The 541,308-nt window shown below is 33.1% G+C and overlaps 19 protein-coding genes across 19 annotated transcripts; 16 read left to right on the forward strand and 3 right to left on the reverse strand.

Annotated features, from left to right (window-relative positions):
* Nucleotides 1-22,736: 22,736 nt before the first annotated feature.
* LOC134706707 (mucin-19-like) lies at nt 22,737-286,112 on the forward strand. The gene is made up of 95 exons (XM_063565889.1): nt 22,737-22,956; nt 27,615-27,812; nt 28,725-28,792; nt 29,258-29,362; nt 29,849-30,019; nt 31,381-31,598; nt 31,997-32,111; nt 32,546-32,710; nt 32,969-33,168; nt 33,462-33,615; nt 34,045-34,285; nt 34,669-34,816; nt 35,079-35,429; nt 35,797-35,952; nt 36,328-36,595; nt 37,011-37,275; nt 37,600-37,801; nt 38,650-38,741; nt 39,084-39,133; nt 39,599-39,943; nt 40,412-40,623; nt 41,198-41,343; nt 41,663-41,772; nt 42,225-42,374; nt 42,690-42,798; nt 43,022-43,176; nt 43,715-43,834; nt 44,356-44,481; nt 44,951-45,061; nt 45,847-46,151; nt 46,528-46,657; nt 47,499-47,827; nt 48,131-48,257; nt 48,889-48,939; nt 50,500-50,834; nt 51,305-51,434; nt 52,320-52,648; nt 53,264-53,393; nt 53,869-53,997; nt 54,496-54,540; nt 55,050-55,303; nt 55,587-55,725; nt 57,271-57,354; nt 58,334-58,450; nt 58,977-59,180; nt 60,512-60,577; nt 224,783-224,869; nt 225,079-225,362; nt 228,900-229,053; nt 229,900-229,950; nt 236,576-236,856; nt 237,184-237,337; nt 237,939-237,962; nt 238,705-239,379; nt 239,755-239,946; nt 241,471-243,324; nt 243,703-245,061; nt 246,247-247,857; nt 248,814-249,121; nt 250,868-251,003; nt 251,788-251,883; nt 252,933-252,965; nt 254,455-254,735; nt 255,331-255,484; nt 255,700-255,726; nt 256,202-256,969; nt 257,351-260,764; nt 261,141-262,937; nt 263,092-263,124; nt 263,698-263,978; nt 264,298-264,457; nt 266,596-266,622; nt 267,385-268,065; nt 269,755-270,669; nt 274,268-274,300; nt 275,289-275,330; nt 275,917-276,090; nt 276,950-276,991; nt 277,202-277,379; nt 278,126-278,175; nt 278,384-278,539; nt 278,827-278,967; nt 279,309-279,567; nt 279,869-279,912; nt 280,458-280,533; nt 280,884-281,048; nt 281,503-281,552; nt 281,746-281,913; nt 282,638-282,793; nt 283,079-283,231; nt 283,554-283,753; nt 284,052-284,159; nt 284,625-284,679; nt 285,151-285,444; nt 285,904-286,112. The coding sequence occupies exons 1-95, from the start codon at nt 22,859-22,861 to the stop codon at nt 285,957-285,959; spliced, it is 26,190 nt and encodes an 8,729-aa protein (XP_063421959.1). The 5' UTR covers nt 22,737-22,858; the 3' UTR covers nt 285,960-286,112.
* Nucleotides 69,981-122,106, forward strand: LOC134708595 (mucin-17-like). The gene is made up of 14 exons (XM_063569244.1): nt 69,981-70,220; nt 92,482-92,620; nt 112,352-112,804; nt 113,198-113,269; nt 113,497-113,949; nt 114,681-114,752; nt 115,155-115,432; nt 116,785-116,926; nt 117,220-117,672; nt 118,409-118,480; nt 118,856-119,133; nt 120,460-120,601; nt 120,897-121,360; nt 122,089-122,106. Exons 1-14 carry the CDS (start codon nt 69,981-69,983, stop codon nt 122,104-122,106), a joined length of 3,276 nt encoding a protein of 1,091 aa, XP_063425314.1.
* Nucleotides 124,644-129,387, forward strand: LOC134708596 (uncharacterized). Its single transcript, XM_063569245.1, has 6 exons — nt 124,644-124,953; nt 125,690-125,761; nt 126,137-126,414; nt 127,741-127,882; nt 128,178-128,641; nt 129,370-129,387. Exons 1-6 carry the CDS (start codon nt 124,644-124,646, stop codon nt 129,385-129,387), a joined length of 1,284 nt encoding a protein of 427 aa, XP_063425315.1.
* On the forward strand, nt 131,897-133,736 carry LOC134708597 (mucin-17-like). The gene is made up of 3 exons (XM_063569246.1): nt 131,897-132,230; nt 132,968-133,039; nt 133,414-133,736. The coding sequence occupies exons 1-3, from the start codon at nt 131,921-131,923 to the stop codon at nt 133,734-133,736; spliced, it is 705 nt and encodes a 234-aa protein (XP_063425316.1). The 5' UTR covers nt 131,897-131,920.
* LOC134708598 (mucin-17-like) lies at nt 135,602-182,776 on the forward strand. Its single transcript, XM_063569247.1, has 105 exons — nt 135,602-135,911; nt 136,649-136,720; nt 137,132-137,409; nt 139,038-139,179; nt 139,474-139,926; nt 143,591-143,722; nt 144,049-144,120; nt 145,103-145,383; nt 145,520-145,661; nt 145,895-146,026; nt 146,356-146,427; nt 146,632-146,912; nt 147,049-147,190; nt 147,424-147,555; nt 147,853-147,924; nt 148,128-148,408; nt 148,545-148,686; nt 148,920-149,051; nt 149,378-149,449; nt 150,431-150,711; nt 150,848-150,989; nt 151,223-151,354; nt 151,684-151,755; nt 151,960-152,240; nt 152,377-152,518; nt 152,752-152,883; nt 153,181-153,252; nt 153,456-153,736; nt 153,873-154,014; nt 154,248-154,379; nt 154,677-154,748; nt 154,954-155,234; nt 155,371-155,512; nt 155,746-155,877; nt 156,175-156,246; nt 156,450-156,730; nt 156,867-157,008; nt 157,242-157,373; nt 157,671-157,742; nt 157,946-158,226; nt 158,363-158,504; nt 158,738-158,869; nt 159,199-159,270; nt 159,473-159,753; nt 159,890-160,022; nt 160,256-160,387; nt 160,685-160,756; nt 160,959-161,239; nt 161,376-161,517; nt 161,751-161,882; nt 162,212-162,283; nt 162,486-162,766; nt 162,903-163,044; nt 163,278-163,409; nt 163,739-163,810; nt 164,014-164,294; nt 164,431-164,572; nt 164,806-164,937; nt 165,235-165,306; nt 165,510-165,790; nt 165,927-166,068; nt 166,302-166,433; nt 166,763-166,834; nt 167,036-167,316; nt 167,453-167,594; nt 167,828-167,959; nt 168,289-168,360; nt 168,563-168,843; nt 168,980-169,121; nt 169,355-169,486; nt 169,816-169,887; nt 170,090-170,370; nt 170,507-170,648; nt 170,882-171,013; nt 171,343-171,414; nt 171,619-171,899; nt 172,036-172,177; nt 172,411-172,542; nt 172,840-172,911; nt 173,115-173,395; nt 173,532-173,673; nt 173,907-174,038; nt 174,336-174,407; nt 174,611-174,891; nt 175,028-175,169; nt 175,405-175,536; nt 175,866-175,937; nt 176,139-176,419; nt 176,556-176,697; nt 176,931-177,062; nt 177,392-177,463; nt 177,665-177,945; nt 178,082-178,223; nt 178,457-178,588; nt 178,914-178,985; nt 179,168-179,448; nt 179,588-179,729; nt 179,963-180,094; nt 180,420-180,491; nt 180,675-180,955; nt 181,095-181,236; nt 181,470-181,601; nt 181,936-182,007; nt 182,208-182,488; nt 182,627-182,776. The coding sequence occupies exons 1-105, from the start codon at nt 135,602-135,604 to the stop codon at nt 182,774-182,776; spliced, it is 16,929 nt and encodes a 5,642-aa protein (XP_063425317.1).
* On the forward strand, nt 203,236-203,811 carry LOC134708599 (uncharacterized). The gene is made up of 2 exons (XM_063569248.1): nt 203,236-203,510; nt 203,662-203,811. The coding sequence occupies exons 1-2, from the start codon at nt 203,271-203,273 to the stop codon at nt 203,809-203,811; spliced, it is 390 nt and encodes a 129-aa protein (XP_063425318.1). The 5' UTR covers nt 203,236-203,270.
* Nucleotides 204,833-205,408, forward strand: LOC134708601 (uncharacterized). Its single transcript, XM_063569249.1, has 2 exons — nt 204,833-205,107; nt 205,259-205,408. Exons 1-2 carry the CDS (start codon nt 204,868-204,870, stop codon nt 205,406-205,408), a joined length of 390 nt encoding a protein of 129 aa, XP_063425319.1. The 5' UTR covers nt 204,833-204,867.
* Nucleotides 206,431-207,006, forward strand: LOC134708602 (uncharacterized). The gene is made up of 2 exons (XM_063569250.1): nt 206,431-206,705; nt 206,857-207,006. Exons 1-2 carry the CDS (start codon nt 206,466-206,468, stop codon nt 207,004-207,006), a joined length of 390 nt encoding a protein of 129 aa, XP_063425320.1. The 5' UTR covers nt 206,431-206,465.
* LOC134708603 (uncharacterized) lies at nt 208,029-208,604 on the forward strand. Its single transcript, XM_063569251.1, has 2 exons — nt 208,029-208,303; nt 208,455-208,604. The coding sequence occupies exons 1-2, from the start codon at nt 208,064-208,066 to the stop codon at nt 208,602-208,604; spliced, it is 390 nt and encodes a 129-aa protein (XP_063425321.1). The 5' UTR covers nt 208,029-208,063.
* LOC134708604 (uncharacterized) lies at nt 209,626-210,201 on the forward strand. The gene is made up of 2 exons (XM_063569252.1): nt 209,626-209,900; nt 210,052-210,201. The coding sequence occupies exons 1-2, from the start codon at nt 209,661-209,663 to the stop codon at nt 210,199-210,201; spliced, it is 390 nt and encodes a 129-aa protein (XP_063425322.1). The 5' UTR covers nt 209,626-209,660.
* Nucleotides 211,224-211,799, forward strand: LOC134708605 (uncharacterized). Its single transcript, XM_063569253.1, has 2 exons — nt 211,224-211,498; nt 211,650-211,799. The coding sequence occupies exons 1-2, from the start codon at nt 211,259-211,261 to the stop codon at nt 211,797-211,799; spliced, it is 390 nt and encodes a 129-aa protein (XP_063425323.1). The 5' UTR covers nt 211,224-211,258.
* LOC134708606 (uncharacterized) lies at nt 212,821-213,396 on the forward strand. The gene is made up of 2 exons (XM_063569254.1): nt 212,821-213,095; nt 213,247-213,396. Exons 1-2 carry the CDS (start codon nt 212,856-212,858, stop codon nt 213,394-213,396), a joined length of 390 nt encoding a protein of 129 aa, XP_063425324.1. The 5' UTR covers nt 212,821-212,855.
* Nucleotides 217,611-218,186, forward strand: LOC134708607 (uncharacterized). Its single transcript, XM_063569255.1, has 2 exons — nt 217,611-217,885; nt 218,037-218,186. Exons 1-2 carry the CDS (start codon nt 217,646-217,648, stop codon nt 218,184-218,186), a joined length of 390 nt encoding a protein of 129 aa, XP_063425325.1. The 5' UTR covers nt 217,611-217,645.
* On the forward strand, nt 219,244-223,989 carry LOC134708609 (venom prothrombin activator pseutarin-C non-catalytic subunit-like). Its single transcript, XM_063569256.1, has 6 exons — nt 219,244-219,483; nt 219,635-219,776; nt 221,025-221,153; nt 222,504-222,796; nt 223,133-223,274; nt 223,870-223,989. The coding sequence occupies exons 1-6, from the start codon at nt 219,244-219,246 to the stop codon at nt 223,935-223,937; spliced, it is 1,014 nt and encodes a 337-aa protein (XP_063425326.1). The 3' UTR covers nt 223,938-223,989.
* A 7,223-nt stretch (nt 286,113-293,335) lies between the features above and the next one.
* On the reverse strand, nt 293,336-310,174 carry LOC134706708 (caspase-3-like). Its single transcript, XM_063565890.1, has 9 exons — nt 310,105-310,174; nt 308,554-308,695; nt 306,261-306,441; nt 304,156-304,262; nt 302,844-303,017; nt 301,081-301,300; nt 296,866-297,060; nt 295,931-296,040; nt 293,336-294,190 (listed from the first exon to the last, which is right to left on the reverse strand). The coding sequence occupies exons 2-9, from the start codon at nt 308,686-308,688 to the stop codon at nt 294,056-294,058; spliced, it is 1,257 nt and encodes a 418-aa protein (XP_063421960.1). The 5' UTR covers nt 308,689-308,695; nt 310,105-310,174; the 3' UTR covers nt 293,336-294,055.
* An 8,732-nt stretch (nt 310,175-318,906) lies between these two features.
* On the reverse strand, nt 318,907-338,760 carry LOC134705643 (SCO-spondin-like). The gene is made up of 22 exons (XM_063564362.1): nt 338,744-338,760; nt 337,603-338,630; nt 335,689-335,960; nt 333,553-333,706; nt 332,595-332,852; nt 332,076-332,259; nt 331,301-331,350; nt 330,369-330,533; nt 329,879-330,025; nt 329,012-329,255; nt 328,187-328,233; nt 327,707-327,782; nt 326,782-326,943; nt 326,117-326,169; nt 324,692-324,859; nt 324,086-324,241; nt 323,468-323,620; nt 322,428-322,630; nt 321,965-322,069; nt 321,353-321,413; nt 320,295-320,591; nt 318,907-318,996 (listed from the first exon to the last, which is right to left on the reverse strand). The coding sequence occupies exons 1-21, from the start codon at nt 338,758-338,760 to the stop codon at nt 320,299-320,301; spliced, it is 3,996 nt and encodes a 1,331-aa protein (XP_063420432.1). The 3' UTR covers nt 318,907-318,996; nt 320,295-320,298.
* Nucleotides 338,761-338,921: 161 nt separating this feature from the next.
* Nucleotides 338,922-347,355, forward strand: LOC134705644 (mucin-2-like). The gene is made up of 2 exons (XM_063564363.1): nt 338,922-347,294; nt 347,344-347,355. Exons 1-2 carry the CDS (start codon nt 338,922-338,924, stop codon nt 347,353-347,355), a joined length of 8,385 nt encoding a protein of 2,794 aa, XP_063420433.1.
* Nucleotides 347,356-349,359: 2,004 nt separating this feature from the next.
* On the forward strand, nt 349,360-354,377 carry LOC134705645 (mucin-2-like). The gene is made up of 3 exons (XM_063564365.1): nt 349,360-349,367; nt 349,411-349,418; nt 349,468-354,377. The coding sequence occupies exons 1-3, from the start codon at nt 349,360-349,362 to the stop codon at nt 354,375-354,377; spliced, it is 4,926 nt and encodes a 1,641-aa protein (XP_063420435.1).
* Nucleotides 354,378-355,113: 736 nt separating this feature from the next.
* Nucleotides 355,114-404,393, reverse strand: LOC134705646 (mucin-19-like). Its single transcript, XM_063564366.1, has 12 exons — nt 404,295-404,393; nt 375,663-375,759; nt 375,071-375,094; nt 374,338-374,633; nt 373,024-373,165; nt 372,233-372,271; nt 361,270-372,048; nt 360,315-360,389; nt 358,982-359,188; nt 356,683-356,981; nt 355,580-355,712; nt 355,114-355,235 (listed from the first exon to the last, which is right to left on the reverse strand). Exons 1-12 carry the CDS (start codon nt 404,391-404,393, stop codon nt 355,114-355,116), a joined length of 12,312 nt encoding a protein of 4,103 aa, XP_063420436.1.
* Between the last annotated feature and the right edge of the window lie 136,915 nt (nt 404,394-541,308).

The following is a 541,308-nucleotide window of genomic DNA, read 5'->3' on the forward strand; positions in this document are numbered from 1 at the left end:
GGAAAACATAATCTTATAAGAAAAAACCATGAAATAGTGTTTACATATCGCTTAATGTTCTGTACATAATATTGTGTAATTTAAATAATATATTATTTGCGACTGTAAATGTGCATATCATTTGAACATATTAAAGGAAGTAATAAGACGTATTTGACATTCAAATGTTCTTCGATTTCCATTACTTTCTAAAGATAACATGTTATGTTCAACGTCTCATGAAGTTTAATACATATTTAGACAAATACCAAAAAAAACGATATCTGAATACGTCGTTCAGTATAACGTTGATAAAGATACTCCAAAACCCTGATTCCTAATAACCAGCTGTTTTTTGTTAACGTTATTATGCAGAGATTACACATTTTTACTAATCAAGGAACCCACAACCACGAGGACGATTCGAGCTAAATGTTAGCATGGAACTATTAGCTTAAAGCAAACACAAAAGCTAAGCATTTATTCATCAATCTTCACAAGAAAGCACACAAGTCTCCTTATTTCGCCTTTTTACAGACCGTCACATGTGAGTCTTTATAGAAAAAAAGCGGGTCTAGCGTTAACCAGTTTCAGTTCCGTATCTATGAGTAAAATAGACAGCTATGAGGAAATATATTGCTGTGTAGGTGTCACACCAACAATTAAACCAATCATCATCAAGACGTTTTTTTAAAAGTAGACAACCTTTGACAAAACATAGCGCTTTTCATATTGCGTAAGCCTTCAGTTTTTTGACCTGGCAGTAAAAAGTAAAATCACAAAAATACTGAACTCAGAGGAAAATCAATACGGAATGTCCATAATCACACGGCAAAATCAAATAACAAAACGCATCAAAAACGAATAGACAAGAACTGTCATATTTCTGACTTGGTACAGGCATTTTCAAATGTAGAAAATGGTGGATTAAACCTGGTTCTATAGCGCTAACCCTCTCTCTTTAATAACAGTCTCATCAAATTCCGTTATATTTACATGATGCGTTAAATAAAGTCACAATTAATAAAATAGTCAAAATATGGGTACATCAGTCATCATCGCATAACAATTTTAAAAGGGACAATTTAACAGAACACAAACACGTCTATCTACGAACACATGGATTGACTTGAGTGTCTGACGTCATACAAATTGTATACGTCACATAAATTTGTCGTTCAATGTGCATACAAACAGTTTTAAAATTTTCATAGGCAATGTAAGCATACAGTTTTTAACCGTTTCTATGTATGTTGGCGTTTGTTTTTGTAGCATTTCAGTGTTTCAGTTGTTCCGTATTTTCTTTTATAATTGATATGTTTCCCATAGTTTTGATTTGTGAGCCGGATTTGTTTCAGGTAATTATTGAACAGTGGTATACTTCAATTGCTTTAAATATACTTTATATTAGTAATAGAAATAAACTAGGTTATTATTATTATATTTGCTTAATTTTTCGTATTACCATGTAATGCTATACACGCTTTAATCTGTTTGTTTGGTTTTCTAACATTGCGAAAATTTCATATCTGCAATAAATGTTTGTTATCAGTTGATAAAAAAATCCATACAAAATGGTATTTTAAAATGTCAGATAAACAAGCCATTTTATGAGATAACTTAAAAGCAGAATTTTAATTTATTCCTGTTTAACTCTTTTTGAATGTGTTGATCATGAATAAAATGCTTTCGTATAAATTCTCCATATACTCACATCAAAACTTCGAACTTCACTAAAGTCACTGATGAGTCTTAAGGAGACGAAACACGCGTCTTGCGTACTAAACTATAATACTGGTACCTTTGATAACTATTTACATCACTGGGTCGATGCCACTGCTGCTGGACGTTTCGCCCCGAGGGTATCACCAGCCTAGTAGTCAACACTTCGGTTTTGACATGAATATCAATAATGTGGTAATTTTTACAAATTTCCTGTTTACAAAACTTTTAACTTCTCGAAAAAAATAATACGGATTTTTTCATCCCAGGCATATGTTACCTTAGCCGTATTTGGCACATTTTTGGGGAATTATGGATCCTCAATGCTCTTCAACTTTTTACTTGTTTGGCTTAATAAATATTTTGATAAGAGCGTCACTGATGAGTCCTATGTAGACGAAACGCGCGTCTGGTGTACTAAATGATAATCCTGGTACCTTTGATAACTTTTTTAACCACTGGGTCGATGTCACTGCTAGTGGACGTTTCATCCCCGAGGGTATCATCGGTCCAGAAGTCAACACTTCGGTGTTGACATTAATATCAATAATGTGGTATTTTTTTTACAAATTTACTGTTTACAAAACTTTGAATTTTTCGAAAAAGACTAAGGATTTTATTAACCCAGGCATTTGTTACCTTAGCCGTATTTGGCACAACTTTTTGGAATTTTGGATCCTCAATGCTCTTCAACTTTTTACTTGTTTGGCTCAATAAATATTTTGATATGAGCGGCACTGATGAGTCTTATGTAGACGAAACGCGCGTCTGGAGAACTGAAGTATAATCCTGGTATATTTAACTATTTACTAAGCGATGTTGGACGAATATTGCTTATTATTTTGCAAACAATCAATGTGTTATCTAAACAATGAAAAGCAAAATGATTAAAAAAAATCACTCTTCTACAAACGATCAATTAGTTTTATTATTGGCATACAATTATTGATACATGAAGTCATATTTTGCTTTTAGCGAACTTCTACCATTTTTTTTTAAGAAAAACAATTTTTTTGGCAAATATTGTTGCGCAGTTAATATTTAAATGTGCATTTGATTTGGAATTATGTTATTCTGGTTTTTTTTTGCAGTAATGGTACATCAGAAAGCAGAAGGGGGGGGGGGGGGGGAGGGGTCTCGAGATTTATAAAAAAAAATTGTTGAAGTATGATATTATAAATCATGGCCATTGTTACATTAGTTCGTTTCTGTGTGTGTTACGTTTCGGTGTTGTGTCTGGTTCTCTTATATTTGATACGTTTCCCTCAGTTTTAGTTTGTAATCCGGATTTGTTTTTTCTCTATCGATTTATGAATTTTGAACAGCGGTATACTACAGTACTGTTGCCTTTATTTACAGATAAAGATGGAAGAATTGTTTTATCTAAAAAATATCAATATTAATGACATAATTTTTTCAACAGTTTGTTTATGTGGACCAAACAACACAACAGTAAGAAAGTCATTTTTTGAAAGGGGGATCTCTTTGTGAAAGAAATGGTATTTGAATCCCAATAATTGGGAGAGATTTTAATGAAACATTAAAACACTATTGACAGAATTAGTGCAAGTAACAATCTAATATTGATTGGTAGCAATTCAAGACCTATGATAGATACATGTAAAATTCACCGTCAACGATTCAGTAAACTGATCATCTGAGTGTTTGTTTAACATTTAAAACCGGGGAGTCAAAAAATGAATTAAAAGAAAAGATTAAGATGATCGTATTAAAAATTTGGAATCAGAACTGAATAAGATTTATGATGAGAAAGCCACTGGTGCTCAAATCAGAGCCAGAGAAAAATGAGTTGAATAATAATAAGAAAAATTACTGCGTATTTTTTGGGACTTGAAAAGCAAAGGCAAATTTTAAAAGAAATCGATAAATTAGTTATTAGATAAAAAAAAAAACAAGTAAGATTTTACTTGAAATTAAAAACTACTATGGAAAATTGTTTTCATCACAAAATCTGAATGATACATTATTTCGAGAATACGTTAAGAATACAAAATTAGAAAATAAATGAAATTATGAAGAAAAACTATTGTGTGATGGTTCAGTTACGCTTGAGAAGTGTTCTGAAACAATAAAAAAATGTGAAAATTTAACAAATCTCCTGGACTTGACGTTCTTACCGTAGAATTTTACAGAACGTTTTGGGAGAAGCTTAAATATTTACTTGTTAAAGTATATAATAAGTGTCATGAAGATAATTTATTGACTTACTCGCAGCGGTCTAATGTTTTGTCGTTAATATTTAAAAAGGGGTGTCTTCTGGCTATTCCTACATTTTGTATTTTACTATTCTGGCTATTCCTACATGGGGGATTAGTGGAAGAACAATACATGTTGTTATTGCAAAATATGTTGGTTTAGTCATTAGTGTCTTATTTGGTCAAAGGTAAATTTACCTGAAGAAATTAAATAAAAATCATTAATTATATGTAAAAAATGAGACTTTCTTGTTTGAAAACATGCATAAAGTAATACTTTTAAGTATTTAAATACCATGGAATTTCTAAAAAAGCATTGGAAAAATAAAAATAAGGCTAGGATGAAATTTAAAAAAAATAGACAAGACAGGAGTTTTGAGTAAAAAAAAAAGGCAGGATGAGACACTTGCAAAAATAAAAGCCAGGACGACAATTTATGGAAAAAAGGTCAGGATAAACTAAAAAATAGGCAGGACCAAACAGAGTGTAAAATAAAAAGGCAGGACAGAGATAACAGCTTAAAAAAAAAGCAGTACAAAATTTTTCATCCTAGCCCCCCCCCCCCTAAAAATCAAAAGGTAGCTCCCTAATAGTAACATTTACCCACACTTTCAACTTCAGCCTCAAATATAAATAAGGAGATATGGTTAATTTTTACCAATGAGACAACTGTCCACAAGAGACCAAAATGATTCAGACATTTACAACTATAGGTCACCGTACGGCCTTCAACAATGAGCAAAGCCCATACCGCATAGTCAGCTACAAAACGCCCCGATATGACAATGTAAATCAAATCAAGCGAGAAATCAACGGCCTTATTTATATATAAAAAATGAACGAAAACAAATATGTAACACATAAACAAACAACAAGGTTCGCTAAATTTCAGGCTCCTGACTTGGGACAGACACATTTATTATTAATTTCATTATTTTAACAAATTATAATTTTTTAAAATGATATATAATATCAAAAACTTAATTATTATAGATAATAATAGAAAATAAGGTTACAGAATGATGAATTTACTCCAGTCGAGTATGGAGATGCTGCATCTCATCTCCTGCACATTGATTAAGACTTTGTATTCTCTTATATGTTGTATTACTATGCGAGTGCTATAAATAAATTTAAAAATCAATTTAGTATACTTTTGGTGCTTTGTTTAGTGTAACTCAACATTTATTGCTTTGATTAATGAATAATTTAACATTGATATTTCAAATGATATTATTTACTTGTATATATTTTGGAATAACTTGTGCATGCAATTATAGCTATGAATTCATATTGTGCATTCGAATATTATTTACATAAACTGTGCTGTTGAAATTATTAAATGAAATATAAGATTGTGATATAATTTTTTATTTTTTTTATTTTCTACAAGAATTACCTGCATTTATCTTGATTCATTAGATCTCATTAGTTTAATGTTGTTACAACATAATCCTATATAATCCCCTTGTTTACACACAAAGTCTGGGAACTCCTACATAAAATTTTACTATTTTACCTATAAATTTCAAAATGTAGGAATAGCCAGAATGAACCAAAAAGGGGGACCCTTTCAAATTAGAAAGACAAATTTCATAATTTAACTTCGATCTTAAAATATTGCCCTATGTACTAGATCAACGACCGAAAAACGTTTTACAATAACTCAAAACACAGATCAGTCTGGAATGAATTTAAGGCAAATACAAGAAAATAAAGATTATGCATATATATATATAATATAGAAGGGACTATTGTTTTTGTCGATTAAAAAACAACTTTGAGGCTATGACAAAGTTTCTTGAATGGAAATTTATGTTCGATACTTTATATCAATTTGGATTCAATGAATCATTCATACATTGGGTTAAAACTTTGTATACTGATATTCAAACATGTACGTACTGTTATACGTTTACTTTTCTACATTGACTAGAGGTATAGGGGGAGGGTTGAGATCTCATAAACATGTTTAACCCCGCCGCATTTTTGAGCCTGTCCCAAGTCAGGAGCCTCTGGTCTTTGTTAGTCTGGTATTATTTTAATTTTAGTTTCTTGTGTATAATTTGGAAATTAGTATGGCGTTCATTATCACTGAACTAGTATATATTTGTTTAGGGGCCAGCTGAAGGACACCTCCGGGTGGGGGAATTTCTCGTTACATTGCAGACCTGTTGGTGACCTTCCGCTGTTGTTTTTCTATGGTCGGGTTGTTGTCTCTTTGATACATTCCTCATTTCCATTCTCAATTTTATGTATTAATAATAATGGGTGGAATTCAGAAATGTTTATGGCACTGAGACTTCGCAATAACGAAGATATACAGGATTTCAGATAAAATATGATAGAAAAACACATTGTATTAAAATAAGCCAATTAGCTGATGACACAACCTTTTTAATGATAGAAATGACACCAAACTACCATGGAATTAATTTGAATCTTTAGATCTTATTCGGGATTAATTATCACTTAAAATTGAACAGAAGGGATATGGATAGGAATATTCAAAAAATAGTAAAGACAAAATAGCAAATACTAGCTGGACAGATAAACCTGTTAAGGCTTTAGGGATTTATCTATTTCGGACATGATAATAAAGAACGTAGAAATTGAATTTTGAAAATAAAATAGATAAAATGGATAAACTATTTATTCTTTGGAAAAAGCGAAATCTAACTATCTTAGGGATTTTTTTTTATCATCAAATCTTTGATAATAGCTCACTTTACGTTTTTAGCTAGCTCATATGTTTTTTTCAGAAAAATATAAAAAGAAATAGAAAGAAAATATTTCAAATTTATCTGGAATGACAAAACAGATAAAGTTAAAAGAAGTACGATGATTGGACGGTAGTTATGAAAATAAATCCAACTGGATAGCTGAATTGACATCCCTAAAAAACGAAATTTCAAAAGATTGGTTACAATGTTTTAAATCAGTGAAATCAATGAGAAGTATAGCCAATGTAAAAAGTCTAAGACAATGTTTGTCAATAAGTGGTAACTATATTGACATTTCTTTTTTGTCAAATAAGTTATTATATAACAGATTTGTGAAGAAAAAAATTGTGAAACCGATTGGTTTAAATTTATGGTTAAATGTATTACCATTACAGACAGAATTTCATTTGAATTCGTTTATTTACACATTTGGGCAATTTTGTTGCATTAAAATATAAATTTAAATATTTTTATTAATATTAATATAAGTTGATCATTTCATTAAACATTTTCTGCAAGAGATAAGAACAAGTTACTGTGATTAACTAAACCTTTTTGTCTTATCCATAAGAAGGAATTCAGTAAAGAGATACAATAAAATCGGGAGCGGAGGAGAATTTATTGTAATATGAAATATTGCAACATGATCCAGGCATCAAATTGGTTATATTTTCAAAATGACGAAAATGTCTCTTGTGCTGGTCGAAACCACTGTCGACTGTGTCATTAAATGTTTTTGCCTCTACTTCTATTGTGGTTCTGTATTTGCAACTTTTTGGAGAAATCCATACTTTCTTTTCTCTATTTTTCAATACTGTAACATAACATCCTAAACGTGAATAAAGTTTAAAAAAATGTTGGACACATTTAACATTAGTGACGTCATCTCCCTACACAAATACATTAAAATGACGAAAAACATAAATGAAAAGCCCAGAAAAATAACAAAAACACCGAACTGCAAGATAATTTCAAAATGGCAAGTCCTCTTTAAAATAGTAAAATATAAAGCTGAAACATATGTCTTATGTACAAAATTGTGGATTAAGCCTGGATTTATAGCTAGCTAAACCTCACAAACAGTAGTTTTCGTTTTCGGCGCAAATATAATACTGTATTTTGAATTTTAAAAAACCCGGCGCTAATGAAATATGCAATCAGTTTATACAGTTTCAAACTAAAAAGATATATTTGTCCAGGAAATAATAAAATAATTACAAAAAATTGCTGTATTGTGAAATTAGATTTTATTAAGCATACATGTAAGAACTAATGTTTGGTTTATAAGCCTCATTTTATTCATATTACACATATAATGGTTTATTCAAATGCACTGTTCAACACGAAATTATTTATACACCTTGCAAGGATCAGGAGGAGAACAAAAGTTTAGAAATATGAAACCGTAATATTTTACTTTCTTACACGATGTTGTGTTTTATGATCTATTGTGTGTCTTAAAAATGTTGTCTTATTTTTTTTTACCTCTGCGTTGTCAGTTTATTTTCGAGTTATGAGTTTGAAAATCCTTTGGGATCTTTCGCCTCTTGTTTATAAATTGTTTTTATATTTGTTTGATAGGCCAGTTATATGGTTGGTTCAAGGTTTTTATGTACATGTTGTATTTTCCCCAACGATCTAATACTACACAGAAGAAATATTCTTTACTGAATTGTATAATGAATTTTTCATAATAAAAAATGTCCATGACAACGATGTGAACAAAGCAAACAGACATAATAGATAAAATGTCAAAAATACAGCAGTAAACATTGTGTTATAATCGTAATCATAAAAAATACAAACAAATATGAAGCAAAGAAGAACAAAATGGTATACAGATCTAGCATATAAGCAAAAATTAAAGACAAGAATACACAAATATTTATCATAGTACAATAACACAATGACGGGATATATAAGTACAGAACCACGTCATATATGTAACAAAGAAACATAAAAAGGCATATAGACAAAGCACTTAGAAAACCAAAGAAAGACAAGCAAGAAACATGTTTTACAATAGCACAGAAACTGGATATGTAAGTACGCAGCCACGCTATATGTTTCGAAGTAACACCAAAGGACATATAGACAAAACACATTAGCAAAAATGAAAGACAAGGATACAAGAATATCATAAACAATAATGACAGTATGATAAAGTACCACAAATATCTAGATCATCATAAAAATGAATAAATATTTTATATATCAACAACATTAGGACCGAACAAACAAGTTCTATAATATCGTATCAACTAAAAGAAGTATATTGCTGTGCTTCAGCATCATGAATGAGTCACTGAAAATGGCAAGCCTGCGATAGAAATGTTTGATGCAACTCCTTCTCATGAGGTTAAATACAAGTGGAACTTGAAACCAAAGGATAGCTCTTCTTTAGTAATTCCTTTGAATACCTAATTGAACGAAGGACTGTATCATTTAATTAAATAAGCTTTGCTTATTTCAAAACCAATGCCTACGATCTGTTGAAAGATATATCTACTAAACAAATGCAATATTTGTCAAGAAGAAATCGAAATATTTCGATATAACTGAGTTTGACGCAGCTAGTTTTTTACTCTTTGACCTTTAGGTAAAACCTGTAATAATGTCGTCATTAAATTTTCAAAACAAACATTAGATACGAGTGGTAAATGTATGCATACTTTCTACTTTGCAGAAATTATACTGTTCGGTAAAGTATTCTAATAGGCACCGATGAATGCACAGTTAGGTAAATATCTTGTATAAACGAGCTGGGGATTATATTGTAACAGGTGCTGTTTAATATAAATGTGTCGTGAAACTGTTTAAATCTGTAATCAGGCACCATATTGTCATTGAAAAATAAGTAAAACTTGATATATAAATGAATAGTATTTGTTCTGTTGTGTCATAACCTTATTGTGTTTTTATATTTATATCACTACAAAATAATATACCTTTACTATTGTGCTTATACAGATTCATAATAAATTATATATATCGTTATTTTCAACAACGCAAACAATTGTATAAACAAGGATAACTTTAAAGTACAAATAATCGTATATTTATATGAACCTTGTCAGTTATTTTCTTGTGTCATCACTTATATTTCTAATAAATTTAACAACTGTCATATTCCTTACTTGGAACATGCATTTTTTTGGTGTCGAAAATGGAGGATTAAACATGGTTTTGTAGCTATCTAAACATCTTACTTGTATGGCAGTCGCATTCAATTCCATTATATTGACCACTATGAGTATTATAAAACAGACCGACATGTAATAGGTAAAAATGTTAAAAATAGGGGTACATCAGTCAACTTTGTGTTATAAACTTAATTACTATAAAAACAAACAAATGTGTAAAAAGAAAAGCATAAAGGCTTACAGAAAAAGCACATTAGCAAGACAAGAATACAAAAATTTACCAACGCACAATAACACAATGACGGGAAGTATAAGTACCGAGCCATGACTATTACCAAAAATAGACAGTAAATGTAATTATTTACACAGACATATCTGGCCTTCGTTAGTCTTGCACTATTTTTAATTTAAGTTTCTTGTATATAATTTGGAGTTTAGTATGACGTCCATTATCACTGAACTAGTATACATATTTGTTTAGGGGCCAGCTGAAGGACGCCTCCGGGATGCGGGAGTTTCTCGCTACATTAAAGACCCATTTGTGGATTTCGGCTGTTGTCTGCTCTATAGTCGCTTTGACACATTCCTCTTTTCCTTTCTCAATTTCATTTTAACATTACCTAGAATCTATTCTTCAAGGCCACTGTGTTTTATTTTTGTAGTTGATACGGAATATCTATCAATAAGGATTTTGAATCTTCCAATGAACTTTTTTTTAAAAGGACGAGACGTTCTGTGACATACCCCTGGTTTAACAACTTTCTGCTCTGACACTGGTGACGTTTTACAAAGTCTGAGTAGCAGCTGCAAGCTCTTGAATACTGAATGAGTTTTGGAAAAAAAATTCTTTGGTTTTCATGTTTTGACAATATGACAATATACCAGTTAGAGGTTTAGCTAGCTACATGATGAGGTTTTATCAACTCTTTTCTATATAGGAATATGCCTGTACCAAGTCAGGAACAGGTTAATTGTTTACCATTCGTTTGAAGTACTTGAACTTTGGAATTTGCCATTTAATTAGGGAATTTCCATTTTAAATTTTCCTATAGATCCATTGTAACAATCCTTAAGCAACACGACGGGTGCCACACGTGGAGCAGGATCTGTTCACCATTCCGGATCACCTAAGATCATCCCTAGTTTTTGGTTGGGTTCGTGTTGTCTATTCTTTAGTTTTCTATGTTGTGTCATGTGTGCTATTGTTTGTCTGTTTGTCTTTTTCATTTTTAGCCATGGCGTTGTTAGTTTGTTTTAGATTTATGAGTTTGACTGTCCCTTTGGTATCTTTCGTCCCTCTTTTTTAACATTGTTCACGATGCCATTGATAAAAAGTAGAAAGAAAAAGAGAAAATTTTAGATGTCATTTGTTTTTTTTTTAGATTTTTCTTTATCAATAAATCATCAGAGATATTCGTCTCTAAAACATGTACCAAACCTTATATGCACTTCTCAATAAAATGACAGTATTTATTATGCACATTTATTAGAAATTAGACTGTTTAACTTTAATAAATATATGATATATGATTTATGTTTCATATGACATTCAATCAGTGTGAGTGCAGAAGCTGACATACCTTTTCACCTGCATTGTACCTTAATCACAAAAAGAGTTACACGCTAATAATTGGCATGGTATGGGGCTTTAAAAAAATATACCCTTTAAGCAATATTCTAACAAACATGAATAAAAGGTACAACAAAAGACGGTAGCAAAGAAAAGTTTTAATGCATTGATATACACAACACTGTGAGGGATTAAATGTTCTGCTCTTTGTAAGATCATCTAAACACTTTTACATTTTTAAAGTTAGTTTTTTTTTAAAGAAGCTGATTCACAGAAGAACTTAAGAAATCCAAAAACAACCAAGCCATTTTGAAAAATCATCTTATAACAACACACTTTAATAAAAGTATAGGATACACCCGATCCTAGCTTTTGCGCTAATTGGCATTTCATTTGCACCGAAATAAAATTATTCATTTGCGCCACAAACCATATGTCATTTGCGCCAAAAATAGTACAAAAATGATTCAGACATTTACAACTATAGGTCACCGTACGGCCTTCAACAATGAGCAAAGCCCATACCGCATAGTCAGCTACAAAAGGCCCCTATATGACACTGTAAATCAATTCAAGCGAGAAATCAACGGCCTTATTTATATATAAAAAATGAACGAAAACAAATATGTAACACATAAACAAACAACAAGGTTCACTAAATTTCAGGCTCCTGACTTGGGACAGACACATTTATTATTAATTTCATTATTTTAACAAATTATAATTTTTTAAAATGATATATAATATCAAAAACTTAATTATTATAGATAATAATAGAAAATAAGGTTACAGAATGATGAATTTACTCCAGTCGAGTATGGAGATGCTGCATCTCATCTCCTGCACATTGATTAAGACTCTGTATTCTCTTATATGTTGTATTACTATGCGAGTGCTATAAATAAATTTAAAAATAAATTTAGTATACTTTTGGTGCTTTGTTTAGTGTAACTCAACATTTATTGCTTTGATTAATGAATAATTTAACATTGATATTTCAAATGATATTATTTACTTGTATATATTTTGGAATAACTTGTGCATGCAATTATAGCTATGAATTCATATTGTGCATTCGAATATTATTTACATAAACTGTGCTGTTGAAATTATTAAATGAAATATAAGATTGTGATATAATTTTTTATTTTTTTTTATTTTCTACAAGAATTACCTGCATTTATCTTGATTCATTAGATCTCATTAGTTTAATGTTGTTACAACATAATCCTATATAATCCCCTTGTTTACACACAAATTCTGGGAACTCCTACATAAAATTTTACTATTTTACCTATAAATTTCAAAATGTAGGAATAGCCAGAATGAACCAAAAAGGGGGACCCTTTCAAATTAGAAAGACAAATTTCATAATTTAACTTCGATCTTAAAATATTGCCCTATGTACTAGATCAACGACCGAAAAACGTTTTACAATAACTCAAAACACAGATCAGTCTGGAATGAATTTAAGGCAAATACAAGACAATAAAGATTATGCATATATATATATAATATAGAAGGGACTATTGTTTTTTCGATTAAAAAAAAACTTTGAGGCTATGACACTCTTGAATGGAAATTTATGTTCGATACTTTATATCAATTTGGATTCAATGAATCATTCATACATTGGGTTAAAACTTTGTATACTGATATTCAAACATGTACGTACTGTTATACGTTTACTTTTCTACATTGACTAGAGGTATAGGGGGAGGGTTGAGATCTCATAAACATGTTTAACCCCGCCGCATTTTTGAGCCTGTCCCAAGTCAGGAGCATCTGGTCTTTGTTAGTCTGGTATTATTTTAATTTTAGTTTCTTGTGTACAATTTGGAAATTAGTATGGCGTTCATTATCACTGAACTAGTATATATTTGTTTAGGGGCCAGCTGAAGGACACCTCCGGGTGGGGGAATTTCTCGTTACATTGAAGACCTGTTGGTGACCTTCCGCTGTTGTTTTTCTATGGTCGGGTTGTTGTCTCTTTGATACATTCCTCATTTCCATTCTCAATTTTATGTATTAATAATAATGGGTGGAATTCAGAAATGTTTATGGCACTGAGACTTCGCAATAACGAAGATATACAGGATTTCAGATAAAATATGATAGAAAAACACATTGTATTAAAATAAGCCAATTAGCTGATGACACAACCTTTTTAATGATAGAAATGACACCAAACTACCATGGAATTAATTTGAAATCTTTAGATCTTATTCGGGATTAATTATCACTTAAAATTGAACAGAAGGGATATTGATAGGAATATTCAAAAAATAGTAAAGACAAAATAGCAAATACTAGCTGGACAGATAAACCTGTTAAGGCTTTAGGGATTTATCTATTTCGGACATGATAATAAAGAACGTAGAAATTGAATTTTGAAAATAAAATAGATAAAATGGATAAACTATTTATTCTTTGGAAAAAGCGAAATCTAACTATCTTAGGGATTTTTTTTATCATCAAATCTTTGATAATAGCTCACTTTACCTTTTTAGCTAGCTCATATGGTTTTTTCAGAAAAATATAAAAAGAAATAGAAAGAAAATATTTCAAATTTATCTGGAATGACAAAACAGATAAAGTTAAAAGAAGTACGATGATTGGACGGTAGTTATGAAAATAAATCCAACTGGATAGCTGAATTGACATCCCTAAAAAACGAAATTCCAAAAGATTGGTTACAATGTTTTAGATCAGTGAAATCAACGAGAAGTATAGCCAATGTAAAAAGTCTAAGACAATGTTTGTCAATAAGTGGTAACTATATTGACATTTCTTTTTTGTCAATTAAGTTATTATATAACAGATTAGTGAAGAAAAAAATTGTGAAACCGATTGGTTTAAATTTATGGTTAAATGTATTACCATTACAGACAGAATTTCATTTGAATTCGTTTATTTACACATTTGGGCAATTTTGTTGCATTAAAATATAAATTAAAACATTTTCTGCAAGAGATAAGAACAAGTTACTGTGATTAACTAAACCTTTTTGTCTTATCCATAAGAAGGAATTCAGTAAAGAGATACAAAAAAATCGGGAGCGGAGGAGAATTTATTGTAATATGACATATTGCAACATGATCCATGCATCAAATTGGTTATATTTTCAAAATGACGAAAATTTCTCTTGTGCTGGTCGAAACCACTGTCGACTGTGTCATTAAATGTTTTTGCCTCTACTTCTATTGTGGTTCTGTATTTGCAACTTTTTGGAGAAATCCATACTTTCTTTTCTCTATTTTTCAATACTGTAACATAACATCCCAAACGTGAATAAAGTTTAAAAAAATGTTGGACACATTTAACATTAGTGACGTCATCTCCCTACACAAATATAAACACAAATACATTAAAATGACGAAAAACATAAATGAAAAGCCCAGAAAAATAACAAAAACACCGAACTGCAAGATAATTTCAAAATGGCAAGTCCTCTTTAAAATAGTAAAATATAAAGCTGAAACATATGTCTTATGTACAAAATTGTGGATTAAGCCTGGATTTATAGCTAGCTAAACCTCACAAACAGTAGTTTTCGTTTTCGGCGCAAATATAATACTATATTTTGAATTTTAAAAAACCCGGCGCTAATAAAATATGCAATCAGTTTATACAGTTTCAAACTAAAAAGATATATTTGTCCAGGAAATAATAAAATAATGACCAAAAATTGCTGTATTGTGAAATTAGATTTTATTAAGCATACATGTAAGAACTAATGTTTGGTTTATAAGCCTCATTTTATTCATATTACACATATAATGGTTTATTCAAATGCACTGTTCAACACGAAATTATTTATACACCTTGCAAGGATCAGGAGGAGAACAAAAGTTTAGAAATATGAAACCGTAATATTTTACTTTCTTACACGATGTTGTGTTTTATGATCTATTGTGTGTCTTAAAAATGTTGTCTTATTTTTTTTGACCTCTGCGTTGTCAGTTTTTTTTCGAGTTATGAGTTTGAAAATCCTTTGGATCTTTCGCCTCTTGTTTATAAATTGTTTTTATATTTGTTTGATAGGCCAGTTATATGGTTGGTTCAAGGTTTTTATGTACATGTTGTATTTTCCCCAACGATCTAATACTACAAAGAAGAAATAATCTTTACTGAATTGTATAATGAATTTTTCATAATAAAAAATGTCCATGACAACGATGTGAACAAAGCAAACAGACATAATAGATAAAATGTCAAAAATACAGCAGTAAACATTGTGTTATAATCGTAATCATAAAAAATACAAACAAATATGAAGCAAAGAAGAACAAAATGGTATACAGATCTAGCATATAAGCAAAAATTAAAGACAAGAATACACAAATATTTATCATAGTACAATAACACAATGACGGGATATATAAGTACAGAACCACGTCATATATGTAACAAAGAAACATAAAAAGGCATTTAGACAAAGCACTTAGAAAACCAAAGAAAGACAAGCAAGAAACATGTTTTACAATAGCACAGAAACTGGATATGTAAGTACGCAGCCACGCTATATGTTTCGAAGTAACACCAAAGGACATATAGACAAAACACATTAGCAAAAATGAAAGACAAGGATACAAGAATATCATAAACAATAATGACAGTATGATAAAGTACCACAAGTATCTAGATCATCATAAAAATGAATAAATATTTTATATATCAACAACATTAGGACCGAACAAACAAGTTCTATAATATCGTATCAACTAAAAGAAGTATATTGCTGTGCTTCAGCATCATGAATGAGTCACTGAAAATGGCAAGCTCGCGATAGAAATGTTTGATGCAACTCCTTCTCATGAGGTTAAATACAAGTGGAACTTGAAACCAAAGGATAGCTCTTCTTTAGTAATTCCTTTGAATACCTAATTTAACGAAGGACTGTATCATTTAATTAAATAAGCTTTGCTTATTTCAAAACCAATGCCTACGATCTGTTGAAAGATATATCTACTAAACAAATGCAATATTTGACAAGAAGAAATCGAAATATTTCACTCTTTGACCTTTAGGTAAAACCTGTAATAATGTCGTCATTAAATTTTCAAAACAAACATTAGATACGAGTGGTAAATGTATGCATACTTTCTACTTTGCAGAAATTATACTGTTCGGTAAAGTATTCTAATAGGCACCGATGAATGCACAGTTAGGTAAATATCTTGTATAAACGAGCTGGGGATTATATTGTAACAGGTGCTGTTTAATATAAATGTGTCGTGAAACTGTTTAAATCTGTAATCAGGCACCATATTGTCATTGAAAAATAAGTAAAACTTGATATATAAATGAATAGTATTTGTTCTGTTGTGTCATAACCTTATTGTGTTTTTATATTTATATCACTACAAAATAATATACCTTTACTATTGTGCTTATACAGATTCATAATAAATTATATATATCGTTATTTTCAACAACGCAAACAATTGTATAAACAAGGATAACTTTAAAGTACAAATAATCGTATATTTATATGAACCTTGTCAGTTATTTTCTTGTGTCATCACTTATATTTCTAATAAATTTAACAACTGTCATATTCCTTACTTGGAACATGCATTTTTTTGGTGTCGAAAATGGAGGATTAAACATGGTTTTTGTAGCTATCTAAACATCTTACTTGTATGGCAGTCGCATTCAATTCCATTATATTGACCACTATGAGTATTATAAAACAGACCGACATGTAATAGGTAAAAATGTTAAAAATAGGGGTACATCAGTCAACTTTGTGTTATAAACTTAATTACTATAAAAACAAACAAATGTGTAAAAAGAAAAGCATAAAGGCTTACAGAAAAAGCACATTAGCAAGACAAGAATACAAAAATTTACCAACGCACAATAACACATTGACGGGAAGTATAAGTACCGAGCCATGACTATTACCAAAAATAGACAGTAAATGTAATAATTTACACAGACATATCTGGCCTTCGTTAGTCTTGCACTATTTTTAACTTAAGTTTCTTGTATATAATTTGGAGTTTAGTATGACGTCCATTATCACTGAACTAGTATACATATTTGTTTAGGGGCCAGCTGAAGGACGCCTCCGGGATGCGGGAGTTTCTCGCTACATTAAAGACCCATTTGTGGATTTCGGCTGTTGTCTGCTCTATAGTCGCTTTGACACATTCCTCTTTTCCTTTCTCAATTTCATTTTAACATTACCTAGAATCTATTCTTCAAGGCCACTGTGTTTTATTTTTGTAGTTGATACGGAATATCTATCAATAAGGATTTTGAATCTTCCAATGAACTTTTTTTTAAAAGGACGAGACGTTCTGTGACATACCCCTGGTTTAACAACTTTCTGCTCTGACACTGGTGACGTTTTACAAAGTCTGAGTAGCAGCTGCAAGCTCTTGAATACTGAATGAGTTTTGGAAAAAAAATTCTTTGGTTTTCATGTTTTGACAATATGACAATATACCAGTTAGAGGTTTAGCTAGCTACATGATGAGGTTTTATCAACTCTTTTCTATATAGGAATATGCCTGTACCAAGTCAGGAACAGGTTAATTGTTTACCATTCGTTTGAAGTACTTGAACTTTGGAATTTGCCATTTAATTAGGGAATTTCCATTTTAAATTTTCCTATAGATCCATTGTAACAATCCTTAAGCAACACGACGGGTGCCACACGTGGAGCAGGATCTGTTCACCATTCCGGATCACCTAAGATCATCCCTAGTTTTTGGTTGGGTTCGTGTTGTCTATTCTTTAGTTTTCTATGTTGTGTCATGTGTGCTATTGTTTGTCTGTTTGTCTTTTTCATTTTTAGCCATGGCGTTGTTAGTTTGTTTTAGATTTATGAGTTTGACTGTCCCTTTGGTATCTTTCGTCCCTCTTTTTTAACATTGTTCACGATGCCATTGATAAAAAGTAGAAAGAAAAAGAGAAAATTTTAGATGTCATTTGTTTTTTTTTAGATTTTTCTTTATCAATAAATCATCAGAGATATTCGTCTCTAAAACATGTACCAAACCTTATATGCACTTCTCAATAAAATGACAGTATTTATTATGCACATTTATTAGAAATTAGACTGTTTAACTTTAATAAATATATGATATATGATTTATGTTTCATATGACATTCAATCAGTGTGAGTGCAGAAGCTGACATACCTTTTCACCTGCATTGTACCTTAATCACAAAAAGAGTTACACGCTAATAATTGGCATGGTATGGGGCTTTAAAAAAATATACCCTTTAAGCAATATTCTAACAAACATGAATAAAAGGTACAACAAAAGACGGTAGCAAAGAAAAGTTTTAATGCATTGATATACACAACACTGTGAGGGATTAAATGTTCTGCTCTTTGTAAGATCATCTAAACACTTTTACATTTTTAAAGTTAGTTTTTTTTTAAAGAAGCTGATTCACAGAAGAACTTAAGAAATCCAAAAACAACCAAGCCATTTTGAAAAATCATCTTATAACAACACACTTTAATAAAAGTATAGGATACACCCGATCCTAGCTTTTGCGCTAATTGGCATTTCATTTGCACCGAAATAAAATTATTCATTTGCGCCACAAACCATATGTCATTTGCGCCAAAAATAGTACATTTCATTTGCGCCTATTTTATAGGTAAATAAGGTTAACAAGATATTTATTCAGAACATACTTCAAATAAAATTTAAAAAACACAGTTTTTACTTTCATTATATCAAAAATTAGGCACCATAGAACAACATTGAAAGCACTATGATAATACATTGGTATGTTGCACCGAAACCCTTGAAACTACTTTCGGTCAAGGTTAATTCATTTCTGTTGTTTTCCAAATCTGTTGTTATTTTGTTGGTATCCCTAAACAACTTATCTCCATTTTTTATAATTTTAGATAACCTATAGGTGTGATCATCATAAATTAAAGGCATATTGCCTCGTGTGTCCACGACTTTCACTAGCAATATCGATATACGAAGATGCGATATGAGCGCAATGAGACAACTCTCCATCCAAGTCACAATGTTAAAGTAAATCATTACAGATCAAAGTACGGCCTTCAAAATGTCCCTTTCTACACGCACCTCAAACATGTGACATTTTATGATTTTAAACCATAGCGACTCTCAATTTTATATTAGAAATGAGAATGAATGTTATAAAAAATACTCCAAAATTAAGCAAAAAATCATAAAACTTGTCCGATATATTTTACCTGCAATATGACGTAAATGTAGTCTAGTTTTGGTGCCAATGAAATTGAAGCTTGTGGTGCATATGAAACATTGGATATTGTAAAAATAAGTACAAGGCAATGCGCCTGATACACCATCATGTTGTCTAAAACAATTGCACGTGTTCGCTTATGACAACAGTATGAATACAGAATGGATAAACAATGTTTATCTTATTTTTGGAATTGTTTTTAGAAATTCAAATGTGACGTCACATTGTGCTTTGAATGCTTTGGCTAACTTGGCTGTGATTTTTTGTGTTCTGGTTAAGATTGTTTTATGCAATGTATCCATTTTTATTCTGCAGTTAGAAACCACTTCGGTTTTATCTTGTATATTTATTATATAGTCATTTCATAAAAAAAAATAATATTATAAATGATAAGTATGTTCTTATCCCAGGCAGAAAACTCTAGCCGTATTAGGCACAACTTTTTGGAACTTTTTATCCTCAATGCTCTTCAACTTTGTACTTGTTTTGGCTGTCGAACTTTTTGTTTGTGCGTCAATCTTGTATTGACGAAACGCGCGTCTGGCGTATCAAATATAAAACCTGGTACCGTTTTTTTTGCTATTATTCGTTTGTTTCTCTGCCCTATATGTTCTCCTATTTATTTGTATTATTGTCCTGTCATGTAATGTTTTCATTTTCATGTTATATTAAACATTGCCATAAAAGCAGTAGGTTTGGCATGCCACAAAACCAGGTTAAACCCACCATTGATTTTCTTAAAATGTCAAGTACGAAGTCAGGAAATGGTCATTGTTATATTATAGTTCGTTTCTGTGTGAGTTACATTTTAATGTTGTGTTTCTATTGTGTCGAAGTTCTCCTGATATATTTGATGTGTTTCCCTCAGTTTTAAATTGTCACCCGGATTTGGTTTTTTCTCAATCGATTTATGAATTTCGAACAGCGGTATACTTCTGTTGCCTTTATTTAAGAGAAACAAGGGTATTACATATACGGTGTATATAATATATATATGTTAGCTGAAGTCTTTACAGTTTTTGATGGTGTTCTTATTAACCAGCCTTTAATTTACTTTGTTGTGATCGTTTCCTTTTTTCTTGTTAGTATGATATTGTCAGGGTTTTATCGGCTCATGAGTTCATCATTTCATTGACACCTTTCCCACACCAAATATCATACAGAATTTGACGAATATAGTGAAGCTTATAGACCTCTGGTATGAGTGCCAATGAGACAAATGTGCATTCATGTCACAATTTGTTAAAGTGAACAATAATAGGTCAAAGTACGGTCACACCGAACGACACGCTATAAGGGGTTCGAAAAATGACAAGTGTAAACCCGTTTAAACACGAAAACAAACGGTTTAATCTTTATAAAAGACGAAAAAATACTTCCAACTACATCAACAACTGACAACCACTGAACATAAGGTTCCAAACTTAGGACAGGTGCAAATAAATGCAGCAGGTTTAAATGTTTTGAGGAACCAATCTTCACCCGTACCTGAAACAATATCGTAACATTATAGAAATACTTTATTTCGGAAATTTTTATACGGATTATGCGATATGAGTTTAGTTCCATGTTGAATGCAATACGATGATCCATAGTTGCTTAAGTACACATCTGGTTATCTCTTTATTCTAATATAAAATGTTCTATTTGACATCTAAACTAAAAGAAGTTCAACACAGGAAATGTTTCTTCCTTAACTTTTTTAAGATACTAGTAATGTTTTTTTTCATTTTCGATGAACGTCAGTTACTGGTAGCCAAAAAATAAATAAAATGACAATAATACATTAATAACAACAGACTACTAGCAGTTAACTGACATGCCAGCTCCAGACTTCAATTAAACTGATTGAAAGATTATGTCTTCATCATATGATTAGGCACACTCCCTCTCGTTAGGGGTTTAATATCATACTATCATAAAATATATGAGAAGAACATAACCCGTGCAAAAATACAATTAAACATAAACAAAATAAAGTTATCATGAATATAATACAATTTTGTGCAGTAATATGCATAATGATACTAACGATCTCTAAAGAATCTTTAATCTGAATCTAACAAAAATATTGGACCACTGGCTTCGAATAAGTCGATACTTAATTGTGTATCATATATATCTTAAAAACTGAACAAAACAAAAAAATCCTTATAAAGTTATATCCAAAAGCTAAACTTTACCTGAAAAAGCATTCCCCCTAAAATATATACACTTTTGTATAACCATACAAAGTGCTAGGCATTTCATTAACCAGAATTGTAACAAAAACGAGCTTACTAAAAACGGAGCATTCGCTTATGTTTGGCTTCTTACGATCAGGCTACAAGTACTGTGTTTCGTTTGCTTGATGAATGCTGTAATGTGAAGTATAATTGATCAAATCCATGCCATTTGTGCTCTAGTGTCTCATTGGTAATCATATCACATCTCCATTTTTAAATGGCACTATATTACAAGATGTTAGCATCACCAGTAAATTCTATCATACCACATCTCCTTAATAGATGCCATTTTGAAATTCAACACCATATTTTCTGCATCATGCCTATAAATAAACAATAACCATTTAGTCATTACGTATGAGTTGATGCTTTTAACTATAGCATAACGATTTTACTTTTTCGCTAAGAGAGTAAGCATAAGAAATTTTATGTTTAACTTGGCGTGCCATCTCCGGTTGTAAACTAGCACAATTCTAAATAGGGGAAACTAATATTTCTTGTATGTAGAGTCGTTTTACATTCGTTACAAAACGGGCACTACACAGCTTTTTTTGTATGAACAAAAGAAACAAATATTTCATTTCTATATTACAATATGAAAAATAATCTCTCATTTCTGAAAACTATACAATCTTCTTAAAGTTAAGTAAACAACATATGTTGTTAAGGTTTTGTGAAAATTTATAACAGTTTTATTGACAGCTCCTGACCAACATTAAAAAGAGCGTATGAATATAATAAGATTGTCTATCACCAATCGATTCCCGTCTGAATAATGACTGTTAACCAATCGGAGTTGGACCAGATGTTGGGTCTATTCGATCAGATTGATTTGTAAAGAATCATCGCAGTTACTAGAATGCAAAATAGATAATGGAAAATGCTTACGTAAATATATCTGGTATAAAAAGCAAATCTTGACTGAACGCCTCAGAGGACAGTCGGTCCCTCCAGAGAAGAGAGATAGAATTGAGAACTTCTATTGTAATTAGTGTATACGGACATATCTAAAAACATTTACAAATTGGAAGTTCTTACAAAGACTTACGTTTTTCCTAAACCCATTATGGGACCAAAAATTACGGGGTCCTTACCGACCTACTTCATTGTGATACTATGGATAATAACAACTGGAACGTTACAATGGACCTCGGCACAGTCAGCGTAAGTCATTTTGTTAATACCATTTTAATTTTGGAAAATTATAGTTTGAATATAGATCGCTCTGTAATTTGTGTTTGTTTGAATTGCTTTTGAAGTCTTTGTACAAAGGGTTTTAAATATTTCAAACTTTTATGTATCAATTTTAAAAGTGTCTAAAAAAGGAGCTATAAAATAATGTAATTGGTTGATACTGGCATCCTTAAAATATCTTTTGAAATCTTGAAAGTTACATTTCGTTGAAAGAATATCATTTGACAAAGTTTATGTTTCTGGTTTTACTTAATTTCGACAAAATATAAAGCTTGTGATATAAGTTTTGAAATTCAACCTAACTGCATTAAAATTATATATTCACAATTAACTTTTTTTATCTGTTATGTACTAAAAGCATTTATTTTGTTCGTTTATGTCATGAACACATTTATTCTATTCGTCATGTACTGAAAACATTTATTTTATCCGCATGTCCTGAATATGTTAATATTTTCTGTCATCTACAAAAGCAAATTTATATCTTTACAATTAACTTGTGAATTCTGAAAACATTTATTTCATCCGTTATGTATTGAACATTATGTTATCCATCAAATTAGCCAATACCTTTACTTTAACAATTATGTACAGAAAATATTTATTTCATCCGTTTTGTACAGAAAACATCTAATTATCCGGCATGTGCAGAAATCATTTATTTCATCCGTCATGTACAGAAAACATTTATTTTATCCGTCATGAACAGAAAACATTTATTTTATCCGGCATGTACAGAAAACATTTATTTTATCCGTCATGTATAGAAAACATTTATTTTATCCGGCATGTACAGAAAACATTTATTTTATCCGGCATGTACAGAAAACATTTATTTTATCCGTCATGTATAGAAAACATTTATTTTATCCGGCATGTACAGAAAACATTTATTTTATCCGGCATGTACAGAAAACATTTATTTTATCCGTCATGTACAACAAACATCTATTTTATCCGTCATGTAATGAAAATAATTATGTTATCTGGCATGTACTCAATACATTTAATCTATCCAACAAATGTCTTAATATATTTATTTTATCCCACATTTGTTTCAGTACCCGTCATTTACAGAAAACATTTGTTTCGTCATTCATGTACTTAAAATATTAATGTTATCACAGTGTCACCTATCAAAACATTTATTTTGTCCGTTATTTCCCGAAAACATTTATTTCTATAAGTTATTGCTGAATACATTTGTTTTTATCCATCAAATAACTCAGTACAATTATTTTATCCGTTTTGTACAGAAAACATTTAATTTATCCATCATGTACAGAAAACATTTAATTTATCCGTTGCATACAGAATACATTTATTTTATCTATCATGAGCATAAAACATTTATATGTATCATGTTCTAAACTAAATATTTTTGTTTATCCGTCATGTGCAGATTCAATATATTTTGACTCCATTGTATACCGAAACAAAAATTATATTCGTCATGCATAGATTCCCCCCCCCCCCCCCCCCCCCCAAACCGACATCTGTGTACAAAGTTATGTGAGATGTCTATAACCGTTCATTAATTCGGAGGATAAATATAATAATTTATAGTTGTTATCTGAACTTCAAGTATCAAGTATAATGCATAGTCAATAATTAACTATGAAACGATGCTCCATGGGATAGACTAATCTATACTTATTGTTTAAAAGCTTGTTTATCTTTATTTATATCTAGTCCTATTTGGTTTTACGCAACTACTTTTAATTAAGTCTAATTTTTTAATTTCGTATACTATGTTTAGTGCCTGCTTAGACAGTAACACATTTATATGACTGAGAGGAAGTCAAAAATAGTAACTCATGTTCGTTCAACGATAAATTCGTTCATAAAAGGTCAAAACCTAGTAAATACTTGAATTATACAATCGTGGTTCCGTTTTTAATTTGTATTACATCCAAGGAGAATATAAATAGATCGATATGACCCATTTAGCACCATACTAATAAAGGATATAATTATGTTTTCCGAAATAGAAATATTGGAAATTAAAAAAAAGAAGAATTGTACTGAAAAATACCTCAAACCAAAAACTAGAATTCTGATTAGGCTATGGTTTTGCTATGGTTAACCTCTTAATCATTACAATGCAAAAAAGACACATGGATCACTATATATCTTAATTTACCCCACATCAGTTAAAGTACTTATGGAATCATAAAATATTTAAAGTATATTCCTTACAAATCAATTCAATTCATATAACTTACTAAACCATTCGTACATTGTCATTTTAGATCCGTTGTGAATATAAAAAAAATAATAAAATTGAATAAATAGATTAGATAAATGATGCCTGTACCATCTAGTATAAAATGTGAAAAACCTTTAAAATTAAACCAAAAGATGTGAGACAATATGGACAGAAATTTAATGAAAGGCTTATAAACCATTCAAACAAAATAAAAACATTAAATATTGCTCATACAATAGAATCCTAAAATTAATTAAACAGGATCTATTTTATACTACATGTTCTGGAGAATTTTACTCGTACTATTTTGATCTTTGTACAAATTCCTAAGTTTTGGCAGTCTAAACATACAAATATTTAGATTGATTTTCTATGACTGTATATTAGTTCTATTGACGTAATAGTACATACTGTAACATGCTGTAATAATGAGATATGTGGATTTAGTCTTTATTGAATTCTATTGACAAAAAATCATCCAATTAACTGGGATAAAACACCTTTTCAGGTAATTCTCAACTTTTATTTCTATTAATCTTCGCAAAGTTTGATGGAAATATAATATTATAGTTGATAGGGGAGTATGATCAGAGTAGAAAACATGAGTCTTATTATAATGATCATGACTTAGAAGGGGGAACACGAAAGCAAACAAAACCATTTCTTCTTAATTGTAACATGAAATAATACTCGTAGAGAACATGCAAGGAAGTACCATATTACATATACTCATTTTCTATAGTTTGTGTCCTCATTGGACCTTTGTCCGAGTTGTTCATTCTAATGTCTTTAAATTATTGAACATAGTTGTACTAATGACTGCAATATACCGGAGCTATTCATACTCACTTATAATAGTTAACACAAAAGCGTGGTCTTAAAATCTTATTCACTTATACTAGACTGCTTATACAACAATAAGAATCACCAGATTATAGCTATCTCATCTCTATTACGTCGTCCTTATTTGTTTTCTCGTAAAAAAATGTTGGATCATGGCATTCAGTAAACTACAGCCCTCTTCCCGCTCACCCGCGAGAGAAACGAACATAGATGTAGCCAACATAAGATCATTGAATGGCCTTCAACAATGAGCAAAGCCTATACCGTATCAAAAGCTATAAAAGTCCCTACATGACATTTTTCTTATACCACAGACTAGTTTATATATAAAAAAGCAGCTAAACAATCACTTGACTCTTTTGATGTGTGATAAATGGCTTACTCTAAACAGAATGATTGTAATTTTGATTATTTCGAGGGATTAGTCCAACACCGATCAATCGCAGCGTAAACAGTAGTTGATACATATATCTAAAATGCAACAACTTCTTTGCATTTAAGTTCAGAACAGTTTTTGAAAAGATGCTTTCTAAATTTGCTTTATATTTTAAACATTTCCCTCTTTCTTTTGTGATGTAGAAACACGGGACTATTAGAAATCAAATAATGCGATTGCAGTGGCCTATACGACGTTTAAAACTATATTAATTCCATAAAATTCCAACTGTTACATGCTTAAAACTCTTATTATCCTACCGGATTACTTCTTACATATTTTATTATTTGTGCAGTCAACAAATTTCTCGTCGGTATTGTAAAGCGTATTAGAAAGAAAATTTATTCTCACTGTTGTGCTATTAATTTCTATTTAAAGTGAGATTCCTTTGAAGGACTAAACACATTATTTACGTATAGAAATGATTAATCGAAACGTTCTTCCCTTTTAAAAGAGAGGTTTATTAAGGATTTTTTTCTTGTATTGTTGATTAACAAACTTTTAATAAGAACGTTAGAGAGATATATATAAATGAGAAAAAATGGCGTTTGTTCCAAAACATATTCTTTAAAAAACCTTTTGCTACCCATTACATTGAATTCAACGAAAATTTTCTACCCCTCCCTTTTTTTTTTATTATTCGAAGCAGTTCCAAGAATCGCAAAATTGCAGTTTAGAAGCAGCGACTCTAAGGGATCTATAAAAGAAAGAAAGCTATGCAAACACTGCAGCCTGTAGTTCAATTATTTTCGCTGGTTCATGTCTCATAGTTGTTTTTTGAAAAGTTTGTTAAACATTAGGCTGTTAATTTTCTCAATTAAAATGCTTCATATTCTATATGCCTGGGCCTTTCAATGTAGACTATACTCGTATGGATTTTTCTCATTGTTGAATGCCTTACGAGTGCCTGTAATTATCTTTGGTGGGTAGTTGTCATATTGGCAATCATACCACATCTCCTTAGTTTTTGTATCGCTACTTGAGAAAGCGTTTTTAATAGTGTTGTTAATATATAAAGACTGTGTACTTATATTTCGTTATGTATAATACAGAAAAGATTTGTTATAAGTATTTTTTTTATATGTTATATATAAATTACATTGTAAACTTAAAACATTATCTTGTTTCTATGTATTGTAGTCATGTATGTACTCACACCAAGAACACAGTAGAAGAAAAGGCGGATAAGTGTACATCATTTCTTTCCTTTACGTTACAAGGATACAGCCTGAACCGGACCTCGTCCTTCCCTGGGATGAGCACGACTGATATCAATAACGCTTTAAACAAAATCATGTCATCTTCTGCAGATCAAGATAAAATCTGCTATTTCTATAGGTAAGTGTAAGATTGTTATCATCGATGTGATACAGTTGTTTTGTGCTGATGCGGCATAAAGCAATCAGCAATCAATTGAAAATTACCAGGAGTAAACTCAACCTGGATTAGAGTTATATCACATAAACTATTTCCGCTTATAAAAAATAATAGCAACGTACGTGCTTCCGACGTGCTTTTATTGACGAATCTTCATCTGGAAATGAATAACGAACCTTTTAAAAACCAAAGCCGTGTACGAATAGTTCTATGACCAAAAGGGACAAACAAGGGAAACTGATCGTTCATTGTGGCCATTTTACCGTAAACACTTAATGTTATATCATACTTTGTATTATCAAATGAAATATAACTGTTCTCGAATTTAGAAAAAAAAACCATTACGACCCTAAAAAGTCAATATGAAATATAAAAGAACTTTTGAAAAGAACCTGGAAATATTTACATGTCATTGTTGAATGACACAACTTGTAATCTCCCTTTCTATTACCAGTCCCTAATACAAATTTACTCACAAGGAAGCAATAATTGCTGAAACAAATTCATGGTTCTGTTGAAAGTTTAAGCAATGTTCTATCTATAGTAGATATACTCCCGTTGGAATTATTAATTCCAAATTTGATAGGACAAATTGGTCCTGTATTTACAAAAAAGGTGAAGATTACGGATAATAATAAAATATCCCCACATGAAGGGGATGGACGAAATACAAATTTAATCTTTATTGTTTGTTGAAAAATAAATTTCAATTTATAAAATTTGACAAATGTGTTCTTTTGAATGTTATTAGTTTTGACGAAGAAGTGCTAAATATAAGAGAATATTTGATATACATCTATAGAATGACATTATTAAGTAATATATAATTGCAATAACCCTAATTTTCACGATCTTTTGATATCTTCTCTATAGAAATAAAGAATATGAGGTGACTGAGTGTTGTAGCGGATATCAAAACGGAACAGGCATATGCGACACTCGTAAGTATACTGTTTTAATAATAAGCTTTGTATATCTTACCGTAAACGGGTATTAGCTGTCAAATTCAAGTCACCGATTTTACTCAAATTCTTGTATTTCATGTTTACTTTAACAAGTATCAAAATTACAATTAGTCCAAAAGGACAAATGCATGGACTCTTTCTAGTGTGTCCGATTTTAATGCTTGTTTTTTTTAAAAGTTTAAACGCTATCTAATTCCAAAGACGGTTGAAGTTCAATGAACCGATCTAAACAGACACATAAATATAAAGAGACAGACTGACACGCGCAATCGTACAATTTTCGATAAGTTTTCTTATTCTTTTTTTTTCTTTTTACCTGTTTTCACTTTTCAATAGTGACATTTTTTAAGAACTGAACACGCTATTAAGCCCAACTATAACCCCAGCTAAACATTGTAATAATATAAAAATACATATATATCAAATATTCATATATTTCAGCTATTTGTTCAAATCCGTGCAAAAATGGTGGTGTTTGCTCAAAGCCAGAAATGTGTGACTGTGGGGCTGAGTTCACAGGAATCATGTGTGAAGACAAAAAAATATGTAAGTTTTAAACCAAAAATACCGAAAAAAACATATTTGAAAGACAGCAAGAAGCACTGCATTATATGCTCCTATTAGGAAAGGTGCATATACATTGGAAGTTTTTCTGGTGATCTATATATATTTGCTTTAAAAAACATAACTTTATAAGGTGGTGTTCTCTTGGTGGTATGATAAAAGATCTTTTGTTGTAAATTTTCATTAATACAACTACTTTAAAAGGAAATATTATGGTGTTCCCGCGACTAAAACATTTCATTGGCATACGCACTCTAAAAGTTAGTGTTAAGGTGGTCGTCTTACGATTTACACTCTTATGCTTTACGTATTCATTAATATAATCTCTTTAAAAGGAAGTGTTATGTTGTTCAAACGATAAAAAGATATGATGCTATAAGTATTCACCAAAATAATCACTTCATAAGGAACATTTATTTTCATTGAAATAGTATACACTTAATCGTTATTTCGTTACTTTTTATTCAGATGCCGGCGAAAATGAACGGTACTGTTACAAAGGTGCAACCTGTGGCAGTGTCAAAGCCGAAGGTGCAGAAAATATACGTCTTCCACAAGCTGATTGTTGTGCTTTAGCAGATGCCCAAAGTTGGGGTGTTGGTACCGAAACTTGTACCAAATGTATCAAGACAGAAGGAGGTATGTAAAAAAATACTATTTATCTCTTTGTTAACATTTTTGGTCGCAAGTAACATTTGCCAGATAAACACTGTAGAACAACATTAGAAAATGCTTTCTAGAGTTTCCAATTTTGTTCGAAAAAATAGTAATTGGAGGAATAACGATCTAGGTTATATTCTTTCTTTGAGATTACTGTTGTATTTAACAAGTTCTTAATATATCTTTAACTAAGACAAGATTTAATTACAGTCATTTTTGTCGAGCCTTCGACTTTAGTCGAAAAAGCGAGACTAAGCTATCCTACTTTCCGTCGTCGTCGGCGGCTGCGGCGGCGTCCACAAATATTCACTCTGTGGTTAAAGTTTTTGAAATTTTAATAACTTTCTTAAACTATACTGGATTTCTACCAAACTTGGACAGAAGCTTGTTTATGATCATAAGATAGTATCCAGAAGTAAATTTTGTAAAAATAAAATTCCATTTTTTTCGTATTTAACTTTTAAATGGACTTAGTTTTTTCTGCGGGGAAACATTACATTCACTCTGTGGTTAAAGTTTTTGAATTTTAATAACTTTCTTAAACTATCCTGGGTTTGTACCAAACTTGGACAGAAGCTTGTTTATGATCATAAGATAGTATCCAGAAGTAAATTTTGTAAAAATAAAATTCCATTTTTTCCGTATTTATCTTTTAAATAAACTTAGTTTTTTTCTGCGGGGAAACATTACATTCACTCTGTGGATAAAGTTTTTAGAATTTTAATAACTTTCTTAAACTATCCTTGTTTTGTACCAAACTATGACAGAAGCTTGTTTATGATCATAAGATAGTATCCAGAAGCAAATTTTACAAAAAAATAAATCCATTTTTTCCCGTATTTTACTTTTGAATGGACTTAGTTTTTCTGCAGTGAAACATTACATTCACTCTGTGGTAAAAGTTTTTAAAATTTGAATAACTTTCTTAAACTATCCTGGGTTGTACCAAACTTGAATAGAAGCTTATTTATAATCATAAGATAGTATCCAGAAGTAAATTTGAAAAAAAAAAATCCACTTTTTCCGTATTTTACTTTTAAATGGACTTAGATTTTCTTCCAGTTAACATTACATACATGTACCTGTAAAGTCTGCAGTTAAAGTTTTTAAAGCATTTATTAGATTCATAAACTATGCTGGATTTTTACCAAACTTGGACAGTACATGGTAGCTTCTTACAATCAAAAGATTGTATCAAGAGGAATATTTTTATTGATTTTTTTTCCCTCATTTTTGTTGAGCCTGCGATTTACAGCAAAAGTAGTAGGCGAGAGAGACACTGGGTTCCGCGGAACCCTTACAATTTTTTTTATACTTATGTATCTAATTACCATATTCAGGAACTGAAGGAATAATTCAGCAGAAGTTCAATCCAAACTTCAGAACCTGTTTTAACTTTGGACCTTTTTACTACCGTACATTTGATGGGTATGAGTTTGCTTTCCCTGGTCTGTGTACATACACCTTGGCCATGGATAAAGGAACCGGAGGCTCAACACCACTGTGGCATGTACAATCAAAGATTATCAGATGTGATTCAAGTGAAGACTGCCTAAAGGTAGGACAAATGAATTCTTATATGGAACTTTAGGCCGAAGATGTAGTGTTAATGAGAAAACATCAGATGAAATAATAAGTCAAAACTTTTTAAGTCACATAAGCAGCTTGAAATAAACGTAACCCATCTAATAAGACATGTGTAATAGTATCAAGCCAACACATATATTCTGTGACTTTCCGAAATGTATTTTGAGAAATTACGCATTTACAAGAAATAGTAGAAAGCTATTCTTAACGGAAATACTGTATATCATATTAGCAAGCTCATAGAAAACTTAAGGATTTATTTTACGAAATTATACATATTGTTCAAAAGTGTTCAGCTCAAACTCTTGCAGCTTTATAAATTTCTTACAAAGTCAATGTTTTTATACTGATTCCTTTTTACTTTCGTAGAGATTTACTTTACAAGTATCAGGAGAGACTATTACATTAGAAAATGGATTAGTATATATAAACGATGCTGAATTCCCATTGATTTTGGAGTCACCAAAAGAAACACCAGGCAGAAGTAAGATATGATATATACATATAAAAATAAAAAGAACTGACACAAAATATACCAACCAAAGCATACGTTATCTAGACTCTTAACAGTGTGACTAGCCCTGTCTTGCAAAAATCTTTTAATAAATGTTAACATGCTATCAAATATCTGCTCAGACACCAAGTTCCAAAGATAGGAGTAAAAAGAGTCAATTTAAAAGAATGTAATAAAATGAAAGATAACGAGATATTGTTCAATAACCAAAGTAATTGAGATTGAATTTCAACATAAAAAGAAACATTTTAGTCATATATTTATATATATATCTATATAAATATAAATCTTCATTTTGTTTTGTTAGTAGCAAAATTGAATTAGTTCTTTATGACATTGATTTAGCTCCTAGACAATCAAATGATCCATATGCTGTTACTAAATCTTATTTCTTATTTGATTAGCTGCAACAATAATGAAGAAAGGAGACTGGACTTTTGTAACCTGTCATATTGGAGTTAGCCTGAAGGTTGATAAATATTCAGCTATATATATCACATTAGATAAAAGTAGAATCCAAGCAGGATCTGTTGCTGGTATTTGTGGTGACTTTGATGATAACCCTTCAAGTAAGTAGAATCAAGCATAAGAGGTATAAGAGTTTAAAAGATGAAACATATATGTGTTCTGTATTAAGTTAAACAATAATAATTTTGTAAGATAAAAACCTTCGAACACTTTTTTCTAGTTAGTTATATAATGCTTGCTTTATCTTATTTCATAAATACAAATACACGAGAAAGATTTTTCCTAATGACTAACAGCAATTTAATGTCAGGACTAGGGCAATAATATTGTGCTCTAATGATTTTTTTCTTCTTCTAAAGATGACAAAATGACAAGAACTGGAGACCCAGCACCAAATATTGTGTATGCTGCTAACACATGGACCGTAGCTAATGAGGCCACACAGTGCCCAGGAGCAGGTGTGATGCAGGATTATTGCAAAACAACACAAGATAAACAAAATGCTGAACAAGCTTGTTCAACTATTTTGTCTGGTATTTTCTCTGAATGTCATAAATTGGTAAGTTGTTGGATATATCTAAAATTGAAATGAATCAAAAAGATAAATAATACATGAAAATGTAGATGCAATATAAAGATAACGTAAATAATGTTAATGCAAAACATCAATCGGGTTTGTTTTACTATAAAAATGTAATTTAAGATGCGACACATTAAATATGAATTGTGTTTCTTTTTGTATATAATGAAGAAAAAAACCCACAATATTCGTTAACTTATTTCGATAGCTGTATTAAAAAAAGACCAATTAGTTGATAATAAAATTATAATTATTATATGATATATTTCCAGGAAAGTCCATATTTCCTTTATAATCTATGTGTCAACGAAGTATGCAAAGCCGGCAATAACTCTGATACAGTGAAATGTGAATACAGCGGAAGATTTGCACAGTCCTGTGCAGCATTGGATGTTATTGTTTTCTGGAGATCATCAAACTTTTGTCGTATGTACATTATTCTTTTATTTCAATGTTAGAAAATAAAACTTAAATATTAAGACTATCAAAAATATTTGAAAGCGTTAAATGATTGTGTTGTCACGAGTATGTTGGTAGGTGTCAAGTATTCACACTATTCAAATCATCTATAAGAATAACAATTGTATCACCAACATTCTGATTTTGTTCTATGAGTTGAGATAGTTGAAAAAATAAAATGAAAAAAGATGAATATCCAAGATGAAGAAATGAGCAAGTTGATCTACAATAGCTGTTTCAAAAAGGATAGATATATGAATTTTTTAATTTCAATTTTATGAAAACTAGTTATTTTTTCTAAAGTCTTATTTTGCAAATCTTGCTAAATGCGGCGAATGTATGTCACAATTGCAACCAACTAATTGCACGGACTGTAAAGGTTTATTTTTCTTTCAGCAAAAACCTGTGAAGACGGAAAGGTTTACCGTGAATGTTCATCAAAATGTCCCCGAACCTGCAAAACTCTTTACAGTGTGTTACCAGATAGTTGTATGGAGGATTGTGTGTCTGGATGTGAATGTCCAGTAGGTCAATTTATACAGGACGGAGTTTGTGTTAAAGCAGAACAATGTCAATGTGAATTCAACCGTAAACGATACAACAATGGAGAAACCATAAAGAACGGATGCAACGCATGGTTAGTATATGTATACATTATATGTTAAAACAAAGAAAGTTTCATTTCCATCATTTACAGTATCTGTAAGCAAACTTAAAGAGCTCAACCTGTTAAAACCATACTAACTAAATAATTTTGATTCTGGAATTCATAAAAAAAATTGTTGCAACATATCATGAACATTACAGGAGGAAAACAAAGAACAAACTGTAACAAATTTCAATGTGTTGAAAAACAAAAGAAATATTTTAATAGTGCTTTATAGAATAAATTAGTGAAAAATTTCTCACCCCAAAGAAAGATACCAAACGCCATGAATTTATGTTTATATCTTGATGATTCAGAATGTTGGATTGCTCATTAACCTATACATACAATAAATAAATTGTGTTATTTTTTAGCAAGTGTACGTATGGAAGATGGCAATGTACAGAAGATAAATGCTCAGAAATGTGCGAGATAGTTGGTATTAATCATGTAACAACGTTCGACAACTATCAGTATTCATTTGCACCCGCAAGTCAAAGCTGTACATTTAGTGTGGTTATGGTATGTGCTTTTTATACATAGATTGTAGTTTTGTGGAAACAAAATACTAACCGCAAACATATATGTTATAAATATCATTTTATATTGTTTGTAATTCATTGAAAATACGTATAAGATATGTGTTGAACTGGAAAATGGCAGAAACAGACTTTAAATTTGAGATAGTTTTAAAATAATAAAAAATTAAGGAACTTCTATCATATTGGAGATATATTTTATTTATATTAAATTTATTTTAATTGTCTTTTTATCATTTTAACAGCCAATTCCAGGGGTTACAGATGACCCAAGGTCTGATCTCAACATTGAAATGTCAACAGCAAGATGCCCAAATATGAAAGAAGACATATTTTGTTTGAACAAACTTGTAATTCAATACAGAAGTATGCGAGTCACATTGGAAGGAGAAAAAGTACATATTTTTGATCAGGAAAATCCATCCACCGGCGAACAAGAATTGAAAAATATTGACACTCAACCATTCCATTCAAAACATATGTACATCAAATCAGCCAGTAACAAATACAGAATGGTGAAAGCCTTTGGATTCAAAGTCTTATTTGACAAAAGAAGAGCTGTATATATTTACCTCGCTCCTTATTTTGCAAACAAAGTAAGTACTAAGACTGTGTAAACAAGTTGATGTTATAGTATTTGCAGCAATTAAATAATATATGTGTTTATTTATACTCATTTTATTTTCTAAAGAAGAATTTGTTTGAAGTGAAAAGATGTTTGCAATTATGTGAAGGAATAAAATAATGCTCTTCAACATCGTACTTTTTATTTGGTCTTTTTATCTGTTTTGAATTTGTGTATCACTGGTGAGTCTTTTGTAGACGAAACGAGCGTCTGGCGTAAACATAAGATTTAATCCTGGTATCTATGATGAGTTTATTGTAAAGGAATTCACTTTATCTCAATTTTGTTTTACCTTCAAATAATCTACACTATTTTAAGTTTCATTTTGTTTTTCTCAGGTCATCGGTCTTTGTGGAAAATACAATTACCAACAGGATGATGATTTCTGCACGCAAAACGGAGTGGTTGAAACCAATGCTGTCAACTTCGTGGACCGTATGAGAAATGACGAGTGCCAAGTTAAAGAGCCAAGTATAGCTTCCAATCCAACAGAGGTATGCATGAACGGATATTATTTTAATAATACTCAAATTCAACAAATGATCAGGGATGATAAAAGTTGATTGTATTCGTAAACTATAGAGCACATTTCAAATGGTTATTGAACGAATGTGTTGTTTACCAAAAAGTAACTTAACAAGTTTGAAGGACATATGTTTCGCTGTTTGTATACTAATTAAGCTAGTTGACACCAATTAAAAATCATATTTTGTATTAAAGCAGTCATAACCATGACATATAGAAAAAACGACACAATCTCATACAACAGTCAACAAAACTAAAAAAAAAAAAAAAAAAATAGAATATGCTAGAATCTCAAATAAGGTTTGTGCTTCTTTCTTTCTTTATTTTTTTAAAACCTTTTTTAGGACACCACTGCAAAACAAGAATGTATATTTTTAAACCCAGACCAAGGAACTCTTAATCCAGAACAAGGATCACTATTCGGATCTTGTTTGGAAGTAACAGACAAAATCCAATATTACTATGACAAATGTGTACAAGATAACCTCGCTAGGAATGGTATATCTATCAAAGAGGCCATGTGTGATATGGTTGCAGCCTTTGCAAGACATTGCTCACTTCAAGGAGAAGCTATAGACTGGGGAACTTATGGAACCTTACAACAAGACTGTCGTAAGTTAGACCAACACTATCTTTTTTTTATCATTCAATTGGATTATACAAAAATTAGTCATAAGATGTTAAAAAGCAAACATTGAGTACAGACTATTAAAAACAAATTGAGATTAAATAAGAAAGGGGAGATTTTTTTCCAAGCTACAGATGAATGTTACTGATCAGTCTTTCAGCGAACTCATACTTTATTTTTATATCAAAATCATTTTGTGTAGAAAATTTAATGTTAATCTTACTAATAGGGAGTTGTTAAGCTTTAATATTTTGTCATTTTAATATTGAGAATCGACAATCAAAAACCTTTTAATGGTACCCCATTAAGATGTTTAACATATAATACACATTGAGTTAATATATAAATAAGCATAGACTTATACATTTTCTATTAATTGATTAAATTTTGACCTTTTAGACGACTGGGTTTCCTGTAGTAACTTAAATGGTATGCAATACAAAGAATGCGGCAAATTGTGCAGTGGAAACTGTAGGGACTTCGAAATCGGCGATTCAAGTTGTGAAGAAGAATGCATTCCTGGTTGTCAATGCCCGGATGGAGAATTTTTGGATGATCATGGTGAATGTGTTAAACGTCAAGATTGTACCTGCTACGACAAATACAGTTTTGGTAATAAAGTATGGGAACATGGTGAGAATATCACAAGACAGTGTGCCATATGGTAAATATTATTATACCTTTAATGATTTAAGTTTCAAGTTTAATTTTCTGCAAACAATTTATATTTATATTTTATTGGTAAAGCATAATTAACAAGAAGAAAGAAATGAAATTATTTTGTTTCTCTTTGGCAAAAATTTAATCACAAAATCATTGATAAAGTACCGAAATGTTTATCTAATGCTTATACTTTAATAAGATAAATAAGAACCATAAATTGGACAGAATGGTAAAGATTTTTACAATCTATTCACAATCATACTATAAAAAACCAACATTATTCAGGTTACTTGCTATGATCCTTAAAAAATATCATTTATTACAGTACATGTTTGGATGGTGCATGGGATTGTGATCATAATGAATGTGAAGATATTGTATGCCCCAAAAATCAAGAATACATTGAAGCTGACTCAATCTGCAATGTTCACAAGACTTGTGCCAATATCGATTTGAAGATGACATGCAATGACAATACACATTACAAAGGCTGTGGTTGTACCAATGGTACAGTAATGGCACCTGATGTGAGTACTATTATCATTATAAGTATCAAACTAGTTAAGATACATGATTCATAAGCACAAAGAAATATTCATCTATAGACTTTTTAATTTGCAATGGAAGATTTTTGTTTACTGTTGAATATTAACCTACCGTATGCAAATACATATATTCTGATTGGTACTTCAAAAATGGCGAAAAAGGCAACGTTTATTCCGTTAGTTCATATACGAGCTAAATTTTAAAAGCTGGCACAAAATTGGGACCGTTTGAATAAAGGCAACAGTAGTTAAACGATGTTCAAAATTCATCAATAAACAAATCATGGTTAGAAACAAATACTGCGGGAATCGTATGAACTTCTTAACCAGGAAACCGATGTCCATGGGATATGGGTCTCCTGCTTTAAATACATCGCCAGCTATGTGAATCCACGTGAGTCTAAATGTCACAAATGGAAACATACAAAATCGGTAAAAAGACAACAGAAGCTGACATTCCACTGGTCTGGGGAAAATTTATTTCTAGTAAAATTATAATACGTGTTTTTAATAATCCTCACATGATGTGTAGCTTGAAAACAAGCTCGATGACTTATTCTATTTATTGAAAAAGCACGATATAAATTATATTTTGGTCATGCCTAAAACAACTATGTCATTATTTGTATTCAAACTGATAATTCCTTAAAAAACCTTTCTAAAGGTTTTCTTTCGTCTTGTTATTTCAAACATGTTTATCATTTCTATATACGGGTTATTATAATAAAATATCAATCAAAATATAGAATCACAGTAGCAAAAAAATAAATAGTAAAGAGAAATGAAATGATTTGGATTGGGCAACTTATATGTTTTCGTGTACTTTTTAGGGATCATGCGTTGAACCAGAGAGATGTCCTTGTATGTATGGCCATGACTACTATAAAGAAGGAGACGAAGTTACAATTAAATGTGTCAGAATGTGAGTAGAAAAAAATAAAATGCTACCAAGAAATACTAAATAAAGTCTAGTATATAATTTAACTATTAACATTGCTGTTTCTTTCAACTTAATTGTGACATTGACATTTGCAGCTACATGTTTGTTATCATCAGGCCATATATAATTTGTATGATGAGAAATTATAACTGGAAATAGTTAAACTTATTGTTACTTATATTTATTTGAATATAATCAAATTATTTTATATCATTTTAAAGAACTTATTCCTCAGTCTTATACTAGTTTTCGTTTTCTTTCTATCTATCATGAGTTGATATGCATACTTTAATTTGAAATAACTATACCTAATGTTTATTGCAGGAAATGCCAAAACCGACATTTCATCAAGGTTGGAGAAGTGGACTGTCCAGGTAATTATATAACTGCCTATTATATTATTTGTTATTGAACATATTTATAATTACTTAGTTTTGTCAGAAAACTATTGGTAAGTTGATAATAGGGAAACAAAATGGTAGAAGGGCATTTATGCATTATCACTTTATTCCGTACATTCTATATACAATTTATTATAACAGCTCAAGGCATAACTACTTTATTGACAAAATAAATAAAGGCATCAGTACGTAGTATACCACTGTTAAAAATTCTTAAATCGGTAGAGAAAGAGAAAAAATAATCCGGTTTACAAACTAAAAGTGAGGGAAACGTATCAAATATAAGAGGACTGCGACAAAACAGAAACACAACATTTAAATGTAACACACACAGATACTAGAATGTAACGGCTAACGTAAAAGGCTTATTTTGTGTCATTTTCTTTCTAAATATTGTTTATTGTTTATTCTATACAAAAACATCTTTTGCATTTCTAGGTACTTGCTGGGTATATGGAGATCCTCATTACACAACTTTTGATGGCAAGGGCTATGCATTCCAAGGATCCTGTAAATATTTCCTGGTAGCAACAGACGATAATTCATTTAGTGTAACAGTCGAAAATGTTCCTTGTGGAACAACGAGTGTAACATGTACCAAATCAACTGTTATAACAATCAAAAGTACCGTAATCCATCTCATCCGTGGTGAACAAGTAAAGATAGGAAATACACCACTCACAAGTGACCAGTACAATAGTGAAGGACTGGTTGTTAGTACACATAGTTACTGGACAGTAATTAAAGCCACGTCATTGGGAATTGCAGTTTTATGGGATGGAGGTGCGTATTTAAATACGATTACACAAAACATATCAGACTAGTATTATATATATTTCAAACGCCTTAATTATTTGCAGATTATGGCGAAAAAATGGTTCATGATTTCAATAAAAGAACATTGCTAGTCTCATCCAGTATATCTTTGGTTTATATTTTATATTATGGCTGTAAGGAATTAATATTAACTTTGTTCATGATGTTCACTTTGAAATTTCTGATGAGGTTTTAGAGAATAAACCAAATGTTATTTTTAACTTTTACAAACATACACAGTATAAGACATTTCCTAACATTGCTTATATTATTCACGCACTGCGTTTTATGAAGGTTTGAGGGATCAGCAAATTGATGTGTCATCATCTTGTTTATAATTATATAAAATTTGTAACATTTTCAAAACTGTTTATTTTAGACCATAACGTTGTTTTGTCTTTGTTTTTAATATGTGCATTTGATTTCCTTTTAAAGGAACCAGAGTTGAAGTCAGTTTGAACAAAACACAATGGATGGGCAAAGTTAAGGGACTTTGTGGAAATTTCGACGGATTGTCTGAATCTGGAGAAATGATGACCAAAGAAGGCAGTGAAGCAACATCAATAATTGAATTTGCCAAAAGTTGGACGGTCGATACAACATGTGATGATTCAGTTACTGCTGAATCTACTGAAGGTCCATGTACTGTAAGTACTGAGTTTTTTTTATGTTTTGACAGTTGTCTTTTTATTTGAAAAGTATAAACTATTCAGTAAGTCATCAACGATTTAACATTTAATTTATTCACTATTATATATCATGTATCATCAAGTATTAAAAAACCCGTCTTTTAGTGGTGTTGAAACTAATTCTAAGCTTAATTATGTAGCCCAAATTTTTTAATAAATGAAAACGACATATGCAGTCAGTTAATTCAGTTGACACCTTTTCTAAGTAAAGATTAACAGCGTTTAAAGTATTTGACTATGCAAGACAAATCTTAACAAAATATTTAGGAAATCAACTTTGTTAAGTGGAAGTTTTGCTCTATAATATTCTTACTATTTTCATCTTAAAAAACAATATATTTTTATAGTATCGAATTGAAGTCCTCATAAAATATTTAAAATCATATGCATAGCCATTTCTAGCAGTTTATTATTTTTTGCGTGTGATGTAAGAGCAGGCAACAATTTCAATCACATGTTTATCATAGAAAAATATTCTATATTGTCCTTTTTATGTAATTTCATACATTACCTGTTTTCTTTTTCTTTACAGGGTGCTCTATCAAACAGGTTGAAATGGGCTGAAGCTTCCTGTAACGTCATTAACGAAGATCTCTTCAAAGAATGTAGACAAGCAATCGTTGGTGGTGAATCAAAAGTGGAAGAGTACTACAGAAACTGTTTATATGATTCATGCAAGTAGGTCATTTATTTGTTATGACGCATAGTATAAAACTGACCTGTTTAAAATACAAATCAGAAATTTTACTAACTAGAAATGGAGGATAATTAGAGTGTGACATAATGTTTAGAGTTCAATCAACAAACCAATAATGTAATATCTAATCATGGTAAAAGATAAAAGTCTTGATAAGGCGTTAGAAAAATGTTTCTTAAAGTATCGATAATTTTCACCTGATATTTTTTTCCTCTCTATTTTCTTGTGGCTGTCACGATAAGATAGCTAAACCTCGACTTTAGTAATAAAAGATATAACACATATCTTTCTATATTTAAGATGTGATAGCGGTGGTGATTGCGAATGTTTGTGTACTGCTGTTGCTATGTTTGCTGAAAAGTGTAATGAAGTCGGTAAACCAGTCAAATGGAGGAATCCAAGATTTTGTCGTAAGTTTTTAAAATATCTTTAAAACCCTTCTTTCCATCTATATTACCATTGTCAATTTCAATCAACAGACCTTAAAACATAAAAAAGACTATTGTGGTAGCACCTTTATATTGCTATATGTTACGCATTTGTTTCGCGCTAGTAAGGGTATCACAAGAGTTGTGTGTCTAAGTTGTGTTTTGATATGGTTCAGTTATGTTGTATAAACTATATTATTATAGTCTTATGTACAAATATAGTTCAATTGTTACTAAATATTTCAATTTTGTTTTCATTATTATAGCATTGATTCCTTTTTAAACAAGTAATGGTTGAAGCATTTTTAAATAACTGCGTGTATTTAAGTGACTTGTCACTCCATTACACTTTCTTGAGTTTCTATATGAACTGAACTATGTCTTTCTTTGACTACATTTCAATATAATACATTTAAACTAATGTAATTTTACAGCAATCATGTGTCCATATGGATATGAATATAAAGCATGCGGTAAACCATGTCCACAAACATGCAGAAATATTGGAGATGAACCTGATCCATGGTGTGAATCAACATATTGCGTTGAAGGATGTTTCTGTCCAGATGGTTATGTTGAAACAAGTAAGTTTATTATTACCATACATAAGCAAAATCAAACAAGTTTTAGGGGTATATTTTCATGCTCTTTTGCTCTTGTATTTCATTTTATGTCTTGAATCTGATCTTGGATGTTGAGTTGTTGAAAGAATTTATGTCAATCATAGGGTTTGTGCAAAGTAATGCTACATTTCGTCACATCATTCAAACATCTTTTAAAAGTTCCAATTAACAGTTAAATATTGTATAGGATTGAACAAATCATCATTTAAAGTTAATACTTTATATATATCTTTAAATGAGTTTTGACTTTGAAGAAGACATTTTTTTCTATTACAGCCACAAGGTACAATTCAACTCAGTGCATACCTGCAAATGAATGTAATTGTGTACACAACGGAAGAGATTATCCTCCAGGAACCTCTATAATTGACAACTGTATGAATTGGTAAGTAAACAAAATTAATTAAGCTGACATTTAAAAAGAAAAATATTCTAATATTGTAGTTACGTATCGTATTGTTGATAAAATCAACATCAATATTGAAATATCAACTTTTTTTTTTTTTTAGAATTAAAACAAAAGCCTATCTGTTTACTTTGATGTCCTTCCATTAATTAAAACCAATTGTCGTAAATACACATAACATGAGAGTATTCTTCTTATTTAGCACCTGTATGAACGGAAAATTCCAGTGCTTTGGAACAAGCTGTGAAGGCAAATGTGAAGACGATGAATTCATGTGTACCAATGGCGACTGTATAGATAAAATGTACTATTGTGATGGTCATCCTGACTGTAACGACGGATCTGATGAAAAATGCAGTACGTATAAATTTATAAGAATCGAAATAGTAAGGCGGTTTACATTCAAGCAGATCAAAACTGTATTTAACTCGTGCTTACGAATGTCTTGATATTGTCCATATGGAAACTCACATGGAAATAAGTATCTAGCATTAGTATATATTTTCTATAAAATATTATGTTAACAAGGTTTGACGTTCTGAACAGGGAGGTCTATTTTGAATAGAAACTATGGAGTCAAACGCTCGAGTGTTTATTAAATGGAAACAGATTAAAAGGATATGAAATGTTATGAAGCAGTTGTATTAAAAACCTTGTCGTGATATTACACGATAGTTTATTCAGTTGAAATGTCTATTTTGTAAATAGTGCGTGGTAGTCCTTCACTAGAACGATGTATACCATATTGTAATCCAATAATAATTCATGCACTGTAATTGCAGAAAAGCATAGATTCATCTTAATATATGCATGCATTTGTATCTGTATTGCTGTAGTGCTTTTCACAATGGATTTGAAGGAAATGTTTATAAAACTATTTTTATCTAATTTTCAGACCTTACCTGTCCCCTTGGTACGATTTCTTGTGATGTGAGCAATACAACCTGTATTCCTCTGAATTATATGTGTGATTCAAGAAGTGATTGTATTAATGGCATGGACGAAAGAGATTGCAGTAAGTTATATTCAATATGTAACCATTAAAAAATATTCTTTATCTATCTATTTTTTACAGCGGCAATCTTTTCTTCAGTTAGGCGCATATGTATAACAGAGGGTGCCTATACCAAAGTGATATTTAAACTCATGAATATATGACAACTGACAACGACATTGCAAAATAAAATGTAAAAACGACCAACAGTGAACAATACACAACATAAAAAATTAAAAAAAACTCACCCAAACAATAATGCACGAATCACTTAATTATCCAACATCGGTTGACTGCGCCTTCCACCAGTCAGAAAAAAGAAATGCATTATAAAAATAACTTTTTTCAATAAAAAGTAATATAAAAATTGTGTACATCTTATATTATATTTCTTGTAAGATTTTATGTTGTCTTTAAATGTTATACCTAGTTTTATCAAATTATTGAAATCACTTTTTTTCAAATATTTCAAATTGCCATGAATAATGATTTACCTATCCATACGGATGTAAATTGATTCTGTTTTATTTGATTTGTTTTAGCACCAACATGTTCTGAAGATGAATTCAAATGTGACTCAGGGAAATGCATCAGCAAAAAGTTTAGATGTGATAAATATTATGATTGCGGAACAGATGATTTATCTGACGAAGTCAACTGTACTACTGGTGAGTAAAATAATCATGCAATGAATAACACTATTCATAATATTATTACTAAAATGTGATCTGATCCAAAGTGAACATAAAAAGGATTCAGGAATATATGAACATCAGAAAATACAATTTCGGATTCTAAGTTTTAAAATGGAATATTTAACAGTTTCGTTTTATTTCTTATAATTATCAGCATTCATTTGATTATCATTTTGGCATCCTCTGCTTCTTTGTTTCTTTGTTTCACTATATCAATGCATTTTCAAATCATCTCCATTTCAAACAAGGAAATAACTAAAAAACTAAAAAAACAAATATCCTGGAATATGGCTAATGTCAAATGAAATTATAAAAAAAGTAAGCACGTATCAATACAAATTTGATCGTTTTATTTGTTTTATAAATTGTTGCATACAAAAATAGTCCATTAGGTTAAGTTCATTGCTTCAAATAATACCCGTGTATATGATGTTTATTTTAGAGTGTTCTACAGACGAGTTTGTTTGTACTAGCACATTCAAGTGCATACCTTTTAACCTAAAATGCGATGGTCATGATGATTGTGGTGATGGATTGGACGAGCAAGGTTGCAGTAAGTATTTAAAGTATTTGACAACTTGTAATCATTTAATAATACCGCAGTGAAAAGTTATGATTCAACTGCAATGATATTTCCAATAGAGCGATACACACTGTTCACAAGTTGGATATAATTGACATTGGTGTGCTACAACATGACACATAGGTTCTCGCTAAAAGAAGTTGGTACTTGATAGAACGTTGAAATAGAAATTATCAATTTTAACTTATTGATAGTTGATAGTATATAAAATGTTTATTTCTTATGCAGCAAAAATACTGCAATCTGATTGGTTGACTACCCCGGTGTAAATAACACCCCACCCTTGTTCACCCGGCGATAAATGAAATTTTGCTGCGCCTCAGGGTGTATGAATTTTCAACAACGGTGTAAAATTCTGTACACCCCTGATTACACCAAGCTAACTAATATTATTGTCTACATTATTACTTGCAGCACAATCATAAAGAACATTAATTTGATAATTTTATTAAAAAATGATATGAAAGGGGATGAAGAAACCAGTAATTACCTATGCTATATTATAAAACGATTTCTTTTTCACAAATCTTAATGTGATTTTGCAAATAGTGTATTTAATTTAAGGTGGTACCCAACATATTGTATCATATGATCGCTTCTTGTTAATGATATAATACTTCATCAAAGACAATCTTATACTAAAGCTTATTATAGATTATTAGATTTAGTAAATTAAAAAACAAATTGATGGATACTTTTTGTCCTGTAACATATTTCTTGATATTCATATCTACAATTATATGTTTTTATTGCAGCAACAACTACATCAGTTGCAACAACTACAATGGAAATGACAACAACTACAGAATGTGAGAAGTATAAAGTTCCACTTGATGCTTCAAATCTTGATTCACCTACAAAAACTTTGTTAACAAGCGACATAACAGCACTCACAGAGGACAATGCCGAGGTGGTTCAGATACCAAGCGAAACATTTATTCTTAAAATCAGCGGTTTGGACGATGAAGTAAACGGTTTAAAAATTTCAGGAGTAAACATTGGATCTATTACTGTGACATATACTCTGCCAGAAAGTCCACTAGCACCTGTAGCTGTTGAGGTAAATGAATACTATTTTCATCTTGAATAGGATTTAAGATACAATTACTTGAAAATAATTCTGCTTTTGTAGTCAGGAAATTTGTCAGTAATAGTATCCAATCAAAAATCTGGATAAAAAATACAAGATTTGTAATTTCATTATAAGCTCTGCATGTGTTCCATGAACTTTCCATTAGAAATGACAAAATTCAGTTAAAAACATTGTAACGTTAAAAACATTGTAACCTTATAGTCATAAGGTTATTAAAATATTTAGGCAAAGAAACCATTCATGACTAATTTAGAAATATGTTTATAATACTTGTATTACAGCGAAATGTCACACGTGTTGATATCAGTTAACACCAAAATTGATTAGCATCATTAATATTTAGGTACCAAATATAACACCAGGCCAGGAAATCCCACTTGAGTCGAGATTGTACAAAGAAATTGTTATAACTATAACAAAAACACCTGGCAGCGGCAATATTCTTTTGGATGCTATAGAAGTTTTAAGCTGCGGTAAGTTGAATACGGTTTTATATCCCATCCAAGTGTTATCAATGATATCCTAAAAAGAGATTCCAACAAACATACATTAGATAGAGGTTTAGGGGAGGGTTGAGATCTCGGAAAACATGTGTAACCCCACTGCAATTTTGCGCCCGTCCCAAGTCATGAGCCTCTGGCCTTTGTTAGACTTGTATGATTTTTAATTATAGTTTTTGGTGTATAATTCGGAGTTAAATATGTCGTCCATGATAACTGAACTAGTATACATATTTGTTTTGGGGACAGATGAAGGACGCCTCCGGGTGCGGGAGTTTCTCGGTTCATTGACGACCCATTTTTTGGCCTTCGGCTGTTGTCTGCTCTACGATCGGGTTGTTGTCACTTGCTGTCATTTCTATTCTCAATTTTGTACATTATATTAAATAAATTTGTCAGAAATATTGGTATTATAGAACTCGCTAGAAAATCTAGTTTATAGGTTCTCTGAAATGAAAAGGGCAAAACGAAAATACATTTATGTTAAAGATAAGTCCAGAAAAAAATGGTATTTTTCATTTAAATGTCTAAGTATGATAATTTTGTCATATATTTGAGTGTTATGAGGTCATTTGACACATATTTGACGAAATAATGTAGGTTTGAGACTTTGAGGTTTTAGATTTAACGCTCAAATATATATTATTCAACACTAATGTGTATCGAGTAGAAAAGTGAACATATGCATTATGTACATACAGAAAGTCTAGTTCATTAAGTATAGGAGAAGATATCATGTAATTTTGTTTTCGTTATCAAATGTTCAACATTTCTATTGATCATAATTATATAATCTATATTTGTTTTATTATAGCTAAAATCACTACACCATTACCAACGACAACAGCTCAACCAACTACAATGGCGGCTACAACAACTACAGAATGTGTCAAGAATAACGTATTCCTTGATGATTCAAATGTTGTTTCACCTTTGTCACCATTGTCGCCAACCGACATTGAAGCATTGAATGAGGCCAATGATAACAAAGTGGTTGAAATACCACTCCTATCAGCAGTTGTTATTGAAATTTCCGATATAAATGATGAAATTAACGGTTTGAAAGTTGTAGGTCAAAACATTGGAACAATAACTGTGGTATATTATCTTCCAGAGAGTCCATTAGTACCTGTAACTCTTGAGGTAAATACATTATATAGTAATCTAAATCAATATTTCAAATAAAAAATTACTTGTTCAAAATAGTGCTTCAAATGATTGTGTTTTCGTAGTTCGGAAATACGTAAGCAAAACTAAATCTTCGTAATTCTAACTATGACAACCATTGAAAAATGTATTTGATATCAGTTCTAGGAAACGTAAACCAAACTTCAGTCCAACCATTATGCATGCTAATCCACATTCATTATTCTTACAAATATCTGAAAAACGCAGTATAAATTATATCAGCTTAAATTGACATATTTATTCCATCACATATTGTAGACAAATATTGTACCAGGCTTGGAAATCCCAATTGAGTCGAGATTATACGACAAAATTGTTATCACAATTACAAAAACAGTTAGCCTTGGCAATATCGTCTTAGACCAGATAGGAGTTTTAAGTTGTGGTAAGTTGTCATTTTCAAACAACATGATATCTGCTAAATCTAACTTTTGAGTCAAATATGATCATAGCAACGCTACTTTATTGAAAAAGTGTTACACAGTAAGTTATATAAATAATATTCGGTGCCCCAGATACTATTCTCTGGTAGCACTAATCCTATTCATCATAGAAAAGCATAAACTTTATCGAAAATGAAAATTCAAACATGTACAGATTTGGTAGATATCTCTTTTATGAAAAAAAAGAAAAGCAAAACAAAAATAATTTCCTGTTACAATGGGTATAGGTAAGCTAAAAAAAATGTATTAGATTTTGGTATTTTATCATTTTATGTCTGTTAATAGTATTGTGTTTTTATCTTTTCCTCTGAAATATGTAAATCTTACACAAATATAGGAAGAAATATCAAAGTTTGCCATTTAAACTCTTTTTTCTTCATGATTAGCTATCAACTTTCTCACCATTTTCACCTTTTAACTAGTTTAATACTTACACGGTGAATAATATATTACAGATAGTTTTAAAATTACTTTATTTATTATCAGGTTGTTTAAAGAGAGCATTTCGTATGATTAAGTTATAAAAATACGAAAGTTATTGTTAATATAAATTTATTATTTTATTTTCTATAGCAAAACAGACTTCAGTCACGCAAGCAATCCCGACAACAGTTACACCATCTAGTATGTATAATTAACACATTAATATTCAATTGTTGATATTTTTGCTTTCAAATATCTTGCCTGTCAAAATTTTTCTTGTACATCTAATATTGATCTCTTGGTTGTTATACAAATGATGAACGTAGAAGAAGCTTTGAATGTTTACATAACTTTGTTTTAGTTGTAGTATACTATATTTGATTGAACTTAAAGTGTTTTTGTTTTGCATCATATCTAATGTACAATGAATAACTGATTATTGTTGAATATAAATAATCAGTTTATTGGTAAACGATTCTGGTGTTATTAATATGATTCCCACAGACTAACAGCAAGTATGTCATAAAGGTACAATGCATGGTAATTAAAAATCATTTTAGAAGGAACAAGCTGCAAGTGTCTATGTAACAGACACTATGTTCCGTCAGTTAATTTGTTCCAGCGGAACTTTTCAACTAATTATTTCGTTCCAATGGAACTTTTTAACTAGTTGTTTTATGCCGATTGCAGTCGAAAAGTTCCGGAAAAAGTAGCTAGTTGAAAAGTCCCGGAACACTGTAGCTAGTTGAATAGTTCTGGCGGTACAGAACAACTAGTTACATCATCCGAATATGCCATATTGCGTTCTTTTTGTAGAAAGAGGGGGAAGAATGAGTATCAGTACATATAATAGCAAATCATTACTTTACCCAACGCATTGAAAGGGGTTTCATTGGGGACAAATATGAAAAAAGGGGCATGGAACTTTATTTTTTTGGGAAATAATTAAAATGTATTTAAATTTTAATGTACTGAGGGGAAGGAACAAACTTCCCCAGCAAAATTTGAGTTGTATTTCATAGCTCACATAAAACGGAATAAGTTGCAATATCATTTGAACTTTTGGGCTAGTTTGTTAGTTCCGGTTTTGACATATTTGCCAAAGAGGAACTTTCTGGCTAGTTGATAAGTTCCTTTTGACTTTTGTAATCAGTATCTTGGTATCCCGTTGAAAGGTTCAAATATAATATATTGCGCCTTTACTTTGCATCAATTCTCCAAAAGGAACTTTCTGCCTGGTTGAGAAATTCCGTTGGAACTTTTGGGCTAGTTTGTTAGTTCCGGTTTTGACAAATTTGGCAAAAAGGATCTTTCTAACTAGTTGATATGATCCGTTGGAACTTTTAAACTAGTCACTTTGATCCGATGGGACTTTAAAACAGAAAAAGAACAAAGTAACTAGTTAATAAGTTTCGGAATTTTTCGGCTGGTTAATTCTTTCCGCCCAGAACTTTCCAACGTCAGAACAAAAGAGCATTTACATTAATACCAATTTTGTTGGTTACAAATTTGTTCAATAGTACAGGATAAGGAAAATAATACAACTTTTTGTAGATATAACATTTCAAAGCTTCGATGCTAATATATCAACAGCAAAGACACATGAAAATGGTTAAAGTGACCAAGATTATATCTAAATTTAAGACAATGTGTAAGTAGCTCAACAATCAACGAAATAAGTTTAAAAGATGGAATAGTTTTCATGCTGTATATTATAGAATGTGTTATTGTGTATTATAAATTCTTTGCTTATCATTTCAGTTATTCCTACAACCTTACCTACTGGAACAACCACACCTCAAGCAACCACTTTAGAGGTTACAACAACTACAGAATGTGTCAAGACAAACATAATACCTACCATTGATGGCTCAAAGATTGATTCTAGTACCGTAACTTTGTCAGTGGAAGACAAAAATGCACTGAGAGAGAGTGGCGATAACAAATTTGTTGAGATAACCAAAGATACATTTGTTTTGGAGATCAGTGATGTGGACGATCAAGTTAATGGTTTGAAGGTTGTGGGAACGAATATTGCTAGTATCACCGTGGATGTTTCTCTCCCTGAGAATCCAACAGATTTTTCATCTGTACCGGTGAGTAGATATGTATATGCCCCATTACCGCTTACAATAAAAAAAAACCCACTAATTATTAGAATACCACTGTTGACAGCGTGTTAAAATTCATTATTTATGCCAAACAGTAACATTTGCTACTGTGTAATAGCAAGTATCTAAATTCAAATACATGAAATTTTTATTTCAGTTGTCGTAGCTAGCTGAACACCTCACTTGTATGTGTGAAAAAACCCAAACAAACTTAAAAGATGAAAATGTCAAAAATAGTTAATCTTGTGTAATAATCTTTATCACTATAAAAACAAATAAATCATTTAACAGAACGGTCTTAACTATGATTTTTTCCCAAAATATGCAAACTTCATAATCAGGTACTTTACTTAAAAACATAAATACGCAGGTTGTTATTACATGCAAGCTTTTTCGTATAAATATATATTGATATGCGTTTTAAAAAGTGACATTATTTTGAATCACTGTTACAGACTCTGAATGTTCTGCCGGGTGAGGAAATACCTTTGGAATTGAAAACCTATGATGTTATAAGAATAACAGTCACAAAAGTGCCTTCCAGCCCTAGTATCACTCTGGACAGTGTAGCAGTTCACATTTGTGGTGAGAAATGATTATTGTTTTATTGTTATCTGGTCGAAAGCTGTATCATAAGTACTTTCATTCTACTCTCGTTGTATTTTTATGCCAATTTCAACTCTTCTTATAAATCCCTTACACCTATTACATGCATATATTACCTAGCTAGAAATAATAAGATCTTCATGCTTGTAAGTTAAATTGGAAATTCGAATTTCACTTAGGATCAAGGAATAACTTATTTAACTTCATAGTCATAGGACCTAAATCTGGCGGTTGTACTTCATGTCGTGACTCGTCGATTTCAATTGGAGGGGGAGGACAGGATAATTATCAATAACTTTTCTATCAACAATTATGAAGTTTCTAGTTGGTGGTTTTTGGAGTTTCCTGTAGTATTATCTCTATTTGGGTATTACCAGTTTGCCTGTATACATTATAACATACTAGGTGTCACATTGTCTCTATCTTACTTATCTTTGAGAGTGGAAAATATTCAAATGAATCAACATTGATGAAAAAATACTTTCTCTAAAATTCTTAAATAAAGAATGGAAAATTTGTGGCCATTTTTTTTTTTAATGCAAACTGCGTGCTTTGAACAATACCATCAATGTTTGTTCCGATGCGCATTTCTTAATTTTATTTCACCAGGGACGCTCAAAGAAAATTTAAAAGCCAGGCATTTACACCAACCCCCAAAAAATAGAGAGCCGTATTAGCCAAAATGAACGTACAATATTAGCCAAATCCATCTTTATAATAATGATAAGAATGGTAACGAATGAGTTGTCATAACATTTTATTGGACAGCAAACAATGATTAACTCTGTATTAAATGTCAAATTTGAAAAAAAAAATACTTGTAATTGCTGCTTTCGTTTTTTAATGCATTGTTTATTATAATAGGTGAACTTACAACAGTTTCAATGGGAACAACTACACAACCATCTACTATAGAGGTTACAACAGCTACAGAATGTGTTAAAGAAAAAGTTGTACTAGGCGAGTCTAATATTGATACAAATAACCCGTTGGCACCCTTGTCCACAAGCGATAAAGATGCACTTCAAGAGAAAGACGATAACAAGTTTGTTGAGACAAATGAATCTATTATGGTTCTGTTGATTGACGGTTTAGACGAAGAAGTAAATGGTGTAACAGTTTCTGGTGATGGCATTGCTACTATTACCGTGAAGTATAATCTTCCAGATAATCCAGAGTTTATAACTGTTCAGGTAAATGATTGTTATGATCGTCTCGGCTCCAAATAAGATAAAACTAATTTATGATATGTAACATGCATTTTGAATATACAAATTAGGTAGTGAGATTTCCCTTTTGAGTTTTTATATATTATCACATTTATTTTCATTATTGAAGCCGTATGGTAACCTTTACTTTCGTGTATCTTCGTCGATTGTCCTTCATTGGACAGTTGTCTCATTTGGATGCACACCTCATCTCCTTAATGTTATGTTATGTTAACATTAGAAGTCTATATGATGATATATTACGGGATTAATTGTAGGAGTTTTATTAGGAAATTTAATCGATTTTTTCAATTCATTACAGTTAACAGAATATATATTCAGTATATAAAAACAAGGATCTTCAATAAACTGAATAAATACATATCTCTTTGGTTGATCGTATCAATCTCATTATAAGTAAATAGCTATATGTAGATTATTAAAGTTCATTTTATTATACTTAGTCAATAAGAAAGTAATTAAAAAACAGGCAAATTTAAAAAAAAAGTTATTTGAAATGAAATAAATTCATACATGCTTTTGATTAGATGTCGCAAAAGAACCACCTATATATTTTAGTTTCTTTCTACAATATTTCAGGCCCCAAATGTACAGCCGGGTGAAGAAATCCCATTGGAATCGAGAAAGTACAACGTTATAAGAATAACAGTCACAAAACAATCCGGCAGCAGTAGTATTCGTTTAGACAGTGTAGAACTTTCTACTTGTGGTAAGATTTGACTGTTATGTTGTCTTCTTTCTGGGTATTTCCTCCAATAAAAAGAAAACCTACGAAAGATGAAATGAAAACAAGTATTTCTCATATTTCGGCAATATCACGGATGATAAAAGGAATAGTGTGCATTTAGTTTAAGTTGATGAAATATTTTAATGAAAAGTAAGGGAAGCCAAGATGTTAATTTTAAATCAATTTCTGAAATACGATTTGTGATATTACTGACATAAATGCTAACAATAGTAGTTCACCAATCATAAGCAGCTTAACCATGCCAATAAAAGTCTGTGTAGGGTTAACATGCATGACAGTACCGTTTCATTGGAGATATTTCAAAGCCATGCAAAGGGGTCCGGTGATCGGAAGGAGATTTTAAATAATCAATTATTATATAATTATGTTTTGATTTTTGACAAAAATATCTTTCTAAGAACAAGTATGGTAAATATTATTTGTTTTTTATTCAAAGCCAAACTGACAACTGTACCAGTGGTTACAACTACATCATTACCTCCAAGTACGCCGGTTACTTCCCCGACGGAAAAACCACCAACCACCAGTGCATTGCCTACAACAGTGCCACAAACCCCACCTACTGGTTTGTACAATTAATAACAAGTCTCGACATAAAATCAATTACATGAAAATACGTAGTATATTCTTTTTTTTTAATCTAAATGTTTTATTGTTAAAAATTTGAACATTAAAGGTTTACAAAAACCAAACTATGGAAGGTTGAGGCAAGACAGAATCGTTTGTACCTTAGTCTCATCAATAGTCTTTTCAATGTAGAACTCATTTGGCTTAAAATGCGAAAATATTTCATAAGGTTTTCAAAGTTGGACGCCACCTTAATGACGTCTAACTAAATAAATGGTTAAATAAACTGCATCAATAAGTTTTTTATTAGAATTTTAAAAATATTATTGGTCTATAACATCGAAGTTTGATTAGTTTTGAAGCAGGAATACCGTTTCATGAAAAATCAACTAGATCGCATTGCCTAATGTTTTTACTGTAACTATATCTCGACTTATGTGAGATATTTTACTACATGATTTCAAAACGTTTACAATTCAATATTGTTTATTTACAGGAGTAACCGAACCTGCAACAACAGTACCACAAACAACAACAACAAGTAAGTAATAAGTTTTATTAAATAAATATATGTTGAGGATTTGTTCTTGTGGTATTTTGTTCAAACCTATACATCAGAGCAAAGAAGATGCAAATGTAATGAGATAGAAATAGAGATACCAAAGCATTACGTTTTTTTTAATGAAAAACGTAGCAGTCAAACTCTGAATTTGTTTATCCTCAAACTATTTCTACACGTCAGCTGTAACAACGTGTTTTAAGAATGACATTGTGAATGTTTGAAGTGAAAAGTCAAATCACAAAACACTTTCAACTGAGAAAATTCTCTGAAAAAATATTTAACACTACATAAAGGTTCAACTGTAAAGTGTACTCATAAGTCTAAGGTATGCAAAAAATATAGCTTATAATCACTCTGAGGTTATTGTCAATCCAATAAAAAGTATCTAACAAAGAAGATTACTAACAGTCCAGTTGACAACAGAACGTCTCTGTTTACTTTGTACAAATATCTCATTTTTTTTATGTTTCTTAAAACTTTTGTTTCAGGATGTGATGAACAGCCTTTCAAAACATCTTCCACTGACGACTTTTCAATAGTACCGTCATCAAATGCACTTGGACAAGACGTTTTAGACATTCTGCAAAAACCAGGAGTACCATTAACCTCATGGTCACCTCAATCAACAGATGAATCTCCATTCATTGTATTCACTAGTACAACTCCAGTAACATTTATGTCTGTGCAAGTTAACGTGAAGAATGTAGAATCTGTGACTCTTGAAGTTGAAGGATACTCTAAGGTAAGATATGTTTTAACTCAATCTAACTTGCTCATTTGAACATAGATTGTTTTCATTTCAAGAAGTAATAGCAAAAAGAAGTATGCAGTAGTGTAAATCTGAAGCACAATATGCAGTATTATACGAGAATAATTAAGTGAGAAAAAGATAAAGTACTTGTAATGCTTTAATGCTATCGTATAGACACATATCTGTAATGTATGCTCACGAATCTTACCAAACATTCTCAGCAATATTGATTTCTTTTTCTTCCATTTTTACATTTACTCGAAATTCTTTTCAGCCACAATTAGCCACCACATCATTGGTATCATTCAAATTGCCAGAAGGAGTAGACAGCAGTACATTCAAATTGATATTCGTCCCAAGTGGCGATGTGATTCCAGTTATAAGCAATCTTCAAATTGAAGTTTGTTATGAAGGTAACTAGATTCAGACATTTATTTTATTTTAAGTAAAAGTAAGCAGTTTTAGTGAATCTTTTGTGGTTTGCTTTAGCGGCCAGTTTTTATCGTATATCTGTCCACATTCTATCAAAACTACTATAACAAAATCAAATCATATACATCAAAGGTTCGTCAGTTTCAGACTTTTTCGTTCTGAGTTAGAATTGAAAGGAAAATGATATACTTGATTGCTTCCATACACTAATATTAGAAAAAAAAGCTTACCTCCCAGACGCTTCATTATTTGTTACATTTAAAAAAAATGTTTTATACGATAAACCATTAAATATCAAATCGGTAATTATTTCTTTGGGTTCGGAGTCAAATTCAATACATTTGTGTTGTAAATAGCTTGTTTATTGGTTTCCACCCTTATATCGTTTTGTTAATTTCGAGTGTACAGTTAACAAAATTATAATGACTTAAAAAAATTATATTACCAAAATTCATATTTGTAAAACTTTTTGGTAAACATGTTTGGCCCGTAGAAAGGTTGAATATCAAAACTAGTCATAAATTAAATATTCTATCACAGAGAATCCCGAAATGATTTTTTTTCGGTTTGAAAAATTTCAATATTCCCCGCTACTAAGGGAAAATAAATGTTTTACTATTTCAAAGTAGCAGTAAAAAAGCATTTCGAACCATTGAAGATACATGTTAAAGCACATACCTAACTGTAGTGGCTAGTAAATAAATCGTCAAACCTTTTCAGTCGGAGAATAAGGTCTCGTATGTACTTTATATTTAACATGGCCATAAAAGAGGGAGGTTTGGCATGCCACAACACCAGGTTCAACACACTTTTTCTTTCTTAAAGAAAATGTCCTGTACCTAGTCACGAATATGGGCATTGTTGTATTATAGTTCGTTTCTATTTGTGTTACATTTCAATGTTGTGTTTCTTTTGTGTCGTTTGTTTCCTCTTATATTTGAGTGTGAATTCACATTAAAATAAGACGTGTCACGGTACTTTTCTATCCTAAATTCATGTATTCAGTTTTGATGTTATATTTGTTATTCTCATCGGATTTTTTCTAATGATTAGTTCGTTTCTGTGTGTCACATTTTAATGTTGTGTTGTCATTCTCTTATAGTAAATACGTTTTCCTCAGTTTTGGTTTGTTACCCGGATTTGTTTTTTTTCTATCGATTTATGAGTTTTGAACATCGGTAAACTACTGTTGCCTGTATGTTTAACGATTATATGTATCATTTAGTTAGATGTCCTGTATTGTTTGTTTTCATATACATCAAGTATAAATCTCACTCTCACTCGTTATCGGCTCGCTTTAATAGCTAGTGTGTTGAATAAGGTGTAATGAATTGGGTGTTTCAATATTGAGCATGCATTAAGTCATCGTACAGTCGGTGTATGTGTTGGAACTACACATGGCTACGCTTTGAGAATAACAACTTACTTGAAACACCTACGCAAAAAACACCAAAATATATATTCTATTGTATTCTCGTTTAATGATAGCATTGTTTTTAAAATGAATAAATATTTTTTTTCTTTAGGAACAACTACCGTTGCACCTACAACATCAACAACACCAGTGTTTATCACTTCAGCTGCAACTACTCCATCAGTCCCAACATCAGGTAAGTTGTCTATAGTCATGTATCAAGATAGACACATTGAGTACATGACCTCATTGTTTTGAATTACTGGTACTCATGTGTTTTGGAATATGCTCGACGTATTCAACGAGCTCACGTGTACTAATATTTAAGGAAATGTATTAATGTTATATATATATCAATATTAATGAAATATATATAGATGTATAATTATGCTTCATTGGTTATTATAACTCTGACATAGACATCTGAAATGATTTCATATCGGACTGTTGTATTTGTATAGTTATATATTTTATATTTATCTTTTTTTACATTTACATGACATTTTTTAAAAACTTTATATTATTTATATATGTTTCTTCATGTGTAATTGTATTTTTTCGAATAATTTTGACTCTCTGGTCTGATATTTGGAATTCATACAGAAACTTCAAGTTTTAAAACATAAAACAATAGTTGTTGATGGTTTTTTTTGCGTCTTATCAAGTTTGAAATTGTGCTTTTGGCGTATTTAATCAATTGTTGGCTTAAACATTTTACATTGATTTTTAAGTGTATAAAAGAAACATTTTAGATAAACAATATTGATTCATTGGTGTCGATATATTTTCCTTTTCCTTAATTGCAAAAAAAATTATCCAATGAGAAAAACCCAGACAAATTGTTTCATATTGCATGGTGGTAGCTTCGATTTCAATGTCTTATTATATTTCGAATCTATACAAAGTTCTGAATAAACAATAAAATGAAATATTGAATCATATTATTCTAAAGATAACTATACGTGGGTTTAGATAAAATATTTTAAAAAACTTCTTTGTGAATATATATCAGAGCAAAATACAAAAAGAAACTTGTCTGTGGATTCATGTTTTGGTTCAACCATTGTCCCTTAACAACTTTATTTAGAAAAATATCGAGGTGAATTTTTTTTTTACTCTAAGAACCACTGTGAGACGAAATTTGAAATGCTAAGCATGTAGAATTACAATTTCAGCTTCTACTCCAATTACTAGCACACCTGCTCCCTGTGACATAAAAGAGAATATTTGCAATGGAGTATGCGATTGTGAGGATGACTGCAGAGATGAAAAGGACTACGGTTGTCTTCCAGGTCCTTATATTAAATTCCTCTATCCTTTAAAACTTTCCTTAATATCATGCTATAAAAAAACACTTTTCAATATCTCAAATATTGCTGCAAAGTAAAATGTTGTTTAGAATAAGATATCAAAGATCATGAATTAAGTAATTATTTTATCAGTTCAAAAAATGCAATTGTCAATTGGCATTTTTATGAATATATTAATTTCACAATAATACTCCTAAACTTGTACAAAAGATATTTTAGTTACTAAGAACTCAAAAGAAATACGTTACTGGTTGACATTCGAAAAACATATACTCTTCATTTAAATTTTGCCTTATTTCACAAATTATATTAAATTTAATGAAATTAGTAGCTTTAATACACCATTGAGTAAGTTTTTTTTAAATCGTAGGATCACTGGTTGTATTGGCCGCTCAGTTTATAAAAATTAGAATTTAAATTTACCTTCCTTCTAATAACAATAACATTCTCTCTAGTGATAAGGTTTAATGAATAAATAATTTACAACGAAGGACCTATTTTCTTACAGTGACTACAACTCCTCCTATGTCTACAACTACTGGAACAACTACTTCACGACCACCTACTACTACGCCAGCAGTTGTAACAACACCTTCGCCTTGTGATACAACATCTCAATATACTTGTGAAAACGGTGAATGTATATTGGACAGTAAAAAATGTGATAAAGTATGTGATTGTGCTGACAGCTGTGATGACGAAAGCGATTGTGGTGTGTGTTTAAGCACTTATAATAATTACATTTTTATTTTTATCATTATCAACTTATAGTATTATATTAGTTGCAATTATATACCGTCATTTCCCAGACCACTTTAAATGGATAAGTTCGCATGCGAAATAATGCTGATAGTTTCATTTATCTGATGTCACACAAGAATAGTTGTTGTCAGGATAGTGTCGTTAAGTTGTTAAACACCAATTGTACAAACTTTGAAAAAAGATGTATGGTTTTTTTTTTCCATTTTCTACATAATTTCCATTAACATCTCATTAGTCAATGTAAAACAGAATCTCTAAATATCGGGAAATATTCGATTCATCACCGCACAAAAAAAATGTATTTCGAATTAATGTGTGGCTCGTTCATAAGTGTAGTATCTTTTTTTTATGTATGCATTCTTTGATATTTACTTCAATACATATCGCTAGGAACTTTTCAACAAAACATGTATTAAAAATATATATGTCAGTACATAAGGATCTAAGAAAAAAGGTCTTATGTATCTAATGTGAGAGTATTGTTAAATTATATTTTAATATTGTGTTTCAACTTCGTTAATTTGTGTAATTGCTGAATCATGTATATTGTACCTCAGTGTGAAATAAAAAACATATTGTTCTGCATCTGTTATCCATCATAATGATACAAAAAAAGGGATTGTTAAAAAATGATTTAAACATATATATAATTTTCATAATGAGAATTTATCATATACTATAGTATAATTTAAAAAAAAGACGGTGTCACTAGCCTCTTAACACAGATGTTGTGAGTTCGAATCTGGCACTTGACAGGTGTGTTCGACTTTAGTCCTAATTGCGTAGGGTTGTCAGTTATCACAATGAAGATCGGTGTTGCTCTCTGGCCACTCCGGCTTCGACTACTAATAAAAATTGACCCGCACGAAATAGAACAATAGTGCTGAAAGGTTTCAAAAATAACTATCAAGCAATCTATTTCATTTGTAGGATATATACTTCACAATTTAACAATGTTATTCAAAGTTCTTCGCAATTAACTTAATTGAAATATTGTTCCCCAAAATGGAATGAATACGGATATCAAATTATAGCATTATGAGTTGGATTTGTTAATCATGTTAAATTATAGCAAATAGAACTCCATGCCGATTGTATTCTTCAGATTTAATTACATTTATAAGTTTATGTCAGTCATACTATTCCCAAGTGGTTTGCATTCAGGTTAGATACATCTTGTCAGCAACCGCAACGAACGTACTAAAATAAAATCGATTTTTAAATTTTGATACAAACAAGCAAACAAGCAAACATATAAAGATATTGATATTTCTTTTACAGTGGAAGTTACTACGACCACACCCATTGCACCAACAACAGCAGTTACAACACCAGGAGTAACTACAGGTATGTTTTATATAATTATCACAACAATTAAAACTATCATATTATGTAAAAATTATATGTTCGTGTGATTATGTATTAGAAAAGTAATTCTGCTGCTTCTACAAATAGTGACAGAAAAATAACATTGCATATCAAATTTGACAATTTCAAAAACAAATCTTGTGAGGCTCTGGCAAACGAAATTCAATGTGATGTTATTTTTTTCTTACTATTATATCAATTATAGACAAGCATGCAGTTAATGATTTTTTTTTATCATCATCCATATAAATCTAAAAACAAAACACATTACCATTTGGTAAGGCTCTGGAAATGGTAATGTTTAAGTTTTGTTCTTGTATTTATCTGCTGTATTTGTGTTGTTTCATTTATTATATACATATAATTGTTAATGTATTGTTAATGTTTGCAGGAATTAAAATAAAAAAAATTGTGGAATATATAGCTAGATAGTAGTAGAGGGAAAATAAACCTTTGGTATTAAGCATTTGATCAGAAATATTTCAATTTGTATTGCATGTTAGAGTGTCATCATCAATTGTTTAATCCGTATTGTTTAGTCTGCAATTTAACGTAGATATCAAAGAGACAAAAAAGTAATTTATAACTATTGAATTGAAACATAATTGTTCATGTCCTTATGACAGAAATGTAGATTTCAGTTGGGAAAGGTTAATTTGATTGTTTTCTTTTGTCAAAGATAATGAAGAATAGTAGATAAACTAGATGTAGATTACTTGGGATATAGTAGTTGGTTGCTTAAACATTGAATTGTGGGAAGATGTATTAAAAATATTGATTTATTATATATTTTTGAAATAGAAATGTTAATGTGAATATAACGTCTACTAGTGTTTCTTTCATTACAAAAGCAATTGATAAATATTTAGAAAATACAGTTGTTAGTGTACATTTTTTTAAAACAATAAGCATCAAAAGAGTTAAGTATAAAGATAACAGTAAACGTTTTAGAAAATGAAGATCCACATATTTAAAGATGAATGCAAATTTAATATTAATAAGGGCATGAAAAAGGGAAATTGTACTGTTGAATTTAAATGCAAGCAATAACGGATATGATGACAATGCTATTATGGTAGGTAAATATAAATTTCACTGTATTTTGTTAGATTCAATTATTTCAAATATGTACTGTCTATTAACGACAAGAAATCTATCAATATCTTTATATTTGATAATTCCATCTCTTGAGTTTAAACAAAATGTGAAACAAAGTATTTATGAGAAAACATGTTAATTTCTACATAGTACATCTTGAAATTCTACCGTTAAGCAATTCTTGTCACGCCAGAAAAGAACAGACAACGTCCGTTTGGTAAAGCCCATGTTGTTCATTATTTATATTCTCATGACGTTAATAATTAACCATTACGCTTCCCTACTGAAGCTATATATTTGTTTATGTACATGTGTAATGGTATGATATTGTAGGAGAAAATGTATGTGAATATGAATGTAGTTCGACGTTAAAATGTATAGAACGTGAACAGCTATGTGATGGTAAAGATGACTGTGGCGATAACGAGGACGAGATGTTATGTTCGACATCCGCTTCAACAATATTAAGTACAAGTAAGAAGATAACTGGCTAATTATTACTACACTTTTCGAATAACCGAACTTCTGGTATGGTAATTCGTCATCTGACATGCTATGTACATATAATGCTTATTAAAAAAGCTCCAGGAAGTGCTGTTATGATACACATCTTTAAACAACCTTTCATCTGAAATAAGGTCAGAAAAGATACTTAAAATTTAACACCTTCACTTTACCCTTGAATACGAAAATATCACATTTTCAGTATCAACAATTTTGTTTTAAGTCGTCTTTATTTTGAGAGTAACATTATGATTAATAGTTTTTAATGTCAACAACATACACAATTTTAGATCGTTAATTAGAAAGCGCCTAAAAGAACAGTCTTGTACCAACTGTCTACAAATGAGGGTACATTCTAACATATCAAACTATTTATTCATATATATTATTTTATTCAACACAGGAAACTAGGGGGAAATTGTTATGAATATAAATGAAAATAAGAATTTTCGTTGTCGTTACTCTCACATTTTATTAAAAAAAAAAGGCAACTTATAAAATATTTTTGTTTGATAATAATTATTTGTAATTTGTTGGTGAAGTATACAGTAAAGTGATATGAATTCTTATGTAATTACATATATTAAAACGATCATTTCAGATTGCTAACTTTTAATAATTTGAAATTGGTGACGTTTTTTATCTCCATCTAAAATCTTGATTTTACAACGAGGCAACTAAGCCAACTTATTTCCTTTTGATTATATCCTTTGCTACCTTGAAATTTAATTTCCAAAGACTTCATTCACTATAGTATTAAATTCATGTTTAACTAAGAATAAGCATCGAAACGTATAATACCATCAGAATATACGTCTATTGGACGATATTTATTCTTTAAAAGAGACAAATGTCTATAGCAGATGTCAAGCCCTGAATAAATTAAGGTCAATATAATTTTTAAGACTGCAAATAGACCTACTTATTGGTTTATAATGTATTAAAAAAGCACTTAAAACAAAGACAGCCATTGAATATGTTCGCAACGCACTCAGGCTGGATTTGAATGTTGGTAAACCAGTGTTTTCTTTAAATTTATTGGACTGGTGCATTTACACGTGACATAGATTAAACAGATTTCATAGGACCCTGACATTTCTTCCATTATAATTATATCTCCATTTATATGATGGCACATTGTACATAGAAAATAGGAGAGTAAAGGTCATTTATAAAAACACTTAGCTCTAACGGTAAAGGTAAAACATACGACATAAAAACCATATTATAAGAACAATTAATAAAATGATAGATAAAATATGTATTAACAACTGCCAGTCAGAGAAATTTTGATAAATCACATGCTCTAATATTTGAAATAAATAAGCGTATGTATCTGTGAAGCTCGCTATATAGATATTTAAAAAATGTTAATCTTATTGATGAAAAAATTAGAAATCTTGAACATAATAAATATTTTGATATCATGATTTTCAGACTGTTCCTCAATTTCGTTAATGTAACTCAGGTTCTCGAAATGTTCTTATTTTCAACAATTAAGTTTTGGAGGACACTTTTTTGTTCATTGTCATCAGAACTTTTAATTTAGAAATATTGTATTGTGTGTAAATATAAAGATTTCAAAGTTGTGACTTGCAAGTTTAAACAATGCCAGCATTTTTTTTTATTATCGTATCATTTTTCTAAAGAATTTAGTATTTTACTTAACAATTTAAGAATGAGATGTCTAATTTATGTAGTGAAGTATGTAATTAGAAACAATCTGTTAAAGTCAAATAATGATAGTTATCATAGTAAATGGTAAAAATAAATGATTAAAATCTGATTAACATATATAATATTTTGATAGCTTCACCTGCTTCCACGCAAGAACAAACAACACGAGGTAAGTCTTTTTATTTAAGTGACAAATTTAACATCTTGACCACATATCACGCCTAAACTCACGTCCAGGAGAGACTAAGGTTTACAGCTTTAATCTTTTATTTGTTATGCAGAATTCATGAATATCACAACTATAAATTAGTATGGCGTTCATTATCACTGAACTAGTATATATTTGTTAAGGAGCCAGCTGAAGGACGCCTCCGGGTGCGGGAATTTCTTGATACATTGAAGACCTATTGGTGACATTCTGCTGTTGCTTTTTCTATGGACACATTCCCCATTTCCATTCTCAATTTTATTTTGTTTTAACTGAATAGATTGTCTGTTCCCGCAGAGCAGCCCGTTCGATAACAAACTCTGCTTGGTGTCCCAGAACTCCCTCGTGTTGGAATGGGGACTCTCACTCTAAATATTGTTGTAAATACGTCAGTGAAACCTCCCCATTAATCCCGATAGGAGTGTACACAGATTCAACTATACCATCGCGGCTCTCGATGGATGGTCCGTTAACGGAGGATGTTACATACATTCATACATACAAAAGATATTTAGATATTACTGATTCCCCTTGTTTTGGCATGTTAAGTATTTAAATTTGAGGATCCCTACCCTTTCTTTTTCTTTTAGACCATTCATTACACTACATGATGGTGAAATAAGCGTTAGAACTAATAGTTTGAATATATTTGCTTCTCGAATCAGTACTATGTTATAAAACTATTAAAAGGAAAAACGCCTTTAATACAAACATCAATCAAAACACAATGGTTGAAAGAAAAGAAAGGTGATGAAATAGAAGTAACAGTCCAATATTACATACTCGAGATTTATTATCAGCCGATGCCACCATTAGATGAAAAAAATATAATCAAATATATGTCGATCGTTCCTATTTGAATTATCCTTGGAGTTCTGTATTTTTGTTATTTTACATTTTACATTCTCTAGTTTCGCAAACTTATGCTTGTTTTATTATTTCAAATTAAAAGAAAAAATGTTACATACGGAATTAACTGACCCGTATTGTATGTAATGGCATCAGTCAGTTCTACCCGGAGAAAATACAACAAAGCACAAAAAAGGATACGCACTTATGCCAACTTTTACTATTCTTCGGCCATTTTAATCTAAATGGAAAATATTTTGAACACTTTAGTAACATAAATGTAAAACATATCCCTTAGTACAAGAAAGAGCTAGTTAAATAACCTCTGTTTACACAAATCTCTGCAAAACCAACAATCTCTACGATGTTTTATTTGCAAACCTAAATTACGTGTACTGCGGAGATGGTTATTCCCTTTCTTTTCCCAGCAGTAGAGGTATTTCTTCCAATGGCGAGCGTGAAATCAAGGAAATTATATGTGTAAGATGGTGACAGTTTAAGTCAATTTATTGTCTGACAGAACCGTACCCCCTTATATGCGATCAGTCCAAAAATAAAGCATTATGAATGATAAAGAGCTTACATGGTTTTTTTTTTAACCTTTTTGAATCAATAAACAATGTACATGAATTGTTTATACCTTGATTATATACCAAGTATGATATGTATACTTACATGTTTAGTTTTTCATTTAGAAAGGCATCAGTCATGTCCGAAGATATGGAAGAAAACATATTAAATATTTATATAAACTTATGATTGTTTAATTGAAAACTAATGATTTTATGTGTTCTGTACGAATAAAGAACTGTAGATAGCATTCAAATGGGTAGTTTAACTTTTTTGAAATCTTGTAAATCTGTGTTTGTTTTTATTTAGGCTTTCCTTAGCACAACAGTTCAGTGGGATTACTTTTTGTTTGGTTTACGATGCTGATGAAAATGGTATTTTTATGTACCTTCAAAATTTTTATCTGCATATTATTTTTTTCTTCATTGTTTGATATCTATTACATGTAGTTCGTAAAATAAATTGTTATTTATCTATGAATTATGTTATCTTCAGTTCTTTATGTTATGATGTGAGTTTGAATCTGAAAGTAAAATGACATTATTTTTTGAAAATTTCAGGTAAGGAAGCTTGTAAACCAAACAAATCCGTCTTACTGAATCGAGTGCTATGGAGTACGACAGCATTACTTTCTTTCAACTTCAGGTGAGAGCAGTTAGGGCCCGAATGGGCCTGAAATAGACTCTAATTCTTTTTTGGATGTGTATTCAGCAACTTAAAAACAATAATGATCAATTTAAACATTCAATTTTCTGTCAGTACAGGGCATTGTCATAATTCTACCAGCCAATATATGTTTTCAATTTCCAGCTTTCATAGTTTCTATAATTAAAAAATTCAGAGATCAACCAATGTCATTTGTGTTTGACATGGAACAAAAAATCAATATACAAAAGTTACATTAGCAGAAATAGCTAAGCGATGTTCATGTATTAAGTTGAATTAATTTGTTCTGGGTCCTTTTCTTTTTAGGTGTAACCCCCTTACTTACCACTGGCTTTAAAAGCCAAACAACTACTGAAACACCTGAAGTATCAAGTAAGACAAGTTGTACCTCCCTTTTTACATAATCCACTAACTCCTAATGTCAACCTTCCCTATAAAATATAAATCCTAGCATGTTTGTTACCGAAACAAACTATACATTTGTATAATCATATTTACCCTTCTTCCCAACAAATTATATCTATTCCTCATATATTTATGAAATATTCCTCGATATATGGACAACCTTGTTAGTCTCCTGATACAATTACCTTTTTATTAGCTTTATTAATCAAAGAAGCCGCTACCTGTATTAGCTTTTTCAATGTGTATGCGGTTTAACCTGTTTTGTAACCTTTATTTGTTTCAGCGGTATTTCATCTTTTGAAAACATCATACATGAAAAACTATAATGCTTTTGGTAACATGTGTCCCCCTTATCGTGCATTTTACTGTTAAAAGAGTAACATGCATGGTAGTGTTTAATATATTCCGTGACCAGTTTTTGATATATCAAATAATTTCACCTTTTGAAAACCGTCACATGATCTAACTGTTGTCCGTTATCAGTAATTGCTTAAGATTTATTTTGCTCTAAACAAATTTAAGAAGAATGTAAGATTATAGTGCGTGTATTTCGTTATCTGTTTTTACCTTTAGTTTTTACCTTTTTATACATATTTTTAATATATATATTTGGATAAAATGAGATACCTGTAAGGTTGGATAATTCATTCCGTTTTCTATGTTTGAAATTGGTTAATTTGATATTGTGTTATTAGACTTCTGACTTATCAAGTATTCCTGCCAAAGGTATATTGTTTCCCATTTATATCAAATAAAATGTTTCTAGGTAAATAAATGAGGCTTTTAATATTCAACTTATAGACAAGTAATATGTTTTCATTTCGCCTATTGTCCATTCATTATTAAATAAATGTATTAAAATGTATAATGTGTTTCGATACAAGGAAAACACATTTGTTTGAAACAGGAAACAGGCTCAATAAATAAGAACAAAAACACTCTCTAGAAAGTTTTCAGCGCCTATAAAAATTATTTTGGGATTTCGAGAATTAGTCTAATACATTATGAACATATCGGAATTTTTAGATAGTTAATTTCAAAAACAGCCATACTTAATACACCTAGTCTGTAGACAATAAAAAATACAGTTTACTGTGATGTTTTTCCATCTCGTTAAGAGGTAGTGAAGTAAATGTGTTATTTGTTATGAATTGTTTGTTTTATTGTTTCTGTGTAAGTCTATTAACCAGAGAACTGCGTATCAAATATAAATTTTCATATATGCAGCAATAATTTTAATGGTTATATCATCTCTAACCAACATCCCATCTAACTATCTTGGAATAGGGCATTACGTTGATTACGTATCAACCTTATTGTATGAAAGATAAGATTAAAATTCATGATCTTTTTTCATAACCAAGTATAACAGTAAGATCCCTACTTTTCATGTCCAAATTGTCTGAGTTTTTATTTGAAACGTCAATTAACAATGATGTTAATCAAACACGAGCCGGTTCAGAATTTTAATACATATACATTTAGCTAAGGTTAATAACATTCTGATAGACCAGATAGTCGGATAAAGTTTCGCATTTAATACAGCTTTAACATGTTAAGTGTGTCCCGAACAAAATAACATTAAGGTTACACGGAAGGCCTTGATGGAGATTTATAAGCTATTTTCTTGAAGCTAATTTACCTGTTTTGGTAACTAAATATGTTAAGATGTTCGATTTCGATTACATTAATTCCCTATTTTTCTTGCTAATTTTTTTTAAGGTTTCAGTTTTGAATCAATTTTTTTTTGTTATGAATAACTTATCTCCTGCTTAAATGAAATACATGTTGAAGCAAGTTTAATAAAAAAGCAAACTTCGTCCTACAGTATTGTAACATTAACTTATTAAAACAGAAAAAAATATTGTGCTAGAAGGAGATTTGATTTGGTAATTTACAGTTTAATTTTATTTAACAGACCATCTAATGCCGACTTTCACGGAATCCTTACAGATTTAACCGGTTTTGATTAGTCGTTTAATTTTATTTTTTTGTTACTCGTTATAGGGAAAACGGTAGTATTTATTCTGCCATAGGCGACAATACTAACATTTTCTAAATTTACCAGTTTTTATAATAAAAACCTGGATAAAACAGTTATGTGTGGTGTTATAACTTTATTACTGTATTCTAAAAATTTAAGCCAAATAGTATCATGACCAATTTCCAACGGAGCTGGTTTATGTTATCCATGCCCACCGTCATTTTGCACCAAATTTATGAAATTTTGGAATCCTTTTCGAATAATTCTCTAGAAAATATTTCAATAGGTTTTAAAATTTACATTATAAATTTACACACTGCAGTTATTCATAGATAAACAAAAAAATATATTGTACCCTTACATCCAATCACAGCGCTCCTAATTTGACTTCCTTCACCTGTCTTGGGTACACAAAAGGCCAACCTAATGCTGGGAAAATTAAATACTACCGTTTTCCCTATAAGGGGTTTGTACGGTTTGCTACCGTAACAATCGTATATAGAACGTGGAGCCGTCACAGTCAAACCAAATAATACTTATGTTTTGGTAATTTCTGCCAAAAAAGATTTTTTTTAATGTTTATTAGTATACAAGTATGCAAATAAATAAAATCTGATTTTGATAAGTTTCGTTCTCAATGGAATTTATTACGACTATTAAGATACGTATGCCTTATAAGTGACTATTTTATGATCGAATATAATGAGAGAGAATCGTATTCAAATGAGTATCAAAGAGGCGTAGAGGGATAGGCTGCAGATCAATCGAATTTTGTTTCGGTGCATGTGTTAAAACAGTTATTGGCCAATAAAATCTGTCTATAGCATTTTATCTGCACAGCTCGAGATAACCCTTTATCCCGAACCCCTACGTCGTTAGATTAATACGGGTCGCTCCAACTGTGCAGATTAAATGCTATATACCGCAACGTATCTTTCACATGTATTAGAAATGTTATCAATAAGAAAGAATACTGAAGACGTACAGTTGAGATTCTCAAATACACAAATAACTTAAGAAAATAAACGAAAAATCAGAAATGCAAATCAAAATATAAAATATAAATGGGTAGCCTTTTCTCGTACACGGTCTGATTAATTCATGCGCGTGCTCAATATCTAAATAATCTCACAAAGAATTTTAGTAGTTTTATTCATTAGGCACTTTGAGTTTCAAATTTTATCATGATGAATAAAATAATGCATTGCATTAAGTAATACCTCCAAAACAGTACTTAAGCTTGAGTTACATACCAAAACGTAAATGAAACGTAGCGAATCAGGAAACCTCTTATCTGAACTGTTGTTTTTCTTTATGCTACATTGATAATAATTTTAAAATAAGCAACATGCAATACTGTTTTTCTTGAAATTTAAACAGCTGAGTTGACAACGACACCAATTTGCACGAAAACTGAAGGAATGACATCATCAGAGATAATACCATCAAGGGAAATTAAAGTGAACAATCAGTCTATGAATATAGAAAATCTGCGACCAAATGCTATCATACCTTTCACAAGTTATGAATCATCAGTGATCATTGAATATACACCGCAAGGGGCAAAACCAGTGAATGAGGTTAAACTGAAGAGTACTGATAACATAAAGACATTCAACGTTAAATTTTATAATGCTGATGGATCAGTGGTATCAAAAACGGTGAGTTTTACTGTATGAAACAACATATCTGTTCGATCAAATTCAGGTCTGGTAGGTACAATAATGCATATAGTTTTGTTTTGAATCTTTGCGAATATAATATTTTATTAAAACTATACTAATTGGCACACATATGAGCTAACATGAAGCTTTATGTATTTGTGTCATGAATTGTATTCCTGATATCACATATTAACATTTAAAACCATTGAAACGTTTGATTTTTTTCAAATACGATAATTATCTATATAATTTCGACCTAAACGACTCACAAAGTTCGAGTCTAAGTTGTTATTTGTAAAATATCTTTTCAGAAATACAACGGCAATATTATGTTCACTTAATTGATGACATCTATTTCCCAACTGTTTTTGGTTTGTTTATCACTACCTCGCTTCGCAAGAATTCGACGCGAAATTATATGCAATTCTGCTCTTGCACTGTGTTGATGGTATGGTATTGTCAACTTGTGCATGACATTCCACACTAAAAATGGTTTGTATTTGAGAAATGTTTAATCTAATTAAGCGAACCACTTCAACTTCCACTTCCTAATCCACTTGAATGTCCTTCTGGTATATTTTACCCCTTAATCTTTGCTTGCAGTAGCTAATTGTTTTTGTTATTGTTGATCTGTTGACTTCCCTTAGTTTTAAACACACCACTGGTATCAATTATGTTTTCGATGCTAGTATTCACAGTCAAACATCTTCTGAGTACTATATTTATACATATTTATTAATCATATAAATAAAGTCAACAGTAGTATACCGCTGTTCACAACTCATAAATCCATGGACAAAAAACAAAATCGGGGTTACAAACTAAAACTGAGTCTTCCATAAAATTTTATACAATGTTCGTAAAGTTAGGTGCTGCTTGTTAATAGACTATTCTCAGTAACATAACTAAAAATAATAGTTTAGTCGTTTCCTCAATCGTAATGTGAAAACGATCAAAGGAAGGTAGTGCAGTTGTTAAATTTTTACTCTCAAAGATAAATTTTAAGATGAGTTATTTAATACTTTTTTTGTGATTTGTGAGTTTGAATTTCGCTTTGGTATTTGTCACCTCTCTTTGTTCATCAAATAACATAGAAAAAGCCTCTTAGGAAACAACAACAGAAATTTCTACGAAAAGAAACTAATACCTGAATAGTCTTTAATTAAAGCTCTTTTCTATATTAACCTTCATCAGAAATGTTTTAATATAAACATTTGAAAGCCATGAATGTACAAATACGCATGGTTTATATGACCAAAAGGGACGAAAACAAGAATAGTCAAATTCAACATCGTTTGATATGTTTGACCTTTTGATTTAGCCATTTGTTGAAGGACTTCCCATTTTAAAGGAGTAGGTCCAGTAAGAGCCCTTTTTGGCCTCAAAATATAGCAGTTTTACAAAATTGATAAAATGTAAACTTTTAGTTATTTATTGAACAGTAGAGTGCTTCTGTATATAAATATGGGCTATTTTTGACTATAGAGTGAACATATATCGGGTACTGGCACCTTAAAGTCATGCTAAATTACTGAATTCTTCAAAATTGTAGCATTTTAGTTAAATTTTAGACGGTTTTCGTGTAAAACGAAAGTTGCCGCATTCGTGTTCATCCTTAATATTGAAATGGAAGTTTTATTTGATGATAATTCATAACATATATAAAGGTTAAGGATGAACACGGATGCGGCCACTTTCATTTTTGACAAAAACCGTCCGAAAAGTTACATTTTTCGGCATATTTTGTTGATTTTTCATATAAGAGCTTGAATCGGATCGTTTTTAATTGCTAAACCAGTTCAAATCTTTCACATAAACTAATTGATTCAAATGAAATAGACAATTAAGTGTTTAAAAAGTGGTCAAAATCTTTTGTCAGATGAACCTGAAAGGACAAGGTATGATAAGAGGCGTTTTTGGCCCCCTTCCCAAATAAGTTTATATATATATCATTGATAGTCTTAGGATAAAAACTCTTAAAAACTGTGGTTTTTTTTATGTTCCGGTGAAAGAAAGGTTGCCTAGCAACGGTTTTAATAAATAGCCAAATTATCACATATGCATTGCTTTCTTATTACAAATAAGCATAATTCAAAATAGTATTGTTTGTTTAACAATAACTTGAGTTTGCAAAGGAAAAGTCACTTCAATTTCAGTTTAAAAAAATGCTTAGCAACAACCTAGCAACAAAAATTTTGCCTAGCAACGGTTCAAAAATTTGTAATTTCGGCCATATGAGGTATAGATATAGCAATATTTAAAGATTTAGCTACCGTAAATGATTTTTCTTTCGTATATATGATGTCTTGGTCATCATTTTTTTTCTCAAGAAAATGAAATTGACCATAGCAACCTAAAAGTTGCTTAGCAACAGTCGAAAAAGATAGAAATCAAATTGAACTACAGAAAAACAGTTTTGATTTTTAATTGTACAAATTAGAGTACAACCAGGTTTATAGAAATGTTAAACATGAAAGAATAACTAGAAGTAAGAAATGAAAGTAAGTCAATTGTATAGCATGCTGATAAAAAGATTAGCAACCAAAACAGTGCTTAGCAACGATTAAATAATGGTGTATTTTTTTTTTGTATACCGAAGTAGGTTTTTTGGTATCATATTTATATCTTGATGAAGTAAATATTAAATCATATGCTGTTACAAAAAACAGGGTTGAGATCTCAAAAAATATTGTTTAACCCCGCAGCATTTAAGTCAGGAGCCTCTGACCTTTGTTAGTGTTTTACGATTTTTCATTTTAGTTTCTTGTGTATAAATCGGAGTTTAGTATGACGCCAAATATTACTGAACTAGCATACATATTTGATTAGGGACCAGCTGAAAGATGCTTCAGGGTGTTGAAGTTTCTCGCGGCATTGAAGACCCATTGGTGGCCTTCAGTTGTTGTTTGCTCTTTAGTCGGGTTGTTGTCTCTTTCCCCATTTTATTCTCAATTTTAGTATTAGATAAAAGATAGCTATCAAGGAATTGGTCTGTTTATTAAAAAAAAAAAAGCATAAATAGAAATTATATAAGAATGTGTCCCCAGTATAGTATACCATGAAAATGGGGCAGCATCTTTAATTTGGCATTAAAATTAGAAATATCATATCACACGGAACATGTGAAGTAAGTTTTAAGTTGATTGGACTTCAACTTCATCAAAAAATTACCTCGACCAAAAACTTTAACATGAAGCGCGACAGATGGACGAACGGACGGACAGGCGGACGGCGGACGAACGAACATACGGACGCACAGACCGGAAAACATAATGTCTATAAATGGGCCATAAAAACTGCAAGTTATACAAGAAGTGACAATTATTATTCATAAATAATTGTGAAAGTTATGAATATAGCATTTCACATTTACATGATGATTACCGGTACATTGAAAAACTGGATTTCTATTGAAGATTCAGTATCAGATTTATACAGTATGTAGAGCAAATATGCATAGCCTATACAATGCCATTGTTTGTCACTTCAATAATCGTACACTGTGAACTTTTTAACACTTAGCACAATATTTTAAAGAAGGAAATGCTTAAAAAACAAAGTTCAAAATGTTCGATGAGGTCAGGCTTCAAGACGATAAAAACTCATGAAGATATGTAGACGAAAGAGGCATGAACATCTTCAAGCTTCTCTACAAATATATTATTTCTACGATATATATCCTGAAATTATCATGTGCAATCATACCACATCTCCTTATCTTATCCAAAATGTTTTGGTTTTTTTAATGAAACAGTTATTGGTAAGTAGTATTTTATACCTAAAAACATTTGAATTTGATAAGAAACGTAGACACACTTCATTAAAGACCATTAAAGGGTCTTGGTGGCCGAGTGGTCTAAGAAGTTACTTCTGTAATCGCTAGCTAGTCAACACTGAAGTTGTGAGTTCGACCCCTGATGGTGCGGGTGCACTCGTTTTCAACCTGAATTTATCCTTTTTAAGTTGATCTATTTATTATTTTTATTCTGAATGTCTGAATGTCTAACCAAAAGGTTTCAATTTTCAAGATTTTGCAGCCGATTTCATTGAGTGTGTAGCCAAAGGTATAGTCTTTGGTAAGCTTGCTTGTTAGCTGAACCGTTAAGTCATTATTTTGTCAGGTTTACTACCCTCTTTTCGAAGTAGCATAGTCCATCAGCAAACAAACTAAAGATATTACCTTTGACTTCACACTCAATGATGTCGGCTGTAGAAGTCACCAAGTTCAACCTTTCCGGTATTGAATAAATATTTAAAATTACTAAAAAAATCTTATTTATTGCATTAGGGACATTTAACTGTAGTACTAGTAGTGCAATTTGTGTCTTCAGTAATATATATATATAGCATGTGAGAGGGAAAACAAGTTCAACTACCGTTTTTTGTGAATATTCAACAACTACCCTAATTGGTTTTTTTAAGTACCAAGAAATATTGACTAAGTCCAAAAGCCTGACATTTTTAGAATATTTGAAGAATAACAAAAATCCGGTGGCAATGCATTCTTCAATTAGGTGTACAATAAAGGTATTAAAGCTGTATCTCTAAAACTGTAGGATAACCAAGTGGTGGATCCAGAAATGTTCATAAGTGAAGGCCCACTGGCTGCCTAAGAGAGGGCAAGATTTTGTCAAGCTTCAGTGATTCCCTATATATAAGCAACCATTTTATTTCTCAAAAGGGGAGCCGGTCCCCCTCCCCTCCCCCTAAATCCGTCTCTGTAACCGACTCTTCATATATATAGCTTGTACCAAAAAGTTAATGTGTCAATATACCGGACATTTAAAGAAAATTTTATAAAAAAAAAATCAAAACCCTGTAGACATATACATCTCTATTATAAATAAGAAGCTTTTTAGGTCAAAATCTGAAGGCGATAAATAGACGTATATGTCCGGACAGAAACAAACGGACGGATGGATGGATGGACGTACGGACAAATCTAAATTAACGAACGTGCTCGACATTAAAAAGTAAAATATGTTAAAAGTAATTTCGCTATAGCATGTTTTATTTGAAAATCCAAATTGGATCTGAGTCAATTGAATGCTACATGTGTACTTTTTTTTTATGGTTACAGCTTGTCAAAAGAGTGCTCTGACACATGTATAAGAAAAATCATTAGTGTACCGATATATGAAAAGGCTGGAACACATAATTTACAGTATTGTATAAGTGTAGTTAACTTATTTTCAGTATCAACTGCTCTTAAATTTACATGGAATTATGTTTATAATTACATTTCATACTTTAGATTCAGCATTAATACTGTTTGCACTGATGCTTAACGTTTTAGTTTAGTACTGTATTTAGATATTTTTCTATTAACAAGTCAAAGTATCTATAGCATGAACGAAATTATGGACAATTCACAACAACAAATGGAAGTTTTTAACGACATTGACTAGCTATACAGCCCTTGCACGGTCGGCAATATTATCACATATACTTAATTTAAACCAATAGATATGTAACATATTTTTCTGTAGATGGTAAAATAGAAAACTTCAAAGTGCAAAATATATAAGTTTTGATGAAATGATTTTCTTCAGAACTACAAAAAGGGTTTGAATATATTGTGAATTTATTATAAAATTCATTTGTAAGATTTCGTTGAATATATTTGAAAATAATAATGAATAAAAATTAATTCACCATATTTCTAGGGACAAAACTCTGTATTTGGCTGCATAGTGTTGGACTATTTTGATTTATATGGGTCTAATTTCACGTACAATATATTTCTCTAAGAGAGTGACATGTCTTGATGACTGGATACGGCGTAATGCTATCCGTACGTGATATTCTGATCGATTATGTATCCCGGAATAATTTCTTACCCGTGCCGTTCCCTATGACGTATTACAATGACTTTCCAAAATAATGTAAACAATCGGATTATTTTTCAAATTTTTAGACATGAGCGCCAACGTAGACCACCATGATATTTTGTAATGGAAAAGATACAGAAGAGTACCGTTGATTGTTAAATATTTCAAGATGGTCTACGTTGGCGCTGATGTCAAATTTCGTCTCCGAACTTGACAAAATTGTAGATTTCTTACACTTTTCGTCGGTTTAAGACTATTCAATGTCTTAGTTTGAACATATTTGAGTACATAACACCTAAAAATAAGGTTCTACAGGGACGAACAGATATTGAAGTTCATTACACAAGCGTGATGGGATTCAACTTTAAAGTTTAAAAATTCCAGTTACCTTTTTTTATCAGCAGAAATTAAATATCTAAATAGCTTTACCTTCGTATCAAAGAGCTTTAAAAAAAATTGAAATCGTTTTAAAATATAATTTAAAATTCTTCCTGACAACAGAAAATTTCATACAATGCACGTTTTTCGAGGTAATTGGGTTCACCTTTTTCATGTTTTCATTTCCTTCAATTCTTTGAAAAAAATATTTCTATCAAAATTCTTCTCTTGTTGCATCAAAAAGTGTCCATTGTCTCAAGATAAAGGTGATAAAGCCGTTTTTGTTTGTTTTACCACACTACATTAAAATTTATTGCAAAAACAAGAATCTAAATTAAAAACAGCCTATTTTGAAATCATTCAGATTACATTTGTATCAAAATGTATTTTGCGAAAATTTGTTTCATCTACTAAAACTAGTAAATAACTGTTTGTTTAAATATCTGACTTCCTTTCTTTTTTAAATTGTTCTGAAGCTTTTTTTAACACTTTTTTGAGCGTCTAGATTGATAGAATCAGTAGACATTACATTTGTGCTTGATGGTTTTTTTTTATCCCCTTGACTTTGGGCTTCCCACTCGACTTTATATATGTATCGAAGTTTCGTATAGCCAACTCATGTCTATCGAATTCAGAGTCAAAGAGCAGTATTAGATTTACATACTTCTCGTGTTCGTCGTTCGTCTAAGGCATGTTTTGGTCACACTTATAAAGCAGCTTAACAATAATGACTTGTATAGTCCGAGCTCAGTTCGGATCTATCGGAAACATTTTTCCTGTTTGATTAATCTTTAAAATTATTCGATGACTAAATATCAAAGCATCTCGTACAGTACTCCGCATTTCAAATGAGGTGAAATTTTCAACAAATATGGGATTGCAATTTTTTAATTTGTTTTTATAATGAATTTTCTTTATTGTAAAAAGTAGATTATCACAACATGTATGAACAAAGGTAAAGAAAATGGCATATTCACACAAGGGAATTGTGATTTGAAATAAGTTACTTACATACAAAATGCAAAATGTGTAGTGACGGAAATTTAAAAAAATTATACAAAGGCCAAAATATTACTGCAAATTTTAAAGTAATACATTTTCCAAAATTTATTCTTTATAGCTAAAGGTAGATGGTATTCAGAAAACAAAAACAAATTTCATATTCAAGATGGCCATAAACAATGACAAACTTTGAATATGTTGTAAAAGTTTGCGATTTTTTAAAATTTTCATAATATCTATAAATAAATAAATAATAGAAACCAAACAGAAATTTCCGCAACGTACGACAGAGTGAAAATTATTCAAGTTGTCTCAAGAAATCAGGTTCATAACTAGAGGTGCAAATAAGTCAATGTTAAGAGCCAAAATAAACTGAACAGTACGAAATTTATTACAGGAATATCTAGTTTGCAATTTTGGTTTTTAAATGGTCTGACATTATACACACAGAAACCTATTCACTGGGCTAAAAATGTAGTAAAAATTACGTATTCGAATTACATTAGATTCAGTTACAATGACAAATTTTTATCATAAAATTTAAAGAGTTAATTGGTTAGGTATTAAATGTCAATTCTAAGGCAATTTTTATTTTACAACTTTTGGTTAAAAGTTACCGTCAAATCCACAGTTAACCACGCGAAATTAAGAAGGGACCCACCATTTTTAATTGATTGGGTCAAGAAATGTTCGATTAATACAATATTATCGAAAACAAAACAACACCTACCTTGAATTCGCCCTTATAATGTGATTTTATCCAAATTTGAATCGTAGAGGTAACGTAATAACCTCCAGTTTATAAGTTTTCATTTGTATGACGTCATGTTTAGCTATGACGTTTTTGCTCCAAAATTATTCATGAATTTTCGCGGATTTTTTTTGTAGATCAAGTTTATACAATGTTTCAAGCTCTAACGTATTATTTCTATTTGTAATGCATTAGAATTGGCATAACAGTACTGTAGCTGAATAGTTGCCCCCGTCAACTTTGATTTGATGGTCGCACATTTTCGTTTTACTGTATCCGATACGCGTCGCCAGTAACACTGCATTTGCGAACGTCAAATCGACAATTGACGCTGGTAACTCTTCCAGTACAGTTATTATTTAAATTGTTTTTGTGTCAAATTACGACCAAACACGGGTGTCATTTGGTACATCGAGAAAAACGATCGTGAACGATTACTTACTTTGGTCAAAAATTTTGATTGGATCGGTTGGGATCTAGAATCGTGAATGCAATAAAAGGTAAATCTACGTCAAATCTATGGAAAAACCTGCTTTATTTTCAAAAAGTGGAATAAACAGAACGAAGTTTTTCTCTCTGTCAAAACGATTAAGCTTCCTTAATAATACTGTACACCAAGCCAAAGAAGAAGTCCAATAATTTTAGAGAAAACACAAAAGGCGAAAAGGCTACACACAATCTTATGAGAATCTTTACAAGAAAAAAATCAAGTTTTGTGTCTTTAATGGACACATTACAATTTATCATGTTTCATTTGTAATTTAATCTTTACTGTTTCAAAAAGTCCAGTAAAGTAAAAGTAGTGATTGCTTTAAAAAGTTCGTATAGTATTTATATATATATATATAATTAATTGTTGTTTAATCAAAATTGATTGTGAAAGATCATTCTAAACACTAATGTGACTGTGAAAGACAGTGCGTGACCAAACTTAATAATCTTATTAAACATTTTTTTTTACTAATTGATATACTTGTAATTTGTTGTGTGATATATATTGAGAAGTTTACATATAGACTCATATTTAGACCTGCTTTAAGAAACAATGCTTCATGTAGCTAGTCGTTCAACATGATAAGTCCTTCGGGGGCGTAAATTATTGAAAAGGTAATACATTTATTTTTATAATGCTAGAGTCATATTTAAATGATTGAATCGAGAGGGGGTGTGGTGGTCTTTCCCTGGAAATATCTTTTTTCTTTCCTTATGTGTTTTCATTTTGAATTTCCTTGTACTTATAATATACTTATTTTGAAGGTTATTTGGAAAATGTCAGGGATTTTTTTACCATAAATTACTTAAAACTTTTACTAAATTATTTCATAGATACAAAAATTTGGTTAGTAAATTTGGCTGTATCTGTAGAAAAGTGATTAAAACGGTATCATAAATTTTATGGTAATATTTTACTAAAAGTGCGTATATCACTATGTGATCCGTGTAAACTCGTCGAAGCTTGGTTATGTTACCAATGTTGAAATAAGATCTTTGAATATAGTTTACATTGGCACTACTATCGGTTTTGTCATCATCAAATAAAAACAACTAAATTTGTATTCTTTTGAACAAGATGTATGAAGGCATATCCACGTCGTTCATTTTAGTCTATACATAGATTAACTCCTAACTATCCTACTGCCTGTCTTCCTTGACTGTCCACGTTCAAACACTAAATCACTGTAATTTGTTTAAGTTGTTTTTAATCTCTGATGATTTTTGTCTATTATAAATTGTTTTTGGCTTTTAACTAGCTGTCAGTTTAATTTTGAAATTATAAATTCCCCCCACCTTAGTAGCAATATACCAACTTCACCTGCATATGGGCTATATATTTCCCAACTTATTCGATATTCAAGAGCTTGCAGCTCCTACTCAGACTTTGTAAAACGTCATTAGTGTCTGAGTAGAAATTTGATGAACCAGGGGTATTTCAAAGAACGTCTCGTCCTTTTTCTAAAACGGAAGGTACCAAGACATTGTTGATAAATATTCCGTATCAACTTCTCAAATAATGCACGATGTTCTTGATGTATAGATTCTACGTACTGATGTTGTTTATCATCTTAACAACGTGTTTTATAGTTATTTCATTTGTCTTTGTTCTATTATTAATATTACTTTTACTGTTGAATGGTTTCATGTGATATCCGTTTGACGTGGCTCGGTACTTATACATCTCGTCAATGTGTTTGTATTGGCATTCATTTTTTGGTGGTTTGTTTTGTAAATGCGATTTTGTATTTCTTTTGTTCTTATAACGTGACACTTTCCTTTAAAAGATACCGTCAGAATGATATTGTTCTATTATATGTAATTTTCAGATATTTCTATTATGAATTACAATATACGTTGAACCACAAACGTCAAAATCGCGTAGTGGAATTAACTATTTGTGGATTCTTATAAGTTCTATATATAACTTTTGGACTAGTTTAAATCTCGGTCTATTTCTGAAATTTTTTCTTACATACTTTTGATTTTTTTAACCCTGTATGCTAACATTGCCTTTGTAAAATTTAAAATTGTTTGTATGCACATTAAACGACAAATTTATGTGTCGTATACAATTTTCTGACGTCAGACACTCAAATCAATGAATGTGTTCGTAGATAGTAGATGTTTTTGTGTTCTGTTAAATTGTCCCTTTTAAAATTGTTATACGATGATGAATGATGTATCCATATTTTGACTATTTTATTTATTGTGTCTGTTTATTTAACGCATCAATGTAAATATAACGGAATTTGACGAGGCTGTCATTAAGTGAGAGGGTTAGCGCTATAGAAACAGGTTTAATCCACCATTTTCTACATTTGACAATGCCTGTACCAAGTCAGGAATATGACAGTTCTTGTCCATTCGTTTTTGATGCGTTTTGTTATATGATTTTGCCATGTGATTATGGACTTTCCGAATTGAATTTCCTCTAAGTTCAGTATTTTTGTGATTTTACTTTTTTTAAGTGTCTGCGAGTACTCTCAAATCGTACTTTATTGTTTATTTGACCATGTTGATACTATATTTAATGTTTTTTTTGTTATTAAATGTTCAATTATCCAGGGTTATATCTGGTGTGAATACAATACCATGCTTTGATAAGTGTTTGGTATTACTATAAATTTTTATTTCATCTTACTATGAACATCAAAATTATTTATTTTTTAAAGATATCTTTTGAATTGTACATGTATACGTAAAAACCAAAACATTTTCAGTTACCTGTGTATTATATTGTTTCTCATTTCAAATCGACATAATACAATTAATTTAATTATTCATCCCTTATTTTATTGATTTTGTATAAACATTGCATCATAGATAAAATTTCTTCGTTCAGTGTATGTCCTCTTGTGTTAATATGTAATTTGATTGAGTTAAGCTAATTGAAATGATATTTTACAGTTTGTCTTTCTATGTTGTGATGTTGCACGATTGTTTCAGATAAGGGTTAAGGTTTAGTACCATTAAAACGTTAAAACTCGCTGCAATTGGTTGCACCTGTACAAAGTCAGGAATCTGATGTTCAGTATTTGTCGTTTTTTTATGTTGTTTTTTAAGTGTTTTTCGTTTTTTGTTTTTTTTATATAGATTAAAAAGTAAAATCACAAAAATACTGAACTCCTGGTATAATTCAAAAAGGAAAGTCATCAATCAAATGGCAAAATTAAAAGTTCAAACACATCAAACGAATGGATAACAATTGTCGTATTCCTGACTTGGTACAGGCATTTTCTTGTGTAGAAAATGGTTGATTGAACCTGGTTTTATAGCTAGCTAAACCTCTCACTTGTATGACGGTCGTATCAAATTCCATTATATTGTCAACGATGCGAGACCAAAACAAACAGACAGAATAGGTAAAAATGTCAAAAATATGGGTACAGCAGTCAACATTGTGTTATCATCTTAATCACTATAAAACAACAAATTTAACGAAGAAGCACAAAAGCGCATACATCAAATTTAACATCCTCATTTTGCTTATATTTTACGATTTTATTTATCTATGTAAAATCCACCCTTAAAGGATGGAAGGTTTAAAGTACTGGTGTAAAATTGCGCGTTTGAAATTCGCACAGGTAGACATAAAATAATTTTGTCGTTCAAAGTATGACGGGATACATAAATAGGTAAACGCACAAAAAGTCACAGGACATAAAGTCACAAATATTATGACAATTGTTTGAATATGTACGAGAAATATCTTGAAATATTCATTTTTTAAGACATATATTCATATTAATGTTTAGGAAATGTGTCATTATACTTGAAAAATAAAGATTTATTTAGTTTTAATCGTGCAAAAGAAAGATTTCTTGGCACCATGAATCCATTTAAGTGTCAAGACACTTTGACATTTTGTTTTTTTTTAACAATTATTTAATCATCTTTGATATTTTTATAGAAAAAAAAGGTTTATTGTTTCCTTTTATAGATATATATTATTGGGATGGCTTCATACCAAAAGAGGAAGTGAAAGGTCTACAAAAATTATTAATGGCAATGAGTTGTTTGGTTAACAATAAATTGAGGGATTCTTATCTACAAAAATCAAAATAACATGTGGTCAAGCCATATACTGAATTTCTAACTTTGACTGAAATTAAAGGGAACTGTTGCTGTTAAACTCGCATCTCCTTCTTAGAATACAAAAAATAATTATAACAAAACATGTATCTTCAATACACCAGCATGTACAGGTTTCATTTAAATGCTTAGTGATTTATATCTAAATTTCCAAAGCTTAAGAGTATAAAATGAATTAGAATATGTTCATATCTATACAATATATATTAGGACTTTTTTTTCCAAAAATAATATATGAGGCCATATGACCATTTTCATAAAAAAAATATATATAATTTTGATTTGTTCTCCTATAAATACATGTATGTGCAGACCATAATGACTACTACAGTATTTCATACAAAATACATATTGTGAATTTTTTTCCTGTGACTTTTTTTCCTGTGACCTTTTTTCCTGTGACCTTTTTTCCTACATTCGCATTATAATGGTTTACTTTTTCAAATTGTTATTTGGATGGAGAGTTGTCTCATTGGCACACATACCACATCTTCCTATATCAATTAACAGTAAAAGTAATAATAATAAATAAATTAATTGTGCGGTTCAAAGTGTGACGGGATACATAAGTACAGAGTCCCGTCAAATGTGTATCACTAAAAACAGACTTAACAGTAAAAGTAATATAAATAAATAAAATGATTTTGTCGTTCAAAATATGATGGGATACATAAGCATAGAGTCACGTCTAATGAATATCTAAAAAAACAGAATTAACAGTAAAAGTAATATAATAAAGACAAATAAAAAATACCATAACACGTTATTAAGATGATAAACAAGGCCAGTACGCAAAATCTATACTTTAAGACCATCGTGTATTATTTGTGAAGTTGATACGGAATATTTTTCAACAAGTTATTGGTACCTTCCAATGAACTTTTTCAGAAAAAGGACGAGACGTTCTTTGACATACCCCTGGTTCATCAACTTTCTGCTCAGACACTGGTTGATTTAAAATTTTGATTTCCCGTTTTAATGGTTTTACACTAGTATTGTTTTGGGCTCTTTATATCTTGCTGTTCAATGTGACCTAAGGCTCTGTGTTGAAGACCGTTCTTGGAACTATAATGGTTTACTTTTATTAATTGTGACTTGTAAGGAGAGTTGTCTCATTGACAGTCATACCTTTTGACAGTCTTCTTTTATGTATGTCAGTATGTGAGTTTATTTCTTTGAAATTTCGATTAGCAATATTTCTTACATAGTTTTAGTTTTGTTAAAACAGTGCACTTGTAAGTCATGAATTTTCTTCAATACTGATCATAATGTTAAATCCATTTTGACAATCAGTTTTATTCTTCATTATTTGTCAACATAATTCATTAATTTAAATCATTAACTTACTATGTGCCTTCTCGATAAGATTTAATTCACGATCTTATACCAGTTCTTACACGATTCCATCGTAATACATGACCAGGTTCCTGGTTCGATTCCCGTTCTTGGATGAAAATTTCAGGGACTGAATTTTCGTTTCTCTCTTAACACCATTTGCGAGTGTGGTCTTGAGGAAACGATAACAGTTCGTCGGAAGCGGACGATGAAGGGATGACTCGTGCTAAGAGAGAACCATATCTCTTTCACGTTAAAGACACCCATGTAGACTTCGAAAAAGAGCAGGATAATGCCACTACAAGGCAGATTTACCAAATGACAGCCATGCCACAGGGAAACATTTATCAACAAAACTACAAGCTAAAAGGGACCCGTTAAAAGATTCAAAAGCATTTTAAATTTTGAAAAGAATCTGTCCTATTTATATGTTTATAGCTCAACTTGCAGACTTTTTATACCTTCAGGTATTTCACATCCAATTTTTTATGGAAATATTCTTTATAAAGCTCAAAGGTGTCAGTATTCACCTCAGAAACTTACAAAACCTTTGAATAGACTTATTAAGAAGGGATATAATTACGATACTGTTGTCAAGTCATTAAAGATTGCATATTTTGGCGTTAATATTAAGTCACTGATAAGGCCTTTGCGTCCGAACTAAACACATTTATTCTAAAAACAGTTGTTGGCATGACGCGGGTTATGTTCTTCTCATATATGTTATGATGGTATGATACTAAACCCCTAACGGGAAAGATTGTGCCTGATGTTCATATGATGAAATCATAATCTTTCAGTCAGTTTAATTGAAGTCTGGAGCTGGCATGTCAGTTAACTGCTAGTAGTCTGTTGTTATTTATGTATTATTGTCATTTTGTTTATTTTCTTTGGTTACATCTTCTGACATCAGACTCGGACTTCTCTTGAACTGAATTTTAATGTGCGTATTGTTATGCGTTTACTTTTCTACACTGGTTAGAGGTATAGGGGGAGGGTTGAGATCTCACAAACATGTTTAACCCCGCCGCATTTTTGAGCTTTTCCCAAGTCAGGAGCCTCTGGCCTTTGTTAGTCTTGTATTATTTTAATTTTAGTTTCTTGTGTACAATTTGGAAATTAGTATGGCGTTCATTATCACTGAACTAGTATATATTTGTTTAGGGGCCAGCTGAAGGACGCCTCCGGGTGCGGGAATTTCTCGCTACATTGAAGACCTGTTGGTGACCTTCTGCTGTTGTTTTTTTTATTTGGTCGGGTTGTTGTCTCTTTGACACATTCCCCATTTCCATTCTCAATTTTATTACATGGTACAAAATTATACAAAGATACATGTATATAGCAAAGTAATGTTTTACAATTGTGTCATATAGTGCTTTAACGTGAACTGTGGTATTGCACACATCATACACTGTACACCTGAAAGAGCAAACCAGTTATTAAATTAATTGATTCCGATATATATATATATATAGACTAACACATACTAGCATATGCGCAGTTACACAGGAATTGCATACAAGTCCAGTTTTGTACAAGTCGAAATTACAAAACTAAATTCACATTTTACTGAAATGATGCCGCCTTTTCCCAGGACACGGTAGTGAATTATGTGATTAACATAGTTTCTTACCTCATTAATTTATTCAATTAATGCATGTATGTCTGATTATCACGTGCGTACTTAGTTACAACGGATACTGTCACTTCCCGCTTTATTGCAGATTGAGGTAAACGTCTGAATACTAACTGGACGATTCTGTTGTCAATATAATAGCAACATTGATACATACAATGTATGAACTCGGCAAATTGTAGAAGCAATGTTTTAGGACATTTAATTGATTTATTGGTGTATGCTAAACGTTAAGTGGCAAAGGTTCATAACATAATAATGGCACGAGAGAACACTTTTGGCTAGAAGTATAGGGTAGGGTTGATATATCTAAACATGTTAAATCTCAATGCATTGTCATGCCTGTCCCAAGTTTGGTGCCTCTGGCCTTTGTAAGTCTGGCATGTTTCTTAATTCTAGTTAATTTATATGTTTTGGAGTTTATTATTTTTCTTTGCTGCATTTAAGACCCATTGGTGACCCTCGGCTGTTATCTGCTCTTTGGTAGGGTTGTTGTCTCTTTGACATAACCCCATTTCCATCCTCAATTTCATTTAGTTTTTACAAAAATGTAATATTATTTAATACAACATGACAACACTGGTTAGTTTTTATTCATATATATATAGCAAGACTGTTTCGATGCCTGGTGACACTTTATATCTTCAGTCTAAATTCAGATGTCCATATGGATGGATACAAATTGAATATATATAAAAAAATCAGAATGTGAATATATATGTTCAAACTCTTTTAGGTCATTTTTTAGTAGCAATAAACAAAAAAACTATGTTAATTGGACATGCTTTGATACTATATATGCCCTGGAATTTTTACTAGATAGCATTTTTGTTCGCTTTGGGGATTCCGTATATCGTCAGATTATCGGAATTCCAATGGGGACTAACTATGCACCACTTATTGCGGACCTCTTTTTGTATTGTTACGAGTTACAATTTATGACAAAAATAAGCAAAGACCCATCAAAACAACATCTGATAAACAAATTTAATAATACTTTTAGATATTTGGATGATATTTTGGCTATCAATAATGACGACTTCAGTATGTATATTAATGAAATTTATCCTGGTGAACTTACTTTAAATAAAGCTAATACGAACAATGACCACTGCCCTTTCCTCGATCTTGATATCTATATCACTAACGGAAAGCTGAATACTAAAATTTATGATAAAAGTGATGATTTTTCATTTCATATCGTTAATTATCCGTTTTTATATGGTGACGTTCCCTTGTCACCATCTTACGGTGTTTATATATCTCAACTTGTACGATTCGCTCGTGTAAGTAACAATGTTTAAGATTTTAACGAGAGAAATTCAAGTATTACTGAAAAATTATTACACCAGGGTTTTCGATATCACAAACTAGTCAAAACACTTACTAAATTTTATCATCGGTATAAAGACATCATTCGTAAATATAGCTCAACATGCAGACTTTTTATACGTTCAGGTATTTCACATCCAATTTTTTATGGAAATAATCTTTATAAAGCACAAAGGTGTCAGTATTCACCTCATAAACTTACAAAACCTTTGAATAGACTTATTAAGAAGGGATATAATTACGATACTGTTGTCAAGTCATTAAAGATTGCATATTTTGGCGTTAATATTGAGTCACTGATAAGGTCTTTGCGTCGGAACTAAACACATTTATTCTAAAAACAGTTGTTGGCATGACACGGGTTATGTTCTTCTCATATATGTTATGATGGTATGATACTAAACCCCTTACGGGAAGGATTGTGCCTGATGTTCATATGATGAAATCATAATCTTTCAGTCAGTTTAATTGAAGTCTGGAGCTGGCATGTCAGTTAACCGCTAGTAGTCTGTTGTTATTTATGTATTATTGTCATTTTGTTTATTTTCTTTGGTTACATCTTCTGACATCAGACTCGGACTTCTCTTGAACTGAATTTTAATGTGCGTATTGTTATGCTTTTACTTTTCTACACTGGTTAGAGGTATAGGGGGAGGGTTGAGATCTCACAAACATGTTTAACCCCGCCGCATTTTTGCGCCTGTCCCAAGTTAGGAGCCTCTGGCCTTTGTTAGTCTTGTATTCTTTAAATTTTAGTTTATTGTGTACAATTTGGAAATTAGTATGGCGTTCATTATCACTGAACTAGTATATATTTGTTTAGGGGCCAGCTGAAGGACGCCTCCGGGTGCGGGAATTTCTCGCTACATTGAAGACCTGTTGGTGACCTTCTGCTGTTGTGTTTTTTTATTTTGGTCGGGTTGTTGTCTCTTTGACACATTCCCCATTTCCATTCTCAATTTTATTAAAATTAATTAGATAGAAGACTTAAAAGTATACACTCAACGTTTACGCAAATGGAGAGTAACATCATGTGAAAATTAAGTCACTGGTATAAGGGGATCTGTGAATGCAAGGTAACAAAATCACACAACTGAGCACAGTGACACCCAGTGACGAGAGAATGTAGGAAACTCTTTAATCGGCACAAAACAACGATCAGAGGTCCGATATTGAGACCCTTGACAAAAGACATTCAGTTTTGATTTTTTTTGTAGTTCGGTATTTTACTATTTTACTTTTGCCATTCTTTTGAATATTGAGGGTAGAACTTATAGCTGTCACTGATTTTATTAGGAAAAAATATTTTAAAAACATTTGTATTAGAAAATGAAAAACAAGTGAACAATACACATCGCTGACTAGCTCTTTGATATGATAAATGAATTAACACACTTGAAATTTTTGTTCTTAATTTCAAAACAAGAAAAATAAATTTGACGAATGATTTATATCTGGAAACTTTGGCAAAGGTAAATAGAAAATGGAAAGCCTTTATTTTAAAACACGGATTTCACTATTCATATTAATGTAATGTTGTCAGGGGGTAGCAACAAGGAGTCACCCCTATATGTCCAAACGGATTTTTTTTTTATTGTCAACTGTAATGCATTTCAATCATTCATTTGTTAATTTATTGTTCATGAAATAATTCGAGGTAAACATAGCCTAACATATGTAAGGGGTGTTACAATTTTTAATTTTCATTGTCTTCATCTTCGTAATCAATTCGCGCTCAACTGCTAAATCCTGAGCTGACAACACGCACATGTGACGTTCTTAACTATAATTATGACATTTTTAAAGACCGAAACGGTAATTGATAGTTTCAAAGACTGTCCCGTTTCTTTAAAAACCCGGTATTTGGGACAGAATATTGCACCAGGTATAAGTATGCAGACCATTCAAGAACAAATAAGTGAACATAAAACAACCGATCTGTTGAATGTAAACAATTTGTTGTTTATCAGTGAAAAACGACATAAGTGAATCTGTTACCATATGCACGGTCAATTTTCAACATAACCGCTCGTCATATGATGTTTCTTGAATGTTGAAATTTTGAATGCATTTACTATTTACAATTTGGAAAGGATGAGGGAAATCAAAGTACCATAGAAATATGATGCAGTTACATGGAAAACGGTGATAATAATCTGGCAGTTATTCATACAAAAGCGCTTCCGATAACCTAACTTGGAAGACAGTAACTGCTAGATTTAATATGTGATATATAACTCAGTCTTTCAGGTTTTCTGAATATCGTACCAACTTAAGACGCAATATCCTTACAGATGTTCAGCTTGGAGTTTTTACAAATAAATTGATTAGGATACAATAAACTTACACAACCGATCTCTAGTAATCCACCTTTTTCTGTTTATTGAATGGAAGCGACATAATTGATTGCACAGAACATATTACACGTCGATGATCTGGAAAAAAATAGTGCTAAGTCTTTGTAAAGAGATGAAAGAGGAATAAAAAGAAGGCATACCATTGAATACAGTTACACAGAGAAAGTTTACAGTGCATGGAATTCAAAAGACTAGAAGGCAACACACTTTGTATATACATCCCAATTAGTACATACTCTTTCTCTTTATAATGGTGTGGAATAAAGGTATCCGAAAAAAATGTGTCAGAAATTGAGACTGGTGACATTGTTCAATAAACGTCTAGCAATGGAATACTAAATTGTTAAATGCAGGTTTTTGAATTTCGTATCAACATGAGACGTCAATTATACTGCAATCAGCTAGTTTACTGTACAGATAAAGCTATACGTATAAACGTTAGCTTTATACGTCAATGACCCCAACTGACCTATAAGCCCCGCCTCCTTATTATATTTCATCAACAACATCACGTCACGACCATGACAACGTAAAGTAACAATGGTCAAACTTTTTTCAATTTAAACTTTTATGTCTTCAAATTGGTTATTTATATATCATGTTTATCAAATGTTATTAATTAAGTTCATTTTCCCTTCCTAATTCCTTAATACGCCAATGTCTTACCACCTGGACTACGCTCATAGGGAAATACCCCAAAATGGTACCTCAAGAGGGAAATTCCAAACACTTTTTTAACAATTTTTGTTACATGTTTTTTTCATTTTTCATTTTTTTTTTCGATTTCAGTATAAAAACAATATACGTATAGTGTCTTGAAATATAAAATGTATTTGTATTCGGCACGAAACGGGAAAATGCTCGGTAGAACCTCGCATTTTCCGTTTCTAAGCCTCATACAAATAAATTTCATATTTCAAGACACTATACGTATATTGTCTAATTCAATCTGCAGATTATGTTGGAGAGTTGAAACAAATAAATGAAAATTTTCAGATGAAACAGGTCATAACATTTGCAAACAAATTATGCCGGCAGCTGATTCAAATGAATTTAAAATGGTATAAACAGGAAAATTTGAATAATTACCTTTAAAAACGGTATCAACATATTATCTGTAAAAGTATCATTTTACTTGAGAAAATAACTTTTATTATATGTTATTCTATAGTAATAATATTTTTTTTGTCGCTAATAGACATAACAACTCTCAATCATTTCTACACCAATCATCGGTAATGGGAATAGGTGAAATATACTGACTGATTCAGTAAAACTTTCTTTTCTTATGGTCTGGCAAATTTAACAACATACTGACCTCTTACAAATACAGTTGACTGACAATTTATTTCGTACAGAGACTTCATTAAACCGTTTGGATTGTTTTTATGCCTATTTATGGGCATTATGTTTTCTGGTCTATGCGTTCGTTCGTCTGTTCGTTTGTTCGTCTGTCTGTCCCGCTTCAGGTTAAAGTTTTTGATCGAGGTAGTTATTGATGAAGTTGAAGTCCAATCAACTTGAGAAAATAAGTACACATGTTTCTTATGATACAATCTTTCTTATTGTAATGCCAAATTAGAATTTTTATCCCATTTTCACGGTTTGTTCAACAAAGAAAATGATGTACTATGAGCACATTCTTGTTATGATTCTATTTTGTTTTAATGAGAAGTAGTTTCAAACCGGCAACCAAACTACCTTTGACGGATGTTTATACTCCCAGCACATGTGTGACCACGCCTTTAAGAATATGTAGCGTTAATAATCTCTTGGTCAAGTTTGTTGACATCCCATTGACAGCTGCAATGTGGATATTTTGTTATTATTTAAATATTTTTTTCAGATAAAGTTAAGATAGGCAAAATCAAAAACCAAATTAAACCCCATCACCTTGTGTGTCTGTACCACTTCATGTTATACGTATAAATAGTTGTTTTATATTACTTTTTGTAATGATTCGAATATTTATTATAAACTCGGCTTTTAATAGTTGATGAGGTTCAATAAATTGTTCAGAAACATGTTTTATCTTTTTATGTATTCCAAAATATATACGTTCGTCTACGAGTTACAAGAATCGTGACTCTTTCACCCTAAAATATATCGGTCGAAAGTATATATCAAATATTAGTTTTTTTTATTGGTAGAATAGACATTTACTTTTTAAATTGTTATTTCGATGGAGAGTTGTCTCATTGGCACTCACACCACATCTTCCTATATCTATATGATTTATATACTTATGTCGTTTTAAAAGTAATATTAGTTTTTGCTACATCATATGTATAGATTAGCTAAATAACTCCACATTAAAAATATGTATAAAACAAAACTTTTTAAAACTGTCAACAGCCGTAGCACCAGTAAGATAATGTTAATTGACATTTTATATCTATCTTAACTTCTGTAATAACCAAGCTGCATATAAATATATTTATAAAACTTGCAAATTAGTTGTACCTCAGCGGATTTCCAATAATATGATTCTTATCAACATTCAAGTGGATTTTTTGGCGGAAATAATAACTGATTGTTCATTACCTTCGATCTTTGCTTATCATTAAGCTTTCTACTATTGGTATATTACATTGACTCAATTAAAAGGATGGTTTTATGAATATGGACTAACATGGCTAAAAGGCTCTTTTTTCTCTCTTTTTTTATTGACTACATTGATTTTCTTCTACTGTGAATGTTTATTATATGAATATCATTACTAAAAGGCTTTATTAAATACTTTTTTTTAGATATCAACAATATTATATATAACATATCATCTAAGCATTCTACCATGTCTACTGAAATATTATATCTTATTATTGTACCCTCAAAGCAACTATTTTTTTTTTTTTAAATATTTACATATTCTTGATAGAAGAAGAACAAATAAAGGGACTAACAACACTACAGATCCAAATTTTGGCTGCAAAAGAGATAGAAAGAGTGTGTGATGAATATTTAAACAATCAAACTTTGGTTGTAACAAAGTTTTCAAAATTGTGAATTAATATTTATGATACGGTTAAACAATTGTTCTTTCTTACAGATAGAAGTACTTGAAAGTGCTTATAATAACGGACATCTCAATGTCAACAAAGTCCAAATAAGCATCACTCCAAAAGACAAAGAGAACACATATCAACCAGTCAAATTACAAATTCAGATCTATGGATGTTATGAAATTGGTAAGTGTACTGATAAAAAAAATCAGAAATAATTGTCGGTAGGTATTTCATTCTAAGAAATCGCACGATTGGCTGTTCTTTCCTGAGGATAATCAATAGCTATTGCGATGAATTAGACATCAGGATACTAGTGTTTCAAATCATTAACCACATACTGCAATCATTGTATATTTTTTCAAAGAGTGATGTTTCTGTGGTGTAATGTTATCCTCATTATTAGAGGCATTTTTAAAATGGTAACATGTGAAAGTTAATGACTTTTAATGCAGTCACATCAACGGTTATTCGAAAGGTTATTATCTGTACACTTTCTTTTATCACGGTCGTCAAAAAGTCTAACGAAGCAGTTTTTTTATTTGTCAATGTCAACATGAAAGAATGGCATTCCTAAATTTTACCTGAATTAAACAAAAGTAGTTTTCTAGTTTCGAGCATGATAAAAATGTTTCACAGCTTATAGACCCCACCTCCCCCAATTACTTATGTGGGTTGAGCATGCAGAATTGTTCCTTTTAAAATTGTTATACGATGATGACTGATGTACCCATATTTTGACTATTTTATTTATTGTGTCTGTTTATTTATCGCATCAATGTACATATAACGGAATTTGATGAGACTATCATTAAAGTGAGAGGGTCAGCGCTATAGAACCAGGTTTAATCAACAATTTTCTACATTTGAAAATGCCTGTACCAAGTCAGGAATATGACAGTTCTTGTCCATTCGTTTTTGATGCGTTTTGTTATTTGATTTTTCCATGTGATTATGGACTTTCCGAATTGATTTTCCTCTAAGTTCAGTATTTTTGTAATTTTACTTTTTATAAGAATTATTCGCTATTTCCATTCTTAATTTTATTATGTAAGTCAAGTCTTTTAAGAAGTAATATGTATGGAGCTTTAACTTTTATTTGTACACCTGTCTTTCAATTTTTATTGTTTTAAATCACAACTTCAAGTTTTCTTTTATGGTTGATTTTACTAGTATAATAATATTCAAGTCATAGATATGTTAAATGATAAAAGCACCTAGTTAGTGTTACCAACAGTTGAATGATCTGGTAAAATCAGCCGATAATATATATAAAATACCGAACGTGAACTATTTCCGAATATGACTTATGCCGAGTGTGCATTTGGATTGCTAACGACGTGTCTCGGTGTTTTGTACATTCAACATTCTTGTATTTATTTTTATGTTTGTGTAATGGTTTCGGTTGAATAATGTGTTATGTCTTATTGTTTGTTGTCCACATAATTATAAATTTGCCTTTCTATAACATCATTGTCATGAAAATTGTTTGAACGAATATTGTCAAAATAATTGTATGAAGTTCAAGATTGTATGTACGTTACATAAGTGCGTCACTATTTTTATTATATCCTGTGGTGTTTGTCGATGATAGTATATGTTTGGTGTTGCTCTGAGGTTTGCATTTTGTGTTGAATATTATATTGTTTGTGCGTTTTCCTGTTGTGAATGTTCTTGGGTGTGTGTGTGCTGTATTTTTATCACGTAGTGTTGTCATTTTAGCAACACTTTGTATCATTATTCTAAAGCAGGATGTTTGGCTAGCCATTTAACCTCGTTCAATCTACCATGTTTTCTTAAAATGTCCTATACCAAGTAAGGAATATGACAATTCTTATCAAAAAGGTTGTTCTATGTGTGTTGGAGTTGCACGTCGGTGTTCCTGTCGTTAATTTGTTTTTCTCTTATAGTTGATGTGGGTTTTGGTGTGTGACTCGAATTGGTTTATCTCATTCGAATTATGACTTTTGAACACCGGTATACATTTGCATTGTATATATGTTACAGTAAATAGGTGAAATTAGGAATTACATGTAATTACTGAAATTAGGAATTACAAGTAATTCCCGATGCACTTAGATAATACAAGTAATTCCTGAAACGGCCCAGTTATTACCAGTAATTACTAATTTTAAAATGAGTTTTTACACCTATTTACTGACTGCTTAAATGTTGTATTATGGTCAGATGATCAAAAGTTATGGTAATACCAGAAGATCAGTTAGTACTCTTAAAATATTGAATGGTTGATTTGTATTCAAAATATCTTGAATAAATATGGACTTTCAAATATTTGGTTAAATCAGAGTAACTTTAGTTTTAATCCAAAATGGTTAAAGTTGAGCATTATGCAGATAATTTTTGACCTATTTCAGCAGACATGGAAATCAGAATGGAAAATTCTCCCACAGCATTATGTTTTAACTTTTTTCAAAAACGTTTTGAGTTTGAAGAATATTTAGACTTATTACCTTATAAAGATCAGATAACGTTGTGAAGGTTAAGAACTGGAATGAACGGTTATGTGCATTAGCTTCGAGATATAAAAAAATTAAATGTATGTTTTTTTTGTTGTTAAATCATTAATAAAAATGATATAGTGAAATTATAATTCACTGTTAGAAGCCAATCTAGTTCTATTTTGTTAAATTAGCCGAGAAACAAGGTTGATGAGTTGTGCACTTGCGAGTGAATATTTGGACTGTAAGCTATTAAAATTGTAAGGGTTTCGCAGAACAAAAAGTCTCGCCTACTTTTGCTGTTAATCGCAGGCTCAACAAAAATGAGGAAAAAATATTAAAATTATCCTCTAGATACTATCTTTTGACTAGTACTATAAGAAGCTTCTGTCAAAATTGGGAAAAATCCAGGATGGTTTATAAAATATAATGTTTTAAAAACTTTAACTGCAGAGTGTATGTAATGTTAACTGGGGAAAAAACTAGTCCATTTATCATGTTTATAAGTAATAGAGGAAAATAAGGATTTTTTTTAAATCTTTACTTTCGGATATCATCTTATGATCATAAACATTTAGCTTTGGTCCAAGTTTGATAACAATCCAAGATATTTGGAGAAAGTTATTTTAAAGTTTTAAACCACAGTGCATGATTGAGATTTTAGTTTCACAAAATTATGAAAATCAATTTTGGATTGATATCATGGTCTTGCATGCATATATTTCCGGAGTTTCAAGACCTTTAAAACAACCATTTTCCAGTTTCAATTAACAAACACTTAAGAGTATGCACTTTTGATGTGCCTTATATTCCTATATCCTCAAGTAATAGCTCCCTTAAAATCCCTACCGCTTTACTTTCTTATTTGGTATCTTGAGTTATGTTTTTAATTTTAAAACAAAAACATCAAGTTAGTAAATAGCTGTAAAAATGACAAAAAAAATCAGTAATTACCAGTAATCACTGAAACAACTAGTAAATACATGTAATTACTAAATTGGCAAGTAATTACAGGTATTTACTGAAATGTTTAGTAATTACGTGTAATTCCTAATTTCACCTATTTACTGTAACATATACATATAAAGTGAAACTTAAATACTTTTCACCTAAATCAGAAGAAATCTCCCATTTTACCTTAGGCAGAAAAATCTCCAATTTTGAATAACTTAATATCCTTTTTTGAAATCACAAAAAACTCATTGCTACTTCATTCCATCTGTTGAACTGGCCATTAAATCATTTACATCCGTTTTACTTACTATGCTAACACTTAAATTACAATGGGAGCGGATAGTTTTTTTAATGGCGCCCGAATGTGTGAATATCCTGTACATTGGTCAGACAATACTTTATGTTGTATGAACATTCAAAACATCCAAAACCCTCGGCTACGCCTAGGGCTTAAAATAGTTATACCTAACTAACATATAAGTATATGCCAAGCAATTTAGAGCGTAGGGTTTGTCCCTTCATAGTATTTCATCATAGTATACTCCTTTCTATTGACTACAAGATTTAGCACACATTAACAACTCGAGTAGTTTTTTAATGTGTCTATTGTAATTATTGGTGACTTCGCGGTACACAGGTGCTTGTAAAGCGGAGTTCATCAACTACGTTTTATGTTTTGTAAATTTACTCACTAGTTATTTTGCTACCAATGTATCTTATTTGTTCAATTTATGAAAGTGATTTTTTAGCACTTTCTCTGGTTTTTCAGTTCATATTCCCTCCACAAGTCAGTACACCAATATGTAATACGAACCTTACTTAAAACAAGTGATTCCAGGTCTCACAAAGTACATACATTCCTGGGTACAATGGTATTGCAATTACACTAAATTACTACTATATACGATTCAGTTGTATGCTTACAAAGGTATTTGGGACCATATTGTTTATTATTTATTTTAATGATAGTAACTTGTCATTTAAATATCTTTTTAAACTTAAGATTTTGATAGCAGGATTTATAAAAGTAAATGTGACAACTGATGACAAACACTTCTTTTTAATTCTATTCCAAAATAGCCACTATCGTTTTTAATATAAATATCATGATAACAATACAACTAAATCATACGTTTGTGGTCATTCATGCATATTTTTGTTTAAGTGCCAGCTAAAACCTGCCTCCGGGTGAGGGATTTTGCGCTGTTTTGAGGCCAATCGCTGGCCTTCAACTAATTTCTGCTCTTTGGTGGGGCTGTTGTCACTTTGACACATTCCCCACTTCCATTCTACATTTTAGCTTAGTACTCGGGAAAAGGGTTTTATTTTAAATTTAGAAGAAAAATTCAAGTAAATTGGAATGGACGAGAAGTTGTAAGTATGTGCTAGAATATCTTTAAATTTGCACATTGGCAAATTCTATGAGAGTGAATTGGTGTGTGTCTAAAATTAGGTTTCTTGCTAGAAACTCGGTATCAGACGTGTTATATATAAGTTGAAATAAGTTCGAATATGCCTTATATTGTAAGTTTCAGATAATATCCAGATACAAAATAATTCCATGTAATTATCATCGCAAAATACTGTAAGTGCATGCGATTTTGTTTTTAAAACTATTTCATGATTTTAATTCACTACCAAAACACCCTTAGTTATTATTTTTTGTGTTGTAAAATCAATTAAGTGGTTCTTTGACGATAGTCTAAATACTAGAATCAATGTCGTTTAGAAGATACCAATCACCCTGATAATAAAGTTGACCCAGATCAATATAATGAGTTCTGTTCACGTCATGCACGTTTTTATTACGTATTTCGTTACTTGTTAACATGTTATTAGTTGGTTAAGTTATCATATGTGCCTGAATACTAATATTGTAAAATATTTGATATCATTTCTAAGCACTTGATGCCGGTTTCACGAAGCTGTTTTTAGACCTGTCATAAGATATGTCTTAGGACATGCCTGATGATTCTCTTATGCATATCTTATTTCATATCTCAGACCTCTCCTTGAAGATGCCAGAAGATGATTTTAGCAAAGAAATCAAAAACCTGTCGCAAATTCTTAAAACTATCAAATAGTAACATGGATTTATTGAAAATTCATTCAAATGTAGTTTTCCATAGATTACTTAAAGTATTGATTAATATTATTAGATAACCTGCAAAATTACGATGAAAAAATAAATGTATTTAGTATAAATAATCTATTGCTTAAACACTAATATACATATGAAACTTTAAATACAAAATTAAGAAACAAAGAACAAAATTAGAACACATCTTTTGGTAAAGTGAATTAAATTCAATTTGTCACTTTCGTGTATAAGGTTAAAGGATAAAATCGTGGATTATTGATATCAGTATTTTAAAATATTATTAAAACTTTCCCAGATATATAGATTTGTCTGTACTCAGAGGAAATTTTGAGGTGAAAATACAGCCATTTTATCCTAAAGGTTCACATGAACCTTAAAGAGATGTCATAATTTAGGACCACCTTGTGAAATTTTCTTCGGATATATATGTTATAAGGCCATCTCATTGACCTAAACCCGGTGTTGTGTTTATAGTGTAATTCATATGTAAACTGAACTTAATTACGTTCCCGTTGATAAGACTCAATGTTTACATGTAGTTTAAATTATTTTTTGCCCACATCCAGTCGATAGTCAATGTAGAACTTGTGTGGTTCAGTGTACACAAAACAAGGTATTTAGAACCTCTGGCCTTTGTTAGTCTATTATTATTTTAATTTTAGTTTCTTGTGTACACTTTGGAAATTAGTATGGCGTTCATTATCACTGAACTAGTATATATTTGTTTAGGGTCAGCTGAAGGACGCCTCTGGGTGCGGGAATTCTCGCTACATTGAAGACCTGTTGGTGACCTTCTGCTGTTGTTTTTTTTATTTGGTCGGGTTGTTGTCTCTTTGACACATTCCCCATTTCCATTCTCAATTTTATTTCTTATTAAAAAACAACAATAGGGGACAATTTGACAATGATTGAATTTACTTGTGTCGACCCTGTGATTATGACCCGTGTATATAGCTAAATCAAATACACCGTTTGGTAGTGCGCCTGTCAGATGCGGAACGTACAGATAAGGTAATAGGTAACAGGTGAATATACTATTGGTATCTGTATCGGATTCGACCCGGAACTTGTTAATTATTGGCAATATAATTATGTGGAAAACAAAAGGGTCTGGAGTGGTGTAATTTTTAATCTAAACCATTGTCCTATATTAGCTATATATAAAGTTGAATTCTTTGATTTGTCGTTTTTACCCGATGCCGGCTGAAAAATTGGACCTCGTTATTTTAGTATTATAGAGAAAATTTGCGGATAATCCAGTCGTTTTCCGACTTGGATCTTAAACTAGAGTGTCTTTGAAAACTTCCTTTGGCGGATATTTACAAAAAATTTTAGCGTATTCTAAGAAAAAATGCTTACAATTTGACTATTTACGAAATGAAAAGTATGCCCTCATCTTGTTTTCATAAGATTTTGACACAAGACGTTAAAAATCAGGTAGGATAAGAGGTATTTAACCATAATAATTCAACCAGTAAGGTGTTTAAGATTTTCCCTTTATTAATAAGCAAGTATACTACGATTATGAAAAACCTTTGAAAGAAATAAGCTGGTTCTCGACTGAATACTACACTTTGTTCATAAAGGATAGCAGATTTCAGTTTATAAAAAATGACGCAAAATTATGCATTTCTAATTTTCTCTTTTTCGACAATATTCTGCTCTCAATGCAAAATATATAGTCATTGTAATTTAAAACTCTTAGTGTTTAGGGACAACATCAAAAGACCGATATGATATATAAAGCAAAAATCCTTATAATCAATAATACCGGATCTGTCTGTTCTGTTCTTGTCTTGTATTGTGTTAAGACTTTGGTGGCTTATTTATGACTGAATTTAGATATAGTGACAGTGCAGTTACATACTTAAGGTACCGCTTGAGATGACACTAGGGATCATCTTAACCTGGTTTATGATGGTATACATGTTATACCGCCAGTTTCTTCTTTTTTTTCGTAATCCCTTCTGTTTTAGGAGCACTCGGATGAGACCGATAAATTAAAGCAGTATCTGTACACTAAAACACAATAAATCCTCTGTATAATATGAATTAACAGTATCATCCATCATGATTACCGGTGTATATACAACAAATCGTGAGTTTATATATAAGCATTAATATAGGGTCTTTAAAAGTAATGTAATGTTAAAATGGCAAGAAACAGAAATAAATTACTTTTTCGTAAGGCTTGGATTGTACTATTTCAATAAACAATCAGTCTAGTTATTTACTTAAATCTCCAAATTTTTAGATAGATGTGAAATTTTATTGATGAGACTGTTTATCTATATGAAGAAAACTTGCTGATTCATTGCATTATTCCAAATATTTAAACGAATACCAAACATATGTGTGTTTTAGAATCAATCAATTGTTTCAACTACGCCGGTTACTACGTTTCGGTACTGACATGATTTAACAAACTTTACTAAAATTGTCCATTTATAAATTTATAAATTATTAAGAAAAAAAGGTTTCAACTCCCTCAGGCAAAGTTGGCTTTAGATGAATTTGGCTAATTATTTTAGGTATTTTTTGACATACAGCTCTTCAACGGTTTCGGTACTTATACATCTTCGGATTTTAAATGTTTGGCTTTGAGCGTTCCTGATGAAGGTAAATCCAGAAAAGCCCTTCGGACGCAAGAAATTATTAACGTGTTGTTTTCAATATTTTAAAGAGTTAACGCTTAAATTATACTGGACAGATAGGGAATTTTTTTATTTTTACTTGTAGCAAAAAAACAAGTTCGGTGAAACCATTTTTTCTTTTGTTAAAACATATCATAAAACCTATCTTCTCACAATCTATTTATCAAAGTTCTGTCTCATGGATGTTATTTATGCACAAACAGAATGTTCCATCTTTTTTATTATATTTTTGAAAAGAGCATAGTAAAATCTTCATTTCGGCAAGGTATAAGAAATTCTGTCTCGGGGTCACATATACCTATGACCTATCTTAATGATTCTTTTATTGTTGAAAACCCTACAGCGACTATCAAGACGAAGAATAGAATATGAAAACCGTGACCATTGATAATTTGTATTTTTTGTATGTATTCACTTTTGACTTTGTGTGTGATTAAGTTCCGTGTACATATACATGTACGTTTCACCCTCCATATTCCTTTATGTTCTATCAAAGGGCCTGAACACGACTTTATGCAAGTGTAACTCGTCATTGTAAAAGTTCATATGGCAATACATTGGTTTTATTTTTAAATGATTTGATACCGGGAGATTTGTGATCTCACTTTAATAAAACATGTCAGGCATCTATTTTGATATACAAAAAAGAGAGCCAGTTTTAAATTCTTTAATATTTAGTTGAATTTTCCATGAAGAAACGAACATTTTTGCTGTGTCCAGTAATATTGTATCTAATTCTTCTTGAAATATTTCTCGCACAATGTCTAGAAATGCCACATTGCCAAACCACATAACCGTTCACCCGTCATCGTAGGTCTTCAGTCCACGCAATGTTGATAACCTAATGTTTTTTCAATTGCCATGTTTTACATTTATAGAAATTATCTAACCATTATCTTCGATGTATAAAAGTAAAAAACATAGCGATAAAAAATAATAAACACTGACGATGGTTTCCCAAATTAATGAAACTTTTATATTCACGTATGTTTCGTTACATTTCGCATTTTACTAGTATGCTCGCTGCTTAAAGAGGCAGTACTTAGAAACTTTCAGGTTAAAACTGCAAAGCATTATTTTATAGATGTCATCGACAAACAGATGTGAAATTCATTTTCAGAACTGTAGATCTAGATTTAATGACAGTTATTAAGAGCAGAAACTTTACTCGCGTCACGAGCGATGAGCGCGACCTTGCAAAAGCTTAGTTGTGTACATGTATAAAAATACGAAATAAAGTATAATTATACCCCCGCTTAAAAAAAAAGGGGGGGGGGTAAATTGTTTTACCTCTGTCTGTCCTTCCGTCAGTCCGTCAGTCCGTCAGTCCGTCCCATGAATATTTTTCGTCGCATTTTTCTCAGGAACTACAATACAAGGATTTCTGAAATTTGGTTTCAGGGTTTATCTAAGTCAGCTATACCGTGTGATGCGTATTCAGATTCATCACTTGACAACTTCCTGTTTACCGAACACTTGCATATTTTTACACTATTAATATTATCCACTTGCGGCGGGTGTATCATCAGTGAGCAGTAGCTCGCAGTTTCACTTGTTAACTTTGATTCTCAACACAGCAGTTGTATAATTTTTTTAACTTTTAGTCTGAGATGCATTATTGTTTTTATATGCTGTTTTTGGCTATGAACTAGCTGACACTAACCTGCGAGAGTTCTCAGATAAGTTTATTTATTGTCATTCTGAAGAGTGGATATGAAACTACCCTTCCACGTCCACTCCATTGTTTTTGTGAGATGTATTTCTATTTGTATACATCTGATTAATCAAGACCATCTTAAACTGATTTTTTTTTTAAATTTCACCACTGTGCCTGGTAGTTGGGAGGTTTGGCGCCAACATACTTTTAACATCGCCACATAAGTGCCTGTCACAGCTCAAGAGCCTGTAATTCAGTAGTTGTCGTTTGATGCTGTGCAACATATTTGTTATTCGTTAATTATTTTGAATATAAGTTAGGCCGTTAGTTTTCTTGTTTAAATAATTTTACTTTGTCATTTCGGGGCCTTTTATAGCTGACAGTTCGGCATGGACCTTGTTCATTGTTGAAGGCTGTACGATTATCTATAGTTGCTAATTTCTGAGTCATTTGGTCACCTGTGAATAGATGTTGGCAATCGACAATCATACCAAATTCACGGGTGTCATTCGGTTTATCGAGAGAAATGATCGTGACAGAATATCTAACGGCGGTCAAGTATCGAGAGACGATCGTGAAAGTTCTGGTAACGGATCGTGGAAGACACTTAATTTACATTCTTTTTCAGAATCTTTGAAAAAAAACCGCTTAGTTTTCAAAACGCGGAACAAATCTGAACAAAAAATTTGTCTGTCAAAATGGTTTAACTTCCTCAATATAACTGTGAAAGAAGATAAAGAAAATATGAAGTACTTTTTGAAAAAAACACAAAAGGCGCAATGCGTGTCTATGAAATTAATTACAAATAACACGCTTTTTGTACCTATAATGGTCATATTTCAGAATATCATGATATATTTGAAATTTGATCTTTGGTGTATCTGATAGTACAGTAAAATTAAAGTATGTTCTTCCATTTAAAGCGTTAATTTGTTTATGAAAACCTTGAATTTGTTTAATTTCCATCAAACTTGATCGTGAAAGATCAGGCAACGTATTATTTCGATCGTGAAAGAAAATGCGTGACCAGACTTAATACTGGTAATCAGAAATTAATATTTCTTTTACCATTTGATAAATCTGCAAGTGTTTGAAGCCTGTAACTATTTTGATAAGGATGAACATTAAAGCTATTATCTTTTTTTCTATTCAACACTTTACCTCGAAAGTTAAAAAAAAACCAAAATTAATAACGTGTCTAAATAAGTGTGAAAGATTCAGCTCTGTATATCGGTCTAGTGCACTTCAGGAAGACCGACACTAGTTAGCCAATATTATGGATATGCAACGTTTAAACCAAAATGTTATCCATCAAACACAAAATCACAGCAAAAACAGCAAATTTCATGTGTAATTTGGGATTGAACAATAACCAACATTTTGTGCAACAGAACTTTTTAAGTTCTCTATAAACAACGCAGATAAGGATTGATTTAACTATATAGTACATACTATAGAATACCAAAGCGCAAATGCTGTAATGTCGTGTTTGCTTTACTTATGATAGTATATTTGTTGAACGTCTATAATATCAAGGGTTTTACTAGAAGTTTCAAATGCCCTTACGATTGTCAATGTTTCATAAAAAAGGTCAAGGTCAGATGAACCATGCCATACAGATCTCTACAAATATCCCGTACAACAAATACATGTGTTCCGATCCTTACAGTGCCTTATTATAGAAATTGACAAATGTAAAAGTTATGCTTGGCCAAGTAATTTGAAACATAAGGTCAAAAGTATATAAACCCTGACCGACAGCCAGACATAGACATCTTACTATCATTTAATAAATCAAACACAATTGACGTCGTCATGTTCAGAAACATGCAGACAGACATAAAACACGAAACACCTTGTCGCTATAGCATATGTAGGTATATATTCAAAAGGTCAACAACATAAAACAAACATTGCCGAATGATTCATGATAATGAGTTCAATGTTAGTTGAAACCTTGCACAAGTCAAAAATATACACCTTACAATCATAACAACAGACAGTTATCCTAAAGCTAAACGAATCCTCGATACTGACTTGACCACTAAAATTAATCTTCATCCATGAAATAAGGCAAATCCTGTCTGACGGACATTTAGTTTATAGGATCCAATATACAAAATATGGGTATTCTATAACTCATGATAAGTGAGTACTTCACATAAGTGAGTACTTCACATGACAATAAAAAAACCTTCATTCTACAATCATCCAACTATTTTACAACAAAAATGTTCACAAACACCCAAATAATAATTTTAATGTATTTTCGGCGTTTTGTCACCCATTGTCTTTTCTTATTGCTGTAGTTGTTATTTCTTTTAATTTTCTGAAAATATAAATACTTTGAATGCTTAAACCTATTGAGGATGTTGACCTATCTAGCCTTTCTCAATACCAATAACAAATATCAATTATCATATTATGGAAGAATAATGTGAAGGTCTTCTTGGCATCAGATCTTTCACGATCCTTTTCACGATCTTCAAAAATGCGGTACGTGATCTTTCACGATCCAAAAAATCAATTTTGTGTAAACAGTTCGTTATTTACCAAGTTTCAGATTATATTTAAACAATATAACTATGAGAACCGTTTAATTAATTCAAATACAATGCCCTTATTCTGATAAACGTAGTTTATCTACTCGAATTTGTGAAAAAATCGTGTTTGTTTACATTTTTAGGTCATTGAAATGTCGAGAAGCAATCTGCCTTTTGTCGTTTTGTAATAACTATGTACTTTTGAAACTGGATATTCTGACATACTGATCATAATGTTGAACCATTTTGACAGACAGTTTTATTTTGTCGTTAATGTGTCTGTGTAATTAATTAAATTAGAATATTTACTGACTTTTCATATGTCTTCTCGATTAAATGTCTTTCACGATCCGTTACCAGAACTTTCACGATCGTCTCTCAATACTTGTAATGACCGTCGTTATATATTCTTTCACGATCATTTCTCTCGATAAACCGAATGACACCCGTGAAATCTTCTACGTTTAAATTGAATTTAACACAAGGTATCCAACTTGTATATTTGAGAAATATCACCCGGTCTCGAGATGAACATTGACATTTGGCTGTGAGAAGACGAAATAATATACAATTAATGGCTGATATCATACTGTTCACTACATTTAAGTATTATCCATGTCTTTAATAATATATTACTATCCGATTTTGAAAAAAGCTGTGGTATGAGTGCCAAGTAAACAACTCTCCATCCAGATAAAAAATGTATATATAATTAACGATTATAGGTCACCGCGGAGCCGTTGCTAACAGCGAACAACAAGCTATACAGGGACCCAAAATGCCAATCTAAACAGGAAAAACCAACGGTCTAATCTATATACAAAGCTACTTTTGCATAGGTACTATTTCTGTACTAAAAATATGTAGTACACTGGAATCAACTTTTAATATTCAGTACTATTTTGTTACTTTAAAATTATTGTAATATTAAGGTACCTGTATTTTAAGGTACTTTATTTGTACTTGAAATTTAGGCACTACATATTTTTGGTTACTATTGTTGCATTTTTTAGCATTTTGAATGTTTTTCTATTTCAAATCTCGTAAAAGTTATGATTACCATAAAATATTGCTATCACTGTTGGTATTATTTCTGTACCAAAATATTTAGTACAAATCAAGTACTGTAAAATACAAATACCTAAATATTACAATGATTTTAAAGTAAAGAAATAGTACTAAATATATAGTGGTACTTGGAAAGTGCATACGGAAGCTATTCAAAAGTCTCCTAATCTGGAGAGGACTGAATGTCCGACATTTTGAATTTCAGCTGTTGTCTCTTCATATAATATGGATTAAACGATTTTTGATAGAAGATAATTCCAAGTAGAAACATATTTCCAAAGCATTCTTCTCTGTTTGATTTAAAGTATTAATTTATGAGGAGATGATAATTACAATTTTACTTTGCCTGTATTTCTCAATCTAAGCTGTCAAAAGCTTTGGCTTAGTCGACAAAACAGAATAGGTTGATGAATTGAACTCTTGTGATTGTTCGAGGATGATACGTAAGGTGCTATTTTATCTGCAGATGATCTGTTTTGTCTAAATCCTGCTTGGTAATTCAGTGGTTGTCGTTTGTTTAAGTGTTACATATTCGTTTTTCGTTAATTTATTTTATATAAATAGTTTTCTCGTTTGAATTGTTTTACATTGTTATTTCGGTGACTATGCGGTATGGGCTGTCCTCATTGTTGAAGGCCGTACGCTTTCCTATAATTGTTAATTTCTGTGTCATTTTTGTCTCATTGGCAATCATACCGCATCTTCTTTTTTATAACGGTTGTCACTTAGTCTTTCTTCCATTGCATTTTTAAGTTGATTGAACATAACTCTATTTAAAATTTTCCCTGAAACTGACAGTAGCATTATTCCTCTATAGTTGTTACAAATGCTTAAATTGCCCTTCTTTGGAAGCTTTACCATGCGTCGTTCTTTCCATTCAAGAGGGACTTCTTCTTCTTTCCAGATCTGTTCCAAAAGATCATATAGCATTTGAGTTGATATTTGAATGTCTGATTTTAACGCTTCTGCAGGTATGTTGTCAGGACCTGGAGATGTGTTTTTCTTCAGCATTTTTCTGGCTTTTTTCCCCCTACAACTCTTACGAGGGTGAAATGTCGGCTTTATGTACAGGTGGGTCTTGGTTTAGCATATTTTTGAAATGCTCAAACCATCGTATCATTTGCTCTTGATGTGTGTTGAGTGTTTTTCCCTTCTTTTCTTTATACTGGTCTACTTCCTTTGTGGTATTTCCCAGTTAGCAGTTTTATGTTGTCATACAGAGCTTTGATGTTGTTTGCTATAGCTGCTTCTTCTGCTTTTGCTGCAAGGTTGTCTACAAAGGCCCTCGTATTTCTCCTTGCACTGTTACTCACATCCTAGTTAGCTATAGTGTACTCTCTTGAGGTTGATTGGTTGCCGTTCTTGTTTTGCTGTTGTTCAGGATTATATTTTTTATATTTTCCCTTTTACAAGAGTTTCTGACGATTTCCATTCCTTATGTTTTCTATTGTTCAAACCAACTGATGTTTCGCAAGCTGTCGTAAAAGCGTTTTTAAATTCTTACCAGTGATCTTCAATTGTAGCTGTTTCTTCAGTTACATGCTGAAATGTTGAGAAGCTTTTTTTTTTTTTATTCTATTTGGAATTATATTTTTTTGTTTTGTTTGCCAACATGTTAAATCGTTTTCCTGTTGATTCAATAGTGTGGTGTTTCTTTAGCTTTAGTTTAATTTTTGTTACTATAAGGCTCTGACATCTTGTAAACTTCTCCTAAACAGACATGGTCTCTTTGATTTTCAGTATTCATATCTGGAGATACCCATGTTCCTAGATGACATTTTTTTGTGTGACTGTTCCACCAATAACCAGATTTGGATTTGCACAGTTGTTGTCAAAGAGCTCTCCGTTTTCATTCATTTCTCCGTGGCCATGTCTTCCTATTACTTGTTTATAACCGGTGTTGTTGCTTGCTACCTTACATTTACATATAGGTCTTTCATTAAGATGGTGATGCCTTTTGAGCTACATTCCCGTGTGGATTTTTTTCTAGCAACCGATATAATCCTTCCTTGATTTTGTCCTCTGCGCCATTTGCAGGAGCATAACATTGAATTATGTTTAATATTATCCTTTTATGTGTGGTCTTGAATTTTGTCATAATGATTCTGGAATTTATTGGCAATAACAATTTGTTGCATGATTGTCAATGAGGTAACACAGACCAAATGACATAGACGAAACAACTCAATTGGCCCGAAATGGCAATACATAAACAATTCAGATGAAAAAAAACCAACAGCCTGAAGAACGAGAAAAATAATTAACGATGAAAAATAAACATAGAACAACGACAACCACTTATAACATTCTTCTGAGTTTGGATTGCTCAAACAGAATTTTACGGGGTTGATGAAAAGAAAGAGATGTGGTATGATTGCAAATGATACAATTATCTACCAAATTTCAAACGAAATTGATGTCACCAATTATAGGCAACCGTACAGCCTTGAAAAATGAGAAAAACCCATACTGTGTAGTCGGATTTAAAAGGCACCTAGACCAATACTATTAAACAATTCAATTGAGAGTACTAAAGTCACAATTGTTAACAAAAAAGTTCATGAAAAACAAATATCTTAGACATGAACCAACGACAACCACCGAATTACAGGGACTAGCACACAACGAATTGTTGGCGATTTCAAAACATATTTTTAAGTGCTCAACCGTCCAATTATACTATCATTGGATAGTGGTGTTGCAGCCCATATAAAAGTAACTACAATAATCAGTTGCAAAAATATCGACTCATGCAATCGACACTAAGCACAAACGAAAACAAGAAAAAATTAAAGACAGAAAGACCTATTTATAAGAGATACTGAAAGATACTTCAAAGACAGTTATAACTAAGAATTAAATCATGTTTCTTAGGTTATATATTCAATCTTATAGATAAATGCCTAACATTCTGAGAAAATACAGTTCATACATATGATCGCGTCGGCTAAAAACCGCAATTTTATACGTGTGCATGCAAAACAAATTTCTTGGTAGAGGGGTCTTAAACACCTTCAATTGCAAAATAAACAGATCAGTAGATGTAACAAAATAGATCTTAATTATTGATTTGAAATATAACAAAAAAAATAATTAACTTGCGGAAAAGATTGTATACCGGACCAAAGACATAGATACAATAACGATAGGATGTACGACCATAATTGTATGAAATTAAATATTTTTTATGATTTGAATATTAAGCCTACAGTTCTTGTCAGATTTTTATGAAAATTTTATCTAAGGTTTTTCTCACAGCAATGTCTTTGACTGTTTAATCAGGGCCAATATTTTTTTTAGAGGTGTTAAATTTTAATTATACGTACAATTGCATTGTTACTGGTCTTACGAGTTCACTACTTGCAATTTAAAAAAAAAAAAATTTTATAAAGAAAACTGTACAAATATAACATTATCTCTGACAAGAGATTTAAAAAATCAGTCCCTTTTTTTTTAGGAGTTATATCTCTTTGAAAAAAATATCTATATTTCAATAAGGCGAGATCAACTCCTTTTATAGTTTTCACTCCATACTATAAAAACTTCAATGAATGATTGCACGCATTTCTATAGTTGTTCTATACCTGTTGTATGTTATAGTATGAATAATTATATTTTCAAACGTTTGAACTGAGTGATTTATTTCATAAGATGCTACATTTTGTTATTTCAAACTAAAAACATTTAAAACTTATTGAGAATATGTTCCCTCCTTAATGGAGTTGTTAAACTATTTCTCATATCTTTTACATGCATTTTATATTTACATATGTTTAAATGTTTAGTTAAGACCATTATCTTTGTTGACTCTTTGATCCATTCTTGAAATTGAACACCTCAATGGTGATGACCGTCAGGATTCTACCTTGTCAAAATAATCGCCACATTACGAAAACTTATTTTCATAATCGTAAAAATGGAAGCCATTGAAGTGATGACGCGCTGTCAATTTGGCTCTAAAAACAATAAATTTATCCGCATAGTATCTTATATTTGATTTTGATGTTAGCACCGCTTTTGTGCTATTTCGTGGCGGCCAGTTTTTATTGGCGGAGAAAGCTAAGATTCTAATATGTCAGTTGTATATTTAAAAAAAAATGTCTCCACTAGCATCATTTACTGTACTTTTATGTATTTGGTCAACTTATTGTCTGATTGTCTTGGGGAATTTTCGTAAGGTAAAAAATGTTTAAAAAAATGTAATAAAATATTTCAGACTAGAAATTATGAGAGGTTGAAAACTAATAACCCTCTTTAACACACACCAAACAAGTGTTTTAAGTTACAGTATGCAATATTTAGATTAATAAGAAATGATTATCGTTAGGTACTTTGAGTAAAAAAAAAAAACAAGCTTATTCGAACACGCCTACTCAAGTTGGCGACTTGTTATGACTCTTGAAAAGGGCATTTTACTCAAATTTACTATGTAATTCATTTTGTCTTAATGTTATATATTTTGATTATGTGTTAGAGATGAAATAATTCTATCGTTTCAGTCTCGTTGAAATCTCATTCTTGAATTATATTTTAAACATGTGATACAAGTGGAAAATATGAATGAAATTAATAAGTATCATAATCAACTGAATTCTAAGAAAAAATGTGTATTTACAATAGGTAGCCTTTTTAGTAATAAACTCTTTAAATTTAATTACCAATCAACATGATCGGGTATATTTTTCAAGAAACATGTACATCTCATATCACGTATTTTCTTTTTCCTATTTATTAGATATGAAGCTTTTTAATCATTCAATACAAAGAAGTTAGAAAAATATGCATTTTGTTCTTAATACTGAGAAAAATCACAAATTTACAAAATTGACAACATGGTAAATTTAACATGAAAAAGTATCAAAATAGGATAAAACTTTCTTATATAATCATCTACCTACAGTTTTGAAGTAAATGTTTGTCAGATTTGTCCATTTCATTTTTATTGAAAATATGAAGAAAAGTTTATTAATGGAACTGTGTTTTTTCTCTCTCACGACAATAGCACAAAATTGGGTTAAAAAGGGCCGTAGCCAAAAAACGTCACTACCGTATACATTCTTCTTCACCAATTATTTTTTTTACAGTCATGAAAACCCAAAAATCAGGTTAAGGAAAAATGTTTATTACTAGAATATTGAAAACAACACGTTATTAATTTCTTGCGTCCGAAGCGCTTTTCTGGATTTACCTTCATCAGGAACGCTCAAAGCCAATCATTTGAAATCCGAAGATGTATAAGTACCGAAACCGTTGAAGAGCTGTATGTCAAAAAATACCTAAAATAATAGCCAAATTCATCTAACGCCAACTTTGCCTGAGGGAGTTGAAACCTTAGTTTCTTAATAATGTTTCGCTCCTCAGAGGTGTTAACCATTAACCTACAGCAATAATAATATACAAAATAATAGAATCGGAAGCAAGATGGCGTATTAAATATTTTTTTGTATTTTTTTGTACGTTTTTAAGACAGAATACTTAACTCAAACATGTGTGAAAAGGTGTACTTGACTTTTTATTTTTGGTGATATTATGCCAATTTTATGGACCCCCAAGAACTGTTACCGGAGGCAGATATGCAAATTGATTCTTTAAGAAGATATATCTATTATCTTGCTTTTGTATATTATTCGCGGAATTTATTCTTATGCACAAAAGGGATCCACGAGAACTTGTACCTACCACAATCCACTGTTTTGTGAAAATCTTTCTATAATTTAAAAAAAATTACAATTATCTCTAAGCTCAATTCAATAGTTTAATTAAAAACACACACACAAGAACCATAATATCTTAAGTTCATATTCATTAAACTTTTAAAGCCCATAGAGGCAGATGTAAACAATTCAAATTTACGTATTTCGGCAATTTTAAATCCCACAGATCTACTATAAGACACCGGGACCATTTGCCTACTTGATTTTAATCTATGTAATTTTTTAAGTTCGTTTCATGGAGGATTTCAGCAGATAAGTTAGAGCATTCGAGGATTCGTAAAAGATTTCAAATTAAATCTTATGGAAAAGAAAAATAAGTTTGTAACCAGTTATTCTATAACAACGACAGAACCAATGATAAGGCATGTCAGCACTGAAGTGCTGTCAACTGAAATGGTGATAAATACTAATCAGTTAACATCGTCATCTTAAAGTAAAGAAAACATCAAAATAAATCTACAGTTTATTGTCTAGAAGGATGGTTCTTAATCGAAATAATAAACTTCCAACGATGTGGAAAAATCAATTACACAATAATTTTATTTTAACGTTTCATTCCATAAGTATTCTTACAATGTAATTAGCTAAAGTGTATCTTCAATACATAAGCAATGAAATAAAAATGAATGAAAAATCACCAAAAAGGATTTAAAAAACACGGCACTTACATGTGTCCAGTTTACCTGGTTTCTTTGTTGACTTATTTTAATATTAATAAAAAAAATAATCAGATAACTTGAATTCTAAGCATGAATTGTATTTAATAGGAACAACTACGTTTCAAATACCGTCAACTGTTTCTCAACAGTCTGTTGTTTCAACTAAGACGAGTGTAAGAGTGGAATCACCAGTGACGACACCTGTTGGTAAGACAACAACTACATATGGGCTATCATCAGTTAAAACCACAATGGAAGTGTCATCAGCGAAATCCACTGCAGGAATATCGAGTGAAAAAACAACACCTGCTGTCAAAACGATAGCTACAACTACGGCAAGAGAAACCAAGCATACGACTGGTATTATTTCATCAGAGGGAGTCACTTCCCCTGTGCCCAGTACTGGGGAAACAACCATTAAAATAACAAGTAGACAAACTACTCCTGTTGCCGCAACAACTGAAACATCAATGAAAATGACAAGTGTACACTCCAGTGAAGAGGTGAAATCAGAGCGCACTACACCTGTTAGAATGTCGACGAAACATGTGACTCCAAAAGGTATGCAGACGTTCGATTTTTTATTCATCATTATCAGTGTAAGTTGAGTCTAAGCTGACAAGGTTTTGCTTTTAGCAAAATACGGCCACAAATCCGAAATTTGAGAAATGTACAAAATTTCGACCTCATTTTACTTAAAAAGTAGCACATGAAGGTATATTTTTATTACATTTTCGATTTAATCAGGTAAAAAAAATCCTATATATAAATTTTAATCAAAATGTAAATTCGGGATCAAAACTGTATCGTATGCCTTTTAAAAAAGCCATTACATGGAGATAAACTAAATTTTCAATTTTTTGATCATCTCAAATAATTGAATTAAGACAATTTACACTCAATAACTGATTTTATATTATTGAAGTGTTATTGTATTTGTATGAAACTTTGCAGGTACAACGACTGAAATGAAAAAAGCAAGTGTGGTGTCGACAACTAGTGCAATCCCATCAATCCCAGCAACGGGTACGTTATAACATATTTATGTTTTATTACTTAAAAGCTGAGTTGTTCTACTAGGACAAAATATCTTGGGCCAATTGCTTGTCACTCAGAAATTAAAACTTGAACATCAATCCAGTAGACTTGATAAGTGAACACTTGTGTTAATAGATTCAAGTAGTGTATGTGATGTATCAGAGAGAATGGTATCACCAACAACTATTTCTAAAGAATAATATTTATTTTTATAGGCACAACAACTATTGTAATACCGTCAATTGTTTCTACACCATCTGTTGCTTCAACTAAGACGAGTGTAAGAGTGGAATCACCAGTGACGTCACCTGTTGGTAAGACAACAACTACATATGGGCTATCATCAGAAAAAAGCACAACGGAAGTGTCATCACCTGAATCCACTGTAGGAATATCGAGTGAAAAAACAACACCTGCTGTCAAATCGATAGCTACAACTACGTCAAGAGAAATCAAGCATACGACTGGTATTATTTCATCAGGGGGAGTTACTTCCCCTGTGCCCAGTACTGGGGAAACAACCATTAAGGTAACAAGTAGACAAACTACTCCTGTTGCTGCAACAACTAAAACATCCATGAAAATGACAAGTGTACACTCCAGTGAAAAAGTGAAATCAGAGCACACTACACCTGTTAGATTGTCCACAAAACAGGTGACTCCAATAGGTATGCAGATGGTTTGTTTTTGTATTCATTAGTATAACAAAGTGTAAACTAGAAACGTTTTGCTTTTAAAAATCCTCTTATTCTGGATTGACATTTGTCTAATTGAATGAATCTGCAAAGAAAAATATATCTGTAGGCTTAACTTCAAACTATATTTAGTGTTGCACATATATATACATTGGCAACAACAAACGTGCTTACTGTTATGAATGTTGTAATCAATGACTCAAATTCAGTGCAAGCTTTTTCTGAATTTTTACATAACTTTGTTAAGTTGTAGTCTTTATAGTAAGAAAATCTTTAAGTTGTTATAAGCTATAACTGACCAACAGCAATACAACTCGATTGCCAATATTGATATTATCTTAATGTTTATTTGAACGTATCTAAGTCATAACTGTCGAAAGCCTTGAGATAATACAAATAAAGGCAACAATAGTATTCCGCTGTTCGAAATTCATAAATCGATAGAAAAAAAACAAATCCGGGTTACAAACTAAAACTGAGGGAAAAGTATTAAATATAAGAGAACTACGACACAACAGAAACACAACATTAAAATGTTACACACTCAGAAAACAAAACGCTGAAAGGTCATTATATCAAGATCAACTAAATCAGTATTTTCTGTTCATCTAAACTAATTGACTAAAAACCAAAGTATCACACTTAATAGCTAGATTTTAAGTATTGAAGTGTATTCATATATGTGTTTGTATGAAAAATTACAGGTACAACGACTGAATTGAAAGTAGTAAGTGTTGTGGCAACGACAAGTGCAGTACCATCACTCACATCTACGGGTAAGTTGTATCATATCTTTGGTTTTATACCTTTAAAGCCAATCATATATCAATATACAATTTTGTGGTTTAGTGTTATTTCTATCATACAAAATTGTGTTCTCCATGAATGATTTATTCCAATTCGGCCAATTTTGCAGAACTTGCAACTTAATAAAAATCGATCCTTGTTAAATTATTCTTTTATAACATATTTGAGAAGGCAATGATTCAACTACTTTTTGGCCTTATTATCAAGAATTCTATGGAAATTAAATTTTGATCCCCAATTACCGGTAAAAGAACTATTTATATGACTAAATTATCTCTAATATTTTCGTCGTCACTTCGAAATTAAAATTTGAAAATTGCAGCCGACTGACATTATGATAAGTAGTTGATTTTAAACGATTGTTTTAATAGTTTCAAGTACCACCCCAGTATGTGATGTATCAGAGGGAATGATGTCACCAACAACTATTCCATCTAGTGAAATAAAAGTAAATGATGACATGGCAAAAATAGACAATTTACGACCAGGTGGTTTGATACCAATGATGAGTTCTAAGCCTACACTGGTAATACAATACACACCTTCAATTGCCAAGTCTGTGCAAAGAGTAGAATTAGTATCAACAGAAAACATAATATCATACACTGTTACATTTTTCAATGCTGATGGAACTACTATAAAAAGAACAGTGAGTATAATTACTTTTAAACCTTTTGATGTCTGTTACCATTGATAAAGTCACCATATTTAATTCAAAAAGCGTACCGTATATGTATTTACCTACATCATACACTCTATTAAACCAATACAATACAATGATACATATACAGTGGAAGAGATGTTAAGAAAGAGAGCGAAATATACCAGTTGAACATTGAAAATCATAGATCAAAAATAAACTGGAGTTATTTCGTAGTGCATTTCTTTTAGACGATACATTCAAAATAAGACAAACAGTACTTGCTCTGTATTAAAATGATTTTTACGGCCACGTCCATGTTGGGTCGTTTGTTAGATGTTATTCCATTTGTATCCGTCTGATGAGTTGAGACTCTTTGAACTCATTTTTAAAAGTTTGTTTTGGTGTTGTACTCTAACACCACTGTCCTATGTTAATGGGAAGGTTCGAATCCCGTTGAAACGTTTAACTACGACAAACTCTGTATGTAAGTGCCTGTCTCATGTTTGAGGCCTGTAATTAAGTGGTTGTCGTTTGTTGAAGTGTAACATATTTGATTTTCTTTCATATTTGTACTTAAATTAGTCCGTTGTTTTCTGATTTAGTCTTTTCCGGAGAGTTGTCTTATTTGCAATCATACCACATCTTTTTTTATATTGACAACGGCATGACTTAAAAAGAAAAGACAAATACACATATAATAGTACACAAGACATAACATAGAAAACTAATGAATTACAACACGAACCTCACTAAAACAGGGGCTGACCTCAGGTGCTCAGGAGGGATAAGCAGATCCTGTTCCACATATGGCACCCGTCATATTGTTCATGTTATTACAAACCTGATAAATATTCCAAATTACTTGATTACATTTTTGAAATGGGAACGAGATTGTAGTAGCAATAACAAGAACATATCCAAAATCATCTGCGAAACGGGTATTCTATACCGGTGAACCAAGGCATAATGGCGTCCGTAAAAATTACAAAAGGAAGATTTTAACATCCCATTTGGAATTCATTGTTTAATAGCTTCCTTGCTAGCAGCAATCACATATCACGGAAATCATGATAGGAAATACAAGTCCTGGACTATCGTTTCAATTCGGAGATATAGACTTCGTATACTGGCAATGCTAGATTGTTGCTACATTTGTACGTACATAGAAATGGAAAGTTCAAAATTGGAAAGCTGAAATCATCTTTTTTGTCGTACAGTTTTGTTTTCATCAGAACACTAGTGTCAATTCTTAGATGCAATACAAGATATGAGGCAGTCTTAACTTGCTTAATAGAAAAGTATTTAGATTGCAATTGATAACTTATTGAAATGAGCCTAACACATATGAATTATTTTAGATGAAAGTTACAGAAAGTGCAAACAATGTTGCTGGAAATCCTAATGTGAAGAAAGTTGAAATCCTGATTACACCTGAAGATAAGAAAAGTTCTTATCAGCCAGTAGATCTTCAACTGAAAATATTTGCATGCCATGAAATAGGTAAAACAATTTTAAATTTAATATGGACTGACATTGGGGTATACAAATGACAATGAGTTTCTTAAAACGCCACTTTGGTTATCGTTTGGCTTTCTGACCAGATATCAATTCTTGTATCTATATCTTTCTATTTTATACACAATTACAATGTATAATTAGGAACAGAATACAACTTGATTGTGGTATCTAGCGTATAAAAGTTTAATCTTTAAAGACTATTGTAATTTTGTTTTTTAAATTAGCTGGTATTTTCAATATAAAGAACAAAGAAAGTATAATTACTATCTTTACAGGCACAACAACAATTGTAATACCATCAATTGTTTCTACGCCGTCTATTGCTTCAACTAAGACGAGTGTAAGAGTGGAATCACCAGTGACGTCACCTGTTGGTAAGACAACAACTACATATGGGCTATCATCAGTAAAAAGCACAATGGAAGTGTCATCAGCGAAATCCACTGCAGGAATATCGAGTGAAAAAACAACACCTGCTGTCAAAACGAAAGCTACAACTACGGCAAGAGAAACCAAGCATACGAGTGGTATTATTTCATCAGAGGGAGTTCCTTCCCCTGTGCCCAGTACTGGGGAAACAACCATTAAAATAACAAGTAGACAAACTACTCCTGTTGCCGCAACAACTGAAACATCAATGAAAATGACAAGTGTACACTCCAGTGAAGAGGTGAAATCAGAGCGCACTACACCTGTTAGATTATCGACAAAACAGGTGACTCCAATAGGTATGCAGATGGTTTGTTTTTGTATTCATCAGTATATCAAAGTGTAAACTAGAAACGTTTTGCCTTTAAAAATCCTCTTATTCCTGATTGACATTTGTCTAATTGAATGAATCTGCAAAGAAAATATATCTGTAGGCTTAACTTCAAACTATATTTCGTGTTGCACATATATATATATAAATTGGCAACAACAAATGTGCATACTGTTGTGAATGTTGTTGATCAACAATTCAAATTCAGTGCAAGCTTTTCCTGAACTTTTACATAACTTTGTATTACACAAGTTAAGTCTTTATAGTGAAAAAATCTTTAAGTTATTATATGCTATAACTGACCAACAGCAATACTGGATTGCCAATATTGAGATTATCATAATGTTTATTTTAACGTATCTAAGTCATAACTGTCGTAAGACTTGATATAATACAAATAAAGGCAACAGTAGTAACCGCTGTCCGAAATTCATAAATCGATTGAGAAAAAACAAATCCGGGTTACAAACTAAAACTGAGGGAAAAGTATTAAATATAAGAGAACTACGACACAACAGAAACACAACATTAAAATGTTACACACTCAGAAAACAAAACTCTGAAAAGTCATTATATCAAGATTAACTAAATCAGTATTTTCTGTTCATCTAAACTAATTGACTAAAAACCAAAGTATCACACTTAATAGCTAGATTTTAAGTATTGAAGTGTATTCATATTTGTGTTTGTATGAAAAATTACAGGTACAACGACTGAATTGAAAGTAGTAAGTGTTGTGTCAACGACAAGTGCAGTCCCTTCACTCACATCTACGGGTAAGTTGGTACATATCTTTGGTTTTATACCTTTAAAGCCAATCATATATCAATATACAATTTTGTGGTTTAGTGTTATTTCTATCATACAGAATGGTGTTTTCCATAAATAACTTGAAAAAAATCGATCCTTGTTTGATTATTCTTTGATTACATATTTGAGAACGCAATGATTCAACTACTTTTTGGCTTATTATAAACAAATCTATGGAAATATAATTATGATCCCCAAATACCGGTAAAAGAAATATTTATATGTCTAAAATATCTCTAATATTTTCGTCGTCACTTCGAAATTAAAATTGGAACATTGCAACCGATTGACAATAACTGACATTATAACAAGTAGTTTATTTTGAACGATTGTTTTAATAGTTTCAAGTACCACCCCAGTATGTGATGTATCAGAGGGAATGATGTCACCAACAACTATTCCATCTAGTGAAATAAAAGTAAATGATGACATGGCAAAAATAGACAGTTTACGACCAGGTGGTCTTATACCCATGATGAGTTCTAAGCCTACACTGGTAATACAATACACACCTTCAATTGCCAAGTCTGTGCAAAGAGTAGAATTAGTATCAACAGAAAACATAATATCATACACTGTTACATTTTTCAATGCTGATGGAACTACTATAAAAAGAACAGTGAGTATAATTACTTTTAAACCTTTTGATGTCTGTTATCATTGATAAAGTCACCATATTTTATTCCGAAAGCGTACCGTATATGTATTTACCTACATCATTCACTCTATTAAACCAATACAATACTATGATACATATACAGTGGAAGAGATGTTAAGAAAGAGAGCGAAATATACCAGTTGAACATTGAAAATCATAGATCAAAAATAAACTGGAGTTATTTCGTAGTGCATTTCTTTTAGACGATACATTCAAAATAAGACAAACAGTACTTGCTCTGTATTAAAATGATTTTTACGGCCACGTCCATTTTGGGTCGTTTGTTAGATGTTATTCCATTTGTATCCGTCTGATGAGTTAAGACTCTTTAAACTCATTTTTAAAAGTCTGTTTTGGTGTTGTACTCTAACACCACTGTTCTATGTTAATGGGAAGGTTCGAATCCCGTTGAAACGTTTAACTACGACAAACTCTGTATGTATGTGCCTGTCTCATGTTTGAGGCCTGTAATTAAGTGGTTGTCGTTTGTTGAAGTGTAACATATTTGATTTTCTTTCATATTTGTACTTAAATTAGGCCGTTGTTTTCTGATTTAGTCTTTTCCGGAGAGTTGTCTCATTTGCAATCATACCACATCTTTTTTTATATTGACAACGGCATGGCTTGAAAAAAAAGACAAATACAAATATAATAGTACACAAGACATAACATAGAAAACTAATGAATTACAACACGAACCTCACTAAAACAGGGGCTGACCTCAGGTGCTCAGGAAGGATAAGCAGATCCTGTTCCACATATGGCACCCGTCATATTGTTCATGTTATTACAAACCTGATAAATATTCCAAATTACTTGATTACATTTTTGAAATGGGAACGAGATTGTAGTAGCAATAACAAGAACATATCCAAAATCGGTGAACCAAGGCATAATGGCGTCCGTAAAATTTACAAAAGGAAGATTTTAACATCCCATTTGGAATTCATTGTTTAATAGCTTCCTTGCTAGCAGCAATCACATATCACGGAAATCATGATAGGAAATACAAATCCGGGACTATCGTTTCAATTTGGAGATATATACTCTGTATACTGGCAATGCTAGATTGATGCTACATTTGTACGTACATAGAAATGGAAAGTTCAAAATTGGAAAGCTGAAATCATCTTTTTTGTCGTACAGTTTTGTTTTCATCAGAACACTAGTGTCAATTCTTAGATGCAATACAAGATATGAGGCAGTCTTAACTTGCTTAATAGAAAAGTATTTAGATTGCAATTGATAACTTATTAAAATGAGCCTAACACATATGAATTATTTTAGATGAAAGTTACAGAAAGTGCAAACAATGTTGCTGGAAATCCTAATGTGAAGAAAGTTGAAATCCTGATTACACCTGAAGATAAGAAAAGTTCTTATCAGCCAGTAAATCTTCAACTGAAAATATTTGCATGCCATGAAATAGGTAAAACAATTTTAAATTTAATATGGACTGACATTGGGGTATACAAATGACAATGAGTTTCTTAAAACGCCACTGTGGTTATCGTTTGGCTTTCTGACCAGATATCAATTCTTGTATCTATATCTTTCTATTTTAGACACAGTTACAATGTATAATTAGGAACAGAATACAACTTGATTGTGGTATCTAGCGTATAAAAGTTTAATCTTTAAAGACTATGGTAATTTTATTTTTTTTAAATTAGCTGGTATTTTTAATATAAAGAACAAAGAAAGTATAATTACTATCTTTACAGGCACAACAACAATTGTAATACCTTCAATTGTTTCTACGCCGTCTGTTGCTTCAACTAAGACGAGTGTAAGAGTGGAATCACCAGTGACGTCACCTGTTGGTAAGACAACAACTACATATGGGCTATCATCAGTAAAAAGCACAATGGAAGTGTCATCAGCGAAATCCACTGCAGGAATATCGAGTGAAAAAACAACACCTGCTGTCAAAACGAAAGCTACAACTACGGCAAGAGAAACCAAGCATACGACTGGTATTATTTCATCAGAGGGAGTTACTTCCCCTGTGCCCAGTACTGGGGAAACAACCATTAAAATAACAAGTAGACAAACTACTCCTGTTGCCGCAACAACTGAAACATCAATGAAAATGACAAGTGTACACTCCAGTGAAGAGGTGAAATCAGAGCGCACTACACCTGTTAGATTATCGACAAAACAGGTGACTCCAATAGGTATGCAGATGGTTTGTTTTTGTATTCATCAGTATATCAAAGTGTAAACTAGAAACGTTTTGCCTTTAAAAATCCTCTTATTCCTGATTAACATTTGTCTAATTGAATGAATCTGCAAAGAAAATATATCTGTAGGCTTAACTTCAAACTATATTTCGTGTTGCATATATATATATATATAAATTGGCAACAACAAATGTGCATACTGTTATGAATGTTGTTGAACAACAATTCAAATTCAGCGCAAGCTTTTCCTGAACTTTTACATCACTTTGTATTACACAAGTTAAGTCTTTATAGTGAAAAAATCTTTAAGTTATTAAATGCTATAACTGACCAACAGCAATACTGGATTGCCAATATTGAGATTATCATAATGTTTATTTTAACGTATCTAAGTCATAACTGTCGTAAGACTTGATATAATACAAATAAAGGCAACAGTAGTAACCGCTGTCCGAAATTCATAAATCGATTGAGAAAAAACAAATCCGGGTTACAAACTAAAACTGAGGGAAAAGTATCAAATATAAGAGAACTACGACACAACAGAAACACAATATTAAAATGTAACACACACAGAAAACAAAACTCTAAAAAGTCATTATATCAAGATTAACTAAATCAGTATTTTCTGTTCAAATAACTTAATTGACTAAAAACCGAAGTATCACACTTATTAGCTAGATTTAAAGTATTGATATGTTATTCATATTTGTGTTTGTATGTAACTTTACAGGTACAACGACTGAATTGAAAGGAGTAAGTGTTGTGGCAACGACAAGTGCAGTCCCTTCACTCACATCTACGGGTAAGTTGAAACATATCTTTGGTTTTATACCTTTAAAACCAATCATATATCAATATACAAATTGGTGGTTTAGTGTTATTTCTTTTCTATCATACAAAATTGTGTTTTCCATGAATAATTTATTCTTATTCGGCAAATTTGGAGAACTTGCAACTTGAATAAAATCGATCCTTGTTTAATTATTCTTTTATAACATATTTGAGAATGCAATGATTTAACTACTTTTTGGCCTTATTATGAAAAAATTCTATGGAAATTTAATTTTGATCCCCAAATACCGGTAAAAGAACTATTTATTTAAATAAATTATCTCTAATATTTTCGTCCTCACTTCGAAATTAAAATTTGAATATTACACCCGATTGACAATATAATAAGTAGTTGATTTTAAACGATTGTTTTAATAGTTTCAAGTACCACCCCAGTATGTGATGTATCAGAGGGAATGATGTCACCAACAACTATTCCATCTAGTGAAATAAAAGTTAATGATGACATGGCAAAAATAGACAATTTACGACCAGGTGGTTTGATACCAATGATGAGTTCTAAGCCTACACTGGTAATACAATACACACCTTCAATTGCCAAGTCCGTGCAAAGAGTAGAATTAGTATCAACAGAGAACATAATATCATATACTGTTACATTTTTCAATGCTGATGGAACTACTATAAAAAGAACAGTGAGTATAATTACTTTTAAACCTTTTGATGTCTGTTACCATTGATAAAGTCACCATATTTTATTCCAAAAGCGTACCGTATATGTATTTACCTACATCATACACTCTATTAAACCAATACAATACTAGGATACATATACAGTGGAAGAGATGTTAAGAAAGAGAGCGAAATATACCAGTTGAACATTGAAAATCATAGATCAAAAATAAACTGGAGTTATTTCGTAGTGCATTTCTTTTCGACGATACATTCAAAATAAGACAAACAGTACTTGCTCTGTATTAAAATGATTTTTACGGCAACGTCCATTTTGGGTCGTTTGTTAGATGTTATTCCAATTGTATCCGTCTGATGAGTTAAGACTCTCTAAACTCATTTTTAAATGTCTGTTTTGGTGTTGTACTCTAACACCACTGTTCTATGTTAATGGGAAGGTTCGAATCCCGTTGAAACGTTTAACTACGACAAACTCTGTATGTATGTGCCTGTCTCATGTTTGAGGCCTGTAATTAAGTGGTTGTCGTTTGTTGAAGTGTAACATATTTGATTTTCTTTCATATTTGTACTTAAATTAGGCCGTTGTTTTCTGATTTAATCTTTTCCGGAGAGTTGTCTCATTTGCAATCATACAACATCTTTTTTTATATTGACAACGGCATGACTTAAAAAGAATAGACAAATACACATATAATAGTACACAAGACATAACATAGAAAACTAATGAATTACAACACGAACCTCACTAAAACAGGGGCTGACCTCAGGTGCTCAGGAAGGATAAGCAGATCCTGTTCCATAAAGCAGATGCTCAGGAAGGATAAGCAGATCCTGGTCCGTAAAATTTACAAAAGGAAGATTTTAACATCCCATTTGGAATTCATTGTTTAATAGCTTCCTTGCTAGCAGCAATCACATATCACGGAAATCATGATAGGAAATACAAGTCCTGGACTATCGTTTCAATTCGGAGATATAGACTTCGTATACTGGCAATGCTAGATTGTTGCTACATTTGTACGTACATAGAAATGGAAAGTTCAAAATTGGAAAGCTGAAATCATCTTTTTTGTCGTACAGTTTTGTTTTCATCAGAACACTAGTGTCAATTCTTAGATGCAATACAAGATATGAGGCAGTCTTAACTTGCTTAATAGAAAAGTATTTAGATTGCAATTGATAACTTATTGAAATGAGCCTAACACATATGAATTATTTTAGATGAAAGTTACAGAAAGTGCAAACAATGTTGCTGGAAATCCTAATGTGAAGAAAGTTGAAATCCTGATTACACCTGAAGATAAGAAAAGTTCTTATCAGCCAGTAGATCTTCAACTGAAAATATTTGCATGCCATGAAATAGGTAAAACAATTTTAAATTTAATATGGACTGACATTGGGGTATACAAATGACAATGAGTTTCTTAAAACGCCACTTTGGTTATCGTTTGGCTTTCTGACCAGATATCAATTCTTGTATCTATATCTTTCTATTTTATACACAATTACAATGTATAATTAGGAACAGAATACAACTTGATTGTGGTATCTAGCGTATAAAAGTTTAATCTTTAAAGACTATGGTAATTTTGTTTTTTTAAATTAGCTGGTATTTTCAATATAAAGAACAAAGAAAGTATAATTACTATCTTTACAGGCACAACAACAATTGTAATACCATCAATTGTTTCTACGCCGTCTATTGCTTCAACTAAGACGAGTGTAAGAGTGGAATCACCAGTGACGTCACCTGTTGGTAAGACAACAACTACATATGGGCTATCATCAGTAAAAAGCACAATGGAAGTGTCATCAGCGAAATCCACTGCAGGAATATCGAGTGAAAAAACAACACCTGCTGTCAAAACGAAAGCTACAACTACGGCAAGAGAAACCAAGCATACGAGTGGTATTATTTCATCAGAGGGAGTTACTTCCCCTGTGCCCAGTACTGGGGAAACAACCATTAAAATAACAAGTAGACAAACTACTCCTGTTGCCGCAACAACTGAAACATCAATGAAAATGACAAGTGTACACTCCAGTGAAGAGGTGAAATCAGAGCGCACTACACCTGTTAGATTATCGACAAAACAGGTGACTCCAATAGGTATGCAGATGGTTTGTTTTTGTATTCATCAGTATATCAAAGTGTAAACTAGAAACGTTTTGCCTTTAAAAATCCTCTTATTCCTGATTGACATTTGTCTAATTGAATGAATCTGCAAAGAAAATATATCTGTAGGCTTAACTTCAAACTATATTTCGTGTTGCACATATATATATATAAATTGGCAACAACAAATGTGCATACTGTTGTGAATGTTGTTGATCAACAATTCAAATTCAGTGCAAGCTTTTCCTGAACTTTTACATAACTTTGTATTACACAAGTTAAGTCTTTATAGTGAAAAAATCTTTAAGTTATTATATGCTATAACTGACCAACAGCAATACTGGATTGCCAATATTGAGATTATCATAATGTTTATTTTAACGTATCTAAGTCATAACTGTCGTAAGACTTGATATAATACAAATAAAGGCAACAGTAGTAACCGCTGTCCGAAATTCATAAATCGATTGAGAAAAAACAAATCCGGGTTACAAACTAAAACTGAGGGAAAAGTATTAAATATAAGAGAACTACGACACAACAGAAACACAACATTAAAATGTTACACACTCAGAAAACAAAACTCTGAAAAGTCATTATATCAAGATTAACTAAATCAGTATTTTCTGTTCATCTAAACTAATTGACTAAAAACCAAAGTATCACACTTAATAGCTAGATTTTAAGTATTGAAGTGTATTCATATTTGTGTTTGTATGAAAAATTACAGGTACAACGACTGAATTGAAAGTAGTAAGTGTTGTGTCAACGACAAGTGCAGTCCCTTCACTCACATCTACGGGTAAGTTGGTACATATCTTTGGTTTTATACCTTTAAAGCCAATCATATATCAATATACAATTTTGTGGTTTAGTGTTATTTCTATCATACAGAATGGTGTTTTCCATAAATAACTTGAAAAAAATCGATCCTTGTTTGATTATTCTTTGATTACATATTTGAGAACGCAATGATTCAACTACTTTTTGGCTTATTATAAACAAATCTATGGAAATATAATTATGATCCCCAAATACCGGTAAAAGAAATATTTATATGTCTAAAATATCTCTAATATTTTCGTCGTCACTTCGAAATTAAAATTGGAACATTGCAACCGATTGACAATAACTGACATTATAACAAGTAGTTTATTTTGAACGATTGTTTTAATAGTTTCAAGTACCACCCCAGTATGTGATGTATCAGAGGGAATGATGTCACCAACAACTATTCCATCTAGTGAAATAAAAGTAAATGATGACATGGCAAAAATAGACAGTTTACGACCAGGTGGTCTTATACCCATGATGAGTTCTAAGCCTACACTGGTAATACAATACACACCTTCAATTGCCAAGTCTGTGCAAAGAGTAGAATTAGTATCAACAGAAAACATAATATCATACACTGTTACATTTTTCAATGCTGATGGAACTACTATAAAAAGAACAGTGAGTATAATTACTTTTAAACCTTTTGATGTCTGTTATCATTGATAAAGTCACCATATTTTATTCCGAAAGCGTACCGTATATGTATTTACCTACATCATTCACTCTATTAAACCAATACAATACTATGATACATATACAGTGGAAGAGATGTTAAGAAAGAGAGCGAAATATACCAGTTGAACATTGAAAATCATAGATCAAAAATAAACTGGAGTTATTTCGTAGTGCATTTCTTTTAGACGATACATTCAAAATAAGACAAACAGTACTTGCTCTGTATTAAAATGATTTTTACGGCCACGTCCATTTTGGGTCGTTTGTTAGATGTTATTCCATTTGTATCCGTCTGATGAGTTAAGACTCTTTAAACTCATTTTTAAAAGTCTGTTTTGGTGTTGTACTCTAACACCACTGTTCTATGTTAATGGGAAGGTTCGAATCCCGTTGAAACGTTTAACTACGACAAACTCTGTATGTATGTGCCTGTCTCATGTTTGAGGCCTGTAATTAAGTGGTTGTCGTTTGTTGAAGTGTAACATATTTGATTTTCTTTCATATTTGTACTTAAATTAGGCCGTTGTTTTCTGATTTAGTCTTTTCCGGAGAGTTGTCTCATTTGCAATCATACCACATCTTTTTTTATATTGACAACGGCATGGCTTGAAAAAAAAGACAAATACAAATATAATAGTACACAAGACATAACATAGAAAACTAATGAATTACAACACGAACCTCACTAAAACAGGGGCTGACCTCAGGTGCTCAGGAAGGATAAGCAGATCCTGTTCCACATATGGCACCCGTCATATTGTTCATGTTATTACAAACCTGATAAATATTCCAAATTACTTGATTACATTTTTGAAATGGGAACGAGATTGTAGTAGCAATAACAAGAACATATCCAAAATCGGTGAACCAAGGCATAATGGCGTCCGTAAAATTTACAAAAGGAAGATTTTAACATCCCATTTGGAATTCATTGTTTAATAGCTTCCTTGCTAGCAGCAATCACATATCACGGAAATCATGATAGGAAATACAAATCCGGGACTATCGTTTCAATTTGGAGATATATACTCTGTATACTGGCAATGCTAGATTGATGCTACATTTGTACGTACATAGAAATGGAAAGTTCAAAATTGGAAAGCTGAAATCATCTTTTTTGTCGTACAGTTTTGTTTTCATCAGAACACTAGTGTCAATTCTTAGATGCAATACAAGATATGAGGCAGTCTTAACTTGCTTAATAGAAAAGTATTTAGATTGCAATTGATAACTTATTAAAATGAGCCTAACACATATGAATTATTTTAGATGAAAGTTACAGAAAGTGCAAACAATGTTGCTGGAAATCCTAATGTGAAGAAAGTTGAAATCCTGATTACACCTGAAGATAAGAAAAGTTCTTATCAGCCAGTAAATCTTCAACTGAAAATATTTGCATGCCATGAAATAGGTAAAACAATTTTAAATTTAATATGGACTGACATTGGGGTATACAAATGACAATGAGTTTCTTAAAACGCCACTGTGGTTATCGTTTGGCTTTCTGACCAGATATCAATTCTTGTATCTATATCTTTCTATTTTAGACACAGTTACAATGTATAATTAGGAACAGAATACAACTTGATTGTGGTATCTAGCGTATAAAAGTTTAATCTTTAAAGACTATGGTAATTTTATTTTTTTTAAATTAGCTGGTATTTTTAATATAAAGAACAAAGAAAGTATAATTACTATCTTTACAGGCACAACAACAATTGTAATACCTTCAATTGTTTCTACGCCGTCTGTTGCTTCAACTAAGACGAGTGTAAGAGTGGAATCACCAGTGACGTCACCTGTTGGTAAGACAACAACTACATATGGGCTATCATCAGTAAAAAGCACAATGGAAGTGTCATCAGCGAAATCCACTGCAGGAATATCGAGTGAAAAAACAACACCTGCTGTCAAAACGAAAGCTACAACTACGGCAAGAGAAACCAAGCATACGACTGGTATTATTTCATCAGAGGGAGTTACTTCCCCTGTGCCCAGTACTGGGGAAACAACCATTAAAATAACAAGTAGACAAACTACTCCTGTTGCCGCAACAACTGAAACATCAATGAAAATGACAAGTGTACACTCCAGTGAAGAGGTGAAATCAGAGCGCACTACACCTGTTAGATTATCGACAAAACAGGTGACTCCAATAGGTATGCAGATGGTTTGTTTTTGTATTCATCAGTATATCAAAGTGTAAACTAGAAACGTTTTGCCTTTAAAAATCCTCTTATTCCTGATTAACATTTGTCTAATTGAATGAATCTGCAAAGAAAATATATCTGTAGGCTTAACTTCAAACTATATTTCGTGTTGCATATATATATATATATAAATTGGCAACAACAAATGTGCATACTGTTATGAATGTTGTTGAACAACAATTCAAATTCAGCGCAAGCTTTTCCTGAACTTTTACATCACTTTGTATTACACAAGTTAAGTCTTTATAGTGAAAAAATCTTTAAGTTATTAAATGCTATAACTGACCAACAGCAATACTGGATTGCCAATATTGAGATTATCATAATGTTTATTTTAACGTATCTAAGTCATAACTGTCGTAAGACTTGATATAATACAAATAAAGGCAACAGTAGTAACCGCTGTCCGAAATTCATAAATCGATTGAGAAAAAACAAATCCGGGTTACAAACTAAAACTGAGGGAAAAGTATCAAATATAAGAGAACTACGACACAACAGAAACACAATATTAAAATGTAACACACACAGAAAACAAAACTCTAAAAAGTCATTATATCAAGATTAACTAAATCAGTATTTTCTGTTCAAATAACTTAATTGACTAAAAACCGAAGTATCACACTTATTAGCTAGATTTAAAGTATTGATATGTTATTCATATTTGTGTTTGTATGTAACTCTACAGGTACAACGACTGAATTGAAAGGAGTAAGTGTTGTGGCAACGACAAGTGCAGTCCCTTCACTCACATCTACGGGTAAGTTGAAACATATCTTTGGTTTTATACCTTTAAAACCAATCATATATCAATATACAAATTGGTGGTTTAGTGTTATTTCTTTTCTATCATACAAAATTGTGTTTTCCATGAATAATTTATTCTTATTCGGCAAATTTGGAGAACTTGCAACTTGAATAAAATCGATCCTTGTTTAATTATTCTTTTATAACATATTTGAGAATGCAATGATTTAACTACTTTTTGGCCTTATTATGAAAAAATTCTATGGAAATTTAATTTTGATCCCCAAATACCGGTAAAAGAACTATTTATTTAAATAAATTATCTCTAATATTTTCGTCCTCACTTCGAAATTAAAATTTGAATATTACACCCGATTGACAATATAATAAGTAGTTGATTTTAAACGATTGTTTTAATAGTTTCAAGTACCACCCCAGTATGTGATGTATCAGAGGGAATGATGTCACCAACAACTATTCCATCTAGTGAAATAAAAGTTAATGATGACATGGCAAAAATAGACAATTTACGACCAGGTGGTTTGATACCAATGATGAGTTCTAAGCCTACACTGGTAATACAATACACACCTTCAATTGCCAAGTCCGTGCAAAGAGTAGAATTAGTATCAACAGAGAACATAATATCATATACTGTTACATTTTTCAATGCTGATGGAACTACTATAAAAAGAACAGTGAGTATAATTACTTTTAAACCTTTTGATGTCTGTTACCATTGATAAAGTCACCATATTTTATTCCAAAAGCGTACCGTATATGTATTTACCTACATCATACACTCTATTAAACCAATACAATACTAGGATACATATACAGTGGAAGAGATGTTAAGAAAGAGAGCGAAATATACCAGTTGAACATTGAAAATCATAGATCAAAAATAAACTGGAGTTATTTCGTAGTGCATTTCTTTTCGACGATACATTCAAAATAAGACAAACAGTACTTGCTCTGTATTAAAATGATTTTTACGGAAACGTCCATTTTGGGTCGTTTGTTAGATGTTATTCCAATTGTATCCGTCTGATGAGTTAAGACTCTCTAAACTCATTTTTAAATGTCTGTTTTGGTGTTGTACTCTAACACCACTGTTCTATGTTAATGGGAAGGTTCGAATCCCGTTGAAACGTTTAACTACGACAAACTCTGTATGTATGTGCCTGTCTCATGTTTGAGGCCTGTAATTAAGTGGTTGTCGTTTGTTGAAGTGTAACATATTTGATTTTCTTTCATATTTGTACTTAAATTAGGCCGTTGTTTTCTGATTTAATCTTTTCCGGAGAGTTGTCTCATTTGCAATCATACAACATCTTTTTTTATATTGACAACGGCATTACTTAAAAAGAATAGACAAATACACATATAATAGTACACAAGACATAACATAGAAAACTAATGAATTACAACACGAACCTCACTAAAACAGGGGCTGACCTCAGGTGCTCAGGAAGGATAAGCAGATCCTGTTCCATAAAGCAGATGCTCAGGAAGGATAAGCAGATCCTGGTCCGTAAAATTTACAAAAGGAAGATTTTAACATCCCATTTGGAATTCATTGTTTAATAGCTTCCTTGCTAGCAGCAATCACATATCACGGAAATCATGATAGGAAATACAAGTCCGGGACTATCGTTTCAATTTGGAGATATATACTCTGTATACTGGCAATGCTAGATTGTTGCTACATTTGTACGTACATAGAAATGGAAAGTTCAAAATTGGAAAGCTGAAATCATCTTTTTTGTCGTACAGTTTTGTTTTCATCAGAACACTAGTGTCAATTCTTAGATGCAATACAAGATATGAGGCAGTCTTAACTTGCTTAATAGAAAAGTATTAAGATTGCAATTGATAACTTATTGAAATGAGCCTAACACATATGAATTATTTTAGATGAAAGTTACAGAAAGTGCAAACAATGTTGCTGGAAATCCTAATGTGAAGAAAGTTGAAATCCTGATTACACCTGAAGATAAGAAAAGTTCTTATCAGCCAGTAAATATTCAACTGAAAATATTTGCATGCCATGAAATAGGTAAAACAATTTTAAATTTAATATGGACTGACATTGGGGTATACAAATGACAACGAGTTTCTTAAAACGCCACTGTGGTTATCGTTTGGCTTTCTGACCAGATATCAATTCTTGTATCTATATCTTTCTATTTTAGACACAATTACAATGTATAATTAGGAACAGAATACAACTTGATTGTGGTATCTAGCGTATAAAAGTTTAATCTTTAAGACTATGGTAATTTTTTTTTAAATTAGCTGGTATTTTTAATATAAAGAACAAAGAAAGTATAATTACTATCTTTACAGGCACAACAACAATTGTAATACCATCAATTGTTTCTACGCCGTCTGTTGCTTCAACTAAGACGAGTGTAAGGGTGGAATCACCAGTAACGTCACCTGTTGGTAAGACAACAACTACATATGGGCTATCATCAGTAAAAAGCACAATGGAAGTGTCATCAGCGAAATCCACTGCAGGAATATCGAGTGAAAAAACAACACCTGCTGTCAAAACGAAAGCTACAACTACGGCAAGAGAAACCAAGCATACGACTGGTATTATTTCATCAGAGGGAGTTACTTCCCCTGTGCCCAGTACTGGGGAAACAACCATTAAAATAACAAGTAGACAAACTACTCCTGTTGCCGCAACAACTGAAACATCAATGAAAATGACAAGTGTACACTCCAGTGAAGAGGTGAAATCAGAGCGCACTACACCTGTTAGATTATCGACAAAACAGGTGACTCCAATAGGTATGCAGATGGTTTGTTTTTGTATTCATCAGTATATCAAAGTGTAAACTAGAAACGTTTTGCCTTTAAAAATCCTCTTATTCCTGATTGACATTTGTCTAATTGAATGAATCTGCAAAGAAAATATATCTGTAGGCTTAACTTCAAACTATATTTGGTGTTGCATATATATATTTATAAATTAGCAACAACAAATGTGCATACTGTTATGAATGTTGTTGATCAACAATTCAAATTCAGCGCAAGCTTTTCCTGAACTTTTACATAACTTTGTATTACACAAGTAAAGTCTTTATAGTGAAAAAATCTTTAAGTTATTATATGCTATAACTGACCAACAGCAATACTGGATTGCCAATATTGAGATTATCATAATGTTTATTTTAACGTATCTAAGTCATAACTGTCGTAAGACTTGATATAATACAAATAGAGGCAACAGTAGTAACCGCTGTCCGAAATTCATAAATTGATTGAGAAAAAACAAATCCGGGTTACAAACTAAAACTGAGGGAAAAGTATCAAGTATAAGAGAACTACGACACAACAGAAACACAACATTAAAATGTAACACACACAGAAAACAAAACTCTAAAAAGTCATTATATCAAGATTAACTAAATCAGGTTTTTCTGTTCATCTAAACTAATTGACTAAAAACCAAAGTATCACACTAAACAGCTATATTTAAAGTATTGAAGTTTTATTCATATTTGTGTTTGTATGAAACATTGCAGGTACAACGACTGAATTGAAAGTAGTAAGTGTTGTGGCAACGACAAGTGCAGTCCCTTCACTCACATCTACGGGTAAGTTGGTACATATCTTTGGTTTTATACCTTTAAAGTCAATCATTTATCAATATACAATTTGTGGTTTAGTGTTATTTCTATCATACAGAATGGTGTTTTCCATAAATAACTTGAAAAAAATCGATCCTTGTTTGATTATTCTTTGATTACATATTTGAGAACGCAATGATTTAACTACTTTTTGGCTTATTATAAACAAATCTATGGAAATATAATTATGATCCCCAAATACCGGTAAAAGAAATATTTATATGTCTTAAATATCTCTAATATTTTCGTCGTCAATTCGAAATTAAAATTGGAACATTGCACCCGATTGACAATAACTGACATTATAACAAGTAGTTTATTTTGAACGATTGTTTTAATAGTTTCAAGTACCACCCCAGTATGTGATGTATCAGAGGGAATGATGTCACCAACAACTATTCCATCTAGTGAAATAAAAGTAAATGATGACATGGCAAAAATAGACAATTTACGACCAGGTGGTCTTATACCCATGATGAGTTCTAAGCCTACACTGGTAATACAATACACACCTTCAATTGCCAAGTCTGTGCAAAAAGTAGAATTAGTATCAACAGAAAACATAATATCATACACTGTTACATTTTTCAATGCTGATGGAACTACTATAAAAAGAACAGTGAGTATAATTACTTTTAAACCTTTTGATGTCTGTTACCATTGATAAAGTCACCATACTTTATTCCGAAAGCGTACTGTATATGTATTTACCTACATCATACACTCTATTAAACCAATACAATACTATGATACATATACAGTGGAAGAGATGTTAAGAAAGAGAGCGAAATATACCAGTTGAACATTGAAAATCATAGATCAAAAATAAACTGGAGTTATTTCGTAGTGCATTTCTTTTAGACGATACATTCAAAATAAGACAAACCGTACTTGCTCTGAAAAATAATTTTTACGGCCACGTCCATTTTGGGTCGTTTGTTAGATGTTATTCCATTTGTATCCGTCTGATGAGTTAAGACTCTTTGAACTCATTTTTAAAAGTTTTTTTTGGTGTTGTACTCTAACACCACTGTTCTATGTTAATGGGAAGGTTCGAATCCCGTTGAAACGTTTAACTACGACAAACTCTGTGTGTATGTGCCTGTCTCATGTTTGAGGCCTGTAATTAAGTGGTTGTCGTTTGTTGAAGTGTAACATATTTGATTTTCTTTCATATTTGTACTTAAATGAGGCCGTTGTTTTCTGATTTAGTCTTTTCCGGAGAGTTGTCTCATTTGCTTTTATATTGACAACGGCATGGCTTAAAAAGAAAAGACAAATACACATATAATAGTACACAAGACATGACATAGAAAACTAATGAATTACAACACGAACCTCACTAAAACAGGGGCTGACCTCAGGTGCTCAGGAAGGATAAGCAGATCCTGTTCCACATATGGCACCCGTCATATTGTTCATGTTATTACAAACCTGATAAATATTCCAAATTACTTGATTATATTTTTGAAATGGGAACGAGATTGTAGTAGCAATAACAAGAACATATCCAAAATCATCTGCGAAAGCGGTATTCTATACCAGTGAACCAAGGCATAATGGCGTCCGTAAAATTTACAAAAGGAAGATTTTAACATCCCATTTGGAATTCATTGTTTAATAGCTTCCTTGCTAGCAGCAATCACATATCACGGAAATCATGATAGGAAATACTAGTCCGGGACTATCGTTTCAATTCGGAGATATATACTCCTTATACTGGCAATGCTAGATTGTTGCTACATTTGTACGTACATAGAAATGGAAAGTTCAAAATTGGAAATCTGAAATCATCTTTTTTGTCGTACAGTTTTGTTTTCATCAGAACACTAGTGTCAATTCTTAGATGCAATACAAGATATGAGGCAGTCTTAACTTGATTAATAGAAAAGTATTTAGATAGAAATTGATAACTTATTGAAATGAGCCTAACACATATGAATTATTTTAGTTGAAAGTTACAGAAAGTGCAAACAATGTTGCTGGAAATCCTAATGTGAAGAAAGTTGAAATCCTGATTACACCTGAAGATAAGAAAAGTTCTTATCAGCCAGTAAATCTTCAACTGAAAATATTTGCATGCCATGAAATAGGTAAAACAATTTTAAATTTAATATGGACTGACATTGGGGTATACAAATGACAATGAGTTTCTTAAAACGCCACTTTGGTTATCGTTTGGCTTTCTGACCAGATATCAATTCTTGTATCTATATCTTTCTATTTTAGACACAATTACAATGTATAATTAGAAATAGAATACAACTTGATTGTGGTATCTAGCGTATAAAAGTTTAATCTTTAAAGACTATGGTAATTTTATTTAAAAAATTAGCTGGTATTTTTAATATAAAGAACAAAGAAAGTATAATTACTATCTTTACAGGCACAACAACAATTGTAATACCATCAATTGTTTCTACGCCGTCTGTTGCTTCAACTAAGACGAGTGTAAGAGTGGAATCACCAGTAACGTCACCTGTTGGTAAGACAACAACTACATATGGGCTATCATCAGTAAAAAGCACAATGGAAGTGTCATCAGCGAAATCCACTCCAGGAATATCGAGTGAAAAAACAACACCTGCTGTCAAAACGAAAGCTACAACTACGGCAAGAGAAACCAAGCATACGACTGGTATTATTTCATCAGAGGGAGTTACTTCCCCTGTGCCCAGTTCTGGGGAAACAACCATTAAAATAACAAGTAGACAAACTACTCCTGTTGCCGCAACAACTGAAACATCAATGAAAATGACAAGTGTACACTCCAGTGAAGAGGTGAAATCAGAGCGCACTACACCTGTTAGATTATCGACAAAACAGGTGACTCCAATAGGTATGCAGATGGTTTGTTTTTGTATTCATCAGTATATCAAAGTGTAACTTAGAAACGTTTTGCCTTTAAAAATCCTCTTATTCCTGATTGACATTTGTCTAATTGAATGAATCTGCAAAGAAAATATATCTGTAGGCTTCACTTCAAACTATATTTGGTGTTGCATATATATATTTATAAATTGGCAACAACAAATATGCATACTGTTATGAATGTTGTTGATCAACAATTCAAATTCAGCGCAAGCTTTTCCTGAACTTTTACATAACTTTGTACTACACAAGTTAAGTCTTTATAGTGAAAAAATCTTTAAGTTATTATATGCTATAACTGACCAACAGCAATACTGGATTGCCAATATTGAGATTATCATAATGTTTATTTTAACGTATCTAAGTCATAACTGTCGTAAGACTTGATATAATACAAATAAAGGCAACAGTAGTAACCGCTGTCCGAAATTCATCAATCGATTGAGAAAAAACAAATCCGGGTTACAAACTAAAACTGAGGGAAAAGTATCAAGTATAAGAGAACTACGACACAACAGAAACACAACATTAAAATGTAACACACACAGAAAACAAAACTCTAAAAAGTCATTATATCAAGATTAACTAAATCAGTTTTTTCTGTTCATCTAAACTAATTGACTAAAAACCAAAGTATCACACTAAACAGCTAGATTTAAAGTATTGAAGTTTTATTCATATTTGTGTTTGTATGAAACATTGCAGGTACAACGACTGAATTGAAAGTAGTAAGTGTTGTGGCAACGACAAGTGCAGTCCCTTCACTCACATCTACGGGTAAGTTGGTACATATTTTTGGTTATATACCTTTAAAGGCAATCATTTATCAATATACAATTTTGTGGTTTAGTGTTATTTCTATCATACAGAATTGTGTTTTCCATAAATAATTTATACAAAATCTGACAATTTTGCACAACTTGCAACTTGAAAAAAATCGATCCTTGTTTGATTATTCTTTTATAACATATTTGAGAACGCAATGATTTAACTGCTTTTTGGCTTATTATAAAAAATTCTATGGAAGTTTAATTTTAATCCCCAAATACCGGTAAAAGAACTATTTATATGTCTTAAATATCTCTAATATTTTCGTCGTCACTTCGAAATTAAAATTAGAATATTGCACCCGATTGACAATAACTGACATTATAACAAGTAGTTTATTTTGAACGATTGTTTTAATAGTTTCAAGTACCACCCCAGTATGTGATGTATCAGAGGGAATGATGTCACCAACAACTATTCCATCTAGTGAAATAAAAGTAAATGATGACATGGCAAAAATAGACAATTTACGACCAGGTGGTCTTATACCCATGATGAGTTCTAAGCCTACACTTGTAATACAATACACACCTTCAATTGCCAAGTCTGTGCAAAGAGTAGAATTAGTATCAACAGAAAACATAATATCATACACTGTTTCATTTTTCAATGCTGATGGAACTACTATAAAAAGAACAGTGAGTATAATTACTTTTAAATGTTTTGATGTCTGTTACCATTGATATAGTCACCATATTTTATTCCAAAAGCGTACCGTATATACATTTACCTACATCATACACTCTATTAAACCAATACAATACTAGGATACATATAGAGTGGAAGAGATGTTAAGAAAGAGAGTGAAATATACCAGTTGAACATTGAAAATCATAGATCAAAAATAAACTGGAGTTATTTCGTAGTGCATTTCTTTTAGACGATACATTCAAAATAAGACAAACCGTACTTGCTCTGTATTAAAATGATTTTTACGGCCACCTCCATTTTGGGTCGTTTGTTAGATGTTATTCCATTTGTATCCGTCTGATGAGTTAAGACTCTTTAAGGTGGTACCTAACACTACAGGGAGATAACTCTGTAAAGTCACCTAAACGTTTTAATTACGTTGTGGTGTTAAGGGAGTATTAAGATTCTCGATGATCAAAATTGGTTTTTGTCAATCTGCTATATAACCAGTGTAATTTTTCTGATAAAACGGTTGGTTCAAAATTTTTGAATTTTTTATACTTTTGTTAAAGGGTCAAAGTAAATAATTTGTCAAAATTTTATGAAAATTAAACGAGCCAAATTAATTTTAGTGAAAGTGTTGGGTACCACCTTAAACTCATTTTTAAAAGTCTGTTTTGGTGTTGTACTCTAACACCACTGTCCTATGTTAATGGGAAGGTTCGAATCTCGTTGAAACGTTTAACTACGACAAACTCTGTATGTATGTGCCTGTCTCATGTTTGAGGCCTGTAATTAAGTGGTTGTCGTTTGTTGAAGTGTAACTTATTTGATTTTCTGTCATATTTGTACTTAAATGAGGCCGTTATTTTCTGATTTAGTCTTTTCCGGAGAGTTGTCTCATTTGCAATCATACCACATCTTTTTTTATATTGACAACGGCATGGCTTAAAAAGAAAAGACAAATACACATATAATAGTACACAAGACATAACATAGAAAACTAATGAATTACAACACGAACCTCACTAAAACAGGGGCTGACCTAAGGTGCTCAGGAAGGATAAGCAGATCCTGTTCCACATGTGGCACCCGTCATATTGTTCATGTTATTACAAACCTGATAAATATTCCAAATTACGTGATTACATTTTTGAAATGGGAACGAGATTGAAGTAGCAATAACAAGAACATATCCAAAATCATCTGCGAAAGCGGTATTCTATACCGGTGAACCAAGGCATAATGGCGTCCATAAAATTACAAAAGGAAAATTTTAACATTCCATTTGGAATTCATTGTTTAATAGCTTCCTTGCTAGCAGCAATCACATATCACGGAAATCATGATAGGAAATACAAGTCCGGGACTATCGTTTCAATTCGGAGATATATACTCTTTATACTGACAATGCTAGATTGTTACTACATTTGTACGTACATAGAAATGGAAAGTTCAAAATTGGAAAGCTGAAATCATCTTTTTTGTCGTACAGTTTTGTTTTCATTAGAACACTAGTGTCAATTCTTAGATGCAATACAAGATATGAAGCAGTCTTAACTTGCTTAATAGAAAAGTATTTAGATTGCAATTGATAACTTATTGAAATGAGCCTAACACATATGAATTATTTTAGATGAAAGTTACAGAAAGTGCAAACAATGTTGCTGGAAATCCTAATGTGAAGAAAGTTGAAATCCTGATTACACCTGAAGATAAGAAAAGTTCTTATCAGCCAGTAAATCTTCAACTGAAAATATTTGCATGCCATGAAATAGGTAAAACAATTTTACATTTACTATGGACTGACATTGGGGTATACAAATGACAATGAGTTTCTTAAAACGCCGCTTTGGTTATCGTTTTGACTTTCAGTCCAAATATCAATGCATGTAACTATATCTTTCTTTCTTAGACACAATTGCAATGTATAATTAGGAACAGAATACAACTTGATTGTGGTATCTAGAGTATAAAAGTTTATTTTTTGAAGACCAAGGTCACTTTATTAATAAAAAGAGCTGGTGTTTTAATTAAAAGCAATTAACAAAGTGTAATAACTATCTTAACAGGCACAACAACTATTGTAATACCATCAATTGTTTCTACACCATCTGTTGCCTCAACTAAGACGACTGTAAGAGTGAAATCACCAGTGACGCCACCTGTTGGTAAGACAACAACTTCATATGGGCTATCATCAGTAAAAAGCACGATGGAAGTGTCATCAGCGAAATCCACTGTAGGATTATCGAGTGAAAAAACAACACCTGCTGTCATAACGAAAGCTACAACTACGGCAAGAGAAAGCAAGCATACGACTAGTATTATTTCATCAGAGGGAGTTACTTCCCCTGTGCCCAGTACTGGGGAAACAACCATTAAGATAACAAGTAGCCAAACTACTCCTGTTGCTGCAACAACTGAAACATCAAAGAAAATGACAAGTGTACATTCCACTGAAAATATTAAATCAGAGCGCACTACACCTGTTAGATTGTCGACAAAACCAGTGACTCCAATAGGTATGCTGATTGTTTGTTTTTGTATTACTCGGTATATTTAAGTGTAAACTAAAACATTTTGCTTTTAAAACTACTTTTATTTATTCTGGATTGCCATGTGTCTAATTGAATGAATCTGCAAAGAAAAATATATCTGTAGACTTACCGTCAAACTATACATATACAGACTTGCATATATATAAGTGCCTGAGAATGTCATTTTAACACACTAATGAGTGTTATAAAATTAGTTGTTATAGTTTATATATTATTCATGCAATATTTTGCTAAAAAAAATAATTTCATCGGGCGTGTGCAGTGAAAAAAATATTTTTGAAGCTTTGTACACAAAATTTTAGTAGTTATTGATGGTCTATATAAAAAAATATTTTTGTCTTAGTTGTACATAGCAATTCTTAAATTCAAACAAATAGTTGTTTAAGTTAAATAAAGTGAAGTTGAGGATGTATTCCTTTTGTTTTAGGTAGGACTGTTTTTCATCCTATTCATTAAGTCCAACAGATTCAAGAGTCCGGAGAGTTTCTTCCTTTTGTATAAAACATCCGGTAATTGTTAAGTTTGATGTTGAATTTAGTTTCTGTTTCACCAAATACTGCAGTTTGTAAGTTCCACAAGTAAGAATATAAATACTACTCCTGTTTTTCATTTAGATGTAACAAAAATGTTGTATCGCTTCTTAGTTACTGTGCTGTTGAAAGAGTGGTCAGTGTTAGCGACCTTACATCACTTGCAATTGCTTCTTCCGCAGCGGTCGTTTTATACAAAAGGAAGAAACTGTTCAATTACGAGACACCTCTCAAGAAGAGGACATACTTTTGAAAATATCACCTTTCAAATAATTGAGGTAAACCAAAGGAGAAAACTGAGAGAAAGGTTCTATATACTCTTGAACATGATGGACTTAATGAGAAGAATGAAAAGCAGTTCTACCCAATACTAAACAAATGATCCTCAACTTCATTCTATTTAACTAAATCGACAACTCGTTTGAATTTAAGAATTGCTGTGTACAATAAACGGCAAAAATATACTTTATATAGACCTTCAATAACTACTCAAATTTTGTGTAGTTCAAGCAACAATTTATTTTTTGTTATGCATCAAATTTCATCTTGAGAGATGCACACGCCCGATGAAGCTTATTTTTTTTTATCGAAATATTGCATGAATAATATATAAAATATATCAACTAATTTTATAACACTCATTATAGTTACATTCTCAGACACTTATATAATTTAATTTAATACCTGCATCAGTTTATTTACAAACTGATCCACGCTAATATAGATTGAATGTTGATTGTTGCTATTTTTAGACACTATATATATATTTTCAACAACCAATGTGCATACTTTTTTAAAATTGTTTTTGGTCAACAATACATTAGGCACCGTAAGCTTTTTAGTTGTTCATAATTTTTACTACACAAGTTGAAAAAGTAAAAACACAAAAATACTGAACTCCGAGAGGGAAATTCAAAAAGGAAAGTTCGAAATCAAATGGCAAAATCAAAAGTTTAAACACATCAAACAAATTGATAACAACTGTCATATTCCTGATTTGGTACAGGCATTTTCTTATGTAGAAAATGGTGGATTGAACCTGGTTTTAAAGCTAGCTAAACCTCTCACGTGTATGACAGTCGCATCAAATTTCATTACATTGTCAACGATGCATAAACACAACAAACAGACACAATAAGTAAAAATGTCAAAAATAGGGGTACAGCAGTCAACATTGGGATATCATCTAAATCACTATAAGACAACAAAATTAACGAAGAAGCACAAAAAGACATACATCAAATTTAACTTAATAATTGATTATCTTATACGATTTTATGTATCTTTGTAAAATGTACCCATAAAGGATGGAAGGTTTTCAGTAATGGTGTAAAATTACGCGTTTGATATTAGCACAGGTAGACATAAAATAATTTTGTCGTTCAAAGTAAGACAGCATACATAAATGCAGAGTCCCGTCAAATGTTTATTACCAAAAAACAGACTTAACAGAAAAGTAGTATTGATAAATAAAATAGTTTTGTCATTCAAAGTATGACAAGATACATAAGTAAAAGTAATATTAATAAATAAAATAATTTTGTCGTTCAAAGTATGATGGTAAACATAAGCACAGAGTCACGTCAAATGAATATCTAAAAAAAACTGACTTAACAGTAAAAGTAATATTAACAAAGACAAATAAAAGAATACTATAACACGTTTTTAAAACGATAACCAACGTCAGTACGCAAAATCTATACTTCAAGACCATCTTGTATTATTTGTGGAATTGACACAGACTATTTATCAACAAGTTCTTGGTACCTTCCGATGAATTTATAATAGTTAGAGGGAATGTGTCAAAGAGACAACAAGACAACTAAAGAGTAGACATCAGTTGAAGGTCATCAACGGCTCTTTAACACAGGGAGAAAATGACAAAAGAGTACATTTTGGGCAAAATTTACAGGTGTGAAAAGTCTTACATTAGTTTCTGAAAATCTATTACTTAAATGTTCCTGTTTAGAATACTTATAATTCAGCTATAGCTTATAGCATATCTTTCTATTAAGAAATATGCTTTGAAAATAAAAAAGAAGATGTGATATGGTTGCCAATGAGACAACTATTCACAAGGAACCATAATGACACAGAACTACCGTACGTCGTTCAACAATGAGCAAAGCCCGTACCGCATAGTAATGCATAACAGGCCACGAAATGACAACGTAAAACAATTCAAACGAGAAAACTAACGGCCTTATTTATGTAAAAAGATGAACGAAAAAAAAATATGTAAATCATAAATAAACGACAAACACTGAATTACAGGCTCTGGACTTGAGACATGCACATACAGACAGAATATGGCGGTGTTAAACATGTTAGCGGGATTCCACCCCCTTACCTGGGAGAGTGGGAGAGTTGATTTTTCAATCTGTTGTACATATATTGTTAAACAAAAGTAAACACTCCTTATGAAATATTTATGTGTGTTCTAACTTATTAAAATGGATTTTCAAAAATTATGTTGCCAAAAAATATCTAAAATTGTTTGCTGCTTTTAATATGTTTACTCATTTTTTTCTCAAACTTCTTATAAAGTATCTATATTGAGAATTACGTAATATATGATACGTTCTTAGTCTACTTTAGCATAAAAGTGTGTAAAACTGTCTGGGATTTGTTTTTTAAACATCATATTCTATCAATTTCGTCCCTCTTTTCTATCAATCTTGATTGTTTTTTAGTGGTTATTTTTATCTACAATGTCACGCTAGTCTGTCTCCCCAGACAAATAATAACAATTAAAGAAACGTTTTGACTATCAATTTCTTAAAAAATTACTTTATAGTGCAACCAATCATTTCTTATGATATTCTTTTTGATCATAACAAGGAACAGGGTGATAGATATTTATTCGTGTCAGGAATATGACAGTTCTTGTCTATTCGGTTTTGATGCGTTTTGTTATTTGATTTTGCCATGTGATTATGGACTTTCCGTATTGATTTTCCTCTGAGTTCAGTATTTTTGTGATTTTACTTTTTGATATGATTTTTTTCTTAATTCTGTAGAATTCAACATTTTATTTTCTGCAAAAAACTTATCTAAAGTTGTTTACTGCTTTTATTTATTAATATATTGTTGCTCAGCTACAACAATGATTCCAAGTACAGCAACATTTACACAGACACCGTCTTCAGAAGTAATCACTACAGCCGTGGTTTCACCCACACCTACAGCTACACCCACTATAATCAGTAAAGCTACTACAACATTGCAAGGTAAAGGATTTAGTTTGTAATAATTTTCTAAATTAAAGTAACAGTTTTCAGTTATATCTTTGTATAATACTACAAAAGCAGAATGATCCCTGAACTTAATTTTGTTCAATTATATTCAAGGCAGCATATCAAAGATGATGCCTTAGCTGAATAATACTAATCACAAAGGAAAGTAAATACATGTGTTAAATACTATTTTGCTAGTAGAAAAGATGATTCATGTGTTGAATATTATATTGTCAAAAATACAGATAATACTATTTTTGAATTTGAACAAAATATTAATGTGTTTGGTATGTTAGTACATTTAAACATTTTTGTTATAGGATCAACTGGAAAAATTGCAACAACAACGCCAGTTGTAGCTACAAGTCCTTCTCCTGGAATTTCAAGTACAAGTAAGAATAAATTTTGATTTTTTTGTTTTTTGATTTTTTTTTTAGGTTAATGAGACTAAAATATATATTGTTTTGGAAAATTCAATAAATAATATAGGATTAAACACATTTTTTCTAGAGGTTATTGATGTGTAAACCGGGGTGAATAACTCACAAACTGAATAAAAGTCCGAAGGACTTTTATGTCAAGTTTGTGAGTTAGAGACCCGGTTTACACATCAATAACCTCTAGAAAAAATGTGTTTAATCCTTATAATTCTTCAGTCAAACATACGCGATTATTAATTTACATTATGACTTTGATGTCTACTATATGTACCATCAGAAGCACAATGGCATGTCGTAACTAAGGAGTACGCCGCCATTTTGACTTTCTAAAAAACTTAAATGTTCGATAAATGCAACAGAATCTAAAATGAACCAGCACCTACCTCAAAAACTTAATTTTAATTAGATACTATCCGAATTTGAACCGTACAAGTAACGAAATAATATTCCGTCTGAAAGTATTCAATCGTATGACGTCGTGTTTTGCCATGACGTAAATTCGCCAAATCATTCGTGAAATTTCCCGGAATTTTATTTCAATTTTATTTTATTTTTATACATTTTCGAAGCTTTATTGCATTTATTTTATTTATTTTTTTATGGTTAAACATGCATTAGAATAGAAACAAATATTATGCAATTGTTTTATAATCTCAAATTGTTGAAAATCCCAGTATCCCTGCAAGAAGGTGTATCGCGCATGAATAGATTACAAAAGTAGTTTCGGAAACATGGTTTATCGAAGTGTAAACCAAGAGAAAAATTTCTAATTGACTAATCCAATTCAAGTATTTATGGATATGCAAATGATATAAGAATTATAATGCAAATAATTTTTCAAGAATGAAAATGTTAATGCATGACAGTTTTTTGTATAGAGTGAGTACAGTATTTTGTTAAAGGCGGTTATAACAATGACATTTTTGGTTTTTAGAGATATCGACAACTACGCCAATTTGTGAAGAAACAGATGGAATGGGTTCAATAACAACAATACCATCAACAGAAATTACATCTAATGACAAAAAGGCAGATATTGAAAATCTACGACCTTCGTCTAAAACACCTTTTAAAAGCTCCGAAGGACAAGTGGTTATAGAGTACATGCCTTCAAAGACGAGACCAATTGCCAACGTTGAACTGGTTTCTACTGATAATATCAAGACGTATACAGTACAATTCTTTAATGCAGATGGAACTGTGACAACTCGAAAGGTTTGTATAACTTACTCCAAATCATTAAGTTTTAACTAATCAATTTTAATTGATTCTTCTTTAAAAAGAATGTGGAATATTAAACAAGACCAATTTTTCCATGTTATGTTTCAAATGTGTATTTTTCTTTCGGTAGGTTAAAGTAGGCGAAAAGGCTACAAGCATTGGAACCAAGCCTGATGTGAGAAAGGTAACTGTAATTATTACACCTGATGACAAAGAAGATTCTTACAGACCTGTACAGCTCCAACTAAGCGTCCATGCCTGTTTTGAAGTCAGTAAGTAATGAAAAGCAATAGTTACTTACTTGAAGATATATGTTTTGTATGGTGTTACAGTAGTATAATACAGATGTACTGCAGAGATCTTACATGTTCCATTTTGAAATGAAAGTTTGCTCATGTTAATCTGTTTTAATTTTGTCAAAACCTGCTGGTTAATGGTGTTTGATATGTCCTTGTAACATAAGAGTTGTTTGCCTTGAATAATGAATTAACCTTTTTTTGTTTAGCTTCTACGCCTATTCCAAGTACAACAGCAGTCCCACAAAAAGCATCCACAACAGTTGTCACTACAGCCGTGGTTTCACCAACACCTACAGCTACACCCTCTATAATAAGTGAAGCTACTACAACATTGCAAGGTAAAGGATTTAATTTGTAATAATTTTCCAAATTAGAGTAACAGTTTTCAGTTATATTTATGTAAAATACTACAAAAGCAGAATGATCCCTGAACTTAATTTTGTTCAATTATATTCAAGGCAGCATATCAAAGATGATGCCTTAGCTGAATAATACTAATCACAAAGAAAAGTAAATACATGTGTTAAATACTATTTTGCTAGAAGAAAAGATGATTCATGTGTTGAATATTATATTGTCAAAAATACAGATAATACAATTTTTGAATTTGAACAAATTATTAATTTGTTTGGTATGTTTGTATAATATTTAAACATTTTTGTTATAGGATCAACTGGTAAAATTGCAACAACAACGCCAGTTGTAGCTACAAGTCCTTCTCCTGGAATATCAAGTATAAGTAAGAATGAACTTTGATTTTTTTTGTTGATTGATTTTTTTTATGTTAATGAGACTGAAATATATATTGTTTTGGAAAATTCAATAAATAAAATGCAAATAATTTTTCAAGAATAAAAATGCTAATGCATGCCAGTTTTTTTTTATAGAGTGAGTACAGTATTTTGTTAAAGGCGGTTATAACAATGACATTTTTGGTTTTTAGAGATATCGACAACTACGCCAATTTGTGAAGAAACAGATGGAATGGGTTCAATAACAACAATACCATCAACAGAAATTACATCTAATGACAAAAAGGCAGATATTGAAAATCTACGACCTTCGTCTAAGACACCTTTTAAAAGCTCCGAAGGACAAGTGGTTATAGAGTACATGCCTTCAAAGACGAGACCAATTGCCAACGTTGAACTGGTTTCTACTGATAATATCAAGACGTATACAGTACAATTCTTTAATGCAGATGGAACTGTGACAGCTCGAAAGGTTTGTATTACTTATTCCAAATCATTAAGTTTTAACTAATCAATTTTAATTGATTCTTCTTTAAAAAGAATGTGGAATATTAAACAAGACCAATTTTTCCATGTTATGTTTCAAATGTGTATTTTTCTTTCGGTAGGTTAAAGTAGGCGAAAAGGCTACAAGCATTGGAACCAAGCCTGATGTGAGAAAGGTAACTGTAATTATTACACCTGATGACAAAGAAGATTCTTACAGACCTGTACAGCTCCAACTAAGCGTCCATGCCTGTTTTGAAGTCAGTAAGTAATGAAAAGCAATAATTACTTACTTGAAGATATATGTTTTGTATGGTGTTACAGTAGTATAATACAGATGTACTGCAGAGATCTTACAGGTTCCATTTTGAAATGAAAGTTTGCTCATGTTAATCTGTTTTAATTTTGTCAAAACCTGCTGGTTAATGGTGTTTGATATGTCCTTGTAACATAAGAGTTGTTTGCCTTGAATAATGAATTAACCTTTTTTTGTTTAGCTTCTACGCCTATTCCAAGTACAACAGCAGTCCCACAAAAAGCATCCACAACAGTTGTCACTACAGCCGTGGTTTCACCAACACCTACAGCTACACCCTCTATAATAAGTGAAGCTACTACAACATTGCAAGGTAAAGGATTTAATTTGTAATAATTTTCCAAATTAGAGTAACAGTTTTCAGTTATATTTATGTTAAATACTTCAAAAGCAGAATGATCCCTGAACTTAATTTTGTTCAATTATATTCAAGGCAGCATATCAAAGATGATGCCTTAGCTGAATAATACTAATCACAAAGAAAAGTAAATACATGTGTTAAATACTATTTTGCTAGAAGAAAAGATGATTCATGTGTTGAATATTATATTGTCAAAAATACAGTTAATTTGTTTGGTAGGTTTGTAATATTTAAACATTTTTGTTATAGGATCAACTGGTAAAATTGCAACAACAACGCCAGTTGTAGCTACAAGTCCTTCTCCTGGAATATCAAGTACAAGTAAGAATGAACTTTGATTGTTTTTGTTGCTTGATTTTTTTTTATGTTAATGAGACTAAAATATATATTGTTTTGGAAAATTCAATAAATAAAATGCAAATAATTTTTCAAGAATGAAAATGTTAATGCATGCCAGTTTTTTTATAGAGTGAGTACAGTATTTTGTTAAAGGCGGTTATAACAATGACATTTTTGGTTTTTAGAGATATCGACAACTACGCCAATTTGTGAAGAAACAGATGGAATGGGTTCAATAACAACAATACCATCAACAGAAATTACATCTAATGACAAAAAGGCAGATATTGAAAATCTACGACCTTCGTCTAAGACACCTTTTAAAAGCTCCGAAGGACAAGTGGTTATAGAGTACATGCCTTCAAAGACGAGACCAATTGCCAACGTTGAACTGGTTTCTACTGATAATATCAAGACGTATACAGTACAATTCTTTAATGCAGATGGAACTGTGACAACTCGAAAGGTTTGTATAACTTACTCCAAATCATTAAGTTTTAACTAATCAATTTTAATTGATTCTTCTTTAAAAAGAATGTGGAATATTAAACAAGACCAATTTTTCCATGTTATGTTTCAAATGTGTATTTTTCTTTCGGTAGGTTAAAGTAGGCGAAAAGGCTACAAGCATTGGAACCAAGCCTGATGTGAGAAAGGTAACTGTAATTATTACACCTGATGACAAAGAAGATTCTTACAGACCTGTACAGCTCCAACTAAGCGTCCATGCCTGTTTTGAAGTCAGTAAGTAATGAAAAGCAATAGTTACTTACTTGAAGATATATGTTTTGTATGGTGTTACAGTAGTATAATACAGATGTACTGCAGAGATCTTACATGTTCCATTTTGAAATGAAAGTTTGCTCATGGTAATCTGTTTTAATTTTGTCAAAACCTGCTGGTTAATGGTGTTTGATATGTCCTTGTAACATAAGAGTTGTTTGCCTTGAATAATGAATTAACCTTTTTTTGTTTAGCTTCTACGCCTATTCCAAGTACAACAGCAGTCCCACAAAAAGCATCCACAACAGTTGTCACTACAGCCGTGGTTTCACCAACACCTACAGCTACACCCTCTATAATAAGTGAAGCTACTACAACATTGCAAGGTAAAGGATTTAGTTTGTAATAATTTTCTAAATTAAAGTAACAGTTTTCAGTTATATCTTTGTATAATACTACAAAAGCAGAATGATCCCTGAACTTAATTTTGTTCAATTATATTCAAGGCAGCATATCAAAGATGATGCCTTAGCTGAATAATACTAATCACAAAGGAAAGTAAATACATGTGTTAAATACTATTTTGCTAGTAGAAAAGATGATTCATGTGTTGAATATTATATTGTCAAAAATACAGATAATACTATTTTTGAATTTGAACAAAATATTAATGTGTTTGGTATGTTTGTACATTTAAACATTTTTGTTATAGGATCAACTGGAAAAATTGCAACAACAACGCCAGTTGTAGCTACAAGTCCTTCTCCTGGAATTTCAAGTACAAGTAAGAATAAATTTTGATTTTTTTGTTTTTTGATTTTTTTTTAGGTTAATGAGACTAAAATATATATTGTTTTGGAAAATTCAATAAATAATATAGGATTAAACACATTTTTTCTAGAGGTTATTGATGTGTAAACCGGGGTGAATAACTCACAAACTGAATAAAAGTCCGAAGGACTTTTATGTCAAGTTTGTGAGTTAGAGACCCGGTTTACACATCAATAACCTCTAGAAAAAATGTGTTTAATCCTTATAATTCTTCAGTCAAACATACGCGATTATTAATTTACATTATGACTTTGATGTCTACTATATGTACCATCAGAAGCACAATGGCATGTCGTAACTAAGGAGTACGCCGCCATTTTGACTTTCTAAAAAACTTAAATGTTCGATAAATGCAACAGAATCTAAAATGAACCAGCACCTACCTCAAAAACTTAATTTTAATTAGATACTATCCGAATTTGAACCGTACAAGTAACGAAATAATATTCCGTCTGAAAGTATTCAATCGTATGACGTCGTGTTTTGCCATGACGTAAATTCGCCAAATCATTCGTGAAATTTCCCGGAATTTTATTTCAATTTTATTTTATTTTTATACATTTTCGAAGCTTTATTGCATTTATTTTATTTATTTTTTTATGGTTAAACATGCATTAGAATAGAAACAAATATTATGCAATTGTTTTATAATCTCAAATTGTTGAAAATCCCAGTATCCCTGCAAGAAGGTGTATCGCGCATGAATAGATTACAAAAGTAGTTTCGGAAACATGGTTTATCGAAGTGTAAACCAAGAGAAAAATTTCTAATTGACTAATCCAATTCAAGTATTTATGGATATGCAAATGATATAAGAATTATAATGCAAATAATTTTTCAAGAATGAAAATGTTAATGCATGACAGTTTTTTGTATAGAGTGAGTACAGTATTTTGTTAAAGGCGGTTATAACAATGACATTTTTGGTTTTTAGAGATATCGACAACTACGCCAATTTGTGAAGAAACAGATGGAATGGGTTCAATAACAACAATACCATCAACAGAAATTACATCTAATGACAAAAAGGCAGATATTGAAAATCTACGACCTTCGTCTAAAACACCTTTTAAAAGCTCCGAAGGACAAGTGGTTATAGAGTACATGCCTTCAAAGACGAGACCAATTGCCAACGTTGAACTGGTTTCTACTGATAATATCAAGACGTATACAGTACAATTCTTTAATGCAGATGGAACTGTGACAACTCGAAAGGTTTGTATAACTTACTCCAAATCATTAAGTTTTAACTAATCAATTTTAATTGATTCTTCTTTAAAAAGAATGTGGAATATTAAACAAGACCAATTTTTCCATGTTATGTTTCAAATGTGTATTTTTCTTTCGGTAGGTTAAAGTAGGCGAAAAGGCTACAAGCATTGGAACCAAGCCTGATGTGAGAAAGGTAACTGTAATTATTACACCTGATGACAAAGAAGATTCTTACAGACCTGTACAGCTCCAACTAAGCGTCCATGCCTGTTTTGAAGTCAGTAAGTAATGAAAAGCAATAGTTACTTACTTGAAGATATATGTTTTGTATGGTGTTACAGTAGTATAATACAGATGTACTGCAGAGATCTTACATGTTCCATTTTGAAATGAAAGTTTGCTCATGTTAATCTGTTTTAATTTTGTCAAAACCTGCTGGTTAATGGTGTTTGCTATGTCCTTGTAACATAAGAGTTGTTTGCCTTGAATAATGAATTAACCTTTTTTTGTTTAGCTTCTACGCCTATTCCAAGTACAACAGCAGTCCCACAAAAAGCATCCACAACAGTTGTCACTACAGCCGTGGTTTCACCAACACCTACAGCTACACCCTCTATAATAAGTGAAGCTACTACAACATTGCAAGGTAAAGGATTTAATTTGTAATAATTTTCCAAATTAGAGTAACAGTTTTCAGTTATATTTATGTTAAATACTTCAAAAGCAGAATGATCCCTGAACTTAATTTTGTTCAATTATATTCAAGGCAGCATATCAAAGATGATGCCTTAGCTGAATAATACTAATCACAAAGAAAAGTAAATACATGTGTTAAATACTATTTTGCTAGAAGAAAAGATGATTCATGTGTTGAATATTATATTGTCAAAAATACAGATAATACAATTTTTGAATTTGAACAAATTATTAATTTGTTTGGTATGTTTGTATAATATTTAAACATTTTTGTTATAGGATCAACTGGTAAAATTGCAACAACAACGCCAGTTGTAGCTACAAGTCCTTCTCCTGGAATATCAAGTATAAGTAAGAATGAACTTTGATTTTTTTTGTTGATTGATTTTTTTTATGTTAATGAGACTGAAATATATATTGTTTTGGAAAATTCAATAAATAAAATGCAAATAATTTTTCAAGAATAAAAATGTTAATGCATGCCAGTTTTTTTTTATAGAGTGAGTACAGTATTTTGTTAAAGGCGGTTATAACAATGACATTTTTGGTTTTTAGAGATATCGACAACTACGCCAATTTGTGAAGAAACAGATGGAATGGGTTCAATAACAACAATACCATCAACAGAAATTACATCTAATGACAAAAAGGCAGATATTGAAAATCTACGACCTTCGTCTAAGACACCTTTTAAAAGCTCCGAAGGACAAGTGGTTATAGAGTACATGCCTTCAAAGACGAGACCAATTGCCAACGTTGAACTGGTTTCTACTGATAATATCAAGACGTATACAGTACAATTCTTTAATGCAGATGGAACTGTGACAGCTCGAAAGGTTTGTATTACTTATTCCAAATCATTAAGTTTTAACTAATCAATTTTAATTGATTCTTCTTTAAAAAGAATGTGGAATATTAAACAAGACCAATTTTTCCATGTTATGTTTCAAATGTGTATTTTTCTTTCGGTAGGTTAAAGTAGGCGAAAAGGCTACAAGCATTGGAACCAAGCCTGATGTGAGAAAGGTAACTGTAATTATTACACCTGATGACAAAGAAGATTCTTACAGACCTGTACAGCTCCAACTAAGCGTCCATGCCTGTTTTGAAGTCAGTAAGTAATGAAAAGCAATAATTACTTACTTGAAGATATATGTTTTGTATGGTGTTACAGTAGTATAATACAGATGTACTGCAGAGATCTTACAGGTTCCATTTTGAAATGAAAGTTTGCTCATGTTAATCTGTTTTAATTTTGTCAAAACCTGCTGGTTAATGGTGTTTGATATGTCCTTGTAACATAAGAGTTGTTTGCCTTGAATAATGAATTAACCTTTTTTTGTTTAGCTTCTACGCCTATTCCAAGTACAACAGCAGTCCCACAAAAAGCATCCACAACAGTTGTCACTACAGCCGTGGTTTCACCAACACCTACAGCTACACCCTCTATAATAAGTGAAGCTACTACAACATTGCAAGGTAAAGGATTTAATTTGTAATAATTTTCCAAATTAGAGTAACAGTTTTCAGTTATATTTATGTTAAATACTTCAAAAGCAGAATGATCCCTGAACTTAATTTTGTTCAATTATATTCAAGGCAGCATATCAAAGATGATGCCTTAGCTGAATAATACTAATCACAAAGAAAAGTAAATACATGTGTTAAATACTATTTTGCTAGAAGAAAAGATGATTCATGTGTTGAATATTATATTGTCAAAAATACAGTTAATTTGTTTGGTAGGTTTGTAATATTTAAACATTTTTGTTATAGGATCAACTGGTAAAATTGCAACAACAACGCCAGTTGTAGCTACAAGTCCTTCTCCTGGAATATCAAGTACAAGTAAGAATGAACTTTGATTGTTTTTGTTGCTTGATTTTTTTTTATGTTAATGAGACTAAAATATATATTGTTTTGGAAAATTCAATAAATAAAATGCAAATAATTTTTCAAGAATGAAAATGTTAATGCATGCCAGTTTTTTTATAGAGTGAGTACAGTATTTTGTTAAAGGCGGTTATAACAATGACATTTTTGGTTTTTAGAGATATCGACAACTACGCCAATTTGTGAAGAAACAGATGGAATGGGTTCAATAACAACAATACCATCAACAGAAATTACATCTAATGACAAAAAGGCAGATATTGAAAATCTACGACCTTCGTCTAAGACACCTTTTAAAAGCTCCGAAGGACAAGTGGTTATAGAGTACATGCCTTCAAAGACGAGACCAATTGCCAACGTTGAACTGGTTTCTACTGATAATATCAAGACGTATACAGTACAATTCTTTAATGCAGATGGAACTGTGACAACTCGAAAGGTTTGTATAACTTACTCCAAATCATTAAGTTTTAACTAATCAATTTTAATTGATTCTTCTTTAAAAAGAATGTGGAATATTAAACAAGACCAATTTTTCCATGTTATGTTTCAAATGTGTATTTTTCTTTCGGTAGGTTAAAGTAGGCGAAAAGGCTACAAGCATTGGAACCAAGCCTGATGTGAGAAAGGTAACTGTAATTATTACACCTGACGACAAAGAAGATTCTTACAGACCTGTACAGCTCCAACTAAGCGTCCATGCCTGTTTTGAAGTCAGTAAGTAATGAAAAGCAATAGTTACTTACTTGAAGATATATGTTTTGTATGGTGTTACAGTAGTATAATACAGATGTACTGCAGATATCTTACAGGTTCCATTTTGAAATGAAAGTTTGCTCATGTTAATCTGTTTTAATTTTGTCAAAACCTGCTGGTTAATGGTGTTTGATATGTCCTTGTAACATAAGAGTTGTTTGCCTTGAATAATGAATTAACCTTTTTTTGTTTAGCTTCTACGCCTATTCCAAGTACAACAGCAGTCCCACAAAAAGCATCCACAACAGTTGTCACTACAGCCGTGGTTTCACCAACACCTACAGCTACACCCTCTATAATAAGTGAAGCTACTACAACATTGCAAGGTAAAGGATTTAATTTGTAATAATTTTCCAAATTAGAGTAACAGTTTTCAGTTATATTTATGTTAAATACTTCAAAAGCAGAATGATCCCTGAACTTAATTTTGTTCAATTATATTCAAGGCAGCATATCAAAGATGATGCCTTAGCTGAATAATACTAATCACAAAGAAAAGTAAATACATGTGTTAAATACTATTTTGCTAGAAGAAAAGATGATTCATGTGTTGAATATTATATTGTCAAAAATACAGTTAATTTGTTTGGTAGGTTTGTAATATTTAAACATTTTTGTTATAGGATCAACTGGTAAAATTGCAACAACAACGCCAGTTGTAGCTACAAGTCCTTCTCCTGGAATATCAAGTACAAGTAAGAATGAACTTTGATTGTTTTTGTTGCTTGATTTTTTTTTATGTTAATGAGACTAAAATATATATATTGTTTTGGAAAATTCAATAAATAAAATGCAAATAATTTTTCAAGAATGAAAATGTTAATGCATGCCAGTTTTTTTATAGAGTGAGTACAGTATTTTGTTAAAGGCGGTTATAACAATGACATTTTTGGTTTTTAGAGATATCGACAACTACGCCAATTTGTGAAGAAACAGATGGAATGGGTTCAATAACAACAATACCATCAACAGAAATTACATCTAATGACAAAAAGGCAGATATTGAAAATCTACGACCTTCGTCTAAGACACCTTTTAAAAGCTCCGAAGGACAAGTGGTTATAGAGTACATGCCTTCAAAGACGAGACCAATTGCCAACGTTGAACTGGTTTCTACTGATAATATCAAGACGTATACAGTACAATTCTTTAATGCAGATGGAACTGTGACAACTCGAAAGGTTTGTATAACTTACTCCAAATCATTAAGTTTTAACTAATCAATTTTAATTGATTCTTCTTTAAAAAGAATGTGGAATATTAAACAAGACCAATTTTTCCATGTTATGTTTCAAATGTGTATTTTTCTTTCGGTAGGTTAAAGTAGGCGAAAAGGCTACAAGCATTGGAACCAAGCCTGATGTGAGAAAGGTAACTGTAATTATTACACCTGATGACAAAGAAGATTCTTACAGACCTGTACAGCTCCAACTAAGCGTCCATGCCTGTTTTGAAGTCAGTAAGTAATGAAAAGCAATAGTTACTTACTTGAAGATATATGTTTTGTATGGTGTTACAGTAGTATAATACAGATGTACTGCAGAGATCTTACATGTTCCATTTTGAAATGAAAGTTTGCTCATGTTAATCTGTTTTAATTTTGTCAAAACCTGCTGGTTAATGGTGTTTGATATGTCCTTGTAACATAAGAGTTGTTTGCCTTGAATAATGAATTAACCTTTTTTTGTTTAGCTTCTACGCCTATTCCAAGTACAACAGCAGTCCCACAAAAAGCATCCACAACAGTTGTCACTACAGCCGTGGTTTCACCAACACCTACAGCTACACCCTCTATAATAAGTGAAGCTACTACAACATTGCAAGGTAAAGGATTTAATTTGTAATAATTTTCCAAATTAGAGTAACAGTTTTCAGTTATATTTATGTAAAATACTTCAAAAGCAGAATGATCCCTGAACTTAATTTTGTTCAATTATATTCAAGGCAGCATATCAAAGATGATGCCTTAGCTGAATAATAATAATCACAAAGAAAAGTAAATACATGTGTTAAATACTATTTTGCTAGAAGAAAAGATGATTCATGTGTTGAATATTATATTGTCAAAAATACAGTTAATTTGTTTGGTAAGTTTGTAATATTTAAACATTTTTGTTATAGGATCAACTGGTAAAATTGCAACAACAACGCCAGTTGTAGCTACAAGTCCTTCTCCTGGAATATCAAGTACAAGTAAGAATGAACTTTGATTTTTTTTGTTGCTTGATTTTTTTTATGTTAATGAGACTAAAATATATATTGTTTTGGAAAATTCAATAAATAAAATGCAAATAATTTTTCAAGAATGAAAATGTGAATGCATGACAGTTTTTTGTATAGAGTGAGTACAGTATTTTGTTAAAGGCGGTTATAACAATGACATTTTTGGTTTTTAGAGATATCGACAACTACGCCAATTTGTGAAGAAACAGATGGAATGGGTTCAATAACAACAATACCATCAACAGAAATTACATCTAATGACAAAAAGGCAGATATTGAAAATCTACGACCTTCGTCTAAAACACCCTTTAAAAGCTCCGAAGGACAAGTGGTTATAGAGTACATGCCTTCAAAGACGAGACCAATTGCCAACGTTGAACTGGTTTCTACTGATAATATCAAGACGTATACAGTACAATTCTTTAATGCAGATGGAACTGTGACAACTCGAAAGGTTTGTATAACTTACTCCAAATCATTAAGTTTTAACTAATCAATTTTAATTGATTCTTCTTTAAAAAGAATGTGGAATATTAAACAAGACCAATTTTTCCATGTTATGTTTCAAATGTGTATTTTTCTTTCGGTAGGTTAAAGTAGGCGAAAAGGCTACAAGCATTGGAACCAAGCCTGATGTGAGAAAGGTAACTGTAATTATTACACCTGACGACAAAGAAGATTCTTACAGACCTGTACAGCTCCAACTAAGCGTCCATGCCTGTTTTGAAGTCAGTAAGTAATGAAAAGCAATAGTTACTTACTTGAAGATATATGTTTTGTATGGTGTTACAGTAGTATAATACAGATGTACTGCAGATATCTTACAGGTTCCATTTTGAAATGAAAGTTTGCTCATGTTAATCTGTTTTAATTTTGTCAAAACCTGCTGGTTAATGGTGTTTGATATGTCCTTGTAACATAAGAGTTGTTTGCCTTGAATAATGAATTAACCTTTTTTTGTTTAGCTTCTACGCCTATTCCAAGTACAACAGCAGTCCCACAAAAAGCATCCACAACAGTTGTCACTACAGCCGTGGTTTCACCAACACCTACAGCTACACCCTCTATAATAAGTGAAGCTACTACAACATTGCAAGGTAAAGGATTTAATTTGTAATAATTTTCCAAATTAGAGTAACAGTTTTCAGTTATATTTATGTAAAATACTTCAAAAGCAGAATGATCCCTGAACTTAATTTTGTTCAATTATATTCAAGGCAGCATATCAAAGATGATGCCTTAGCTGAATAATACTAATCACAAAGAAAAGTAAATACATGTGTTTATTACTATTTTGCTAGAAGAAAAGATGATTCATGTGTTGAATATTATATTGTCAAAAATACAGTTAATTTGTTTGGTAAGTTTGTAATATTTAAACATTTTTGTTATAGGATCAACTGGTAAAATTGCAACAACAACGCCAGTTGTAGCTACAAGTCCTTCTCCTGGAATATCAAGTACAAGTAAGAATGAACTTTGATTTTTTTTGTTGCTTGATTTTTTTTATGTTAATGAGACTAAAATATATATTGTTTTGGAAAATTCAATAAATAAAATGCAAATAATTTTTCAAGAATGAAAATGTTAATGCATGACAGTTTTTTGTATAGAGTGAGTACAGTATTTTGTTAAAGGCGGTTATAACAATGACATTTTTGGTTTTTAGAGATATCGACAACTACGCCAATTTGTGAAGAAACAGATGGAATGGGTTCAATAACAACAATACCATCAACAGAAATTACATCTAATGACAAAAAGGCAGATATTGAAAATCTACGACCTTCGTCTAAAACACCCTTTAAAAGCTCCGAAGGACAAGTGGTTATAGAGTACATGCCTTCAAAGACGAGACCAATTGCCAACGTTGAACTGGTTTCTACTGATAATATCAAGACGTATACAGTACAATTCTTTAATGCAGATGGAACTGTGACAACTCGAAAGGTTTGTATAACTTACTCCAAATCATTAAGTTTTAACTAATCAATTTTAATTGATTCTTCTTTAAAAAGAATGTGGAATATTAAACAAGACCAATTTTTCCATGTTATGTTTCAAATGTGTATTTTTCTTTCGGTAGGTTAAAGTAGGCGAAAAGGCTACAAGCATTGGAACCAAGCCTGATGTGAGAAAGGTAACTGTAATTATTACACCTGACGACAAAGAAGATTCTTACAGACCTGTACAGCTCCAACTAAGCGTCCATGCCTGTTTTGAAGTCAGTAAGTAATGAAAAGCAATAGTTACTTACTTGAAGATATATGTTTTGTATGGTGTTACAGTAGTATAATACAGATGTACTGCAGATATCTTACAGGTTCCATTTTGAAATGAAAGTTTGCTCATGTTAATCTGTTTTAATTTTGTCAAAACCTGCTGGTTAATGGTGTTTGATATGTCCTTGTAACATAAGAGTTGTTTGCCTTGAATAATGAATTAACCTTTTTTTGTTTAGCTTCTACGCCTATTCCAAGTACAACAGCAGTCCCACAAAAAGCATCCACAACAGTTGTCACTACAGCCGTGGTTTCACCAACACCTACAGCTACACCCTCTATAATAAGTGAAGCTACTACAACATTGCAAGGTAAAGGATTTAATTTGTAATAATTTTCCAAATTAGAGTAACAGTTTTCAGTTATATTTATGTAAAATACTTCAAAAGCAGAATGATCCCTGAACTTAATTTTGTTCAATTATATTCAAGGCAGCATATCAAAGATGATGCCTTAGCTGAATAATACTAATCACAAAGAAAAGTAAATACATGTGTTTATTACTATTTTGCTAGAAGAAAAGATGATTCATGTGTTGAATATTATATTGTCAAAAATACAGATAATACAATTTTTGAATTTGAACAAATTATTAATTTGTTTGGTATGTTTGTATAATATTTAAACATTTTTGTTATAGGATCAACTGGTAAAATTGCAACAACAACGCCAGTTGTAGCTACAAGTCCTTCTCCTGGAATATCAAGTACAAGTAAGAATGAACTTTGATTTTTTTTGTTGCATGATTTTTTTTATGTTAATGAGACTAAAATATATATTGTTTTGGAAAATTCAATAAATAAAATGCAAATAATTTTTCAAGAATGAAAATGTAAATGCATGCCAGTTTTTTTATAGAGTGAGTACAGTATTTTGTTAAAGGCGGTTATAACAATGACATTTTTGGTTTTTAGAGATATCGACAACTACGCCAATTTGTGAAGAAACAGATGGAATGGGTTCAATAACAACAATACCATCAACAGAAATTACATCTAATGACAAAAAGGCAGATATTGAAAATCTACGACCTTCGTCTAAGACACCTTTTAAAAGCTCCGAAGGACAAGTGGTTATAGAGTACATGCCTTCAAAGACGAGACCAATTGCCAACGTTGAACTGGTTTCTACTGATAATATCAAGACGTATACAGTACAATTCTTTAATGCAGATGGAACTGTGACAACTCGAAAGGTTTGTATAACTTACTCCAAATCATTAAGTTTTAACTAATCAATTTTAATTGATTCTTCTTTAAAAAGAATGTGGAATATTAAACAAGACCAATTTTTCCATGTTATGTTTCAAATGTGTATTTTTCTTTCGGTAGGTTAAAGTAGGCGAAAAGGCTACAAGCAAGCCTGATGTGAGAAAGGTAACTGTTATTATTACACCTGATGACAAAGAAGATTCTTACAGACCTGTACAGCTCCAACTAAGCGTCCATGCCTGTTTTGAAGTCAGTAAGTAATGAAAAGCAATAGTTACTTACTTGAAGATATATGTTTTGTATGGTGTTACAGTAGTATAATACAGATGTACTGCAGATATCTTACAGGTTCCATTTTGAAATGAAAGTTTGCTCATGTTAATCTGTTTTAATTTTGTCAAAACCTGCTGGTTAATGGTGTTTGATATGTCCTTGTAACATAAGAGTTGTTTGCCTTGAATAATGAATTAACCTTTTTTTGTTTAGCTTCTACGCCTATTCCAAGTACAACAGCAGTCCCACAAAAAGCATCCACAACAGTTGTCACTACAGCCGTGGTTTCACCAACACCTACAGCTACACCCTCTATAATAAGTGAAGCTACTACAACATTGCATGGTAAAGGATTTAATTTGTAATAATTTTCCAAATTAGAGTAACAGTTTTCAGTTATATTTATGTAAAATACTTCAAAAGCAGAATGATCCCTGAACTTAATTTTGTTCAATTATATTCAAGGCAGCATATCAAAGATGATGCCTTAGCTGAATAATACTAATCACAAAGAAAAGTAAATACATCTGTTAAATACTATTTTGCTAGAAGAAAAGATGATTCATGTGTTGAATATTATATTGTCAAAAATACAGTTAATTTGTTTGGTAGGTTTGTAATATTTAAACATTTTTGTTATAGGATCAACTGGTAAAATTGCAACAACAACGCCAGTTGTAGCTACAAGTCCTTCTCCTGGAATATCAAGTACAAGTAAGAATGAACTTTGATTTTTTTTGTTGCTTGATTTTTTTTATGTTAATGAGACTAAAATATATATTGTTTTGGAAAATTCAATAAATAAAATGCAAATAATTTTTCAAGAATGAAAATGTTAATGCATGCCAGTCTTTTTATAGAGTGAGTACAGTATTTTGTTAAGGGCGGTTATAACAATGACATTTTTGGTTTTTAGAGATATCGACAACTACGCCAATTTGTGAAGAAACAGATGGAATGGGTTCAATAACAACAATACCATCAACAGAAATTACATCTAATGACAAAAAGGCAGATATTGAAAATCTACGACCTTCGTCTAAGACACCTTTTAAAAGCTCCGAAGGACAAGTGGTTATAGAGTACATGCCTTCAAAGACGAGACCAATTGCCAACGTTGAACTGGTTTCTACTGATAATATCAAGACGTATACAGTACAATTCTTTAATGCAGATGGAACTGTGACAACTCGAAAGGTTTGTATAACTTACTCCAAATCATTAAGTTTTAACTAATCAATTTTAATTGATTCTTCTTTAAAAAGAATGTGGAATATTAAACAAGACCAATTTTTCCATGTTATGTTTCAAATGTGTATTTTTCTTTCGGTAGGTTAAAGTAGGCGAAAAGGCTACAAGCATTGGAACCAAGCCTGATGTGAGAAAGGTAACTGTAATTATTACACCTGATGACAAAGAAGATTCTTACAGACCTGTACAGCTCCAACTAAGCGTCCATGCCTGTTTTGAAGTCAGTAAGTAATGAAAAGCAATAGTTACTTACTTGAAGATATATGTTTTGTATGGTGTTACAGTAGTATAATACAGATGTACTGCAGATATCTTACAGGTTCCATTTTGAAATGAAAGTTTGCTCATGTTAATCTGTTTTAATTTTGTCAAAACCTGCTGGTTAATGGTGTTTGATATGTCCTTGTAACATAAGAGTTGTTTGCCTTGAATAATGAATTAACCTTTTTTTGTTTAGCTTCTACGCCTATTCCAAGTACAACAGCAGTCCCACAAAAAGCATCCACAACAGTTGTCACTACAGCCGTGGTTTCACCAACACCTACAGCTACACCCTCTATAATAAGTGAAGCTACTACAACATTGCAAGGTAAAGGATTTAATTTGTAATAATTTTCCAAATTAGAGTAACAGTTTTCAGTTATATTTATGTAAAATACTTCAAAAGCAGAATGATCCCTGAACTTAATTTTGTTCAATTATATTCAAGGCAGCATATCAAAGATGATGCCTTAGCTGAATAATACTAATCACAAAGAAAAGTAAATACATGTGTTAAATACTATTTTGCTAGAAGAAAAGATGATTCATGTGTTGAATATTATATTGTCAAAAATACAGATAATACAATTTTTGAATTTGAACAAATTATTAATTTGTTTGGTATGTTTGTATAATATTTAAACATTTTTGTTATAGGATCAACTGGTAAAATTGCAACAACAACGCCAGTTGTAGCTACAAGTCCTTCTCCTGGAATATCAAGTACAAGTAAGAATGAACTTTGATTTTTTTTGTTGCTTGATTTTTTTTATGTTAATGAGACTAAAATATATATTGTTTTGGAAAATTCAATAAATAAAATGCAAATAATTTTTCAAGAATGAAAATGTTAATGCATGCCAGTTTTTTTATAGAGTGAGTACAGTATTTTGTTAAAGGCGGTTATAACAATGACATTTTTGTTTTTTAGAGATATCGACAACTACGCCAATTTGTGAAGAAACAGATGGAATGGGTTCAATAACAACAATACCATCAACGGAAATTACATCTAATGACAAAAAGGCAGATATTGAAAATCTACGACCTTCGTCTAAGACACATTTTAAAAGCTCCGAAGGACAAGTGGTTATAGAGTACATGCCTTCAAAGACGAGACCAATTGCTAACGTTGAACTGGTTTCTACTGATAATATCAAGACGTATACAGTACAATTCTTTAATGCAGATGGAACTGTGACAACTCGAAAGGTTTGTATAACTTACTCCAAATCATTAAGTTTTAACTAATCAATTTTAATTGATTCTTCTTTAAAAAGAATGTGGAATATTAAACAAGACCAATTTTTCCATGTTATGTTTCAAATGTGTATTTTTCTTTCGGTAGGTTAAAGTAGGCGAAAAGGCTACAAGCATTGGAACCAAGCCTGATGTGAGAAAGGTAACTGTAATTATTACACCTGATGACAAAGAAGATTCTTACAGACCTGTACAGCTCCAACTAAGCGTCCATGCCTGTTTTGAAGTCAGTAAGTAATGAAAAGCAATAGTTACTTACTTGAAGATATATGTTTTGTATGGTGGTACAGTAGTATAATACAGATGTACTGCAGATATCTTACAGGTTCAATTTTGAAATGAAAGTTTGCTCATGTTAATCTGTTTTAATTTTGTCAAAACCTGCTGGTTAATGGTGTTTGATATGTCCTTGTAACATAAGAGTTGTTTGCCTTGAATAATGAATTAACCTTTTTTTGTTTAGCTTCTACGCCTATTCCAAGTACAACAGCAGTCCCACAAAAAGCATCCACAACAGTTGTCACTACAGCCGTGGTTTCACCAACACCTACAGCTACACCCTCTATAATAAGTGAAGCTACTACAACATTGCAAGGTAAAGGATTTAATTTGTAATAATTTTCCAAATTAGAGTAACAGTTTTCAGTTATATTTATGTTAAATACTTCAAAAGCAGAATGATCCCTGAACTTAATTTTGTTCAATTATATTCAAGGCAGCATATCAAAGATGATGCCTTAGCTGAATAATACTAATCACAAAGAAAAGTAAATACATGTGTTAAATACTATTTTGCTAGAAGAAAAGATGATTCGTGTGTTGAATATTATATTGTCAAAAATACAGATAATACAATTTTTGAATTTGAACAAATTATTAATTTGTTTGGTATGTTTGTATAATATTTAAACATTTTTGTTATAGGATCAACTGGTAAAATTGCAACAACAACGCCAGTTGTAGCTACAAGTCCTTCTCCTGGAATATCAAGTACAAGTAAGAATGAACTTTGATTTTTTTTGTTGCTTGATTTTTTTTATGTTAATGAGACTAAAATATATATTGTTTTGGAAAATTCAATAAATAAAATGCAAATAATTTTTTCAAGAATGAAAATGTTAATGCATGCCAGTTTTTTTATAGAGTGAGTACAGTATTTTGTTAAAGGCGGTTATAACAATGACATTTTTGGTTTTTAGAGATATCGACAACTACGCCAATTTGTGAAGAAACAGATGGAATGGGTTCAATAACAACAATACCATCAACAGAAATTACATCTAATGACAAAAAGGCAGATATTGAAAATCTACGACCTTCGTCTAAGACACCTTTTAAAAGCTCCGAAGGACAAGTGGTTATAGAGTACATGCCTTCAAAGACGAGACCAATTGCCAACGTTGAACTGGTTTCTACTGATAATATCAAGACGTATACAGTACAATTTTTTAATGCAGATGGAACTGTGACAACTCGAAAGGTTTGTATAACTTACTCCAAATCATTAAGTTTTAACTAATCAATTTTAATTGATTCTTCTTTAAAAAGAATGTGGAATATTAAACAAGACCAATTTTTCCATGTTATGTTTCAAATGTGTATTTTTCTTTCGGTAGGTTAAAGTAGGCGAAAAGGCTACAAGCATTGGAACCAAGCCTGATGTGAGAAAGGTAACTGTAATTATTACACCTGATGACAAAGAAGATTCTTACAGACCTGTACAGCTCCAACTAAGCGTCCATGCCTGTTTTGAAGTCAGTAAGTAATGAAAAGCAATAGTTACTTACTTGAAGATATATGTTTTGTATGGTGTTACAGTAGTATAATACAGATGTACTGCAGATATCTTACAGGTTCCATTTTGAAATGAAAGTTTGCTCATGTTAATCTGTTTTAATTTTGTCAAAACCTGCTGGTTAATGGTGTTTGATATGTCCTTGTAACATAAGAGTTGTTTGCCTTGAATAATGAATTAACCTTTTTTTGTTTAGCTTCTACGCCTATTCCAAGTACAACAGCAGTCCCACAAAAAGCATCCACAACAGTTGTCACTACAGCCGTGGTTTCACAAACACCTACAGCTACACCCTCTATAATAAGTGAAGCTACTACAACATTGCATGGTAAAGGATTTAATTTGTAATAATTTTCCAAATTAGAGTAACAGTTTTCAGTTATATTTATGTAAAATACTTCAAAAGCAGAATGATCCCTGAACTTAATTTTGTTCAATTATATTCAAGGCAGCATATCAAAGATGATGCCTTAGCTGAATAATACTAATCACAAAGAAAAGTAAATACATGTGTTAAATACTATTTTGCTAGAAGAAAAGATGATTCATGTGTTGAATATTATATTGTCAAAAATACAGTTAATTTGTTTGGTAGGTTTGTAATATTTAAACATTTTTGTTATAGGATCAACTGGTAAAATTGCAACAACAACGCCAGTTGTAGCTACAAGTCCTTCTCCTGGAATATCAAGTACAAGTAAGAATGAACTTTGATTTTTTTTGTTGCTTGATTTTTTTTATGTTAATGAGACTAAAATATATATTGTTTTGGAAAATTCAATAAATAAAATGCAAATAATTTTTTCAAGAATGAAAATGTTAATGCATGCCAGTTTTTTTATAGAGTGAGTACAGTATTTTGTTAAAGGCGGTTATAACAATGACATTTTTGGTTTTTAGAGATATCGACAACTACGCCAATTTGTGAAGAAACAGATGGAATGGGTTCAATAACAACAATACCATCAACAGAAATTACATCTAATGACAAAAAGGCAGATATTGAAAATCTACGACCTTCGTCTAAGACACCTTTTAAAAGCTCCGAAGGACAAGTGGTTATAGAGTACATGCCTTCAAAGACGAGACCAATTGCCAACGTTGAACTGGTTTCTACTGATAATATCAAGACGTATACAGTACAATTCCTTAATGCAGATGGAACTGTGACAACTCGAAAGGTTTGTATAACTTACTCCAAATCATTAAGTTTTAACTAATCAATTTTAATTGATTCTTCTTTAAAAAGAATGTGGAATATTAAACAAGACCAATTTTTCCATGTTATGTTTCAAATGTGTATTTTTCTTTCGGTAGGTTAAAGTAGGCGAAAAGGCTACACGCATTGGAACCAAGCCTGATGTGAGAAAGGTAACTGTAATTATTACACCTGATGACAAAGAAGATTCTTACAGACCTGTACAGCTCCAACTAAGCGTCCATGCCTGTTTTGAAGTCAGTAAGTAATGAAAAGCAATAGTTACTTACTTGAAGATATATGTTTTGTATGGTGTTACAGTAGTATAATACAGATGTACTGCAGATATCTTACAGGTTCAATTTTGAAATGAAAGTTTGCTCATGTTAATCTGTTTTAATTTTGTCAAAACCTGCTGGTTAATGGTGTTTGATATGTCCTTGTAACATAAGAGTTGTTTGCCTTGAATAATGAATTAACCTTTTTTTGTTTAGCTTCTACGCCTATTCCAAGTACAACAGCAGTCCCACAAAAAGCATCCACAACAGTTGTCACTACAGCCGTGGTTTCACAAACACCTACAGCTACACCCTCTATAATAAGTGAAGCTACTACAACATTGCAAGGTAAAGGATTTAATTTGTAATAATTTTCCAAATTAGAGTAACAGTTTTCAGTTATATTTATGTAAAATACTTCAAAAGCAGAATGATCCCTGAACTTAATTTTGTTCAATTATATTCAAGGCAGCATATCAAAGATGATGCCTTAGCTGAATAATACTAATCACAAAGAAAAGTAAATACATGTGTTAAATACTATTTTGCTAGAAGAAAAGATGATTCATGTGTTGAATATTATATTGTCAAAAATACAGATAATACAATTTTTGAATTTGAACAAATTATTAATTTGTTTGGTATGTTTGTATAATATTTAAACATTTTTGTTATAGGATCAACTGGTAAAATTGCAACAACAACGCCAGTTGTAGCTACAAGTCCTTCTCCTGGAATATCAAGTACAAGTAAGAATGAACTTTGATTTTTTTTGTTGCTTGATTTTTTTTATGTTAATGAGACTAAAATATATATTGTTTTGGAAAATTCAATCAATAAAATGCAAATAATTTTTCAAGAATGAAAATGTTAATGCATGACTGTTTTTTATAGAGTGAGTACAGTATTTTGTTAAAGGCGGTTATAACAATGACATTTTTGGTTTTTAGAGATATCGACAACTACGCCAATTTGTGAAGAAACAGATGGAATGGGTTCAATAACAACAATACCATCAACAGAAATTACATCTAATGACAAAAGGGCAGATATTGAAAATCTACGACCTTCGTCTAAGACACCTTTTAAAAGCTCCGAAGGACAAGTGGTTATAGAGTACATGTCTTCAAAGACGAGACCAATTGCCAACGTTGAACTGGTTTCTACTGATAATATCAAGACGTATACAGTACAATTCTTTAATGCAGATGGAACTGTGACAACTCGAAAGGTTTGTATAACTTACTCCAAATCATTAAGTTTTAACTAATCAATTTTAATTGATTCTTCTTTAAAAAGAATGTGGAATATTAAACAAGACCAATTTTTCCATGTTATGTTTCAAATGTGTATTTTTCTTTCGGTAGGTTAAAGTAGGCGAAAAGGCTACAAGCATAGGAACCAAGCCTGATGTGAGAAAGGTAACTGTAATTATTACACCTGATGACAAAGAAGATTCTTACAGACCTGTACAGCTCCAACTAAGCGTTCATGCCTGTTTTGAAGTCAGTAAGTAATGAAAAGCAATAGTTACTTACTTGAAGATATATGTTTTGTATGGTGTTACAGTAGTATAATACAGATGTACTGCAGATATCTTACAGGTTCCATTTTGAAATGAAAGTTTGCTCATGTTAATCTGTTTTAATTTTGTCAAAACCTGCTGGTTAATGGTGTTTGATATGTCCTTGTAACATAAGAGTTGTTTGCCTTGAATAATGAATTAACCTTTTTTTGTTTAGCTTCTACGCCTATTCCAAGTACAACAGCAGTCCCACAAAAAGCATCCACAACAGTTGTCACTACAGCCGTGGTTTCACCAACACCTACAGCTACACCCTCTATAATAAGTGAAGCTACTACAACATTGCATGGTAAAGGATTTAATTTGTAATAATTTTCCAAATTAGAGTAACAGTTTTCAGTTATATTTATGTAAAATACTTCAAAAGCAGAATGATCCCTGAACTTAATTTTGTTCAATTATATTCAAGGCAGCATATCAAAGATGATGCCTTAGCTGAATAATACTAATCACAAAGAAAAGTAAATACATGTGTTAAATACTATTTTGCTAGAAGAAAAGATGATTCATGTGTTGAATATTATATTGTCAAAAATACAGATAATACAATTTTTGAATTTGAACAAATTATTAATTTGTTTGGTATGTTTGTATAATATTTAAACATTTTTGTTATAGGATCAACTGGTAAAATTGCAACAACAACGCCAGTTGTAGCTACAAGTCCTTCTCCTGGAATATCAAGTACAAGTAAGAATGAACTTTGATTTTTTTTGTTGCATGATTTTTTTTATGTTAATGAGACTAAAATATATATTGTTTTGGAAAATTCAATAAATAAAATGCAAATAATTTTTCAAGAATGAAAATGTAAATGCATGCCAGTTTTTTTATAGAGTGAGTACAGTATTTTGTTAAAGGCGGTTATAACAATGACATTTTTGGTTTTTAGAGATATCGACAACTACGCCAATTTGTGAAGAAACAGATGGAATGGGTTCAATAACAACAATACCATCAACAGAAATTACATCTAATGACAAAAAGGCAGATATTGAAAATCTACGACCTTCGTCTAAGACACCTTTTAAAAGCTCCGAAGGACAAGTGGTTATAGAGTACATGCCTTCAAAGACGAGACCAATTGCCAACGTTGAACTGGTTTCTACTGATAATATCAAGACGTATACAGTACAATTCTTTAATGCAGATGGAACTGTGACAACTCGAAAGGTTTGTATAACTTACACCATATCATTAAGTTTTAACTAATCAATTTTAATTGATTCTTCTTTAAAAAGAATGTGGAATATTAAACAAGACCAATTTTTCCATGTTATGTTTCAAATGTGTATTTTTCTTTCGGTAGGTTAAAGTAGGCGAAAAGGCTACAAGCATTGGAACCAAGCCTGATGTGAGAAAGGTAACTGTAATTATTACACCTGATGACAAAGAAGATTCTTACAGACCTGTACAGCTCCAACTAAGCGTCCATGCCTGTTTTGAAGTCAGTAAGTAATGAAAAGCAATAGTTACTTACTTGAAGATATATGTTTTGTATGGTGTTACAGTAGTATAATACAGATGTACTGCAGATATCTTACAGGTTCAATTTTGAAATGAAAGTTTGCTCATGTTAATCTGTTTTAATTTTGTCAAAACCTGCTGGTTAATGGTGTTTGATATGTCCTTGTAACATAAGAGTTGTTTGCCTTGAATAATGAATTAACCTTTTTTTGTTTAGCTTCTACGCCTATTCCAAGTACAACAGCAGTCCCACAAAAAGCATCCACAACAGTTGTCACTACAGCCGTGGTTTCACCAACACCTACAGCTACACCCTCTATAATAAGTGAAGCTACTACAACATTGCAAGGTAAAGGATTAAATTTGTAATAATTTTCCAAATTAGAGTAACAGTTTTCAGTTATATTTATGTAAAATACTTCAAAAGCAGAATGATCCCTGAACTTAATTTTGTTCAATTATATTCAAGGCAGCATATCAAAGATGATGCCTTAGCTGAATAATACTAATCACAAAGAAAAGTAAATACATGTGTTAAATACTATTTTGCTAGAAGAAAAGATGATTCGTGTGTTGAATATTATATTGTCAAAAATACAGATAATACAATTTTTGAATTTGAACAAATTATTAATTTGTTTGGTAGGTTTGTATAATATTTAAACATTTTTGTTATAGGATCAACTGGTAAAATTGCAACAACAACGCCAGTTGTAGCTACAAGTCCTTCTCCTGGAATATCAAGTACAAGTAAGAATGAACTTTGATTTTTTTTGTTGCTTGATTTTTTTTATGTTAATGAGACTAAAATATATATTGTTTTGGAAAATTCAATAAATAAAATGCAAATAATTTTTCAAGAATGAAAATGTTAATGCATGCCAGTTTTTTTATAGAGTGAGTACAGTATTTTGTTAAAGGCGGTTATAACAATGACATTTTTGGTTTTTAGAGATATCGACAACTACGCCAATTTGTGAAGAAACAGATGGAATGGGTTCAATAACAACAATACCATCAACAGAAATTACATCTAATGACAAAAAGGCAGATATTGAAAATCTACGACCTTCGTCTAAGACACCTTTTAAAAGCTCCGAAGGACAAGTGGTTATAGAGTACATGCCTTCAAAGACGAGACCAATTGCCAACGTTGAACTGGTTTCTACTGATAATATCAAGACGTATACAGTACAATTCTTTAATGCAGATGGAACTGTGACAACTCGAAAGGTTTGTATAACTTACTCCAAATCATTAAGTTTTAACTAATCAATTTTAATTGATTCTTCTTTAAAAAGAATGTGGAATATTAAACAAGACCAATTTTTCCATGTTATGTTTCAAATGTGTATTTTTCTTTCGGTAGGTTAAAGTAGGCGAAAAGGCTACAAGCATTGGAACCAAGCCTGATGTGAGAAAGGTAACTGTAATTATTACACCTGATGACAAAGAAGATTCTTACAGACCTGTACAGCTCCAACTAAGCGTCCATGCCTGTTTTGAAGTCAGTAAGTAATGAAAAGCAATAGTTACTTACTTGAAGATATATGTTTTGTATGGTGTTACAGTAGTATAATACAGATGTACTGCAGAGATCTTACATGTTCCATTTTGAAATGAAAGTTTGCTCATGTTAATCTGTTTTAATTTTGTCAAAACCTGCTGGTTAATGGTGTTTGATATGTCCTTGTAACATAAGAGTTGTTTGCCTTGAATAATGAATTAACCTTTTTTTGTTTAGCTTCTACGCCTATTCCAAGTACAACAGCAGTCCCACAAAAAGCATCCACAACAGTTGTCACTACAGCCGTGGTTTCACCAACACCTACAGCTACACCCTCTATAATAAGTGAAGCTACTACAACATTGCAAGGTAAAGGATTTAATTTGTAATAATTTTCCAAATTAGAGTAACAGTTTTCAGTTATATTTATGTAAAATACTTCAAAAGCAGAATGATCCCTGAACTTAATTTTGTTCAATTATATTCAAGGCAGCATATCAAAGATGATGCCTTAGCTGAATAATACTAATCACAAAGAAAAGTAAATACATGTGTTAAATACTATTTTGCTAGAAGAAAAGATGATTCATGTGTTGAATATTATATTGTCAAAAATACAGATAATACAATTTTTGAATTTGAACAAATTATTAATTTGTTTGGTATGTTTGTATAATATTTAAACATTTTTGTTATAGGATCAACTGGTAAAATTGCAACAACAACGCCAGTTGTAGCTACAAGTCCTTCTCCTGGAATATCAAGTATAAGTAAGAATGAACTTTGATTTTTTTTGTTGATTGATTTTTTTTATGTTAATGAGACTGAAATATATATTGTTTTGGAAAATTCAATAAATAAAATGCAAATAATTTTTCAAGAATAAAAATGTTAATGCATGCCAGTTTTTTTTTATAGAGTGAGTACAGTATTTTGTTAAAGGCGGTTATAACAATGACATTTTTGGTTTTTAGAGATATCGACAACTACGCCAATTTGTGAAGAAACAGATGGAATGGGTTCAATAACAACAATACCATCAACAGAAATTACATCTAATGACAAAAAGGCAGATATTGAAAATCTACGACCTTCGTCTAAGACACCTTTTAAAAGCTCCGAAGGACAAGTGGTTATAGAGTACATGCCTTCAAAGACGAGACCAATTGCCAACGTTGAACTGGTTTCTACTGATAATATCAAGACGTATACAGTACAATTCTTTAATGCAGATGGAACTGTGACAGCTCGAAAGGTTTGTATTACTTATTCCAAATCATTAAGTTTTAACTAATCAATTTTAATTGATTCTTCTTTAAAAAGAATGTGGAATATTAAACAAGACCAATTTTTCCATGTTATGTTTCAAATGTGTATTTTTCTTTCGGTAGGTTAAAGTAGGCGAAAAGGCTACAAGCATTGGAACCAAGCCTGATGTGAGAAAGGTAACTGTAATTATTACACCTGATGACAAAGAAGATTCTTACAGACCTGTACAGCTCCAACTAAGCGTCCATGCCTGTTTTGAAGTCAGTAAGTAATGAAAAGCAATAATTACTTACTTGAAGATATATGTTTTGTATGGTGTTACAGTAGTATAATACAGATGTACTGCAGAGATCTTACAGGTTCCATTTTGAAATGAAAGTTTGCTCATGTTAATCTGTTTTAATTTTGTCAAAACCTGCTGGTTAATGGTGTTTGATATGTCCTTGTAACATAAGAGTTGTTTGCCTTGAATAATGAATTAACCTTTTTTTGTTTAGCTTCTACGCCTATTCCAAGTACAACAGCAGTCCCACAAAAAGCATCCACAACAGTTGTCACTACAGCCGTGGTTTCACCAACACCTACAGCTACACCCTCTATAATAAGTGAAGCTACTACAACATTGCAAGGTAAAGGATTTAATTTGTAATAATTTTCCAAATTAGAGTAACAGTTTTCAGTTATATTTATGTTAAATACTTCAAAAGCAGAATGATCCCTGAACTTAATTTTGTTCAATTATATTCAAGGCAGCATATCAAAGATGATGCCTTAGCTGAATAATACTAATCACAAAGAAAAGTAAATACATGTGTTAAATACTATTTTGCTAGAAGAAAAGATGATTCATGTGTTGAATATTATATTGTCAAAAATACAGTTAATTTGTTTGGTAGGTTTGTAATATTTAAACATTTTTGTTATAGGATCAACTGGTAAAATTGCAACAACAACGCCAGTTGTAGCTACAAGTCCTTCTCCTGGAATATCAAGTACAAGTAAGAATGAACTTTGATTGTTTTTGTTGCTTGATTTTTTTTTATGTTAATGAGACTAAAATATATATTGTTTTGGAAAATTCAATAAATAAAATGCAAATAATTTTTCAAGAATGAAAATGTTAATGCATGCCAGTTTTTTTATAGAGTGAGTACAGTATTTTGTTAAAGGCGGTTATAACAATGACATTTTTGGTTTTTAGAGATATCGACAACTACGCCAATTTGTGAAGAAACAGATGGAATGGGTTCAATAACAACAATACCATCAACAGAAATTACATCTAATGACAAAAAGGCAGATATTGAAAATCTACGACCTTCGTCTAAGACACCTTTTAAAAGCTCCGAAGGACAAGTGGTTATAGAGTACATGCCTTCAAAGACGAGACCAATTGCCAACGTTGAACTGGTTTCTACTGATAATATCAAGACGTATACAGTACAATTCTTTAATGCAGATGGAACTGTGACAACTCGAAAGGTTTGTATAACTTACTCCAAATCATTAAGTTTTAACTAATCAATTTTAATTGATTCTTCTTTAAAAAGAATGTGGAATATTAAACAAGACCAATTTTTCCATGTTATGTTTCAAATGTGTATTTTTCTTTCGGTAGGTTAAAGTAGGCGAAAAGGCTACAAGCATTGGAACCAAGCCTGATGTGAGAAAGGTAACTGTAATTATTACACCTGATGACAAAGAAGATTCTTACAGACCTGTACAGCTCCAACTAAGCGTCCATGCCTGTTTTGAAGTCAGTAAGTAATGAAAAGCAATAGTTACTTACTTGAAGATATATGTTTTGTATGGTGTTACAGTAGTATAATACAGATGTACTGCAGATATCTTACAGGTTCCATTTTGAAATGAAAGTTTGCTCATGTTAATCTGTTTTAATTTTGTCAAAACCTGCTGGTTAATGGTGTTTGATATGTCCTTGTAACATAAGAGTTGTTTGCCTTGAATAATGTATTAACCTTTTTTTGTTTAGCTTCTACGCCTATTCCAAGTACAACAGCAGTCCCACAAAAAGCATCCACAACAGTTGTCACTACAGCCGTGGTTTCACCAACACCTACAGCTACACCCTCTATAATAAGTGAAGCTACTACAACATTGCATGGTAAAGGATTTAATTTGTAATAATTTTCCAAATTAGAGTAACAGTTTTCAGTTATATTTATGTAAAATACTTCAAAAGCAGAATGATCCCTGAACTTAATTTTGTTCAATTATATTCAAGGCAGCATATCAAAGATGATGCCTTAGCTGAATAATACTAATCACAAAGAAAAGTAAATACATGTGTTAAATACTATTTTGCTAGAAGAAAAGATGATTCATGTGTTGAATATTATATTGTCAAAAATACAGTTAATTTGTTTGGTAGGTTTGTAATATTTAAACATTTTTGTTATAGGATCAACTGGTAAAATTGCAACAACAACGCCAGTTGTAGCTACAAGTCCTTCTCCTGGAATATCAAGTACAAGTAAGAATGAACTTTGATTTTTTTTGTTGCTTGATTTTTTTTATGTTAATGAGACTAAAATATATATTGTTTTGGAAAATTCAATAAATAAAATGCAAATAATTTTTTCAAGAATGAAAATGTTAATGCATGCCAGTTTTTTTATAGAGTGAGTACAGTATTTTGTTAAAGGCGGTTATAACAATGACATTTTTGGTTTTTAGAGATATCGACAACTACGCCAATTTGTGAAGAAACAGATGGAATGGGTTCAATAACAACAATACCATCAACAGAAATTACATCTAATGACAAAAAGGCAGATATTGAAAATCTACGACCTTCGTCTAAGACACCTTTTAAAAGCTCCGAAGGACAAGTGGTTATAGAGTACATGCCTTCAAAGACGAGACCAATTGCCAACGTTGAACTGGTTTCTACTGATAATATCAAGACGTATACAGTACAATTCTTTAATGCAGATGGAACTGTGACAACTCGAAAGGTTTGTATAACTTACTCCAAATCATTAAGTTTTAACTAATCAATTTTAATTGATTCTTCTTTAAAAAGAATGTGGAATATTAAACAAGACCAATTTTTCCATGTTATGTTTCAAATGTGTATTTTTCTTTCGGTAGGTTAAAGTAGGCGAAAAGGCTACAAGCATTGGAACCAAGCCTGATGTGAGAAAGGTAACTGTAATTATTACACCTGATGACAAAGAAGATTCTTACAGACCTGTACAGCTCCAACTAAGCGTCCATGCCTGTTTTGAAGTCAGTAAGTAATGAAAAGCAATAGTTACTTACTTGAAGATATATGTTTTGTATGGTGTTACAGTAGTATAATACAGATGTACTGCAGATATCTTACAGGTTCCATTTTGAAATGAAAGTTTGCTCATGTTAATCTGTTTTAATTTTGTCAAAACCTGCTGGTTAATGGTGTTTGATATGTCCTTGTAACATAAGAGTTGTTTGCCTTGAATAATGAACCATAACCTTTTTTTGTTTAGCTTCTACGCCTATTCCAAGTACAACAGCAGTCCCACAAAAAGCATCCACAACAGTTGTCACTACAGCCGTGGTTTCACCAACACCTACAGCTACACCCTCTATAATAAGTGAAGCTACTACAACATTGCAAGGTAAAGGATTTAATTTGTAATAATTTTCCAAATTAGAGTAACAGTTTTCAGTTATATTTATGTAAAATACTTCAAAAGCAGAATGATCCCTGAACTTAATTTTGTTCAATTATATTCAAGGCAGCATATCAAAGATGATGCCTTAGCTGAATAATACTAATCACAAAGAAAAGTAAATACATGTGTTAAATTCTATTTTGCTAGAAGAAAAGATGATTCATGTGTTGAATATTATATTGTCAAAAATACAGATAATACAATTTTTGAATTTGAACAAATTATTAATTTGTTTGGTATGTTTGTATAATATTTAAACATTTTTGTTATAGGATCAACTGGTAAAATTGCAACAACAACGCCAGTTGTAGCTACAAGTCCTTCTCCTGGAATATCAAGTACAAGTAAGAATGAACTTTGATTTTTTTTGTTGCTTGATTTTTTTTATGTTAATGAGACTAAAATATATATTGTTTTGGAAAATTCAATCAATAAAATGCAAATAATTTTTCAAGAATGAAAATGTTAATGCATGACTGTTTTTTATAGAGTGAGTACAGTATTTTGTTAAAGGCGGTTATAACAATGACATTTTTGGTTTTTAGAGATATCGACAACTACGCCAATTTGTGAAGAAACAGATGGAATGGGTTCAATAACAACAATACCATCAACAGAAATTACATCTAATGACAAAAAGGCAGATATTGAAAATCTACGACCTTCGTCTAAGACACCTTTTAAAAGCTCCGAAGGACAAGTGGTTATAGAGTACATGCCTTCAAAGACGAGACCAATTGCCAACGTTGAACTGGTTTCTACTGATAATATCAAGACGTATACAGTACAATTCTTTAATGCAGATGGAACTGTGACAACTCGAAAGGTTTGTATAACTTACTCCAAATCATTAAGTTTTAACTAATCAATTTTAATTGATTCTTCTTTAAAAAGAATGTGGAATATTAAACAAGACCAATTTTTCCATGTTATATTTCAAATGTGTATTTTTCTTTCGGTAGGTTAAAGTAGGCGAAAAGGCTACAAGCATTGGAACCAAGCCTGATGTGAGAAAGGTAACTGTAATTATTACACCTGATGACAAAGAAGATTCTTACAGACCTGTACAGCTCCAACTAAGCGTCCATGCCTGTTTTGAAGTCAGTAAGTAATGAAAAGCAATAGTTACTTACTTGAAGATATATGTTTTGTATGGTGTTACAGTAGTATAATACAGATGTACTGCAGATATCTTACAGGTTCCATTTTGAAATGAAAGTTTGCTCATGTTAATCTGTTTTAATTTTGTCAAAACCTGCTGGTTAATGGTGTTTAATATGTCCTTGTAACATAAGAGTTGTTTGCCTTGAATAATGAATTAACCTTTTTTTGTTTAGCTTCTACGCCTATTCCAAGTACAACAGCAGTCCCACAAAAAGCATCCACAACAGTTGTCACTACAGCCGTGGTTTCACCAACACCTACAGCTACACCCTCTATAATAAGTGAAGCTACTACAACATTGCAAGGTAAAGGATTTAATTTGTAATAATTTTCCAAATTAGAGTAACAGTTTTCAGTTATATTTATGTAAAATACTACAAAAGCAGAATGATCCCTGAACTTAATTTTGTTCAATTATATTCAAGGCAGCATATCAAAGATGATGCCTTAGCTGAATAATACTAATCACAAAGAAAAGTAAATACATGTGTTAAATACTATTTTGCTAGAAGAAAAGATGATTCATGTGTTGAATATTATATTGTCAAAAATACAGATAATACAATTTTTGAATTTGAACAAATTATTAATTTGTTTGGTATGTTTGTATAATATTTAAACATTTTTGTTATAGGATCAACTAGTAAAATTGCAACAACAACGCCAGTTGTAGCTACAAGTCCTTCTCCTGGAATATCAAGTACAAGTAAGAATGAACTTTGATTTTTTTTGTTGCTTGATTTTTTTTATGTTAATGAGACTAAAATATATATTGTTTTGGAAAATTCAATCAATAAAATGCAAATAATTTTTCAAGAATGAAAATGTTAATGCATGACTGTTTTTTATAGAGTGAGTACAGTTTTTTGTTAAAGGCGGTTATAACAATGACATTTTTGGTTTTTAGAGATATCGACAACTACGCCAATTTGTGAAGAAACAGATGGAATGGGTTCAATAACAACAATACCATCAACAGAAATTACATCTAATGACAAAAAGGCAGATATTGAAAATCTACGACCTTCGTCTAAGACACCTTTTAAAAGCTCCGAAGGACAAGTGGTTATAGAGTACATGCCTTCAAAGACGAGACCAATTGCCAACGTTGAACTGGTTTCTACTGATAATATCAAGACGTATACAGTACAATTCTTTAATGCAGATGGAACTGTGACAACTCGAAAGGTTTGTATAACTTACTCCAAATCATTAAGTTTTAACTAATCAATTTTAATTGATTCTTCTTTAAAAAGAATGTGGAATATTAAACAAGACCAATTTTTCCATGTTATGTTTCAAATGTGTATTTTTCTTTCGGTAGGTTAAAGTAGGCGAAAAGGCTACAAGCATTGGAACCAAGCCTGATGTGAGAAAGGTAACTGTAATTATTACACCTGATGACAAAGAAGATTCTTACAGACCTGTACAGCTCCAACTAAGCGTCCATGCCTGTTTTGAAGTCAGTAAGTAATGAAAAGCAATAGTTACTTACTTGAAGATATATGTTTTGTATAGTGTTACAGTTTTATAATACAGATGTACTGCAGAGATCTTAGATGTTCCATTTTGAAATGAAAGTTCGCTCATGTTAATCTGTTTTAATTTTGTCAAAACCTGCTGGTTAATGGTGTTTGATATGTCCTTGTAACATAAGAGTTGTTTGCCTTGAATAATGAATTAACCTTTTTTTGTTTAGCTTCTACGCCTATTCCAAGTACAACAGCAGTCCCACAAAAAGCATCCACAACAGTTGTCACTACAGCCGTGGTTTCACCAACACCTACAGCTACACCCTCTATAATAAGTGAAGCTACTACAACATTGCAAGGTAAAGGATTTAATTTGTAATAATTTTCCAAATTAGAGTAACAGTTTTCAGTTATATTTATGTAAAATACTTCAAAAGCAGAATGATCCCTGAACTTAATTTTGTTCAATTATATTCAAGGCAGCATATCAAAGATGATGCCTTAGCTGAATAAAACTCATCACAAAGGAAACTAAATACATGTGTTATATACTATTTTGCTAGTAGAAAAGATGATTCATGTGTTGAATATTATATTGTCAAAAATACAGATAATACAATTTTTGAATTTAAACAAATTATTAATTTGTTTGGTATGTTTGTATATTTAAACATTTTGTTATAGGATCAACTGGTAAAATTGCAACAACAACGCCAGTTGTAGCTACAAGTCCTTCTCCTGGAATTTCAAGTACAAGTAAGACTGAACTTTGATTTTTTTTTTATGTTAATGAGACTAAAATATATATTGTTTTGGAAAATTCAATAAATAAAATGCAAATAATTTTTCAAGAATGAAAATGTTAATGACTGATTTTTATAGAATAAGTACAGTATTTTGTTAAAGGTGCTTATTACAATGACATTTTTGGTTTTTAGAGATATCGACAACTACGCCAATTTGTGAAGAAACAGATGGAATGGGTTCAATAACAACAATACCATCAACAGAAATTTCTTCTAATGACAAAAAGGCAGATATTGAAAATCTACGACCTTCGTCTAAGACACCTTTTAAAAGCTCCGAAGGACAAGTGGTTATAGAGTACGTGCCTTCAAAGACAAGACCAATTGCCAACGTTGAACTGGTTTCTACTGATAATATCAAGACGTATACAGTACAATTCTTTAATGCAGATGGAACTGTGACAACTCGAAAGGTTTGTATAACTTACTCCAAATCATTAAGTTTTAACTAATCAATTTTAATTGATTCTTCTTTAAAAAGAATGTGGAATATTAAACAAGACCATTTTTTTTTCCATGTTATGTTTCAAATGTGTATTTTTCTTTCGGTAGGTTAAAGTAGGCGAAAAGGCTACAAGCATTGGAACCAAGCCTGATGTGAGAAAGGTAACTGTAATTATTACACCTGATGACAAAGAAGATTCTTACAGACCTGTACAGCTCCAACTAAGCGTCCATGCCTGTTTTGAAGTCAGTAAGTAATGAAAAGCAATAGTTACTTACTTGAAGATATATGTTTTGTATAGTGTTACAGTTTTATAATACAGATGTACTGCAGAGATCTTAGATGTTCCATTTTGAAATGAAAGTTCGCTCATGTTAATCTGTTTTATTTTTGTCAAAACCTGCTGGTTAATGGTGTTTGATATGTCCTTGTAACATAAGAGTTGTTTGCCTTGAATAATGAATTAACCTTTTTTTGTTTAGCTTCTACGCCTATTCCAAGTACAACAGCAGTCCCACAAAAAGCATCCACAACAGTTGTCACTACAGCCGTGGTTTCACCAACACCTACAGCTACACCCTCTATAATAAGTGAAGCTACTACAACATTGCAAGGTAAAGGATTTAATTTGTAATAATTTTCCAAATTAGAGTAACAGTTTTCAGTTATATTTATGTAAAATACTTCAAAAGCAGAATGATCCCTGAACTTAATTTTGTTCAATTATATTCAAGGCAGCATATCAAAGATGATGCCTTAGCTGAATAAAACTCATCACAAAGGAAACTAAATACATGTGTTATATACTATTTTGCTAGTAGAAAAGATGATTCATGTGTTGAATATTATATTGTCAAAAATACAGATAATACAATTTTTGAATTTAAACAAATTATTAATTTGTTTGGTATGTTTGTATATTTAAACATTTTGTTATAGGATCAACTGGTAAAATTGCAACAACAACGCCAGTTGTAGCTACAAGTCCTTCTCCTGGAATTTCAAGTACAAGTAAGACTGAACTTTGATTTTTTTTTTTATGTTAATGAGACTAAAATATATATTGTTTTGGAAAATTCAATAAATAAAATGCAAATAATTTTTCAAGAATGAAAATGTTAATGACTGATTTTTATAGAATAAGTACAGTATTTTGTTAAAGGTGCTTATTACAATGACATTTTTGGTTTTTAGAGATATCGACAACTACGCCAATTTGTGAAGAAACAGATGGAATGGGTTCAATAACAACAATACCATCAACAGAAATTTCTTCTAATGACAAAAAGGCAGATATTGAAAATCTACGACCTTCGTCTAAGACACCTTTTAAAAGCTCCGAAGGACAAGTGGTTATAGAGTACGTGCCTTCAAAGACAAGACCAATTGCCAACGTTGAACTGGTTTCTACTGATAATATCAAGACGTATACAGTACAATTCTTTAATGCAGATGGAACTGTGACAACTCGAAAGGTTTGTATAACTTACTCCAAATCATTAAGTTTTAACTAATCAATTTTAATTGATTCTTCTTTAAAAAGAATGTGGAATATTAAACAAGACCATTTTTTTTTCCATGTTATGTTTCAAATGTGTATTTTTCTTTCGGTAGGTTAAAGTAGGCGAAAAGGCTACAAGCATTGGAACCAAGCCTGATGTGAGAAAGGTAACTGTAATTATTACACCTGATGACAAAGAAGATTCTTACAGACCTGTACAGCTCCAACTAAGCATCCATGCCTGTTTTGAAGTCAGTAAGTAATGAAAAGCAATAGTTACTTACTTGAAGATATATGTTTTGTATGGTGTTACAGTATTATAATACAGATGTACTGAAGAGATCTTACATGTTCCATTTTGAGATGAAAGTTCGCTCATGTTAATCTGTTTTAATTTTGTCAAAACCTGCTGGATAATGGTGTTTGATATGTCCTTGTAACATAAGAGTTATTTGCCTTGAATAATGAAGTAACCTTTTTTTGTTTAGCTTCTACGCCTATTCCAAGTACAACAGCAGTCCCACAAAAAGCATCCACAACAGTTGTCACTACAGCCGTGGTTTCACCAACACCTACAGCTACACCCTCTATAATAAGTGAAGCTACTACAACATTGCAAGGTAAAGGATTTAATTTATAATAATTTTCCAAATTAGAGTAACAGTTTTCAGTTATATCTATGTAAAATACTACAAAAGCAGAATGATTCCTGAACTTAATTTTGTTCAATTAAAAATATAAATTCAAGGCAGCATATCAAAGATGATGCATTAGCTATATAATGCTAATCAAAAAGGAAAGTAAAAACATGTGTTAAATACTATTTTGCTAGTAGAAAAGATGTTTCATGTGTTGAATATTATATTGTAAAAAATAAAAATAAAACTATTTTTGAATTTGAACAAATTACTAATTTGTTTGGCTTGTTTGTATATTTAAACATTTTTGTTCTAGGATCAACTGGTAAAATTGCAACAACAACGCCAGTTGTAGCTACAAGTCCTTCTCCTGGAATTTCAAGTACAAGTAAGAATGAACTTTGATTCATTTCTTGTTTTATTTTTTATATGTTAATGAGACTAAAATATATATTGTTTTGGAAAATTCAATAAATAAAATGCAAATAATTTTTCAAGAATGAAAATGTGAATGCATGACTGTTTTTTATAGAATGAGTACAGTATTTTGTTAAAGGTGGTTATAACAATGACATTTTTGGTTTGTAGAGATATCGACAACTACGCCAATTTGTGAAGAAACAGATGGAATGGGTTCAATAACAACAATACCATCAACAGAAATTACATCTAATGACAAAACGGCAGATATTGAAAATCTACGACCTTCGTCTAAGACACCTTTTAAAAGCTCCGAAGGACAAGTGGTTATAGAGTACGTGCCTTCAAAGACAAGACCAATAGCCAATGTTGAACTGGTTTCTACTGATAATGTCAAAACTTATACAGTGCAATTCTTTAATGCAGATGGAACCGTGACAACTAGAAAGGTTAGTATAATTCCCACAAAGTCAATACGATTAATGGTTTTTAGTTTACTCTATCTTCATCAAAAAATATATTCAATTGCTGAAACTTAAATACTGTTGCCTTTAAAACCTTAAAAGTTATGTTTTTCTGTTCTGTAGGTGAAAGTTGGCGAAAAGGCCATAAGTGTTGGAACTAAACCTGACGTGAAAAAAGTGAATGTAATAATCACACCGGATGACAAAGAAGATTCTTACAAACCTGTACAGCTACAATTGAGTGTCCATGCTTGTTTTGAAGTCAGTAAGTAAAGAAGTGACATAGATGTTTAAACTGTAGAAGTATATCTCATTTATTTAACAATCACATAGTCTATTTGTTTTGTTTAATATCTTGGTGTGCCTTGCTAAAATAGCACCATGATTACAAAAATGAGTATGGTAAATAAGTATACAAGGAAGTAGTCAATAAACTGTCATCCAAAGGATGTTTGAAATGTTCTTGTCTGAAATCGTTGAATACTGGTCACATTTTGTTTGTTTTATTTTGTCAGTTTCCACGACAATTCCAAGTACAACAACAGTTCCACAGACACCGTCTTCAGCAGTAATTACTACAGCCGTGGTTTCACCCACACCTACAGCTACACCTGAAATTATAACTGAAACTACTCAAACAATTAAAGGTAATTGTTTTTAAAATATCATTATAGTTGTATTGGCATTTTCTAAAAGATGTTATAAGCCGCCTTAAGCTTTATTTAAGTGAATGATTATAAATCAAAAACTGATGATTTTTACTGTTGAAATTTTAGAAGGACATTTAAGAAAGACATTTAATCTTGCAACATTGTTGAATATTATGATTTGAAAACAGGTAAAATTTATTCAGTTAATTATTCTGTCTTACTTGACTTTTGAATAATCATTTTTCAGTAACCAGTGAAAAAGTTACAACACCAACTCAAGTGTCAACGACAAGTCCATCTCCTGGAATTTCAATTACTTGTAAGTTTGAATATTTCAGTTTTTCTTGTACTATTTGTTTGTTTTATTTGCGCACGTTTACAACATAATTGCTGAAACGTTTTCAACAGGAGACACTTAGCCTGCCAATACACCGGATCATGCTCCTTTTGGAGTTAATACAATTCCCTCATTTAGTTTTGTATTCCTTGATTTGTATTGTCAAAATAGAGTTATGAGATTTTAACATAGGTTAACTACTGTTGTTTTGAATTTATGAATGAAACTCGAGTTAATTTTCTTTTCTCTCAGTGTTTATGCATGAATTATAGCACTAGTTTGATAAGTGGTTACATGCTGAAATGTTTTTTTTCTTCTGTAGCAATAGCAACAACTACTCCAATCTGTGAAGAAACAGATGGAATGGATTCAATAACAACAATACCTTCAACTGAAATTACAACAAATGACCAGAAAGGAGAAATTGAAAATCTGCGACCTTCCTCTAAGACACCATTTAAAAGTTCTGAAGAAAAACTGGTTTTAGAATACGTGCCTGCGAAGTCAAGACCAATAGCCAATGTTGAACTGGTTTCTACTGATAATGTCAAGACTTATACAGTGCAATTCTTTAATGCAGATGGAACCGTGACAACTAGAAAGGTTAGTATGACTCCCACAAAGGCAATACGATTAATGGTTTTCAGTTTACTCTATCTTCATCAAAAAGAATATTCAATTGCTGCTTATATGGTCATTGAAACTTAAATACTGTTGCCTTTAAAACCTTAAAAGTTATGTTTTTCTCTGTCCTGTAGGTGAAAGTTGGCGAAAAGGCCATAAGTGTTGGAACTAAACCTGACGTGAAAAAAGTGAATGTAATAATCACACCGGATGACAAAGAAGATTCTTACAAACCTGTACAGCTACAATTGAGTGTCCATGCTTGTTTTGAAGTCAGTAAGTAAAGAAGTGACATAGATGTTTAAACTGTAGAAGTATATCTCATTTATTTAACAATCACATAGTCTATTTGTTTTGTTTAATATCTTGGTGTGCCTTGCTAAAATAGCACCATGATTACAAAAATGAGTATGGTAAATAAGTATACAAGGAAGTAGTCAATAAACTGTCATCCAAAGGATGTTTGAAATGTTCTTGTCTGAAATCGTTGAATACTGGTCACATTTTGTTTGTTTTATTTTGTCAGTTTCCACGACAATTCCAAGTACAACAACAGTTCCACAGACACCGTCTTCAGCAGTAATTACTACAGCCGTGGTTTCACCCACACCTACAGCTACACCTGAAATTATAACTGAAACTACTCAAACAATTAAAGGTATTTGTTTTTAAAATATCATTATAGTTGTATTGGCATTTTCTAAAAGATGTTATAAGCCGCCTTAAGCTTTATTTAAGTGAATGATTATAAATCAAAAACTGATGATTTTTACTGTTGAAATTTTAGAAGGACATTTAAGAAAAACATTTAATCTTGCAACATTGTTGAATATTATGATTTGAAAACAGGTAAAATTTATTCAGTTAATTATTCTGTCTTACTTGACTTTTGAATAATCATTTTTCAGTAACCAGTGAACAAGTTACAACACCAACTCAAGTGTTAACGACAAGTCCATCTCCTGGAATTTCAATTACTTGTAAGTTTGAATATTTCAGTTTTTCTTGTACTATTTGTTTGTTTTATTTGCGCACGTTTACAACATAATTGCTGAAACGTTTTCAACAGGAGACACTTAGCCTGCCAATACACCGGATCATGCTCCTTTTGGAGTTAATACAATTCCCTCATTTAGTTTTGTATTCCTTGATTTGTATTGTCAAAATAGAGTTATGAGATTTTAACATAGGTTAACTACTGTTGTTTTGAATTTATGAATGAAACTCGAGTTAATTTTCTTTTCTCTCAGTGTTTATGCATGAATTATAGCACTAGTTTGATAAGTGGTTACATGCTGAAATGTTTTTTTTCTTCTGTAGCAATAGCAACAACTACTCCAATCTGTGAAGAAACAGATGGAATGGATTCAATAACAACAATACCTTCAACTGAAATTACAACAAATGACCAGAAAGGAGAAATTGAAAATCTGCGACCTTCCTCTAAGACACCATTTAAAAGTTCTGAAGAAAAACTGGTTTTAGAATACGTGCCTGCGAAGTCAAGACCAATAGCCAATGTTGAACTGGTTTCTACTGATAATGTCAAGACTTATACAGTGCAATTCTTTAATGCAGATGGAACCGTGACAACTAGAAAGGTTAGTATGACTCCCACAAAGGCAATACGATTAATGGTTTTCAGTTTACTCTATCTTCATCAAAAAGAATATTCAATTGCTGCTTATATGGTCATTGAAACTTAAATACTGTTGCCATTAAAACCTTAAAAGTTATGTTTTTCTCTGTCCTGTAGGTGAAAGTTGGCGAAAAGGCCATAAGTGTTGGAACTAAACCTGACGTGAAAAAAGTGAATGTAATAATCACACCGGATGACAAAGAAGATTCTTACAAACCTGTACAGCTACAATTGAGTGTCCATGCTTGTTTTGAAGTCAGTAAGTAAAGAAGTGACATAGATGTTTAAACTGTAGAAGTATATCTCATTTATTTAACAATCACATAGTCTATTTGTTTTGTTTAATATCTTGGTGTGCCTTGCTAAAATAGCACCATGATTACAAAAATGAGTATGGTAAATAAGTATACAAGGAAGTAGTCAATAAACTGTCATCCAAAGGATGTTTGAAATGTTCTTGTCTGAAATCGTTGAATACTGGTCACATTTTGTTTGTTTTATTTTGTCAGTTTCCACGACAATTCCAAGTACAACAACAGTTCCACAGACACCGTCTTCAGCAGTAATTACTACAGCCGTGGTTTCACCCACACCTACAGCTACACCTGAAATTATAACTGAAACTACTCAAACAATTAAAGGTATTTGTTTTTAAAATATCATTATAGTTGTATTGGCATTTTCTAAAAGATGTTATAAGCCGCCTTAAGCTTTATTTAAGTGAATGATTATAAATCAAAAACTGATGATTTTTACTGTTGAAATTTTAGAAGGACATTTAAGAAAGACATTTAATCTTGCAACATTGTTGAATATTATGATTTGAAAACAGGTAAAATTTATTCAGTTAATTATTCTGTCTTACTTGACTTTTGAATAATCATTTTTCAGTAACCAGTGAAAAAGTTACAACACCAACTCAAGTGTCAACGACAAGTCCATCTCCTGGAATTTCAATTACTTGTAAGTTTGAATATTTCAGTTTTTCTTGTACTATTTGTTTGTTTTATTTGCGCACGTTTACAACATAATTGCTGAAACGTTTTCAACAGGAGACACTTAGCCTGCCAATACACCGGATCATGCTCCTTTTGGAGTTAATACAATTCCCTCATTTAGTTTTGTATTCCTTGATTTGTATTGTCAAAATAGAGTTATGAGATTTTAACATAGGTTAACTACTGTTGTTTTGAATTTATGAATGAAACTCGAGTTAATTTTCTTTTCTCTCAGTGTTTATGCATGAATTATAGCACTAGTTTGATAAGTGGTTACATGCTGAAATGTTTTTTTTCTTCTGTAGCAATAGCAACAACTACTCCAATCTGTGAAGAAACAGATGGAATGGATTCAATAACAACAATACCTTCAACTGAAATTACAACAAATGACCAGAAAGGAGAAATTGAAAATCTGCGACCTTCCTCTAAGACACCATTTAAAAGTTCTGAAGAAAAACTGGTTTTAGAATACGTGCCTGCGAAGTCAAGACCAATAGCCAATGTTGAACTGGTTTCTACTGATAATGTCAAGACTTATACAGTGCAATTCTTTAATGCAGATGGAACCGTGACAACTAGAAAGGTTAGTATGACTCCCACAAAGGCAATACGATTAATGGTTTTCAGTTTACTCTATCTTCATCAAAAAGAATATTCAATTGCTGCTTATATGGTCATTGAAACTTTAATACTGTTGCCTTTAAAACCTTAAAAGTTATGTTTTTCTCTGTCCTGTAGGTAAAAGTTGGCGAAAAGGCCATAAGTGTTGGAACTAAACCTGACGTGAAAAAAGTGAATGTAATAATCACACCGGATGACAAAGAAGATTCTTACAAACCTGTACAGCTACAATTGAGTGTCCATGCTTGTTTTGAAGTCAGTAAGTAAAGAAGTGACATAGATGTTTAAACTGTAGAAGTATATCTCATTTATTTAACAATCACATAGTCTATTTGTTTTGTTTAATATCTTGGTGTGCCTTGCTAAAATAGCACCATGATTACAAAAATGAGTATGGTAAATAAGTATACAAGGAAGTAGTCAATAAACTGTCATCCAAAGGATGTTTGAAATGTTCTTGTCTGAAATCGTTGAATACTGGTCACATTTTGTTTGTTTTATTTTGTCAGTTTCCACGACAATTCCAAGTACAACAACAGTTCCACAGACACCGTCTTCAGCAGTAATTACTACAGCCGTGGTTTCACCCACACCTACAGCTACACCTGAAATTATAACTGAAACTACTCAAACAATTAAAGGTATTTGTTTTTAAAATATCATTATAGTTGTATTGGCATTTTCTAAAAGATGTTATAAGCCGCCTTAAGCTTTATTTAAGTGAATGATTATAAATCAAAAACTGATGATCATTACTGTTGAAATTTTAGAAGGACATTTAAGAAAGACATTTAAACTTGCAACATTGTTGAATATTATGATTTGAAAACAGGTAAAATTTATTCAGTTAATTATTCTGTCTTACTTGACTTTTGAATAATCATTTTTCAGTAACCAGTGAACAAGTTACAACACCAACTCAAGTGTCAACGACAAGTCCATCTCCTGGAATTTCAATTACTTGTAAGTTTGAATATTTCAGTTTTTCTTGTACTATTTGTTTGTTTTATTTGCGCACGTTTACAACATAATTGCTGAAACGTTTTCAACAGGAGACACTTAGCCTGCCAATACACCGGATCATGCTCCTTTTGGAGTTAATGCAATTCCCTCATTTAGTTTTGTATTCCTTGATTTGTATTGTCAAAATAGAGTTATGAGATTTTAACATAGGTTAACTACTGTTGTTTTGAATTTATGAATGAAACTCGAGTTACTTTTCTTTTCTCTCAGTGTTTATGCATGAATTATAGCACTAGTTTGATAAGTGGTTACATGCTGAAATGTTTTTTTTCTTCTGTAGCAATAGCAACAACTACTCCAATCTGTGAAGAAACAGATGGAATGGATTCAATAACAACAATACCTTCAACTGAAATTACAACAAATGACCAGAAAGGAGAAATTGAAAATCTCCGACCTTCCTCTAAGACACCATTTAAAAGTTCTGAAGAAAAACTGGTTATAGAATACGTGCCTACGAAGACAAGACCAATTGCCAATGTTGAACTGGTTTCTACTGATAATGTCAAGACTTATACAGTGCAATTCTTTAATGCAGATGGAACTGTGACAACTAGAAAGGTTAGTATGACTCCCACAAAGGCAATACGATTAATGGTTTCCAGTTTACTCTATCTTCATCAAAAAGAATATTCAATTGCTGCTTATATGGTCATTGAAACTTAAATACTGTTGCCTTTAAAACCTTAAAAGTTATGTTTTTCTGTTCTGTAGGTGAAAGTTGGCGAAAAGGCCATAAGTGTTGGAACTAAACCTGACGTGAAAAAAGTGAATGTAATAATCACACCGGATGACAAAGAAGATTCTTACAAACCTGTACAGCTACAATTGAGTGTCCATGCTTGTTTTGAAGTCAGTAAGTAAAGAAGTGACATAGATGTTTAAACTGTAGAAGTATATCTCATTTATTTAACAATCACATAGTCTATTTGTTTTGTTTAATATCTTGGTGTGCCTTGCTAAAATAGCACCATGATTACAAAAATGAGTATGGTAAATAAGTATACAAGGAAGTAGTCAATAAACTGTCATCCAAAGGATGTTTGAAATGTTCTTGTCTGAAATCGTTGAATACTGGTCACATTTTGTTTGTTTTATTTTGTCAGTTTCCACGACAATTCCAAGTACAACAACAGTTCCACAGACACCGTCTTCAGCAGTAATTACTACAGCCGTGGTTTCACCCACACCTACAGCTACACCTGAAATTATAACTGAAACTACTCAAACAATTAAAGGTATTTGTTTTTAAAATATCATTATAGTTGTATTGGCATTTTCTAAAAGATGTTATAAGCCGCCTTAAGCTTTATTTAAGTGAATGATTATAAATCAAAAACTGATGATCATTACTGTTGAAATTTTAGAAGGACATTTAAGAAAGACATTTAAACTTGCAACATTGTTGAATATTATGATTTGAAAACAGGTAAAATTTATTCAGTTAATTATTCTGTCTTACTTGACTTTTGAATAATCATTTTTCAGTAACCAGTGAACAAGTTACAACACCAACTCAAGTGTCAACGACAAGTCCATCTCCTGGAATTTCAATTACTTGTAAGTTTGAATATTTCAGTTTTTCTTGTACTATTTGTTTGTTTTATTTGCGCACGTTTACAACATAATTGCTGAAACGTTTTCAACAGGAGACACTTAGCCTGCCAATACACCGGATCATGCTCCTTTTGGAGTTAATGCAATTCCCTCATTTAGTTTTGTATTCCTTGATTTGTATTGTCAAAATAGAGTTATGAGATTTTAACATAGGTTAACTACTGTTGTTTTGAATTTATGAATGAAACTCGAGTTACTTTTCTTTTCTCTCAGTGTTTATGCATGAATTATAGCACTAGTTTGATAAGTGGTTACATGCTGAAATGTTTTTTTTCTTCTGTAGCAATAGCAACAACTACTCCAATCTGTGAAGAAACAGATGGAATGGATTCAATAACAACAATACCTTCAACTGAAATTACAACAAATGACCAGAAAGGAGAAATTGAAAATCTGCGACCTTCCTCTAAGACACCATTTAAAAGTTCTGAAGAAAAACTGGTTATAGAATACGTGCCTACGAAGACAAGACCAATTGCCAATGTTGAACTGGTTTCTACTGATAATGTCAAGACTTATACAGTGCAATTCTTTAATGCAGATGGAACTGTGACAACTAGAAAGGTTAGTATGACTCCCACAAAGGCAATACGATTAATGGTTTCCAGTTTACTCTATCTTCATCAAAAAGAATATTCAATTGCTGCTTATATGGTCATTGAAACTTAAATACTGTTGCCTTTAAAACCTTAAAAGTTATGTTTTTCTGTTCTGTAGGTGAAAGTTGGCGAAAAGGCCATAAGTGTTGGAACTAAACCTGACGTGAAAAAAGTGAATGTAATAATCACACCGGATGACAAAGAAGATTCTTACAAACCTGTACAGCTACAATTGAGTGTCCATGCTTGTTTTGAAGTCAGTAAGTAAAGAAGTGACATAGATGTTTAAACTGTAGAAGTATATCTCATTTATTTAACAATCACATAGTCTATTTGTTTTGTTTAATATCTTGGTGTGCCTTGCTAAAATAGCACCATGATTACAAAAATGAGTATGGTAAATAAGTATACAAGGAAGTAGTCAATAAACTGTCATCCAAAGGATGTTTGAAATGTTCTTGTCTGAAATCGTTGAATACTGGTCACATTTTGTTTGTTTTATTTTGTCAGTTTCCACGACAATTCCAAGTACAACAACAGTTCCACAGACACCGTCTTCAGCAGTAATTACTACAGCCGTGGTTTCACCCACACCTACAGCTACACCTGAAATTATAACTGAAACTACTCAAACAATTAAAGGTATTTGTTTTTAAAATATCATTATAGTTGTATTGGCATTTTCTAAAAGATGTTATAAGCCGCCTTAAGCTTTATTTAAGTGAATGATTATAAATCAAAAACTGATGATCATTACTGTTGAAATTTTAGAAGGACATTTAAGAAAGACATTTAAACTTGCAACATTGTTGAATATTATGATTTGAAAACAGGTAAAATTTATTCAGTTAATTATTCTGTCTTACTTGACTTTTGAATAATCATTTTTCAGTAACCAGTGAACAAGTTACAACACCAACTCAAGTGTCAACGACAAGTCCATCTCCTGGAATTTCAATTACTTGTAAGTTTGAATATTTCAGTTTTTCTTGTACTATTTGTTTGTTTTATTTGCGCACGTTTACAACATAATTGCTGAAACGTTTTCAACAGGAGACACTTAGCCTGCCAATACACCGGATCATGCTCCTTTTGGAGTTAATGCAATTCCCTCATTTAGTTTTGTATTCCTTGATTTGTATTGTCAAAATAGAGTTATAAGATTTTAACATAGGTTAACTACTGTTAATTTGAATTTATGAATGAAACTCGAGTTACTTTTCTTTTCTCTCAGTGTTTATGCATGAATTATAGCACTAGTTTGATAAGTGGTTACATGCTGAAATGTTTTTTTTCTTCTGTAGCAATAGCAACAACTACTCCAATCTGTGAAGAAACAGATGGAATGGATTCAATAACAACAATACCTTCAACTGAAATTACAACAAATGACCAGAAAGGAGAAATTGAAAATCTCCGACCTTCCTCTAAGACACCATTTAAAAGTTCTGAAGAAAAACTGGTTATAGAATACGTGCCTACGAAGACAAGACCAATTGCCAATGTTGAACTGGTTTCTACTGATAATGTCAAGACTTATACAGTGCAATTCTTTAATGCAGATGGAACTGTGACAACTAGAAAGGTTAGTATGACTCCCACAAAGGCAATACGATTAATGGTTTCCAGTTTACTCTATCTTCATCAAAAAGAATATTCAATTGCTGCTTATATGGTCATTGAAACTTAAATACTGTTGCCTTTAAAACCTTAAAAGTTATGTTTTTCTGTTCTGTAGGTGAAAGTTGGCGAAAAGGCCATAAGTGTTGGAACTAAACCTGACGTGAAAAAAGTGAATGTAATAATCACACCGGATGACAAAGAAGATTCTTACAAACCTGTACAGCTACAATTGAGTGTCCATGCTTGTTTTGAAGTCAGTAAGTAAAGAAGTGACATAGATGTTTAAACTGTAGAAGTATATCTCATTTATTTAACAATCACATAGTCTATTTGTTTTGTTTAATATCTTGGTGTGCCTTGCTAAAATAGCACCATGATTACAAAAATGAGTATGGTAAATAAGTATACAAGGAAGTAGTCAATAAACTGTCATCCAAAGGATGTTTGAAATGTTCTTGTCTGAAATCGTTGAATACTGGTCACATTTTGTTTGTTTTATTTTGTCAGTTTCCACGACAATTCCAAGTACAACAACAGTTCCACAGACACCGTCTTCAGCAGTAATTACTACAGCCGTGGTTTCACCCACACCTACAGCTACACCTGAAATTATAACTGAAACTACTCAAACAATTAAAGGTATTTGTTTTTAAAATATCATTATAGTTGTATTGGCATTTTCTAAAAGATGTTATAAGCCGCCTTAAGCTTTATTTAAGTGAATGATTATAAATCAAAAACTGATGATCATTACTGTTGAAATTTTAGAAGGACATTTAAGAAAGACATTTAAACTTGCAACATTGTTGAATATTATGATTTGAAAACAGGTAAAATTTATTCAGTTAATTATTCTGTCTTACTTGACTTTTGAATAATCATTTTTCAGTAACCAGTGAACAAGTTACAACACCAACTCAAGTGTCAACGACAAGTCCATCTCCTGGAATTTCAATTACTTGTAAGTTTGAATATTTCAGTTTTTCTTGTACTATTTGTTTGTTTTATTTGCGCACGTTTACAACATAATTGCTGAAACGTTTTCAACAGGAGACACTTAGCCTGCCAATACACCGGATCATGCTCCTTTTGGAGTTAATGCAATTCCCTCATTTAGTTTTGTATTCCTTGATTTGTATTGTCAAAATAGAGTTATGAGATTTTAACATAGGTTAACTACTGTTGTTTTGAATTTATGAATGAAACTCGAGTTACTTTTCTTTTCTCTCAGTGTTTATGCATGAATTATAGCACTAGTTTGATAAGTGGTTACATGCTGAAATGTTTTTTTTCTTCTGTAGCAATAGCAACAACTACTCCAATCTGTGAAGAAACAGATGGAATGGATTCAATAACAACAATACCTTCAACTGAAATTACAACAAATGACCAGAAAGGAGAAATTGAAAATCTGCGACCTTCCTCTAAGACACCATTTAAAAGTTCTGAAGAAAAACTGGTTATAGAATACGTGCCTACGAAGACAAGACCAATTGCCAATGTTGAACTGGTTTCTACTGATAATGTCAAGACTTATACAGTGCAATTCTTTAATGCAGATGGAACTGTGACAACTAGAAAGGTTAGTATGACTCCCACAAAGGCAATACGATTAATGGTTTCCAGTTTACTCTATCTTCATCAAAAAGAATATTCAATTGCTGCTTATATGGTCATTGAAACTTAAATACTGTTGCCTTTAAAACCTTAAAAGTTATGTTTTTCTGTTCTGTAGGTGAAAGTTGGCGAAAAGGCCATAAGTGTTGGAACTAAACCTGACGTGAAAAAAGTGAATGTAATAATCACACCGGATGACAAAGAAGATTCTTACAAACCTGTACAGCTACAATTGAGTGTCCATGCTTGTTTTGAAGTCAGTAAGTAAAGAAGTGACATAGATGTTTAAACTGTAGAAGTATATCTCATTTATTTAACAATCACATAGTCTATTTGTTTTGTTTAATATCTTGGTGTGCCTTGCTAAAATAGCACCATGATTACAAAAATGAGTATGGTAAATAAGTATACAAGGAAGTAGTCAATAAACTGTCATCCAAAGGATGTTTGAAATGTTCTTGTCTGAAATCGTTGAATACTGGTCACATTTTGTTTGTTTTATTTTGTCAGTTTCCACGACAATTCCAAGTACAACAACAGTTCCACAGACACCGTCTTCAGCAGTAATTACTACAGCCGTGGTTTCACCCACACCTACAGCTACACCTGAAATTATAACTGAAACTACTCAAACAATTAAAGGTATTTGTTTTTAAAATATCATTATAGTTGTATTGGCATTTTCTAAAAGATGTTATAAGCCGCCTTAAGCTTTATTTAAGTGAATGATTATAAATCAAAAACTGATGATCATTACTGTTGAAATTTTAGAAGGACATTTAAGAAAGACATTTAAACTTGCAACATTGTTGAATATTATGATTTGAAAACAGGTAAAATTTATTCAGTTAATTATTCTGTCTTACTTGACTTTTGAATAATCATTTTTCAGTAACCAGTGAACAAGTTACAACACCAACTCAAGTGTCAACGACAAGTCCATCTCCTGGAATTTCAATTACTTGTAAGTTTGAATATTTCAGTTTTTCTTGTACTATTTGTTTGTTTTATTTGCGCACGTTTACACCATAATTGCTGAAACGTTTTCAACAGGAGACACTTAGCCTGCCAATACACCGGATCATGCTCCTTTTGGAGTTAATGCAATTCCCTCATTTAGTTTTGTATTCCTTGATTTGTATTGTCAAAATAGAGTTATAAGATTTTAACATAGGTTAACTACTGTTGTTTTGAATTTATGAATGAAACTCGAGTTACTTTTCTTTTCTCTTAGTGTTTATGCATGAATTATAGCACTAGTTTGATAAGTGGTTACATGCTGAAATGTTTTTTTCTTCTGTAGCAATAGCAACAACTACTCCAATCTGTGAAGAAACAGATGGAATGGATTCAATAACAACAATACCTTCAACTGAAATTACAACAAATGACCAGAAAGGAGAAATTGAAAATCTCCGACCTTCCTCTAAGACACCATTTAAAAGTTCTGAAGAAAAACTGGTTATAGAATACGTGCCTACGAAGACAAGACCAATTGCCAATGTTGAACTGGTTTCTACTGATAATGTCAAGACTTATACAGTGCAATTCTTTAATGCAGATGGAACTGTGACAACTAGAAAGGTTAGTATGACTCCCACAAAGGCAATACGATTAATGGTTTCCAGTTTACTCTATCTTCATCAAAAAGAATATTCAATTGCTGCTTATATGGTCATTGAAACTTAAATACTGTTGCCTTTAAAACCTTAAAAGTTATGTTTTTCTGTTCTGTAGGTGAAAGTTGGCGAAAAGGCCATAAGTGTTGGAACTAAACCTGACGTGAAAAAAGTGAATGTAATAATCACACCGAATGACAAAGAAGATTCTTACAAACCTGTACAGCTACAATTGAGTGTCCATGCTTGTTTTGAAGTCAGTAAGTAAAGAAGTGACATAGATGTTTAAACTGTAGAAGTATATCTCATTTATTTAACAATCACATAGTCTATTTGTTTTGTTTAATATCTTGGTGTGCCTTGCTAAAATAGCACCATGATTACAAAAATGAGTATGGTAAATAAGTATACAAGGAAGTAGTCAATACACTGTCATCCAAAGGATGTTTGAAATGTTCTTGTCTGAAATCGTTGAATACTGGTCACATTTTGTTTGTTTTATTTTGTCAGTTTCCACGACAATTCCAAGTACAACAACAGTTCCACAGACACCGTCTTCAGCAGTAATTACTACAGCCGTGGTTTCACCCACACCTACAGCTACACCTGAAATTATAACTGAAACTACTCAAACAATTAAAGGTATTTGTTTTTAAAATATCATTATAGTTGTATTGGCATTTTCTAAAAGATGTTATAAGCCGCCTTAAGCTTTATTTAAGTGAATGATTATAAATCAAAAACTGATGATCATTACTGTTGAAATTTTAGAAGGACATTTAAGAAAGACATTTAAACTTGCAACATTGTTGAATATTATGATTTGAAAACAGGTAAAATTTATTCAGTTAATTATTCTGTCTTACTTGACTTTTGAATAATCATTTTTCAGTAACCAGTGAACAAGTTACAACACCAACTCAAGTGTCAACGACAAGTCCATCTCCTGGAATTTCAATTACTTGTAAGTTTGAATATTTCAGTTTTTCTTGTACTATTTGTTTGTTTTATTTGCGCACGTTTACAACATAATTGCTGAAACGTTTTCAACAGGAGACACTTAGCCTGCCAATACACCGGATCATGCTCCTTTTGGAGTTAATGCAATTCCCTCATTTAGTTTTGTATTCCTTGATTTGTATTGTCAAAATAGAGTTATAAGATTTTAACATAGGTTAACTACTGTTGTTTTGAATTTATGAATGAAACTCGAGTTACTTTTCTTTTCTCTCAGTGTTTATGCATGAATTATAGCACTAGTTTGATAAGTGGTTACATGCTGAAATGTTTTTTTTCTTCTGTAGCAATAGCAACAACTACTCCAATCTGTGAAGAAACAGATGGAATGGATTCAATAACAACAATACCTTCAACTGAAATTACAACAAATGACCAGAAAGGAGAAATTGAAAATCTCCGACCTTCCTCTAAGACACCATTTAAAAGTTCTGAAGAAAAACTGTTTATAGAATACGTGCCTACGAAGACAAGACCAATTGCCAATGTTGAACTGGTTTCTACTGATAATGTCAAGACTTATACAGTGCAATTCTTTAATGCAGATGGAACTGTGACAACTAGAAAGGTTAGTATGACTCCCACAAAGGCAATACGATTAATGGTTTCCAGTTTACTCTATCTTCATCAAAAAGAATATTCAATTGCTGCTTATATGGTCATTGAAACTTAAATACTGTTGCCTTTAAAACCTTAAAAGTTATGTTTTTCTGTTCTGTAGGTGAAAGTTGGCGAAAAGGCCATAAGTGTTGGAACTAAACCTGACGTGAAAAAAGTGAATGTAATAATCACACCGGATGACAAAGAAGATTCTTACAAACCTGTACAGCTACAATTGAGTGTCCATGCTTGTTTTGAAGTCAGTAAGTAAAGAAGTGACATAGATGTTTAAACTGTAGAAGTATATCTCATTTATTTAACAATCACATAGTCTATTTGTTTTGTTTAATATCTTGGTGTGCCTTGCTAAAATAGCACCATGATTACAAAAATGAGTATGGTAAATAAGTATACAAGGAAGTAGTCAATAAACTGTCATCCAAAGGATGTTTGAAATGTTCTTGTCTGAAATCGTTGAATACTGGTCACATTTTGTTTGTTTTATTTTGTCAGTTTCCACGACAATTCCAAGTACAACAACAGTTCCACAGACACCGTCTTCAGCAGTAATTACTACAGCCGTGGTTTCACCCACACCTACAGCTACACATGAAATTATAACTGAAACTACTCAAACAATTAAAGGTATTTGTTTTTAAAATATCATTATAGTTGTATTGGCATTTTCTAAAAGATGTTATAAGCCGCCTTAAGCTTTATTTAAGTGAATGATTATAAATCAAAAACTGATGATCATTACTGTTGAAATTTTAGAAGGACATTTAAGAAAGACATTTAAACTTGCAACATTGTTGAATATTATGATTTGAAAACAGGTAAAATTTATTCAGTTAATTATTCTGTCTTACTTGACTTTTGAATAATCATTTTTCAGTAACCAGTGAACAAGTTACAACACCAACTCAAGTGTCAACGACAAGTCCATCTCCTGGAATTTCAATTACTTGTAAGTTTGAATATTTCAGTTTTTCTTGTACTATTTGTTTGTTTTATTTGCGCACGTTTACAACATAATTGCTGAAACGTTTTCAACAGGAGACACTTAGCCTGCCAATACACCGGATCATGCTCCTTTTGGAGTTAATGCAATTCCCTCATTTAGTTTTGTATTCCTTGATTTGTATTGTCAAAATAGAGTTATGAGATTTTAACATAGGTTAACTACTGTTGTTTTGAATTTATGAATGAAACTCGAGTTAATTTTCTTTTCTCTCAGTGTTTATGCATGAATTATAGCACTAGTTTGATAAGTGGTTACATGCTGAAATGTTTTTTTTCTTCTGTAGCAATAGCAACAACTACTCCAATCTGTGAAGAAACAGATGGAATGGATTCAATAACAACAATACCTTCAACTGAAATTACAACAAATGACCAGAAAGGAGAAATTGAAAATCTCCGACCTTCCTCTAAGACACCATTTAAAAGTTCTGAAGAAAAACTGGTTATAGAATACGTGCCTACGAAGACAAGACCAATTGCCAATGTTGAACTGGTTTCTACTGATAATGTCAAGACTTATACAGTGCAATTCTTTAATGCAGATGGAACCGTGACAACTAGAAAGGTTAGTATGACTCCCACAAAGGCAATACGATTAATGGTTTCCAGTTTACTCTATCTTCATCAAAAAGAATATTCAATTGCTGCTTATATGGTCATTGAAACTTAAATACTGTTGCCTTTAAAACCTTAAAAGTTATGTTTTTCTGTTCTGTAGGTGAAAGTTGGCGAAAAGGCCATAAGTGTTGGAACTAAACCTGACGTGAAAAAAGTGAATGTAATAATCACACCGGATGACAAAGAAGATTCTTACAAACCTGTACAGCTACAATTGAGTGTCCATGCTTGTTTTGAAGTCAGTAAGTAAAGAAGTGACATAGATGTTTAAACTGTAGAAGTATATCTCATTTATTTAACAATCACATAGTCTATTTGTTTTGTTTAATATCTTGGTGTGCCTTGCTCAAATAGCACCAAGATTACAAAAATGAGTATGGTAAATAAGTATACAAGGAAGTAGTCAATAAACTGTCATCCAAAGGATGTTTGAAATGTTCTTGTCTGAAATCGTTGAATACTGGTCACATTTTGTTTGTTTTATTTTGTCAGTTTCCACGACAATTCCAAGTACAACAACAGTTCCACAGACACCGTCTTCAGCAGTAATTACTACAGCCGTGGTTTCACCCACACCTACAGCTACACCTGAAATTATAACTGAAACTACTCAAACAATTAAAGGTATTTGTTTTTAAAATATCATTATAGTTGTATTGGCATTTTCTAAAAGATGTTATAAGCCGCCTTAAGCTTTATTTAAGTGAATGATTATAAATCAAAAACTGATGATCATTACTGTTGAAATTTTAGAAGGACATTTAAGAAAGACATTTAATCTTGCAACATTGTTGAATATTATGATTTGAAAACAGGTAAAATTTATTCAGTTAATTATTCTGTCTTACTTGACTTTTGAATAATCATTTTTCAGTAACCAGTGAAAAAGTTACAACACCAACTCAAGTGTCAACGACAAGTCCATCTCCTGGAATTTCAATTACTTGTTAGTTTGAATATTTCAGTTTTTCTTGTACTATTTGTTTGTTTTATTTGCGCACGTTTACAACATAATTGCTGAAACGTTTTCAACAGGAGACACTTAGCCTGCCAATACACCGGATCATGCTCCTTTTGGAGTTAATGCAATTCCCTCATTTAGTTTTGTATTCCTTGATTTGTATTGTCAAAATAGAGTTATGAGATTTTAACATAGGTTAACTACTGTTGTTTTGAATTTATGAATGAAACTCGAGTTACTTTTCTTTTCTCTCAGTGTTTATGCATGAATTATAGCACTAGTTTGATAAGTGGTTACATGCTGAAATGTTTTTTTCTTCTGTAGCAATAGCAACAACTACTCCAATCTGTGAAGAAACAGATGGAATGGATTCAATAACAACAATACCTTCAACTGAAATTACAACAAATGACCAGAAAGGAGAAATTGAAAATCTGCGACCTTCCTCTAAGACACCATTTAAAAGTTCTGAAGAAAAACTGGTTATAGAATACGTGCCTACGAAGACAAGACCAATTGCCAATGTTGAACTGGTTTCTACTGATAATGTCAAGACTTATACTGTGCAATTCTTTAATGCAGATGGAACCGTGACAACTAGAAAGGTTAGTATGACCCCCACAAAGGCAATACGATTAATGGTTTCCAGTTTACTCTATCTTCATCAAAAAGAATATTCAATTGCTGCTTATATGGTCATTGAAACTTAAATACTGTTGCCTTTAAAACCTTAAAAGTTATGTTTTTCTGTTCTGTAGGTGAAAGTTGGCGAAAAGGCCATAAGTGTTGGAACTAAACCTGACGTGAAAAAAGTGAATGTAATAATCACACCGGATGACAAAGAAGATTCTTCCAAACCTGTACAGCTACAATTGAGTGTCCATGCTTGTTTTGAAGTCAGTAAGTAAAGAAGTGACATAGATGTTTAAACTGTAGAAGTATATCTCATTTATTTAACAATCACATAGTCTATTTGTTTTGTTTAATATCTTGGTGTGCCTTGCTAAAATAGCACCATGATTACAAAAATGAGTATGGTAAATAAGTATACAAGGAAGTAGTCAATAAACTGTCATCCAAAGGATGTTTGAAATGTTCTTGTCTGAAATCGTTGAATACTGGTCACATTTTGTTTGTTTTATTTTGTCAGTTTCCACGACAATTCCAAGTACAACAACAGTTCCACAGACACCGTCTTCAGCAGTAATTACTACAGCCGTGGTTTCACCCACACCTACAGCTACACCTGAAATTATAACTGAAACTACTCAAACAATTAAAGGTATTTGTTTTTAAAATATCATTATAGTTGTATTGGCATTTTCTAAAAGATGTTATAAGCCGCCTTAAGCTTTATTTAAGTGAATGATTATAAATCAAAAACTGATGATCATTACTGTTGAAATTTTAGAAGGACATTTAAGAAAGACATTTAAACTTGCAACATTGTTGAATATTATGATTTGAAAACAGGTAAAATTTATTCAGTTAATTATTCTGTCTTACTTGACTTTTGAATAATCATTTTTCAGTAACCAGTGAAAAAGTTACAACACCAACTCAAGTGTCAACGACAAGTCCATCTCCTGGAATTTCAATTACTTGTAAGTTTGAATATTTCAGTTTTTCTTGTACTATTTGTTTGTTTTATTTTCGCACGTTTACAACATAATTGCTGATTTTTTTTCGACAGTTAACAATTAGCCTGTCAATACAACGGATCAAGCTCCTTAGTGAGTTGATGCCATTGTCTCATCTTTTTGTGCTGTATTCCTTGATTGGATTGTCTTAATGGAGTTATACGATTTAAACATAGGTTAACTACTGTTGTTTTGATATTTTTGAATGAAAATCGAGTTACGTTTTCCTTTTCACAGTGTTTATGTATGAATTTTAATACTAGTTTGATAATTTTTAACATGCTAAAATGTTTCTTTTGTAGCAATAGCAACAACAACTCCCATTTGTGAAGAAACGGATGGAATGGATTCAATAACAACAATACCTTCAACTGAAATTACAACAAATGACAAGAAAGGAGAAATTGAAAATCTCCGACCTTCCTCTAAGACACCATTTAAAAGTTCTGAAGAAAAACTGGTTATAGAATACGTGCCTACGAAGACAAGACCAATAGCCAATGTTGAACTAGTTTCTACTGATAATGTCAAGACTTATACAGTGCAATTCTTTAATGCAGATGGAACCGTAACAACAAAAAAGGTTAGTTTGACACCTAGAAATCAATAGAATTAACAGTTTCAAGTTTACTTTTTCGTTATCAAAAACAAAATTTAATTGCTGCAAATATGGTCAGTGAAATTTGAATACTTTGCCTTGTGAGTCTGTAAACTTTATTTTTTCTGTTCTGTAGGTGAAAGTTGGCGAAAAAGCTACAAGTGTTGGAACTAAACCTGACGTAAGAAAAGTGAATGTAATAATCACACCAGATGACAAGGAAGATTCTTACAAACCTGTACAACTACAATTGAGTGTCCATGCTTGTTTTGAAATCAGTAAGTAGAGAATATACACAGGTGTTTTAACTGCAGATGTATATCTGTTTAAATAAACCGTCGTATAGTCTATTTGTCTGTTAAGTATCTAAGTGAGTTTTGTTAAGATTAGACGTTACGTACAAAATAAATATGATCAATTTGAATACATTGTCGTGGTCGATCCAAAGGATTTTTAAAAGTTTCTTGTCTATAATAATTGAATGCTGATCAAGTTTTGTTTAATTAATTCTTTTAGTTTCTACGACAATTCCAAGTACAACAACAGTTCCACAGACACCTGTTTCAGCAGTTATCACTACAGCCAAGGTTACAGAAACACCTACAGCCACACCCGAAATTACAACTGAAACTATTCAAACATTAAGCGGTAATTATTAAAAAAAACTTTCATAGTTTTGATGAAATTTTCTGATTAATTTTTAAGCAGCGTAAAGTCATATCTAAGTAAATGATTACTAATCAAAAGGAGAGTCATTAATGTTTAATATTTTACAAGGATATTTTTGAAAGAATTTAAAGTTGAAACATTTGTAAAATAAAAAGATGTGAAAAAAATTGAAAACGTTTAAGTTGTCTGCTATACTTGACTTTCAATAATAATTTTTCAGTAACAAGCGGAAAAGTTACAACACCAACTCTAGTGTCAACGACAAGTCCATCTCCTGGAATTTCAATTACTTGTAAGTATGATTTTTTCAGTTTTTCTTGTAATATTTGTTTGTTTTATTTTCGCACATTCACATCACAATTGCTGAATTTATTTCGACAGTTAACAATTAGCCTGTCAATACAACGGATCAAGCTCCTTAGTGAGTTGATGCCATTGTCTCATCTTTTTGTGCTGTATTCCTTGATTGGATTGTCTTAATGGAGTTATACGATTTTAACATAGGTTAACTACTGTTGTTTTGATTTTTTTGAATGAAAATCGAGTTACGTTTTCCTTTTCACAGTGTTTATGTATGAATTATAATACTAGTTTGATAATTTTTAACATGCTCAAATGTTTCTTTTGTAGCAATAGCAACAACAACTCCCATTTGTGAAGAAACGGATGGAATGGATTCAATAACAACAATACCTTCAACTGAAATTACAACAAATGACAAGAAAGGAGAAATTGAAAATCTCCGACCTTCCTCTAAGACACCATTTAAAAGTTCTGAAGAAAAACTGGTTATAGAATACGTGCCTACGAAGACAAGACCAATAGCCAATGTTGAACTGGTTTCTACTGATAATGTCAAGACTTATACAGTGCAATTCTTTAATGCAGATGGAACCGTGACAACAAAAAAGGTTATTATGACTCCTAGAAATCAATAGGATTAACGGTTTCAAGTTTACTATTTCGTCATCAAAAACAAAATTTAATTGCTGCAAATATGGTCAGTGAAATTTGAATACTTTGCCTTGTGAGTCTGTAAACTTTATTTTTTCTGTTCTGTAGGTGAAAGTTGGCGAAAAAGCTACAAGTGTTGGAACTAAACCTGACGTAAGAAAAGTGAATGTAATAATCACACCAGATGACAAGGAAGATTCTTACAAACCTGTACAACTACAATTGAGTGTCCATGCTTGTTTTGAAGTCAGTAAGTAGAGAATATACACAGGTGTTTTAACTGCAGATGTATATCTGTTTAAATAAACCGTCGTATAGTCTATTTGTCTGTTAAGTGTCTAAGTGAGTTTTGTTAAGATTAGACGTTACGTACAGAAAAAAATTATGATCAATTTGAATACATTGTCGTGGTCGATCCAAAGGATTTTTAAAAGTTTCTTGTCTATAATAATTGAATGCTGATCAAGTTTTGATTAATTAATTCTTTTAGTTTCTACGACAATTCCAAGTACAACAACAGTTCCACAGACACCTGTTTCAGCAGTTATCACTACAGCCAAGGTTACAGAAACACCTACAGCCACACCCGAAATTACAACTGAAACTATTCAAACATTAAGCGGTAATTATTAAAAATAACTTTCATAGTTTTGATGAAATTTTCTGATTAATTTTTAAGCAGCGTAAAGTCATATCTAAGTAAATGATTACTAATCAAAAGGAGAGTCATTAATGTTTAATATTTTACAAGGATATTTTTGAAAGAATTTAAAGTTGAAACATTTGTAAAATAAAAAGATGCGAAAAAAATTGAAAACGTTTAAGTTGTCTGCTATACTTGACTTTCAATAATAATTTTTCAGTAACAAGCGGAAAAGTTACAACACCAACTCTAGTGTCAACGACAAGTCCATCTCCTGGAATTTCAATTACTTGTAAGTATGATTTTTTCAGTTTTTCTTGTAATATTTGTTTGTTTTATTTTCGCACATTCACATCATAATTGCTGAATTTATTTCGACAGTTAACAATTAGCCTGTCAATACAACGGACCAAGCTCCTTAGTGAGTTGATGCCATTGTCTCATCTTTTTGTGCTCTATTCCTTGATTGGATTGTCTTAATGGAGTTATACGATTTTAACATAGGTTAACTACTGTTGTTTTGATTTTTTTGAATGAAAATCGAGTTACGTTTTCCTTTTCGTAGTGTTTATGTATGAATTATAATACTAGTTTGATAATTTTTAACATGCTCAAATGTTTCTTTTGTAGCAATAGCAACAACAACTCCCATTTGTGAAGAAACGGATGGAATGGATTCAATAACAACAATACCTTCAACTGAAATTACAACAAATGACAAGAAAGGAGAAATTGAAAATCTCCGACCTTCCTCTAAGACACCATTTAAAAGTTCTGAAGAAAAACTGGTTATAGAATACGTGCCTACGAAGACAAGACCAATAGCCAATGTTGAACTGGTTTCTACTGATAATGTCAAGACTTATACAGTGCAATTCTTTAATGCAGATGGAACCGTGACAACAAAAAAGGTTATTATGACTCCTAGAAATCAATAGGATTAACGGTTTCAAGTTTACTATTTCGTCATCAAAAACAAAATTTAATTGCTGCAAATATGGTCAGTGAAATTTGAATACTTTGCCTTGTGAGTCTGTAAACTTTATTTTTTCTGTTCTGTAGGTGAAAGTTGGCGAAAAAGCTACAAGTGTTGGAACTAAACCTGACGTAAGAAAAGTGAATGTAATAATCACACCAGATGACAAGGAAGATTCTTACAAACCTGTACAACTACAATTGAGTGTCCATGCTTGTTTTGAAGTCAGTAAGTAGAGAATATACACAGGTGTTTTAACTGCAGATGTATATCTGTTTAAATAAACCGTCGTATAGTCTATTTGTCTGTTAAGTGTCTAAGTGAGTTTTGTTAAGATTAGACGTTACGTACAGAAAAAAATTATGATCAATTTGAATACATTGTCGTGGTCGATCCAAAGGATTTTTAAAAGTTTCTTGTCTATAATAATTGAATGCTGATCAAGTTTTGTTTAATTAATTCTTTTAGTTTCTACGACAATTCCAAGTACAACAACAGTTCCACAGACACCTGTTTCAGCAGTTATCACTACAGCCAAGGTTACAGAAACACCTACAGCCACACCCGAAATTACAACTGAAACTATTCAAACATTAAGCGGTAATTATTAAAAATAACTTTCATAGTTTTGATGAAATTTTCTGATTAATTTTTAAGCAGCGTAAAGTCATATCTAAGTAAATGATTACTAATCAAAAGGAGAGTCATTAATGTTTAATATTTTACAAGGATATTGGTGAAAGAAATTTAAAGTTGAAACATTTGTAAAATAAAAAGATGCGAAAAAAATTGAAAACGTTTAAGTTGTCTGCTATACTTGACTTTCAATAATAATTTTTCAGTAACAAGCGGAAAAGTTACAACACCAACTCTAGTGTCAACGACAAGTCCATCTCCTGGAATTTCAATTACTTGTAAGTATGATTTTTTCAGTTTTTCTTGTAATATTTGTTTGTTTTATTTTCGCACATTCACATCATAATTGCTGAATTTATTTCGACAGTTAACAATTAGCCTGTCAATACAACGGACCAAGCTCCTTAGTGAGTTGATGCCATTGTCTCATCTTTTTGTGCTCTATTCCTTGATTGGATTGTCTTAATGGAGTTATACGATTTTAACATAGGTTAACTACTGTTGTTTTGATTTTTTTGAATGAAAATCGAGTTACGTTTTCCTTTTCACAGTGTTTATGTATGAATTATAATACTAGTTTGATAATTTTTAACATGCTCAAATGTTTCTTTTGTAGCAATAGCAACAACAACTCCCATTTGTGAAGAAACGGATGGAATGGATTCAATAACAACAATACCTTCAACTGAAATTACAACAAATGACAAGAAAGGAGAAATTGAAAATCTCCGACCTTCCTCTAAGACACCATTTAAAAGTTCTGAAGAAAAACTGGTTATAGAATACGTGCCTACGAAGACAAGACCAATAGCCAATGTTGAACTGGTTTCTACTGATAATGTCAAGACTTATACAGTGCAATTCTTTAATGCAGATGGAACCGTGACAACAAAAAAGGTTATTATGACTCCTAGAAATCAATAGGATTAACGGTTTCAAGTTTACTATTTCGTCATCAAAAACAAAATTTAATTGCTGCAAATATGGTCAGTGAAATTTGAATACTTTGCCTTGTGAGTCTGTAAACTTTATTTTTTCTGTTCTGTAGGTGAAAGTTGGCGAAAAAGCTACAAGTGTTGGAACTAAACCTGACGTAAGAAAAGTGAATGTAATAATCACACCAGATGACAAGGAAGATTCTTACAAACCTGTACAACTACAATTGAGTGTTCATGCTTGTTTTGAAGTCAGTAAGTAGAGAATATACACAGGTGTTTTAACTGCAGATGTATATCTGTTTAAATAAACCGTCGTATAGTCTATTTGTCTGTTAAGTATCTAAGTGAGTTTTGTTAAGATTAGACGTTACGTACAGAAAAAAAATTATGATCAATTTGAATACATTGTCGTGGTCGATCCAAAGGATTTTTAAAAGTTTCTTGTCTATAATAATTGAATGCTGATCAAGTTTTGTTTAATTAATTCTTTTAGTTTCTACGACAATTCCAAGTACAACAACAGTTCCACAGACACCTGTTTCAGCAGTTATCACTACAGCCAAGGTTACAGAAACACATACAGCCACACCCGAAATTACAACTGAAACTATTCAAACATTAAGCGGTAATTATTAAAAAAAACTTTCATAGTTTTGATGAAATTTTCTGATTAATTTTTAAGCAGCGTAAAGTCATATCTAAGTAAATGATTACTAATCAAAAGGAGAGTCATTAATGTTTAATATTTTACAAGGATATTTTTGAAAGAATTTAAAGTTGAAACATTTGTAAAATAAAAAGATGCGAAAAAAATTGAAAACGTTTAAGTTGTCTGCTATACTTGACTTTCAATAATAATTTTTCAGTAACAAGCGGAAAAGTTACAACACCAACTCTAGTGTCAACGACAAGTCCATCTCCTGGAATTTCAATTACTTGTAAGTATGATTTTTTCAGTTTTTCTTGTAATATTTGTTTGTTTTATTTTCGCACATTCACATCATAATTGCTGAATTTATTTCGACAGTTAACAATTAGCCTGTCAATACAACGGATCAAGCTCCTTAGTGAGTTGATGCCATTGTCTCATCTTTTTGTGCTGTATTCCTTGATTGGATTGTCTTAATGGAGTTATACGATTTTAACATAGGTTAACTACTGTTGTTTTGATTTTTTTGAATGAAAATCGAGTTACGTTTTCCTTTTCACAGTGTTTATGTATGAATTATAATACTAGTTTGATAATTTTTAACATGCTCAAATGTTTCTTTTGTAGCAATAGCAACAACAACTCCCATTTGTGAAGAAACGGATGGAATGGATTCAATAACAACAATACCTTCAACTGAAATTACAACAAATGACAAGAAAGGAGAAATTGAAAATCTCCGACCTTCCTCTAAGACACCATTTAAAAGTTCTGAAGAAAAACTGGTTATAGAATACGTGCCTACGAAGACAAGACCAATAGCCAATGTTGAACTGGTTTCTACTGATAATGTCAAGACTTATACAGTGCAATTCTTTAATGCAGATGGAACCGTGACAACAAAAAAGGTTATTATGACTCCTAGAAATCAATAGGATTAACGGTTTCAAGTTTACTATTTCGTCATCAAAAACAAAATTTAATTGCTGCAAATATGGTCAGTGAAATTTGAATACTTTGCCTTGTGAGTCTGTAAACTTTATTTTTTCTGTTCTGTAGGTGAAAGTTGGCGAAAAAGCTACAAGTGTTGGAACTAAACCTGACGTAAGAAAAGTGAATGTAATAATCACACCAGATGACAAGGAAGATTCTTACAAACCTGTACAACTACAATTGAGTGTCCATGCTTGTTTTGAAGTCAGTAAGTAGAGAATATACACAGGTGTTTTAACTGCAGATGTATATCTGTTTAAATAAACCGTCGTATAGTCTATTTGTCTGTTAAGTGTCTAAGTGAGTTTTGTTAAGATTAGACGTTACGTACAGAAAAAAATTATGATCAATTTGAATACATTGTCGTGGTCGATCCAAAGGATTTTTAAAAGTTTCTTGTCTATAATAATTGAATGCTGATCAAGTTTTGTTTAATTAATTCTTTTAGTTTCTACGACAATTCCAAGTACAACAACAGTTCCACAGACACCTGTTTCAGCAGTTATCACTACAGCCAAGGTTACAGAAACACCTACAGCCACACCCGAAATTACAACTGAAACTATTCAAACATTAAGCGGTAATTATTAAAAATAACTTTCATAGTTTTGATGAAATTTTCTGATTAATTTTTAAGCAGCGTAAAGTCATATCTAAGTAAATGATTACTAATCAAAAGGAGAGTCATTAATGTTTAATATTTTACAAGGATATTTTTGAAAGAATTTAAAGTTGAAACATTTGTAAAATAAAAAGATGCGAAAAAAATTGAAAACGTTTAAGTTGTCTGCTATACTTGACTTTCAATAATAATTTTTCAGTAACAAGCGGAAAAGTTACAACACCAACTCTAGTGTCAACGACAAGTCCATCTCCTGGAATTTCAATTACTTGTAAGTATGATTTTTTCAGTTTTTCTTGTAATATTTGTTTGTTTTATTTTCGCACATTCACATCATAATTGCTGAATTTATTTCGACAGTTAACAATTAGCCTGTCAATACAACGGACCAAGCTCCTTAGTGAGTTGATGCCATTGTCTCATCTTTTTGTGCTCTATTCCTTGATTGGATTGTCTTAATGGAGTTATACGATTTTAACATAGGTTAACTACTGTTGTTTTGATTTTTTTGAATGAAAATCGAGTTACGTTTTCCTTTTCACAGTGTTTATGTATGAATTATAATACTAGTTTGATAATTTTTAACATGCTCAAATGTTTCTTTTGTAGCAATAGCAACAACAACTCCCATTTGTGAAGAAACGGATGGAATGGATTCAATAACAACAATACCTTCAACTGAAATTACAACAAATGACAAGAAAGGAGAAATTGAAAATCTCCGACCTTCCTCTAAGACACCATTTAAAAGTTCTGAAGAAAAACTGGTTATAGAATACGTGCCTACGAAGACAAGACCAATAGCCAATGTTGAACTGGTTTCTACTGATAATGTCAAGACTTATACAGTGCAATTCTTTAATGCAGATGGAACCGTGACAACAAAAAAGGTTATTATGACTCCTAGAAATCAATAGGATTAACGGTTTCAAGTTTACTATTTCGTCATCAAAAACAAAATTTAATTGCTGCAAATATGGTCAGTGAAATTTGAATACTTTGCCTTGTGAGTCTGTAAACTTTATTTTTTCTGTTCTGTAGGTGAAAGTTGGCGAAAAAGCTACAAGTGTTGGAACTAAACCTGACGTAAGAAAAGTGAATGTAATAATCACACCAGATGACAAGGAAGATTCTTACAAACCTGTACAACTACAATTGAGTGTTCATGCTTGTTTTGAAGTCAGTAAGTAGAGAATATACACAGGTGTTTTAACTGCAGATGTATATCTGTTTAAATAAACCGTCGTATAGTCTATTTGTCTGTTAAGTATCTAAGTGAGTTTTGTTAAGATTAGACGTTACGTACAGAAAAAAAATTATGATCAATTTGAATACATTGTCGTGGTCGATCCAAAGGATTTTTAAAAGTTTCTTGTCTATAATAATTGAATGCTGATCAAGTTTTGTTTAATTAATTCTTTTAGTTTCTACGACAATTCCAAGTACAACAACAGTTCCACAGACACCTGTTTCAGCAGTTATCACTACAGCCAAGGTTACAGAAACACATACAGCCACACCCGAAATTACAACTGAAACTATTCAAACATTAAGCGGTAATTATTAAAAAAAACTTTCATAGTTTTGATGAAATTTTCTGATTAATTTTTAAGCAGCGTAAAGTCATATCTAAGTAAATGATTACTAATCAAAAGGAGAGTCATTAATGTTTAATATTTTACAAGGATATTTTTGAAAGAATTTAAAGTTGAAACATTTGTAAAATAAAAAGATGCGAAAAAAATTGAAAACGTTTAAGTTGTCTGCTATACTTGACTTTCAATAATAATTTTTCAGTAACAAGCGGAAAAGTTACAACACCAACTCTAGTGTCAACGACAAGTCCATCTCCTGGAATTTCAATTACTTGTAAGTATGATTTTTTCAGTTTTTCTTGTAATATTTGTTTGTTTTATTTTCGCACATTCACATCATAATTGCTGAATTTATTTCGACAGTTAACAATTAGCCTGTCAATACAACGGATCAAGCTCCTTAGTGAGTTGATGCCATTGTCTCATCTTTTTGTGCTGTATTCCTTGATTGGATTGTCTTAATGGAGTTATACGATTTTAACATAGGTTAACTACTGTTGTTTTGATTTTTTTGAATGAAAATCGAGTTACGTTTTCCTTTTCACAGTGTTTATGTATGAATTATAATACTAGTTTGATAATTTTTAACATGCTCAAATGTTTCTTTTGTAGCAATAGCAACAACAACTCCCATTTGTGAAGAAACGGATGGAATGGATTCAATAACAACAATACCTTCAACTGAAATTACAACAAATGACAAGAAAGGAGAAATTGAAAATCTCCGACCTTCCTCTAAGACACCATTTAAAAGTTCTGAAGAAAAACTGGTTATAGAATACGTGCCTACGAAGACAAGACCAATAGCCAATGTTGAACTGGTTTCTACTGATAATGTCAAGACTTATACAGTGCAATTCTTTAATGCAGATGGAACCGTGACAACAAAAAAGGTTATTATGACTCCTAGAAATCAATAGGATTAACGGTTTCAAGTTTACTATTTCGTCATCAAAAACAAAATTTAATTGCTGCAAATATGGTCAGTGAAATTTGAATACTTTGCCTTGTGAGTCTGTAAACTTTATTTTTTCTGTTCTGTAGGTGAAAGTTGGCGAAAAAGCTACAAGTGTTGGAACTAAACCTGACGTTAGAAAAGTGAATGTAATAATCACACCAGATGACAAGGAAGATTCTTACAAACCTGTACAACTACAATTGAGTGTCCATGCTTGTTTTGAAGTCAGTAAGTAGAGAATATACACAGGTGTTTTAACTGCAGATGTATATCTGTTTAAATAAACCGTCGTATAGTCTATTTGTCTGTTAAGTGTCTAAGTGAGTTTTGTTAAGATTAGACGTTACGTACAGAAAAAAATTATGATCAATTTGAATACATTGTCGTGGTCGATCCAAAGGATTTTTAAAAGTTTCTTGTCTATAATAATTGAATGCTGATCAAGTTTTGTTTAATTAATTCTTTTAGTTTCTACGACAATTCCAAGTACAACAACAGTTCCACAGACACCTGTTTCAGCAGTTATCACTACAGCCAAGATTACAGAAACACCTACAGCCACACCCGAAATTACAACTGAAACTATTCAAACATTAAGCGGTAATTATTAAAAAAAACTTTCATAGTTTTGATGAAATTTTCTGATTAATTTTTAAGCAGCGTAAAGTCATATCTAAGTAAATGATTACTAATCAAAAGGAGAGTCATTAATGTTTAATATTTTACAAGGATATTTTTGAAAGAATTTAAAGTTGAAACATTTGTAAAATAAAAAGATGCGAAAAAAATTGAAAACGTTTAAGTTGTCTGCTATACTTGACTTTCAATAATAATTTTTCAGTAACAAGCGGAAAAGTTACAACACCAACTCTAGTGTCAACGACAAGTCCATCTCCTGGAATTTCAATTACTTGTAAGTATGATTTTTTCAGTTTTTCTTGTAACATTTGTTTGTTTTATTTTCGCACATTCACATCATAATTGCTGAATTTATTTCGACAGTTAACAATTAGCCTGTCAATACAACGGATCAAGCTCCTTAGTGAGTTGATGCCATTGTCTCATCTTTTTGTGCTGTATTCCTTGATTGGATTGTCTTAATGGAGTTATACGATTTTAACATAGGTTAACTACTGTTGTTTTGATTTTTTTGAATGAAAATCGAGTTACGTTTTCCTTTTCACAGTGTTTATGTATGAATTATAATACTAGTTTGATAATTTTTAACATGCTCAAATGTTTCTTTTCTAGCAATAGCAACAACAACTCCCATTTGTGAAGAAACGGATGGAATGGATTCAATAACAACAATACCTTCAACTGAAATTACAACAAATGACAAGAAAGGAGAAATTGAAAATCTCCGACCTTCCTCTAAGACACCATTTAAAAGTTCTGAAGAAAAACTGGTTATAGAATACGTGCCTACGAAGACAAGACCAATAGCCAATGTTGAACTGGTTTCTACTGATAATGTCAAGACTTATACAGTGCAATTCTTTAATGCAGATGGAACCGTGACAACAAAAAAGGTTATTATGACTCCTAGAAATCAATAGGATTAACGGTTTCAAGTTTACTATTTCGTCATCAAAAACAAAATTTAATTGCTGCAAATATGGTCAGTGAAATTTGAATACTTTGCCTTGTGAGTCTGTAAACTTTATTTTTTCTGTTCTGTAGGTGAAAGTTGGCGAAAAAGCTACAAGTGTTGGAACTAAACCTGACGTTAGAAAAGTGAATGTAATAATCACACCAGATGACAAGGAAGATTCTTACAAACCTGTACAACTACAATTGAGTGTCCATGCTTGTTTTGAAGTCAGTAAGTAGAGAATATACACAGGTGTTTTAACTGCAGATGTATATCTGTTTAAATAAACCGTCGTATAGTCTATTTGTCTGTTAAGTGTCTAAGTGAGTTTTGTTAAGATTAGACGTTACGTACAGAAAAAAATTATGATCAATTTGAATACATTGTCGTGGTCGATCCAAAGGATTTTTAAAAGTTTCTTGTCTATAATAATTGAATGCTGATCAAGTTTTGTTTAATTAATTCTTTTAGTTTCTACGACAATTCCAAGTACAACAACAGTTCCACAGACACCTGTTTCAGCAGTTATCACTACAGCCAAGGTTACAGAAACACCTACAGCCACACCCGAAATTACAACTGAAACTATTCAAACATTAAGCGGTAATTATTAAAAAAAACTTTCATAGTTTTGATGAAATTTTCTGATTAATTTTTAAGCAGCGTAAAGTCATATCTAAGTAAATGATTACTAATCAAAAGGAGAGTCATTAATGTTTAATATTTTACAAGGATATTTTTGAAAGAATTTAAAGTTGAAACATTTGTAAAATAAAAAGATGCGAAAAAAATTGAAAACGTTTAAGTTGTCTGCTATACTTGACTTTCAATAATAATTTTTCAGTAACAAGCGGAAAAGTTACAACACCAACTCTAGTGTCAACGACAAGTCCATCTCCTGGAATTTCAATTACTTGTAAGTATGATTTTTTCAGTTTTTCTTGTAATATTTGTTTGTTTTATTTTCGCACATTCACATCATAATTGCTGAATTTATTTCGACAGTTAACAATAAGCCTGTCAATACAACGGATCAAGCTCCTTAGTGAGTTGATGCCATTGTCTCATCTTTTTGTGCTGTATTCCTTGATTGGATTGTCTTAATGGAGTTATACGATTTTAACATAGGTTAACTACTGTTGTTTTGATTTTTTTGAATGAAAATCGAGTTACGTTTTCCTTTTCACAGTGTTTATGTATGAATTATAATACTAGTTTGATAATTTTTAACATGCTCAAATGTTTCTTTTGTAGCAATAGCAACAACAACTCTCATTTGTGAAGAAACGGATGGAATGGATTCAATAACAACAATACCTTCAACTGAAATTACAACAAATGACAAGAAAGGAGAAATTGAAAATCTCCGACCTTCCTATAAGACACCATTTAAAAGTTCTGAAGAAAAACTGGTTATAGAATACGTGCCTACGAAGACAAGACCAATAGCCAATGTTGAACTGGTTTCTACTGATAATGTCAAGACTTATACAGTGCAATTCTTTAATGCAGATGGAACCGTGACAACAAAAAAGGTTATTATGACTCCTAGAAATCGATAGGATTAACGGTTTCAAGTTTACTATTTCGTCATCAAAAACAAAATTTAATTGCTGCAAATATGGTCAGTGAAATTTGAATACTTTGCCTTGTGAGTCTGTAAACTTTATTTTTTCTGTTCTGTAGGTGAAAGTTGGCGAAAAAGCTACAAGTATTGGAACTAAACCTGACGTAAGAAAAGTGAATGTAATAATCACACCAGATGACAAGGAAGATTCTTACAAACCTGTACAACTACAATTGAGTGTCCATGCTTGTTTTGAAGTCAGTAAGTAGAGAATATACACAGGTGTGTTAACTGCAGATGTATATCTGTTTAAATAAACCGTCGTAAAGTCTATTTGTCTGTTAAGTGTCTAAGTGAGTTTTGTTAAGATTAGACGTTACGTACAGAAAAAAAATATGATCAATTTGAATACATTGTCGTGGTCGATCCAAAGGATTTTTAAAAGTTTCTTGTCTATAATAATTGAATGCTGATCAAGTTTTGTTTAATTAATTCTTTTAGTTTCTACGACAATTCCAAGTACAACAACAGTTCCACAGACACCTGTTTCAGCAGTTATCACTACAGCCAAGGTTACAGAAACACCTACAGCCACACCCGAAATTACAACTGAAACTATTCAAACATTAAGCGGTAATTATTAAAAAAAACTTTCATAGTTTTGATGAAATTTTCTGATTAATTTTTAAGCAGCGTAAAGTCATATCTAAGTAAATGATTACTAATCAAAAGAAGAGTCATTAATGTTTAATATTTTACAAGGATATTTTTGAAAGAATTTAAAGTTGAAACATTTGTAAAATAAAAAGATGCGAAAAAAATTGAAAACGTTTAAGTTGTCTGCTATACTTGACTTTCAATAATAATTTTTCAGTAACAAGCGGAAAAGTTACAACACCAACTCTAGTGTCAACGACAAGTCCATCTCCTGGAATTTCAATTACTTGTAAGTATGATTTTTTCAGTTTTTCTTGTAATATTTGTTTGTTTTATTTTCGCACATTCACATCATAATTGCTGAATTTATTTCGACAGTTAACAATTAGCCTGTCAATACAACGGATCAAGCTCCTTAGTGAGTTGATGCCATTGTCTCATCTTTTTGTGCTCTATTCCTTGATTGGATTGTCTTAATGGAGTTATACGATTTTAACATAGGTTAACTACTGTTGTTTTGATTTTTTTGAATGAAAATCGAGTTACGTTTTCCTTTTCACAGTGTTTATGTATGAATTATAATACTAGTTTGATAATTTTTAACATGCTCAAATGTTTCTTTTGTAGCAATAGCAACAACAACTCCCATTTGTGAAGAAACGGATGGAATGGATTCAATAACAACAATACCTTCAACTGAAATTACAACAAATGACAAGAAAGGAGAAATTGAAAATCTCCGACCTTCCTCTAAGACACCATTTAAAAGTTCTGAAGAAAAACTGGTTATAGAATACGTGCCTACGAAGACAAGACCAATAGCCAATGTTGAACTGGTTTCTACTGATAATGTCAAGACTTATACAGTACAATTCTTTAATGCAGATGGAACCGTGACAACAAAAAAGGTTATTATGACTCCTAGAAATCAATAGGATTAACGGTTTCAAGTTTACTATTTCGTCATCAAAAACAAAATTTAATTGCTGCAAATATGGTCAGTGAAATTTGAATACTTTGCCTTGTGAGTCTGTAAACTTTATTTTTTCTGTTCTGTAGGTGAAAGTTGGCGAAAAAGCTACAAGTATTGGAACTAAACCTGACGTAAGAAAAGTGAATGTAATAATCACACCAGATGACAAGGAAGATTCTTACAAACCTGTACAACTACAATTGAGTGTCCATGCTTGTTTTGAAGTCAGTAAGTAGAGAATATACACACGTGTTTTAACTGCAGATGTATATCTGTTTAAATAAACCGTCGTATAGTCTATTTGTCTGTTAAGTGTCTAAGTGAGTTTTGTTAAGATTAGACGTTACGTACAGAAAAAAAATATGATCAATTTGAATACATTGTCGTGGTCGATCCAAAGGATTTTTAAAAGTTTCTTGTCTATAATAATTGAATGCTGATCAAGTTTTGTTTAATTAATTCTTTTAGTTTCTACGACAATTCCAAGTACAACAACAGTTCCACAGACACCTGTTTCAGCAGTTATCACTACAGCCAAGGTTACAGAAACACCTACAGCCACACCCGAAATTACAACTGAAACTATTCAAACATTAAGCGGTAATTATTAAAAAAAACTTTCATAGTTTTGATGAAATTTTCTGATTAATTTTTAAGCAGCGTAAAGTCATATCTAAGTAAATGATTACTAATCAAAAGGAGAGTCATTAATGTTTAATATTTTACAAGGATATTTTTGAAAGAATTTAAAGTTGAAACATTTGTAAAATAAAAAGATGCGAAAAAAATTGAAAACGTTTAAGTTGTCTGCTATACCTGACTTTCAATAATATTTTTTCAGTAACAAGCGGAAAAGTTACAACACCAACTCTAGTGTCAACGACAAGTCCATCTCCTGGAATTTCAATTACTTGTAAGTATGATTTTTTCAGTTTTTCTTGTAATATTTGTTTGTTTTATTTTCGCACATTCACATCATAATTGCTGAATTTATTTCGACAGTTAACAATTAGCCTGTCAATACAACGGATCAAGCTCCTTAGTGAGTTGATGCCATTGTCTCATCTTTTTGTGCTGTATTCCTTGTTGGATTGTCTTAATGGAGTTATACGATTTTAACATAGGTTAACTACTGTTGTTTTGATTTTTTTGAATGAAAATCGAGTTGCGTTTTCCTTTTCACAGTGTTTATGTATGAATTATAATACTTGTTTGATAATTTTTAACATGCTAAAATGTTTCTTTTGTAGCAATAGCAACAACAACTCCCATTTGTGAAGAAACGGATGGAATGGATTCAATAACAACAATACCTTCAACTGAAATTACAACAAATGACAAGAAAGGAGAAATTGAAAATCTCCGACCTTCCTCTAAGACACCATTTAAAAGTTCTGAAGAAAAACTGGTTATAGAATACGTGCCTACGAAGACAAGACCAATAGCCAATGTTGAACTGGTTTCTACTGATAATGTCAAGACTTATACAGTGCAATTCTTTAATGCAGATGGAACCGTGACAACAAAAAAGGTTATTATGACTCCTAGAAATCAATAGGATTAACGGTTTCAAGTTTACTATTTCGTCATCAAAAACAAAATTTAATTGCTGCAAATATGGTCAGTGAAATTTGAATACTTTGCCTTGTGAGTCTGTAAACTTTATTTTTTCTGTTCTGTAGGTGAAAGTTGGCGAAAAAGCTACAAGTGTTGGAACTAAACCTGACGTAAGAAAAGTGAATGTAATAATCACACCAGATGACAAGGAAGATTCTTACAAACCTGTACAACTACAATTGAGTGTCCATGCTTGTTTTGAAGTCAGTAAGTAGAGAATATACACACGTGTTTTAACTGCAGATGTATATCTGTTTAAATAAACCGTCGTATAGTCTATTTGTCTGTTAAGTATCTAAGTGAGTTTTGTTAAGATTAGACGTTACGTACAGAAAAAAAATATGATCAATTTGAATACATTGTCGTGGTCGATCCAAAGGATTTTTAAAAGTTTCTTGTCTATAATAATTGAATGCTGATCAAGTTTTGTTTAATTAATTCTTTTAGTTTCTACGACAATTCCAAGTACAACAACAGTTCCACAGACACCTGTTTCAGCAGTTATCACTACAGCCAAGGTTACAGAAACACCTACAGCCACACCAGAAATTACAACTGAAACTATTCAAACATTAAGCGGTAATTATTAAAAAAAACTTTCATAGTTTTGATGAAATTTTATGATTAATTTTTAAGCAGTGTAAAGTCATATCTAAGTAAATGATTACTAATCAAAAGGAGAGTTATTAATGTTTAATATTTTACAAGGATATTGGTGAAAGAAATTTAAAGTTGAAACATTTGTAAAATAAAAAGATGCGAAAACAGTTGAAAACGTTTAAGTTGTCTGCTATACTTGACTTTCAATAATAATTTTTCAGTAACAAGCGGAAAAGTTACAACACCAACTGTAGTGTCAACGACAAGTCCATCTCCTGGAATTTCAATTACTTGTAAGTATTATTTTTTCAGTTTTTCTTGTAATATTTGTTTGTTTTATTTTCGCACATTCACATCATAATTGCTGAATTTATTTCGACAGTTAACAATTAGCCTGTCAATACAACGGATCAAGCTCCTTAGTGAGTTGATGCCATTGTCTCATCTTTTTGTGCTCTATTCCTTGATTGGATTGTCTTAATGGAGTTATACGATTTTAACATAGGTTAACTACTGTTGTTTTGATTTTTTTGAATGAAAATCGAGTTACGTTTTCCTTTTCACAGTGTTTATGTATGAATTATAATACTAGTTTGATAATTTTTAACATGCTAAAATGTTTCTTTTGTAGCAATAGCAACAACAACTCCCATTTGTGAAGAAACGGATGGAATGGATTCAATAACAACAATACCTTCAACTGAAATTACAACAAATGACAAGAAAGGAGAAATTGAAAATCTCCGACCTTCTTCTAAGACACCATTTAAAAGTTCTGAAGAAAAACTGGTTATAGAATACGTGCCTACGAAGACAAGACCAATAGCCAATGTTGAACTGGTTTCTACTGATAATGTCAAGACTTATACAGTGCAATTCTTTAATGCAGATGGAACCGTGACAACAAAAAAGGTTAGTATGACTCCTAGAAATCAATAGGATTAACGGTTTTAAGTTTACTATTTCGTCATCAAAAACAAAATTTAATTGCTGCAAATATGGTCAGTGAAATTTGAATACTTTGCCTTGTGAGTCTGTAAACTTTATTTTTTCTGTTCTGTAGGTGAAAGTTGGCGAAAAAGCTACAAGTGTTGGAACTAAACCTGACGTAAGAAAAGTGAATGTAATAATCACACAAGATGACAAGGAAGATTCTTACAAACCTGTACAACTACAATTGAGTGTCCATGCCTGTTTTGAAGTCAGTAAGTAAGAAATATACACAGGTGTTTTACTGCAAGAGCATCTGATATCTTACTGTTGCCTTTATTTATCGTTTTAAGATTTGTATAATTAATTTGTCTTTAGAAGGTCTATGGTGTGTCTTGTTGGCATGAAACTATTGGTAAAAAATTTTAAGTAAAATTATTATATTGTAATTTAGATTTCAAAATGCTTTGCGAAATCAAACGCTAGATTATATCAACCAACCGAACAAATAGAAACCAACTGTCATATTTTTTTACTTGGTTCAGGCAATCAGGCAAATGACAAGGACAATGGCAGGTGATCAAGATTTTATAGTACGCTAAATCTGCTACATAACAGTTGTAATTCTGTTATATTAACGAAACATAAAAAAGCAATTCCAACACACATAATTGATTTAAAAAACAATAATTGAGATCAGGCGGCACATTCTGTAATCAAACATCATATGAATCAAACACAGATGAAAGGTCAATTATATATACAAATTAAGCTAACAAAGATGACAACACACATTTTTTTGTAGTTGATATTATATGAATTAAAGAATCAATTGTACATTCAAAGTTATAATATTTTACTGTTATTTGTGTGTTACTTAAGAATTAAAGCATGGGGGCTTGAACATATCGTGATTTTACCACGGTTTGGCCCTTTATGACAAATATTTCACCTTGAGCAATACCGAGAGGTAAATATCGGCATAAAGGGACAACCCGTGGTAAAGGGTTAAATATTTGTCATTCTAATAGGACAAATACTGCAATTCTGTTGGATCGGAGCGCTCTAGGTGGAGGCAAATATTTGCCGTAATCATAAATAAACGCACTATTAAATTGGTGTAAAACAAAAGAGCAAACTGAGTTAGTAGCACGTTTAAACTATTTACAATAACGTATTTAGATAGTTTTTGATGAATGTAAATGATTGTTTACTTATATATGTTTTATTTGTTTAAAAATGGCTTATACCACATTTTAGCCTGTTTTTTTTTCTTCTTTTTTTTTGTGTTGTTATGATTTTCCGATTCACAAGCGTGAATTTTCCCGTAAAATGCATATATTCTTAAGTCATCGTACTATGACGTCGGGTACCTCATTCATAAAAAAAAGGCATATGACGTGGGAGTACGATCGGAACAGCCCAGGCAATATATTCATATTTTACAACCGGTGTGTACTCAAAGAGTTTGAAAGATGTCATGTTATAATGATATTTCATGCTTTTTGATTTCTCTTTGTCAGCTTCAACGTCAATTCCTAGTACAACTACAGTCCCACACACGTCATCAACGGGAACCATCAAGGTCGAGATTACACCAGTAACTACATCTACACCAACAATTTCAAGTGAAACGACTACATCATCAACGGGTAAGTGTTTAGCTGGTAGTCCCAGTTATCTTTTAAGAGATATATTATAGCAGCTTATGTATGCTATATCAAGGTAGTTGACATCAATCAAATGCTGTAGGAAGTTGATAACTTGTTTACAATTTATTTTATAGGGGGGTTCCAAATCGATAACAACACCTTATTTATGTGAACGATCAGTCCCTTTCCACATTTTTTTAAATTACAAAAATGTTTTACTATTGAACTTTTTTAATAGCTATTTCTTTAATAAATTAACATGTCTGGTTATACTTTATTTGAAGAGATATATAAGAATAATGAATGAAAGATTCTGCATTTGATTAGCCTTATCATCTATTATTTTTATATTTATTTCAGTAAAAGCAATGACAAGCACAGTATTAAATTTACAATTTTCTAGATTTTCGGTTGATTTAATATCATCGTATCAAACTATATTTTACAAGACATTTGAACCAGCACAGTTAGTGTTCTAAATGGGAGACTATTGAAATATATATCAGTTATTGTTGAGGCCTGAAAAAGTCAAATCCCTGTATGCGATATTTGGATCATAACAGACAAAGAAAACACATCGGTTTTAAAGAAAGCAAAATGTTGCATGGATGTTCATATCTTCGTTGTCAAAACCACTTGTCCGTGTTATCTGTACTCAAAACTATATATGAAAAACCAACTTCAATTACAACCAAACCTTTGTCTGTCGTTGGTCACAAAATATTCGAAAATGACAAACATGATAAAAATAATAATATCAGTCATCTAAACAGAGCTATATTTTTCTTTAATAAAGTCATTTTGATTTATTCAAAAAGGATTTGTAGTCATTGTATTTAAAAACATCTCAAAAAGTACAGTTTAAAAAAAGAGCAGGTTTTAACCTAAAGCTGAATATAACATCATAGTGTTATGACATCGGGTTTCGTATTGATCATGCATTTTAGTACAAGAGTATATTGGTTTGAGGCGTAGCCAAGGGGTATTTAAGATAATTGAGACCCGGGATACACCAATACGAGTTCTATGCATTGAGTTGAACCCCTGCTCGCTCTGCTCTTGATTACATTTTGTATTGCAAGTCGTTAATGTTGTAGAGTTCACACAAAACAAATGCGTACACACAACTGCATCCAGAAACAAAAAAATGTGTACTCAAATAGATATAGTTTTTTCATAGCACAACAAGACAAAGTTGAACGTCTACTGTTGGTAGACTAGTTTGACTAATATAAGAATATTTAAATTTTACAATGTGACTTCCATCCCAATCATATTGTGTTCCCTAGAGTTATCTTTAAATGACAGCGTGTGCTCTGTTTAATACATTATAATTGGGCTACATTTTAGGAAATTGTGATGCCCCACTTGGATTGGAATCTGGATTGATACCGTCGTCGAACATTAAGTACTCCACTGCGGACAATGACAGTGGCTATGGTAGACTTAATCAAACACCGTGGGTGTCGAAAAAGGGTTTTGAATCCGGGTCTTACATAGAAGTCTTATTTCACGGTCAGATTGGCGCATTTTCTAAAATCAACTTTCAAGGTGGAAGTATTAATGGTATTGGTTCTGGATATGTAACCTCATTTAAGATCGAAGTTCGTGAACAAAATGGAAATTGGAAACCTGTAAAAGGCGTAAGTTATCATGGTAACTAAATGTTCATTATGTGTATCTATTCTTAAATATAGTATAATTTTGGCCGAACAAGCTCATAAGCGTATGCAGCTTTAAATTAAAACATACAAATGCATTAACTTCATGAGATAAGTTCATTTACAAATATTTAAATCCGATTTTCTTCTTACTCAATACAGTTTCTGATACTGGCTGATCTAAACATTTCTTTGTGTTGAATAAACCAATGCATTATCCAGCAAAATAACGAAGGCTAGCTATCAATTAAGCAATTAAATTCAGAAGATGAGATGTTAAATGAGAAACAAAATCAAATGAAAAAATGTTAATTTCAGGTTTTCAAAGGCAGTCAGAATGCTGACACAGTTATCAGCAAACGAATTTATCCAATGGCAAATGGAGATGGAATCCGAATATACCCACTCACCTGGTTCAGTAGACCTTTATTTAGATTTGAACTCTTTGGCTGTATGTTTTGTAAGTACATTCCAACGCATTCAAATATATCAGATTTTAATTGATTTTTCTAACAGAAAATAGACACTTTGTAGTTGAGAACAATAACATGTATGAAGATATATCAATAAATGAAAAACCAGTGACTGAAGGCTAAAATGTGTATTATGCAGTTATGTCAAATGATTTGAGTCTATTATCATGTATATTTCATACATGTGGTTATATCATGTGCATATTTTAACGTACCCACGAGAAACTTTTATCTCCAAATTTTATCGCTGACCACAGCCTTTTTTATGCTTCGACTGTTTATCAATGTTTGAAACCGATATTAAACCTAAATGCAAAAATCTTTACTTGTAAGAAATAATATGGTCTTCACTCATTGTAAATGCTTCTATGTTTCAAATGATTATTCATTCATTTTTTCATTATTTTTTTTATATTAAATGAAGTAAAAAAGTAACTGCTAAAAAAAATGGTTCGATATATGCTTCTATGTCTACTTACCATTCATTGAAGTGTTACTTCGTACTTCAATATTGCCTTTTCAAACTAATTGCCATTAAACATTTCTTAGAGATAATACAACGGAATACTTTTACTTAAATAGCAAGTAGTACAACCGAGAGTCTGAGTACACCATTATCATCAGAAGAAAGTAAGTTGCATAGATGTTAAAAGAAACTGTTAAATCTTCGTATCCTAGTAATTCATTGAAAATTAACGGCTGTCCTCTTCTTACCTACATGTTGTTCCTGAGATCAATATAATTAATCATTCAATTACAATTGTACTATTTTATTTATTTATTTCTCTAGATAATATAATGTAATATGATTTAAAATCTATATAACATAAACAACTAAGGAGCAAACCTAATAGGAATTCGAAATAACTGTTTCGTCCTTTTATTTTTCATCAATATTATTGCAATTGTATTATACTTCAATTTATATAGATAGATGTATTTATGAATATTTTATTTTCATTTTTTATAATTACAGCTGATTGTATCCTTGAACCCTGGTCCCAGTACCTTACCAGTGCCTTTTGATGGTTCATATATATGCATAAAACCTTGCTTGTTATATATTAACACTTAATTTCTCAGACTGTTTATCTGACGAAAGCATACTAAGAATATTACCATTTTTTGTATTTTACATTTGGTTTCATTTTGTTGCATGACATGTTATTGAAGTAACCAATTTTATACAGTATAATGATTTATTTACGTACTTAAGCTTATATAAATAGGTTTTTAAATTATATCAGGAGCCTCACGAGTAATTTGATAATTCTAACTGTAGTAATTTAAGAACCTATTTAGCATTCAAGTTATTTTAATCCTTTAGCTAGCATTTAAAAAAATTATACCTACAATATATACAACCATGATTTTATTTTAACATGTATAAGCCTTATAATTTTTATTCCAAAGATGTATTTTATTATCATTACAAAATAGCTATATTTCTAATGTATAACCACTGTTTTGAACTAATGAACTATGTACTTTGTAGCAACGAGTTCTTTGAGTACATCAACAAGCTCTGTGATAACATCAACCAGTTCTATGACAACAAGTACGGCAATAACAACTACAAAAGGTATTTTGAAAATATACCGTTTAGATACCCCATGATATTTCCTATTAATTGGCTAGTAAACAAACACTAATGATTTAGCATCAGAAAGCTTGATAATTTTGATTTCAAATATATGGATGTTGATTCGTGTATTCATAACATGTAAGTTGCCTTTATTGGTTTAGTCAAATGACATCAAAGTTAGTTAAATATTAATTTATCTTTAACAGGTGAATGCACAGAGGAGATGAGAAAAATTGGAATTATAGATGAAAACCTTATAACATTTAGTAGCAACCTAGGTACTGGCGATGGGAAACTTGGCGGTGAAGCATGGAGTCCTACGGAAACTGACTTAATACCTTCTGTTACAATTAGCTTCCCAAATAAGGCTAGAGTTACTTCAATCATGGTACAAGGAGGTTCAAATGGATTTGTCCAACAATTTCATATTGGAATCAAGGAAACACCTGAAGAGTTCCAGTATATAAAGAACATTAACCATGAAAAGATGGTAATACTCTTTTGTTAGCTGCAAGAATAAGATTTTTTCCCCATTGATATACAATGTAAAAAATGTCACTATAATAACATTGTAAACTACGTAGGCCGTGCAATTTAGGCTCTTGTTTCGTATGTTTTTCGAGTAGGTCTAAGGTACGAGTAATTTCCCACAAAGTAGAAGAGGCAATGAACATTATCATTTTCTTTTACGATCTCCTTTTTCTTCTTATGCAACGTGTTGACAGCACCAATAGCTGAATGGTATCAGATGATGTAAATTACAGGATTTTTTTTCACATATGATTATTTTGAGGTTTATGTGAGTGAAAATAATTTGAATACATGTCTATTTTGTTCATAAAAGCCTGAACAAATACATGCATTTTGAAACCAAAGAAATTTAAAAGGCTATTTTATCGTATGTTTTTATATGTTGTGATGTTATGCTATTGTTTCAGAAAAAGGGAGAAGGTTTGGGCCCATTAAAACGTTTAATCCCGCTGCAAACGTTTGCACCTGTCCTAAGTCAGGAATCTGATGTACAGTAGTTGTCGTTTGTTTATGTAATATATACGTGTTTCTCGTTTCTCGTTTTGTTTATATAGATTAGACCGTTGGTTTTCCCGTTTGAATGGTTTTACACTAGTAATTTTGGGGCCCTTTATAGCTTGTTGTTCGGTGTGAGCCAAGGCTCCGTGTTGAAGGCCGTACTTTAACCTATAATGGTTTAATTTTTAAATTGTTATTTGGATGGAGAGTTGTCTCATTGGCACTCACACCACATCTTCCTATATCTATTGGGTATACAATTTGCGTTATATGATTTATACAAAGAATGCATATTGGTATATTTTACTCGCATGTCCTACTGATTAACACATGGGATTAATTTTCTGAAAGAATTGGTCGGATATTGAAGACCACTTAGCATACCTTCTTCTTTAGGAAGCTGTTGTGTTAAAGATAAATATTAGGTCATCTATACGTGATTTTATTTGATCCTATTTGGATTTATATTTGTCAGCTCTTCAATGTTTGATTTAAATTTTGGATGATAATATTTTCTAGGTACGAGCATCATTTAATTTCATAATTGTCGTTATGCAGTATCATTACCATTGATGTTTTCAATTGTTGAATGCTATTTCGTATCTTCTACGTCTATTTATTTTGATTTGATCAGTATAACGTCTTTCATATTCACTAAAGTTTAAAAAAAATAATTCGATTTTAATTTTGAAATTATCAATTTCCCCCACCTTAGTAGCAATAAACCAACTTCACCTGCATATGGAATATACATTTTCCAATTTATTCGGTATTCAAGAGCTTGCAGCTCCTACTCCGACTTTGTAAAACGTCACCAGTATCTGAGCAGAAAGTGGATGAACCAGGGGTATATCAAAGAACATCTCGTCCTTTTTCTAAAAGAGTTCATCGGAAGGTACCAAGAACTTGTTAATAAATAATTCGTATCAACTTCACAAATAATACACGATGATCTTGAAGTATAAATTTTACGTACTGACGTTGTTTGTCATCTTAATAACGTGTTATATTATTCTTTTATTTGTCATTATTAATATTACTTTTACTGTTAAATCTGTTTTTTTATATTTTCATTTGACGTGACTCTGTGCTTATGAATCACATCATACTTTGAACGACAAAAATATTTTATGACGTGACTCTGTACTTATGTATCTTGTCATACTTTGAATGCCAAAATTATTTTATTTATTAATTTAATATTAATTTTTCTGTTAAGTCTGATATATTTGATGTGACTCTGTACTTTTGTATCCCGTCATACTTGGAACCACACTATTATTTTATTTATTATTATTACTTATAAGGTTAATACGTCTTTTTTTACGTGACTGTATTTATGTATCCCGTCATATTTTGAAAGACAAAATTATTTTATGTCTACATGTGCGAATTTCAAACGCGCAATTTTACACCAGTACTTTAAACCTTTAATCATTTATAGGTTGATTTTACATAGATAAATAAAATCGTATAATGTAAGCAAAATGAGGATGTTAAATTTGATGCATGCCTTTTTGTGCTTCTTCGTTACATTTGTTGTTTTTATAATGATTAAGATGATAACACAATGTTGACTGCTGTACCCCTATTTTTGACATTTTTACCTATTATGTCTGTTTGTTTTGTTCACGCATCGGTGACAATATAATGGAATTTAATGCGACTGTCATACAAGTTATAGGTTTAGCTAGCTATAAAACCAGATTCAGTCTACCATTTTCTACATAAGAAAATGCCTGTACAAAGTCAGGAATAGGACAGTTGTTATCCGTTGGAGTTCAGTATTTTTGTGATTTTACTTTTTTTTCTTGTGTCATTTTCATTTGATATAATGAACAAAATAGTATTGAGGTCAATTTGAGTCAATACTTAACATTTTCTTATCAAAACAAGACATTTTGATATGAGCCTATTAGAACATTTATTAAAAGGATTGTATGTGTTCTGTACATTGACTCAGTCAGATGACAAATATTTCTTTCCACTTCGATAGACTTACCTATAATTCGAAATTTGCTAGTAAATTTCTTTTCAAATTTATATTTGTAAGTAGCTATTACCAAAACCAAACTGTAATGTACAATGCATTCTGAAGTATTAAAACACGGCCTTTACGTTTGGAATTTTAGTTTTATATTTTGCACTGTAGATCTTGGACAACTTGGTTGCTTTAAAAGTTAAATGCATCCAAAGCGCTTGTCGTCTTTCTAACCTAGAAACACATGTTTTGATTAAGGATTGTGTACCCTTGTGTTGCTTCAATGCTAAACATATGGAAATTTTATAGAAAATCCACATCCTTTATCCTTGTTTTATCATATTTTGCAATTTGAAAACCGATAGATATAGGATTATTGCATGCAGTGCTAGCATTGATTTCCTTAAAACAAGTTTATTAATGTAGTTATTGGTTAGAACAAATAAAAATATGGACCAAATCAAGTACACCTTTTTGGGTGCGCTCGACTTTAGTTACTCTGCACGAGGTATTTTGGAATTTACAGGTTGAATAAAACTTTTTTGTAAAAAAAATAAACACTAGGACATCATAGAAAAGCAAGTGAGTAATCTATATTTCAAATTTTATAACACAAATCTCTTTATTAAAGACTGTGGATTTTCTATAAAAATCTTGGTTTATTTGCCACAAAGTACTCTTTTTCTGTTAAATGCAATGCAACAGTAAATATTCATGCTTTGCATCAAGTTTTACCCCTAGTATATGTTAAAAATGGCCTGTCTCTATTATTCATTATATCTGTAGTTTTGATACAATCGATGTTTGAAAAATTCGTACAAAATTGGCAACAGAAGTGTACATAAACCTTAAGCCGATACCGCAGCATTGACAACTGAACTAATAAATTAACATGTTGGTCCGTCTACAATGTATTTACTGGTGACAAAATACCCGAAAAGCAATAATAATAAGAAAATTATTATACATTTGAATAAGAGATTCCTTAAGATATTAAATCAATTTGTATTCTTTTAGACGTTTGTTGGCAACACAGATAATACTGGAATAGTGACTATTGAGATGCCTGCCGAAATAAAAACAACGAATATCATAAGTATTCAACTATTTCCCGTAGTACCAGAAGGCAAACCAGTTGAATTAAGATTTGAAGTAATTGGTTGTGCTGCTAGTAAGTTTATTGTATGTTTTTTTTTATACATAATCTAATTAGATTTGAGACAACTAGCTGAAATGAAGTAGATGCAACAATATTAGGCGGCTATACGGCTTTAAACAATAAAAGAAAAAAAACATTCCATTTATCGTCTATAGACTGCCTGATATGAAATAGCGAAAACTAATGGGGGTACTTTTAAGCTCACTGGAGCTTGGCATGTGTCGTCTGTCGACGTCTGTCATCGTACACTATTTTTAAAATCTTCTCTGAAATACATGTGAGCGATTCAGGCTCTTGAGAGCATCTTGAATACAAAACAATTTACGAAAAACAAATATGACAGATATGAACCAACGACTACCACTAAGTTTTAGCCTCCTGATTTCGGACAGGCTCGTTAAGAATGGCGAGACGGGTTTAACACATGTTTAAAGGCGTTTACCATATCCCTTACCTTGGACAGCATACATGTTTGGAGAATCGTTTTGATACAATTTATCTTTCTTTTTTTTTCGAAAAAGTTATTTTGAACTAACACGGACTAAACTGTAAAGCGAAAATCCTAACACTTGTGTCCGATATATTTCAGGGAAATTATGAACTAGCAATTCGATTACAAATTCCTTATATATATTTGTAGTGCTATTTTTGTATTCGTGTTAAGCTGAATATTTGATTTATTATGGCCTTACCAAAAAATGTTCTTAAACTTTAATGAATCGGATTATCCTCATCGTTTTAAATATTTGGCACCCTAGGACACTTCAGCATCATTGTTTGAAATATCAAAGAAAAACATACTCGTATAAAATTTATTGTTGTTTAATTACTTAGAAAAATCGTATAAAATAATTGCAGGTATAACGACACCAATGGTAACCTCTGTAACAACACAGCCAATCACGACAGGTAACAACGTTTATTTAATATTTTTCTTTGAAATTAAGATAAAAAAAAACATTTTTATTTTGCTGCAAACTTTTCTGCATTTCCAATCACAAATGAATATTTTTCTTCGTATTTCGGTATGGATAGAAATCTTTTTAATAACACATATTTGAGATGTATAAATTTATTTAAAGTAAAAATTGAACTTTCAATATCTTTCTTTTCTGAAGATGAAATGAAAATCTCGTTATTATGTTTAGTCACAAGGTTAAAGAATAAACTAGTCAATATATTTCTACAGAAACTTACAAATAGCAATTTATTTTGATTAACTTAGGAAAAAATTCTCCAATCTTACGAATGTACTGAAGTGAGGTTTAGGAATTGTGTCAGATGTTCGAACTCCTTGTATTGATTTCCTAGGAAACAGGGTAACATATGTTGCCAACAGCTATTTTTCTTTTTATATAAGACTTAAAGAACATATCAAAGTTCACTTACAACAAAATTTAAGCAATTTTTTTTCTCTTTCAATTTAAAACCTAAATAGTACCAATACAATTAATAGGTATAAGTCCCTGTCAGTCAGTTTCCGCCATTTTGTATAAACCAAATATCTCCAAAAAGATCTCTATAACCCATTAATATGTTAAGCTGACTTTTTATTGTACTTCTGAGTGATAGTATCACATTTAAGTTCTGAATTTGTTTAATTCAACCTAACTACATACTAAATGCCAACAATTTAACACTTAGGTACACCTGTACCGACTACAATTAAACCAAGTACAACACAACAGCCTACAACCTCTGTTGGTACATCACAGCAAACACCTGCTCCAGGTACAACCACTGTCGGTACATCACAGCCAACACCTACTCCAGGTACAACCACAGTCGGTACATCACAGCCAACACCTACTCCAGGTTCAACCACTGTCGGTACATCACAGCCAACACCTACTCCAGGTACTACAACCACTGTCGGTACATCACAGCCAACACCTGCTCCAGGTACAACCACTGTCGGTACATCCCAGGCAACACCTACTCCAGGTACAACCACTGTCGGTACATCACAGCCAACAACTACTCCAGGTACAACCACTGTCGGTACATCACAGCCAACACCTACTCCAGGTACAACCACTGTTGGTACATCGCAGCCAACATCTACTCCAGGTACTACCACTGTTGGTACATCGCAGTCAACACCTACTCCAGGTACAACCACTGTCGGTACATCACAGCCAACACCTACTCCAGGTACAACCACTGTTGGTACATCGCAGCCAACACCTTCTGAAGGTACAACCACAGTCGGTACATCGCAGTCAACCACTTCTCCAGGTACAACCACTGTCGGTACATCACAGCCAACACCTACTCCAGGTACAACCACTGTCGTTACATCACAGCCAACACCTACTCAAGGTACAACCACTGTCGGTACATCAGAGCCAACACCTACTCCAGGTACAACAACTGTTGGTACATCAGAGCCAACACCTACTCCAGGTACAACCACTGTCGGTACATCACAGCCAACACCTGCTCCAGGTACAACCACTGTCGGTACATCACAGCCAACACCTACTCCAGGTACAACCACTGTCGGTACATCACAGCCAACACCTACTCCAGGTTCAACCACTGTCGGTACATCTCAGCCAACACCTACTCCAGGTACAACCACTGTTGGTACATCACAGCCAACACCTACTCCAGGTACAACCACTGTCGGTACATCACAGCCAACACCTGCTCCAGGTACAACCACTGTCGGTACATCACAGCCAACACCTACTCCAGGTACTACAACCACTGTCGGTACATCACAGCCAACACCTGCTCCAGGTACAACCACTGTCGGTACATCCCAGGCAACACCTACTCCAGGTACAACCACTGTCGGTACATCACAGCCAACAACTACTCCAGGTACAACCACTGTCGGTACATCACAGCCAACACCTACTCCAGGTACAACCACTGTTGGTACATCGCAGCCAACACCTACTCCAGGTACTACCACTGTTGGTACATCGCAGTCAACACCTACTCCAGGTACAACCACTGTCGGTACATCACAGCCAACACCTACTCCAGGTACAACCACTGTTGGTACATCGCAGCCAACACCTTCTGAAGGTACAACCACTGTTGGTACATCGCAGTCAACCACTTCTCCAGGTACAACCACTGTCGGTACATCACAGCCAACACCTACTCCAGGTACAACCACTGTCGTTACATCACAGCCAACACCTACTCAAGGTACAACCACTGTCGGTACATCAGAGCCAACACCTACTCCAGGTTCAACCACTGTCGGTACATCACAGCCAACACCTACTCCAGGTACAACCACTGTCGGTACATCACAGCCAACACCTACTCCAGGTTCAACCACTGTCGGTACATCTCAGCCAACACCTACTCCAGGTACAACCACTGTTGGTACATCACAGCCAACACCTACTCCAGGTACAACCACTGTCGGTACATCACAGCCAACACCTGCTCCAGGTACAACCACTGTCGGTACATCACAGCCAACACCTACTCCAGGTACAACCACTGTCGGTACATCACAGCCAACACCTACTCCAGGTACAACCACTGTCGGTACATCACAGCCAACACCTACTCCAGGTACTTTCACTGTTGTTACATCGCAGTCAACACCTACTCCAAGTACAACCACTGTTGGTACATCCCAGGCAACACCTACTCCAGGTACAACCACTGGCGGTACATCACAGGCAACACCTACTCCAGGTACAACCACTGTCGGTACATCACAGCGAACACCTACTCCAGGTACTTCCACTGTTGTTACATCGCAGTCAACACCTACTCCAGGTACAACCACTGTTGGTACATCCCAGGCAACACCTACTCCAGGTACAACCACTGTCGGTACATCCCAGGCAACACCTACTCCAGGTACAACCACTGTCGGTACATCAGAGCCAACACCTACTCCAGGTTCAACCGCTGTCAGTACATCACAGGCAACACCTACTCCAGGTACAACCACTGTCGGTACATCACAGCCAACACCTACTCCAGGTACAACCACTGTCGGTACATCACAGCCAACACCTACTCCAGGTACAACCACTGTCGGTTCATCACAGCCAACACCTACTCCAGGTACAACCACTGTCGGTACATCACAGCCAACACCTACTGCAGGTACAACCACTGTCGGTACATCACAGCCAACACCTACTCCAGGTTCAACCACTGTCAGTACATCACAGCCAACACCTACTCTAGGTACAACCACTGTAGGAACATCGCAGCCAACGCCTACTCCAGGTACAACCACTGTTGGTACATCACAGCCAACACCTACTCCAGGTACAACCACTGTCGGTATATCACTGCCAACAACCACTCCAGGTACAACCACTGTCGGTACATCACAGCAATTTTTAAGTATTTGTATGGTTTATCTATCTGATGAGTTACGCCATCTTCAACTGATCTTTGTAGTTCCTTCTTATGTTCTACTGTTACACCACTGTCCAAGGTTAGGGCAGGGTTGTACTCCCACTAACATGTTAAACCTGCCACACTCGCTCTGTATGAGCCTATACCAAGTCAGAAACCTGTAATTTAGTGGTTATCGTTTTTTTATGTGTTAAATATTTGTTTTTCGTTCATTTTTTGGTTCATAAATTAGGCCGTTGGATATCTCGTTGGAATTGTTTTACATTGTTATTTCCGGGCCTGTTATAACTGACTGTGCGGTAAGGGGTTAGCTTCTTGTTGAAAGCCGTACGGTGACCTATAAATTAATTTATGTGTTGTTTTGGTCTTTTGAGGAGAGTTGTCCCATTTGCAACCATACCATATCTTCTTATTTATAATAAAAGCATTGAACACAATCAATGATTAACACCACTAGACTCCTATCATATTTCGGAGTGCCCAAAGATAAATATGTTTTATTCTATTTTTCATGATATATTCATCTCTTGTCTTAGATTAAAAAAAGCTGTAAAAGAACCCAGAGTCACGGCCCCCTATCCTCTCAACCCCAGTTAAACAATATCAATATGTATATCAATTAAACAATCACACTGTACAGTATGCACGAATTTACCTTATGTTCGAAATAATATGAATGGTACTTCTAACTGCATAAAATTTATTTTACAACTTAGAGGTTTACAAAAATGGACTTTTATGTAAAGGTTGAAAGGCAGCAGCCAAGTTACAAATCAATAATTTCTACCTTAATAATTCTCAACTATTTGTTTGTGCCACACGTCAGAAGTAAAGAGCATGTATCTGTCCTCTGATTTTTATGCCCCGTCTGTAGCGGAACTGGCTTAAGTTGTACCTTGTCCGTCTGTACGTTCCAAAATTGATTTCCTATCTCTAACTTTAGATTGCCTCAACCAAATGTAATGAAACTTATAAACAATGGTTATTACCACAAAACACAGGTAAACATCGATTTTGATGGCGTCACTTTTACCATCCTAGACTTATGCTCTTTAACATAAGGAAAAATGTAGAATTTTTCGTTTCCGCTTTCCAGCTTTAGTTTGTCTTTACCAAATGATATAAAACTTATACACATTGTTCATTACCCAAAAATACAGATAGAGTTTGCACTCTGATAGCGCCACATTTCCAGTTCAAGAGTTATGCCCTTTACTTAAAGCAAAATTGCTGAATTGTGCGTTTCCGTAATTCTCTAACTTTAGTTCGCTTCTACCAAATATTATAAAACTTATAAGCAATGTTTATTACCACATAACTCAGACCAAATATGAATTTGTTGATGTCATTTTTCCGTTCTAGGGTGAAGCTTCTTTACAAATGGAAAAATAGTTAATTGTTAATTGTTACTTAAATTTGTCTCAATTAAATGTTATAAAGTGCATATATATTATGATTATTGCCACCAAACTCAAATTTCAAATTTTGGTAGCGTGACTTTTAAACTTTTTTGAGATATATCTCTATCGCTCTATAATTTTATATGTTAGGGGAGGGGGCATTAAATGAGTTCCTATGGACACATTCTCAATTTAAATTACTTATTCTGTGGGCAAAAAAAAAATTTAAGGAAATTTATTGAAACCTTATAGTCATGAATAACATTGTCTTTTCATCAGATCCGATTTTTTTTTGGTGCAAATAACAGTAGAGAAAAAATAATCATAGTAAAAACAGGTGTGGCCGGGGGTATGAGGATAGGCTGTTGTTAGCAGCAAAAATCTTAGATTTTTATACAGAATGCAAAACTAGAAAATAGGTGTCTCTCTTTTATATGAAAATACTTACTTAGATATATACAGTAATATTAATATATCTGATTTTCGATGGTTGCTAAGCAAGATATTATATCATGGACACGTTCCTGTGTCATCATGGAAACAAAGGAATAAAAATTAAATTAGAATTGCACATCTGCACTAAAGGTACTGATAAATATCATTCAGTTCCACGTTTCAAGCTTATAGATTACACTCAGTGATACTAAAACATCTTTTGAAATGTTCTTCAACTGTTAACTTAAACTAGCTATGCGTTGCTAAGTAAAACTCGGGTTGATTTGGCGTGTTATATACATACAAAGTCAAATGGTTCTTTCATTCAAACATCGTTACTAAATATATCAATATAGGGGTCGACTTGATATGCATTGTATGAAAATATTTGAATTTTTCATTTTTTTTTATAGATAACATAAGATAAGTCCTTTTGTGTGGTCACTAGGCAACATTGTGGTTGCTAGGTTGCTATTAAGAATTTTTCAAAATGAAAGATTCAGCAATAATAAATATTTGAGTGTTTGGTAACATATCACCATTCGTTTTATTAGATTCAGAAGTCTTTTTCTAGGGCTATTGCATTAAAGATGGATATTACAGCTCATTTCATAAAACCCGTTCCTAGGCAACCAAATAATCACATAAACACAAAATGTTCAACATTTTTTTAAGTCACTATACATAGACTAATAATGGATTGAATTTGAAGTCATTTGAAGAGGGGGCAAAAATGCCTCTTATCATCTTGTCCTTTCAAATGGAAATACTTGGGATAATTCTATTAAAACTGAAATATACTTCTTTGGCATCTTCCTTTAACATTTTTGAAGCTATGACCCCTTAAATGTACATTATTTGTATTTAAGGTCAATTTTTGTTATTTTTGTCAAAATTTTTAATTGTTTTTGGCACACTTAGCCTTGGCCGCTATCCACGATCCAAAAAGTTTTTATAATGAATGAATTCTATATCACATTTGGAATCTTTTATATAAAATAATTTGGATCGTAGGTGGCGGCTAAATTTTTCCTAAAGCATTTAGGTCTGAAAATTGCCTAAAATCATCACATTTTAACAAGATTTTTCGAAATAGACACAATTACGAACCAAATTGTGAACTTGCTGTTGTTTTATGATAAAGTTGATATTTTAGGCCATTTTTGGCCATAAGTGATCCTTGTTATATAATCATTCGTGGTTTAGTGTTTATTGGATGCTGCCTCTTGTTGATATATCACATATCCCCTCATATTTATGATTTTGAAAAAAGATTTTGTTATTTAGATGACCAATTTGTCAATTGTGACATAGAAAAAATTGTTTAATTATTGTGTAACAATTTTCAGGTATATGTACGAATCCCAAAACTTTCAAGTATGACAACAGAGATGACAAAGATCTTGAAATTAAAACAACTAATGGCAAGGTTGGCCAGGATTCAGTAAATGCATTTGAAGGATCATCAAGTAGCTGGACTCCAACTATTGGTGGAAGTAGTATAGAATATGTCGTAAATGGTAGAAATAATCCCGTTGAATTTGTTGATATTGTGGTGAAACTCCTAAATATTGAGACAATTACAGTGGAGTTACTAGACTCAGAAGGAAAGGTTATTAGCACCAAAACAGTAAGTTTGTTTTCGTTTATTTGAAACTATTTTTCTAAAATTAAGTTTATCTGGTGTTAGAAATGGTAAACTGCCAAGTGATTATTGCTGATCAAGTAACAATGATATTTTATCTTTTATTTAAAAATGATTTTGAGAAGTATCTTTAGTGTCCTTACTTGACAATGGAATTGGAAGAAAATGTAAGATTTATATAGGTAAAAATATTTGTCGCGTATATACATGCATTTTTTTAAATAAAAAGTAAAGCTATTTAGTTTTCATATATTACAAACGTACATACATGCAGTCACATTAACATGATACATGAATGATTTCAATTTGTAGGAAACATATCAAACGAAAGATGTGCCAGAAACCTTCACATTGAATTTCAATATGGAAGATGCAGACTCTATGCGCATTAATGTAACACCGATGGAAAACATTGTATCTACACCAAGCGTCTCAGATGTAAACTTCAGAGTCTGTTATGTACAAGGTAACATTATCTATAATAAACATTTGTCAATTTAAGAAACAAATTCTCGAAAATAACATGATAACAGTAGCAATAAGCAATTTGAACAATCCTACCTTATTGATCGAACCATTTAGAGTTTTTAATGTACCAGATAACTGTATTTTGTAGTTAGATTTGGGAAAACAGAGCTTACAAAAATAACTTTTACTTATCCGCACTCTAGAAAGATGTACCGTGCTTTATTTGACTTTTATGAAATAAACATGACCAAAGACTTCAAATATATTTAATACATTATCGTGACATTAGATTTAAAATACAAGTTTCAAGTATAATAGATGAAAACAAATATTATAAGTTATCATTGACCTAAGCATATTGTACAGATATTTTACACAGTGCATGTTATATGAAACAACCAAAAAAGAAGGGAAATTATACACAAAGAATTTTACTCTAGTATTAGTATGGTAATCAAAGTTTTCCATTGATAAATGTACATAAAACTCCGTAATGTTTTTACATGAACATACATAGTATAAATGTAGGAATAATCATGTTACATCTAAATTTTTGAACTGTTTTGATAACGTTTAAGGAAAATATCTTTTTATTTCAGTGACTAGTGTAGCTTCAACTACAGGTTAGTTTTGAATTGCATTTTTTATTAATTCAATGCTCAGAATATAATGGAACAAAACTTTTATTCTTCATGAAAGTAAAAAAAAATCTTTGTCTTTTTTATTTATGTGATTGACAGAAAAGTAAGAAACTGATAATAATATTTGTTGTGAAGTCTAGCCAGGAGAAAAAGTGACATCAATAAATGAACTAAATCAGCATAGTCAAAATTGTCTAAAATAATGGAAACACTCTTCTATTATATATCATGTATCAAAACTATGGATCAGAAATTAAATACTAGAATACATCGTCATGATCCTTGCCTGTACTCAAGTGTTCGGATAAATCTTTAGCGTCTTTAAGAATAATTTTTCCTGGGATGTGGTAATTTGGTTTGTTTCCTTTTATAAATCTAATTACAATATGATGACAACGCTTGGCATTTTAAGTAAAGAAATTCATGCAGTTGCATAAATCAAACTGTATGACTACAAAATATAACTTAATCCTTAATCTAATAATTTTTTTATGGTATCTCTTCTATCTATCTGAACAAAATTGATACATCAATTGTTATGCTATTTCTTGGTCTTCTTCTTGTTCTCTGCTGCTTGTATTGCTTATATCAAGAATTTCATACATCCGCATAATAAATCAGCGACTGTGTGTATTTTCACAAGGTTAAGTACGATCGAATAGAAACGTTATTTCCTCTGAATTATATAATGATAGTATGTCAAATTATTATTTATGACAATTAGCAACAACTACAGTGACTACTGCCACCAGTACTGCCACTGCCACCACTCCACCTCCACCTGCTCCACCAGTCACTACATCACCAACACCTTCACAGTCAACACCTACTGAAGGTACCACACAACAACCAACAACCACTGTAGGTACATCACAACCAACAACTACTCCAGTTACAACCACTGTCGGTACATCACAGACAACACCTACTGTAGGTACCACACAACAACCAACAACCACTGTCGCTACATCACAACCAACAACTTCTCTAGGTACAACAACCACTGTCGGTACATCACAGACAACATCTACTCCAGGTACTACAACCTCTGTCGGTACATCACAGACAACACCTACTCCAGGTACAACAACCTCTGTCGGAACATCACAGCCAACACCTACTCCAGGAAAGACAACCACCGTCGGTACATCACAGCCAACATCTACTCCAGGTACCACACAACAACCTACAACCACCGTCGGTACATCACAGCCAACACCCACTCCAGGTACAACAACCACTGTCGGTACATCACAGCCAACACCTATTCAAGGTACAACAACCTCTGTCGGTACATCACAAGCAACACCTACTCCAGGTACCACACAACAGTCTACAACAACTTATGGAACAGGCCAAACAAATGTTGGGACTACAACTGTTGGCACAATGTCAACTGGTAATTATTTTCACTTTCCATGTTGTCCTACTAAATTTGTACTAGACTAATTGGACAAACGATCATCAATACTAATCAATATTGATCAAACAAACCAAAAAATCACGATAAAACATGTAGAAAGATACCAAATTATCATTAAATTTTTTCTGTTTTCAAAATTCAAAACTTTAAATTGTATTTGACATGGTGTTGACATCATCGATATGATGGAATGCAATTATGATTATAAATATGAAAAGTAACATATATTCTGAATATGCAGTAGTTCAATGAAAAACAAGCAAAACTAAGTTGACTTATCGTCAATTCAAAGCTGTAAAATATTAAGATATTGATTTATTATTAATAATTGCAATACAAATTCCAATCAAGGTGAAACAACAGCAGCCGTACCCACAACACCTCCAATGCCACCAACACCAAGTATTACTCACCAGTCAACGACCACGCCAGTGTCATCAGAACCAACTACTACTCCAGGTACAACCACTGTTGGTACATCACAGCCAACACCTACTCCAGGTACTACCACTGTTGGTACATCCCAGGCATCACCTACTCCAGGTACAACCACTGTCGGTACATCCCAGGCAACACCTAATCCAGGTACAACCACTGTTGGTACATCACAGCCAACACCTACTCCAGGTACAACCACTGTTGGTACATCAGAGCCAACACCTACTCCAGGTTCAACCACTGTCAGTACATCACAGACAACACCTACTCCAGGTACTACAACCACTGCTGGTACAACATCTACTCCAGGTATAACAACCACTGTCGGTACATCACAGGCCACACCTACTCAAAGTTCTACAACCACTGTCGGTACATCACAGACAACACCTACTCCAGGTACTACAACCACTGTTGGTACAACATCTACTCCAGGTACAACCACAGTCGGTACATCACAGCCAACACCTACACCAGGTACAACCACTGTCGGTACATCACAGTCAACACCTACTACAGGTACTACAACCACTGTCGGTACAACACCTACTGAAGGTACAACAACCACTGTCGGTACATCACAGCCAACATCTACTCCAGGTTCAACCACTGTCGGTACATCACAGCAAACACCTACTCCAGGTACAACAACTGTCGGTACATCACAGCCAACACCTACTCCAGGTACAACCATTGTCGGTACATCACAGCCAACATCTACTCCAGGTACTACAACTGTCGGTACATCACAACCAACACCTACTCCAGGTACTACAACCACTGTTGGTACATCACAGGCAACACCTACTCCAGGTACTACAACCACTGTCGGTACATCACAGCCAACACCTACTCCAGGAACGACAACCACCGTCGGTACATCACAGCCAACACCTACTCCAGGTACCACACAACAACCTACAACCACTGTCGGTACATCACAAGCAACACCTACTCCAGGTACCACACAACAACCTACAACCACTGTCGGTACATCACAGCCAACACCTATTCAAGGTACAACAACCTCTGTCGGTACATCACAAGCAACACCTACTCCAGGTACCACACAACAGTCTACAACAACTTATGGAACAGGCCAAACAAATGTTGGGACTACAACTGTTGGCACAATGTCAACTGGTAATTATTTTCACTTTCCATGTTATCCTATTAAATGTGTATTAACCTAATTGGACATACGATCATCAATACTAATCAATATTGATCAAACAAACCAAAAAATCACGATAAAACATGTAGAAAGATACCAAATTATCATTAAGTTTTTTCTGTTTTCAAAATTCAAAACTTTAAATTGTATTTGACATGGTGTTGACATCATCGATATGATGAAATGCAATTATGATTATAAATATGAAAAGTAACATATTTTCTGAATATGCAGTAGTTCAATGAAAAACAAGCAAAACTTAGTTGTCTTATCGTCAATTTAAAGCTGTAAAATATTAAGATATTGATTTATTATTATTAATAATTGCAATACAAATTCCAATCAAGGTGAAACAACAGCAGCCGTACCCACAACACCTCCAATGCCACCAACACCAAGTATTACTCACCAGTCAACGACCACGCCAGTGTCATCAGAACAAACTACTACTCCAGTTACTACCACTGTTGGTACAACCCAGGAAACACCTACTCCAGGTACTACAACCTCTGTTGGTACAACCACTGTCGGTACAACACCTACTGAAGGTACAACAACAACTGTCGGTACATCACAGCAAACACCTACTCAAGGTACAACCACTGTTGGTACATCACAGATAACATCTAGCCTAGGTACTACAACAACTGTTGGTACATCACAGCCAACACCAACTCCAGGAACAACAACTGTCGGTACATCACAGCCAACACCTACTCCAGGTACTACAACCACTGTCGGTACATCACAGCCAACACCTACTCCAGGTACAACCACTGTCGGTACATCACAGCCAACACCTACTCCAGGTACCACAACTGTCGGTACATCAAAGCCAACACCTACCCTAGGAACAACAACTGTCGGTACATCACAGCCAACACCTACTCCAGGTACTACAACCACTGTTGGTACAACATCTACTCCAGGTACAACCACAGTCGGTACATCACAGCCAACACCTACACCAGGTACAACCACTGTCGGTACATCACAGTCAACACCTACTACAGGTACGACAACCACTGTCGGTACAACCACTGTCGGTACAACACCGACTGAAGGTACAACAACAACTGTCGGTACAACAACTACTGAAGGTACAACAACTGTTGGTACATCACAGCCAACACCTACTCCAGGTACAACAACTGTTGGTACATCACAGCCAACACCTACTCCAGGTACTACAACCACTGTCGGTACAACCACTGTCGGTACAACACCGACTGAAGGTACAACAACAACTGTCGGTACAACAACTACTGAAGTTACAACAACTGTTGGTACATCACAGCCAACACCTACTCCAGGTACAACAACTGTTGGTACATCACAGCCAACACCTGCTCCAGGTACAACAACTGTTGGTACATCACAGCCAACACCTACTCCAGGTACAACAACTGTTGGTACATCACAGATAACATCTACTCTAGGTACAACCACTGTCGGTACATCACAGCCAACACCTGCTCCAGGTACAACCACTGTTGGTACAACACATCCAACACCTACTCCAGGTACAACCACTGTTGGTACATCACAGCCAACACCTACTCCAGGTACAACGACTGTTGGTACATCACAGCCAACACCTACTCCAGGTACAACAACTGTTGGTACATCACAGCCAACACCTACTCCAGGTACAACAACTGTTGGTACATCACAGATAACATCTACTCTAGGTACAACCACTGTCGGTACATCACAGCCAACACCTGCTCCAGGTACAACCACTGTTGGTACAACACATCCAACACCTACTCAAGGTACTACAACCACTGTTGGTACATCACAGCCAACACCTACTCCAGGAACAACCACTGTTGGTACATCACAGCCAACAACTACTCCAGGTACAACCACTGTTGGTACATCACAGCCAACTCCTACTCCAGGTACAACATCTACTGGTGGTACATCACAGCAAACACCTACTCCAGGTTTAACAACTACTGTTGGTACATCACAGCAAACACCTACTCCAGGTACAACCACTGTTGGAACATCACAGCAAACACCTACTCCAGGTACAACAACCACTGTTGGTACATCACAGTCAACACCTACTCCAGGTACTACAACCACTGTCGGTACATCACAGCCAACACCTACTCCAGGAACGACAACCACCGTCGGTACATCACAGCCAACACCTACTCCAGGTACCACACAACAACCTACAACCACTGTCGGTACATCACAAGCAACACCTACTCCAGGTACCACACAACAGTCTACAACAACTTATGGAACAGGCCAAACAAATGTTGGGACTACAACTGTTGGCACAATGTCAACTGGTAATTATTTTCACTTTCCATGTTATCCTATTAAATGTGTATTAACCTAATTGGACATACGATCATCAATACTAATCAATATTGATCAAACAAACCAAAAAATCACGATAAAACATGTAGAAAGATACCAAATTATCATTAAGTTTTTTCTGTTTTCAAAATTCAAAACTTTAAATTGTATTTGACATGGTGTTGACATCATCGATATGATGAAATGCAATTATGATTATAAATATGAAAAGTAACATATTTTCTGAATATGCAGTAGTTCAATGAAAAACAAGCAAAACTTAGTTGTCTTATCGTCAATTTAAAGCTGTAAAATATTAAGATATTGATTTATTATTATTAATAATTGCAATACAAATTCCAATCAAGGTGAAACAACAGCAGCCGTACCCACAACACCTCCAATGCCACCAACACCAAGTATTACTCACCAGTCAACGACCACGCCAGTGTCATCAGAACAAACTACTACTCCAGTTACTACCACTGTTGGTACAACCCAGGAAACACCTACTCCAGGTACTACAACCTCTGTTGGTACAACCACTGTCGGTACAACACCTACTGAAGGTACAACAACAACTGTCGGTACATCACAGCAAACACCTACTCAAGGTACAACCACTGTTGGTACATCACAGATAACATCTAGCCTAGGTACTACAACAACTGTTGGTACATCACAGCCAACACCAACTCCAGGAACAACAACTGTCGGTACATCACAGCCAACACCTACTCCAGGTACTACAACCACTGTCGGTACATCACAGCCAACACCTACTCCAGGTACAACCACTGTCGGTACATCACAGCCAACACCTACTCCAGGTACCACAACTGTCGGTACATCAAAGCCAACACCTACCCTAGGAACAACAACTGTCGGTACATCACAGCCAACACCTACTCCAGGTACTACAACCACTGTTGGTACAACATCTACTCCAGGTACAACCACAGTCGGTACATCACAGCCAACACCTACACCAGGTACAACCACTGTCGGTACATCACAGTCAACACCTACTACAGGTACGACAACCACTGTCGGTACAACCACTGTCGGTACAACACCGACTGAAGGTACAACAACAACTGTCGGTACAACAACTACTGAAGGTACAACAACTGTTGGTACATCACAGCCAACACCTACTCCAGGTACAACAACTGTTGGTACATCACAGCCAACACCTACTCCAGGTACTACAACCACTGTCGGTACAACCACTGTCGGTACAACACCGACTGAAGGTACAACAACAACTGTTGGTACAACAACTACTGAAGTTACAACAACTGTTGGTACATCACAGCCAACACCTACTCCAGGTACAACAACTGTTGGTACATCACAGCCAACACCTACTCCAGGTACAACAACTGTTGGTACATCACAGCCAACACCTACTCCAGGTACAACAACTGTTGGTACATCACAGATAACATCTACTCTAGGTACAACCACTGTCGGTACATCACAGCCAACACCTGCTCCAGGTACAACCACTGTTGGTACAACACATCCAACACCTACTCCAGGTACAACCACTGTTGGTACATCACAGCCAACACCTACTCCAGGTACAACGACTGTTGGTACATCACAGCCAACACCTACTCCAGGTACAACAACTGTTGGTACATCACAGCCAACACCTACTCCAGGTACAACAACTGTTGGTACATCACAGATAACATCTACTCTAGGTACAACCACTGTCAGTACATCACAGCCAACACCTGCTCCAGGTACAACCACTGTTGGTACAACACATCCAACACCTACTCAAGGTACTACAACCACTGTTGGTACATCACAGCCAACACCTACTCCAGGAACAACCACTGTTGGTACATCACAGCCAACAACTACTCCAGGTACAACCACTGTTGGTACATCACAGCCAACTCCTACTCCAGGTACAACATCTACTGGTGGTACATCACAGCAAACACCTACTCCAGGTTTAACAACTACTGTTGGTACATCACAGCAAACACCTACTCCAGGTACAACAACCACTGTTGGTACATCACAGTCAACACCTACTCCAGGTACTACAACCACTGTCGGTACATCACAGCCAACACCTACTCCAGGAACGACAACCACCGTCGGTACATCACAGCCAACACCTACTCCAGGTACCACACAACAACCTACAACCACTGTCGGTACATCACAAGCAACACCTACTCCAGGTACCACACAACAGTCTACAACAACTTATGGAACAGGCCAAACAAATGTTGGGACTACAACTGTTGGCACAATGTCAACTGGTAATTATTTTCACTTTCCATGTTATCCTATTAAATGTGTATTAACCTAATTGGACATACGATCATCAATACTAATCAATATTGATCAAACAAACCAAAAAATCACGATAAAACATGTAGAAAGATACCAAATTATCATTAAGTTTTTTCTGTTTTCAAAATTCAAAACTTTAAATTGTATTTGACATGGTGTTGACATCATCGATATGATGAAATGCATATATGATTATAAATATGAAAAGTAACATATTTTCTGAATATGCAGTAGTTCAATGAAAAACAAGCAAAACTTAGTTGTCTTATCGTCAATTTAAAGCTGTAAAATATTAAGATATTGATTTATTATTATTAATAATTGCAATACAAATTCCAATCAAGGTGAAACAACAGCAGCCGTACCCACAACACCTCCAATGCCACCAACACCAAGTATTACTCACCAGTCAACGACCACGCCAGTGTCATCAGAACCAACTACTACTCCAGTTACTACCACTGTTGGTACAACCCAGGAAACACCTACTCCAGGTACTACAACCTCTGTTGGTACAACCACTGTCGGTACAACACCTACTGAAGGTACAACAACAACTGTCGGTACATCACAGCAAACACCTACTCAAGGTACAACCACTGTTGGTACATCACAGATAACATCTAGCCTAGGTACTACAACAACTGTTGGTACATCACAGCCAACACCAACTCCAGGTTCAACCACTGTCGGTACATCACAGCCAACACCTACTCCAGGTACTACAACCACTGTCGGTACATCACAGCCAACACCTACTCCAGGTACCACAACTGTCGGTACATCACAGCATACACCTACCCTAGGAACAACAACTGTCGGTACATCACAGCCAACACCTACTCCAGGTACTACAACCACTGTTGGTACAACATCTACTCCAGGTACAACCACAGTCGGTACATCACAGCCAACACCTACACCAGGTACAACCACTGTCGGTACATCACAGTCAACACCTACTACAGGTACGACAACCACTGTCGGTACAACACCGACTGAAGGTACAACAACAACTATCGGTACAACAACTACTGAAGGTACAACAACTGTTGGTACATCACAGCCAACACCTACTCCAGGTACAACAACTGTTGGTACATCACAGCCAACACCTACTCCAGGTACTACAACCACTGTCGGTACATCACAGCCAACACCTACTCCAGGTACAACAACTGTTGGTACATCACAGCCAACACCTACTCCAGGTACAACAACTGTTGGTACATCACAGATAACATCTACTCTAGGTACAACCACTGTTGGTACATCACAGGCAACACCTGCTCCAGGTACAACCACTGTTGGTACAACACATCCAACACCTACTCCAGGTACTACAACCACTGTCGGTACATCACAGCCAACACCTGCTCCAGGTACAACCACTGTTGGTACAACACATCCATCACCTACTCCAGGTACAACCACTGTTGTTACATCACAGCCAACACCTGCTCCAGGTACAACCACTGTTGGTACAACACATCCAACACCTACTCCAGGTACAACGACTGTTGGTACATCACAGCCAACACCTACTCCAGGTACAACGACTGTTGGTACATCACAGCCAACACCTACTCCAGGTACAACAACTGTTGGTACATCACAGCCAACACCTACTCCAGGTACAACAACTGTTGGTACATCACAGATAACATCTACTCTAGGTACAACCACTGTCGGTACATCACAGCCAACACCTGCTCCAGGTACAACCACTGTTGGTACAACACATCCAACACCTACTCAAGGTACTACAACCACTGTTGGTACATCACAGCCAACAACTACTCCAGGTACAACCACTGTTGGTACATCACAGCCAACACCTACTCCAGGTACAACATCTACTGGTGGTACATCACAGGAAACACCTACTCCAGGTTTAACAACTACTGTTGGTACATCACAGCAAACACCTACTCCAGGTACAACCACTGTTGGAACATCACAGCAAACACCTACTCCAGGTACAACAACCACTGTTGGTACATCACAGTCACCACCTACTACAGGAACTACAACAATTGTTAGTACATCACAGGCAACACCTTCTCCAGGTACAACCACTGTCGGTACATCATCACTGACACCTACTCCAGGTACAACAACCACTGTCGGTACATCACAGCAAACACTTACTCCAGGTACAACAACTATTGTTGGTACATCACAGTCAACACATACTCCAGGTAGTACACAGCAGTCAACAACATAAACAGTATCACATCTTATATCTTAGTCAGATACCCCTAAGCAGTTCTTCAAACCAGAACTTTATACAGGAAAATTATTCCTTAACATTAAACTATCCTATTAAATAACAGCGTATAATACTGTATTCATGACCAACCCACAAATTATGTTGATTATTTTTTTCTGTTCTCCATTTAATTATCCGTAGGTACATTTACGGCTTCTATAACTTTTTTCTATAACATTTAGTTACGCTCAAGATTAAGTATGAATGATACAAATATTCACTATTGTAAAAGAATTTTACATTCTAGAAAAAATAGATAAGCTGGGGAAAAAGATTATAATCAAAAAAAAATAATCAAGTAATTTAAGTAAATATATAACAGCATTTAGTTCTATAATCTTTACTTGTATTGAAAACAATTGCTCTATACCTCTTGAAAGTTAAAGGTAACGTGGTAAAAGCAAGTGTTGCTCAGTTAACTTTGTCTCTCTGTATAAATATTATAAAAAAAATATGCCTACCTATGACAGAGACACACATTTCCGCATTACATCTGCAGTAATGATTAATTTGGTGCTCATTTTTATTATCTGGTAAACAATGGTAAATTTGCTTGATATCATTTGTTAAATTCAATTGTCATCAATATTGCTAAAAATGTTATAGACTCGAAAGCACAAATTCATCTATATAGCACATGCTCAATAAAATCGGTATCAAATAATGTTTATAAATTCTTAGAAAACTGGTACGACAACGGTTTAATTATCCATATCAATATAGTGTTTTGTTATACTTGATTTATATCGATCATTTTAGTTCTTGTTATATTTTTTTTTATAGAAAACTTGTTATAAAACTACTACTACTAATTTTGATACTTTGCATTAGTAATCTTAGATGTTTTAAGTTTTAGATGAATAAACAAATACTATTTTATTTAAGCACAAACTACAGCGTCAACTCCAAGCACAGAAAAACCAAACGTATGCACAGATGTTGAAGGTATGACAAATCCATCTCTCACGCCAGACATCAAAGTAAACGAACAAACAGATGTTGAAGATATCCGTCCTGGTGGGAAGATGTTGTCAATAAAGGAAAGCCAAGCAAATGTCGAAATAAATCTTGGGAAATCTACTCAGCTTGGATCTATCAAATTTGTAAAACCTGACGAAAGTAATATTAAAACATTCAGTGTTTTACTGGTAAAGATTGATGGAGAAACTCCAGAGCCATATTTAGGTGGAAAGGTATGGGTTTATTCAATTTCAATAATGTGAAATAGCGTTCTATGATATAAGTCGTCTTTTTATTTTGCATTATTTTTTTTCTGTCCAAAACAAAATCTTTTTAACAATTTATTTATAAATTCATTGTTTAGGTTTGGAAAAATTAACTTCTTATCAATGCTTGGACAGGTTTAAAGATGCCAAACTATTGTGGTTTTGTTCTTGATAGTAATATGTATGTACTGTCACTTGAATTTCTTATCCAAAATCGTTGAACAATTCCCTATTATCAGTTTTGTTTGACCATTGAAGTATTTTTAAAGTCTTACTGAACCTTAGCATATATATTTTTTGTGTATTGAGAATCATGTGGTCTTGTTGATACATATGATATAGTAGTTGTGCAAAGGTCTGCATATAGATATTACATTAAGTAATTTGTACTCTGTTAAAAATTCGTGCGTAAAAAATGAATCAACAAAAATATGTTCCCAATATAAAATAATGAGTTGTGCTTTTTTCGGACAAGGATAAAATTCTTGTGTAAGGGCGTTGATATGTTTAAATGATCGACTTGAAAACTAAGCTCGATAAAACCTCAATTTATGATGCCTGCATATAAACATTGTAAAATATCAGCTGCGAGTCACAATCAAGCTGTTTTGTCAAATGAGCGCCAAAAAACGAGATAAGGCTTCAGATTTTGCTGAGCAGCTGATATTGTACATTTCAAAGTATCAATATGCAGAAAACTGCCAATTTAGAGTATTGTATTTGTGTATGTGCATAGTCAAAAAGTTGTTTTCTTTGATTAATCATCAAATCCGGATATAACTTGATGAGTTCGGGTCAACATTTCAACGTTGGTTCATCCATTGTGACTTCAGTTATTTGTCTGGGTCAAGGTTATGAAGGCCAGGTCACTGTATTTGTATTGGACATTACGAAGCTGTGATTTACAATTATATGAAGAGCAGAGCAGAGTGACACAGTCAGTGGAAACAATGATTACGATTCTTATATACATTCATTCATGAGCAATGTCTCATTTTTGTGGCAATCCATTGTGTATGCCCCACCTACGATAGAAGAGGGGCATTATGTTTTCTGGTCTGTGACCTCGTGCGTATGTCTGTTCGTCCCGCTCCAGGTTAAAGTTTTTGGTCAAGGTAGTTTTTCATGAAGATCAAGTCAAATCAACTTGAAACTTAGTAAACATGTTCTCCATGATATGATCTTTCCAATATTATGCCAAATTAAAGTTTTGATCCCAATTTCACGGTCAACTGAACGTAGAAAATGATATTTAGGTTAAAGTTTTGGGTCAGGGTAGTTTATGATAAAGTTGAAGTCAAATCAATTTGAAACTTTGTACACATGTTCACTATGATATGATTTTTCTAGTTTTAATTCCAATTTAAAGTTTGGATCCCAATTTCACGGTCCACTGAACAGGAAAAATGATAGTGTGAGTGAAGCATCCGTGTACAATGGACACATTCTTGTTAAAAATATTATTTTATGAAATAATAAACATATAGAAAACTTGTCTTTCGCACTCGTGATATACATTTAATTATCATATTTACAAATGTTATAAGATGTACACACAAAGAAATCGTAAAATTTATCTATATCCATTGCATTTCCAACATTTATAATCTATTCAAAGGTTTTTCTATAAACAGTGGCTTTTTTATGCGTTGGTATCTCTTTTGTCCTTCTTGGATTTCAATATGATTTAAACCTAATTGTTTGAATTTTAAGGTATATCAGGGAGATGAACTAGTGACTTTTGAAAAGGACACGTTTGCAGTCAAAGTTATTGTCAGTGTTATTGATAAAGTAGATAGTAATCTTGACTACTTATTGGAAGTAGAATTACGAGCTTGTTTCATGACAGGTAAGACATATATTATCAAAGATACCAGGTATACAATTATGTCAACAACCGTTTAGTATACACAAAATCATCAAAAAACATTTGAAAAAGTCAATGTATTTTCATGACTGCACACATGCAGTACACAATTTAGCTCCTTGTGGTCACTTTGTTCATAAGAAACTTAAAAGTCTTGTTTTGGGTATAAATGTAATTTTGAGATCGCTTTTATTAATTTCTTATATACTTATTTCTATCTTTTTACTTTCAGTGTTAACAACTTTAAATTTCTCATTTATTCTAGAAACAAGAAACAAAAAAAATGTTATTTATCACGTGTCATATTTCAGTAATATTAATTATCATAATTGGTTGAAAACAAATACACGAAGAAAGGTAATTTTAGTTTGTCACTAATGTTTGACAATTATCATACTTATAATGCATCCCTCCTCTTGTCAGGAATCCTTCGTTTTTATTTGCTCTCCATCTGTTGTAAATTTTTGACTTTTTATTAGGATCAGATCCTTAAGGCAAGTTATAGAATAACACATACTTGTTTTATGATTATCCTTCGTGAAAAGAGGTGTTACTCCTGTTTTCCTTATATGCATATGTATATATACTTGGTGAGGTTGCTGTTTACTATTTAGCAGATAAGCTGATTGCAATAAGGTTAAAACATATATTGTCCTTCATTAAAAATATTTACCGTTTTTGTGTACAATTACTGATAGACATGATTCATATGTAATTTGATATAAAAAAGAAGATATATTTATAAAGATATATGTATTTACCTAAGGTACTACTATACAATCCACAACTGAATTACTGACGACAACAGCAACAACTCAAACTACACCAGGTATTACAACTACTTATGGTGTCACACAAACAGGTAAGACTTCTGTCAGAAGATAACAGTAAATATATTACAAAAATTGCATTATGTATATTCTTTATGTGTACGTTAAAAAATGTAATGCTTACTAAGGCAACGCTGGAATACCCCTGTTCGGAATTCATTAATTGTTGGGAAACTACCAAATCCGCGTCACAAACTTAAATTGAGGAAAACACATCAAATAGAAGAAGAGAATTTAACGCAACAGAAATACAACACTAAATTGTAACACATACAGAAACGAACTATAATAATGGCCAGTTTCCTGACTTGGTACGGGCCATTTTAAGAAAAAAATGGTGGATTCAACCTTGTTTTGTGGCTAGCCAAACCTAAAATAAAATGAGATCTTTCACTTATGAATAAGATAAGATAAAAAAACTGGGTGCTCAATTCATTTGTTTCCTAAAGCTCCACCTTTACCTCATGAGTGTGAGCTAAGATTACATGTAAATGATAGAAGAACTGGGTGCTCAATTCATTTGTTTCCTAAAGCTCCACCTTTACCTCATGAGTGTGAGCTAAGATTACATGTAAATGATAGAAGAACTGGGTGCTCAATTCATTTGTTTTCTAAAGCTCCACCTTTACCTCATGAGTGTGAGCTAAGATTACATGTAAATGATAGAAGAACTGGGTGCTCAATTCATTTGTTTCCTAAAGCTCCACCTTTACCTCATGAGTGTGAGCTAAGATTACATGTAAATGATAGAAGAACTGGGTGCTCAATTCATTTGTTTCCTAAAGCTCCACCTTTACCTCATGAGTGTGAGCTAAGATTACATGTAAATGATAGAAGAACTGGGTGCTCAATTCATTTGTTTCCTAAACCACAATATCCACCACAGAAGTGTGAGCTGAAGTTGCATGTAGTTGATAGAAGGAAAACTGAGTGCTACATTAATTTATTTCAAAAACCTTCAACTTAACTCCACCACAGGAATGTCAGCTAAGATTGCATGTAGATAATAGAATGCAAAAGTGCAAATATTGATTTTATTCAATTCTTGCATTTTGTTGAAACATTGTATTTTTCTTTTTAGAAACAGTACCTAGCACTACTACACCAAAAATAGGTAAGTTAATTTTATATAATATTTTTTTTATATAATTTATCCTTCAATAAGATACTTGCAGAGATCATGCTTTGAACATATGCATAAACAGTTCGAGAACTAAAGATATTTTGAATGTTAAACAAATTGCGAAAAAATACTTTAAACATCATAAATTAAGGATGTCTGCTGGTCATGTTTTTGAATTCTTGTCATATTTTCGATTTTCTCAGGTTTTATCCATCCAAATGTATTTAATTTTTTTTTACACGACACCCCACTTTTGTCTTCATAAATCTGTTCAATAGATCATTTAAGATTTAGTGATCCGGCGGCATGAAATCCTTGTTATTTTTTCTTGGTTTTAAGGGTAAAAAACAATTCCAATGTTAACAAATAGTAAAGTCTGAAGAAAACCCTTTTCCCGCCATTTTCTGAATGTCTCGTATTTTGAAAACTACACACGAGACTAATGATTTTATTACTTTATTTTGTTTAAATATCAAAGTTGTTTTCATTTTAAGCAACCACATGAAATCCTTGTTATTTTAAATTAGAGCAGCAGACATCCTTAATAAAACATAACATATAGACAAAATGAATACCAGTACGATAGGATACCAGATAACATACAGTTTGAGATATGAAATACGTGAAGATAAATATTTGAACATTCTACTAAAAGTTCCTCGTTAAAAACGTTATGTAAATCAAATATATTAGAGTTGTAATACTAACAAAATGAATTGGTCAGAAAAACAACAGTGGAAGTAATACAATATCAATAACCCGACAATATGTAATCAAATAATCATTACTATTACAATGATAGCTTATTAAACTCCATTACTAAATGTCCGCATCACTATGACGTTACTTTTTTTCAAATTGAGAGTTTAGCTGCGTCAGCAGGATAATCGTCAGTTGTATCACCCCCTTTGGATCCACACTCATTAAAAAAACCAGTTGGAAATAAAAACACCCGGTGAAATAGACACAAACAAACTGTATCGTACAATAGATTCGTGAATGTAAATGTAACACTTTAATTTGAAATTTTCAATGTTCTTTAATGACGTCTTTAATTTATATAATAAGTTCAGAAAACATCGATTTGTCGCCCAAAGGCCTATAAAAAACAATCCGCTTTAAAACTTAATTTCCCTTAAAAGTGACTACTGAAATTTCTGTGTGCTTCTAGAAAACAATACAATCAACTACATGGCCATACACATTGTCAATCCTGTGTAAATCCTTTGCAGTCTGGGTAGTTTAAAATATTAGGATTGTATGGATATGTTAATAAGATGTATTCGTAATATGTATTCCTTCTATTGATAATAACTACGCTTGATCATTTTAAAAATTGAATCACAACTGCTTATAACTACAGCGGGGCCCCCTCTCAAGGATTCAACTTCTACTATCTATATTTTGTTGCTGAGATGAGTATTCGCAATTTCACAAATGACATAGAAGTTTGTTTAATTATTGTGTTACATTTTTTTAGGAGTGTGTGAGAATCCCAAAACTTTCAAGTATGAAAACAGAGATGACAAAGATCTTGAAATAAAAACAACTAATGGCAAAGCTGGCCAGGAACCAGTAAATGCATTTGAAGGATCATCAAGTAGCTGGACTCCAACTACTGGCGGTAGTAGTATAGAATATGTCATAAATGGTAGAAATAATCCCGTTGAATTTGTTGATATTGTGGTGAAACTCCTAAATATTGAGACAATTACAGTGGAGTTACTAGACTCAGAAGGAAAGGTTATAAGCACCGAAACAGTAAGTACAATGCTGTTTCTTTTAATGTGATCCGTCCTTATAAAGTTCATTATGTATTATCGGTATGCTGATAAATTGTTATCATTTATTTTATTTTTTGTGTCTGTTGAGTTCACGCATCATTGTAAATATAACGGAATTTGATGAGACTGTCATCAAAGTGAGAGGGTTAGCGCTATAAAACAAACCAGGTTTAATCCACCATTTTTTACATTTGAAAATGCCTGTACCAAGTCAGGAATATGAAAGTTCTTGTCCATTCGTTTTTTATGTGTTTTTTATTTGATATTGCCATGTGATTATGGACCTTCCGATTTGATTTTCCTCTAAGTTCAGTATTTTTGTGATTTTACTTTGTATCAAATATAAAGAATGTATTATCTTATTTTTAAGTAGCCTTTGGCATTCTCTCGCTTATTTTATAAGATATTTATGTTATTATTTAACTATAATGTCTTTCTGGTGGTCATTTAGACATCGCTTACTATGAATAAATATACACAAATGTATAAAGAAAATGTGTACACTCATATACATAACAGAAGTCTCGATCGTGTAGACAAAGAAGATGATACATGCTTATTTGAATTTATAGCAAACATACCAAACGAAAGAAGTGACAGAAACCTTCACATTGAATTTCAATATGACAGATGCAGACTCTATGCGCATCAATGTAACACCGATGGAAGACATTGTATCTACACCAAGCGTCTCAGATGTAAAATTCAGAGTCTGTTATGTACCAGGTACGTCTGTTAAAAACATAGATCGATAAAACAATGAGATACCAAGAAAGAACTGATTAAAGAAATAATCCCTTACCTTTAATTTAATTGATTTATTATATATTTTTTACTGTATGATATATTTGGATTTTTAGCCTCTTCGTCACTGGAAGTTTTAATTAGTATCGTAATTTTTTTGTCATATCCCTTTAAAAAACAAATTCTTCTCATTTCAGGTACAAGTACAGCATCTACAACTACAGGTTAGTTTTTCTTTATATGATTAATAGCAAGTGTCTCATTAAAGATAAAACACATATATACATGTATGCACTAGACACAATACAAAATCATATTGGTAGAATAGGTATGACTTAGTTTTACAAAAAACAAAGACAATTTCAAAATAAGCTAAAAATAATTTTTAATGATATCTCTTGTAATGTGCAGCTGAATATTGATATGCTTGACATGTATATATATAGACATTTAATGGTTATGTTATTCCCGTTGGTAATTTACTACTTCAAGTATAATATGAAAGGGGTGTTATGGTAACTGTCAGTTGTATTATACTTTATGCATTTGGTTTTAAAGGTACCTTGGAGTTTGGTATTTTTGTTATTTTACTTTTCACAATGTCGATGCTGAAAATTAGCGCCTCATAATTCAATGCATGATATTTTGATAAAGTAGACTTATGACTTACAAAACTATCTGTATTTTTATGACAATTAGCAACAACCCCAGTAAGTACTGGCACCACTACTGCTACTGCCACCACTCCACCTCCACCAGCTCCACCAGTTACTACATCACCAATGCCAGTCACTACAGGAACATCTACGCCAGGAACCACACAACAGTCTACAACACCTACTCAAGGTACAACACAAACATCGACAACACCAATTTCATCAGAGCCAACATCTACTCCAGGTACAACACAACCGTCTACAACACCTACTGAAGGTACCACACAACAATCGACAACACCAATAACATCACAGCCAATATCTACTACAGGAACCACACAACAACATACACCAACTGTCGGTACATCACAACCAACACCTACTCCAGGTACCACACAACAGCATACAACCACTGTCAGTACAACAAAGGCCACACCTACTCCAGGTACAACAACAATTGTCGTAACATCAAAAGCAACACCTGCTCTAGGTACAACAACTGTCGGTACATCACAACCAACATCTTCTCCAGGTACCACACAACAACCTACAACAACTGTTGGTACATCACAGGCAACACCTACTCCAGGTACAACAACTGTCGGTACATCACAGCCAACACCTACCCCAGGTACTACAACAAGTGTCGGTACATCACAGCCAACGACTACTGAAGGTACCACACAACAGTCTACAACCACTGTAGCTACACAGCAAACAACAATCGCTGTTGGTACAACTTCTACGTTAACAACTTTTGGAACAGGCCAAACAAACGTTGGGACTACAACTGTTGGTACAAAGTCAACTGGTAATTATTTGACAATTGCCATTTTAACCATTTTAAATTTGTATTTTTTCTGTTTGGACACACAGGCATCAATATTAAGCAATACTAATCAATGTTGATCAAACAAAAATACACATAACGATAAAATATCTGTAAAGACACAAAATTCAATCATTTCTTTTGTCTTTTTTCTCAGTCAAAATCTTAAAAAATGCGTTCACTTCATTAATGGTTAATTATAATAATAAATATTCATGTATTTGAAAAGTAACATATTTTTATGAATATGCAGAAATTCATTCAACAACAGGCAAAACTTAGCTGTCCTATCGTCAATTGAAAGCTATAAGATATTAAGATATTGATTTATTATTACTAATAACAATACAAATTCCAATCAAGGTTTAACAACAGCAGCCGAACCCACAACACCTCCAATGCCACCAACACCAAGTTTTACTCAACAGTCAACGACCACGCCAGTGTCATCAAAACCAACTACTACTCCAGGTACAACCACTGTCGGTACATCCCAGGCAACACCTACTCCAGGCTCTACAACCACTGTCGGTACATCACAGTCAACACCTACTCCAGGTACAACCACTGTTGGTACATCGCAACCAACACCTACTCCAGGTACAACCACTGTCGGACAATCACAGTCTACACCTACTCCAGGTACAACCACTGTTGGTACATCACAGGCAACACCTACTCCAGGTACAACCACTGTTGGTACATCACAGCCAACACCTACTCCAGGTACCACAACTTATGTCGGTACATCACAGCCAACACCTACTCCAGGTAGCACAACCACTGTCAGTACAACACCTACTGAAGGTACAACAACCACTGTCGGAACATCACAGCCAACACCTACTCCAGGTACAACAACTGCAGGTACATCACAGTCAACACCTACTACAGGTACAACAACCACTGTCGGTACATCACAGCCAACACCTTCTCCAGGTACTACACAACAACCTACAACAACTGTCAGTACATCAAAACCAACACCTTCTCCAGGTACAACAACTACTGTGGTTTCATCACAGGCAACACCTACTACAGGTACTTCAACAACTGTCGGTACATCACAGCCAACACCTACTCTAAGTACTACACAACAGCCTACAACCACTGTCGGTACATCAGAGCCAACACCTACTCCAGGTACTACAACCACAGTCGGTACATCACAGACAACACCTACTCCAGGTACTACAACCACAGTCGGTATATCACATCCAACATCTACTCCAGGTACAACAACCACTGTCGGTACATCACAACCAACACCCACTCCAGGTACAACAACCACTGTTGGTACATCACAGGCAACACCTACTCCAGGTACTACAACCACAGTCGGTACATCACAGTCAACACCTACTCCAGGTACAACAACCACTGTCGGTACATCACAGCCAACACCTACTCCAGGTACTACAACCACAGTTGGTACATCACAGTCAACACCTACTCAAGGTACTACAACCACTGTTGGTACATCACAGCCAACACCTACTCCAGGTACAACAACCACTGTCGGTACATCACAGCCAACACCTACCCCAGGTACAACAACCACTGTTGGTACAACATCTACTCCAGGTACTACAACCACAGTCGGTACATCACAGCCAACACCTACTCAAGGTACAACGACTGTTGGTACATCACAGCCAACACCTACTCCAGGTACTACAACCACAGTCAGTACATCACAGCCAACACCTACTCTAGGTACAACGACTGTCGGTACATCCCAGCCAACACCTACCCCAGGTACAACAACCACTGTTGGTACAACATCTACTCCAGGTACTACAACCACAGTCGGTACATCACAGCCAACACCTACTCCAGGTACAACGACTGTTGGTACATCACAGCCAACACCTACTCCAGGTACTACAACCACTGTCGGTACATCACAGGCAACATCTACTACAGGTACTACAACCACAGTCGGTACATCACAAGCAACATCTACTCCAGGTACAACAACCACTGTCGGTACATCACAGCCAACACCTACTCCAGGTACAACGACTGTTGGTACATCACAGCCAACACCTACTCCAGGTACTACAACCACTGTCGGTACATCACAGGCAACATCTACTCCAGGTACTACAACCACAGTCGGTACATCACAACCAACACCCACTCCAGGTACAACAACCACTGTTGGTACATCACAGGCAACACCTACTCCAGGTACTACAACCACAGTCGGTACATCACAGTCAACACCTACTCCAGGTACAACAACAACTGTCGGTACATCACAGCCAACACCTACTCCAGGTACTACAACCACAGTTGGTACATCACAGTCAACACCTACTCAAGGTACTACAACCACTGTTGGTACATCACAGCCAACACCTACTCCAGGTACAACAACCACTGTCGGTACATCACAGCCAACACCTACCCCAGGTACAACAACCACTGTTGGTACAACATCTACTCCAGGTACTACAACCACAGTCGGTATATCACAGCCAACACCTACTCCAGGTACAACGACTGTTGGTACATCACAGCCAACACCTACTCCAGGTACTACAACCACAGTCAGTACATCACAGCCAACACCTACTCTAGGTACAACGACTGTCGGTACATCACAGCCAACACCTACCCCAGGTACAACAACCACTGTTGGTACAACATCTACTCCAGGTACTACAACCACAGTCGGTACATCACAGCCAACACCTACGCCAGGTACAACGACTGTTGGTACATCACAGCCAACACCTACTCCAGGTACTACAACCACTGTCGGTACATCACAGGCAACATCTACTCCAGGTACTACAACCACAGTCGGTACATCACAAGCAACATCTACTCCAGGTACTACAACCACAGTCGGTACATCACAGCCAACACCTACTCCAGGTACAACGACTGTTGGTACATCACAGCCAACACCTACTCCAGGTACTACAACCACTGTCGGTACATCACAAGCAACATCTACTCAAGGTACAGCAACCACTGTCGGTACATCACAGGCAACACCTACTCCAGGTACTACAACCACTGTCGGTACATCACAGCCAACACCTACTCCAGGTACAACAACTGTGGGTACATCACAGACAACACCTACTCCAGGTACAACAACTGTCGGTACATCACAGCCAACACCTACTCCAGGAACAACAACTGTCGGTACATCACAGCCAACACCTACTCCAGGCACAACAACTGTCGGTACATCACAGCCAACACCTACTCCAGGTTCAACCACTGTCAGTACATCACAGCAAACACCTACTCCAGGTACAACCACTGTTGGTACATCACAGGCTACACCTACTCCAGGAACAACAACTGTCGGTACATCACAGCCAACACCTACTCCAGGTTCAACCACTGTCGGTACATCACAGCCAACACCTTCTCCAGGTACAACGACTGTCGGTACATCACAGCAAACACCTACTCCAGGTACAACAACTGTTGGTACATCACAGGCAACACCTACTCCAGGTACCACACAACAACTTACAACAACTGTCGGTACATCACAGCCAACACTTTCTCCAGGTACATCAACCACTGTCGGTACATCAAAGGCCACGCCTACTCCAGGTACTACCCAACAACCTACAACCACTGTCGGTACATCACAGACAACACCTACTGAAGGTACCACAAAACAGTCTACAACCACTGTAGCTACACAGCAAACAACAATCGCTGTTGGTTCATCTTCTACGTTAACAACTTTTGGAACAGGCAAAACAAACGTTGGGACTACAACTGTTGGTACAATGTCAACCGGTAATTATTTGACACTTGCCATTTTTACCGTTTTAAATTTGTAATATTACTGTTTGGACATACATTCATCAATATTAAGCAATACTAATCAATGTTGACCAAACAAACATACTCATGACGATAAAACATGTGTAAAGACACAAAATTCAATCATTTCTTTTGTCAGTTTTCTCAGTCAAAATCTTAAGAAATGCGTTCACTTCATTGATATGGTTAATTATAATAATGAACATTCATGTATTTGAAAATTAACGTGTTTTTATGAATATGCAGAAATTCATTAAACAACCAGCAAAACTTATATTAGCTGTCCTATCGTCAATTAAAAACTATAAGATATTAAGATATTGATTTATTATTATTAATTCTAATCAAGGTGAAACAACAGCAGCCGTACCCACAACACCTCCAATGCCACCAACACCAAGTATTACTCACCAGTCAACGACCACGCCAGTGTCATCAGAACCAACTACTACTCCAGGTACAACCACTGTTGGTACATCACAGCCAACACCTACTCCAGGTACTACAACCACTGTCGGTACATCACAGCCAACCCCTACTCCAGGTACAACCACTGTTGGTACATCACAGGCTACACCTACTCCAGGTACAACCACTGTTGGTACATCACAGCCAACACCTACTCCAGGTACAACCACTGTTGGTACATCACAGGCTACACCTACTCCAGGTACTACAACCACTCTCGGTATCTCACAGTCAACACCTACTCAAGGTACAACAACCACTGTCGGTACATCACAGCCAACACCTTCTCCAGGTACTACACAACAACCTACAACAACTGTCGGTACATCAAAACCAACACCTTCTCCAGGTACAACAACCACTGTCGGTACTTCACAGCCAACACCTACTCCAGGTACAACAACCAAAGTTTTTACATCACAGCCAACATCTACTCCAGGTACTACCACTGTTGGTACATCACAGACTACACCTACTCCAGGTACTACAACCACTGTCGGTACATCACAGCCAACACCTACTCTAGGTACAACCACTGTTGGTACATCACAGGCTACACCTACTCCAGGTACAACAACCACTGTCGGTACATCACAGCCAACACCTTCTCCAGGTACTACACAACAACCTACAACAACTGTCGGTACATCAAAACCAACACCTTCTCCAGGTACAACAACCACTGTCGGTACTTCACAGCCAACACCTACTCCTGGTACAACAACCACAGTTGGTACATCGCAGCCAACATCTACTCCAGGTACTACCACTGTCGGTACATCACAGTCAACACCTACTCCAGGTACTACAACACCTACTGAAGGTACAACCACTGTCGGTACAACAGCTATTAAAGGTACAACAACCACTGTCGGTACATCACAGCCAACACCTACTTCAGGTACTACCACTGTCGGTACAACAACTACTGAAGGTACAACAACCACTGTCGGTACATCACAGCCAACACCTACTCCAGGTACAACCACTGTCGGTACATCACAGCAAACACCTACACCAGGTACAACCACTGTTGGTACATCACAGTCAACACCTACTCTAGGTACTACAACCACAGTCGGTACATCACAGCCAACACCTACTCCAGGTACAACAACCACTGTCGGTACATCACAGCCAACACCTACTCCAGGTACAACAACCACTGTCGGTACATCACAGCCAACACCTACTCCAGGTTCTACCACTGTCGGTACATCACAGCCAACACCTACTCCAGGTACAACAACTGTCGGTACATCACAGCCAACACCTACTCCAGGTACAACAACTGTCGGTACATCACAGCTAACACCTACTCCAGGAACGACAACCACTGTTGGTACATCTCAGCCAACACCTACTCCAGGTATAACCACTGTTGGTACATCACAGTTTACACCTACTCCAGGTTCTACAACCACTGTCGGTACATCACAGCCAACACCTACTCCAGGTACAACCACTGTAGGTACATCACAGCCAACACCTTCTCCAGGTACAACCACTGTTGGTACATCACAGCCAACACCTTCTCCAGGAACAACCACTGTTGGTACATCACAGCCAACACCTACTCCAGGTACTACAACCACTGTAGTTACATCACAGGCAACACCTTCTGCAGGTTCTACACAGCAGTTTACAACATCAACATCAGCGACAATATCTACTGCAGGTAACAATACTTAAATTGATATAGGTTCCAAACATATTTTCTTTTTTTTTAGCTTCTGTGATAATAGTTTCAGATTAGCTGATATAAAAAGCAAGACTGCAGTCATTGAATTTAATGCAAGCTTATTTTTTACCAGAAGTATTTATTTTTTCAGGAACAGTACAAAGTACTTTCACAACACCACAAGGTTAGTTATTTTATCAGTTTCTATTAAATATATATGTTTTTAACGATTTTGTACTTTTGACTACTGGTAAAAGACAAACATTTAATCGAGGAGAAAACATAGAAGCCGAAAATTTAAAGAACGACAAATGTGATGCCTGTTTCAAAATGTTTTTAAATCTACCACCACCAAAAAAAGAAAGAAACTACTGCTTGCAGAGTTCAAAATATCATTACCTCACCATAATTAACCAAACAACTAATATTCGTACAACTCTAGCTAAGAAATAGTTATCACTTGTTTTAATTAGAACCATGGTTACCTAATTTTTTTTTATTAATTAACAGCCTCTTGAATTAAATAAGTTTTGTCTATATTCTGTCATACGAGAGATAAATATATATCTTGATTCGATTTTTTTTTATAGACATTATATAAGGTTTCGTGCTTGTAGTGTTTACTGAAAGCTGCCCCTTATTAGTGTCGCACATATCCCCTCATATTTATGATTATAAGACAGATCTAGTTATTATGATTAACAATTTGTTGATTGTGACATAGAAAATTGTGTAATCATTGTGTAACAATTTTAAGGTGTTTGTACGAATCCCAAAACTTTCACGTATGACAACAGAGATGACAAAGATCTTGAAATCAAAACAACTAATGGCAAAGCTGGCCAGGAATCAGCAAATGCATTTGAAGGATCACCAAGTAGCTGGACTCCAACTATTGGTGGTAGTAGTATAGAATATGTCGTAAATGGTAGAAATAATCCCGTTAAATTTGTCGATATTGTGCTGAAACTCCAAAATATTGAGAGGATCACAGTGGAATTACTTGACTCAGAAGGAAAGGTTATTAGCACCGAAACAGTAAGTTTGTTTCCGTGAATTTAGAACTTCTTTCTAAAATTTAGTATATTTGGTATTAATAATGGTAAGCTGCTTAGTGTTTATTGCTGATCAAAATTCCAATGATATTTTATCTTTTATTTAAAATGATTTGAGAAGTATCTTTACTGTCCATACTTTACAATGAAACTGGAAGAAAATGTAAGATTTATAAAAGTAAAATTATTTGTTGAGTATATACATGCATTTTTTTAAAAAGTATAGGAATTTAATTTTCCTATGTTCAATTGTACATACATGCAGTCACATTAACATGATACATGCTTATTTCAATTTGTAGCAAACATACCAAACGAAAGAAGTGCCAGAATCCTTCACATTGAATTTCAATATGACAGATGCTGATTCTATGCGCATCAATGTAACACCGATGGAAAACATTGTATCTTCACCAAGCGTCTCAGATGTAAAATTCAGAGTCTGTTATGTACCAAGTACAAGTAAGTCTAATATAAATATAGGTCAATTTAAAAAAAAAATCAAAATAAGATAACAGCAGCAATCAGTAATTTGAACATATCCTTCCTTAATGATCGAAATATTTAGAGTTTTTTTTATATACACATGGAAAAAAGTATTGCAACACCTTGATTTTTTAAACTTGAAAAATCAGCCTTTTTTTTGGATGAAATATAATAAAATATTTGTATTATATTATTGAAACCTAGTTTATGATAACATTGCCATTGAAATGAACAAAAATGTTTGGAAAAAAAATAATTTATATAACCACAGTTTTAATAACAAAATGAAATGTTTTTGTTCCAAAAAATGCATTTTCCCTTTTTTTACTGTAGTCGAACTTTTCAATGTCAGACATTTCAAAATTATTCCTCAGATGACTGTTCATATAATGGTTGATCGTTATACGCCAAAGAATTAGTACTTTGTGCCCAGCCTCCATTCAAACGGATAACCGCATCTAAACGTCTTCTGATTCCTGCCATAAATCGACTAATTTGTTGCTAAGGTAGCAGAAACCATTTCTGATGAAGGGCATTGTTTATTTCATGATATGTTTGAACTGGGGTGTCCTTTCGCGTACTTTCCGCCCAATAGTGTCCCATATATGCTTCATATGGTTCAAATCCGGCCTACGATCGGGCCAAGAAAGATGAATCGAATTTCATTGGAACAATTGATCTTCCTCCACGATGTTAATTTCTAACTTTGGCGCGCTCTGAACTACATTGGATACGAAAAACTGTGTGTCTGTTCGTAATCAAAGGTCTCCGAAATGGTTTTATCGCACGATAACCAGTAGCGATGAGTCGATCTCGAACAGTTCTTGTTAAAAGGCTCCTGTATGCCCACCACCTTCATTTTAGGATTGTTTTGTATGCAGTGGGGTTCCTTCTGACCATCCTTCATTATGCTTGATTATCCCTGGCAAATGGTATAGGGGGTCTTCTTTATCTATGAAGGTCTTTTACATCGTTTATTGTCTGATTTTTATTCTCAATACGACTTATAGTGGAATGATGATGACCAACAATACGTGCAGTTGTTACAGTGACATTTCTGCTTCTCATGCTGATAATCTGCCATCGCCCTGCAGTTAAGAGTTGTGGAGGACCCATTACAAGGTGTCAATCACATAACTTTAAAAACTTGGTTATTTAAAGTGTTAAAAACAATGAGGATAAAAACATCTGTTTTTGCTGTTTACGGGTACAGTAGCTGCATGTGCAGATAAGAACTTATCGAGTCGATATTTATAGATTAAACTCAAGTGATACTTAAATAATAAAAACAATAAAGAGTTGGTTTTTATTTTTAATTTTAATTTCATATTGGTGTTGCAATACTTTTTCCATGTGTATTACTCAATTTATTTCACTGGACTGGGCGGAGTTTAACCGGTTCGCTCATAATAAACCAGTCCATCTATAGATAAGTGTCTTAGGATAAACTCATCAATGAAGTGTCCAGTAATTCTTTTGAAAATTCCTTTGATGACACTGATAGGTGATTAGAAATCAGTAATAATTATAACGGCAATCATCCTTATCACACACATCTTCAAATAGACTGTCCTTATGCAAATTAAAACCTAGCTCCGCCCGATCAGTTGAAATAACATTGGTAATATATATCAGATAACTGTATTTTGAAGTTAGATTTATGAAAACACAGAGCTTACAAAAATCACTTTTACGTATTCGCACTCTAGAAACATGTACGGGTTTTATTTGACTTTTATGAAATAATCATGATAATAGACTTCAAAGGTATTGTATATATTATCGTGACATTAGATTTAAAAGACACGTGTCAAATATAAAATTTAAAAAATACAAGTTATCATTAACCTAAGCATATGTACAGAGATTTTACACAGTTAATGTTATCTAATATTGTAATCACTATAAGGATGATGATTAAAACAACTAAAAAAGAAGGGAAATTATACAGAAAACATTTTACCCTTGTATCAGTATGGTAATCAAAATTTTCAATTAATAAATGTACATAAATTCCGTCAAGTATTTACATAAATATACATATGTTGAAAAAATCTTGAAAAATGTAAATTATTGAATTCATTAACTTAAAGAAAACTATCTCTCTACTTCAGTGACCAGTGCAGCATCAACAACTACAGGTTAGTTTTGAATTGCATTTTTTATTAATTCAATGATCAGATTATAATGGAACAAATTTTGTTTTTCTTCATGAAAGTAAAAAAAAATGTTTTTTTAAATTATGTGATTGACAGAAAAGTAACAAATTGAAAATAATAATTGTTGTGAAGTTTAGCAATGAAAGAAAGTGACATCAATTAATGAACTAAATCAAAATTGTCTAAAATAATGGAAACACTCTATTATTATATATCAAAACTACGGAAGGTCAAAAGATCGATTTTTAATACTTGAATACATGATTATCATACTCGCCTGTACTCGAGTGTTCGGATAAACTTTAGCGTCTAGAATAATTTTTCCTGGGATGTGGTATTTTGTTTTGTTTACTTTTATAAACCTAATTACAATATGATGACAACGCTTTGCAATTTAACTTAAGACATTCATGCAATTGTATAAATCAAACTGTGTGACCTTAACCATCAATCTAATAATTAGTGTATTATGGTATTTCTCCTATTTATCTGAACAGAAAAGGATACATCAATTGTTATGCTATTTGTTTGTCTTCTTTTTGTTTTTAGCTGCTTGTATTGCGTATATCAATAATTTACTACAGCAGAATAAAAAAATACCAAGTTTGTATATTTTTACAATGTTATTTGCTCCATATATGATCGAAAAGAAACGTTATTTCCTCAACTTTAATATTACAAATAAGACAATGATACCTGAGTTATATAATAATAATATGTCGAATTAATATTTATAACAATTAGCAACAACAACAGTGACTACTGCCACCACTACTGCCACTGCCACAACTCCACCTCCACCTGCTCCACCAGTCACTACATCACCATCACAGTCAACACCTACTGTAGGTACCACACAACAACTAACAACCACTGTAGGTACATCACAACCAACACCTACTCCAGTTACAACCACTGTCGGTACATCACAACCAACCCCTACTTCAGGTACAACAACCACTGTCGGTACATCACAGCCAACACCTACTCCAGGTACAACCACTGTCAGTACATCACAGGCAACACCTACTCCAGGTACAAACACTGTTGGTACATCACAGCCAACACCTACTCCAGGTACAACCACTGTCGGTACATCACAGTCAACACCTACTCTAGGTACTACAACCACTGTCGGTACATCACAGTCAACACCTACTCCAGGTACAACAACCATAATTGGTACATCACAGCCAACACCTACTACAGGTATTACAACTACTGTCGGTACAACACAGCCTACACCTACTCCAGGTACAACAACCACTGTCGGTACATCACAGCCAACACCTACTCAAGGTACAACAACCTCTGTCGGTACATCACAAGCAACACCTACTCCAGGTACCACACAACAGTCTACAACAACTTTTGGAACTGGCCAAACAAATGTTGGGACTACAACTGTTGGCACAATGTCAACTGGTAATTAATTTACACCTGCTAATTTTACCTACTAAATTTGTAATATGAATAGGTGCACATACAATCATCAATAGTAACCAATATTGATCGAACAAACCAAAACATAACAATTAAGGACCGTTCAATATTTATGAGATGGATGGGCCGGTGCAAAATGGGGCGGGGCAAGCACTTTTTTTGTGGAAATATTTGGATAGGCGAGAACTTTTTTTCATTAATATATAGTGGATGGGCTAGAACTTATTTTAATGGAAAAAATTTGCTCTCAATTGTATCGGTGTATAGGAAATTTCTTTTGGAGGCACACAAAATATAAGGGACATGGTCTCAACAATATTTTTCAGTTTAGGCCAAATCCAGATAGTCATCTTTAAATTTTTTTAGAACTTTTTCAAATCAACATAGATTTTCTTAAAACTCGACAATTATTTCCTTTATATATTGATCTTACAGAATACCAGGTTGTTTGGTAGTTTGGTGAATTGCTGTCATTCTATGGATTTAATAAATAAGTTAAAAAAAAAGCTAAAATTTTCAGTTTAGGCTAAATTCAGATAGTCATCTTTAATTTTTTTTATAGCTGTTAAAATTAACATAGATTTCCATAAAACTCTACAATTATTTCATTTATATTTTGATCTGACAGAATACCAGGTTGTTTGATAGTTTGGTGAATTGCTGTCATTCTATGGATTTAATAAAAAGAAAAAGCTTAAATTTTCAGTTTAGGCTAAATCATTGGATAGTCATCTTTAAACTTTTTTAGAACTTTGTTAAATCAATTTAGACCTTCATATATCTCTACAGCTATCTCATTTATAAATAAATCTTACAGAATGCCAGGTTGTTTGGTGTTTTACTGTCAAATGTACGGAATTAATTAATAGGTGAAAAGGGGTACATCAATGAAAAAAATATGTCTGCCTAAATTGCTTAAAAAGGCCATAATTTTTTTTTTTTGAAAAATAGATTAAATAAAGGGACATTGGTATTTGAACTATATTTAACATGCTGTGTTATTAAGACAATAATTAGTATATCAGCATATGATAATATTTTTACTAGTCCAAGAGTTATTGTCCCTTATTTCCTTTATTTTAAATCAATATTGTATCTGAGGCTGCAAATATAAAATCAAATATATACATGTATACTCATACTGGTTTTAAAAACAATAAAATGTATAGTTCTGATACAAACATAAATATTTATATATAAATGGAATTAACAAGCACATTTTAAATTTTGTATTTACACCAAAGTCTATTCTTTGATTTCAAGACATAAACTTGCAAAGTTTCAAATAGAAAAAGAACTTAAATATTGTTTCATTCTTTTAAGCTTTAGATGGGCAAGGACTTTTTTTACAGATTTTATTAGATGGGCGAGGACTTTTTTCAGAATTTAAAAGGATGGGCAATCACTTTTTTAATGAAGCAATATTAAGAATGCACCAGCCCATCCATCTGATAAATATTGAACGGTCCCTTAAACATGTATGAAGATACCAAATAATCATTTAGTTATCATTTAACATGGTGTTAACATCATCGATATGATGAATACAATAATATGCAGTAGTTCAAAGAACAACAGGCAAACATTTGTTGTCTTATCGTCAATTAAAAAGGTACTAGATATTAAAATAGTGATTTCTTATTACTAATAACAATACAAATTCCAATCAAGGTTTAACAACAGCAGCCGAACCCACAACACCTCCAATGCCACCAACACCAAGTATTACTCACCAGTCAACGACCACGCCAGTGTCATCAAAACCAACTACTACTCCAGGTACAACCACTGTTGGTACATCCCAGGCAACACCTACTCCAGGTACTACAACCACTGTCGGTACATCACAGCCAACACCTACTCCAGGTACTACAACCACTGTTGGTACATCACAGGCTACACCTACTCCAGGTACAACCACTGTTGGTACATCACAGGCAACACCTACTCCAGGTACTACAACCACTGTCGGTACATCACAGCCAACACCTACTCCAGGTACTACAACCACTGTTGGTATATCACAGGCTACACCTACTCCAGGTACAACCACTGTTAGTACATCACAGCCAACACCTACTCCAGGTACAACCACTGTTGGTACATCACAGGCTACACCTACTCCAGGTACTACAACCACTGTTGGTACAACATCTACTACAGGTACAACAACCACTGTTGGTACATCACAGGCAACACATACTCCAGGTACAACAACTGTTGGTACATCACAGCCAACATCTACTCCAGGTTCAACAACAACTGTTGGTACATCCCAGGCAACACCTACTCCAGGTACAACCACTGTCGGTACATCACAACCAACACCTACTCCAGGTACTACAACCACTGTTGGTACAACATCTACTCCAGGTACAACAACCACAGTCGGTACATCACAGTCAACAACTACTCCAGGTACAACAACCACTGTCGGTACAACACCTACTACAGGTACAACAACCACTGTTGGTACACCACAGGCTACACCTACTCCAGGTTCAACAACAACTGTTGGTACATCCCAAGCAACTACTACTCCAGGTACAACCACTGTCGGTACATCACAACCAACACCTACTCCAGGTACTACAACCACTGTTGGTACAACATCTACTCCAGGTACAACAACCACAGTCGGTACATCACAGTCAACAACTACTCCAGGTACAACAACCACTGTCGGTACAACACCTACTACAGGTACAACAACCACTGTTGGTACACCACAGGCTACACCTACTCCAGGTACAACAACCACTGTCGGTACATCACAGCCAACACCTACTCCAGGTACAACCACTGTCGGTACATCACAGCCAACACCTACTCCAGGTACAACCACTGTCGGTACATCACAGCCAACACCTACTCCAGGTACAACCACTGTAGGTACATCACAGCCAACACCTACTCCAGGTACAACCACTGTTGGTACATCACAGCAAACACCTACTCCAGGTACAACCACTGTTGGTACATCACAGCCAACACCTAATCAAGGTACTAAAACAACTGTCGGTACATTACAGTCAACACCTTCTCCAGGTACAACCACTGTTGGTACATCACAGCCAACACCTACTCCAGGTACTACAATTTCAGTTGGTACAACACCTACACAAGCTACAACAACCACTGTCGGTACATCACAGCAAACACCTACTCCAGGTACCACAACCACTGTCGGTACATCACAGCCAACACCTACTCCAGGTACCACAACCACTGTCGGTACAACACCTACTGAAGGTACAACAACCACTGTCGGTACATCACAGCCAACCCCTACTCCAGGTACAACCACTGTCGGTACAGCACAGCCAACCCCTACTCCAGGAACCACAACCACTGTCGGTACAACACGTACTGAAGGTACAACAACCACTGTCGGTACATCACAGGCAACCCCTACTCCAGGTACAACCACTGTCGGTACATCACAGCCAACACCTACTTCAGGTACAACAACTGTCGGTACATCACAGCCAACACCTTCTCCAGGTACAACCACTGTCGGTACATCACAGCCAACACCTACTCCAGGTTCAACCACTGTCAGTACATCACAGGCTACACCCACTCCAGGTACAACCACTGTAGGTACATCACAGCAAACACCTACTCCAGGTACAACCACTGTTGGTACATCACAGCCAACACCTGCTTCAGTTACAACCACTGTTGGTACTTCACAGCCAACACCTACTCCAGGTACAACAACTGCTGGTACATCACAGCCAACACCTACTCCAGGTACAACCACTGTTGGTACATCACAGGCTTCACATACTACAGGTACAACAACTGTCGGTACTTCACAGTCTACACCTACTCCAGGTACAACCACTGTTGGTACATCACAGCCAACACCGACTCCAGGTACAACCACTGTTGGTACATCACAGTCAACACCTACTCCAGGTACTACAATTTCAGTTGGTACAACACCTACACAAGCTACAACAACCACTGTCGGTACATCACAGCAAACACCTACTCCAGGTACCACAACCACTGTCGGTACATCACAGCCAACACCTACTCCAGGTACCACAACCACTGTCGGTACAACACCTACTGAAGGTACAACAACCACTGTCGGTACATCACAGCCAACCCCTACTCCAGGAACCACAACCACTGTCGGTACAACACCTACTGAAGGTACAACAACCACTGTCGGTACATCACAGGCAACACCTACTCCAGGTACAACCACTGTCGGTACAGCACAGCCAACACCTACTCCAGGTACCACAACCACTGTCGGTACAACACCTACTGAAGGTACAACAACCACTGTCGGTACATCACAGGCAACACCTACTCCAGGTACAACCACTGTCGGTACATCACAGCCAACACCTATTTCAGGTACAACAACTGTCGGTACATCACAGCCAACACCTTCTCCAGGTACAACCACTGTCGGTACATCACAGCCAACACCTACTCCAGGTTCAACCACTGTCGGTACATCACAGGCTACACCCACTCCAGGTACAACCACTGTAGGTACATCACAGCAAACACCTACTCCAGGTACAACTACTGTTGGTACATCACAGCCAACACCTGCTTCAGTTACAACCACTGTTGGTACTTCACAGCCAACACCAACTCCAGGTACAACAACTGCTGGTACATCACAGCCAACACCTACTCCAGGTACAACCACTGTTGGTACATCACAGGCTTCACATACTACAGGTACAACAACTGTCGGTACTTCACAGTCTACACCTACTCCAGGTACAACCACTGTTGGTACATCACAGCCAACACCGACTCCAGGTACAACCACTGTTGGTACATCACAGTCAACACCTACTCCAGGTACTACAATTTCAGTTGGTACAACACCTACACAAGCTACAACAACCACTGTCGGTACATCACAGCAAACACCTACTCCAGGTACCACAACCACTGTCGGTACATCACAGCCAACACCTACTCCAGGTACCACAACCACTGTCGGTACAACACCTACTGAAGGTACAACAACCACTGTCGGTACATCACAGCCAACCCCTACTCCAGGAACCACAACCACTGTCGGTACAACACCTACTGAAGGTACAACAACCACTGTCGGTACATCACAGGCAACACCTACTCCAGGTACAACCACTGTCGGTACATCACAGCCAACACCTACTTCAGGTACAACAACTGTCGGTACATCACAGCCAACACCTTCTCCAGGTACAACCACTGTCGGTACATCACAGCCAACACCTACTCCAGGTTCAACCACTGTCGGTACATCACAGGCTACACCCACTCCAGGTACAACCACTGTAGGTACATCACAGCAAACACCTACTCCAGGTACAACCACTGTTGGTACATCACAGCCAACACCTGCTTCAGTTACAACCACTGTTGGTACTTCACAGCCAACACCTACTCCAGGTACAACAACTGCTGGTACATCACAGCCAACACCTACTCCAGGTACAACCACTGTTGGTACATCACAGGCTTCACATACTACAGGTACAACAACTGTCGGTACATCACAGTCAACACCTACTCCAGGTACAACCACTGTTGGTACATCACAGCAAACACCTACTCCAGGTACAACAACTGCCGGTACATCACAACCAACACCTACTCCAGGTACAACCACTGTTGGTACATCACAGCCAACCTCTACTTAAACAATAAATCAACTACGTTGATTTGTTTAAATTCCAAAAATATTACCTAAATTACTGCAGAATAACAAGTTTTTAATTTAAAAAAAAACGTATATCGAAAAGATTGTCTTACTTAAATCTGTCTACATTGTAAGTTCAAGAATACTAAAGTAAATTCAAGAATACTAAATTGTCAGTTTGTTTTTGTAGTACATGCCAGTACTATTGAAAGTGAATGTGTGTGTGCAAATAAACGTGGCATTTGCTTTTTTAATCGACTTCTTTTCTACTATAATACTCACATATCAAGTTGTATCGAACGAATTTAAAACAGTTAATCAAACTTAAAAAGATAACAACGAATTTCGTCGGTTGTGAATAATGGACATACCCTCCTCCCCCCCCCCCCCCCCCCCCCCCCCCCCCCCGACTTATTAATAAAAAATAGTATTTACCCTATTTAAAAAATATAATATCTCTTTTGCATGTATATCAATTACTAAGTCTCATTTTGGTTTCTTTTTTCTTTTCAGTTACTACCCCAAGCACTGTTGTAACACCTACAGGTATAAATATTTGTTTATATTGGTCCTTATATTATATTTCAATATTCACTAGAAACAAAAATCATTTGAAAACGTAAATAAAATATCTGTCATAATTACTCTGATGAATACCCTTTTTTCATTGATATATAATTTATATATCTGGCGTACTAAATTATAATCTTGGTACCTTTGTTAACTAATTATACATGTTGACGGTAGTTTTTGTCGTGTTTTAAATGTCTCTTTAACGTATAAGTATGCCGATTATAGAACAAAATTGACTTTTGTGAGACAAAACTGACTTTTGTGAGACAAAACTGACTTTTGTGAGACAAAACTGACTTTTGTGAGACAAAATTGAATTTTGTCTCAGTTTTGTGAGACAGACTCAATTTTGTCAATTTTGTCTCACAAAAGTCGATTTTGTGACGACAAAAGTCAATTTTGTCTCACAAAAGTCAATTTTGTCTCACAAAAGTCAATTTTGTCTCACAAAAGTCAATTTTGTCTCACAAAAGTCAATTTTATCACACAAAAGTCAATTTTTCTCACAAAAGTCAATTTTGTCTCACAAAAGTCGATTTTGTATGCAAATTAGTTCACAGAATCCAAACTAAACTTATTTGCATACAAAATTGACTTTTGTCTTCCAATTTTCAAATTAGGTAACAAAAGTCAAGTCTGTGTAACAAAAATTAATTTTGTCATGACGAAAGTGACTTTTGTCCAATGAAAGATAATTTTGTATGACAAAATTTTAAATTTGTAGTATGTTACAAATTTTTTTAAATTGAACTCATTTTTGTTGAACAAAAGTCACTTTTATCCGTACAAAATTGAATTGTGTTTACAAAACCACACGAGTCCCATTCGGCGCCCCGTACATGTACATACTGGTATATCTTTCTGTTTACAAAAGTAAATTAAATTAAAAGTATGTTTTCTACTTATCCGTACTATCAAGTTATGATACTTATTATATATTTTATATATTTTTCAATTTCAGTGACAAGCACTGCATTTACTACTACTCAAACGACAACTACCGGTAAGTTGTTCTTGTTATGAAACATGTAGTTTTCCATTTAAAGATTGCTCTTAAGGTTGATCGCTTCGATTAGATCTAATAATATATACTCGTTAATTATTTTGATGCCTTATATTTATTCAGGTGAGAAATCAATGTATACCATTATTGAAAAGCATAGGCTCCAAGATAGATTTCATTTGACTTAGCGTAAACTGCTTTCCTGGAAAATATTTAGAAACGGAAATGGTCTTTTAGAAACTATTTAAATCTGAAAAAAGTGAAATAAAAAACACAATAATTATAACAACGAAACACTATTCATTTGTCATGTTTTACCTGCTTGTTGATTTACCGCATTGAACGCTTTTTCGTTGTTCTAAGTGATACGATTGTGAAACACAATAAAATTTAGCTTTTTCAATATTAATCTAGTAGGCCGAATGGTATACTTCATATTATTAATTTTGAAAGTAAAAAGATGTTAGTTCCCAAATAGTTGAAAACGTGGAATATTATGTCATCGAAAGTTGTTGACAGTCAGTTTGTTGGTTTTCTTCTCCAATACAATACTATGAGTGCATTTAAATGGTAAATATACTTTCAGAAGTGACAGGTACATCACGTATTGCAACTCTAATATCTACCACAGAGAAAACACCAACAGTTACGACGACATATATTCCAACAGAAACTACAACAGCCAAAGGTTCAACTACGATTAGTCCTCAAATTACCTCTACTTCACTAACAATGACACCACTCACTACTGGATCAACAGGTAATCTCATTTTATTTATTTAATAATAAAATTGAGAATGGAAATGGGGAATGTGTCAAAAAGACAATAACCCACCATAGAAAACACAACAGCAGAAGGTCACCAACAGGTCTTCAATGTAGCGAGAAATTCCCGTACCAGGAGGCGTCCTTCAGCTGCCCCCTAAACAAATATTCACTAGTTCAGTGATAATGAACGCCATACTAATTTCCAAATTGTACACAAGAAACTAAAATTTAAATAATACAAGACTAACAAAGGCCAGAGGGTCCTGACTTGGGACAGGCGCAAAAATGCAGCGGGGTTAAACATGTTTATGTGATCTCAACCCTCCTCCCCATTACCCCTAGCCAATGTAGACAAGGAAACGCATAACAATAAGCACATCTAAAATTCAGTTCAAGAAAAGTCCGAGTCTGATGTCAGAAGATGTAACTAAAGAAAATAAACAGAATGCCAATAATACATAAATAACAACTGATTACTAGCAGTTAACTGACATGCCAGCTCCAGACTCCAATTAAACTGATTGAAAGATTATGATTTCATCATATGAATATCAGGCACAATCCTTCCCGTTAGGGGTTAAGTATCATACCATCATAACATATATGAGAAGAACATAACCCGTGTCATGCATTTGTTCCATTGGATGATTTAACAAAATGTTTAATTTTGTAAGATTTTATGGACTTTCTCATAAAAATTTTTAATTTACCTTGCAGTTCTGTAATTATTGTTTTGCTTTTTTATACCACAATCTTGGGGAAGAGGATGGGAACTTATCTCTATACAACATGAGATATACTGCAGTGTTTATTTTTGTACAACGTTAAGGACACTATCTTTATTTTTTCAGTTACCACAACAGTAACAGTCACCTTATCAACAACAGTTCCAGGTACGTACTAAAATAAAATATGATAATAATATAACAATAAAAGAGAAAACTTGCTACTTATATCCTTTACATATATATTATGTCTACTTATACCAACTTAACAACATTTATTTAAACACATTGTTTTTCCTTACACAATCATAGAATAGATAGGGAATCATGTTTGGATAGTAGCTGTACTCTTTAACAATTATGTGATTTATTTTTTAGATCAATGTATATTTACCAAAGAAATCTTCCAAGAAAAATTTGGATATGACACAACTAAAGTTATAGGTTACATAGAAAAAGATGGAAAACCAGGTTTTACATCAACATCAGAAGGAGTTAGCATTGGTGATATCTTACAAATCGGTACAGTTGTTAATGCTCCCGGTTGCACTAATTGGTAGGTCAATTTATTCTCGCATTTATGATTAAGTCCGTATTGTTTCACAAGGTAAAAACTCACAGATACTGAAAAAATGCACCTAACATAGAACCATACTTACTTAACGTATGATCAACAACAAACACGAACTAGGATTAACAAAAATAAAAAAGAATTGAGCAATTCAAAGTATCTGGTTTTCTAAAAGTAATGCTTAAGGTGGCAACTAACACCACAGGGAGATAACTCTGTAAAATCAAAAACTACTATACAACCAGTGTAATTTTTCTGATAAAACGGTTGTTTCTTTTTTTTTTTAGAATTTTTATATTTTTGTCAAAGGCTCAAAGGAAATACTTTGTCAAAATTTCAAGAAAATTAAACGAGCCAAATTCATTTTAGTTGAAGTGTTGGGTACCACCTTAAGTGAAGAAGTTTTGAAAAAGATATGATGGATTATATTATATTAACTATTGTAAATGTTTTCTTTTTACAAACATAAAAAAATGTTTTTGAAAGTCCTTCAATGTTTAAAAAAAAACAATAGATCAATATGCTTTGTAATTATGTTCTTTCACTATATCAATCAGTTGTTGGTATTGTTTTCTTTTGGATGCATTGTACAATGCTGGTCATTCAGACGTAAGGTTGTAATTACAGTAACAGAAAGCTTCAAATTGAATGGCGTTTTTTGTGCTTTTCTCATAAAAGTACCTGTACAAAAGGTGGATAAATTGAATTATTTTTTCTTTTTTTTACTTTAGTACCTGTACAGAAGGTGGATATATTGAATGTGTAACTGGATCATGTCAATGTAAGTTTTATTGTTATTGCATAATGTTAATATTATATTAGTGCTTTACTTCAAAATCGTCATCAATAATACAACCATCAACTTTATTTATGAAAATCCTTTTAATTTATTATCTTATTACCTTGTTCTTTTTTCAATTTAGTAAGTCTTTAAATAAGGTATACTAAAATCTTATCTAATAAAAATGACATGATTACATTATCTTTAGATTGCGAATACAGTGATTGGTCTGAATGGACAGAGTGCTCTAAACCATGTGACAATGGTGGCAAGTCTAGGAATAGAACTGCAGTAACTATTCGTCCTGAATGTAACAACCTGACAGAAATAGTGGATTGCAACACTCATCTTTGTCCCTTTACAAGTAAGGTTTTAAAGTCCTTATTCTAACTTGTATAGGTAAAGTATAGTTTATAAACATTTATTATTAGTTTCTATTATTAAAATAAAATTGTCAGTATTTTTAGATCATTATCTATGAAGTCCAAGATAATACTCAAAAGTGATTTGGTAAATAATTCATATGTATATACATATAAAGAACAAAAACCACAAGACTTGGTTATCAAGATTGATATGAAAATTAATATTCAATCTGTCTACAAGTAGATGATAAATACATGTATATCATAATATTGTCAACTCTTTCAGCAACAACACCATATTGTGAAACTTGGAGCGACTGGTCCGACTGTAGCAGTCAAAACTGTGAACAAGGACAAAGAACAAGACAGAGGAAATGTCCAGACGTAAAGACAGAGGATGAGCCATGTATAGGAGAAAATGTCAATTGTAAGAAAACAAAACATCTATTTTTTTTTCTTTAAGGGAAATGAAAGATATATTTGTGAAATTTCTGAATACCTATCTACACAAAATGATATGGATAGGAAGAGTGATGTCATAACGTAAGAGACATTTCTACTCTATCCAAATGTGTTGACACTGTTTCCGTTTCTTAGAATAAAGCAAATAACATTTATATGAATCTTAGTTTTATTTTATTTTAAAATTGAGTTCTTATTATTACAGTATTTATTACTCCCAATGTCTATATTGCCAATTAGCTCAACCAAAAAGGAACACAAATTCGTAAATTGATGAATGTTATAATAAACCATCTTCTTTTTCAGGCACAACCTCAGCTTGTGTACCTCCTCTTGTAATGAAGGAATGTGTTAAACAATGTCCCGGAACATGCAAAGCACTTAGAATGGATACCTGTATAGAACCAGATGATTGTGAACCTGGCTGTGGATGTCCTGCTGGAGAAGTTATGGATGACAATGCAAACTGTGTTAAAGAAGAAGAATGTCCATGTTATTATGTCAATGGTGTTATAATCCATGAAAACTTTACTGTTCCAAAGGATGGCAGTCCATGTGAAGAATGGTAATATAAATAATTTGAGAAAATTTGTTTTTGAATAAATCAAAATGAATTAAATCCATGGACTAGCACAACCTGTTGTATTACTATTGACGAATGTATGATAAAACCGATATTTAGATTTGGTTTTTTTAACTAAGATAATTCTTAACATTAAAAAAATTGTTCTTGGAATTTGAATGAGTAATCTTGAAATCTCTCCAAGACTATGATTGCAAATAAAGCAAGTTATTTTCTCCAATATATTGCTTTGAATATTTGTTTTTATTTAGCAAACATTGTCTAATTAATTTCAATTTTTCAGCAAATGTTCCATGGGAAGTATTACATGTTATCACAAACAAGACTGTAAGTACTAATCTATAGGATATATGTTCAACTTTATTGAATTGAATTGAATTCTGTTTGCTATCAAAAATATGTTTTAGGCATTTGCAAGTATATTCCTTTATAGGAAGGGGTCTTGATCAAAAGATTATTAGAAAACCAGAAAAAATCTCAGGGAAGGACACTTGTTTCCCTATTTTGAATAATATTTATATATAAGTTCATTCAATATATTTATGAGCTGTTTTTGCTGAAATCCATCATCAATGAAACCCTTCAGCACTTAAAACAATAGAATATATTTCAATGGGAAATATTCTGTTTACATTCGAATTTGACGAAACTCTTATCTCGGCAGGGATGCATTGATTTCTTTTTATATTGATACATTTGAAAAAAAACCACACATTAATCACACCTTCAATATGATTTATCAGATACCATTTTTAACTAAAATATGTCATATAAATTTGATCTATGTCAGATTCATACTGCATTTAGAAATTAAGGTTGTGTATAAACAATATTGTTGAAAATAACTGATTAGATTATTATATATACAATAGGTTGTGACTGGGAAGAATGGACGTCATGGGGTTCATGTTCCTCATCATGTGAAGCAGGAGTTCGATACAGACACAGGTAAGAACTATCGCCTATTTGATATTGGTGTACTGTAGATATCACAACTGTATCTTTGCATTGTTTTCCATACCATTAAATAAAACATAATACATCATAATTGTAATTTTTTTATTTATGATTTTTTTTTAATTAGAAAAGACAGAAAAAAAATCAGTCACCATTATAATGCGGTAGAACTAAAAAAGTAATTTGATTAATTGATTGTAGGGGAAATTCACTTTAGCAACACGATAAAATAAAACGCTGGAGTAAAAAAGCAATGAAGTTGGTGTTGGTTCTACAATTTTGTTTTAAATTTCATTTTTTTCATTGTTTGGTTTCTCATGATTTTCACTTGTTATTTATAGGGAACTTAAAGTTGGCCAATTAGAAAACTGTGGAACAAATATGGAGACTGAGAAATGTCCGGAGCCTGTTCCTATACCTGATACTTGTGTAGAGTGTTTGATTGAAGGGATACCATACTCTAATGGGCAGGAGATTCCGAATAGAGGAGGAGAATGCAGTAAATGGTAATTTAGACCGATATACAATATACTTTCTCTCGGGAGATTGATGAGTTGAAATTGTATTGATTCGTATTAAATTAAATTGTAAAGTCTTTCCTATATATTTCATACATTTACAAATGATGATTGAAAGTTGATGTTTAACGCCACTTTAAGCGCTATTAATTATCTTTTGGCGACCAGTTAGTCTTTGTGAAGGACGATTGAGTGCCTGGAGAGACAGTAGTTTTGTTAATAACATAAAGAACAGAATGAGTAGAATATAAAATGCAATGAATTATGCCCACAAAAAAATGTCGACATAAACTTAAAAGTGGAATAAACTCATGTGTACTAGATTATATATGTGTATAGTTACTCGATTAGTTGTAAACGAATCAAGAATGAGCTCATACGTTTTAAACAAAAGTAATTATACTATTGAGAGTTTGTATATAATTCTTTTATATTATTTCAGTTACTGTACGAATATGCAAGAAATGTGTCTGCCTGACCCAGACAAAAATAGTGAGTACCTTATTGATAAAATTGACATTTGTGAATGCTGTACCTTTTTTGATATTTTATATTTCAAACATGTCTTTTGTACGATAAGTTTAATAGTTATGTTAATTTACAATTCTCTTTAAGTTATCAAAGGCCAGACAAATATCTTTCCTGTACAGACATTTTTAATGATAAATTGCTTCATTCTCTTTAGTTGATGGAGCCTGGTCACTATGGTCAGAATGGGGTCAATGTTCCAGAACATGTGAAGGTGGTGAACGTGTCCGAACCAGAGGTTGTAATGATCCAATACCTTCATGTCTTGGAGGCAAATGTCCAGGAAATAATACAGAGGTGGAACCGTGTAACAATGATGTGGCATGTAAGGAGATCGTCTGAATTAAGTTTGACAATAAATAGTATATACATATCTTTTCCATACTCCAATTGTAATAAATCCTCAATTATGTAGTATAGATTTCAAAATGTTGTTCAATCATCAAGTCCATTGTTCTTTCAATTTAAACATTGTAGACTATTTGAATTTCATATATTATGTTTTATTATGTTTTTATAATTATATTTGTATAGATATAAAAGTTATAAATTAAATAATTATCCTTTGTTACTATTTACTAAAATTCAAAATGTTAAGTTTGCACCTTTAAGTTTTGAATGATACCGTGTCATTGGATATGGAAAATAGTAGATTAGATTGAAGAAATAAATCTGTCAGTTTTTAGTGCATTAAATTTTGTTTTTTATTAACCTTGATTTGTGGAACAGATATATTTTTTTTAAAATCTAATCGTAGGTGCAATCCATAAATAGAATCTATAATATTGGTACTTACCAATTCTTTCTGTTATCTAAAAGAAATCAATAACAGAACAGAAATAAGCTATGGAGTAAAGAAATTGGCATTTGAAATGTATAATAACATTTTAAAATATAAAATTCTAGAAAACCTTATAATGAATTAAAAATGTTTTTTCTACTAAAAAAGAATAAATATTCTGAGATTGACTTGTTTGTGATTTGATTTCATCAGTGAAGAAACATACAGGTGTTAATTAGTTATATGTTTTTTTTTTAAATCTTTCAAGGTTGTCAAGTTTCACAGTGGACTGAATGGGGACAATGCACTGTTACCTGTGGAGAGGGCAACAAAATCCGACAACGAAGCTATGTTAAATCTTCTGATGAAGAACTATGTCCACCGCTTGACAAAGTCGATTCAGAACCATGTAATGCTGGCAGTTGTAAGTGTACTTAATATTATTGTTTAGGCACAACCATGTTCTGTCGGCAGTAATAAGTGTATTAGATTTTTAAAAATTGTAAGTGAAATGACAGAGCCATATCAAGTTAACACTAAGAACAACCCAACTTTTTCTCATCAATGCGAAATCAAATTCCCATTTATTTCTCTGAGAAATTGTCTTTATTTGTGGATTCATTCCCGTTTTAGTAATGTATATCCATAAAGGGAGGCTTCTTTAAATTATCATTTTTTGATTATCATTATATAATCCTTTTCGTTTAAGGTGAATGTGTATTCTCTACGTGGTCTGAATGGTCAGACTGCACTGCTTCTTGTGGATTAGGACTCACAGAAAGAAGCAAAACACTCCAAGAACCAAATGACAAATGTAATACCACTATAAGGGATGTTACAGTATGTTACCAGCAGGATTGTTGTAAGTAGTCAATAATTAAATTTAATATGGATCTTGAAATTTTAAAGTGTATATAGTGGTAGCCCGCATTACCTTCTCTCTCTGGCTTCTTGTCGTCATTCACCACTTGGGACAACAGAGTCGACGCGGGGCCACTAAGTTAATAAGCGCTTAGCGCTGACAAATATGTACATATAAAATTTAGCTTAATTTCGACATATTTTTATGATAACACTGAACACCTATTGAAATGAAAATGCATTAACTAAATACTATCTACAAGAAGTATGAACTGAAACAGAAAATTCTTATAAATATATGAACACATTACTTCTTTATTTAGTATGCGACAAAGATCATCAGCAATGGACAAACTATTCTTATTGCCAGAAGACATGTGCTAATCGTCATTTGCCTGAATCAGAGATGTGTACTGAAGAAGAGCAGGGATGTATCTGTAAGGAAGGTTATTTCCTCAACTATAACGATGTGTGTGTCTTGGAGGAACAATGTGTCTGCAATACATCTCTTGGTGTTAAGGAGGTAACATTCAAGCTTTCAATTCTTTGATAATGTTTATTGTTCTAATCCAAATATGTAAAGATAATCGACTTTATAAAAATTTAAATGGTAGATCCATCATTCATATATAATCCACTACCATTCAGAAATATTTTAAAAGTGGTAAGTTATTTTGCAAGTTAAACCTTATCCCTACTTCTAACAACTTATGAATTACTTTCATTGTGATTATCACTTGAAATTGTTTTAATATGTTTTACTTCAGTCTAAATCCTCAATTGAAATTTCCTGAAACTAACTTACCAAACTTGTATTTTAGAACGGTGAATCATGGTCTAATCCTGAAAATAAATGTGAACAGTGTGAATGTGTGGACTCTCAGATCAAATGTTACAGAAAATGCCAGGAAATCACATCATGTCTACCTGTAAGTCATTCTATTTTAAACATTCAAAGTTCACTTGTGATTAAAAAATTAGAAAGCATGAGAATCAAAAGTGCTTGTTTTTTTACCTACTGGTTGATGTTGTTATACCTTATACTAATGAATATGAGTGAAAGATATGAAAACAGAACGAAATATTCAAAGATGGAATATAGGAGTTGGCCACATTCCTAACTTATTAATGAGACATTTAAATACGAATAATTGGTTTAACTAGAATCTACCATGATATCTATACTGAAATTATTTTAAATTCTGTGTAGCCGAATTTCCAAGTCAAACATAATTATGATGAGAAATATAAGTTTAGAAATGATTTTCGATATTTACTTACAATAAAAACAAAAACTAGCCATAAACATTTTATCTGAACTACATAACTTCAGATAATAAGACAAGAATTGAGTAAATTTATATATAAATGACAAAATAAATGTTACATTTCAGGGTGAGGTTCTTGTTCCAATCAGTGATTGCTGTTCAAGATGTGAAAAACCTAAAGGTATGTAATTTAAAATCAGTGATTCCAGAGCATGTCTAAGACTCATTAAATAGGATTCACATCTAAGACTCTTTTTTTTTTAAAAAGCCTTCACATAAGAGTTGTTTCTCTCTACATTACATGTCAAGTTTTAGGCAAATTGCTTAAGGGTCTCTGGGGGTGAAAATGTAATCTGATAATTAGATACCATTAGTGCGAGTTTAATAAAGGATTTCATGAAAACTGATAGCTTTTACATTTTTACCTATTTTACATTTCTGTTTGTTTCTTTCACACATTCTTTTACATTTAACGGATATTGATGCGACTGTCATACAAGTGAGAGGTTTAGCTTACTATTAAAACAGGTATAATTCACCATTCTCCACTCTCCATTTTTAGTTATTTTGCTTTATTCTGACGTACAAACATTATGTTACCCTTACACCTTCATTGCATGGGAAATCAAAATCAAAATGTTATATTTTACAGATACATGTCAACTATACACAGAATCTAAACCACTGATAAGAGATGGCTGTGTATCTGTTGGAAATGTGACATATAACTATTGTTCTGGGGGATGTGGAGATAGCGTTAATAAACCAATGTTGTTGCCTGAAGGAATAGAGTATGTAGAAGCAATGATTAAAGATTGTTCATGCTGTACTGGTAACATTGGAGGATTCACCACTGTACAAGTCCAATGTGAGGGAATAGACGGCATCATTTCAGCAAAGATTCCAGTAATAGACAAGTGTGAATGTAACAAATGTGTAACAACAGGTACATAATTAATTTATGTAGTCTATTCATTTAATCAAAAAGCCAGATGTTAGGTTTTGATGTTTATTGAAATTGGGCAATCAGTCTGAAAATAAGTATCAAATGCAGCCAAAATGGTTAGTGTTCATTTGATCTGGAAATCACGTTCCATCCGACTGTATATATTAAATAGAAGAAGTGGTATGATTGCCAATGAGACAACTATCCACAAGAGACCAAATTAACACAGAAGTATACAACTATAGGTCACCGTACTGCCTTCAACAATGAGCAAAGCCCATATCGCATTGTGACTTATTTGAATTTATTATACATTATGAAAAAGTTTTGACTATTTTAACTACTAGTAGTTGGGAAGAAAATCGTTTTCACAAATACATGTTTTGAAATATTAGATATAGCATCTATCTGTTTATTTACAATGTATATAGATATTTTATTTCATTACTTCTTTTTCAGATTACGAACAAACGCAAAATTTGGCGACCAATACTATAGCAGGAAGGAAACGATAGTAGAGAACCAGCCATTTGTTATTTGAATATCTGACTCTCTCCTTTGTTTTTAATGTTTTGTTAAATATGTGGTTGTTTATATGATTTATCTTTAAACTGTTATTAAACTTTTCTTGATACAAATGGTGTGTAGAATAAAATATGCTTAAATCATTTTAAAGTTGATATAAACAAGACTGGAAACAATTAACTGCTGACAAATACTGAAAAGATAATATCAAACCTATGACTCAAAATATCAACATACAGACATAAACCATGAGAAGAATACTCTAACTGTCTTATATTGAATTCTCAATGACGCTTTCAACACCGAGCAGGAGCTGTAAATTCAAATCACAATTGACACATTTCTATTCATTTTTTTTTTATATTTCTTAAACGCTACATACACCATTGCATAATAATTCCAACAAAACCTTAATGGATGTAGGGTAACAACCACAAATTACAAACAAAACAAAACCTAAATGGAAAATAAATCAAAAGAATCATACATGTGTAACAGTTTTGATAAACATAGATAGAAAGACCATCATACAACAATTTCGTCATTGTAATTTTCGTTTTAACAAGGGTACCACTGAAATTAGTCGACTGTGTCCGTTTAGTAATCTATATGTTTGTCTGACAGTTATATGTCTTTCTGTCCGTTTTGGGAGCACTTCTGTGTCGGGTATCCGGTCGTTCCGGCCCCAAACCGATCCGGCCCCAAGTCAATCCGGCCCCAAGTCGATCCGGCCCAAGTCGATCCGTCCCACGTCGATCCGGCCCCAAGTCGATCCGGCCAAACCGATATTAATAAAATATGGATAAACTATATTGATTTTGAAGGAATTTGTGACAAATTTTAATAGTACAAATGGAAATTGCAAACAGTGTCGTAATGACAACATGTAAGTGAAGTATTGGAGTACCAGTTAAAGAACTATTTTAAATTGATACGAACATGAGTGTTATTGTGTCTGTTTGTTTAGCAGCTTCAATATATTTTAAAATATGAAGGTTTTTTTCCATGATAAGTTGGAATGTCATGGCGATTTTTATTTTATTTAGTTCCTTCACAGAATAGCTAAATAAATATTTACAGTCCACATTACATTGTCGTACTACAAGTCAAGATGGCCTCGTCTGATTTTCATGATTTCTTGCAGTCTTCATAAATACTATAAATCAAGTCCTCTTTCAATTTTAGAAGAAAAAAAAGTTGGTTAGTTCCAAACTTACGTTTTGCAATTCAAAACTCTCAAATTGTGTAGAAACTGACAACACAGTGAATAAAAACGAAAAACTGACGATAAACACTATATAGAACACTGGAAACTGACACAGGAGCCCATCAAAAAACAAAGATGATCTCATGCGCTCTGAAAGGGTTAGCTTATCCTCTAGCTTCTTCGTGTAAAATAACTAATAAAATTTACAGTTTATAAATCAAGTGTGCACGTACTGAGAAGAAACCTTACTTTACTGGTTTGATTGAAATTTTATGCTGATAGCCTTTGCGCCAAAGGTGAAACATAAAATGATACCTGTTCAAATGTACCGGCTACCAGATGTACATGACCACCTTACAATCATTCCATGCACCAGACACAGTTGACTTACTGCTAATGTAATCTGTAAAACAAACACAAGGTTCTATAAAACTTGACGCTCGACAATGGAAGTAAGAGCTAGGATCAATTACAAATAAACCATTTCGTATGGAAAAGAAAGAAACAGATAGCTTAGTTAATCAAACTTTAAAATATAAACAATAGAATCTACCGTTGATCAGGTGTTTAAAAAAATTAGGTCCAGCCTGTCTAAGATATGTAAATATAGACCTTGCAATGATTCTCTATACAAAATATAATTATAAAAAAGATGTGGTATGACTGTCAATGAGACAAACCTCCACAAGAGACCAAATGACACAGAAATTAAAAAATATAGGTCACCGTACGGCCTTCAACAATGAGCAAATCCCATTACCGCTTAGTCAGCTATAAAAGTTCCCGAGATGACAATAAGAATTTTCAAACGCCGAAAATGTCGTTCCTAACACGGAAAAAAAGTCAAATTGATAAAATACGCATTGGGGTCACTAAAATTCCAACCCATTGATTCGGCAGTTGCGTATAGCCAGGGATTATAGAATCTGCTCTAAAACAGCTATTAGATAGTACTCTTACATAAAGAATGAGAACTTCCTTGGTAAGCTTAAAAGCTGAAAAGGAGTAGGTCCGGTAAGACCCCTTTTTGGCCCCAAAATATTACAGTTTTACAAAATTGTTAAAATATAAATTTATAGTTATTTATTGGATAGAAGAATGCTTCTGCTACATAAATATGTGCTGTTTTTGACCATACAATGCACATATATCGGGTTGAAGCACCATTAAGTCATGCTAAATTACTGAAATCTTCAAAGTTTAGCATTTTAGTTAAATTTTAGACGGTTTCCGTGTAAAACGAAATTGGCCGCATTCGTGTTCATCCTTAATATTGAAATGTAAGTTGTATTTTATGATAATACATAACATATATAAAGGTTGTCACGGATGAACACGGATGCGGCCACTTTCATTTTTGACAAAAACCATCTGTAAAGTGACATTTTTCGGCATATTTGGTAGATTTTTCATATTTGAGCTTGAATCGGATCGTTTTTCATGACTAAATCAGTTAAACATAAACTAACTGGATCAAGTGAAATAGACACTTACGTGTTTAAAAAGTGGTCAAAATATTTCGTCAGATGAACCTGACATTTTTGGCCAAAATCAGTCCTTACCGGACCTTCTCCGTTGTTTAAAACTCTGAAAAAAGGAAATTTTGATGAAATACGCAGTTGGATCACCACTTTTCTTTCCTCGAAAGTTCTGTATGGCTAGGGATTATAGACTGGTCTGATAAACAGATAGTATACAGTCGTACAGCGGGTAGAACTTCTAGAAGAAAATATTCTTGAAGTCTGAAAATTTCGTGCGTAACACGGAAAACAAGTTAAATTTTATCAGAGTACTGAGTACGCATTTGAGACAACCAATTCTACCATAATAAATAGCTCATAGAAAGTACTTCAAAGTAAGGGAAAAGAATTTCTGGGGTTAGCATTCTTAAAGTCCGAAAATTTCGTCCGCAACACTGAAACAAGAGGCTGTCACAACGACAGCAAACCGGATTTATTAGCATTTATTTGTGTCCTGGCAATATCACAAGAACCATTACTGATGATTGGTGAAAGTAAATATCGTCAATATCAAATTTGACCTCTATTTTGTCATCAGTATATGTCTCTGTCAGTATAAACATATTAAAATTTGAAAAGCTTAGATTGAATGGTTCCAATTCTTTCAAGAACCATAACTCCTGAACGGTAAAAGTCAAAATCGTCATTATTGAACTTGACCTCTATTTTGTCGTCAGTAACAACATATTAGAATTTGAAAAGCTTTGGTTGAAACAAATCTTTCAAGAACCATAACTCCTGCACGGTAAAAGTCAAAATCGTCATTATTGAACTTGACCTCCATTTTGTCACCAGTAACAACATATTAAAATTTGGGAAGCTTTCGTAGAACAGTTCATGCGTAAATGCACGGACACGACTGGAAACGCCATTTTTCAATCTTTCAAGAACCATAACTCCTGAACGGTAAAAGTCAAAATCGCCATTCTTCTTCTTCTTCTTCTTACGTAAATCCCTCCAATATTGGAGCACTTGGAAATAAATCCAATATAATTATATTGTTAAAATCACTAAAATATACGGTAGTCGAATAATCCTCCACCAGTAGAATAGTGTATTTACATCCACAAGTGCAAAAGTTTAAAATTCTGTACACAGGAAATAACGTATCCAAATGTCCATTTAAGATAGTTAAAATCTAAAAAATCATATTATCTGTAAAATCATAGAATTTAACTTGTTTTTATTGAACTTGACCTTCATTTAGTTGTCAGTAACAACATATTAAAATTTGGGAAGCTTTAGTAGAACAGTTCATGCGTAAATGCACGGACAACATTTGATTGCCGCCCGCCCGCCGTGCATCCCCGACATTTTTGTCACAAAAATCCGGTTAAAAAGTCAAATTTGCTGAAATACGCACTAAGGTCTCTAACTTTCCAACCCATTGCCTCAAAAGTTCTGTATGGCTAGTAATCATAGACTCTGATCTTCAAATTAGCCATAATATAGTACTAAAACGTGAGGGCAAAGAACTTCAGTAATAAGCATTGTTAAGCCGACAATTTCGTGCAGAACACGGAAAAAAGTCCAATTTAATAACTTACGCATTTGGGTACCCCACTGCCGCGGATTCTGGATGGCTAGGGATTATATACTCTGCTCATAAAGACAGCTAAAATATAACTACAACGTGAGGGTATCGCACTACTCTAGAAGGCTGAAAATTGCCTTAAAACGGAAAAGAGTCGATGAAAATACGCACTGGGTCATCCATTTTTCAAGACCCATTTTTCAATCCATTGCCTCTACGATTCTGTATTGCTATGGATTATAGACTTTGCCCTTATAAACAAATATTAGATAGTCGTTTTGTGAAAGGGTTAAGAATTTCAGGGGTAAACATTCTTAAAGGCCGAAAATTTCCAGTGTAAAACGGAACAAATTAAATTTTATCAAAGTACACATTTGGGACACCCACTTTCAGACCCATTATCCCAGACGTTTTCTATGGCTATGGATTATAGACGCTGATCCAATGAATAGCTATTGATTGAACTACAACTTGAGGGTAAATAACTTCTGTGATAAACATTCTTAAACAGGAGAAAAAACAATCAAATTTGATGTAATACACACTGAGGTCACCCACTCTCCTAACCATTGCCTCGAAAGTTCCTTATGGCTAGGGATGAAAGACTCTACTCTTATAAACATCTATTAGCTAGTCGTACATCGGGAACTTAAAGAACTTTTCGGGTAAACATTATAAATGGCCAACAATTTTGACTGTAAACAAGTCTTTGATCAAAGTACGCATTTGGGACACCCACTTTTTTACCCATTATATCGGTACTTCTTTATGACCTGGGTTTATATACGCTGTCCTGATGAATAGCTATTATTTCAACGTGAGGGTCTGTAACACGGAAGAAGTCAAATTTGATAAAATATGCACTTGGGTCAACCATTTTTCAATCCATTGCCTCCACAGTTCTATGTTGCTAGAGATTACAGACTCTTGCTCTTATAAACAAATATTAGATAGTGGTATAGCAGGAGCGTAAATAATTTCAGGGGTAAACATTCTTTAAGGCTGAAAATTTCATTTGAATAATGGAAATAAGGCAATTCGATAACATACATAATTTTGGACACTCACATTCTGGCTTGAGTTCATTATGGCTAGGAATTTTAGACGTTAGGTTTTCTGGCATACAACAGTCCTAAGATGCAAACATTCGAATCTTAAAAATATAGTTATATGTGTCCGATGGAGATCTACTACATAAAATGACATTTAAGTAGAGATATGCGACCCACAATCAGTCTTTTTCATTTAATGATAACAAAATAATGAAGGTACTTACTGTAAGAGTTTTTTTCTTCTTTTAAATCAATCCTTAGTTTTTGATTCACATATAAAGTTGAAACTCTATAGTAATTTTAAAGAAAAGAAGATGTGGTATGATTGCCGATGAGACAACTCTGCACAAGAGACCAAAATAACACAGAAATTAACAGCTATATGTCACCAAACGATCTTCAACAATGAGCAAAGCCCATACCGCATAGACAGCTATAAAAGGCCCCGAAATGACAATTTAAAACAACTCAAACGAAAAAAAAACTAAGGGCCTTATTTATGTACAAAATATGAAAGAAAAAACGAATATGCAACACATAAACAAACGACAACTATTGAATTACAGGCTCCTGACTTGGGAAAGACACATACATACAGAATGTGTCTGGGTTAAACATGTGAGTGGGATCCTAACCCTCCCCTAGCTTGTAATGTTCAGATTTGTTCGTATTTTTATAAATTCTTCCTTCTTTAAGGATGTACACCTCTGAATAGCCCAAAATTTCTAGAATTAAACTCTTTTTTTTAACCTGATTTTTGGGTTTATAAGACTACAACAAAATAATTAGTGAAGAAAAAATCATATGGTGGTGCACTTCTTTTTTTGCTACGGCCATTTGAAAATGCTCAATTTTGATGATTTTCCAATTTTTCATCCATTTTTTACCTATTTTTGGGCTATTATCGTGAAAAAAATCATAGTTCCACAATTAAACTTTTTTTCATACTTTCTATAATGCTGAAGTGGACCAATTTGAATAAATTTTACCTAAAAAAACTATAGGTAGGTGTTGATATAAGAAAGTTTTATCATATTTTGACGCTTTTTTGTGTAAAATTTACCATGCTGTCAATTTTGTTATTTTGTGATTTTTCTTAATTTTAAAAACAAAATGCATATTAATTCAATTTTTTTGTTATAAAATGATTGAAAAAGTACATATCTAAGAAATTTGAAAAGACCAAAATGATATGGGGTGCACATTTTTCTTTTAAAATTATTTTTTGTATCCCTAACCCATTTTCTCAAAATTTTGGCTAAAAATACCGACTTCATTGGTCATAAAATTTGAAAACTGGATTACTCAATAACCATTCATTGTAAATACACAATTTTTTCACAGAGTTATGTTTGATTATACTGTTTTTAAAATTCATTGATATTTTTCACATGAATCACATGTTTTGGAAATAATTCAAGAACGAGATTTCAACGAGACTGAACGAGACTGAAAAGTCAGAAGAATACATCCTGAGACAGATTTGCAATTCAATGGTTTGACTGTTTTTTCTATATAAAGAAAACTTGTTAATTAATCGTATTATACAAAATATTTAAAAAAATATCATTTTGTTTGGTTTTAAAATCATTTTTTTCAAATGAGCCATTTAAGGGGAGTTAACTCTTTTAGTACAAAATGTATACTGGGCTAATAGGGAATTTTTTTATTTTTACTTGTAGCAAAAAAACAAGTTCGGTGACACCATGTTTTCTTTTTATTTTCTTAAAACATATTATGAAATCTTTCTTCTCACAATTTATTTCAAAATTCTATCTCATAGAATTTTTTTTATGCACACTAATGTGTTTTTTCATGAACAAACTAACCAAATTTTGGCAATTTTCAACGACTCATAGCGTGAGAAATAGCACGGTGACCCATACTTTTTATTAAATTTTTGAAAAGAGCATAGTAAAATCTTCATTTTGGCAAATTATTAAAAAAATCTGTCTCAAAAAATATATACTGGTGATCTACCTTATACAGCAGGATATATAAATGGCTAATATCCCCTCCAAAAAGCATAAAAGTTATAGACAGTACAAATCTATTAAATAAATAATTAGTTTATTATATTGTCAAAATTTTATATACATTATCATATGCAAGGTAAACTATCAAAACCATTTAAGACTCATAACTGTAAGACGTATGAGACATTGTAAGCCTCCGCAAAACAAAAATATACTTATACTGTAATGAAATATCAATTGTTAGCTGAAACAAATCAGGAATATGAAAATAAAAAAAAGATACTTTAACTAACAAACAAAGAAGAAAATACTATAAAATCCTCTTTTACATGCAGCTGTATCAAATTTCAAAAGGCAGTCAGTCTTTTTAAAAACATTGCACTAACATAATTGCATTTATCTGATTTTAAGCATGTGCACAATCAATTTTATATTCAAAATCTTTTATCAAATTAAATAAAACTTAAGAAATTTTTAACAAAAATATTGATACAGAAAGCTATTAAAAATATAAAAAAAACAGCCATTTGTGCTATTTATATTGCATATATTTGAGGTATTCCATCATCATTTCAGACCCATCTTCTACAGCCGTATACATTTGAAATTCAGATTCTTGCTCCTCTTAGTCCAAATGAAGTTGTAAATTTAATGTACATTTGAAATTTGCTATCTAGTAAGTAAACTGTACTTTTTGTTAAAAAGAGCTTTTTGTTTTAACCAATCAATTTAGGTCAATCTTGTCTTCATTTTGAGATCCGTCTGTTAAAGGTCAGACTACATTATTTTCTACAGTTCTAACCATCAATAAACTTAGGTGGATCATCATATACACCTGGAAAGAAGTAAAACTTTTTCCTCAAATTGTTTTTTATTTCTGACACAGTCAAATTTCCTGCCATTGTCCTTCCTTGTGACACTAATTCGTTAACCTACAAAAAAGGAACAAAGGTAATAATCACAGAAAGAAAAATATATGTTTAACAGATTGGTTAAAATTAATAAGATATCTTATTTGTCCCAAAACAGAATATACCATAAAAATCTTTTAACTTGGATAAAGACATAATCTTTACTACATTCAACATAGAAATGTTAAAATGCTATTTAAGAGACGATAAGTACCTGTCCAGCTCAACTACGTGTTTTTTTTATATGTATTTCTATTTGAACCATCTATTGCTATTTCAACTGATTTTTTTAGTTAGTTCTTATGTGGTAATGTTACACCACAGTCCTAGGTTAGGGGGCAGGTTGGCGCCTTCAAAACCAGTTTAACCCTGCAATATTCTGTAAGTGTCTGTCCCACATCAGGAGTCTGTAATTAAGTGTTTGTTGGTTGTTGCAGTGTTACATAATTGCTGTTCACTATTTTGTATAAACATAAATAGGAGGTTAGTTTTCTTGTTTAGAATTGTTTTACATTTGTCACTTTGGGGCCTTTTACCGGCGTTTTGCATTTGCGGCGATCTGCATTTCATTTGCGCCGATTTTTTCTTTCATTTGTGCCGATTTTTGTTTTCATTTGCACGGATTTTATTACAGGTAAATTACAGGTGAAAAGATATAAGAAGATGTGATATGAGTGCCAATGAGAGAACTCTCCATCCAAGTCATGTTGTTTTTCATTTATCATTAAAGACCTCTTCCATTTGCCACTTGTATAAAAATGTAATGAATTGTAAATTACAACATGTATATAACTGTTGTCCCCTGCTCACCAATGGGAGGTGGAAGAAAGCCTACAAGATACATCTCAAGACTTTTTCCCTTGTTGACCGTATCCGTAGTTCTTTAGCATCTGTCTTTTGGACATCTGTCACATGGTTATGCTCGATCTGTGATTTGACAATAGAATCCGTGGTAACTCTGGCTTTACACGATTTTATGGTACATTAGGAAGATATGTAGTTATGTGTCAGAACACTGACCTTTCCATATGTATGGCCCTAGATGATTAAAGAATTGACTCCTCGGTCCGTTTCAGTGTGCAATATGTCCATCAAGTTACAACGAAGTTCCAGAACAATATGAATCAAAATTAACTTAAACATGGATGACAAACAATTATAACCAGATTTGACCAATGGTATAGCAAAGTTCATGTACAAGTTTTAACTCACCTGTAAATCTAATTAGGAGCAAATATAAAATTGGCACAAATGAAAAAATTAAATCGGCGCAAATGAAAGAATGAAAATTTTCAAAATCAGCGCAAATGTCATACGCCCCCTTTTACAGATTGAGTTTTGGATGGAATCATTGTTTACCCTTTGGGGCTGTATGGTAACCTATTATAATAATAGTTGTACTACTATTTCTATTACATTTGGTGCCTTGTGGAAAGTTGTCTAATTGACAATCATACCACATCATTTTAATTTTTATATTTAAAAATGATGGTGGCTTAATGAATGCAATGGATGTAAAAAATTAAAAACATACTTTAAATTGCTGAAAATTTTCTATTCTTTTGATTTCAAATTAGGATTATGAAACATTGTGATATAATGTACAAGTCAGCAATACATGTTAGTTCCAAATAATAGATAAATAATTACTACACTGACCATACTTTTTTCTTGTTATATTAATGAACACTTTTTTTGTCAATAAAGTTTTCCTTCTGAATAAGAAGACAAATAGTCTATATATTAAAGTAGAAAACATACTTTTAATAGCATATGCTGAATTTCCTCTTGATGGGCATGGTATTTGAATGTCCATACGATTGCATTTAAGAACCATGAACCTACATGTATATGTCTGTAAGCTGGAGTACCTGTAAAAATTTTAAATAAAGGCAAAAGTAGAATACTGCTGTTCAAAAGTCATTAAAAGTCTTATTTAGGGATATATAACATATGTAAATTGTTCTACGAATCAACATCTTAAATTGTATGTATAATCAAGGTTTTTATTTTATGCTTAATAATGAGCCATGTGTTATTGGCCAAATGGTCAAGTTTGGTGTTATGTATTTCTGATGATTCATGCATTCCAACTTTATGTATCATTGTCCATATCTAGTTTCCACTATGTTTAATTTCAGCCATGTCAGCCATGTTGGTTGGCAGACAGAGTCATCACACACATTTTTTTAAAGTAGATAATGTGTCCAAGTTTGACTGTATTTATTTGACCCAGGAGGAGATTCTTCTAATATACTCGACAAGAAACACTTCATTTTGTTATTAAAATTGTGGTTATAAAAATCATTTTTTTTCAAATATTTTTTGTTCGTTTCAATGCCAATGTTATCATAAACTATGTTTCAATAATATTATACATATATTTTATTATATTTCATCCAAAAAAAGAGATTGATTTTTCAAATTTAAAAAAATCAAGGTGTATAGTTAACTGTGATGATGCTAAGAGATGGAAAAACTCTGTTTAGGGAGATTACTTTTACAAGGGGAATATTTGGTTAAGTGCTGTCAGAACTGTTCAATATTATATACCAAATATCTCAGCAAAACAAAAAAGCCATATAAGAAATAAAAGTGAAAGAAGATATAAGAAAATATAATCAGAACAAAATCAATAGGATAGTCCACAAAAAAGTGGAAAGAGCTAACAATGTAAATCAGATTCATTTTGTTACCTTCAGGTGTAGCATAAGCTATCAAAAAATCTGCAGCAGAATGAACAGTTTTCTTTTCTTTCAAATCTTCATTTGGCATCTGTGCAACTGCATCTGTCTGATCTGTACCTAAAGACATGGCCTGTACTCCTTCGGTAACACTATCACTCCCAGACACCTGGACTCCAGTGCCTATATGATCTGATTCTTTATTTTCTGAAAAACAGATTAGCAAATGACATTCATTCCAAAATATATGAAAATGCAAGTGAGCACAATAGTAGGCTTCAAATCACAATAATTACATTAGATGTATGTTTCATTATAATATGTTATTCTGATTGGCTAAATGCACATCACCTGTTATTCCATAAGCAATTGCATTACACATAAAACTTATCATTCATGATGACACGCGGTCCCACGATAAAGTGCACAGGTGAATTAAATAAAAACTTGATAAAAATCATGTTTACATGATCCTAGCTAAAAAATTTAATTATAAGTATTGAATGCTTCTTTTTGTAACTTTATAGGGTTGTAAAAGCGTTGAGCGTGCGCACATTTTTAGTATGAAGCACTTCCGCACTTCATACAAAATTTACTTTGGTCAACGCTTTTACACCCCAATAATTTTACAAAAAGAAGCATTCAATTCTTAAATGTAAGAAAAATACAGAGACTAATAGTGAACAAATATATAGGATCTTGTACCGTGTGTTATGCAATATCTCAGCAAGAAATGAGGTTAAAATATAATTATAAAACTACAGATACTATGAGCAGTGTATCTTTTTCCATGTTCAATGCACCATGAAATTGGATAAAAAATATAATTAGGCATTAAAATTAGAAAGATGATATCATAAGGAACATGTGTACTAAGTTTCAAGTTGATTGGACTTCAACTTCATAAAAAAAACTACCTTGACCAAAAACTTTAACCTGAAACATGCACTTTCATTTTCGATGTTCAGTGGACCGTGAAATTGGGGTCAAAAGTTAAATTTGGTTTAAAAATTAGAAAGATCATATCATAAGGAACATGTGTACTAAGTTTCAAGTTGATTGGACTTCAACTTCATCAAAAACTACCTTGACCAAAAACTTTAACCTGAAGCGGGACAGACGGACGAACAGACGCACAGACCAGAAAACATAATACCCCTCTACTATCGTAGGTGGGGCATAAAAAGAAAGTTTTCCATGGAACACCAATGCACCTGCCTTTAAATATGCAAGATATAATGTACAAATTCAAACCAATATTTCCATTTCTAAAGGGACATAACTAAGAGAGGTGAAAGTGATGACACCCAAAGTGGAACTTAGTATATGAGTTAAGTGATAAAGTATTTGGATCAACCAATTGTTATAAAACTTTATTACAACAACTATAACACAAAACACAGATCATATTTAGGTGGTGTAACATTCACTATTCTTGAGTAACCCTATCGATTGTTTGTTAGTGAAAAATGAGAGCAATCAATGCCATTAAGTTTCAATGAAAATAAAAGTTTCAATGTACATATTTTATCTGTTCAAGGACAATAACTAAATAAATACTTTTTTCTTGTCCTTCGAAATTTTATCAAAGATAATAGACAAACTAGTCCAAGACATTGCTAATATTAACATATGATATAAGTTTCATAAGGATCTTAAATAAATGTAAACATGAGAGGGCTAAGAATGCAATTTCCCATATGATAAATATATCCAAGACTCTGACTTAACTAATTTTTAGCTAGGGGGTAGGCTGACATTTTTATCTCCTTTCTAATAAAATGTGTTCACTGATGAAAAGACTGGAAGAGATGTGTGCATAATTTTGAATAATAAAATAAATTCATATACCCACCTTTGGATGAAATTCCATAAGATATTTGGAATTTTGTTTTCAGTTTATAAAACGTGTTTGTTTCCCTAAATTAACTTGAACATACTTTGCAAGCATTTTTATCTTGAAACATATGTCTTGAATTAAATAATTCTGACATGATTGAAAATAGAAATCTTCAAATTGTTCACTATACCAAAGTCTATTGTGATGTTTAGGAATTCAATGAACGTAATCTCTGTTGTACTGGGTTTAGTTCAATATCGTAGCAGCTATGTAGCGGCTACGTAGCTGCTATCGATATCTATGTACTCTATAGCTACACGTTCAATAGTCAAAATCTATATAGCATTATGTAGCTGCTGCCATATTGAACTCAACCCGGGTGAATTTATTTTAGCCTAGGATTTAGTTACCCCAGATTACTTTAAACCTTTACTAAATTTTTCAATAAAATTAAGATTGGGTTTGGAAGTTTAGTTCAAAAATAATAATTAAAAGAATAGCACATTTTTTCAATGTTACAGAGGGCGATATCTTTTTGCGCCAAAAAGTAACTCATTTGCGCCACAACTTAATTGCGCCAATACCTCTTTTGCGCCACCTAATTTTCAAAACTATAGGTATCATTTGCGCCAATAAAATAATCATCTAATTGCGCCAATTTTATATATTTTTATTTATATATAACAACTAAATGATTGACTAGGTACCAACAGCAAAAAATTCCTCTGACATATTGTACACTGAAATTTCAAATTAGCCTCGCATCCTAATAAAATTATACCGCTTTCTGGATCGTTACACAATACAAAGTCATCATCTTTGTTTGTAACAACACCAATATCATCCAATATTCTGTGAAATTCTTCTTGATTTTTAGATAAAGCCGGACGCAGTTTTATTTTCTCTCTATACATAGGCTGACACATATATTTTAAATCTTTCTTTTCTAAATTTTCTTCTTCAATTTTGAAGATCTCTGAATTTATTATTTTTGAAGGTCGCTCTGACAACACATTGGTTGCTTTTCTTTTACACGCAGTTCTCAAAATTTGACGTTCTAATTTCTGGACACTGATAATGGAAAAAAAAATCTTTTTACAAATGAAAATATGGTATTTTATACTGCCAAAATCTGCTATGAAATTTTAATAAAGCGAAAATGTATTTTATAATCGTGATAGTTGACTTGTATTTGCATTATAATTTTAAGAAAAAAATGTTTTATAGTCTCTCAAAACTCTTTATAGAGTGGTTTTGTTGTTAACTTATGTTTAAAAAGCTTTATGTTTTATATGTAACAAGTGGCGAGACTTTAATAAAGTACTTGTCTTGTCTTGTCTTGATATAGGTAAAACATGTACAGGTATGATATAGGTAAAAAAAATATTAACAGGTAAATGTGGCGCAATTTCATTTCATTTATTGGCACAATTAATACCATCAAAATAAAAGAGAGTGGCGCAATTAATACCTTTTCAAAACTGCAATTGGCGCAAATTGATTCTGCCCGTTATAGAGATGTTGTTTGCAGAGACCATAAACTTAGTCTAAAAGGTTGCCAATTCAACACTATAATTATATCTTTGAATATTGTTTTTATTGGTATCAATATTGATTTTGTTATCAGTAAATTAAATTGAACTAAAAATTATTTTTAAATACATATGCAGTTTCATGGCTCTACAATCTGTCAATACATTCTGTATGTGCCTGTCAAAAGCCAGGAGGATGTAGTTTTTTTTCTCGCTATTTAAGGGAATACAATACAGTTTTGATCCTGTATTTACAAGTTCGTGAAAATTAGCATATAGGCTATTTTTTACCTGATCAAATCAAATATGTAATAAAAAATATACCTTCATGTGCTACTTTTTGAGTAAAATGAGGTCAAAATTTTGTGTATTTGCTCAAAATTCAGATTTGTGGCCATAATTTCTTTTTCGAAATAAAGACATAACTTTTTTGTTATAATAGATAAACACAAACTGTTTTTTTGTTAAATAATCGGTAATTTCTGCATTTGATATTCCGAAATAACTCATATTTATCAAATGTTCATGAATTGAGGAAAATACATCATTTTTTGCTACATGTTTATCAAAATTAAAAAAAATCCTCTATTTACTGTTTTATAAAATTTGGGTCACATAAACTCCCTACAAAATGAAACAAATTGCTGTTTTGAAAAATAGGGGTCCTTGAACTCGTTTTCAAATTAAATCAGTTTGAATGATAAAAATCAGTAGAAAAATGCATCTTTTCCCAATATGTCACAGTTTGAAGTCGCGAAAATAACATTTTACATTAGCAACATCATTACCTTACCTGTTACTGTATCGTATGCCCTTAAACTTTATGACAATGTCTGACACATAACAATTAGTTACCTCCACGACATGCCTGTACAAACACAAGTCTTGGTTTTTCATTAAGTCCAGGGCACTGTGATGATTCAAACAATTCTGTTATTTTCTTTAATTCAATTTCTTGACCATCTGTGCCAAAAATGCCAGTGGTATGACCATGACTCATTACAACTAGTATTACACAATCCATGGTATCCCAATCCACTTTATTTCTCTCTTCTTTCAGAAACTTTAACATGTCCTACGATATTATTCATCATTATTATTTAAAAAAATATATATTCCACCGTTTAACCCTTTTTACCTCAATGGACTGAATATCAGTGTGTCACAATTAATTATTTAAGGTAGAGGCTCTTATTTAAATCCTGAATCATATACCTGAATTTATGCCCATTGTAAGCAATTGCTTTTCTTCAAAACTATCAAGGGGGTCTCATTGGGGGGGTTCTGATCCCAGATCCCGCTTACTGTTTTGTCAGGTTGAAGTATCCCACTTACACTATGTATGTAAGCTATTATTATATTTTTGTAATTTCCCGTGTCCCACTAGACTTCGTTTCACATTTTTCACGGGACAATAATTTGACTTTCACGTGTCACGCTTACAAAAAATCTGCAATCCCGTGTCATGCTTAGACCCCTATGAGACCCACTATCAAACCTCTGCTATACGCAAGCCTTAAAGTCATATACAAAGAGTAGCTTAACTAAATCATTAATGCATGTTTTATTTGACAAATAGTATTTCATTTAGTGATTTTTTTATTACAAGCTATCTACTTTTTGAGTTTGCTGATGAAGTTTTCTATTTCATGAAAAAACAATCAATACAGGATCAGAGAGCATGTTTAAAAAAAATAAAGATTGATGGAGCCATGTTTTTTTCTTAATTTCCATGCGTTCTATTTTTTTTATTTAAACTTTTCATAATGGTTATTAAATAATTTTATTTATTTAATTTGTTCTTTGAGAATCAATTATTACAATTTATCTCCCATTGAACATTTGTTAATTACGTTCATTCAATATGGTTTTCCCCTTGCACTACTCCAATTTCCCATTCAAAGTAGTGATGAACTTGGGAAAGGGGATAACAGCAAAATGACTTAATGAAGGTGATGGCAATTATACATTTTTTGAAAGTTCAAATCGATTAGTCTTCATAAGTCCAAATCATATTTTGACAGTTTACATTGAATTCTCTGTTAATTATTTGGTGCTGTTTTGCACAATTGATTTTGAAAAGTATAAGCCAATATAAAAACATCATCGAATTTGCATTTTTGTTCGTATGTGATAAAGTGGGATATTTTCAAAGAGTTTAAAGGGGTATACTAGCGACGAGATACATACAAAATTTAAACCATGATTTTTTTGGGTTCTGCTATAAATTAAAGTGAAATTGTGAAATAGTAATTCGCTATTAGCAGCCAGTACAGTTTATTTTGTAAAAATAAGGTAAGAATAATCGATGATGGATTATTCACTTGCAAGTAATAATTCGACCTCATGAATCTGTTTTCATGTGAACTTTAATTTAACCACTTAGCTAGAGATGGATTATGTATGCATGATTCTATATTTTGCAATATATAATTCCAAACCTATTCTGGATGTATTATTAATTTTCATTTTTTTTAGTCACTGATTGTAATCATTCTTTACCAAATGTATATGCACTAAGGAAATCTATCACCATTATGATAGGAAAACAACCCCTTGCTAAAATTTCCCACATAACAGCAATTCAATAAGTCATTATATAAATATGAAAAGTATACCTGTCCTGTCAAATTGTCTTTCTGCACAACATCAAAGTGCAATTCTGTAAACAGACTCTTCATATTTTCAGCATCCTTTTCAGATCCCTGCCTTGTACTTAATTTTTTTGTTTGAAATTCCACATTATTTATTATAAAAACTTTGCCTCTGGTTTTATTTCTGATCTCGTACACCTGAAATGAAAATAAATAAAGAATTTTGATCAATTTAAATATTAACAACAACAAAAAAAACGCTGAACAAATGTATTCAGTATGCTTATTCATTAAAATATATTCATATAAAAAATAATTTGCAAATAAATAGATTAACAGAGGAATTATTATAAAATAATTTTTTCAACATATTTTCACTAAGTAAAGTCCCAACTATGTACTGGCTTACGAAGCTACACAAAAAACCATACAAATATAGCTTTATTTCATCTTCAAGCCATTGTTCCACTACTGAATAGTCTATTCTACTTACTAGTACACTTGGGTACAATAAAACCCCTGAGAATAAATTGTTCAAATAAGGCATTTGAAAATAGTGGAATAAATTACTTTTGGAGTGTCAAAAACTTGTTGGAAGTACTTGATAAACTGCATGCATATATTGGTGATTTTGAATCTGTTCAAAGTTTTGATTTTTCTACCCTAATATACCAATTTGCCTCGTATACTTATCAAGAAAAAATTCACATCCCTAATTAACTGGGCATTTAAAAAGTCAGAATGCTAGTACATATGTTCAAACTCTTTTAGGTCTTTTTTTAGTGGCAATAAACAAAAGAATCATGTCAATTGTCTTGTATGATTTTTTATTTTAATTTCTTGTGTGTATAATTCAGAGTTTATTATGATGTCCATTATCACTGTACTAGTATACATATTTTTTTAGGGGCCAACTGAAGGACATCTACAGGTGCAGGAGTTTCTCACTACATTTAAGACCCATTGGTGGCCTTCGGCTGTTGTCTGCTCTATGGTAGGGTTGTTGTCGCTTGGACACATTCCCCATTTCCTTTCTCAATTTTATTTGATTGTCAGTCAGTGCTCAATATAGAATATGAAATGAAAGGCATTTTGGACTTTTCAGCCAAGTCTGTGTAAGGTAAAGTTTTGCTTTGTAATGACAATCACCTTATCTGAAGGAGCTATATAAATGCTTGAATTTACATAATTTAACATCTTGAACACAGAAAGCAACAGGGTTATGAATACGTCTTCTTGTCCTTTTTAAACAAACTTTCATTGTCTTTTTGAAATTTTCCTTGTATATTTTTCATGTTCATGATAAAAAAAAATATTAGCTGCACTATATAAATACATTTTCATCTGTGTACTCATGAATGTATGATGGACTCTTTAAATCTTTTATTCTTCTAACTGAATCTTTCTGCATCTTATCTTGTTCTTCACTATTAGGAGGCCATTCTAAAATACAAATATAGTTTATAAATAATTTTTTAAACAACTTGACGATGTTTGATTGACAATGATCTGTTTTAGTTGTAAAGGATTCAATTGTAACCTTTTACCTAAGGAACGCACAAAAGAAATAAATAATTACAGTTTACAATATATAATCTCTAAAACCATATTTTATTGTTGTTTTCTTTGACTTACATATGTCTAATATGCAAATCAGAAGATTGATTTCTTTTACCTAGCAGCTTTGTCTGAAATAATACAGAATACTTCCATGTGACGTCATCAGACATGGTAATTTTTTCATGATGTCACAAAAAGGAAATTCAGAGGAAAGCATGAAAATTTGATATCATTATTGAAATTTTGACCAATGAAGACCCAACATCAAAAGAACCACATGTTGATTAAATTAAAAATTATCAACTGGTCCATGTGGTCAGGAAAAGGATAAATTCTGTAAGAAATAAAGAAACACTTTTATTTATTGGTACAAATTTGGATAGTTTTTGTCTGTATCTTATAGTAGCAAAATTTCAAAAATCAATGAAATTATTTCAAATAAAATACTATTTCTTCTGGTCACGGAAATTTTCTCAAATAATTTTTAACAGGAGTTTCTTTAGGGGAAAATATCCTTTTAACATTTTAACAGGTTACCAAAAGTTAGGTTTTGTATCCTAGGCTTGGCTATTAATTCTTCTTTTAAACAACTGAAAGTGAAGTACTAGTACACCATTTTTTGTGGTGAAATTCTAAGGGTGCAATGACAAGTTACTGTTTATATATATACTTTTGAAATTTTCTATTAAATAAAGAATTGACACGTATATGAATTTTGTAAATGTTTTTGTGTAGCAAGAAGAGAAGAAGATATATATGTCAATTAAACTAGACACATCACCAGTCTGACAACTAATTTGTTTACTAAATCATAATGGTAGAACATCAATGATCATAGGCCTACATGCAAATGTACCCTCATCTACATTCAATTTATACAAATTAAGCCCCTATCTTTATTGGATCAAACAAAACAAACATTTTACAATCACACAAATTGCATCAAGTAGGGTTACACACAATTAAAACCAAACAAAATACATAACTTTTGCACTTCTATTTTAATGTCAAAGATACCATAGACGTATATAATTGTGTACATGAATATGTTATATAACTGTGAGGCTGATTTCTTGAATTCCTTTTATCGTCTGTTTTGCATCTTATGGTAAACAAAAAAATGCAAGTATCCTTGGATAACAAATAAAAAAAAAATCTGTACCTTTATGAATATGACAGTTGTTGTCCATTTGTTTGATGTGATTTATCATTTGATTTTGCCATTTGATTAGGGACGTTCCGTTTTGAATTTTCCTTGGGGTACAGTATTTTTGTGATTTACTTTTTCCTTGTTACTGACCCTAACTGTCTGTGACTGGTCCTTGACTAGTACAAAGGATAAATGTTTACTGTACTTATTCTGAACAGATATATCATGTTATGGAGGGGTATTTGCGAAAAATACAAGTTGAGGGACTTAAATTTCCCGAGCCGCTAGGCAAGGGAAATTTTGTCCCAAGACTTGTATTTTTTGCAAATACCCCTCCATAACATGATATACATGTATCTGTTTAATTACACCGAATAAATTTTAATTTAAACTCTCTGTACTAGGAAAAGGAAATATTTAATTGAGGACAAGTACTGTCATAAAATATACCGCAGGAACTATACAGGTACGTATACGGGTTCACGCTGTCTTTATGTAACGTCATATCAGAAAAAATGGCGGGAAGATGCTCGTGAGGGTAAAAAAGGAATATCCAAAATGGCAAATACCATGGTATTTGAGGCATATTTACCGGCAGTGGTGAAAAACAGGCAGATTCGTTTGAAATTCGGAAAAAAATGTTAGAATATGCGAAAAATACACTCGCTATCAGCCAATCAAAAGCTGGCATTCTTATATAAGGTGTAATTATAAAGATAATACTATCTAACCTTTGGGCCTGTATCTGTTTTCCTCACTTTCAATAACTTTAATGTAAGGTGCCAGTAGCTTTGCAAGTTCACTGTTTTCAGTATCAAGGAATGCATCATGAAGACCTTTAGCTGCCTTTTGTCCCCTGCGGCCAAGTGTATCAAGTATTAAACGATTTTTCTTTTCTTTTTCAGGTTCTTGCTATTTAAAAAAATAATATATTACCTATCAAAATTAAATTGCATTGATAGACCAGAAGGCACATATGTCCATTCATAACTGGAAGTCTTCCTCCAAGTCAAAACTGGTTTGAGATTTGAATGAGACTACTTTATAGTAGTCTAAGGTTTGATAAGGACCTATCTAAAATTTAATATACAGAGTACTGAAGTATATGCCAAGATACAATGTATGAAAATACCTCTTTGTCAAATATTTTTTAAGAAAGAATGCACAATTGTATTTATCATGATCACAAATTTCTAACTAATCAATATGTTTCTTACATAGGAATCGGATAAAGATATATGGTCAACTTAACTTCTTCTGTGTGCTAGAAAAAAACCTATTGCTAAAAAGGGATGGGGTGGTTTTATGTTTAAGAAATAATTCATGGCAACCTAGATTTGTTTCATTTAACCATGTGTTGGGCATTTATATTCTATTATTTTATTCTAAGGGTTAGACATAGATTTGTTTTCAATTAACCATGGGTTGGGCATTTATATACAAATATAGATGAACCTATGTTTAATTGAAAACAAATCTACAGCTGCCATAAATCATTTTGATTCTAATAGAAAAAATTGGGTAATTTTGTCAACCGTGAAAGCCCATTTAAACATAACATACTGTTTTTGCTGTTCCATTTTACCCAATTTTGATAATATCAATAGTTATATCATATAATTTAATGATTATTTTACTAATATATTTTCTTCCAATGTAATTTTATTTGTTCTGAGGTGTACAAGAAGCTTTAAAATGCCTGGTATTTACACTTGATTTTTTGTTAACAGAAACATATTTGTGACGTCACCTTGTTTCATTACCATTCCAAGACATGAACATCATTTCGAGGAATTTTCATTTTATGAAATTTTGCCATGGTAAATAAATTGAAATGGACTGATTTGTTCATTTTGCTGTAGAATAGAAATAAATATATTGTATCTTAATCTTTACCTTTGTAAACTGGGGATGTTGAAAATTGAGAATATCTGGCAGTATAAATAAGTTGGTTGTAAATCGGAACAGCCATTTTTGTGTCTTACTGCGTTTTCACTAAAGGTAGATCTAGATATATTGTGATTATACTGGTTGACGATAATAGGCCGTCATATTAGAATTGGTGTTATGGGATTCACAAGTACCTATGTACTCTTTATAAAACCTTATCCATCAATAAAACTCATACAATAAAAGGTCCATTTGGCTGTTGATAATTTTATAAAATGCAGCCATCCAGTTGGAAAGATGATGTTATATGTAGGGGGACTGCTAATCTCTCTACATGATACAGAACCCCTGAAAAAAATTGTCAGGGCCTATTAAAAATGGGCATGTAGACAAAATTCTATGCCTCAGTGTAGAATGATAACCAATTAAGTTGTAGTTGAAATAAATGCTCCTCTGGATTTTTGACTAACTCAGGCTGTGACTCAGAACTTTAATCTATTGGAATGTTGTTAATTTGTTCTTGTCCTATCCTTTATGCCTCAAATATTCATCACATGGTCTTTGGCTAATGGAAATCAATCAATTAAATCTGCATAAAATGGGCTTTTGGCATGCTGTTTTGCCCTAGTGGGTTTACCATTCACCATCTATTCAGTGCTGAGGCTTTGACACCAAAGAATTATATAATTTGCTTCAGCATATTTAAAATGTGAAGGTACGCAATTGATCTGTTTCATTCCAAATTTGTTTTAGAAGTATTTAAAAGCAGGGGAACAACATAACCACATGTACTGTTAAATTCAGAAAGATAATTTCATTTGGGCAATCTATCTGTGAAGTTTCAAAGATCTAGGTTGACAATCAAGGCGTTAATTACACTGAACTGTTTAGTTTGTGCAACTGGCCAAAATAGGTGATGTCATTCATCTTTTAACACGTTTAACAGATGATCATTCAGATTCTCAAAGATTCATCTTATGGCATAGCATTTTACCTGTCAGTTTGACAACTAAATAGATGAATAGCGTCATCACAGTATAGCACCCACCGTTATAATAAAGTAATACTCAATGACATCTAGATAGGGACATAACATTTCTATCACCTAATACCCTCTAATGAATGAATACTTACCAGAACAGAATCTCTCATATCTTCAGTAAATAATTTGTTAGCATACAGGCAATCAGCCACATCATCTCCATTAGCTAAGTCTCGCACAATGGCTACCCTGTTCTTTATCAAAGCTTTCTTAGGATCTACAGCCATTTATTACCTAAAATACATGACAAAAAATTATATGAAGAATTCACAAGAATAAAAAAAGAGTATAATTTTGCCTTTATCTCAGAAGTCAAGGATAACAATTTAAGTTTTGGAAATCAATTTTATCTAAGGATGACAACATCATTTAAACAGTAAACAATAAACAGAGCTTTTTGGTATTTGATACTTGATTCACATGTACATTTGTACTATAGAGCAATACATGCTATTGAGGATCTTTAATAGTGAAAACACAGGACTCCAAAAGGCTTACATTGTCGCCTGTGTAAATATTTACTAAATTTTAACTGTAACTTTGAACCCCAAAAAATCAATAAAGGAATATTTTGTTTCTGTTCAACTTCATTTTAAAAAAGATTTTCAATAAGGCCATGCCTAATAAAGACATTTTGTAAGAAATGGTTGCCCGTGACATATCTAAATTGTTTGTTTATTGAAATGAAGAGTTTTTGTGGAGGTTATGTAGATTTTACTTTTTTCACTGAATGCTTCATCTCCTGATATACAGGTTATAATAAGAATGTGATTGATTTGTGTAAATATATGGTAAGATCATATGTTTTAGTACATCATATGAATTCCTACTATCATAACTACGCATGCTTTTTTAATGGAAATTATGACGTCACAATGCAATCTTAATAATGCCTAAACCCACAAGACCAGAATATAGGTATCCATCAATAATGGCTATATATGATTTAAAAATCATTTTACAAACACAAATTGTGTATTTACCAAGAAAATCTGTAGGTTTCTGGTCTTGCCTGTTGAACAGACATGTTTGTCATGTCTGATAGAGAGAAAAAAATACTGTACATTCTGTAAAATAGGATAGACCAGGAGAGCCAAGTTCCATTCCTGCCAACTTTTCAATATACCCATGGGGGTTTTGCATGCAAGATGGCTGTCATAGTTCTAAATAAAACTTCAAGGGGGGGCTGCAGATACATTTAAAGTTGCTTCTTAATACTTTTATAAGCCTAAATTAAAGTCAAATAATTGCAAACTTAATTGTTTTGATAAAATTGTGTGCAAAACTGCTCTTTAAAAATTTCAATTCGGGAGCCTCCTTGGGGAAAATCACCCGCAAGTGACAGTTGGCAGGTATGAATTTCATAGTAAATGAAAGATATTTGGCTAGGAATATCTTTCATTTAGAGAGCCAAGTAAAATGTACTTGGCTCTCCTGGTTCAACACAGGCACTTGTCTCCGAAAAAAAATTCCTATATACCTTATTTTTTTCTGAGACAAGTGCCTGTGTGGTTCAAGCTCTTCTGACATTTAACAGAACATTTTTATCTGAACTGTAATAAAACATAATTATGAATAAAACAAAAATTTGTTTAAAACAGCACACAATATGATGTAAGCCATGCCTTTTAAAACCGTTGTACCTTCTCTTCCTGTAATCCCTATTTATAAATGTACTTTCAGTTTGTTTGTTATTATTAGTTCCGAATGAAATGAGACAACTCGGCCCGAGTCATGTCGGGCCAATTTGAGAGTCATTTGACGAAGCAGCATCTCAGTGTAGCTTATAAAAGTTTTATATTTCTAATCTCTCGTTTAAATTGCTTCATACAGAATAATTTTCATTGCGCCTTTAAAAGCTTGAATTGCTAATATTGAATACCATGTTCTGTTCTGTTCATGTAATTTCCTCCGTTATATATCGGACTGAGCGCTGCTGGATAACTCGGACTAAAACAAAGTCGGACTATAACAAAATCGGACTATAACTAACTCGGACTATAACAAACTCGGCCTACCATTATTCATATGCAGAAATATATTGAACCAACTCGGACTACGATTAGAAGATTGTTTTATTTTTTTACTGTAATAAAAAAAAATCTTAAATATTAAAATTATATACGAATTTATGAGATTATAATGAATATTTTTGAATAAAAAAGATCGTATATAGAAATGATTAATATTTGTTATATGAGTTGAATTAGATAGGTTTACGGTTACGGTTATATGTTTTTGGTGGACGACTTACCAATTGGTAATTGCGCCCTGGTAACTAAATTTGGAATTAGTCCATTATAGCACAGGCACTTGTCTCAAAAAAAATCTCCTATATACCTTAATGTTATATTAAGGTATATATGAAATTTTTTTTTGAGACAAGTGCCTGTGTTAATTAGGTTCCCGACAGAAAAATAAAGGAACAAATTGCTTTCAAATCTCTTTCAATCCATGACCCTCAATCATGATTCTCCTAATTGTTAGTACCATTCATTAAACAAATCATAAACAAATCAGATTTTTTTCCAAATTCACTAAAACTGATTTCTTTGTGATTTCTTTCTATTGTATGATTTGTAAACAATTTGTTTCTGTTTTTGTGCGATTTCTTTATGATTTGTTTACTTAGAAGATCTTAGAATATCGTATGAAATTATTTGAAAATTCTTCTTCTTCTTCTTCTTCTTCTTCTTCTTCTTCTTCTTCTTCTTCTTCTTATCGGGCACCCAACCCTCTCATAACTCTTCTTCTTCTTCTTCTTCTTATCGGGCACCCAACCCTCTCATAACCTGGGACCGTGGTGTAACAGTACAGAATAAGAATGAACTATAAAAATCCGTTGAAAAGGCTTTATTAACTCATCAGATGAATATAACTTAAAATACATCTCACTAAAACACAGAGTGGACGTGGCCGGGTACTTGAAGATCCCAACAATAAAAAGACACTAAGAACAGATATAGGATTACTGGCTGTTGCTGACAGTAGAGACACATATATATACCTGCTGACAGCTATTACAAAGCCATAACACAACTGATAAAAGAGTAATGCATCTAAGGCTAAATCATCAGTACTCATCCAACATCCCAGTGGCGGATCCAGGGGGAGGGTTCCGGGGGTTGGAACCCCACTTTTTTTGGACTATCAATGCATTTGAATGGGCACATATAGTTGCACCCCCTTTTGTCCTGGGTTGGGAACCCCCCTTTTTAAAACGGCTGGATCCGCCCCTGCATAATGATCCAATAGATGTAGTGTAAAATATGTACGCCATAAAAAGTCAGAGAAATACATAATTATGTAGCATATTAATCTATTGCAATAAAAAATCATAATATCTAATAAAATTTGAAGATGTAGCTAACTAAGTCCTTATATTTGAATAAAGTAACATTCGTTTATAGTGGAAAATTGTTTTAAGGTTGATTAAGCTATACAATTAAAAATTGCTCGATTACCATTAGATAACGCTAGTTCATTTGCCAATCAGTTCATCATCAAAGGAAGAGCATTGATTATATGCAATATTCCGTTCATAGTCTTTTTAAAAATGATGAACGGTTCTTTATATTGGTATGTAGTCATTTTAAACGTTTCAAATTTATGAAATTATATTCCTACATCAATGTTTTTGATACATCAATAACAAAAACTGAAATATATTGAATGTATACATTTTGTAATTATTCAAAATTATATCAGAAACGTAAACTTATTTATAAAATAATTAACCTCTTAAGGGGAGAGAATACTCGGATAACTTTTTCGAATTGGCACATAATACAACGGAATGTCACTCTTGCATACAAATGGCACATCAACAGAATTAATTAACTGCGCAATCGTGCTCCACCTTCAATGATGATTCTAAATTATAAATATAACCAAAAGTTGTTAATCTATAGATAGTGTAAACTAATGAAAGCTAACCCACTTTAAAAAAAATTCTTTGCAATTTTTTAAAGCTATCTCAGGAAAATGATCGAGTCACTTGACTTTCAAAGCTCAAAATTAAAGCAGTTAAAGATTATTCGCTTCTTAAAGTGTAAGACGCAATAAAAATCGTATGCTTGCACCATCCTACCGAAATACGGATTTGATTAAGTCCTGAACATTTCGACATTTCTCCGTATATTTATAACAAAACCGGTTTAACCAAATCACAAGTACGTGTTAAGATCCGACTAAATACCTATTTCCCGATATGGTCAGGTAAAACTGCTAATACATGGCCTCTTACAATGCCAAAATACAGGTGTCGACAGATTGTAGAGCAACGAATGTGCAAATGTATATATATATATAACAATATATTATTTAGTTTGTTCTTAATTTAGTGATAAAGTCATTATTAATTAACACCTTAAATAGTATTAATAACAATACAAACAATATTCAAAGATCTATTCATAACGTTGAATTGAGTTAGTTTATAACTTATAAGTTCATTTAAAGGATCGATGAGTTTACCTGGGTCGTTTCTGAGTTTCAGGGCTCGGTAAACAACATCTCCGTAAAAATGAAGATGTGCTATCCCGTATTATATGGGTTTTTTACAGGTACAATCAACATACTAAATCCGTTGGAAAACCGAAATGACGGCCGTCCTCCCAACTTTTACGACAACAACAAAATAGTTCAATGCTGAAAAATGCATCGGGCACTGAGCCGACCGTGTAAGAGCTTACCAGCCAGTTAACAGAGGCCGATTTAGGGGGGGGGGGTGCAGGGGGCCCGGCCCCCCTTTTTGGGAAAAAAATGGTTGCTAATATAGGGATTCACTGAAGCGTGACTGGAGCGGGCCCCCACTTATGAAAATTTCTGGATCCGCCACTGGTTAAGTTCATTAAAACCATTCTGCAGTTAGTTCCAAATGCAGAGCAACAAGAAGAGGTACATTTCGATTCAAAATGCAGGTACACAATGTAAAAATAAATTATTTAAATGCCCCAAAAAGGCGCAAGCCAGGGTTTACTTTACAAGACCGTCATTGGGTTTCAAGGTCGTTAAAAGCCACCATCATCTTAATCTTTATGTAGGCTATTAGAGATCATTGTAGGTGATTAACTTCACGCGTACTATTCCAATTGGTAGGTAGAATGACTTGACCAGCGATTTCAAACGATATAAATAGTGAGTTCGGATTTTTTTTTATATTTACAATAGTTATTGTGCTATATAACAGTTCATAATAAAGAAGTAAATAATAAAGTTTTTATACAGTGTACACGGGTCAAACTTTGCAATATTGTGGAACAGAGAAGTCTTCCTTTACCAAGTTTACTAGTGTATTAATAAAAGTGCACTGCGTAGAACCTTGCAAGTTTGAAGAATATGCATTTCGTTCGGGCTCAGTTATAGTTGGTGAGTAAGTTGAGCTGTTATTGTGCATTGAAGGAGTTGCGCAAGTGTAATTGTGTTATTGTTATCGTTGACTGTCCCTCTGGTATCTTTCACAAGATGATACTACAAATTTGTGGACATGATAAGTAAAATTTGCATAAATATGACATTTTGTGTGAGACTTACCATGCTTTCCTGATGTATGTTGCATAGTATTCTGCTAGACTATGTGACATTATATTATACAGATTTGATACCTGTTGCATAGTAACATTGTGTTTATTTAATCTGTAAAGATGCTTTGTGTTTATGCATCGTGAGTAAGGTACTTCACCTTGCATTTAATTACGTGCATTGTGTTTCCTTTTGGTGAAACATAGATTTATGTGATAGTGTTGTGTATATATTGCATTTTTTGGGAAAGACGGCTTCAAGCCGTCAATCCCCTATGGTGTTGACCAGAGTGACACTCCCTCACATCATTCATTTTGATTTTATACATGTTATAGTGTGGAAAACCCCCCAACAAATCTTACTTAGATTGAAGAGAAGGAGACCCAGAAATGAATAGTTTGACTTTAAACACTTTTTTACACATTTCCCTTCTGTTTCTCACGAAATTATCGTATCTTGAACTCTCCTTTACACTATTTACGTTTATTTTACAATCCGGAAAAATTAGTACTATGACGAGATATTCTAAATATATCCAACCTACATTGTATTTTATAGTGACGTCATTCTTGGAAGAAGCAGGGATATCCTTTACCAGTTCACTGGTTATTTAAATTATTCTTAGAGATCGTGCACTAATTACAAATTTGTATTTGTTAAATCTAAACATAATATTGTTTACTGTAGATGATTTAAACATCAACACACAATACTTTAATTTGTAGGTCAACAACTTTCAAAATAAACAAAGATCGTGGGGTTACATGAGACAGGGAAACGAAACGATTTTATTACTTTTTTCGGGTCTCACTAATCAGAGACAAGAAGCGTCAAAAAGCGACAAGAAGCGTAAAGAAGACTATTTAGCGACAAGAAAAAAATATTCTTCTTGTCGCTTCTTGTCGCTAAAATTCTTCTTGTCGCTAATTAGTGAGACCACTTTTTTTCTGTAAAAATTCTGAGAATCTTCCAATTCAGGAGCACCTCAATTGATGAGTAATTATCCACTAAAATAAAAGTTAATGTATTTAAACACTTCAAATGTGACATTTCATTGGATTAGTTGTCTTCTATTAAAACTAAATTTGTGTTTACCTACATAATCATTGTAATGGTAAAAAAAAATTAAAAAAAATTTGCATTTTGTAGTTTAAACATATTTATTATTTACAAATATTTCAAAATTAAGATTTGGAAACAAGCTTCACACAGTTTACATCACTCATATTTGTTTTTTTATTAGTACCTGTTTCCCTGTGATGAGAGTTGTAACTCGGAACTTTAACAATTGAAATTTAAAACTGAATAGATTTTTCAGTCCACAATTACTAAAGAAAAAACTTTAAAATCCAAGAGTACTGTCACAAAAAAATGGAAAATGGCCCTAGCCTGCAGATCAGTGGTACACAATCAAGATGTCAAAAAATATTGTAGTTGTTGTGAAATGACAGAATCAGTTGAGTTTTAGATAATAAGCTAACAACTTTAATCAAATGTTTAGATTTAGAAGATGCAGATCTCTTCCATTGGTCCAAATTGAATCCTAAAATAAGGAAATGAAATTACATAAACAACAATTGATTTCAATATTGTCGACCTTTCTACATGTTCTAGCTGTTCTCTTTTTCATTCTTCATATGAAAACTCAAAAGATACCCCCCTTTCCAAAAACATAATTAAATAGAAACAAGGGCCGTCTTTCCCCTCAGAGCTATTCAGCTCTTTGATTATTTATGGGTGTTTTAATTGATTTCCTTAGGACAACTGGTTGAGGTAAACATTGTAGTTTAGCACATTAAATCCTGATTACGTATCCATTGCCCGCCCGTTAATCGTTTCATTATAAACACAAACAAGAATGTGTCCACAGTACACGGATGCCCCACTCGCACTATCATTTTCTATGTTTAGTGGACCGTGAAATTGGAAGAAATTCTATAATTTGGCATTAAAATTAGAATGATGTTATCAAAGGGAACATGTACATTAAGTTTCAAGTTGATTGGACTTCTACTTTATCAAAAACTACCTTAACCAAAAACTTTAACCTGAAATTTGCACTATCATTTTCTATGTTCAGTGAACCGTAAAATTGGGGTAAAAACTCTAATTTGGCATTTAAATTAGAAAGATCATATCATAGGGCACATGTATACTAAGTTTCAAGTTGATTGGACTTCAACTTCATAAAAAAACTACCTTGACCAAAAACTTTAACCTGAAGCGGGACGGACGGACGAACGGACGCACAGACGGACGGACGAACGAACGGAGGCACAGACCAGAAAACATAATGCCCCTCTACTATCGTAGGTGGGGCATAATAAGAAACAATTAACATGCAAATTGTATTATTTTTGTCTGATCGTCAGCTTTTACATCCAGTCCAACTCTATAGATTATTGATATGACATTTATTGATTTCGATAGGAAAATTAGTAAAAGGATTTACCAAGTAGCTATTTTTTTTCAAAGATAATTCCACATTAGTCAAGGATTCTGATAGAAAGAAAATCCTTTAAATTAAACCTTTTTGGTCTGACTTGTTACATCTATATACTTTTAAATTATGATTCATAAATTCACTTCCATTAAAATTTTCATCATTCAAAATATGAATCCACTTCTGATGGGACCAATCTGCAATGTATTATATTTTTGTTGTATTAGTCGCAGCTAGGTTTTATATAAAACTTGCTGATAGTATTTTTCGATTGAGAATACCTTTGAGAACAAATATCTTCCAATACATGTTTCATCATAAAAACATATAATGTCTTCCTTTGATTCAATGACTGTAAAGATAACAGCCACTTGCAGCGCATATGTACCCGAAAGAAATACAACACAATGAAAACCTTCCCATGACTACCCAACCCTATGTGGCGCATTCCTATATTTATCATTATCACATTTCTGGGTGTGTTGCAGGAATATTATGTTTTTTTTGTTGACAATTCGCATCAATCATATCATTTGCTGCGGCAGTATGTGAAACTGAATGGTTCCAGATAGGTCCTGGCACTTATTTACCAGTCATATTAATCCCCTTACTTGTTTCTAAAACTCTATTTGAACTCAACTGAGATTGAATCGACCTCGGACCACTGGTACCCTTAATAGGAATGCAGACAGCAGTGCGGTAAGTAATTTGTACAGCTCCCTCTTTAGGTGTAAAGAACGATGCCTCCGATACATCTAGATGATCGTACAACAATAACTCCTAACCACCTAACCCAGTCATGCGTCCTCTTGATCATTGTAGTGCACCACCTAATTAGACAATTCAATCCTTTAAAATCTTTTAATAAAGAAGACATAAAGGCATCGGCTCATTCCATAACCCAATTTTAGATAAGGTACAATATATATGGAACAAGGAAGTCGTCTTTCTCTTATTGAAAACAAAGACCATCTTCTTATTGCGTACACGTTGTCAGTTTGTTTTAGATTTATGAGTTTGACTGTCCCTTTGGTATCTTTCGTCCCTCTTTTACACCAGAGCCAATGAAAGTGACAAGAAGAAGACAACTGACGAGGAGAATGATATATCTCTTGCACCTGGATGCCAAGAGGATATTTTGTTTGTCTTAAGAAGGAGATTTCTATTCAGCTTCAATTAGATGTTCATTCATTCTAGTGCTTTATACAACATTCCTCTTTGAAGGGCAATTATTTCGTTCAGGGAGATGATTATGGGTCTATGTTGGGCTCCCGGGAGACTTTCTGAAGTAGGTTTACTCTATTAAAGGTAAACTCGTTGATGTCCCTATGTCCTCTGGTCCTCGTCATATTCTTGACGCTGCCTCTTCTGACTTTATGTCTTGCATATGTTTGGTGCCCCATTTGACGTGGCCCGGTACTAATAAATCCCGCCATTGTGTATTTGCTACGGTCTGTTTTGTATTTTTGTCTTTCGTTTTTGATAATGTGCTTTGTCTATATGACTTAATATCGCTTTTCTTTGTTGACATTTTAGTTTGTTTTATAGTGATAATGATTATATCACAATGTTGACTGCTGTACCGCTTTTTTTGACATTTTAACCTATTATGTCGGTTTATTTTGTTCACCCATTGTTGTCAATATAATGGAATTTATGCGACTGCCATACACGAAAGAGGTTTAACTTGCTATAAAACCAGGTTTAGTACACTATTTTCCCAAGTCACATTCGTTTGATGTGTTTGAGCTTTTGATTTTTCCATTTGACCAAGTACCTCTGTTTTGAATTTTTCCATTTGATTAAGAACTTCTGTTTTGAATTTTCCTCGGTTTATTTGTTTTTGCTAGCTATAAAACCCGGTTAACATGGTTAAATCCACCAGTTTCGATGTAAGAAAATGTCTGTACCAAGCCAAGATAAGACATTTATTATTCATTCGTTTGATGTTTTTTTATTGGATAATGGATATTCCGTTTAAATTTTCCTCAGAGTATTGTATTTTTTGTTATTTTACTTTTGATTACTCCAGTATTTCATCCTTCTGGGGTGATATTTTGCTGATACATTTTGAATCTGTAAATATTGTTTAAACTTAAGCTTAATACCATCTTTATAACCTTTTGTTAAAATAAAAGCTTTTTAATTCTATATTTATTCCAGAATTTGACAAAATTAATGAAGAAATTTTAGCTGTTTGTTTGATATTATTTCTAATTAAGTCTATCTTGTGCTGATTTTCTAATCCAGTCTTTAAAGTCACTCTGTGTCATTTTGGTCTCTTGTGGAAAGTTGTCTCATTGGCAATCATACCAAATCTTCTTTTTTATATTTAACAGTTATTTCCCAAAATGAAAAGTAATGACCAAAGAACTGTGACGTGTGGTTGCTTTCAAATATACCAAAACATGTAATACTTTTTTTTAAAATCATTAGTGCAAAATGATCTAACACGATGTACATATATTTATAATTTATTATTTGTCAAGAATATGTACAATGTTATAAATGTTTATTGTTGTATCCTGTCTCCTTTGTTACTCTTTCAGAAATGTTTGTTCTGCTGTTTCTGTAAGTAGAAAAGAGGAAAAATTCAAAGAAGACAGTGTTTAAAATCTGATTTCATTTCTGCTATTTTGATAAAGTAAAACAATATGAAACCTTACCATTAAATGTAATTACACAAACACACTTTATGTTTACCTACTATAAATGTGAAAGAGCATTAGGAAATAACAAATATACTTACACCTTGGGCATACATGAATGCAAATCAATCTTCAAACTCAATGGAACAAGGAAGGGGAAGATACATTGTATTATTAAACGTCACAAGCTTATATAATGCACTGTATTTATGTGAAAACAGAGTATCTGAAACGAATAATGATTTGATTATCAACTCAGCATTAAACACTAATAGACCAAACATCAGCTCAATAGAAGGGCACAATTAACAAAAAAGGTCCATACCCCTTAGAGACTACAGAATGATGGAGATGGGATGTTCATCAGTAATGTTTTATTCTCTGGCAAATTGTGTACAGGAACTAATCAATTTAACATCAAAAATTATATACGTGAGTGTGTTTTTACATATAAACTGAACATAACACACCAATATCATCATGATTATAATACAACCACAAAATGTTAATGGCTTATAAAATCCATACCGTCTCCAAATATAGATTGATAACTTTTCTTAAATTTGTCAGAGTTCTTTTTTTGCTTCAGCAAGATATTTAAACAAATTGAAAGGTTCGATTGAATTAAAACTTTAAATTTTTTTTTTTTTATCAAATGGTAGTTTCAATAAGAATTGAATGTACTCTACAATTTTTTTTCTGTTCAACTAAATGTATTTGCTTTATAAATATTGTTAATTTAGAAAGCAACATTTGCAATAATATATATCAATATAAAAAAAAGTTTGAGACCAAATGTCAAATGATTCCTCTAACATCTTTAATAGTTCGAAGAGCTAAATAATAATGAAATGAAAATTGTGAATGGATGGCTTAATGGTAAGTCATTGTAACTTCTTTATACCATCAACTAAGTGAGGGGACAGGAAATCAGTCTCGAAATTATGTAACCCGCACTTTGTATTATCGAGTTGGTTTCAAATGATTTTATGTGGTAAAGTCAGTAAGACTCAGACTTTATTATAACAGATGTGAAAAATGATAACAATTATTTGAAATTGACACAAGTCGTTATAATGATGAAACAATTCATACTTATCCACTATATTCTTTTGTAGGGATGCCATCAATTAGAAGATAACATTTACAAGTTAGTAGATTACTTTTTTAAATCTGACATTGTATTTACATTAAACTTCAACCTTAGAAAAAAACTAACCAAACTAAATGCATGAATTGCATGAACATGAATCCATCATAGCTATTTGTGCTTTAGCTGCAATCTTTAGTGCTCCACACACAACATCTACAGTTTCTGTTTTCAATACAGTACCAGTACAACATTTACAATCCTGTATAATACCAAGGTTCACAGAAGCTTGTCCATTCAATACAAGCATGGGAGTACTAGTACTGTTTCCACAACCTCCTGAACAGTACTTAATAAAGATTGGTTCTGTAGTTATACAGTCTCCACTTTCTAGAACTTTGAAATCCGTACGTAATGTACAGGTAGCTGTAAAATCAATAATATACATGTAAGTTAACACATAGAGTTATCAGTTACAATTAACTTATGTATTGTTCAAACAAAACTAGTTTGTAAAATATAACTAAATGTAGAGATAAACAATATTTATAAAATTTGAAAGTGATGTATTGTGACCCTAATTTTTCTCCTTTATCTGGAATTATTCTATAAGAGCTATCATCATTTAATTAGTTTCTATCCTTTTTAGTCTAGTATGAGTCTTTTTTTTTTGGGGTATAATTTTAACAAAATAAGAAAACCTTTAGCTCGAGAACAAGTTTAGTGAAAAATGGAGTTTATAATATTTTTGAAGAAATGCAATTTACTTTTACATAATCCACATCGTTGTCAAAATAATGGAACTTAATGTGACTGTCATACAAGTGAGAGGTTTAGCTAGCCATACAATCAGCTTTAATTCACTATTTTCTACACAAGAAAATGCCTGTACAAAGTGAGGAATATGTCAGTTGTTAGCCATTCGTATGATATTTTTGAGCTTTTAATTTTGCCATATGATTAGGGACTTTCCGTTATATATTTTTCTCGGCGTTCAGTATTTTTTTGTGGTTTTACTTTTTTCTAATGTTGTCTTGAAAAGGGTATGGGTTTTGCTCATAAATGTCTTCATTTGTCTTTGGTGTAGAGTTGTCTCATTTTGACGGAGAGTTTTCTCATTTGCAATCATACCACATCCTTTTATTTTTATATACAATATTGGTTGTAAGGTTCTTCAATTTACTTACTTTGTACAGGTCTGCAGACAGGACAACATGGATCATTTGGATCATATTCCAGTTCTTCATTCTAAGGAGGTAAATTAAAATAAGTCTTAACACAACATAATTGTATTTGTACGTCATAATCCTAAATTGATAGATTTTTAAACTTGACTATATTTTGGGTAAATACTACGGCAAGTCTTTATTGCTGTTAATTTCCCACAGAAAACTGACAAAAACAATGAAATTAAAAAATCTGTGTGTTGAGTTATGCAACATCTCGAGAAAAAATGTATATAATGGCAAAACTCAACTTTATAATGATTAGTTATGTCTTAATAAAGTTATCCACAGGATTTTGTTCACACGTTTTGTTTTATTAAATAAGTTTAAGAAATAAAAAGACAAAGCATATAACATATTACTTCTGGAACCATTTCTTTCACCAGCGAAGTAGAAAATAGAAAATCAATAAGAAAGATGGCACAACTTAAACTCTTCAAATTAATATATTTGTTACTATATAACAATTTGAAAGTATTTCATTTATTGAAATACTATTATAAAGAACTTCCATATGAGTTTTTTTTGTCATGATCATGATGACATATTCAATTGAATAATTTGCATACTTACATTACGACAGACTGGTATCTGACAGGTCCTGCTACACTTCACCTCACCATCAACACATTCACACTTTTCACAGGTATTATTAGCATTAGTCCATATTTCTCCTGCCTAAAAATAGTATATGCATGCATGAATTATTATTAGAAACAAGGGTTCCAAAGAAATATCATATGAAAAACAAATAAAAAGTGAAGAAACTTATTACAATCCATCAAAGGATTTCTTAAAGATGCATTAAATTGTAATTGTATAGTCAAATAAGAACATAGATATGAGGAATAGAACTTTTAATATTTGCATAGCTACACTCAGAAAGAAAACACTGAATTTCAACTTATAGAATATTCTACTTCTAATAACTTATTTCAAAATAGACAGCAAACTATATCAATTTACTTTACCGACACTATTCATTGAAAGACCTTCTATGCATTTTACTATTCTTTTTAAATAAAAGTCGACTTACCTGTTTAGGTTCTGGTGTATAACAAATGGAACAGTTTTCCTCCTTGACACATTCTCCAAGCTGGTTAAGATAGTAATCATCATCACATATGCATCCCTCTGCTATTTCTAGGCACTCTACTATGGGGATAGGGTTATATCTATTGGCGCATGTCTTTTCACACATTGTATGGTTACTCCATGCAGTATGATTTTTATCACATACTGAAGTAAAAGGAAAACATTTGAAAATAAAAGTTGTTTTTAACACAAAAGATGGTGCTGATTCCTTATCTCTTTGTCCAATTTAACAAATACGAAAAATACTACTACTTGCTGAGACAAATGCAATGACAAGTCTTACATATAATATCACCAAAGACTAGAACAGTTTGTAATTGATAAACATAAATTATATACATTTACAATGATAATATAAATAAGGAGATGTGGTATGATTGCCAATATTACAACTTTCCACAAACTTGGAACTAAATATGAACACATTATAATCTTAACTTGCTTAGAAACATATGACAAACTTCCTAATATTGGCATCAATGTGCATACATTAGTGTTTGTATGAACAGGAAGTAGATAAGTGTGTGATCTGAAAATTTGTCAAAGGGTAAAGCTGACAAATTTTATGACTGATACTACTCAGAAAGAAGATCTGATTTATCTTTGCTGAAAAAATTACTATGAAAAAATCATGTTGTTGATGTGCATTAAAGACAAATATCTGATGTATTTCGGGATGTATTTAAATGGTATCTTAAATCGATCCTGACTGATTATATGAAGAAAAAAATGAAATAATCACACAATCATATTTTAATTTAAAATGTATTTTCCTTATCACATAATCTGAGTCATATATAGAAGTATCTTTGAAAATTGAAATATTCCAGTATCTCAATCCCTACAACTCAGTATATTGTTTGTTCTAGTAAAATTTCGGTTGATTCCTTTATACTTATTATGACACTTATAAGTATTCCATAGAACTGTAATCATATTATTCATGATTTCCCAGATATGTGTATATATATATATACTTACTACAATCAGCAAGAGAGCACTGCTCACTTTCCGTATTAACTAGAGGACAATTTACACTTATAACTGCTAGATTCTGTGTTCTCCTCTTGATACCGATACCACAACTGACTGTACATTCTGACCATTGTGTCCAATCACCGTAAGAACAACCACCTAAAATATATCACTTAATATATAGAACGTGTACCTATCTTTACAGTTTAAGTTTCTTGGTAAATGTTAGACTGAAAAAAGACTGATGTGTGTTTAAATCTTCGCAAGGATTGCACTTTCATATTATTCATAACATTGTCTTTTGACTTGTTTTGTATCTGTTTTAAGTTTTAATCATTGACAATTGAATTATATTAAGTATCATTTTCTGTGAAATGCTTGTGCATTCATGGTCTTATGGGTCAAAATTTGGAAAATAAAAGGAAATGTGTTCCCTCTTTGAATGATAAAAAAGTAGTTTGATTTCAATAAGGTTTGAATTTAGAATTTAAAAGAAAAAAAAATGTTATTTATGGAATACATGACCGCAGCAAGAAAGAGAAATGATATTTAAATGGGTATTTTATATACTTGAACATTGAAAACTCAATATCCTAGTAGGTCAATCATTTGCTATAAACTTACAATCTTGTATTTGACATGACCTTATCTCAGTTGTATTGATGCTTGGACAGATATTTTGGTCATCTGTGTTGACAAAGCTACGTATCTTAGCTTGTTCTCCTGGGCCACAAGTAGACGAGCAATCTGACCAGTCACTCCAGTCCGATGTGGTACAACCTAAACATAAAGATATTATTGTAACATTGGTTCCAATAAAATATATTTTTACATTTACTAGTTAAATAAACACCCATCTGTCATTTCGAATGGGAAATAAATTCGATAATTTCTCTTTTCTGACATCTGACAAAGTACAATGATCACTTTAACATTTCAAATTTCCCCCCTTAATTGACACAAACTTAGTGAAAACGGATTTTTAATCTAAGTTTTTATATATATAAATCAGTGGTGGATATTTTCCCATTCGTTGTAAATGATCTAAGTTTAAGTTTTAATTTTGCATTTAAAATTTCGTATAGCCACAAATTCAAACGTACAACGACGCACAATTTAAAACACAAAGGAACCACACTACAGTTTTATTTTATCTTTATTTCAAAAAATGAACGCTGACACTGATGATAGATTGTGTAAGATGTAAACATTTAATAAATGGACACTCACATGAAATATCTGCATTGCAGTCCTCCATTTCTACATTTGTTCCATTACAAGCAAGACCATCACAAAGTGGTAGGGGATCATTACAAAGTCTGGTCCTTTGTCTGTTACCTCCATCACATGAACTACTACATGATGACCACTCTGACCATCCGGACCAGTTACCATCAACTAAAATATCAAGAAAACTGATTAGTAATAAGGAAGGTTAATGAACTCTAATCGAATTTAAAATAGAATTATTAGGAAGATCTTCTTTTTGTTCATTTTTCTTTCCATCATTTTTTTCAATTCAGTGAGTTTTGTCAAGAGTTATATCCCATATGCATGACAAGTATTTTCAAACTGTGTTGATAAGATGTTATAACTAAGGATTTCACTCTGGGTGATTATTATATATTGATTTATTAAAACCAATTATAAATATGTCATTGTTGAATGGATTGGTGTTAAACAACCAGTGACAAATAGTGCATAAATATCCGGATGAGAATATAATGACGTGTTATGAACATGTGTACAACCTTGATTTGTACTAGACAAAAAGGTTTAGCTAGATTTTCAATGTCCTTGCTTAAAATATAACAATCTGAAGAAAGACATGTTATCCTGCAAATTCCGAATCATGTTTTTTCTCACTTTGAGTTTTGAGTTTTAGTTCGTACTCGTAAATGCTATGTCTTTATTACCAATGTTATTTCAACTGATCGGGCGGAGCTAGGTTTTAATTTGCATAAGGACAGTCTATTTGAAGATGTGTGTGATAAGGATGATTGCCGTTATAATTATTACTGATTTCTAATCACCTATCAGTGTCATCAAAGGAATTTGCAAAAGAATTACTGGACACTTCATTGATGAGTTTATCCTAATGCACCTATCTATAGATGGACTGGTTTATTATGAGCGAACCGGTTAAACTCCGCCTAGTCAAGTGAAATAAATCGAGTAATACTGTAGATGCATCAATTACTAGTTTTAAAATTTTAGGTTTGACATTGCTGGTGATCGAACCAACTACTTAAGCCAACACAGTTATCATGAGGATGATAACCTAGGAATTCTGATCTTTCCAATTTCCATTGATACATCAATATGAGAAATAAGATGTCTTACAAAAGTTGATGATTTCCCACTATTTTTTTAATTTGTACCAAGATGTTGATGCAAGTGGAATTCAAAGTTGTTGCTCAAGTGTTTAAACATATGCATGTGGTAAATCATGTAGTTTACATATGAAACTTTGCATGTGTCAATAGGAAAATGCTTGTTATACGGCACCAATGAACACCCATGATCAATAATGTACATTCTATCTTTCAAACAATTAGATACACTTTCACATAATGATATTACATTTGGTAAGTTGAGTCTTCTTTGGTTGTTTTTCATGTTGTACGTAGGATAAATAATAGTTAACTGACTTACCAACTGCGATTTCATCTTTTGTACAGAACACATTGTGGGTAGAATCACAGTAACTGTTTAAGATAAAAACATATTGCATTAATATGTCAAATTCTACAAAAAGTTTTAGATCCAATCTTTTGCATAGTTCGTTTGTATAATTCTTTCCAATAACTATATAATAGCTATGTATATTTGAAGGTAGAAAAACAAAACACTGAATATATATGTCCATAGAACATCATGCTCTTTGCCTGCCTAAAAAATTCTTAATTCAGTGAACTACCTCATCTAAGTAAGAACCTTAATTTAGCGATATTTTTAACATTTCACATCATAATCAATGTGTACTTAGTTTCAAGATGATGTGACCATATTTCATAGTAGAACAATTTTTTTGTAAATACAGACATTCATATAGACTTACAAATCATAATAACCCCTATAATCTTTAGTGTGGTACATACAAGATAACGTCAAGTTTATTGACGCAGATCCTGAACATATGCATGAGTATACATGCTATTCACTTCCACAAAACAAAAAAAAGTTAGCTTATTATTTTTTCAGAGAAAAGAATTGTTTTCCTTGTTTAAACATAGAAAATTTAACAATTACAAATCAACATTGACATCTTATTATCTGATTATTTCTCCAACGTTTTACACTACAAATATTAAACTTACCACAAAACACAGCCATCTTCCTGTCTACTTATTATTTCACCAACAGAGTAGAACTTGTTGTCATGGATACAGTCTACACATGTTCCAGGTACCACTATTGGAGTACAGGATTCTGTCTGTGAATAACTTCCACATGAATCAGGGTTCCCATCATTCAACTGCCTATAGGTTTCAAAGTAAAAAATGAGTTTGTTTTTGACATTGATGACATTCCGATGCTTACATTAATGCTATACAGTCATTAGTCATGAGACTATTTGAATTAAGTCAAACAATGCACAAATATTCAATACAGAAGGTCAGAAAATATGTTTCAGCCACAGTGATCACAGCCACGTAAATGTAGATAAACCAATTTCTTCAAAATTCAGTAGTACCACGGGGATGTATAAAATTTAGTTTGTAGAAATCTGTATTTTGGAGTACAATATTTGCATGTTTACTAACCCTATGGAGACGAGATGTCAACCCAGATGACCTGAGTTGATCTCAAGTTTTTGTATCAACTTTTTTTTAGGTTATCAAATTACTACTAATTTATATATATATATTATGATGTTTTGTTAAAGATAGGGATAGGGATGAGTGTCCACACGCATGTTTAACAAGGCCACAATCTGTATGCACTTCTCTTAAAGTCAGGAGCCAGAAGTTCAGTGGTTGTTATTGGGTAATGCCTGTCATATTGTTTTTCCGTCAAATCTGATGTTATTAATTGGGCAATTGATTGTCTAATTTGAATTGTTTAACAGTTTTTATGTTGGATGCTTTAATAGCCAAACATAAGGTATGGACAACTCTTATTGCTAAAGGCAGTAAAGTTGACGTCTTTAATTCTATACATCCTCTTCATTTGAAATCTGGTGGATAGTTGTCTGATTGGCAATTAAATCTCATCTCCTCATGTTAACCACGATTGTCTTACCTGTATTTACTATGTACTCCTGTTTCACATGTATCACTACATTCTCCCCATGGACCCCAGTCGGACCAATCACAACCTTGAAATTAAAAGTTCTTTACTACTATAGTGGAGTATAAATTTCACATAAAAACTATGAATACATAGACTCAAAAAGACGAAATCCTAAACAGAAAATTATCCCCCATTGAAAACTATTCTCGACCTGGCTATTTAAATTATAAAATCCAAAATGGATACAAAGCAAAAAAACTGTCAAACTATTAATATAATTTACTGTAATATTAAAATATTTTTTAACAGACGTAGTTATGTGATGGCTATACTTTTTTTAGTAGTTTAAAAGTTATTGAATATTAGTTTAAGCAGTCATAACTGGAATGAATTATCCAGAAATATTTTGTTCTGGACAAATTGACAAAGTATTGCAAGTATTGATTATCATAATCAAGAAAATGCGAATCATGCAAAAATCAAACTTACAGTCAGCTATTTTGTAGCAGTGGAAAGTTCCATTACTGGTACATTGGCTAGAAATAAATAATAGACAATAATAATATCAAGGTCAGATAATGAATGAAACATATCATATGATAAACATGCCAGCCTGTACAAAACACCTTCAGAGTACAACGCAGGCTCTCGCTATAATTGTTTAATTTTCTGGATGTTAATCCTTTACCTAGGTTTTTGGTGGGGTTCGTGTTGTTTATTCTTTAGTTTTCTTTGTTGTGGCTTGTGTACTATTGTTTGTCAGTTTATCATTTTCATTTTTAGCCATGGCGTTGTCACCTTATTGTCGATTGATGAGTTTGATTGTCGCTCTGGTATCTTTCGTTCCTCTTTTACGATTTTGCATTAGGTGTATAACAAAAAGGCTCGATTTATGATTTGAACTTGTCGATATGTATCATCTTACCCGATGTGTAATTTGAATTTCAGTTTGTTTTCAATCTTGATGAAAAAAAACCCCACTAAAATCCATGATGTAACGTTATAACTTGGTTTTTGGTCCAGTAAGATTTTCTAAGCAGTACAACAACAAAATTAAACAACCTGTGTCATTGCTTTCCCAATTTGAGTTTTCCACTTTGTATAGAGAAGTTGCTTATATTCTAGCAACTTTCACATGTGCCTCTTTTTGTCTGAAGATATTCCAGTTTTATCTTCGACAATATAATTTACCATAACTAAATGTTCTCTAATTAATTTTTAAACAATCAACATATGCTCAAAAGATTAACAACATTTCAAAGATATCTACTTTATCTTCATAAACATAATGTTATAGTTGTCAGAAAAACTTACCACTGTTCACATTTATCTTTTAGGTAAGTAAATCCTTCTGCCACAACATCACCAGCGTCATTATAACAGGGACAGTCTACTGCAGGTATACAGTTATCATTGTACTGTACAAATCCCTCTGGACAACCGCATCCTGGTTCACAGGTATCTGGTTCTGTACATGTTTCAGGTAGTCTGTAGTCACGACAGGTTGATGGACAGTGGGAACAGTTCAGTAATACATATGGTGCTACACAAGCTGGTGCTTAAAAACAAAAGAGGAAGCTGTCTGCATATTCCAAATTACTCTTAAGTGGATCTGAGAAAAACTGATCATCCCAAAACTCGGCACTGATCTTTGAATAAGCTTAACTGTATCAAACAGACAGTGATAAGTAAACTAGAGAATCCTATGATAATGAAAATGCCAGATGGCTATGGGCATATGGACTACAAAGAAAGCAAATTGCCATTTCTTCTTGATTATGTTGTAAATCAAACAGTCACCTGAAGCCTGCAGAACAAGCCACTAGAAATACTGTAAGTCCAACAGTATGATCATGATAATCTAAGTGACTTGATGAAATTAAACCTATCATTCAAGAACTTCATTTTCATTTCAAGAATGTTTCCTTGTTAACTTTGGCAAGTCACTCACTGGAAACAAGCCTGAAGCATGCACTTTTTGAAATATATGTGAGTGAATCAGTTGAAACACATTATTAACCAATGAATAAGCATATGCATAAAAACCAATGCATTACCATATTCAAATAAACCAACTGAATTATTATAGTCATATAAACAAATGAATAACCATATTCATATAAATTAACGAATTATTATATTTAAATAAATTAATGAATTATCATATTCAAAAATACGTACTTGATGTACATTCTGAAATGCAAGGTTCTGATTCAAACTCTGGTCCACTTGAACATGTCTTCACACGAGTTCTTGTACCTTCAGTACAGTTTGTTGGAGCCAAACAATTAGACCATTCTGCCCATGCGCTACAAACTGGTGTTGTTACTGAAAAAAAGGATATTTTAAAGGCAGTTTTCAAACAAAATATGCATGCATCAAATGAATTGAGCAAGTAAATTCAATGCAATACAGTGTGAAGATAGTGTACAGATTGTGCATCGAAAGGAGGAAAACAAGTTAAGGCTTATTCTTAATGTATGCTCCTTTATAACGTTATATGCAGGCGGGGGCATAATCTTGGTACAGTGGAAACATTGTCCGTTTATTAATTTCTTTCAAACATTTATAAGAAATTAATTTGTCAGTGGATATTTATCTTTCAGCAAGTTTTAAATAATTATCTCTATGACAAAAAACGTTGAGGTAAACTATTTCCCTGTCTATTTACCTGTTGTTGGACATGGTAAGGTATTACAATCTTGTGTGTCCTTAACAGGAGCTGTACATATGTTTGGATTGGTAACGGTGAGAAGTAACCTTTCCCTGGTTTGTTGTCCATTATCACATGGTTTACTACAATCAGTCCATGCACTCCAATCAGCATAGGAACAATCTACAGAGCAAGAAGAGCATTTCAGGTAGGTGGATTAAATTTGGGGAAATCTGACAGCCTTAAATCTAATAACAATTTATGATCGCTGGATATTTCAGTACTGATTTTTCTAAAATGGATGACCTCATGTAAGGAAAAAGACTACCAGGTCAATATAAGAAAGTACAAAAAAGTTTTAATAAATATGTTAGTAAAGGTCTTAATAGGAAACAGTTGATTTTTGTAGAAATACAAGTAATTTATCACACATTGTTCTTCTATCTTGACCAGGTGTTGTCTGAAATTTTACGTTTACAAATTAAAACAAATGTCATTAATTGGTCAAGAAAGATTTACATGTGTATATTTTCGAAAACGCATCAGTAAAATGCAGATACTACTATTTGTCTACGAAAAGTGTAATATACAACAACAAAAGTTACAAAACTTAACACAAAGTGTTTGCATTCTACTTTTCATCTGTTTTCTGCTCTATGATCGGGTTGTTGTTTCTTTGACACATTCTTTTATTTCCATTATCAATTTTATCCTAGTAAATGTTATATAACATCATTATTTCAAATGTCGACAACTCTCAAATAACTACTCTTCTTATGTAATATGAAAAACGTTGGAAGCCTAAATTATAGGATCTTCGTAAAGGTGTTTAATCATGTTAGACTATTGCGTAAAGAAATACAAGAAGCTTTCTACCTGCATTGAAACACACGATTGAATAGCAGTAGTTTACTATCTGATAAATCTGACTGTAAAAGAAGTATACATACTTTCACAAGTTCCAATCTGACAAAGAATGTTAGTATTGCTTTCACAAGTGCTATAATAAAACAAAAAAAGCATGTAATTTCTAAAAAAACAAAATTATTAATATCATAATGTATCAGTAATAATATCGAAATTTATAGTACCAAAATTGAATGCTGGCAAAATACATGATATTTTTTTTTAATTTGACAATTTGTTGATTTCAGTTGTTTAAATTGTAAAGTCTTAATCGGTATTTAAAAAGGTAATTTTCTGTCACATTTTTATTTCTCTCAACTTGTTAAACAACGATATATTTGTTTTCTGTTCTAAAACCTTCGTTACTCTTATCCATTTAGACAGAGAGCCGTCGTGTAGTGGTTAGCGCATCGGACAACTAACACAAAGGTTCCTGGTTCGATTCCCGTTTGGGATGCAAATTTCAGGAACTCAATTTTCGGCTCTCCCTTGACACCATCGGCGAGAATAGTCTACAGGAAACGATGATAGTCCGTCGGAAGGGGACGATAGATGGCTGACCCGTGTTAAGAGAGAGCAATATCTCTTGCACGTTAAAGACACCCTTGTAGATTTCGAACAAGAGTAGGCTAATGCAGCTACAAGGCAGCAATCGTACCCGCAAAGAGGAAAGGGATTAATAGAATTTGTAAAACTTGTTTCCAAATCCACTATACATAAATATGTTTAAAACTAAAAAGCTGTTCATTTTGTGTTTTGCTTATTTATAAGCCACTATGGACATGAAGACTGGACATTCCAGTTTAATTTTATACTAACCAGTTACTACAACCAATCAAGACAGTGACTCCTGCTTCTATTGTATCATTTACATAAATTCTCTCATTGTTATTGGTAAGTCCAGGCTGACCATCTTTCTCCACATATCCTATCAAATTGATTTGTTCATATCCAAAGTTGTCAATAAATGCCTGCTGACTGAATACACATACTGGAGCTAGAACTGAAATGACCAAACATAGTTTTCAACATATATCAATGACTTAATATATGCATATTGAAGGTAATGACTCCAATTGCAAAGTAGCTGTCAACATATGTGTCTGATGTCTTAACATATATATACCTACATTTCTCAACATGTAAATTATGTTATGCTGACTTGACATAGTTGAGGAATACTGGTATACACATATATTTATAAAGGTCTTGTATTGCGTTGTTGAAGTGTTGTATCATAACACATGTGTATCGGTTTTTGTTCTTCAAATATCAAAAATTTTACAAGTAATGTTAAGATTTAAAGTTTATTCTGTTAAGAATGAACAATTACTATACCTGTTGTTGATGATGATGTAGTTGATAAAACTGTTGAAGGAACAAATGGTATTGTGGACTCTGGAGGAGCATTACCAATTTCAGTTGATATTGAGATACCAGTTACACTTGTCACAGATGATATTGACGATGATGAAGTTGATAAAACTGTTGAAGGAACAAAGGGTATTGTATACTCCGGAGGAGCATTACCAATTTCAGTTGATATTGAGATACCAGTTACACTTGTCACAGTTGAAATTGTTGATAATAGGAATGCTGTACAAAAAAAAATAACTTCAATATTTTTGTTCAATACTAAGCTTAACACCATCTTTAAGAGTACTAATATATCAAACAAAAACTCTATATAACGACTATGTAATCCTGTCATGGATGGTCATATTGAGATACACATTATGGCAACGTGAAACATGCCGTTTTATTATCATGACTATTGACCCCTACTGACTATACACATGACTGCCACTGTTAAATGAATACGAAAACTTGGAAAGTGTTCAATGATAAAACTAAAACTTCATGAATGGTTTCATTGAACCATGCTGTATTTTTCTTGCGACTGTATTGCTGTCTGTTAGTATAGTACAGAAAAATGCAGACGAAAATATTAAAATTTTTCATCCCTTACCTTTATGTAGGTGTTAAAAATACCCCCGTCCATTTATAATCAGAGAATGTGAAAAGAGGAAAATATAATCTAACATAAATCGTCACCTGATTTCATTATAGATTGAGGGTCGTGGTCATTAAGCACTGTTTGTTTTAAACAAAGTTGGCAACACTTGTAGCCGAAGATGGAAAGAAACTTTCTGTTTTCATAATATACAATATCTTGTTGCTGATAGTTATAATGGAAGTTCATGGAAACATAGTTTGGTGTAAGATTGCAAAATCAGTAATCCTTAATCCAACGTCTGATATCAATTAACACTAACAACACAAAACTACAGTTTACCTGGTTTTAAACAGGTTTCCACAGATAAATCATACAATTCTACATCACTTGTCATATTTGGTTTTTTATAGATTCTCAATACAATTGTCTCTCCAGGCATCCCATCAAAGTCCTGACTTATTTCTGTACCAACATCTTCACCTGTTACTTCAACCTTTATTAAGTAAGATATAGATATATACAAATACAACTGTAATAAGAATCCAATCAAGATTGATTCAAAGAAAACAATCAAGCAGGAATTTTATGTAAGCATATGATCCTCTATTACAACTATAATTGACATATACTACAAGCAGTGAATATTATACATATATTTATATTCTTTAGATTTTGTTAGTAATAAACAACTACTTGAACAGTCTACAGTTATGTTCCTAGGAAGTAATTATAGATTATTACATGGCATTTTCCATATGGCCCTGGTATCAGCCCTAGACTCCCATATCAAGCCAGAGGGCTTTAGCCCGAGGGCTTGATATTGGTCGTGGGCTGATACCATGGACCATATGGAAAATGACATGTTATAATCTATTTATCACATATTTCAAGCAGGAGAAAACAAATAGCTTACCGGCACCAAATTATATTTGATATTTCATCAAAAATCAAAAAGATATTTAACGAAAACAATAAATAAATGTATCACTCTGCTGTTGAGTTAAAAAAAAAAAGGTTCTTATCACAGTAGGTTAACAACGTTTTGTGAAAAGTTTCAGAAATAAATTAACAATAAATATATTAATTCTAAGAATTGCAAATATTAAACGACTTTAACATGGTTTAAAGTGTTACATGTACATTACAAATTCTTCTACAGCACATTTGTAACTTTCTACATTTCTTTTCATTTTGTTCAACTTGTTTAAAAATAGCCTTAGATTGACAGTTTACCGGAAGTTAAACTCGGGGGCTTGATATGGATTTCGAGGGCTGATATCGATATCGGCCCCGAGGGCTGATAACCAACCTTAACTTCCGGCTATTATTATCCATGCAAAAACGTACATTTCAGTATAAATTATGGGATAAAGATTAATATCTATATCGTCGGTTCATATTCAGATTCAATGTCTTGGACGATATCAATTACTTTTACAGGACATAATATCCCTTAGCAATGTAAATTCTATAAAAAAAAATTACATTGCAAGCGCGTTCTCAAAAACTTGTTTTGTTATTGCCCCTGTGAAAATCAAATATGGAAAGGAGGCGAAAGGGGAGGGGGCATTAATACCGTATACTTTTATAAATATACTAGTGTAAACCCTGTGATTATGACCCGTGTATATAGCAAAATCCTAAATACACCGTTTGGTGGTGCGCCTGTCAGATGCGGAACGTATAGATAAGGTAATAATAGGTAACAGGTAAATATCCTATTGGTATCGGTATCGGGTTCGACCCGGAACTTGTTTATTATTGGCAATACTAATTATGTGGAAAACAAAAGGGTCTGAAGTGGTGTAATTTCTAATCTACACCATTGTCCTATATTAGCTATATATAAAGTTGAATTCTTTGATTTGTCGTTTTTACCCCATGACGGTCGACAAATTGGACCTCGTTATTTTAGTATTATAATTAGATATACATGTATCAACAATTTAATGGTAAGTTTCAGCATGGAAATATCTGATTTAAAATGCTGTGAGTATCTGCCGCATTTCATCATACATTACACTATTATTGCCAGAACCTTTTGACTATGCACCTGGCAATCTCCTATTTTGCATTTGTTTAAATTCTAAACAGATGTCATTATTATGTTTTCTTAATTTATTTATTGAACATGTCTTTGGTCATACACGCATTTCTATCATAGACATTTGTTTCAGTGGAGATGATATACGTACGAACTGCTACTTCGATAATTTTGTATTGATGTGAGCATAAACACGCTAGATTAAGAAAAATAATATCAAACAGTAAAACAGGAAATTCTATTATAATTATATTATAAAAAAACAATAGTAATATGTAGGATATGCTCTGATAGTTAATTGCCCGATTTACCCTTTTTTAAATTCAGTTATTTGAATGATTAAACTCTACTTAAAGATAGTTTGTTATTTATAAACGTGTAGAACAACTATAGACTTTCAATAATAGTACATCAAATAAAAAAGTACATACCAATTTGGACGTGATATTTACTCCATCAGCATCGACTAAACTAACAAGCACCTTCTCCGCATTCTTCACTTTGAAAACCAAATCATGGAATTCAGCGGTATCATTGACACTCTTGATGCTGAATGATATAGTACTATCTGGGGAATTAGGTATCCATGATGATCCTGATCCGAGCAACCCATTTTCTGGATTACTTCCAGGTGCAGAGTCGGATGAAAGTACATCTACATAGGGACTATTCACGTCCACTGTTTCAGTATGTTCACAGATTTCTAGGAAAAAAAGAAAACCATTTTTATTATGAACCTAATAAGTTTATAAGTTTGATCACGTTTTAATTTTGATAAAAGGGAAGTCAATTAATCGATACAGAATACACTTAATTATCTGTACTTGTTACAGTACTATTGAATTTTGTCTTCAAATTATTGTTTAATCTTTCTACTTAAATGTTTGTTAATCGCGATATTAGAAATTTGAAGTAAAAATCTTTTGATAACATTTTAGCATGAAAAAGGATGGACGCAGAGATTTGTCCTTAAAAACAACGAGCACCTGAGATCACCCCTCGTTTTTGGTGGGATTCGTGTTGTTTATTCTTTAGTTTTCTATGTTGTGTCATGTGTACTATTGTTTGTCTGTTTGTCTTTTTCAAATTTTTATATCAAGACACTATAATTCTCTTTTTTTAATTTTGTGGTGTTTTTTTTGCTCTTTTTTGTGTATATTTAGCGCTTTATTCTGCGCTTTTTTTTTACCTTGATTCTCATATATTCAAACCAAATCCAGACCCTTGTTAAAGTCAAATATAGAAGGAACAATGATTTTATTTAAAAAAAAATGAATATTGAATTCCCTTCTATAAAAATATATTAATGAAAAATGCAGAGACTTATGGGAAATACATTTAAAGATATGTCTTTCCTAAACGACAGGGCAATGTTCTGAAATTAGATATTGTGTGTAAAATGACATTTTATATGCATAAAATGCCCTTCTTTTTCAAACATTATATAAAATGACTAAAGTACTTAGTCCTTTTGTAAAAAGACTGTGTATTTATAAGATAATACTCTTATAATATTCTTGTCTTGATGACAAAAGGATAAATCGTTCTTTCAATTGAACCTAATTTATGAACAAATGTTTTAGAAAATCTAGATCAAAACCAGATGTGTTAAAAATTGATTAGAGAATAAGAGAAATATTTTTTAAGACTGGTTGATACTTGATTGCGGTCGCTTGCAAATATTTCATGCATAGGACAATTACATCTACTGTTGTGATGCAAAGCTATTAGTATATGAATCTTCACTGGTGTCTGTAGTTTACCCCTGTAAAAACCTCAATACACGAACAAAACATTGGAGAATCGCATGAACTCCATAAGAAGCGAGATTGTGTGTGTCGCAGGGTAATTGTCTCCTTATATGAATGAATCGTTCCCCACTCAAAGATCGATTAAGCCTGTTTTAAAAATGCTCTTTAGAAAATATATTTACAGAGCTGTATATGTCACTAAATAATTCTTTTGAACAAATGTATAACAGATTCTACCATCCAAATATTTCATGAAATAACAAATATTTGTCTATTTCAGAACTTGTGGGAATTTAAATAATTCCGTGAAAAATAGTTTTGATTATAATAACTCTTAAAATGAAAGCATTACAAATCCATTGATATCAAAGATCAAGATATTCTTCGTTTTGTAATGCATATCAAACTTTTTCATTCGTTTTCTAAACTGATTTAAAAAAAAATAATATATAGAACGGCAGAGTTTGAATTTTTTCTCTGTTACATATACATTTTAACCTTCCGTTTCTTCCAAAATTGACAGTCTTCATCACTACGGTGACAATTTTGCTGATAGTAAAATAAAAATGTTTCAAAATACATAAGAACTTATACCAGAGACAGTTGTTCCAAGTGTAGATGATCCTAAACTAGGGATAGTTGTTCCAGTTACGGATGCTTCTGTACCAGATACAGCTGTTCCACTTACTGAAGGCACCAAACTAGTAACACCTGTTCCAGAAATAGTTGAAGTTCCAAATGATATTCTAGGTGGAGATGTTCCACCTGCTGCACCCTTTTGAGTGGTTGAAACCGTAACAGATGGTCCTGAAACAGAGATAGTTGTCCCGCTTACGGATGGTACTGTTGCAGAGCCAGTAGTTCCACTAACAGATGGTACTGTAGCAGAAACAGTTGTTCCACTTACAGATGGTCCTGTGGCAGAAACAGTTGTCCCACTTACAGATGGTACCGTGGCAGAGAGAGTGGTTCCACTCACAGATGATACTGTGGCAGAAACAGTTGTCCCACTTACAGATGGTCCCGTGGCAGAGACAGTTGTTCCTCCTACTGATGGTCCTGTAGCAGAAACCGTTGTTCCACTAACAGATGGTCCTGTGGCAGAAACAGTTGTCCCACTTACAGATGGTCCCGTGGCAGAGAGAGTTGTTCCACTCACAGATGATACTGTGGCAGTTACAGTTGTCCCACTTACAGATGGTCCAGTGGCAGAGACAGTTGTTCCACCTACTGATGGTCCTGTGGCAGATACAGTTGTTCCACTTACTGATGGTACTGTAGCAGAGACAGTTGTTCCACTAACAGATGGTCCAGTGGCAGAGACAGTTGTCCCCCTTAAAGATGGTACTGTGGCAGATACAGTTGTTCCACTTACTGATGGTACTGTAGCAGAGACAGTTGTTCCACTTACAGATGGTCCAGTGGCAGAGACAGTTGTTCCACCTACTGATGGTACTGTGGCAGATACAGTTGTTCCACTTACTGATGGTACAGTGGCAGATACAGTTGTTCCACCTACTGATGGTACTGTGGCAGATACAGTTGTTCCACTTACTGATGGTACTGTGGAAGATACAGTTGTTCCACTAACAGATGGTCCTGTGGCAGAAACTGTTGTTCCACTAACAGATGGTCCTGTGGCAGAAACAGTTGTACCACTCACAGATGGTCCAGTGGCAGAGACAGTTGTTCCACCTACTGATGGTACTGTGGCAGATACAGTTGTTCCACTTACAGATGGTCCAGTGACATAGACAGTTGTTCCACTTACTGATGGTACTGTGGCAGAGACAGTTGTACCACTTACAGATGGTCCAGTGGCAGAGACAGTTGTTTCACCTACTGATGGAACTGTGCCAGGGATAGTTGTTCCACTAACAGATGGTCCTGTTGCAGATTCAGTTGTTCCACCAATGGATGGTACTGTAGCAGAAACAGTTGTACCACTTACTGATGGTACTGTGGCAGAAACAGTTGTTCCACTTACTGATGGTACTATGGCAGAAACAGTTGTTCCACTTACTGATGGTCCAGTGGCAGAGACAGTTGTTCCACCTACTGATGGTACTGTGGCAGATACAGTTGTTCCACTAACAGATGGTCCAGTGGCAGAGACAGTTGTTCCACCTACTGATGGTACTGTGGCAGATACAGTTGTTCCACTTACTGATGGTACTGTGGCAGATACAGTTGTTCCACTTACTGATGGTACTGTGGCAGAGACAATTGTTCCACTTACTGATGGTACTGTGGCAGATACAGTTGTTCCACTAACAGATGGTACTGTGGCAGAAACCGTTGTTCCACTAACAGATGGTCCTGTGGCAGAAACAGTTGTACCACTTACAGATGGTCCAGTGGCAGAGACAGTTGTTCCACCTACTGATGGTACTGTGGCAGATACAGTTGTTCCACTTACTGATGGTACTGTGGCAGAGACAGTTGTTCCACTTACTGATGGTACTGTGGCAGAAACAGTTGTTCCACTTACAGATGGTCCACTGACAGAGACAGTTGTCCCACTTACAGATGGTCCAGTGGCAGAGACAGTTGTTCCACCTACTGATGGTACTGTTGCAGATAAAGTTGTTCCACTAACTGATGGTCCTGTGGCAGATACAGTTGTTCCACTAACAGATGGAACTGTAGCAGAAACAGTTGTCCCACTTACAGAAAGTCCAGTGGCAGAGACAGTTGTTCCACTTACTGATGGTACTGTGGCAGAGACAGTTGTTCCACTTACTGATGGTACTGTGGCAGAAACAGTTGTCCCACTTACTGATGGTACTGTGGCAGAAACAGTTGTCCCACTTACAGATGGTACTGTGGCAGAAACAGTTGTTCCACTTACAGATGGTCCACTGACAGAGACAGTTGTTCCACTAACAGATGGTACTGTGGCAGATAAAGTTGTCCCACTTACTGATGGTCCTGTGGCAGATACAGTTGTTCCACCTTCTGATGGTACTGTGGCAGATACAGTTGTTCTACTTACAGATGGTCCAGTGGCAGAGACAGTTGTTCCACTTACAGATGGTCCAGTGACAGAGACAGTTGTTCCACTTACTGATGGTACTGTGGCAGAGACAGTTGTACCACTTACAGATGGTCCAGTGGCAGAGACAGTTGTTTCACCTACTGATGGTACTGTACCAGGGACAGTTGTTCCACTAATGGATGGAACTGTAGCAGAAACAGTTGTACCACTTACAGATGGTCCTGTGGCAGAAACAGTTGTTCCACTTACTGATGGTACTGTGGCAGATAAAGTTGTCCCACTTACTGATGGTACTGAAGCAGATACAGTTGTTACACCTACAGATGGTCCAGTGGCAGAGACAGTTGTTCCACCTACTGATGGTACTGTGGCAGATACAGTTGTTCCACTTACTGATGGTACTGTGGCAGATACAGTTGTTCCACTTACTGATGGAACTGTGGCAGAGACAGTTGTCCCACTTACTGATGGTACTGTGGCAGAAACAGTTGTCCCACTTACAGATGGTACTGTGGCAGAAACAGTTGTTCCACTTACAGATGGTCCACTGACAGAGACAGTTGTTCCACTAACAGATGGTCCAGTGACAGAGGCAGTTGTTCCACTTACAGATGGTCCTGTGGCAGATACAGTTGTTCCACCTACTGATGGTACTGTGGCAGATACAGTTGTTCCACTTACAGATGGTCCAGTGGCAGAGACAGTTGTTCCACCTACTGATGGTACTGTGGCAGATACAGTTGTTCCACTTACTGATGGTACTGTGGCAGATACAGTTGTTCCACTAACAGATGGTACTGTGGCAGAAACTGTTGTTCCACTAACAGATGGTCCTGTGGCAGAAACAGTTGTACCACTTACAGATGGTCCAGTGGCAGAGACAGTGGTTCCACCTACTGATGGTACTGTGGCAGATACAGTTGTTCCACTTACTGATGGTACTGTGGCAGAGACAGTAGTTCCACTTACTGATGGTACTGTGGCAGATACAGTTGTTCCACTAAAAGATGGTCCTGTGGCAGAAACCGTTGTTCCACTAACAGAGGGTCCTGTGGCAGAAACAGTTGTTCCACCTACTGATGGTACTGTGGCAGATACAGTTGTTCCACTTACTGATGGTAATGTGGCAGAGACAGTTGTTCCACTTACTGATGGTACTGTGGCAGATACAGTTGTTCCACTGACAGATGGGCCTGTGGCAGAGACAGTTGTTCCACTAACAGATGGTCCTGTGGCAGAAACCGTTGTTCCACTAACAGATGGTACTGTAGCAGAAACAGTTGTACCACTTACTGATGGTCCAGTGGCAGAGACAGTTGTTCCACTTACTGATGGTACTGTGGCAGATACAGCTGTTCCAGTAACAGATGGTACTGTGGCAGAAACAGTTGTTCCGCTAACCGATGGTCCTGTGGCAGAGACAGTTGTACCACTTACAGATGGTCCAGTGGCAAGAACAGTTGTCCCACTCACAGATGGTACTGTAGCAGAAACAGTTGTTCCAATTACTGATGGTACTGTGGCAGAAACAGTTGTCCCACTTACTGATGGTACTGTGGCAGAAACAGTTGTCCCACTTACAGATGGTACTGTGGTAGAAACAGTTGTTCCACTTACAGATGGTCCACTGACAGAGACAGTTGTTCCACTAACAGATGGTCCAGTGACAGAGGCAGTTGTTCCACTTACAGATGGTCCAGTGACAGAGACAGTTGTTCCACTTACTGATGGTACTGTGGCAGATACAGTTGTTCCACTAACAGATGGTCCTGTGGCAGAAACCGTTGTTCCACTAACAGAGGGTCCAGTGGCAGAAACAGTTGTACCACTTACAGATGGTCCAGTGGTAGAGACAGTTGTTCCACCTACTGATGGTACTGTGGCAGATACAGTTGTTCCACTTACTGATGGCAATGTGGCAGAGACAGTTGTTCCACTTACTGATGGTACTGTGGCAGATACAGTTGTTCCACTAACAGATGGTCCTGTGGCAGAAACCGTTGTTCCACTAACAGATGGTACTGTAGCAGAAACAGTTGTACCACTTACTGATGGTCCAGTGGCAGAGACAGTTGTTCCACTTACTGATGGTACTGTGGCAGATACAGCTGTTCCACTAACAGATGGTACTGTGGCAGAAACAGTTGTTCCGCTAACCGATGGTCCTGTGGCAGAGACAGTTGTACCTACAGATGGTCCAGTGGCAGAGACAATTGTTCCACTTACTGATGGTCCTGTTGCAGATACAGTTGTTCCACTAACAGATGGAACTGTAGCAGAAACAGTTGTCCCACTTACAGAAGGTCCAGTGGCAGAGACAGTTGTTCCACTTACTGATGGTACTGTGGCAGAGACAGTTGATCCACTTACTGATGGTACTGTGGCAGAGACAGTTGTCCCACTTACTGATGGTACTGTGGCAGAAACAGTAGTCCCACTTACAGATGGTACTGTGGCAGAAACAGTTGTTCCACTTACAGATGGTCCACTGACAGAGACAGTTGTTCCACTAACAGATGGTCCAGTGACAGAGGCAGTTGTTCCACTTACAGATGGTCCTGTGGCAGATACAGTTGTTCCACCTACTGATGGTACTGTGGCAGATACAGTTGTTCCACTTACAGATGGTCCAGTGGCAGAGACAGTTGTTCCACCTACTGATGGTACTGTGGCAGATACAGTTGTTCCACTTACTGATGGTACTGTGGCAGATACAGTTGTTCCACTTACTGATGGTACTGTTGCAGAGACAGTTGTTCCACTTACTGATGGTACTGTGGCAGATACAGTTGTTCCACTAACAGATGGTACTGTGGCAGAAACCGTTGTTCCACTAACAGATGGTCCTGTGGCAGAAACAGTTGTACCACTTACAGATGGTCCAGTGGCAGAGACAGTGGTTCCACCTACTGATGGTACTGTGGCAGATACAGTTGTTCCACTTACTGATGGTACTGTGGCAGAGACAGTAGTTCCACTTACTGATGGTACTGTGGCAGATACAGTTGTTCCACTAAAAGATGGTCCTGTGGCAGAAACCGTTGTTCCACTAACAGAGGGTCCTGTGGCAGAAACAGTTGTACCACTTACAGATGGTCCAGTGGTAGAGACAGTTGTTCCACCTACTGATGGTACTGTGGCAGATACAGTTGTTCCACTTACTGATGGTAATGTGGCAGAGACAGTTGTTCCACTTACTGATGGTACTGTGGCAGATACAGTTGTTCCACTGACAGATGGGCCTGTGGCAGAGACAGTTGTTCCACTAACAGATGGTCCTGTGGCAGAAACCGTTGTTCCACTAACAGATGGTACTGTAGCAGAAACAGTTGTACCACTTACTGATGGTCCAGTGGCAGAGACAGTTGTTCCACTTACTGATGGTACTGTGGCAGATACAGCTGTTCCATTAACAGATGGTACTGTGGCAGAAACAGTTGTTCCGCTAACCGATGGTCCTGTGGCAGAGACAGTTGTACCACTTACAGATGGTCCAGTGGCAAGAACAGTTGTCCCACTCACAGATGGTACTGTAGCAGAAACAGTTGTTCCAATTACTGATGGTACTGTGGCAGAAACAGTTGTCCCACTTACTGATGGTACTGTGGCAGAAACAGTTGTCCCACTTACAGATGGTACTGTGGCAGAAACAGTTGTTCCACTTACAGATGGTCCACTGACAGAGACAGTTGTTCCACTAACAGATGGTCCAGTGACAGAGGCAGTTGTTCCACTTACAGATGGTCCAGTGACAGAGACAGTTGTTCCACTTACTGATGGTACTGTGGCAGAGACAGTTGTTTCACCTACTGATGGTACTGTGCCAGGGATAGTTGTTCCACTAACAGATGGCCCTGTGGCAGATACAGTTGTTCCACTTACAGATGGTCCAGTGACAGAGACAGTAGTCCCACTTACAGAAGGTCCTGTGGCAGAAACAGTTGTCCCACTTACAGATGGTACTGTGGCAGAACCAGTTGTTCCATTTACAGATGGTACTGTGGCAGAAACAGTTGTTCCACTTACAGATGGTCCTGTGACAGAGACAGTTGTTCCACTAACAGATGGTCCAGTGACAGAGGCAGTTGTTCCACTAACTGATGGTACTGTGGCAGAAACAGTTGTACCACTAACAGAAGGTCCTGTAGCAGAAACAGTTGTTCCGCTTACAGATGGTCCACTGACAGAGACAGTTGTCCCACTTACAGATGGTCCAGTGGCAGAGACAGTTGTTCCACCTACTGATGGTACTGTGGCAGACAAAGTTGTTCCACTTACTGATGGTAATGTGGCAGAGACAGTTGTTCCACTTACTGATGGTACTGTGGCAGATACAGTTGTTCCACTGACAGATGGGCCTGTGGCAGAGACAGTTGTTCCACTAACAGATGGTCCTGTGGCAGAAACCGTTGTTCCACTAACAGATGGTACTGTAGCAGAAACAGTTGTACCACTTACTGATGGTCCAGTGGCAGAGACAGTTGTTCCACTTACTGATGGTACTGTGGCAGATACAGCTGTTCCAGTAACAGATGGTACTGTGGCAGAAACAGTTGTTCCGCTAACCGATGGTCCTGTGGCAGAGACAGTTGTACCACTTACAGATGGTCCAGTGGCAAGAACAGTTGTCCCACTCACAGATGGTACTGTAGCAGAAACAGTTGTTCCAATTACTGATGGTACTGTGGCAGAAACAGTTGTCCCACTTACTGATGGTACTGTGGCAGAAACAGTTGTCCCACTTACAGATGGTACTGTGGTAGAAACAGTTGTTCCACTTACAGATGGTCCACTGACAGAGACAGTTGTTCCACTAACAGATGGTCCAGTGACAGAGGCAGTTGTTCCACTTACAGATGGTCCAGTGACAGAGACAGTTGTTCCACTTACTGATGGTACTGTGGCAGATACAGTTGTTCCACTAACAGATGGTCCTGTGGCAGAAACCGTTGTTCCACTAACAGAGGGTCCAGTGGCAGAAACAGTTGTACCACTTACAGATGGTCCAGTGGTAGAGACAGTTGTTCCACCTACTGATGGTACTGTGGCAGATACAGTTGTTCCACTTACTGATGGCAATGTGGCAGAGACAGTTGTTCCACTTACTGATGGTACTGTGGCAGATACAGTTGTTCCACTAACAGATGGTCCTGTGGCAGAAACCGTTGTTCCACTAACAGATGGTACTGTAGCAGAAACAGTTGTACCACTTACTGATGGTCCAGTGGCAGAGACAGTTGTTCCACTTACTGATGGTACTGTGGCAGATACAGCTGTTCCACTAACAGATGGTACTGTGGCAGAAACAGTTGTTCCGCTAACCGATGGTCCTGTGGCAGAGACAGTTGTACCTACAGATGGTCCAGTGGCAGAGACAATTGTTCCACTTACTGATGGTCCTGTTGCAGATACAGTTGTTCCACTAACAGATGGAACTGTAGCAGAAACAGTTGTCCCACTTACAGAAGGTCCAGTGGCAGAGACAGTTGTTCCACTTACTGATGGTACTGTGGCAGAGACAGTTGATCCACTTACTGATGGTACTGTGGCAGAGACAGTTGTCCCACTTACTGATGGTACTGTGGCAGAAACAGTAGTCCCACTTACAGATGGTACTGTGGCAGAAACAGTTGTTCCACTTACAGATGGTCCACTGACAGAGACAGTTGTTCCACTAACAGATGGTCCAGTGACAGAGGCAGTTGTTCCACTTACAGATGGTCCTGTGGCAGATACAGTTGTTCCACCTACTGATGGTACTGTGGCAGATACAGTTGTTCCACTTACAGATGGTCCAGTGGCAGAGACAGTTGTTCCACCTACTGATGGTACTGTGGCAGATACAGTTGTTCCACTTACTGATGGTACTGTGGCAGATACAGTTGTTCCACTTACTGATGGTACTGTTGCAGAGACAGTTGTTCCACTTACTGATGGTACTGTGGCAGATACAGTTGTTCCACTAACAGATGGTACTGTGGCAGAAACCGTTGTTCCACTAACAGATGGTCCTGTGGCAGAAACAGTTGTACCACTTACAGATGGTCCAGTGGCAGAGACAGTGGTTCCACCTACTGATGGTACTGTGGCAGATACAGTTGTTCCACTTACTGATGGTACTGTGGCAGAGACAGTAGTTCCACTTACTGATGGTACTGTGGCAGATACAGTTGTTCCACTAAAAGATGGTCCTGTGGCAGAAACCGTTGTTCCACTAACAGAGGGTCCTGTGGCAGAAACAGTTGTACCACTTACAGATGGTCCAGTGGTAGAGACAGTTGTTCCACCTACTGATGGTACTGTGGCAGATACAGTTGTTCCACTTACTGATGGTAATGTGGCAGAGACAGTTGTTCCACTTACTGATGGTACTGTGGCAGATACAGTTGTTCCACTGACAGATGGGCCTGTGGCAGAGACAGTTGTTCCACTAACAGATGGTCCTGTGGCAGAAACCGTTGTTCCACTAACAGATGGTACTGTAGCAGAAACAGTTGTACCACTTACTGATGGTCCAGTGGCAGAGACAGTTGTTCCACTTACTGATGGTACTGTGGCAGATACAGCTGTTCCACTAACAGATGGTACTGTGGCAGAAACAGTTGTTCCGCTAACCGATGGTCCTGTGGCAGAGACAGTTGTACCACTTACAGATGGTCCAGTGGCAAGAACAGTTGTCCCACTCACAGATGGTACTGTAGCAGAAACAGTTGTTCCAATTACTGATGGTACTGTGGCAGAAACAGTTGTCCCACTTACTGATGGTACTGTGGCAGAAACAGTTGTCCCACTTACAGATGGTACTGTGGCAGAAACAGTTGTTCCACTTACAGATGGTCCACTGACAGAGACAGTTGTTCCACTAACAGATGGTCCAGTGACAGAGGCAGTTGTTCCACTTACAGATGGTCCAGTGACAGAGACAGTTGTTCCACTTACTGATGGTACTGTGGCAGAGACAGTTGTTTCACCTACTGATGGTACTGTGCCAGGGATAGTTGTTCCACTAACAGATGGCCCTGTGGCAGATACAGTTGTTCCACTTACAGATGGTCCAGTGACAGAGACAGTAGTCCCACTTACAGAAGGTCCTGTGGCAGAAACAGTTGTCCCACTTACAGATGGTACTGTGGCAGAACCAGTTGTTCCACTTACAGATGGTACTGTGGCAGAAACAGTTGTTCCACTTACAGATGGTCCTGTGACAGAGACAGTTGTTCCACTAACAGATGGTCCAGTGACAGAGGCAGTTGTTCCACTAACTGATGGTACTGTGGCAGAAACAGTTGTACCACTAACAGAAGGTCCTGTAGCAGAAACAGTTGTTCCGCTTACAGATGGTCCACTGACAGAGACAGTTGTCCCACTTACAGATGGTCCAGTGGCAGAGACAGTTGTTCCACCTACTGATGGTACTGTGGCAGACAAAGTTGTTCCACTTACTGATGGTCCTGTGGCAGATACAGTTGTTCCACTAACAGATGGAACTGTAACAGAAACAGTTGTCCCACTTACAGAAGGTCCAGTGGCAGAGACAGTTGTTCCACCTACTGATGGTACTGTGCCAGGGATAGTTGTTCCACTAACAGATGGCCCTGTGGCAGATACAGTTGTTCCACTTACAGATGGTCCAGTGACAGAGACGGTAGTCCCACTTACAGAAGGTCCTGTGGCAGAAACAGTTGTCCCACTTACAGATGGTACTGTGGCAGAAACAGTTGTTCCATTTACAGATGGTACTGTGGCAGAAACAGTTGTTCCACTTACAGATGGTCCAGTGACAGAGGCAGTTGTTCCACTAACAGATGGTCCAGTGACAGAGGCAGTTGTTCCACTTACAGAAAGTCCTGTGGCAGAAACAGTTGTCCCACTCACAGATGGTACTGTAGCAGAAACAGTTGTTCCACTAACTGATGGTACTGTGGCAGAAACAGTTGTACCACTAACAGAAGGTCCTGTGGCAGAAACAGTTGTTCCACTTACAGATGGTACTGTGGCAGAAACAGTTGTTCCACTTACAGATGGTCCACTGACAGAGACAGTTGTCCCACTTACAGATGGTCCAGTGGCAGAGACAGTTGTTCCACCTACTGATGGTACTGTGGCAGACAAAGTTGTTCCACTTACTGATTGTCCTGTGGCAGATACAGTTGTTCCACTAACAGATGAAACTGTAGCAGAAACAGTTGTCCCACTTACAGAAGGTCCAGTGGCGGAGACAGTTGTTCCACTTACTGATGGTACTGTGGCAGAGACAGTTGTTCCACTTACTGATGGTACTGTGGCAGAAACAGCTGTCCCACTTACTGATGGTACTGTGGCAGAAACAGTTGTCCCACTTACAGATGGTACTGTGGCAGAAACAGTTGTTCCACTTACCGATGGTCCACTGACAGAGACAGTTGTTCCACTAACAGATGGTCCAGTGACAGAGGCAGTTGTTCCACTTACATATGGTTCAGTGACAGAGACAGTTGTTCCACTTACTGATGGTACTGTGGCAGAGACAGTTGTACCACTTACAGATGGTCCAGTGGCAGAGACAGTTGTTTCACCTACTGATGGAACTGTACCAGGGATAGTTGTTCCACTAACAGATGGCCCTGTTGCAGATACAGTTGTTCCACTTATGGATGGTACTGTAGCAGAAACAGTTGTACCACTTACAGATGGTCCTGTGGCAGAAACAGTTGTTCCACTTACTGATGGTACTGTGGCAGATAAAGTTGTTCCACTTACTGATGGTCCTGTGGCAGATACAGTTGTTCCACCTACTGATGGTACTGTGGCAATTACAGTTGTTCCACTTACAGAAGGTCCAGTGGCAGAGACAGTTGTTCCACCTACTGATGGTACTGTGGCAGATACAGTTGTTCCACTTACTGATGGTACTGTGGCAGATACAGTTGTTCCACTTACTGATGGTACTGTGACAAAGACAGTTGTTCCACTTACTGATGGTACTGTGGCAAAACCAGTTGTCCCACTAACAGATGGTCCTGTGGCAGAAACCGTTGTTCCACTAACAGATGGTCCTGTGGCAGAAACAGTTGTTCCACTTACTGATGGTACTGTGGCAGAGACAGTTGTTTCACCTACTGATGGTACTGTGCCAGGGATAGTTGTTCCACTAACAGATGGCCCTGTGGCAGATACAGTTGTTCCACTTACAGATGGTCCAGTGACAGAGACAGTAGTCCCACTTACAGAAGGTCCTGTGGCAGAAACAGTTGTCCCACTTACAGATGGTACTGTGGCAGAACCAGTTGTTCCACTTACAGATGGTACTGTGGCAGAAACAGTTGTTCCACTTACAGATGGTCCTGTGACAGAGACAGTTGTTCCACTAACAGATGGTCCAGTGACAGAGGCAGTTGTTCCACTAACTGATGGTACTGTGGCAGAAACAGTTGTACCACTAACAGAAGGTCCTGTTGCAGAAACAGTTGTTCCGCTTACAGATGGTCCACTGACAGAGACAGTTGTCCCACTTACAGATGGTCCAGTGGCAGAGACAGTTGTTCCACCTACTGATGGTACTGTGGCAGACAAAGTTGTTCCACTTACTGATTGTCCTGTGGCAGATACAGTTGTTCCACTAACAGATGGAACTGTAACAGAAACAGTTGTCCCACTTACAGAAGGTCCAGTGGCAGAGACAGTTGTTCCACCTACTGATGGTACTGTGCCAGGGATAGTTGTTCCACTAACAGATGGCCCTGTGGCAGATACAGTTGTTCCACTTACAGATGGTCCAGTGACAGAGACGGTAGTCCCACTTACAGAAGGTCCTGTGGCAGAAACAGTTGTCCCACTTACAGATGGTACTGTGGCAGAAACAGTTGTTCCACTTACAGATGGTACTGTGGCAGAAACAGTTGTTCCACTTACAGATGGTCCAGTGACAGAGGCAGTTGTTCCACTAACAGATGGTCCAGTGACAGAGGCAGTTGTTCCACTTACAGAAAGTCCTGTGGCAGAAACAGTTGTCCCACTCACAGATGGTACTGTAGCAGAAACAGTTGTTCCACTAACTGATGGTACTGTGGCAGAAACAGTTGTACCACTAACAGAAGGTCCTGTGGCAGAAACAGTTGTTCCACTTACAGATGGTACTGTGGCAGAAACAGTTGTTCCACTTACAGATGGTCCACTGACAGAGACAGTTGTCCCACTTACAGATGGTCCAGTGGCAGAGACAGTTGTTCCACCTACTGATGGTACTGTGGCAGACAAAGTTGTTCCACTTACTGATTGTCCTGTGGCAGATACAGTTGTTCCACTAACAGATGGAACTGTAGCAGAAACAGTTGTCCCACTTACAGAAGGTCCAGTGGCGGAGACAGTTGTTCCACTTACTGATGGTACTGTGGCAGAGACAGTTGTTCCACTTACTGATGGTACTGTGGCAGAAACAGCTGTCCCACTTACTGATGGTACTGTGGCAGAAACAGTTGTCCCACTTACAGATGGTACTCTGGCAGAAACAGTTGTTCCACTTACCGATGGTCCACTGACAGAGACAGTTGTTCCACTAACAGATGGTCCAGTGACAGAGGCAGTTGTTCCACTTACATATGGTTCAGTGACAGAGACAGTTGTTCCACTTACTGATGGTACTGTGGCAGAGACAGTTGTACCACTTACAGATGGTCCAGTGGCAGAGACAGTTGTTTCACCTACTGATGGTACTGTACCAGGGATAGTTGTTCCACTAACAGATGGCCCTGTTGCAGATACAGTTGTTCCACTTATGGATGGTACTGTAGCAGAAACAGTTGTACCACTTACAGATGGTCCTGTGGCAGAAACAGTTGTTCCACTTACTGATGGTACTGTGGCAGATAAAGTTGTTCCACTTACTGATGGTCCTGTGGCAGATACAGTTGTTCCACCTACTGATGGTACTGTGGCAATTACAGTTGTTCCACTTACAGAAGGTCCAGTGGCAGAGACAGTTGTTCCACCTACTGATGGTACTGTGGCAGATACAGTTGTTCCACTAATGGATGGTACTGTAGCAGAAACAGTTGTACCACTTACAGATGGTCCTGTGGCAGATACAGTTGTTCCACTTACTGATGGTACTGTGGCAGATACAGTTGTTCCACTTACTGATGGTACTGTGGCAGAGACAGTTGTTCCACTTACTGATGGTACTGTGGCAAATACAGTTGTTCCACTAACAGATGGTCCTGTGGCAGAAACCGTTGTTCCACTAACAGATGGTCCTGTGGCAGAAACAGTTGTACCAGTTACAGAAAGTCCTGTGGCGAAAACAGTTGTCCCACTCACAGATGGTACTGTAGCAGAAACAGTTGTTCCACTAACTGATGGTACTGTGGCAGAAACAGTTGTCCCACTTACAGAAGGTCCTGTGGCAGAAACAGTTGTCCCACTTACAGATGGTACTGTGGCAGAAACAGTTGTTCCACTTACAGATGGTCCACTGACAGAGACAGTTGTCCCACTTACAGATGGTCCAGTGGCAGATACAGTTGTTCCACTTACAGATGGTCCACTGACAGAGACAGTTGTACCACTTACAGATGGTCCAGTGGCAGAGACAGTTGTTCCACCTACTGATGGTACTGTGGCAGATAAAGTTGTTCCACTAACAGATGGAACTGTAGCAGAAACAGTTGTCCCACTTACAGAAGGTCCAGTGGCAGAGACAGTTGTTCCACTTACTGATGGTACTGTGGCAGAGACAGTTGTTCCACTTACTGATGGTACTGTGACAGAAACAGTTGTCCCACTTACTGATGGTACTGTGGCAGAAACAGTTGTCCCACTTACAGATGGTACTGTGGCAGAAACAGTTGTTCCACTAACAGATGGTCCACTGACAGAGACAGTTGTTCCACTAACAGATGGTCCAGTGACAGAGGCAGTTGTTCCACTTACAGATGGTCCAGTGACAGAGACAGTTCTTCCACTTACTGATGGTACTGTGACAGAGACAGTTGTACCACTCACAGATGGTCCAGTGGCAGAGACAGTTGTTTCACCTACTGATGGTACTGTACCTTGGATAGTTGTTCCACTAACAGATGGTCCTGTTGCAGATACAGTTGTTCCACTAATGGATGGTACTGTAGCAGAAACAGTTGTACCACTTACAGATGGTCCTGTGGCAGAGACGGTTGTTCCACTTACTGATGGTACTGTGGCAGATAAAGTTGTCCCACTTACTGATGGTCCTGTGGCAGATACAGTTGTTCCACCTACTGATGGTACTGTGGCAGATACAGTTGTTCCACTTACAGATGGTCCAGTGGCAGAGACAGTTGTTCCACCTACTGATGGTACTGTGGCAAATACAGTTGTTCCACTTACTGATGGTACTGTGGCAGATACAGTTGTCCCACTTACAGAAGGTCCAGTGGCAGAGACAGTTGTTCCACTTATGGATGGTACTGTAGCAGAAACAGTTGTACCACTTACAGATGGTCCTGTGGCAGAAACAGTTGTTCCACTTACTGATGGTACTGTGGCAGATAAAGTTGTCCCACTTACTGATGGTCCGGTGGCAGAGACAGTTGTTCCACTTACTGATGGTACTGTGGCAGATAAAGTTGTCCCACTTACTGATGGTCCTGTGGCAGATACAGTTGTTCCACCTACTGATGGTACTGTGGCAGATACAGTTGTTCCACTTACAGATGGTCCAGTGGCAGAGACAGTTGTTCCACCTACTGATGGTACTGTGGCAGATACAGTTGTTCCACTTACTGATGGTACTGTGGCAGATACAGTTGTCCCACTTACAGAAGGTCCAGTGGCAGAGACAGTTGTTCCACTTACTGATGGTACTATGGCAGATAGAGTTGTTCCACTTACTGATGGTCCTGTGGCAGATACAGTTGTTCCACTTACTGATGGTACTGTGGCAGATACAGTTGTTCCACTTACTGATGGTACTGTGGCAGATACAGTTGTACCACTTACAGATGGTCCAGTGGCAGAGACAGTTGTTCCACCTACTGATGGTACTGTGGCAGATAAAGTTGTCCCACGTACTGATGGTCCTGTGGCAGATACAGTTGTTCCACTTACAGATGGTCCAGTGACAGAGATAGTTGTTCCACTTACTGATGGTACTATGGCAGAGACAGTTGTACCACTTACAGATGGTCCAGTGGCAGATACAGTTGTTTCACCTGCTGATGGTACTGTGCCAGGGATAGTTGTTCCACTAACAGATGGTCCTGTTGCAGATACAGTTGTTCCACTAATGGATGGTACTGTAGCAGAAACAGTTGTACCACTTACAGAAAGTCCTGTGGCAGAAACAGTTGTCCCACTTACAGATGGTACTGTGGAAGATACAGTTGTTCCACTTACAGATGGTCCAGTGACAGAGATAGTTGTTCCACTTACTGATGGTACTATGGCAGAGACAGTTGTACCACTTACAGATGGTCCAGTGGCAGATACAGTTGTTTCACCTGCTGATGGTACTGTGCCAGGGATAGTTGTTCCACTAACAGATGGTCCTGTTGCAGATACAGTTGTTCCACTAATGGATGGTACTGTAGCAGAAACAGTTGTACCACTTACAGAAAGTCCTGTGGCAGAAACAGTTGTCCCACTTACAGATGGTACTGTGGCAGAAACAGTTGTGCCACTTACAGATGGTACTGTGGCAGAAACAGTTGTTCCACTTACAGATGGTCCACTGACAGAGACAGTTGTTCCATTAACAGATGGTCCAGTGACAGAGGCAGTTGTTCCACTTACAGATGGTCCAGTGACAGAGACAGTTGTTCCACTTACTGATGGTACTGTGGCAGAGACAGTTGTACCACTTACAGATGGGCCAGTGGCAGAGACAGTTGTTTCACCTACTGATGGTACTGTGCCAGGGATAGTTGTTCCACTAACAGTTGGTCCTGTGACAGAAACAGTTGTTCCACTTACAGATGGTCCTGTGGCAGAAACAGTTGTCCTACTTACAGATGGTCCAGTGGTAGAGACAGTTGTTCCACCTACTGATGGTACTGTGGCAGATACAGTTGTTCCACCTACTGATGGTACTATGGCAGATACAGTTGTTTCACTTACTGATGGTACTGTGGAAGATACAGTTGTTCCACTAGCAGATGGTCCTGTGGCAGAGACAGTTGTTCCACCTACTGATGGTACTGTTGCAGATACAGTTGTACTACTTACAGATGGTCCAGTGGCAGAGAAAGTTGTTCCACTCACAGATGGTACTGTTGCAGAGACAGTTGTGCCACTTACTGATGGTACTGTGGCAGAAACAGTTGTTCCACTTACAGATGGTACTGTTGCAGAGACAGTTGTTCCACTTACAGATGGTACTGTAGCAGATACTGTAGTACCTGAAAATGAAGGAAACAAATAACGTTGTTAGAAATTTTACTTTATCCTATAATTCGAATTTTATATCAATCAAACTTACTATATTGAAAATACTGGGTACGCATACAAAGATTTTTAAGAAGTGTATATTGTTAAATGTAAAGCTTAAGGTTGATGGTTTTATTTATTGAAATAAAGGAGTCGACTGAATTCTCACACGTTATTAAACATATCAATCTTTAAGAATCAGAATGAGAAAGCTCCTAATTGTAACTGAAGAAGTTTGATATCCATTAAAAAAAAATGGGGTCTCATTGTCAATGAGACAAATATTCAGCAAAGTTCAAATGACGATGAACTATTGTAGGTCATCGTACGGCTTCAATTGTGAGAGAGAAAAAACATAACGTATTGCCAGCTATAAAAGACATACAATATGATTTATAAAAAAAACCCATATATTTCAAACACGAACCAAAGACAACAACAAGCTCCAGGCTTGGGTCAAGCACTTGGATAATGTGACGAGGGTTGTTTGTGATTGTGGATCCTACCTCTAACATTGCGAAGTGTTACAACTTAAGTACAAAAGGTAAAAACAATCAGTTTCAGATAGCTCAGCTCATTCATTTTTAAAGTCAAAAATAAACCAAGTTACTTAAAAAACAGTAGACATAAAGCAACGATACAATAGTAATAGAAGTTACACAAAGTTAGTTTATATTTCATCCAGTTATAATATCTCCATGAATCGCGGCAAGTGTATAAAATTTAAATTATTAACTTTTAACTTCACAGAATCTGTACAAGAAGAAATACTCAAGACCTGTCAAACATACTCTCTTTGTCAAATCGTAGTCATTCGCGTGGACCCACTTCTCTAAACCAATATGCGTTTGTCCTGAATATGCATGAAACAGTTGTGTTAAGTCATAAAACAATCAATCACATATTTTGCATTGGACACGTTGTCAGAAAAATATTTTGTATTGCCGATTTACAACTACTAAACGTACACTCCAAATCACAATCGATTTCCTTGAGCTGAACTAAGTGGTTGACTCTTATACCTTAAATCCACAGGAGTAATTGGTTGATTATATAGGGAAACACTGAACCATGACTGGAGAGGGCCCCTTCTTTAGTCAGTCAGCGCCCAATCCACTTATGAAAAGTTCTGGATCTGCCACTGAAATCATTTGCTTCACTCAAAGAAGCTACGTAGATAGATTTTAAAATACATACCTACAAAACAAGCATGAAGCTCAACGTCTACATGATATGGTTCATTTGGATTGTTTTTAGTCAAAAAAGTAATAATAACTTTGTCTGCGTATGTATCAGCTGGGAATATGGCAACCTCGTCTCCGTCATACACCTGAACAATAGAACGTCAGTGTCATATCAGTACAGGTTTTTTAAATGTTCTAATATAATTACACCAAGATGTCGTTAAATGAAATTTGAAAGCCTGCATTTACCAATTGTTTTCAATGACATATTATAAAACCGTACAAATTGTGTACAAAACAATTATTTGGATACTGAAAAGAATATTGTGTTAAATAATGATAATAATAATAAAAAAAAACAACCAATTAATTACTAGATAAATGCAATTTTTTTTAAAATTTAAACATAATTTAGAAAGTTACATATACTGAAAAGTTGACTTTTCAAAACAGTGTTCATTATGTATATTGTTGATATTTTTTGTACAGCTCGTCCATATTAAAATGTTTTTCTAATCTGTTGAAGCATAAGGTAAAAAGATTTCATATCGAATATACTTAACTTGGGGTCCGACGTCCGTGAACTTTTCACTCTTTGAACTACTATTTGGGAACCACGTAAAAGAATCAATATATGAGTCTTAAATTTGTCTCCATTGTTGAAGCATATAATAAAAGATCATAACATGTCATTTTTCATATCGCATGTATCATCATGCCATGCGGCTCTTGGGCTAATATTGAACCTTGGGCTGATAATACGTGCGATAGGAAAAATGCCAAGTAATAATCTGATATTATCACCTCTAAAAAATTATATGTGTATGGTAAGCTGTATTTAAAATTTTAAACTTATATCAGCAATTTGTACTCGTAATTGTCATATGTGGTGTTTGTCGAGTCAATTACTTTTACTTTTTACTATATGTTGTACTATTTCTTCGATCAGACATTTATTCATTGATATGTGTTATTCAGTTATTTTACAGAACGATACACCTGTTGTGTTGCATCATTTGTGCAAATGCTTGAATGAAAATGCACATTTCACATCATATATGATGTGAATATATTTTTATAAGGATATAGAGTTTGTTTTGGTTTTAAATTGCTTACAGGTCCAATCTGCCGAGGACTATCGTCGTCAAAATCTTGCACGCTAACAATATATGTAGCCACGTTGCTTTCATCAGAGAGCGGCACAATATCTATATTTCCTAATTCTGGTCTTCCATCTAATGTTATAGTTATCGATGGATTTTGATCTTGTACGTCCGGTATAATTAATAAATCTCCTCCGGGTCGGATCTCCTCTATATCATTTTGTGTTGGAATGTTTGATGTAATTCTTCCTGGAGCAATCAATGCTGGGTCATCCATACCTTCAACTGTATCACATGGTAATATCGTAGTCTCTATAAAAGCAAATCAATAATTAGTGTATCACACGGTAATATCGTAGTCTCTTTAAAAACAAATCAAAATGAGTGTATCACACATTATATATCGTAGTCTCTATAAAAACAAATCAAAATTAGTGTATCACATGGTAATATCGTAGTCTCTATAAAACAAATCAAAATTAGTGTATCACATGGTAATATCGTAGTCTCTATAAAACAAATCAAAATTAGTGTATCACATGGTAATATCGTAGTCTCTATAAAACAAATCAAAATTAGTGTATCACATGGTAATATCGTAGTCTCTATAAAAACAAATCAATGTTTCACACAAGAATATCGTAGTCTCTATAAAACAAATTAGTGTAAAAGATATAGTGTTGCTGTAACACACAACAGATGCACACTCTGTTATGAAAACAGTGTGTAAGTCTATACAATAGAACATTTAATTTCCACCAAGTACGAAACATTTAGCAGATTCCTACCAGACCATTTCAGGAATTCACATGGATTCAAGCAGGAAATTTTAAATTCCTGTTATATTTTAGACGTACTAGGGAAAACTTGTTTTCCTCGCAGAATTTTCCAACAACAACATTCGTGGGATTGGTAACGGGAATATATTTTTATGCCAGAAAAACTTTTTTTGGTTAGTATAACTTTGTTATTTTTGTTTAATTATATGTTCTATATGGGCCCTTTAATGAGGAATAAAGACATTATCTCAATGTCAACCATACCATATCATCTTTTTGTCGAGCCTTCGACTTAAGTCGAAAAAGCGAGACTAAGCGCTCCTACATTCCGTCGTCGTCGGTGTCGTCGACGTCGGCGGCGTCCACAAATATTCACTCTGTGGTTAAAGTTTTTGAAATTTTAATAACTTTCTTAAACTAAGCTGGATTTCTACCAAACTTGAACAGAAGCTTGTTTATGATCATAAGATAGTACCCAGAAGTAAATTTTGTAAAAATAGAATTCCTTTTTTTCCGTATTTTACTTATAAATGGACTTAGTTTTTTTCTGCAGGGAAACATAACATTCATCTCTGTGGTTAAAGTCTTTAGAATTTTAATAACTTTCTTAAACTATCCTGGGTTTGTACCAAACTTGGACAGAAGCTTGTTTATGATCATAAGATAGTACCCAGAAGTAAATATTGTAAAAAGATAACTCCATTTTTTCTTTATTTTACTTTTAAATGGACTTTATAGATTTTTTCCAGTTAACATTACATACATTCTGCAGTTAGTTTTCAAAACATTTATTAGATTCATTAACTATCCTAGATTTACCAAACTTGGACAGAAGCATCTTACAATCATAAGATAGTGTCAAGAGGAATATTTTTTTCCTGATCTTTGTTGACCCTTCGATTTACAGCAAAAGTAGGCGAGACTCTGGGTTCCGCGGAACCCTTACTCATTTTGTAAACTTGATTATGACAATTATTCAGCAATCAAATGTGAGCTAAACAATTGCACGAGGCTAAGAGAATTGTTGAAATGTAAAATTCAAAATTAGCCCGTCATTTTAATATAATTGACAATTTAAATAAGCAAAAATTAAAGCACAGAGTGTTCTGCAGATAAACTTATATGTCGATATTTTAAAAAGCAGTTTACATTATTATGTAATTTATGAAAAAATACTACACCTTTCATAAATATCATTATAAAGTTAAAATCTGGGACAAATAACCTTTTTGTTTCGTATGATATAACATAAATGTTTAAAAAATCTTTCTCCAGCTAATTGTTCATGTGTAGATGAACGAGCCTATGACAGTTTTGAGAAATTCTAATTTAATGCTTTGTCAGTAATTGTTTTAATTATATTGTTAAAATTCATGTCAGAAAACAATATATTTGAAATAAATTGGAAAACATATATATAAATAAATGATAGGACCAGCATTTAGGTCAGTCCATTCGCTGAAAATCAGTGACCATCAATATATAACAAAACAGTTTCAGTAACAGATAATCCAGATGAAGAAATTGTCTTACCTGGAAATGTTATTCCGGTAGCCGTTGGTATTGTGGATGTTATGCCGGGTTGCCCTGAAACAGTTGTTCTAAATGTCATTTGTGAAGGAATAGATCCAGCTGCTGCACCTTTAGTTGTTATTACAGGTGTTGGACCAGTAACCGACAGGCCCGGTGCTGTGGGTGGTAAACCAGGTGTTGTTTGGGTACCAGATGTTGATATTGAAGCTGAAAAAAACATTATATAGATTGTCCATATTGTTAGATAGACATAAACACTATTTTTCATAGCATCAGACATTTTTATTACCTAACTTTTATTTTGTCTCAAACAAAATTCGTATGTTCGCCATAACTGTTCTTCTCATATACATGGTTGAGTGTCATCATTTTTCTCTTTATTCATATCCAGCATAAAAATACTTAAAACACTAGAATTACCTGTAGGGGGCACGGTAGTATTTCGTGGCCCATAAGTGATAATGATAGACGTTTTAGAATTTTCACCACTTTTTAACACTGCCAAAACTACTACGTCAACAGTTAACTGAAGTACTTTTATTATACTATTCAGAAATAGATTTGAATATGCATCATGACCGTTTACTTTTTTATATCTTTAAAAATAAAACTAAGGCCGCTAGTGCTTTTAGGGCTTTTATCATGCAGAAAATACAAATTAAACAAAATTCTCAAAAATTCATTTTCACCCGTATGTTCAGTTGATACTGTATTTTTTGTCCAATCACAATGTTCAGTTACATTTACTTACAAAAGAGCAACCTCAATTCTGGAACGCAAATACTGTGGTACCTATATGTACCTCTTAATAAACTAAGTAAAACGTCCACTTGATCACGATTGCATTAAAAACGGACAAGCAAGTGGAATGATAACAACCGTCCACACTTTGTTGAAAGATTTTAATCCGTCGCAGGTTGTCCATAGTTTTATGTAAACTCAAATACACGTGTTTGTCTTTGGCTATATTTCAGGTTTAAAGATAAAATGTTCTATGACTTATTAAATATCATTCACACTGGTCTTTGGTAAAACATTTGTGTTGATGTGTTCATTCATCTTGGGCATGGACAGTCGAATTTCATATGTATTTCTTAAAGTAAAAAATAATTAATATTTAGCCTATTATCACTTATTTAACGTCTTTTCTCTTATTCATACGATATAACAATATCATTAAAAATAAGAATATAGTGGCGGCATAAAATAATGTCATTGAAATATCGAACGGATAAGAGCAAGTATACATTGATTAAGTGAGAATTAATTATATATAAGTAATTCTTATTTGCATATATTTAAATTGGATCACAAATTAAAGAATACTTTTTACCTGTCGTTAGTGTTTGAACAGCTAAAGTAGTACCAGATGCTGTTGCTCCGACCGATACTGATGTTCCAGGTGACACTGATGTAATAATAATAAAAAAAATCAATAACAATTAGATATCACATACAATTCAATATAATGAGACAAATAAAAAGACTTGCTATTCTATTTCATTTTCATTTTATTTGCCATTAAAAGCTATTGAAGAAAGAAGAACAAATTGCAAGTGCAAGCTCGAACGTTTAGATGTAAGCGTAGCTACGCGCCTAAACTTTTTGTGTGGATGTTTTTCTTAATTTGTAGACATATGTGCTGAAGCAATTTTTCTACAGTACGTCAGTTGTTTGGTGATGTTTTTTTTCACTTAGTAATTGCACCAAAGGCTAAAAAAATACAAAGTTGTTGAGTGCAGTTGTTGAAGACTTTTAAAAATAAATAAATTTGGGCATCTGTAAAAAAGATTAAAATTAATTTTATTGGCATGCCGGTATGGGAATTCAGCAATTTTTTGCAGATTTAACATTATTGTGTTCGTATTTGGAGTAACTTCGTATAAATACAGAACAAACAAAATTTTACTAAACACCAAAAAAGAGAAAAAAGTATATATTTTAACATAAAACGCATTTGAATAAGAGATCGAACGGATGTTCATAACCCTATTGGCCGTCATTTGCTTTTGTCATATAAACTGATCCCCAGATGCAACAAAATGTATCTTAATATTAAGATAATACAAAACAGTGAACCATTAACGTGTGGAAAAGATGGTATACCACAAACATTTGTACACCATATACATATATATCAATATAGTCTTATCAACTAATATACATGGTGGTATGTCCTAACGGACCATAACATTTTATCTATGAGACATGCTTCACATTTTTAATTGTCAACTGTAATGGACACGTTTGGTAAAACTGTGTCTCAAACAAAACAAAAAGGCACATACCAGTGACAGTTCCAGTAAGGGGTGGTCCTGAAACAGAAACAGTCGTTCCACTAACAGAAGGTCCAATACTAGCGACAGTGGTTCCAGTAACTGATGGTCCGACATTAGTAATAGTTGGTCCTGTAACATATGGTCCACTTACAGACGGTACTGTGGCAGGTATAGTTGTACCACTCACTGATGGTACTGTGGCAGATATAGTCGTCTCACTTACAGAAGGAACTGCGCCTGATATTGTTGAAGTTCCAAATGATATTCTAGGTGGAGATGTTCCACCTGCTGCACCCTTTTGAGTAGTTGATACCGTAATAGATGGTACTGTGCCTGGGATTGTTGTTCCACTGACGGATGGTTCTGTTGCAGATACGGTTGTTACGCTAACTGATGGTCCAGTGGAAGAGACAGTAGTTCCACTAACAGAAGGTACTGTTGCAGATACTGTTGTCCCACTTATAGTTGGTCCTGTGGCAGAAACAGTTGTTCCACCAACTGATGGTACTGTGCCAGGAATAGTTGTTCCACTAACTGATGGTACTGTGGCAGAGAATGTTGTTCCACTTACTAATGGTACTGTGGCAGAAACAGTTGTTCCGCTAACCGATGGTCCTGTTGCAGAGACAGTTGTTCCGCTTACCGATGGTCCTGTGGCAGAGATAGTTGTTCCACTTACAGTTGGTTCTGTGGCAGAAACAGTTGTTCCACTCACAGATGGTCCTGTGGCAGAGACTGTTGTTCCACTAACTGATGGTACTGTGCCTGGTATAGTTGTTCCACTGACGGATGGTCCTGTGGCAGAGACAGTTGTTCCGCTTACCGATGGTCCTGTGGCAGAGACAGTTGTTCCACTTACAGAAGGTACTGTTGCAGATACTGTTGTCCCACTAACTGATGGTCCTGTGGCAGAAACAGTTGCTCCGCTTACAGATGGTACAGTGGCAAAAACACTTGTTCCACTTACAGATGGTACTGTGCCAGATATTGTTGAAGTTTCAAATGATATTCTAGGTGGAGATGTACCACCTGCTGCACCCTTTTGAGTAGTTGATACCGAAATAGATGGTACTGTGCCTGGGACAGTTGTTCCACTGACGGATGGTCCTGTGCCAGGGAAAGTTGTTCCACTGACGGATGGTCCTGAAACAGATACTGTTGTTCCACTTACTGATGGCCCTGTGGCAGAGACAGTTGTTCCACTTACAGATGGTCCTGTGGCAGATATAGTTGTCCCACTTACAGATGGTCCTGAAACAGATACTGTTGTTCCACTTACTGACGGTACTGTGGCAGATATAGTTGTTCCACTAACTGATGGTCCTGTGGCAGAGACAGTTGTTCCGCTTACAGATGGTCCTGTGGCAGAAACAGTTGTCCCACTCACAGATGGTCCTGTAGCAGAGACAGTTGTTCCACTAACAGATGGTCCTGTGGCCGAGACTGTTGTTCCACTAACTGATGGTACTATAGCAGAAACAGTTGTTCCACTCACAGATGGTCCTGTGGCAGAGACAGCTGTTGCACTTACAGATGGTCCTGTGGCAGATACAGTTGTTGCGCTTACAGATGGTCCTGTGGCAGAAACAGTTGTTCCACTCACAGATGGTCCTGTGGCGGAAACAGTTGTTCCACTCACAGATGGTACTGTAGCAGAAACAGTTATCCCACCTACAGATGGTACTGTGGCAGAAACAGTCGTCCCACTTACAGAAGGTCCTGTGGCAGAAACAGTTGTCCCACTTACTGATGGTACTGTGGCAGAGACAGTTGTCCCACTTACAGATGGTCCTGTGGCAGAGACAGTTGTTCCACTCACAGATGGTCCTGTGGCAGAGACAGTTGTTTCACTTACAGATGGTCCTGTGGCAGATATAGTTGTCCCACTTACAGATGGTCCTGAAACAGATACTGTTGTTCCACTTACTGATGGTTCAGTGGCAGAAACAGTCGTTCCACTTATAGATGGTCCAGTGACAGAGACAGTTGTTCCACTTACTAATGGTACTGTGGCAGAAACAGTTGTCCCACTTACAGAAGGTCCTGTGGCAGAAACAGTTGTTCCACTTACAGATGGTCCAGTGGCAGAGACAGTTGTCCCACTTACAGATGGTCCTGTGGCAGAGACTGTTGTTCCACCTACTGATGGTCCTGTGGCAGAGACTGTTGTTCCACTAACTGATGGTACTGTAGCAGATACAGTTGTTCCACTTATAGATGGTACAGTGGCAGAGAAAGATGTTCCACTCACAGATGGTCCTGTGGCAGAGACAGTTGTTCCACTTACAGATGGTCCTGTGGCAGAAACAGTTGTTCCACTCACAGATAGTCCTGTGGCAGAAACAGTTGTTCCACTTACAGATGGCCCTGTGGCAGAGACTGTTGTTCCACTAACTGATGGGACTGTAGCAGATACAGTTGTTCCACTTATAGATGGTCCTGTGGCAGAGACTGTTGTTCCACTAACTGATGGTACTGTGGCAGAGACAGTTGTTCCACTTACAGATGGTCCTGTGGCAGAGACTGTTGTTCCACCTACAGATGGTCCAGTGGCAGAAACAGTTGTTCCACTCACAGATAGTCCTGTGGCAGAAACAGTTGTTCCACTTACTGATGGTCCAGTGGCAGAAACAGTCGTTCCACTTACTGATGGTACTGTGGCAGAAACAGTTGTTCCGCTAACCGATGGTACTGTGGCAGAAACAGTTGTTCCGCTAACCGATGGTCCTGTGGCAGAGACAGTTGTTCCGCTTACTGATGGTCCTGTGGCAGAAACAGTTGTTCCACTCACAGATGGTACTGTGGCAGAAACAGTTGTTCCGCTAACCGATGGTCCTGTTGCAGAGACTGTTGTTCCACCTACAGATGGTCCAGTGGAAGAAACAGTTGTTCCACTTACAGATGGTACTGTGCCAGATATTGTTGAAGTTCCAAATGATATTCTAGGTGGAGATGTACCACCTGCTGCACCCTTTTGAGTAGTTGATACCGAAATAGATGGTACTGTGCCTGGGATAGTTGTTCCACTGACGGATGGTCCTGTGCCAGGGAAAGTTGTTCCACTGACGGATGTTCCTGTGGTAGAGACAGTTGTTCCGCTAACCGATGGTCCTGTTGCAGAGACTGTTGTTCCACTTACTGATGGCCCTGTGGCAGAGACAGTTGTTTCACTTACAGATGGTCCTGTGGCAGATATAGTTGTCCCACTTACAGATGGTCCTGAAACAGATACTGTTGTTCCACTCACAGATGGTCCTGTGGCAGAAACAGTTGTTCCACTTACTGATGGTACTGTGAAAGAAACAGTTGTCCCACTTACAGAAGGTCCTGTGGCAGAAACAGTTGTTCCACTTACAGATGGTCCAGTGGCAGAGACAGTTGTCCCACTTACAGATGGTCCTGTGGCAGAAACTGTTGTTCCACCTACTGATGGTCCTGTGGCAGAGACTGTTGTTCCACTAACTGATGGTACTGTAGCAGATACAGTTGTTCCACTTATGGATGGTCCAGTGGCAGAGACAGTTGTTCCACTCACAGATGGTCCTGTGGCAGAGACAGTTGTTCCACTTACAGATGGTCCTGTGGCAGAAACAGTTGTTCCACTCACAGATAGTCCTGTGGCAGAAACAGTTGTTCCACTTACTGATGGTCCAGTGGCAGAAACAGTCGTTCCACTTACTGATGGTACTGTGGCAGAAACAGTTGTTCCGCTAACCGATGGTCCTGTGGCAGAAACAGTTGTTCCACTCACAGATGGTACTGTGGCAGAAACAGTTGTTCCGCTAACCGATGGTCCTGTTGCAGAGACTGTTGTTCCACCTACAGATGGTCCAGTGGAAGAAACAGTTGTTCCACTTACAGATGGTACTGTGCCAGATATTGTTGAAGTTCCAAATGATATTCTAGGTGGAGATGTACCACCTGCTGCACCCTTTTGAGTAGTTGATACCGAAATAGATGGTACTGTGCCTGGGATAGTTGTTCCACTGACGGATGGTCCTGTGCCAGGGAAAGTTGTTCCACTGACGGATGTTCCTGTGGTAGAGACAGTTGTTCCGCTAACCGATGGTCCTGTTGCAGAGACTGTTGTTCCACTTACTGATGGCCCTGTGGCAGAGACAGTTGTTTCACTTACAGATGGTCCTGTGGCAGATATAGTTGTCCCACTTACAGATGGTCCTGAAACAGATACTGTTGTTCCACTCACAGATGGTCCTGTGGCAGAAACAGTTGTTCCACTTACTGATGGTACTGTGAAAGAAACAGTTGTCCCACTTACAGAAGGTCCTGTGGCAGAAACAGTTGTTCCACTTACAGATGGTCCAGTGGCAGAGACAGTTGTCCCACTTACTGATGGTCCTGTGGCAGAGACTGTTGTTCCACCTACTGATGGTCCTGTGGCAGAGACTGTTGTTCCACTAACTGATGGTACTGTAGCAGATACAGTTGTTCCACTTATGGATGGTCCAGTGGCAGAGACAGTTGTTCCACTCACAGATGGTCCTGTGGCAGAGACAGTTGTTCCACTTACAGATGGTCCTGTGGCAGAAACAGTTGTTCCACTCACAGATAGTCCTGTGGCAGAAACAGTTGTTCCACTTACTGATGGTCCAGTGGCAGAAACAGTCGTTCCACTTACTGATGGTACTGTGGCAGAAACAGTTGTTCCGCTAACCGATGGTCCTGTGGCAGAGACAGTTGTTCCGCTTACTGATGGTCCTGTGACAGAAACAGTTGTTCCACTCACAGATGGTACTGTGGCAGAAACAGTTGTTCCGCTAACCGATGGTCCTGTTGCAGAGACTGTTGTTCCACCTACAGATGGTCCAGTGGAAGAAACAGTTGTTCCACTTACAGATGGTACTGTGCCAGATATTGTTGAAGTTCCAAATGATATTCTAGGTGGAGATGTACCACCTGCTGCACCCTTTTGAGTAGTTGATACCGAAATAGATGGTACTGTGCCTGGGATAGTTGTTCCACTGACGGATGGTCCTGTGCCAGGAAAAGTTGTTCCACTGACGGATGTTCCTGTGGTAGAGACAGTTGTTCCGCTAACCGATGGTCCTGTTGCAGAGACTGTTGTTCCACTTACTGATGGCCCTGTGGCAGAGACAGTTGTTTCACTTACAGATGGTCCTGTGGCAGATATAGTTGTCCCACTTACAGATGGTCCTGAAACAGATACTGTTGTTCCACTCACTGACGGTACTGTGGCAGATATGGTTGTTCCACTTACTGATGGTCCAGTGGCAGAAACAGTCGTTCCACTTACTGATGGTACTGTGGCAGAAACAGTTGTTCCGCTAACCGATGGTCCTGTGGCAGAGACAGTTGTTCCGCTTACAGATGGTCCTGTGGCAGAAACAGTTGTTCCACTCACAGATGGTCCTCTGGCAGAAACAGTTGTTCCACTTACTGATGGTACTGTGGCAGAAACAGTTGTCCCACTTACAGAAGGTCCTGTGGCAGAAACAGTTGTTCCACTTACAGATGGTCCAGTGGCAGAGACAGTTGTCCCACTTACAGATGGTCCTGTGGCAGAGACTGTTGTTCCACCTACTGATGGTCCTGTGGCAGAGACTGTTGTTCCACTAACTGATGGTACTGTAGCAGATACAGTTGTTCCACTTATGGATGGTCCAGTGACAGAGACAGTTGTTCCACTTACAAATGGTACTGTGGCAGAAACAGTTGTCCCACTTACAGAAGGTCCTGTGGCAGAAACAGTTGTTCCACTTACAGATGGTCCAGTGGCAGAGACAGTTGTCCCACTTACAGATGGTCCTGTGGCAGAGACTGTTGTTTCACCTACTGATGGTCCTGTGGCAGAGACTGTTGTTCCACTAACTGATGGTACTGTAGCAGATACAGTTGTTCCACTTATAGATGGTACAGTGGCAGAGAAAGTTGTTCCACTCACAGATGGTCCTGTGGCAGAGGCAGTTGTTCCACTTACAGATGGTCCTGTGGCAGAAACAGTTGTTCCACTCACAGATAGTCCTGTGGCAGAAACAGTTGTTCCACTTACAGATGGCCCTGTGGCAGAGACTGTTGTTCCACTAACTGATGGTACTGTAGCAGATACAGTTGTTCCACTTATAGATGGTCCTGTGGCAGAGACTGTTGTTCCACTAACTGATGGTACTGTGGCAGAGACAGTTGTTCCACTTACAGATGGTCCTGTGGCAGAGACTGTTGTTCCACCTACAGATGGTCCAGTGGCAGAAACAGTTGTTCCACTCACAGATAGTCCTGTGGCAGAAACAGTTGTTCCACTTACTGATGGTCCAGTGGCAGAAACAGTCGTTCCACTTACTGATGGTACTGTGGCAGAAACAGTTGTTCCGCTAACCGATGGTCCTGTGGCAGTGACAGTTGTTCCGCTTACTGATGGTCCTGTGGCAGAAACAGTTGTTCCACTCACAGATGGTACTGTGGCAGAAACAGTTGTTCCGCTAACCGATGGTCCTGTTGCAGAGCTTGTTGTTCCACCTACAGATGGTCCAGTGGAAGAAAAAGTTGTTCCACTTACAGATGGTACTGTGCCAGATATTGTTGAAGTTCCAAATGATATTCTAGGTGGAGATGTACCACCTGCTGCACCCTTTTGAGTAGTTGATACCGAAATAGATGGTACTGTGCCTGGGATAGTTGTTCCACTGACGGATGGTCCTGTGCCAGGGAAAGTTGTTCCACTGACGGATGTTCCTGTGGTAGAGACAGTTGTTCCGCTAACCGATGGTCCTGTTGCAGAGACTGTTGTTCCACTTACTGATGGCCCTGTGGCAGAGACAGTTGTTTCACGTACAGATGGTCCTGTGGCAGATATAGTTGTCCCACTTACAGATGGTCCTGAAACAGATACTGTTGTTCCACTCACAGATGGTCCTGTGGCAGAAACAGTTGTTCCACTTACTGATGGTACTGTGGCAGAAACAGTTGTCCCACTTACAGAAGGTACTGTGGCAGAAACAGTTGTTCCACTTACAGATGGTCCAGTGGCAGAGACAGTTGTCCCACTTACAGATGGTCCTGTGGCAGAGACTGTTGTTCCACCTACTGATGGTACTGTAGCAGATACAGTTGTTCCACTTATGGATGGTCCAGTGGTAGAGAAAGTTGTTCCACTCACAGATGGTCCTGTGGCAGAGACAGTTGTTCCACTAACAGATGGTCCTGTGGCAGAAACAGTTGTTCCACTCACAGATAGTCCTGTGGCAGAAACAGTTGTTCCACTTACTGATGGTCCAGTGGCAGAAACAGTCGTTCCACTTACTGATGGTACTGTGGCAGAAACAGTTGTTCCGCTAACCGATGGTCCTGTGGCAGAGACAGTTGTTCCGCTTACTGATGGTCCTGTGGCAGAAACAGTTGTTCCACTCACAGATGGTACTGTGGCAGAAACAGTTGTTCCGCTAACCGATGGTCCTGTAGCAGAGACTGTTGTTCCACCTACAGATGGTCCAGTGGAAGAAACAGTTGTTCCACTTACAGATGGTACTGTGCCAGATATTGTTGAAGTTCCAAATGATATTCTAGGTGGAGATGTACCACCTGCTGCACCCTTTTGAGTAGTTGATACCGAAATAGATGGTACTGTGCCTGGGATAGTTGTTCCACTGACGGATGGTCCTGTGCCAGGGAAAGTTGTTCCACTGACGGATGTTCCTGTGGTAGAGACAGTTGTTCCGCTAACCGAAGGTCCTGTTGCAGAGACTGTTGTTCCACTTACTGATGGCCCTGTGGCAGAGACAGTTGTTTCACTTACAGATGGTCCTGTGGCAGATATAGTTGTCCCACTTACAGATGGTCCTGAAACAGATACTGTTGTTCCACTCACTGACGGTACTGTGGCAGATATGGTTGTTCCACTTACTGATGGTCCAGTGGCAGAAACAGTCGTTCCACTTACTGATGGTACTGTGGCAGAGACAGTTGTTCCGCTTACAGATGGTCCTGTGGCAGAAACAGTTGTTCCACTCACAGATGGTCCTGTGGCAGAAACAGTTGTTCCACTTACTGATGGTACTGTGGCAGAAACAGTTGTCCCACTTACAGAAGGTCCTGTGGCAGAAACAGTTGTTCCACTTACAGATGGTCCAGTGGCAGAGACAGTTGTCCCACTTACAGATGGTCCTGTGGCAGAGACTGTTGTTCCACCTACTGATGGTCCTGTGGCAGAGACTGTTGTTCCACTAACTGATGGTACTGTAGCAGATACAGTTGTTCCACTTATGGATGGTCCAGTGGCAGAGAAAGTTGTTCCACTCACAGATGGTCCTGTGGCAGAGACAGTTGTTCCACTTACAGATGGTCCTGTGGCAGAAACAGTTGTTCCACTCACAGATAGTCCTGTGGCAGAAACAGTTGTTCCACTTACTGATGGTCCAGTGGCAGAAACAGTCGTTCTACTTACTGATGGTACTGTGGCAGAAACAGTTGTTCCGCTAACCGATGGTCCTGTGGCAGAGACAGTTGTTCCGCTTACTGATGGTCCTGTGGCAGAAACAGTTGTTCCACTCACAGATGGTACTGTGGCAGAAACAGTTGTTCCGCTAACCGATGGTCCTGTTGCAGAGACTGTTGTTCCACCTACAGATGGTCCAGTGGAAGAAACAGTTGTTCCACTTACAGATGGTACTGTGCCAGATATTGTTGAAGTTCCAAATGATATTCTAGGTGGAGATGTACCACCTGCTGCACCCTTTTGAGTAGTTGATACCGAAATAGATGGTACTGTGCCTGGGATAGTTGTTCCACTGACGGATGGTCCTGTGCCAGGGAAAGTTGTTCCACTGACGGATGTTCCTGTAGAAGAGACAGTTGTTCCGCTAACCGATGGTCCTGTTGCAGAGACTGTTGTTCCACTTACTGATGGCCCTGTGGCAGAGACAGTTGTTTCACTTACAGATGGTCCTGTGGCAGATATAGTTGTCCCACTTACAGATGGTCCTGAAACAGATACTGTTGTTCCACTCACTGACGGTACTGTGGCAGATATGGTTGTTTCACTTACTGATGGTCCAGTGGCAGAAACAGTCGTTCCACTTACTGATGGTACTGTGGCAGAAACAGTTGTTCCGCTAACCGATGGTCCTGTGGCAGAGACAGTTGTTCCGCTTACAGATGGTCCTGTGGCAGAAACAGTTGTTCCACTCACAGATGGTCCTGTGGCAGAAACAGTTGTTCCACTTACAGATGGTCCTGTGGCAGAGACTGTTGTTCCACTAGCTGATGGTACTGTAGCAGATACAGTTGTTCCACTTATAGATGGTCCAGTGACAGAGACAGTTGTTCCACTCACAGATGGTCCTGTGGCAGAGACAGTTGTTCCACTTACAGATGGTCCTGTGGCAGAGACTGTTGTTCCACCTACAGATGGTGCAGTGGCAGAAACAGTTGTTCCACTTACAGATGGTACTGTGCCAGATATTGTTGAAGTTCCAAATGATATTCTAGGTGGGGATGTACCACCTGCTGCACCCTTTTGAGTAGTTGATACCGAAATAGATGGTATTGTGCCTGGGATAGTTGTTCCACTGACGGATGGTCCTGTGCCAGGGAAAGTTGTTCCACTGACGGATGGTCCTGAAACAGATAATGTTGTTCCACTTACTGACGGTCCTGTGGCAGAGACAGTTGTTCCACTTACAGATGGTCCTGTCGCAGATATAGTTGTCCCACTTACAGATGGTCCTGAAACAGATACTGTTGTTCCACTTACTGACGGTACTGTGGCAGATGTAGTTGGTCCACTTACTGATGGTCCAGTGGCAGAAACAGTCGTTCCACTTACTGATGGTACTGTGGCAGAAACAGTTGTTCCGCTAACCGATGGTCCTGTGGCAGAGACAGTTGTTCCGCTTACAGATGGTCCTGTGGCAGAAACAGTTGTTCCACTCACAGATGGTACTGTGGCAGAAACAGTTGTTCCGCTAACCGATGGTCCTGTGGCAGAGACTGTTGTTCCACCTACAGATGGTCCAGTGGCAGAAACAGTTGTCCCACTTATAGATGGTCCAGTGACAAAGACAGTTGTTCCACTCACAGATGGTCCTGTGGCAGAGACAGTTGTTTCACTTACAGATGGTCCTGTGGCAGAGACTGTTGTTCCACCTACAGATGGGCCAGTGGCAGAAACAGTTGTTCCACTTACAGATGGTACTGTGCCAGATATTGTTGAAGTTCCAAATGATATTCTAGGTGGAGATGTACCACCTGCTGCACCCTTTTGAGTAGTTGATACCGAAACAGATGGTACTGTGCCTGGGATAGTTGTTCCACTGACGGATGGTCCTGTGCCAGGGAAAGTTGTTCCACTGACGGATGGTCCTGAAACAGATACTGTTGTTCCACTTACTGATGGTCCTGTGGCAGAGGCAGTTGTTCCACTTACAGATGGTCCTGTGGCAGATATAGTTGTCCCACTTACAGATGGTCCTGAAACAGATACTGTTGTTCCACTTACTGACGATACTGTGGCAGATATAGTTGTTCCACTTACTGATGGTCCAGTGGCAGAAACAGTCGTTCCACTTACTGATGGTACTGTGGAAGAAACAGTTGTTCCGCTAACTGATGGTCCTGTGGCAGAGACAGTTGTTCCACTTACAGATGGTCCTGTGGCAAATACAGTTGTTCCACTAATGGATGGTAATGTGGCAGATATAGTTGTCCCACTTACAGATTGTCCTGTGGCAGATACAGTTGTTCCACTAATAGATGGCGATGTGGCAGATATAGTTGTTTCAGTTACTGATGGTCCTTTACTAGAAAGGGTTATCCCTGTAATAGAACAAAAATAAAAATTTCTACATATTCTTTTAGGATTTTTTTCTACAAGATATCAAAAGTTTACTATATAGCAAAATCAACTAATTTAAATATTTAAAAAAAAACACGTTATTTCAAATGAAATGATCCGTTTAGGGGATCAATACAGCATAATCATTTATCTTCTAATACTAACCAGCAGTAGGAACTGTCGTTACACCTTGTGTAGTGGATTCTACAATATAAAAAAAAATTGAAAACAGCGAAAATACGTTTACGAGTGTTGATTTATAAATATTTTTGTAAAAAAAGGATCTTGTATTCGAATTCAAACTAAATTAGTCATAAGAAGATGCAGCCATGCTATTGTAAATTATATACATTAGCATACACGGACGTAAATTTAAACAAGTTATATTGACAAGTGTGCTTTATAAGTGTAAAATATATTATATGAGGCTTATAAGCGTTACTGGTGGGTCTTATAATCCTGGTTCCTTTAATAACTAAAATACATATCAGTGCAACATACATTGACAAATGATTTATTTAAAGTATACAGATATGTGATCTAGTACGTATCAGTTCCACATACACTTATAAATGTAACTCTTATGTTTAACATTTTATATAAGTTCTCAAGTTACAAAAATATGAAGGTATTTCAAAAGATATTTGGTTTTACATACAATGTCAATGTAACGAACCTTGTATGGTTTTTTTCTTAATCGAATGAAATACGGCAATATGCATTTGCGGATATATACATTTCGAATAATATACTTTAACAGATAATTTTCATGAAAGTAATGATACATTTTCTGCTTAAACTAACATTCTAAGGGTGAAAATATTACTTTCAAGTGTAGAATGCACAACACAATTAGCGTTATACATTTTAATCTTAAAGTTCAAAGTGAACTTTAAAAGAAAAACAAGATACCCAACCAAATAATTCCAATATTATTAGACCAACATTTCTCTTACCCATAAGACACCCAATTAAATCAAATCGGAGTTTAATAGGCTGAGATTGGGCTACTGGAATGATCTGAATTGCCTTAACTGGTTCCAATGATGGTAGGTCTACAGTCACGACACTATCTCCATCTGTATTACCTACAAACTCCTAAAAATTACGAAAATAATATTAATATACTATAGCAATTGGTTAAATAATTTTTAAACATACTTGTGGAAATCATGAGAAAAGTGAATTAAAAAAACAAATAAACAAGTTTACAGGTGCCACTAGAGATAAAGAGTCTGTGTCGCTCATCTAGGTTATGGGCATTTTCAACAATCAACATTCTCCAACATTGTAGGGTAGAACAAAATTCATGACAAACTTTTTTTTTTTTGTATAATTGATGATAATTTTTCTGTTTACAGTTTCTTGCATTCACCTTTAGTTATTGTCAAAACCACAAAAAGATAACAAAGTTATCATTAAATTGCTCTTTTCAAGCGTCTACTAGCGATATCGGAAATCTATGAAGTATTGTAGATTTAGTTTTAGCTGATTAATTTGTTATTCAAAGTGCCTATCTATCTTTCATAGTTTCAACATGTTCAGGATAATAAACAAAACCCATGCATATGGTGGTTGACATGTTTGGTCCTTGGACACATTTCATAAAATGGATACCATATGCTAATGGTGATTATGGCCATGTTTGATAATATTTGGCCCAGAAGTTTCAGAAGAGAAATTCTTTGTAAAATTAAAGAGAGAAGTGATGAGAAGAGATCACTTGGACCCTTTGAATATGTTAGCTACAAAAAGAGATTCCTATTCGTGCATGTAACAATATTTCAAACTATACATTACGTCAAAAACAGGAAAGTATGGATTAATACTAATATACTGAGAAAGAACTGCTTTGGTCAATTTCATACTTTCAACATATAAGATAATGTGATATGTTATTCATTGCTCTAGAAATAGCGTTAATACATGATGTATGAGTAATTATTCTTGTTACTTCGTTCATTTATAAAATGCTTGCATCAAATTATTTTACTTACGCACAGGTCATTAGACCTAAATAAAGATATATAGTTTTCAAATTTGTGACATCGGTTTTGATTTTTTTTAATAAACGTTGGCTGCTTTGGTTTTACTTGCCTATTTAAACCAAATTATTGTAATATGAAATTGGATCCCAGTATTTATCACGCTTTTCAATAACATATTATCAAAGACCCATCCTAAGTTTTTAACTATCCTTCTGCGTTGACCAAAAATATATTAGTGTAACTAAGATACAACTACTCGGATAACGCCGTCAATATCCTTACCATAGGATTTCCATTAATATCATTTATATCTTCCCACTGTCCGTCCACATTTTTCACCTTCACAGTAAACTTCTCCAAGAAAGTATCGTTAATTCCTCCGCCTTGTATTAAAATAGCATTGACGATTGCAGTAGTTGGAAAGGAAACGGTGACATTTGGGCTTTTATCATTCAATACATCAGGTGTCCATGCAGTTCCGTTGATTTGGGAATCTACTTGTGGGTTGATTTCGCTACTGTAATCTACATATTGATCAGGAATAGCTCCAACATTTCTCATTTCGTCTTCACAAAACTCTAAAAAGAAAAATGAAATGCGTAACGAGGGATGATCTAAATATTGTTTAATTGTTTTGTTTGATTTATTTTAAGTTATATAATTAGGGAAAGAAGATAAGGTACTGCGTAACACAAAACTGTACTTTCCAAGAATGTATACATTTTCATCCATTCTTGCAAAAGTTTACATGTAGTCTTTTATTTTCTATATAATGTTTGCTTTTTGTTGTTTGCCATAGTATTTTTTTTTATATTTCCTGCATTTTTTTTATTTTGTCCCCTTGATAACTTCTCTGTTTATAAGAATTTTTCAGCATAAAGAACGTTATGGATACAAAATTAATGTAGAATACCGATTTAAATAAGTTAAAACATATGAACATTGACTTTTTTATGGTAGGGAATGTCACCAATGATTCCTGAATTAATATTCATTGTATATCTGGAATACATACCTACTGTAGTTACTTGCTGTGTACCTGTAAAGTCAAGGGGAAGAGTAGAGTTTATAGTATTACAAATAGGCAATATATATATAAATATATAATGATAAGATATTCAGGTGTTGCCTGAACTCATGTTTTGTATTCCAGCGAATTTTCAATGATTTTTTTATTCTAATTTTTGCTATTAATTAGTTTGAAGAATGTATCATGAACCCCCTCCCATTAAATAAAATGAATGGCCGAAGAAAAAACATGAATGGAAGCCTTAAAATAAGATATGAGAATCCGGAATAATAAAATGAAATTTGCATGTTTATTTTATTGATGAGTGTGAGGCTCTGGTAAACAACAATTTTCATTATTATCCGTTTTCTCATTGGTATATTTCGATATATTAATCTACATAAAGTTAATACTAATAAAAGTCAATATTGTGAACAGTAATTAATGATATTCATACTTACAGTATCCAATGAAGCAGTGGACAAAATGTAATGAGTTAGTAGTGATAATACTCACCAGGTTACCAGGCAGCATGAAACAAAATGTTAACAAAAACTATATCAAACATTCTATATCATTCACCAATGTTGATACTTACTTGTTGTAATACTTACTTTTTGTTGTCTTAGTGGAAGCGATATGTAGCATTTTTCATCAGCTTGACAGTGATGACTGTAGTCGGAACCATTTCGGCCCTGAAATACACAACCCAATACACAGACTCAAATCATACTATACTATACTTACCATACATTTTACTTACCTAGACGAATCTTCAATTACATCTTCTTTGTTTCATCTACAATTATTTTGTCAATGAGCTTCATTCCCTGTAATGCATTATAAATAAGAATGAATAATATGTATACGGGAAATATACAAATAACAACTCGTTATACAACAATTTAAATTCTGTCAAAATGAACTTACCCAAAGCAATCATTTGCCTCTATCATTTCATAGAGTTTTGTTATACATACCAAATTCTAAAATCCGAAGCAAAAGATGATATTGCTGACAAAAGTCAACAAGTAATGACACTTCTTCGCCATAACTTTACATCCGACAACGCCCTCTAACGTTTTATGACATCCTTTATCTGTTTGTTAAGACTGCTCAAATACATGTCACCTCCATTGTAGGTACATGTACTTGTTGTATGATATTGATGGTAAGTTTGTCTGCATGGTACTTTATTCACAACCCTTTACTGTCGCTGGAAAAAATGGAAATCTCGCTATACTTTTATTATTCTAAACTGTACTCAAACTTCTGTCTTATCTGTCATATCCTACTTGTTATTCTGATATCTGATTGCGTTATTTCTTCTCACGTTTGTACGGGAATTCATTTTTTAACTTCTATGTTTGTCCGTTTAAAGGTTTTTTTCACTGCATAATTATATATCAGAAAATTAAGTCCAGTTTTTTTTTGGGTTTTTTTTGTCAATTTATTTCATCAGTGTGCTTAATTTTGATTTCTTACTAAAAGTGGGACTGAACTATTTATTTTGTTTGTGGTGACGATAACTGAAATTCTGATTATTATGTATTATTTCAAATAACCTGAAAATACAATAAAATACGTATTGTCTTTGAGTGTTCTACTCTTTTTATTGTAAAAAATACTGTTATCAATTAAACGTAACAAGTTGGAGTAAACTTTTGTGTGTACAATATATTTTTTTTATAAATTCATTTTTTTTTTCTTAATATACACAAAATATAAGAAATAAAGGGTGGAAAAAGTAAAAATATATCTTGAGCTGGAGTTTGAAGCGATACAACAAATTATATAATAATGGAATCGCAAACGGAAAAATGCGGAAAAAAATAAAATTAAGTACTGATATATAGAAAAGTGAGTTTTGTTGAAGGTATGACTCTTTTATGTACTGTTTCGCGTCTTATTTGAAGAATTTCAAATTAAAAAACTAAATTCTATTGCAATAATAATATGAAGTTATAAAACATATTTGTGAATAACATAGGGATACAATTCAAGTGTTACAACTCTTTTATGTGGAAACCCGTAAATCGGAGAAACGATGACGTGACAGAAACGTGGAGATAAACAATAAAAGCGGTCATACGACTTCTTATGGGGATTATTGTCAGCAATTAACTTATTTCATTCCACGTTGTAATTTTGTCCTTACATCTTGAAAACTATAGATAGAGATTTGTAACAATAAATATCAACAAGATAAGATCTTAAAAAAATTAAGGCAACATAGCCGATATATCGTCAGTCGGCTCCTTATTGAAGTTATTACTTGCCGTTAAATGATGCTTTTGACGTGTTTGCATTTTTTTTTACTAGATGAATAGTAATGTAAATAACAAAAATTAACCAGACAGTCAGTCGTGTCAAAGTGACACATCCGGGTATTCTAGCGACCTCTTGGCGGGATACCAAACTCATTACAATACACAAACAACACGGTTTAGTGTTCAGTGGACCAGTTAATATACTACATGTACATACTGTGTACAACTTTGTGAACCGAGTCCGATATCTTAGAAATAACAAGGAGTTGTTATAATAATTTGAATACACAATTCCTTGGTACTAGCGAAGATATGAAATCATACATATATAATATCAAGTTAAACCCATAACGTTTTAAATGTATAGGTAAACTGATAAAAATATGGCAGGAAAAAAACTCAAAGATTTGTTTTAAAATGTTGAGGAAAATAAATGTTACAAAGGACAAGGTACGATAAGGCCTGGGTTTTTTTACCCCCTATTTTCTTATTTTTTATATTCTGTTTTGGAAAGCTACTTATTATGCTAAAATATTTCCTTATGTTTGAAGTTTGAATGGATTTGGGAACAGTATATCTATAACAACGTGACCAAGGATTTTTTTTCAATTTCAATGTCATGAGAAGGTTTTTGCTGTCTAAATCGCCATAATTTCTCCCGGTCATGTAGGCGCACGCTATCAAATTTTAAGAAACAAAGGCCAAAAAGCGTAATGTTTCCTTCTTAAGCATTTGTTTTGCCCTTAAAGGCTTTTAACCCCCTAATCTCACCCATGTATTGAAGTTCATCCAAAAAAACTTCAAATCTAAGGGATTATTATATCGTGATAAGTAACTTTCCCCCAAAAAATTTGAAAAATGAGAAAAAAGGGGGGCAAAATACGGGACTTATCGTAAATTGTCCTCATATAAGAAAATTTCAAAGTATGTAAAAATACTAAAAGGAAGCTAAGTGCTTTCCTCTTGTGTAAAAGTTATCTGAATTTTCCAAAAGAAGTCGCAGGAAAAAATATGAAAATTTTAAATGCAGAGGGGAAAAGTCACAAATCCGATCGGAAATAATATACATTTTTCTTGTTCAAATGTACAACAATAGTTTTTATCTGTTAAAGTTATATGGAACTTTCAACTGTTAATAAACAGTACGTCTAAACACTCAGTCTGCAAATGATCTATTAGCGCACTTATAATATGCCACTAAAGACTATAAGGGGTATTGTCACATGTGCATTGTTAGTATATTATGGTAGACATAGATATGTAATGCATAATTTATAACAATATTATAATAGTCCCAGGTCGTACGTTTCAAATATTTTATCCACTAGTGGTTTCCTGTTCTAGCTGTTGTTTATGGCAGTCTCAAAATTTGAGCCCCCACTTACGCATTGACAGATCACTGGGGGACTATTTTTTTTTTGGGGGGGGGGGGGGGGGGGGGACAAACAATTTTCTTTACCTCAAAGAAACAAATACTTTTCATGTTCTATCATTAAATTACCGAAGTATACTTTAGATTTAACCAATTGATTTTGAATTAAAAAAAAATAGATTTAAAAACAACAATAAATCCCCGAGTGTTTTAATGTTAAACGCATCCAATGTCTGTTTTTTTTCTTTCTTTTCTTATGCAGATTTTTTCTTCTTCATTTAAAAAAAATAATTCTAGTGTAATCAAGGAATTTAGGACAAGGTAGTCACGGGGAAAAGGTCACTATACAGTTTGGAGATTATTATTTTACTTTGAACAAGAAAACACTCATCATTTTTTTTTAATTTATTTATTTATCATGTTTATCATATGTTAAGCATCGTTGTAATTTTGTTCATTCTATAAATATCAATAATAATCGAATTAGTGTTATGAAAAAAAATGTCAATGTGGTTTGGTACTGAATGGCTTCGTGGTGCAATTGGCTTTTGCATGATTTAAATGAATACATTTTCATTTGTCCAGGCTTATATTAATTTCCTTAACCTAAAAACATGAATGTATGCACTAAAAAGAAAATGTTTTAAGACCTTTCTCTATACGAACAATTATCAACTCATCACTCACAAATTTGTAACTTTATGTTCTAAGACTCTTTGTGCTGTAACTTTCTATCCGTTTACCTAATCAGTTATGTAATTTGACACATGACTAACGGTTTAAATTGGTTTTCTATTTGATACTTACAAATTTATATGAAACGGACATAAAAAGTAACCCTCCAAAAGGTATGTTGGACGATGTCATATTGTTATAAAATATTTTAGGATGGTCCTAGGACGTAGTAAGGACTGTCCTAATATAGCTTTGTTTTACATCCTAAGACATGTCTAAGACACGTCCTAAGACCACCCTAAATAATGTCCCAAGTAGATATATAGAAAGATGTGGTGTGAGTGCCAATGAGACAACTCTCCATCCAAATAACATTTATAAAAGTAAACAATTATAGGTCAATGTACGGACTTCAACACGGAGTCTTGGCTCACACCAAACAAAAAGCTATAAAGGGCACCACAAATTACTAGTGTAAAACCATTCAAACGAGAAAACCAGCGGTCTTATCTATATAAAAAACGAGAAACACGTATGAATTACATAAACAAACGACAACTGCTGTACATCAGATTCCTGATTTGGGACAGGTGCAATATTTGCAGCGGGATTATATGTTTTAACGGTACCAAAATGTCTCCCTTTTTCTGAAACAATAGCATAACATCACAACATAGAAAACCACACGATAAAATATCAATTTGGAGGCTAACTCAATAAAAAAAAAGTAAATTAACACACTATAAACGAATAAATTTGATCTGCGATACCTGAATGCAAATGCACAGCTAATAAACTATTAGGGATAAACATTGAAGGCCAAAAAGCAAACAAACAAATCCAAACAAATCCATGGAAAGACACCATAGCGAAATTTTTAACCCTTCGAAAATAATCACTTTATCATTTGTTTCGCATGAACTTCGTATAATCGTCTTATTTTTCAATCGGTCAGTGTCACGGTGGGTATGGTTGTCCTGCGAAAGAACGTTCTTTGCTGGTGATGTGGTCCTGTCAGGTGCTGGTGGGTCCTGATTCTGTGCTGGTGGGTTTGTTTACATTGTATCAGAACGGCAATAAAACGACTGTTTTGTTGTTTATTTTTTCTCTGATGCATCATAAGTACCATGTAAAGTATATTACTACAATATTATATTGCAAAAGTCGTGCAAGTTCGTTAAACGGAATTGTCCTGACGCTGTGCTGGTGATAAGAAAAACGGTCCTGGTTCTGTGCTCCTATGTCCTGGTTCTGTGCCTATATATTTTAGTTAAAAGTGGCATATATTCAAGATCATTGATGCTGTACTGTTATTGACTAATTAACTGTTGTCTGCTTTCTTGAAATTGACATTGTTGTGAATCTATTTACTGTTATTATGAGAGAAAAATGCCCCTATTTTTATTTTATTTTTTAAATTAACTGTATCTTAATTATTGACCTGTTAATGGATCCCTTCTTGCCCCCTTTTAAGATGAGAAAATATGTTTACGATTTTCGGGCTTACGATAATTTTGCAAGATCACCAAAAATATGTTGTAATTTATACAATACTTATATAAAGTAGATGATGTGGTATGTTTGTTGTCAATGGACAAATTCCATAAGAAACCAAAGGAAGAATGTGTTAGCAACCATACGTCATCATACGACCTTCAACAATAACCCATAAAATAAAAATGTAAAAGGTTTTGCATAAAAATGGAGAGCAAAAATATAGAACAAAGGACTTTCTGAGCGTTTGAATCATATGTCTTTAGCAGCTTAAAACATATTTGTGTGTGAACAATTTAGTGCTGACTATAAGAATGACAATAGTATTGCGGGTTTGTTTGGGGTTTATTGGGGGGGGGGGGGGGGGGGGGATAAGTTAGAGCGTGGTTGCAGGAAAGTTTTAAGCTTGGAAAAGTTTCTCGTAAGATTTAGAAGTTGTATTTTAAAAGAAAAATGTATCTTGTAGCTATTAAGAATCACTTGCTGTATCTGTCCGTGTTTTAACATAATTTTTTTGTTGTCTGAACGGTTATCAGGTATCTCTTTTCGAAAGTTCGATAGAACACTAAAAAAAATCACTATTTTATGAAAGGGCAGACTAGAATATGTCAGAGAATTAAGACGAGATAACCATTGTACAAAAAAGTAGATGGAAATGTGAAAGTTTTCGTGCGTCAGGTGCAACAGCATACGAACAGCTAACATGCCTCGTCAGGGTGGAAGCTAAAAATTCCACGAAAATTTGATTTAAAACCTTTATTTGTTCCAACAAAGTTATTGAGATTTTGTTGAGGATTTAACAAGCTACGACAAGAAGATTTTTTTTTTAGAATTTTCAGCTCTTCTATAAATATATGCAAAGCAAACCATTGATTAAATTGCTTGCTATGATAGTTTGGATGTTTGTAAACGACAGGTTAGTAGTCTGTTTACTATATACTAGAATTTGTTTGGACAATAAACATTAACTTCAATTCCTGTCAGTTTGTATTTGTCCAATCAAATCCAAGTATGTATTGAAACTCCGCCTACCTATTGTTTGAAAACATCCAAGCCAACATAGCAAGCAAGTTAATCAAAGTTTTTTTTGTATGCTTTTATAGTAGAGCTGAACTAAATAATGCAAAGAAGCGTTTAAGTCTTTCGCCAAAAATTACTATCAATTTCTTTTTGTCCTATGTAAACTTCCGTACCATTTCCTTCCATTCAAGATCATTATAAAATTGAACTGTAAAATATCACTTGATACCTTCTTAATTCCTTTATAAGTTTTATGTAAACATAATTATGACAATAACTGTTGTGAGCACAAGATTCACTACACACTTTTAAAGTTCTGCTTCATCAAACATTAAAATGTGAACTTAAGTTTTGAGACTTTTTTAATCGACACGATTGGAATTTTGTATATATGTGAAAACATGGTTTATCTATTAGTTGAAAATGCGGCTTTGAACTAGCTGTCAGTACCTGCGAGCATTTGTTGTTCAATAATGTGTGTCTTTGTGTTATTATTTTATGTGATAAATTGGTGTGTTGGTACACCACTGTAACAATGAAGGAGGAAATGAGGAGGGTTGGTTGGGCGGAAGTGGGGAGGGCTATGCGGAGCGCTAACAAACATGTCTATGCGGCATGGGCTTTGATCATTGTTGAAGCATCAATGTAAGGGGCATTTAATATCTTGATAAAACTATTCTTATTTTAGATACTATATATTGTTATCTGATATTGGACGAAAGATGTTGTCCTTTTATGTAATTATGTAATACAAGTTACGATCATTTGAAACACATATCAAACAGCCAAATGGATGCACAAGAGCTAAAATAGGAGTCATAGATCCTATTGACAACAATTATCTGCCCAATTTTATTGATTTTGTAACATTTGTTTCAAATATGACCAACTTCTTATCCAAAATCACCAGCACCGTATCAGGACACACCAGCACAATGACAGGACCCACCAGCCCAGTATCAGGACATGAATAAATTGAGAAAATGCTAAATTTTAATAAATTGCAATGTTTTTTCACAAAAAAGTTTTGTCGTGTGGATTGCGGTATAGAAAGCGAACTCTATGAGCATTTTTGTTTTATTTTTTCAGTTCTAGATTTTCTGAAAATGAGCATTTTTGTGTTACGCTTACTGAAACAGATGATAGGGTCAACTTTTTAATGGTTTACATATGAACCAATAAGAAACAAAATTGAAAAATCTCAACTGTTTTCTTTCATTTTTTATGAGTGAAAACGTCAAAAATCATCATTTTCGTCTTTGATTACATTTTTTCATTGATCACCAGCACCCGTCAGGACCGAATCACCAGCACAGAACGTTCTCTTGCAGGACAACCATACCCACCGTGAGTGTTGTTTTGAAAATATGGCAGGTAATTAAAGTTCGTGTTTTGAAGCCGAAGTTTAACGATTGTCACCTGTTTGTCAACAAAAAGCATGGATATGAGCACGTGTTTAACATGTACTTAAGAATTGAATGCTCCTTTTTGTAAATTCATTGGGGTGTAAAAGCACTGACCGAAGTGCATTTTGTATGAAGCGCGGTAGCGCTTCATTCTAAAAATGTGCGCACGGTCAACGTTTTTACAACCCTATGAAGTTATAAAAAGAAGCATTCAATACTTATAATACATTTTTTAGCTATGATCATGAAAACAAGAATTTCATATTTTTTTGATTTTATTCACCTGTGCACTTTATTGTGGGACCACGTGTTAATCATGAATGAAAAGTTTTATTGAGTGATGCAATTGCTTACGGAATAACACGTGATGTGCAGTTAGCCAATCAGAATAAAGTGTTATAATGAAACATACAAGAACACAACCAACAAATAATAATTCTGGACGTGGTAGAAATGGTGGCGTCAGAGGTCGAAATGGTAAACGAAGAGGGTATTAGGTTAAATGTGGATTTTGGAACTTAAATGGCTGGAATACTGATTGTAAACGGGATAAATTTAACCTTTTAACCGATATCATCGAACAATGTAATCTGCATATAGTTGGACTGGCGGAAACACACTTAAGAGGAAATGATTCTATTGTAATGCATGGATATCAATGGTTTGGCCATAACCGAAATAATATACATAAACGTGCGAAATGTGGATCGGGTGGAGTTGGTGTTTTAGTCAGGAACGATTTTGCTGACCAGTTTTCAATAGAAATTGTCGAAAGCAGTAAAGATGGAATCATGTGGATTCGATTTACTGAAAAAAACTGTGTCCAAAACTGTTTTTATGTTTGCGTGGTGTATTTGCCACCAGAGAACTCTACTAGAGCATATTATCAGTGATATTTATACAATTCCGAATGAAAATATGTTTTATCTATGTGGAGATTGGAATAGCCGATGTGGTGATATGCTAGACTATATACCAGGCGTAGATTCCTTACCAGAACGAAATGTAGTTGATTTTAAATGTAAAACGTATGGAAGTATATTTTGCGATTTTCTATCTGATATAAGCTGTTGTATACTTAATGGCCGAAATACGATTCAAAACGACTTTACGTACGTATATACTCGAGGATCTAGTGTAGTAGATTACTGTATAGTACCTTACGAAAAGTTACAAAATTTTGAAAAGTTTAGTGTAAGTCGTGCAAGTACCTTAGTCGACACTGTAAATGGCATCGGAAAATATGACTTAAAAGGAATTGTTCCAGATCATTCTATGTTATCATGGGAGATGTCACTAGACTTTTTAGTGACTGAAATAACACGTGAAAATACCAAACAGTCTGTTAAGACGAGGTACGACACACAAAATATACCTCAGGACTTTCTTTTGAATTCGGAAGCTATTTGAGACTTAAACAAACTTATTTTAGACCTTGAAAACTCAAATAAGTCACAAGTCGATTTAGACCAGATGTATTGTGAATTTGTTAAAGTGGTAAAATCAGAGATGTCAAGTAAACTTTCATGTAAAACATATATAACGGATGGATTTAATAACAAACTCCGTAGATGCAAAAAACCATGGTGGAATGAAGAACTAACTGTTTTATGGAATGGTGTTTGTAGTGCAGAAAAAATATGGATTAAAGCAACCTGTAATAAAAGTACGTTACATGTACGTCATAATTATGTCCAAAAGAGGAAACATTTCGATAAAGCGTGTCAACGTTCCAAACGCCAATACTGGTATAGTATGCAAGATGAATTAAAGAATTTAGAAGATAACCCAAAAGAATTTTGGAGGAAAATCGGGAAAATTGGAGTAGGAAACAACAGGCAAAGTATTCCAATGGAAGTGAAAATGGAAGATAATTCAATATGTACCGATCCGAAAATTGTTTTAGATAAATGGAAATGTGATTTTTCAAATATGTTGAATTCTGGAAATTTATATGAAACTACCGAAAAAGATGTTAACAGTTGCATAATAACCGATGATATTCTTGATAGTGAAATAACCAATATTTTAAAATTGTCAAAAGCGGGAAAATCTCCTGGTTGTGATGAAATTCCGATGGAGATGTATAAAAATCAGACAGCTATAAACGCCCTCACTCAAGTGTTCAACATTTATTATAATACAGGAATGATACCGGAACTATGGAGTAGAGGAATAATCACCCCGATACCGAAGAGTTCGACTTCCGACCCTCGGGACCCGATGTCTTACAGAGGAATAACATTGGCGCCAACTTCATATAAACTGTATTGCGGAGTACTGAATTCAAGATTACCTGTAAAGCTTGATGATCTAAATTTTATACATGATGAACAAAATGGTTTTAGATCTAATCGTTATACTATTGATCATTTGTCAACAATTACAACTATTATTGAAACAAGAAAAATGTGTAAAATGTCAACTTTTGCAGCTTTTATTGATTTCAAAAAAGCATATGATACTGTAAACAGATTTTTATTATTTTGTAAACTTGAGTCAATAGGAATTAGTAGTAAAATGTTGAATGCTTTAAAATCTGTATATCATAAAGTACAGTCATGTGTTAAAGTTAATGGGAATTTAACCCAATGGTTTGATGTTCAATGTGGTTTAAAACAAGGGTGTGTGTTATCGCCCATTTTATTCAATATTTTTATTAATAATTTAGTAAATAAGGTTAAAAGTTTAAATGTTGGTATTCCGATAGAGGAAGAGAAAATATGTATTTTGCTCTATGCTGATGATATTGTTTTACTGGCTGAAAATGAATCAGACTTACAGATGCTCTTAAATGTTTTTCATATGTGGTGTCATACACATGATATTAGTGTTAAAGATTATTCATTTTAGACCACCTTCTTTTCCAAGGTCTATTTATACATTTATGCTGGGTAATGATATCATTGAAATTGTAATACAATATACTTACCTTGGTTTACATCTTACAGAATTTTTAAATTATGATTTAATGGCAAAAGCTATTGCCAAGTCGGCAAGTAGAGCTCTTGGGTTATTGATCGCAAAATGTAAATCAAATGGTGGTTTTTGTTACTCTACTTATACAAAGCTTTTTGACACACTTGTATGGTCAGTATCGATTATGGTGCTTCAATATGGGGAACAAGAGAATTCTCTTGCATAAATGCTGTTAAAAACAGAGCGATGAGATTTTATATGGGTGTAGGAAAGTATACACCAAACTTATCTCTGTATGGTGATATGAGCTGGATTCCATGCAATGTAAAGCAATGGACAGCTGTTTTTAGATTATTGTCCAGATTTTGTAAAATGGACAATGATAGATTGAACAAAAGAGTATTTATATGGTCATATAAGTATGGAAATAAGCCAATTAAAAACTGGTGCTTCAGAGTGATGACTAAGTTTAAAGAGTATAATCTTGAACCATATTGTAACTGTGATATATTGTTAACTAAAAATGTAATTAAGGATATATAATGCTTAGCTATTGATTTATATAAAACTGAATGGCATAATAAGTTGGTTTCGAATGAATATGCCAAACTTCGTACTTATAAATGATTTAAAACAGAATTTAAGGTAGAAAATTACATTTGTAAAACTATTGCAGGGAAATATAGAAGTGCTTTTGCAAAATTTCGTTGTGGTGTTGCCCCCCTAAAAATTGAAACGGGCCGGTATCAGAACTTACCTATTAATGAACGAATATGTTTTAGTTGTAATGAAACCATAGAAGATGAGAAACATGTAATTTTGAAATGTCCACTATATGCAGATTTTCGTGCTGTGTTGTTTAGTCATGCAAATTCTTTTTGTCATGATGTTAATAGTATGTCAGATGATGATAAATTTGTATTTTTATTTAGTGATGAAAATGTTTATTTTTACACTGCCAAAATCTGCTATGATATTTTACTGAAAAGAAAATGTTTATTATATTCTTAACATTTGTTTACTTTTAAACTGTTTTATGTTATTCTTAACATTTGTATACTTTTAATTTGTTTTATGTTTTATATATGTATATATATATATGTAAATGTATATACCATTTTTTATAGTCTCTCATAACTCTTTTTAGAGTGGCTCTTGTTTTTAATATTGTAATATGTAAATTGTAATATTATGTAAATGTTTTAGAAGAGGTGAGACTCAAATAAAATATTGTCTTGTCTTGTCTTGTCTATGTTCCGGACCATATGAGTATTTGGACCATACGCGTATGGTCATGACCGTATGCGTATACTCATATGGTCCGACCATACGCGTATGGTCTGACCGTACGCGTATGGTCGGACCATATGAGTATTATACTCGTTTGGTCATTAACGGGCCGGACCATATGAGTATTTGGACCATATAGGTATTTTTTTCAAATAACATTATAAACGTATAATACAAAAACTTTATCTAAAATAGCAGTGATGGTTACGTGACAATTTATTAATTTTATAATCCAAAACTACGTGAAAATTAAATTTTGATGCGCTACATGTATTATAGTAGTTTTCATTGCTAGTTACATTATTGCATGTAGGCTTGGGTGACATTCACTTCCACAGGGTATCATAGCTTTTTTTACGTTACTTTGCAATTAATTTGTGCACGATCCTTTTCATTTACACCTTTTGTTTGCGAGTGAAAAACTAGCCTTTTTGCAGCTGCGTACAGTAATACAGAGATCTTTGGCCATCCTGATGTTTACGTTTTTTTAAGAAGCTTTAGATCTCAAATGTCGTAAAATGACTGCAGTACACCATATTCATAAGACATTTAAAATAAACTATGTTACTTTCCAGTGACTTCTTCTGTAACAGTTCATTAAGAAAGTTTTGGATAATTTTTTTTAGTCGACCCATATTGCCATTCACTTGTAATAACAAATCGGTTATGACCATCGGTATAAAATTACTATAAATTTGACAATTAAGTAAAATTAACTATGTATATTTCTTATCTTTCTATAGCTTATCTTTTTCTTAAAATATGATAAGAAAACTACCTATATTATTGCTTCTTTTTAATGACCGGTCATACCATCTGAAGAGTTTAGAAGTATTAAAAGCAAACTCAGTGTAACAAAGTGTTAATTACCCCGACCATACGCGTACGGTTGGACCATACGAGTATGGTCGGACCATATGAGTATATACCCATATGGTCATGACCATACGCGTATGGTCCAAATACTCATATGGTCCGGAACATATACATCTAATGTAATTATAATCAGATAAAAGTTTATTCTATGGACATCCATGAGTATTGCGATCACTGGATATTTACAAGAGGTCACACTGAGGTCACTTTGCATACGGAAAATATATCGGGGAATAAAGTAAACTTCTTCTAAATATGAACAAATTAAAGAATTTTCTTCAGAAACAAGTATATGTCCATTAGTTTTATAATGAAAACAATCCATTTAGTTATAAAAAAAAACATATTCATTATTTGTTTTAAATTTGAGGTTTCTTATGACTTTAAGTAAATCATTTTTTATTTTGCAAGATAAACAGTTCCATAAATTCAATATTTTTTTCAATTATAAATACAAAGTGTTTATGAATCGTTCATGTATACATGTGAAATACACGTATAATTCATGTAAATTAAATCATGATTACATTGCAATGCAGCATAGATGATACGCTAAGATGATAAAATATTCCACGGCGATCTCTTTGATTTTCACTTCCAAAGTAAAAAAGTAAATATTTTGTTTAAAAAACTGTGTGCATCTTTAATCATTATGAATAGACGAACGTGACTTTAACAACTCCTTCGCGAGGAATTGCCAGATAATAATACAGTCTAACTTGAGGAAATGTTAACTAAAATGAAAAGGTCAGAAAACGTACATATACGTACAATTGTTCATCATAGGTTTCCCACGAGTGCACAGGTGAATTAAATAAAAAAAATGATAAAAATCGTGTTTTCATTATCATAGCTAAAAAATGAAAGTTATAAGTATTGAATATTTCTTTTTGTAACTTTATAGGGTTGTAAAAGCGTTGACCGTGCGCACATTTTTAGAATGAAGCGCTTCCGCTTCCGCGCTTCATACAAAATGTACGTCGGTCAACGCTTTTACACCCCAATAAATTTACAAAAAGAAGCATTCAATTCTTAATTGAAAAATATCTTTAAAAATGTACACAAAATTATTATCAATATTTCCTAATTCGAAAGATAAACCTGCTTTTATAATAATACTTTGTGAATTTCAAAAGTTGCAAGTAAAATTAATTCAAAACATTTATAAAGTAGGAATGATTAATATAAGCTTGAGAAAATATATAGACTATTGTTACATTCGACCTGCTCGGGACATCGGATTTAAAGTCGAGATCGTCTTCCCGACTTCCCGTAGCTACTTATTTTTACGCCCTACAGAGACAAACAGTCGCTTCACTTCAGTAAGGATGTTTAATATGCACTGCAAGGCGTAAGCAATTCAGGGGTGGCCATTTGTCTATAAAAATAACCCTTAGGCTGCATTTATATTAAATGATGTTTTGGTGTAGCCAGACAAAGGCAGGATAGATCACGGATTCTATATATAGTCCCGTATTTTGATATTCAAATTCGAAATTCAGATTCCTATCGTTGTAGACTAATTTGTTTAAAAAAAATAGGGAGATGGGGATCAAATTCATTTGGTCAGACAATTCGACCCACCTTAAAAAAAAAGTCACGATAATAAATTAACGATATAAATAACTATATAGTTGTACATTTATACCGCTGTAAAAAGTTTACCCTCAATTAAGGCGTAGATTTCAGTGAATAAAAGACAAAGCATGCTGACAAATCAATAGGTTTCTGTACCTTTTTATAAAACTAGTAACTTTTGGATGAATATTATTTGATCCAATAACTGGTGTTCAAATATCAAAGCTACATATAACACCTTACCTTGAAAGCCTGTTGATATGTGCGCACCTCAATATGGTCCAAGAGTTATATATATAACAACCAATTCTTAAACGGGGTTTACAATTAACAAATCAAAAAACGGACTTGGAATAATAATGAATTGTGTCTGTACAATTGACAGTTCATAATCAACAGCTGCTGGTTGTTTGTTTCCTATCGTATCCCATTTTTCTTTCCGGTAAATCGTTATTAAGAAATAACGATGAATATGCATGCTTATGATTTAACTTGAAAGAATTGTTTTTGAACACGTCGTTGTACAATAACTTATATCAGAGTACTGATTTACTGTCTCTTCTTATTGTACACTTCTTTCGTGTCACGCGCAAAACTTCATAGCCCAGGTAGCACAAAAACATTTTATTGATATTTTTAAAATATATTACAAAATGTCACAAAAATATCATTCAGAAACATTTTTTTGATGTGATATTCTGGCTTTACTCATTTGAATTGCATATTTTCTGGCCTTGAAATATTTGTTTTGAATGTTTAAAGAGCATTATTTTTAAATATCTTGATTTTATATTGAAATAACATAATTTTGATATTATTCAGTCTCAATTGAAAATATCCAGATAATATATTTCAAATATCTGGACAAAATATCCTTTTCATGTCTGTGAAATGTTTTATGGATGTCTACCAAACGTGTTTTACAGTCTGTCAACCATATACTCATTTTATTGAAAAGATAATGCAATGAATTGATTGAATATTATTCAACTCTTTTTACCTTCTGATAGATGTGCAGTATTTTCACATTTATTGAGGGGGGATAGAAGGGGTCCTGATCCCGTAATTCGAATAAAGAATTCCCGGATCCCGACAGGGTCAATCCCGAAATCCCGATACAGGTCCTATACCCCCTCTTTACTCGACTGTCAATTGGAAAGTGTAAAAGTTTACTTATGTTTTTTTTTTTTTTATCTTTCTTAAAATTTTACTTATGTCAATGAATCATTGGTTTGTATTGTTTGAAAAGAAAATGAAAATGAAAATAATTTCAAATTGTATTTGTTGTTTTGGGCTGGTTTCAAATATTTTCTGTTTGGGCATAAAATTATTCAATAATTAAGATATTAAATACATTTAAATGACTACACAGAATTGAAAATATTAGATAAAGAGAATGAAGAGCACATTTTTTGTTAGAACATTTGATTAATATAAAGAATAAAATTTTCATTCTGTGGTATAAAGGGGGGATAAGTACTTTTAAAATACGTTGGCATATTGTTGGCACAATGTTGGCTTATATTTCAATATTAGCATGACTGTTTTAAAGACTTTGAACTAGTCAAAATACAAAGAATTTTCTAGTTCAAGGCACAGATTACCGTAGTCCTGTATGACTAAATATCATTTGATTTTTGACTGAGTCTTCAATGCTCTTCAAACACAATCGTTATTCGCCTTATATATTTTTCTTTTGACTTGATTGGAATTTTCATCAAAGTTAGATTAGAGTTGTTAAAACTTTTCTATCAAAAATGAGAAGACATTCATGTGAATGTGATTAAAAAAATATATAAAAAAAATATTTCCTTTTACATATCAAACATATGGCACACACATATCATTTTAATACAAACATCTGAAATACATTAATGTCGTACATCTTACAAACATCAATTAGAAAAAATATTATGTTATATGTTTTTAAAATATGTCTTTTTTCATATCAAAACATGTGCTTCACTCAAATATCACTAACAAACATTTGGAACACATGTCTATCATGCATCTCACAAACATCTATTAAACATTATTATCTTAAAATGCTAATGAAACAGTCTTTAAGTAATATTTTCTAAATAAAATCGGAAAATAAAATGTTATGATGTTATTGAAATATTCATTAGATATTACCATTTTTATATTTTTAATTAGGACAAGAAATTTATATTGATGTTACATCAAAAAGATATTTTATTTTACATCAAACCTATGCTTTACACAGACATTAATCAACAATGTTTTATAATTTTTTCTTTTACACATCTTACAAATATATACATTGTATATTAAATGTAATATAAAAATGTCCATCAGATATTGATTGAATATTGCAAAGAAATATCTCCTCGACATATAAGTGTTCTCTTTTAAAATACTGTCTATCAAACGTTTTAAAAACATCAACAAAGAATATTTTTTTTATTGATAAAACATGTTTTTATATTAGAAATCAAACATTGGGATGAAATAGTATTGTAAACATATCATTCATGCATAATTTCTGATGTAAAATAAATGTCTATAAAATATGTTTTTGTAAATATTTTTGACAAACATTTATATAACCATTCAATAATATCCTGAAAATATTATGTGTTAGATGGGAGGCAATCGATGACTAGTTTTTAAATTTGAATTTATATATAGCATGTGTATGTAAAGTATAAGTTATACTATTTTAGTTGAGTTGTTTGTGTGAAACTTTGTCACCATTTACAGTCTATGGAAGAAGCGAATCGATAAAAACTTTTCTTGTATCACATTGCGATATTGTCTAATATCAATTGTAAATATGCAGACATTACATGCGGAAAATGGTGTTTTCGGCAACGAAAAATAAAGAAAAACTAACTAAACTGTCAAATATGAACAATAATTGAATCTAAATATACATTCAGAAGTTAGTTAGAAGCAAACGTTTATGTCCGTGTAAAATTTGAAGTGCTGTGTTTTTCTTATATACATTTGTTCATAAATATACAAATGCTATATATTAGTTCTAATATCAATGCGATACTTTTAAAATATCATAGCGGTGTTTTTGTTTTATCAATATTAGTACTTATTAGTATTAATAATTGATTGCTGTACCCATATTTTGACAATTTTACCTTTTATGTTTGTTTTGTTTACGCATCGTTGTGAATATGACAGAATTTGACGAGACTGTCATACACGTGAGCGGTATAGCGCCATAAAACCAGGTTCAATCCACCCTTTTCAAAATTTGAAAATGCCAGTACCTATGGAGTTTAATAAACAATGTCGTAATCAAATAGCTAAGTATCAAAATTATTGTACCCATATATAACGTTTAGCAAATTTTATAATGAATGCACCGAAAAAATATATATCTGATATGCTCGCAACGCGCGCATGGAAGACTTGCATATTTTGGCGTTAATATTGATTCACCTATAGGGTCTTTGCATCGGAACTAAACACATTTATTCAAAAACCAGTTGTTGTCATAACACGGGTTATGTTCTTTTCATATATGTTATGATGGTATGATACTAAACCCCTAACGGGAAGGATTGTGCCTGATATTCATATGATGAAATCATAATCTTTCAATCAGTTTAATTGAAGTCTGGAGCTGGCATGTCAGTTAACTGCTTGTAGTCTGTTGTTATTTATGTATAATTGTCATTTGTCATTTTGTTTACTTTCTTTGGTTACATTTTCTGACATCAGACTCGGACTTCTCTTGAATTGAATTTTAAATGTACGTATTGTTATGCGTTTACTTTCCTACATTGGCTAGAGGTATAGGGGGAGGGTTGAGATCTCATAAACATGTTTAACCCCGACGCATTTTTGCGCCTGTCCCGAGTCAGGAGCCTCTGGTCTTTGTTAATCTTGTATTATTTTAATTTTAGTTTCTTGTGTACAATTTGGAAATTAGAATGGCGTTCATTATCACGGAACTAGTATATATTTGTTTAGGGGCCAGCCGAAGGACGCCTCCGGGTGCGGGAATTTCTCGTTACATTGAAGACCTGTTGGTGACTTTCTGCTGTTGTTTTTTCTATGGTCGGGTTATTGTCTCTTTGATACATTACCCATTTCCATTCTCAATTTTATTTCTTTACTGATAACAATGAAACTAACTTGTGACAAATATGAATCATCATATACTGTCCTCGTTCAGATTGATTCGACAAAATCTGAATTACTTTTGAATCTCCTTTTTTATACAAATTAGACCTTGGTTTTCCTGTTAGAATGGTTTAACACTAGTATTTTTTTGTTCCTATATAGCGTGGTATTCGCTGTTAGCCAAGGCTCCGTGTTTAAGGCCCTACTTTGATCTATTATGGTTTACTTGAAACAAATTATTACTTATAAATAACTGCTTTCCAGTCCTCCAAAAACGTCATTTGTGTGCTGAATCTTTTGTAAAGTGCAATATGAACTAGCACTTTTTAAAGCTTTAACGGCAACGGCAGTTATGATGGTACAAGAACGATTACGTCAATAAAAATACCAAATAAACAGCACTGAACGATCTAAATTCATAAATATAGAAAAGGTATATACACATTTCTAACGTCAACAAACATTAACATCTTATTTATTTGTTTTCTAAACATTTTTTTAGTATTAAATGAAGAAATGAATTTATAACCAGCGATACGGATTGTTATTTTGCACTAAGAAATGGTCGCGTATTTAAACGATCGGTAAACTAGTCAAAAACGAAAGTCAAAGCTCTGTGGCAACAATACCAGGGGTACAATCAAAATCACGTGATGGATATACACACACCGAAAGTAACAGTCGAGCAGACCGCTTGAAAGGTAAGTAGTCGTATTTACTTGTTTATATCAATAAAATTTAATAAATAAGGTAGTGCACCGAATGTCGGATACTATCTAGTTTTGAAATACACAATTATCCTTGCTGGAAAGCTTGCAGTTAATGCTAACACTTCGACACAGTTCCAAAATTCCACCAGATAACTGTGTCGAGGTGTTAGCATTAACTGCACGCTTTCTGGCAAAAACAATTGTGTATTTTAAAACTAAATACTATCCGACATTCGGTGTGCCAACTTATTAATCAAAATTTAATTGATATAAACAAGAAAATGCAACTACTAACTTTTCAAGCGGCGAGTTCGACTGTAACTTCCGGTGTGTGTATATCCATCACGTGATTTTGATTGTACCCCGTTTATACATAGGAACGCCCTCACGGTCATCGCGATGTAAAAGAGCGTCCACGCGGCGAGCTAATTATATTCATAGAATAATCGATTAACCAACGGGAAAAATTTTGATATCCAAATCCTTCTCAATAATTTTTTCTATGTTTATGATAAATACATTTTCTGTTTGACAAGATTTTTGATTTTCGTTGTATCTGAAATTGTTCAATTTGTAGTCTGAGGCTACTCAGTTGGTACCTTAAAAGTTCGGGACATCAGCATTTGTACATTTTAATTTGTTTGAAATATTTATGTTACCATTTGAGTATTCATTGTTATTTAAAGCTGTATTGTATTGGATTGTTTAAATGAATGTTTCTTTTTCTTTTAAGTAATGATATATTTTGTCTATTTTGACATTACCCGTGTGGATAGGCTAAAGCAGTGTGACCTCAAGGGTAGATCCAGCCGTTTTTAAAAAGGAGGTTCCGAATCCAGGATAAAAGGGGGTTCCAACCATATACCCCGTTAGGTCAACCGGATCCCCCCTGGATCCGCTACTGAACCTAAATTAGAATCTAAATGACCGGTAGACTATTTACAAACGCATTTAAATTCCGCCATTGCATCATCACTTCAAATAGAATTAACCTGTTAAACCATGTGATTAAAAACAATAGACTGAAAAGGTTGTTAACACTATCAATAGGGTCAAGCAACATTTTCAAAATGATAAGTTAATGTAAGCGTTAATTTTGTTACAGATTCGAAATTTTAGTGATATTGATCCTCAAACATTAAGCCGGTCATGAACTAAGTTTGTGAATTATGTTTGCGGTTTTCTTGACATGCATTGCAACGTGTCATCATATTCATTTTATATTAGAAAACTATAGCAGTTATATTAGAAAAGAATCTCATTCACAAATTTTTCATATTAAAAAAACATCGCTATGTTATAAAAAAAACCCATCATTGATATAATAAAATATAGCGGTATCTTTGACTTATACGTGATTTTGACTTAGCAAATAATTGAATTCATCTCAATTGCATTCCACTGAATTTGCTACATGATATGTATTGAATGTATTGAATGTGTACATCTACAAATGATAAATCGGGCATTTATATTTCATTTCTTCAACAATTCAATGTTCTCGTTTAAATACACCTTGCTTGTTATTACATGAAAAAAATCATTAAAATTATACTGTAGACGTATGTCGTGTTAAATGTCACCCTGTTTTAAAAAAAGAGTCATTACTGTATACCAAGAAATATGCCTTTCTTCGTACAAATGCTAACATTCGTCTGAAATTTCCCACAATGCAACTCCTTGATATAAGACAATATCGCTCGTTGATATAAGAAGTTTTTATCGATTCGCTTATTCCATAGACTGATTTATCACCCTGTATAACCCCGATACAGATGAAACCGGACGTTGACGCGTTCGAGTCGAGCACACCGTATAGCACTGAGTTCAGACAGTAAGGAATTCATACTTTTAAAGACAATCCAATATCTATTCTTCGTATATTTTGCACCAATATATTCTTTGCCATAATACTCATGAGTTACTAAAAGGTTTTTCAAAAATGTGACATTTTTTTTATACAAACATCAAAAAACGCACGAAGATATCAATGATAAAACATGCTTGGTATTTTTAAACATTCAAAACTTTATGTTTCTCGTACTTCATAGTTTTTAAAACATACATTTTTGGAAACTTCATAGTATAAATCAACAAACTTATAAAGATCGTTTGTTTATGTTGTATCTAGAAACAAAAAAATACACGTTTTAAAATGTCTCTATTTTCATGTTGTGTACGCTTCGTTGTCATTACACCTTTTTATACTGTACGCTTCGTTGACAAAATATTGCGTTTGTCAATGAATTTTGCATGTATTAGATTATGCTTTGATATGATTATAACCAATATGCATGTTTGAAAATAATAATTTACCATCATAACATGCAGACAGCAACCCATAATGTCAGTTGTATTGTCGAAAAACACTTGGAGGAAATTTTTACATTTAAAAAAATCCTCATGTATACAAAAGTGTGAATTGGTAGGAAAATACAATAACTCAACAGATGCAACTATGACAAAGCATACACGTCCGATTTCTAATTTCATAGTATATTTGAAAGTGTTTACCATACAACAGTCAATGTACGGTTAGGGGGTGGGTTGGGTGCCCGCTAACATGTTTAATCCCGCCATATTCTGTATGTGCCTGTCCAAATCCAGGAGCCTGTAATTCAGTGGTTGTATATATTTTTTTGTTCACACTTTTGTGCCAAAATTGAGCCGTTAGTTTTCTCGTATGCACTGACTTCATTTTTTGTTTCGGTGTGCTTAATAGCGGTGTGGCCTTTTTCATTGCTAAAGGCCGTACGATGACCTATAGTTGTTCATTTTTGTTTCGTTTGGTCTCTTGCGAAGAGCTGTTTCAATACCGCATCTTGTATTTGATATAGAAAGTAATCAAATATAATCAATGGATTATAGGTTAAGCCTTTTGGCCTGAATCTCAGAGGCGGGTCCAATGGGGTCATAGATTATCATAGAGTTACATTAAGGCTCAAGAATAGGTGTATGCAAGGAACATGTAACTGATAGCCATCAATAGTAATACAGTTACTTTAATGTGAAGATATAAAGATGAAGAGACAACACTCAATATAAACTGGTTTGTTTTCTTTAATTATGTTTTTGTGTTTGTTTAATTTTTATGGTATAAAGATTATGCTTAAATTCCTCGAACATTACAGTCTTTCTACTGTGGTGCAAAAATCTAAATGATTGGTCAGGTCATTCTGGTTATTATAAACACCTTTAAAGTCTATACTCACCCATATGCATTTCATTAAAATTTTGATTTATTTCACAGAAGACCACATGGACCATATTTATATTCCCCAGTTACCCTTGGCGTCATTGGTAAATTATGGGTTGAGCAAAGCATCAATCACCAACTTAACCTTAGACATTTGCTGTGTTTTTTAATTCTTTACTGTTTGTACTTAACAATATATGGACCCTTTTATTTATTTATGACACGCGTTCGTAATGGCTGATTGTTGGTTGCTTAACGATCACTTGCAAATATGCCATGCATGTTCAGGATAAGCACAAAGTAGCAACACATACATGTAAGTCCTGTGAGGAGACCCTCCGGAATAACGTCAGGGACGTTTGGATTGCCACTGGATAAAATTATGTATATTTTATAAGGACACAAATGGTGCCTTTCAACAGGCTATTTATAGACCTCTCTTGAAGCTTTTGCAGGGGTTCGGACTGTGTAGTTAGCGTGGTACTCTCTTTACACGAGACATTGGATTTTATATTCCCATTCGGACAGGACGTGACTGTGTACTGTTACATCCCACACAACTAAATGGGTGGCCAACTTCAGTCAGTTTTTACTGCCGATCGGAAAAAGACCAAAGTGATCATAACTTATAGCATATCTCACAGTCACCCTTCACCAAATTCTTTCATAAATAAAAAAACAATTGGCCGCAATATAGAAAGTTTTGCTCTACCTGTTAAATCAAAACATCACTTAACATTATTACAATTTATGCACACTTATGAGAACTCATAATACCGTACATCCTCTCGATACTGTTCATATTTGGCATTGCACAAGTTCGTGCGTTTTATTACGTCTTTACCTAAAAGCGTACGATATACTGATTAAAACACTTTGGATACACGATTTACTTATTAGTTGTAATTCGCTTTGAAATAACTATCAGTTACTACAATTACTCCTTTGTCGATATTTTATGTATATGGTTTTTGTGCCTTGTACCGACATTTTGAGTTTAGCCAATTGCAACTGAACTTTTTTATCATGTTGTGCTGTTACACCAGTGTTCTATGTTAAGGAGAGGGTTGGGGGCTCACATGTTTAAACCTGCCGCACTTTGTTTTGTCGGTCCAACGTCAGAATCCTGCAGTACATGTGTTATATAGATCTGTCATTTCATAAGTTATTTACCGTTAGTTTAATCGGGGTTTTTTTCATATTTTTTTTCATATCGGGGCCTTTTTTAGGCGGCGGTATGGTATAGGTTTTCCTCATTGTTAAATGTTGTACATTGGACTATAATAGTTTATACGCCAACTTCATTTAAACTTTGATGGACAGTTGTCTCACTGGCCATCACATCACATCTACAAAGCTCCGCATGTAAAAAAAAAGTAATAAAAAAATTAAAGCAGTTGGAATGCCATCTATGGCATTCGGCAAATTAAGTTCAACGAGCTCCTTCATGTATGTCTGCTTTCGTCTAGGCGAATTTGGACCAACATCGGCATTTGGAAGAGCCTCAAATTGTGAAAAGGAAGTCATTAAAGTTTTAATGACTGTTCTATACTTTTTGAAACTTTCTTTTCTCTGGAATATATTTATTAGCTGTTCATTTCATCTGGAAAAACATTGAAAGTCTCAATTTTCAATAGAAACATTCCAAGCAGATGTACGCGAGTTACATATTTCAATTTTGGCTTTGTATGACAGATATTTTTAGTTCAACTACTTTGACTAAGTTAACAGATAAACATTTACAATAAAATATAGAAAAAGGGTCGCCGACACCATCTCGAAAACCTTGACAAGAAAGTGTTTGTCACGGTTTTTGTCAACGAACTGTACAGTGATTATTTCAAAACGCACAACGAACGCGACACATTTGGTGGAACGAACAATACAGTCAGAGAAAATTTATTTTGTATGATATTGCGTTTATTCTAAGTTATAGGGCACATTTGAAGGCACGTATTAATTCAATGTATAGTTATTTAGTATTGCTTAAGGTATAAATACTCAAAGGTGTATGCACAAAAAGATATTCAGCATTGTTTACATCGTAAACCGTATGAAATTGCACCATGTCTGTGCGTTTTGCATCTAGCAGTTTAATCAAACGTTTTATACAATATCTAAAACTTACAACAACTGTATAATTGAATAAAGATACTAACATGCTCATTGACATATTTATATATACTCAAATAAGTTCTAGAGAGACATTCAAAGTTATTGTCATCCCAAATGTTGTCCTGATTATCGCTTCGAACGCGTCAACGTCCGGATTCATTTGTATCGGGGTTATACGGGGTGTTTATATTTTGTTTTATTTGCTAGCCTATCACAATCAAGTGTCCGTGGATGAATGTAGTTTCAACACATTTTGATCACACGGAAAAACAGAAAACGTCATCAACAAAAATAAATCACAAACAGCTCACCTAAACTCAACTCATCGGTTTAGGGACAGACAAGAGTAGGACAAAAATGGACGAAGATACAAACAAAAGTTGTTTTGATAACTAACAATAATACTGTTATTTTTATCTATCTGACCCGTATTATTTTAGAAAGGCTTGTGAAGGTAGTACGAAATGTCGTTTATTTTGAACGTTGCATACGTCAAGCTGTATTTGGTGAAATTCGTAATTTTTTATTATATTCTCAGTTAAGGTGCTGTTTCTAAGCATAGAAAATTAAATACGATTTAAACCTTGTCTACAAAACATAAGAATGAATTAAATTCGAATGAATACAGTTGGGAAATCTACCATGTTTTAATCAATTATAAATTTGATGAACTGAAATTTACATTAATCCGTTAAATGTTCTTCTTCATACTGTGGAAAGTTATTTCGATTATTTTAAAAATCACTGCAGACATGTGACATTTGTTTTACCTGGTTAGTAAACATCAAATATTGAAAAAATTACGCTCTTTTGTTTTCACATTGAACAAAAATGATGTTCCAAACATGTCTTTTCCCCCAATTCAGATGTACTTTAAGTTTTCAGAAGCTCTAAGAGATTCATTCATATCTTTAGCAACATTTCTGGATGGCAATCGTGCATGTTTAAATATTAGAAGATGTGGTATACTTGACAATGAGAAAACTATCCACCAAAGTGCAAAAATTTTGTAGAATTTTGTTTAACCTTGCATTAAATAAACACAACCTCTGGCACTCAAGGTGAGATCGCTACCACGAAACCATCGATAGGATTGGATATAGTTTTACTTAGAAATACTTTGTGAAGGAACTGTAGTTTTTTTCATTTGAATGAAGATGCAGGACTTTGTTATGGCCAATGAATTAACGAAACATAAACTATGGCATTGTCTTTGATTTATTAGAAATCAACGAGAAGAACATCACTTGAAATCCTTCGTTCAATAGTTTTTTTTTAAAGCCACAAGGAAACAAAGCCCTAAACAAATGTTGATACTTTCAATTCTTTATTAACTAAATGTTTTACAACATATAGGTACATGTATAAACATTATATAATACTAAATAATCATTAAAAAATATTACGATCATGACAATACAGACAGAAGTATTAAATACACAAAACATGAATACATATTAAAATAATTCTAAATAGCAAATATATGTAACACATCTATTACAAATCTTCTTCTTCTTCTTGTCTCCGTATAAACCTTTTTTTAAATAGGAACACCACCATGAGTTATGGCGTATAAAGGAGGACATTTGGAGCCTGTATCGGTACAGATTAATGTGAGCATTTGCTACCGAATTCCCCAGTCAGGCCGTGTCGGGTCTTATTACCAGAAAGTTAACCTTCCCCAAACTTAATACAATGCAATCAAATAAAACATACTAAACTCACACACTAATCAATTTACTTAAACAGTAATTTCTGAGCTTCAGTGCTCTAAATATATATTTTCCTAAGTTGCACAAGTCTTTTACATTAGCAGTGCTTAATAATTGTAAAGTTTATAACAGATGGCTTACACATTCACGCAAATTTGAATATAAAAGACGTGATAAAATAAAATGCATTTCATCCTCAATATAATAAATACACAATGTACAGGTTATAAGGTTGCTTTTACATTAGAATACCTTCCCTTCTCTATAGCTAGATTATGTGATGATAATATAAATTAAACAATACACTTTATGTAAATTTTGGGTATTGGTTTATAATTGAACACGTTGTGCCTGCATCATTTGTATTTTCTAGATATTTTACCCCAAGGAAGCATGTAGAACAATGCATGTTCTTGGTTTATGTTTGATGGTAAATGTGAATATTAGAAAAACTGAAGACAAAAAAAAGCTGTACTTCTTTTATGACTGAAAATCATCGATATTTCCTGAAGTGTTCATGATATTTTAGAAAACACTTTAAAACCATTCGAAAATATTTTTTGGGGGATGTTTGGTTTTCAGTGTTATTCGACTACGTAATTAAAGGATTTGGCCTACCATTTTGTGTTTCTATTCGAGCACCACTAGTGAGTCTTGTAAAGTCTTATGTACTGAAATATTGTAATGACTTGGCCAAGCAAAATTCCTTGGAAACATGTGTATTTTCATATCGAGCACCTGTTATTTGCTACGATTCGATGTTTGGCTATTTTAAAGTTTGACACCGGTTCTCACATTTTTAATTCAATTCATTATGTTTTCAGTGTTCTATGTAATCCGTTTTCCAAGTGTAAAACCATTTTTATTGTTGTATAAACGAGATAACGTTTGTAGTAACAAGGGGACAATTTAAGTCCCAATCTATTTAAGTTATTTATAAATGACTTGCCAGAGTATTTAAAAGAAAGTGAAGACCCTGTTATACTTAATGAAAAACCAGTTAATTGCTTATTATATGCAGATGATTTGGTCCTTTTATCAACATCTGCTAATGTAACACAACACATGGTTATTTGGAATAGTAGTTTATTAACGCCCGTCTGGACCAGTGTCCATAACGGACGGTCTCCTCCATACAGTAAAATACACAAGTATATATACAGAATATAAACAGTGTCAAGGTTTCTATTAATTTGACCATTATAGTCTTAAATTAAAAGATACAGGGATGAATATCTATTAAGTTGACTCTAATTGACATGTTTTGGCCAACCTGGAAATTAATGGTCAAAGAATACACGCATGTCCAGTGTTTTAACTAATTGTTATTGCTACATGTCTCCACATGGTATGCAATACACGTATGTCCAGTGTTTAACTAATTGTTACATGTCACCTCATGATCTGCATGTAAATATTTCATATGCAGTAGCGGTCAATTGAACAACCTTTTACAAGGTCATGATTTTCTTAATAGATATTCCCCTGTATTTATTTTATTCAATTTAATAAACATTTTAAGAATATATAATCATCAATATAAATATAAATATATTTTATATATATTTATATATATATATTTAGCCTATCATATTGTCACATTCCTCCCTTTCTTAAGAAATATAATTTATATTTTAGTTAAAATCGGTGACAATATGAATACTTGCAAATTTCCCTAAAAACAACAAAAATATTCATAAATAAAATCATTTCAAAAGTTCAACAACATCTAAATGTTCAGCAATGTATAGTTCATACAATTCTTGTGTGAACAACTAAGTTCGTAACATCAACTATTGGAACTTCTTATTCCTAGAAAAAGGCGCAACCATCAACTGCGGACCGTCTTCATAACCCCGACTCCAGTGAACTGCTCCTCTGATCGTCGTTGTCAACTCCAACAATCCATCTGTTTATCTGCAACGCCAATTCCCGTCATTTAGAAGTTCTGCAATTATTCCGACTTGCATGTGATCCACCATCCATCGTTTTTAACTTCGACGTGCATGTGATCCACCATCCATTGTTGAAACTCCATCCTGCATGTAATCCACCATTCGTCGTTTATAACTTCGACGTGCATGTGATCCACCATCCATTGTTGAAACTCCATCCTGCATGTAGTCCACCATCCGTCGACGTGCATGTGATCCACCATCCGTCCTTCATGTGATCCACCATCCGTACTTCATGTGATCCACCATCCGTACTTCATGTGATCCACCATCCGTCCTTCATGTGATCCACCATCCGTCCTTCATGATATCCACCATCCGTTGTTGATTTACTCCTAACTGACCTAGCTTACCTACTCTGTTAACTCAGAGTCCCTGACTAGGTTGCTCAGTTATCACCGGCTGAAACATTACAGGCAAATCTACCTGTGATGCTGTAGAACAATTCCCTCTACCAATATAGTTATGTGATCGTATAGTTTTATGTACATCTAAACGTGTGTTGTGTCCAATGATTAAAGCCAATATCCAATACTAGATAATGGTTCTTAGTAGCTGGTTCTAGTAATGGTGCAGAAGCTATCTCAACATCTCTGTAGGCAGTACCATTGCCCTCAACATCAGTTGACACCATTTGATCGCCACCAAGGTATCGTGTGACTATTTGAATCTCTCTATTACTAAATTCTCTTGGCTAAACACCTATTATTACACTTAAGAATATTTTAATAACAAATACCTATAAATATAGCAACAAAAATAAAGTAATGCATTTACTAAATTTGATAGTTCAAAGTCGTTCTCAAGTTCTAACTGCTTTTTATCTATTTGAAATAAGAACCCAAAAAAAATTTAAACTCAAATACAAAAACAATAAAACTAATAAAATAAACTTTTATCTAGTATTAAGAATGAAAAATTATTTACAATGAGGTTTAACATTCAACCAACACTTTCCTTCCTTTTTCATAAACAAAGCTGTGATTCAGAGATTACTGATATTTATAGGATTTCTTAACAATCAACAATTTTTCAGCGAGCAATCTGAAGCGAGAATTAGAATGATTAATCAAAACAAAATTATTTTATATACACATATATTTATTTAAAAACAATCATCACGAAGCCTACAACTACGATATGTTAGTCGTTCATTTTATTAAAATAACTAGAAATGTTTGAGAGAAAGTCAAACATTAATTGATTTTTCTTTCAAACTTTTGAATTTTCGTTTATTTTTATTTCGTATTTTGATTTTATCAACAGGCATGTCTTGGCTACTTTCTAAATTATGTCTATCAGAACTATTATCATTTGTCATATCCCTTAAACTGGAATTTATAAATGACCTTATGTTCTTTTATGTTTTCTCATTTTTTCTTGGTTTGCTAATTTTCTTTTAATTCAATCAACATCACATTAAAATATTTGCGGAAGATGTATCGCGTCATTGTTTATAACGATTAATCATATGATACTTATTTCCATATTTTAAATCCTAAATTGTTTTCTTATGAACACATTTTCATTTCTAACCTTTAGTATAGATTTATGTACTCTATAAATAATCCTTTGTCTCATCTATTGCTAAATACTTTTAAAACTTATAAAACCCTACATTTCACTAAGAGTGGAATTAACAATTACTAGTATATCAATTTTTATCATTTAAGCGCTATTTTCTGAAGATAGGTCCGTCATTCTTTAAAAATACCACAATAACTGTGCGAAAATAAAGGTTTGGATTCTAAATACCATAGAATATTTTGTTTCTCTAAACAAATGTGCTTACGCACTTACCAAACTGCGTCAACCATATTTGAACAACCATATGATTATAACATCGCAGAAATACCCTTAAATCCGTCGCCAAAAGTGTGCTTATGAAACTTTCTTATACCAATGTATATAGGCGCATATATTTTAGAATAACTGATTGTCTCTTCAGAAAACAGATCAAAATATGAATCAAAAATTAAATTATTTTATTCAAAATCAATATATATTAAATGTTTTGATATTATCATTATTCCTGCATTTAATTACTTTAAAATATAACCAACATCTTTAAAAAAAATTTACCTACTGTTATTTAATTCTTAAATATTAATATTCAAGTGTTGTTTTTTTTTCTTATTTAAATATCTATTCTGTCTTTTAAAAAACAGCATATAAAAACTTCACATTATATCATTACAATATGTACGCAAAACTTATATATTGACTTATACTATCAAGTACCTACAAAGTTGCCAGTCTTTTATAGTGACTAAAACAATCAAATACCTATCATAAGTACCTTCACCCTTATCATAATGATAACATAAAAAAAATATCAATAAAAAAATAAAACCTTCACCATTGATTTATAAGAAAAATAAAAAATATCTACATTTTCGCTTAAAAAAAACCCATTATCTAATAAACATTTTTTTAATGAGTTAATCAGCATCTTGATCATGAACAATTGTACTCACATCTGATACACCTATTCCTAATTTGTCTGATTTTGAACCATCAAAGCTTTCAATCGAATTAATGCCTTTTTTTTAAATACCTTTTGAGTGAAACTTTGAACTTTGAATTTTGAAAAACAGACCCTGCATTAAATTCTTGTCTAGCCATTTTGAGAAATTAAGTAAAGAGTATCAAATAAAAAGTCACTTTACCTTATAATCCTTTGGTCACGGTTAACCAAAAATAACCACATGTAACACAACACATGGTTATTTGGAATAGTAGTTTATTAACGCCCGTCTGGACTAGTGTCCATAACGGACGGTCTCCTCCATACAGTAAAATACACAAGTATATATACAGAATATAAACAGTGTCAAGGTTTCTATTAATTTGACCATTATAGTCTTAAATTAAAAGATACAGGGATGAATATCTATTAAGTTGACTCTAATTGACATGTTTTGGCCAACCTGGAAATTAATGGTCAAAGAATACACGCATGTCCAGTGTTTTAACTAATTGTTATTGCTACATGTCTCCACATGGTATGCAATACACGTATGTCCAGTGTTTAAATAATTGTTACATGTCACCTCATGATCTGCATGTAAATATTTCATATGCAGTAGCGGTCAATTGAACAACCTTTTACAAGGTCATGATTTTCTTAATAGATATTCCCCTGTATTTATTTTATTCAATTTAATAAACATTTTAAGAATATATAATCATCAATATAAATATAAATATATTTTATATATATTTATATATATATATTTAGCCTATCATATTGTCACACTAAAGGATTGCAAACAAGACTAAACAACCTAGAAAAATATTGTAAAGATTGGTGTTTAAGTGTAAATCACACCAAAACAAAGGTTCTGATATTCAACAAAGCAGGCAGACACATTTGTGAAAAATTTACTTATGAAAATATGTTGATTGAGAGTGTAAATAATTATAAATATCTTGGTTTGCACTTTAGTGCATCAGGGTCATTTTCATATGCTCAAAATGAACTGTATAAAAAGTCCTTGAAGGCTTATTATAAATTGTACAAGAATTTATTATCACTTAATCCAAGCATAAGTACCAGCTTACATGTATTTGATCATACCATAAAACCAATACTCCTATATGGGTCTGAAATATGGGGAACTTTTAATCCATTCTCAGCAAGATTCAGAAATGGAACTTTACCATTTGAAAAAATCTATTCCAGTTTAAAATGTGAGCGACTACATATAAAATTTTGTAAACTGGTTTTAGGTGTTCATAAAAAATCCATGAATTTTGGAATTTTATCCGAGCTAGGACGATTCCCACTATATTATGATGTGATCAAATCCATGTTAAATTACTGGTATCGCTTGGAAAATCTTGATTCCCAATTTTCTCTTCTTAAAGATGCTTATGTAACATCACAGAATCTTTCTCACTCAAAAAACCCATCTTGGTATGGCTCTATGAAGTCAATTCTTGAAATGATCCCAGACATCAATCATCTATCTTCACCATTACCAAAAATTAATAGCTTCAAAGCTAATATGAACAAAATATTAAAATCATATTTTATAGACTTGTGGAACACTGAATTGGTAAAGCATTCAGATGGTAAACTTAGAACTTATGTTACATTTAAATCAGTTTTTGGAAGAGAAAAATATCTTTCCATTATTGGGAATTTTGAACAGAGACGAAGCTTAACAAAGCTCAGAATTTCATCACACCACTTAAGAATTGAGTCTGGAAGGTATCAGGGTACTCTCCTAAATGACAGAACTTGTACTCGTTGTAACTCCAGAGATGTGGGGGATGAATATCATTTTTTATTCCAATGTGTTAAATTTAATGATGACCGCAATCATCTATTTCAAGACATAACTAAAAGTTGCCCCAACTTTTTAACTCTTAACGCAAGAGATAAACTGATATGGCTTATGAACACAGAAGATAAGTCTATTCTCACTGCTGCATGTAAATTTATTTCGAAAAATTGTTAATTATGTGGCCTTCTTGTCTGCTTCAGACACGAGGAGGACTGTGTAAATACCACAGCTCCTTGAGTACCGCCCCTTGGTGTCTGTTGCAGTAGGGAAACCTACACTATTCTCAATACCTGTTTACTGCAGTATATGTTATTTGCTGTGAATATACATAAACTTTTTTCATTTGTGTTTGTTTTTCTGCATCAGATACGAGGAGGATTGTTAGAGCTTTTAAGATCACAATCCTAGAGCATCGTCCCTTGGTGTCTGTTGCAGCTTTTTATATTTATACATTTTCAGCAAAATATTATAAAATCAAGTGAGAAAAAAAATAAAAAAAAATAAAAAAAATAAATGGGGTTTGCCACATCTCTGGAGTAGCAACTCTCAAATACTTTTTTATTTAACAAATAATATCTGTATGACTATTTCAGTAGTTTATTTTACAATGTTATGTAAAATATTGTATGTTGTATCAATCATATATGTTATGTGTATATGCCCCCCCTGGGGACCTAATTTGGAAAATAAAACTTATCTTATCTTATCTTATCTCATCTGTAGTAAACTTTCACTTTCACTTCAGTCGCCATTTCCGGCACAATGATTTTAGTGTATTGATTATGCAAATGAGGTGACCTGTGTGTAACCTCAGTGAACTTTATGTACCACTAGCGTAAAACAGTGTATGAATACTACAGCGCCGTAGATTGATTATTCCAGGATTATTGTATTAAAATGATATTGTTTGTGATTGTAAATGATACTAAGAGGATTTTTATGTTCCGTAAACATGTTGTTTACGTTTTTATGTACTTAATTCTAGCAATCGGGGATTATTTTCGTTCTTGTCAGGCCCGTTCACAGTTCCCCGTTCGTTTCCCCGTTAAGAACCGTTCGTTACCCCGATAGCCCCGTGATGTATATAAGAGGGCCCTCATGGGGTTTTTAAAGGCAGTGCTTTAAGGCCTGACTTTTAAGTCATGAGGTTCATCTTTTCATACGCAATCCATGCTGGGGGTCTTTTGGCCAGAAATAGATCCGGAAATGTTCGAATTTCTCCTCTTCTTTTTATGGTATGATATGGTTTTTGTTTCTTTCATTTACATTGGGGACTAAAGAAACGATCAGTGTGTATTGTTCGTTTTATAGAACTTGTTATAAGTGTGTATTTTGCATTATAAGCAGTCAACCTGACTACAAACTATCATTATTTGTATATTCCGTGTGGAAAGAGGTCGGGTCAATTTCAAGTGTTATCTGACATCTAAAGATTCTTTAATTAGTTCAGACGTTGATATAACAATGAAAAGTCGACTGAACATGATTAATATTGCATCTTCTATAATTCAAAGCGGAATTCGGTTTATGAACGAGAAACCGTAAAGCGTTTTCAATTTCGGTATTAGTTATGTATGTTATCTACGTATTATCCTGGTTCCTGGTACTACGTTCCGGGTATTAGCTATTTGATATATTTGATGTGTAACATTACAATCGGGTACCAGCCAATCTACGTGTGTATGTGTACATGATTTACCGCCAAAATGACCGACTTAAAAAATAGTCCATAAACGTTCCGTATAATGATATGCAAATTCATAATTAATCGTAACTTTTTTTTATCTTTGTATAATTAATATAACAAAATGGATTCCACAAAATTGAAAATAGCATTATTTTACGAGGATTTCTCATATTTTTTTCACTTCCGGGCGCAGTAATACGTATGTTTTGAAGAAGCTCGAAGAATTTGACAAAGTGAATTGAGAAGGAAACGGATAGATATACGTTCTTGCTATCAGGTAAAACAATTTAAATGTACAGAACAAACACATTTACTTAACACAAATAGTACAGGCTTAAGCTTTTTATTGTCTAGCTTATACACGACTGTAGTCAAGTGTTTAAACGACGGCGGTGACCTACAAGGTACGGGTCATACTGGGTCAAGTCTAAATATGTAAACATATCCACGTGCTATTAGGTAGAACGCATCGTAATGCAATATCTACAATTTTTCCTCCTTTATACATCGTTTAACCAGATATATTTCTCCTTTTTACATCGTTTAACCAGATTTATTTCTCTTTCAAATCACTTAAACACGGGTTGTATGTACGTATCTTTTCTAGTGTTTTCTTGTTGTTATTAAAGTTCATTTGTTGATGTTTAGAAATTTTTGAACGACTGAACACAGGAGTGAATGAATGCAACAATTATATATACTGAAGACTTGGGCTGTACAATGATAGTGTACGTTTATCATACTGATAATCATTATAGCAGTAATTATGTTAATTTAGGATGTAATGTCTAATGACAGGAATTCATGAGCTATGCCTCAGGCTTTCTGAAAAAATATCAATGACAATGTAAACAGGAACAAAACATTGACACGAATGATGCTCTCTTCTATGTTATATAGTTATTTAGGTATATGTGTTGCACAAGTTTCAATTAAACTTAAGTTATAAAACTTTTTTTCAGGGCACAAACCCACTTTAAAGAGACTTGTCTACTGCTATACCCATCCTATTTTCATGCACCATTTGCAAGCAAGAGACTGAATGGTTTGCAAAATTAAAAATCAGGACGGTGTCCAATTAAAACAAAAGAACTAAACTGGATGAATATTGTAGGAGAAATCTAGACATGCTAGAGGAAAGTTTTGATTTGTGAAATTGGTTTTCCTGAAAAGTCATTCATCCTAGCCTGCAGAAAGGAACTATAACTGTCCACCACCAACTGACGAGCTAATGTTGAGCTTCACATATGGAATTACTCAAATACCATCAATGTCTATGTTTTCAGCACAAATTTCACAATTTATGACACAGCTGTGCTTTTTTTTATACCGTTAAAGAGTTGTAAACTAAATTTTATTTTATAATCAATAAATATATATTATATTAATTGTGTCATCTAAGAACAAAGTCTTGTATTTTGCCAAAAGATGCATACTAGTGAATGAAAGTGGTGCAGTTCATTTTGCTTTGGTATATAGAATTGAATTACAATTGTTCATGTTATTGGAATGCATATAAAAATAAGGAGATGTGGTACAATGTATATGATATTAAGTGAGTTTATCAAGCAAAAGTGAATAAGAAATAGGTATAAGCAGTTACAGGTACTACTGTACAATCTCAAACAAGGAGAAAAACTCATACCGTAAAGAGAATTTCATATTTACAAGTAAGTTTTGTTTTTGCGTTGAATAATTTTCTTCTATTGTTTTAATTGCAAATATGGGAAGTGGTTAAAATGCTAATGAGACAGCTGTTATGGCCACAGAGCCTTAATTGAAAACTTCTTTTTCATTCATACCGGTAGATTTTGCCTGGAGTAAGAAACATATCTGCCAACTTTTCAAAATGCACATGGGGGTTTTACGTGAAAGATGGTTCATATAGTCATACAAAACCTTGAAGGGGGCCTTCAAATGGAAGCAGGACAAGTCGCCCCACTGGCTAATCTGCCCACTTTTTAAAAAAACACCACAAACTGATTTATCAAATCACCCCACATGTGAAATTGGTTAAATCATGTTTAATATTACTCCTGCCAACTCGCCCCACATGTGAAATTGGTTAAATCATTTTAAATCAGGGTTCTCACTAAGGATTTTTGAAGGCGAGTCCAGGGACTCGTCATTTTTGGCCACGGTGAGTCATGGTAACTGTGTTCAGTTTATACAAAATATTTCAATATTGATGTATTTGTGGACTCACCAGTTTTGAAAATGGTGAGTCCAGACAGATTTTGTTGAGTCCAGGACTCATGGACTCGCCTTAGCGAGAACCCTGTTTAATATTACTCATGCCAACTCGCCCTACTTATAAAAAAACGGTAATTTTTAGATTAATATATATATATATATAATTAAAAATAAAAACTCGCACCACTTTAATGAAAACTAATCTACACAGAATACAAACAAACCGAAAATTAATTTAATTACTATTATTGATATATACTGAAGAATAAATGTAAGTTTTGAAGCTTAGTTATTTGCATAACAATTGAAAAGAAACCTGTTAATTGTATCATAATGCAATATAAGGAATTGAACTTATATTCAATGGGATAACATCTTTTTCCATACGTGGGGCGAGTTGGCATTACTAAATTCATCCTGGTTAATAATATATTTATCTAGATTTCACCGATTTCCATTAGGTGGGACCAGTTGGCAAGAGTTATATTAACAGAATTTAACTTATATACAATGGGATAACATCTTTTTACATAAGTGGGGCGAGTTGGCATTACTAAATTCTTCCTGGTTAATAATATATTTATCTAGATATTATCGTTTTCTATTAGGTGGGGCGAGTTGGCAGGAGAAATATTAACGGGATTTAACACAGTTCACCAGTGGGGCGATTTGGTAATCCAGGTTGGGGCAGGTTTTTTTTTTAAAGTGGGGCGAGTTAGTGAAAAAGTGGGGCTATTTGCTAATGGGGCGATTGTCATGGATTCCCTTCAAATATATTCTAATGTGTTTTTTTGCTTCTTCTTGCATTAACAAGCTTATAGACATTGTTGAATTAATTGTTTTCTTTAAATAGTCGACAAAATTGCTCTTACAAAATTTCCATTTGGGAGCCTCGAGCTCGATGGGGGAAATACTCTGCAAATACTGACAGTTGGCAGGTATGGTCATCAAAAAAGTTGACATGTTACTATGTACATTTACCATTATGTTACTTGATGTTCTTGCTATACACACAGTACAGAGACTAGTCAATCTTTGTGAACTATTTTTTTATGAGAGTCATAGAATATGCGTATACAATCAATAATTAAAAATAGTCTATTTATATTGAAAAGGAAAAGTTCTTATATGTCTAAAGAAGAGGGACGAAAGACACCAAAGGGACAGTCAAACTCATAAATTTAAAGCAAACTGACAAGGCCATGGCTAAAAATGCATTTCATGGCGAGGCACAGAAAATATACTGTAAACAATAGACTATAGATACATGTATAGGTGAACTAAGGTACAAAAGAACTCTAAATCTTAAATTCTACAAACCACCTCTGTTCTATGGAAGATAATGATATAACTGGACTAGAAATACACACAACCTGTAATTAACTGCCTTTACAGCGCTTTCGCGCTTTGATTGATTATGTGATTACTTGGCCGTTTTTTTAATGATTATTTGATTATTAAGCCAAATATTTCATGATTATTTGATTACCTAGGACTGTATTTTTAGTTTATGATTATTTGATTACTAAAGATAAGCAAATATTTAATGATTATGTGATTATATTGGCAAAAAATGGTGATTATGTGATTACCAGGACCCCCCCCCCCCCCCCCCCCCCCATGAGGGGCCTCATATAAAGCTTGCACCCGTTCATCAGGGGCTCTTCCTACTTTGTCAGACCTACAGTGATGTTGCCAGATTTTCGTTCAGTTGATACAGTCGATAGCTGAAGTTTATCTTATTTCTATCATGATTTTCATGTAGTTTAAGCAGTTTTACTGCAGTTTAGAACGTTTTGGACTTGTTCTGTTCATTATAAGTCTTTGTATTCTAAGACTTAGATCAGAATCAAAAATGGATTTAATATAATTGTACATGTACATATAAATAGCTGGTCTATTTATTCAGGCTAGATTTGCTAACCTGTTTCTTTGAGTTAATCGGAATAAAGTTACATGCCTTCCCCATTCCCCTTTCCCCTCCCATTTTGTTAAGGACATTTTGTTAAGTATCCTGTTTGCTGAGATTTTCCAGCATTCAGAGAGAATATTTGTTTATTCTGAATATTTGTTAGGTTAGGAATTGTAAGAAGCTAGAATAGTTAAACTGCTTTGTAAATAATCTCAATCTCAGCGATTGAAGTTGTCTTCATGTGCTTACTCCAGGAGGCTGAAGTCATAGTATTAAATTTAACAAGTTAAGGTTATTTTTAATGTATAATTTATTAGAAGATGGCATAGATATAATATATATATGTTAATGTTATAGCCATATTTGTTAGTTGATTGAAGACTGTAGCAAATAATTTAGATAACAACTGTGTAATATTGTTTACTGAACAAGTCATGAATTTACTGATAAAACATCTTTATGCTCACATTTATCTTACTTTTCCTTGCTGAAAACACATAATACGCCATTGTTGTCCAACTGGTCTCTGGTTGTTGTCCTTAGGCTGTCTCATGAGAGAATAGATCTTCTTGTTAGACTGAGACAAGATACTATTCGATTGTCAGATAGATAATATTCATTTGTGGAATAGTCTGATGGTACTGTCCTGGAAGTTTCCACTTCTTGAGTGTTAGTTTATATGCGATTCCAGTTTATAGAGGTGCAGCCTCTATTTTACAGTGTAATGCTGTTCTATAAACTACACGGTAGAAAGTGTGTTTAGATACACAGACTATTACGTATTTGAATATTCGTTACCCATATTGTTCTCGCAATTTGAGTTTCTCGTTAAATATAAAGTGAAGTTAATGTGTCAGAGGTGTTTTAACCCTGTTGGTCTAGTAATATAAAGTACACCCGCGTTTAAACCATTCTCTGTTTTGTTTTAGACTAGTTATTCTAGTCTATTGAGGTTTCCTGTGTACCTGAAACACAGGTGGTGGCAGCAAAGTAAAAGACACCCGTTTGGCCAGTTATTACAATATAAGCCTTGCTTTTTACTATCAATATGTTTTACTCGAGACTCCTGTGAAATGGAAACATCAAAAAGTAGTTACGACTACATCTTATAAATCTCACTTTTTCACATTGATAGATTATCATATGGTCTTCAACAATGAGCAAAACCCATACCGAATAGTAAACTATAAAATATCCCGAAATGACAAAAGTAAAACAATTCAAACGGGAAAACTAAAAAACTGATTAATGTAGAACAAAATAAAAGAGAAAAAAATATGATATAAAGCAAAACAAATGCCAACCACTAAATCGCAAGCTCCCGACTTTGGACAGGCGTATACAGCCAGTGGTGGGGTTTAAATGTTTTATTGGGGGTACGATATATTTATATCATTTTGGTAGGTTAGATAATGACAAAGTATTCAAGAAATGCAATAGTTAAACTTAAGAATATTGTCCAACCGTATCTGAACTTTAAACAAGTGAAAAATAATGGATTAATATAGCACTCTTTGCTATTTCGTGGTTGCTAATTTGTCTTGGTGGAAAATGCAATTGGGACAGGAGACAATTATAGTCTATCAAGATACGAATCAAGCACATCTACCACATGACAGATATAACGCACCACCTCAGTGTTGACAGGCTAGTGATACTGTAGATGAACTAATTAGACTCGGCCACTGTTGGCCCGTATGGTATACCTTCAGAGAAGTTATTCAAATGAACTAATCGATAGTTTACAAGTGCATTAAATCGAAGGCATAACCATCACATGAACACTGAGTGCTTGCCTTATAAATTACTGCTGTAAGGATGGGATTGCATGCTTATAGCCCCGCCACATATTCTTGTTTATAGTCCGGAGCATGTAAGTCAGTTTTAGTGGTAGAAGAAGAGAAGCGAACGATACCAAAAGCGACATTCAAACTCACAAGTCGAAAATAAATTGTCAACATCATGGAAAAAAAAACAGACAAAAAACAGTAGACAAAACACAGCATAGAAATCTAAAGACTGAGTGAGTGATAAGAACCCCACCAAAACTGGGGATTATCTATGATGCTCCGGAAGGATAGACATATCATGCCTAACATGTGGCAACCTTCATGTTGCTGATGTAAGTAAACCCCGGTGATAAGTTTAATTGGGTAGGTCATCTACGGGAAAAAGGGGACGAGATAAAAGTAACAACAATAGGAAAATATCTGTCGTCATATGGGAAACAGATATACCACAACGGTCAACCAAATCGTGATGTCGTCCGTTAAATTGACGAAAGAATGATTTTAGCTTCACCACTTGGAATTCTTGGTTCAATAATATTCTTATGAGCAGCATCCCTCTATCAAGGAAATTGTGATAAGAAATACAAGCTCTGAAATATAGTACCAACTGGGAGATATAATTATATTCCGTATGATACAATGATAGTCGTTGATGATGTCTCTTGTTTTTCGTTTACATTGTTTTGTACTAAATCAGACCGTTGGTTTTTTTGTTTTAATTGTTTCTCATTTACCGTTTCGAAGTCTTGTATAACTGACGATTCGGTATGGGTTTTGCTCCTTGATTAAGACCACATGGTAACCTAAATAAAAGTGCTTAAATCTGGATAGTGTCTTGTTTGCTATTATACCACAGCTCCTTATTTGATATTAATATTATTAGATACATAGTGTGCTAGTGACCTAATACGGTATATATGATGTCAGTAAATTGCATATGGGGTGAGAGCGAAGCGTATTACGTCACTAGCACACTATCCCCATATGGAATTTACTGACCCCATATATATCGTATTACGTCACTAGCATACTATGTAACGAATTCATCTTACCCACTAGCTTAACGTGTAAAATTTAGACTAGTGACCAATCAAAATGAGCAAGTCTTCAATACAGTTAGCATTAACATGATCTAGAAACTACTTCTTTTCATCCTACAAAAACAGATGCCAACAATGACAACTTGTTAGATTATATTGTGTTATATGAATTTATTTCACTTTATCATCACTTTCTTCGTCTTTTGAAACCTTTAAGATTTTTTTCTCACTACTGCTTTGTTTTTCTAAAGGGACGTAACACCACTACTAACCGTCACGGTTTGAAATAAGTCCGCTTCCTTATTACCTTATATGGATTACAAAGGGACGTAACTCCACTACTAACCGTGTATGAAATAAGCCCCGCCTACCAATTAACCTAGTAATATTAAATTAATCACTAAATTTAGAATAAGTGATCAGTCACTCCCTCTTGATTGAAAAGGGGAGATATTTTAAAATCCCAAGAGAGGAACGTCTTTGCCATAAATGTAAAATACTAGAGGATGAGAAACATTTTTTTACTTTATTGTGAGTATAAATAAACTCTAAGAAATGACTTTTTTCATCACATATATGCAGAAAATAATAACTTTAATAATTTAAATGAAGAAGAAAAAAATCATTACTTACTAAACCCATCATCGCCTTTACAAACAAATAAGTTAGGATCCTTCTTGAAAAAGTCATTAGAACTGAGGGCAGGGGACTCTTAACAACTTGTTTGTTGTTATAAATTTTAATGCTGTTGATATTTTGTATGTTTAATATGTATGTATATATGTTTATTGTGTTTATTGTATTAATATATGTTGGTCACAAACTGTAAAGTTTATATGACAATAAAATATTTGATTTGATTTGATTTGGTTAAATATACACGGTTTCCACGAGGACGAATTTAACAATCATGTTCCTAGAAATGTATAGGAGGTAAGATAATATTGTAGACGCATAAGAGACTGAGAAATAAAAGTCATGTAGTAAATTTTAATTGCCTAAGCGTTAACGGATCATTATAAAATACCCTTTTAAAGCACCTAATTAAAAAGTGACAGTTACAGACGTTGATTCTTTTATATTATTGGGGATTTTTTTATTTTGTTCAAAGTTGGATCAAGCGCAGAGCTACGGTTAATAGAATCTGGATAAAAAGAGTTACCGGAATGAGCTTTAAGATTGGAAAACAGAACATACAATGCTATAGAAAACTTTGCTTGACCGAGGAAACACACAAAAACGATGCATCAATTTTTTGAAAGAAATAAAGAAGACACCATGTTTCAATTGATGATTCAAAATCCCTATGTCCTTATAAGAAAGAATCGAAAGCAAAGGAAGGGTGTATTTATTTCTGTTCTTCATCTTGAAGTCACTGTAAAGCTTCAGTATGGAAAAAAAATCTTATCTCACTGCTATTTCATGACGGCACCTAGAACTAGGTCTAAGGGGCAAATATCTAATAAATACTGTCATAAATTGGTCGACAATCTCCCCCTAAATCTAAAAACAGTACACACTTTCATTCACCAACGACAAACAACAAATTATATTTAGTCTTAGATGCATAATTTTTTTATTTGTTGTTATTTGCTTTGAACTAGATGTTAGTAACTGCGAGTACTCACAGGTATGACTTGTTGTCTTTTTGTTGTTGGAACATACAAGTACCCGGCCACGTCGACTCTGTGTGTAGTTCATTTTTATTTGTATTCATCTGATAAGGTAAGCCTTTTCAACTGGTTTCTATAGTTTTTTCTTATGTTCTTATTGTTACACGACTCTCCCAGGTAAGGAGAGGGTAAGGTGGCCGCTAACATGTTTTATCCCGCCACATTCATTATGTGTTTGTTTCTAGTCATGAGCCTACACCTGATTGGTTGTCGTTTGTTGTGTTACATATCTATTTTTCGTTCATTACTTTGTACATAAATAAGGCCGTTAGTTTTCTCGATTAATTGTTTTACATTTGTCATCTCGGGGCTTTTTATAGCTGATTATGGCTTTGCTCATTGATGAAGCTGTACGATCACCTAAAGTTGTTAATTCCTGTGTCATTTGGTTTCCTGTGAAGAATTGTCTCATTGGGAATCATACCACATCTTCGTTTTTTATATATGTAATATGATTTGGAAAGAAATAGACAACATATTCGACTGCTACACTATGTTACAGCATTGATTTAGTTTTGTTTTCTAATACAAATATTTTAACACGTCATTTTTGTTGTTTGGGTAAGGAGGCTAATTGATGGCGTCATAATAAACAAAGACTTTCATATGAATGCATCTAATTTACTACTTAAATTAAAATACTATAGGGTTAATGTTCATATTTGGTTCTGTTTCTACCGACTCGGTTGTGTTGATTCTGTAAAGAAAGAAAAAACCAATTAGGTATTCTTGTTATGTATAAGAAGTTGTACGCATAAACTATGACCGATTAGTAAATTCTTATCAACAGATATTGAATATGGAACCTTGCAATTTATTTGTATTACATCTTCTGGATTTATTTCTGTGCAGTTATATATTAACAGATAAGATAAGTATAACTTAAGGTTGTTGTAGATTTCTTTTCCTTTATTTTACTAACACCGGTATCAGCGTTTAGGACAGTTCATATTAGCAGGTTAAGTACTTTGAGACTAATTCCCATAACTGCAAGATTTCCTCAACACATTTTTAATGTTTTGTGTGTTCTTTTTTTTCTCTTTGATAAGTTGTGATGGAGTGCATTGCTTTTCATTGGTCGAATATAACTGTGTGTTTAATAATTTACCTTTACTATTTTGTTTAATATGTAAACACGGAGGATTAAGATTAAAAGTAACCCCAATTTAACCAAATCATATGTTAATATAACCATCATGAGTCAGTAATCCCATACGTGTTTCTTTTTATCAATGTAATTTAAAAGTGTTGTTGTTTTTTTTGGTCACTTTTAAAGCATAGAGTTTCATGAAACTATAATTATAATTAATAGAACAATATTGATAGCATTTGAAGAAAATGTACGATGCACTACCTTTTAAACATTTTTGATTTGAGCGTCACTGATGAGTCTTTTATAGACAAAACGCGCGTGTGGCATAAATACAAAATTACAATCCTGGTATCTATGATTAGTTTATATAACAAACTTACCTGTTTGCATACATGCGTTACATTTACATGTTCCCGGTCTTAGTTGTGGAATTCTTGCCTCTGTTTTAATTGAGAGATCTGGACACGATAGCTGTACCGTCATGTAATTCAATATTTCTCCAGTGCAACATTTACAGTGTTGGTTATATGGGTCCTGTGATCGTCCACCAATGAGAGATTCATCAGCCAGCATTAGTTGAGGTAACTGCATACTAGCTCCACATCCACCAGTACAGTAAGATAGTGTTACACTTTCATCCGAGGTACAGATACTGGAGTTAAGTTTATATTCTAGAACCTTTGTAACTGTTGCCATTTCACAAGTTGCTGAAAGATTATGAAGACATTAAACTTTGTTGATATCATGTACGCGTACAACTCGAGAAAAAATATCTCTATACCTTACTCTTTAATCAAAAATTTAAAACACACTTTCTATATCTTTATCATATCAAATAGATCTTCAACCAAAGTGAGTTCGTTTTTAGTAGAGTTGTAATTCTTGGTCTTATCCATTTATGAATGTTAGCTGTTGTGTTATTTTTGAAAAATGAACTACAACACGAAGTATGCTAACAGAAGTTATCGACGCATTATCATCGTTAAAAGTCTAAAACCTAATGCCTCGTTCACATGGACATTTATTTCAAATTGAATTCGAATTGAATCGAATTCGCTAATCGCGTTCACACACTCTTCTTTTTTAATTCGAATTGATTCGAATTGGCTAATTCGAATTAGTTAATGCGAATAGAATTCGAATAACGTGTGAACTCAGCATTAATTCGAATTGATTCGAATTAGCTAAATTAATTCGAATTACCGAATTAGAATTAGAAATAAGCATTTGTTAATACGAATTAAAAGTTAACGTCGTTTGAACATTAAAGCGAATTTGACGCGAATTGTAATTCGAATTAGAATTGACGTTAGGACGTTAAACGTTTCGAATGCGAATTAAACTAGTTCGAATAAGTAAATTGATGCGAATCAAATTCGAATTACGTGTGAACTCAGCATAAATTGATTTGATTAAGCAGATTCTGACAAAGCTACATTTTTACTTGCTTTATGCTGCAAATGTGATAATATTTTGTTACAGTTTTTCGTTTATACAATGACATAGTTATCATATGCAGTTAAAGTGTTAAAACATTTTTAGAAAAGAGTACAATATAGTGATACCAAATTATTTATTCTCACAAGAAAATATGGTTTAGTGGAACTCTTATTGAGGATCCTGACAAATTTATGATTTTTTTATTGCAATTTGTCTACCTTATGAATCTCATTAGCTATATTTCTAAGGAATTTGCAGGAAGTAACTAAGATGAAACTTAAAATATAGACACATAATTCCTTATGTATAAAAAAGAAGATGGGGTATGATTGCCAATGAGACAACTCTCCACAAGAGTCCAAAATGACACAGATATTTTAAACAACTATAGGTCATGACATGTACATTATTTTCATTTTCTGATATATTTTTTCAAAGCCGCTGTTATTTATTATAGTGCACATGATAAATATATACATTCCCAAAACGAAAATTATTCTAAGTTGTTCCTTATTTTCTAGATAGCTGTTCAGATTTGTTCTTTGAAACAATAAGTGAACACTGTACTTTATTTCAAATGCATATACGTACTTTTCTCTGGTATACATGATCTGCAACAAGAGTCATTACTTGCAAATTCCAGCACTTCACCCTAGAATATTCAACATATTGTCTGATTATACTCTTGAAAGTGGTTGGTTATAAGATAAGTCATTCAATTCTTATTCGAATATTTTGCAAGATATAAGAAGACAAGAAAAACTAGATGCTTTATATAAGGTGTAAGAAGATTTAAGCTTATCAAATCTCCTACACTACTATTATAATCGGTCACCTCAATCTATTACTCCATACCCAATGATAATTTGACCATTCAAACAATGGATTTAAGTAGATTTGCATATTATAAGAATGCACAAACTCTAATGCCTTATTAAGAGGTGTTTGTTTTATGCGGCATTAGCCTTTATACACGTTCTTATGAATATATTGATTGGATTTTGTTTGTGTGTTTAACGCCACTTTTTGGCTTTTTAGTAGCGACCAGTTTTTATTGGCGGCGGATGCCGGGCATTACTTACCGGTAGACATTCAGTAGGCTCATTACACATTGGAGCACATGTTACTTCACCATTTACACATTCGCACTTTTCACATTTATTTTGGAACAAAGCACCAGGCTGAAAAGGAAAAAAAAAACCGAAACATTTAATGAACAGAAGATACCAAGCTAGAAAAAGATGCATCAGTAGATGCATGTATATGTAAGATTGCTATCACTTGTGGAAATTCAAGTGTTATGAACAGTGAAGAACCTCAAATGGCATAAGTTCGAATTTCATCATTTTCACCTTACCGTTCAAAGTTACGGACATTGATAGTTGCTAAAGATCAAAATGCTGTCTCTTAATAATAAATGGGGAATCAATTTTCCAATTGATGGAAGTCAAATGAAATGTTTCGGAACACTTAGATTGAACTCGTAAATTGTTTTCACTTTTGTCGTTCAAAAGTAATGTTAATGATACTAGATCGTTAGAAAAATTCCCCCAAAAAATATTGTGTTTTTTTAAGGATAAACGGATTTTTTTTTTAATTATCAGAATTTGCTGTATTCAAAAAATATATTCCAACAATAGTTCAACTTGAACTTTCTTACAGGTTTTGAACATGCTTACGAAGTAAAATGCAACGATTGTTTTTTATTTATATCCCCAAACTATAAGTGATGTCAAACTAATTTGTATCATTATAGGAGAAGCATTTTCGTTTCTTGTTATAAACGCCTCCATTGACCAGTTGCACATTTTCCGTATTATAAGAGGATAATTGTGGGTTTCTGTATGGCTGAATATTTGTAAATTTAACATCAGAATTATGCCAGTTGATGTTTGACTGTTTAATATTGCAGCACATCGACCGATTGTCATATTCAGAGCAGTTCGAAATGGGAATTGTATTTTATCACAGTTTGATAAAGTAAGTAATAAATAAAGGTATAATTTGTCAATTATTACACTATATGTCACTAGCTTGACCGTATGAATTTACATTGAATTTTAAGTGAAGCATGGGGCTGGACGATTTATGTTTGCAACTTAAACACATTAATACTTGTATTTAAAATTCAACATACCATGTATTCTTCGCCGCCAAATTGGCATTTAGCACATTCCTCGTAAGTTACACATGCACCCTGTTCATTTCTGAAGAAATTATCTGCACAGATACACCCTTCATGATTACAATTGGTATCAATTTCTACAGGACTAGTTAAGTTGGCGCAATATTTCTCTGCACATGTTGAAAACGTGCTCCACATTTCATTTTTCTTATCACATTCTGGAAATAGTAACAAGAACCTTTGTAGTGCAAATGATAGACAGTACAACTTGCAAAACTCTTTTTTTTAAATTCCAAATTGATATATTGTCAAACCGTATAATAGGCAGCAAGTCAACTGTGAGAGAAAAAGTTAAGGACATACGATACAGTTTTGATCCTGTATTTACAAGTTGATGAAAATTTGCATTTAGGCTATTTTTTTACCTAATTAAATCAAATATGTAATAAAAAATATACTTTCATGTGCTACTTTTTGAGTAAATTGAGGTCGAAGTTTTGTATATTTGCTCAAAATTCAGATTTGTGGCCGTGATTTCTTTTTCGAAAGAAAGACATAACTTTTTACTTATTTTCAAATGTCTTTTCAACTCTTAAATTCGAATGAGTTTGACAATTTTTCTAGTTCCTCTTTAAAAAATATAAAACAACAAAATTATGTTCTCAAGATATCATTTCCTCTTAAATTTCTGTCAACTGCCCTGATTAACTAACAATCTCAAAATGACAGTTTTCGAAAAAATAAACATTGTATCTTATATGCTTGTTATTGAATTCTTTAATCTGCCCTATATCGGTACAGAGGCTATCCTTATTGTCTTGAACTCAATTTACTATACAATGTGAGATATGAGATGTACATGTTAGCTTTACTAAATGAACAAACTCTCATACAACTGTGAAAATTGTATCATACGAGGAAATAGTTATAACAATTACCACATGGTGGAAGATGACATTCTTCAACGAGAACATGTTCCTGAGGACAATCTTCCCCACCACTTTGTAATGTGCCCAGAACTTGTCTTGATCCTTTACCACAACCTTGTTCATTATCACTTACACACATGCTATTTGGTGCATAAGTGTAGATACATGTACCTGAAAAATAGTTAAATTTTCATATGAGCATATATTGTAGTTGTAATACAATTCAATTAGTAATATCTACAAGTAAACTTTTTTTTACATTTGTAGTAACTGTTAATGTTTTATAAACGTGCCAAGAACTTGTACTACAGGGTTAATATTATTCTTTAAGTACTGTTCTAAAAAGAAAAACATAAATTGAAGTACTCGTTGACAATTTGACATTTGAGTTTAATGCTCTATCCTTTTCAATTGATTTTCAACTTCGTACTTCATTTGCCATTTTAAACCATTTTGATTTGAGCGCCACTTATGGGTCATTTGTAGAAGGAATGCGCGTCTGGTGTACAACTTTAAAAAAAAAAACGGCTATCTTTAATTAAAACATTTACTTAAATTACAATGCGGTTTTTTTAGTATACAGACAATTGACATATTTCTTATCATGATATTAGCTGCAACCTAAATGGTGAATTTATTTACATTCCTGGATATATATCCGTAGACAACTCGGAATGTATGTGAACAGTTTCTTATTCATTACGCGTGTACAATTACCAATTAAGCAATGACAAATGGAATATATTGACTACACTTTAGAAAAATACATTTTTTAATCACTTTCTTAGAAACATTTATAACACTGCGAATTTTAAATCATTGAGATAGAGAAATAGTTCTATGAATATGAAAACATAATAAATAATGAAGTACAATACAGTTACACTTACAATTTTCAGTTGGACATTCACGTTTTTCAGTAAGTTCTATAGATGGACACAGTGTAGAATTGAATGAAGACTGGAATTTTCGTGATCTTATTCGTTCTTCTCCAGGATTGCAACTACTAAGACAGTCTGACCAATCACTCCACTCGCCAACGGCACAACCTTAATAAATAATAATACATCACATCATAGCTTGCGTAAGAAAATCAGGTTTACTCATCAAGAATGCGTTGAAGAGTAGATTGGAATTCATGCATAAAGGAAACACCATTTTTTTCAATATTTATCCTTTAAAATATTGATACAAACAAAGACAAATGTAAAATCATATGTGAAATGTAAAATCATATGTGAAGTGTAAAATCATATGTGAAATGTAAAATCATATGTGAAATGTAAAATCATATGTGAAATGTAAAATCATATGTGATAACTGCCTCTGAATTACAATAAAGATAACCCTTATCGAATTTTTGAACCTTTGCAGATAATTCTAAATAAATTGTTAAAGCGTATACACTGTATCGCTTTCCACCTTTTCAAATTCTAGTTGAAGACATAGTGTTATAATTCAGAACACTTGGTTAACAATTCTTTCCAAAAATCACTTGAATAAACTGCAGTAGTTCTGACATACATGAAACACCAGTTGAGTAAAGGAAAATAACTATACACGGACATTTCGACTCTAAATTTTTAGTAGCATGATCAAAGACGAATCATCAAAGAGAAGTTTTTGTTGTATTGCTTTCTGCATGATATAAATTCATATTCAAGTACTTCTCATCAGTAAGCGATGATAATAACACAGCATTAATGGTAGAAAGTCAATATATAATATCTTGCATGAACTTACACAGAATTTGAATGTACAATTGGAAAATATATCGAGAAACTGTTTTGTTCTGTAACATGTATTATTTTTCATTCTTTATAAATCAATATTTAAAATGGTTTCAACTTTTTTGTAGAATTAAAGAGAATATTTGTCGTATTGCTGTGCTGTCTATTGCATGCTAACTTAATAAGATAGTTACATGGGATATCCTCGTTACAAGTTTCATATTCCTGGTTGTCTCCGCCGCAGACAGCACCATCACACAAAGGCATTGGGTCATTACATTGTCTTGTTCTTGTCTTTTGACCACCATTGCAAGACATTGAACATTGTGACCATGGTGTCCAATCTGACCAATCACCATCAACTTAAATCAAAATATAGTTACAATAATAAAAAAGAGTCTTTGTGAAAGTTCTGCGATTAATATAATATACATGTATATTTGTATTTTTCTGAATAGATTTGCAACAATAGTCATACTCATTTTGTATTGCTTTTATAAGCACAGTTGATTGTAGACGGTCAATCAAAAAGAGTGTTTAAAAATCACATGATAAATTTGCATGAGTGTTTCAATTGAAGTAAACAATACCAACTACTTAGTATAAGAAAAAGACATCACTTTTTATTTATGCATCTTAAGCAATTCAATATCAATTGAAATAACGCAATCATCACACACGATAGACAATATACTGTCCTTATGCGGGTTAAAAGGCAAACTCCACCAGATCAGTAATGAAATTAATACTATACGAATCATATTGTCCCTTTCTTGTCCAGCATACAATCAGTAGCTGATACAATAACCATGAACTGGCAATGGATCTGACAGAAATAAATCAGTTTGAATTCATATCCTTACCATTATTGTCTGGATCCTTCAAACATTGAGCGCCTTCCTTGTAACAGTAACTGTAGAAAATAAGAAATTTGAGTTTTAAAATCAGACGGTAAACATTTCATTAGAACTTTGTACCATATGCATAATTGTTACTTAACAAATATCATTACGCAACTTAGCTTGCCTGATATACCAAAGATAATTTGTGGTGGAAATCAGTTACTTTTGAACTACAATCAATCTATACTTTCAAAAGAGAAACACACATTTTATCAAAATATACAAGATACTACCATTTTTGAATAATGCAATCTTAGCTTCAACTGATCAGTATTATTATATTGACAAATTACTTTAAGGCTAATCATTAATTTGTTCATGTAAAATTGACTTTCCTATTAAATACAACTGATATGAACTTTTTTGTTTTTAGTGGGTAGTCCCTAGACCAGAAATCTGTAGGAGATGGTTTAGTTCAATTAATTATTTTTCAAAATTATAGGTACACTACTTTTTAAAAGAATATATTTACCATTTAATACATCCTCCATTCTGTGCACGAACAAGATCTCCGACACCATATGACACACCGTCAACTTCACATACGTGACATTCTGTTGTATTTTTTGGTGCACAGCTATATGTTTCTACAGAACTACCACACAGTTCAGAGTTCCCAATGATCAAATCTCTGTAAATGATTAGAATTCAGTTAATATACTTAAATCTTTCAGTCAGTTTACTGCTAGTAGTCTGTTGTTATTTATGTATTATTGTCATTTTGTTTATTTTCTTTGGTTACATCTTCTGACATCAGACTCGGACTTCTCCTGAGCTGAATTTTAATGTGCGTATTGTTATGCGTTTACTTTTCTACATTGGTTAAAGGTATAGGGGGAGGGTTTAGATCTCACAAACATGTTTAACCCTGCCGCATTTTTGCGCCTGTCCAAAGTCATGAGCCTCTGGCCTTTGTTAGTCTTGTATTATTTTAATTTAAGTTTCTTGTGTACAATTTGGAAATTAGTATGGCGTTCATTATCACTGAACTAGTATATATTTGTTTAATTTTTCGCTCCATTGAAGACCTGTTGGTGACCTTCTACTGTTGTTTTTTTATTTGGTCGGGTTGTTGTCTCTTTGACACATTCCCCATTTTCATTCTCAATTTTATTAGTAAACCTTCAATGACTGAGATTTGACATTTTATACATAATTCATGTTGAACTGACCTGGTGAACAGGTGTTTTCTCAATTTTGACTACTGGTATTAGTATATTACTATTATAAAATTTTAGTAGTTATGTACACAATATATATTTTTTCCTATATTTTCAAAACACGTAATAATTATGAATAATCATGATAATAATAATGCAAAGATTCATACATTATCCTTTACAGTATAGCTTTTTACATGTTTTATGGACAAAAACAAAACACAAATAAAAATACGGGAGCTCACTACAAATGACCAGTCTTCAACAATGTGCATGAACTCACATATATGGGCTCACTGAAGGAGATATATTTTATTATTCCATTCAATAAGTACATGAACAATGATAAAAAATGTGAAAACTGAAAACAATGAAATTGATGTATGCAGTCTAAAGCTTTGGGATGTCGTGTTTTTTACCATCCTCTGTCGTTCTTCACTGAACAATTCAATAACACCAATTAATTTTGACAACTGTGCCATCTTAATTTAAAAAAAAAAAATTTCCCGCTTTGAATCTCTGATTCAGTTTTGAAAAAAAACATTTTGAAAGGAAGCAAAACGCCGAGTGACAACTCATTTCATAAAACACCAGCATAAGTCTTCGTAACGGTCGGTGAAAAACGAGAAATAAACACACATCAATATTTAAACATCACCCGTTTTAACATACAAATCTGCTCTTGTTGCAATTGGAATTCATAATTACTTTATAGCATATTGCATTCTAACTTGTATCTTCTTTTTACCCCTGATTCGCAATCGTTATCACATTATCCACACTTTGAAGCATATGGAATTTTTACCTGTATCTTCTTTTTACCCCTGACTCGCAATCGTTATAACATTATCCCCACTTTAAGGCATATGGAATTCTTACCTGTATCTTCTCTGTACCCCTGACTCGCAATCGTTATCACATTCTCCCCACTTTAGGGCATATGGAATTCTTACCTATATCTTCTCTTTATCCATGACTCGCAATCGTTATCACATTCTCCCCACTTTAGGGCATATGGAATTTTTACCTGTATCTTCTTTTTACCCCTGACTCGCAATCGTTATAACATTATCCCCACTTTAAGGCATATGGAATTCTTACCTGTATCTTCTCTGTACCCCTGACTCGCAATCGTTATCACATTCTCCCCACTTTAGGGCATATGGAATACTTACCTGTATCTTCTTTTTACCCCTGACTCGCAATCGTTATCACATTCTCCCCACTTTAGGGCATATGGAATTCTTACCTATATCTTCTCTTTATCCATGACTCGCAATCGTTATCACATTCTCCCCACTTTAGGGCATATGGAATTTTTACCTGTATCTTCTTTTTACCCCTGACTCGCAATCATTATAACATTATCCCCACTTTAAGGCATATGGAATTCTTACCTGTATCTTCTCTGTACCCCTGACTCGCAATCGTTATCACATTCTCCCCACTTTAGGGCATATGGAATTCTTACCGGTATCTTCTTTTTACCCCTGACTCGCAATCGTTATCACATTCTCCCCACTTTAGGGTATATGGAATTCTTACCGGTATCTTCTTTTTACCCCTGACTCGCAATCGTTATCACATTCTCCCCACTTTAGGGCATATGGAATTCTTACCTGTATCTTCTTTTTACCCCTGACTCGCAATCGTTATCACATTCTCCCCACTTTAGGGCATATGGAATTCTTACCTGTATCTTCTTTTTACCCCTGACTCGCAATCGTTTTCACATTATCCCCACTTTAAGGAATATGGAATTATTACCTGTATCTTCTCTTTACCCCTGACTCGCAATTGCTATCACATTCTCCCCAGCTGGTCCATTCTTTCCATTCACAACCTGCAATGTTTCATTGAAATCAAATAAACATTTAGTTTCATCCTGATTAATGTATCAGAACACTATAATTGAAAGTTTAATGTGCGCTGTTTTGTATGGTGTAGAATTAGTCGTTGCAGGAAAAATTATTTTCAAGGTCTTAACATGGGTAGCACTATTTGCAAACATCGTAAGCAGAGTTTATTTAAATCATTTTCAAATAATGCATGCACTGTGTTTAATTCTAATCATGGCTTCATGAACTACTTCGATAATTGGAAAACAAGAACTCATTTACGTTCAAAGAGGGCCCATAACACAAGTTAGAATATAACAATTCTATCCAACAAACTGTTTTATGATTTAATATTGTAAAATGAGGTATTTCGTTACATTGTGCAATCAGAATTCATTTTCAGACTTTTTTTTCTTGAACTATATTTGCAATGAATATATTTGTTTGATAATGTTCTTCACTACAGAAAAATATGAGACTTAAATATCTATAAAAAAATGAAAATTAGTAATCTTCAGAAACAAGCTGTTCAATGCAACAGAGAGATTATTTATAGAGTGAGGCATGCTTGTTCGATTGAAAGTACGTAAAACCATACAAACATAAATTCTTATCAATCGAACGTGACCTAAATGGAAGACAAAGTTATTATTATTACCTAGCCAAAAGATGGAAGACAAATTAACAAAAAAGAGTTATCACATATTAGACGAGACTTACATTCTGGTACTGTTTCACATGTGACATTTCCAGGTCCATTACAAGTGCTGTGAAAAAATAAACATAAATCTTTACAAATTCAATAAACTTAAATTGGAGCCTCAGAATTCTATTCACATAGTACGTCGATTACAATACCCAACAATATCATAAGTGGTAATAATTAGATACCCATTAAAAGCGTGGTCATATCATGAATACAAAATGCAATAGAGATAAAGAATGAATACAAATGCACGTGTGAAGATTTAAACCAAGTTATCGTAAAAGACTGTGATTTCAAAACTTTCTGCCTTAATGCTACAAATTAAATGAGGTTAAGTAAGCTATGAAGTTGTGAACGTGATCAATTCGTATTGTTAAATAATAGTAAAATGGGTTAATTTACCATTTTTGACAAGGTGTAGGTCCTGGGAATGACATTCCAATATTTACTGGTACTCCATCAGATTTGTAGCAGACACAGTTCTCTACTGGAATACAGTTGTCAGTGGTTTCATCAATAACATATCCTTCTTTACAACCACACCTTGGTGAAAAGTCTTCATCTTCGGAACAAGTTTCAGGATATTGTAAGGTAAAGCATGACATTTCACATCGAGGCTCTTTAATTAAGATTCTTGGATCCTTACATTCTGAAACCACACATTTTGATTTATTTCTAGGAAAGGTTAGTGATAGATACATGCATTAACTAGATTACAAAAGTGATCAAACATTTCGGTTGATAAAATGATACCATCACAGAAATAATTAAAAAGAGAGTCCAGAGTTATCATACGCGTTCGAATCAGTACAGTTGGAAATTTAAATCATAGAAAAACCCGAAGAAATTAACAGACAATAATTCCAAACAGTTGTTGTCAAAATAATAAAATTGTTTGCGACTGTCTTACAAGTGAGAGGTCTAACTTAGCTATGAAACCAGATTTAATCCATCATTTTCTACATAGGACATGTCTTTACCAAGTCAGATATATTACAGTTGTTATCTATTCGTTTGGTGTGTTTGAGCTTTTGATTCTGACATTTTGTTAAGGACTTTCCGTTTTGAGTTTTCTTCAGAGTTCGGTAAACTTGTTTATGCTTTTAAGAAATCTGAAATCCTTTAGTTTGATTTTTCACAATGTTTCCTGACAGTCTAGGCTTTACGAATGTCGTCAAAGTATTTTTATACACATCACTTTGACATATTGCGTGGTGTTATTATAATATATGAAAAATACAATTGTAACGGTTTAATTCGTTATGCACCAAAAATAATTGCATTGCAAAGATGCATTAGTTTTTTGTGCTTTCGAAATTTGAACTTTTTTTAATAACCGTGTATGTCTAAAAACAACCATCTTTTAACTATGTCTAGAATTAGGCTTTTTTGCTCTTATGTTAATAAAATAAACGGTTCATCTAAACGGTTCTTAAAACCCAACATTCAAATAAAGTATCACACACACCAATAACATGTTATTATAATCAATTACATCATGTATACTCGAACGAACAAACCAGCAGCTAGTAATGGTTTATAATCATTCAAAGTATAAACGTACCTAGAATTTCAGGACAGTCATTTGAACAGCTAAGAATTTCCTTGTCGATTTTACCAGTACAGTTTCTTTGCCTGGACTTGGTACCTTCTATACATGTTGGGTCGTTTTTGCCCACACTACACTCTGTCCAATCGTCCCAAGGACTACACAGTTCGACGGTAGCTGTTGATAAACAATAAATACTCTAATTAAAAGTTGTAATTAAACTTCACTGACATTTGAATATTTAAACCTTCACTTATTTTAAACAATGATAGTTAATGGTTACTGACGTCGGTTGCATCAATCATGACCTGATTTCAATTCTATATTTTACGAATTTGGATGTTTGAATTGGTCGCTTACGATTTTTACCTATTTTCTTTAATGTTTTGTTTAAATATTTTTCGTAGTAATTCAATAGTTAAGATGTTTTTTTTATATTATAACCTTGAATATAAGTACGTGTCATTTGAACTTGTTGCATTCGCTTTTATTTAATCCAGCGCAAACAATATGGTAACAATAAGCCAGTTTAACTATTTTTTTCTTTAAATCAGTTGTTTAGCTATTGACACATCGCCTTTCATTTTAGTCATAATTAGTTTGTGAATTGTTCTATGAAATAAATACTTCCTTAATCGTAGAGGAGTCTGATCAAATTAAAAATATAAATATGATTCCCAATATTATTTATACTATACAAGGAACAAAGAACAGATAAAATGCACACTAAATCACAACTTTTAATAAACAGTGTATTTTGCAATTTGAATAGGGACTTTTTCTAATTTTCCTCGGAGTTCAGATTTTTTGTGATATTACTTTTTTGCATATGCCACTAGTCAATGTTACAATCTGTACTTACTTGGCATGGGACAATTGTCAATGTTGCAATCTTTAGTCTGCAACAGGTCGTCAGGGCACTTTTCCGGAGACATCAATGATAGCTTGGATCGACTTCTGGACGTTGATCCGACATCACAATCCCTTGAACATGGAGACCATTCTCCCCAATCTGAATATTTGCACTCTAAAAAAAATAATAAAAAATTGCAATATTCAGTACAATGGATTGGATAAAACAGAACATTTCAACGGATACAATAACCTGCGGAGGTGAATTATATTTTGCTTGCAAAATATGATCTCAAAGAAAAAAAGGTAATATATTTATGTCATGACTTAAAAAAAAACACCTATAAATACCTTTGCATTCTCCAACTACACATCTTATCATTCCACTACCTTCACATGTACTGAAAATATAAGTTTGAATGAAATGTAACTGCTTAATTGCGTCGATGGAATATTCAAGTGGTCACATGTAGCGATGATAGTTCGTAAGAGTATATGATAGCGGAGATAATTCATGAGAGTATAAACAAAGCTATCATGGTATTTCAAAATATATGACACATTTTTTTAACTTACCCGAAAGATGCAGCCCTTTCCGTTTTACATATAGTTCTTGCTATACTCCAGGTGGTTGATTTATTTTGTGTATTTAAAAGGAATCAATACTTCTTTTTTAACATTGGTTATTCTAAAATAAGAATTCCGTATTGCTAGACTTTCGCGGTTGTCTTGTTTTAGTTATTTGTTTTTTATTCTGTTGTAACACATTCTATTGATGAGCTTCAAATTACACTTGGACATATGATATTCATAGTTATATGAGTGTCAACATCTGCACACATGCGCTTACGTGCCTTCTCGATATAATCAAAAGATAATGCAAATAATGCTGAAAAGAAATGATTAAAAAACACTTATTTTATGTTTTTGTTCTCAGTAAAAGGTAAAGTAAAATAGTTATTGAAAATAAGATTAACAAAGTATGTATGTATGTCTGTACGTATGTGAAGGAATATTTTACACACATGTACATCAATCAGACTGTTAGTTTTCTTGATTGATTAGTTAAACATTTGTCCATACGGAATCCTTTCTAAATCATGATGTTTGCTCATTGCTGAAGGCTGTAAGGTGAGATATAGATGTTAACCTTTATGTAATTTGGTTTCTGTTTGAAAGTTGTCTGATTGACAGCAAACCAAATCTCCCTTTTTTTTATATGTTTACATTAATTTACATAAATTTACCAGTTACTACAGCCAACAACGACAACAACACCCGCATCAAAAGACGAATCAATAAAAACTTTTTCTTCCTCGGATGTTATTCCTGTCTTGTCATCTTTCTCAATATATCCGACTAGTCCAATTTGTTCATATCCAAAATTATCAACAAATTGCTCTTGTGAAAATTTGCAGTAACCTAAAAGGTATCAAGTTATCAAGAAAACGCCATTAGCAATATCAGTAATAACTAAACAAAATGATAAAAAAATTGTTGCACTAATGTGATTAATGTTCATTTTAAAGGTGTGTTATCAAAATATAAAAGAATGAAAAATGGTAGACATAAGTGTCCAGTATTGTCTTTGTAAAACTAGTGGAGAGCTTAACACGTAGTCCGTTAATCAATTATGTTTTGACGAAATATAAATGCAGTACAGAGACAAAGACATATGAATTGACTGTATAGAACATTGTAAAACAAAACTGTACAAACAACGGGATAATTATATTTTGATAATAAATGATTTTTTGTCTTTTGATATACCTGGAGTTGTGGTTGGGACTGACGTTGTAGAGGATGGTCCAGATGTAATACTTGGAGATGATGCTTTGGTCGGTTGTACCGCGGTCACAACTAAAGAAAAAAAAAACATACCATGAATACATGTATCATAAAACTAACATAAACAAGTAACCAATTTTCAATTTTAATTTTCGTCTATATATTAAGATGACAGGTTTTCTTCCAGTAATAAACGTCAGATCAGCGTGACAAAATAATTGGATTGGCTAAGATGAAGTAATTCTTTTTGCCAGTATTAAGAATTACTATAGTCCTGTATTAACCTTATTTGAAATGATAAGCATTATTAAGAAAAGCGATTTTAACAGACAATCACAAATTGAGGCAATAAAAACGTTATGTTCATTTAGTAATACTTATTCAACAACCCGTCAGATTTGAATGTGCTTTCCACTTCAAAAGACTTATTACGTAGCAAAAACATTGTTGGACATACTATGCATTACGTCAAACATGTTTGGTTTGTCATAGTTATGAAGGTTTAACAAGTGAAATTGCGAATTACTGCTCACTGATGATACCTCCGCCGCAAGTGGATAATATAAATAGTGTAAAAAAATGCATGTGTTCGGTAAACAGGAAGTTGCCGAGTGATAAATCTGAAAACGCATCACACGGTATAAGAGACTTATATCAAGCCTGAAACCAAATTTTAGAAATCCTTTTAGTATGGTTCTTGAGAAAACTGTGACAAAAAATTTCAACTTGGCTATCAGGTGTAAAATGATACAAGTGTCCGGTAAACAGGACGTTGTCGAGTGATGAATCTGAAAACGCATCACACGGTATAGGAGACTTATATCAAGCCTAAAACCAAATTTTAGAAATCCTTTTGGTATAGTTCCTAAGAAAAATGTGACAAAATTTTTCAACTTGGCTATCTGCTGTAAAATGTTACAAGTTTTCAGTAAACATGAATTTGTCGAGTGATAAATCTGAAAACGCATTACACGGTATAGCTGACATATATAAGCTCTTCAGAAATCCTGGTAGTGTAGTTCCTGAGAAAAATGTGACGTAAAATATTCATGGGACGGACAGACTGACTTATGGACTGATGGACGGTAGGACTGACGAACAGACAGAAGTAAAACAGTATACCCCCCTTTTTTTTTTTAAAGCGGGGGGTATAACAAAAAAACGTTCGATTGGAACCTATGTGACATTCGTGTAACTTAGCATTTCAACATTGTCAGCATAACATCGCTTTTATGGATTGTCACCTAATTACAATATCGATAAAGTCGAAAAAGAAGAAAAAAAAAACCATTGCTTTAGTCATATACGCGTCAAGTAGGCCTATGTGTTAGAGAGCTGAAAAGCAATACGTTATGACATGGACAACAGATACGAAGTGATTGCAAGGCTTTAATCACTATGTCAAACCAAAGTATTTATTTAAAAGGATTGTGCTGTTGAAATATTAACATATATGTTTTAAACATGCGTACTTTATATGTCACACTATCGAGATTATGTACTTGATATGATTAAAGTATAAGTTTTCTGTGGAGCTTTGTTAGGTCTATGCTTAAATTTGTCATTGTGTTATTCTTGGTATTTCTATTAATCATAAAATTGGAATTGTGTTAATTTGGTAGAAAAATATAAATGTAACATGCATTGTAGATGCTCTTTTACACCCCTCTTTTTTTGTTATACATGTAATTCCCTTGATATTCGTGCAGTAAAATAGCAGACTTCAGTCTAGATATATTTATTCTGATAAATAAGCAAACACGATCTTGATGTTATATCGTCAAACACCAATACCTGGTTAAAAACGAATAAAAAAACTATGGCATAGATAAACAACTTTGCTAAAGTGCTTATATAAAACAACTTATTCATATAGCTTAATTGATAATTTAAGTAACAGGCCAATTAGACGGCATTAAAACACTTGAACCTGATAAAAGACACCAACAGTGACTCACATTGTTATGGAGTTCACACACTTCTCTCCGTTTTTTGTTTGTTTGTAACGTGTCTCTTTTTAAGCAATTTATGACATCCAAAACTCGGTTTACTTTGGTTGCCTTTATCAATGGCCTTTATACCAATCTAATTCTATATCTCTAGCTGTTTTTGCCATGCCACTCTCGCAAATACAGTTCAACTTATTTAATTTTAAATATCGTCGAATAAACTGCACTCCAAATGAATAGTTACTGATAAAAACAATTGTTCATTGAATTCCATTTGAAAAAAAAATATAGTTATAATCGTGGTCTTTTTTATCAAGCATTTACCTGTGTGTGTGGGCCTTTGGTTGAATCGATTTATTTGATTAAATAAAAAAAATCATAGATATTGAAATCTTTGCATTCATATAAGAAGTAAAGTGTAATATAGGTTGTGAAGAAGAGTGTCTGAACTCTAAGAAAAACTATAGATTTCCCGATGTATGATACTTGGTAAATGATATAAAGACGTTTTTATAATGAGTTGTAAGGATTTTTTTGTTGCTAAAAGCCAATTCAGATCTCCATTGGAAGCCTTTCTAGTAGTTTAATTAAAGGCAACAGTAGTAACCGCTGTTCATTAGTCATAAATCGATTAGGCAAAAAGAAAATCCGGTAACAAACTTAAACAGAGGGACACATATCAACTATACGAAGAAAACATTGGAACAACAGAAACACCGAATTACAACAAAATCAAACACCTATATAGCCAAAAAGGGACTTGGTTCAGGATATTTTAAGAAATAAATGGTATTCATTCCAATTTCCTATCCTAAATCACCATTTATTTTGGCAAATCTCTGATGTCTCTTTTTAGAAGCTATCGTTTTATTGAAAAAAACATCTTACTAAATATAGTGAAATCTGTTTTGAGAGGAGAGTTAAAAGTGGTCGGATAACACATGTTAAATCTTTATGAAATGACGTTCAAAGGAAAATATAATGTATGCTCTTAAAACACAATTTTTTGGCTTAAACATTTGGTCTTCTACTCAGATTAAACTGTATTTTCAATAAATTAATAGATTTTAAGCCGACAATCCGTTACTTGATGTTATCAAAAATACAAACCAGTAGTTGGTACTGTTGTAGGTAATGCACTGGTGGTTGGTGCTTTTTCTGTCCGTGAAGTGACTGATGTACTTGGAGGCAATGCTGTAGTTGAAACCACTGATAGAGTTGTTAGTTTCGCTTTGAAAAAAATATTGACATTAACCATTTTGTTATTTGAAAGAAACAATACTGTTAACATCAAGATATAATTTTTGGTGATTGCTCATTAAAATGTCCTTTTGTTTTAAAGTACTCAAAAAAGAGGGACGAAAGATACCAGAGGTACAGTCAAACTCATAAACCGAAAATAAACTGATAACATTAACAACTATATGTCAACATACGGCCTTCAACAATGAGCAAAGCCCATACCGCATAGTCAGCTAAGCATATTATAACGTGTAATCTACTTTTTACTCGACAATTTCTTTTTAAGAACTGACTAAACTTTTCTTCAACTGCAACACTTGTAACACCTTTCTTAACATTCTCTTTATTACATAATTTGATGGACTTATGCAGACGAAACGCGTGTCTGGCGTTTTAAATTATAAGCCTGGTATCTATGATAACTTTTGCATGAAATACAATTCAAGTGTATTTTTGATTGCCTACACAGCTACTTTTGCATAGGTACTATTTCTGTACCAAAAATATGTAGTACTGGAAATCTACTTTTAATATTCAGTACTATTGTTTTACTTAAGAATTATTGTAATATTTAGGTACCTGTATTTTACAGTACTTGATTTGTACTTGAAATTTAAGTACTACAGATTTTTGTTTGCACGGTTACATTTTCAGCATTTTGAAAGTTTGTCTCTTTTAATTCTCTTTAAGTTATGATGGTCAAACATGGAATACATGGATCATTTTTGGTATTTTTTTGTACCAATATTTTAAGTACAAATCAAGTGCTGGAAAATGCAAGTACTTAAATATTACAATATTCTAAGGAAGAGAAATTGTACTAAATATTAAAAGTAAATTTCCAGTACTACATATTTTCAGTACACATATAGTACAAAAATAGTACCTATGAAAAAATAGCTGTGTATGCCTATTATATTTGATTTATTATTGAAATGGATTTTATCAATGGTTTATCAAATTTTTAGTCCGCAATGCTCTTCAACTTTACATTTGTTTGGTTTTATAACTATTTTTATTTTAGCATCACTGTAATCAAAACGCGTGTCTGTCGTATCAAATTATAATCCTGGCACCTTTGATAACTATTGTCAATATCTAGATTTTGAAATACATATTCCCTAGATTTTCAAATGGGTGTGTTATATAAACAAAAGTTTTTTTTTCTAGAAACGTTCCTTTGCAGCAACGGCTTTTTATATGACACGATAAGATGCAGTAATTTCCGACTGAAAATTTGATTTAATGATTTTTTTAGATATTCAAAATGGAATTTTAAAGAGTCACTCAGTATTTATGTTTCACGTAAATAATACCCTTTCACATTAAAAAAAATAAATAGGTGTTTCTGTTTTATCCAACTATGCTTTATCTTGGGAATGTCTTTGTAAGTAATGCCAAGTCTTTCATCATTATACTAAGTTAACATTTTTTGTGTTTGTTATTAACTACAGTTTTGAATGCTCATTTATTTAGTATAACATGCCAATTTCATGACTCTTTCATGCAGTCGAAACTTGCGACAGGCGAATCAAATTATAAGCCTGGTTCCTTTGATAACTACAATCAATCTACTTGTCAGACTACAAACATTTTCTTTTAAAATTTTTATCTTTTCAAACGATTGGCCCAAATCGTATGTTTTCTGATCTTCAAAAAGTTACATTTTTGATTATTTTACAACCATTCATTTATCCATGATTTTATAATTTTTTGAATTAAAATACTGTTGCCTTTATTTGTCATAGTTTTTTTGAAAAAAGTAATTTCATTATGCTAAGATTTATTTTGAAAAAAAGGCAAATGCTTTGCCAAACTTATTGGAGTATATTTTAAGCAACACAGACCAGACAGCATTTACTAATTCTATTTTTTTGAAAATCCATTTTATATGTATTGACAATTAATAACGCTCCATATCAATAATATTTAAGCCTCTTTCAGCAATAAATATTTAGTTGATAAACACCACTTCATTGAACTTTTCTTTAATTCCCCATGAATCTATAAATTAGTTTGTTTATGTTTAGCAACTTATCTTTAGTAATACTACTTTTAGTAGCAAAAAAAGGTTCAATTTGGTAGCAGAAGAGCCTAAACAATTAAACGCTTTTGGAGTAATGTTCAATTTCTTATTGATGATCTGTCTACAAGCTTTACTATTCTCTCATTGACCTTTTCTATGTTTAATGTTTTACATTCCTTATTTTCATAATCAAAATAAATACAAAGGCTTTTGACTGGTTTATTTGTTCAAATAAAAGTCTTATATTTACCTTTACTGCTTTTCAGTCTCCATTTTTCTTGGGTTTTATTTTTAATAAGTTTCAGTTCCGATAGACTTTCTCATTTTCAATTCTCATTCAACTTAAAGGTGTAACACCACTAATTCAGGCCCGGCCAGAAAGCACATACCAGAAAGTAGTACATATTTAACACAAAATAGTTCCTACGCATGAGTGTAACTTTCAAAATATGTAGAATATTTAGGTATTTTTGGTATCAAATGAAAGCTGAAGGACTGGTGATCATTGTAGAACACTTTTGGACCTTTAGTTTTGAATATTAAAAAAACTGCACCAAATTTTAAAAAAAAGGTACATTTGGTCTGTTTGTCAGATCTGAAGTACCTGTTTTGGTACATCTGAAGTTCCGGGAACCAGTTCTTTCTTATATGCCATGCAAGGTATGTTGATTTTTTCAGTACAAGACACCATAAAGTGTTGCTTTGAAATGCAATGATTGCCACTTTAATTGAACTTAAAATAAAAGAGGTGTGCCTGCTTGAAACGGAGTAATTTAACATAGAAAGCAATGGGACCATGAATTAGTGGTGTACTTCCTAAAGTCATAAGAAACCTCAAATCCAAAAAAAATAATGCATATGTTTTTTATAACTCAATGGATAGTTTTCATTGTAAAACTTATGTACATATACTTTTTTCTGAAGAAAATTCTTTAATTTATTCATATTTAGAAGAAGTTTACTTTATTTGAATTGCTTCCTTCCAGCAAGCAATTCCCCCGATATATTTTCCGTATGCAAGGTGACCTCAGTGTGACCCATCTCGTAAAAATCCGGTGACCACAATACGCATGGATGTCCTTAAAATAAACTTATCTGAATTAACATGTTAAACACGTGCTCAAATTCCATGCTTTTTTGTTTATTTTTCGTCAATTGTTGACAAACAGGTGACAATCGTTAAACTTCGGCTTCAAAACACGAACTTTAATTACCTGCCATATTTTCACAACAACACTGACCGATTGAAAAAAAAATTGACGATTATACGAAATTTACACGAAAAAAATGATAAAGTCGAGCATAGAAGACTAAGTTTATGATGTTTGTATGCATTGGTTTAAGAATTGGAAGAACATTATTTTTCACCGGTCACTCGTTTCTTATGACTTTAAAGCAAGACTTATATCTTTGCGAAACATAAGTGCCATGCTGCGTCAGCAGTCAATTGACACATTGTTATATTAAAAGATTGTCCATCTGACTTAAATGTTATTCCCTTTAGATCTTTATTATTTCTTTGTCATTCTCTTTTAACTTTTATAACCAATAACCGAGCAGGAATTGGTTATCTCTGAACTCCACTATATATTTGAAATAAGTCGTGATGCACACCTTATTTTGTTTGCCTGTTTGTCTTCTTTCATTTTAAGCCAAGTGTTGTCAATCTATGTTTGATTTATGAGTTTGACTGTCCTTCTGGTGACTTCCTTCCCTCTTTTATTCATATAGTATCCCTTAATGTTATTTTATTTTGAGACTTATAACAAGTATGTTAGGGCATGTACACAATAGTCTAATCTTACCACAAGTAGAAACTTCTACACTGTCTAAACGTATACTATTACTGCCAGGCTCTTTTGTGACTGTTATTCTTATAACGTTATACGATTTCAATTCCAATGGGATTTCATCACCCGGCCTTACATTCGGGGCCTGAAATATTGTAATACAAAAGATGTCACAAATTCAAATGTTTTTTTACCCAACAGAAAGTAACTAATACGGTTTTCTTTTACATGTAAAAAAAACCCACTTCTGAATTTATAACAATTCAAATTATTTTTATGTATTTGTCTCTAGTTTTCTGATATTAAAGAAATAAATTTAAATAGTATCAATACTTATATACTAATGTCAATATTAAAACTACAGCTGTGAGCTATTTGTCACTAATAAATCCATCGCTTTAAATATTCATTAAACATGAGGTCAAATAGAAAAAAGCGACGAAATTATGGTCATTACCATCATGTTTAATTATGTAGTTTTATATACAGACAAAATATGCTATCATGGCAGAAACAGAAATGATTGATTTATGATATATAATGGATAATGAGATGAAATATTTTCGTCTGCCAAATAGTTATTTCTCGATATTGAGGTTCACATTTGAAATCTCAAACTAAAACAATATACCGCTTACTCTGCCAATACCAAGGTATTATAGCTTTTAAGGACGATGTTATAAAACACACTGTAAACGTAAGAAGTAAATAAGGCTATAAATGTTAAGAAAAAAAATGAGCTGCGTGTATCAACTACGGGTAATAATGTCATTAATTTCACAATTAACTTTTGTATATATAACATATAAAAAAAGTGGTATGATTCCCAATGAGATGAAGCAAATATAGGTGTAGTACGGCTTCAACAAAGAGAACAACATATTTGTATTTTCAGCTTTAAAATATCCCTGACATGAATAATGTGCAAACAAGACAAACTAGAAAACTGAGTAATTAGTATAAATATTACGAACGCTCCATATCAGAAATGATTTTTATTTTATTTGGAGCTGAGTTGAATATATCAATCTATTTACCTGAACAGTTATAAAGTCTTGATTATTTGGAAGATTATACTTCACAGTAATAGTAGCAATGCCATCTCCGGTAACTTTTACACCATTTACTTGATCGTCTAAACCACTGACCAGCAGAACAATAATAGATTCGTTTGTCTCAACAAACTTGTTATCATCTTTCTCTTGGAGTGCATCTTTGTCACTCTTTGACAATGGTGACGACGGGTCATTTGACTCAATGTTGGACTCGTCTAGTACCACTTTTTCCTTGACACATTCTGTGGCTGTTGTAACCTCTATAGTAGCTTGTTGTGTAGTTGTTTCCACTGACATAGTTGTAAGTTCACCTATTATAATAAACAACGCAAAATCAGAATAAAAGTAACAATTGCAAATCAAAGTTATTTTTTTTTATACATTATACGTAAACATTTATCACGTGTTGACTTATCGAATTTTATCTCATGATATATTATAAAAGATGTATTTGCCTAATTTCTTTTCTGTTCTCCTTTTCTCCCTATAGCTCTCCAAGACAGGCAAGATATTAGAAGGACATTCAAACTCAGAAGTCGATAATAAACTTACAACACCATCGCTAAAAATTAAAAAAGGCAAACAGACTAACAGATGTACACAAAACACAACACAGAAACCTCAGGACTGAGCAAAACATACTGCGTATGATCTGATGTATTTAGGTAGGTTAAGCAAAGCAACCTCTACATGTTGCACCCGTCGTGTTGCTCATGCAAATACAAACATGGTAACAAGTCTAATTCGTTCACATTCAGGAAAAGGGATGGGAAAGTAGTTATGATAATGCGACATGTCCGCTATCATATGCGAAACGGATATTCCTTAACGGTTAACACACTCGCGATGGCAACCGTACAATTAACGAAGAAATAGTTTAAACTTCACCATTTGGAACTCTTGGTTTTACAGTTTCGTTTAGAGCAACAAGCCTCTATCAATGATCTATCATGAAAGGAAATACAATTCCTGGAATATCTTTCGCTGCGGGAATGTTGCTACATAAAAATGGAAAGTTCACAATTGGGAAGCTGAAATCATTTCTTTTTTTTTTGTAAAGTTTTTTTTTCAACCGACTATCATTGTAATAAGTTAATATATGAGGCAGATATAACTGTAACTGTTGTATTCTTGATCTCTAGTTCGATGAGATGGAAGCGTTTAACATAGTGACTAAAATTAAATTATTTAGTCCGAGAACAGATTCTGGTTAGTAAACATCATTGGCTTTACAATCTTTCGTTCAAGGTTTTTTTCAATTCATTCAATATGTCTGTTAGTTCTATATGGGAGATACATACTAGTGTTTATAATAGAAAAGTCAAATACTTTGATACTGTTGCTCGAAGAAGTAGTCTCAAATTTATTGTACCCTCACGGAATGTTGATTTTTTTTACTATTTTCATTTTATTCATAAGACTTCTAGAATAGGTAGTTTCATAACAAGTTGGAAGCCCGACTAATATTGGTGAATAAATTGATGCTGATACTAGTAATTTGGAAATAGATTACATGAAAATCTGTTTGGGAGACCAAGTCATATAACGTTGATTGTTAGAACACTGAGGTAAATAAAGCATCCAATACAGTGAAGGAACATCTAGTTCTGTTTATCTTTTGTTGAAATTGAAATTGAACATATAAGAAACCTATAATCATACAGGATGTCTTCATTTGTACCTGTCGTGGGGTTTCTGTTGAGTTTCAAAAAGATTTGTTAATCAATTGTTCAATTGACATGCGGTTTATGTAATGGTATTAACGACCCACAAAACACCACGATTTTTGAGGCTGTAAGAGCGGGGGAAACAAAATATTCGCCATGTGAAACATCTTTTAAATTTTTAGTGTTAATCATTAATTTCATTTTTTTTGACAATTGATATACCTGTTGTTGTAAAAGCGGGTCCTGTGGTTGTTGGAATCAAAGGTGGACTTGTTCCCGGGGCTCCACCTTGAGTGCCAGTAGTTGGGGATGACGCGGTAGAAGGTGTTCCAGATGTAGACACAGGAGACGATGTAGGTGTTGGGGCTGGTTGTCCTGTGGTCACAGCTACAAACACAACACAGGCTTAGTTCATATATTTTAACACATGCATATATAAATAAAAACAATTTCAATTTCATCTGTTAATAAAGATGTCGATTTGTCCTCCACTGATGAAGCTGAAATATTTTATATGTAAAAGGAAACATGTGGTATTGTCCGGCACTGTCAAAATTCCAAATGACAAGGCAGTTGTTTTATTAGTAATATAAATTTTAATCTCATTTTATCAAGTTGGAACAACCTCGTTCTCTTTTTTTTCGGTAGCCTTCTTCATAAAAGCTCAAACTTCAACATGTTTAATCCATATTGAAAAACAATCTCAAATTAAGAATGCAGATAAATTGGAAAAGTTAAAATATCAAGGACCCAAGGATGAAATGTATAATTATATTTCATCAATACATATAACTGAATGTAATATGGAAAATGTAAGATTGAACACATTTAAAAATATTGGTTATAATTTTATTGAGTTTACCAGAGTAGTTTATTAAATTTAGTTGTGTTAAATTTATATATTAAAAATACAACAATAGTAGTTACCTTTGATACAAGCCTCAACGACAATATTCTTTACAACCGGAGAAGCATTAGGTTTTGTGTCTGGTATGATCGTCAATTTTATGTTGTTAGCCAACACAAGTTTTTTAAACTCCACTTCTACTACACCAGTTGATGATGCCTATTGAAATACATAGCAATGTGAATGTATTAATGTAATACTTTATTGCATATTCAAATGTCATGTATTGGTGCATGTACCTAATGGTTATACTAACATATAAAGAGTTGATATTTGACAGACGATTTTAGGCTAAATTCAACGTTCTTACTGCAAAAATGTAATTGTTTCTTGGATGATTGGAACGTTTCATGAATTTTCCCACTTATTGACATGGTCCAGAATTAATTAACTTCATTGTCTGGAACTATTGATAAAAAAAGCTTGAAATCGTTTTTATATCATTTTTATCTTAAATCGATGTTGCGAGCCAAAATGCTACCATTATCTTATCCTTTACTACGATTTTCTATTTATGATTATTTAACGTCTGACTGTAAACAACGTATAAACAAAGAATTCAAGGAAACAACATTATTTAGAGGTAACATTTTCCAGATAAATTTGATCAAATATTGAACAATTTATACGATGAATATCAAAAGCTAGTTATTTAGAAAGCCCACACACAAAAATCAAACACTTATGTATATGTCCTTACACAAAGAAGCCTTATAGCCTAACCACCGAAGACAGTACGATGTGACGTAATCAACTTTATTTAGTTGCACTAAAATATCAGCACTGCTTTTCGTGCTTTTATTAGATAAGAATTGTAGTTGTCTTTTTTTTTATTGTTTCATTAATATAACCATAAGCTGATAATAGTTTAAGAAGCATACCTTAACAGTCTGATCATCAACTAAAGCGTTGTCTTTATAAAGTCTGAAAACAATACTGTCAACAAATTGTGTATCAACAGCAATATTCATTATTGGATTACTGTCAGTTGTTGATAACTCTAAAACAGGACTTGTGTCATCAGCTGACGGTTTCCACCCTGTAGGTTTCAAAGCGTTTTCAGCACCATCTGGGGTCGTTTTTGAAACCACACTATCCAAAGTTAATAAGCCCGTTGGTGAATCATCAGGACAAGTTTCCAAACCTACAAGTTCAAATAGCAATAGCATAAATAGAAATACAAGGAACACATATGATGAATGGCTGTTAGTTACCATTAATAATGACATCTTAAATCGCTTGCAACAGCAAGGGAGTGTTCGTTTTGTTATTCTCATACATCTCCCTGCAAGATTAGAAGGGCTTTTCGTTCATAAGTCTGACCTGTTAGCAAACAAAACATGTGAAAAAATAGTGGTATTGGAATGTTGAGAACTTTAACATATGTCCGATTGAGAGGATAAGTGATGTCTACAGTTTAACCCAAACAATTTAATTGATGGAAAAGATACTACTTTAATTTTCCTTTCAGTCGATATTTGTTTTCCGTGATTTTATTTTAGTATAGTACCATGGAAAACGTTTACATTTCTATTCAATCAATCAATCGACCAGCTTAAAAAAGAAATCAAACTTTAAAAAATAGCTTAATATAGTTTACATTTCCTTCAATATCTAAAATTGCGATATCTGAACTATATTTGAGGAATTGAGTATAATAACTTGTCAATTCAGAAACCAAGCATCTCAATAATGTTTTTGTTAGGGAATGTCTTGTTTGTATCAGGGTAATAAGTTGGTACACAGTACGATCCCCTCCTTAAGTCAAGACATTTGAAGTAACAGTTATGGCCTTTCTTTCATATGAAACAAAGCAGGCCCATCTCATTCAATATGTCTGTTAGTTCCATATGGGAGATACATACTAGTGTTTATAATAGAAAAGTCAAATACTTTGATACTGTTGCTCTAAGAACTAGTCTCAAATTTAATGTACCCTCACGGAATGTTGATTTTTTTTACTATTTGCATTTTATTCATAAGACTTCTAGAATAGGTAGTTTCATAACAAGTTGGAAGCCCGACTAATATTGGTGAATAAATTGATGCTGATACTAGTAATTTGGAAAGAGATTACATGAAAATCTGTTTGGGAGACCAAGTCATATAACGTTGATTGTTAGAACACTGAGGTAAATAAAGCATCCAATGCAGTGAAGGAACATCTAGTTCTGTTTATCTTTTGTTGAAATTGAAATTGAACATATAAGAAACCTATAATCATACAGGATGTCTTCATTTGTACCTGTCGTGGGGTTTCTGTTGAGTTTCAAAAAGATTTGTTAATCAATTGTTCAATTGACATGCGGTTTATGTAATGGTATTAACGACCCACAAAAAACGACGATGTTTGAAGCTGTAAGAGCGGGAGAAACAAAACATTCGCCATGTGAAACATCTTTTAAATTTTTGGCGTTAATCGTTGATTTCAGTTTTTTGACAATTCATATACCTGTAGTTGTAGAAGCGGGTCCTGTGGTTGTTGGAATCAAAGGTGGACTTGTTCCTGGGGCTCCAGCTTGAGTGCCAGTAGTTGGGGCTGACGCTGTAGAAGGTGTTACAGAGGTAAACACAGTAGACGATGTAGGTGTTGTGGCCGGTTGTCCTGTGGTCACAGCTAAAGAAAAAAATCACAGGCTTAGTACATATATTTTAACACATGCATATATAACTAAAAACAAATTTGAGTTCATCCTTAATACAGATGTCGATTTGTCCAACACTAATGAAGCTGAAATATTATATATGTAAAAGGGAAACATCTGGTATTTTCCGGCACTGTCATAATTCCAAATGACACGGAAGTTGTATTATTAGTAATATAAGTTTAATCACATTGGATCAATTTGAAACAACCGAGTTCTTTTTATTTCAGTAGCCTTCATCATAACAGCTCAAACCTGAACATTGTCAATCCATGTTGACAAACAATCACAAATTAAGACAATATGTAAATTGGTATAGTTAAAATATAAAAGATTGAAGGATTAATTATATCAATATCTTTCATTAATACATATGAATGAATGAAATATGGACTTTATAAGATTGAATGCATTTGTATGTAGTGGTTATAATTTTATCGGGTTTACCAGAGCAGTTTATCAAACTTAGTTGTGTTGATTTTATTGTAATAAAAGCACAACAACAGTAGTTACCTTTAATACAAGCCTCCACGACAACATTTTTAACAACCGGAGTTTCATTAGGATTTTTGTTTGGTGTGATAGCCAATTTTATTTCGTCAGCCAACACAGGTTTTTCAAATTCCACTTCTGCTACACCATTTGCTTTTACCTATTGAAATACATAGCCAAATAAAATGTATTAATGATCCGTTTATGAAATACTATATTGAATAGTCTTGTGTCATTTATTGGTACATGCCCCATAAATGATTGAAATAACATATACAGTGTTGATTGTTGACAGATCAGTTAAGGCTAAATGCAACTTTTTATTCAAACATATAATTGTTTCTGGGATGATTGGAAAGTTTTATGAATTTTCCTAATTGTTGACCTTGTGCATTATTGATTGACTTCATCGTCTAGAATAAATGTTTAAAAAAACATGAAATCGTTTTTATGTCATTTTTACCTTTAGTCGATTTTACTAGCCAAAATTTTACAATAATCCTTCTTTAACAACAAATTTCGTAAATTCCTTTAATGCATGTTTTACTTCTAATTGTAAACAACGTACGAACAAAAAATCCAAGAAAACAACATCACCTAGAAGGTAAAAGAGGGACGAACGATACCAAAGGGACAGTCAAACTCATAAATCTAAAACAAACTGACAACGCCATAACTTTTTCCAGTTCAATTTGATCAAATATTGAACCATTAATACGATGAAAATACAGTGCTAGTTATTTAGAAAGTCCATACACAAAAATCAAACACTTACACTAAGAAGACTAATGGTCTAACCAACGACACCAGAGTATGATGTAACGTAATTTGTCAACATTAATTGGTTGTACTAGAATATCAGAACTGCTTTTCGTGCTCTTTTTAGATAATGAATTGGAGTTGTCTTCTTTTTCATTTTTCATTGATATTACAATAATATGATAATTATTTATGTTCATACCTTTACAGTTTTCTCCGCAACTAAAACGCCGTCTTTATAAAGTTTGAAAACAACACTGTCAACAAATTCTGTTTCAACAGCAATATTCATTATCGGAGAACTGTCAGTTGGTTTTAACTCTAAAACAGGATTATCGTCACCAGGTGACGGTGTCCACCCTGTAGGTTTCAAAGCGTCTTCAGCACCATCTGGAGACGTTGGTGAAGTCACACTATCCAAAGTTATTGGGCCCTTTGTCGAATCATCCGGACAAATTTCCAACCCTAAAAAAACACATAGCATTAGTATAAATCCGAATATGAGGAATTCATATGATGGATGACTGTTTGTTACTATTAATATTGACATATTCCTTTCGTGTCAACAGCAAGATAGTGATCATCTTGTAATCTTTATCTAGCTTCCTGCAATATCATAAGGGCTTTTCGTTCAAAAGTTTGACCTGTTAGCAAACGAAAGGTTTGACAGACCACTAGTGGTATTGGAATGTTGAGACCCTGAATATTTGCCCAATTGAGGAGATGTGGATCATTGAAGTTAATGAGAAATATATACTCCTTATGAAAGCGCTACCAGAATTTACACCAAAATAAAACGACGATGTTTAGGGCTTAAAGAGCGAGGGAAACAAAATACTTGTCATCTGAAACAACTTTTCAAATTTCATTCAATATATCAAACGCTGTTTCACGAAACGAAAAAGTTGTACCAGGACATAATTAATGAAGAGATATGAGCGAACTTTTAAACTCATACCTGTACAAATAAAGTCTGGAAATTGTTTTGTTGATAATTGATTTCAGATTTTCTGACTACTAATATACCTGTAGTTGTAGAAGCGGGTCCTGTGGTTGTTGGAATCAAAGGTGGACTTGTTCCTGGGGCTCCAGCTTGAGTGCCAGTAGTTGGGGCTGACGCTGTAGAAGGTGTTACAGAGGTAAACACAGTAGACGATGTAGGTGTTGTGGCCGGTTGTCCTGTGGTCACAGCTAAAGAAAAAAATCACAGGCTTAGTACATATATTTTAACACATGCATATATAACTAAAAACAAATTTGAGTTCATCCTTAATACAGATGTCGATTTGTCCAACACTAATGAAGCTGAAATATTATATATGTAAAAGGGAAACATCTGGTATTTTCCGGCACTGTCATAATTCCAAATGACACGGAAGTTGTATTATTAGTAATATAAGTTTAATCACATTGGATCAATTTGAAACAACCGAGTTCTTTTTATTTCAGTAGCCTTCATCATAACAGCTCAAACCTGAACATTGTCAATCCATGTTGACAAACAATCACAAATTAAGACAATATGTAAATTGGTATAGTTAAAATATAAAAGATTGAAGGATTAATTATATCAATATCTTTCATTAATACATACGAATGAATGAAATATGGAATTTATAAGATTGAATGCATTTGTATGTAGTGGTTATAATTTTATCGGGTTTACCAGAGCAGTTTATCAAACTTAGTTGTGTTGATTTTATTGTAATAAAAGCACAACAACAGTAGTTACCTTTAATACAAGCCTCCACGACAACATTTTTAACAACCGGAGTTTCATTAGGATTTTTGTTTGGTGTGATAGCCAATTTTATTTCGTCAGCCAACACAGGTTTTTCAAATTCCACTTCTGCTACACCATTTGCTTTTACCTATTGAAATACATAGCCAAATAAAATGTATTAATGATCCGTTTATGAAATACTATATTGAATAGTCTAGTGTCATTTATTGGTACATGCCCCATAAATGATTGAAATAACATATACAGTGTTGATTGTTGACAGATCAGTTAAGGCTAAATGCAACTTTTTATTCAAACATATAATTGTTTCTGGGATGATTGGAAAGTTTTATGAATTTTCCTAATTGTTGACCTTGTGCATTATTGATTGACTTCATCGTCTAGAATAAATGTTTAAAAAAACATGAAATCGTTTTTATGTCATTTTTACCTTTAGTCGATTTTACTAGCCAAAATTTTACAATAATCCTTCTTTAACAACAAATTTCGTAAATTCTTTTAATGCATGTTTTACTTCTAATTGTAAACAACGTACGAACAAAAAATCCAAGAAAACAACAACACCTAGAAGGTAAAAGAGGGACGAACGATACCAAAGGGACAGTCAAACTCATAAATCTAAAACAAACTGACAACGCCATAACTTTTTCCAGTTCAATTTGATCAAATATTGAACCATTAATACGATGAAAATACAGTGCTAGTTATTTAGAAAGTCCATACACAAAAATCAAACACTTATGTATATGTTCTTACACTAAGAAGACTAATGGTCTAACCAACGACACCAGAGTATGATGTAACGTAATTTGTCAACATTAATTGGTTGTACTAGAATATCAGAACTGCTTTTCGTGCTCTTTTTAGATAATGAATTGGAGTTGTCTTCTTTTTCATTTTTCATTGATATTACAATAATATGATAATTATTTATGTTCATACCTTTACAGTTTTCTCCGCAACTAAAACGCCGTCTTTATAAAGTTTGAAAACAACACTGTCAACAAATTCTGTTTCAACAGCAATATTCATTATCGGAGAACTGTCATTTGGTTTTAACTCTAAAACAGGATTATCGTCACCAGGTGACGGTGTCCACCCTGTAGGTTTCAAAGCGTCTTCAGCACCATCTGGAGACGTTGGTGAAGTCACACTATCCAAAGTTATTGGGCCCTTTGTCGAATCATCCGGACAAATTTCCAACCCTAAAAAAACACATAGCATTAGTATAAATCCGAATATGAGGAATTCATATGATGGATGACTGTTTGTTACTATTAATATTGACATATTCCTTTCGTGTCAACAGCAAGATAGTGATCATCTTGTAATCTTTATCTAGCTTCCTGCAATATCATAAGGGCTTTTCGTTCAAAAGTTTGACCTGTTAGCAAACGAAAGGTTTGACAGACCACTAGTGGTATTGGAATGTTGAGACCCTGAATATTTGCCCAATTGAGGAGATGTGGATCATTGAAGTTAATGAGAAATATATACTCCTTATGAAAGCGCTACCAGAATTTACACCAAAATAAAACGACGATGTTTAGGGCTTAAAGAGCGAGGGAAACAAAATACTTGTCATCTGAAACAACTTTTCAAATTTCATTCAATATATCAAACGCTGTTTCACGAAACGAAAAAGTTGTACCAGGACATAATTAATGAAGAGATATGAGCGAACTTTTAAACTCATACCTGTACAAATAAAGTCTGGAAATTGTTTTGTTGATAATTGATTTCAGATTTTCTGACTACTAATATACCTGTAGTTGTAGAAGCGGGTCCTGTGGTTGTTGGAATCAAAGGTGGACTTGTTCCTGGGGCTCCAGCTTGAGTGCCAGTAGTTGGGGCTGACGCTGTAGAAGGTGTTACAGAGGTAAACACAGTAGACGATGTAGGTGTTGTGGCCGGTTGTCCTGTGGTCACAGCTAAAGAAAAAAATCACAGGCTTAGTACATATATTTTAACACATGCATATATAACTAAAAACAAATTTGAGTTCATCCTTAATACAGATGTCGATTTGTCCAACACTAATGAAGCTGAAATATTATATATGTAAAAGGGAAACATCTGGTATTTTCCGGCACTGTCATAATTCCAAATGACACGGAAGTTGTATTATTAGTAATATAAGTTTAATCACATTGGATCAATTTGAAACAACCGAGTTCTTTTTATTTCAGTAGCCTTCATCATAACAGCTCAAACCTGAACATTGTCAATCCATGTTGACAAACAATCACAAATTAAGACAATATGTAAATTGGTATAGTTAAAATATAAAAGATTGAAGGATTAATTATATCAATATCTTTCATTAATACATACGAATGAATGAAATATGGAATTTATAAGATTGAATGCATTTGTATGTAGTGGTTATAATTTTATCGGGTTTACCAGAGCAGTTTATCAAACTTAGTTGTGTTGATTTTATTGTAATAAAAGCACAACAACAGTAGTTACCTTTAATACAAGCCTCCACGACAACATTTTTAACAACCGGAGTTTCATTAGGATTTTTGTTTGGTGTGATAGCCAATTTTATTTCGTCAGCCAACACAGGTTTTTCAAATTCCACTTCTGCTACACCATTTGCTTTTACCTATTGAAATACATAGCCAAATAAAATGTATTAATGATCCGTTTATGAAATACTATATTGAATAGTCTAGTGTCATTTATTGGTACATGCCCCATAAATGATTGAAATAACATATACAGTGTTGATTGTTGACAGATCACTTAAGGCTAAATGCAACTTTTTATTCAAACATATAATTGTTTCTGGGATGATTGGAAAGTTTTATGAATTTTCCTAATTGTTGACCTTGTGCATTATTGATTGACTTCATCGTCTAGAATAAATGTTTAAAAAAACATGAAATCGTTTTTATGTCATTTTTACCTTTAGTCGATTTTACTAGCCAAAATTTTACAATAATCCTTCTTTAACAACAAATTTCGTAAATTCTTTTAATGCATGTTTTACCTCTAATTGTAAACAACGTACGAACAAAAAATCCAAGAAAACAACATCACCTAGAAGGTAAAAGAGGGACGAACGATACCAAAGGGACAGTCAAACTCATAAATCTAAAACAAACTGACAACGCCATAACTTTTTCCAGTTCAATTTGATCAAATATTGAACCATTAATACGATGAAAATACAGTGCTAGTTATTTAGAAAGTCCATACACAAAAATCAAACACTTATGTATATGTTCTTACACTAAGAAGACTAATGGTCTAACCAACGACACCAGAGTATGATGTAACGTAATTTGTCAACATTAATTGGTTGTACTAGAATATCAGAACTGCTTTTCGTGCTCTTTTTAGATAATGAATTGGAGTTGTCTTCTTTTTCATTTTTCATTGATATTACAATAATATGATAATTATTTATGTTCATACCTTTACAGTTTTCTCCGCAACTAAAACGCCGTCTTTATAAAGTTTGAAAACAACACTGTCAACAAATTCTGTTTCAACAGCAATATTCATTATCGGAGAACTGTCATTTGGTTTTAACTCTAAAACAGGATTATCGTCACCAGGTGACGGTGTCCACCCTGTAGGTTTCAAAGCGTCTTCAGCACCATCTGGAGACGTTGGTGAAGTCACACTATCCAAAGTTATTGGGCCCTTTGTCGAATCATCCGGACAAATTTCCAACCCTAAAAAAACACATAGCATTAGTATAAATCCGAATATGAGGAATTCATATGATGGATGACTGTTTGTTACTATTAATATTGACATATTCCTTTCGTGTCAACAGCAAGATAGTGATCATCTTGTAATCTTTATCTAGCTTCCTGCAATATCATAAGGGCTTTTCGTTCAAAAGTTTGACCTGTTAGCAAACGAAAGGTTTGACAGACCACTAGTGGTATTGGAATGTTGAGACCCTGAATATTTGCCCAATTGAGGAGATGTGGATCATTGAAGTTAATGAGAAATATATACTCCTTATGAAAGCGCTACCAGAATTTACACCAAAATAAAACGACGATGTTTAGGGCTTAAAGAGCGAGGGAAACAAAATACTTGTCATCTGAAACAACTTTTCAAATTTCATTCAATATATCAAACGCTGTTTCACGAAACGAAAAAGTTGTACCAGGACATAATTAATGAAGAGATATGAGCGAACTTTTAAACTCATACCTGTACAAATAAAGTCTGGAAATTGTTTTGTTGATAATTGATTTCAGATTTTCTGACTACTAATATACCTGTAGTTGTAGAAGCGGGTCCTGTGGTTGTTGGAATCAAAGGTGGACTTGTTCCTGGGGCTCCAGCTTGAGTGCCAGTAGTTGGGGCTGACGCTGTAGAAGGTGTTACAGAGGTAAACACAGTAGACGATGTAGGTGTTGTGGCCGGTTGTCCTGTGGTCACAGCTAAAGAAAAAAATCACAGGCTTAGTACATATATTTTAACACATGCATATATAACTAAAACAAATTTGAGTTCATCCTTAATACAGATGTCGATTTGTCCAACACTAATGAAGCTGAAATATTATATATGTAAAAGGGAAACATCTGGTATTTTCCGGCACTGTCATAATTCCAAATGACACGGAAGTTGTATTATTAGTAATATAAGTTTAATCACATTGGATCAATTTGAAACAACCGAGTTCTTTTTATTTCAGTAGCCTTCATCATAACAGCTCAAACCTGAACATTGTCAATCCATGTTGACAAACAATCACAAATTAAGACAATATGTAAATTGGTATAGTTAAAATATAAAAGATTGAAGGATTAATTATATCAATATCTTTCATTAATACATACGAATGAATGAAATATGGAATTTATAAGATTGAATGCATTTGTATGTAGTGGTTATAATTTTATCGGGTTTACCAGAGCAGTTTATCAAACTTAGTTGTGTTGATTTTATTGTAATAAAAGCACAACAACAGTAGTTACCTTTAATACAAGCCTCCACGACAACATTTTTAACAACCGGAGTTTCATTAGGATTTTTGTTTGGTGTGATAGCCAATTTTATTTCGTCAGCCAACACAGGTTTTTCAAATTCCACTTCTGCTACACCATTTGCTTTTACCTATTGAAATACATAGCCAAATAAAATGTATTAATGATCCGTTTATGAAATACTATATTGAATAGTCTAGTGTCATTTATTGGTACATGCCCCATAAATGATTGAAATAACATATACAGTGTTGATTGTTGACAGATCACTTAAGGCTAAATGCAACTTTTTATTCAAACATATAATTGTTTCTGGGATGATTGGAAAGTTTTATGAATTTTCCTAATTGTTGACCTTGTGCATTATTGATTGACTTCATCGTCTAGAATAAATGTTTAAAAAAACATGAAATCGTTTTTATGTCATTTTTACCTTTAGTCGATTTTATTAGCCAAAATTTTACAATAATCCTTCTTTAACAACAAATTTCGTAAATTCTTTTAATGCATGTTTTACTTCTAATTGTAAACAACGTACGAACAAAAAATCCAAGAAAACAACATCACCTAGAAGGTAAAAGAGGGACGAACGATACCAAAGGGACAGTCAAACTCATAAATCTAAAACAAACTGACAACGCCATAACTTTTTCCAGTTCAATTTGATCAAATATTGAACCATTAATACGATGAAAATACAGTGCTAGTTATTTAGAAAGTCCATACACAAAAATCAAACACTTATGTATATGTTCTTACACTAAGAAGACTAATGGTCTAACCAACGACACCAGAGTATGATGTAACGTAATTTGTCAACATTAATTGGTTGTACTAGAATATCAGAACTGCTTTTCGTGCTCTTTTTAGATAATGAATTGGAGTTGTCTTCTTTTTCATTTTTCATTGATATTACAATAATATGATAATTATTTATGTTCATACCTTTACAGTTTTCTCCGCAACTAAAACGCCGTCTTTATAAAGTTTGAAAACAACACTGTCAACAAATTCTGTTTCAACAGCAATATTCATTATCGAAGAACTGTCAGTTGGTTTTAACTCTAAAACAGGATTATCGTCACCAGGTGACGGTGTCCACCCTGTAGGTTTCAAAGCGTCTTCAGCACCATCTGGAGACGTTGGTGAAGTCACACTATCCAAAGTTATTGGGCCCTTTGTCGAATCATCCGGACAAATTTCCAACCCTAAAAAAACACATAGCATTAGTATAAATCCGAATATGAGGAATTCATATGATGGATGACTGTTTGTTACTATTAATATTGACATATTCCTTTCGTGTCAACAGCAAGATAGTGATCATCTTGTAATCTTTATCTAGCTTCCTGCAATATCATAAGGGCTTTTCGTTCAAAAGTTTGACCTGTTAGCAAACGAAAGGTTTGACAGACCACTAGTGGTATTGGAATGTTGAGACCCTGAATATTTGCCCAATTGAGGAGATGTGGATCATTGAAGTTAATGAGAAATATATACTCCTTATGAAAGCGCTACCAGAATTTACACCAAAATAAAACGACGATGTTTAGGGCTTAAAGAGCGAGGGAAACAAAATACTTGTCATCTGAAACAACTTTTCAAATTTCATTCAATATATCAAACGCTGTTTCACGAAACGAAAAAGTTGTACCAGGACATAATTAATAAAGAGATATGAGCGAACTTTTAAACTCATACCTGTACAAATAAAGTCAGGAAATTGTTTTGTTGATAATTGATTTCAGATTTTCTGACTACTAATATACCTGTAGTTGTAGAAGCGGGTCCTGTGGTTGTTGGAATCAAAGGTGGACTTGTTCCTGGGGCTCCAGCTTGAGTGCCAGTAGTTGGGGCTGACGCTGTAGAAGGTGTTACAGAGGTAAACACAGTAGACGATGTAGGTGTTGTGGCCGGTTGTCCTGTGGTCACAGCTAAAGAAAAAAATCACAGGCTTAGTACATATATTTTAACACATGCATATATAACTAAAAACAAATTTGAGTTCATCCTTAATACAGATGTCGATTTGTCCAACACTAATGAAGCTGAAATATTATATATGTAAAAGGGAAACATCTGGTATTTTCCGGCACTGTCATAATTCCAAATGACACGGAAGTTGTATTATTAGTAATATAAGTTTAATCACATTGGATCAATTTGAAACAACCGAGTTCTTTTTATTTCAGTAGCCTTCATCATAACAGCTCAAACCTGAACATTGTCAATCCATGTTGACAAACAATCACAAATTAAGACAATATGTAAATTGGTATAGTTAAAATATAAAAGATTGAAGGATTAATTATATCAATATCTTTCATTAATACATACGAATGAATGAAATATGGAATTTATAAGATTGAATGCATTTGTATGTAGTGGTTATAATTTTATCGGGTTTACCAGAGCAGTTTATCAAACTTAGTTGTGTTGATTTTATTGTAATAAAAGCACAACAACAGTAGTTACCTTTAATACAAGCCTCCACGACAACATTTTTAACAACCGGAGTTTCATTAGGATTTTTGTTTGGTGTGATAGCCAATTTTATTTCGTCAGCCAACACAGGTTTTTCAAATTCCACTTCTGCTACACCATTTGCTTTTACCTATTGAAATACATGGCCAAATAAAATGTATTAATGATCCGTTTATGAAAAACTATATTGAATAGTCTAGTGTCATTTATTGGTACATGCCCCATAAATGATTGAAATAACATATACAGTGTTGATTGTTGACAGATCACTTAAGGCTAAATGCAACTTTTTATTCAAACATATAATTGTTTCTGGGATGATTGGAAAGTTTTATGAATTTTCCTAATTGTTGACCTTGTGCATTATTGATTGACTTCATCGTCTAGAATAAATGTTTAAAAAAACATGAAATCGTTTTTATGTCATTTTTACCTTTAGTCGATTTTACTAGCCAAAATTTTACAATAATCCTTCTTTAACAACAAATTTCGTAAATTCTTTTAATGCATGTTTTACTTCTAATTGTAAACAACGTACGAACAAAAAATCCAAGAAAACAACATCACCTAGAAGGTAAAAGAGGGACGAACGATACCAAAGGGACAGTCAAACTCATAAATCTTAAACAAACTGACAACGCCATAACTTTTTCCAGTTCAATTTGATCAAATATTGAACCATTAATACGATGAAAATACAGTGCTAGTTATTTAGAAAGTCCATACACAAAAATCAAACACTTATGTATATGTTCTTACACTAAGAAGACTAATGGTCTAACCAACGACACCAGAGTATGATGTAACGTAATTTGTCAACATTAATTGGTTGTACTAGAATATCAGAACTGCTTTTCGTGCTCTTTTTAGATAATGAATTGGAGTTGTCTTCTTTTTCATTTTTCATTGATATTACAATAATATGATAATTGTTTATGTTCATACCTTTACAGTTTTCTCCGCAACTAAAACGCCGTCTTTATAAAGTTTGAAAACAACACTGTCAACAAATTCTGTTTCAACAGCAATATTCATTATCGGAGAACTGTCAGTTGGTTTTAACTCTAAAACAGGATTATCGTCACCAGGTGACGGTGTCCACCCTGTAGGTTTCAAAGCGTCTTCAGCACCATCTGGAGACGTTGGTGAAGTCACACTATCCAAAGTTATTGGGCCCTTTGTCGAATCATCCGGACAAATTTCCAACCCTAAAAAAACACATAGCATTAGTATAAATCCGAATATGAGGAATTCATATGATGGATGACTGTTTGTTACTATTAATATTGACATATTCCTTTCGTGTCAACAGCAAGATAGTGATCATCTTGTAATCTTTATCTAGCTTCCTGCAATATCATAAGGGCTTTTCGTTCAAAAGTTTGACCTGTTAGCAAACGAAAGGTTTGACAGACCACTAGTGGTATTGGAATGTTGAGACCCTGAATATTTGCCCAATTGAGGAGATGTGGATCATTGAAGTTAATGAGAAATATATACTCCTTATGAAAGCGCTACCAGAATTTACACCAAAATAAAACGACGATGTTTAGGGCTTAAAGAGCGAGGGAAACAAAATACTTGTCATCTGAAACAACTTTTCAAATTTCATTCAATATATCAAACGCTGTTTCACGAAACGAAAAAGTTGTACCAGGACATAATTAATAAAGAGATATGAGCGAACTTTTAAACTCATACCTGTACAAATAAAGTCAGGAAATTGTTTTGTTGATAATTGATTTCAGATTTTCTGACTACTAATATACCTGTAGTTGTAGAAGCGGGTCCTGTGGTTGTTGGAATCAAAGGTGGACTTGTTCCTGGGGCTCCAGCTTGAGTGCCAGTAGTTGGGGCTGACGCTGTAGAAGGTGTTACAGAGGTAAACACAGTAGACGATGTAGGTGTTGTGGCCGGTTGTCCTGTGGTCACAGCTAAAGAAAAAAATCACAGGCTTAGTACATATATTTTAACACATGCATATATAACTAAAAACAAATTTGAGTTCATCCTTAATACAGATGTCGATTTGTCCAACACTAATGAAGCTGAAATATTATATATGTAAAAGGGAAACATCTGGTATTTTCCGGCACTGTCATAATTCCAAATGACACGGAAGTTGTATTATTAGTAATATAAGTTTAATCACATTGGATCAATTTGAAACAACCGAGTTCTTTTTATTTCAGTAGCCTTCATCATAACAGCTCAAACCTGAACATTGTCAATCCATGTTGACAAACAATCACAAATTAAGACAATATGTAAATTGGTATAGTTAAAATATAAAAGATTGAAGGATTAATTATATCAATATCTTTCATTAATACATACGAATGAATGAAATATGGAATTTATAAGATTGAATGCATTTGTATGTAGTGGTTATAATTTTATCGGGTTTACCAGAGCAGTTTATCAAACTTAGTTGTGTTGATTTTATTGTAATAAAAGCACAACAACAGTAGTTACCTTTAATACAAGCCTCCACGACAACATTTTTAACAACCGGAGTTTCATTAGGATTTTTGTTTGGTGTGATAGCCAATTTTATTTCGTCAGCCAACACAGGTTTTTCAAATTCCACTTCTGCTACACCATTTGCTTTTACCTATTGAAATACATGGCCAAATAAAATGTATTAATGATCCGTTTATGAAAAACTATATTGAATAGTCTAGTGTCATTTATTGGTACATGCCCCATAAATGATTGAAATAACATATACAGTGTTGATTGTTGACAGATCACTTAAGGCTAAATGCAACTTTTTATTCAAACATATAATTGTTTCTGGGATGATTGGAAAGTTTTATGAATTTTCCTAATTGTTGACCTTGTGCATTATTGATTGACTTCATCGTCTAGAATAAATGTTTAAAAAAACATGAAATCGTTTTTATGTCATTTTTACCTTTAGTCGATTTTACTAGCCAAAATTTTACAATAATCCTTCTTTAACAACAAATTTCGTAAATTCTTTTAATGCATGTTTTACTTCTAATTGTAAACAACGTACGAACAAAAAATCCAAGAAAACAACATCACCTAGAAGGTAAAAGAGGGACGAACGATACCAAAGGGACAGTCAAACTCATAAATCTTAAACAAACTGACAACGCCATAACTTTTTCCAGTTCAATTTGATCAAATATTGAACCATTAATACGATGAAAATACAGTGCTAGTTATTTAGAAAGTCCATACACAAAAATCAAACACTTATGTATATGTTCTTACACTAAGAAGACTAATGGTCTAACCAACGACACCAGAGTATGATGTAACGTAATTTGTCAACATTAATTGGTTGTACTAGAATATCAGAACTGCTTTTCGTGCTCTTTTTAGATAATGAATTGGAGTTGTCTTCTTTTTCATTTTTCATTGATATTACAATAATATGATAATTATTTATGTTCATACCTTTACAGTTTTCTCCGCAACTAAAACGCCGTCTTTATAAAGTTTGAAAACAACACTGTCAACAAATTCTGTTTCAACAGCAATATTCATTATCGGAGAACTGTCAGTTGGTTTTAACTCTAAAACAGGATTATCGTCACCAGGTGACGGTGTCCACCCTGTAGGTTTCAAAGCGTCTTCAGCACCATCTGGAGACGTTGGTGAAGTCACACTATCCAAAGTTATTGGGCGCTTTGTCGAATCATCCGGACAAATTTCCAACCCTAAAAAAACACATAGCATTAGTAAAAATCCGAATATGAGGAATTCATATGATGGATGACTGTTTGTTACTATTAATATTGACATATTCCTTTCGTGTCAACAGCAAGATAGTGACCATCTTGTAATCTTTATCTAGCTTCCTGCAATATCATAAGGGCTTTTCGTTCAAAAGTTTGACCTGTTAGCAAACGAAAGGTTTGACAGACCACTAGTGGTATTGGAATGTTGAGACCCTGAATATTTGCCCAATTGAGGAGATGTGGATCATTGAAGTTAATGAGAAATATATACTCCTTATGAAAGCGCTACCAGAATTTACACCAAAATAAAACGACGATGTTTAGGGCTTAAAGAGCGAGGGAAACAAAATACTTGTCATCTGAAACAACTTTTCAAATTTCATTCAATATATCAAACGCTGTTTCACGAAACGAAAAAGTTGTACCAGGACATAATTAATGAAGAGATATGAGCGAACTTTTAAACTCATACCTGTACAAATAAAGTCAGGAAATTGTTTTGTTGATAATTGATTTCAGATTTTCTGACTACTAATATACCTGTAGTTGTAGAAGCGGGTCCTGTGGTTGTTGGAATCAAAGGTGGACTTGTTCCTGGGGCTCCAGCTTGAGTGCCAGTAGTTGGGGCTGACGCTGTAGAAGGTGTTACAGAGGTAAACACAGTAGACGATGTAGGTGTTGTGGCCGGTTGTCCTGTGGTCACAGCTAAAGAAAAAAATCACAGGCTTAGTACATATATTTTAACACATGCATATATAACTAAAAACAAATTTGAGTTCATCCTTAATACAGATGTCGATTTGTCCAACACTAATGAAGCTGAAATATTATATATGTAAAAGGGAAACATCTGGTATTTTCCGGCACTGTCATAATTCCAAATGACACGGAAGTTGTATTATTAGTAATATAAGTTTAATCACATTGGATCAATTTGAAACAACCGAGTTCTTTTTATTTCAGTAGCCTTCATCATAACAGCTCAAACCTGAACATTGTCAATCCATGTTGACAAACAATCACAAATTAAGACAATATGTAAATTGGTATAGTTAAAATATAAAAGATTGAAGGATTAATTATATCAATATCTTTCATTAATACATACGAATGAATGAAATATGGAATTTATAAGATTGAATGCATTTGTATCTAGTGGTTATAATTTTATCGGGTTTACCAGAGCAGTTTATCAAACTTAGTTGTGTTGATTTTATTGTAATAAAAGCACAACAACAGTAGTTACCTTTAATACAAGCCTCCACGACAACATTTTTAACAACCGGAGTTTCATTAGGATTTTTGTTTGGTGTGATAGCCAATTTTATTTCGTCAGCCAACACAGGTTTTTCAAATTCCACTTCTGCTACACCATTTGCTTTTACCTATTGAAATACATAGCCAAATAAAATGTATTAATGATCCGTTTATGAAATACTATATTGAATAGTCTAGTGTCATTTATTGGTACATGCCCCATAAATGATTGAAATAACATATACAGTGTTGATTGTTGACAGATCACTTAAGGCTAAATGCAACTTTTTATTCAAACATATAATTGTTTCTGGGATGATTGGAAAGTTTTATGAATTTTCCTAATTGTTGACCTTGTGCATTATTGATTGACTTCATCGTCTAGAATAAATGTTTAAAAAAACATGAAATCGTTTTTATGTCATTTTTACCTTTAGTCGATTTTATTAGCCAAAATTTTACAATAATCCTTCTTTAACAACAAATTTCGTAAATTCTTTTAATGCATGTTTTACTTCTAATTGTAAACAACGTACGAACAAAAAATCCAAGAAAACAACATCACCTAGAAGGTAAAAGAGGGACGAACGATACCAAAGGGACAGTCAAACTCATAAATCTAAAACAAACTGACAACACCATAACTTTTTCCAGTTCAATTTGATCAAATATTGAACCATTAATACGATGAAAATACAGTGCTAGTTATTTAGAAAGTCCATACACAAAAATCAAACACTTATGTATATGTTCTTACACTAAGAAGACTAATGGTCTAACCAACGACACCAGAGTATGATGTAACGTAATTTGTCAACATTAATTGGTTGTACTAGAATATCAGAACTGCTTTTCGTGCTCTTTTTAGATAATGAATTGGAGTTGTCTTCTTTTTCATTTTTCATTGATATTACAATAATATGATAATTATTTATGTTCATACCTTTACAGTTTTCTCCGCAACTAAAACGCCGTCTTTATAAAGTTTGAAAACAACACTGTCAACAAATTCTGTTTCAACAGCAATATTCATTATCGGAGAACTGTCAGTTGGTTTTAACTCTAAAACAGGATTATCGTCACCAGGTGACGGTGTCCACCCTGTAGGTTTCAAAGCGTCTTCAGCACCATCTGGAGACGTTGGTGAAGTCACACTATCCAAAGTTATTGGGCCCTTTGTCGAATCATCCGGACAAATTTCCAACCCTAAAAAAACACATAGCATTAGTATAAATCCGAATATGAGGAATTCATATGATGGATGACTGTTTGTTACTATTAATATTGACATATTCCTTTCGTGTCAACAGCAAGATAGTGATCATCTTGTAATCTTTATCTAGCTTCCTGCACTATCATAAGGGCTTTTCGTTCAAAAGTTTGACCTGTTAGCAAACGAAAGGTTTGACAGACCACTAGTGGTATTGGAATGTTGAGACCCTGAATATTTGCCCAATTGAGGAGATGTGGATCATTGAAGTTAATGAGAAATATATACTCCTTATGAAAGCGCTACCAGAATTTACACCAAAATAAAACGACGATGTTTAGGGCTTAAAGAGCGAGGGAAACAAAATACTTGTCATCTGAAACAACTTTTCAAATTTCATTCAATATATCAAACGCTGTTTCACGAAACGAAAAAGTTGTACCAGGACATAATTAATGAAGAGATATGAGCGAACTTTTAAACTCATACCTGTACAAATAAAGTCTGGAAATTGTTTTGTTGATAATTGATTTCAGATTTTCTGACTACTAATATACCTGTAGTTGTAGAAGCGGGTCCTGTGGTTGTTGGAATCAAAGGTGGACTTGTTCCTGGGGCTCCAGCTTGAGTGCCAGTAGTTGGGGCTGACGCTGTAGAAGGTGTTACAGAGGTAAACACAGTAGACGATGTAGGTGTTGTGGCCGGTTGTCCTGTGGTCACAGCTAAAGAAAAAAATCACAGGCTTAGTACATATATTTTAACACATGCATATATAACTAAAAACAAATTTGAGTTCATCCTTAATACAGATGTCGATTTGTCCAACACTAATGAAGCTGAAATATTATATATGTAAAAGGGAAACATCTGGTATTTTCCGGCACTGTCATAATTCCAAATGACACGGAAGTTGTATTATTAGTAATATAAGTTTAATCACATTGGATCAATTTGAAACAACCGAGTTCTTTTTATTTCAGTAGCCTTCATCATAACAGCTCAAACCTGAACATTGTCAATCCATGTTGACAAACAATCACAAATTAAGACAATATGTAAATTGGTATAGTTAAAATATAAAAGATTGAAGGATTAATTATATCAATATCTTTCATTAATACATACGAATGAATGAAATATGGAATTTATAAGATTGAATGCATTTGTATCTAGTGGTTATAATTTTATCGGGTTTACCAGAGCAGTTTATCAAACTTAGTTGTGTTGATTTTATTGTAATAAAAGCACAACAACAGTAGTTACCTTTAATACAAGCCTCCACGACAACATTTTTAACAACCGGAGTTTCATTAGGATTTTTGTTTGGTGTGATAGCCAATTTTATTTCGTCAGCCAACACAGGTTTTTCAAATTCCACTTCTGCTACACCATTTGCTTTTACCTATTGAAATACATAGCCAAATAAAATGTATTAATGATCCGTTTATGAAATACTATATTGAATAGTCTAGTGTCATTTATTGGTACATGCCCCATAAATGATTGAAATAACATATACAGTGTTGATTGTTGACAGATCACTTAAGGCTAAATGCAACTTTTTATTCAAACATATAATTGTTTCTGGGATGATTGGAAAGTTTTATGAATTTTCCTAATTGTTGACCTTGTGCATTATTGATTGACTTCATCGTCTAGAATAAATGTTTAAAAAAACATGAAATCGTTTTTATGTCATTTTTACCTTTAGTCGATTTTACTAGCCAAAATTTTACAATAATCCTTCTTTAACAACAAATTTCGTAAATTCTTTTAATGCATGTTTTACTTCTAATTGTAAACAACGTACGAACAAAAAATCCAAGAAAACAACATCACCTAGAAGGTAAAAGAGGGACGAACGATACCAAAGGGACAGTCAAACTCATAAATCTAAAACAAACTGACAACGCCATAACTTTTTCCAGTTCAATTTGATCAAATATTGAACCATTAATACGATGAAAATACAGTGCTAGTTATTTAGAAAGTCCATACACAAAAATCAAACACTTATGTATATGTTCTTACACTAAGAAGACTAATGGTCTAACCAACGACACCAGAGTATGATGTAACGTAATTTGTCAACATTAATTGGTTGTACTAGAATATCAGAACTGCTTTTCGTGCTCTTTTTAGATAATGAATTGGAGTTGTCTTCTTTTTCATTTTTCATTGATATTACAATAATATGATAATTATTTATGTTCATACCTTTACAGTTTTCTCCGCAACTAAAACGCCGTCTTTATAAAGTTTGAAAACAACACTGTCAACAAATTCTGTTTCAACAGCAATATTCATTATCGGAGAACTGTCAGTTGGTTTTAACTCTAAAACAGGATTATCGTCACCAGGTGACGGTGTCCACCCTGTAGGTTTCAAAGCGTCTTCAGCACCATCTGGAGACGTTGGTGAAGTCACACTATCCAAAGTTATTGGGCCCTTTGTCGAATCATCCGGACAAATTTCCAACCCTAAAAAAACACATAGCATTAGTATAAATCCGAATATGAGGAATTCATATGATGGATGACTGTTTGTTACTATTAATATTGACATATTCCTTTCGTGTCAACAGCAAGATAGTGATCATCTTGTAATCTTTATCTAGCTTCCTGCACTATCATAAGGGCTTTTCGTTCAAAAGTTTGACCTGTTAGCAAACGAAAGGTTTGACAGACCACTAGTGGTATTGGAATGTTGAGACCCTGAATATTTGCCCAATTGAGGAGATGTGGATCATTGAAGTTAATGAGAAATATATACTCCTTATGAAAGCGCTACCAGAATTTACACCAAAATAAAACGACGATGTTTAGGGCTTAAAGAGCGAGGGAAACAAAATACTTGTCATCTGAAACAACTTTTCAAATTTCATTCAATATATCAAACGCTGTTTCACGAAACGAAAAAGTTGTACCAGGACATAATTAATGAAGAGATATGAGCGAACTTTTAAACTCATACCTGTACAAATAAAGTCTGGAAATTGTTTTGTTGATAATTGATTTCAGATTTTCTGACTACTAATATACCTGTAGTTGTAGAAGCGGGTCCTGTGGTTGTTGGAATCAAAGGTGGACTTGTTCCTGGGGCTCCAGCTTGAGTGCCAGTAGTTGGGGCTGACGCTGTAGAAGGTGTTACAGAGGTAAACACAGTAGACGATGTAGGTGTTGTGGCCGGTTGTCCTGTGGTCACAGCTAAAGAAAAAAATCACAGGCTTAGTACATATATTTTAACACATGCATATATAACTAAAAACAAATTTGAGTTCATCCTTAATACAGATGTCGATTTGTCCAACACTAATGAAGCTGAAATATTATATATGTAAAAGGGAAACATCTGGTATTTTCCGGCACTGTCATAATTCCAAATGACACGGAAGTTGTATTATTAGTAATATAAGTTTAATCACATTGGATCAATTTGAAACAACCGAGTTCTTTTTATTTCAGTAGCCTTCATCATAACAGCTCAAACCTGAACATTGTCAATCCATGTTGACAAACAATCACAAATTAAGACAATATGTAAATTGGTATAGTTAAAATATAAAAGATTGAAGGATTAATTATATCAATATCTTTCATTAATACATACGAATGAATGAAATATGGAATTTATAAGATTGAATGCATTTGTATCTAGTGGTTATAATTTTATCGGGTTTACCAGAGCAGTTTATCAAACTTAGTTGTGTTGATTTTATTGTAATAAAAGCACAACAACAGTAGTTACCTTTAATACAAGCCTCCACGACAACATTTTTAACAACCGGAGTTTCATTAGGATTTTTGTTTGGTGTGATAGCCAATTTTATTTCGTCAGCCAACACAGGTTTTTCAAATTCCACTTCTGCTACACCATTTGCTTTTACCTATTGAAATACATAGCCAAATAAAATGTATTAATGATCCGTTTATGAAATACTATATTGAATAGTCTAGTGTCATTTATTGGTACATGCCCCATAAATGATTGAAATAACATATACAGTGTTGATTGTTGACAGATCACTTAAGGCTAAATGCAACTTTTTATTCAAACATATAATTGTTTCTGGGATGATTGGAAAGTTTTATGAATTTTCCTAATTGTTGACCTTGTGCATTATTGATTGACTTCATCGTCTAGAATAAATGTTTAAAAAAACATGAAATCGTTTTTATGTCATTTTTACCTTTAGTCGATTTTACTAGCCAAAATTTTACAATAATCCTTCTTTAACAACAAATTTCGTAAATTCTTTTAATGCATGTTTTACTTCTAATTGTAAACAACGTACGAACAAAAAATCCAAGAAAACAACATCACCTAGAAGGTAAAAGAGGGACGAACGATACCAAAGGGACAGTCAAACTCATAAATCTAAAACAAACTGACAACGCCATAACTTTTTCCAGTTCAATTTGATCAAATATTGAACCATTAATACGATGAAAATACAGTGCTAGTTATTTAGAAAGTCCATACACAAAAATCAAACACTTATGTATATGTTCTTACACTAAGAAGACTAATGGTCTAACCAACGACACCAGAGTATGATGTAACGTAATTTGTCAACATTAATTGGTTGTACTAGAATATCAGAACTGCTTTTCGTGCTCTTTTTAGATAATGAATTGGAGTTGTCTTCTTTTTCATTTTTCATTGATATTACAATAATATGATAATTATTTATGTTCATACCTTTACAGTTTTCTCCGCAACTAAAACGCCGTCTTTATAAAGTTTGAAAACAACACTGTCAACAAATTCTGTTTCAACAGCAATATTCATTATCGGAGAACTGTCATTTGGTTTTAACTCTAAAACAGGATTATCGTCACCAGGTGACGGTGTCCACCCTGTAGGTTTCAAAGCGTCTTCAGCACCATCTGGAGACGTTGGTGAAGTCACACTATCCAAAGTTATTGGGCCCTTTGTCGAATCATCCGGACAAATTTCCAACCCTAAAAAAACACATAGCATTAGTATAAATCCGAATATGAGGAATTCATATGATGGATGACTGTTTGTTACTATTAATATTGACATATTCCTTTCGTGTCAACAGCAAGATAGTGATCATCTTGTAATCTTTATCTAGCTTCCTGCACTATCATAAGGGCTTTTCGTTCAAAAGTTTGACCTGTTAGCAAACGAAAGGTTTGACAGACCACTAGTGGTATTGGAATGTTGAGACCCTGAATATTTGCCCAATTGAGGAGATGTGGATCATTGAAGTTAATGAGAAATATATACTCCTTATGAAAGCGCTACCAGAATTTACACCAAAATAAAACGACGATGTTTAGGGCTTAAAGAGCGAGGGAAACAAAATACTTGTCATCTGAAACAACTTTTCAAATTTCATTCAATATATCAAACGCTGTTTCACGAAACGAAAAAGTTGTACCAGGACATAATTAATGAAGAGATATGAGCGAACTTTTAAACTCATACCTGTACAAATAAAGTCAGGAAATTGTTTTGTTGATAATTGATTTCAGATTTTCTGACTACTAATATACCTGTAGTTGTAGAAGCGGGTCCTGTGGTTGTTGGAATCAAAGGTGGACTTGTTCCTGGGGCTCCAGCTTGAGTGCCAGTAGTTGGGGCTGACGCTGTAGAAGGTGTTACAGAGGTAAACACAGTAGACGATGTAGGTGTTGTGGCCGGTTGTCCTGTGGTCACAGCTAAAGAAAAAAATCACAGGCTTAGTACATATATTTTAACACATGCATATATAACTAAAAACAAATTTGAGTTCATCCTTAATACAGATGTCGATTTGTCCAACACTAATGAAGCTGAAATATTATATATGTAAAAGGGAAACATCTGGTATTTTCCGGCACTGTCATAATTCCAAATGACACGGAAGTTGTATTATTAGTAATATAAGTTTAATCACATTGGATCAATTTGAAACAACCGAGTTCTTTTTATTTCAGTAGCCTTCATCATAACAGCTCAAACCTGAACATTGTCAATCCATGTTGACAAACAATCACAAATTAAGACAATATGTAAATTGGTATAGTTAAAATATAAAAGATTGAAGGATTAATTATATCAATATCTTTCATTAATACATACGAATGAATGAAATATGGAATTTATAAGATTGAATGCATTTGTATGTAGTGGTTATAATTTTATCGGGTTTACCAGAGCAGTTTATCAAACTTAGTTGTGTTGATTTTATTGTAATAAAAGCACAACAACAGTAGTTACCTTTAATACAAGCCTCCACGACAACATTTTTAACAACCGGAGTTTCATTAGGATTTTTGTTTGGTGTGATAGCCAATTTTATTTCGTCAGCCAACACAGGTTTTTCAAATTCCACTTCTGCTACACCATTTGCTTTTACCTATTGAAATACATAGCCAAATAAAATGTATTAATGATCCGTTTATGAAATACTATATTGAATAGTCTAGTGTCATTTATTGGTACATGCCCCATAAATGATTGAAATAACATATACAGTGTTGATTGTTGACAGATCACTTAAGGCTAAATGCAACTTTTTATTCAAACATATAATTGTTTCTGGGATGATTGGAAAGTTTTATGAATTTTCCTAATTGTTGACCTTGTGCATTATTGATTGACTTCATCGTCTAGAATAAATGTTTAAAAAAACATGAACTCGTTTTTATGTCATTTTTACCTTTAGTCGATTTTATTAGCCAAAATTTTACAATAATCCTTCTTTAACAACAAATTTCGTAAATTCTTTTAATGCATGTTTTACTTCTAATTGTAAACAACGTACGAACAAAAAATCCAAGAAAACAACATCACCTAGAAGGTAAAAGAGGGACGAACGATACCAAAGGGACAGTCAAACTCATAAATCTAAAACAAACTGACAACGCCATAACTTTTTCCAGTTCAATTTGATCAAATATTGAACCATTAATACGATGAAAATACAGTGCTAGTTATTTAGAAAGTCCATACACAAAAATCAAACACTTATGTATATGTTCTTACACTAAGAAGACTAATGGTCTAACCAACGACACCAGAGTATGATGTAACGTAATTTGTCAACATTAATTGGTTGTACTAGAATATCAGAACTGCTTTTCGTGCTCTTTTTAGATAATGAATTGGAGTTGTCTTCTTTTTCATTTTTCATTGATATTACAATAATATGATAATTATTTATGTTCATACCTTAACAGTTTTCTCCGCAACTAAAACGCCGTCTTTATAAAGTTTGAAAACAACACTGTCAACAAATTCTGTTTCAACAGCAATATTCATTATCGGAGAACTGTCAGTTGGTTTTAACTCTAAAACAGGATTATCGTCACCAGGTGACGGTGTCCACCCTGTAGGTTTCAAAGCGTCTTCAGCACCATCTGGAGACGTTGGTGAAGTCACACTATCCAAAGTTATTGGGCCCTTTGTCGAATCATCCGGACAAATTTCCAACCCTAAAAAACACATAGCATTAGTATAAATCCGAATATGAGGAATTCATATGATGGATGACTGTTTGTTACTATTAATATTGACATATTCCTTTCGTGTCAACAGCAAGATAGTGATCATCTTGTAATCTTTATCTAGCTTCCTGCACTATCATAAGGGCTTTTCGTTCAAAAGTTTGACCTGTTAGCAAACGAAAGGTTTGACAGACCACTAGTGGTATTGGAATGTTGAGACCCTGAATATTTGCCCAATTGAGGAGATGTGGATCATTGAAGTTAATGAGAAATATATACTCCTTATGAAAGCGCTACCAGAATTTACACCAAAATAAAACGACGATGTTTAGGGCTTAAAGAGCGAGGGAAACAAAATACTTGTCATCTGAAACAACTTTTCAAATTTCATTCAATATATCAAACGCTGTTTCACGAAACGAAAAAGTTGTACCAGGACATAATTAATGAAGAGATATGAGCGAACTTTTAAACTCATACCTGTACAAATAAAGTCTGGAAATTGTTTTGTTGATAATTGATTTCAGATTTTCTGACTACTAATATACCTGTAGTTGTAGAAGCGGGTCCTGTGGTTGTTGGAATCAAAGGTGGACTTGTTCCTGGGGCTCCAGCTTGAGTGCCAGTAGTTGGGGCTGACGCTGTAGAAGGTGTTACAGAGGTAAACACAGTAGACGATGTAGGTGTTGTGGCCGGTTGTCCTGTGGTCACAGCTAAAGAAAAAAATCACAGGCTTAGTACATATATTTTAACACATGCATATATAACTAAAAACAAATTTGAGTTCATCCTTAATACAGATGTCGATTTGTCCAACACTAATGAAGCTGAAATATTATATATGTAAAAGGGAAACATCTGGTATTTTCCGGCACTGTCATAATTCCAAATGACACGGAAGTTGTATTATTAGTAATATAAGTTTAATCACATTGGATCAATTTGAAACAACCGAGTTCTTTTTATTTCAGTAGCCTTCATCATAACAGCTCAAACCTGAACATTGTCAATCCATGTTGACAAACAATCACAAATTAAGACAATATGTAAATTGGTATAGTTAAAATATAAAAGATTGAAGGATTAATTATATCAATATCTTTCATTAATACATACGAATGAATGAAATATGGAATTTATAAGATTGAATGCATTTGTATCTAGTGGTTATAATTTTATCGGGTTTACCAGAGCAGTTTATCAAACTTAGTTGTGTTGATTTTATTGTAATAAAAGCACAACAACAGTAGTTACCTTTAATACAAGCCTCCACGACAACATTTTTAACAACCGGAGTTTCATTAGGATTTTTGTTTGGTGTGATAGCCAATTTTATTTCGTCAGCCAACACAGGTTTTTCAAATTCCACTTCTGCTACACCATTTGCTTTTACCTATTGAAATACATAGCCAAATAAAATGTATTAATGATCCGTTTATGAAATACTATATTGAATAGTCTAGTGTCATTTATTGGTACATGCCCCATAAATGATTGAAATAACATATACAGTGTTGATTGTTGACAGATCACTTAAGGCTAAATGCAACTTTTTATTCAAACATATAATTGTTTCTGGGATGATTGGAAAGTTTTATGAATTTTCCTAATTGTTGACCTTGTGCATTATTGATTGACTTCATCGTCTAGAATAAATGTTTAAAAAAACATGAAATCGTTTTTATGTCATTTTTACCTTTAGTCGATTTTACTAGCCAAAATTTTACAATAATCCTTCTTTAACAACAAATTTCGTAAATTCTTTTAATGCATGTTTTACTTCTAATTGTAAACAACGTACGAACAAAAAATCCAAGAAAACAACATCACCTAGAAGGTAAAAGAGGGACGAACGATACCAAAGGGACAGTCAAACTCATAAATCTAAAACAAACTGACAACGCCATAACTTTTTCCAGTTCAATTTGATCAAATATTGAACCATTAATACGATGAAAATACAGTGCTAGTTATTTAGAAAGTCCATACACAAAAATCAAACACTTATGTATATGTTCTTACACTAAGAAGACTAATGGTCTAACCAACGACACCAGAGTATGATGTAACGTAATTTGTCAACATTAATTGGTTGTACTAGAATATCAGAACTGCTTTTCGTGCTCTTTTTAGATAATGAATTGGAGTTGTCTTCTTTTTCATTTTTCATTGATATTACAATAATATGATAATTATTTATGTTCATACCTTTACAGTTTTCTCCGCAACTAAAACGCCGTCTTTATAAAGTTTGAAAACAACACTGTCAACAAATTCTGTTTCAACAGCAATATTCATTATCGGAGAACTGTCATTTGGTTTTAACTCTAAAACAGGATTATCGTCACCAGGTGACGGTGTCCACCCTGTAGGTTTCAAAGCGTCTTCAGCACCATCTGGAGACGTTGGTGAAGTCACACTATCCAAAGTTATTGGGCCCTTTGTCGAATCATCCGGACAAATTTCCAACCCTAAAAAAACACATAGCATTAGTATAAATCCGAATATGAGGAATTCATATGATGGATGACTGTTTGTTACTATTAATATTGACATATTCCTTTCGTGTCAACAGCAAGATAGTGATCATCTTGTAATCTTTATCTAGCTTCCTGCACTATCATAAGGGCTTTTCGTTCAAAAGTTTGACCTGTTAGCAAACGAAAGGTTTGACAGACCACTAGTGGTATTGGAATGTTGAGACCCTGAATATTTGCCCAATTGAGGAGATGTGGATCATTGAAGTTAATGAGAAATATATACTCCTTATGAAAGCGCTACCAGAATTTACACCAAAATAAAACGACGATGTTTAGGGCTTAAAGAGCGAGGGAAACAAAATACTTGTCATCTGAAACAACTTTTCAAATTTCATTCAATATATCAAACGCTGTTTCACGAAACGAAAAAGTTGTACCAGGACATAATTAATGAAGAGATATGAGCGAACTTTTAAACTCATACCTGTACAAATAAAGTCAGGAAATTGTTTTGTTGATAATTGATTTCAGATTTTCTGACTACTAATATACCTGTAGTTGTAGAAGCGGGTCCTGTGGTTGTTGGAATCAAAGGTGGACTTGTTCCTGGGGCTCCAGCTTGAGTGCCAGTAGTTGGGGCTGACGCTGTAGAAGGTGTTACAGAGGTAAACACAGTAGACGATGTAGGTGTTGTGGCCGGTTGTCCTGTGGTCACAGCTAAAGAAAAAAATCACAGGCTTAGTACATATATTTTAACACATGCATATATAACTAAAAACAAATTTGAGTTCATCCTTAATACAGATGTCGATTTGTCCAACACTAATGAAGCTGAAATATTATATATGTAAAAGGGAAACATCTGGTATTTTCCGGCACTGTCATAATTCCAAATGACACGGAAGTTGTATTATTAGTAATATAAGTTTAATCACATTGGATCAATTTGAAACAACCGAGTTCTTTTTATTTCAGTAGCCTTCATCATAACAGCTCAAACCTGAACATTGTCAATCCATGTTGACAAACAATCACAAATTAAGACAATATGTAAATTGGTATAGTTAAAATATAAAAGATTGAAGGATTAATTATATCAATATCTTTCATTAATACATACGAATGAATGAAATATGGAATTTATAAGATTGAATGCATTTGTATGTAGTGGTTATAATTTTATCGGGTTTACCAGAGCAGTTTATCAAACTTAGTTGTGTTGATTTTATTGTAATAAAAGCACAACAACAGTAGTTACCTTTAATACAAGCCTCCACGACAACATTTTTAACAACCGGAGTTTCATTAGGATTTTTGTTTGGTGTGATAGCCAATTTTATTTCGTCAGCCAACACAGGTTTTTCAAATTCCACTTCTGCTACACCATTTGCTTTTACCTATTGAAATACATAGCCAAATAAAATGTATTAATGATCCGTTTATGAAATACTATATTGAATAGTCTAGTGTCATTTATTGGTACATGCCCCATAAATGATTGAAATAACATATACAGTGTTGATTGTTGACAGATCACTTAAGGCTAAATGCAACTTTTTATTCAAACATATAATTGTTTCTGGGATGATTGGAAAGTTTTATGAATTTTCCTAATTGTTGACCTTGTGCATTATTGATTGACTTCATCGTCTAGAATAAATGTTTAAAAAAACATGAACTCGTTTTTATGTCATTTTTACCTTTAGTCGATTTTATTAGCCAAAATTTTACAATAATCCTTCTTTAACAACAAATTTCGTAAATTCTTTTAATGCATGTTTTACTTCTAATTGTAAACAACGTACGAACAAAAAATCCAAGAAAACAACATCACCTAGAAGGTAAAAGAGGGACGAACGATACCAAAGGGACAGTCAAACTCATAAATCTAAAACAAACTGACAACGCCATAACTTTTTCCAGTTCAATTTGATCAAATATTGAACCATTAATACGATGAAAATACAGTGCTAGTTATTTAGAAAGTCCATACACAAAAATCAAACACTTATGTATATGTTCTTACACTAAGAAGACTAATGGTCTAACCAACGACACCAGAGTATGATGTAACGTAATTTGTCAACATTAATTGGTTGTACTAGAATATCAGAACTGCTTTTCGTGCTCTTTTTAGATAATGAATTGGAGTTGTCTTCTTTTTCATTTTTCATTGATATTACAATAATATGATAATTATTTATGTTCATACCTTTACAGTTTTCTCCGCAACTAAAACGCCGTCTTTATAAAGTTTGAAAACAACACTGTCAACAAATTCTGTTTCAACAGCAATATTCATTATCGGAGAACTGTCAGTTGGTTTTAACTCTAAAACAGGATTATCGTCACCAGGTGACGGTGTCCACCCTGTAGGTTTCAAAGCGTCTTCAGCACCATCTGGAGACGTTGGTGAAGTCACACTATCCAAAGTTATTGGGCCCTTTGTCGAATCATCCGGACAAATTTCCAACCCTAAAAAACACATAGCATTAGTATAAATCCGAATATGAGGAATTCATATGATGGATGACTGTTTGTTACTATTAATATTGACATATTCCTTTCGTGTCAACAGCAAGATAGTGATCATCTTGTAATCTTTATCTAGCTTCCTGCACTATCATAAGGGCTTTTCGTTCAAAAGTTTGACCTGTTAGCAAACGAAAGGTTTGACAGACCACTAGTGGTATTGGAATGTTGAGACCCTGAATATTTGCCCAATTGAGGAGATGTGGATCATTGAAGTTAATGAGAAATATATACTCCTTATGAAAGCGCTACCAGAATTTACACCAAAATAAAACGACGATGTTTAGGGCTTAAAGAGCGAGGGAAACAAAATACTTGTCATCTGAAACAACTTTTCAAATTTCATTCAATATATCAAACGCTGTTTCACGAAACGAAAAAGTTGTACCAGGACATAATTAATGAAGAGATATGAGCGAACTTTTAAACTCATACCTGTACAAATAAAGTCTGGAAATTGTTTTGTTGATAATTGATTTCAGATTTTCTGACTACTAATATACCTGTAGTTGTAGAAGCGGGTCCTGTGGTTGTTGGAATCAAAGGTGGACTTGTTCCTGGGGCTCCAGCTTGAGTGCCAGTAGTTGGGGCTGACGCTGTAGAAGGTGTTACAGAGGTAAACACAGTAGACGATGTAGGTGTTGTGGCCGGTTGTCCTGTGGTCACAGCTAAAGAAAAAAATCACAGGCTTAGTACATATATTTTAACACATGCATATATAACTAAAAACAAATTTGAGTTCATCCTTAATACAGATGTCGATTTGTCCAACACTAATGAAGCTGAAATATTATATATGTAAAAGGGAAACATCTGGTATTTTCCGGCACTGTCATAATTCCAAATGACACGGAAGTTGTATTATAAGTAATATAAGTTTAATCACATTGGATCAATTTGAAACAACCGAGTTCTTTTTATTTCAGTAGCCTTCATCATAACAGCTCAAACCTGAACATTGTCAATCCATGTTGACAAACAATCACAAATTAAGACAATATGTAAATTGGTATAGTTAAAATATAAAAGATTGAAGGATTAATTATATCAATATCTTTCATTAATACATACGAATGAATGAAATATGGAATTTATAAGATTGAATGCATTTGTATCTAGTGGTTATAATTTTATCGGGTTTACCAGAGCAGTTTATCAAACTTAGTTGTGTTGATTTTATTGTAATAAAAGCACAACAACAGTAGTTACCTTTAATACAAGCCTCCACGACAACATTTTTAACAACCGGAGTTTCATTAGGATTTTTGTTTGGTGTGATAGCCAATTTTATTTCGTCAGCCAACACAGGTTTTTCAAATTCCACTTCTGCTACACCATTTGCTTTTACCTATTGAAATACATAGCCAAATAAAATGTATTAATGATCCGTTTATGAAATACTATATTGAATAGTCTAGTGTCATTTATTGGTACATGCCCCATAAATGATTGAAATAACATATACAGTGTTGATTGTTGACAGATCACTTAAGGCTAAATGCAACTTTTTATTCAAACATATAATTGTTTCTGGGATGATTGGAAAGTTTTATGAATTTTCCTAATTGTTGACCTTGTGCATTATTGATTGACTTCATCGTCTAGAATAAATGTTTAAAAAAACATGAAATCGTTTTTATGTCATTTTTACCTTTAGTCGATTTTACTAGCCAAAATTTTACAATAATCCTTCTTTAACAACAAATTTCGTAAATTCTTTTAATGCATGTTTTACTTCTAATTGTAAACAACGTACGAACAAAAAATCCAAGAAAACAACATCACCTAGAAGGTAAAAGAGGGACGAACGATACCAAAGGGACAGTCAAACTCATAAATCTAAAACAAACTGACAACGCCATAACTTTTTCCAGTTCAATTTGATCAAATATTGAACCATTAATACGATGAAAATACAGTGCTAGTTATTTAGAAAGTCCATACACAAAAATCAAACACTTATGTATATGTTCTTACACTAAGAAGACTAATGGTCTAACCAACGACACCAGAGTATGATGTAACGTAATTTGTCAACATTAATTGGTTGTACTAGAATATCAGAACTGCTTTTCGTGCTCTTTTTAGATAATGAATTGGAGTTGTCTTCTTTTTCATTTTTCATTGATATTACAATAATATGATAATTATTTATGTTCATACCTTTACAGTTTTCTCCGCAACTAAAACGCCGTCTTTATAAAGTTTGAAAACAACACTGTCAACAAATTCTGTTTCAACAGCAATATTCATTATCGGAGAACTGTCAGTTGGTTTTAACTCTAAAACAGGATTATCGTCACCAGGTGACGGTGTCCACCCTGTAGGTTTCAAAGCGTCTTCAGCACCATCTGGAGACGTTGGTGAAGTCACACTATCCAAAGTTATTGGGCCCTTTGTCGAATCATCCGGACAAATTTCCAACCCTAAAAAACACATAGCATTAGTATAAATCCGAATATGAGGAATTGATATGATGGATGACTGTTTGTTACTATTAATATTGACATATTCCTTTCGTGTCAACAGCAAGATAGTGATCATCTTGTAATCTTTATCTAGCTTCCTGCACTATCATAAGGGCTTTTCGTTCCAAAGTTTGACCTGTTAGCAAACGAAAGGTTTGACAGACCACTAGTGGTATTGGAATGTTGAGACCCTGAATATTTGCCCAATTGAGGAGATGTGGATCATTGAAGTTAATGAGAAATATATACTCCTTATGAAAGCGCTACCAGAATTTACACCAAAATAAAACGACGATGTTTAGGGCTTAAAGAGCGAGGGAAACAAAATACTTGTCATCTGAAACAACTTTTCAAATTTCATTCAATATATCAAACGCTGTTTCACGAAACGAAAAAGTTGTACCAGGACATAATTAATGAAGAGATATGAGCGAACTTTTAAACTCATACCTGTACAAATAAAGTCTGGAAATTGTTTTGTTGATAATTGATTTCAGATTTTCTGACTACTAATATACCTGTAGTTGTAGAAGCGGGTCCTGTGGTTGTTGGAATCAAAGGTGGACTTGTTCCTGGGGCTCCAGCTTGAGTGCCAGTAGTTGGGGCTGACGCTGTAGAAGGTGTTACAGAGGTAAACACAGTAGACGATGCAGGTGTTGTGGCCGGTTGTCCTGTGGTCACAGCTAAAGAAAAAAATCACAGGCTTAGTACATATATTTTAACACATGCATATATAACTAAAAACAAATTTGAGTTCATCCTTAATACAGATGTCGATTTGTCCAACACTAATGAAGCTGAAATATTATATATGTAAAAGGGAAACATCTGGTATTTTCCGGCACTGTCATAATTCCAAATGACACGGAAGTTGTATTATAAGTAATATAAGTTTAATCACATTGGATCAATTTGAAACAACCGAGTTCTTTTTATTTCAGTAGCCTTCATCATAACAGCTCAAACCTGAACATTGTCAATCCATGTTGACAAACAATCACAAATTAAGACAATATGTAAATTGGTATAGTTAAAATATAAAAGATTGAAGGATTAATTATATCAATATCTTTCATTAATACATACGAATGAATGAAATATGGAATTTATAAGATTGAATGCATTTGTATGTAGTGGTTATAATTTTATCGGGTTTACCAGAGCAGTTTATCAAACTTAGTTGTGTTGATTTTATTGTAATAAAAGCACAACAACAGTAGTTACCTTTAATACAAGCCTCCACGACAACATTTTTAACAACCGGAGTTTCATTAGGATTTTTGTTTGGTGTGATAGCCAATTTTATTTCGTCAGCCAACACAGGTTTTTCAAATTCCACTTCTGCTACACCATTTGCTTTTACCTATTGAAATACATAGCCAAATAAAATGTATTAATGATCCGTTTATGAAATACTATATTGAATAGTCTAGTGTCATTTATTGGTACATGCCCCATAAATGATTGAAATAACATATACAGTGTTGATTGTTGACAGATCACTTAAGGCTAAATGCAACTTTTTATTCAAACATATAATTGTTTCTGGGATGATTGGAAAGTTTTATGAATTTTCCTAATTGTTGACCTTGTGCATTATTGATTGACTTCATCGTCTAGAATAAATGTTTAAAAAAACATGAAATCGTTTTTATGTCATTTTTACCTTTAGTCGATTTTACTAGCCAAAATTTTACAATAATCCTTCTTTAACAACAAATTTCGTAAATTCTTTTAATGCATGTTTTACTTCTAATTGTAAACAACGTACGAACAAAAAATCCAAGAAAACAACATCACCTAGAAGGTAAAAGAGGGACGAACGATACCAAAGGGACAGTCAAACTCATAAATCTAAAACAAACTGACAACGCCATAACTTTTTCCAGTTCAATTTGATCAAATATTGAACCATTAATACGATGAAAATACAGTGCTAGTTATTTAGAAAGTCCATACACAAAAATCAAACACTTATGTATATGTTCTTACACTAAGAAGACTAATGGTCTAACCAACGACACCAGAGTATGATGTAACGTAATTTGTCAACATTAATTGGTTGTACTAGAATATCAGAACTGCTTTTCGTGCTCTTTTTAGATAATGAATTGGAGTTGTCTTCTTTTTCATTTTTCATTGATATTACAATAATATGATAATTATTTATGTTCATACCTTTACAGTTTTCTCCGCAACTAAAACGCCGTCTTTATAAAGTTTGAAAACAACACTGTCAACAAATTCTGTTTCAACAGCAATATTCATTATCGGAGAACTGTCAGTTGGTTTTAACTCTAAAACAGGATTATCGTCACCAGGTGACGGTGTCCACCCTGTAGGTTTCAAAGCGTCTTCAGCACCATCTGGAGACGTTGGTGAAGTCACACTATCCAAAGTTATTGGGCCCTTTGTCGAATCATCCGGACAAATTTCCAACCCTAAAAAACACATAGCATTAGTATAAATCCGAATATGAGGAATTGATATGATGGATGACTGTTTGTTACTATTAATATTGACATATTCCTTTCGTGTCAACAGCAAGATAGTGATCATCTTGTAATCTTTATCTAGCTTCCTGCACTATCATAAGGGCTTTTCGTTCCAAAGTTTGACCTGTTAGCAAACGAAAGGTTTGACAGACCACTAGTGGTATTGGAATGTTGAGACCCTGAATATTTGCCCAATTGAGGAGATGTGGATCATTGAAGTTAATGAGAAATATATACTCCTTATGAAAGCGCTACCAGAATTTACACCAAAATAAAACGACGATGTTTAGGGCTTAAAGAGCGAGGGAAACAAAATACTTGTCATCTGAAACAACTTTTCAAATTTCATTCAATATATCAAACGCTGTTTCACGAAACGAAAAAGTTGTACCAGGACATAATTAATGAAGAGATATGAGCGAACTTTTAAACTCATACCTGTACAAATAAAGTCTGGAAATTGTTTTGTTGATAATTGATTTCAGATTTTCTGACTACTAATATACCTGTAGTTGTAGAAGCGGGTCCTGTGGTTGTTGGAATCAAAGGTGGACTTGTTCCTGGGGCTCCAGCTTGAGTGCCAGTAGTTGGGGCTGACGCTGTAGAAGGTGTTACAGAGGTAAACACAGTAGACGATGTAGGTGTTGTGGCCGGTTGTCCTGTGGTCACAGCTAAAGAAAAAAATCACAGGCTTAGTACATATATTTTAACACATGCATATATAACTAAAAACAAATTTGAGTTCATCCTTAATACAGATGTCGATTTGTCCAACACTAATGAAGCTGAAATATTATATATGTAAAAGGGAAACATCTGGTATTTTCCGGCACTGTCATAATTCCAAATGACACGGAAGTTGTATTATAAGTAATATAAGTTTAATCACATTGGATCAATTTGAAACAACCGAGTTCTTTTTATTTCAGTAGCCTTCATCATAACAGCTCAAACCTGAACATTGTCAATCCATGTTGACAAACAATCACAAATTAAGACAATATGTAAATTGGTATAGTTAAAATATAAAAGATTGAAGGATTAATTATATCAATATCTTTCATTAATACATACGAATGAATGAAATATGGAATTTATAAGATTGAATGCATTTGTATGTAGTGGTTATAATTTTATCGGGTTTACCAGAGCAGTTTATCAAACTTAGTTGTGTTGATTTTATTGTAATAAAAGCACAACAACAGTAGTTACCTTTAATACAAGCCTCCACGACAACATTTTTAACAACCGGAGTTTCATTAGGATTTTTGTTTGGTGTGATAGCCAATTTTATTTCGTCAGCCAACACAGGTTTTTCAAATTCCACTTCTGCTACACCATTTGCTTTTACCTATTGAAATACATAGCCAAATAAAATGTATTAATGATCCGTTTATGAAATACTATATTGAATAGTCTAGTGTCATTTATTGGTACATGCCCCATAAATGATTGAAATAACATATACAGTGTTGATTGTTGACAGATCACTTAAGGCTAAATGCAACTTTTTATTCAAACATATAATTGTTTCTGGGATGATTGGAAAGTTTTATGAATTTTCCTAATTGTTGACCTTGTGCATTATTGATTGACTTCATCGTCTAGAATAAATGTTTAAAAAAACATGAAATCGTTTTTATGTCATTTTTACCTTTAGTCGATTTTACTAGCCAAAATTTTACAATAATCCTTCTTTAACAACAAATTTCGTAAATTCTTTTAATGCATGTTTTACTTCTAATTGTAAACAACGTAGGAACAAAAAATCCAAGAAAACAACATCACCTAGAAGGTAAAAGAGGGACGAACGATACCAAAGGGACAGTCAAACTCATAAATCTAAAACAAACTGACAACGCCATAACTTTTTCCAGTTCAATTTGATCAAATATTGAACCATTAATACGATGAAAATACAGTGCTAGTTATTTAGAAAGTCCATACACAAAAATCAAACACTTATGTATATGTTCTTACACTAAGAAGACTAATGGTCTAACCAACGACACCAGAGTATGATGTAACGTAATTTGTCAACATTAATTGGTTGTACTAGAATATCAGAACTGCTTTTCGTGCTCTTTTTAGATAATGAATTGGAGTTGTCTTCTTTTTCATTTTTCATTGATATTACAATAATATGATAATTATTTATGTTCATACCTTTACAGTTTTCTCCGCAACTAAAACGCCGTCTTTATAAAGTTTGAAAACAACACTGTCAACAAATTCTGTTTCAACAGCAATATTCATTATCGGAGAACTGTCATTTGGTTTTAACTCTAAAACAGGATTATCGTCACCAGGTGACGGTGTCCACCCTGTAGGTTTCAAAGCGTCTTCAGCACCATCTGGAGACGTTGGTGAAGTCACACTATCCAAAGTTATTGGGCCCTTTGTCGAATCATCCGGACAAATTTCCAACCCTAAAAAACACATAGCATTAGTATAAATCCGAATATGAGGAATTGATATGATGGATGACTGTTTGTTACTATTAATATTGACATATTCCTTTCGTGTCAACAGCAAGATAGTGATCATCTTGTAATCTTTATCTAGCTTCCTGCACTATCATAAGGGCTTTTCGTTCCAAAGTTTGACCTGTTAGCAAACGAAAGGTTTGACAGACCACTAGTGGTATTGGAATGTTGAGACCCTGAATATTTGCCCAATTGAGGAGATGTGGATCATTGAAGTTAATGAGAAATATATACTCCTTATGAAAGCGCTACCAGAATTTACACCAAAATAAAACGACGATGTTTAGGGCTTAAAGAGCGAGGGAAACAAAATACTTGTCATCTGAAACAACTTTTCAAATTTCATTCAATATATCAAACGCTGTTTCACGAAACGAAAAAGTTGTACCAGGACATAATTAATGAAGAGATATGAGCGAACTTTTAAACTCATACCTGTACAAATAAAGTCTGGAAATTGTTTTGTTGATAATTGATTTCAGATTTTCTGACTACTAATATACCTGTAGTTGTAGAAGCGGGTCCTGTGGTTGTTGGAATCAAAGGTGGACTTGTTCCTGGGGCTCCAGCTTGAGTGCCAGTAGTTGGGGCTGACGCTGTAGAAGGTGTTACAGAGGTAAACACAGTAGACGATGTAGGTGTTGTGGCCGGTTGTCCTGTGGTCACAGCTAAAGAAAAAAATCACAGGCTTAGTACATATATTTTAACACATGCATATATAACTAAAAACAAATTTGAGTTCATCCTTAATACAGATGTCGATTTGTCCAACACTAATGAAGCTGAAATATTATATATGTAAAAGGGAAACATCTGGTATTTTCCGGCACTGTCATAATTCCAAATGACACGGAAGTTGTATTATTAGTAATATAAGTTTAATCACATTGGATCAATTTGAAACAACCGAGTTCTTTTTATTTCAGTAGCCTTCATCATAACAGCTCAAACCTGAACATTGTCAATCCATGTTGACAAACAATCACAAATTAAGACAATATGTAAATTGGTATAGTTAAAATATAAAAGATTGAAGGATTAATTATATCAATATCTTTCATTAATACATACGAATGAATGAAATATGGAATTTATAAGATTGAATGCATTTGTATGTAGTGGTTATAATTTTATCGGGTTTACCAGAGCAGTTTATCAAACTTAGTTGTGTTGATTTTATTGTAATAAAAGCACAACAACAGTAGTTACCTTTAATACAAGCCTCCACGACAACATTTTTAACAACCGGAGTTTCATTAGGATTTTTGTTTGGTGTGATAGCCAATTTTATTTCGTCAGCCAACACAGGTTTTTCAAATTCCACTTCTGCTACACCATTTGCTTTTACCTATTGAAATACATAGCCAAATAAAATGTATTAATGATCCGTTTATGAAATACTATATTGAATAGTCTAGTGTCATTTATTGGTACATGCCCCATAAATGATTGAAATAACATATACAGTGTTGATTGTTGACAGATCACTTAAGGCTAAATGCAACTTTTTATTCAAACATATAATTGTTTCTGGGATGATTGGAAAGTTTTATGAATTTTCCTAATTGTTGACCTTGTGCATTATTGATTGACTTCATCGTCTAGAATAAATGTTTAAAAAAACATGAAATCGTTTTTATGTCATTTTTACCTTTAGTCGATTTTATTAGCCAAAATTTTACAATAATCCTTCTTTAACAACAAATTTCGTAAATTCTTTTAATGCATGTTTTACTTCTAATTGTAAACAACGTACGAACAAAAAATCCAAGAAAACAACATCACCTAGAAGGTAAAAGAGGGACGAACGATACCAAAGGGACAGTCAAACTCATAAATCTAAAACAAACTGACAACGCCATAACTTTTTCCAGTTCAATTTGATCAAATATTGAACCATTAATACGATGAAAATACAGTGCTAGTTATTTAGAAAGTCCATACACAAAATCAAACACTTATGTATATGTTCTTACACTAAGAAGACTAATGGTCTAACCAACGACACCAGAGTATGATGTAACGTAATTTGTCAACATTAATTGGTTGTACTAGAATATCAGAACTGCTTTTCGTGCTCTTTTTAGATAATGAATTGGAGTTGTCTTCTTTTTCATTTTTCATTGATATTACAATAATATGATAATTATTTATGTTCATACCTTTACAGTTTTCTCCGCAACTAAAACGCCGTCTTTATAAAGTTTGAAAACAACACTGTCAACAAATTCTGTTTCAACAGCAATATTCATTATCGGAGAACTGTCAGTTGGTTTTAACTCTAAAACAGGATTATCGTCACCAGGTGACGGTGTCCACCCTGTAGGTTTCAAAACGTCTTCAGCACCATCTGGAGACGTTGGTGAAGTCACACTATCCAAAGTTATTGGGCCCTTTGTCGAATCATCCGGACAAATTTCCAACCCTAAAAAAACACATAGCATTAGTATAAATCCGAATATGAGGAATTCATATGATGGATGACTGTTTGTTACTATTAATATTGACATATTCCTTTCGTGTCAACAGCAAGATAGTGATCATCTTGTAATCTTTATCTAGCTTCCTGCAATATCATAAGGGCTTTTCGTTCAAAAGTTTGACCTGTTAGCAAACGAAAGGTTTGACAGACCACTAGTGGTATTGGAATGTTGAGACCCTGAATATTTGCCCAATTGAGGAGATGTGGATCATTGAAGTTAATGAGAAATATATACTCCTTATGAAAGCGCTACCAGAATTTACACCAAAATAAAACGACGATGTTTAGGGCTTAAAGAGCGAGGGAAACAAAATACTTGTCATCTGAAACAACTTTTCAAATTTCATTCAATATATCAAACGCTGTTTCACGAAACGAAAAAGTTGTACCAGGACATAATTAATGAAGAGATATGAGCGAACTTTTAAACTCATACCTGTACAAATAAAGTCTGGAAATTGTTTTGTTGATAATTGATTTCAGATTTTCTGACTACTAATATACCTGTAGTTGTAGAAGCGGGTCCTGTGGTTGTTGGAATCAAAGGTGGACTTGTTCCTGGGGCTCCAGCTTGAGTGCCAGTAGTTGGGGCTGACGCTGTAGAAGGTGTTACAGAGGTAAACACAGTAGACGATGTAGGTGTTGTGGCCGGTTGTCCTGTGGTCACAGCTAAAGAAAAAAATCACAGGCTTAGTACATATATTTTAACACATGCATATATAACTAAAACAAATTTGAGTTCATCCTTAATACAGATGTCGATTTGTCCAACACTAATGAAGCTGAAATATTATATATGTAAAAGGGAAACATCTGGTATTTTCCGGCACTGTCATAATTCCAAATGACACGGAAGTTGTATTATTAGTAATATAAGTTTAATCACATTGGATCAATTTGAAACAACCGAGTTCTTTTTATTTCAGTAGCCTTCATCATAACAGCTCAAACCTGAACATTGTCAATCCATGTTGACAAACAGTCACAAATTAAGACAATATGTAAATTGGTATAGTTAAAATATAAAAGATTGAAGGATTAATTATATCAATATCTTTCATTAATACATACGAATGAATGAAATATGGAATTTATAAGATTGAATGCATTTGTATCTAGTGGTTATAATTTTATCGGGTTTACCAGAGCAGTTTATCAAACTTAGTTGTGTTGATTTTATTGTAATAAAAGCACAACAACAGTAGTTACCTTTAATACAAGCCTCCACGACAACATTTTTAACAACCGGAGTTTCATTAGGATTTTTGTTTGGTGTGATAGCCAATTTTATTTCGTCAGCCAACACAGGTTTTTCAAATTCCACTTCTGCTACACCATTTGCTTTTACCTATTGAAATACATAGCCAAATAAAATGTATTAATGATCCGTTTATGAAATACTATATTGAATAGTCTAGTGTCATTTATTGGTACATGCCCCATAAATGATTGAAATAACATATACAGTGTTGATTGTTGACAGATCACTTAAGGCTAAATGCAACTTTTTATTCAAACATATAATTGTTTCTGGGATGATTGGAAAGTTTTATGAATTTTCCTAATTGTTGACCTTGTGCATTATTGATTGACTTCATCGTCTAGAATAAATGTTTAAAAAAACATGAAATCGTTTTTATGTCATTTTTACCTTTAGTCGATTTTACTAGCCAAAATTTTACAATAATCCTTCTTTAACAACAAATTTCGTAAATTCTTTTAATGCATGTTTTACTTCTAATTGTAAACAACGTACGAACAAAAAATCCAAGAAAACAACATCACCTAGAAGGTAAAAGAGGGACGAACGATACCAAAGGGACAGTCAAACTCATAAATCTAAAACAAACTGACAACGCCATAACTTTTTCCAGTTCAATTTGATCAAATATTGAACCATTAATACGATGAAAATACAGTGCTAGTTATTTAGAAAGTCCATACACAAAAATCAAACACTTATGTATATGTTCTTACACTAAGAAGACTAATGGTCTAACCAACGACACCAGAGTATGATGTAACGTAATTTGTCAACATTAATTGGTTGTACTAGAATATCAGAACTGCTTTTCGTGCTCTTTTTAGATAATGAATTGGAGTTGTCTTCTTTTTCATTTTTCATTGATATTACAATAATATGATAATTATTTATGTTCATACCTTTACAGTTTTCTCCGCAACTAAAACGCCGTCTTTATAAAGTTTGAAAACAACACTGTCAACAAATTCTGTTTCAACAGCAATATTCATTATCGGAGAACTGTCATTTGGGTTTAACTCTAAAACAGGATTATCGTCACCAGGTGACGGTGTCCACCCTGTAGGTTTCAAAGCGTCTTCAGCACCATCTGGAGACGTTGGTGAAGTCACACTATCCAAAGTTATTGGGCCCTTTGTCGAATCATCCGGACAAATTTCCAACCCTAAAAAAACACATAGCATTAGTATAAATCCGAATATGAGGAATTCATATGATGGATGACTGTTTGTTACTATTAATATTGACATATTCCTTTCGTGTCAACAGCAAGATAGTGATCATCTTGTAATCTTTATCTAGCTTCCTGCAATATCATAAGGGCTTTTCGTTCAAAAGTTTGACCTGTTAGCAAACGAAAGGTTTGACAGACCACTAGTGGTATTGGAATGTTGAGACCCTGAATATTTGCCCAATTGAGGAGATGTGGATCATTGAAGTTAATGAGAAATATATACTCCTTATGAAAGCGCTACCAGAATTTACACCAAAATAAAACGACGATGTTTAGGGCTTAAAGAGCGAGGGAAACAAAATACTTGTCATCTGAAACAACTTTTCAAATTTCATTCAATATATCAAACGCTGTTTCACGAAACGAAAAAGTTGTACCAGGACATAATTAATGAAGAGATATGAGCGAACTTTTAAACTCATACCTGTACAAATAAAGTCTGGAAATTGTTTTGTTGATAATTGATTTCAGATTTTCTGACTACTAATATACCTGTAGTTGTAGAAGCGGGTCCTGTGGTTGTTGGAATCAAAGGTGGACTTGTTCCTGGGGCTCCAGCTTGAGTGCCAGTAGTTGGGGCTGACGCTGTAGAAGGTGTTACAGAGGTAAACACAGTAGACGATGTAGGTGTTGTGGCCGGTTGTCCTGTGGTCACAGCTAAAGAAAAAAATCACAGGCTTAGTACATATATTTTAACACATGCATATATAACTAAAAACAAATTTGAGTTCATCCTTAATACAGATGTCGATTTGTCCAACACTAATGAAGCTGAAATATTATATATGTAAAAGGGAAACATCTGGTATTTTCCGGCACTGTCCATATGTAAATTGGTATAGTTAAAATATAAAAGATTGAAGGATTAATTATATCAATATCTTTCATTTATACATACGAATGAATGAAATATGGAATTTATAAGATTGAATGCATTTGTATGTAGTGGTTATAATTTTATCGGGTTTACCAGAGCAGTTTATCAAACTTAGTTGTGTTGATTTTATTGTAATAAAAATACAACAACAGTAGTTACCTTTAATACAAGCCTCCACGACAACATTTTTAACAACCGGAGTTTCATTAGGATTTTTGTTTGGTGTGATAGCCAATTCTATTTCGTCAGCCAACACAGGTTTTTCAAATTCCACTTCTGCTACACCATTTGCTTTTACCTATTGAAATACATAGCCAAATAAAATGTATTAATGATCCGTTTATGAAATACTATATTGAATAGTCTAGTGTCATTTATTGGTACATGCCCCATAAATGATTGAAATAACATATACAGTGTTGATTGTTGACAGATCACTTAAGGCTAAATGCAACTTTTTATTCAAACATATAATTGTTTCTGGGATGATTGGAAAGTTTTATGAATTTTCCTAATTGTTGACCTTGTGCATTATTGATTGACTTCATCGTCTAGAATAAATGTTTAAAAAAACATGAAATCGTTTTTATGTCATTTTTACCTTTAGTCGATTTTACTAGCCAAAATTTTACAATAATCCTTCTTTAACAACAAATTTCGTAAATTCTTTTAATGCATGTTTTACTTCTAATTGTAAACAACGTACGAACAAAAAATCCAAGAAAACAACATCACCTAGAAGGTAAAAGAGGGACGAACGATACCAAAGGGACAGTCAAACTCATAAATCTAAAACAAACTGACAACGCCATAACTTTTTCCAGTTCAATTTGATCAAATATTGAACCATTAATACGATGAAAATACAGTGCTAGTTATTTAGAAAGTCCATACACAAAAATCAAACACTTATGTATATGTTCTTACACTAAGAAGACTAATGGTCTAACCAACGACACCAGAGTATGATGTAACGTAATTTGTCAACATTAATTGGTTGTACTAGAATATCAGAACTGCTTTTCGTGCTCTTTTTAGATAATGAATTGGAGTTGTCTTCTTTTTCATTTTTCATTGATATTACAATAATATGATAATTATTTATGTTCATACCTTTACAGTTTTCTCCGCAACTAAAACGCCGTCTTTATAAAGTTTGAAAACAACACTGTCAACAAATTCTGTTTCAACAGCAATATTCATTATCGGAGAACTGTCAGTTGGTTTTAACTCTAAAACAGGATTATCGTCACCAGGTGACGGTGTCCACCCTGTAGGTTTCAAAGCGTCTTCAGCACCATCTGGAGACGTTGGTGAAGTCACACTATCCAAAGTTATTGGGCCCTTTGTCGAATCATCCGGACAAATTTCCAACCCTAAAAAAACACATAGCATTAGTATAAATCCGAATATGAGGAATTCATATGATGGATGACTGTTTGTTACTATTAATATTGACATATTCCTTTCGTGTCAACAGCAAGATAGTGATCATCTTGTAATCTTTATCTAGCTTCCTGCAATATCATAAGGGCTTTTCGTTCAAAAGTTTGACCTGTTAGCAAACGAAAGGTTTGACAGACCACTAGTGGTATTGGAATGTTGAGACCCTGAATATTTGCCCAATTGAGGAGATGTGGATCATTGAAGTTAATGAGAAATATATACTCCTTATGAAAGCGCTACCAGAATTTACACCAAAATAAAACGACGATGTTTAGGGCTTAAAGAGCGAGGGAAACAAAATACTTGTCATCTGAAACAACTTTTCAAATTTCATTCAATATATCAAACGCTGTTTCACGAAACGAAAAAGTTGTACCAGGACATAATTAATGAAGAGATATGAGCGAACTTTTAAACTCATACCTGTACAAATAAAGTCTGGAAATTGTTTTGTTGATAATTGATTTCAGATTTTCTGACTACTAATATACCTGTAGTTGTAGAAGCGGGTCCTGTGGTTGTTGGAATCAAAGGTGGACTTGTTCCTGGGGCTCCAGCTTGAGTGCCAGTAGTTGGGGCTGACGCTGTAGAAGGTGTTACAGAGGTAAACACAGTAGACGATGTAGGTGTTGTGGCCGGTTGTCCTGTGGTCACAGCTAAAGAAAAAAATCACAGGCTTAGTACATATATTTTAACACATGCATATATAACTAAAAACAAATTTGAGTTCATCCTTAATACAGATGTCGATTTGTCCAACACTAATGAAGCTGAAATATTATATATGTAAAAGGGAAACATCTGGTATTTTCCGGCACTGTCATAATTCCAAATGACACGGAAGTTGTATTATTAGTAATATAAGTTTAATCACATTGGATCAATTTGAAACAACCGAGTTCTTTTTATTTCAGTAGCCTTCATCATAACAGCTCAAACCTGAACATTGTCAATCCATGTTGACAAACAATCACAAATTAAGACAATATGTAAATTGGTATAGTTAAAATATAAAAGATTGAAGGATTAATTATATCAATATCTTTCATTAATACATATGAATGAATGAAATATGGAATTTATAAGATTGAATGCATTTGTATGTAGTGGTTATAATTTTATCGGGTTTACCAGAGCAGTTTATCAAACTTAGTTGTGTTGATTTTATTGTAATAAAAGCACAACAACAGTAGTTACCTTTAATACAAGCCTCCACGACAACATTTTTAACAACCGGAGTTTCATTAGGATTTTTGTTTGGTGTGATAGCCAATTTTATTTCGTCAGCCAACACAGGTTTTTCAAATTCCACTTCTGCTACACCATTTGCTTTTACCTATTGAAATACATTGCCAAATAAAATGTATTAATGATCCGTTTATGAAATACTATATTGAATAGTCTAGTGTCATTTATTGGTACATGCCCCATAAATGATTGAAATAACATATACAGTGTTGATTGTTGACAGATCACTTAAGGCTAAATGCAACTTTTTATTCAAACATATAATTGTTTCTGGGATGATTGGAAAGTTTTATGAATTTTCCTAATTGTTGACCTTGTGCATTATTGATTGACTTCATCGTCTAGAATAAATGTTTAAAAAAACATGAAATCGTTTTTATGTCATTTTTACCTTTAGTCGATTTTACTAGCCAAAATTTTACAATAATCCTTCTTTAACAACAAATTTCGTAAATTCTTTTAATGCATGTTTTACTTCTAATTGTAAACAACGTACGAACAAAAAATCCAAGAAAACAACATCACCTAGAAGGTAAAAGAGGGACGAACGATACCAAAGGGACAGTCAAACTCATAAATCTTAAACAAACTGACAACGCCATAACTTTTTCCAGTTCAATTTGATCAAATATTGAACCATTAATACGATGAAAATACAGTGCTAGTTATTTAGAAAGTCCATACACAAAAATCAAACACTTATGTATATGTTCTTACACTAAGAAGACTAATGGTCTAACCAACGACATCAGAGTATGATGTAACGTAATTTGTCAACATTAATTGGTTGTACTAGAATATCAGAACTGCTTTTCGTGCTCTTTTTAGATAATGAATTGGAGTTGTCTTCTTTTTCATTTTTCATTGATATTACAATAATATGATAATTATTTATGTTCATACCTTTACAGTTTTCTCCGCAACTAAAACGCCGTCTTTATAAAGTTTGAAAACAACACTGTCAACAAATTCTGTTTCAACAGCAATATTCATTATCGGAGAACTGTCAGTTGGTTTTAACTCTAAAACAGGATTATCGTCACCAGGTGACGGTGTCCACCCTGTAGGTTTCAAAGCGTCTTCAGCACCATCTGGAGACGTTGGTGAAGTCACACTATCCAAAGTTATTGGGCCCTTTGTCGAATCATCCGGACAAATTTCCAACCCTAAAAAAAACACATAGCATTAGTATAAATCCGAATATGAGGAATTCATATGATGGATGACTGTTTGTTACTATTAATATTGACATATTCCTTTCGTGTCAACAGCAAGATAGTGATCATCTTGTAATCTTTATCTAGCTTCCTGCAATATCATAAGGGCTTTTCGTTCAAAAGTTTGACCTGTTAGCAAACGAAAGGTTTGACAGACCACTAGTGGTATTGGAATGTTGAGACCCTGAATATTTGCCCAATTGAGGAGATGTGGATCATTGAAGTTAATGAGAAATATATACTCCTTATGAAAGCGCTACCAGAATTTACACCAAAATAAAACGACGATGTTTAGGGCTTAAAGAGCGAGGGAAACAAAATACTTGTCATCTGAAACAACTTTTCAAATTTCATTCAATATATCAAACGCTGTTTCACGAAACGAAAAAGTTGTACCAGGACATAATTAATGAAGAGATATGAGCGAACTTTTAAACTCATACCTGTACAAATAAAGTCTGGAAATTGTTTTGTTGATAATTGATTTCAGATTTTCTGACTACTAATATACCTGTAGTTGTAGAAGCGGGTCCTGTGGTTGTTGGAATCAAAGGTGGACTTGTTCCTGGGGCTCCAGCTTGAGTGCCAGTAGTTGGGGCTGACGCTGTAGAAGGTGTTACAGAGGTAAACACAGTAGACGATGTAGGTGTTGTGGCCGGTTGTCCTGTGGTCACAGCTAAAGAAAAAAATCACAGGCTTAGTACATATATTTTAACACATGCATATATAACTAAAAACAAATTTGAGTTCATCCTTAATACAGATGTCGATTTGTCCAACACTAATGAAGCTGAAATATTATATATGTAAAAGGGAAACATCTGGTATTTTCCGGCACTGTCATAATTCCAAATGACACGGAAGTTGTATTATTAGTAATATAAGTTTAATCACATTGGATCAATTTGAAACAACCGAGTTCTTTTTATTTCAGTAGCCTTCATCATAACAGCTCAAACCTGAACATTGTCAATCCATGTTGACAAACAATCACAAATTAAGACAATATGTAAATTGGTATAGTTAAAATATAAAAGATTGAAGGATTAATTATATCAATATCTTTCATTAATACATACGAATGAATGAAATATGGAATTTATAAGATTGAATGCATTTGTATGTAGTGGTTATAATTTTATCGGGTTTACCAGAGCAGTTTATCAAACTTAGTTGTGTTGATTTTATTGTAATAAAAGCACAACAACAGTAGTTACCTTTAATACAAGCCTCCACGACAACATTTTTAACAACCGGAGTTTCATTAGGATTTTTGTTTGGTGTGATAGCCAATTTTATTTCGTCAGCCAACACAGGTTTTTCAAATTCCACTTCTGCTACACCATTTGCTTTTACCTATTGAAATACATTGCCAAATAAAATGTATTAATGATCCGTTTATGAAATACTATATTGAATAGTCTAGTGTCATTTATTGGTACATGCCCCATAAATGATTGAAATAACATATACAGTGTTGATTGTTGACAGATCACTTAAGGCTAAATGCAACTTTTTATTCAAACATATAATTGTTTCTGGGATGATTGGAAAGTTTTATGAATTTTCCTAATTGTTGACCTTGTGCATTATTGATTGACTTCATCGTCTAGAATAAATGTTTAAAAAAACATGAAATCGTTTTTATGTCATTTTTACCTTTAGTCGATTTTACTAGCCAAAATTTTACAATAATCCTTCTTTAACAACAAATTTCGTAAATTCTTTTAATGCATGTTTTACTTCTAATTGTAAACAACGTACGAACAAAAAATCCAAGAAAACAACATCACCTAGAAGGTAAAAGAGGGACGAACGATACCAAAGGGACAGTCAAACTCATAAATCTAAAACAAACTGACAACGCCATAACTTTTTCCAGTTCAATTTGATCAAATATTGAACCATTAATACGATGAAAATACAGTGCTAGTTATTTAGAAAGTCCATACACAAAAATCAAACACTTATGTATATGTTCTTACACTAAGAAGACTAATGGTCTAACCAACGACACCAGAGTATGATGTAACGTAATTTGTCAACATTAATTGGTTGTACTAGAATATCAGAACTGCTTTTCGTGCTCTTTTTAGATAATGAATTGGAGTTGTCTTCTTTTTCATTTTTCATTGATATTTCAATAATATGATAATTATTTATGTTCATACCTTTACAGTTTTCTCCGCAACTAAAACGCCGTCTTTATAAAGTTTGAAAACAACACTGTCAACAAATTCTGTTTCAACAGCAATATTCATTATCGGAGAACTGTCAGTTGGTTTTAACTCTAAAACAGGATTATCGTCACCAGGTGACGGTGTCCACCCTGTAGGTTTCAAAGCGTCTTCAGCACCATCTGGAGACGTTGGTGAAGTCACACTATCCAAAGTTATTGGGCCCTTTGTCGAATCATCCGGACAAATTTCCAACCCTAAAAAAACACATAGCATTAGTATAAATCCGAATATGAGGAATTCATATGATGGATGACTGTTTGTTACTATTAATATTGACATATTCCTTTCGTGTCAACAGCAAGATAGTGATCATCTTGTAATCTTTATCTAGCTTCCTGCAATATCATAAGGGCTTTTCGTTCAAAAGTTTGACCTGTTAGCAAACGAAAGGTTTGACAGACCACTAGTGGTATTGGAATGTTGAGACCCTGAATATTTGCCCAATTGAGGAGATGTGGATCATTGAAGTTAATGAGAAATATATACTTCTTATGAAAGCGCTACCAGAATTTACACCAAAATAAAACGACGATGTTTAGGGCTTAAAGAGCGAGGGAAACAAAATACTTGTCATCTGAAACAACTTTTCAAATTTCATTCAATATATCAAACGCTGTTTCACGAAACGAAAAAGTTGTACCAGGACATAATTAATGAAGAGATATGAGCGAACTTTTAAACTCATACCTGTACAAATAAAGTCTGGAAATTGTTTTGTTGATAATTGATTTCAGATTTTCTGACTACTAATATACCTGTAGTTGTAGAAGCGGGTCCTGTGGTTGTTGGAATCAAAGGTGGACTTGTTCCTGGGGCTCCAGCTTGAGTGCCAGTAGTTGGGGCTGACGCTGTAGAAGGTGTTACAGAGGTAAACACAGTAGACGATGTAGGTGTTGTGGCCGGTTGTCCTGTGGTCACAGCTAAAGAAAAAAATCACAGGCTTAGTACATATATTTTAACACATGCATATATAACTAAAAACAAATTTGAGTTCATCCTTAATACAGATGTCGATTTGTCCAACACTAATGAAGCTGAAATATTATATATGTAAAAGGGAAACATCTGGTATTTTCCGGCACTGTCATAATTCCAAATGACACGGAAGTTGTATTATTAGTAATATAAGTTAAATCACATTGGATCAATTTGAAACAACCGAGTTCTTTTTATTTCAGTAGCCTTCATCATAACAGCTCAAACCTGAACATTGTCAATCCATGTTGACAAACAATCACAAATTAAGACAATATGTAAATTGGTATAGTTAAAATATAAAAGATTGAAGGATTAATTATATCAATATCTTTCATTAATACATACGAATGAATGAAATATGGAATTTATAAGATTGAATGCATTTGTATGTAGTGGTTATAATTTTATCGGGTTTACCAGAGCAGTTTATCAAACTTAGTTGTGTTGATTTTATTGTAATAAAAGCACAACAACAGTAGTTACCTTTAATACAAGCCTCCACGACAACATTTTTAACAACCGGAGTTTCATTAGGATTTTTGTTTGGTGTGATAGCCAATTTTATTTCGTCAGCCAACACAGGTTTTTCAAATTCCACTTCTGCTACACCATTTGCTTTTACCTATTGAAATACATAGCCAAATAAAATGTATTAATGATCCGTTTATGAAATACTATATTGAATAGTCTAGTGTCATTTATTGGTACATGCCCCATAAATGATTGAAATAACATATACAGTGTTGATTGTTGACAGATCAGTTAAGGCTAAATGCAACTTTTTATTCAAACATATAATTGTTTCTGGGATGATTGGAAAGTTTTATGAATTTTCCTAATTGTTGACCTTGTGCATTATTGATTGACTTCATCGTCTAGAATAAATGTTTAAAAAAACATGAAATCGTTCTTATGTCATTTTTACCTTTAGTCGATTTTACTAGCCAAAATTTTACAATAATCCTTCTTTAACAACAAATTTCGTAAATTCCTTTAATGCATGTTTTACTTCTAATTGTAAACAACGTACGAACAAAAAATCCAAGAAAACAACATCACCTAGAAGGTAAAAGAGGGACGAACGATACCAAAGGGACAGTCAAACTCATAAATCTAAAACAAACTGACAACGCCATAACTTTTTCCAGTTCAATTTGATCAAATATTGAACCATTAATACGATGAAAATACAGTGCTAGTTATTTAGAAAGTCCATACACAAAAATCAAACACTTATGTATATGTTCTTACACTAAGAAGACTAATGGTCTAACCAACGACACCAGAGTATGATGTAACGTAATTTGTCAACATTAATTGGTTGTACTAGAATATCAGAACTGCTTTTCGTGCTCTTTTTAGATAATGAATTGGAGTTGTCTTCTTTTTCATTTTTCATTGATATTACAATAATATGATAATTATTTATGTTCATACCTTTACAGTTTTCTCCGCAACTAAAACGCCGTCTTTATAAAGTTTGAAAACAACACTGTCAACAAATTCTGTTTCAACAGCAATATTCATTATCGGAGAACTGTCAGTTGGTTTTAACTCTAAAACAGGATTATCGTCACCAGGTGACGGTGTCCACCCTGTAGGTTTCAAAGCGTCTTCAGCACCATCTGGAGACGTTGGTGAAGTCACACTATCCAAAGTTATTGGGCCCTTTGTCGAATCATCCGGACAAATTTCCAACCCTAAAAAAACACATAGCATTAGTATAAATCCGAATATGAGGAATTCATATGATGGATGACTGTTTGTTACTATTAATATTGACATATTCCTTTCGTGTCAACAGCAAGATAGTGATCATCTTGTAATCTTTATCTAGCTTCCTGCAATATCATAAGGGCTTTTCGTTCAAAAGTTTGACCTGTTAGCAAACGAAAGGTTTGACAGACCTTTAGTGGTATTGGAATGTTGAGACCCTGAATATTTGCCCAATTGAGGAGATGTGGATCATTGAAGTTAATGAGAAATATATACTCCTTATGAAAGCGCTACCAGAATTTACACCAAAATAAAACGACGATGTTTAGGGCTTAAAGAGCGAGGGAAACAAAATACTTGTCATCTGAAACAACTTTTCAAATTTCATTCAATATATCAAACGCTGTTTCACGAAACGAAAAAGTTGTACCAGGACATAATTAATGAAGAGATATGAGCGAACTTTTAAACTCATACCTGTACAAATAAAGTCAGGAAATTGTTTTGTTGATAATTGATTTCAGATTTTCTGACTACTAATATACCTGTAGTTGTAGAAGCGGGTCCTGTGGTTGTTGGAATCAAAGGTGGACTTGTTCCTGGGGCTCCAGCTTGAGTGCCAGTAGTTGGGGCTGACGCTGTAGAAGGTGTTACAGAGGTAAACACAGTAGACGATGTAGGTGTTGTGGCCGGTTGTCCTGTGGTCACAGCTAAAGAAAAAAATCACAGGCTTAGTACATATATTTTAACACATGCATATATAACTAAAAACAAATTTGAGTTCATCCTTAATACAGATGTCGATTTGTCCAACACTAATGAAGCTGAAATATTATATATGTAAAAGGGAAACATCTGGTATTTTCCGGCACTGTCATAATTCCAAATGACACGGAAGTTGTATTATTAGTAATATAAGTTTAATCACATTGGATCAATTTGAAACAACCGAGTTCTTTTTATTTCAGTAGCCTTCATCATAACAGCTCAAACCTGAACATTGTCAATCCATGTTGACAAACAATCACAAATTAAGACAATATGTAAATTGGTATAGTTAAAATATAAAAGATTGAAGGATTAATTATATCAATATCTTTCATTAATACATACGAATGAATGAAATATGGAATTTATAAGATTGAATGCATTTGTATGTAGTGGTTATAATTTTATCGGGTTTACCAGAGCAGTTTATCAAACTTAGTTGTGTTGATTTTATTGTAATAAAAGCACAACAACAGTAGTTACCTTTAATACAAGCCTCCACGACAACATTTTTAACAACCGGAGTTTCATTAGGATTTTTGTTTGGTGTGATAGCCAATTTTATTTCGTCAGCCAACACAGGTTTTTCAAATTCCACTTCTGCTACACCATTTGCTTTTACCTATTGAAATACATTTCCAAATAAAATGTATTAATGATCCGTTTATGAAATTCTATATTGAATAGTCTAGTGTCATTTATTGGTACATGCCCCATAAATGATTGAAATAACATATACAGTGTTGATTGTTGACAGATCACTTAAGGCTAAATGCAACTTTTTATTCAAACATATAATTGTTTCTGGGATGATTGGAAAGTTTTATGAATTTTCCTAATTGTTGACCTTGTGCATTATTGATTGACTTCATCGTCTAGAATAAATGTTTAAAAAAACATGAAATCGTTTTTATGTCATTTTTACCTTTAGTCGATTTTACTAGCCAAAATTTTACAATAATCCTTCTTTAACAACAAATTTCGTAAATTCTTTTAATGCATGTTTTACTTCTAATTGTAAACAACGTACGAACAAAAAATCCAAGAAAACAACATCACCTAGAAGGTAAAAGAGGGACGAACGATACCAAAGGGACAGTCAAACTCATAAATCTAAAACAAACTGACAACGCCATAACTTTTTCCAGTTCAATTTGATCAAATATTGAACCATTAATACGATAAAAATACAGTGCTAGTTATTTAGAAAGTCCATACACAAAAATCAAACACTTATGTATATGTTCTTACACTAAGAAGACTAATGGTCTAACCAACGACACCAGAGTATGATGTAACGTAATTTGTCAACATTAATTGGTTGTACTAGAATATCAGAACTGCTTTTCGTGCTCTTTTTAGATAATGAATTGGAGTTGTCTTCTTTTTCATTTTTCATTGATATTACAATAATATGATAATTATTTATGTTCATACCTTTACAGTTTTCTCCGCAACTAAAACGCCGTCTTTATAAAGTTTGAAAACAACACTGTCAACAAATTCTGTTTCAACAGCAATATTCATTATCGGAGAACTGTCAGTTGGTTTTAACTCTAAAACAGGATTATCGTCACCAGGTGACGGTGTCCACCCTGTAGGTTTCAAAGCGTCTTCAGCACCATCTGGAGACGTTGGTGAAGTCACACTATCCAAAGTTATTGGGCCCTTTGTCGAATCATCCGGACAAATTTCCAACCCTAAAAAAACACATAGCATTAGTATAAATCCGAATATGAGGAATTCATATGATGGATGACTGTTTGTTACTATTAATATTGACATATTCCTTTCGTGTCAACAGCAAGATAGTGATCATCTTGTAATCTTTATCTAGCTTCCTGCAATATCATAAGGGCTTTTCGTTCAAAAGTTTGACCTGTTAGCAAACGAAAGGTTTGACAGACCACTAGTGGTATTGGAATGTTGAGACCCTGAATATTTGCCCAATTGAGGAGATGTGGATCATTGAAGTTAATGAGAAATATATACTCCTTATGAAAGCGCTACCAGAATTTACACCAAAATAAAACGACGATGTTTAGGGCTTAAAGAGCGAGGGAAACAAAATACTTGTCATCTGAAACAACTTTTCAAATTTCATTCAATATATCAAACGCTGTTTCACGAAACGAAAAAGTTGTACCAGGACATAATTAATGAAGAGATATGAGCGAACTTTTAAACTCATACCTGTACAAATAAAGTCAGGAAATTGTTTTGTTGATAATTGATTTCAGATTTTCTGACTACTAATATACCTGTAGTTGTAGAAGCGGGTCCTGTGGTTGTTGGAATCAAAGGTGGACTTGTTCCTGGGGCTCCAGCTTGAGTGCCAGTAGTTGGGGCTGACGCTGTAGAAGGTGTTACAGAGGTAAACACAGTAGACGATGTAGGTGTTGTGGCCGGTTGTCCTGTGGTCACAGCTAAAGAAAAAAATCACAGGCTTAGTACATATATTTTAACACATGCATATATAACTAAAAACAAATTTGAGTTCATCCTTAATACAGATGTCGATTTGTCCAACACTAATGAAGCTGAAATATTATATATGTAAAAGGGAAACATCTGGTATTTTCCGGCACTGTCATAATTCCAAATGACACGGAAGTTGTATTATTAGTAATATAAGTTTAATCACATTGGATCAATTTGAAACAACCGAGTTCTTTTTATTTCAGTAGCCTTCATCATAACAGCTCAAACCTGAACATTGTCAATCCATGTTGACAAACAATCACAAATTAAGACAATATGTAAATTGGTATAGTTAAAATATAAAAGATTGAAGGATTAATTATATCAATATCTTTCATTAATACATATGAATGAATGAAATATGGAATTTATAAGATTGAATGCATTTGTATGTAGTGGTTATAATTTTATCGGGTTTACCAGAGCAGTTTATCAAACTTAGTTGTGTTGATTTTATTGTAATAAAAGCACAACAACAGTAGTTACCTTTAATACAAGCCTCCACGACAACATTTTTAACAACCGGAGTTTCATTAGGATTTTTGTTTGGTGTGATAGCCAATTTTATTTCGTCAGCCAACACAGGTTTTTCAAATTCCAATTCTGCTACACCATTTGCTTTTACCTATTGAAATACATAGCCAAATAAAATGTATTAATGATCCGTTTATGAAATACTATATTGAATAGTCTAGTGTCATTTATTGGTACATGCCCCATAAATGATTGAAATAACATATACAGTGTTGATTGTTGACAGATCAGTTAAGGCTAAATGCGACTTTTTATTCAAACATATAATTGTTTCTGGGATGATTGGAAAGTTTTATGAATTTTCCTAATTGTTGACCTTGTGCATTATTGATTGACTTCATCGTCTAGAATAAATGTTTAAAAAAACATGAAATCGTTTTTATGTCATTTTTACCTTTAGTCGATTTTACTAGCCAAAATTTTACAATAATCCTTCTTTAACAACAAATTTCGTAAATTCCTTTAATGCATGTTTTACTTCTAATTGTAAACAACGTACGAACAAAAAATCCAAGAAAACAACATCACCTAGAAGGTAAAAGAGGGACGAACGATACCAAAGGGACAGTCAAACTCATAAATCTAAAACAAACTGACAACGCCATAACTTTTTCCAGTTCAATTTGATCAAATATTGAACCATTAATACGATGAAAATACAGTGCTAGTTATTTAGAAAGTCCATACACAAAAATCAAACACTTTTGTATATGTTCTTACACTAAGAAGACTAATGGTCTAACCAACGACACCAGAGTATGATGTAACGTAATTTGTCAACATTAATTGGTTGTACTAGAATATCAGAACTGCTTTTCGTGCTCTTTTTAGATAATGAATTGGAGTTGTCTTCTTTTTCATTTTTCATTGATATTACAATAATATGATAATTATTTATGTTCATACCTTTACAGTTTTCTCCGCAACTAAAACGCCGTCTTTATAAAGTTTGAAAACAACACTGTCAACAAATTCTGTTTCAACAGCAATATTCATTATCGGAGAACTGTCAGTTGGTTTTAACTCTAAAACAGGATTATCGTCACCAGGTGACGGTGTCCACCCTGTAGGTTTCAAAGCGTCTTCAGCACCATCTGGAGACGTTGGTGAAGTCACACTATCCAAAGTTATTGGGCCCTTTGTCGAATCATCCGGACAAATTTCCAACCCTAAAAAAACACATAGCATTAGTATAAATCCGAATATGAGGAATTCATATGATGGATGACTGTTTGTTACTATTAATATTGACATATTCCTTTCGTGTCAACAGCAAGATAGTGATCATCTTGTAATCTTTATCTAGCTTCCTGCAATATCATAAGGGCTTTTCGTTCAAAAGTTTGACCTGTTAGCAAACGAAAGGTTTGACAGACCACTAGTGGTATTGGAATGTTGAGACCCTGAATATTTGCCCAATTGAGGAGATGTGGATCATTGAAGTTAATGAGAAATATATACTCCTTATGAAAGCGCTACCAGAATTTACACCAAAATAAAACGACGATGTTTAGGGCTTAAAGAGCGAGGGAAACAAAATACTTGTCATCTGAAACAACTTTTCAAATTTCATTCAATATATCAAACGCTGTTTCACGAAACGAAAAAGTTGTACCAGGACATAATTAATGAAGAGATATGAGCGAACTTTTAAACTCATACCTGTACAAATAAAGTCTGGAAATTGTTTTGTTGATAATTGATTTCAGATTTTCTGACTACTAATATACCTGTAGTTGTAGAAGCGGGTCCTGTGGTTGTTGGAATCAAAGGTGGACTTGTTCCTGGGGCTCCAGCTTGAGTGCCAGTAGTTGGGGCTGACGCTGTAGAAGGTGTTACAGAGGTAAACACAGTAGACGATGTAGGTGTTGTGGTCGGTTGTCCTGTGGTCACAGCTAAAGAAAAAAATCACAGGCTTAGTACATATATTTTAACACATGCATATATAACTAAAAACAAATTTGAGTTCATCCTTAATACAGATGTCGATTTGTCCAACACTAATGAAGCTGAAATATTATATATGTAAAAGGGAAATATCTGGTATTTTCCGGCACTGTCATAATTCCAAATGACACGGAAGTTGTATTATTAGTAATATAAGTTTAATCACATTGGATCAATTTGAAACAACCGAGTTCTTTTTATTTCAGTAGCCTTCATCATAACAGCTCAAACCTGAACATTGTCAATCCATGTTGACAAACAATCACAAATTAAGACAATATGTAAATTGGTATAGTTAAAATATAAAAGATTGAAGGATTAATTATATCAATATCTTTCATTAATACATACGAATGAATGAAATATGGAATTTATAAGATTGAATGCATTTGTATGTAGTGGTTATAATTTTATCGGGTTTACCAGAGCAGTTTATCAAACTTAGTTGTGTTGATTTTATTGTAATAAAAGCACAACAACAGTAGTTACCTTTAATACAAGCCTCCACGACAACATTTTTAACAACCGGAGTTTCACTAGGATTTTTGTTTGGTGTGATAGCCAATTTTATTTCGTCAGCCAACACAGGTTTTTCAAATTCCACTTCTGCTACACCATTTGCTTTTACCTATTGAAATACATAGCCAAATAAAATGTATTAATGATCCGTTCATGAAATACTATATTGAATAGTCTAGTGTCATTTATTGGTACATGCCCCATAAATGATTGAAATAACATATACAGTGTTGATTGTTGACAGATCACTTAAGGCTAAATGCAACTTTTTATTCAAACATATAATTGTTTCTGGGATGATTGGAAAGTTTTATGAATTTTCCTAATTGTTGACCTTGTGCATTATTGATTGACTTCATCGTCTAGAATAAATGTTTAAAAAAACATGAAATCGTTTTTATGTCATTTTTACCTTTAGTCGATTTTACTAGCCAAAATTTTACAATAATCCTTTTTTAACAACAAATTTCGTAAATTCTTTTAATGCATGTTTTACTTCTAATTGTAAACAACGTACGAACAAAAAATCCAAGAAAACAACATCACCTAGAAGGTAAAAGAGGGACGAACGATACCAAAGGGACAGTCAAACTCATAAATCTAAAACAAACTGACAACGCCATAACTTTTTCCAGTTCAATTTGATCAAATATTGAACCATTAATACGATAAAAATACAGTGCTAGTTATTTAGAAAGTCCATACACAAAAATCAAACACTTATGTATATGTTCTTACACTAAGAAGACTAATGGTCTAACCAACGACACCAGAGTATGATGTAACGTAATTTGTCAACATTAATTGGTTGTACTAGAATATCAGAACTGCTTTTCGTGCTCTTTTTAGATAATGAATTGGAGTTGTCTTCTTTTTCATTTTTCATTGATATTACAATAATATGATAATTATTTATGTTCATACCTTTACAGTTTTCTCCGCAACTAAAACGCCGTCTTTATAAAGTTTGAAAACAACACTGTCAACAAATTCTGTTTCAACAGCAATATTCATTATCGGAGAACTGTCAGTTGGTTTTAACTCTAAAACAGGATTATCGTCACCAGGTGACGGTGTCCACCCTGTAGGTTTCAAAGCGTCTTCAGCACCATCTGGAGACGTTGGTGAAGTCACACTATCCAAAGTTATTGGGCCCTTTGTCGAATCATCCGGACAAATTTCCAACCCTAAAAAAAACACATAGCATTAGTATAAATCCGAATATGAGGAATTCATATGATGGATGACTGTTTGTTACTATTAATATTGACATATTCCTTTCGTGTCAACAGCAAGATAGTGATCATCTTGTAATCTTTATCTAGCTTCCTGCAATATCATAAGGGCTTTTCGTTCAAAAGTTTGACCTGTTAGCAAACGAAAGGTTTGACAGACCACTAGTGGTATTGGAATGTTGAGACCCTGAATATTTGCCCAATTGAGGAGATGTGGATCATTGAAGTTAATGAGAAATATATACTCCTTATGAAAGCGCTACCAGAATTTACACCAAAATAAAACGACGATGTTTAGGGCTTAAAGAGCGAGGGAAACAAAATACTTGTCATCTGAAACAACTTTTCAAATTTCATTCAATATATCAAACGCTGTTTCACGAAACGAAAAAGTTGTACCAGGACATAATTAATGAAGAGATATGAGCGAACTTTTAAACTCATACCTGTACAAATAAAGTCTGGAAATTGTTTTGTTGATAATTGATTTCAGATTTTCTGACTACTAATATACCTGTAGTTGTAGAAGCGGGTCCTGTGGTTGTTGGAATCAAAGGTGGACTTGTTCCTGGGGCTCCAGCTTGAGTGCCAGTAGTTGGGGCTGACGCTGTAGAAGGTGTTACAGAGGTAAACACAGTAGACGATGTAGGTGTTGTGGCCGGTTGTCCTGTGGTCACAGCTAAAGAAAAAAATCACAGGCTTAGTACATATATTTTAACACATGCATATATAACTAAAAACAAATTTGAGTTCATCCTTAATACAGATGTCGATTTGTCCAACACTAATGAAGCTGAAATATTATATATGTAAAAGGGAAACATCTGGTATTTTCCGGCACTGTCATAATTCCAAATGACACGGAAGTTGTATTATTAGTAATATAAGTTTAATCACATTGGATCAATTTGAAACAACCGAGTTCTTTTTATTTCAGTAGCCTTCATCATAACAGCTCAAACCTGAACATTGTCAATCCATGTTGACAAACAATCACAAATTAAGACAATATGTAAATTGGTATAGTTAAAATATAAAAGATTGAAGGATTAATTATATCAATATCTTTCATTAATACATACGAATGAATGAAATATGGAATTTATAAGATTGAATGCATTTGTATGTAGTGGTTATAATTTTATCGGGTTTACCAGAGCAGTTTATCAAACTTAGTTGTGTTGATTTTATTGTAATAAAAGCACAACAACAGTAGTTACCTTTAATACAAGCCTCCACGACAACATTTTTAACAACCGGAGTTTCATTAGGATTTTTGTTTGGTGTGATAGCCAATTTTATTTCGTCAGCCAACACAGGTTTTTCAAATTCCTCTTCTGCTACACCATTTGCTTTTACCTATTGAAATACATAGCCAAATAAAATGTATTAATGATCCGTTTATGAAATACTATATTGAATAGTCTAGTGTCATTTATTTGTACATGCCCCATAAATGATTGAAATAACATATACAGTGTTGATTGTTGACAGATCACTTAAGGCTAAATGCAACTTTTTATTCAAACATATAATTGTTTCTGGGATGATTGGAAAGTTTTATGAATTTTCCTAATTGTTGACCTTGTGCATTATTGATTGACTTCATCGTCTAGAATAAATGTTTAAAAAAAACATGAAATCGTTTTTATGTCATTTTTACCTTTAGTCGATTTTACTAGCCAAAATTTTACAATAATCCTTCTTTAACAACAAATTTCGTAAATTCTTTTAATGCATGTTTTACTTCTAATTGTAAACAACGTACGAACAAAAAATCCAAGAAAACAACATCACCTAGAAGGTAAAAGAGGGACGAACGATACCAAAGGGACAGTCAAACTCATAAATCTAAAACAAACTGACAACGCCATAACTTTTTCCAGTTCAATTTGATCAAATATTGAACCATTAATACGATGAAAATACAGTGCTAGTTATTTAGAAAGTCCATACACAAAAATCAAACACTTATGTTTATGTTCTTACACTAAGAAGACTAATGGTCTAACCAACGACACCAGAGTATGATGTAACGTAATTTGTCAACATTAATTGGTTGTACTAGAAACTCAGAACTGCTTTTCGTGCTCTTTTTAGATAATGAATTGGAGTTGTCTTCTTTTTCATTTTTCATTGATATTACAATAATATGATAATTATTTATGTTCATACCTTTACAGTTTTCTCCGCAACTAAAACGCCGTCTTTATAAAGTTTGAAAACAACACTGTCAACAAATTCTGTTTCAACAGCAATATTCATTATCGGAGAACTGTCAGTTGGTTTTAACTCTAAAACAGGATTATCGTCACCAGGTGACGGTGTCCACCCTGTAGGTTTCAAAGCGTCTTCAGCACCATCTGGAGACGTTGGTGAAGTCACACTATCCAAAGTTATTGGGCCCTTTGTCGAATCATCCGGACAAATTTCCAACCCTAAAAAAACACATAGCATTAGTATAAATCCGAATATGAGGAATTCATATGATGGATGACTGTTTGTTACTATTAATATTGACATATTCCTTTCGTGTCAACAGCAAGATAGTGATCATCTTGTAATCTTTATCTAGCTTCCTGCAATATCATAAGGGCTTTTCGTTCAAAAGTTTGACCTGTTAGCAAACGAAAGGTTTGACAGACCACTAGTGGTATTGGAATGTTGAGACCCTGAATATTTGCCCAATTGAGGAGATGTGGATCATTGAAGTTAATGAGAAATATATACTCCTTATGAAAGCGCTACCAGAATTTACACCAAAATAAAACGACGATGTTTAGGGCTTAAAGAGCGATGGAAACAAAATACTTGTCATCTGAAACAACTTTTCAAATTTCATTCAATATATCAAACGCTGTTTCACGAAACGAAAAAGTTGTACCAGGACATAATTAATGAAGAGATATGAGCGAACTTTTAAACTCATACCTGTACAAATAAAGTCTGGAAATTGTTTTGTTGATAATTGATTTCAGATTTTCTGACTACTAATATACCTGTAGTTGTAGAAGCGGGTCCTGTGGTTGTTGGAATCAAAGGTGGACTTGTTCCTGGGGCTCCAGCTTGAGTGCCAGTAGTTGGGGCTGACGCTGTAGAAGGTGTTACAGAGGTAAACACAGTAGACGATGTAGGTGTTGTGGCCGGTTGTCCTGTGGTCACAGCTAAAGAAAAAAATCACAGGCTTAGTACATATATTTTAACACATGCATATATAACTAAAAACAAATTTGAGTTCATCCTTAATACAGATGTCGATTTGTCCAACACTAATGAAGCTGAAATATTATATATGTAAAAGGGAAACATCTGGTATTTTCCGGCACTGTCATAATTCCAAATGACACGGAAGTTGTATTATTAGTAATATAAGTTTAATAACATTGGATCAATTTGAAACAACCGAGTTCTATTTATTTCAGTAGCCTTCATCATAACAGCTCAAACCTGAACATTGTCAATCCATGTTGACAAACAATCACAAATTAAGACAATATGTAAATTGGTATAGTTAAAATATAAAAGATTGAAGGATTAATTATATCAATATATTTCATTAATACATACGAATGAATGAAATATGTAATTTATAAGATTGAATGCATTTGTATGTAGTGGTTATAATTTTATCGGGTTTACCAGAGCAGTTTATCAAACTTAGTTGTGTTGATTTTATTGTAATAAAAGCACAACAACAGTAGTTACCTTTAATACAAGCCTCCACGACAACATTTTTAACAACCGGAGTTTCATTAGGATTTTTGTTTGGTGTGATAGCCAATTTTATTTCGTCAGCCAACACAGGTTTTTCAAATTCCACTTCTGCTACACCATTTGCTTTTACCTATTGAAATACATTGCCAAATAAAATGTATTAATGATCCGTTTATGAAATACTATATTGAATAGTCTAGTGTCATTTATTGGTACATGCCCCATAAATGATTGAAATAACATATACAGTGTTGATTGTTGACAGATCACTTAAGGCTAAATGCAACTTTTTATTCAAACATATAATTGTTTCTGGGATGATTGGAAAGTTTTAGGAATTTTCCTAATTGTTGACCTTGTGCATTATTGATTGACTTCATCGTCTAGAATAAATGTTTAAAAAAACATGAAATTGTTTTTATGTCATTTTTACCTTTAGTCGATTTTACTAGCCAAAATTTTACAATAATCCTTCTTTAACAACAAATTTCGTAAAATCTTTTAATGCATGTTTTACTTCTAATTGTAAACAACGTACGAACAAAAAATCCAAGAAAACAACATCACCTAGAAGGTAAAAGAGGGACGAACGATACCAAAGGGACAGTCAAACTCATAAATCTAAAACAAACTGACAACGCCATAACTTTTTCCAGTTCAATTTGATCAAATATTGAACCATTAATACGATGAAAATACAGTGCTAGTTATTTAGAAAGTCCATACACAAAAATCAAACACTTATGTATATGTTCTTACACTAAGAAGACTAATGGTCTAACCAACGACACCAGAGTATGATGTAACGTAATTTGTCAACATTAATTGGTTGTACTAGAATATCAGAACTGCTTTTCGTGCTCTTTTTAGATAATGAATTGGAGTTGTCTTCTTTTTCATTTTTCATTGATATTACAATAATATGATAATTATTTATGTTCATACCTTTACAGTTTTCTCCGCAACTAAAACGCCGTCTTTATAAAGTTTGAAAACAACACTGTCAACAAATTCTGTTTCAACAGCAATATTCATTATCGGAGAACTGTCAGTTGGTTTTAACTCTAAAACAGGATTATCGTCACCAGGTGACGGTGTCCACCCTGTAGGTTTCAAAGCGTCTTCAGCACCATCTGGAGACGTTGGTGAAGTCACACTATCCAAAGTTATTGGGCCCTTTGTCGAATCATCCGGACAAATTTCCAACCCTAAAAAAACACATAGCATTAGTATAAATCCGAATATGAGGAATTCATATGATGGATGACTGTTTGTTACTATTAATATTGACATATTCCTTTCGTGTCAACAGCAAGATAGTGATCATCTTGTAATCTTTATCTAGCTTCCTGCAATATCATAAGGGCTTTTCGTTCAAAAGTTTGACCTGTTAGCAAACGAAAGGTTTGACAGACCACTAGTGGTATTGGAATGTTGAGACCCTGAATATTTGCCCAATTGAGGAGATGTGGATCATTGAAGTTAATGAGAAATATATACTCCTTATGAAAGCGCTACCAGAATTTACACCAAAATAAAACGACGATGTTTAGGGCTTAAAGAGCGATGGAAACAAAATACTTGTCATCTGAAACAACTTTTCAAATTTCATTCAATATATCAAACGCTGTTTCACGAAACGAAAAAGTTGTACCAGGACATAATTAATGAAGAGATATGAGCGAACTTTTAAACTCATACCTGTACAAATAAAGTCTGGAAATTGTTTTGTTGATAATTGATTTCAGATTTTCTGACTACTAATATACCTGTAGTTGTAGAAGCGGGTCCTGTGGTTGTTGGAATCAAAGGTGGACTTGTTCCTGGGGCTCCAGCTTGAGTGCCAGTAGTTGGGGCTGACGCTGTAGAAGGTGTTACAGAGGTAAACACAGTAGACGATGTAGGTGTTGTGGCCGGTTGTCCTGTGGTCACAGCTAAAGAAAAAAATCACAGGCTTAGTACATATATTTTAACACATGCATATATAACTAAAAACAAATTTGAGTTCATCCTTAATACAGATGTCGATTTGTCCAACACTAATGAAGCTGAAATATTATATATGTAAAAGGGAAACATCTGGTATTTTCCGGCACTGTCATAATTCCAAATGACACGGAAGTTGTATTATTAGTAATATAAGTTTAATAACATTGGATCAATTTGAAACAACCGAGTTCTATTTATTTCAGTAGCCTTCATCATAACAGCTCAAACCTGAACATTGTCAATCCATGTTGACAAACAATCACAAATTAAGACAATATGTAAATTGGTATAGTTAAAATATAAAAGATTGAAGGATTAATTATATCAATATATTTCATTAATACATACGAATGAATGAAATATGTAATTTATAAGATTGAATGCATTTGTATGTAGTGGTTATAATTTTATCGGGTTTACCAGAGCAGTTTATCAAACTTAGTTGTGTTGATTTTATTGTAATAAAAGCACAACAACAGTAGTTACCTTTAATACAAGCCTCCACGACAACATTTTTAACAACCGGAGTTTCATTAGGATTTTTGTTTGGTGTGATAGCCAATTTTATTTCGTCAGCCAACACAGGTTTTTCAAATTCCACTTCTGCTACACCATTTGCTTTTACCTATTGAAATACATTGCCAAATAAAATGTATTAATGATCCGTTTATGAAATACTATATTGAATAGTCTAGTGTCATTTATTGGTACATGCCCCATAAATGATTGAAATAACATATACAGTGTTGATTGTTGACAGATCACTTAAGGCTAAATGCAACTTTTTATTCAAACATATAATTGTTTCTGGGATGATTGGAAAGTTTTAGGAATTTTCCTAATTGTTGACCTTGTGCATTATTGATTGACTTCATCGTCTAGAATAAATGTTTAAAAAAACATGAAATTGTTTTTATGTCATTTTTACCTTTAGTCGATTTTACTAGCCAAAATTTTACAATAATCCTTCTTTAACAACAAATTTCGTAAAATCTTTTAATGCATGTTTTACTTCTAATTGTAAACAACGTACGAACAAAAAATCCAAGAAAACAACATCACCTAGAAGGTAAAAGAGGGACGAACGATACCAAAGGGACAGTCAAACTCATAAATCTAAAACAAACTGACAACGCCATAACTTTTTCCAGTTCAATTTGATCAAATATTGAACCATTAATACGATGAAAATACAGTGCTAGTTATTTAGAAAGTCCATACACAAAAATCAAACACTTATGTATATGTTCTTACACTAAGAAGACTAATGGTCTAACCAACGACACCAGAGTATGATGTAACGTAATTTGTCAACATTAATTGGTTGTACTAGAATATCAGAACTGCTTTTCGTGCTCTTTTTAGATAATGAATTGGAGTTGTCTTCTTTTTCATTTTTCATTGATATTACAATAATATGATAATTATTTATGTTCATACCTTTACAGTTTTCTCCGCAACTAAAACGCCGTCTTTATAAAGTTTGAAAACAACACTGTCAACAAATTCTGTTTCAACAGCAATATTCATTATCGGAGAACTGTCAGTTGGTTTTAACTCTAAAACAGGATTATCGTCACCAGGTGACGGTGTCCACCCTGTAGGTTTCAAAGCGTCTTCAGCACCATCTGGAGACGTTGGTGAAGTCACACTATCCAAAGTTATTGGGCCCTTTGTCGAATCATCCGGACAAATTTCCAACCCTAAAAAAACACATAGCATTAGTATAAATCCGAATATGAGGAATTCATATGATGGATGACTGTTTGTTACTATTAATATTGATATATTCCTTTCGTGTCTACAGCAAGATAGTGATCATCTTGTAATCTTTATCTAGCTTCCTGCAATATCATAAGGGCTTTTCGTTCAAAAGTTTGACCTGTTAGCAAACGAAAGGTTTGACAGACCACTAGTGGTATTGGAATGTTGAGACCCTGAATATTTGCCCAATTGAGGAGATGTGGATCATTGAAGTTAATGAGAAATATATACTCCTTATGAAAGCGCTACCAGAATTTACACCAAAATAAAACGACGATGTTTAGGGCTTAAAGAGCGAGGGAAACAAAATACTTGTCATCTGAAACAACTTTTCAAATTTCATTCAATATATCAAACGCTGTTTCACGAAACGAAAAAGTTGTACCAGGACATAATTAATGAAGAGATATGAGCGAACTTTTAAACTCATACCTGTACAAATAAAGTCAGGAAATTGTTTTGTTGATAATTGATTTCAGATTTTCTGACTACTAATATACCTGTAGTTGTAGAAGCGGGTCCTGTGGTTGTTGGAATCAAAGGTGGACTTGTTCCTGGGGCTCCAGCTTGAGTGCCAGTAGTTGGGGCTGACGCTGTAGAAGGTGTTACAGAGGTAAACACAGTAGACGATGTAGGTGTTGTGGCCGGTTGTCCTGTGGTCACAGCTAAAGAAAAAAATCACAGGCTTAGTACATATATTTTAACACATGCATATATAACTAAAAACAAATTTGAGTTCATCCTTAATACAGATGTCGATTTGTCCAACACTAATGAAGCTGAAATATTATATATGTAAAAGGGAAACATCTGGTATTTTCCGGCACTGTCATAATTCCAAATGACACGGAAGTTGTATTATTAGTAATATAAGTTTAATCGCATTGGATCAATTTGAAACAACCGAGTTCTTTTTATTTCAGTAGCCTTCATCATAACAGCTCAAACCTGAACATTGTCAATCCATGTTGACAAACAATCACAAATTAAGACAATATGTAAATTGGTATAGTTAAAATATAAAAGATTGAAGGATTAATTATATCAATATCTTTCATTAATACATATGAATGAATGAAATATGGAATTTATAAGATTGAATGCATTTGTATGTAGTGGTTATAATTTTATCGGGTTTACCAGAGCAGTTTATCAAACTTAGTTGTGTTGATTTTATTGTAATAAAAGCACAACAACAGTAGTTACCTTTAATACAAGCCTCCACGACAACATTTTTAACAACCGGAGTTTCATTAGGATTTTTGTTTGGTGTGATAGCCAATTTTATTTCGTCAGCCAACACAGGTTTTTCAAATTCCACTTCTGCTACACCATTTGCTTTTACCTATTGAAATACATAGCCAAATAAAATGTATTAATGATCCGTTTATGAAATACTATATTGAATAGTCTAGTGTCATTTATTGGTACATGCCCCATAAATGATTGAAATAACATATACAGTGTTGATTGTTGACAGATCAGTTAAGGCTAAATGCAACTTTTTAATCAAACATATAATTGTTTCTGGGATGATTGGAAAGTTTTATGAATTTTCCTAATTGTTGACCTTGTGCATTATTGATTGACTTCATCGTCTAGAATAAATGTTTAAAAAAACATGAAATCGTTTTTATGTCATTTTTACCTTTAGTCGATTTTACTAGCCAAACTTTTACAATAATCCTTCTTTAACAACAAATTTCGTAAATTCTTTTAATGCATGTTTTACTTCTAATTGTAAACAACGTACGAACAAAAAATCCAAGAAAACAACATCACCTAGAAGGTAAAAGAGGGACGAACGATACCAAAGGGACAGTCAAACTCATAAATCTAAAACAAACTGACAACGCCATAACTTTTTCCAGTTCAATTTGATCAAATATTGAACCATTAATACGATGAAAATACAGTGCTAGTTATTTAGAAAGTCCATACACAAAAATCAAACACTTATGTATATGTTCTTACACTAAGAAGACTAATGGTCTAACCAACGACACCAGAGTATGATGTAACGTAATTTGTCAACATTAATTGGTTGTACTAGAATATCAGAACTGCTTTTCGTGCTCTTTTTAGATAATGAATTGGAGTTGTCTTCTTTTTCATTTTTCATTGATATTACAATAATATGATAATTATTTATGTTCATACCTTTACAGTTTTCTCCGCAACTAAAACGCCGTCTTTATAAAGTTTGAAAACAACACTGTCAACAAATTCTGTTTCAACAGCAATATTCATTATCGGAGAACTGTCATTTGGTTTTAACTCTAAAACTGGATTATCGTCACCAGGTGACGGTGTCCACCCTGTAGGTTTCAAAGCGTCTTCAGCACCATCTGGAGACGTTGGTGAAGTCACACTATCCAAAGTTATTGGGCCCTTTGTCGAATCATCCGGACAAATTTCCAACCCTAAAAAAACACTTAGCATTAGTATAAATCCGAATATGAGGAATTCATATGATGGATGACTGTTTGTTACTATTAATATTGACATATTCCTTTCGTGTCAACAGCAAGATAGTGATCATCTTGTAATCTTTATCTAGCTTCCTGCAATATCATAAGGGCTTTTCGTTCAAAAGTTTGACCTGTTAGCAAACGAAAGGTTTGACAGACCACTAGTGGTATTGGAATGTTGAGACCCTGAATATTTGCCCAATTGAGGAGATGTGGATCATTGAAGTTAATGAGAAATATATACTCCTTATGAAAGCGCTACCAGAATTTACACCAAAATAAAACGACGATGTTTAGGGCTTAAAGAGCGAGGGAAACAAAATACTTGTCATCTGAAACAACTTTTCAAATTTCATTCAATATATCAAACGCTGTTTCACGAAACGAAAAAGTTGTACCAGGACATAATTAATGAAGAGATATGAGCGAACTTTTAAACTCATACCTGTACAAATAAAGTCAGGAAATTGTTTTGTTGATAATTGATTTCAGATTTTCTGACTACTAATATACCTGTAGTTGTAGAAGCGGGTCCTGTGGTTGTTGGAATCAAAGGTGGACTTGTTCCTGGGGCTCCAGCTTGAGTGCCAGTAGTTGGGGCTGACGCTGTAGAAGGTGTTACAGAGGTAAACACAGTAGACGATGTAGGTGTTGTGGCCGGTTGTCCTGTGGTCACAGCTAAAGAAAAAAATCACAGGCTTAGTACATATATTTTAACACATGCATATATAACTAAAAACAAATTTGAGTTCATCCTTAATACAGATGTCGATTTGTCCAACACTAATGAAGCTGAAATATTATATATGTAAAAGGGAAACATCTGGTATTTTCCGGCACTGTCATAATTCCAAATGACACGGAAGTTGTATTATTAGTAATATAAGTTTAATCACATTGGATCAATTTGAAACAACCGAGTTCTTTTTATTTCAGTAGCCTTCATCATAACAGCTCAAACCTGAACATTGTCAATCCATGTTGACAAACAATCACAAATTAAGACAATATGTAAATTGGTATAGTTAAAATATAAAAGATTGAAGGATTAATTATATCAATATCTTTCATTAATACATATGAATGAATGAAATATGGAATTTATAAGATTGAATGCATTTGTATGTAGTGGTTATAGTTTTATCGGGTTTACCAGAGCAGTTTATCAAACTTAGTTGTGTTGATTTTATTGTAATAAAAGCACAACAACAGTAGTTACCTTTAATACAAGCCTCCACGACAACATTTTTAACAACCGGAGTTTCATTAGGATTTTTGTTTGGTGTGATAGCCAATTTTATTTCGTCAGCCAACACAGGTTTTTCAAATTCCACTTCTGCTACACCATTTGCTTTTACCTATTGAAATACATAGCCAAATAAAATGTATTAATGATCCGTTTATGAAATACTATATTGAATAGTCTAGTGTCATTTATTGGTACATGCCCCATAAATGATTGAAATAACATATACAGTGTTGATTGTTGACAGATCAGTTAAGGCTAAATGCAACTTTTTATTCAAACATATAATTGTTTCTGGGATGATTGGAAAGTTTTATGAATTTTCCTAATTGTTGACCTTGTGCATTATTGATTGACTTCATCGTCTAGAATAAATGTTTAAAAAAACATGAAATCGTTTTTATGTCATTTTTACCTTTAGTCGATTTTACTAGCCAAAATTTTACAATAATCCTTCTTTAACAACAAATTTCGTAAATTCTTTTAATGCATGTTTTACTTCTAATTGTAAACAACGTACGAACAAAAAATCCAAGAAAACAACATCACCTAGAAGGTAAAAGAGGGACGAACGATACCAAAGGGACAGTCAAACTCATAAATCTAAAACAAACTGACAACGCCATAACTTTTTCCAGTTCAATTTGATCAAATATTGAACCATTAATACGATGAAAATACAGTGCTAGTTATTTAGAAAGTCCATACACAAAAATCAAACACTTATGTATATGTTCTTACACTAAGAAGACTAATGGTCTAACCAACGACACCAGAGTATGATGTAACGTAATTTGTCAACATTAATTGGTTGTACTAGAATATCAGAACTGCTTTTCGTGCTCTTTTTAGATAATGAATTGGAGTTGTCTTCTTTTTCATTTTTCATTGATATTACAATAATATGATAATTATTTATGTTCATACCTTTACAGTTTTCTCCGCAACTAAAACGCCGTCTTTATAAAGTTTGAAAACAACACTGTCAACAAATTCTGTTTCAACAGCAATATTCATTATCGGAGAACTGTCATTTGGTTTTAACTCTAAAACAGGATTATCGTCACCAGGTGACGGTGTCCACCCTGTAGGTTTCAAAGCGTCTTCAGCACCATCTGGAGACGTTGGTGAAGTCACACTATCCAAAGTTATTGGGCCCTTTGTCGAATCATCCGGACAAATTTCCAACCCTAAAAAAACACATAGCATTAGTATAAATCCGAATATGAGGAATTCATATGATGGATGACTGTTTGTTACTATTAATATTGACATATTCCTTTCGTGTCAACAGCAAGATAGTGATCATCTTGTAATCTTTATCTAGCTTCCTGCAATATCATAAGGGCTTTTCGTTCAAAAGTTTGACCTGTTAGCAAACGAAAGGTTTGACAGACCACTAGTGGTATTGGAATGTTGAGACCCTGAATATTTGCCCAATTGAGGAGATGTGGATCATTGAAGTTAATGAGAAATATATACTCCTTATGAAAGCGCTACCAGAATTTACACCAAAATAAAACGACGATGTTTAGGGCTTAAAGAGCGAGGGAAACAAAATACTTGTCATCTGAAACAACTTTTCAAATTTCATTCAATATATCAAACGCTGTTTCACGAAACGAAAAAGTTGTACCAGGACATAATTAATGAAGAGATATGAGCGAACTTTTAAACTCATACCTGTACAAATAAAGTCTGGAAATTGTTTTGTTGATAATTGATTTCAGATTTTCTGACTACTAATATACCTGTAGTTGTAGAAGCGGGTCCTGTGGTTGTTGGAATCAAAGGTGGACTTGTTCCTGGGGCTCCAGCTTGAGTGCCAGTAGTTGGGGCTGACGCTGTAGAAGGTGTTACAGAGGTAAACACAGTAGACGATGTAGGTGTTGTGGCCGGTTGTCCTGTGGTCACAGCTAAAGAAAAAAATCACAGGCTTAGTACATATATTTTAACACATGCATATATAACTAAAAACAAATTTGAGTTCATCCTTAATACAGATGTCGATTTGTCCAACACTAATGAAGCTGAAATATTATATATGTAAAAGGGAAACATCTGGTATTTTCCGGCACTGTCATAATTCCAAATGACACGGAAGTTGTATTATTAGTAATATAAGTTTAATCACATTGGATCAATTTGAAACAACCGAGTTCTTTTTATTTCAGTAGCCTTCATCATAACAGCTCAAACCTGAACATTGTCAATCCATGTTGACAAACAATCACAAATTAAGACAATATGTAAATTGGTATAGTTAAAATATAAAAGATTGAAGGATTAATTATATCAATATCTTTCATTAATACATACGAATGAATGAAATATGGAATTTATAAGATTGAATGCATTTGTATGTAGTGGTTATAATTTTATCGGGTTTACCAGAGCAGTTTATCAAACTTAGTTGTGTTGATTTTATTGTAATAAAAGCACAACAACAGTAGTTACCTTTAATACAAGCCTCCACGACAACATTTTTAACAACCGGAGTTTCATTAGGATTTTTGTTTGGTGTGATAGCCAATTTTATTTCGTCAGCCAAAACAGGTTTTTCAAATTCCACTTCTGCTACACCATTTGCTTTTACCTATTGAAATACATAGCCAAATAAAATGTATTAATGATCCGTTTATGAAATACTATATTGAATAGTCTAGTGTCATTTATTGGTACATGCCCCATAAATGATTGAAATAACATATACAGTGTTGATTGTTGACAGATCACTTAAGGCTAAATGCAACTTTTTATTCAAACATATAATTGTTTCTGGGATGATTGGAAAGTTTTATGAATTTTCCTAATTGTTGACCTTGTGCATTATTGATTGACTTCATCGTCTAGAATAAATGTTTAAAAAAACATGAAATCGTTTTTATGTCATTTTTACCTTTAGTCGATTTTACTAGCCAAAATTTTACAATAATCCTTCTTTAACAACAAATTTCGTAAATTCTTTTAATGCATGTTTTACTTCTAATTGTAAACAACGTACGAACAAAAAATCCAAGAAAACAACATCACCTAGAAGGTAAAAGAGGGACGAACGATACCAAAGGGACAGTCAAACTCATAAATCTAAAACAAACTGACAACGCCATAACTTTTTCCAGTTCAATTTGATCAAATATTGAACCATTAATACGATGAAAATACAGTGCTAGTTATTTAGAAAGTCCATACACAAAAATCAAACACTTATGTGTATGTTCTTACACTAAGAAGACTAATGGTCTAACCAACGACACCAGAGTATGATGTAACGTAATTTGTCAACATTAATTGGTTGTACTAGAATATCAGAACTGCTTTTCGTGCTCTTTTTAGATAATGAATTGGAGTTGTCTTCTTTTTCATTTTTCATTGATATTACAATAATATGATAATTATTTATGTTCATACCTTTACAGTTTTCTCCGCAACTAAAACGCCGTCTTTATAAAGTTTGAAAACAACACTGTCAACAAATTCTGTTTCAACAGCAATATTCATTATCGGAGAACTGTCAGTTGGTTTTAACTCTAAAACAGGATTATCGTCACCAGGTGACGGTGTCCACCCTGTAGGTTTCAAAGCGTCTTCAGCACCATCTGGAGACGTTGGTGAAGTCACACTATCCAAAGTTATTGGGCCCTTTGTCGAATCATCCGGACAAATTTCCAACCCTAAAAAAACACATAGCATTAGTATAAATCCGAATATGAGGAATTCATATGATGGATGACTGTTTGTTACTATTAATATTGACATATTCCTTTCGTGTCAACAGCAAGATAGTGATCATCTTGTAATCTTTATCTAGGTTCCTGCAATATCATAAGGGCTTTTCGTTCAAAAGTTTGACCTGTTAGCAAACGAAAGGTTTGACAGACCACTAGTGGTATTGGAATGTTGAGACCCTGAATATTTGCCCAATTGAGGAGATGTGGATCATTGAAGTTAATGAGAAATATATACTCCTTATGAAAGCGCTACCAGAATTTACACCAAAATAAAACGACGATGTTTAGGGCTTAAAGAGCGAGGGAAACAAAATACTTGTCATCTGAAACAACTTTTCAAATTTCATTCAATATATCAAACGCTGTTTCACGAAACGAAAAAGTTGTACCAGGACATAATTAATGAAGAGATATGAGCGAACTTTTAAACTCATACCTGTACAAATAAAGTCTGGAAATTGTTTTGTTGATAATTGATTTCAGATTTTCTGACTACTAATATACCTGTAGTTGTAGAAGCGGGTCCTGTGGTTGTTGGAATCAAAGGTGGACTTGTTCCTGGGGCTCCAGCTTGAGTGCCAGTAGTTGGTGCTGACGCTGTAGAAGGTGTTACAGAGGTAAACACAGTAGACGATGTAGGTGTTGTGGCCGGTTGTCCTGTGGTCACAGCTAAAGAAAAAAATCACAGGCTTAGTACATATATTTTATCACATGTATATGTAACTAAAAACAAATTTGAGTTCATCCTTAATACAGATGTCGATTTGTCCAACACTAATGAAGCTGAAATATTATATATGTAAAAGGGAAACATCTGGTATTTTCCGGCACTGTCATAATTCCAAATGACACGGAAGTTGTATTATTAGTAATATAAGTTTAATCACATTGGATCAATTTGAAACAACCGAGTTCTTTTTATTTCAGTAGCCTTCATCATAACAGCTCAAACCTGAACATTGTCAATCCATGTTGACAAACAATCACAAATTAAGACAATATGTAAATTGGTATAGTTAAAATATAAAAGATTGAAGGATTAATTATATCAATATCTTTCATTAATACATACGAATGAATGAAATATGGAATTTATAAGATTGAATGCATTTGTATGTAGTGGTTATAATTTTATCGGGTTTACCAGAGCAGTTTATCAAACTTAGTTGTGTTGATTTTATTGTAATAAAAGCACAACAACAGTAGTTACCTTTAATACAAGCCTCCACGACAACATTTTTAACAACCGGAGTTTCATTAGGATTTTTGTTTGGTGTGATAGCCAATTTTATTTCGTCAGCCAACACAGGTTTTTCAAATTCCACTTCTGCTACACCATTTGCTTTTACCTATTGAAATACATAGCCAAATAAAATGTATTAATGATCCGTTTATGAAATACTATATTGAATAGTCTAGTGTCATTTATTGGTACATGCCCTATAAATGATTGAAATAACATATACAGTGTTGATTGTTGACAGATCACTTATGGCTAAATGCAACTTTTTATTCAAACATATAATTGTTTCTGGGATGATTGGAAAGTTTTATGAATTTTCCTAATTGTTGACCTTGTGCATTATTGATTGACTTCATCGTCTAGAATAAATGTTTAAAAAAACATGAAATCGTTTTTATGTCATTTTTACCTTTAGTCGATTTTACTAGCCAAAATTTTACAATAATCCTTCTTTAACAACAAATTTCGTAAATTCTTTTAATGCATGTTTTACTTCTAATTGTAAACAACGTACGAACAAAAAATCCAAGAAAACAACATCACCTAGAAGGTAAAAGAGGGACGACCGATACCAAAGGGACAGTCAAACTCATAAATCTAAAACAAACTGACAACGCCATAACTTTTCCCAGTTCAATTTGATCAAATATTGAACCATTAATACGATGAAAATACAGTGCTAGTTATTTAGAAAGTCCATACACAAAAATCAAACACTTATGTGTATGTTCTTACACTAAGAAGACTAATGGTCTAACCAACGACACCAGAGTATGATGTAACGTAATTTGTCAACATTAATTGGTTGTACTAGAATATCAGAACTGCTTTTCGTGCTCTTTTTAGATAATGAATTGGAGTTGTCTTCTTTTTCATTTTTCATTGATATTACCATAATATGATAATTATTTATCTTCATACCTTTACAGTTTTCTCCGCAACTAAAACGCCGTCTTTATAAAGTTTGAAAACAACACTGTCAACAAATTCTGTTTCAACAGCAATATTCATTATTGGAGTACTGTCAGTTGGTTTTAACTCTAAAACAGGATTATCGTCACCAGGTGACGGTGTCCACCCTGTAGGTTTCAAAGCGTCTTCAGCACCATCTGGAGACTTTGGTGATGTCACACTATCCAAAGTTATTGGGCCCTTTGTCGAATCATCCGGACAAATTTCCAACCCTAAAAAAACACATAGCATCAGTATAAATCCGAATATGAGGAATTCATATGATGGATGACTGTTTGTTACTATTAATATTGACATATTCCTTTCGTGTCAACAGCAAGATAGTGATCATCTTGTAATCTTTATCTAGCTTCCTGCAATATCATAAGGGCTTTTTCGTTCAAAAGTTTGACCTGTTAGCAAACGAAATGTTTGACAGACCACTAGTGGTATTGGAATGTTGAGACCCTGAATATTTGCCCAATTGAGGAGATGTGGATCATTGAAGTTAATGAGAAATATATACTCCTTATGAAAGCGCTACCAGAATTTACACCAAAATAAAACGACGATGTTTAGGGCTTAAAGAGCGAGGGAAACAAAATACTTGTCATCTGAAACAACTTTTCAAATTTCATTCAATATATCAAACGCTGTTTCACGAAACGAAAAAGTTGTACCAGGACATAATTAATGAAGAGATATGAGCGAACTTTTAAACTCATACCTGTACAAATAAAGTCTGGAAATTGTTTTGTTGATAATTGATTTCAGATTTTCTGACTACTAATATACCTGTAGTTGTAGAAGCGGGTCCTGTGGTTGTTGGAATCAAAGGTGGACTTGTTCCTGGGGCTCCAGCTTGAGTGCCAGTAGTTGGTGCTGACGCTGTAGAAGGTGTTACAGAGGTAAACACAGTAGACGATGTAGGTGTTGTGGCCGGTTGTCCTGTGGTCACAGCTAAAGAAAAAAATCACAGGCTTAGTACATATATTTTAACACATGCATATATAACTAAAACAAATTTGAGTTCATCCTTAATACAGATGTCGATTTGTCCAACACTAATGAAGCTGAAATATTATATATGAAAAAGGGAAACATCTGGTATTTTCCGGCACTGTCATAATTCCAAATGACACGGAAGTTGTATTATTAGTAATATAAGTTTAATCACATTTGATCAATTTGAAACAACCGAGTTCTTTTTTATTTCAGTAGCCTTCATCATAACAGCTCAAACCTGAACATTGTCAATCCATGTTGACAAACAATCACAAATTAAGAATATATATGTAAATTGGTATAGTTAAAATATAAAAGATTGAAGGATTAATTATATCAATATCTTTCATTAATACATATGAATGAATGAAATATGGAATTTATAAGATTGAATGCATTTGTATGTAGTGGTTATAATTTTATCGGGTTTACCAGAGCAGTTTATCAAACTTAGTTGTGTTGATTTTATTGTAATAAATGCACACCAACAGTAGTTACCTTTAATACAAGCCTCCACGACAACATTTTTAACAACCGGAGTTTCATTAGGGTTTTTGTTTGGTATGATAGCCAATTTTATTTCGTCAGCCAACACAGGTTTTTCAAATTCCACTTCTGCTACACCAGTTGCTTTTACCTATTGAAATACATAGCCAAATAAAATGTATTAATGATCCGTTTATGAAATACTATATTGAATAGTCTAAAGTCATTTATTGGTACATGCCCCATAAATGATTGAAATAACATATACAGTGTTGATTGTTGACAGATCAGTTAAGGCTAAATGCAACTTTTTATTCAAACATATAATTGTTTCTGGGATGATTGGAAAGTTTTATGAATTTTCCTAATTGTTGACCTTGTGCATTATTGATTGACTTCATCGTGTAGAATAAATGTTTAAAAAATCATGAAATTGTTTTTATGTCATTTTTACCTTTAGTCGATTTTACTAGCCAAAATTTTACAATAATCCTTCTTTTACAACAAATTTCGTCAATTCTTTTTATGCATGTTTTACTTCTAATTGTAAACAACGTACGAACAAAAAATCCAAGAAAACAACATCACCTAGAAGGTAAAAGAGGGATGAAAGATACCAAAGGGACAGTCAAACTCATAAATCTAAAACAAACTGACAACGCCATAACTTTTCCCAGTTCAATTTGATCAAATATTGAACCATTAATACGATGAAAATACAGTGCTAGTTATTTAGAAAGTCCATACACAAAAATCAAACACTTATGTGTATGTTCTTACACTAAGAAGACAAATGGTCTAACCAACGACACCAGAGTATGATGTAACGTAATTTGTCAACATTAATTGGTTGTACTAGAATATCAGAACTGCTTTTCGTGCTCTTTTTAGATAATGAATTGGAGTTGTCTTCTTTTTCATTTTTCATTGATATTACCATAATATGATAATTATTTATTTTCATACCTTTACAGTTTTCTCCGCAACTAAAACGCCGTCTTTATAAAGTTTGAAAACAACACTGTCAACAAATTCTGTTTCAACAGCAATATTCATTATTGGAGTACTGTCAGTTGGTTTTAACTCTAAAACAGGATTATCGTCACCAGGTGACGGTGTCCACCCTGTAGGTTTCAAAGCGTCTTCAGCACCATCTGGAGACTTTGGTGAAGTCACACTATCCAAAGTTATTGGGCCCTTTGTCGAATCATCCGGACAAATTTCCAACCCTAAAAAAACACATAGCATTAGTATTAATCCGAATATGAGGAATTCATATGATGGATGACTGTTTGTTACTATTAATATTGACATATTCCTTTCGTGTCAACAGCAAGATAGTGATCATCTTGTAATCTTTATCTAGGTTCCTGCAATATCATAAGGGCTTTTCGTTCAAAAGTTTGACCTGTTAGCAAACGAAATGTTTGACAGACCACTAGTGGTATTGGAATGTTGAGACCCTGAATATTTGCCCAATTGAGGAGATGTGGATCATTGAAGTTAATGGGAAATATATACGCCTTATGAAAGCGCTACCAGAATTTACACCAAAATAAAATGACGATGTTTAGGGCTTAAAGAGCGAGGGAAACAAAATACTTGTCATCTGAAAAAACTTTTCAAATTTCATTCAATATATCAAACGCTGTTTCACGAAACGAAAAAGTTGTACCAGGACATAATTAATGAAGAGATATGAGCGAACTTTTAAACTCAAAACTGTACAAATAAAGTCAGGAAATTGTTTTGTCGATAATTGATTTCAGATTTTCTGACTACTAATATACCTGTAGTTGTAGAAGCGGGTCCTGTGGTTGTTGGAATCAAAGGTGGACTTGTTCCTGGGGCTTCAGCTTGAGTGCCAGTAGTTGGGGCTGACGCTGTAGAAGGTGTTACAGAGGTAAACACAGTAGACGATGTAGGTGTTGTGGCCGGTTGTCCTGTGGTCACAGCTAAAGAAAAAAATCACAGGCTTAGTACATATATTTTAACACATGCATATATACCAAAAAACAAATTTGAGTTCATCCTTAATACAGATGTCGATTTGTCCAACACTAATGAAGCTGAAATATTATATATGTAAAAGGGAAACAGCTGAAATATTATATATGTAAAAGGGAAACAGCTGAAATATTATATATGTAAAAGGGAAACATCTGGTATTTTCCGGCACTGTCATAATTCCTAATGACACGGAAGTTGTATTATTAGTAATATAAGTTTAATCACATTTGATCAATTTGAAACAACCGAGTTCTTTTTATTTCAGTAGCCTTCATCATAACAGCTCAAACCTGAACATTGTCAATCCATGTTGACAAACAATCACAAATTAAGACAATATGTAAACTGGTATAGTTAAAATATAAAAGATTGAAGGATTAATTATATCAATATCCTTCATTAATACATATGAATGAATGAAATATGGAATTTATAAGATTGAATGCATTTGTATGTAGTGGTTATAATTTTATCGGGTTTACCAGAGCAGTTTATCAAACTTAGTTGTGTTGATTTTATTGTAATAAAAGCAAAACAACAGTAGTTACCTTTAATACAAGCCTCCACGACAACATTTTTAACAACCGGAGTTTCATTAGGATTTTTGTTTGGTATGATAGCCAATTTTATTTCGTCAGCCAACACAGGTTTTTCAAATTCCACTTCTGCTACACCAGTTGCTTTTACCTATTGAAATACATAGCCACATAAAATATATTAATGATCCGTTTATGAAATACTATATTGAATAGTCTAGTGTCGTTTATTGGTACATGCCCCATAAATGATTGAAATAACATAATGTATACAGTGTTGATTGTTGACAGATCAGTTAAGGCTAAATGCAACTTATTGTTCAAACATATAATTGTTTCGGGGATGATTGGAAAGTTTTATGAATTTTCCTAATTGTTGACCATGTGCATTATTGATTGTCTTCATCGTCTAGAATAAATGTTTAAAAAAACATGAAATCGTTTTTATGTCATTTTTACCTTTAGTCGATTTTACTAGCCAAAATTTTACAATAATCCTTCTTTAACAACAAATTTCGTAAATTCTTTTAATGCATGTTTTACTTCTAATTGTAAACAACGTACGAACAAAAAATCCAAGAAAACAACATCACCTAGAAGGTAAAAGATACCAAAGGGACAGTCAAACTCATAAATCTAAAACAAACTGGCAACGCCATAACTTTTCCCAGTTCAATTTGATCAAATATTGAACCATTAATACGATGAAAATACAGTGCTAGTTATTTAGAAAGTCCATACACAAAAATCAAACACTTATGTATATGTTCTTACATTAAGAAGACTAATGGTCTAACCAACGACACCAGAGTATGATGTAACGTAATTTGTCAACATTAATTGGTTGTACTAGAATATCAGAACTGCTTTTCGTGCTCTTTTTAGATAATGAATTGGAGTTGTCTTCTTTTCATTTTTCATTGATATTACCATAATATGATAATTATTTATGTTCATACCTTTACAGTTTTCTCCGCAACTAAAACGCCGTCTTTATAAAGTTTGAAAACAACACTGTCAACAAATTCTGTTTCAACAGCAATATTCATTATCGGAGTACTGTCAGTTGGTTTTAACTCTAAAACAGGATTATCGTCACCAGGTGACGGTGTCCACCCTGTAGGTTTCAAAGCGTCTTCAGCACCATCTGGAGACTTTGGTGAAGTCACACTATCCAAAGTTATTGGGCCCTTTGTCGAATCATCCGGACAAATTTCCAACCCTAAAAAAACACATAGCATTAGTATAAATCCGAATATGAGGAATTCATATGATGGATGACTGTTTGTTACTATTAATATTGACATATTCCTTTCGTGTCAACAGCAAGATAGTGATCATCTTGTAATCTTTATCTAGGTTCCTGCAATATCATAAGGGCTTTTCGTTCAAAAGTTTGACCTGTTAGCAAACGAAATGTTTGACAGACCACTAGTGGTATTGGAATGTTGAGACCCTGAATATTTGCCCAATTGAGGAGATGTGGATCATTGAAGTTAATGGGAAATATATACGCCTTATGAAAGCGCTACCAGAATTTACACCAAAATAAAATGACGATGTTTAGGGCTTAAAGAGCGAGGGAAACAAAATACTTGTCATCTGAAAAAACTTTTCAAATTTCATTCAATATATCAAACGCTGTTTCACGAAACGAAAAAGTTGTACCAGGACATAATTAATGAAGAGATATGAGCGAACTTTTAAACTCAAAACTGTACAAATAAAGTCAGGAAATTGTTTTGTCGATAATTGATTTCAGATTTTCTGACTACTAATATACCTGTAGTTGTAGAAGCGGGTCCTGTGGTTGTTGGAATCAAAGGTGGACTTGTTCCTGGGGCTTCAGCTTGAGTGCCAGTAGTTGGGGCTGACGCTGTAGAAGGTGTTACAGAGGTAAACACAGTAGACGATGTAGGTGTTGTGACCGGTTGTCCTGTGGTCACAGCTAAAGAAAAAAATCACAGGCTTAGTACATATATTTTAACACATGCATATATACCAAAAAACAAATTTGAGTTCATCCTTAATACAGATGTCGATTTGTCCAACACTAATGAAGCTGAAATATTATATATGTAAAAGGGAAACAGCTGAAATATTATATATGTAAAAGGGAAACAGCTGAAATATTATATATGTAAAAGGGAAACATCTGGTATTTTCCGGCACTGTCATAATTCCTAATGACACGGAAGTTGTATTATTAGTAATATAAGTTTAATCACATTTGATCAATTTGAAACAACCGAGTTCTTTTTATTTCAGTAGCCTTCATCATAACAGCTCAAACCTGAACATTGTCAATCCATGTTGACAAACAATCACAAATTAAGACAATATGTAAACTGGTATAGTTAAAATATAAAAGATTGAAGGATTAATTATATCAATATCCTTCATTAATACATATGAATGAATGAAATATGGAATTTATAAGATTGAATGCATTTGTATGTAGTGGTTATAATTTTATCGGGTTTACCAGAGCAGTTTATCAAACTTAGTTGTGTTGATTTTATTGTAATAAAAGCAAAACAACAGTAGTTACCTTTAATACAAGCCTCCACGACAACATTTTTAACAACCGGAGTTTCATTAGGATTTTTGTTTGGTATGATAGCCAATTTTATTTCGTCAGCCAACACAGGTTTTTCAAATTCCACTTCTGCTACACCAGTTGCTTTTACCTATTGAAATACATAGCCACATAAAATATATTAATGATCCGTTTATGAAATACTATATTGAATAGTCTAGTGTCGTTTATTGGTACATGCCCCATAAATGATTGAAATAACATAATGTATACAGTGTTGATTGTTGACAGATCAGTTAAGGCTAAATGCAACTTATTGTTCAAACATATAATTGTTTCGGGGATGATTGGAAAGTTTTATGAATTTTCCTAATTGTTGACCATGTGCATTATTGATTGTCTTCATCGTCTAGAATAAATGTTTAAAAAAACATGAAATCGTTTTTATGTCATTTTTACCTTTAGTCGATTTTACTAGCCAAAATTTTACAATAATCCTTCTTTAACAACAAATTTCGTAAATTCTTTTAATGCATGTTTTACTTCTAATTGTAAACAACGTACGAACAAAAAATCCAAGAAAACAACATCACCTAGAAGGTAAAAGATACCAAAGGGACAGTCAAACTCATAAATCTAAAACAAACTGGCAACGCCATAACTTTTCCCAGTTCAATTTGATCAAATATTGAACCATTAATACGATGAAAATACAGTGCTAGTTATTTAGAAAGTCCATACACAAAAATCAAACACTTATGTATATGTTCTTACATTAAGAAGACTAATGGTCTAACCAACGACACCAGAGTATGATGTAACGTAATTTGTCAACATTAATTGGTTGTACTAGAATATCAGAACTGCTTTTCGTGCTCTTTTTAGATAATGAATTGGAGTTGTCTTCTTTTCATTTTTCATTGATATTACCACAATATGATAATTATTTATGTTCATACCTTTACAGTTTTCTCCGCAACTAAAACGCCGTCTTTATAAAGTTTGAAAACAACACTGTCAACAAATTCTGTTTCAACAGCAATATTCATTATCGGAGTACTGTCAGTTGGTTTTAACTCTAAAACAGGATTATCGTCACCAGGTGACGGTGTCCACCCTGTAGGTTTCAAAGCGTCTTCAGCACCATCTGGAGACTTTGGTGAAGTCACACTATCCAACGTTATTGGGCCCTTTGTCGAATCATCCGGACAAATTTCCAACCCTAAAAAAACACATAGCATTAGTATAAATCCGAATATGAGGAATTCATATGATGGATGACTGTTTGTTACTATTAATATTGACACATTCCTTTCGTTTCAACAGCAAGCTAGTGATCATGTTGTAATCTTTATCTAGCTTCCTGCAATATCATAAGGGCTTTTCGTTCAAAAGTTTGACCTGTTAGCAAACGAAATGTTTGACAGACCACTAGTGGTATTGGAATGTTGAGACCCTGAATATTTGCCCAATTGAGGAGATGTGGATCATTGAAGTTAATTGGAAATATATACGCCTTATGAAAGCGCTACCAGAATTTACACCAAAATAAAATGACGATGTTTAGGGCTTAAAGAGCGAGGGAAACAAAATACTTGTCATCTGAAACAACTTTTCAAATTTCATTCAATATATCAAATGCTGTTTCACGAAACGAAAAAGTTGTACCAGGACATAATTAATGAAGAGATATGAGCGAACTTTTAAACTCAAAACTGTACAAATAAAGTCAGGAAATTGTTTTGTCGATAATTGATTTCAGATTTTCTGACTACTAATATACCTGTAGTTGTAGAAGCGGGTCCTGTGGTTGTTGGAATCAAAGGTGGACTTGTTCCTGGGGCTCCAGCTTGAGTGCCAGTAGTTGGGGCTGACGCTGTAGAAGGTGTTACAGAGGTAAACACAGTAGACGATGTAGGTGTTGTGGCCAGTTGTCCTGTGGTCACAGCTAAAGAAAAAAATCACAGGCTTAGTACATATATTTTTACACATGCATATATAACTAAAAACAAATTTGAGTTCATCCTTAATACAGATGTCGATTTGTCCAACACTAATGAAGCTGAAATATTATATATGTAAAAGGGAAACAGCTGAAATATTATATATGTAAAAGGGAAACATCTGGTATTTTCCGGCACTGTCATAATTCCAAATGACACGGAAGTTGTATTATTAGTAATATAAGTTTTATCACATTTGATCAATTTGAAACAACCGAGTTCTTTTTATTTCAGTAGCCTTCATCATAACAGCTCAAACCTGAACATTGTCAATCCATGTTGACAAACAATCACAAATTAAGACAATATGTAAACTGGTATAGTTAAAATATAAAAGATTGAAGGATTAATTATATCAATATCCTTCATTAATACATATGAATGAATGAAATATGGAATTTATAAGATTGAATGCATTTGTATGTAGTGGTTATAATTTTATCGGGTTTACCAGAGCAGTTTATCAAACTTAGTTGTGTTGATTTTATTGTAATAAAAGCAAAACAACAGTAGTTACCTTTAATACAAGCCTCCACGACAACATTTTTAACAACCGGAGTTTCATTAGGATTTTTGTTTGGTATGATAGCCAATTTTATTTCGTCAGCCAACACAGGTTTTTCAAATTCCACTTCTGCTACACCAGTTGCTTTTACCTATTGAAATACATAGCCACATAAAATATATTAATGATCCGTTTATGAAATACTATATTGAATAGTCTAGTGTCGTTTATTGGTACATGCCCCATAAATGATTGAAATAACAGATACAGTGTTGATTGTTGACAGATCAGTTAAGGCTAAATGCAACTTTTTATTCAAACATATAATTGTTTCTGGGATGATTGGAAAGTTTTATGAATTTTCCTAATTGTTGACCTTGTGCATTATTGATTGACTTCATCGTCTAGAATAAATGTTTAAAAAAACATGAAATCGTTTTTATGTCATTTTTACCTTTAGTCGATTTTACTAGCCAAAATTTTACAATAATCCTTCTTTAACAACAAATTTCGTAAATTCTTTTTATGCATGTTTTACTTCTAATTGTAAACAACGTAAGAACAAAAAATCCAAGAAAACAACATCACCTAGAAGGTAAAAGAGGGACGAAAGATACCAAAGGGACAGTCAAACTCATAAATCTAAAACCAACTGACAACGCCATAACTTTTCCCAGTTCAATTTGATCAAATATTGAACCATTAATACGATGAAAATACAGTGCTAGTTATTTAGAAAGTCCATACACAAAAATCAAACACTTTTGTATATGTTCTTACACTCAGAAGACTAATGGTCTAACCAACGACACCAGAGTATGATGTAACGTAATTTGTCAACATTAATTGGTTGTACTAGAATATCAGAACTGCTTTTAGTGCTCTTTTTAAATAATGAATTGGAGTTATCTTCTTTTTCATTGTTTCATTGATATTACCATAATATGATAATTATTTATGTTCATACCTTTACAGTTTTCTCCGCAACTAAAACGCCGTCTTTATAAAGTTTGAAAACAACACTGTCAACAAATTCTGTTTCAACAGCAATATTCATTATCGGAGTACTGTCAGTTGGTTTTAACACTAAAACAGGATTATCGTCACCAGGTGACGGTGTCCACCCTGTAGGTTTCAAAGCGTCTTCAGCACCATCTGGAGAAGTTTCGGAACTCACACTATCCAAAGTTATTGGGCCCTTTGTCGAATCATCCGGACAAATTTCCATTCCTAAAAAAACACATAGCATTAGTTTAAATCCGAATATGAGGAATTCATATGCAGTGCGTGAACCGGTGACAAAATATTACCTCCCCTGTAAACAGTGCGCTCTTCTGACTAGAGGTAATCGGTAAAGAACAGCGGAAAATGGTGTACATTGTTTACGAGCTTGAAATGAGCTAACACAGACGAACTAAGACGTGTCAACGTAATGTGAATATGATAATGCACCAGGTAAATTATTAATTGTTAAGTTTATCACATCATCGTATCTTCATATGATAGGTAAATAAGTGAATTTTCGATTTTAAGTGTCGTCAGGGTTCAAATCTGTAATCATGCCATCCTTTCATTATTTTTTTTTAATACTAACCTATAGTCGGAACATCTTGATTTTCTCCCAATTTATAAAGTTAATTATGCTGCTTGACATATATTTTTTTTGGGAAAAAAAATGATATGCAGTCAAATCTGGCAGTTTTTAATATTTTTTGCTATGTGAAATAAAGGGAAGTAAATCAAAGTAAAAGAAGGCGCGCTTTTTCAAATAGTAAACAATTTAATTCAGATGCATAGAATTTTGTCAAATGATAAAGAATATCGTAGAAACTTACTAGATATTTATCTAATTTATAAAAGATATACAACATGACATACTGAAATCTGAAAAGGGGTAAAACCACCATACCTTGAACAAATTCAGTAAAAAAAAAGGGGGGGGGTTTAAATGCTACGAAATTTAGATTTTATTTATTTGTTGTCGACAGCCAAAAGATGATTTGACATGCAACTAACTACTTTTTCAATTTCATTGTAAAGTAAAATTGGTTTTTTTGGGGGTCTCTGTTAATTGTGGTCTGATATTTTCAGGTTCTCTTTGGATTGCCAAATAATATTATAATCATCTAATTGAATGTTCAAATTATTTCGCAGCGATGGTCTGTATGTAAGGAAGACTTTCATAAAACCCAACAGTTCCGGATGGCAATTTAAATAATAGCGATGTAATATTCAATTGTTTGATTTAGCACAAGTTTAGCCAGGTTTTCCTTGTAATTGTGGCAGAAAAACCACTAGACAGTGTCATGCATTGAAAGGATATCAAACGGATATTTTATGGAATGATTCTCGTACATATGACAATCATATGCATAGGAATGTGGAGCTAGTGTCTTTCATGCAGCAATTTTTAATTTCCAATATAAACTCCGAAAAGACAAGAGCATAGAAATGTATACCAATGAGAAATATTCTTTGTGAATAAAATCATTCCAAAACTTAAATGTGTCATTAGTGCTGCATTATTTATCAGTAGAGATAATCAGATTCCAGTAAGATTGCCCAAATGATGGTTTTTGTTTATAATGTTTTGTAAATCTTAGTTGTTTTGACAAGCTGGGCTGTGCAGGTTGCCCGGCTGTCCCTTTCAGTGTGAGACAATATTTTGTTTATGATAAACAAAATTACTGATTCAAGACTGGAGCGGACCCATTTTAGGCAGTAAGTGCGAATCCCTTAGGTTTAAACCATTACATGCAATACGGGGGGAGGGGGAGATTTTGTTTACCGAGTCAAACATTTTTCCTAATAATAATACATTGAAATTTAATATATACTTTGCTATATGTAGTATTTATATTAAAGTATTGCCAACAAAATTCATTAAATTTGGGGTCATACTATTGTTTAAGAAAAACCCTCCCCCCTGTACATCATAAAAGTTCATAATCTTCTGTAACACACGTGCATGGTTAATTCGGATCACATATTTTCTATTCCGATATTATAAGAATTCGAAGGTTCATATCATTTACAATATCATTCAAAATTTTTCTAGGATTTTTTTTTACTATCAACGTTGAACCTCGAGGTTAAATTGTAGTAAAAAAATCCAATAAAAACGTTGAATGTAAATGATATGCACCTTTAAAATTTTATATCGTAGGACTCATGTTGTTCAAACATAATGTGTTGATCAATTATGTTATGATGATTTTGATAAACTTCACATTAGGTAATCTTTCACGTATATTGATTACATTATATCGAGTTGTCCCAACGATATACTTGTCGGTGTGCTCGATCATACGAATTTACCGACATTCAAAGAGACAAAATGACACAACTTTGAAAAATTCTTGTGACGAAACTACATTTCGGAACACGTTAAAAATTGGATACCCAGAAAGCTACATTATTAAGGTTTGATATATATTTTTTCCAAAAAAAAAGAAAAATATGCAGTCAAATCTGGCAGTTTTTAACACACCCCTATGTTGAACAATAGGTTGTTCAATTAACAACATGTTTGGCAATTAAAAAATCATGTATTAACAAATTAAGCTTTAACATATACTTTATTTATAGTGGTTGTATAAAAGTTATATAATGGTTTTGTGTTTTAAGAGATATTCATCCCTATGCATATCGGGTTTTATGCGTAAATTGTCTCTCCTGTTTTTAGACCTTTTCTATCTCTTTCATAAGAAGAGTGACTTTTCTATTGTTCTAGTGTCACTGGAAATCCCACTGTATGATGGATGACTGTTAGTTACTATTAATATTGACATATTCTTTTCGTGAAAACAGCAAGATAGTGATCATCTTGTAATCTTTATCTAGCTTCCTGCAATATCATAAGGGCTTTTCGTTCAAAAGTTTGACCTGTTAGCAAACGAAATGTTTGACAGACCACTAGTGGTGTTGGAATGTTGAGACCCTGAATATTTGCCCAATTGAGGAGATGTGGATCATTGAAGTTAATGGGAAATATATACTCCTTATGAAAGCGCTACCAGAATTTACACCAAAATAAAACGACGATGTTTAGAGCTTAAAGAGCGAAGGAAACAAAATACTTGTCACCTGAAACAACTTTTCAAATTTCATTCAATATATCAAACGCTGTTTCACGAAACGAAAAAGTTGTACCAGGACATAATTAATGAAGAGATATGAGAGAACCTTTAAACTCAAAAAAGAAAATTGTTTTGTTGATAATTGATTTCAGATTTTCTGACTACTAATTTACCTGTCGTTGTAGAAGCGGGTCCTGTGGTTGTTGGAATCAAAGGTGGACTTGTTCCTGGGGCTCCAGCTTGAGTGCCAGTAGTTGGTGCTGACGCTGTAGAAGGTGTTACAGAGGTAATCACAGGAGACGATGTAGGTGTTGTGGCCGGTTGTCCTGTGGTCAAAGCTACAGAAAAAAATCACAGGCTTAGTACATATATTTTAGCACATTCATACTCTACTAAAAGATGTAAAGATATGTTTGTTGAGGAGAACATAGATGGTTTCATGAATGATTCTTCTTGTTATTTCATTGGGATGTTAAAGTGTTGATCGTTCGTACGTTTTTAGAATGTATACAATGTACTTTGGTCAATGCTTCTACATCCCAATGAAATTAAAAATAGAAGCATTTAATTCGTTAAAGAAGTTAAGATATAACAGTCAAGTAAAAAGGGACATTTGGGTTTTTTCTGCAATGTCTAAATTCAAATTGACATGAAATTTATTTTGTAAGTAATATAAATTAAAACTGCATCTATTCAATATTGTGCTGAGAACGCTTTTTTAAATAAGCCTTCACCATGACAATTTTAACTGAATTATTTTCAATGTTACTGTTTACCAGACGATCACAAATTAAGTTGATAGTATTCAAAGATAAAAACTTATACTTTTACTAATGCATATAAATAAATATAATATTTCAAATATAAGATTATATTCATTTAAGTTGGTTATATTTTAAAAACCAATTACCTTTTATACAGGCCTCCGCCTTAACATTTTTTACAACAGGAGTTACAAGAGAGGAAGTGTCTTCAGCTGTTATCTTCAATGTTATTGTATCAGCTGATAATGGTTGTGTTGTATCTAGTTGTACAGTGCCATTTGGTAATGCCTGTTGAAAAGCAAAGCCTATTGAATGCATATATGCATTTATCATGCAAAACTGAGTGCTATAACATGCTGTACCATTATATATGTATATATATATATAACTTATCTAAACACAACCCAACAATGTTAGATCTGTAAATTTGCTTTCGCAAATTTTTTGTTCTTCCCTCGCCGATATCAGGGCACCAAATCGCGTTGCGCTATGGCTGACGCGCTAGACCACTCGACCACCTTAACTCTTAAAAAATAGTGATTTCGGTGGACGGGTGTTGATTCAAAATAACAGATCTAACATTGTTTGGCTGACGACTTAAAAAAAATATAAACCGTTTTTGAACCGTTGGTAAAAAAGATGTTCACATAAAAATATGCCAATGCTAATTTTGGTTGCCTAAGTTCCAGAAATAAAGGTATAGGGGTATAAATGTTATTTTTTTTTTTAAATTAAGCCTGAATTGACTATAGCATAAGTAATAGTGATGAATCAGGTAATTTTGAGTTGATTGATAACCTTATCTTATTTTTTCGTTTCTCACTCCTATTTTTAAAATGAAATAAAAAGGGGGGTCTATTGCTATGATTGGTCAAATATCTTTTAGATAAAAAAGTTAATTAACAAAACAAATGTCGCTTAATTTGTTTTGAACAAAAACTTGACATTTGTAGTACTATATCAGTCTGTTTAATCATCAGATTGTTTTCAATTCAAGGTCAAAATTTACCACCACCCTCAATGAATTAAAGCAAGTTCCTTACTGAAAGTACATATAGGCCATATTTTTTATGGTCTTTGATTTAAGCCTTAAATATTTGGAATGCAGATGTATAGTCATCAGGTTAAGTGTCTTCTATCATGACAACTTTCATGTGACCATTAAATTAAAACTTGTTAATTCAATTGAATTGAATTCAAAGCTGCATCTAGAGTCAATATTTAGTAACAAATACTAATTACACAAGTTTTTGTCGATCTTACAACTATATATACACACATTATGACGTATCAACAAATTCCATGCACACAGAACATAAAGGACATGAAGTTACATAAAAAAATCCAATCTAAACTACTCCACGAAATGTTTTCTTTTTTAATTTTCCATATATATGGAAAAAGTACAATAGACAATAAAATAAAAAAGGAAGTAACCGTTTTTCGTTTCTGAGATATGAGCGGTTGAAATTACCAGTATGAGATGCCACAAATACAAAGGGTACATAGGGAAAATATGTAAATTGGCAGATATTTTACAAGAACAAGACTTTCAATTATGTTGGTCTACAGATTGAAAAGGAAAAGATAAAAGATTCAAAGATACAAATACTTCCATAAACAAAACGTCAAACATTGAAAAAAAATATCCTATAAAGGTTATCGTTGATAATTTTATCCTGCTGTTTTAGACTCTATCATTGTACCTTTTCCAATTTCCGTGCTAATACGGATATGCATTAAAGCAAGGCCAGTGAGTCTCTCGCTTGTCGTGGTTTATGCCAAATAGGTTTTTAAAGAGTTAGAGAAAGACGAAAGTCTTTAGCTCTGATAAAGGCTGTTTGGTGGTATATTGTTTTTCATGAGATTAACATTCACCATTTACGTTTACCCTATTATGCACTAGTTTCTCAAAAAACTGTTCGAATTTGTGGTCAGTTGCAAACAGAAAGCACATTTTTTTCTTGTCAATTTGTGAAGGTGAATTGACAATCCATAAAAATCAATGCAGCCACGCATTTTTGAAATATCTTTTAAACCGTTCATTTTTCGTAAAGGAAAAGGTGGATTCCATTTTCCATATAAAATGCTATACATTTGAGCGCTAGGTAAAGATGTGGAATTAAAGTATGCAATATCCTTACATTCAGCAGGTTTCTCTACATTTACAGTATTCAAAACCAAATCTTTAAACTATCTGATTGGTACGACAGGCTTACAAAAAAACGTTGTTTTAATTATTAAACCAACAAAGTATCAAAGAATAGGGAAAGCAGCATTTGATTGTCTTAATTAAATCATTTGATTCACTAATCATGTCCTCCTCAGCCCAATGTAATTATGACATGTGTGTATTTAATGTAGTGTAGCGACAACATGCAACCTTATTAAGAGTTCAATGGATATTCAATATATAGTTAAGATAACAGTAAAACAAGAAATTATTTATACTTTGCATTCCGTATTCTTAACGTCAAGTAATTGTATGATTTATGCTCACAAAAATATTTTAATGTGTTCTTGAACCTCATTGTTTTACATTTAAGATTTCAGGGCCTCTTAAAGCTGACTATACAGTATTGGCTTTGCTTATTCTCGAAGGCCTTATGGATACATATAGCCGTATCTCTGTGTCATTTGGTCTCTTGTGAAGAGTTGTCTCTTTGTCAAATCATACCATATCGTCTATTTTATATTTACTTCAAAATTGCATTCATTAATTGGAAAGATTCACAAAAGCATAGCAAAGGAAAATGAACTTCGCTATCCCTTCGAAATTAGAATTTGATAAAACAAAACTCAATTTTAGAATTTACTTTCCAAAAACATTGCAAACGGAAGACATGTTTAATTTCTAAACCTGCCAGGATAAAGGTAAAAAGCAGAGAGTTGAATTATATAATGTAATGTTTTGTTGACTGAATATGTTGGTTTTTTTTCTTGCAGTTGTTGTTCTGCGTTGCTTCACTTGTAAATGATGTACCTGTGCTTGAGTATCCTTTTGGTAACCTCTGACTTTCTATTTGAATATAAATCATGTTCCAAAGTTTTCAATTGCATAAAATCATGCTTGCGTCTTTTCAACACTCAAATACACATGTCATGTATACATGATTCGTTACATACGATTTTACATTTTGAAGTGTATTTCCAATAAAACTATGGTTTAAACAAAATAAGGTATCGTGTTTTTTTTTCTTTCTATAATGCCTTCGTAGGAAGGCGTCACAGATTAATTTGTTTGGCCGTGACTAGTAAATAGATTGATTTTAATCAATTTGGTACGAATAGAAACACAATTGTTCTTGATTTATTTATTCATTTATTTATAATTCTATTGTTAGTCTCTTTATACTTTATCATTTTTTGTATAAGGCCTGGGATAGAAAAAAGAAACCAGTCATGTTTCTTTCTGCTTCCCTTCTTCTGCCACTTTGAAAAAATCTGACCTCCTGGTTTTCTTTTGTAAATTTATTTTACTTTAACATTTTCCTATTTTGTTTCTTTGAAGATTTATTTAGATAACAATAGGTGTTCATCTGCTCTAAACATCAAAGTAAACATTCTGATGAAGATCTTTTAAGTTCTTGCATATTGCATGCAACTTTAAAACGCTTTAATTCAACAGACCAGAGTTAGAGTTATTTTTCTTATGTTTTGTTTACCCCCTAAAGACTCTCTTGCGTACTACTTTGATAAAATAAAAATAAAAACGATTAGATCTTACTTCAACAGTTACCTTCATAAAATGAAACTGAATTTGGGGAAAAAAAAGTCAGAAATTGGATAAAAAATATATGAAAGCA

This window comes from Mytilus trossulus, chromosome 2 (genome assembly GCF_036588685.1).
Source record: "Mytilus trossulus isolate FHL-02 chromosome 2, PNRI_Mtr1.1.1.hap1, whole genome shotgun sequence".
NCBI lineage: Eukaryota > Metazoa > Mollusca > Bivalvia > Mytilida > Mytilidae > Mytilus > Mytilus trossulus.

Coding starts and splice junctions, on each gene's coding strand:
- LOC134706707 (XM_063565889.1), top strand. CDS start 22,859: ATGGGACCAAAAATTACGGGGTCCTTACCGACCTACTTCATTGTGATA. Junction 245,062..246,246: donor TCTAGGTACAACCACTGTCA/GTACATCACAGC, acceptor CACCTACTCAAG/GTACAACCACTGTTGGTACA. Junction 278,176..278,383: donor TGTAACTGGATCATGTCAAT/GTAAGTTTTATT, acceptor CATTATCTTTAG/ATTGCGAATACAGTGATTGG.
- LOC134708595 (XM_063569244.1), top strand. CDS start 69,981: ATGACATCATCAGAGATAATACCATCAAGGGAAATTAAAGTGAACAAT. Junction 70,221..92,481: donor GATCAGTGGTATCAAAAACG/GTGAGTTTTACT, acceptor TCTTTCTTACAG/ATAGAAGTACTTGAAAGTGC. Junction 113,270..113,496: donor CCCATCAATCCCAGCAACGG/GTACGTTATAAC, acceptor TTATTTTTATAG/GCACAACAACTATTGTAATA.
- LOC134708596 (XM_063569245.1), top strand. CDS start 124,644: ATGGAAGTGTCATCAGCGAAATCCACTGCAGGAATATCGAGTGAAAAA. Junction 124,954..125,689: donor AAAACAGGTGACTCCAATAG/GTATGCAGATGG, acceptor GAAAAATTACAG/GTACAACGACTGAATTGAAA. Junction 126,415..127,740: donor GAACTACTATAAAAAGAACA/GTGAGTATAATT, acceptor GAATTATTTTAG/ATGAAAGTTACAGAAAGTGC.
- LOC134708597 (XM_063569246.1), top strand. CDS start 131,921: ATGGAAGTGTCATCAGCGAAATCCACTGCAGGAATATCGAGTGAAAAA. Junction 132,231..132,967: donor AAAACAGGTGACTCCAATAG/GTATGCAGATGG, acceptor GAAACATTGCAG/GTACAACGACTGAATTGAAA. Junction 133,040..133,413: donor CCCTTCACTCACATCTACGG/GTAAGTTGGTAC, acceptor TTGTTTTAATAG/TTTCAAGTACCACCCCAGTA.
- LOC134708598 (XM_063569247.1), top strand. CDS start 135,602: ATGGAAGTGTCATCAGCGAAATCCACTCCAGGAATATCGAGTGAAAAA. Junction 153,737..153,872: donor GAACTGTGACAACTCGAAAG/GTTTGTATAACT, acceptor TTCTTTCGGTAG/GTTAAAGTAGGCGAAAAGGC. Junction 171,415..171,618: donor TCCTGGAATATCAAGTATAA/GTAAGAATGAAC, acceptor TTTGGTTTTTAG/AGATATCGACAACTACGCCA.
- LOC134708599 (XM_063569248.1), top strand. CDS start 203,271: ATGGATTCAATAACAACAATACCTTCAACTGAAATTACAACAAATGAC. Junction 203,511..203,661: donor GAACCGTGACAACAAAAAAG/GTTATTATGACT, acceptor TCTGTTCTGTAG/GTGAAAGTTGGCGAAAAAGC.
- LOC134708601 (XM_063569249.1), top strand. CDS start 204,868: ATGGATTCAATAACAACAATACCTTCAACTGAAATTACAACAAATGAC. Junction 205,108..205,258: donor GAACCGTGACAACAAAAAAG/GTTATTATGACT, acceptor TCTGTTCTGTAG/GTGAAAGTTGGCGAAAAAGC.
- LOC134708602 (XM_063569250.1), top strand. CDS start 206,466: ATGGATTCAATAACAACAATACCTTCAACTGAAATTACAACAAATGAC. Junction 206,706..206,856: donor GAACCGTGACAACAAAAAAG/GTTATTATGACT, acceptor TCTGTTCTGTAG/GTGAAAGTTGGCGAAAAAGC.
- LOC134708603 (XM_063569251.1), top strand. CDS start 208,064: ATGGATTCAATAACAACAATACCTTCAACTGAAATTACAACAAATGAC. Junction 208,304..208,454: donor GAACCGTGACAACAAAAAAG/GTTATTATGACT, acceptor TCTGTTCTGTAG/GTGAAAGTTGGCGAAAAAGC.
- LOC134708604 (XM_063569252.1), top strand. CDS start 209,661: ATGGATTCAATAACAACAATACCTTCAACTGAAATTACAACAAATGAC. Junction 209,901..210,051: donor GAACCGTGACAACAAAAAAG/GTTATTATGACT, acceptor TCTGTTCTGTAG/GTGAAAGTTGGCGAAAAAGC.
- LOC134708605 (XM_063569253.1), top strand. CDS start 211,259: ATGGATTCAATAACAACAATACCTTCAACTGAAATTACAACAAATGAC. Junction 211,499..211,649: donor GAACCGTGACAACAAAAAAG/GTTATTATGACT, acceptor TCTGTTCTGTAG/GTGAAAGTTGGCGAAAAAGC.
- LOC134708606 (XM_063569254.1), top strand. CDS start 212,856: ATGGATTCAATAACAACAATACCTTCAACTGAAATTACAACAAATGAC. Junction 213,096..213,246: donor GAACCGTGACAACAAAAAAG/GTTATTATGACT, acceptor TCTGTTCTGTAG/GTGAAAGTTGGCGAAAAAGC.
- LOC134708607 (XM_063569255.1), top strand. CDS start 217,646: ATGGATTCAATAACAACAATACCTTCAACTGAAATTACAACAAATGAC. Junction 217,886..218,036: donor GAACCGTGACAACAAAAAAG/GTTATTATGACT, acceptor TCTGTTCTGTAG/GTGAAAGTTGGCGAAAAAGC.
- LOC134708609 (XM_063569256.1), top strand. CDS start 219,244: ATGGATTCAATAACAACAATACCTTCAACTGAAATTACAACAAATGAC. Junction 219,777..221,024: donor CCATGCCTGTTTTGAAGTCA/GTAAGTAAGAAA, acceptor TCTCTTTGTCAG/CTTCAACGTCAATTCCTAGT. Junction 221,154..222,503: donor AACGACTACATCATCAACGG/GTAAGTGTTTAG, acceptor GCTACATTTTAG/GAAATTGTGATGCCCCACTT.
- LOC134706708 (XM_063565890.1), bottom strand. CDS start 308,688: ATGGCTGTAGATCCTAAGAAAGCTTTGATAAAGAACAGGGTAGCCATT. Junction 297,061..301,080: donor TGTACAGGCATGTCGTGGAG/GTAACTAATTGT, acceptor TCTGTTTTTCAG/AAAATAAAGAATCAGATCAT. Junction 294,191..295,930: donor TTCAGCATATGCTATTAAAA/GTATGTTTTCTA, acceptor CCTTTTTTGTAG/GTTAACGAATTAGTGTCACA.
- LOC134705643 (XM_063564362.1), bottom strand. Junction 332,260..332,594: donor TACATCATCATCAACAACAG/GTATAGTAATTG, acceptor TGGTCATTTCAG/TTCTAGCTCCAGTATGTGTA. Junction 323,621..324,085: donor GTCATGTCAAATACAAGATT/GTAAGTTTATAG, acceptor GATATATTTTAG/GTGGTTGTTCTTACGGTGAT.
- LOC134705644 (XM_063564363.1), top strand. CDS start 338,922: ATGGATGGTACTGTAGCAGAAACAGTTGTACCACTTACTGATGGTACT.
- LOC134705646 (XM_063564366.1), bottom strand. CDS start 404,393: ATGGTGTCAACTGATGTTGAGGGCAATGGTACTGCCTACAGAGATGTT. Junction 372,049..372,232: donor AACGACAGTTCCTACTGCTG/GTTAGTATTAGA, acceptor GTTCTATTACAG/GGATAACCCTTTCTAGTAAA. Junction 355,236..355,579: donor GCTTCATGCTTGTTTTGTAG/GTATGTATTTTA, acceptor ATGCATATTCAG/GACAAACGCATATTGGTTTA.